The sequence below is a fragment of the Lontra canadensis genome, unplaced genomic scaffold (assembly GCF_010015895.1).
Source record: "Lontra canadensis isolate GAN:19392208 unplaced genomic scaffold, GSC_riverotter_1.0 scaffold98, whole genome shotgun sequence".
Lineage (NCBI taxonomy): Eukaryota > Metazoa > Chordata > Mammalia > Carnivora > Mustelidae > Lontra > Lontra canadensis.
In genome coordinates this window covers 4136474-4713189 of record NW_022631092.1, presented here as the reverse complement: position 1 = coordinate 4713189, position 576716 = coordinate 4136474, and the positions used below count along the sequence as shown (strand labels likewise).

Here is a 576716-nt window from a genome sequence, read left to right as displayed (position 1 = left end):
GAGAGGCAGACAGAGGTGGGGTGTGGGGGGCAAAGCAGGCTCCCCGCTGAGCAGAGAGCTCAATGCAGGGCTCAATCCCAGGACCCTGAGATCATGACCTGAGCCAAAGGCAGAGGCTTAACCCATTGAGCCACCCAGGCGCCCCCAGGATGTTTTTTTGTTCTTGTTTTTGTTTTGCATTTATTCTGTGCAGAATTTACTCCTGGGCCATAAGTTTTTGTTTTCTTCAGTTTCTTGTGGGATACCTTTTTCTTCTGTACAACCTCCTCTTCTGGTTTAGGGACAATTTGCTCTTTTTCAGGAAGGATCACCTCGATGTGGCAGGGAGAGCTCATGCATGGGCTCATCTGACTAGGAGCCCTGTAAGTTCTGTGCTGCGTCTTGGGGGCTTTGCTCACCTGGCTGGGCTCAAAGACAGAGAATCGACATCTAAACCCTTATGTGCAGCATTACTCCCTGCACTGTTAAGCATGTTTAGTAAAAATGCACCACTCTTCTTGGGCCACCGACCCTGTGTCCACCCCACTCTGTAGCCTGAACATACCTACCAGCTCCACCACTGTAGTGACAGAATGGCACATGCAGCTTTGGCAAAGTGACATCTTTGGGATACTTGGTGGGTTTTCAGATATGCGCATGCTTGATGGCCTGGGTGGTTTCGTGTATGTTCTTAAAGTGAACATGGAGATTTGAGCCTCCTGATTTGCAGGATTTTGTAGGGTTTTCTGCGTCAAGTGAATAGAGAACCATTTTCAGAGATCACCTCAGGCCGCTTAAGGGAAGAGTAATTCCACTGTAGTTAACATACAGTGTCACAATGCTAAGCAAAGTAAGCCAGTCAGAGAAAGACAAATACCATGTGATTTCACTCGTATTTGGAATTTAAGAAACAAATGAACAAAGTGGAAAAAAAAAAGAGACAAACCAAAAAACATGAATTTTGAGAGACACAAACGTTCAGACCGTATCAGTAACCGTTGAGAAATAAGTCCAAAGAATTCTCAATAACAAAGGCGTATTCTCCAAGGGAACAGACTTTATCAGAGCCTTATTCTACCTGGGGAAAGGACATTTCTCCTACTCCAACACCCTTTAGCCTTCCTGTCTCAGCTAATGAAGTTTAAAAAAAAAGGAGAAAGCTAAGACATACTTGAGAAGGTCACAGAATGCTTCCCTTTCCCCACAAACTTCAAGTTAGTACCAAACTTTACCAGCATAGTAATAGTAGATTATGGCTGAAAAGGCTGCCAAATACAGACTCTATCTAATGCCTTTTTATTGAATCCTAAAGACAAAAGGAGAGACAAGAACAAGGACCGTAGAAGAATTTTAAGCCCCAGCTCCTACAACTATAGCAAACATTAAACACAGTCCAACTCCTAATGAGATTAACATAAAACATCACACTAAAGGCTTATTACCACTCAATGCATTATGTTCAGTTTTCAATAAAAATTACAAGGCAGCTAAAAAGCAAGGAAAAAAACAGTCTGAAAAAAATGAAGCAATCATCAGAACCAGACTGAGATATAACACAGATGTTGCAATATTCAGAAAGGGAATTTAAAAATAACTATGATTAACACGCTAAGGGCACTAATGGGAAAAGTAGACAATATTCAAGGACAAGCAGGTAATATCAGTAGAGAGATGGAAACTAAGAAAGAATCAAAAGGAAATGAGAAAATCAAACACACTACAACAGAAATGAAGAATGCCATTGATTGGCTTGTAAGGAGACTAGCCACAGCTGAGGAAGAAATCAGAGAGTTTCAAAATAGGTCAATAGCTATTTCCCAAAGGGAAATGCAGAGATGGAAAGAGAGAGAGAAAGGGATGAAGAAGATGGGAAGAACAGAGGAGAAGAAAGAAGAGGAAACCATACAAGAGCTGTGGAGAAATTTCAAAGGTATGATACATGTTTAACTGGAAAACCAGAAAGGGAAGAAAGAGAGGATAAAGAAATACTTGAAATATTAATGACTGAGAATTTCCCAAAATTAATCACAGACATTAAAAGCATTTATATAGGAAGCTTAGGAAACACTGACCAGGATAAATACCATAAAAATCTATATCTAGGCTATCATTTTCAAACTATCAAAAACCAAAATTAAACAGAAAATCTTGAAAGAAACCATGGTTGGGGGAAGGAACCCCCTACCTATAGAAAAACAAGAGTAAGAGTTATAGTGGACTTCTTATCAGAAACCATGCAAGAAGTGAGTGGAGTAAAATATTTAAAGTGTTAGTGGAGGGGGGAAAAAAACCCTACCAGCTTAGAATTCTATATTCAACAAAATTTTCCTTCAAAGTGAAGGAAAAATAAAGACTTTCTCAAAAAGAAATTGAGGGAACTCATTCTCAGCAGACCTGTCCTGCAAAAAATGTCAAAAGAAGTTCTTCAAAAAAAAGTTCTTCAAAAAGAAGATCAGAAACATGTATACATATTTAAAAATTAAAAGAAAATCTACTTGGAGATTTATCTAATAACTGGTTGGGACATACTGCCGGCACAATCACAAAGGAAGAAAACCACTAGAGAAAAGTTGTATAGGGTGCCTGGGTGGCTCAGTTGTTAAGCATCTGCCTTCAGCTCAGGTCATGATCCCAGAGTCGTGGAATCAAGCACCATGTCAGGCTCCCTGCTCAGGGGGAAGCCTGCTTCTCCCTCTCCCACTCCCCCTCTTGTGTTCCCTCTCCTGCTGTGTCTCTCTTTGTCAAATAAATAAATAAAACCTTTAAAAAAAAGTTGTATAAATTTGACTAAATAAAAGGATCAACATGCCAGAACATGAGATAAAATTAAAAGCTATATATGCCAAAAATCAAGGAAAAATATTTACCACAAAGCTAAGAAAATATTAATGCCCTAATATATAAAGAGCGAAAGCTAACTGAAAGAAAAATTTCTAATATTTCAATAGAAAAACAGGGGCAAAAGGGGCTAAGAATAAATCAGTCACAAAAGCATAACAATTAAGAAATAATCAAATCTTGGTAATAATCAAAGAATATAAATAAAATGCAATGTAAGTTCATTATTAAATTAGCCTAAAAATGTTTAAATACTCATGAGGAAAAAGAGCAATGCAACAGATACTGTCCACTTGTTAAACAAAAGTTGGCAAATGGTGTAAAATCACTCATGTCTACACCCTTCCTTGACCTAGGAATCTTATTTCTAACAACTGAAGGAAATAACATATTTAAAAAAGTATTCACTCAGATGTCCATCAATAGAGGAATGGATAAAGAAGATGTGGTATATGTACACACACACAGGAATATTACTTAGCCATTAAAAATGAAATCTTACCATTTGTGGTGATGTGGATGGAACTAGAGAGCATTATGCTAAGTGGACAGAAGTCAATCAGAGAAAGACAATTATCATACGATTTGACTCGTTACATGGAATTTAAGAAACAAAAAAAGAGAAGGGGAAAGGGAGGGAAAGATAAAATAAGATGAAATCAGAGAGGGAGACAAACCATATGAGACTCTTAATTACAGGAAACAAGCAGCATTCCTGGAGGGAAGGTGGGTAGAAGGATGGGATAACTCGGTGATGGGCATTGAGGAGCATGTGTGATGCAATGAGCACTGGGTATTATATGCAACTGATGAATCACTGACCTCTACCTCTGAAACTAACAATACATTACATGTTAATTGAAATTAAATAAAATAAAATTTAAAAAATAACAGCATATAAAATATCTCTACAAGGGTGTTCATATTTATAATAAACTCCCAAAACAAATACGAGATATCATTATATGGTTAAATTAAGGTACAATACAGCCATATTTTAGAATATGCAGATACTGAAAAATCACCAAAGGCTTAACATGGAAAAAAAGGCCATTAAATAAAGCCTGGTGATCAGACAGTGAACAAAACTGTGTATGGAAACCATTTAAATATATGTAATTTTGAATACGTTATGCAGGTACATACAAAATATAAAAGAAATGTTCCAAAATGTTAACAGCCATTACTCAAGCTGAATGTGTTACAGATGATTTTAAGACTATTTTTAAAATTATGAACTGAATGAATGCTTATACTGATATTATATTACACTGATGAATGCACTTATACGTAAGCATTCATTAGGCTTATAATTTTTAAAATACCAAATTTACCACTACTAAAACTCTGAGAGGAAATAAGTAATAAATAAGTAAGGAAATAAGTAATAAAGTCAGGAAATAAGTAATAAAGTCCTTCAGATTTTATAGTTTCAACAATATGCTGTTATAATCTCTATTCTGGCACCATTTAATTTTTCATAAGATAGCAGTAGTTCTACTATTAGTTACAGAAACAGACATGGAACCTTATCTCCTGACTCCCGATACAATGGTTGTTTCACTCCCCTACAATGATAGGTATAAAATTTGATCTTCCTGAGAGGTGACATCAGCAAGACAACAGAATAAGAAGTCCAGATATTGTTTCGCTTCAGAGACACTGATATATCAATGGTCCAAAAGCCTTTTTAAGAACCCCAGAAATCAGTTAAGAAGTCACTGTATCCCAGGCAAGCACAAAGCAAAGAATAATCTCATTGAAACTGATAAGACAAAGCCATTGCATTTCACCCTTCATAGGCTTTCCCTGGCACAGCTTAGTGTCATCAGGGAAAAAAACACCCAACTTGCAGCTTCCCCTTTAGGAAGGAAAGAAAAGAGTACAATGTATGTCCAACATTCTGGCTTTTCAGGGGGCTGCCTGACACAGAGGGCTTGATTCAGAGCACTGGTCGGGGACTGGCCTAATTGGGATGTCTGAGGGCCACTGAGAACAATAGAGAGGTTGGGGGCTTGTTGTTGCACCAAAGAACCTACAGTATGCAGAGATAGCAGACAGAGAAAGTGATAATGAAAAAGAAATCAGCGAACCTCTGATTGGGAAATTATACACACAAGTCCAGAGAAGATGATTCCCAGAAAATGCTGGAGAGGTCTCCAGATTCTCTCATGGGGCTGACCAGTGGTCTTCCTTTATATGAAGCCAGTCCATAAAGACTAAGAGAGGTGGCTCTTTTCTTAAGCGGACAAATTCCAGCAAAAATAACAAGGCATAAAAAGAAAAAGGAAAACATGGCCCAATCAAAGGAACAAAATAAGTCTCTAGAACTGAACCTAAAGAAATGGAAATCTATTAATTACCTGAAAAGAATTCAAAATCATCTTATTGAAGGTGTTCAATAAGCTAAAGGAACACAGATAACCAGAGAAAATAAGAAAATTGATGAGTGAACATAATGAGAACATCAACAAAGAGACAGAAACTATACAAAAGAACCAAATTCTGGAGCTGAACAATAAAACTGAATTGAAAAATTCATGAGAAAAGTTCAACAACAGACTTGATAAAGCATTAAAAACTCAGTGAACTTGAAGACAGGTCATTTGTAATTATCCAATCAGGCCAGTAAAAAGAACAAAATGAAGAAAAGCGAAGACAGCTTAATAGACTTATGAAACACCAACAGAGAAACAAGATACAACATTACAGGAGACTCGGAAGGAGATGAGAAAATAACTTATTTGAAGAAATAATGGCCATAAACTTCCTAAACTAGAAAGAAAACAGACAACCAAATTCAAGAAGCGCAAAGAACTCCAACTAAGACGGGTCTAAAAAATCCATGCTGAAATACTAGAGTCAAAAAGAGAATTTTGAAAATAGTGAGAGTAACTTATCACATACACAGAAACTCCTAGAAGATTGTCAGTGAATTTCTCAGCAGAAACATTAAGGACAGAAGAGAGTATGATTATCAAAGTGCTGAGAAAAAAAATAAAATGCCAACCAATAACAATGTATATGGTTGAACTGTTGTTCAAAAATGGAGAAATAGGGGCAACTGGGTAGCTCAGTTGGTTGGGCGGCCAACTCTTGATTTCAGCTCAGGTTATGATCTCAGGGTCCTGGGATCAAGACCCACGTCAGGCTACACACTCTGCAGGGAGTCTGCTTGAGGGTTCTTTCTCTCCCTCTCTCCCTACCCCTCCCCACCAAAAAAATAAATAAATAAATATTTTTTTAAATGAAGGAGAAATAAAGACTTTTCCCAGATAATAAAAGCTGAAGAATTTCATCATCACCAGACCTGCCTTACAAGAAATGCTAAAGGGAGTCCTTCAAGTTCCTAATGTGGTTGAATGGATTAAAAAACAAGATCCAGCTATATGCTCTCTATAAGAGAGTCACCATTTCTAGAAACATAAAGCTTGCCAAGACTGAATCATGAAGAAATAAAAATATGAACAAACGTATGTAACTAGTAAGGAGGTTGAATCTATAATCAAAAATCTCCCAACAAAGAAAAGCCCAAGTCCAGATGGTTTCGCTTACAGAGTCTACTAAAAGCTTAAAGAATTTATGCCAATCCTTCCCAAATTCCTCCAAAAACTTGAAGAGGGAGGACTCTTAAACTCATTTTATGAGGCCCATTATCCTAATACCAAAACCAGATAAGGACACTACAAGAAAAAAGAATTATAGACCAATATCTCTGATGAATATTGATGAAAAATCCTCAACAAAATACTAGCAAATGGAATTCAACAGCATGTTAAAAGGATTATACACCTTGACAGTAGGATTATTCCTAGAATGTAAGGATGGCTCAACATTTAAAAATCAGTCAATGTGATATACTACATTAACAGAATAAAAGATAAAACCACATAATAATCTCAGCTGATGCAGAGAAAGCTTTTGACAAAATTCAAGACTTTCAAGGTAAATACATACAACAAACTAGTAATAGATGGAAACTACCTCAACATAATAAAGTCATATATTAAAAGCTCACAGTAAACATCATCAGTTGTGAAAAAGTAAAAGCTTTTCCCTTAAGTACAAGAACAAGTCAAGGATGTCTACTCTCACAACTTCTATTTAACACACTACTGGAGGTCTTAGGCAGAGCAATTAGGCAAGAAAAAGAAATAAATGACACCAAATTGTAAGGAAAAAGTAAAATGATCTCTCTTTACATATGTTATAATACAGAAAACTAAAAAGTCCATGAAAAAAAAAAAACCTGTTCCAATTAACAAATTAAACAAAGTTACAGAATACAAACTACCATGCAAAAATTAGTTGTGTTTCTATATACAAACAATCTGAAAACAAAATTAAAAATACAATCCCATTTACAATAGCATACAAAACAATAAAATCCTTAGGAATAAACTTAACAAAGGAGGCAGAAAACTTATACATTGAAATCTATAAAGCATTGCTGAAACAAATTAGAGACAATGCAAATTAGAAGACATCTCATGTTCATGGGTTGGAAGACTTAATATTTTTTTTAATATTTTATTTATTTATTTGAGAGAGAGTGAGAGAGAGCATGAGCGAGGAGAAGGTCAGAGGGAGAAGCAAACTCCCCGTGGAGCTGGGAACCCGATGCGGGACTCTATCCCAGGACTCCAGGATCATGACCTGAGCCAAAGGCAGTCGCTTAACCAACTGAGCCACCCAGGCGCCCCTGGAAGACTTAATATTACTGAAATGTCTATATTACCCAAAGTGATCTATAGATTCATGGGGATCCTTATCAAAATCCCAATGGCAATTTTTGAAGATAAAAAAAATTTTAATTCATATGGAATTGCAAAGGAGCTGAAATAGCCAAAAAATCTTGAGAAAGAACTACACAAAGCTAGAGGCTTCACACATCCTGATTTCAAAGCATATTACAAAGCTACAACAATCAAAACAATATGGTACTGCATAAAGACAGACATGTAGACCAATACAACAGAATTGAGAGGCCAAAAACAAAGCCTAGGGTATGTGGTCAAATGATTTTAAATGAGGGTTTCCATGACTACACAAAGCAGAAAGAACAGGCTCTTCAACACATGGTACTGGGAAAAACTGTATATCCACATACAGAAGAATGAAGATGGACCCTTATCTTACACTATAAATAATAGTTAACTCGGAGTGGATTAAAGATCTAAATGTAAAGCCTGAAATGATAAAAATCCAAGAAGAAAATATAGGGGAAAGCGGCATGGAATTGGATTTGGCAATGCTTTCTTGAATATAACACCAAACTTACATCAAACTTATAAAAGTGTACAGCAAAGAAAACAATCAAAAGGCAACCTACCAAATGGGAGAAAATATTAGCAAACTATGTATCTGATAAGAGGTTAATATGCACAATACATAAAGAACTCCTAAAACTCAACAATAAAGAAACAAATAAACTTAATTAGAAATGGGCAAGGAGGGGCACCTGGGTGGCTCAGAGGGTTAAGCCTCTGCCTTCGGCTTGGGTCATGATCTCAGGGTCCTGGGATCGAGCCCTGCATCTGGCTCTCTGCTCAGCGGGGAGCCTGCTTCTCCCTCTCTCTCTCTGCCTGCCTCTCTGCCTACTTGTGATCTATCTCTGTCAAATAAATAAATAAAATATTAAAAAAAAAAAAAAAGAAATGGGCAAGGAACTTGAACAGACATTTCTCCAAAGAAAATATGCAAATGGTCAACAGACATGCAAAGACCCTCAGCATCACTAATATCAGGGAAATGCAAATCAAAATCACAATGAGATATTATCTCATGCCTAGTAGGATGGCAGCTATCAGAGAGAGAGAGAGAGGAAAGAAGGAAGAGAGAGAGAAAAAGATAGAGGGAAACAGAGGAAGGGAAGAAGCAGCATTGGCAAAGATGTGGAGAAATGTAAACCCTCGTTCACTGTTAGTGGGAACGTAAAATGGTGAGCTGCTTTGGAAAAGAGTATGAAGTTTCCTCAAAAACTTAAAAATAGAATTACCATATGATCTAGCAATCATATTTCCACATATTTTGGATATATATCCAAAAGTATTGAAAACAGGCTCTTGATGATAATCTACAAACCCATGTTCATTACAAATCATTCACAATAGATGAGAGGTAAAAGCAAAAAAAAAAAAAAAGTCTATCAGTGGATAAGATAACTAAAATGTGATCTACATAGGCAATAGAATAGAATTCAGCCTTAAGAAGGAAGAAAAAACTGGGTGCCTGGGTGGCTCAGTGGGTTAAGCCTCTGCCTTCGGCTCAGGTCATGGTCTCAGGGTCCTGGGATTGAGCCCTGCATCAGGCTCTCTGCTCAGCAGGGAGCCTGCTTCCCCCTCTCTCTGCCTGCCTCTCTGCCTACTTGTGATCTCTCTCTCTCTCTCTCTCTGTCAAATAAATAAATAAAATCTTAAAAAATAAAAGGAAGAAAAAAATTTTCTATGCTACAATATAGATAAGCCTCTAGGACATTATGCTAAGTGAAATATGCCAATCACAAAAAGATGAATAATTCTACTTTTGTGAGGTATCAAAAGTAGTCAAACTCTTAGAAACAAAATAGAATGGCAGTTGTCAGGGGCTTGGGGGAGTGGAATAAGGGCCCAATGAGTACAGAGTTTTAATTTTTTGAAATGAAAAAGTTCTAGAAAACTGTTGCATAATAGTGTACATATAGTTAACCCCACTATACAGTATACTTTAAAATCATTAAGATGGTAAATTTTATGTGTTTTTTACCATAATTTTTAAGTGTATGAAAAATACCTAGAATTAATAGTAATCAAAGACATGCCAATTAAAATACTGAAAAAATGCTGAGATACTATTTATTCTGCCTTTCCATTTAGCAAAGAAGAAAATAACCAGTGATAATAGGTAGTGAATTGATCTTTGGGAAAGCAGCTTGGCAATACACAGAAAAAGACTTTTCTCCTTAAGATTTTTTTTATTTATCTGACAGAGAGAGAGAAGGAGTACAAGCAGGGGAAAACAGCAGACAGAGGGAGAGGGAGAAGCAGGCTCATCGCTGAGCAGGGACCCCAATGTAGGGCTCAATCACAGGACCCTGGGATCATGACCTGAGCCGAAGGCAGATGCTTAACTGACTGAGCCACCCAGGTGTCCCCACAGAAAAAGGCTTAATAATAGCTTTTCCATCCTTTTATAATTTGTTCATTCCTTCATCAATGTATACTTAGCATTTATTTTGTTCCATTTGGAGGACACAGCTCTGAAAAAAAGAGGCATGGTCCCTATATGAAACTTAGAGTGTGGTGGCAGAAATTAAATGTTACCAAGTATATAGAGGAGAACTTACTCTAGTTTATAATTTATAATGATTAGTGAAGTGCCCAAAAGAAGGAGCAGGGTGGGGGCATGGTGATTATAACCAAAATGTTCATTTCAACATTATTAATAAAGTATTAGAATTGGAAACACAAACAGAAGAGCTAACTCTGTAAGCTGTAGCCTAGACATTCATTGGGAAATCATCCCAACTGTCTTAAAAAATATATTCCATGGTCACCTGGGGTAGTCATTAGAAGTCTTCCTAAATATTCCAATTTTATTCCTTCTGTACACATAGTAGGACTGCACTTGCCTACCTTCTCTGAAGTTAGTTTGGCCATGTGATTTGCTTTGATCGAAGAAATGTAAGCAAATGATGTTTCCTTTCTAGGAAGACTTTAAAAGCCAGTGCAGTGTGGTCATATTTTCTTCTGCTTCAATGACTGTGAATGTTTTTGTATAAATGGAGCCTCCATCAGTGTCAGCATGGATCCCTGAATTAGAATGAGCAGCTTCTCTGTCAATCTACATTAGCCATGTAACATGAGCAAAAGAATAAAACTTTGTTGTGTGAAGTCACTAAGATTTGAGGAGTTATGTTACCAGAGTATCTAGACTGATATAGTGTGTACTCCATGGGAAAAATGCTAATTACATTAAATAGTATAAAGAAATACAATAAAAATTGCATACTTTATGAGTATACCTCTAGACATCCTATTTTATAGACATCCTCTTCCTAGAAAATACTAAAAGTACACATACTCAAATATTGATAATGACTGTCTTTTGAGTGATATGTGGGGGAATTTTCCTTACCTCTTTATCACATACATTCATAGATTATATTTAATGGGTGAAATAACAATTCTTATCAAGCATTGAGGTCAAAATAAAAAAGCTCAGAAGGGAACTCTATCATTTAATATTTGCAAACTAAAAGTTTTCCAGAAAGAAGGGATTATTCTCTCATATAAACATGCTCCCCTCAAAAATGGGAGCTACGTGGCCAATGTTGATTTATATATTTATGATTATCCACAAACTTGCAACCTAACATAGTGTGTCTGATATCCAGTATTAAATAAACTCAAACACTAGAATGATTTTTATTGCTAAAGTTCTAATATCTTCTCCTTTCCAGATTCTCAGTTCAATACCTCGTTCTATTCAGGCCTCAGAATCCATATCAGGTACAAATCAATCCAATTAAATATTGCTTTATTTAAAGAACACCATTGACCTGTTTTACTCAGAAATAAGTTAAGTCACTGATCAGGAAAAAATGACTTTACTTTTAGCTGTAGAGCATATTCCCCAGGGAACTTGATTTCTACCGCAATCCCTCTACCCTTTTTACCATGAAGATAATGATATTGCTAACAAAAGATATTTCTAATTAACTTACAATGATTTAAACAAAGTATTTATGGTCCACTTATCTTACATAATGATGTAAACTACATCATGGTTGAAAGTCCTCTTCAGATGCAGCAAAAAGTCTACATTTTTGTAGAAAGAAAGAGAGAGAGAGAAATGAAGGAAGGAAGGAAGGAAGGAAGGAAGGGAGGGAGGAAGAAAGGAAGGAATCAGCTACAATTATGAAATATTTTCTAGTAATCATAAAACTTGAAGATTTTTTCCTAACTATAAGAAACACTGATTATGAAAACATGTGGCACAAAGTACAAACCTATACCATAGTCAACCACATCCTTGATATGATCAACAATGATATCAAGTGATATCTGCTTGTCTTTGTATTTCCATGACGTATTTCACCACCTTTTATTTTTTAAACTTTTATTTCCTTATCTACTGAATATGTGCCATGAAAGTTTTTAAAATCCATCTGATAGTCTTTGTTTTTTCATTTCAGCATTTAGTCCATTTATATATAATGTAATGACTGAAGTATTTATATTTACATCTACCATTGTGTACAGTACTTTTGTCCCAATGTTCAAGTTTCCCTCTTCTTTCATTGGCATTGGCTTATTTTTGATTATTTACTTTTAACCTGGTAGCATGGAAATTATACACTCTTTTACTATTATTTTAGGGATCATTCTAGCAGTTACAACATGTGTCATTAGCTTATCAGAGACTAATACTGACTGATACTTCTACTTTGTCCCAGAAAATGCAAAGACCTAAGGACTTCGTATCTTTCAACCTCCCTTAGAATAATGAGGAAGCAACAGACAGGATGAAGAATTAAAGAAAGAGAAAAGGCTGAATATGTTGCCTGGCACCCAGACTCCCATTTAACCTTTGAGAGCAGATTGCTGGCTCCCTCAAGGGAAAAAAAAAAAAAAATCCATCACTACTTAGACTTCAACACAAGCCTCTAGTTTAAATATGATACCCAGCATTCACTTTGAGTTCTATAGTGAGCTGGTTCTCATCACAGAATAAAACAGATGACCTTCTTCTCCCCATCCTGAGACCCAAGAATGTTCTTTCTCATCCAATGGCCCTCCCTCTACCTAAGGGAAGGGAGAGAAATGCTTGTTATGATGTAAAGTTAGGGGACACTTCCATGAGGCATTGCACTGGAGCTTATCACATCATACCACAAAACAGCAGGAACCAGGAAACACAGTTCCCACCACATCTGCTGTTGGGTTCAGTTCCTGCTCCTGCAGCAAATAAGAGCACTTCTGGGTGCTAGATGCAGACTGTGCCAGTGAAGAGACTCTCCGTAAGGATATAACTTTAAAACCCAGAATAAGCCTTGGGAACTTTCACAGTAGCCCTTATCAGTGAGCATCAGTGGTCTCAATACCTCCATGACCAAGAAACCCAGGACTTGAAACACATCCCGAGGATGCACAGCCTGAACATTAAAATACAGCAATGGTTCTGATTTTCTTATATGGCCAAGGGCCAAGATAAATGTATGTCAGGAATCAGCAAGGCTACTGTTAGACAACTTCCAGCAAGACCTGAAGTCTTTGGCTGTCAGGGATTATGCAATGGCTGCTGCATTTGAGGCCAGAGGCCCGCACAACAGATACCCAGGAGTGGTCACTGCAAGGGGGATCACGAGATACCGGGTCCTGCTTCAGGTGGCGCTGTGACTTACAGTCAACATCCACATCCAGTACATGTTACCCATCCACTGTCGACTGTCCCCAGTGATTAGATTCTTAATAAAATATAATCCTGCCTAACTCATCGATGGAACCCAAATAACAAGAGTCCATATTATGCTAGAAATCAGCTAATGGGTCACAGGGATTCTGTGTTTCATGATTCCAACCATTTAGGTCATATTTTAATTACAACTGAACCTATAGATGAGGAACAGACAGAAAGACTTCAAGAAGACTCCACAGTTCTTTGACTCACTAGACAACCAAAAGCAACAAAGAGTCAGCCCATGCTTATTTTTCAACTTTATCTTCTGTGGATTTCACCAGAGCCACAAAACCAAGCAAGCCCTAAGCCTTCTCTTGATCTGTCAGCTACCTGCATGAATCCCCTAAGACTTCCGTAGCCATTACAGACACATTACAATGGAGCACAGCCACGACCTCAGAATGGGATCTCTCTGTGCTAATTAAAACAATAACAGGGGTGCCTGGGTGGCTCAATGGATTAAAGCCGCTGCCTTCAGCTCAGGTCATGATTCCAGGGTCCTGGGATCGAGCCCCGCAACAGGCTCTCTGCTCAGTGGGAAGCCTGCTTCCTCCTCTCTCTCTCTCTGCCTGCCTCTCCACCTACTTGTGATCTCTGTCAAATAAATAAATAAAATCTTTTAAAAAGAAAACAACAATAACAACAATACTACATTAGCAACACGTAACAGAAGGACACATGTCCTTTGGAACTAGATTATGAAGATATTTCTTTAGAGCTTTATTCCTTGCCTTTGGAAGGGAAGCAATAGCAGTGATATTTTTATGACAAACATAAAAGTCACTATCCACAGAGTTTAATGTGTTTAAAGAAATTCTCCTTTCAGAAATAAGCGGTATTAGCTAAGAAGGGGAAATGACACAGGGCTACCCTCTGAGCATCTACTCGTTCCTCGCTCGTCTTTTTATTTCCTGCGACTCAGTGTCACTGGGACTCAGGAATTCAGCAAACAGCTGCCCACCTGGGGAGTGCGTGTCTACAGACAAGGTCGCAATGCAAACATGAACAAGCCAAACACATACTCAAGTGTCCAAGGTAGTCTGGGGGTACGGCTGAAGGCCTGGGTTCAGCAGTTGTGACTGATGAAAAGGAGAAGGACTTCCAGCCAAATCTGAGCCAATGCTTTTGGAAGAGCAAAAGAGCCGGGGATCAGAGAATAGCCCACCTACCCACACAAAGTGGCGAGGCAGGCCTTGTCACTGTACCGTGTAAACCCAATGTCACTGTCAGTGAGGGCCAGCAGCACCAACAGGCAGTCGCCCAGCGTGCACCAATCCCTGAACTAGAACAACCAGCACCTATGGAATTCAGATCCTAAAGCGGTTTCAATCACATTTCGTGAATTAGCCAACAAACACGTTAGCAGCAGAAGATGGTCAGGCGAACCTGCTGGAGAAACAACTGTGTAAAAAGAATAAAACTGGAGCCTCTTTCAGGATTTGATTGGCCTCTATCCCCTTTGGTAAGAACAATGATCAGGATAAATCATTATGGCAAAACACAGACAGACGTTGAGCTTCACATGCAATGACTAAGGAAAACAATGGGCTAATCTATTTTGGAGTGGATCAACCCCAATTCCTGGGCAGGTTTCACGGTATTTTGGAACCCTAGGTCACCCCAGTATCTGACACAATACAGCAGCTTTATAATGAAGTAAACAACCTCTCAGATCCACAACTTTTAACATCACTGATTGCCTGTCACTGGGCAACAACTGCGGTGGTAAAAGCACCCTGTTCATGGGACTCCCGACTGGAGAGAGCCAGCAGGTTCAGCAGCGCGCTGTGGAGGGCATACAGACTCACGTGATCAGCGGCATAATAAACACTGCTATAGACCAAAAGGATCTTTGGACCTGACCTCAAAATGTGTTTGCCCATATGCTTGTGTACACACACACCCATACAAAGCATGTGCACATCATTTTTAAAGCAGAGAAAATGGCCCATTCCTGGGCAGTTTCCGGCCTTCCCAGTACACGTAATCCAAACCCCCCACCTCACCCCAGGCCTGAAGAATCAGCTGCCACCCATTTTCTCTCCAGCCTTGTCTTCTCCTCCTTCCCCCCACACACAGGCATTCTCTCCTACCCTGATGCCTCTTCCCACTTTCTGGAAGCTCTGGGTCTACATCTGCGCATGTCTGGACACTTCTCCAGTCATTCCAGCCTCTCTACAAATATTCTGCCACCAAACAGGCTCTTCCGAGCTCCCATCTAAAACAGCCCCCTCCCTGTCACGCTCCTACCCCTTGAATGTGCTATTTTCTCTGTAGCAGACACTACCTGATGTGGGGCACTTGTTTGTTTTATCAAAGGACCATGAGAACACCTCTCAGTATCTGGAATCAAACCACTAGATGGAATTTATTGTTCACTATAATACAGATAAGCAATGCTGGCCAAAAGGTCCCTCCAAGCAAAACAGAGGGCTGATCTCATGGAAGGCTCTGGAAAGCGTGGAATTCTGTGATTGGCAGATGTTCCAAGGCAAATGCGGGCCAACATCAGGTGGGTGCGCAGGTAAGGCTACTGTGGACTGGCTCACGCTCAGAGGCAGGTTTTCTGGAGAGGATCCATCCCCTTTTGGGTGACTTTCAGATGTGAGGAGCTTGACACTGGCTGGTTTTAAAACCAGCTCTCACCAAAACAAGTTGGTATTGACCCAATGAACAGATTTAAAAGGGGTCTTGATGGTTACCTGTCACCATAGCTACAGAACAATCAGGCTTCTCCTCAGTCTGTGGGAAATCCCGTTTTATTATTCTATGAGGTAAATACCCTCCATGCGATCAGGTTTGTCTGCATGACCCATCCTATATCCCCAGTACCTACTACAGCACCTGCCACATTCACCACTGAATGAATAAATTAATGGTTTTTGGCAAAATGACTGATACTTTACTTTTAAGGTTTGCCTCTTTATTTAAGTGAAGACAATGGCTTTGTAATCATACAGTCCTGGCTTTGAACTTGGAATGCAATTGGCCTTACGGCCATATAGTCCTTCCTTTGAACTTTGACTGCTGTTGGACTATCTTATGGTCTTCCTGAATCTCCATATCATTATTTGAAAGAAGTGTGGGAAGAAAGAACAACTGTATCTACCCCCCAAGTTCTCTGAGGATTATGGAAATAATGCCCAGTTTCTAGCATGTTCAGTTTTCAAAAATATGAATCAGGTATGTTACTACTTGGAAGGTCTCTGAAATGTTCAAAGAAAACATTTCAGATCATAAAACCTAGGACACTCTGGCCTGGCCCTGTGGAAAGGGACAAAGCCAGGTTTGAAATAAACACTCCAAGAGGTCCTCCTGACCCCAAATCCTCTCATCTCCTCTCCCCCAACCCCAACAACTACAGTCCCCATCACCCCCTGGAGTTGCACCTCCCTTCGTGCTCCCCACACAGGCCAATGCTCCTGGTGTTCCCAGCATTACATCTCCCAAGCCTGCAGATACGTTAATTGAGTTAAATCATTTTCTCCAAAAACAAAACGAAACAAAACAAAAAAACACTATTTAGCAAGTGTGCTATGTTGATCTACTTATCTGACAAACCCCATCCAACTCATTGCAGCTTGTCATATAGCAGAACCCGACACAGCAAGACAAACGATACATTTTAAAGGGACGCTCAGACACTGAACTGGACCTGTTGGGGCAGAGGACTCTACGGGCCTTGAAGTTCAAGGTGAAGTCAATCTATGCTGTTGCTTTGCCCAAGTCCAGTCCCAGAAAAAATGATAGTTTTCTACATCTTCATAAGATTTAACATTCTCTCTCTCTCTTACACACACACACACACACACACACACACACACACACACAGCATTTCACTCAGCAGTATTGTCCCCAGCTCTTACCAGTCAGTATCTCTAATACCTTTAATTAGGTTTATGGGCACAAAGGAGCCTCAGGCTGAGTATTTATTCCTTTGTAACTGTCTGAAAACTGACAAGAGCCGACTGTATCTGCTCACACTGATAGTGAACTCTACTTCCTCTACAAGACATTGTTTCACATTTTCTGAATTTTATTATGGCATTATTGTCCCTGGATCTCATTAATACAGATACATTAAACCGTGCTCTGTGTGAAATGTAATAAAGACCACAGTAAGGCCTGTGGGGAGATGGCCCTGGGTTTGAATCTTCTCTCTCCCGCTTACTAGCTGTGTCTCTCTGGGAAAGCCGCCAAAACCTGCTGAGCTGATTTACACCCATCTTATGGAACTGTTCTGAGAATTTCAACATATAAGCCATAGGCACAAAGCAGGTACTCATCAGGTGGCAGCTTAAAATATGCAGGGGTGCCTAACACTTCAATCCGCAGTCTGCTAAAGTTGGGTATAAGGCTATCGGTGACTTTGGCAAAGAGTTTTGAAGAAAATACAGGATCGATAGGAGTGTGTGTTCTCTTGGAGAACAGGGGACAATCAGGAACAATGGGAACCCACTTGACTCAGTGCAGGCCTGGGGCAGAACTGGTTTCACATCCCAAAGTTGAGCCACAAATTAAAACCTTCCCAATAATTCTTATGAGTCACCCCTGAAATTGACCTGAAAAAAGAAAGCCAGTGTTAGCCACATATCTGAATTCTGTATGCACATTCAACATCAGGAATAAGAATGTGTGGTGAATTGCTAGAGGGGATGCATTCCATTGAGGGTTCTGAGAAAGACCACGTCTTCTCTCAAGTTATCCACAGAAAGTCGACTTCATTTACCCCTGCTCTTAGGAAGGCACCACCTCGTGGCTGCTACCAAAAGTAACAGTGCAAAATTTGCCTCTGGATCTCTTGGAGTGATCTATTCATTTTTTTAAAAATATTCAGAAAATATTTACTGAGTCCTTATTATACACCAGAGAAGTGCTAAGTGCTGGATGCACAAAGCAGAATAAGATTCAGTGGCGGCTTTCCGGACTTCAAGCTCTATTACAAAGCTGTCATCATCAAGACAGTATGGTACTGGCACAAACACAGACACATAGATCAGTGGAATAGAATAGAGAGCCCAGAAATGGATCCTCAACTCCATGGTCACTAATCTTTGACAAAGCAGGAAAGAATATCCATTGGAAAAAAGACAGTCTCTTCAATAAATGGTGTTGGGAAAATTGGATAGCCACATGCAGGAGAATGAAACTGGACCATTTCCTTACACCACACATGAAAATAGACTCAAAATGGGTGAAATTCCTCACTGTGAGGTAGGAATCCATCAAAATCCTAGAAGAAAACAGTCAACAACTCTGTGACCTCAGACGCAGCAACTTCTTGAGAGACTTGTTTCCAAAGACAATGGAAAAAAAGGCAAAAATAAACTATTGAGACTTCATCAAGATAAAAAGCTTCTGCACAGCAAAGGAAATAGTGAACAAAATGAAAAGGCAACCCACGGAATGGGAGAAGATATTTGCAAATGACATATCAGATAAAGGGCTAGTATCCAAGATCTATAAAGAACTTACCAAACTCAACACCCAAAAAGAAATAATCCAGTCAAGAAATGGGCAAAAGACAAGAACAGACACCCAAAAAAGACATGCAAATGGCCAACAGACACATGGGAAAATGCTCAAAATTACTAGGCATCAGGGAAATACAAATCAAAACTACAGTGAGATACCACCTCACACCAGTCAGAATGACTAAAATTAACAAGGCAGGTAACAACAAATGTTGGTGAGGATGCAGAGAAAGGGGAACCCTCTTATACTGTTGGTGGAAATGCAAGCTGGTGCAGCCACTTTGGAAAACAGTATGGAGGTTCCTCAAGAAGTTAAAAATAAGCTACCCTGGGGCACCTGGGTGGCTCAGTAGGTTAAGCCTCTGTCTTCGGCTCGGGTCATGATCCCAGGGTCCTGGGATTGAACCCCACATTGGGCTCTCTGCTCAGCAGAGAGCCTGCTTCCCTTCCTCTCTCTCTGCCTGCCTCTCTGCCTGCTTGTGATCTCTCTCTGTCAAATAAATAAATAAATAAGAATCTTTAAAAAAAAAATAATAAGCTACCCTACAACCCAGCAACTTCACTACTGGCTATTTACTCCAAAGCTATAAATGTAGTGATCTGAAGGGGCACCTGCACGCCAATGTTCATACCAGCAATGTCCACAATAGCCAAACTGTGGGAAGAGCCAAGATTTCCATTGACAGATGAATGGATAAAGATGGGGTGCATATACATATACAATGGAAAATTTAGTCATCAGAAAGAATGAATATTTATATTTACATCAGCATGGATGGACTTGAAAGGTATTATGCTGAGCAAAATAAGTCAATCAGAGAAAGACTATTGTCATATAGTTTCACTCATATGTGGAATATAAGAAACAGTACAGAGAATCATAGGGGAGGGGGGGAAACTTAATGGGAAATAATCAGAAAGGGAGAATAACCATGAAAGACTCTTAATTATAGGAAACAAACTGAGGGTTGCTGGAGGGGTAGTGGGTGGGAGGATGGGGTAACTGGGTGAAGGGCATTAAGAAGGGCATGTGATGGGATGACTGGGTGGCTCAGTCGGTTAAGCCACTGCTTTTGGCTCAGATCATGATCCTAGAGTCCTGGGATCGAGTCCCGCATCAGGCTCCTTGCTCAGCAAGGAGACTGCTTCTCTCTTTGCCTCTGCCTGCCTCTCTGCCTGCTTGTGCATGCACTCTCTCTCTCTCTCTCTCTCTGACAAATAAATAAATAAAACCTTTAAAAAAATAAAAAGAAGAGCACGTGATGTGATGAGCCCTGGATGTTACACGCAACTGACAAATTGTTGAATCCTACATCTGAAACTAATGATGTATTATATATGTCTAATTAAATTTAAATTAAAAAAAAAAAAAGATTCAGTGGCAGCTTTCAATGAGCCCATGATCAAGACCTCTGTTGGGTAATGCAGCTACATGTAGCCAGAACAGTAGAGATCACGATCCTGCTCTAACTTGGACCAAGCTCTGACCTGTCCCCTCCCCTGATCTCCCTCACCTCAGAAGAATTATTTGCAAATAGATGGCTCTCCTTTGCTTGAGGGCACCAAGGCCTTTCCACCTCATCCCTTCTGCCTCCATTAACCATCCTTTCAACTGCACTAGGGACAGTCTAATTCCATGCTCAAAATGAAATTTCTTGCCCAATCTTCCCCTGAGGAAGGCTTGGATTTGGGGGGCAATGTTGTTCATTTTCTTTTTTGTACAGTTTAACTGCTTCCCATGACTCAACCTGCCTGGGAATATTTCCCCTTTCATCCCCACGCTTCCCTTTCTCCCTCTCCTTCTGCTAAGAAACAGACAAGTGAAAGACAATGGATTGAGAAATAAAAAGAACATTCTAGTCCTGCCTTTCTCCTAGTTTCATTCCCTGACATTTCAAGCAGGCATTTTCAGAACTCTTATTTCAGAATTTCCTGTGGCACGTTCTAGTGAATATCTAGTTTTAATTCCTTGAGGGTAAATTTGATTTAGGGAAATAGTCAAATTTCAAATGGAGTCCCTACTGATGACTCAGATAGGTGACTGAACTGGGTTCATGCCATCATGAGTCCAAAAATGAGTCGTAGCTATTAAAGAAGGAAATTGACTTTCTTGGGTAGCTGGAAGGCAATTTAGAAAGGGAGCTCCTCCAAATGTATTTTGAGCTCTGAGAAGCTTCAGCGAAATAAGTATATATCTCCCGAGGCCCTTACTTAGAAAAGTTATACTCATTTTGGATGCATAAGTTTTCTCAGTATTTTAGGATCACATATGAAAAAGTACTAAGGAAATCAATGGGGATGACAGGTTGGTGATCAGGACTGGGAGAGTTACAGGTGCTCAAGGGATGGCCCAGCCCATCTTCTGAAGTTGTGATTGGCCTAGAACAGGCAGGACATCCCTTCGAACTGAGTGAAGGCTGGAGGTAAAGATGGATACAGGTTCAGAGGAGGTAAGTCTGAGCTGGGGCATGAAGAGAGAGTGAGTTTACACAGAGGGAATGAAAAAGTGCTCACATTGTGAGCCCAGATAGATTTACCTAAGTGACACATTTAAGTATGCCCAGCAAAGGTCATTACTGAAGGAAAATCAGATATAAAACTGGAAGACAGGTGGAGTACAGCCCAGTTAGGAAAGTCACTGAATACTACTCTGAAACCTTTGGACATTTTGCCATGGATGCTGGGAAGCATGAAAGAATTCTGAGCAAAGGACGTAAGAGATCAAAGTGGGGTCTTGATCACACATAATGACAGGGTGGAGGCAGCAGGGCTCAAATTGGGAAAGGCCTGTGGATTTAGTCAGATGGAAGTTCAAATTCTGGTTTTACCACTTACTGGATCAGTGAGCAACTATGAGAAAGTCAGTTTCCTCATCTGCAGAATGGGAATAATGCCAGCATCATTAAGTCCTTGTGAAGGTCCCACATCTGGCACCAAGTCAGCACTCAAATGATGGCCTCTATATTCCAGCACATTGGTGGCTGTAGATCAGAAGACAGAGCCAACCAGCCAAGAGGGATCACTTAGGAGGACACTGTTGCCATAATTCTGAAATGGCATGGTTACATGTTCAAGCAATGGTATCCTTCCCCCAAGGCAGTGGAAATGAAGGGTTTGTGGCCACACATATATCAAAGAAAGTCAAAGAAGCTTGGTGATTTAGATAAGGAAACAGGAGGGAAGGGTCAGTTTCAGGCTTAGAGCCTAGGTTCTGGGAGAAAATGGTGCCACCAGCAGAGTCAGGGAGGGGAGAGTGGGGTTCCACATGGGACAGGACCTACGTTGGCAAGATGTGGGAAGGAAGACGTCTGAACAAACTGAGTTTGCTCCTTCAATCCCTTGGAGACTTTGCTCTTCCCGAATATGCCGTTGTCCCAGAAGCTTTCCCTAACCAGCCCCTATACACACTGTTAGTCTTCATCCCCAGTTCTTCAGAAGAGACGGAACTACCTGATATGGTACGTGTTTGTTTTCTGGTGGGTTTTATGGTCTGGCTGCCGGCCCAAGAAAACATATACTCCAAGGGACACAGCCTTTGTTTCCTTTTGCTCCGTATCCCTGTGGCTAAAGCAGTGCCTGAGACACAGTAGGTGCTCAATATAGATTAGTTGTTGTAATTAATATGTTTTCAAGAGTGCCTGCCATATAAAACACATTCAATAAATTAGCATTTCTTGGTGAATATCTCAAAAAAATTATAAAAAGAGAAAGACAGATGGGAAGTACTATACCTTGAAGAAGTCACACTTACTCACCAGGAAGAGGAAGAAGAATTAATGAGCTGCTGGGGTTATAGATTAGCAAAGCTGGGCCCTTTTTAGAGTAGGAAAAAGTGATGAGATGTGCCCCAGGGAGGCCACACCACAGACCATGTAGCCAGAGGCTCTTCCACATGCTACTGCTAAAAATAGGAAAGGGAGGCAAGACTAGTCTTCCTTGGGACAGGTTAAGGGCTATGGAAGGCGGAAGAAAGGGTATATCCTGACAACAAAGAAGCAAAGAGCTTGGGCTGAACAAATTTCTGACGATACGAAACTGACCTGTGATGGCCTCTTTGGCCCAATCTTTCCCTTTTCTCTTGTCAAATCGTTTGGAAATCCAGATTCTGGTAGAGTTCACAAGAGCTCACTTAGCTGAGAGACCAAACATCGGGCTAATTAGCAGATTCATAATTGACTGCCCCAGATAGACAGGATTGCAACATCAGCTCACCCAGTAAATATGCCTATTATGCATCGAGAACATTTTTGGCGAAGTCATTAACGCAACTTCACAGCGAAACAGGTCTACACTGTGGGTGGAAGAGAAGTTCCACCATGTCCCAAGCTTTCCTTGGGCTCAGAGAGGCCACAACCGCTCAAGACCTCCTCTCAGGAGGCACCCGGTAACATGCAATATTCCAGAAGGCTCTTACAGGTACTGAGCAAAAATTTCCAAGGCCATCTTTCGATTCAAGTTAAGATGCAAAATTTGACAGCAAACAAGGGTGAGTGGTGGCAGAGTGCTCTGGAGTCCATCCTCAAGCCATTAAGTGGGATGACAGTGTTAGCTGTCTGCAGTCCCCTAATCACAAAATACAACGGCCACAGTCCCCATCTGTATCAAGGCCTTGATTTCAGAATGTGAATAAACAAACCAAGAGGGGACATAAAAACCCAACTTTCTGTGGCCTTCCAGAAACCACAAGCATGACAACACATCCTTAAAACATGTCTTAGTAGACTTGGGAGAAAGACACATTCCTCCAAAATCTTATCAACACGGGAAACAACTGGTCCCCATTAATTCCCTGAGGCTCTGTCATGCTGAAAAGGAATGTACCCATGTTCCTTCTTCAACTGTTGAAGACCTCTAAAAAAACCCTGCTTTTCAGATTAATTTAAATCTACCAAAATTCCAAAATCTCACAAATGCAATCACGATTCTGTTCTAGAATTACCAGGTGAGACAACTGTGTCAATATATTAGAAACATTAGATAGAAAAGAGTGCTGGCCTTCGCAGTAGTCACTCTGAGAAGGGGCACACTTAATACCCAGTGCTCCCACTGTTCAGGCCATTTAAGAGGAAAGAATGCCTGACAAATCTGAGTTCCTTGCTTCACTCTGCCTCTGACCAACTGCTGGGCCGGTTACTTAACTTTTCTATTTAAAAGGAGTTATGAGGATTTCATAAGAATTTTATGAGCTGATAGCAAAGGACTTTGCATGCTGCCTGGCTCATGGTTAGTTCCTTTAGGGATCCAATTTCTGAGTTTGTTTTTTTGTTTTGTTTTGTTTTGTTTTATTGGATTTTGCTTTGCTTTTGTTTTTTGAATGCCACGGTTGCATTCAGAGGGCAGCCTCTCATTTCAGCAAGATGGTAAGCTAAGGTGACACATTCATATATTCTGGCCACAAGCACTTGGAAATACCAGTTTCTTCTTAAATGCATAATTGAACCTGCAATAATGAAGGAGAAATTAGCAGGGGCCAGAAATGAAGCAGCAACGGAAAAGCAGAGCTAAGCAGAGGAATCAACTGGGCAGCTTCCCCCAGAGGTAAGGGAGGTCATGGGGAAGAGGATGGAATAGAACAAGTATCGATCCAGGAAAAATAATGGTTTAGATGTCAACTAGCACAGAGGGACCAGAAGCAAAGCCCAAAGGGTCTGCCCAAGGTGGAATTCTGGCTACCCCATGAGGAGCTGCAACCACAGAGAAAATGGGTTGAAAAGCGTCCTCCCCGCAACTCAGATGCCTTATAGACCTCTGTTTGACTTCAAGAAGGGAAGACAAAAGGTCCCTGAAAAATTTAAACCCCAGACTTCTGCTTCTGGGGTATACAATTTTAGGCTACCTGCATGGTCCAGAAATACCCAACCTGAGAAATTAACATATAACCATTGGTTCTGGGCCAAAAGAGGCTGAAAATCTAGAGCAAAAACTCCCATGACCCATGCCCCAGACAATTACCACAGAAAAATCAGCCCCACTAAGCTCATAAGTTACAACAGCACATTAAACAAGAGAATTCCAGCTCCAAGAACTAGAAATAGAAAAATCTAAAAGAGAATATAACTAAGTATGTTTAGAGGAGAGAAAAACAAATCTTCTCAGATGCTAAAAGCACATTTGATAAAATTCAACATTCATTCATGATTTTTTAAAATAACAAAACAAGCAAGAAAACACTTCTTAACAAATCTAAGACCAGCAGGACATTTTCTTAACCCAATAAAAAGCACCCATCAACCAATCTACAGGAACATCATTCTGGCACAGCATTATGAGCTCTCATTTTAAAGTCAGGAATGAGACAAGAAGGTTCTAGCGCTCCTCAGAAAACATTATGTAAAGGGTCTGATAGCAAATACTTTAGGCCTTGCAAACTAGAAATCTGCTGCTCAAACTAGTGGATTCCGCCATGTCATGCAAAATGAGCCATAGACAATACGAGTGTGGCTGTGTCTTAGTAAAACTATTTATAAAGGCAGTATATTAAAAATCCAAGCCAGCACCTTAATAAAAAATAAAATAAAATAAAATAAGTGAAAGTCACTGTGATATTATGATGTAATAAAAAATTTATATTTGTCTTTGCTTTTGGTTCCTGGCACAGAGCTCCTAAAATCCTTGGAATTTATAAAGGAGTACCTTTTGTTATTCATAACCAGACCCTTTGAACCATACCTAAGTTTATGCTAATGAAATGACTCCAGAGGAATGATCCTAGTTACCAGTGGGGAGGGGAGAGGGGCTGGATATTGAGTTCAATCAGCAATTGCCAATGATTTAACCAATCATGCCTATGCAATGGAACCTCCAAAAAACCCCCAAATGATGTAGTTTGGGTTGGTGCATACATGGAGGTGCCAGGAGAGTGGTGCTTCTAGACAGGGCATGGAAGCTCCATTTACCCCCACTCCCGTACCGTGCCCTATGCATCTCTTCTATTTGGCTGTTCCTGAGTTGTATCCTTTATAATAAGCCAGTAGTAGCAAGTAAAGCACTTCCCTGAGTTCTGTGAGCCATTCTAGCAAATTACCAAACCTGAGGAAGGATCATAGGCAAACAAAGTCAAGTGGCAAACAAAGAAAGAAATTAAATTTCTTTCAAAAAATTTCTCTTTTTTTTATATATTTTTTTAAGATTTTATTTATTTATTTGTCAGACAGAGATACAAGTAGGCAGAGAGGCAGGCAGAGAGAGAGGAGGAAGCAGGCTCTCCGTGGAGCAGAGAGCCCTATGCGGGGCTCAATCCCAGGGTCCTGGGATCGTGACCTGAGCTGAAGGCAGAGGCTTTAACCCACTGAGCCACCCAGGTGCCCCTCTTTCAAAAAATTTCAAAAGAAAAAAATTAAATTTCCTTAGTACTTACAGCCCATTGACAAGTCCTTGAAACAGGCAGAGTGACATTCCTCTAGGAACACAGCTGTCTCAATGTTAATACTTTGCTAAGGGAAAAAGGCAATTTTAGCCTGACCCTCAGGATCCTGTGGTCTACTTTAACATATAAAAAATCCTTTGGAAACTTCCTTTATCTCTACTCCCAAAGATATATGTTGGCCATCATCCCCCAAGGATATAGCCCACTGATATACATCTGAAGAGTCTCATGACAAAGGGTTTACTAGACAGTAATAAATGACCTTTTCCTAACAACATCTAGCTCCCTCAAGCTCCTGGAAACCTTGCTTCCAAAATTCCTTAGAGACTTACACTCTCCCTAACCACCCACCCCCCACTTGAAAGTATATAATCAGCCACTCCTGACAACCCCAGTGCAGCTTTTTCTGGCCACTGGTCCTGTCCCTGTGCTTTAAGAAAACCACGTTTTTGCACCAAAGATGTGTCAGGAATTCTTTCTTGGACATCAGCTCCAAACCCTGACATCTCTCCTACATCAATAGGTGCTCCATTTTTTGGCCAAGTCAGCTAAAAGTATGGGAGATCCAAAGTTGTGATTGGTGTCTGATGTGGGGAGTGGTTTTGTGGGACTGAGTTCTTTAATGTGTGGCAATATTAATGCCAGAATTGAACTAAATTGTAGGACACCCAATTTGTGTCTGCAAAAAAATTAGAGAATGTAATGTAGGGAAAACCCATATATTTGGTGTCAGAAATGTTCCAAGTAGAGAGATAGTTTTCCTTTACTCATGCAACTTGGGTGAGGGGAAGGTCTGTCATTATCAAAGGATTATATATCTACATAGGAAGTGTATATCTACACACACACATATATATACATATATCTATATATCAATCATATATATCTACATAGGAAATGTAAGAATGTCTACAGTAAAACATGAAAATTCAGGAGAATTCAGCAAGGTATACAAAAACAAATAATGTTCCTATGCACCAGCAACAACAGGAAGGGATAAAAAACAATGCAATGAACAAAAGCAATACAGACTATGGGATACTTAAGAATACATTAACAAAGATACATAAGAAGTATGGCAACAATTATGAAATATTATTGAAAGACATTAAAAAAAGAACTAAATAAGTTGGTTCATATTTGTGGATGAGAAGATTCAGTATCATAAGAGGATAAATTCTCATCATATATCTGTAAAACATCTGAGTAATTCCAAAAAAAGCAAAATGAGTCCTCTACAGTCCGAAGATGTAAAGAGTCTGGTGTAGTCAAGAACAATTCCAAAGGTGGAACTGAAGCCCAAAATACGTAAAAGAGCGGCTGGGACACAGTGAGCAAACACACGCTTCACCAAGAACACAGAGCCACAAAGCACATCCATGTATACAGGGGAATGTGGTATCTGATAGCACCGAAAAGATTCAGTATATGGAAATGAGACAACTGGTCACCCATATGGAAAAAGAGTAGCGTCCGTTGTCATACAAATACATAAAAATTAATTCTAAGTCACTACTAAACACTGCATTTCAAAACTTTAAAAAGAAGGTATAAGAAATATTTTTATAAGATTAAGGTAGAGGAGGATTTCATAAACAAGACACAAAAAGGCATACACCATAACGAAGAAATTAATACACTCTATTAACATTTAGCACTGCTGTTGAATAAAGGACATCATTGAAAAGCGAAAACGTAAACCACAGACTAGGCAAAGACATTTGTCACCCATCAAACTGACAAAGAATTAGTATCTAGAATATAAATGATTCTTGTAAATCATTAATAAAAAGGCCAAAGGCAGTATGAATGGGCAATTCACCAAAGAAGAAACTTGGGGGGCCACCAAACAGATGACAAGATGCTCTCCACCACACTAGTGAGCAGAGAAATGCAAGCTAAAATGAGGAGATACAGTCGCATGACAATCAAACAGGCAAAATTTGAAATGTGATCCATCTAGAGAATGCACGGAAGCAGTACCTGCTGGTGGGAACATAATGACAACGGCCTTGAAGTGAAGGGAAGACGTGCACTTTCCAGAATGAGGGATTCCTCCTCCAGGGCTTTGCTTTAGACAATCCCTAGCGCACACCCCTAGGCAGACATGCACACATGTTCTCTGCAGCACATTCTGCAACGGCAAACGGGTGGCATCCTCGTAACCCTCTCTCGGGTGAGCAGACAAAAACACGGATTGATTCGTATAAAGCCATAAAAACAAATCGGCATGGATAACTCTCAAAAACGATGTCAGAGGGAGACACACGGTAAGATACAATTCGTGTGAATTTTAAAGCGCTTCCCGCAAAAGGCATAAGCCTACGTGGGAATGAAGTGCCGCGACTCTGGCGGAGGGCTGGCTGCAGAAGCAAGGAGTGTGGGCACCAGGCGTGGGAAAGGACAACACTTCAGGGGTGTCTGCAGAGTCTCCTGTCAAAGGAAGAACAGGAGACAAGAGAAAGACGAAGGAACACAGCCCAACAAACATGGCAGTACGTCAGCCTCTGTTGAACATCAGGGCTGGCCTGCCAGCCTGCCATATAGCATCCTGCCATACAGTGCCTGCCATACAGTGTCCCCGAGTGTTCTCCAGGCTTGACGCATTTTATAATTTGAAATATTATTTTACAAAAGAAGTCATGTTCGGAACACACCTGAGTGTCCTGACATCATTATGAGACGTCTACACCCCCACTTTGCCTTAGACAGAACCAGTGTTCTCAGCCCTCAGCACTCACTTCTGAAGCTGGACCCAATGCCACTGGTGATTTCCTTCCTCAAAAAAAAAAAAAAAAAAAAAAAAAATTCAAAGCTTCCTACAAAGCATGAATATTTGTTAAACTCAGAAATATTCACAAGAACGTGAATATTTCATATTCATAGCTCTGAAGAAACTTGAAAAGGATTCCAGAAATGTCTGCGGCAACAGCAACATGAATGGAAGCATTAAAGGATTACACCTATCCCAAGGTCACTACTTTGAAGAGAGTAAAATCCATTTATACTGTAAGTCTGATTTTTTCTTTTTTAATTCAGCAGGAACTAAGTCATTCCTCTGATGACTGTCAATGTTCTCCTGTGTGGGAGTCCACATACTGTGCCAAGAATGCCCTCCAAGGGCTTCAAATGACACCACATCCTTACAAAGAACCCACGATTCGACCCAAGGCTCGCACAGGGGTTGCAAACGACTACAGGGCCTCACCTCCTCCCAGAGGGATTTACCTAGGTATTTGGCTCAGAAAATGGGAAACACACTAGTCAAACATGGAACACCATGGGTCAGCAGAAACGAAACGGTGTTTGCACGGTGAGATCAGATCCAGCAGCTGCGGAAAGGACAGAGCACCCACGCAGCGACTGCAGCGGCATCAGAGAACCTGACCCGCACAGCGTGAGGCACTCACCAGCCACGATGCAAGCCGCCCGCATCATTTCTGAATCTGCTCACTCTCGAATCCTAGAACATCATTACAAGAAGTGCCTGCAAGCCTGCAGCCCACTCTGCAGCCAGGAGTTCTGTCAGTGCATTACACAGAACCTTCATCATGTTGACAACATACATGGCAATACGTTCAGTGAAGCGTAGACATGTTTATTTGTAAATATTAATTATTTCACAAATATTTATTAAGTGCCTCCTTCGGCCAAATGCTGGAGTGCCGTACAAATACTGAAAGAAGCCACATCCCTGCCCTCATCAGGTGTCTGGAAATGAAGCACATTGTTCCCCCTAAAAATGACAAATTTCTTCTAACAAGACTTTAATTTCCCCTTCATTTGTCTCCATATAAATCTACCTTCAGAAGGGCTCCTATTAAGCTTTCAAATCTACAAGATTACACTCTGTCCCTACAAACTACGACACATTAAGATTGCTATGTTCACGGTCCCTACTTAGTAGAACAGATAAAATGAAGTCATTAATATGTAATTCATCTTACAGAGGAACAGAACCATGTTTTATTTTACAGGAGCTACTTGATGATTAACTTGGCTTACTTGACAAGGGACATGCACTAGAAAAAACTGCCAAAATTTATTGTTTGCTTACTGTATGCTAACCAATGTTAAATACTTCCCACTTATTAACTCATTTAATCCTCATTGCATCCTGGAAACATGGTATTCCTTTTATCCCCGATTTACAGATGAGAAAAAATGAGGCCTCCAAAGACAACTTGCCCAGTCACACGGCTAGTAAGTGGTTGAGGTACAATTAAAATTCTCATCCAAGCTCTTCACCACCGCACAAAATTACCTCAGACACAGACAGAAAAGATGGCAATAAAACCTCACTCCTAAAGAAACATGTAAATTTCAGGGATTTCTCCTATAGAAATGTCACAGGTATTTAAGTCATAGCTAATAGTATCTGCTTTACAGAACTGTTTAAATAGCAAAAAGAGGAGTAAAAAAACAGAAGAGCCTAAAAATCCAACAGCACAGGCATTAAAGTATTTAAATCAATTACTTTTATACTTTCATAAGATAAAGCCATTAAAATAAATGGGAAAAGAATGTTCAGTATCAAAAGAAACAGTCATGACAGTCTTCAAAATACGATAGGCAGTGTACAAAATTTACAAAAATATAGAACCTGACCCTTCCTTTTTTTTTTTTTTTAAGATTTTATGTGTTTATTTGACAGAGAGAAATCACAAGTAAGCAGAGAGGCAGGCAGAGAGAGAGGGAGAAGCAGGCTGCCCGCTGAACAGAGAGCCTGATGCGGGGCTCGATCCCAGGACCCTGAGATCATGACCTGAGCTGAAGGCAGAGGCTTAACCCACTGAGCCACCCAGGCACCGCCTGACCCTTCCTTTTTAAAAGAAAATCATATTCGTATGCATAGAAAACTAGCTGAAAGGAATATACGATCGAATTTTAATAGTTATAGGAGTTGTCTTATTATAGATGATTTTAATTTATTAACTTTTGCTTGTCTGTTTAAAATTTTTTCTCTACAAAGCAGAAACCCATCTAATAATTAAATGACAGGTGTCAGTAACTTACAGCCCAGATTAATATTAAAGAGTATTTATAAAATGCCTAGTGGCAAATAATTATTATTGACCTCTAAATCTTTTGTGCTCCCCAGTCACTTAAAAAATGGAACACGTACTTCCAATACATCAACATTTCTTCATTCTGAAAATACATAAAAACAGAAATCTTAAAAGGTAGTATTTAATGGGTAATAGCTTCAGTCAGAGAAGATGAAAAAGTTCTGGAGATGGATGGTGGGGACAGTCACACAGCATTGGGAATAGGGATGTAATGCTACAGAACTGTAGCATTTAAAGACAGCTAAAGCAGTAAATTTTATGTTGTGTGTATTTCACCACAAACAAAAAATCAGTAGTAAAAAATTAAAAAAAATAGCAATTCTACTATCTTTTTTTTTTCATGTCCTAATGGATTATCATTCATAAACCCTGAGCACCAACAGAGCATAAACACTCTGTGGCATGGGAGGAATGGAAATACAGCACATCAAAACAAGAAGGTGGGAGCCATTGCAGAGAAAGCAGGAAAGCCTTCTTGGAAAAAACTGCAAGCCTGAGATGAAGCTTAAAGGCTTAAGGGAAAGTCATGGGCAAAATAGAAGCAGGAAAGCCAGGGCAGCTATGAGGGTGCAGTGAGCATAGGGGAAGAAGAGAAGAGAGGCATTTATCCTTTATTTGTCAAAAACAGATGCTTTCCAGATGGTGCCATGATGGAGAGAGGATTTCACTTTCAAAAGAGCCATCAGTCCCAAGTATACGGGACTGAAAGTAGGACTGGAGACAAAGGCAGGAGCTAGGAGACAGCCATAGTGGGACTAGGACTAGAAAGACAGCCAACAGAAGAGATATTATATAAGTAGTTCTGATAGGACTTGAGGATTGTTAGGACACAAGGGTCGAAGTGAAGGATAAAAGGTGACTCCTATCATAGAATCAGATAAAAATAGAGAGGTTGTAAGGAGCTATTTGGAAAGGAAGAAAAATGAAAACTTCAGTTTCAGTTAGAAACATGGTACAGTTAAGTTGTTATGTTCACCTTCTGGTTGAAATACAAGGCTTGAAATGTAGAATTTTGGAGTCATCTCCAAATGGAATAAACAAGACTGCCAAAAACAGTACCTAGATGGCACATTCAGATGTAATGGTCTTATGCGAGCAACTAAACCGCTGGGAATTAAAAATTCTGGGGAGGGAACAGGACTTTTGCAAATGAACTATTCACTACAGAAACCAGTTTCTTCCAGCTTGGATAAGTCTTGATTGATTGGTACATTAGTCAATAATCAGAAATATACCTATAAAAGATAGGATGAGAACAAAGGCAAAAATGTCATACATCAAATAAAGAAGAAAAAGTAGTTTCAAAGAAGGTTTCAACAGCAGAAATAAATGCTTCAGTAAGGTAAACAATCAGTTTGCAGGATGTGGGGGACAGAGGGTTAATAGACACAGTCATAAAAATACCTTGGAGGGGAACTGCAGAATGGAAAGGGTAACACAGTGGGTTTTAAGTGTTAAGCAGTGAGTGAATGATGAGGAAGTGAGGTAGCCAGCAGAAATGACTAATCTTGAGAAGCTTGGCAACAAAGTAAAGGAAGTACATAGAATTACAGTTCCAAGAGAAAGCAAGGCAAAGAAAAGGGTGGTGGTTCTATTTAGAGTTAAAGAAACCTGAGCATCCTTACTGACATTGGTAAGAAGATGAAAGAAGAAAATGCAAAAATACAAGGCAAAATCAGAGATAAAATAATGCTTAAGAAGAGGGAGGGAAGACTAGAGAGAACCCTGTAAAGAAGGATAGAATTTTTTGATAAAAGAGGGAAAATATTTTTTTAATTAAGGAAAAAGAAATCAAATCAGAGAACTCCTATTAGATCACCTTGAGATTACCAGGAAAACTGGAATCACAGTCATCTGCTATGACTGGAATACACTTGAAAGGAGGGAAAATACTCAGTTAACTACCAAAAAGTAAGTCCTAGAAGTCAACTAGGGATGAGTATGTGTGTGTGTGGGTGAGTCTGTGTGCACATGCACACATCTATACACAAACACAGACACACACCTTTTGATTAAAATACTTCTTTCAGAAACTGTGGATAAATCTGGGAAGTCTACTTCTAGTTTATATTTTGGGTTTTTCTCCCACATTAAAGTTATCTTAGCCAGAATGGTTGCTATCTTTGTATATAAGTCTATTTCAAGACAGTGTGCAGAGGAGGGGACAATGTAAAACAAAAACGTTCATTTGTCAAGGCAATCATATGACAGAAAAAGAGGCAAGATTCAAGAGAGAAATATTAATATCTTATAAGGCCCTGTAACATTCAGTAATTAATTTTTCAGCAGGAAGGTTTTATTCCAATGGTAAGAGTAGCGGTCATCACCAAGGCATAGAGGAGAAAAACAAATAAACAAACAAGGAAACTAAGAAGTGACAGAGAAGCATGGCCATACACTAATTCCTATACACATGAACCTCATCCAAAAAAGAAGATGGCAGAATCTGATAATGCCAGTGGGACTGGTTCTTCCAGACAAAAGAAAGGGAAGGTAAGCCAGTTTTGTAACATTAGGCAAGGATTTAGATTTCTCCTGCAAAGGCACCAGATGGACTGTAAAATTCTTCAAAGGCAGAAATGTCATTTCACTCAACAAATATTTAACACCTATGTTCTAGACACGAAGCTAAATGCTGGGGAGAGAGAAGTAATTGGCTTCATGTATTAGTTATCTGTTGCTCTAAAACTCAGTGCCTTAAAATAATAAACAATTATTATCTCAGTTTGTGAGTAGGTGGTTTTTGCTCTGGGTCTTTGTGTTGAGCATCCCCGAGAACACGTCCAGGTTCAATGATCACGAGGAGGATTCACATACATACGGTATTGCTCGTGGCTTTGGTGACAACAAAAGGATATAAAGCAAAAACCAACAAAGGGAAAAGTTGCATGCAGTAAAGTCCATAGGAAACCAGGCACAAACTTCCAAGAGTCCTTTCTCCATGGAATCCCACAGGACGAGCATAATTCCTCTAGCATCATATTGTGACAATAATTTGTAAAATGTTGTCTACCAGGGAAGCTCATTAGCGACTCCATGTCCAAGGGTTCTGTTGGGGGCTGCTCATGCATGCACACTCTGCCTAGCACATACCAAAATTCCAGACTCACAGATAAAAGCTGGTGTTCACTGTAAGTAATATTGTTTGCACACTTTGGGTAATGTCAACCACTCATCATTAGGGAATGGTGAGAACCTTCCCTAAATCCAAGTTCCCAGATGCTAGCCAAGAGCTGGTCTTACAAGTAAGCCTTTCTAAGGATAGCAATCTTGGGTCTGCTATGTTAATTCCTTTCCACACAGTGTCTCATGAAGTTACAGTCAAGCTGTTGGCTGGGTCTCCAACATTTGAAGTCCTGACTGGAGTCTTGACTATGCTTAAAAGAAAGTTCACTTACATGGCTATAGGCTGGAAGTTCTTCACCAGGTGACTCTCTCCACAAGGATGCCTGAATGTCCTCAACATACAGTGTATCCCACAGTGAGCAATCCAAGAGCATCCCCCAAATGGAAGCTACCATCTCAAAACTTATCTCAAAGTGACATACCATAGCTTCTGCTATTGGTCACAAAGACCAACCCTAGCACAATATGGGTTTGGGAGGGAACTAACGAGTCTGAATGCTAAGAGTTATGGATTAATTGGGGCTATCTTAGAGGCTGGCTACCATAGTCACCTTCAGGACCAATATGCAATATGCACTAACCTCTCCCACAGTACCTAAAAGTCTCATCGCACCCCAGCATCAGCTCCCAGTCCAGATTCTTATGGTCTAGGCATGGATGAGGTTCATTGGGTGTAGTCCCTGACATAGAGCTCACTGACTCTCAATGTCTCTCTCAATGTCTCAATGACTCTCTCAATATCTAAGACATGTGCAACCAAAGCAACTGGCTATCTGTCCCCACACACTCAACACACAACAGTGGGACAAGAGGAGGATAACCAGTAAAAACACTCCTGCCCACAAATAGGAAATAGGAAGCATGTAGGACTAGCAATTCTGAAATCCTACCAAGCACATGGGAGTCCTTTGCTGAGGTCTGAGAATAATTTTCTATGGCTCTTAACACCACCCTCTGGACTCTTGGTTTGGGCTTCCTGGCGGTCCTTCCATTTCATGAAAGTTAGCAAGCATTTGCAGCTGAGTAGTTTTCTCTGCCTGCTTCCTACTTGTGATACTTGGGGGTCCAAAGTCCACTTTTCATTTTGTACTATGTCCCTTTCATTTCAACATGATGGTGTCTTTTCAAGTGTAACTCTTAAAAACTTTGAAGATCTTCTGTGATTCCTTTTAGGCTTCATTCCATTAGACAGAAGCCATACCCACAAATCTTTTTGCAATGGACCCTTCCTCACCTTGGGCTTTTGCTGAGGTACAATGTCATTAAGCTTCATTGACCTATCATTGACCAAGAAGGTCTAGGAGGCAAACCCTCATCTCCTGAAAGGACTTCTTGGCTGACTGCACAGTTCTCTGAGACACCATCTTTGATTTTTGAGATTTTGAAAAGATTTTCCAGTCACACTCTTGGCATCATGTTTGTTTTCCTAAAAGTGCCCCCAAATTTGATCTTTGCTCAAAAGCCATTTCTTAATTTTAGTATCATGTGCCATCTGGAGAGGCTGTGAATCTTCAAAAACAGCAAGTCCTGGCTCTTTTTGTTTATTAGTTCTGCCTTCAGTTTATCTGTCCTTGCAGTTTTACTACAACCAACAGGGAAAAAATGGAAGACACAATACTGTTTCCAAATCTCCTTAACCACATCACCCAGCTCATTAGGTATGTTTTCTACTTTCCACATTACTGCAGATGACGGTATTGCTAAGTTTTTGCCACTACATAATAAAGACTCTGCTTTTCCAGTTTCCAATATGATTCTCCTCATTTTCCTTTAAACCCTCCCTGGTAACTTCCTCGGAGTCTAAACTTCTGTGAACAGTGTACTCATGGCACTTTAAGCTTTTGCTAACATGTTCCTCAAAATCATTACAGCTTTTCTACCACACACAGCTTAGTTTCAAAGCCCCTACCATACTTTTATTGCTTGTCAAATCAGTACCCCACTTCTAGCACTAAATTCTTACTAGTTATCTACTGCTTCATAAGTTATCTCAAAGTTAGCACTTAAAACAATATGTATTGTCTCACATACTTTCTGAGGGTTAGAAATTGGGAGGCATTTAGATGGTTTTGGTGCAGGTTCTTTCGTGAGGTTGCATTCGAGCTGACAGCAGGGCCCACAGCATCTGAAGACTCAACAAGGGGAAGACCTGTTTCTAAGCTCAATCACACGGTTGTCAGCCAGCCTGTTTCCTACTAGCTGTGCTACATGAGCTTCTCCCCCACACACTGCCTGTCTTTACAACATGGTGGTTGGTTTTCCATAGAGTAAGTGATTTAAGAGAAAGAACCCAAGGCAGAAATCTCAGTCTTTTTTTTAAGATTTATTTTATTTACTTGTGAGAGAGAGAGTCAGAGAGAGCATTAGTGGGGAGAGGGGCAAGGGAGAGAGACAGAGAACCAGACTCCCAGCTGAGCAGGGAGCCCACCAAGGGGCTTTATCTCCTGCCTCTGAGATTATGACCTGAGCTGAAATCAAGAGTCAGGCACTTAACTGACTGAGCCACCCAGGCATCCCAAAACCTCAGTCTTTTATAATTCAATCTGGGAAATGACATTTCATCACTTCCATTATAATTTATTTGCCAAGGACATGAGTACCAAGAGGTAAGGATCACTGGGGACCATCTTGGTGGGTGGCTACCACATTTCCTATCTGGAAGTCTTAATGGGATGACAGCCATCAACAACTACTTACAACAAAATTTAATGAGGGTCATAAAAAACATATGGAGAAGTCAGTACCAGTTTACCCTGGGGGAGCCAAGAAAATAGGACAGGGGAGGTGATGTTTAATTTAGAGCCTAGAGGGATGAATGAGATTTGTCAGACACATAGCAGAGCCCTGGCCTGCTGGACGCTTTCCTTGCATTTCTCTTTTTGCATATCCTACCTGCCTGGTAAATTTGATAACCTCAAAGCTCTTCCTAAGAGCAAACACGGAATGACTTAATTTAATATCAATATTTTTAGAGGACACATTACCTTTTAACAGATGAAGCAGAAGTATAATGGTAGATGATGGTGCTAGGCTTGGAAATGCCTCCTCTAAAGGTCAAATTTACTTTAGGGAAAAAAAAAAAAAACAGAAACAATGAATAGAGTGAAAACATACCTCTTGATAACAAATGTGCAGGTCAGAATAAATGCTCCTAATTTTGCAAAGCACACAACTATGCAACACATAATAGTGATTATTTAAATAAGAAGACAGGGAGAAAGAAATGTGAACCAAAGGACCCTTACAAGAACTAGATGTAAGCACTATCTAAAGGGGAGGTGTAAAAGCAGGCCAGGCAAGCACGCTGAAATATTAAAACCTCCCTCTTTTAATTTCTCATTAAAGGAGTGTTACAATCATATAAAAATCTGTGAAGTATAAATAAGCGTAAGAAAGAAAAAAAAAATCACACATGACCCCCATTTCTAGGGATCGCTGCTAATTAGATTATAGGCTGTTCCCTTTCAGACCACTGGGGAGAAGTGGGGATGGACACACAGACAGGAGCATGGAAGGATGGAGGTATGTGTACATATTTTTGGAACCATGTCATTTTTGGAAATGGCTCTGTTTTTCCTGAATACAAAATTAATACCAAAATTAATATATGGGTAATGATTTCTTTAAGTCTGAAGCATTATGGAGAGATACAGGAAAAACACTGTTTACTCTTAACATCTGGTATTTTTCTTACAGGCATTTTCAATGCAAATAGGATTTTAGTTAAAAAATAGGCCTGTGCTGTTTTGTTTATCCCTTCTCTCATTTAAAAATACATGGTGGTTATCTTCCTCTGTTAATACATGCACACTATATTATTTTTTTCAATGACTGCATAGTTCCAGAAGAGCTATCTACCAGAAGTTATTTAATCAATACCCTATTAGGGGCACCTGGGTGGCTCAGCCAGTTAAATGCCTGCCTTCCGCTAAGGTCATGATCCCTGGGTCCTGGGGTGGAGCCCTGTATGGGCCCCCTGCTCAGCAGAGAGCCTGCTTTTCCCTCTCCTGCTCCCCCTACTTGTGTGCTCTCTCTGTCAAGTAAATAAATAAAATCTAAAAAAAAAAAAAAAAACCCAAAAAAAAAACCCTATTAATGAGCATTTGTCCTGTTCCCAATTACCCACCATTGCCAGCAAGGCTCAGGAATTACACCTTTATGCATACATCTTGACACACCAACGCATTATTTCTGCAAGATAAACTTCTGGAATCGGATGTGATTCCCCTTTTTAGAACCTGTATGCATATTCCCCCACAAATGCTACACCAGTGCATACATACCAAGAGTGTAAAAATGTCTCCAGTCACCACCTTCATCATTAGGAAGTGCTATAAGCAAATAGTTTTAACTTTCTTCAGACATGAAAGGCAATTAATACGTTAAGACAATACATCTTCAGATGTTTAAGTTATTTGAACTTCACTGTAAATTATGCATTGTTTTTTGCCAAATTTCTTGAAAGTGTTTGCTGGTTTTGTATTGATCTGTAAGTCCCCTCCCACCCACCCAAATGCACCTCCATTCATATTTTTGTAAGCCCTGCAGGACGTAAATGAGAACTCACAGAGCTAGTCAACGGCTGAGCCACATGCAGATCGTCCTGACTCAGAAACACAGGCTCTTCCCACCCACCTGCCTCCTCTTCAGCCTGGAAAGCATGTGCTCGCACACTGTTGCCCTTTAGAGTCACCTGGAAAGCTCTTAAACTCCTGCCTCCCGCTTCTCACCCCATATCAATTAAACCAGCCAGAGTAATTTTGAGGCAGCCCAGGTGATTCCAAAGGGCAGCCACGTTTGGGAAGCACTAGCTGAAGATTTCATCCCAGCTGCCAAGCAAGTTGCTGGCTCGTAGCCCTCAGCTGTCAACCTTCTCCCCAGTTGTCCCTGGTTGAAGGAGTAACTTACGTAGTCTGGACTCACGTATCCTCCCAGGGCCTGCTGGCGTCTGGGCCTGGAAGAAGAAAGGTATGCAGACCCATCCTCGTTGCCCAGCTCCAGAGTCCTCAGTTCCAGAGCCCCAGTGGATAGGCGGGGACCTGCTGACTGCAGAGCAGCACACCTTCTTCTCCTGCTAAGCCTGCCCCGTTATCTTCCCTGCCACCTCTCCCTGCCCACCCCCCCCACCGAGTGTGGACCCTGAGAGACGCTCCCATAATATCCGGCATACTCATCTCTAAGGCTGCTGACCTGAGGGCACCCGACCTATGTCATGTACCATATGGAGCTTCCCCTAAAAGAATAAACAAAATCTTCCTTGATGGCCTTCCCTACACCCGAAGGTAGCAATCAAAGCACATTCAAAAATCCTCTCAGGGGGACATATCGTTAAACGAGTACAGGGTTTCCGCTTGAGGTGATAAAAAAAAAAAAAGAAAACTTTGTGGGAATAGTCGTGATGGTCGTATAAAACTATGAGTATAGCTAATGATACTGAATCATACGCTAAATATGGTTAAAACAGCAACTTTTTTATGTTTTAGGTCTTTGACCACGACTAAAAAATTAACAATGTAACATACCAAAAACCACTGAATGGTATACCTTAAATGTGTGAATTGTTGGTGTGTGAATTATATTTCAAAAAGCTACTAGAAACATCCTTTCAGTGCAGTGTAATGACACAGCGGTCAAAAAATGAGTAAATTAATCGTCTCAGCTCTGTTAATCCATAGAACAATGACAATAATTTGAAGCCTTCGTCAAAGGGTTTTCTCTCACTCAACATCTCATTCCCTAAAACACAGAAACAAAATGCTTATTATTATCTACGTATCTTTGGTCAGCAGTAATTCAGGATTTATATGCTGAGTGGTATGGGGAAGAGAATAAGCAATTTCTTGGGCCAGCTCCCAGAGCTGAGAATATTTAAAGACTACTTGAGAGCTAAGATATTGGCAACATCACCAAATTCAGTTTCGCAACAGTACAAATGTTCCATTTTACTGGAGCCACCAGCTCACACGTCCAGAAAGCCACCAAGAGGCTAGATAACAGACCCGTTTCTAAAGAGAAGGAAAAGCAGGCGTGTTTACAAAAACAAGAATATCCCAAAGGCAGCAGTGTCCAGAAGATAACAAATGCAAATACCCATCTCCCCAGAAACACCATCTACGGCCACTCCTCCAGGATTTATAAAGTACTGCCCATCTGCAAACTCCTCCATAATCACTATCATTAGCTATCCCCAAGGAGCCCAGAAATTTCCACTTTTGAGAGATTGGCAAGCCTCTTCTCTCAATGCATAGCTTTCCTTAACAAGAGCCCTCCATTCAATAAAGGCCAAACCTCCGATAAGGGGAACTGTCACAATCTGTGGTTTCTGCTCCTGGCCCTTCACAATCAATGTACTCCCAGGAACCAGCGTGATGGGGTACGAAGCTTATTTACTGAAGTGTTTAAGAATGAAAGAAAACAATCATGTCAAAAATGCTACCCAGAGCAGACTAGGGAAAAAAATGGGATCGGTTTGGAGCTGGGGACTTGAGCTTCAGCCTTGAATCTGGGGTTGGTATCCTCTGTGAGCCTGACATAATTAATGAACCACTCTGAATCTCAGTTCCTTTATATGTCAAATGGACTTAATGATCATACTGCCTATCTGACAGATTATTGTGCGGTCCAGTGAAATTAATGGATGTCTAAATATTTCCAAAAACTGAAATTCTATACAAATGTGAAGGAGTCCTAGAACACTTCAACTTCCTAAATAGCTCCAGGGCAACACAGCTGAGGGCCTTGGAAAATAACACAGCAGCTTAAACGTGAGAGTATGGGGAAAGATAGGAATCCAGGTTTCCTCTTCATGCATCCATTTCATAACCCACTTGAGACCCAGCTGGTTACATGGTAGAAGCTCCTGGCCAAGGTATGAAAGAAAATAAGGCTTAGAATAAATCAAGAGCCTTAATTTATACTGATAGAATCACTTCCATTGGAGACTCCAAAGTTTGTGTGCTTTGTTGTTATTGTTGGGTATGTTTCGCTTTTGTTTATTACAGTTGAAGCACTGGTGTAAGATACTCCATTCCTTCTGGAACTTGGGCATTCCTACTTTCTTTCTAGAAAAGACCCTGCTGAGAATGAAATTTTCACAGCATTCTTCACTGCACAGCCAATTCTCTAGTGGATTTTAAAGGAATCCTGTGAGGTAAGACCAAAACCGTCAGTGCACTGATTTTATATTCCACAAATGTACAACCTCTGAAATTTCAAAGTCAGGGACTTATTTTTTCTCCGCTGAATGAAGACTTAGATTGGGACTCATGCGCATTCCAAATTTAGCAGAGCCTCCGCGGCTGGTAGCAGTTGCTTAACAACGGCACACATTTGTGTATTACCTCACAGGTTGCCAGGAGAGGCCACCGGCGGAGCCAAAAAGCAAAGTCAAGTCAGTCACAAACAACTGACCAAGAAAATGGATCCTGAAATCAAGAGAGAATCAATGATGCTCTTCCTTCAACCACCTTTTCTTTGGGAAGTCCTGGCAGGGGAGGCAGAGACATCAGAATAGTTCTGACCAGTGAAGTCACTAATGGTCTTTGGGCACTGAGGAAGTAATCAACTCTTAAACAAATTTCAATCTCCCATCTTCTCTCCTCTTTCCTTTCCACATCAAATTGGTCAAGTGAACAGTACACAACTTCTGCCTCCATTTCCTCTCCATACACTAAAGGGCTCTCTCAGGGTTCACCCCCCCGGCTGTCTCATCACCAAGTCATGAATACTTACTGTCTCATGAATACTTACTGTCCTCCTGGTGGCATGTAACACTACAGGCTATTCCTTTTTCTGGAAATAGCTCTTCCCCTGACTCCTCTGATAACACTCACCCTGGCCCTGTACCCTCCCTACTCCATTTTCCCAACCATGTGCCTCTCCTGGTTCTTGATGACCTAAGTCCCCTGGCTTCTACTTTAGGAATCCTCTACTACTCACAACCATCAGAGACACAAGCTTTTCTGTGGCTCTGTCCAGCTGTATGTAACAACTCCCAGCATCTCTCTCTTGAAAATCAAACCCGTATTTCCAATGGCCTGCCACATATGTCCACTTCTCCCACCCACCATCTTTCCTACAAAAACAACCTCCTGTTTGTGGCTTTGCAAGTTATGTTATTCTCATTTCTCACTATTGAAAGCATCCTTCTATCCCACCTGTCTTAACAAGTTTCCAAGTGCCACGAATGGCTCAAGACATCCTTCATATCCATGGCTTCCTTTGCATGAAAAGATGTTGCAAACACTTCCTATGTGAATTCTTGTTGACTGTAGCTTCTGAGTACAAAAATTTTGTACCACAATACTAGATAATTCTCCCTGTGGCAACAGATATATCACATCCTGTTTCAAAAATTGCCAGGGCTTCTGCTTTTTAAATCCAGATTTTGCACCATAACATCCAAGGTTCTCCATAATCCAACCGTCCTCTTGCAAAACCTTAGAAGGTCACAATGCTCAGATGAGTTTGGATTCCTAGTCGTTTCTGTAAACTTGCTTTGAACTTCCCACTTGAAATGTTCTTTTGAGCCCCACCTACTCCCCTACCATCTCCACCTATTAAAGTTATACCTTTCTCTAACACCTAGCTTAAACAACTTCCATAGTGAAAGTTATTCTGATTTCTTCTGTCAAACATGCCTTGTATACAAAAGCACTTTGCACCATTCATGGGGCTTTTATCAGGGTCTATAATAGTGAGGGGCACATTTTCTTTCCTCTGAATATCACAAGTCTCTCAAAGGGATGGATTCAGGATCAAGGTTCATTGAAAAGAGCATGAACTTTGAAACCAAAATAATGAGAGTATGTTTCCACTTACACTGGCTAAATGGTCCTAAATCTCTCTGGTTTAATTCCCTCATCCATAAAATGAACCCATTATAATGATTGTGAATTGACTTTCTTACCCACGGGGTGGGCAAACTATGGCCCACAGGCCAAATCCAGCCCACCGTCCTTTTTTTTTTTATATATCTTTTCAGCATAACAGAATTCATTGTTTATGCACCACACCTAGGACTCCATGCAATACATGCCCTCCATAATACCCACCACCTGGCTCGCCCAACCTCCCACCCCCCACCCCTTCAAAACCCTCAGATTGTTTTTCAGAGTCCATAGTCTCTCATGGTTCATCTCCCCTTCCAATTTCCCTCAACTCCCTTCTCTCCATCTCCCTATGTCCTCCATGTTACTTGTTATGCTCCAGAAATAAGTGAAACCATGTGATAATTGACCCTCTCTGCTTGACTTATTTCACTCAGCATAATCTCTTCCAGTCCCGTCCATGTTGCTAAAAAAGTTGGGTATTCATCCTTTCTGATGGAGGCATAATACTCCATAGGGTATATGGACGACATCTTCCTTATCCATTTATCCGTTGAAGGACATTTTGGTTCTTTCCACAGTTTGGCGACCGTGGTCATTGCTGCTATAAACATTGGGGTACAGATGGCCCTTCTTTTCACTACATCTGTATCTTTGGGGTAAATACCCAGTAGTGCAATTGCAGGGTCATAGGAAGCTCTATTTTTAATTTCTTAAGGAATCTCCACACTGTTCTCCAAAGTGGCTGCACCAACTTGCATTCCCACCAACAGTGTAAGAGGGTTCCCCTTTCTCCACATCCTCTCCAACACACGTTGTTTCCTGTCTTGCTAATTTTGGCCATTCTAACTGGTGTAAGGTGGTATCTCAATGTGGTTTTAATTTAAATCTCCCTGAGGGCTAGTGATGATGAACATTTTTTCAGGTGTCTGATAGCCATTTGTATGTCTTCATTGGAGAAGTGTCTGTTCATGTCTTCTGACCATTTTTTGACATGATTATCTGTTTTGTGTGTGTTGAGTTTGAGAAGTTCTTTATATATATATATGGACCACTGTCCATTTTTATAGATAAAGTTTTATTAGAACACAACCATGCTCATTCTTTTATGTACTTTCTGTGGCAGCTTTTGCACTGCAATAGTAAAGCTGAGTAGGTATGATAGAGACTACATGGCCCACTAAGTCTAAAATATTTGCTCTCTGCTCCCTTGCAGGGAGAGACCTTCTCTTTACCTCCATTTCACTCTCTTTTAGGTGGGGAGGTAGAATAAAGATATTTTCCAGCCTTCCTGAATCTAGAGGTGTAGGGGTTAATTAGATGCATTCATGCAAGGAGTTGTAGAAGGCAGGTAAGATGGTGGCCATCTTCTGGGTCCCTGACTGTTCACAGCAGTGAAGGGATGTCATGGAAACATGAGACTTTTGAGCCCCAGAAATATCCCAGTGCCCTTCTCCAGCTTTCTGAGGGTCGAGAAGCAACTGCAGCAATGGCAGCAGCCACAGAGATTTCTGACTCCAGCGTCTCAATTCCCGAAGGGCAACTGTAGGTGTGCATTTTGACCTTGGCTTCACATTGTTCTGGAAATCTTGTCCCACAGGCTCACCTGTCCAGTGATTTTCATAAACACCCAATTCTCTGTATTAAATCTCTTCTTGTTTAAAATTTATAGCCAAGTTTCTGTGTCTTATACTGAATTCTGACACAAAGCCAAATGATAAACATCTAGCTGAGTTACTGAGACATGAAATAACAGTGTCTGTGAAAGAACTTTATAAACAGTAAAGCTAATGTTTTCTGTAAATCCTCATCTCATCCCCCATAGACTGACCCCCACCGCTAACTCAGCACAGTGCCCTCGTCCCCAGAATGCTGATGCTCCCACAGCTCTCTTCCTCCTCCCTCTACTTGAGCAATGCCATCTCTCCTTCTAGCTCCAGCAGGCCCAAGGATCAATGGTTAACTTATTTTGAAAGGTTGACACAAAGCCAGCTCTCCAGAACAATGCACATACATTAAAATGTCAGTGTAATTTCAGAGGTCCATGGTCCTTCTGAATTTTATCTATGGATCTCTAGGTTATAAAACCTGGATCTTCTATGCAAATTAGCATCTAAACCTGTATATTGAGAACCTGATTGTTCTTCTGAGGGTAAGCCTGATGTATGCACCTGCCCACTGAACCTCCAATAGGCAACTCAAGCTCAGTGTGTCCACATGTGCTTTTATTTCCCCACTGCCTTTCTTCTTCTGTTGTTTATCAAGTAAGTGAATGACGCTGGCATCCCTTACAAGACGTGGTACCATTATTCCCTTCCTTTTCTAGAGACAGTTGCCAGGTCTTAGTGAGTCTACTTCCTTAGCTGCTTTTAAATCTATCCACATCTCCATCTCCTCTGTTAGTAATTTGCCCATCCATCCCCATCTCTAATCAAGATTGCTACTGAAGCGCTCAGATTGACCTTTCTGCGCCATCCCCATCTCTAATCAAGATTGCCTCTGAAGCCCTCAGATTGACCTCTCTGCTTCCCCTTAGTCCTCTCCAATCTAATCCTTTCCCTATACCTTAAAATATGCATGTCAAATCCAATCAGCCTTTCTTGTTTAAAATCTTCAATAATTCCATGTTATTCTCAGCATCAGCTTTCACCATGCCTCCTGAATTGCCTCCATACCAACCTACTGTATAAACAGTTTCCAGAACCAGTCTTTGTCCTTCCCAAGAAGTACATGCCACTCCTTCCCTGTGATGTCCTTCCTCCCTGTTTTATCTCCTGCTGCCACTCTCCCACCCCCCCCACACACATACTTTCCTCCTTACTGACACCCATCCTTCCGTTCTCGGCTTACCATTTAATTCCTTACTGACCAAATGTTTGTTGAGCCTCTACCATATGCTGACTGCTGAGATAGCGTGGGTGATAGAACAATAAAAGGACAGTCACAATCCTTATCCTGTCCAAAGTCAATCTCATAGGGGCATTAAATAAAAAATGACAAGTAGGCTGGTTCCCTAGTTGCCCTCAGGCTGGGTCAGGATCCCCCACTGTGGGACACGATAACCCACATCTGTGATGCCCCAACCCCAGCACCACTATTGGCTCAACAGTCTGTCCCAACAACCGGAGTATAAACTAGTTACAGCCAGGACCGTGTCTAGCTTATCATTTCATTTATCATCAATACCTAGTACTATATCTGGCACTCAGGAATTGTTTAATAAATCCCTACTGATCATGAAAGTTCAGTCATAAATATCAGCTGAATGAATCTGCTCAGCTTAGGAATGGCCCTATAAGGGGAATATGATGCAAACAACTGGCTTTGGGGGGGGTCCTCGTTTTTTGTTTGTTTGGTCTTTGCCAATGCTTCAGACCATCGGTAACGTGCTTCTAACTAACACCGGACTTGCTGCCTGCATTTCATGCTAAGCAGCTATTCCCAGCAGCCCTTCTTGCCTCCAGGATAAAGAGCTGCGTGCTCAACAGTGTACCTAATTAGAGGCACCCCCTGGCGACTCTGGAGGCCTTGGAGCGCCAGTCACCAAGCTGTGCCCTTGGCCACTGGAACCTAAACAACGTTGTAGACCGGTAAGCACAGGGGACTCGGCAGCCAGGAGAGGCCCAGGAGCTGGGCTAAGTTAGATCTCAGATGCTTTGCTCCAAGTTCCTTGCTAAGCCAGCCCTGAATCTGTGTGTATAAACTACCACTGCATTTCTTAATGTGTGTGAAACCGGTGGGGAACAGGGAAGGCAAAGAAAAACTGAGGATTAACTATGTCCTTCTTTATGAAAAATAATAAGGTTATTTGAATAAATGTCAATGAGGTTTTCTTGCATATATAACAATACAAGTGAACATTAATGAAGCACCTGCCACATACCACGTTCTCCCTCTTGAGGTGCATTGAATCATTTCATTCTCTCAATGCCCCTATGATGTGAGCTCCATCATTATCTCATTTACAGATTAGTAAACAGAGGCCCAGAGGGATTAAGGAGTCTCTCCAAGGCTGCTCCCCAGCCAGTAAGTGACACAGCAGGATGCAAACCTTCAGCGTGACTCAGCCCAGGATCAGAAAATCTACACTTACATCCCTATGTGGGAGGGGCAGTATTCTCCCCTCATCCTGCCAGAGTCCCAGGCTCCAGTGCCAGCAAAGCATGTGCATCAGGAAGCCTGAGAACACATCCTCTGTGTTAGGGGCCTGCCGCTCAGTCTGGCCAATTATTGCCATCAGTAATAAGGATCTGATCGATCTTTCTTTCTTTCTTTCTTTCTTTTTTTTAAGAGAGAAAGAGAGAGCATACATTTATGCCAGAGGCAGGGAAGTGTAGGCAGAGGGAGAAGGAGAGAGAGAATCCTAAACAGGTTCCATGTCCAGCATGGAGCCTGACCTGGGGCTCAATCTCATGACCCTAAGATCATGACCTGAGCCAAAACCAAGAATCAGATGTTTAACTGACTGAGCCATCCAGGTGCCCCCAAATCTAGATTTTTTTCTAAAATTTGGGATAAGAAAAGGATTACAGGAGGTTTTAACCAGAGGGGCTGATAGACATGTGGTAATAATAACTGAGAGAGGCTTATGAGGGAGGAAAAGGGTTAAAGTTAAGACTGTCCAGTTCTGACATGTTGAACTCCCAGTGCTAAGGATGCTCTGAGGGCCATAAGAACTGGGACTGGAGCAGAGGACCAGGGATACAAATAATAGAGAAGGTTCTGGCTACTTTGTTATCAGGATATCCTACCTCAGGCCTCACTTCTACGAAGAAAAGGATCATTTTAAATACCCCATTTTTGTTTTTCGGGGGATGGTGAAAATATAGGCTGAGATATTATGAGATTCCTGGCGCTGCTGTAACAAAGCATCACAAACTGAGTGGCATAAAACAACAGAAATGTGGTGTCTCAGAGTTCTGGAAGCTAGAAGTGTGAGGTAAAGGTGCCAGCAGGAACCTCCTCTCTCTTAATACTCCAGGAAAAAAATCTATTGCAGTCTATCCTATCTAGTTTCTGATAGATCCTTAGTTTGTGGATACAGAACTCCAGTCTTCACATGGTGTTCTGTGTGTGTGTGTGTGTGTGTGTGTGTGTGTCTGTGTGTCCAAATTTCCCTTTTTATAAGAAATCAGTCATATTGGATTAGGGACCTACCTTACTCCAATGTGACCTCATCTTAACTAATAACATCTGCAATGACTCAATTTCCAAACTAGGTCACAATTTGAGGTAAAGGGAGTTAGGAATTCAAGACAGGTGGGGCAGAGGCCACAATTCAATCTATATCAAAGCTCTAAATGGAGGTTTCCTTTTTTACGGAATCAGGATCCATAAGAATAGTTACCTTAGAAAATCACTGTGAGGGGTGCCTGGTTGGCTCAGTGGGTTAAAGCCTCTGCCTTCGGCTCAGGTCATGATCCCAGGGTCCTGGGATCGAGCCCCACATCAGGCTGTCTGCTCCATGGGGAGCCTGCTTCCTCCTCTCTCTCTCTGCCTGCCTCTCTGCCTACTTGTGATCTCTGTCTGTCAAATAAATTAATAAAATAAAATAAATAAATAAAATCTTTAAAAAAAAAAAAAAAGAAAGAAAATCACTGTGTTCAAGGAATCATGCAAGTCCTAGAGGGAAAACAAAGATGAATTAGATCCTAATTCTCAAGGGCCTTCCAATGAAGCCAGAAGGAGAAGACATACACAAAAGCTATCTTACAAATAAGTAGGTTATAGTTGACTTGAAAGTACACTTGAAAGGACACCTATTGCTGAAAGTGAAGGGATGGGAAAAGATATCCCATACCAGTGGAAACCAAAGGGGAGCAAGGATAGTTGCATTTATATCAGACAAAATAGATTTTAAGTAAAAAACTATAATAAGAGAAAGTTATTGTATAATAATAAAGGGACCAGTTCATCAAAAGGACATAACAATTGTAAATACATATGCACCCAACATTGAGCACATGAATATATTAAGCAAACACTAACAGATCTGAAGGGAGTAATAGACAACAATACCAAAATAGCAAGGGACTTCATACTCCATCTTGAAAAATAGATAGATTACCCAAACAGAAAATCAATAAGGAAACATTGAACTTAAACTACACTTGAGACCAAAGAGACCTAACAGATACACAGGACATTACATTGAAGAGCAGTAGAATACACACTTTTCTCAAGTGTACATAGAACTTTTTCTAGGACAGATCATATTGTGAGCCTACAAACAAGTCTTTTAAAAATGTAATAAGATTAAAATCATATCAACTGTCTATTCCAACCGCAATGGTATGAAACTAGAAATCAATAACAGTAGGAAAGCTGGAAGATTCATAAATGTAAAACTAACAACACACTCCTGAATGACCAATGGGTCACTAAACAAATAATAGGAAAGCCAAAAATTATCTTGAAACACACAAAAATGGAAACACCACATATAAAAACCTAGGGGATACAGCAAAAGCAGTTCTAAGAGGACAGATTTAGCAGTAAAAACCTACATTAAAAGAAACAAGAAAGATTTCAAACAACATAAATTTACACCTCAAGGAAATAGAAAAAGAAGAAATAAGCCCAAAATGGGAAGATGGAAGGAAAGAAAGGTTAGGGTGGAGATGAAGGAAACAGAGATGAGAAAAAATAATAGAAAACAAATAAAATTAAAAGTTGATTTATTGAAAGACAAACAAAATTGCTAAAGCTTTAGCCAAAAAGCTTTAGCTTTTTAACAAAGCTAAGAAAAAAAGAGAGAACTCAGGCAAGAAATGTGGGAAATGAAAGAGGTGACACAGCAACTGATATCACAGAAATAAAAAGATCATAAAAGACTACTATGAACAATTATACATCAACAAGCTGGATAACCTAGAAGCAATGGATAAATTCACATACACATACAACCGACCAAGACTAAATCATAAAGAAATAGAAAATCTGAACAGACCAACAATGAGTCAAGAAATCAAATCAGTAATCAAAAAGTCTCACAACAAAGAAAATCACAGGACCACATGGTTTCACTGCTGAATTCAACCAAACATTTAAAGAATTAACACCAATTCTTCTAAAACTCTTTCAAAAGATTGCAGAAGAGGGGGCACTCCCAAACTCATTTTAGAGGACAGCATTATCCTGATATCAAAGGTAGACAAAGATACTGTAAGAAAAGAAACATCACAAGCCAATAACCCTGTTGAATATAGATGTAAAAATCCTTAACAAAATACTAGTAAACCAAATTTAACAGCACATTATAAGTATCATATGCAATGATGAAGAGCAATTTATCCCTGGGATGCAAGGAAGTTCAACGTATGCAAATCAATAAATGTTATAACATATTAACAAAGTGAAGGATAAAAATCATATGATCATTTCTATGGCAGAAAAAAAAACACAACAAAATTCAGCATCTTTTCATGATAAAAACTCACAACAAATTAAATATAAAAGGAATGTATCTCAATATAAGAAAAGCATATGTGACAAGCCCACAGCTAACATACTCAACAGTGAAAACCTGAAAGCCTTCCTTCTAAGTTTAGGAACAAGACAAGAATTGCCCCTCTTACCACTTCTATTCAACACAATACTGGTGGTCCTCGCCAGAAGAATTAGGCAAGAAAAAGAAACAAAGGCATTCATATTAGAAAGAAAGAAATAAAATTGTCTCCATTTGCAAATAATATGATCCTAATATATAGAAAACTCTAGACTCCACCAAAAAAAGAAAAACTTAAGATGAATTCAATAAAGTTGCAGAATACAAAATCAACATACAAAAAGCAGTTGCATTTCTGTACACTATAAATGAACTATTTGAAAGAGAAATTAAGAAAAAAACCCACTTACAATAGAATGAAAAACATAAAATACTTGGGAATAAATTTAACCAAGGACATGAAAGACCTATACACTGAATATTATAAGACACTGATGAAAGAAACTGAAGAAGACACAAATAAATGAAAAAAATATCCCATGTTCATGGATTGGGAGAATTAATATTATTAAAATATCCATACTATACAAAAAATATACAGATTCAATTCAATCCCTATCAAAAGTCCAATGGCATTTTTCACAGAAATAGGAAAAACAATCCTACAATCATATGGAACCACAAAAGATATAGAATATTCAAAGTAATTTGTGAGAAAGAAGAATAAAGGTTGGGCATCAGAACTCCTGATTTCAAACTATATTACATATCTATAGTAATTGAAACATTATGGTACTGTCCTAAAAACAGATACAGAGACCAATAGAACAGAATAGAGAGCCTAGAAATAAACCCACATATATATGGTTAAGTAATCTTTGATAAGGGAAACAAGAACACACAATGGAGAAAGGATCATCTCTTCAGTAAGCAATGTTAGAAAAACTGTAATCTATATCCAAAGAATGAGACTGGACCCCTATCTTACACATCTCACAGAAATTAACTGGAAATGGATTGAAGACTTAAATATAAAACATGAAACTGTAAAACCCCTAAAAGAAAACATAGGAAAAAAGTTCTTCGACATTGGTCTGGACAGTGGTTTTTTGACGTGACACCAAAGCACAGTCAACAACAACAAAAAAAAAAACTAAGGGGGACTACAACAAGCCAAAAACCCAAAAACCTGCACAGCAAAGGAAACAATCAACAAAATGGAAAAGCAACTTACAGAATAGGAGAACTCATTCATAAACTATATCTCATAAGGAGTTATATCTAAAATATATAAGGGGGTGGCTGGGTGGCTCAGTGTGTTGAAGCCTCTGCCTTTGGCTCAGGTCATGATCCTGGGGTCCTGGGATCGAGCTCCGCATCAGGCTCTCTGCTCAGTGGGGAGCCTGCTTCCTCCTCTCTCTCTCTCTCTCTCTGCCTGCCTCTCTGCCTACTTGTGCTCTCTCTCTCTATATATATAAAATAAATAAATAAAATCTTTAAAAAAATCTTTAAAATATATAAGGAACTTATACAACTCAATAGCAAAGATAATAATCCAACCTAAAAGTAGGCAATGGACCTAAGTAAACATTTTTCCCAAGAAGACATCCAAATGGCCAACTGGTACATGAAAAGATTCTCAACATCACTGGTCATCAGGGAAATGCAAATCAAAACCACAATGAGATGTCACCTCATACCTGTTAGAATGGCTATTACAAAAGATAAAAAATAACAAGGGTTGGGGAGGATGTGGAAAAAAAAGAACACTTGTATACTGTCAGTGAGAATGTAAATTTATATAGCCTTTATAGAAAACATTACGGAGGTTCCTCGAAAAAATTAAAATAGAACTACCATATGATTCAGCAATCCCACTTCTGGGAATATATCTGAAGGAAATGAAATCAGTATCTTGAAGAGATATTTGCACTTCAATGTTCACTACAACACTATTCACAATAGCCAAGAATAGAAACAACCTAAGTGTCCATTAATGGAAGAAGGGATAAGGGAAATGTGATACACACACACACACACACACACACACACACACACACACCCCAGAATATTATTCAGCCTTGAAAAGAAGAAAATCCTGCCATTAGTAACAGCATGAATGAACCTATAGGACATTATGTTACATGAAATAAGCCAGAGAAAGATAAATACAGTATGATATCACTTACACATGATTTTTTTTTTTAAGTTGAACTCAGAACCAAAGTGGTTGCCAGGGTTTGGGAAGTGGGGAAAATGAGGAGATATTGGTTAAAAGGTATAAATGTTCGGTTATAAGATGAGTAAGTTCTGGGGATCTACTGTATAGCATGATGACTATAGTTAATGATACTGTGTTTTGTATATAAAAGTTGCTAAAAGAGTGATCTTAAACATTCTTATCACACACAAAAAAAGTAACTATGTGAGGTGACAGATGGGTTCATTAACTTCATCATGGGTAATATTTCATAATATATGTATTCTCAAATGATTATGTCGCTATGTATATGTGTGTGTGTACACACACACACACACACACACACACTTTTGTCAATAAAGCTGGAAGGAAAAACAAAGGTTCTTCTGTCCTACTGCCTAGGATTTCTTATAACTCTACCTTTCCCCATCAGATATCCTCTTCCAATTTGATGGTCCTCAAGAGAAACCCAAGATAGAATATATTGGGTCAGCTACCCTTTGGGTTCTTTGAATCTCATAACTCTGATCTTTGTAAGAGCATGGGTGCTGAATCCTGGGCCAGATTCATGGCCCATTGATCCTACCATTATTAGAATCTAGTAATGCTGACTCCACATTTGACCATCAAGACATCTGTTATGCATGTACATACAAGTAAGCATATACTCTAACAGCTTTCTGTAAATGAACCTATTAGTCTCAGACAGTAAAGCATCAGGGTGAAAGCCAAGCTCCACTCCTACTTAGAAGGTGTAGAGTCTAGACAAGTCACCTAGGTTTCTTCATGTATAAAACAGGGATAATAACAATATCTATGACCTAGAATTATAAGAAGATAAAATTAAATAATATAAAGCATTTAGCATTGTGTCTGGAATATGGTAAGTGATCAGTAGATAGTAACTGTTAATTTCACCATTTTTATTACTGTTATTATTATACAATTATTGGTCTACCACCCTTTAATTCATCTAGACTCTCCATGAATACACTGGATAATGAATTCCATCTAAAACCCACTCACTAAAAAATATTTTGTCAAGGTGTATGCAGTTCATGGCAGCTACAATATGTTGCCATGGCCACAGCCAAGCAGTAGTTCCAATTAAAGAACTCAATCCTACAAAAAAAAAAAAAATTAAAATTAAGTAAAATAAAAATAAAAAAGAACCCAATCCTAGTGACTTCAGAGATGAGAACTAAAGGGACAAGTTCCTCAGCAGCAGTAAGTTCTCTCTTACCTTACAAGGTTTTTGTTTGTTTGTTTAATTCCAGAAGTCTAATTAGTGCTATTATGCTAAAACCAAACACGTTTCTGTTTAATTCTCTTTAACTATAAAGACAATAGCTTTTTAAAGTAAACAGACCCTTTTCATAACAAGCCATGTAACATCAACTAAACCACCAAAGGAATTCTGTATACAAGGCTCCAAAAAAATCAATAGAAAAGACACTGCTCTTATAGAATAATGAGGACCTTTCCTTCACAAATGAGAAATTCACCTAAGAAGAAACAGAGATGAGAAATACACTAAAATAAATATTCATTTACATTTATGGTTTTGCATTTATAATTTTTAATGTGATTTAAAATGAGGAAGTATTATTGCTAAGGTTTATACCACCCAAGACATAGGATTTGGCCACACATATCAACCTGGAAACACAGATCAAAAGCCGTAAGATGTACTTTGTTACTCTAATTCTAGGGATTTAGCCCAAGGAAATAACCACTAAGGTGCACAAAAATGTAATGAGTAGTTAAAAATGTGGCTTCTAGATATAAAACAAATTAAATTTGCCTACTTGTTCTTTATCTAAATTTCCTCATCTGTTCAACAGAAAGAATGATACCTACATTTCACAGTTATAGGCGAAAAGAGTGAAAAAGGAACTAAAACAAACCCTTCGATATACAAAACACAGTGTAAGGCCTCAAAGAACATTAGCTATTATTTGGATTGGTTGGGTAAATCATGATAGATTGATCAAATGCAATACTGTTCAGCCATTAAAAATGGTATTCTAGAACAAACATAAGCAAACCATGGCCCGACCATGAGCCAAACTTGGTCAACTGCCTGTTTTTGAAAATAAAGTTTTATTGGAACATAGCCACACTCATTCATTTACGTATTTCACTACAACAGCAGAGTTAAGTAGCTGAAACAGAAACTGGACATTTCACATAGCCTCAAATATTTACTATGTGGCCCTTTACAGAGAAAGTTTGTTGACATCTGATCTAAAGGAGTATTTGCTATTGTGGGAACATGTTCTCAACCTATTAAGTGACAAGAAGTTTTCCAGTGGCATTTACATTTTTTTAAAGATTTTATTTATTTATTTGACGGACAGAGATCACAAGCAGGCAGAGAGGCAGGCAGAGAGAGGCAGGGAAGTGGGCTCCCCGCTGAGCAGAGAGCCCGATGCAGGGCTCTATTCAGGGATCCTGAGATCATGACCTGAGCTGAAGGCAGAGGCTTAACCCACTGAGCCACCCAGGTGGATGTAATGTATAAATGTATAATGTATACATTTGTATAAATGTATAAATATATACATGTATAAATATGTATAAATATATACATTTATATTTTTGTTGAAATGTGTATAGGAAAAAAAAGTATGAAGTAGGTATTATATTAAAAATTGACTATAGTTCTCTGAGCAAGGGGGCTATACATTTTATTTCCTTCTTTGGGTTTACCTATAATTTGTAATTTTGTATAGTAAACATGAATCATTTCTGCAATAAAAAATGTTAAAGACTCTAAGAAGGAAAGAAGCTATTTTAATTGTGACATAAAAAGAGAACAAGGAACTCATTTAATAGTAAAGCAAGATGGAAAGATATTTTTAATTAGTGAGAGAAATATGGGTTTGTAATCTTCATTTCTTCTCCTTCTCTCTCACAGATAGGAATGTGAAAAGTGGGGAGAGAGCAAAGAAAGCAAGCGAAGAGGGAAATGTGACAGCAGAGTTGTTACACGATGTGGACAGCCGCCAAGCTCAATAATTCCTAAGATAAATAAGTTTGCAAAGCTCAGAGAGATGCTACCAATCTTTGCACCAAAGACTGAGTTACACAATCCAGCCAGTATAAGAAGAAGTCATGTGGTAGCAAATCTCATCTGGGAAAGATAACAGGATGTTTCAGGAGTGCTTATCAACAGGTCTGCCCACTGAACATTTATTTATTGCCTACCTGGTGGCAAGCGTTTACAATATCATAGGGTGGCAAACACAAAAGGCGACACATACAAAAATAAACATATTTATATGGAAAAGAGGGTGAGTGTTGTGTCCTGTCAAGAAGAATCATGTTCAGGTTTTTACTCAGACGCTAACTGGATGAACGACGTTAACACCAACCACTGAATTCCAGAGGGAGAACACTGTTAGGTTCTACCTGTTGAATCTGCAGTAAGTAAGGAGGGTTCAAACAGAGATGTCCTTTGGCAGCTGGATACAGGCATTTGGAGTTTGGAAAGGAGATAGTATTTTGAGGAATCCATAAATCAGTGTATGCAGAGCATGATGTTGCTTGCCCCTGGACTGCGTGAAGAAGAGAAGGGGGCCAAGGACTCACAGGGTGGGCAGAGATGGAGACTGAGAAAGAACGCGTAGGGACTGGGGCAAAACCAGGACAGAGTGCTTGTTAAATGCGTGCAAGAACCATCTCCACTATTTAAAACTTGCTGAAAATGAGCTCTTTTAATAACTTGTGCAGCTGTAGCAGCAGTTGTGATTAATGCTATATTCCTAGGTCCCAAAGAACACAAACCTGCTCTGAAAGTGTGTTTTCCCACAATTTTTCAGCCTTTTTCTGAGCAGAATACATGCATTATACCTTTCTTCATGTGGCACCATGTGGTAAGAGGAACATGAACGGCCATCCATTACTGGTTTGCTTTGGTTTGGTTTGGGGCTGATATGGTGATGAGGAAGAGGAAGAGACTGAGCACTACACTGTACCCAGCAGAGTCCTAATTTTAGGGTAATGCCCAAAAATACCTAGGATGTAAAATTAGTCTTTTGAGATCAGTTGGTGACCACCAAGAGGATGAACCCAAGTACCATATGCCTAGACTGTAGCACTGTCCTCTGCTAAGATTGATTTGAGTGGCATGGTTCTATGGCTGAAGGCCTGGGAAATAGTATGTAGGACACCAGACCCCAAGGTCAGAAGGTCTGGCACTGCCACTAAAGGGTGGGTGACCTGACACAAACCTCAGTTTCCTCATTTACAAAGTTTAGATAAATAGTATCTCAGGACTTTTACATACATTATATGAAAGGTATAGAGAGCTGGAAGAAACTATAAAATGGAAGGTAACATTTTTTTCCAAATTTATTGAGGTATAGCTGACAAATAAAACTGTACAAACATAAAGTGCCCAAAAATCATGATTTGATATACATTTTGAAATATTTGCCACAACAAAGTTAATTAACACATTCATCACCTCACATAGCTACCTCTGTGTGTGTGTGTGTGTGGTGAGAATCTTAAGATGTACTCTACTAGCAAATTTCAAGTACACAATATAGTATTATTAACTATAGTCACCATGTTGTACCCTTGATCCTCAGAAGTTACTCAACTTATAACAGAAAGTTTGTACCCTTTGACCCATATCTCCCTGTCTCCCCTACCCCTAGATCCTGGCAACCACATTTTCTCTCTGGTTCTAAGAGCTCATTTTTACTTTTTTTTTTTTTAATTCCATGTATAAATGAAATCATACAGTACTCGTCTTTCTCTGTCAGGCTTATTTCACTCAAAATAATGTCCTCTAGGTTCTTTGGTGTCATCGCTAAAATGACAAGAGTTTTCATCTTTTTTATGCCTGAGTCAAATTCCACTGTATATACATACCACATTTTCTTTATCCATTCACCTACTGACAAACATGTGGACTGTTTCCATATCTTGGCTACTGTGAATGTAAATTAAGGCCACATTGAGATGTCACATCATACCTGTCAGAATGGCCTCTATCAAAAAGACAAGACATAACAAGTGTTGGTGAGGATGAGAATAAAAGGGAATCCTTATTCACAGCTGGTGGCAATGTAGGTTGGGGCAGCCCCTGTGGAAAACAGCATGGAGGTTCAGAAAATGAGAACAGAATTAGCCTATGATCCAGCAATCCCACTTCTGGATGTCTAGCCAAAAGCAACCAAGTCAGTATCCCTAAAGGATCTGTGTGCCATGTTGTGCCCTATTCCCAGGAGTCAAGATCCCACCACAACCAAAGTGATGGAAGTTACTATTATCACTGAGTATCATAACTCAGTGACTCAAACATTTTGTCAATGAGATTGTGATAACCCTGCTCTCACAGAGAAAAGACCAGAACAAAGCAGCTTCCCAAGTGGCTGGCCTGCTCCTTGAGGGCTTGTGAAGAGAGCACGGGCAGTAAAGAAGTGGCCTCACACTTAGAGGGGCACCGCAGGCACAGGCTTTCCCACCGCGAGCCCCTTTCCACCCAGGCAGAGTGGGAATAGCACCCGGGCTCTTGCAGAGGTGCTGTCAGTGTGAGCCATCATGTGCCAAAGCACTGGCCCAATGCCTGGACAAAGTGGGTCCTGGAGAAGCGAGAGCCATTTGGACACTGCATCTGAAACGTAGGTAGCTGGCACTTATCCTACTGGGATATTTCAGAACACACAGCCCAACACTTCCAGCAGCTCAATATGCTCTTCTTCATTTAAAAAAGAAAGAAAGAAAGAAAGAAAGAAAGAAAGAAAGAAAGAAAGAAACAACAAACAATCAACCAAATAAATCTCTTCATAAAGTACTGGAATAAACTCTGTGACCCCTCAGTAAAGGAGACACACTATTCAAGGAGTGAATGGCAGGATTTGTGTATTATTTATAGCATCCTATGAATATAACTGCTTTCCAGGTTAACTTATATATATACCCATTCTCCAGCTAGACTCCCTGTGGGTTCCTAGAAATGAGTTCCCACTGGGCAGAATCACTGGGTCTTGGTTCCTATGGAAATATTATCCCAACAAGGACATTTGCGGAGGCTTTTTCAGTCTCCCTGCCCGCCACTCCACAAGTCCCCATAAGCTGGGGCTACAAAATTCTCTGCAAGAGGCCAGTTAGTAAATATTTCAGGCTTGGTCAGTCACATGGTCAACGTCTGCCACAACCACTCATCTCCACTGTGGTCACCACGGACAACTAATACACGAGCGGAGCAGTTGTGTTTCTGTAAATCATGATTTATGAACACTGAAATTTGAATTTTACGTAATTTTCACACATCATGGGATAGTGCTTCTTTTTTTAATTTGTTCCAACCATTTCAAAATGTGAAAACCATCCTTGGCTCAAGCACTATGCAAGAACTGATATCGGGATGTGTTAGGTCCAAGGGCAAGTAGTTGGCTGAACTCTGCCCTAAAATCGTAACATGTCATCGGCCACAATAGATTTTGTTTTCAACTACTGACCTCTCCTTCCCCAGAAGGCAGTGAAGGTAGTCGTATTAACCAATCCTTTCAGAAAGAAAAAGCTCACTCCCAACCCTTGCTGACAATTAGGCTTTATCATCTGTTTCCTTGACTAGCTCTTTGGAGGGGCTCATCTGCCTTGAGTCATTTTAACACCCAGGCTCCTGTGGCTTTGTGCCTCTATAGCCAACACCATCACCTGTGCACCTTTTGTCTGCCCTTATGTGTTGTGACTTACCAGAACATGAAAAATGGTGAAAAGAGAGGCCTCAGGAGAGCTGGCAAGCGGACTGGCACATTCCTAAGCTAAGAAGACTGAATGTTGCCCATGCTCTCTTATTGCTTAAAAAAGAACGTAAGATCATGTCTTCTATCATACTCTCTGGCCAGCCATGAGGAAAGTGTTTATTCATTGTATTGTTCAGTACCACAGTTTTTATATATTCTAAAATATAAAATAACTAGAGATGAACATTCCCTTAGGAAAGCCACCATTAGGAGGCTAGAATAAAGGAGCTTTCCCTTCATTTATTTAGAATGCCTCTGCTTGGGGGGGCGCCTGGGTGACTCAGTCCATTGAGTACCTGACTCATGATCTCAGCTCCAGTCTTGATCTCACAGTCGTGAGTTCAAGACCCATGCTGGGTGTGAAGACTACTTTAAAAAAAAAAATGCATCTGCTTGGTCACTTCCCCTCAATGCCCTATGAAGAGCCTAAGATAAGCACCCAGTAAGGAGGCAAGGAAGGTCTTTAACTAAGACACCCACCCTCGTCCTTGTTGCCAGTCACTGAAAGGCTCTTCTTTCCTGTCTTCAAAGGGATATTAGCAAGTACAAATGGATATCCTAGACTTAATTTGGGTTGCCATACATCTACCACCCCAAACACTGAAAGGAAAAACCAAGCCTTCAGCACACCCTCTCTGCAGTTATGAAAAACAGATAAAATTCCAAAAATTATTTTTCCTTCCCTTTTCTAAGATAGTGTAGTAGCCAGAATAAAGCCCTCCTCCCTGTCAAGATGTCCACATCCTAACTCCCCAAACCTGTGAATATGCTGCCTCACACAGCAAAAAGGACTTTGCAAGTGTAAGTTAGGGATTTCGAGATGGGGAGGTTACCCTGGATTTTCTGGGAGGGCTCCATGTGATCACAGGTTCCTATAAGAGGGATGTAAAACGGGCAGAGTCAGAGAAGAAGACACAATGGCCGAAGGAAGTCAGAGAGATGCAGGGTCATGAGTTGAGAAATGTAGGCAGCTTCTAGAAAAACGAAGGAAATGGGTTTTCCCCTGGAGCCTCCAGAAGGAATACAGCCCTGCCAAATCATTGGAGAATTCTGACCTCCGGGACCGTAAGAGAATAAATCTGTTTTGTTTTAAACCCCTAATTTTATGGTCCTTTGTTACAGCAGCCATAGGAAACTAATACAAGCAGCTGCTAAAAATGTCCCAGATAAAATGGAGTTCCTTACAAGCCAGCCACTTTCTCTCACTCCACTTAACCCCGAAGAATGACAAGAAACTTCTACCCCTCACTCACGCAGGGTCCCTAAACTCCAGAACTACCGAACCCTTAGATAAAACACTATATTAAAGGGAAGGTTGAAAGGGTGAGTGGGCAGCAAGAGAACACCGCAGTCATATACAAAAAGCATTATCCGGGAGGGCTGCAAAGGATGAGATAGAAATGGAATGTGCCTTATTTATAGCAAAGCCTGCCTCCCCTCCCAAGTGTGTGACAGAAGAGCTGTTTTAAAGTTTTATTCTTCAAACTTGGCTGCAGAACTTGGCTGCCTCTCAGAACTGTGCTTTTGTATTTAGCTTTAAAATATAAGAAGCAACCCCATGGCTAAACTGGAGGCAGAGGTGGTGCGAGCAGGAAAAATGCAGGGGGTGGGGAGTGGAAAGAGGTTGAAACGTTATTCTTATTGAGTTAGTTGCTTAAGAAAAACAAATAGAGAATAAAATAGCAAATGGCTTGGAAAAGTGCCAAGTTGGAAATTTCTCAATACCCAGGCGTTGAGGCTCTCCAGAGAAGGGTGGGGCTGCAAAGCCAGTTGGACATTAGGGTAGGGATCTGGTTTCGAGGTAGAGAGCAAAGAATACTCTAGCCCTAATTATTAGAGATCCCCTGCCTGGCTTGCTTGCTGGCTTGCTTACTTTTTAAATTTATGTTTTAGAGAGAGAGAGAGCATGAGTTGGGGGGAAGGGCTGAGGGAGAGAAAAAAGCCAGCTCTGCACTGAGCAGGGAGCCTGATACGGGACTCGATTCCAGGACTCCGGGATTGTGACCTGAGGTGAAGGTAGACGCTTAACTGACTGAGCCATCCAGGTGCCCCTCTCACCCTCTTTCTTTCTTTCTTTCTTTCTTTCTTTCTTTCTTTCTTTCCTTCCTTCCTTCCTTCCTTCCTTCCTTCCTTCTTTCTTTCTTTCTTTCTTTCTTTCTTTCTTTCTTTCTTTCTTTCTTTTTTAAATTTCTTTTCAGCGTAACTGTATTCATTGTTTTTGCACCACACCCAGTGCTCCATGCAATACATGCCCTCCCTAATACCCACCACCTGGCTCCCCCAATCTCCCACCCCCCACCCCTTCAAGACCCTCAGGTTGTTTTTCAGAGTCCATAGTCTCTCATGGTTCACCTCCCCTTCCAGTTTCCCTCAACTCCCTTCTTCTCTCCATCTCCCCTTGTCCTCCATGATATTTGTTATGCTCCAAAGTGAAAGTGAAACCATAGGATAATTGACTCTCTCTGCTTGACTTATTTCACTCAGCATAATCTCTTCCAGTCCTGTCCATGTTGCTACAAAAGTTGGGTATTCATCCTTTCTGACAGAGGCATAATACTCCATAGTGTATATGGACCACATCTTCCTTATCCATTTCTTTCTTTTTTTTTAAAGATTTTATTTATTTATTTGACAGAGATCACAAGTAGGCAGAGAGGCAGGCAGAGAGAGAGGGAGAAGCAGGCTCCCCGCTGAGCAGAGAGCCCGATTCGGGGCTTGATCCCAGGACCCTGAGATCATGACTGAGCCGAAGGCAGAGGCTTAACACACTGAGCCATCCAAGCACCCCTCTGACCCCCTTTCTTAAGTTCAATGAACATTGACAGCAATCCGAGGAAGGCCAGCCTATATTTCCTCCTGGAAAACAAGACATATCAGGAGTCACGATGCAGGTCATGCCCTCTGACCTAGAAATTCCAAATTTTGCTATTAATAACAAGGAACTGAATAAATTACAGTATGTTATCTACTTGTAATACAATACAATCTTCAAAACTTATGATTATGATGACATATTGTGGCACAGATTAATGCTTAGAATATGGTAGAAACACATAAAATAGTATATATGCTATGATTACCCACTAGGCTAATAATATATGTAAATTTTTAAGTTTTTAATTGAAATATAATTAACCTGTATCATATTACTTTCAGATGTACAATATAGCTATTCAACAATTCTAGACATTGCTCAATAAGGTAAGTGTACTTTTAGTCCCCTCTATCTATTTTATCCATTTACTTGCCTCCGCTCTGGTATATACCAGTTTGTTCTCTATATTAGAGTCCATTTTGTCTGTCTCTCTTTTTCTTTAAAGATTTTATTTCTTTATTTGATAGAGAGACAGAGAGCACAAGTAGGCAGAGAAGCAGGCAGAGGGAGAGGGAGAAGCAGACTCCCTGCTAAGCAGGGAGCCCAACATGGGGCTCGATCCCAGGACCCTGGGATCATGACCTGAGCTGAAGACAGACACATAACTGACAGAGCCCCCGAGGCACCCTGTCTCTTTTCTGTTTACAAGTTTTGTTTCTTGAATTCCACATATGAGTGAAATCATATGATATTTGTCTGACTTATTTCCTTAGTATTATACTCTCTAGGTCCATCCATATTGTTGCAAATAGCAAGATTTTATTCTATTTTATGGCTGAATAATATTCTGTCATATTCATATATACATAAATACCGCGTCTTCTTTAGCCAACCATGGATGGACACTTGGGTTGCTTCCATATCTTGGCTATTGCAATAATGCTGCAATAAACATGGGGGTGCACATATCTTTTCAAACTAGTATTCTCCTTTTCTTTGGGTAAATACCCAGTAGAGGAATTACTAGATCATATAGTAATTCTATTTTTAATCTTCTGAGGAAACTTCATACCTTTTTCCACAGTGACTGTACTAGTTTGTATTCCTATCAGGAGCGCACAAGGGTTCCTTTTTTTCCACATCCTTGTCGACACTTGTTACTTCTTGGTTATGAGTCTAGCTATTCTGTTAGGTGTAAAGTGATACCTCATTGTGGATTTAATTTGCATTTTCCTGATGATGAGTGACATTGATCATCTTTTCGTGTGTCTGTTGGCCATCTGTATGTCTTTGGAAAATGTCTATTCAGGCCCTCTGCCCATAAAGGATTTTTGTTATGTTGTATGATTTCTACATACATTTTGGATAAAAACCCCTTATCAAATATATCATTTGTAAATATCTTCTTCCATTCAGTCAGTTGCCCTTTTTGTTTTGTTGATGGTTTCCTTCATTGTGCGAAAACTCTTTATTTGGGTATAGTCCCAATAGTTTAATTTTACTTTTGTTCCCCTTGCCTGAGGAGACATATCTAGAAAAATGTTTCTAGAACTCTCAATGAAATTATTGCCTATATTTTCTTCCAGGAGTTTTATGGTTTCAGTTCTCACACTTAGGTCTTCAATCAACTTTGAGTTTATTTTTGTATATGGTGGAAGAAAGTGGTCCAGTTTCATCCTTCTGCATGTAGCTGTCCATTTTCCCAGCATCATTTACTGAAGAGACCGACTTTCCCATTGCACATTCTTGCCTCTTTTGTCATAGATTAATTGGCCACATCATTGTGGGTTTATTTCTGGTTTCTGTATTCTGTTCTATCGATCTATGTGTCTGTTTTTGTGCCAGAACCATACTGTTTTGATTACTACAGCTTTATAGTACCCTGAAGTCTGGGACTTTGATACCTCCAGCTTTGTTCTTCTTTTTCAAGATTGCTTTGGCTATTCAGGGTAGCCCTGAATATTATATATTATATATGTGTTAAAATATACTTATATAAAATAAAAGCCTGGAAGGAAATAGACCAAAATGTTAGCTGTAGTCATATTTGCATGGTAGGAATATGTGAGTTTTTTTTCTATAATTCGTATGTTCTTTTGAAAATGAATTATTACTTTTAAAATGGAAAACAAGGGGCACCTGGGTGGCTCAGTGGGTTAAAGCCTCTGCTTTCAGCTCAGGTCATGATCCCAGCGTCCTGGGATCGAGCCCCGTGTCAGGCTCTCTGCTCAGTGGGGAGCCTGCTTCCCTTCCTCTCTCTGCCTGCCTCTCTGCCTATTTGTAATCTCTGTCTGTCAAACAAATAAATAAAATCTTTAAAAATAAATAAATAAATAAATAAATAAAATGGAAAACAATGAATTTTTAAAAGGAAAGAAAGAAAATCCATCAGCAGAAAGCTCAGCATTACCAATATTTTACCAGGTGAGCTTCAGAACTAAAAATGTTTAGTATTTTCTTATTTCGGATTCTCCATATGAAGAATAAGGCTATTATTATGCCAGGCACAGCTCCTAGATTTAGTGTAATAAAATACATTGCCTCCTACGTACATCTATGTTTTCTTATCACCAACCTTTGCTTTCAACAACTCCCATCACCTAGAATCATTTCTTGGCTTTTCCTCCGGAACAAAATCCTCCCCTTTCTTAAAGATGCGATTCAAGTCATTTCTCTTAAAATTCCTTCCTCCTCTGTAAGCTCACCAAACTTCCTATAATCAATTGCAAACAATTTTGAGATCTCCTTTGTTTTTTTTCTACATAATTTAATTTCTTTAAAAAAAATTACAAACTTTAGGATAATGTAAACCCAGATTCAAATCTCAATACCAGTCATTTACTCCTTCTGATCCTGTTTCCTTGCATGTAATATAGGAGGACCACCACTTGCCTAACAAGCCATTCTGGTGGTTACATGATTCAGTGTGTATGCAGTACTCAGCACAGTAGCCAGTATACAGTGGGTAGCCAATAAATCCCTACTATCTTCCTTAATCTTACATCAGCAGATCTAAAGAAAATACTGAAGGTAATTCTCCGGACAAAATAATAATAATAATAATAATAATAATAATCCCAGAGCTAAGCACAGAGATGTAGAAAATAATAAAGCAAAGAAAACAATAATTTTTTAGTAAATCTACACAACCATTGTATTTAGCAAAGAAAACAAAAATTTTACAAAAGTGGCCAAGTCCAGTAGGGTTTTTAAAGTAAGGAATATTCAATCAGACCATATTCCAGGATGTCAAGAACCATCTTCTTTTCAAGGCAATTAACAGGGACCCAGTAACCTAACTGGGGGGCTCATTCCAAATATAAATTCTATTTCCTATGATTATTTAATTCCTTTTCAACAAATATTTTTTTAAGATTTTATTTTATTTATTTGACAGACAGAGATCACAAGTAGGCAGAGAAGCAGGCAGAGAGAGAGAGGAGGAAGCAGTCTCCCTGCTGAGCAGAGAGCCCTATGCGGGGCTCAATCCCAGGACCCTGGGATCATGACCTGAGCCGAAGGCAGAGGCTTTAACCCACTGAGCCACTCAGGCACCCCTTCAACAAATATTTGATTGATTGATATCTTTTGATGTTATTTACCACAGAGGTATAAATATTCTTTTGGTGTGAATGTGTGTCTATATCTATATGTCTACCTTGTATATTTTTTCCATTCCCTTACTGTGATACATTTTTAGAAGTAAGAATGCAGATCAAAAGACTTGTCCATTTTCAGTTTTGATTTCTATTGGCAATAATGTTTTTTTAAAAATAATGATCCTATCCCACAATGACTGAAACACTTATTTTCCCTTCACAGATATCTGTAGACTTTTAGTTTTTCTTGCTCAAAATCCTGAGAATGAGGACTTCACTCTATGGCCATTCAAGTTCTCCATAGTATAGGAATACCACAAAGGAGTGTCAATAGTGAGAGTAATAAATTGCCAAAATGTAAAATCTTAGACTCTTTGAAATGAAATGAGGGGGGAATGATGGGGAAAAAATGAAATGAAGCCTTGAACACACCAAAGGCTTTCCAAATTAGAAAGCTATACTCATGGAAACACATCATATTAAACCACACTGAGCTATTCTTGACACTAAAAACACCATCCCTTTCATCTGCAGACACTGATACCACTGGTCGGGGACTTGCCCACACTCCTGTCTCTTGCCAACCAAGATAATGTGATGGGGAGCTTTTCCTCTGACAATTCCAATCCTAGGGGAAAAGAAAAACAGAGCAGTTTTTCCTAAGGCAATAAAAAACCTTCAAAATACTTAATGAAAGGAATCTTAAAATTCCAATTGAATGGTTAAATTAGTTACCCAGAATACTCTCTGAAGTTAGTCCTTGGGAAAAGAGAAAAGAAGCCCTAAATGTTCAAGACCAAAAAGCATTTTGTTTGGAACACACTGACTTGTCTGACTTTCTAAAGTTTTACTTGGGTTAACTTTTTAAAGAAAATTTAAAAGAAAACAGAGAAGGCTATAAAAAGAATATATAGGTAAGGAAATGTGGATGTCTTTATTTTAGATTATGAAAGCCCTGGCATGTTGGAGCTGAAAATACTTTCAAAGTCCCCCAGCCTAGAGAACCCCTTACTTTGCAAATGGCGGAACTAGACTTGAAACCGAAATGACTTGTGTGCAGCCCGAAGTCAGCTAGTGATGCAACCAGAATCGATCCAGAGACACCCTGGCCCAGTTACACACTCCTTGCATGACACTTGACTTCTCTGCACACAAGGAGGAGAGGGCAGGCAACCCAGCTCTACAATTACTTGGTTCAAAATTTTGTTGCTTCCGGGAGATCTTCTGACATTTCCCAGGTGTAACCTGGTGAAAAGATACCTCCTTATTCCCCTCAGATTCGCCTTATATCTCGCTGGTCACCCAACCTGGTTGGTTGTACCTCCAAAACATCTCTCAAACACATCCCTTCATCTACATTACCACTGCCATCAACAGGGATGTCATTTTGTCCTCACCCAAATTCCAGTAAAATCACCAAACTATTCTTCCCACTAATCTTACCATCTCTGTCATACGCTCTCTGTACAAGTGTGTTCTCCATACTGATTGCATGACTTCCTGGCTTCAAGTTCTTTCATGCTCACTTTCCTTATGAAGAAAAACAAGGCTTCAGTGGCTTTCCTTTGCTTTGGGGTTAACACCTGCATGAGTCAGAGACTCATCAGGAAACAGAGGGCACACATAAGACAATTCAAGAAAGGTTTATTTCCAAAAGGACCAAGTATAAGGAAGTGGCAGAGAATGGGAGAACCACAAGGGAACACTCAGAAGCCTCTGATTTGTGTGTAAACCCCTCACTTTGCAGTTGACCTCGTCACCTGCTCCTAACAGAAATGATATAGAAAGTTATGTCCAAGATTGGGTTTTAAAAGATTGAAACTCCCACTATCACCCCTCCCTTCTGCCTCTTCTTCCTTGCTCACTCTGATGAAATAAGCTGCCTTCTTGTAAGCTACCCTGTGGAGAAACACATGTGCTAAGAAGCCAAGAGTGGCTCCAGTCAACAGTTAGTAAGGAACTGAGGCCATCACTCCCACAGCACTTGGGGAACTGAATCCAGCCAACAGCCACATGAGTAAGGTTGGATTGGGCCTTTCCTCAGGTGAGCCTTCAGAGGAAAGTGCAATTCTAGCCAACATCTTGATTGTGGGCCTTGTGAGAGGCACTGCCCCAGAGGACCCACCTAAGATTAATGACCCATGGAAACTATGACATAATAAATGTTGTGCTTAAGCCAAGTAACCCCATTACATATTTGGGGTATTGATTATACAGCAATAGAGGACTATACAAATGGCAGTCACCCAGATGCCCAAAAAAGATGAGGAGAAGAAAAGGGTACCTGGACCCAGAGGAGAACAGTCTGACCTGGGAGAAACCATGACTTTCAGTCAAGGGGCACAGGCAGTGTGAGACTCTACAGAGAGGGAGCCATGGGAAGGAACACCCTGGCTTTGCTCTTTTCCCTCTATCCCATCTCTCTCCAGGCTTCTACTGACCAAACTTCATTCAAAGCCAGAGATCCCAAGAGCCCTGCAGATGAGTCTACCTCCTGGGGGAGGGAACAACATGGAGATTAGGGGTGGCGAGAGGGGGCAGAATGTGGATGTGCAGGTATAAAGGGAAGATACCTGCATAATGTCCTAAATCTTTGGAAATATATATAAGGTCTTTTGTGATCCAGCCCTAATCTCCCCAGGCAACTTTATTTCTAACCTCTATCACATATATGTAGCTCCAAGAAAACAGCCACTTGAAGTTCCCAGAACTCAGTTTATAACATCGCAGCTTTGTGCCTTTCCATGTGGTAGTCTTTCTACCTCCTACGCTGCCTTTTCCCCTTCTCTGCCAGGTTAATTCCTATTCATCTTTCACAGATTAAGGCAGGTGCCAAATCCTCTGGATGTCTGCTATGACATCATCATCCTCTTTCTCGATATGGACTTTGTGACCCTTCTGCCTCCTTCCACATTCCTCAGCTCACCTCTACCAAGGGCCTCTTGCAATTGCCTAGTTACCCATCACTGACCTGTTAGCCTACAGGTTTCGTCAGGGCACAGACTTCATCTTGCATTCCTAGCATCTGGTATGCAAATGACACTCAATGCATATTTGCTGATTAAATTATTGCTAATCCCCCCATTGTGCCTTGGTCACCAGGATCTAGAGGTTCCCTGTCTCTCAGTTGTGCTGGCCACTACCACTGCCTTCTGTGAATCCCAAAACAATGTCCTAGTCTCAGCTTGCTCATCAGGCTTGCTTCTTCCAGGGTAGATTTTTTCCCCCTTCTTGCTGCATACCACTGCCTATGTAACTAAAATAGTACTACATTTACTTTTTGGAAATATGCCTAAAGCAACTTCTGCCCAGGACTGCAAGGGCCCTAGAACATTAGGGAAAGTGACCTTGGAGTATCAGGGCAACACAAAGGCAAGACCCAGATTCCAGCAGAGAAGGAATAAATAACTGGAAACTAACAAGGGAAGGAAGCCAGCAATGACACACAAGAACACTGGCCTTGTCTTCTTTCTCTAAGACTTCTAATTCATCCTTAACACTCTGTGTTACTGACAGCATCCAGTGCTACTATTTAAACACTGTTCCTGCTATCTGTCTAATGCACAATCAGTACCACCAAATAGACCTGTACGAACGTCTTAAATGTTACTCATGAGCCAAAGAAACAGGTCACCACCAAAAAAATACTTTAACTGTTGAATGTTAAATCATTACAAGCACAGTTTTTCTTTTGATGCCTAACTACATTAGGTCTTATCTCGATCCAGCGTAGGTTATGCAAGACTGTTTAATATATTTCCAGAAAAGTTCAAAGACCCTTAAAGCACGTCGGCAGGCTCACAACATTGTTTTGACATCCAGGAAGTTTATTAACTTCTAATGACGAAAAACTTACAGAATGACACTTGTAAATCATTGCAGAAATGCATGTTTACAATATTTAGTCCAATCGCCTCATTTCACAGAAAAGGAAATGAAGCCAAAATAATATTTTATTTATTACGTTAATGGGTTGCTGGGTACACAGGGTTCACTTTATCATGCTTGTTTCTACTTTATGTGGACACCGAATATGTTCTTTTTGTATCAGAAGTATTTTGTGTAGGGAAGGAAGGAGGAAAAGAAAGGAGAGAGGGGGAAGTCAAAACAAGAAGCAGAGCTAGGAAAATGAAGTTGCCCATCCAGAGTACCAAAGCAGTGAGTGTGGGGGCTGGGGCCAGACATCCAGAGCTCTCTGCTTTCTGTCTGGCATATTCCATCACACTGTACTGCCTCCTGACCCAAGCCTGGGTCAAGTTAAGCTACAATTTTCTCCATCCAACTACCATCTAATTGCCCAGAGTTCTACAAAATCAAATTACCAGTCCAGTTGGAAATTTCTCAAGAGACATTATTAACACCACTCAGAGAACTAAACAAAATCGGAATGCAACCTACTTGTACTCAAAAGAATTCTGAGTTTATTAAAGAAAGTAAACATTTTAGAAAATTTTTACCCAAGATACAAGAGTACCAGCAAGCAGAAGGACGCTTTAGCATTACAAATGTTCAAAGTTCACCCAAGTCAAGTCTCTGAGAATAGGGGTGAGAAAAGCAAAGATCTGCTGCATAGTATTTTCATTTATTTAATTCATCCCATGTCTGTTGAGCCCCAACTATGTGGCAGTGGTAATCTGCTGTTGATAACGTGGTGGTGGAAAGGACACTAACAGGGGTAGTCAGGCTACCTGAACACAATCATGGCTTCACTGGGAAACTGCTGAGTAACCTAATGCAAGTTACATACTCTCTCCATCCTTTAGTTTGCTCGTCTAAATGAGGGTGTTACAAGTAAATCCTTCACTTGTAAGTCTATGTGACAGGAGACTGGTTCTTCTACATTTGAGAGATCTATAAATAATTATAAGATCAAAACCCCACTTCAAAACATCAACTTTCTCATTACTTTGCCATGCATACTCTACCTGGATATTGTAAAATATATTAATAAGTGTGTTTCAAACTCAGATTCTTCTGAGAAGTGTTTAAAACTCAGATTCCCAGGGTGTGCCTGAATGGCTGAGTTGGTTAAGTGTCTGCCTTTGGCTCAGGTCCTGCTCTCAGGGTCCTAGGATTGGCCAGTGTCAAGTTCAATGGGGAGTCTGCTTCTCCCTCTCCCTCTGCCCTGCCCCGCTCCCTGCTCATTCATTCTCTCTTTCTCTCTCTCTCAATTAAAAAAAATCTTCTTAAAAAATTAAAAAATAAAATAAGACTCAGATTCCCAGGACCCAGTTCAATCCTATGAAACAAATATATCTTGGTTATATTTGGGGATCCTTTGGGGATCAATATTTTTATAAAACAGCCCTAAATGATCTGATGTTCAGCCAAGTTCAAATATCATCCCTACATTGGACAATTCAATGACCCAGGATCTTTTGGATCCAAGAATATAAAAAAGGTTATCAGGGTCTGGGTGACTTAATGAATAATTAAATTTTTCTCTTAAATAGATTTTTAATGTGACCAATACATTTTTCATACATACCTCCAACCCCAGATGTGAATGTGAAGGATGAAAAACTAAATTAGAAAGTCTGTTCAACTCAATAAATAAATCATGCCTTGGGAAAGTACAACTTCTCACAGTTAATGACACAGAAAACATGAAAAGAAAATGAAGAAGATCCTGAGAGTGTAGGCTTAAGAAACCCACCCATCATTACTCATATGTCAGAAGGTTACCATCCTAAATGGCATTTAAAAGTCACAACATCAAGGACACAATCATCCCACTTATAACTCGGAAGTTTACCCGAAAGCTCCTTTTCTCTAGATTTAGCTTTTTAAATGTCAGCGTCTGAATCAACACAACACAGTCCAAGCAAAAACTTCACACTAAAAACATCTGACATGAGTAAGAAACAACAAACAAGAGAATGAAAACAAAAAGAACAACACTATTTGCACAATTTTTAATGCAAATTTCTGTTGTAGACCTCTAAAAAAGTTTGGTTTTAGAGCTTACAACCTTGAAAAAAAAACATTACAGAAGAGGACGTCTACATTTGTTTTGGATTCACCTTGATTTCAAGGTTTAATCTTGAAGATAGTGTCCTGAGATATTGGTTGTATTGGTTGTAGCCAATGGCTGGTCTACAGCACTGCTTTGAGTAGAGAACTAGGTAAATAACCCACGGCTGAAACAGAACCATGATTTAGTGGAATTAACTAGGTTTAAATTACTCCAGGTCCTAGACCCATACTAAATGATGCCTCTTTCTCATAGATCAAACAGATGCAATATCCCTTTTATAGCAATTAACTAACATAGCAAATAACATGAACACATGCGTACCACACACACGTTTGTCATAAGTAAGCTAGATATATTTCCAATATAGAAAGCAAATGGCCAGTAGTCATATCTCTGAAGAACTACAGCAATCGACAACTTTATATCTAAATTAAACCAAAAAAGAGTTCCCTCCTACCATCTAAAAATTAAAAATCAAGTTCCCACAAACGTGAAGGAAGTTTTCCTTTCAATATAATACCAAACATTTATAACACCCGAAAGGTGTTTGGGTTGCATGACCTTTACCTTTCCTACCAACCTTTAACAACCCATTGGTTTACGATCTCCTGAATAATATAAAAATTATTGAATTTAAATTTAAAAATTATACTGCTCTCCTGTGTCTTAAAAAAGCAATTCATGGGGCGCCTGGGTGGCTCAGTGGGCTAAAGCCTCTGCCTTCAGCTCAGGTCATGATCCCAGGGTCCTGGGATAGAGCCCCACATCGGGCTCTCTGCTCAGCAGGGAGCCTGCTTCCCTTCCTCTCTCTCTGCCTGCCTCTCTGCCTACTTGTGATCTCTGTCTGTCAAATAAATAAATAAAATCTTTAAAAAAAAGCAATTCACTGTACAAACATAGTTTAATCAACTTATTAATGGTATCAACATGTATACATTTTATAATTTAGTTCCTCTCTAAATGACACTGCCTTTATAAGACCTAAAGATAAAAGAAAAGCATTCATTATGGACCACCTCCATGCAAAGTAAGATGTGAAATGCCTCATTTACTTACCTAAATGAATCTTCATAATGACCTTACGAGGTAGTATCCTTCCTCCCACCTTTTATTTTTCTTTTTAAAAATGAAGAAACTGAAGCTCACAGAAGTTAAATAACACAAGGTCACACCACTAGGAAATAGTAGGGTTGCAATAATTTTAACCTAGGTCTGATTCCAAAGCTCATATTCTTATGAACTTGGCATAGGGTTTCCAGCATGGGTGGGTTAAGAAGGTAATGATGAATAAACATCTTTCTATTCTGTATGCTTCACTAATTGGTTAGCCCTGTTAATCTCTTTTTTCTTTACTACAACTTAAAAGGCATCTCTGTTAGAGAAGGGTTATCTAAGCTTTCTCTTACAAAGCAAAGGATTAAGGAATTTGAGACTCAAAGCAAGATTAGTTTGAGTTCTATCTTTATAAGGAAAGAGAAAAATTCACCATATTGATCATCCAGAAATATCTAGTACAATCTTGCCCATGTGATTAGCAGAGATCAAACATACAGTCTTACAGAATACACGGAACCCAGAAGACAACTCAAATATTTAGTGAAATGAATGAACATTAACTCATTTTCCTTATTAATATGTAACACAGTTAGGTTAAATTTTCACACATATGCAAGCCTTAAAAAGATGTGTTAATAGGAAGCAGTCATTCCCTCAGATTCAACATGTGCACAAATAAAACTTCTATGCCATAGTTCCTTCCTTTAAGACATTCTTCCAAACATCCCTATTTGAATTAATAGCGTCAATGTCTTTCTATAACCCAAGGTCAAAGCACAGTCTTCTTTTCTTTTCTCCTCTTAATTCTATATTCATTCAGTTTCCAAGTCATTTTTTAATTCAGACTCTTTAATCCCTTTGCTCAGTCTCACTCAATTCTGAGGGGTATTTTCCCTGCTAGATTAGTGTCCTCCTTACCATTCTCACAGAGACAGAAATACCAATACCCTACCTCCAGAGCCTCACATCTGCCATCATAATAATGCATCTGGCACACTGGGGCAAGACTCATAATCCCAAAGAGATATTAATTTTACAACTCCTAGCACAAAAGTTTTTCATGATTAAATTGCCTATGATTCACCGTTCTCAAATCTGGCTCCATCCAGACTCTTCCCAAAACCTTACCTCCATTACTCCATGTAAGTCACCTCTGACCCCAAGCTCACTGATTCTGGATCCTGCTCACTTTCCTCAGCTCCTTCCCTTTGCTGAACGCATCTCACTACCTGGAATGTTGTTCTTCCTTTCTGCTTTCCACATAAAGTGGTCTTACCCATCCTTTACAATGGAGTTCAGAGCCCACTCCTCTGCCAGCACACACCTGGCCTCTGAGCCTGGAAGTGATCACCTGTTCCTCTGATTTCATATAACACTCTATCTGCACTTCTCTTTTGGAAATTAACACTTAGATTATTACATTTATTTGCATACATCTTATGTCTCCTACCAACGGCAAACATTTAATACATGCATACCTCTGTATCTCCCACCCAGCATCTAGACCAGATCTTGTACATACTATGGGCTCAAAAACAATCAACTGATAAATGTTACACAAAGGCTTTTACCTCAAAGGTGAATATATTCCTCTGCATTGCTTAGGCAGTCTTTGCATTTAAAGAAAACCAAATCGGGGGTACCTGGCTGGCTCAGTCTGTAGAGAATGCCACTCTTGATCTCCAGGTTGTAAGTTCAAGTCCCACATTGGGTGTAGAGTTTACTTAAAAATAAAATCTTTAAAGAATACCAAATCATATGTTTCAAGTATGACAAACCTAAGTTGCTTGAATTTTAGAATTGGAAAATCAGAGGATGTGAGAAGAAAACTATATTCATTTATCAGTCAAGGCAGTTTAGGCAGAAAACATTTGTCAAGCTGTCAACCATCACTCAACCCTACACGTGCACACACACAGAGACATCCTAAGCATTTCACGAGAGGCCTTACTTTGCGGTAGACTATCATATTTGGAGAACTCTCCTCTGGGTCAGCAATTCCCACTGCTTTTTGATCCCCAGATCCCTGAGCCATCCCGGATGTCTTCACTCACGCTGAAAAAGTAAACAAATAGACCATTAGGACATGACAAAATTATATAAAGAAAGCTCTACAATGCAAAGAAGTAAGTATCTTTTGGCAGGTGATACAAAAATAAATTATGATGAATTTATTTTTCCTCATTAATTTAAGCAGTATTTAAAAAAAAATGTTCAAGGGATATTTGGGGTCTTGTTATCCAATATCCAATATATTATTCTACTCCCAAAGCAACAAGTTCTCTATTTTCAGCCCAGAATCATGCACCTTAGGGGAAGGCTTATGCCAGTCCCACATAATCTCCTGAAGATAGATGAAGCCAACCATTTTGATGTTGGTTTTGTCTTACCAAACCTCACTTTCTGATTAATTCTATACAATAAAATCTGAATATTTTTTCAGTTAAATGTAAATCAAAACCACAAGGAAATACCACTTCATGTCCCCTAGGATGGTCAGAGTAAAAAAGACAAACCTCAAATAACAAGTATTGACAATGATTTGGAGAAATCTGAACACTGTACCTTGCTGGTAAGAATGTAAAATGGTTCAGTCTCTTTGTTTTTGTTTTTGTTTTTTTTTAATGGTTCAGTCTCTTTGAAAAATAGTTAGTGGTGCCTCAAAAGTTAAAACATAGAATTTACATATAACCTGAAAATGCAACTGTACCCCCAAAGAACTGAAAACAAGTATTCAAACAAATACTCAAGCACAAACATTCACGGCAGCACTATTCGCAATCAACAAGACATGGAAACTCAATGTCCATCAACTGACCAATGGATAAACCAAATATGGTCTGTCCCTACAACGGAATAAAATTCACCCATGAAAAATCATAAAGTATTGATACACCCTATAACATAGATTTATCTTGAAAACATTACGCTTTATTAAAGAAGCCAGACACAAAGATCACTGCAATGGACTGAATGTTTATGTCCCCAACAAAATTCACATGTTGAAATTCTAACCCCTAGTGTGATGGTGTTAGGAGGTACAGACTTTGGGAAGTGATTAGTGCCCTTGTAAAAGAGACCCCGGGGAGCTCCCATGTGAGAATACTGTGAGAATACAGACATCCAAGAACCAGACACCACATCTGCTTGAGCCTTGATCTTTGACTTCCCAGCCTCCAGAAATATGAGAAATTTCTGTTGTTTATAACCCAGCCAATCTATGATATTCTGTTATAGCAGCCCGAACAGACTCGGATAGTCACATATTGTGCGATTCCATTTACATGAAATATCTAGAAGAGGTAAAACTAGAGAGATGGCAAGCAAATCAGTAACTACCAGCAGCTGGGCCAAGGGCAGAATGGGGTTATTGCTTAACGGATATGGGGTCTCCTCTGGGATAACGAAAACATGTTTGAACTGGATAGGAGTGATGGATACAGAACATTCTGGATGTGTTAAATGCCACTGAAATGTATGCTCTCAAGTAATTAATTTCACATTATGTGAATTTTACCTCAATTAAGTAAAATGAGTATTTTTAATTTGACCTTTTTAAAAAGCCTGAAAAGATATCAGTGAAATAATGACAGCATATAGAATTTTTGAGAAAAGAAGTTCAGTTCTTGGTCTCACACTATATTTGCTGTGCTACTTCACACAAGTTAAACAACCTAATGGGTTCTCTTTGTTAACTTCCTTTTAAAACAAAACATACTGCTGGGTACCCAGAACCATGCTAAGGCATCTCCCTCTACATTGTTCTCATCAGTAAAATGTGAATTCCATGGAGTACTTACAAGTAAGAGTCCAATAAACTGAGTGTAAATGTATCATATAAAGCCATAAAAGTCCTATACAAATGTTATCACTAAGCTAAGAGCCTGCCTGGGTTATTTGCACAAAATTCATAGGCTTTTCATCAAAAAAAAAAAAACTTTTATAAATACCACACTTGACAGAAAAGGCCATTTCAATTCAAAATAAAAACTCAGGAAATATTTTATTGTAAAATAAGTTGGTACCAAAGGTCATTCCATAAAAACAAATTTGGGTGGAAGATGGACAAGAGACAGGAATTTGTCATTTGTGCTAAGAATTTAAATGCCCTTAGTAAGTATCCCGTTTGAATGTTGCTTGCTTTATTCATCATTTGTGAATTAAGAAACATTATAAAAGTTAGATTACATAAAGAGATAAAGAACATCATTCTCTTATCTCCACGCACCGTAATGTCAGTGTTTCCATGAATATAGTACTACATGGAAATGCTGATTATTAATTCCAATCAGTGGCTTTTAAAGTAAATGAACAACATGCTGGTATATTTTTAAACAGCTACTTATTTGCCTATTCCTTTGCCTGAATACAGAATATGACAGAGCATGAAAAACAAAAATTGAGTCCATTTATGTGTGCTCATTTATCTATGTAATAGAGCCATTTTGGGTTTCTGGCTTTGTTTGTAAATGAACACTCAGACTTTAATGAGCATATTATCTCCCACCTGGAAAACTGTGCTGTAACAGCAAGGTTGGGAATGACCTAGAAACAATCCTGTCAGCCCTGCCTTTGCCTTTCCCTGGATGCCCCCTGCATCCTACAGAAACATTTCTGGTGTCACAACAGGGCTGAGGTTCCAGGACTGGGACTTGAGAGCACCAACTGATGGCAGACAGTCTCCATGGCAGGAATTTCAGTGAGTCTCGTATGTAGTAGAAAAGTTTCTATCTTTGGTTCCTCTAGCAGCTCATTTTGAAACTCAATGTCATTTAACTTTTCTGTGTCTAGAAAGAATCATTTCTAAAATAGTGATCTAACCACTTTCCAGCCCAAGTGTCAACAGATGTTAGAGAAATGGGATGTAAAACCCATACAGGTAAGGAGGTTATAATTATATTCATTGACTATGAAGTTAGGGTTCCTGACAGTAAAGGGCTAGATTCTCATTCATTACAATACAGGATGAAATATTTATTTTTAGGTTAAGTATAACAGAAATGAAACAGGAATATTTTAAATTTCACGATAGCGAAAACCCAAAAACTTTTTCACGATATCTCTACGTACTTCATGTGTTTGCACACAGTAAGTAATTCAGGGCCTTTTATTTTAATATTTGAAAAACATCAATGTTTTTCTGAAAACACACAACTACACTTCAACAGAAAGAAAACATGTTAATGATATTCTTTTCCTATTGTGGCTTACAGCTAACAAAGGGGAGAACTGAAAACATATTAAGAGCTTGAGTTTTAAAGTCCCAAGAAGAGACAGGTAGCTCAGTGTTTACAAGCTGCTGTCTGTCATCATCACACATCCAAATTTCGGCTCCCCCACTTACAAGCAGTGTGATCTGGGGCAGTTTAGTTCACCTCTCTGTGCCTTTGCTTCCCTGTCACCAGAGTCCCAGTACAGTGGAAAGCCTTGTGAACTGGGTGGCCTCGTTCCCCGACCTGATCTGTAATTAAGTAGCTGTCACAACCAGGTCAAGCCACAGCCTCTCTGGACCCCAGCTGGACAACAGCTATAAAAGCCTGCATCTTCACTATTCCTTCCAGTTCTGCCCTAGAGCCTCAGAACTTCTCATTTCCAACTTTCCTACGAACACTCCTCAGAATGTTCCGTACCACCTCACTTCAATCATCACTGCCTATATCCTAGCCCATGTCCTCCAGTCATGGCAGGGCTCATGTTGGACTTGTCCTAGAATCACAGAACTGCTGGAGCAAAGCATCCCCTCCCAGACTCCGCATCCCTCCCCTTAAAGCAATTTCTGTAATGCCACCCCCCACCCCCAGCTGCAGTGGGATTCCACATTTCTTGGAGCAAACACATTGAGCATCCGTGCACAAGGCTGCATGCTAGGCCCTGGAGATACAAAGATAAATCAGACACAGATGCTCTCATTAAAGTGTTCAGAGTCCAGGAGCAGGGCGGGGACAGACGTGTCCACAGAAGCAGGACATTGTACTGTGTGGGTGTTTAGTTGTGCTGGCACAGGGCAGAACCTGGCAACTGAGATCAGAAGGATCAATAGGAGTCTGGGGGAGGCAGAAGAGGCCATTCCAGCCAAGGGTAAAATACAAGCATGGCCCTCTGGAGCCCCCAGAAGCAGGAGGCACCCAAGAGAAAAAAAACCATGAAGACAATCTGATCTCAAGATTGAGCGGAACAGTCAAATGTGGGGTGAGAAATAACAGAGCTTCACACCTCTCTTTGTTTACTCATTTATCATGGATCTCTACTCAAGACAGTTCTGCTTGGGTGGTCTTTGTTGGTGGGGTTCGCCCCTCTCTCCCCAGCACCTTGGACAGGGCATGGCATATCGTAGACACTCAAATATTTTTGAGTGAATGATGAAACTGATGAGATTCTACCAAGATGCAGTTTACTCCTTCTGGAACATTCATCTGGATAACAAGCCTTTAAAACTGCCCCACAAAGAAGGCTCTTTATTGACAAAGAGTTATGTGCAGAATCACACTTTTCCACAGGGTTTATTGGTCTGGGTCAGCCCTGAACTCAGGAATCCATGAGGTATTATTTATTTATTTATTGGAGAGAGAGCGAGAGCACACAGGCACAAGCGGGGGGTGGGGAGGGGCAGGGGGAGAGAGAGAATTTTAAGCAGGCTGCACACCCAGCATGGAGCTTGACATGGAGCTGGATCTCACGACCCTGAGATCATGACCCGAGCCGAAATCGAGAGCTGGACACTTAACTGACTGAGCCACCCAGGCGCTCCATCCATGAACAATTTAGATAAGAAGGAATATGTGGGAGGATGGAAAGTATAGTGAGGAGAGACCCTGTGAATAACAGAACAATGGAGTGTCTATGACTCAAACTCTGATTAGTAAATCTTCCGCAAATCAGGACTGCAATTTACTCCAAACTTCTGTTGTGTTTGTAGCTTGCAGTTACAACAAATGCCAACTGTTTTCCTTTGTAATGCCAGCCTCTCCAGAGCAAGCGAAGCCTAGGGTCCAGCAGATAACAACACTGAGCCTAGCAGGAAGAAGGACCTCAAGAATGTAGAAAAGGAAGGGGCTCTGAAGTCAGATCAGAAATAGCATCTCAGCTCTGGCTACACCAAGACTGCTGGGTAGTCCTGGGCAACTGACTACCTCCCCACACCCCCAACTTCCAGCTCTTCACCTGAAAGATACGAGCCCCCCACTTTGCAGAGTTGCTTTTGAAGAGGAAATAAAATAAGGCATGCAAATTCCCCAGTGCAGAATGAATGTAGCCACTGACCAGCAGTCTGGTTTCATGAAATCCCAGGCCACCAGCATCAAAACTGTTGGAGAAACACTTCACCCACCTCTGGGATTCAGAGATGAAGCCATCAGCTGTTTAACAAGCTTCTCTGGTGATCCTGACTCACAACTGAGAGACGGACCACTGCAGTGACCCTCCAATGCCACTGAGATCGTTGTCACATGCAGCTAAAAGCCTTACACGTCATGCCTGCCCCTCTTTGTGTCTAGCTCTCAAAACCCCATTCAGGGAAGTATCTTGCAGGAGAGGTAATCAAAGCCTGACTGTAATGTAGCCTGAATATTTGGCTGCCAAATAAGAATTTCTGTTGATGCTATTTCCTCTCCTCCATATTGTATCAACTTCACATTGTTTGCCTCAGCCCATTAAGACCCAATGGATTTTTTTTTTTCTGACATCAGCAATGTTAAGCACTTCAGGAAAAAAGATTTACAAGATGTGTGCTAGCTCAGTAGTACAAGCTTGTTTATATAGCTCTAATCTGACTGAGTGGGCAGGAACTGTCCAGGGGAAGAAGACAGAACAACGGCTCTGAAGAACAAAAAACTCTTTCTGGTTAGAGGTCTGCCAGCGTGACATTTCCTACATAGACAGACTCAAAGTCCAGATGCTCAGTGGAAGAGGAAGAATCAGCTTCAGGTCCTACACCAAAAATCCTAAAGCAAGGTGCTGGAGCTCAGGTCCTAGGGGCCAATTTTGGTGGCCATGCCAGGCACCTAGGCATCTACTGGGATATAATCACTTGGTCATTTCAGGACATCAGTTAGCATTCGGTGGGACCCAAATGCTGGCCCAGGACTTGACCCAGACTAGTAGCCACAGAATCACCTGGGCTTGACTCTAAAGATACATGTCCCTAGGTCCCCTGATCCAGAAATTCCAATCTGGTAGGCCTAGGGTAGCCTCTGGAGATTTATAAGTTGAACAGTCCCCAGGTGATCTGGGAACCACTGATCTAGATGCCATGAGCCTGCCTTCCCTTCACCTAACCCTCCACCCCAGCCATGCCACCTACTGTCTGGGAAACCATGTGGGGTGAAGCTCCTTCAGCTTCCCTTGTGTTTGGGCAAAGACTCTCTGTGCTGAAAAAAGCAAGGGTCCTGGAGTCAAAGAACAAGCTCTCAATCCTGGCCACACCATGTGATCATGAACAACTTAGCACTATACTTACTTAGTCTCTCTGAACCTTGGTTTCCTCATCTATAAAATGGAACAAATACCAATCACCGGTATCAGGCATTCGGAGCCTTGTCTGCTTCTCAGAATTGCCCAGGAAAGGTGTCACAGCGACTCCAACAGGAGGGTGTTACTATTTCCGGTCTACTGATGAAAAAACTGAGGCCCAAGAACATAGGCAACTTGCCAAATTAAAGTAGCTTGTCAACCAAGAAACTAAAATCCAAACCCAGGACTAACTCCAATACCTGCATACTTTCCAACTTGTCAGTCTTGGCCTCCAGTGACATCACCTATATAAAGTATTCAAAACAAAACAAAACAAAATTTTGTAAATATATATATAATATACAAAATTTATATATATATATACATATAAAATATAAAATTCAAGTATATACTTAAATATAAAGTAGTTAGCACCTCTATACTACATATAAAGTACTTAGCAAGTAGGTACTTCTGGTACATTGTATGACTGGCACATAGTGGGTCCTCAACAGATGTGTGGTTCCTGCCTTCCATTTCCTAGCAGATCGGTGAAGTTGACTTCCCCATGCCAACTCCACCTTAAGACATACATAAATACAAGGCTCTTCAAGTTGCCACAGCTGCCTTACAGCCTAACCAAATTAATTTTTATTAAATGCTGCTTATAAAGATAAACATTTTTGCATTCTTCATATTAAACAAAAGTCCTAAAGAAATTAAACTGGGAGAAACAGGATGTTTTTCACATAACGGGATGGGTTGGCCATATGATGTGGGTCACTGTTCTATTATTGCTGAAAGTTCAGGTCCTCCCAGGCATCCTTTCTCACCAGTGCTCTTAGCTCCACAGTGCTCTGGACACCCCCAGACCCTGCCACCTCCCTATCTATTCTCCCTGCCTTTTGAACTCTTCTTCTATTAACAGTTTGCCTCCTACGGCCTTACAATTTCTCTCTGAATTTTGACCTTCAGTAACCTTCATGGAAACCTGGCTTCCCCCCAAAACACTCCCCTCTCTGGGAGCCCAGCTGTTCTCACCCCACATATCTCAAACCAGAAAGTAAGATGAACATCCTCCTGACTCCCCATTGCTGCTTCAAACAATTTCTCTCCTGCCTTCCTACACAAATTCCTGCTCTTGTGATGCTCAGACCATCTAGCTATGCCTCTTTCCATCCATCCTCATTACTGTTTCCTGCCTCCCTTCCATGAAGCCTTTCCATTTCCTGAGGACTCCCACTTTCAGTTCTTTGAGGTTTCCTTCATCCTTCACTCCTTCATCAACCTTGATGACTTGAACATCAAAGACCTCTCTTGAAGGCTGGTTCTTTCATCCTTTTATTTTCCCACCTGAACCCTTTTCTTCCACCCCTCTGCCTCGCCACTGACTCACATGGCCACATACTGAACTCCATCATCAAAGGTGGCCATGCCACCTCAGATTCCAGTTCACTTACCAGTTCTTTCCAGTTCACTTACTATACATTCACTGCACACATTTTTCAAATTTATTTAGACATTTCAGTCCATGAAACTCAGGAATTTTTACCCTCCATTACTACTACTCCTCACTCTGCCTTCACGTCATTCTCTCAGTGGGCCCATCATCTTAACCACTCAGTCATACTCTTGCAAATATCCTAAACTGCCTCAATATGCCCTTTCCATGGCAGATTTCCAGGCACAACTGACACCAATGGAACCAGAACATCCACCATACAATATCCACATAATATCTCAATATCCAAGCTCACACCCAAGCAGGTATACTCTTTGTGGTGGGAGTGAGGAAGAAATCACATAACCAGACTGACCTGGCTGCATTTTAAATGTGTAAGCCCAAACCTTAAATTAGTCAACACTGCCTGTCAAATCTAAGATGTTTTCCCACCAAAGTTGCTGTCTCCTTATCCGATTGGCTACCTCATATCTTCTTTTCGTTCAATCTTCACACACAGTCTCAGTGTGTGAGAGGCTCACTTCAAAATTCACTGAAGAAACAGAAGTCAGCAGAAGACAAATCTCTCATCTTGAAGCACCCTCACCTAAACCACCATGTTCTTTGACTTTCCTCCTCTTAGAGTAGAGGAAGTATTGTCATATTTCCCAAAGGGAAGTCACTCCACTCATGCTCTTCATTGGAACATGACAGAACTTCCTGGGGCTTCAGTGTGATAATAGTGGATTATAGCTCAAACATCTGTAAGACACAAACTCTCTGAGGACTTCTCAGAGAAACCTAAAGTCAATAGAGGAGACAGAAACAAGAACACAAGTGGAATTTGAAGTTTCTAGCACATACAGCTAAAGCAAACATTAAACACAGCTCAACTCTTGGCCAAGATAAATAAAACCTCACACTAAATGTCTAGTTACCTTAAATCTCATTACTGGATACACCATGTTTGGCTTTTGACAGAAAATTACAAGGCATATATAAGACAAGAAAAAACACAGTCTGAAAGGACAAGCAATCATCAGAACCAGACTCAGGACAGAGATGTTGAAATTATCAGACAAGAAATTTTAAATAACTATGATTAAATATGTAACAGGCTCTAATAGAAAAAGTAGACAGTAATGAAAGTGGAGGAATAGAAACTCTTAAAAACCCTCAAAAAAGTCAATGTTAAAATTCAAAAACACTGTTAACAAATGAAGAATGCCTTCCAATAGCTCATTGATAGACTCAAAACGGTCAAGGAGCAAATCAGTGAGCCTGAAGGTCAACAGAACCTTCTCAAACTGAAAAAAAGAGAGAAAAAGAAATTTCTAAGAACAGAGGCAGAACATCCAAGAACTATGGCACAATATCCAAAGGTATAGGTGTAATTGGAATACCAGGAGAAGAAAGAGAAAGGAGTAGAAATATCTGAGGGAATAATAACTGAAAACATTCCAAAGTTAATGATATACACCAAACCACAAATCAAGAAAGATCAGATAACACCAATCACTATAATTTTTTTTAAAAATACAACCCCCAAAACAAGATATGATATTACATACACACACAAACACACACACACACACACACACACACACACACACACACAATGGAATATTACTAAACCATAAAAAATAAAAATTTGCCATTTTGCAACAACATGGATGGATCTAAAAAGTCTAATGCCAAGTGAAATAAGAGAAAGACAAATACCATATGATTTCACTCATATGTGGAATTTATCAAACAAACTTAAAATAAGACAAAAAAAAACTCTTAAATATTGGAAACAACTGGTGGTTGCCTGGGCGGGGTTTGGGGGGAGGATGGGTAAAATAGATGAAGGGAATGAAAAGTACACTTATGGTGAACACAGTGTAATGTATAGAATTGTTGAATCACTATATTGTATACCTGAAACTAATATTAACACTGTGTATTAAAAACATTAAAAAGTAGTAGACCTTAGGCCCAGCTAAAAAAAAATTAAAAAAATTTTTTAAAAGCCTAGGTATATCATATTTAAATTGCAGAAAATCAAAGACAGAGAGAAGATCTTGAAAGACACCACAAGGGGCGTCTGGGTGGCTCAATGGGTTAAAGCCTCTGCCTTCGGCTCAGGTCATGATCCCAGGGTCATGGGATCGAGCCCCGCATCCAGCTCTCTGCTCAGCAGGGAGCCTGCTTCCCCCTCTCTCTCTGCCTCTCTCTCTGCCTGCCTCTCTGCCTACTTGTGATCGCTGTCTGTCAAATAAAGAAATGAATCTTTAAAAAAAAAAAAAAGAAAGACACCACAAGGCAAAACCTTTACCTTAAAAGAAAGAAGCATAAGAATCACAGGTGGCTTCTGATCAGAAACCATGCAAGAGCAAGACAGTGGAGTGAAATAGTTAAATAGTGAAAGAAAAAAACCACCAAATTAAAATTCTGCATCTAGTGAGATTCTTCTTCAAAATGAAGAAAAAGATAAATCTTCTCAGACAAATAAATAATGACTAAGTTTATCTCTAGTAGATCTGCCCTTCAGGAAATGCTAGAAGTTCTTCAGGTGGAAGGAATTACATAGGTCAGAAACTTGGGTCTACACAAATAAAGAGCAAGCATCAGGGAAGAAATAAAGGGAAAATAAAATCCTTTTTTTTTATTTTTAATTGACTTAGGAGAAAGGAATAGACTCTCTTGAACAATGTTCATGGGACAGAAAAAAAAATTTTTTTTTAAAGATCAGCATATCAGGGGCGACTGAGTGGTACAGTCGGTGAGTGTCTGGCTCTTGATTTCAGCTCCAGGTCATGATCTCAGGGTGGTGAGATCAAGCCCCTCATTGGGCTCCCTCGCTCAGCGGTAAGTCTGCTTAAGTTTCTCTCTCCCTCTGCCCCTCCTCCCACCTCTCTCTCAAAATAAATTAAAAATCTTAAAAAAAGAGAGAGATTAGCATATCAAGGCATAACACAGAGCTCTGGAATAGCCCTTTGTAACCAACTAGTTCAAAGGTTGGCACACTGAGACCGAGAGAACAAATCTAGCCTATTTTTGTATGGTCTGTGGGCTAAGGCTAATTTTTACATTTTTAGAAGGTTGCAAAAAGTTAGAAGAAGAATACTCTGTGACACATGAAAATTGTACAAAAATCAAATTCCTGTGTCCATAAATAAAGTTTTATAAATAAACACTTGTGTTTACTTATCGTCTGTGCTGCTTTTGCACTACAACAGCAGAGTCGAGGCGCTGCAAGAGAGACCATATGGCCCACAAAGCTCAAAGTATTTACTATCTGATCCTTTTCATAAAAAATCTTCTATTCCCTGAACAAGCCCAACCATCTAATTTTTCAGAGGATGAACCCAAAGTCTGAGAGACCAAATTATATTCTAATGTCATCTGGCTGGTTAGTAATAGAGCCAGCATGAAAATGTAGGTCTTCGGGTTCCAAATGTCTTTCCTCTCACGTGAGAGGACTTATATTTTATTAGTATGAGATCTAAGATCATAGTGTCTAATACTACTGACTGTAGGGACTGCAGAAGCAACTCTTGTTATTCTCTGATTTCACATGATAATGATTGTATCCCTGCCGGGGAAGAAGTAGGAGTGACAGAGAAGCTTTCCCAATTTTTATACACAAGAAGGGGATGACTAAGAAATAAAGAGGAGGGCGTGTTCCCAGGGGATCCAAGAAGAAAGGCACTCCTATTGGCTTTTTTTTTTTTTTAAAGAATGTCAGTTATATTCCTTGAGATTTTGTTGGTTTTTCTTCTTCTTCTTCCTCTTCCTCTTCCTCTTCTTCTTTTTTAGAACTGGTAAAGTCATTATCTTTTACCCTCAAACTAGGCATTTAAATATCTCTTTTTTTTGAAGACTTATTTATTTGACAGAGACAGAGATCACAAGTAGGTAGAGAGGCGGGCAGAGAGGTGGGGGAAGCAGGCTCCCTACTAAGCAGACAGCCTGATTTGGGGCTCGATCCCAGGACCCTAAGATCATGACCCCAGCTGAAGGCAGAAGCGTAACACACTGAGCCACCCAGGTGCCCTAAATATCTCTTTTAATCCACATAGAAAGTACTTCTTTTCTATGACTCCCTATTATGCCTGCGTTTGGAGCTTTTCATCTTCTGGAGATAGCAAGATTTAACAAATAAACAACAAAATCTATTCAGGAAGCTCATCAGGCAGAAGCAAAATAGGTCAAAAAAATAATAATTGAATAGGTTTCTGAAGGTTTCTTATACTTTTACTTGTATTTGATGAAAGACCAAAAAAAGTTCAATTAGCATGTACTAGTTCCTACAAGGAGAGTCTACCTTATTATAGAATGAACCTCAAGAACTAGGAAAGCCATATAAAATTGGAAAAAGGAAAGCTCCCGAGGCAATGAGGACATGTGAGACCAAGATCCAAAAAAAAAAAAAAAACAAAAAGAGGAGAAGTGGGGGAGTGTCGAGATGGGCCAGACATTCCATGCAACCATTCTATAAGCATCTAGTCAAATTCAGCATCTATTCAGGAAAATACTCTTAGCCAATTTTGAACGTCAAGGAACTGGCTTAACCTAATAAAGGGTATTTATGAAACATAGCAACCATAATATTTAATAATCACACTTTAAAAACTTTCCCACTGAGATTAGGAATGAGACAAGGCTGCCTGCTATGACCACTTCTATTCTTTGTTACAGTAGAAGTCTAAGCCAGCACAACAGGCAAGAGAAAGAAATGAAAGGAAGCAAAGGAAGACTGCAAAGGAAGAAGTTAGTTTGATTGTGTACATGGAAATTCCATAGTAATCTACACAGAACTCTTTGAATTAATAAGGGGATAAGGAAAGTCACTGGATTCAATGTCAATAAATAAAAATCAACTGTATTTTTGTATACCCATAGACTAATAATCAGAAAACATGTTGAAAAATGCTATCATTTATAATAGCATCAACTGATGTCAAATACTAGGAATATATCTGAAGAAAGATGTGCCATACCTTTACCACATGGAAAGAAACAAAACAATAACAGAGATGAAAGATTTAAATAAATGAAGGGATACAATATTAATGGATTGAAAGAGTCAACATTTTAAATACATTAGTTTACTCCTAAATTAGGCTAGAGATTTAATGTTGTCGCAACAAAATCTCATCAAAGGAGGATTTTAAAATTTATACTGTAATGCAAAGGTGTAAGAATAACCAAGCTATTCTTAAATAAGAGCAAAACTGGACATATGCTATCAGATATAGACTTCTTATTAAGCTATATTAAGACAGTGTGGTATCAGAATAAGAATGCCAAATAGAACAACAGAAGGGGCTAGAAAGTAGATAGAGACCTATGTATAAATGATCACCTGATTTATACCAAAAGTGACATATCAGAGCTGTGGAAGAGACTTTTCAATAAGTAGCATAGGAAGTTAACTAGATATACATATGGAAAACAAAATAAATATGGGTCTCTTTTTCATGTCATAGGCAAAAAATCAAGCTCAGGTAGATCTTTTACCTACAGATAAAAGTCAAAACAATAGGGTTTCTACAAATCAAAATGGGAAAATAACTTCATGATCTGAGGGTAGGCAAACATTTCTTCAGCAGTCATGAAAACAATAACCATAAAGGAAGAGATTAACAACTTGGATTACCCTTAAAGCAAGATCTCTTATTCATCAAATAGAGTCATATGGCAAGCCACAGAATAGTAAATGATATTTTAAATACATGTAAGTGGGAAAAATATTTGGATACAGATTTGTTTTTAAAAAAATTATAAATCAATAAGAAAAAGACAAACCAGTTTTAAAATAGGCAATAAACTGGAATAGAAATTACAAAGATTAAAAAAAAACTATAAAGATTTTTTAAAAAGTGACCCAAAAAATATTAGAAAGATACAACACCATTAGTCACCAGAGAAAACTGAAACCACAGTAAGACCCCACAATGTACCCACCATAATGTCTAAAATTAAAAAGTCTGACAATCCCAAGTGTTGACAAGTATGTAGAGAAACTGAAACACTCATAAACCGATGGCAGGAATAGAAGCTGGTACAACCACCTAGGAAAACTCCTTGTAAGAACTTACTAAGTTGGATGTATGTACCTCACATCCCAGCAATACAGTCTTAGGCGTATGCCAAACAGAAATGCTTTCATATGTACACCAAAAAACACACACAAAACAGTAAAGAGCAGCATTATTCATTATTCATTATTCAGTAGCCCCAAACTGGAAATATTCCAAATGCCCATCAACAAACAGCAGATAAACAATCTATAAAATATCACAAAGTGGGTTTTGCTTTATAGCAACAAAAACTAGTTCCGCTAGTAACATGGAGGACCCTCTCAAACAATATTGTGCGCAAGAAGCCACAAAAAGGGAGGGGGATATACATATATTATAATTCCATATATACCTGGAATACTCCAATAAGTTGGAACACCATCGTATTAGAAATGAGGTTAATAGTTACCACTGAGGAAGGAGAGGGTGTAGTTACTAGGAGGGAGCATCGTGGGGCACCTTCCAAGGGAATGGTAATATTCTCTCTCTTGATCCAGGAGTGATAATATGGATATATTTACTGTTTGAAAGTTTATCAAGCAATGATTTATGTACTTTTCTGTGAATGTCTTATTCTCTAAAATTGTATGTTTAAAAAAGAATAGTGCAAATATTCTGGGAGAAGAATACAGCATCTCTCATTCTCAAGGTGACACCTGAGTTGTCTTAGGGTTAGCAGAGCAAAAAGCGAGAGAACTGTAGGGTTGTAGGGATGGTGGGAGCCAGAGGTCGTGTCTGTCACCACTATATCCACTCCCTCTGGCATTTGTGCGTGGCAGCTGTAGATCAGAAGCAGTAATCCTTGAATAAGAAAGATGGTATAGAAGTGAAGCGAGATTAGAAACACACAATTGAGGGAATGTTTCACATTATCCAAAAGCTTTATTTTGGATAATGACATTTTCTGACTCTTATATAAAGGGTCTCAGGATTCTCAAACAGTGCCTGAAACACTCTGCATTCATTCCACTGTTCAGCAAATAAAACCGGAAGTCCTTCAGCCAGGTGAAAAGACTGGGGCAGTTACTGTTTCTCATTGCCCAGTATATTTTTTGCTCTCAAATTTGCTTCTTCGGAGAGGGAAGGGTGGGTCCAGGGAAATATCCTGGACAGAGTATGCTGTATCACTGGACATACTGATTGGATCAAATTAGATCAATCAGGGTCCTTCCCTGAGACTGAGATAAGGACACTGAAAGAAAGAAGACCCCTTCTGTGTGAGGGACAGTGTGAAAAGAATATGAGGACAGGGATATTAGTGATCATCTTCTTTTTCTCTAGTGTCACCAAAGAAAGAAATCAAGACAATGAGGTATCAAGTTAAGAATGCTGATAGTATCTCTGAAGTCCCTGGATCCAGCCATGCCTGAATTCCCTAATGTATGAGTTACATAAATACCTTTCCTTGAGTTGGTTTAAATTTTGCTTTAATTCAGTTCTTTTAGTTTTTTTTTTTCTCTATGCCAGAAAACCCTGAATATCCATTATCACCCCTACCACTAGGTATCTATGTGACATTCAAGTCCAAATAGAATGGACCCAATTTGAATTTCTAGTCTTGTCAATCACTGTCCATCTTCCTATGAGCAACAACATATCTAATCTCAGCCCCGGGAAAGTTACCCCAAACAAGAATTTCCAATAAGCAAAGTTCTACTCCAAATACACATTTGAGAGCCAACAGGTCATTCCTGGTACAGATAATTAGAAAATACAAGAAACTGGGGCTTAGACACAAATTTTGTAAAGTGGGGGAGGGAAGTTGTAAGGCAGATGGCAGGCAGGGGAAGCGGTTTTCGCAGAGAAGCTTTTGAAAGCTACAGGAAGCCAAAGAAATGAAAACCTGGAATTGACAACATATGCTTTGGCAAGAAGCTGAATACGCTACGCGTTGGGGTGAGACATCTGAGAACTTCCTCATCAGTTCTGCCACGCAAGTTAAGTAAGGTTTATCCCAGATTCATCCACTTTACCCTTGAGCCACAGGAAGATCCGGGAGTCAGCGGTCAAGCTCGCAGTCAAAACATCTGAACGGCATTGAACCTTTGGACAGACAGCCTGACACCGGGCAAGGAAATACCCATTTATTTGTAGGGGAATTGTGCATTGACTCTAAGAAGCAAAACCACTTATGAGCATTTCAGCAGAGGCGTGATCTCCTAGAATATAGCAAGAACTAGAAGTTCACTGTGGCACACCCTCTATCACCAACAGAAGGTGGGGAAAATGTCACTCTCAATGCCCTGTTTTCTCTTTTCACTTTTGATAAGCATAAATATTCATTAAACAGTTTGCTTACCACCTAGATTTCCCCTGTCCCTGTCTCCCCTTAAATTTTCAGCTCATCAACATGGACTTCTCCTGCCTGATAGGTTTTTAAGGACCTGATTCTCAAGAGGGGGACGTTCTTTGCACACTTTGTAACCTCTATCCTTTTACCTACGTTGAAATGCCTCAAGAACACCCTTGCCAACTCTGTCCCCTGCCCCCATCTCTGCAGGCCCCAAAACCATTGGTTATCAAACGTCCAATTCATCCACCAATGTCTTCAATGAAATCTCCCAGTAATCCCTCCCCCATCCTTATATGTGCCTGTCTTACCACATTCTGTTTCTCTTTTCTCCCCCCACAGAATTTTAAACTTCTCGAAAGTGGGAGCCATCATACCTGATTAATCATGATCTAGAAAAGGGTGTTAAGTAGTGGGACCTACTGCCAAAGAGGACAAACCAGGCAAAAAGCAGGGAATAGCGGCAGAGACCGTAGACAAACTATGCCCTGGGGTAAGAATCCCCCCCACCTCCCCAAGTAAGAGCTGCCTAACCATAGATTTCCAGGAACAATCTCTCTTTCAGTAATGCCCTCGGAGCACTCAAAATTTCTCAGCCCTATTCCGTATTCGGGGACAATGTGGATCAATAGTGTTGAGCTACTTTGTTCAATGTCACAGACCCCAGGGTTCTGGTGGAAGCCAGTCAGCAGCCAAGCCCCTAAACTATCTGCCATTCTAAAAGGTAAAGTGCCTTCCCCTAAAAAAAGAAAAAAAAATCTAAAATATAATCAATAGATTTATTCTTTGTGAAGGCATCCTTTCTATTTTGACCAGCTGCTGAATCAGTCTTTGTTTTAGGATGTATGGTCAGCAAAATGATATAATGGCATCTTCCTGCTTGGTTTGGAATCTGAACACAGTAGCACTTACACAGCAGCTTAAGGGAAAAATACTTTGGACATTTTTTCGAGTTGTTGTCTTTCTTCCAGAGAGGTCACAAACATGAAAAACGAAGCCAGCTCAAACATGTGTTCAGGTTGGGCCAGAATGTACATCTACAATATTTTTCCAATTGAAATTAGTTGCTAATGATTAAAAATGTATGGCAACAAGGGCTTTCTGAGCAGCACATGCCCTTTGCTTTAACACAGTCCTCACCTAATCCTAATGCCTTCCGAACCCGGGGGTTCAGTGTCACACACCATTCCTCATCACACATGAGTGGGTTGTTTTGCTTTTAGAAAAAAAAAAAAAGGAAAGTGTTGTTTGGTACCCATGTTTCTATCAAAAATGGGTCAGAGGTCCCCAGGTTTCCCCAAAAATGGGCTCTTAACTCTGAAAGCAAACAATAATTGCTTTACTCACCAATCATCAACTCCTCTACCTGCAAAGCTTGCTGTTATTCTTCTCTTCACCTATGAAATTTCCACCTCTTTCCCAAAGCCTGTCTCTACCAGGTCTGATTATATGGTATTGTCTCTCTGCACTGAGATGCTTACTGTCTTTGTTATCTATTTGCTACCTAATCTGACTTATGAAATCCCATGCATTTTCCCCTAAACTGCCCTTTAACATCCTTCATTGTTAATTTTCTATTTATTTCTATTATTTTTCCAAGATAACTGATATGATCTGAAGGGTAGGGCCCAGTCTACCCTTCGTTTGTGATACATCAGAGAGACTTGGAACTTTCAGGTCAGATGAGATTGGAGTTTAAATCTCTCAGTTTCTCTCTAGTCAATAACTCTCTGACATAGGGCATGTGGCCGAACCTCTTCTTCAGCCTCAGTCTTCTTATTCATAAAATGGGAGTAATAACACCTAATTCTTGTTAAGAGGCTGTGATCTACCAAAAGCTTTACAAGTGCTGAGTATTATCAGTCTATTTCTTTGTTATAGATCCATAGCTTTGTAGGCCTGGCAATTAGGAAACCAACAAGTGCTTTCCCAAGCACTGACTACGTGTGTGGCCCTGTGCTGGGTGCAGGATAAAATCATGGTTAAAAAAAAAAGAAAGAAAGAAAGCAGACCACAGACAGGGGGAGAGACAAATGTTAGTGTATAATTACAAATTACAAACCAGGATGAGAGCCTCAGTGTATCATCAACCCCAGGTTATCTAGCCAGGCAAAATCAAGTAAACAATAGGGACGGAATAATAACCACGTGCAACTTGCACCTACATCTGCTCCAGCCCATGCCCCCATACCCTGGCCAGTCCAAGCATCTCTACCCAGACTCGTTCATCCTCCCTCCCACATTCACCCACCCAGAGCTGCCACCCTACAATAACTCTGCAAACGTTCACCAAACTCCTACCGTGCTGAACACTGTAAGAGACACTAAGGACAGAGAGGAAAAATACCACACAGCCTTGCCTCAAGGGTGGCTCACATTCTGACACAAGAGACAGCCAGGCAGCAGCAGTCCCTCATTTTCACGTCTCTTCCTGCTGGGGATTAATGGTCTTCAGGCTCAAGGAAACAGACACATCCTTGGCTACTTACTGCAAAGGCAGATCTTTCCCATTCCACCTTCTCCACCTACTGTCTGGCCTGCTTGTTTCCTACGAACCTTCTCAAATCTATGGAGCAGGGTTCTCCAAGGGACTTGAGAGTGCCTCAGATGTTAGGCTGATTTAAGCAAGTCCTCAGGAACAGAAGAAGGGGCAACCATTATACCAAAATATTTACTTCCCAAAAGACTCACTTTGGAAGAGGTCATCAAGAGGACATGACCACCAGGTGACCTAGGAGCTGGACCTGGGCCCTCAGAGGCTCTTCACCCCCTCTCCTGCCCTTGGAATGTTTGCTGGGCCACCATTCCCATAGTGGGAGCCATCTGCAAGGACACAGTCCTTGGAGAAGAAGGGGTTGTTGAGCTCCCTCTGGACTGAATACATACGTGAACCCCTTCAAGGCTGCTATAAAAACCTAAAGATTCTGGCAGGCAACACATTATGGAGATCTATTTAGCTTGCAGCTGCTGCAGACAAAGCTCATATGTAAATTTCCTTGCCAATTAAACCTGCAACTACCAATCCGGTGTGACGTGTTTTCCCAGACTCCTTGCCCTCCTGTACCCAGATAGGTTTCCAATTACATTCCGGAAACTCCAAGGGCTGCAGACCAACAATAAGTCATCAAAATTATTACAAAATAGGCGACTGGTGTGACAGGGTCCAGCCCCTGGCGTCACTGTGCCTCCTTCATGAAGCACGCTATGTGAGTTCTCTTTTCCTCCTAACCACTCACACTCCAGGAGCACTTTGTTATTTCTGTTCTACAGATGAGGAAACTGAGGTCCAGAAACCCAATCAACAGGGTTTTTAATTTCCTGTTCTATTAGTTCAAGAGCCACCAGTGTCAGGTCTCTGTCTGGGCTCAGGGCTGGCCAGGTGTCAGGGAGCACAGTACAGAAGCCCCGGGTCCTCCAGAGGGCAGCCACGCTAGTTCCCGTTTGTGCAGGTTCAAGCAGCAATCATCGGAGAGGGCTCTGCTTGTGGTGTGAAGCCCTCCTGGCAAGAAAATATCTTCCTGGGTAGAGCAGACACTAGGGAATAATAAGGGCATAAGAGAACTTACTCCCCCCAAACTTAAAGGTGGCTTTTTCCTTTTACGGTTTTCCTAAGCATTTACAGAGACCAAGACAGCAGGTCTCCACAACTTATTTGGATAGCCTGGTTATGTGAACATCAACTTTGTTCCTATTCAAATATTTACATATTTTTTAAGTCTCCATCCATAAAAAGGGGATTGTCTGTACCCTCTGTTTCTAACACCTACTAGGTAGAAGGATTAATTGTCTAATCACAAGGCAGCTATGTAAGGATGATCAAACATTGTAACTGGGGTATTTCGGCCAGCTGGACTCTCCTGGCCTTCAGATGCATGCATTCAATGTCCGTAGAGGGAAGTAATGAAGAACACTCTTGGGTGTCAGGCAGAAATCAGGCGTGGGTCTGATTTCTGGCGTGGTCATTGATCAGTTTCATGGACTGACGCAGGTGAATGTTTTCTCCAAGTCTTAGGTCCGCATTTTGTAGTTCTAATAAGCATTGTTCTACCTTCTGGATGCAGTTGGGGAGAGGAGTCTAGGCCACTGCTTCTCTGACCTTCTGCTTTTGTAGTTAAGATAATTAATAGTGAATTTACACACATACACATAACCCTTTTGGAAATGTACATGTGATAGAAAATGAATTGCTTCTTACAGATGTCAGGAAGGCAACAGTGAAGCATTCATAAGCTTTGCACTTTGTAACATTTCAAGCAGGTACTCTGAGTTATTTAAGATAACTCATTAAATGTTCATTTTAATGGCCTACTTGTAAGCACTTTTGCTTTCCCTGCTGTCTAAAGAACTGGGTTTCGTGACTGAATATTACTCTTACTATATGGTTCCAAATTTTGGATGATTACCTTTTTTATCTTGACCAAATTTAAGAAAGTTTTTACCCACAGATAAAACTAATATTGATTCAACCGATGCTTACTGAGGTCCTACTGGCAGGTGCGTTGCCGGGCACTAGGCAGATAGATGCCAAGAAAAGTGAAAAAGGGATTCTTCCCCCAAGGAGCTCATCATCTAGTTCTGGATGTCATTCCCAGACCATCAGAGTCAGCATCATCTGGGGACTTGCTAGAAATGTAAATTCTCAGGTGTCACCCCAGACCCGATTACATCAGAGATTCTGGGATTGACCCCCCCCCAACCATCTGTGTTTGAAAAAGTACCCTTTGAACAACTAGCATCATCATCAAATATCGTAACAACAAATAGGTTAGTTTATTAACTAAATCTCAAAATTTCATTTATCTTTTGAGGAAACAGAGGCCAGGGGGCAAAGGCCACATGAGGTGGAGAAATTAAAACCAGAATTCAGGTATCCCCCCTCCAAACACACACTCAAACCTACACACAGCCAAGGTTCTTTTTCTTTTCTGACACTTTAATCCCTAAATCTGATGGGGAGCCCCAAGTATTTCCAACCCAAAGTGAAAACCTTCACTTTTCAAAGAAAGCAGAAAAAGAGAGAAACTACTCTCTTCGAAAATAAGGACCACTAACAAAATTCAAATCTGATCTATCAAAACCATCCAGTAAACTAGCAGTAATTTCCCAAACCTTTAACAGTCCAAGTCCCATTTTCAACATTTGAAAACTAGGAAGGCTGAGGGAGAGAAGTATAAAAATACAATGGATAACGTGATCAGAATAAAATCTGGGAAAATATACAATATGCAGAAATATCAACTGTGGTTCATCTTCCATGGGAGAATGACAATCTTTTTTCTTTGTATTTTTCCGAATTTTTCCCAATGGTTACATATTACTTTGGTAATTGAGAAAAAAAGTAAAACTCTTTTTTGAAATGTTACCTCCAAATCACTCGACATGAAGGTTTATTTTGTAATTCCATTTCTCTCCATACAGCAGGATACTGTGTGTGTGTAGTAATTATTTATATCATGCCATATGTTACGATGAAGATGAAATTCAGTAAATATATTCCTTCCAGCTGGCACTAACATGAAGAGGTTAAATGCTTTCCTAGGTTCAAAGCACTATGAATTAAGATAAGCTAACAGCGAAGCTAAAGGAACATTTATTGAAATCTCTGAGAGCATCCCTTTTGAAAAACGTTGATGTGACACATAGCTCCTTACTCATACCGCCCTGATGTTTAACCTCTGGCACAAAACAGAATGTTCAGCAATTCCTGGCAAAGTCTTAGGAGTTCAGGGGATAAAATGCATGGGGGATATTAGAGAAATAAGAAACAGATAAGAAATAAGAGAAAAGAAATAAGAAACACATAAAATTATGTCCCTGTGGATAAAAAGACGTCCAAAATTACTGGCAAATTTCGTTGTCCTCAATACCCTTTAGAAAATGTTTTTTTCTTTATCAAGAAATGTTTGCTCATTAAAAAATATCTATATCAGTTACTTCATTCGAGAAGTCATAAATAAACAGATAAATAAATAAGAACCATCTCATTTAAAGAGACGTTTCTGCCATAAAAACGCTGCTGTAATGTTTCACTTTATAAGACAAATCCATCACATGATGAAAAACTAGCATTGCTTTACTGAAACTCTGAGCAAAAGAAATGCAGTGAGTGTTAATTCAAGTCTCTTAAATGAAGCAGGGAAGTAAAGTTAACCAAGGTGATGACTACAGAAAAGGAAATCCTAGTGGCTACCTGTTTTACCAAAATATCTCACAACAGCTGATATTTCTAGAATTTACAGACGATTTCAGAAAATAATGAGTTATGAGGTGTATATATTATACCCCAACATTTATAGTATCTAAGATCACCAGACTTATGCAACAATTTGGCTTGACAGTAGTAACAAAGAACTCAGAAAGAACTTATTATCTTAGGTTTGGCTGTTTAGCACGCAAGCTTTCACTTACAGAGGGGCATTGCCAAAAAGCCTCAAATATCCTCAGTTCTCTGCTTACTTTCTTTCACAGAGCAGTCTCACCCATTGCAAAATTAATAAATAATAATAAATAATATGAATGTAAAACTCACAGAAAGTTTCTCCAACCCCTAGCTCCCATTCCATATAATTACCCATCTGCCTATGGAAGTTGATCTATAGAAGCCTTGCTGTGAATGTAGCAAGCTAAAACCTAGAAGGGTCCCCTTTCAAATACTTTTTGACACAAACTTGTGGCTCAGTCTATAACTCCCTCCAGACCCTTAGAAGCCTGGTTCACATTCTTCCATCTCTCAACCCCCTCTGGTGAGAAAAGGGTCCAATGTTGGGTTTTGCCTAATAAAGACTGCCTGTTTCCGCAGTTTTATTTTGGGGCTGCTAAAAGGTATTGATTAGAAATTACAAATCCAGCTTCTAACCGTTGATAAATGCTGAGGGAACAATCCCAAACCAACGAGCCCCAAATATCTTCAACCTGTAACACAGAAATACCACTCTTCTCAAGAAATAATGTTCCTACTCCATCAAACTTAAAAAATAATAAGATAGAGCAGCTTTCATTCTGAACAACATTAAATTTTCTGGGTCACTTTTTTCTGTCTCATCGGGCCACGTTTACAACCTGACAGGGACGGCAAAGACGGTCTCTTCACGCGGCCAGGTCGGTTGTCGCCCTCTGAGAGCGAATACCTTACCGTCCCCTTCCCCAAGAACAGACCTCCCACCCGCCCTGCCCTCCACACCTCACCACTCGCTTTTCTTTTCCTCCAAGCCGCAAAAGGGCGAGCTTCTTCAGAAAAAAAGTTAATGAACCTCTGCTTCTGGGGTAAAGGTGCCCCACCTGCGATCATAAAATCGGAAGACTGGAAATTCCTAAGAGCGCGTCCACTCTGCGCGCTGGACCCACTCAGTGAGCGCTTCACACCCAGAAACCCGGGAACATGATTTATATGCAGACCTGCACCCATCCCACACAAGTCCGCACGCCAGCTTGCCTAACCACTTATGTAAGCTCGTGCCTCTACAGTCCCAAACTGCACACACACACACACGCGCGCGCGCGCGCACTCACCGACACCTGTCACGCAACTGAAATGGACAGCATCCACACCCAGGAGATGAAATGAAATCAACACATATGAATTGGGGGGGAGGGGTCTGCCGTTTTAAAACATCTTTTCCCCCCATTTGTTTCTTGCCCGTTTTTGTCACAACTACAATTACCTTAGCAACCAAAGAATTGCACTGACTCCCCCTCCGGCTTCTGAATTTCTCCTAAAGCCAAGCTTGCGCCAGGTTCATGGAAAAGCTAGAGAAGCCCAGAGAACGAGGGACCCGCAGCCTCTGTGGGGCGGAGGGGACGTCCGAGGCGGTGTCCCCGCTGCTCTCCAGCGACCCGCCTCGTCTTTGCGACTTGCCGCGGTGGCGAGCGCGGGGCTCAGCGAGCGGAAAGCGAAGCCCGGGGCCGGCGAGGAGGCGCGGCGGGTCGCATGGTGCCTGGGGCGCGGGGCGCTCGGGGTCTCCGGCGCTCGGCCCTCGCCCGCCTCGGCCGCCCCAGGACGCGGGGGTCCGCGGAGATCGGTCCGCCCCCTCGGCGCCCGCGGGTTCCCGCAGCTGGGGGAAGCCGGAGTCGGGCGGAGCTCTCGCCGCGAGCAGGGCCGGGCGCAGGAGCTGCCCCAACTCGTGAAGTCGCTCGGCTCCGCCGCTCGCGATCCGCCGCAGCGGCGCCCGCTGTCGGGTGTCGAGCAGAGCTGCAACCCCGCGCCGCGCGCACCTGGGCGCCGGCACCTGGGCCCCGAGTCGCACGGCGCGGGGCGGGGCAGGGGCGGGGTCGGGGTGGGGCAGGGGCGGGGCCGGGGCGGGGGCCAGGAGGAGCCGAGGCACCTGCGCGCGTCCGCCGGGCTCACCTGCTCCCAGCGCCGCGGATGCTGCAGACTGTGATTGTGATGTGCACGAGCCAGGGAAAGCCTAGAAATTCCTGCGCTTTAGCTGCCTCCGAGAAAACTGGCAGACTGGCTCAGCGACGCGGAGTCTCCTGTGGTCAGTCCCGAGAGCTGGCCGCGTCTGGAAACTTCAGTGGCGTCAGGGCTGTCTAAGGGATTCCAGGTCCGGAGTGATTTTGCACGGTAGCTTGGAATCGCCGACGTGTGCCTGGCGCCCCCTAAATTAAAATGGGTCACCGAGATCGTCAGGGATATTGTTATTAACCTCGTTATTTTTATCGATTCAACATTTACACAACATGCTGTATTTGGAATATTTTATGATCATTCGTATCTGGAACACCACAAAAGAATTTTTAAGAAAAATTAACTCTGCAAATGTTCTTGGGGAAAAAAGAAAAAAAGTTGAAGACAGAAAATGAGGAAGGGTAATTTGAACTGAAGACATCCTTTAATGTGGGATCTTTGAAACTGGGTATTTACCTAAAACCTCAGGAAGATGCATGTGAAAACAACAAGATTGTGGGTGCTGGATGGTAACCATGGGAATGGTGTGCAATATCGATGTAACCAATATCAAGAGTAAATTGAAGATTTATTCTTGAATTGTATTGTGTTACCAGGAAAACAAAAACTTGAAATAAAAGGTTTCTAAGGATGGATGACCTGGGCTGTCTTCATCCACGTGAGTCCAGAGGTTGAAATTTAATGTCTCCTTCCCAATATAACAGCTCCCTTCCCACCGTCCTATACTGAGTAATGGATATATTCACTCTTTAATCCAATAAACAGCAATTAGTATCTGCCCTGTGTCAGACCCTCTGCTAAGCACTAGAAATTGATGAAATAAGTCCCTGGCCTCAGACCCTTTTGCCTAATGGGGACAGTGACACAAGCAGATATAGGTATTACCTTGGGCTAAGTCACGAAAGTGGTACCACCAAAACCTGGAAGAAAACCTGCAACCTAAGGAAACCACACTTAAACCTAATGAGTAAAATATAATTTCAATTGATGTCCCAGTTATTTCGTTTATTAAAATTGAAATATAAAATGTTTCCTTCCCCAGGTTTAGCATTTGGCTTAAGCATCTTTGTGGAGCTGGCTGCAGTTGTGTAACACTTGGAGAACAGGGTGCTTACCGAGAGATGGGTGGTGATTGGGGCTCTTCCTCCTTGTGGAGCTCTGCATTTCTGAGACCAGCAGCTTCTTGAGGGTCAGTCATGAGGGAACATCCGAAGAAAGGTCTCACTGTGTATTTCCCTTGATACAGTAGTATCGAAAATAAAATACTTCAGAATAAACCAAGGAGGTGGAAGATTCACATACTGACAATTGTAAGGCACTGAAGAAAGAAATTGAAGAAGACACAAATAAATGGAAAGATGTCCCATGTTCATGGATTGAAGGAGTTAATATTATAAAAAATATTCATACTACCCAAAGCCATTTACAGATTCAGCATAATTTCTGTCAAAATTCCAATACCATTTTACACTGAAGAAAAGAATCCTAAAATGTATATGGTATCATAAAAGACCCCAAATAGCCAAAGCAGTAAAGAGCAAGAAGAGTAAAGCTAAAGGCATCACACTACTATAGCTGGTTTCACAAAGCTATAGTAACCAAAACAGCATGGTATTAGCATAAAAACAGACAAGTAGACCAATGCAGAGCCCAGAAATAAGCCCACTCATAAACAGTCAATGAATGTTTGACAAGGGAGCCAAGAATATTCAGTGGGGAAAGGATAGTCTCTTCAATAATGTATATTAGGAAAGCTGGATAGTCACTTGCAAAAGAATGAAAATGGATCCCTATCTTATACAACTCACAAAAATCAACTCCAAATGGATTAAAGACAAATGTAAGACACAAAATGGAAAAACTACTAGAAGAAAACAGAGGAAAATCTCTTTGCTGTTAGTCTTGGCAATAATTTTTTGGATATGACTCCAGAAAACACAAGTAACAAAAGTAAAAATAAACAAGTGGGACTACATCAAACTAAATAGCTTCTGTATGGCAAAGGAAACAGCAAATGAAAAGGCAACTTATAGAATGGGGAGAAAATATTTTCAAATCATCTACCTGATAAGGAGTTAATATCCAAAATGTATAAGAACTCAAATAACTCAATAGAAACCAGTTTAAAAAATGGGCAAAGGACTTGAATAGACATTTTTCTGAAGAAGACATACAGATGGCCAACAGGTACATGAAAAAATTTTCAACATCACTCATCACTAATTTTAAGGAAATGTAAATTAAAACCACAATAAGATATCACTTCACACCTGTTAGAATGGTATTTTCAAAAAGACAAATGACAAGTATTATTGATGAAGTAGAGAAAGGGGAACCCTTGAACACTGTTGATGGGAATGTAAATTGGTATAGCCACTATGGAAAACAGTATACAGTTTCCTCAAAAAATTAAAAACAGAACTACCACATGATCCAGCAATTTCACTTCTGGATATATATCCAAAAAAAAGTTATATGCAACCTCATGTTCATTGCAACATTACCTATAATAGCCAAGACATGGAAACAACCTGATTGTCCATGGACACATGAATGGATCACACACACACACACACACACACACACACACACATTTACTATTATTATCAAAATTATTATGAAATTCCAATGGAATTTTTCACAGAAATAACCAGTATTAGATATACCAAAAAGAAGGAAATTCTGTTACTTGCAACAATATGAATGGACCTTGAGGGAACTACACTAAGTGAGATAAATCAGAGAAAGACATATACTGTATGAATTCACTGTGGAATCTAAAAAAGTTGAACCCACAGGAATACATAGTAGAATGGCAGTTACCAGAGGATGGGAGAATTGAGAAGATGTTGATCAAAGGGTACAAACCTAGTTATTAGATGCATAAGTTCTAGGGATCTAATGCACAGCATGGTGACCACAATTAACAATACTGTATTATACTTAAAAGTTGTTAACAGAGTAAATATTAATTGTTATGCACACAGAAAGTGGTAATTCTGTGAGGGGATGGAAGTGTTAACTAACCTTATTATAGTACTCATTTTGTAATATATACATGAATCAAATAATCACAAAGTACACCTTGAACTTCATGTTTGTTATATATATCAGTAATATCTCAATAAAGCTAGGGACATATATTTATATAAAATCAGATATCATATATGTACTTATATTGATATATTTTATGTATTATATGGGCTTTCTAATACATGATATATAATTTCTTATATAAATATGGAAATATTTTATTTCATTGTGTTCAATTTCATATGAAATATTTAATTACACACATATACATATACTTATATCTATAACACGCACATAGACATATATACTATATAATTTTATAATATATATAAGTTATATATAATTTAATATAACATTTATACTATAAATACAATTTTATATATATATATATGTATATAATAAAAATAACTAACTTCATAGAGACAGGCCATATTTTTTGCTACCATGTTCAGCACATTGGTTTACTTACCAAGAATTGAGCAAACAAATATGTATATTAAGGATATAGGAGGCAGTTTTCTCACTGTTGAAGAAGGGAATTATAGGTATAAAAAGAAGGAAGACTAAAGGAAACCCAGTGATGTGACTTGAAATTAGAGGAGATGGTATGAAATATTTTTAATTTACATACATAAAAAAATAGAAAAATATATGTAGAGGTATATGTGTGTATATATGCTGATATGTTTCCTAGTTCTGTCCACTGAGAGAGTCTAAATCCAACAGTACCCCAGTAGCTATGAACACACCTAACATCAGACTCTGATTTATTTTATTTTATTTTATTTTATTTTTTCAGTGTTCCAAGATTCATTGTTTATGCACCACACCCAGTGCTCCATGCAATACGTGCCCTCCTTAATACCCACCACCAGGCTCACCCTACCCCCACCCTCCTCCACTCTAAAACCCTCAGTTTGTTTCTCAGAGTCCACAGTCTCTCACAGTTCCTCTCCCCTCCAATTTCCCCCAACTCACTTCTCCTCTCCTTCACCCATTGTCCTCCGTGTTATTCCTTATGCTCCACAAATAAGTGAAACCATATGATAATTGACTTTTTCTGTGTGACTTATTTCACTCAGCATAATCTCCTCCATTCCCATCCATGTTGATACAAAAGTTGGGTATTCATTCTTTCTGATGGAGGCATAATACTCCATTGTATATATGGATCACATCTTCTTTACCCATTCATCTGTTGAAGGGCATCTTGGCTCTTTCCACATTTTGGTGACTATGGCCATTGCTGCTATGAACATCGGGGTACATATGGCCCTTCTGTCAGACTCTGATTTTAAAATACCATTCTCCACAAAAAGGAACCATAGCTCCATGACATAGTAGGTGAAACTGGAATAATTTGTTGTGTAAGAAAATAAGAAGGTACTTAAAGAATTATGGAGCTATGTCAAAAGAATGTAGGAGGCTGAAGAGGTCTCCACTGGCCAAATCTAGGACAATTTAAGCATCAAAATAAATAATGACAGTGACAAGTTATAACTTTTAAGTAAAATAGAAATCAATGAGTCCATTCTGGTAGAAAGGGGGAAAAAAGGAGAAAGGAAAGTTCTACTGGTAGAATACCACTAATAGATGAAGAAAGAAAGAATTAGAAAATCACCATTTTGTTGCCACTGTTATAATTGATTCAAGCCAGAATCATCAATGGATGTTAAAATTTGTGAGTAAAAGTTTGATAAGGAACAAGATATTTGCAGAGTCTCAATGTATGTCCCCCAAAATACTCACTAATTCTCATCAATATATCATTAATTATTAATTAATAAGCACAGCATATTTACCAATTAACATGACCACTATAATACTTGGGAGATAGCATCTTAATCAACCAGCAAACGCTCACATAAATAAAAACTGGTAATGGAAAAAACCAACCTCATGTTGCCTCCTGATATAATACAGTGAGAACACAGCAGTACTTCTACATAAATATATAAGTCACGATGAAGCATCAGACAAATGCAAATTGAGAGAAATTCAAGTGACTGGCAGGGACTCTTCAAAAAAATGCCAAGGCTATGAAGGTAAATATTGTTCCAGATTAAAAGTCACTATAGAGACAAGACAACTAGATGCAACAGGTGATCTTTAATGGGATCCAAGACCTACAAATGACAATAATAGCATAACTGGTGAAATTTTAGTGGACTTAATTAGATTAAATTGGGTCAATGTTATTTTCCTGTTGAAAGATTATACTGTGGTTATTTAGGAGTTTTTTTTTGGTTTTGTTTTTAGAAGATATACACTGACGTACAATGGGGTAAAGGAGTGAGCAAGGGAGCAAGCAAGCACAGTGGGGGGTGGGGGTTGAGTTGTAACTTACTCTCAGTTGATTCAGAAATGTTAACAACTCCAGAGTATGAGGGAGCTCTTTGAACTATTTTTTGCAAAAAAAAAAATAGTTTATAAAATATTTTATAAAATATTTTATGACTTACATAAAATATTTTGTAATTTAAAATGATTTCAAAATAAAAGTTAAAAAAAATCAAGGTGTAATTATCCTCTTTACCAAAAAACAAAAACAAAGAAATAAAATGACAACAAAAACCGCCTTTGCTTTCAAAAGTGTTCGCCATGGGTTTTCTTTAAGAATCAGGTCACTGTTAGCTGTACTGCAAATATAATTTGATCTACTATTTTGTGAATATACAAGATAATGTGATTCAGCTTAACATGCCATTCATTCACTCAGAAATTATTTAATAAGGGCATGCTGTGTACAGGATCTTTCCCAGAACTCCTCCATAGTATAAAATGAAATACATTTATAGGTAAACTCCTAAATCTTTTGATCACTTCATTACCAAGTGAGAAGTTGCAGGGAAGTATGTAATAGAACTGATCGCGGTGTAGCTCTCAAACGGCGTGACAAATTGAACAGAATGAAAACAAGTTGGCAATTTAGTTGCAATGACTGAATTGGCAGGCGAAGGTGGGAAAATATGGTTAGTGTCAGTGCATTTGGTGCATGTGTGCATGGCAATGAATTTGGAGAGCATAAGGGCTTTGGTACTATGTGGTCTATTTCCCAGTTGACAGCTGATGCTGCTTTTCTTAAGAACCCCACATTTTCTTTCCCTCACTCTGTAGTGTAGTCTTTTTCTTTTCCTCAGAGTTAAGGGCTATTTTCTTTACACACTGACAACAAAAGGAAAAAAGATTCTAAGTAAATGTTGCCTCCTATTTAGTCCTGAGAGGAAACAAATTTCCTGGTTAGGTATTTTAGAAAAGGGTCTTCCTCAAGGGATGGCTTGAAGGCCAGAGCATCCATATCACCTGGGTGATTTATGAAACTTAGCAATAAAGATTCTAGAAGGCCATGGGACCAAGGAATCTGCTTTTGATCAACAATTTGCATTAGTTTGCCAACTGGCTTCTGTAAATGGAGGACAAGGAGACTGAGAAAAGGGGCAGGACACTCCAGATTGACAGGTAAGAATTTTAATAAGCAAGGGAACTTACATATGAGTCTTGTCTTGAGCAGCCACAAGATAAGTAAATCTCTGCATCCACCTGCCAGAATCTTAAAGTTTCTGTAGAGACCTCAGCAGGGTCCAGCCCACGTATCCAGTCCAGATGGTCTCAACAACACATTATTCTCACAAGGCTGCATCCTTGAAATGGCCCCAAGTGTAGGAAGAGAGGACAAAAGGTACATTCTGAGGACGGGGAGGGGGTGAGAAGCCTCTAGTTGCCTACATCCAGCTTGAGGGTCAACCAGTGGTCATGTCTTCTCGATTACCTCCCTCTGACAGTCTATGACTGACCCACAACCTGTGGGATGCTTCCTTCTTAGATTGCCCAGCATTTCTGTTACTCCTAATTGGATAATCTCTTTCTCAGGAGAGGACTGTGGCAAGCAAGCTCATTACAGCATGAGGCAGATTTCACGATGATAGTTGAACACTGAATCTGCAGTTTTGAAAGTCATGTGTCAGGAGATGGATGTGTTTATGTCATGGAGCTGGAATGGTAATGTCTGCAACTCAGGAGGAGTGTTAGGTCAGGACGGAATTCATATTTACAAAGGCCCAGTGCTTCATAATTGAGATGCAGGGATATGTCCATATATATAACCAATACACATAGGAGAAAGTTTACATCAACAACATTTTTTAAAAACCTACATATGGGGTGCCTGGGTGGCTCAGTCATTAGTTAAGCATCTGCTTTCAGCTCAGGTCGTGATCCCAGGGTCCTGGGGTGGAGTCCCACATCAAGCTCCCTGTTCAGTGGGAAGCCTGCTTCTCCCTCTCCCACTCCCCCTGCTTGTGTTCCCTCTCTCTCTCTCTCTCTCATTCTGTCAACTAACTAACTAACTAAATAAATAATCTTAAAAAAAAGAAAGAAAGGGAAGAAATCTACCTCAGCCCCAAAATAACCATGAAACCAGTTGTTTGGGCCAAATGTCTTCATCAGATCATCTCAGAGACTCTCTTTCTTTCGGATACCACCATCCAGACGTTGTGGTCAGAACTGTCACAGACTAGGCGGCTGCTTGTGTGTTGTGACTTGAAATGTTTGACAGGTCCCTTCAACCAAAAATATCTATTCTTCACCCTTCCCCCAACACCCTCCTGCGGGGTGCTGGGATTCCCATAGTTTATCAAATTCAGTTATAAACATGTTTGTTTGGGACCACGGTAAAATGGTCAGGGAGGTCCTTCAAGAAGAAGGATCCTTCATTGAGGCAAAAATCTGTCAGTTACAAGCTCTATCAAAAGCCGCCTAAGACCGCAGGTAGCTCCCCAAAATAAGAACATTGAAGTTGAACATGTAACACCCTCTGTAAAACACAGCAAAGCTTTCTTCTTAAGGAGAACCATATTTTAAACCAGAAGAGGTCATTCGCAGGTGTTGAAGAACCAGAGCTCAGCTCCCTGGATATTCCCGGCCTTCTTCAGAATCTTGTGTTTGCCAGCTCCTCATCGATATTCTGAAGAACGTAGAAATGAAACCTGTGCCATTTGCCCAAACCAAAGCCCAGGTGGATAACCCTGTTTCTCGGGACAATAGAACTGTATAAACAAACTTTCCTGTAGTGTCTTTTGTCCCTTTTCACACCATCACCCAAGACCCAGTAGCAATTTTCTCTTTAGTCTGTAGAACATTTTATGACCCGGAAAAGTTCCTTCTTTCTCCTTTGTATCCAGCCACCTCCCTCCACCCCCACTAGGCAGGCACGGATCTGTTTTCTGTCCCTATGGCTTTGCCTTCCCCATAATGTGATACAAACAAAATTGTACAGTGCACAGTTGTTTGTGTCATGCTCCTTGGCATAATGCCTTTGAGATCCATCCATGATGGTGCATGCCGCCTCAGTCCGTTCACTTTTACTGCTGACTAGTGTTTTCATTATATGGGTATACCCCCATTTGCTTATCCTACCGGCTGCCTTTTGATCGATAAGTATCATGCTTCTGATAGGCTCTTCTCCCAGGAGGCCATCACCCATTTGAAATTTACTGATCTATAGAACATGCAAATAGACTCTGCAACAGACACTGTTTATTGTCTACTAAACCCATTCCCCCTGCTGTCCCCATCCTTGACCCTTGAGCACTCTCTCCTTCTTTGCTGGTTTCCTCCACTTCTGGCAGCCATAACCAAGAGGACCTATTCCCACTTCCGCCAGAATGGATCTTCATTAGGACTAAACTACTCATGGTAGATCCATTTCTGTGGTCATGTTGTAGTTATGACCAATGAGACTTCATGGAAAATCTGGGGGCAGGGGGTGCATCTGCAGTAATCTAAGGAATCAGTACTAGAGATGTGAAACAGGTGGAAGTTAAAGCCATGGAACTTAGAGAATTTTCTGTAGCAGCGACAGTGTCTGCACACAGCAAAACAGGTTCAAAATCGGGAGACTCCTTCAAGCACATAATTTGTGTTAATTATACATACTCAAACACACATACATATCCCTCTACAAGCCCATGGACCTTCCCCTCCCACTGAAAATCACTATTCTAGTCCTTCTTATGAGGCTTCCAGCTGGAACCTCAGGAACTAATGGATTTTAACCTGCATCTCAGCAAGATATAAGTGTGTCCATTAGATTTAATATACACACAAGCAAGTAGTTAGCATCTAAAATACTCTGACCAGAAGAAATGCTATTTTAAGGGGAGGAGTGGCATCCCAAGTTGATCTTCTCTCCATTCGCAAGAAAGAATTATATGAGAGGTCTTTGAGTTCTTTTCCAGTAACTCAAAATGTCTTCTTATTCCTCTTTCTCTCCATTCTGACCTCCTTTCCCGAGGAAGTCATTATTTCCTCTCTCGTTCTCCGCAGTAGACCTCCGCTCCATCATGCACACTCAGCCATCAGCCCTCCTCACCAGCGCCCCCTCTCGGTGCTTCAATGTGGGGGATTTCCTTCCATCTTCTCCTTCCCTATGTGGTTGACATCACCACTCTCATCATTTGTAGAAACATGATTATTCTACAGCAAACTGGGAACATAACAGCAACCAAAGGTAATTCCTAAATTTTATGGTCTGGGTAATCATACTGCTCAGCTGTCTTGTGTATGTTAACCACTGAGAAGCAACAATTAGTACTCAGTCTCCTCTTCTCCTCAGCCCTAGGGGCAACAGATGGCAAAGACCTGGGTCTGAATTAGGTGTTATGGGTTTTCCCAAACCTAATGCAATTAGTTTACCCTGTTCATGAGAAGGTGGGCTGACTGTGTAATATTTCTAACCTTTCTACCTATTTTGAGTTCCACTAATTTCTCCAATGAAAAATATTTCTAATGTGCATTGTGCTAATTAACAAATCCTCTGGTGTTGATGGGATAGAAAGATAATTGAGCTGTGTTTATTAAGCCCACCCCCTCACACACACACACCTGGGGTTCACGTGAGAGTCTCTAGGAACTCCCTAACTACTCCTGGAATCGGCACTTCTAACTAGGATATTTCAAATATTAAGTAACTGCCTGCTTCTCCATTAAACTTCTCTAACACATGGACATCTTGTTGACACTCAGCTTAAAAACACAGGTGCCTCATCCCCAAAAATCTGTTGAATCAGAAATTTACAATAGGACTAAAAAATCATTGAGGTACCATGCTCAAGGTAATTCAGGTGGGTCAGATACAGCTTAGAGTTTGAGGACTCCCACGGTAGAGAGGAAGAGGAGGGGGCCCTGTCCTGGCCCTTGCACGCACTCACTCTGGAAAAATCTAAACAAGTCAAGGGATGAACCAGCCCTCATTCTCCTTCTCTTCTGAGTCTCAGACTATCCTAGAAGCCGTGCGGAAGTTGGAAGCAACTCCGGAGGATTTACGAGCCAGAGATGACAGAATCCACTCCTTTCCTAATCTGGAGTTCCCCAAGCTTCTCCTGGTACATGACCACAAAGGAAATGGGCCCTTGTCTCCTTCCTATTTGCCTCACACTGCAGCGGGTCATAGTTTGGTTTCGAACATCCTTTTTTGGAAAAAAGAAAAATTCTTCTCTAACCAAGAAGAGGAGAAGAATTTGAATACATGTAACTGCTCAGAATCCATACTGTCCCGTACCTCAGGTGGGGTTCAAACAAGCCTTTATCATAGTAACTCAAGCCCCTTCAGACTTATTATATTTGCCTTTCATTTAAATATACATGTTAAAATGCAGTAAAACTGTATTATCCCTAAGAAATAGAACAATTGACTAAAATGAAGATTAAAAACTAATCCCCAGGGGAAATGATTAGCATGCTTAGTTTTGAGATGATAGGTTGTTTAATAGAATTGCATACCAGGAAGAGAAAACTATTTCACGTAATGGAAAAAGATCGAGGTTTAAGAAAATATACACACATAAATATTTATACTGAGAGAGTATTTTTAAATACGAGATTTTTTTCTAACTACTATATCAACTCAAATGGGAACACAAAATTATTTTAGGGTAAACCAGCTCTCTGTTTGCATCTTTTTCCTCGCAATTAAAAAGTAAAAGATTTCAGCAATAAAATCCCATCCCAATAAACTATGCATTTTCTTTCTCTTGGGAGGCCTCTAAAATTGGGCAAAATTAAGAGAAGGAATCTATTAACTCATCCTTTCATGGGATCAGGGTTCAGCACGTGATTTAGTGTAGCAAGGGGAAAAAGCCTGTTGATGGTGAGTGGTCTCATCTTTTAATTGCCCTGTGTTGGTAAACATGATAAGTGTTCTCCAAATGGGATAAACCCAAGCTGAAAAATCTAAGAACCACAGTATAAAATGTTCAATTAAAGCATTTTTTCCAAGTTGGCCTAAGAGGAGAGAAGCTGGAATTGACAAGAAAGCACCTGACATTGGGCGTCCTACGTGAGAGCATTTGCAGTGACCCTGAAGAACGGATTTTGCAGATGAGGAAGTAGGCCCAGAGAGAACCATGAAATGCTGAACGATTACAGCTGGAACAGACTACACTCTCTAATTCCTGCCCTGCTTTTCACCCTAATGGTGCCGTTCAAAGGTTTTGCTGTTGTTTGTGTTGCTTTTTTAGCTGAAGAATACTCGGGACTCACAGGATAGAAGGAACAGCTGGGCCCCATGGCGGGGAGGGGGGGCGGTATGCTGCCCAGGTCATGACTTCTACTGACTTTGAGGGCTTCCAGAGTCAGCGATTGAAGGCACTGTGCTTCCCATCTCTCCCAATTCCCTGTTGCTTGACCTTGGAGAAGTCTAATAATTCAGTACTTTTGTCCGCGTTTGTAAACAGTGGTGGTGAAAATCTTTTGCCTACCAAGCTGCTATAATGTATACTTTTTTAAAAACAGCCACAAGAGAAGGGGGTGTGTGACATCAGCCTGGCACCATCTCTGTGATGAGGTCTGTCACTGGGACTATGAGACCCCAACACAGGCAAGGGGTGCTCTGACAACATGAGGGCCTATTTCCCCATCACCCCACATCTCCACACATCAAAGCTGGCAGGAAAATCCTGTAAGTTAAGTGTCTAAGGCCATTGGCTACACTGAAGATAGTTTCAATACCAGACCTTTGGTAATTAGCTCTGAACTCCTTGCAGATTGAACCCAGGATGTTAAGCCTGACCCAGGGGTGTGTCACCCAAAATGATGGCATCCTATTTGTGCATCTGCTGGAAACTGACCCTGGGCTTTCTTGCCACCTGTTTTCACCATTCTCCTGCCTGGAGGGGAAGACTGAACTGAGTTTCCTCAGCTTAATCTTCTGGATGCTCTTAAGGCATGCTCTTAAGGTTCTCAAATGGAACCCTGCCCCCAAATAAGCTGAGATGCTTCTTGAAATGCCTGTCTCCAGGCTGTGCACCAAGAGGTTCTGATTCAGTGACTTTTGTGGGCGTCCCCGGAATGTGCATTTTAACAAAAAGCATGACCATGGATCACTGGTCCTCCATTCTTCACCCTGCAAGCTGACCCAAGATGCAGATCTGCTAGGCTTACCCGGGCCTCTGATGGCTTCATTGTCCAGTTCCTTCAGGTGCCTGCTCTGCCAGGTCCCTCAGAGACCCACACCACAGAGCACTGCATCTGAACGCATGTGGGCTTTTTACCAGGGAACCGGTTCCAAACTCAGGTTTGGCTGCTCGCCGCTCAAAAATCAATACTCGAGACAAGTGATGGTGGGAAAAGAACGTTTGCTTTATTCAGGAAGCTGGGAAAATGGTGGACTGCTGTCTCAAGGGCCTTCTTCCTTGTCCGGAGGAAAGCCAGAGAGTTTTAAAGAAAAAGGAGTGGTGGAGGGAGGGGGCTGAGTGCAGGAACCCCAGGTGTCCGGGTGGTGAGCCATATGTCGGCATGACCCTCAATAGACGTGCTGGCATTGGCGGCCGCTGTTTTTGAATGGAGTCCGGCCTCATCTTCTGGGACAGCTGCGTCCTTCATGCCTGAAGACCAGGGGTCTGCAAATCTCAAAGAAAGTAAGTTAGTTTTGCTACAGATCAGGGACTCTGTCAGCACGGAAGGAGTGCATAAGCTTGAAGCAAGTTCCCCTTAAGCCCGGCTAGAGCGCTGTTAGAGGCTCAGCCCCGAGAGAAATCCTAAAACATCATCATGTCTCAGGCTAATTTTCTTCCCAGTGCTCAAAACCCAGAGGATTCCTGCCCCCACCCCACCCCTTTCTCTAGCAAGACAATTTATTCGCCCCGAGGAGCCTAGACTTACAAAACTCACGGGCCTATTTACTCACGTTCCTCGAGGGCAGCTTCTTCCCCAGCCATTCCATCCGCAGGGCCCTTTTGGCTGCTGCTTATGGGAAACCTCAGTCAACAAGAAAGAGACATCTTGGCCCAGGCCACTGGAAGCTCCAAAGCCACGTCAAGCCTCAGGCGTGGCTTGATTCCCTTTCTTTCCATCTGCTTTTGTTTTGTTTTTGGTGCTACTTGACCTTCCATACTGTGAACATCACTCATCTCACGCCAGAAGACTAGAGCACGTGTCCGCTGTTGCAGTCAACCAAATCTTAGGAGTCGTCCTGATTGGACTATGCCCATCACGTGCCTGCCCCTCAACCAATGATGGCAGACGTGCGGACTGACCCACCCCACCCTGACGCAGGGGTGTGGCCTCAGATTCCCCCAATAGCGCAGGTTCTTCCGGGGAGGAGGTGTGGGGGGGCGGGGACGTTGGCTCCTTCTAGGGTGGAGGAGGGGAGGAAATCAGGTGCGCGTAGCCTCCTGACAACGGCCGGAACCGGTACTGCTGGCTCGCGGCTCACCCAGGGGATCCGCCACACGTGAATACAGGTGAAGGCGCGATGGGGGAGGATAGAAGGGCAGGGCTTCCATCGCATGAGAAAGGTTTGCCTGACACACACATTTCTCTTCTCCACCGGCCCCTCCAAGTTGAATCTCCAGGTTTTCCCCAGATAAAAGTCGCTTCCCATTTAATTGCTCTTATTCCTTAAGTAACTTTGTATTGATTTAAAAATCTGACATCTAAGAGTATCTACTCTTACAGGTGTGGTGCCTATTTGTGAACATAAAAATATGCTCCAGCAGAAGAACTAATGAGAGTGAAACATTTCTAACCATGAGAACAGTAGCACATATGTCTAAATTCTTTTTTTTTCCTGTGAGGACATTGGTAGCACATTGTTTTTTGGGTTTTTTGTTGTTATTGTTGTTGTTGTTTAAGAACATCTGTTTTATGATTAGGGCATTTAGGACCCATAGACAAAAAGTATTGATTCTTTTAAGAAAAACCAACTGGCAAAATGAAAGAAGCACTTGTAAGCTAGGAGGAATCTGAGTGAAGGTGCAAAGCCAAGATAAATAAATATATATATATATATATATGTGTGTATATATATATATATATATATATACATATATATATATATATACACACAAACACACATGATCAGTGAGGGTTCCCACGTGGAAAACAACTCCCCAGAGTCCACGAAAGATCTCCAAGAAGGGACAAGAAAAGTGACACCTGGAGTTGGTCTTTGGTGTAGGTTTCCCTAAATCCATCCCACCCCAGCCCAGGTAGGAGGTAGCCAGTGAGGACTGCCGTAACCCTGCTCCCAGGGTATTTTGGGGACTGACTTAGAAAAGGATGCATATGGACTGGCTGACAAAGAACCTCTCCTCACCTATCTGAAGAGACAGGGGAATGGACAGTCCCTCTTCTTCCACTGGGCATTGTTTCTTTGGAATGTGGTGCCTAGAACTTGACAGTCACCTGGCCTGAGGACCAAACCCACCTACCAGGGAAAGCGGGATGGGAGAGTGTCAGAGAAGCAAACAGGGCATGGGTGCCTCCTGAAGCCTGCCCTGACTCTGTTCTTCCTCTTACACAATGTAATAAACTTCCCTATATTGAGCCGGCAGGAGTCAGGACTTTGAATTACTTGCAGCAGAAAGCTTTCTTGCACAGTGGGGTTTTGGTGACCATAAGTTCTAAGAGTTAAATTCAAGCAGGTAAACTTGACAGTTCATTTGAATGATGGGTTAAGGACGTTTGGGGCTGCAAATGACAGAATGCATGATGAACAGGCTTTACCCACTAAGGATATTTCTTGATCTAACCTAACAAGAAATAAGTACCTAGGTATTTCCAGGCTATCAACCTAATTAGACTCCAGATCTGTCATCCTCAGAGAGCAGTGTCAAAAAGCAGCTAGGGAGGGGCACCTGGGTGGCTCAGTAGGTTAAGCCTCTGCCTTCGGCTCAGGTCATGATCTCAGGGTCCTGAGATCGAGCCTCACATCGGTCTCTCTGCTCAGCAGGGAGCCTGCTTTCCCCTCTCTCTCTGCCTACTTGTGATCTCTGTCAAATAAATAATAAATAAAATCTTTAAAAAAAAAAAAGCAGCTAGGGAGACATGGAACTATTTTTTTCATGCCTCCCTCTGCTTCATTCAACAAAGAAAACTTCTGAAGCCCATTAGGATGCTTCCTCTTAAGTCCCATTGGCCAGAACTGGGCAGATTACATGGCCACCCTCCCTTTACCACCTCCCTGGTGGTAGCTTCCAGCATCTCTCTCATGGAGATGGCTCTGCCAGGCAGGAGCATATGGGAGGAGAATGATGTAGGGGGGCCCTGTCTACTTAGCCGAATCCCCCACCCAACTTCCTCCAACCCAAGTTCTCTGAAAGGAGAATTTCATACTCTTCTAGCAGAAAATGTATAATAAAGTATCAGTTTGGTTCCAAATATTATATACTTAATGAATAGCTGGATGTCAAATTCTTAGAAACACCTGCAAGCTATGCATTGTGTGATATGTCAACAGCAGAGAGAGCAGGCGAGGAAGAAGCTCTCCCTTTGCCAGTGAATCATTACAGAGCTCTCTTTCTGGGCAGAAAGTTGGTGAAGGTAGCGTGGGTCCCCCATAGAAGAATCACGTGTGTTCAAGTCCTTGGCTTGTTAAAAGGGTCATTAGACAACAATTTGATCCTTGAAGTATTTAAAACTACGCCTGGATTTTACTGTGTCTTTACAGTTTCCTACTTTGTTCTTTTTTTCCTGCCCCAATACTAAGATCTTTGTCTGGGATCTTATCCAAGATATTTTCTACCCATATATATTTTATAGAGACAGTAAAGAGGGAAAGGAAAGTAATATGACTTCAGGATCTAATATATGCTGGACACTGTATGTGGTACTTGCCCTGTTTTGATTCCATTCAAGGAACGGACAAGACAGTCTAGTAAAAAGGATACAGGCTAGCTGTGTGTCCACACACAAATCCCTTCCCCTCACCAAAATCCTAAAATAGGGATAATAATAGTGACTACCTCAGAGCATTGCTACAAGAACTAAAAAAGATCACCCAGGCATAGGGCTTAGCAGGTTGTAAGTGCTCCAAGTACAGTCAATAGCCCCTGAGCTTGGTATCACTGCCTCTGGTGATGAGCTGTATCCGGGGCTTATGAGAACTGATTTTTAGATTTGCAGGAATTTTGCAAGGAGCTGTAACTTGAATGTGAATATTTATACAACAGAAATTAGCAAGTGCTGCAAAGCACAACTTTTCTTCTTCCTGGAGAGCCAGTTGTAAACATGTATGCCACTGATCAGCTCCATTTGATAAACGAGATTCAGAGAGGTTAAGTAACTTGGCCAAGATTACACAGCAAGTAAAGGGCAGAAATTGAATGCGACCTTAGTTCTCTATCATTTCAAACCCAGCCTCTTTCTCCTCTTTTGCAAGTATCATTGTAAAATATTGTGCAATTTTCCCAGCCCATCATTCTTTCGTTCAGGAATTCTTTACTGAGCACACACATATGTGTGGACTCTGTTCTAGGAACTGCATACACTACCCAAAGAGGGCCCTCATCATCACATTACAAATAAACGTTCAGATCATTTTCACTCAGTCCCATTCAGGCCACTTCACTAGGTAAGGGTTACTACCCAAGGACTCTCTCCACTGGAGAGTTGGATGAAATTGTGAGCTTGGTGATCAGTCATGGGGCGGGCTTCTCCTCACCCTCGCTGCAGCACCACTGCAGGGGGACTCTCCTTCCAGACATGTCCAGATTGGAGTGTAGACAGATCATTTAAAAACCTGCTTACCATATGTTTAGATACGACTCTGTCCTTGGATTTTTTCTGCTTTCAAAGAGCAATCTTCATGAGAAAAAAGCCTGTGTCATGATCTTTCCTCCTTTCACAAGAAAGAATTATAAGGAAGGTCTTTGAGTTATTTTCCAGTAACTCAAAATATCTCCTTATTCCTGTTTCTCTCTATTCTGACTTCCTTAGGAAAGATCATTCCTCCCTCATTCTCTGCATTAGACCTAGGCTCCATCATGCACACTCAGCCATCAGCCCTCCTCACCAGTGCCCCCTCTCCTACTTCAGTGTGGGGCTTTTCCTTCCATCTTCACCTTCTCCATGTTGTTGACATCACAACTCATATCATTTGTAAGGAACATGATTATTCTACAGCAAACTGGGAACATAACAGCAACCAAGGTAATTCCTAATGGTCTGGATAACAATGCTGCTGAGTTTTCTTGGGTACGTCTTGATATTTCTTGGGTATGGGTACCTGAGTCCCCCCTTCTCCACAGCACTAAGGCCAACAGATTGCAAAGACCTGGTCTGAATTAACAGATACTATGTGCTTTCCTAAACCTAGGACAATTAGTTTATCCTGTCCATGAAAGGATGGGCCACTTGTGTGTTGGGACCATCATCAAAAAAAAAACCCAAGACCACCAATTGATTCACGAGCTAGACCCAGACCCTTGGAGGCCTCTTCCTCCTTCCCCTGTCCTGGGAATATGCATTTTGCTTGCCTTTCCCACTCCCAGAGGCTACTTCAAGGACATAAACTTGAGGTAGTAATATGGTGTTGAGAACACCTGTACAGTATATGTGACTGAACCCAGTGATGGCCTCTTTATAAACTTTTAAGCTTTGACATTCAACTTGCTGCCACCCAAGACAAGCCTCATAGGTGAGTTCCCTTTGCTATTATTAAAATTGCCACCCCCAACCTGGAGTGGCCCTCCTCTCTCTTTGTCTCTCCCTGCCTTCTGAGTACAGAGGCCAGTTTCAGATTACACCAGGAAAGCTCCTGAGAGGGTTGCAAGCCAACACTGTGTAATAGTTCTAGCCTACATACATGTCTCACGTCTCACTCATTTCACCAGTGAAAAATGGGATTTTTACATGATCCAAAACGGAATCTTAATTTTGGCTGAAGATGGATGTTTTGCCCACCTGGGCAAGTGGGAATAGAAAAGGGATTTTAAAAGATTTAGAAAAAAATACAGAGACATAAGGTCTGGTGAATTGGTATGTTGCAGAGCAAAGTAATACCTTTTGTCTCCTAGAAATGAAGCCTTCTTAGCTAAAGGACAAGCAATGATATTGGCAATTCTGTGGAGAAGTGTCTGCTCTGTGCTCTGCCTCAGTGCGAAGAAGCAGCATTCTCTGCCTATTTACAAGCTAAATGTGCTGATGACTCTGCTTTTTTGCACCTTGCACTTCCCTGAAGGCATAAATATTTACATTTGGGAAGACATTTACAAAGTGCTTTCACATATTTCTTTTCCTCAAGACTTCAAATCAAGCCAGAGCAGGCAATTTTTCTTAGGGGCAAAGAGCTCAGAAATGATGGGAGGTCAAACAAGGTCATAGTAACAGAGCTAGTAGAAGAACTCGGGTGTCATTGCTCCATACCCTGTCACTTTGCCATTCAGGCCCCAAGGGATACAACTCCAAAGAAAATCCATGTTTCCCCAGATTGCCTCTTCCCCCTGGGTTCCCACTCTGAGAAGGGCACCACTGCCCAGTCACCAAGCTGGTGATTGACATCTTCCTAGACATCCCCACTTTTATCAGCCCATCCTTCATACTAATTCTCAAAGCTGTTCCCTCCTCTCTTTTCACCTCTGCCCTCCTCACCTTTCTCCCGGACCCTTGGAATAGTGTTTTAATAGGTCTCTGCCTGTGGTTTGGGAACTCTTCCTTACCCAATTGTCTACCACCCAGCTGCCTAGGTGAGCTTTCAGTATGAGCTCTGCACATATCACTCACCTGCATAAAAGTCTTTAGCAGTTCCTCCTTGAACAGAGAAATCCAGCCCCTAGAGTCTAACCTCTGTGTCTGTCTTTCTCTTTCTCTTTCTCTCTTTCTTATACACAGAGATGCAACTGTATGTTCCACCCCTATTGAATAGTATTCAGCTTTCTGAATATGCTGTTTATTGTCCCTGGGCAGGCATTCCATCCGTCACTGCCTATTCACTTGGCTTATGAGTTAAGACATAGCTTATATATTAAGTTACATCCCCTAAGAAGTTTACCTGATCCAATAGAAATGACACTACCCCTCTTGTGGCACATTATATGCTGGACATACTTTAAGGATCTGTAATGCCTTATCATGCTTACCTATTTACTTTCTGTCTCCTGCAAAACCTGAGCTCCTAGAGGGTAGAGAAATATCTTAATGATCTTTGTGTGTCTAGTGCCTAGCATGGAAGAAACACATCATGCATTATAAATAAATGAATTAACAAATTTCTATATGAAATAATGATTACTCCCAAGTGTTTGAATCAGATCTTCTTTTCTCTATTAGAAAAGTTTGAAGAAGTCCAGGGGATACTCAAAACTTTGTCTAATAAATTTGTCCTATGAATGGATTACTCTCTTTTTCAAGGAAAAGAAATAGTCCATAAATGACCAATCCCTCAAGTCTTTACACTTGACCTCGACCCAGCAACTGCCACCCTAAGGATTTTTTGGCCTTCTATTGACCCAGTCATGTACTTTTCCAATTTGTTCTTTCTTACTTGGGTCATGGTTTCTCTTTCCTTAGTAGATTATTGATTTTAGATGAAGGGACTAGCTTGTACATACTGTTTGTAAGGAATAACACGGACACTGATTTGGCCAAACCAATTTTATTGAGGTTTTATTTTAGGAAGCTGTAGGAAATCAGTCTGGGTGATAGGGGCAGATGTGAACGATGGTACGTTGGTACTGCTAGGAGTTGGCATGTCCAGAGTTTCCTAGAATGGGATCTATGTATCATTATGGTGGAGTGTACTTTGATTTTATATAGATAATATGCAAAAAAAATTTATACACTTATTTATGTGTACTAGAAGGAAGGTCATTATTACTTTAGTTTCACAGTTTCACATATGTCATTGCCAAGAATGTTTTTTAAGGACTTAAGTAAACAAATGAATCAATTTAGAGAATAAAATGTTAAAAAGTAAGTGAAAAGTCAACATGGCGAGTATTACAAACGTGATACCCAAATGACTGAAGCTGGAGAAATGCTGAGTCAGTCTCACCCCTCTTCGTGTCTCAGGTGGGGATATCTAGACCCAAAGAAGATAAATAACATGTCCCAGTCAAACAGGTGGAAGGCCTGAAATGCTAACATAAAGAACAGCTCAGCAATAATTCAGACACTGACTATACAGCTTGAACTTAATGAATAAAAAATGTTTTTTGTTCTTATTAAGTGAAAATATAAAAAAAAAAATCTTAACTCCAGGAATGCTTGAGGGCAGGGAGGATGAGTTGAAAGAGGAGTAAAGCCTACCTTCATTACCATGGCATCTTCCCAGAGTTGCGATTCCCTACCACTCCTAAACCATGGAAAATGCCAATATTAGGAACCTGCTAGAAGATATCCTGAAATGATCAGTCACTCTGTGCTGTCCTCTCTGTTCCACTTCATCACACTTGAAGTTCTGCCAGCCGGGATTTTTGCTGTCTTGGCACACATGATGATGGTGTCAAACCTAATGTTTGCTAAATTTTTGCAGACATGCTGAGGAGACTTCCGTGGGGGCCTGTTGTCAATTATCTGGAAAAAGAGAAGTTTGCAGACATTAGAAACAAGAACTGTGTGGGGTTAGGCTCTGGGTTTTAATGAGAAGAATTCAAATTAGAGTGTTGGCTATTTCCTATAGCTTGCTCAAAATAACCTGGGTGCCTGCATCCTTCCCTTGCACTTCATTTTCTAAAGACTTTTTTTTTAAGATTTTATTTATTTGATATAGAGAGAGATCACAAGTAGATAGAGAGGCAGGTAGAGAGAGAGGAGGAAGCACCCTCCCTGCTGAGCAGAGAGCCCAATGCGGGGCTAGATCCCAGGACCCTGAGATCATGACCTGAGCCGAAGGCAGAGGCTTAACCCACTGAGCCACCCAGGCACCCCAGCAATTCATTTTCTGTGCCTGCTCACACTGAAGATGCAGTAGGGATGAAAAATGCTCCTTGGGATCTTGCACCAATGCTGTTTGTTCAGAGAAACATAATTTAGCTTTGACCTGCCCTCTCATACACCAGTGGGCATGCTATCTTCAGGCTCCCATCAGATTTACACTTGAGGAAGCTTGAAGGTGATAAGGGGAACACACATACCACGCACTGTTGATTTTACCTCTTGGATGTCTCTTTCCATCACTGCCACCAGCTTTGCCCAATCTACCATCATTCCTTGCTTGGGCTGCTACAAGACCATCCTGCCTGCTCTTTCTACTTGAATCTACCCCATCCTCACCCAGTCACACTGTAACCAGAAAAATCTTTTCAAACACAAGGCTGAACATATCCCCCACTACTTCCATGACTACCACCACCAGTTAAAATCATTCAGTGGCTTCCCATTGCTTGTATGATAAAGACTGGAATCCTTGATATGGTCCACAAGCAAGGTCCTCCCTGATCTGTGCCCTAGAAACTTTCCAGCCTCACTCCCTCTCCCCTTTGCTCTCTCTACTCCAATGCACAGTCCTCACTCCAGTGCCTTCTGCCCACAGACCCCCACAGGGCCCCAGCTCATGCCCTGTCCTTTCTTCTTTATCTGCCTAATTTTTGCTCATCATTCCGATCCCAACCCAGTCATCACTTTTTTTTTTTTTTAAGGAAAGCTTTTCCTGACCCTTTAGCCCCCTTTCTCATATTGCCTCTCTGAGCCCAATAGAGACCTCTCCTTCTCAGCCCTCATCCCTGCTTCATTTGCACATTCACTTAATGATTAATTTATTACTAGTGTTACCCCTCCTGATGGTGGCTCCTTGAAGGCAGGGATCACATCTGTTTGCTCATCCTTGTATCCTCCATATCTAGTACTGTTCCTAGCACACAAAAGAGACTCCGTGCTTCTTGAAGGATGTAAACATTAATCCCCTGGAGGACCCAACCCTCTCTTTCTCGCAGAGATCCTTCCCAAGGGAAAGGAAAGTATTACCACATTCAACTATAGCCCTTTCTCTTCCTCAGTCTGGACCCATAAACTTTCTTGTTTTCCATCCTTACCTTAACCCTCCTGATGGGATACCCTCTGTAGACAATAGGTTGATCTAGGTGAGGGGTATCCCTGAATTTTCCTAAAGTGCTAGGATTACATTAATACTATGCTTTTCATCATAACCCATCTGATTTCAGCCTGGATCTTCTGAGGGAATGGCCCCCAAATAAATCACAGTGCCTCTCTCAATTCTTGATTCAAAGGGAAGATTTCATATATCATTTTACCCATTAAGTTAAAAATACATATTTTCTAACCTCTCAGTGCAGAGGAGTCTTAGGTGCTCACTTGTATTATGGAGCAGGTTAAGGGAAGGAGGGCAGAGAGGAAAAAATAATGGTGTCAAGAGAGGTGACTCAAAACCTGAAAGCTTTCTACATGAAGCTTTAAAGACTCTGTCTTCATGGGGAATAGGGGAGACAGAGATGGCAAGACAAGCAGCAGGACCTTCAAGGCAAAATAAGGTTAAGAAAAGCTAATGTAAAGGTGAGATTTCCTTTCTTGTCCACTCTGCCCCACCCACATCTCTGTGCCTTGCAGTGGACCAGTCCCGTGCTCTGCAGTAAGGTGGGGGGGGGGGGCGGGGTGCGGGTGAGAACAGTGTCCCCTGTAGGGTCCCCACGGTCACCCTGCTCACGTCTTGCCTGGTGCTTTGGAAATCTAGTTCAGCCTGTGAAGAGGGAGTTGTTGTTATTGGCACATTCTTGAATTTTATCAGTGTGTTTAAACAGTGATTACTATGAGGACAGGCAGAAGACCAAGAGAAGGCTATAAGCACTGGGAAATTAATCTGCTTGTTCTGTGACAACTGGGCCAGCTTCCACATGCCAAATGTTTGGGGCAGGGTCAGATCAAGGCTGCAGATGGTCACTGGTAGAGAGCTACTATTTTGGGGGCACAGGTCATGGGAAAGGCTTACAGTTCAAAGTTGGCTTCTATGTCTGTTCCATGACTTTTCCTTCAGCCTCATGTATCACAATCATCAACAATCCATCAAATTTGAGGAAATATTTGGATATTTTGCTTAAAGGCCTTGATCTTATGTTACCATAGAAGCTCAGAGGATAAATGGATTCACTGGACAGAAGAGAGGGCAGGCAGTCTTAGACCTCTCCTGCCTCTCATAGAAGGGGAAAGAAAAAGGAAAACATTTAAATTTTGTGTTATGTTCTATCTAAGTATGTATTTTTCAATCTCTGATTTGAGTTGAGTTTGGGGAATTCTGCGTTCCTTTCAAAAACTACAGCTGTGGGGGCACCTGGGTGGCTTAGTCGGTTAAGTTCTCAACTCTTGGTTTCAGCTCAGTTTGTGATCTCAAGGTTGTGAGATCAAGACCTGTGTCAGGTTCTGTGCTTAGCAGGGAGTCTGCTTGAGACTCTCTCCCTCTCCCTCTGTTCCTCCCTCTACTCTCTCTCTCAAAAAAGATAAAATCTTAAGAACAAAAACTAAAACTATATCTGCAAAGAATATAGAAGACCACATCAATTTATCTTTTTTAAAAAATAAATATTTATTTTTAAAATTTCTTTTCAGTGTACCAGAATTCATTGTTTATGCACCATACCCAGTGCTCCATGCAAAACGTGCCCATCATAATACCCACTACCAGGCTCACCCAACTTCCCCCACCCCCTTCAAAACCCTCAGATTGTTTTTCAGAGTCCTTAGTCTTTCATGGTTCACCTCCCCCTCCAATTTCCCTCAACTCCCTTCTCCTCTCCATCTCCTCATGTCCTCCATGTTATTTGTTATGCTCCACAAATAAGTGAAACCATATGATAATTGACTCTCTCTGCTTGACTTATTTCACTCAGCATAATCTCTTCCAGTTCTGTCCATGTTGATATGAAAGTTGGGTATTCATCCTTTCTGATGGAGGCATAATACTCCATAGTGTATATGGACCACATCTTCCTTATCCATTCATCTGTTGAAGGACATCTTGGTTCTTTCCACAGTTTGGCAACCGTGGTCATTGCTGCTATGAATATTGGGGTACAGATGGCTCTTCTTTCACTACATCTGTATCTTTGGGGTAAATATCCAGTAGTGCAATTGCAGGGTCATAGGGAAGCTCTATTTTTAATTTCTTGAGGAATCTCCACACTGTTCTCCAAAGTGGCTGCACCAACTTGCATTCCCACCAACAGTGCAAGAAGGTTCCCCTTTCTCCACATCCTCTCCAACACACGTTGTTTACTGTCTTGTTAATTTTGGCCATTCTAACTGGTGTAAGGTGGTATCTCAATGTGGTTTTGATTTGAATCTCCCTGAGGGCTAGTGATGATGAACATTTTTTCATGTGTCTGTTAGCCATTTGGATGTCTTCATTGGAGAAGTGTCTGTTCATGTCTTCTGCCCATTTTTTGACATGATTATCTGTTGTGTGTGTGTGTTAAGTTTGAGAAGTTCTTTATAGATCCTGGATATCAGCCTTTTGTCTGTATTGTCATTTGCAAATATCTTCTCCCATTCCGTGGGTTGCCTCTTTGATTTGTTGACTGTTTCCTTTGCTGTGCAGAAACTTTTGATCTTGATGAAGTCCCAAAAATTCATTTTCGCTTTTGTTTCCTTTGCCCTTGGAGACATATCTTGAAAGAAGTTGCTGTCGCTGATATCGAAGAGGTTACTGCCTATGTTCTCCCCTATGATTCTGATGGATTCCTGTTTAACATTGAGGTCTTTTATCCATTTTGAGTTTATCTTTGTGTACGGTGTAAGAGAATGGTCGTGTTTCATTCTTCTACACATAGCTGTCCAATTTTCCCAGCACCATTTATTGAAGAGACTGTCTTTTTTCCACTGTATATTTTTTCCTGCTTTGTTGAAGATTATTTGACCATAGAGTTGAGGGTCCATATCTGGGCTCTCTACTCTGTTCCACTGGTCTATGTGTCTGTTTATATGCCAGTATCATGCTGTCTTGGTGATCACAGCTTTGTAGTAAAGCGTGAAATCAGGCAACATGATGCCGCCAGTTTTGTTTTTCTTTTTCAACATTTCCTTAGCAATTCGGGGTCTTTTCTGATTCCATACAAATTTTAGGATTGTTTGCTCCAGCTCTTTGAAAAATACTGGTGGAACTTTGATCAGAATGGCATTAAAAGTATAGATTGCTCTAGGCAGTATAGACATCTGAACAATGTTTATTCTTCTGATCCATGAGCATGGAACGGTCTTCTGTCTTTTTGTGTCTTCTTCGATTTCTTTCATGAGTGTTCTTTAGTTCCTCAAGTACAGATCCTTTACCTCTTTGGTTAGGTTTATTCCCAGGTATCTTATGGTTCTTGGTGCTATAGTAAATGGAAGTGGTTCTCTAATTTCCCTTTCTGTGTTTTCATTGTTAGTGTATAAGAAAGCAACTGATTTCTGTACATTGACTTTGTATCCTGCCACATTACTGAATTGCTATACGGGGGTGAAGTCTTTTGGGTTTTCCATATAAAGTATCATGTCATCTGTGAAGAGAGAGAGTTTGACTTCTTCATTGCTAATTTGGATACCTTTTATTTCTCTTTGTTGTCTGATTGCTGTTGCTAGGACTTCTAAAACTATGTTGAACAAGAGTGGTGAGAGTGGGCATCCTTGTTGTGTCCCTGATCTCAACGGGAAGGCTGTGAGCTTTTTCTCATTGAGGATGATATTTGCTGTGGGTTATTTGTAGATAGATTTTATGAAGTTCAGGAATGTTCCCTCTATCCCTATACTTTTAAGTGTTTTAATCAGGAACGGATGCTGGATTTTGCCAAATGATTTTTCTGCATCAATTGAGAGGACCATGTGGTTCTTCTCTCTTCTCTTATTGATTTGTTCTATCACATTGATTGATTTGCAAATGTTGTACCATCCTTTCAACCCAGGGATGAATCCCACCTGGTCATGGTGGATAATATTTTTAATGTGCTGTTGGATTCTATTTGCTAGGATCTTATTGAGAATCCTAGCATCCATATTCATCAGTGATATTGGTCCGAAATTCTCCATTTTGGTGGGGTCTTTGCCTGGTTTGGGGATCAAATGCTGGGTAATGCTGGCTTCATAAAAAGAGTCTGGAAGTTTTCCTTCTGCTTCAAGTTTTTGAAACAGCTTCAGGAGAATAGGTATTATTTCTTCTTTGAAAGTTTGGTAGAATTCCCCAGGGAATCCATCAGGTCCTGGGCTCTTGTTTTTTGGGAGGTTTTTGATCACTGCTTCAATCTCGTTACTAGATACCAGTCTATTCAAGTTGTCAGTTTCTTCCTGGTTCAATTTTGGAAGTTTGTAGTTTTCCAGGAATGCATCCATTTCATCTAGGTTGCTTAACTTATTGGCATATAACTGTTGATAGTAATTTCTGATGATTATTTCTATTTCCTTGGTGTTAGTTGTCATCTCTCCCTTTTCATTCATAATTTTATTAATTTGGGCCTTCTCTCTTTTCTTTTGGATTAATTTGGCCAGTGGTTCATCTATCTTATTGATTGTTTCAAAAAAACAGCTTCTAGTTTCATTGATGCATTCTACTGTATCTCTAGTTCTTATCTCATTGATCTCTGCTCTAATCTTGATTATTTCCCTGCTTGTGTGTGGAGTTGGCTTAATTTGTTGTTGATTCTCCAGTTCTTTAAGGTGTAGAGACAGCTGGTGTATTCTGGATTTTTCAGTTTTTTTGAGGGAAGCTTGGATGGCTATGTATTTCCCCTTAGGACCGCCTTTGCTGTATCCCATAGGTTTTGGACCAAAGTGTCTTCATTCTCATTGGTTTCCATGAATTGTTTAAGTTCTTCTTTGATTTCCTGGTTGATCCAAGCATTCTTAAGCAAGGTGGTCTTTAGCTTCCAGGTGTTTGAATTCCTTCCAAACTTTTCCTTGTGGTTGAGCTCCAGTTTCAAAGCATTGTGATCTGAGAATATGCAGGGAATATTCTCAGTCTTTTGGTATCAGTTGAGCCCTGATTTGTGACCCAGTATGTGATCTGTTCTGGAGAAGGTTCCATGTGCACCCAAGAAGAATGAGTATTCTGTTGTTTTAGGGTGGAATGTTCTGTATATATCTATGAGGTCCATCTGGTCCAATGTGTCATGCAATGCTCTTGTTTCTTTTTTTTTTTTTTTTTTTTAAAGATTTTATTTATTTATTTGACAGAGAGAGGGATCACAAGTAGGCAGAGAGACAGGCAGAGAGAGAGGGGGAAGCAGGCTCCCCGCTGAGCAGAGAGCCCGATGTGGGGCTCGATCCCAGGACCCTGGGATCATGACCTGAGCCGAAGGCAGAGGCTTAACCCACTGAGCCACCCAGGCGCCCGCTCTTGTTTCTTTATTGATTTTCTGCTTGGATGATCTATTACTGAGAGTGGCATGTTAAGATCTCCTGCTATTAATGTATTCATATCAATATGACTCTTTATCTTGATTAACAGTTTTCTTATGTAATTGGCTGCTCCCATATTGGGGGCATAAATATTTACAATTGTTAGATCTTCTTGGTGGATAGTCCCTTTAAGAATCATGTAGTGTCCTTCTGTATCTCTGACTATAGTCTTTAGTTTAAAATCTAATTTATCTGATATGAGAATCGCTACCCCATCCTTCTTTTGAGGCCCATTGGCATGAAAGGTGCTTCTCCATCCCTTCACTTTCAGTCTGAATGTATCCTTAGGTTCAAAATGGGTCTCTTGTAGACAACATATGGATGGGTCCTGTCATTTTATCCAGTCTGCAACCCTGTGTTGTTTTATGGGTGCAATTAGGCCATTCACATTGAGAGTGATTATTGAGAGATACGTTTTTATTGACATCGTGTTACCTGTGAAGTCTTTGTTTCTGTAGATTGTCTCCATATATTTTTGTTCAATGATATTCTTAGGATTTTTCCTCTTTTATAGTATCCCCCTTAATATTTCCTGCAGTGTCAGCTTGATGGTCACATACTCTTTTAAACCTTGCCGGTCTTAGAAGCTCTTTATCTCTCCATCCATTTTGAATGTCAGTCTTGCTGGATAAAGTATTCTTGGCTGCATGTTTTTCCTCATTTAGTGCCCTGAATACATCTTGCCAGCCCTTTCTGGCTTGCCAGGTTTCTGTGGACAGGTCTGACATTATTCTGATGGGCTTTCCTCTGTACATAAGGAATTTCTTTGCCCTAGCTGCTTTCAAGAACTCCTGTCTACAATTATGATTCATCATTTTCACTATCAGGTATCTCGAGGTCTTTCTAGATTCTATAATCTTGGGGGGAGACCTTTCTGCCTCTAATACACAAACCCTCGTTCCATTCATAAGAAACTTTGTTTCTCTTTTCTCCTCTTGTGGAGGAGATACCTGCCTGAAGTTCTGAGGGTTCATACTTGTTTCCAAGTCTGTAGAAAAGAGAACTCCTTTTTCTAGGTTATTCCATTAAGGGGAAAAAAAAAAAAAGTCCCTGGATTACTTCTGACTGGACTAGCTTGGTCACATGACTACTCAAACAGTCTCTGGTCAAGGATTAAAATAAAATATTTCTGAGACCTGGATTATTTTCCCACCCCTAGATCTGGGGAGGGAGTTGGTGAAGGGATGACCAAACCCCATGCACTGAAAGTATAGCAGAAAGGGGCAATAGTTTCCCAAGAAAAAACTCAAGATCTTCCAAGAAAAAAAGGAAATAGACTCTGGGTAGCAGAAGCCATAATTATCTGCTACAATGGCTGAAAAATATTTCTGTCTGTTTAATTACACAAAACTGTTGTGTTACCTTTAAAAATAAATCTGCCAGTTATTTTACCAGAAAAAAAAAAAAAAAAAAAAAGGAAGGGTGGTTACTGGGGGAGTAGTTGAGAATTGTAATCCAGGACCAGTAAGCTATTGCAAAACCATAGACAAGTTCTGCTGAGTAAAGAACACCATTTTATAGGAAAAAAAAAACAGGGAATTTGGGATGGCTGTCATAAATCTAAAGTCCGTTGGAGCAAATTAGGAGTTGAAAATATAGTGGCTTCTCATTGGCTGTTATGACAGTCTTTCATTGGTTGGGCTCTTGCCAGGGAAGGAGGTAAGTCTTTCTTCTTCCTTCTGGGATAGTAAAGTAGAATCCACATGCACCATCCCTGCCTTCCTATTGGGTCTAGGATTGACCAGGAGTACTAGGGGGGAAAGAGCTCCCCCTGCCGGCCCCCAACTCCATTCTAAACACATTTTCTGTTATTAATCTCCACAATATCTATCAGTTAATATTCACTTATTTTAATATTAAGTACAGAGTCCCATATTTGAATCTAGATATTATATTATTGTAATGGCCTATTTGTCACTAATCTTCCTGAGTGGATTATAACCCCATGAGGGCAGAGACTATTTATCTTATTTATCCATGTGTAGACAAACGGTCTTTACAGTGGGATGTGCAAAAAGTTGGTGCATGAAGACAATAGTAGAATTTTTATTTATTTTTCTTACCTAATTTTTGAGGGGATTAAAGCAATCCTTATTAACATTTAGTATACAGATGTATGGATTGGCAATGACACACTCATTATGTTCAGAAGGCATAATGGTAATAAGGGGTCCAAAGAGAAGAATGTGAACTCCACTTATTTATTCATTCCTCCAGTTCCTGGCCTCCTACCCTCCACTCTCTCTTCTCCCACCCAGCATCATTAAGACCCACTGCTTGATGCTATGATTTGTCTGACTAACCCCAGGACCTATCTCTCAGAAGCTGTCCTCATCAAAGTGGGACACCCACATTCTTTCTGACACCAGCAAACTCAATGTCAAACAGTAGTGGTCCAGTCTGTTAATCCTGGTGAACTTTATCTAGAGCTTCACTGTTAAAAAACCTAGCCTTTCAAAATGTAGATTGGAGACCTCAACAGTCAGCCAACTAGGATTTATCAAACACCTACTCTGCCAGGAAGAGTTAGATAAAGGGATTCATAAGGGAAAGGGCTTTCCCTCAAGGAGGTCAGCTAGTTAGGAAAAGAAGTCATGTAATTATAAAGGTGGCTGACATGTAGAGGGGGAAGATGGCTATAGCATGTGCTTTCTTCAAAAGGCATCATTTTCCTAATGCAGTTTTAAAGAGAGCATTGCTTTTTACAGGACAAAGACTTCCTTCATCCCAGATTCTTGGAGTTCTTTTCAATATAGGGTTGGAACCCTGCCATGCCTAGACCAATGTCAGTATGTCTTTTGTAGCTAGAAACAAAGGAGACTAGATACATACCTGGCTGATCCAGTGAGTCAGGAAATCAGCCTGTCAACAAAATCCAAGGAGTAAAGATTAGACTCTCAGACTAGGAATCAGGCACATCACCTTTCAGGGCTCATTTCAATAAGGTAAACAAGCTGGCTGCATTATCTGTCAGTCTACAATGGTTACAGGCAATATCGCCAATGCCCAATTTTATGTTTCATTAAGATTTCAATTAATCTCTTCCTCATTTAGCCTGGGAGAAGGATTGATCTGCCTTTAAATAAATACCACACAATCTTTTACTTTCCAAAGGCAAATAAGCTTATATATTTGATTTATGTCCTTTGTCATGTCCAGAAACAGCATCTATTCGATTTCTCTAACTACAACGACTTTGTCAGAAGTTGCAGTTCCAAGAGTTTTCCTCTCTGTCCCTAAGAAGAGAATTTTTCTCTATCTGAATCTTATATTTCCCAACGTTCCACACCTCCCTGTGAGCATACAGACTTTTAAAAACTGTACTAAATAAAATGAGCCAAAGATACCCAGAGTTCCCTTGGAGGTACCCAAGTCTCCACATCTAACATGAACAAAAGGTTTTGCTTTTTCTTTACGCCAATAAGATATGATATCACTCAAGTGGCTATGAAAAGAGTGAATTACCAAAAGAACCTTTGGTAGTATTTTTTGTCTACAAAATGAGTGGGGCAATTCATGTTTTTCCAAGCCTGCTTCTCTCTGAATAAAAAGAACAATATCTAAGAGGAGAAAATAGGTTGTTCATGTCCCATAGTTGAACCATTTAGATGTTTTTTTCTGAAGCAAGTAACAAAAAACTCCGCTCTCAATGGCTTAAACAATAAAAGGCTTTAATCCCCCATGCAACAAGAAGTCCCGAAGCACTTTAGTTTTCCATTGTTCAACAATGTCTTCAAGAACCAGCATATTTTCTCCTCAGAATGTGGACTCTGGTCTCAAGCTTGACCCATTATGATAGAAAGATGGCTGCAGCGACCTCAAGCATCACTTCCTCGCATATCAACATCCAAAGACAGAAGGTTCCATCTCTGTTTGCCTTTTAAGATAAAGTTTTCTTGGGACACCTGGGTGGCTCAGTGGGTTAAAGCCTCTGCCTTTGGCTGAAGTCATGATCCCAGAGTCCTGGGATTGAGCCCCAAGTTGGGCTCTCTGCTCAGTGGGGAGCCTGCCTCCCTCTCTCTCTGCTTGTCTCTCTGCCTACTTGTGATCTCTGTGAAATAAATAAAATCTTAAAAAAAAAAAAGATAAAGTTTTCCTTTCCAGAAGCCCTGTGGAAAGGCTTTCCTCACATTTCATTGACTAAAATTGTATTACACATTCATTTCTTTTTTTTTAAGATTTTATTTATTTATGTGACAGAGAGAGAAACAGCAGGAGAGAGAACACAAGCAGGGGGAGCATGAGAGGGAGAAGCAGGCTTCCCGCGGAGCTGGGAGCCAGATGCAGGGCTTGATTCCAGGACCCTGGAATCATGACCTGCGCCAAAGATAGATGCTTGATTATTGAGTCGCCCAGGCACCCCCCCATTCATTTCTAAACCAATCACTGACCTAGAAATTGATATTATCAAGATTTAATCCCCAAGTGAGCCGTGTGACCAGTTAATGTACAAATTAGCTTTGTATTAGCAAGAAGGAATGACTGTAATGTAGGCAATCAACAACTTCCTTGCACAAGATCAACTGAAAAAACCAAGGAGATGGAGATGGGATGAGGATTGACCCAAGCAGCTTTGAAGAAGTCATACAACTCTCACTTTAGGATTGGCCTGAGCTTTCAACCACTGGCCATTCCATTAGCATCTGAACTGAGTATATTGTCTCTAAGACGTCTTTGTTAAAATTTATACGAATTAATTGTCAAGAAGAAAGACCAATAGGTAACCCATACCTACTGGCATGTAGACAAGAATTTATCAATCAGATTAACTGTAAGATAGGAAACATATTAATAATTGGTTACACATTATCACCCTTAGCATGTGCTTGCAATGTATGGGGTCCTTTACATGGTTTATAGGTTATACAGATAAAAACTGAAGCCAAGAGAAACCAAGTAATTGCTAAAATTCACACAAATGGTTTGAGGTAGTCAGGACTTGAAATCAAGGCAGTGTGATTCTAAAGTCCATATTCTTGATATAGGTAGTTAATTCTTGAATTGCTTGGGGGGAAGCCATGAATTTAGAAATGTATGGACTTCAGGATCTAAGTTGCTTGTACCAATCACATCAGCAAATGAAAATGAGATTACCTGGATTGGCTCAAACCACATAGTGTCTACCCCTAAAACTGAGGGGTTGGGCCAATTCCACCTAAACAACATAGTTGTTACTTACTGGGGAGCAGTTAAAGTCAGTGTTGGAGGAATAATCACAAGTTCTTAACAGCGGGAAAGTGGGGGACATTTGAGAAAGGGAAGCAGTTTACAAAAATACTTACTCAAATTGGTGAAACCCTACTGATACTCCAGGGATGGAAAAAAAGTAACTCTGATGGAGAATTTTCTTACAAAGCCTATTAAAAAAAAAAAAAAGCCAAATACAAACTCACATTTGAAAAGTTTGATTCTGGGTCAGTTTCACATTTTTAAATTGTTTTTGCTCATCTGTATTTCTTACTTTTTCTATAGTCAACTTGTATGATTAAAAAAAAAATTAAAGGCCACTTAAAACAAAAACAAAAAACAAAACCGGAAAGCATGCTTTACTGACACATACTTGGAAAGGCAGCCCAGAGGACATCACCAGCATATGGGTTTTCCCCACATCAACACCACTTAAAGGAAGTTGGATTTAAAACAATAATATTGGGGTCATTCTTCGCTTTAGAGGAAAATTCATCATCGGATGAATGCTCCTAATGCTTTTAAAATGTGTTATAATCAATAAAAGTGTTCCTGCATATTTTAGGAACATTTCTATTGCATATACCATGCCATTTTTATAGAATATCCTATTTCACAGATGTTATAGGCTTCAGACTCAGCTGAGTATATTTCTACTAGTTTGTACCAAACACTAGTGACCAATGATCATTTAAAAGAGAAGTTTCAATAAGCTTCAAAAAGATGAAGCCTTTATTTTATATGCCATACCCTTGGTTATTCCTTTGAGAAAATTATATTTTTAATGATCATTACTCTTTTGAAAGGCATCCTCCCTTATTGTAAACATGCTTTTATGAAAACTAACAATGGTGATGAGAACAGCAGCAGGTGTCCCTGTAATTCCTAACTGCCTTCTTTCATGTTCCCAGCCCTACTAGACAACAGTGTGTCTGATTCAAACTTAAGTGAGTAAATTTAGGTGGGCAAATTTTATAACCACCGTATTATAGAGGAGGAAATTGCAGCTTTGAGAGATTAAGCTTTGCTAAGTCTTCTCAACTCCTAAGTACAGCCAAGATTCAACACCTAATTCTTCCTTATTCCAGCACCCATACTCTCCCCACTTCACTAAGCTGCCTTGCGGACAGTCATTCCTTCATTCAGTAAATAATAATTACTGAGCATCGATGATGTGTCTAGCACCATGGTAGGCAGTGTGTAGAGAGATAAAACTCTTGGTCTTCATGGATTATGGTCACTGAATGGAATGACAGGCAAACACATCAACAAACTAATGAATATCTAATTGTGAATGGCAACAAGTATGATGAGGGAAAAAATCCAGAATGTTTTCTGTCTGAAGATGTGCAAAGTTTACCTAATCCAATCTAAGTATGAGGTATTAAGAAGAAAATCTCTTCCTCCTAGCCACCACTACTTATAGGTAGATGAAGCAGTAAGCCTCCTACCGGGTGGTGAGTTATAATAAAAGCCAGGTCAGACCAATTTCTGTTGCACACACTGAGAAAGAAAATTGTCCCTGAACTGAAGCCGAACTTTGTGGTCTGAAGTGATTAGTTGCTCCTTTGGAGAGGTAATTACTTGCTCCTGATAAATCACATAAGCTATTTTCTGATAGACTTCAATGAGCTCAAGAGTCCTTTCTAGAAAATTTACTGTGCTGGATCTTCTGTTTGCTCCTCCATCTCTACTCCATACCTTTGCCCAGCCTCCTGGGCCCTGGAAGCTAGCCTGCATGGACTGCATTCTGGGCTTCCTGGCATTCCAGTTCGGGTTAATTCTGGCTCAGTGAGGAGCACCAGCAGGAGACTGGAAGGTGAAGGGCAGCAGAATGGGGCTGGGGTCTCCACACACTGGTTCTCTCCCTGCAGAGATGCCATGGGTGGGCTGTCCCCTCGACTGAAGGCCCTTGCCCTGGCAGACAGCAACTTCTACATAGCTCCCATCTTCGAGTTTACCCTTCCGTTGTCCCATCAGGCCCAGGAGTAGAAGTGGCTGCCACTGTTGCTTAACTTAATACTTAAGTTAATGTGCTCATAGGACTCCTCCCTGGCAGCAAGTTTGAAACATACCTTTGATACATGCTTGCAATTAATTTGTCTGAGATGTTACTGTAATAATATAAGCACAAAGAGAGTTACACATCCTATTCTGTACACTCAATAAAGTTCTGAGTTTCTGCCCTTTTGGGTACTGAGATGGCATCTTTCATGAAAAGTTTATTGAAAGTAAATGTGAATATTCTAGCAGCCAACTCAGCTACCAAGCCAAAACAGGGTTACAGAAATTTGCCCCTCAGCATCTTAGCACAAAACAAGTTTGGAATCAGAATCCTAGAGCGAGGTATTGGCCCTGTTACCTACACTCTATACTCTATTTAAAGGTGGAACTACCCAAACAACACTTCTAGCAAGTCCACACATTTGAAGACCTCTCATTTCAATGATGACAAAATTCTAACATCCACTCAATTAATCAAAGCCTTTAGTGCAGATCAGACATAAGGAATGTTTAAGTCCCTCTCCTACCAAGCTGTCTCTAGAGTATAGACTTTATTTAGAACTTTCAGATGCCAATTAACTATCCCTTTGGTGTATAATTTGTGACTAGAGTACTTCAAATATTAACTAACTGCTTCTGAAGTACAGATAAAAACCAACTAACACAGATTTTTCAGTGTAGAAATGTTTTAAAGGAAATTACAAACAATATAGCAAATAGATACCGTTGGGCAGAGCACAGCCTCCTAGGACGCTGGCTCAAGTCACTTCTTCATCTGCACGTGGAGCACATTATATTGTCCTGCTACACTATTTCCGTAAGACCAACCTGCATACAAAACAAAACATTAATGTAAAATCACCATACAAAAACCATAAAATGCCATCGTATTATAGAAACCATATTATATTTGTAGATCTCTGATTACCCATTGTCTTATAAAACCTACATTTAATTTCTAAGAAAGTATTCAGTTTATTGAATAACCCTATTGGCAACTCAGCGACATGCTAGTCTTTCTAAATTTACCATTTCCTTTAGCTTCCGAGAGCAGTTTAAAGGGTTTGCAAATCGAAGTCCGTGCCCTCGGAAGCACTCAGTGCAAAGCACTCTGTGTCATTATACTGTGACATTTGCTCTTCCCTGACACCATCCACCTTCAGAACGTCTTTCTGCAGGAAGAGAAAACTTTCTACAGGAAGAGAAACCACTCTCACACCCTTACTCAAGAAGGGGTCCAGCCTGTCAATCTCAGTCCATTCATTATGAGGCAGTGAATGTGAACAAAACTTTCAGGCTGCACTGGGAAGACTTGAGAAGGAAAATCTAGGATGACTGTAGGAAGGCTGTACCCATCTGGCTGAAGATTATTGGCAATTTTCCAGTTTTTAAAGCGGGGAAGAATCTATTTTTATGAGGCTTATTGGTGGCTAATTGCTTGAAATGTTTGACAGAACACAATTTCTCAGGCATTCAGTCAGCTCTCAGTATCTTTCCTTTTCTAATGTGGGCACAACCCATTACAACTGTTTCCAAAGGACTGTCCATAATATTTTATCGGGAAGGAATTTCATTGTATTGTTTGAAATAGAAGGGCAATTAGGTGCCGTTAAGATGAAAAACATAGGCACTTCACTGAAATGATTATTTCAGTGTATTATAATAAGATTCATGTGTAATGCAGTCATTTGAAAGATCGTTCAAAAACTAAGCTCTTCTATTAAAATCTCTGTAATAAATACAAAAATAAAATTTTATGACTGACATCTTACACGTAAGTTAGGAATCCATTAACTGATTAAATCAGCTAGAAAGTGCTTTAAAAAAAAAAAAAGATGAGATACTTCAAGTGATTTATCCAAGTAGAAAGAAATGGAAAAACATGACAAGGAGGTTCTGGGAAGAAGCTGGAGAAGACAACCTAAAGTGTATCTCAGAATGCTAACCAAGTTAGACAGGAACTTGCTAGAATTCCTGGAACGGTGCTCAGAGAGACTGAAAGCTGTCTGTATAGGACTATAGCAGTTTGCTGGGGTTTGCTTTTGTTTAAACACCTGCAAATGATCTGATACTCCTCTCATCAAGAGGGGTGTCTCTGCCTCCTCTCCTTGGGTGCAGGTGGGCCTGACTGCTTCAACCAATACCAGCACTATGTGACTTCTGAGATGGGCTGGAAACAGCAGGATAGCTTCCATCTGGTTTTGTTGGGATGTTTGCTCTGAGGGAGGCCAACTGCCTTTAAAGAACTCTGATGACTCTGGGACTGTCCCACTGGAGAGGCCATGTGTAGATACTCTTGTCACCCAATAGGGAGCATTAGTGACCAGCCAAGTGACAAGCCATCTTGGACATCTTGTCCAGCTGAACTTGCAAACAACTGTGACCCCAGTAGACATCTGACCAATTACCTGAGAAATGCCAAGTGAGAACCATCCAGGCAAGCTCTCAGAATTTCTGTCCCTAGGATAATTTGTCTTACAGCAAAGGTAACAAGAACAACAATGATTCATGGACCTACAAGAGATCTGGGTATAAATGTTATAAACTAGAATATTCTGTGAACTGCATTGGGCAAACTTAAAAAAAAAAAAAAAAAAAAAGGACTTGCCTGGTTCTGGCAAACTGTCCTAACAACCGTGGAACCTTCTTTTCTTTCCTGATCCAGAAAAGTGTTTCTGTCCTCCAGACATCAAATAAAACTGAAGCAAATTACCACTTAATTTTGGAATCATTTTTTTTTTCACATTTCATTGTACCAAAAGTCTCTCTGAGGACTAACATATTTTCTCAAAACATATAGAATTGAAGTGGGAAGAAAATTTTTATTTGAAAGGAATTTACTGTTTTCAAGCCCAAACTGAATCGAATCTTCCTCAGTTCCTCCTGAACTAAACCTTTTTTCACTAATAACAGTTTTATTCTTAAAGGTTTCACTAGCTCTGAATCAGGTTCTATTGTGACTCATGTGGTGCGTGGGCAGGAACTAGACTTTCTAGAAGGGTAAGTTACTACAGGGAAAACATCCCAAATGCTTTTGAAAAGGAAGTTGTAACAGTTATAAAACATCCATGGCACAATCTGCAGGCAGGCCTAGGAGTAATGTACGAAGAATTAGCAGCAGGTACATAATTAGAAAAGGAATAAACTGGAAAATAACATTTTATAAAGTGGGTTTGAACAAAGATCTTAGGCTCACCAAAAACCATCTGACAGTTGGCCTAAGAGGAAGACAGGTGCCATAGAATTGCCAGGGGTTGAAAGGAAAGCCTGAAGTACAGAGCCATAAAATCAGACTAATACTGCATCCTGTAGTGCTTTAAGGCAGACCTCTCCATCATGATTATGCTGCCCACAGAGCATTAGAAGGACTCCAGATGAATCAGGCTGACCAAGCCTTTGGTCTGTGCAGAGCAGAAATGTGGCAAAACGGCAACATTGAAAAATCATCTTTGTTGTCTTCCCTGCTTTTCCTTTCTGCAATTGACCACCCCCCCCAAAATACACTGCCCCATGTGCCCATTCCACTTAACCATCCCCTCTGACCAAGTGGGTATGACCTATTTGGTTAAGAGTCCTTTTTAAGGGATGGTTTCCATAATGGAATTTCTTTCCAACTCTGCCCCGTCCCTACTCATCACAAGCTGTTCTCCAATATCCCCTTCTCTGACTTCTAAAATCCCTTTGCAACTCTGTTAGGGAAAAGATCCAAATTCTTTATCTAAGAATATCCCTAACTTAACCCATCTTCGCAGCTGCTTCTCAATCTTTCCTTTAGACAAAGCAGATATTCTTTGTTTCTTCTGCTGTCATTCACCGTGTTTTTGTCTATGTCTTGCCCCCAACATCAAATGCCCCCTTCTACTCCATACATACCTAAGTCCACCTTTCTCTCAAGGCCCACATCAAATATGACCACCTCCATGAAGCATTCTCCTCTCCTGGCAAATGCTAGTGGATATGTCCTCCTCTGAATTCTAGATCACTCACCTAGCACTTAGCCTGTGCTGTGTTTTAATGTTATTTCCGTATTTATATTGTTCTTTCTCCATGTGGGCCAGTGACAATAGCATGCATCTCCAACATCTCTGATGCACCATGCTTTGCACTCAACCTCTGTCAGACAACAGTAATGCTTCCATCAAGAGATCATCCGTACCAAAAGTTCGTAGGTAATCTTCCTAGGGAAGAGTAATACATTAAGTAAGAGTAATACATTTAAGTCCTATTGTTCTTATTGTTTTCAACAACAGTAACTCTTAGGGGTATGTCTAAGGAGATTTTTTTTTTTTTTTTAGCCCCTTAGCAGCCAACTGACCCCCCTTAGCAGCCAACTGGAGAAGATAGATTGGTGCAGCTCAACTGACCCTTTAGACCAGAGTACATCTTCTTGAACAATTTATGGTCCCATCATGGCCTGTATGTCCTCATGATTAGGACAGAAACCTGTGCATTTTTGCAAATTCCCTTGACCACCTCCTCCTTTTTCTCACTTGATTGGCATCCTACCTCTATCAGGTCACCCTTCCCCTTAACGGACTTAAGAACATTGTAGTACAGAGTATGGAATCTGGCCCATCTGAGTGGCTGTTGAGGGGGAAGCTGGTGCTTCCTGTAGAGTGAACCTTGATCAATGAGAAATAGATCTGAATGGGATGAAGACAGATAAATTCTCCCTCCTCTTTTTTGCCTCTTAGCTACTCCAGGGTGTGATTTCTCTTTATAACTCTCCCAGGAGAAGTCCTGGATGCTGAATGGGCACACCTGCTGAACAGCCAGCTTTGTCCCTTGTCTCTTTGTAGTTCAGTGAAGTGGTGGCTGGTGTGGTGATACATTGTATCACTTCCCATCATCCTTGCTCATTTCTTTTTACTTTACTTTTCCTGCTTTGGGTTTGCATCTCCCTTAAAAAAGGGTTAGCACTTTAATCCTTGTCTCAGGCTCTGTTTTCTGGAGTACCCAGGCTAAGATAGTTCCTTTTACTAATCATCACTTTTTACTATTGAGACTTGGAGTTTCACTTCACAGAATGGGGTAAAAATAAAAGCCTTCCTATACTATCCAGTAGTTAAATATTTATCCAGCAGTTTATTATTTATCCACTAGTTCAATACTTGAGCTCCCATCTGCTCATTTAATTAAAAGTCTGCCGTTTTTTCTGGACTCTTCATCCTCTTATGGACTCCAGATCTTGCTAATGCACAGAGAGCCAGACCTGGACATTCCTGAATCACTAATGGAATCAGGATAATCCCTTGAAACTAGGAGACCTCATAAATGTGAGAGGTTGATGTCTGCTAAGATCCATTCTCCTCTTCTTACTTAGTTATGTAGTTTTAGTGGGGCACATAACTGTCTTAAGACTGCCTTTCCCAGGAGCACCTGGGTGGCTCAGTTGGTTAAGCATCTGCCTTTGGCTCAATCATGATCCCAGAATCCCGGGATCAGCCCATATTGGGCTTTCTGCTCAGTGGGGAGTCTGCTTCTCCCTCTCCCTCTGCTCCTCTCCCTGCTCATGCTCTCTCACTCGCTCATTTACTGTCTCTCTCTCTCAAAGGAATAAATTCTTTTTTTTTTTTTCCCAAAAAGACTACATTTCCCAGCATCTCTTGCATCTGGGATCTGGATAATCTCATGACTGTTCTAGCCAATGGGATATGAGCAGAAGTAATGTGTGTGTCATTTCTAGCCCTTGATTTTAAAAGAATTGGCATATATAACTCTGGCCATTTTCTCTTCCCTTCTGGCCAAGACATAAAGAAAATTGGAGTAGCTTTCTTGTCCTGAGATAGCAGCCACAAGTTGAGAATGATAGCTGTTCAAATAGCCCTGGACAGCTTACCTGTGGAATGTTACATACAAGGGAAATAAATTTCCACCTTGCTCAAGATACTGTATTTTGGGTCTCTCTTATGACAGCAGTCTAACCTATCCCCTGTTTAATATAATGCACACCAGATCCTGGTTGCTGCTATCACCAAACTTAGAGGTGCATTTTTGTGCCATGTCCCTGCGCCTGCTGCTGGTGTTTTAGTCTGTTGTCAGCATCTGCTGAAACCCAGCATCCTGAAGATGTGTTCCGCTGTGCGACTCACTAAGTTCTTATTTCTGGTCACGCAACTACAGTCAGGCCAGCTAAGTCCTTCTAAACAAGCTTGGGAAGAAATGAGTCCTCTGTGGAAGACTCTGCTAGTGGCTAGTTGTTGACCCATTATGTATTCTCCCCCTTTCCCTTAGAAATAGAAACCATTTTGTAATGGAGTGGAATTTGCCATTCTCCCTCAACCCAATACAGATTTTGCCCAAAGTAAAGAAGCTCCTTGCACCTGAGGATGAGCATCTGATACGGTTTTGGAAGAAGTCTTTGGAGACTTCAAGGAGATTTTAATTTCCCAATATAGGCACCTCCTTTCCACCTTGTCACTTCCTTTTTCCTTCTTGGAATGGAAACCAGATATGAGGCCTGAGCTGGAGGAATCAAATCTGATGCTTGGGATGGCAGAGCAGGAGGATAGAAAGATCCTGAAACACTAATGGCATCAGGAAGCCACTTCACCAGTCTTAGACTGTCTGGCCAGCCTGTTTCCATATGAGGAAAAGTAAATCCCAATTTCGTTCTGCTTCCAGAGTCAGGATTCCATTATATGCAAGTAGAAGCAACCTCTAATGGGTAATGGCCTGCCAGGAGCCCTGGGTTTCTTTCAAGAATTTGTCAAGTTGTACCCAGCAGCCTTCAACTTATACTGCAATTATTTTCCCCAGAACAAAACAGGCAAACAAATTAAAGTTGTTCTACCTTATGAAAAATGCAGTACACTGAAATTACTTGTTTAATGCTTGTATTTCCTCCCAGACTCTAAGCCCCATGAGGCAGGAGCCATGTTGGTCTTGTTCACTGCCTTATCCTCAGTGCCTAGCACTCTGCCTGGCATATGTCCCCAAGGATATTTTAGATGGAACAAGGACTAAATGAAAGAATTTCAACACACTACGTGTGTTAAATTCACATTTGGAATTCATGAAGGACTGAATGAAAGAATTTCAACACACTAAATGAAAGAACTTACTTTCTTTCACTATTACTGACTTACTTAAATTACTCATTATTGAAAGGCAACTCATTCATACACTTATTCATTCATTCATTTATCCAACATTAATTGATGTGATATGCACAGTGGTATAAGCACCATACTGTTGAGGGCAAAGTCACTGCCCCCAGTGAGCTTAACTTCTAGTGGGAGAAACAGACAAGTAACTCTTACACAGAAAAAGAAGAGTTTCAGAGAGTGATAAGGAGAGTAGGCAGTGGAACTACTGCTAGTGGAATATTCCAGGAAGGCCATATTTCAGCACAATTCATGGTCCTCAACATGGCTTATACCTTAGTCAGTTTAACCTCAGCAGTTCAAGTCCTGAGATTGAGTTCTGAAATTTAGGATCATATGCATTTCTGAAGAAAATAAAAGGCAGAGAGAGAGAAATAGAGGAGAGAGAAAGAGAGAAGGAGGGAAGAAGGAAGGAAGGAGAGGAGTGTGGGAGGGAAAGGAGGAGTTTCGTCCTACTGCCAAGCACACCTCCTTCTCTGTAGCCACAGAGAGATGCTCTAGGGGTGAGAAACAAGGCCAAAGGGGAGGGTCTTTGAAAGGAGCTGGTACTGGAAACAATAGCTAATACCCCACAAGAACAGCTTTTGAACTCTCCTCTGTTCTAAAGAAGGTACTACATTATTAATGCTGCAGCCCCTGTTTATTTTTCAAACCCTTCAAAAGCCTTAATCCTTGTTCCTCCTCAAATCCACTCTGAGCCCTGCTGACCCCTCAGGGGAGCCCTCAAATGAAATATGAGGAGAACCACCAAGATTTTCTCCATGGGCTCTGCCCTCTTTCCACCACTTGATCTCCCCAAATGGTAAGCTGCCTCCCTTAGAACTAGCTCTTGCAAGAACTGCAGTGAAGAATATTTTTAATTTCTAACATCCAGAGATGGCTGTCCTATGGCCTTGCTCAGGCTTTCTAGAAATCAATGTCATGTGTCTTTAGTATATACCGAGTTAGTTCAGCAACTTTATGAAGGAAAGAAAAATGGACTTGGTCATGTTAGTGAAGTAGAAATACTCGTTTTCTTTAGTGTTGACTAAACCATGATTTGTTTACAACATCAGTAGAATTTCTTCCCCTGGGTGAGTTAGAATGGCCAGGGTTAAGGGGAATGGATGAAACTGTCTGAGCTCAGCTGAAGGTCATACTGAGGGAGGGAGATGGCGCTGGAGAGAAAGTCCTGATTGGCCATGTGCCCACTTCCACGGGATGGGAATAGCAGGACCAGGGTAAGGCAAGTGAGGCAGCTCGGACACGCCGAGTAAGGAGACGTCTCACTCCTGGGCGCTGGCCCTGCTCTTGTACACCCTGGCACGGTGTGTCCAGGCACCCCTGCCTCTAGCTCCTAGTTCTGGCTCCAGGGAAGTGAGTTCTGTCGGGGCTACAAGAGAGTGAGGAGAGCCAGACACAGATTGTCTTAGTCCTGACAAATGGGAATGAAGAGGTGGAAAAGAAGATTGGTGAACAGCTGCTCAACAGCTTCACTATGAAAACAGAATAGACCTCATTCTCTGGCTGAGAAGAACGAAGTACGTCTTGGCTTCGAAGGGACAGGGCCACTTTCCTGAGAGAAGAGGAGGGCTGGTTATAAAAACTCAGCCTTTCAGTTTGGCACCATCCCTCTCCTCATGATCTTCTCTCTTTCCCACTCCGCGCCTATCACCAGAATAAAATCATACTAAAACTTAAGTCATAAAATGAAGTGGGGGAAGGAAATATGTCTGAACTGTTGAGAGAGGGAGCAGGATTCTTCATAAGAGATTAAGACTCCACGGGTGCGCAGGTGGCTCAGCCCTTGGGCATCTGCCTTCAGCTCAGGTCATGATCCCAGGATTCTGGGATGGAACCCTGCATCGAGCTCCCTGCTCAGCGAGGAGTCTGCTTTTCCCTCTCCTGCTGCCTCTCCCCCTGCTTGTTCACATTCTCTTTCTCTCTGTCAAATAAATAAATAATCAGAAAAGGTGGGGGGGTTGAAGAATCCAATCAAGAATCAGGATTCTTAACCAAAAAACCTCCAACCCCCAACAACCACCCTCAGGTGGAGTGCTCACACCCTCTTCAGAACCTCACCCTCATGCTCTTGACCTTGAAGACACCACGCTTTCTTCTTTACCTTTTCATGTAAGGATTTGTGTTTCTTCTGCTGGATTGCAAACTCCTGGAGGGTGGAGACCATCTCACCTTCGCCCACATTCCCTTGAGATAAAACAGAGACCCTGACACAGTGTGTGCTGTGGGACTTACTTTCAATGGTGGGACACAACACAGTGACACTAGGGACAAGAGAAAGCAGACCTCTGTTACAGGCTGGCCATACAGAGGGTTGTACCCAGGGACAGGGGACAGGGTAACATGGAGCTGGAGCTATAGGGGGCAGCTTATATATGACAAGTGGGATAAGCTTAGCTAGGTTTCTCAGGCTCCCTGTGGATTGGTCAGCTTGAGTAATTTCATGGGCTCTGGGGCACAGCAGCTGTCCTTAGCTGCCTGGTACTTGTCCTTAGGGCAACGAGGCTAGTACCCAGCACCATGGAGTCTGAGAGCCCCTAAGGGAAGTGGATTTAATGAGCTGCTCAGAAGGGGGAATTGACAGCCTCTAGCTAGACCCCCAATACAAGCTGAAGACAGCATTCAGAATAAAATAAAAATTATATTACAGGTGCTTAATATTACTTTAATATCTGCTGAAATCTTGCATTGATTTATAAAGCCTGAAATCCCTTTCTCTGAGCTTTGTCTGAGCTGACTTAGGACACAGTTCAGAAGCTTAAATCATAAATGCCCCTGAAAGAAAGAAACTGCATCGAACTCAGCCAATCAGAAAAGCAAAAGCTCAGACAAGGGCCTGCACAGGAAGAAACTTCGAACATATCTTTTACACACAGACAAGGGCTTCTTCACTGTTTTGCCCAAGACCAAGGCCAGACTAAAGAAGGGCAATTTAGGGGCAACATCTAGTAGAATGAAGGGACAAGCAAGTCCACCAAACACTGCTGTAGACTCTTTGGGAAGAAGAACAAGAGAGACCAAGGAGCAAAATCCATCCTTATTCAAATTATATAGATTTTCTATTTCCTTCACTGCTTCCATTAAACCTGCCAAAAGATCCTACCAGGCATTAACTATAACCTTTGAGTTAACTTTCTTTTCTCCTGGGCAGAAAGCATTTGCAATGCAACAGCGTGAGATTCATTTGTAATGCTCCTGGTTTTCTACACCACAGCCTCTACCATTACAGAGTTGTAAAATCACGGAATCAATCAAAATAGGAAAATCAAACAAAGGCAAACATCCCTAGCAAATCCGATCATCCTGACACAGGATAGACTTTTTCAACCACACCCAGCACAGCTTGGAAAGTGCATCCAGTAATCCCATTTGCCAATTTCCAAATTCGGAAAAATTTTTCATGACAAACTACGTCTTTTAAAAGTGCTGCTCAGAAAGCAGAAACTCAAATAGACATTTGTATACCAGTGTTTGTAGCAGCCTTATTCATAATGGCCAAAAGGAGGAAACAATCCAATGCCCATCAGTAGATGAATGGGTAAACAAAATATGATAACATTCACACAATGGAACATTATCCAGCTATAAAAAGGAAGGACACAGGCTATGCATGGATGAACCTCGGGGACATCATGCTCAGTGAAATAAGCCAGACACAAAAGGACAAATACTGCATGATCCCCCTTATATGAGGCACCTAGAATAGTCAAGTTCATAGAGACAGAAAGTGGAATCATGGTTACCGGATGCTAGGCGGAAGAAGGAATGCGGAATTAATGTTTAACGAGACAGCGTTTGAGGTGCTGAAAATGTTCTGGAAACGGGCAGTAGTGATGGTTGCGTGACCACGTGAATGTATTTAATGCCACTGAATTATACATTTAAAAATGGTTAAAATGGTAAATTTTATGTTGTGAATATTTTACCACACTAAAAAGGAAGGAGGAATGAAAGAACGAAGGAAGAATGAAAAGAAGGAAGGGAGAGAATGCGGAAGGAAAGGAAGGAGGGAAGGAGAGAAAAAAATTGCTGTCCAGTTGCTGGGCTCGCTCTAAGTTTTGGGAGATTGTTATTTTGTCTGTTACTGTGTGTCAGGCTGTGGGCGAAACACCTGTCATTTTATCTTCACGGCACTGGGAGGACTTACTCTGCTTGTTTTCTAGATGAGAATACAGCGATCAGAGAGGTTAAGTCAGTTCCCTTTCACCACACAGCCGAGCTAGCTCTGTCTCTATTCAAAGCCTCTGCTCTTCACGGGTCACCTTTACTGCCACCTGCTCCTCTTTCCAGTCAAATCTTTCACTTCTGAATAAGGCAGATTTCCAAATTAGCTATTGTTTCCAAATTCTTTCGGAATTCTTTCATTCTGTGCTTTCCGAGAGGGGGAATGAAAATAACTTTCTCCCCTGAATCCACAGTGAGTTTTTCCCCCATGAGGTCTTCCAGCTTCGAGGCTCTAGTCTTGGTTTTTTTCTCCCCTTTCATAAGCTTCAGGCTCAGCATCCTTCCTAGTTGAGAATCGAGACAAGGGGTGTGTGGAGGGCGGGAAAGAGAATGAATCAGGAAGTGGATGACACCCAGAAAAACCGATATTCCAAGTATGTCTGGTAAAAAGATACAACACCAGACACAGAAGCAGAATTTTGGTGGGACTCTAAAAAATAGAAGTTTAAGTCAACAGCCCTAAAGACAGGAAGTTATGGCAAGGATAAAACTGCTGAATTAAAGAAAGAAAGAAAGAAAGAAAGAAAGAAAGAAAGAAAGAAAGAAAGAAAGAAAAAGAAAAGGAAAAAAACTCATTTCTGTAAGGGTTTGGAATAGATTTCATACATTTATACATAATATCAGTTCAATTTTGCTAGATTCTGCCCAATTGTACTATTTGATTGAAAACTCCCTCTAAGATCTAGAATGCCCTGGGGTTTTCAGAAAAAAGAAATGAATGGTTTGAGACCCCTCACACCAGGCGATCCCCCCACCTCAGGGGAGATAAAACATTGATTGAGCTGGAGGGAAAAGGCATGGCTCCCCAGTTCGTCCTGATTAGAGAATCACGCCCAGCTGCTGCCACTGGGATCTGGCAGGCGCAATCCTGGGAAACTGGGTGCCCCTCAGGCAGGAGGGTGGGATTGTCAGTGGGAGAAGGAAGCCTTGAGTCACCAAATTGATGCTTCTTTTATCCGATCCCGTGGGAGGAAGTGTGGAAAACTGCTCATTTTTCAGCTCCTCTTAGTGAGAGTAACAGGAGCTAGTGGCTAAGGAGAGGGGGCGGCATTGTGTTCACTTGTAATTAGAACCAAAGAAACCTCAGTGTAAACCAGAGCCAGAGCCCTGCTGGGCGGCTGCCCACGGCTGCTCCCGGCACAGCTGTCAAGGAGGGACACCTGCCCTGTCGCTCCGCTCTCCTCCCCTCTCTCCTGAGCCACCCCCTGCGTCCCTACGCAGGTCGGGCTCAAATATGGTGCATCTGGAAAGAGTTGTTTGAGGTTCAGCTATAAGTGGGTGGCAGGACATGATGAAAGATGCCCGAGGACGCTTCATCCAAGGATGAGAAGTAGAGTGAGCAGGAGAGGACTGGAGGCTGCCAGCGAGGTCCCCTGGCACAGTAATTCAGGGGTGAGAGGAGGTCAGGATGATAGGCAAGGGAACAGCAAAAAAAAAGGAAGGGACGAAGGGATCACCCAACCTGATGGCCGTCGAATGCGTTGGGGGAATGAGACATATCCCGGTTTGGAGTTTGTGGGTGGACACCTGGGTCACAAGAGTGTTCACATGGACATGTTCAGAGGGAGGCAGGAGTAAAAATGGATTTTGAGAGGTGTCCAAAAAGGTGATATTTGGGGAGTGGGCTTCTTGAGAATTAGCTCTCAGAAGAGAAAACAATTCAGAACAAAGAGCTATAAAGACCAGACCTTGGGATACCAGGGCATGGTCTGAAGGGAGAAGAGTCACCAAACACACCAAACACAGAGACAAATGAAGGAACACAAAAGCTGTCCAGGGACCAGCAAGAAAGGGATTTGGGTGTCTTTGGGAGGCAGTTTGGCTTTGATCAACTACACATCTATGGTCTGTGTTGGCCTCCATTTTCGTGAGTGGAAGATTCTGGGGGAAATGTTCTGCTTTGGGATTTTTCCCTTCCAGTCACTGGTTTGAGACTGTGGGTCTGGTTCAACCATTCTTACTACCCTGAACTCACCAAATAGCTCCTCACCCCTAAAGAGCACAGACACTGAGAACAGTGTCTTGGTGGAGAAAGATTTATACCTAGGCTGTTCTGCCCTGATGGGACCAATAGGAAGCCCTGGCGGGGGGAAAGCCTCAGCAGAGCTGGGAAGCCCCTGAATCATCTCCGGCACTCCTGCCTCCTCCCGGGGGGACTTCTCCCAGGAGACAGTGCAGCCTTCAGCCGGGCTCTCTCAGTGGACATTCCTGGCATCCTGAGCACACCCAGCAGTGGGCTGGACCCTGGCAGCTGCTCCTCGAATTGCTGCTTGTAAGGTCTCTCCCTCCAGAATTTTTATGCCAGGGCTCCAGGGGGCCTGCAGGCCCTGGACAGTCACAGCAGCCAAGATCTGCAGCCTCCGAATCCTTCCCTCTGGGGACTCTTGGCACTTTTGATGTGCTTCCTGGATCCCGAGCGGGTATCACGCTTGAAGGTGCAAACCCACCATGTTGACTTTGGTGAATCTCAGACCCTCCAGACTTATCCAGGCCCTTATCCAGACCCTCCAGCATCAACTCCTTAAGCTCTTTCGTTGGTTACCCCGGTAGTGCTCAGGGGCCATCTGCAAACATCACCTCCTACCCTTGCCTCTGAAGAGCCTAGGGTACCTCCCAGGGAGGTGACGATGTCAGTTCGCTTTACTAACACTGAAGACTCTTCCATTGGGTTTTTCTCCCACACTGGAGGTGAATGAGACACATGTCATTGTTATCCTGACTACTCAGCTTTCTTCAGCCTTATTGCAGAGGGACTAAGAATTGAATGGGAAGAAGAAGAAGGAAAAAAGCTAAAGATTAGTAGAGATGGTTTTGCCTTCTGCTGTATGGGATCGGGCACTGTGTCCTTGCAAAAGAAATCAACTGAGTGGGCTCAAAGACATGTGTGTGGACTTTATTCTTTGGTAAACCATACTGCGTTAAGTTTTGATATGCTAAAATGGTTTGAGGGGCTTTATCTAAAGGTTTTGCCTCAGTTTATTAGCAGGCATTCGATAACCCTCTTTCAAAATGGTTATTATACTTTTAACTTAGTACACTGTGTCATGTTCCTTTGTTGGGAAAGCTTGTCAGGTTGGGTTTTAGTCTCAGCAGTGACTCTAGCAACAATGTCAAAGGCATCCTCCGCGCTACTGCTCACAACACCAAGCTGATTTTCAAGGCAGATCTGGCACAGGAGCCCAGGAAGCAATACTTCGAAAATCAAGGCAGGTTTGCACACCTGTCCCAGCCTGAGTTCCCTAGAAGCACAGCCCGAGGCAAAAGCTTCTGTGCTGCTCCTTATTAAAGACCACAATCCCAGGGAAGTCAGAGTGAGGAAGATAAGGGCGAGCAGGAAAGGAGGAAGTGCTGGAGTCAGGCACTTGCCTTCTGAGGGGTGCAGGAAACCGCAGCTCAAGGCAAGCTGTCCCTGGAGGAAAGGAGGGCATATCCACAGATCCCATCTCCTGTGGGACATGAATCCCCATGGTTTTTTGGTCTTGGCACCCCAGGAGATCTCACAGCAGAGCTCCTGCTCCCACTAACCAGGATGCTGCAGGGCAGGAGTTAGAAGGAGCACCGTAGAGCAGAAGGCTAAGGGACTGTGGAATTATGCCCTCCTGAAAGTAACTGGTGTCCTTGAGATGTTTCTGGAGCTGTCGGGCCGTCAAAGGTCTCACGGACAGGAGAGATCAAGAGGACCAGAAATGATTCATGAAATGTATCTAACACAACATACCACAAGGTGCCTTTCTAGAACATTCTTCCATACCTACATTGTGTGATCACTTATTTACGAGGTCGAGATTTCAGGATGGCATTCCATCTGGTTTAAAACAGTACAGTCAGCTGGACAATTTTTCTGAAAAGGATTACAACTGGTTTAAGAAGGGGGAATCCCACATTGGAGTGTAAACACAAAATGAATCTGCTTTCCCTACCTGCTCCTACCAGGCTCTAGGAAATACCCCCTCCCATTGAGGAGTGAGCTGCTTTCATGTTATTTCAACTTAGCCCACACCTCTTCAATACTTTCCAGTTATCAAAGTCATCTTATTCTAGTCCTTTAGTTCAGTCCCGTGTATTTGAGTCTTTCCATTTCAAATTCAGTTCAAAGCTCTCCATCCATCCACCCCACCTCCACCAAACCCAGGTTGGATAAGAGTGTGATGGGGGCATTGTAGACTCTCCTGGACACCTCCGCTCCTTTCCTGTGCTCCTCCCCAACCCCTCCAGTGTCAGGGTGGGAGGAGGAAAGAGCAGGGAAATGGCATTGTCTCCATAAAGGCCTAGTAGACATATGACCCTTTCCATGATTTGTTACAATTAGTGTTCTAGCTGTTTTCTGTGTTCTGAATGGGGATGGTTGATGATCTCAACAGGCTTCACTGATGTGAGATACAGTTTCCCAAGGTGTGGGGGGTACCTTAAGAGGAGTTATCCCATCTTCAGGATGACCTCCCAGGAGCAGTCCAAGCTGTACTTCTGGGAGGCCTGGGCTCTTTGCTTCTTGTTATGATGGACCCCAGTGAGCCCTTGGCCCACTTCATCAATTTGAGAAGGCCCATACTCCTGGAATCTGTCACCATAAGTGGACCGTATTTCCTGTACCTCCAGGAATGGAAAATTTAAAAGACAGTCCTTGTTCCTGCCTTGCTTAGTCATCTGTCCTCCTCATCTCATCCATGGTGCTTTCTCTGGTCCCAGTCAGAAGATGAGATGTTGGCCCGCCCTCCTTGAAGACACTCAAAAATTGTACAAATGAGCTTCAGGTCTGGGTTCTTCTGCTTGTCTTGAAACTTACTTCCCATCCCCATGAGGGATGAAAGAAAGGTGAGACATAGCTGTTCTTCATCATGTCCTACTAAGAAGATCATTTCTCTCCCTTAAAGTCCTCTATTAGGAGATGGTAGGGAAGTTTAGGATGGGGTTGGAGGGACCCTGGGAGGTTGGAGTTTGTGGTGGTATGGGATCTGCTGTAAGTGTTGCCTCTCAGCAAATCATTTTGGAACATTGCCATCCCCAACAGCTGGCCATTCTCTGCACTTACAATGTGGGGAAACTTGAGATTTTTGTTTCCAGCAGTAAAGTTACTTATCAGTTCCAACCAATATGAGAAAAAAATCCCACTTGTTACCTATCTTCATCTTGTTACATAAATATCCCCAGTAGCTAAATTTTTTTAATAATAGCAATTCTAGTGCCTTTTGGGGTGATGTTACAACCTCTATAAATTCATGTCTGTTTTTCTAAATATCTTCATGTTCTGGCCAGGGAGGTTTGCTGCTTTTTCCTCTATTATTTAGTTCATTTTCAGTCAATTATTTCTGGTCTTAACTTTTGGAATATCAGCCATCACATCCCAGTTTTGGCAGCAGGACAGAAGAAGGGAAGGCCAAGGGCCTGTCCACCCCATTCCAGAAGACATTCTGGAAGGATCAAATAATCCTTTGGCTAAGTTCAGAACTCAGTCCCGTGATCCATACAGTCAGAAGAAAGGCAGCCCTCTGGCCAAGTGCCTTACTGCCTCCGATGCCACAATGGTGACATAAGGCAATGGTCTCACCACATCCTCAAAGCAAGAAAATTACAGATCATTCTCTTTCATAGTTTATTTTATTAAGAACATTCTTGGGGCACGTGGGTGGCTCAGTCAGGTAAGCATCCGACTCTTAGTTTCAGCTCAGGTCATGATCTCAGGGTCATGGTATCAAGTCCCACATTGGGCTCTGCACTCAGCGTGGAATCTTGTTTGAGAGACTCTCTCTCCCTTTGCCCCATCCACCCAAATAAATAAACAAATAAATACTTTTTCTTCAAAAAACACTTCTCAAATTATTTTATTAAAAAAGCAATGAGTGTTTATTAAAAAGGAAAAAAAAGACAAACCAAAAGTAAACAAAGAACCCCCATAAATCCAGCTATTAGAAATAATCACCAAGGTGTACATCTTCCAGATTTTTTCTATGTGTGTCTATAGGTCTTTGCTATAAGAATGGGTTACCCATCTGGGCTCCTGGGTGGCTAAGTCGGTTAAGTGTCTGCCTTCGACTCAGGTCATGATCCCAGGGTCCTGGGATGGAGCTGTGCATCAGGCTCCTGGCTCGTCACAGAAGTCTGTTTCTCCCTCTCCACCTTCCCCTGCTGTGGGCACCCTCTCTCTCTCACTAACTCTCTCTCGTTCAAATAAATAAATTAAATATTTTTAAAAATAGGTTACACGTCTATAGATCTTGGTAAATAGGGTATCAAGACTAAATCTTAATCAATAGCTAATTTGGGGGGAATAGCTGAGGATTTTCATATTTCTTTGAAATACAACACAATTTATTTGAGCAGTCCACCTGTTGTTGGACATGGAGGTTATTTCAACTAATATTCTTTTGCTGCACATTTAGGAGGTTTCCAACTTTTCAATATCATACACAGTGGAAAGCTGGAATAACTGTTTGAAAATTAATTCCAAATTTTAAATATCCAAAGAATAAGGGGGGATCTCCTTATATTTGAAAAGGAAGGGGAGGGGCACCTGGGTGGGCAACTGTCTTCTGCTCAGGTCATGATCCTGGAGTCCCTAGATCAGGTCCCGCATCAGGCTCCCAGCTCCATGGGGACTCTGCTGCTCCTTCTGACCTTCTGCCCTCTCATGCTCTCTTTTACTCTCTCTCTCTCTCTCAGATAAATAAATAAAATCTTTAAAAAAAAAAAAAGGGGGGAGAGGAGAGACCCCAAAAATGCTTAAAAAATGTATTATGAGTTTCAAAACCTTCTTCACAATCTGCCAGAATGACTAATACATGAAAAATCAATGACTGAGAAGAATTCATTTTAACCAAAATTATCGTATCAACCAGCTTATGTTTGACCAAATTGCTTTGCTTAAACTGCTTTCAGCTAAATCACCTGGAGCTGAGTTAAATAATTAAACTCTCTCGGAAAGGATTAAGGGTGACCCACTTAACCTACATGCTCTTCTTTATAGCAAGTGCGGGTAAAGTTGCTAGAATGCACTAGTGCCCTTTCAGGCAGAAAAGAGAAGTAGACTTTTAAGATCCAACTTTTTATTTCCCCATCCCTGGAGTTTTGCTCAAATAAAATTCCAAAAAGTTTAGAGCACTCTTCAGAATATTTAATTAGAGATGTTCTGACATTCATCAGACATAAAAGAGAGGCTGCCCAGACGCCCCACCCAGCCCTGATTTATTAGAAACAAGGAGGCCTTTTGCATCCACTTCTTTTGATTCCTGTGCCAGAAAGAGAACAGGAATCATTGTTTTCCTTCAGCTTTTCTTAGGATTTCTCTGAAGCGAAGTTGAATGTACGTCACAAGCTTGTGTACATGCATTCCTCTCTCCAAGGGGCTCTTCTCCCTCAAGGCACTAAAATAATGTCTTATGGCAATGAAGGACTGGTTCCTTTGTCCTTTTCTGACTTTAACCCATTAACTCCAGCAATAGGACCCTCTGCAAGGATAACCAGAGGTCAGTGTCAGGAAGCAAATGGGCAGCTCTGAGACCATCACAGTCCGCCTACCCAGGATCCCTTAAAAAATGGGCTCTGCAGGAGGCCCATTGCTTGGGCCACCTGGGTGTCTCAGTGGGTTAAGCCTCTGCCTTTGGCTCAGGTCATGGTCTCAGGGTCCTGGGATCGAGCCCTGCATCGGGCTCTCCGCTCAGCAGGGAGCCTGCTTCCCCCTCTTCCTCTCTTCCTCCCTTCCTCCTTTTGATCTCTCTCTCTCTCTCTCTCTCTGTCAAATAAATAAATAAAATCTTTAAAAGAAAAAAAAATAAAAGGAAACCCATTGCCATGATCATCCGAATCCGAGAGGGCACCCTTTTAAATGTCAACATCTTTGTTTCTGTTTTAGTCATTGGCAACGGCAATCTTCTCCAAAATACGTTTTATAGTTTCTGGCTTTTGAAGCAGAATATGTAGAATATAATTAAGCCTTTTCTTGATGGGGTCACGTTATGGTGCCATCATTTAAAACTTTTATTGGGAGCCAATTTTTGTTCCAGGTGCTATGCCAAAAGGATACAAACATAAATAAGACACAAGCCCCACAGCAAAGACTCCACAGCCTCATGGGAGAGACAGAGGACTAATCAACTCCTTACAAAACTTCCTGATAATTAAACGGATTGTGAGAAGGGTGGTTTGAGAACACAGAACGTAACATCTAACCCTAACCCTGACTGTTAGAAAGGGAAATGTTTAGAGAGAAATTGATGTCAAAGATTAAGTAAAAAATGCTTCCGTTCCCAAATGATCACAAATGATAGAACAACATTCCAGGCAAAAAGAAGCACGTGCAAAAACCCAGAGTCTGAGGACATGTCTAGGGAAACTTCTCTTAGTTTGGGAAGGCAGAGTGTGCATTGCCGAAGGGCAGGAATGCGGACCAAGCCTCAGAGAGGCCAGTGTTTAACAGTAAAAGATCAAAACAGGACTCTGGAATGCCCTTTACCGAGTTCTGCTTGGCTTGTGACTTTCTTTTTGTTTTTTTTTTAAGATTTTATTTATTTATTTGACAGGCAGAGATCACAAGTAGGCAGAGAGGCAGGCAGAGGGAGAGGGAGAAGCAGGCTCCCTGCTGAGCAGAGAGCCCGATGTGGGGCTCAAACCCAGAACCCCAGGATCATGACCTGAGCCGAAGGCAGAGGCTTTAACCCACTGAGCCACCCAGGCGCCCCAGGCTTGTGACATTGTTGGAGGGTTTTTAAAATCTAAGGTCACTGATATGTGGTATATGCTAAAGAAATATTTTTGAGTTAAAAAACATTTTCAGATTAGCATAGTACAGATTAGAAGTTCCACTTTTTTTTAAGATTTTATTTATTTATTTGACAGAGAGAGAAAGAGCGGGCGAAGGAACACAAGCAGGGGGAGTGGGAGAGAGAGAAGCAGGCTTTCCGCCGAGCAGGGAGCCTGATGGGGGCTCATTCCCAGGACCCCGGGTTCATGACCTGAGCTGAAGGCAGACGCCTAATGACTGAGCCACCCAGATGTCCCTACAAGTTTCACTTTTTAATAAATCTTTGTAACATTTTTTTTAAAGAGATACTTCTTCTTGTTCCATTAATAAGCAACACATGCTCCTTTATTTACCTTATTAATTATGCATAGAAAGTCATGGTCTCTTGATGAATACATTTAATATGAACATCTTGCCTTGTGTGTTTTGAGATTGAACACACCTAATATAGAATGATTTTGAGGACATTTTACAGTAGCAAAAATAGACAAAAACTCCTTTCATGACCTAATGTTGGAATGCTTGCCTTTGGTAGGGAAAAAAAAAAAAAAGGCCAATGGGTTTATTTTTGAAACATTCATGTTTGTTTCTGAATGATGGAATTAGAAAAGGCCTTCAGGCTGCTCTTGTCCACCCCTTCCTAGCAAGGAACATTTGATAGGTATTGGGTACTGGACACTCATCTGTGTATAAGAGTCATGAGGATGAGTAATATCTTAATACACTATATAAGACATTTTATTATATAACTGCAACCTCTAGATCTGGTGAAATCATCTTGAAAAGACAGAACATTTCTTTCTCATGTTTTCTCTTCGTTTATTGCATTTCACAGAAGTACCTACATGTATCCCATCTTTCACCTTTAATCCATTATGGGCATACATTTTAAAATATAGGACCTAAAATACAAATAACTTAGAATAGAATAACAGCTTAGAGCCCCACCATGCACCCCAGTGGTCCCTGGATATCCCAGCTGAGTAACTGTTTCGAGAGAGTTTCCTTTCTTCCCAGCTCCTAACCACCGTGCACACCCACACTGAAGGGACCAAATGCTTCAGCTTTAACAGGTGGGAATAATTATGTAATTCTAAAATTTGTATTTCATATTCAGAAAGATAGAAACTGAAGCAGGAAATTAAAAATAATTTTTTAGAGGCATAAACCCCTTAGGACATCTGAGACCCTCCCTGGCTGGGAACTCCTGAAGGGTTTGAAGCATAACTTAGTTGGCACTTTTTTTTAAGACTTTATTTCTTTGACAGAGAGAGACACAGCGAGAGAGGGAACACAAGCAGGGGGAGTGGGAGAGGGAGAAGCAGGCTTCCAGCTGAGCAGAGAGCCCAGTGCGGGATTGGGTCCCAGGACCCTGGGATCATGACCTGAGCTGAAGGCAGATGCTTAACGGCTGAGCCACCCAGGCGCCACTAGTTCGCATTTTTAAATGATCTTTCTGGCAACACTGTTGGGGATGAGTTAAGGAGCGGTGAGGCTGAGACAGAGAGACCAGCTAAGTGGCTGTTACAATAGTCCAAGCAAGAAATAAATTTCTGGGCACCTGGGCAACAGCAGTGGCCAGTGGATTACTATTACAGGTCAAGAGCAAGGAGTTAGAAATTAAAACCATTTTATCTGTCATTCTGTGAACACTGACCTATTAGGGCCACACCTGAACTGTGTAGAGCTGCTTGTCCTGAATTAAATGGGTGGCCACCAAGTGCTGCGACTACCAATAATCATGACTGCTCATTTCCCTTTTTTAAAGATTTTATTTATTTATTTGACAGAGAGAGATCACACGTAGGCAGAGAGAGAGAGGAAGCAGGCTCCCCACTGAGCGGAGAGCCCGATGTGGGGCTCGATCCCAGGACTCTGAAACCATGACCTGAGCCGAAGGTAGAGGCTTAATCCACTGAGCCACCCAGGTGCCCCTGACTGCTCATCTTCAATCACGTTTTTGCCCTTCCCTTGTATTCATCTTTTGGTTCTTTCTATGCCTTCTGGAGCATAAAACTCCTCCGTTCTAATTTTTTTTTTTTTTTACTTCTAATCTGTTCTGAGTTTAGAAAGAGATATCTAAGATTACTAGAATTGATATGCAGTAATGATAGCTAAGTTATTAGTGTGAGAGTCAGCGGTGGTCCCTCAAAAAAGAAAAATGCACGAAATTAGTGATGTCTCTTTTGTCTGCTTCTATGTGCTGTTTGTCACAGTACTCTTGTGGGGACCTGTCTTAGTTTGGGTTCCCTCAGAAGGAGACCCTAAGACAAGCTCTCTAGGGTAAGCCATTTCTGGGAGAAGTGAAGGCAACACCCGTGGGAGCTAAGGGTATGTTATTGAGGTAACGGGCACGTGGATGCTTATTGCTTATCCCCACTGGGAGGACTCCGGCAGCCCACATGAAGTGTGTGCTGAGTTAGCCCACATGAGAGGGCATTTACACACCAATTCACATAAGCTGTTGGTTGAGGGCTGCTTCTGGGAAGCATTTACTCCCCGGTATTCTGGCCTGCTATGTAAGCAGCAAAGTGGGCTCCAGTAGAAAGAGAAGGTCCTCAGGCAGAGAAATGCAGTGCTACCAATGAGAAACCTGGGGGGTGGAGGGGGCACAGGGGCCAGAAATTGGCAATGTCTGCCCCAGGGTCTAGGGGGTTACCTTTAGAGAGTGCTGGAAGTCTGTATGTTTCCTTATTGTCATTATCATTGCCGCCATATTTGACCACTTAGAGCTCCCCAAATTCACTCAGAGTTCTGTGGCTTCTCAGTGACTTCCGTGGCTGTGCTCAGATACCGAATAAAGGAAAGTCGTGATGGCCAATTGTATATGTCAACTTGACTGGCTCAGAGATGCCCAGAGAGCTGGTAAAACCTTTCTGTGTGGGTCTCCGAGGGTGTTTCTGGAACCAATTAGCGTTTGAATTGGTAGGCTGGGCAAAGAAGAGTCTTCACTCAAGCAGGTGGGCATGATCAAGTCAACTGAGGGCCAGAAGAGAAGAAAACAGGGGGGAGGGGTGAACTTGCTCCCTGCCTGAGCCAGGACTATGGCTCAAACCAGATCCTGATTGAAACGCAAATGTGTTCTAATTAGGTTAGAATGATTCTTCCTCTATTCCCACCTATCTTCTTGCTTCACACATTAACAAAAATGACTATTTCTGTGATAAATAAAATACCTACTTTTAAAAGTCTCTATTATTCTGTAATTAAAGATTGAGTATTTAATCTTTAGTATTCAGAATTGAGTTTTGACCCAGAACTATGGTATTGGAAGCAATTAAATTAAATATAGGTGAATCTCTCCCTTGGTCTTTTCCAAAAGAACTGCGCCATAAAAATCAAGAGCTAGAAGAATCTTGATGGGCCATTTAGTTGAACTCCTGATTCTTAGAGGTTTGCAGAAATTATTTCAGAAAACTAAATGTCTGTTATTATTAAAACTCAAATGTTATTTTTTAAGTTAACATATGATGTAAAGTTCTGTGACTTTTGACACATGTATTGATTTCTGTAACTACCACCACAGTCAGGAAACAGTACAGTTCCATCATCCAAAAGGGTATCTCAGGGAAATCTCACTTTCACACTGCCCCAATCTCTTGTCTTTTATTATACATTAGTCTTTTCAAGAATGTCATATAAGTGGAATAATACTGTGTATCACGTTTTAGCATAATGCTTTGAAGAATATTCAGACTGTTGCATGCATGAGTGGTTCAGTCTTACTGCTGCATACAGTATACAATTACTATATACAATTTCATTGTATACATGTACCAAGTTTGTTACTTATTCCCTTTTGAAATATTTTATTTTAATTAATTAATTTATTTATTAATTAGGGAGGGGCAGAGAGAGAAGGAGAGAGAGAATCTTAAGCAGGCTCCACTCCTGGTGCAGAGCTGAACTCGGGGCTCCATCTCATGACCCTGAGATCATGAGCTGAGCTGAAATCAAGACTCAAGCACCTAACTGACTGAGGCACCCAGGTGCCCCTACTCATTCCCTTTTGATGGACATTTAGGTTATTTCAGGTTTGGGTAGATTTTTGATAGAGCTGCATGGACCAGTTTTCATTTTCCTAGGGTAAATAGAGAGGACTGGAATGGTTGGATCAATCCTGCTCTTCCTGTTACATTTTGAGAGCTTAGCTTTTTATATACTCTGCATGCAAGAACTTTGTGTGATTTATAAACATTTCCCCCCGGTATGCCGTATGTATTTTTATTCTCTTAACAATATTTTTATCAGAGCAAAAGTTTTTTTTATTTTGTTGGAATCTAATTCAGCAATATTTTCTATTGTGGGTCATGGTTTTGGTTTCCTGTTTAAGAATTCTTTGCCTAATCCTGATCATGAAGATTTTCTTCTCCATTTTCCTGTAAAAGTTTTATAGTTCTGTGTCTTATGTCTAGATCTATGATCGGTTTATGTTCATTTTTGTATCACTGTGAAGCTTAGGTTTTCTTTTTTTTTTTTTTAACACATGAATGTCTACTTGTTCCAACACTGTTTGTTGAAAAGATAACCCTTTTTCCACCAAGCTGTCTTTGAACCTCTGTCAAAAATCAATTGGCCGTATTTGTGTTGGTCAATTTCTGGTGTCTCTATTCTGCTCATTTTTCTATTGTTTGTCCCATCACCAATACCACGCTGTCTTGATTTCTGTAGTTTTTTATAGTAAGTCTCAAAATTGTATAGTGAGATTCCTTAAACTTTTTTTTTTTTTTTTGCAAAGTTGTTTTGGTTATTCTAGTTCCTTTGCCATTCCAAATAAGTTTTAAAGTAAACTTATCCACATCGGCAAAAAGTTCTTCTGGAATTTGTATTAGAATTCTGTTAAATGCATAGATCGGTTTAGGAAGAACTGACGTTTTTACTATGTTGAGACTTCCAACTCATGAACAAGATGTATATCTGCATTTTTTTGTTGGAGATGTCTCTAGCTTCTTTCATGACTTTGTAGTTTTCAGCTTACAGAACCTATGCATGTTTGGTTGGATTTAGACCTCAGTATTTTTTTTTCTTTTTTTCTTCTTTTCTGTTGGGGAGGAGGGGTGACTTCTGTTTTGTATTAAATTGGGGGCTCCAATTTTTCATTGCTAGTATATAAAAATAAAACTGATTTGGGAATTGACCTTGGACCTGTCACTGAGCTCACTTATTAGTTCTAGGAGGGGTCTTGTCTTTGCTTTTTGTAGATTCCTTGGGATTTTCTTAATCATTTAATCTATGAATAGAGACAGTTTCATTTCTTCCTTTTCAATATGTATACTTTTCCCCCCTGCCTTATTTCACTAGCTGGGACTCAGTACTGTGTTTAATAGGAGCAAAGAGAGTGGATACCCCAGTCTTACTTCTGATCTTAGAAGAAAAACATTGCACCATTAGGTATGATGTTAGATGTAGATTTTTTTTATAGATGCTTTTTATCAGGTTGAGACTGTTACCATCTACTTCTAGTCCACCAAAAGTTTTTATCATGATTGAATGTTGTATTTTGCCAAAAGGTTTTTTTTTTCTATACCAGTTAGTATGAGTAAACGGTTTTTCTTCTTTAGATTGTTAATATGGTATAACATTTGTTGTTGTTTAAAAATTGATCCAGTCTCTTGCATTCCCAGGATAAAACCCACTTGGTCATGGTGAGATAGATATATAGGTATGTAGGTAGGTAGGTGGATGGATGGATGGATGGACGGACGGACAGGATGTGCTAGATTTAACTTGCTAATGTATCTTTGGGAATTTTGGTGCCTTTGTTCATGAGAGATATTGGTCTGTGGCTTTCTTTCCTTGTAATGTCTTTCCTGCTTTTGCTATCAGAGTAATTAAGTAATCATCTGAGCTGGGAAGTGTTCCTTCCTATTTGATTTGCTAGAAGAGATTGCATAGGGTTGGTGATATTTCTTCCTTAAATGGTTGGTAGAATTTATTAATGACATCATCTAGGACTAGAAATTTCAGTCACAGAAGGTTCTTACTTATGAGTTTAATTTCTTTAGTACTTATAAGCCTATTCAGGTTGTCTGTTTTATATGGGTGAGTTTCATATTGGGTGAGTTTTGGTAACTTAAGGCTTTCAAGGAACTAGTTTATTTCATCTGCTTTAGTTGAGTTCATATATGTAATATTGTTTTTAGTATTTCCTTCTTATCCTTTGCAGGGTCTATAGTGAAATTTCCTTTTTCATACCTGGTAAATTTGTTGTAGGGTGACCATCCATCCCAGATAGCTCAGGATCAGTGCATTTCCTAGGATGCGGTACTTAAAGTGCTGAAACTGGAACATCTCAGGCAAATCAGGATGAGGTGGTTACTCTTACTTCCTTTTCCCGCTTTAGCAGTCCTTCTAGAAGTGTATCAATATTATTGGTCTTTTCCAAGAATCAGCTTTTTGTTTTAGTGATTTTTCTCTATTATATTTTTCCTGTTTTCAATTCCATGAATTTCTCCTTTTATCTTTATTTCCTTCTTTATGCTTGCTTTGGATTTATTTTCTTTTTCTTTTTGGTTCCTTAAAGTGGAAGTTGGGATTATTAATTTGAAACAAGTATTTAATGCTATAAATTTCCCTCTAACTACTGCTTTAGTGGCATTCCAAAATCTTAACATATTATATTTGCATTTAAATTTAATTCACAATATGTATACTTTTTTGAGACTTATTCTTTGATGCATGGATATTTAAACATGTGTTGTTTGATTTTTCAAGTGTTTGGTAGTTTTCCTATTATCTTTTTTCTTGATGGATTGTAGTTTAACTCTATAATAATTACAAAACATACTTGTATGGTTTCAATTCTGTTCAATATCTTAAGGTTTCTTTTATAACCCCAGATATGACCTATCCTGGCAAATAGTCCAAGTGTACTTAAAAATATGTGTAAGCTCCAGCACCTGCCTACCACTAACCTAGCAGTGGGACATCTGGTAAATCACCCCATCTCACATGGCCCTCTGTTCGTCTATAAAATTAGAATGAATTAGATAATCTCTAGAAGTTCCCCCTCTGTCTTTAATATGCACCCCTCTTCCATGAGTAAACAGGAATGAGACAGCTTCCTTCCTGTCCATCCACCGACAATAATAAACCAATTTTATCTGCTCCTGATGAATGGACATGGGAGATACAATCTGTTTCCAAAGACTTGTCTTTAGTTGCCCAGAAACCACAAGGAATTTGAAGAACTATATACAAAAATTTCATTCTTACAAGATATTTTCTTAATAATATTAAGAAAGGAGGATGTGACTGTTCATTTTTTCTGAGCTTGAAAAGATATTGCAACTTCTTTGGTCTCTTGCCAGTAAGCCTAGTGATAAGATTTCTATTTAGATCTGGGGTCAGAGAAGTGACTCCATAACCTCTTTGGTGAAGAGAGCTGCACACGCAGTCCCTTTTTTTTTTCCTGGTCCATCTCAAATATTTCACAAGCATCACACCCATAAAATCTAAGATCAAATAAAAACAGGAAAGATGGGTTTTCAGAAACCTATCCCAGAACACGTTCTCAAGTAGAGAACTGAAGAAATCAAAGGAATGAGAATAAAAAGGAAGGCATCAGCTCCAGAGAGAACTTTCTGAATCTTCATCCTCACAACATGAACAGGGCTTAATGTCTCTTATATTTCCACACGGGCCATTTTTGAGGGGCCATGGTACTTTATAAAAAGCAGACATTAAGAATTTTGGAATGGAAGCGATATTCACTTATGAAATATCACCTAAAATCAAGAGATGGATCTCTCCCTGAACACCTTCAGTAAAGAGAGCTTACAACCAGGACTCTGACATGATTGGAAGGACAACATGGCAGGTGCCAGCAGGGGGCAGCAGCTTGGCAGGAACATGGAGGCAGGCCCTGGGTATATGGAGAGGCCGGTGAAACTCTACCAACAGGAAACCAATGTGTTCTGTTCTTGGAAGAGCTTGATTATGAGCTGGTGCATCATATGATACTCAAGCTGGGAAATATTTTGAAGTCTGAAAAACTTTTAACTTTTTATTATGAAAAAAATTTTTTAAGCTTTTATTTATTTGAGAGAGTGCATGTGCTAGAACACAAGCGGTGGGGGGGGGGGTGGGACAGAGAAAGAGGGAGACAAGGAGACTCCCTGCTGAGCAGAGAGCCTGAAGCAGGGCTTGATCCCAGGACCTGGAGATTACCACCTGAGCCAAAGGCAGACGCTTGCTTAATCAACTGAGCCACTGAGGCACCCCAATTATAAAAATTTACATAGACATGTGCATATGTGTCTGCACAAACACACAGGCATGCGTGTGTGGACACACCCACACCCAGAAGTAGAAAAATAGAGTAAACCCATGTATCCAGTCTTTAAATCATCATTTATCAGTGTTCTGCAATACTTTCTTAAGTACAACATCCATTTTCTTTCTTATTTTAGAGACACTTGGAGTTTTAAATTCTAGAATGGATGTTCTTCAAAGGTGAGGTTCAGTGAGTAGTCTCACCCTAGTACAGTCCAACACTACCATTAAGGACCTAAGGTTCCTTCTCTCTTTTTGCCCTGGTACCCTTAGGTTACAGTTTAATTGGCACGATGGCAAGATGGCTACTATACCTCCACCATCACATCAACATTGCAGACAGGAAGAAGATCCAGGTTAAGAGGCACATGCTAGAGATCACATTTTGCATTGGAAATGAAGACAGGGTCCCAGGTAGAGCAGTCAAATTTGAGAGCCATAAATAAGCTTTCCAAGCCTCCTAAGAAATAGGGGAGAATACTAAGAAGTCCACCTGAGGAAAAAAAAATGCAACATTATTGATCACTTTTTACAATGATCACACTGTATTGATACACTTTTTCCAATGAGACCCAGTTTTTAGACAAATTATCTCATTAAATCTTCATAGTCACCCAACCGAACAGGTGAAATCATTTTACAGGTGATGAAATGAAGCCTTAAGAGACCTAGTAGCTTTCTCAAGGCTACAGAGCTGATAAATGGTAGCTCCAGAGCCATCCCCTTTACTCTGTCCTCATTTCTCTTTTATTGATCCTCCCAGAGATGTGGTAAATGTCCCTATAGACTGAAAAAATCCATAATCCTCATCATCAAAAGCCACTATTGTATATACATTATTTCAAACTCCGGAACATAAAAATGCAAATTCTTCTCATGTCCAGTATGCAACACTGCCCACCCAGCTGCAAGCCTGGCTGTGCCTGCCCCACAGGGGGCCCTCTGGGTGCTGGTCTGTGCTGCCTCTGGACAGAGGCCCCCCAGCTCTAGGCCCAGATGCATCTGCTTAAAGAAATGGAGTAAAACCTCCACAAAGCCATGTTTTTCTTTTTCCAATAAAAGAAAATGCACGTAGATGCACTGGGCTCAAAGTGACCTTCTGTCAAGGGCTTATGAATTGTCTTCAAAGAAAGAAAATATCATTTTGTGCCTAGCTCTTGGGACAGATTATCATGAATGGAACTTCACATAAAAGCAAAGAGAAGAGATTTGATGAAGTCCAAAATTTTTTTTTAATTTTTTATTATGAAAGTTGTCAGAAGTACACAAGAGAGGGGAGAATAATATAATGAACCTCATGTGCTCATCCCCCTGATTGAACAGTCACTCACTTTTGGCTCTATTATCGTCTTTCCTTTTTATCTGCCTTCATTCCCCCCCACCCCGCCCCGGGGTTTTTTTTAAGCCAGTTCCTGTCATCAGGTCATGTTGCCCCTAAATCTTTCCATACATATCTCTAACAAATACAGACTTTTCCCTGTATAATCCTAGAGCCATCATCACAGCCAATGGTACTAACATCTACTCTGTATTCAAATGTTCAGTTGCCTCAAAAACCAGTTTCTTCAAAACAGGATCTAAACAAAATCAAGTCACTGCATTTGACTATGACCTTCGTTAACTCTCTTCTACCCTGAGTTCACATGTTACCAGTGCTGGTGGGGCCCTCAACTCCTTCAGGTCTTCAAGCACACTTTCTCCTACCTCCAGGCCTTTGTACTTGCTGTTCTTTCTGTCTGAGACATGTCCTCAGGCCCAGACACATCACCTCAAAAAAACCTACTTGTCCTTCAGCTTTCAGATCAGATGTTCCTCCTTCTCTGAAGTGTGTCCCACCAGACCTTCTGTTACTCAATGCAGACTCTGATTCAATAGTTCTGGGGTAGGGTATGAGATTCTGCATTTCTAACGGGATCTGTGATGATGTCTGTGCTGCTGGTCTGCAGATTGGACTTTGAGTAGCAAGGGATTCAATTACTCCTCACTTGATCATAGCATTTATCATATTATATTGTCATGGGCTCCTTGAATCTCTGTCTGCCCCCTTGACCAGGTGGTGGCAAACTCCTGGAGCTTTTAGAACACAGCTAGATCCTTTCTTTTGTCTTGTACATGGCTATTTTTGGGCTATAACAGCAACGTTGAATATCTGTGAGACTGTATACCCCACAAAACCTAAAATATTCGCCCTCTGACCCTTCCTGGAAAAAGTCTACTGGATTTGCTCTAGGTTGTAGTGCAAAGATGATAGCTTTTTCACCAGCATATCTCAGAACCCAGTGCAGGGCTTTGTACATAGTAGTTACCCAATAAGTACTTCTGAGATGATGAATGGTGACAGTAGTTGGCAATAACTGAGAGCTTACTGTATGTCAGGCACTGGAGTAAACACTTTACGTTTACTCAGCGTCTCTAATTCCCCCATTAACCGTCTGTGGAAAGTAGACTGTCCTGTTTCAGATGGTGAAACAGAAGCTTAGATGTGCTATCTAAGTTTAGCGTACCACAAGCCCCTGTAATCTAACTCCACTACACCTTCAAGAATGAAAAACGTTAGCTATGGAAAGCCAGGCAGAAGCTGAGTTTTCTGGGTCCACTTAGGGTAGCCTGAGCGATTGTCTCTGTGAGCATGGCTACCAATTGGACCCGGGCAAAAATTCAAAACATTTTTAATGTTTATATCCAGGTAAGCTAGGTCTGTTGAATATATATACAAACACACAAAAGCACCTTTTTATTTATTTTTTTAATTTTATTTTTTATAAACATATAATATATTTTTTCCCCCGGGGTACAGGTCTGTGAATCGCCAGGTTTACACACTTCACTGCACTCACCATAGCACATACCCTCCCCAATGTCCATAATAACCCCACCCCCCCTCCCAAAAGCACCTTTTTATATTGGATAATTCTATCCAATTATAATGGGTCGCAGCATCTCTTCTGAGTACAAAGAAAGAGTTGCATCTAAGAGAACAGCACTTCAAGACTATATACTACCTGGGAGCTCCTTTCCCTACAATTGCCCTCGCTTACTATCCTGAGAGTTTCCAAGCTGTGGTGTGGGGAGGGGAAACACACACAGAGCCCAGCAGACTCCTTATTTGAAGAGATAGAACAGAGCCTGGTGGAGATCAAAGCAGAGCTGGCAGGACAGAGTACCAATAGAAGAGCATTGCACAGAGTGAGAATTCTAGAGATGTGCGGGGGGGTCTGCTTTGAGTACTTAGCAATGTAGTGACCATCACAGTCATGTGAGGAAATTACCCAAGGCCAGGGAAAGAACCCCTCTAAAAGATGAGATAGAAGAGTGTAAAACCTCAGAATTGGCAAGGAAATGGATTGACCACTCAGAAGAGTCTCTAGGTCTTACCACTTAGAGAATCTTAAAAGCAAAACTGGAAGGACCAAACTATTTCCGAGTAGTTTAATTGTATCTCAAAACTAAATTTAGAAATATTTTTTAGGAAGACGAAATATCCCACACTCAATGTAAAATTCACAATTTGTAGCATCCAATCAAAAATGACAGCTGTCTAGGGGCAACTGAGTGGCTCAGTCAATTAAGTGTCTGACTCTTGATCTCAGATCAGGTCTTGGTCTCACAGTCATGAGTTTGAACCCCACACTGGGCTCCACAATATAGAACCTACTTAAAAAAAAATTACCAGGTATCTAGAGAAGTAGGAAAATATAGCCCATAATAAGGATAATCAATTTTTAAAAAACTGACACAGATGTAAGACTTAGCCAACAAAAGCATTAAAAACAGTCACTGTAACTACATTCTCTATGTTAAAACAGGTAGACATGGAGGAAATAAAATGACCCAAATTGACCTATATATAAAAACTATAATATCTGAGGTTAAAAAAAAAAGGAAAGGAAATTAGATGGAATTAATGGCAGATTACTCATTTCAGAAGAAAAGATCAGTGAACTTGAAGATGTGACAGTAGAAACTACCAAATGAAATAGAGAAAAGTTAATTTTTTTTTAAATGAGCTGAGACAACTTTAAGTGTCCTAATAAAAATTTAAAGTTGGGGGCACCTGGGTGGCTCAGTCAGTTAAGTGTCTGCCTTCAACTTAGGTCACGATCCCAGGGTCTTGGCATCCACTCCCACATCAGGATCCCTGCTCAGCAGGGAGTCTGCTTCTCCCTCTCCCCTTGCCCTCCCCCAACTCGTGTGCTCTCTCTTCCTTTCTCCCTCTCTCTCTCTCAGAAGTAAATAAAAATCTTCAAAAAAAAAATTAAAATCAAAAGATAAAGATTGTCAGATTGATGGGGAGAAATAAGATGCATCTAACTAAATATTCTATATAGTGAATGTTCATTCACTATAAAGACATAAATTAGACACAAGTTAATTGTAAAAGAACGGAAAAATGTATATCATGCTAATCAAAAGAAAGCTGGAGTAACTAAATTAATATCAGAAATATTCAGAGCAAAGCATATTACCAGTGGTAAAGAGGTAATTTCATAATAATGAGGGACCAATTCATCAAGAGGACATAACAATAATAAGAGTTTATGCATCTAATAATAGAGCTTCAAAGTCCATGAAGTAAAATCTGTTAAAATTTCAAAGAAAAACAGACAAGTCTGTAACAATAGCCAGAGATTTAATTGCCTTCTCAATAACTAATAAAATAGACATAAAAATCAGTAAAAACAGAAAAGGCTTGAACAACACCCATCAACCAATGTGACCTAATCAACACTCTACCCAGCAGTAGCAGAATTCACATCCTTTTCAAGTGCACAGGGAAAAATTTACCCTGTTAGGCCAAATTCTGGGTCATAAAATATGTCTTAGTAAAGTTAGAAGGATTCAGTTCATCTAAAGAATGTTCTCTGACAGCAGTAGAATTAAATTGCCAAGGCCTCTGGAGAATTTCCAATTATTTGAAAGTTAAATAACACACTTCCAAATAATCCATGAATCAGAGAAGAAATCAAAAGGAAAATTAGAAAGTATTTTCCTCTGAATAAAATGAAAATACAGCAATCCACATTTAAGGAATGCTACAAAACCATCACTTGTGAGAAATTTATAGCTGTTTTCTTTTTTAGGAGAATTGACACAAATGCTGCATGAATTTCAGGTACATTCAACTTCTCTATAGTTTATGCTAAGATCACCACAAGTATAGCTGTTATCTGTCACCATAAAATGCTATTACATTATCACTGACTATATTCCCTATGCCCTGCCTTTTATTTCCATGATTAATTTATTCCATAACTGGAAGTTTATATCTCTTACTCCTCTTCACCCATTTTGCCCATCCCCTACCCCTTATCTTTAAATTCTTGTATTAGTAAAGAAATAGAGGTATCCTAGCTGAAAACCTCAGTTTTCACCTTAAGAAACTAGAAAAAAGCAGAAGAAATGAAACAAATATTAAAACAAAAATCAGTGAACTAGATAACAGAAACACAGGAGAGAAACTCAGTAAAATTAAAAGCTAAGTCTATAAGATGATCAATAAAACTGATAAATTTCTAGCCAGACTGAGCAGGAAAAGAAAAAAAAGCCACACACAAATTTCCAAAATTGAGAATGAGAATGGCTATCCATTCTAAGATATTAAACAATAAGGAGATATGGTGAACAACTTTATAATAATTTGATAATTTAGATGAAATGGATCAAATCTCAAAATGAAAGAGACAAATTGAATAACTTTATATCAAAAAGAACTTGACTTTGTAGTTAAAACCATTCGCACAAAGAAAACCCAAGGCCCGGATGGCTTCGGTGATGATTTCTACTGAATATTTAAGGAAGAAATAATGTTAATTCTACACAAATTCTTCCATAAAATTGAAGGGAAAGGAAGACTTCCAAACTCATTCTATGGGGTCAGCTTTACTCTGATACCAAAACCTAGACAGATTATAATAAAAGAAAACTAAAGATCAAAACCCCAAAGATCAAAATGCAAAGTATTTTTTAAAGAGGGAGAGACTTTTAAGCAAGCTTCATGCCCAGTGCAGAACCTAATGTGGGGCTTAATCTCACAACCCTAAGATCATGACCTGAGCTGGAATCAGGAGTCAGATGTTTAACTGACTGAGCCACACAGGCACCCCATATATACAAATCTTCTAAATAAAATTTTATCGAACTGGATCCAACAATATATAAAAAGCATAATATATCATGACCAAATATAATTCATCCCATGAATGCAGTATTGTTTTGATGCTGGAATATCTGTGAGATTCACCTGTTAACACACTTTTTTTAAAAATTATTTAAAAAGAAAGATCATATCATCATTTCAGTCGATGTAGAAAATGCATTGATGAAGTCCAATATCCATTCCTGTTAAAAGAAAAATAAACTCTCTGAAAACTGAGAACAGAGGGAACTTTTTCAACTAGATATTAGTAACTTAGAAAAACATAACCACTACCGTAATACTTAGGGGAAAACATTCAGTCTTTCACCATTAATAACCCAAACAAGACAAGGATGTCCACTCTCCCCAGCTCTACTCAACATTGTACTGGAGATTCTAGTCAGTACAGCAAGAGAAAACTAAGAAATAAAAGCACCCAGATTGGAAAGAAATAAAGTTGTCTTTATTTGTAGCCAGTATTTGGTATGGTTATTAAGACAATTTGTTGGAATCTATTTTTTAAAGCTACTAGAATTAAATGAATTTAGCAGTGTTATAGTATGTAAGATCAATATTAAAAACCAGTAATATTTCTATTTACTGACAATCAAAAATTGAAATTTTAAAAAATTATCACTTATAATAGTGTGAAATACATAGGAATAAATCTGACAAAGAATGTTTAAACCATGGGACTTGAAAGCTACAAAAGTAGCTAAGGGAAATTAAAGAACTCTTAAATGAATAGAGATAGATGCTTTGTTCATCAATGAAAGACTTAAAATTGTGAAGATGTCAGATTTCCTCTAAACTTCTCTATAGATTCAGTGCAATCTCTGTCCAAGTTCCAGCAGGTTTTTTTTTTTTTTTGGTAGAAATTCACAAGCTGATTTTAAACTTGGTAGATAAATGTAAACGATCTAGGATAACCAAAAATAACTTGGAGAAAGTCACATTTGGAAGGCTAACGCTATCTGATTTAGAGCCATGTTATAAAACTACAATAATCAAGACAATATGGCGTTGACATAAAGATTAAATAAATGAATGGCACAGAACAGAGTCCAGAAATAGGCCCACACGTATATGGACAACTGTGTTTTGACAAAGTTGCAAAGACAACTTGGTGGAGAATGGACAGTCTTTTCAACAAATGGGGCAGGAGCCATTGGAAATCCATAGCTAAAATTTAGAACTTCTATACAGTCCTCCAGCACGTGTAAAAATTAACTCAGAATGGATCACAGACCCAAATACAAGAACTAAAATTATAAAATTTCTAGGAGAAGATGTAGAAGAAAAATCTTTGTGACCTTGGGTTACATGGTTTATTAGACATGATACCAAAAGCATAGTCCATAAAAGCAAAAATTGGTAAATTGTACTTCACCAAAATTAAAAACTTCTCTCCGAAAACATTGTTAAGAACAGAACAAACCGGGGCGCCTGGGTGGCTCAGTGGGTTAAGCCTCTGCCTTTGGCTCAAGTCATTGATCTCAGGGTCCTGGGATTGAGCCCCGAATTGGGCTCTCTAGTGGGCTGGGAGCCTACTTCCGCCACTCTCTCTGCCTGCCTCTCTGCCTATTTGTGATATTTCTGTCAAATAAATAAATAAAATCTTAAAAAAAAAAAAAAAACAAACAGAACAAACCAAACCAAACCAAAAAACAAACACCTGGAAGAGTGAGGAAAGTATTTGCAAAGCATATATGTGGTAAAAACCTTATATCCAGGAAGTATAAAGAACTCCCAAAACTCAAAAATTTGAAAACAATGCAATTTTTTTTAAGGGGCAAAGGATTGGAAGAGACATATCACCAAAGAAGGGATGTAGATGGCAAATAAACACATGAAAAGATACTCAACATCATCAGCCATGAGGGAAATACAAATTAAAACTACAAGGAAGGGGCGCCTGGGTGGCTCAGTGGGTTAAGCCTCTGCCTTTGGCTCAGGTCATGATCCCAGGGTCCTGGGATCGAGCCCTGCATCGGGCTCTCTGCTCGGCGGGGAGCCTGCTTTCTTCTCTCTCTCTCTCTCTGCCTGCCTCTCTGCCTGCTTGTGATCTCTGTCAAATAAATAAATAAAATCTTTAAAAAAAAAAACAACTTCAAGGAAATAGCACTCCACCCTTATTAGAACGGCTAAAATTCAAAGGTGTGGCCATGCCAAACGCTGGCAAGGATGCCAGAAAACGAGCACTCTCACAGCCTGCTGATGGGAATGCAGAATGGTACAATCATTTCAGAAAGCAGTTCAGCAGTTTCCTAAAAGGTTAAAATACTCCTGCCACGTGACCCAGCCATTCCAGTCCGTGGTATTTACCCAAAAGTACTAAAGGCGCATGTCCACACAGAGACGCACACAGACTTACACCTGAAGGTTTGTAGCAGCTTTGCTGGTAACAGCCCAAAGCTGGAGACAATCCAAATGGGCAACAGGCAAATGAGTAAGCAAATTGTGAAATATTTGTGCAATGGAGTGAAAAAGTGACAAACTATTCATACAGTCAATATGGACGAATCTCAAAATAATTATGCCAAATGAAAGAGATACATACAATGTGATTCCATTTGTATAACATTCAAGAGAATGCAAAGTCATCTATAGTAATAGAAAGATCAGTAGTTGCCTAAGAGAGGGTGGGAAGGGGGAGGAGGAAGAACTTAACAGAAGGGACAGAGAGGCTTGTGCGGCTGGGGGATGTGTTCATCATCTAGTCTGTGGTAAGAGTTCACAGGTGTATTCATGTAGCAAATTGTGTAATTGTCTGCATGAAATATGCGCAGGGTATTGTATGCCTGTTATCCTTCAGTAAAACTGTCTTTCAAACTAATAGGGGTAGGCTAGAGGTCATTAAGCAAAGCTGAATGAAAAAAGAAACACTTGTCCCTTGAAATGTTGTGAGCGAATGCAGTTTCTTTGTGAGGCTTCCCTTCCGGCCTACATGGGACCCGTGTCCTCCCTCCCTGGCATTCTATGGAATTCCTGCTGAGCGGGCGTCCAGGGTTTGCCATCCCGCTTCCAAGAAGGATCGCCCTAGCAGTGACTCCTTCCCTTGCTTTCTCTCTCCCTTTTCTTCTTCATGGAACTTATTTTCAACTTACCTGTCAGTTGGGGAAGGAGATGACTTACTAATTCACACAAAATTGCAGGGGAAAGAAGGAAAGAAGCAAACATGAAAAGCAGCTCATTCTGCTACCTCCTTTAGCTCTGCACCTCAACCCCTGGCGATATTTGCATTGTTTTAAATGATATTTATTTATTTATTTATTTGAGAGAGAGAGAGAGAGAGAGAGAGAGGGAGAGAGAGCACACGTGCACACAAGCGGGAGGGGGAAGAGAGGAAGACTCCCCGATGAGCAGGGGTGGGGTGGGGCTCCATCCCAGGACCCTGAGATCCTGACCTGAGCCAAAGGCAGCTACTTAACTGGCTGAGCCACTCAGGTGTCCCAATATTTGCATCTTAAAAGAGGCAGTGGAGGGGCACCTGGGTGGCTCAGTAGGTTAAGGGATCAACTCTTGGTTTTGGCTCAGCTCTTGATCTCCAGGAGTCATGAGATGAAGCCCCACCTGAAGTCTGCTCCACATTCTTTCATCCTGCCTCCCCCTCTGCCCTGTTCACACTCTTGTGTGCATTCTCTCTCTTTCTCAAATAAATAAATAAATAAAATCTTAAAAAAAAAAAAGGAAAGAAAGAAAAGGGCAATTGCTTTTATCCAAAATAAACAAGTGTTGCAAGAACTAAAGGCAGCATCAGGGAAATACTTTGGGGTATGGGGGATTTGCTGACATCTATTTCATACTTTAATTCAATCCCTCTATACACAAATTCCCTATGTCCTCTATTCATTGGTTAAAACAAATTTATTTGGCATCTGAAAAACACAAATTATTTCACAGCTGTAGCCATGTGCTTCCTCATAAGTATACATAACTTTGCATTTGTAGTTTCCAGATGGGACTGGAATGTATGAGGTCAAAATACCAGAAGAAATGCTTCTCTAAAGGAAGCATTTTGTAAGGCAAAATTCCCAAACATCTCATCTCCTGAGGGTTGGTCCCAGGAGAATACTAAACTGATTTTCAGATAATGAATTATGTCCTGGATATAAGCCTTATAAAGTGCCTGAAATGTTTATAAGATACACGAATTCTCAGAGACTGTGGGCCCAGAAAGAGGACATTTTTTTTTTTTAAGAGATGCCAGTTTTACTTTGGGACTTAAAAAATATTTACTGTAGAGCTCTTCTGTGTCAAGCCCTTTGTTAAGCAATAGGGACCCAATCATGAATAAGTTACCCTCCCTGGCTTTATTGAGTTTAAAGCCTGGAAGAGAAGACATATACCCAACAAGCAGTTCCAAGCATGATGAGTGTTGGAGATTGCTGTGAGCATGCAAAGCTGGAGAATCTATCCAAGGAGCGAAGGCTTCCTGGAAGAGGTAATATTTGAGACTTAGAGGACGATGAGACAAAGATAGAGGGAAAGAGAATTTCAAGCCAGGGGTCCAGTTTATGTCAGACTCTTAGAGGAGAAAGCATATTATACTGGAAAATCTTAGAGATGATCTGATTAAGTGGTATGAATGAAGTAGACCAAGGGAGAAAGTAACTCAAAATAAAGCTAGGGAGGTGGACAGGAGATAAGTCTTCCTTGAACAGGTAAAGAATCTTAGTCTTAAGCCTAAGAACCATGATAAGCCATTAAAAGGATTTAAGCAGTCAAGCGTCATGATCACTTGAGCATATCAGATTCAGAACCTAACGGTTTATCTGAGATCATTCTATCACTGTATGTCCATAGTGGTTGAGCTGGGTCCCTGAGCATCACTGCCTGGGCCCACGTTCTGCCTCTGTCCTGTTCTAGCTCTACAAGGAATCTAGCTTCTCTGAACTTCCATTTCCATTTATAAAAAAGAATATTTTACAAAGCTGGGGAGGGGGCACCTGGCTGGCTTAGTTGGTAGAGCAATCAGTTCTTAATCTCAGGATCATAATTTCAAGCCCCACATTGGCTATAGATACTACTTTAAAAAAAAAGAAGAAGAAAAGAAAAAAGAATAATAATGTTATTATCAGAGAGCTGTTACAAATATTAAATCTTGGGGTGCCTGTGTGGCTCAGTTGGTTAAGCAACTGCCTTCAGCTCAGATCATGATCCTGGAGTCCCAGGATCAAGTCTCATATTGGGCTCCTTGCTCAGCAAGGAGTCTGCATCTCCCTCTGACCCTCTGTCCTCTCATGCTCTCTCTTTCTCTCAAATAAATACATGAAAATCTTTAAAAAAAAAAAATTTAACTCTGTTAAAAAAAAAAGGGGGGGGGCCTGGGTGGCTTGGTGGGTTAAAGCCTCTGCCTTCGGCTCAGGTCATGATCCTGGGGTCCTGGGATCGAGCCCCGCATCGGGCTCTCTGCTCATCAGGGAGCTTGCTTCCTCCTCTCTCTCTGCCTGCTTCTCTGCCTACTTGTGATCTCTGTCTGTCAAATAAATGAATAAAATCTTTAAAAAAAAAATTTAACTCCGTTAGTACATGTAAAGTATTTGGAATTGTGCTTGTCATATAGAGAAGGCTCAAGAAATTTTTTCCACTTCTATTTGTATAGCCCTTAGGAATCTCAACTATAATATGTCTGCAAGTTTTGGTTTATCTCCCTAGATGTTACTTATCTTTTAGCTTTCTCCATCTCAAAAAAAAAAAAAAAAATGGCATCCACTGTTTATAGAACCCCAAATAACTACATTATTAGTATAAGGGTAGCCATGTCTGCCCACACACAATCATGAGACTATAAGGAAAATTAATTGTCTTGAACCTTGGTACTAAGTAGAGGGAGGAAAAAATCATAAGGACTGTAACCAGAGATAAAGAGGAACATTTTATAAAGATAAAAAGGATAAAGGATAAAAGTTCATCAGGAAGACATAATGATTTTATATCATTATGTATTTCTTATTAGAGTTTCAAAATGCAGGAAATAAACTTGGTAGAATTAAAAGGAGAAATAGGCTAATTTGGGAATTTTGACACTTCTCTTTCAATGATAGATAGACCAAGTAGATATTTTTTTAATCAGTAAGAATACAGAAAAAATGAACAGTATTAAGTGGCTCAACCTAATTGACATTTCTAGGACACAATGACCAAAAATGGTAGAATATACTCATTAAATGCACATTAAACATCCTCCACAATAGACCACCTGCTGGGCCATAACACAATCTTAAAAATATGCAAAATATTGAAGTCATTCAGGGTATATGTCCTGAGCATGATAAAGTTAAATTAGAAATCAATAACTAAGATATTTATAAAAGCTCCACATTTTAAAAATTATACAACATACTTCTTAATGACACATATGTCAAAGAAGAAGTCATAAAAGAAAATAGAAAATACTTTAAATTGAAAAATTCTGAAAATACAACAAATGTATAAGATGCAACACTGCTTAGAGGAAAATTTATAATCATAAATGCTGCTTAATTAAAAGGAAGGCTTATAACAATGATCTGAACATTGTTTTAATGTCTAGATGTTAGTTAGACATGTCTCTAGATGTCGTGCTAGAAGAACAACAACAAATTAAACCCAAAATAAGTAACAGGAAAGAAAGGATAAAGGTAAGAACAGTAATTTTAAAAAGGAAAATAGAAAAACAGCAATAAAATGTTTAAAAGTCAAAATTGCTTCTTTGAAAGATCAATAAAATTGGTGAACATTGACAAGACTGAATTTTTAAAGAGAGAGAGAAAACTCTGAATGCCAGTATCAGAAGGTAACTACAATATTACATACAGTAAAAGGATAAGTGAGTACTACCAGGCATCTTTATGCCAATAATACAAGTTACCAAAGACACAAGAAGAATAGAATATCTGTTGAACTGAATTTGTAATTAACCTTTCCACAAAGAAAACTTCAGACCTAGATGGATTTAGTGATGAACACTAAGGAAAGAAACAGCAAGAATTTAAGGAAGAAATAATTCTACCCTCACAAAAATTCTTTAAATAATAGAAGAAACATTTCCCAGTTTGTTTTTATGAGACCAGCTTAGCTAAAGCAAAACTGCAAAGATATTAAAAGAAAGAGAAATTACAGAACCATCCTACTCATGAACAAACTTTAAAATCCTTAACAAAGTGTAAAATGAATCCATCGATATATTAAAATAGTATTCCACCATGAACAAGTGGGTTTTAATCCAAAATATTTTGACAGAATATTCTAAAAACAAAGTCTAATATGATTTATGAAATTAGCAGTATAAAAGAAAAAAACATAATTATCTCACTCAGAGGAAAAAACATTTGACAAAATTTAACACACATTTATGACAACTTTCTGCAAACCAGGAAGAATGGAAACTGCCTTGGTCTTAGGGCAGCTACAAAAAAATCTATGGCAATGATGGTTACACAACAATATGAATGTACTTAATGCTAAGGAACTGTATGCTTAAAAATTGGTAAAATGGTAAAGTTTGCATCAGAATCCCTATCTCTGTTCTGCTCTTAGGGACCCCAACTTAGAACAAACTATCATCACAGTAATGGACTTTAAGACAAAAATGCTTAGTAGAGATAAAGAGGGTCACTTTGTAATTGGTTAAAAAAAAAAAAAAGAATCAATTTACCGGGAAGCTCTAAAAACATTAAATTTGTATGCATCCAAGTAATTAAGAAAAAAATGGACAGAACTCTAAGAAATACACCAATCTATTATCTCAATAATTGATAAAACAAACAGAACAAAGAAATCAGCAAAGATATAGATGATCTGAACACATTTAAGTTGGTCAGTCATTAACATTCTGAGCATTTGCTTTGTCTTAAAAGAGGCTTAAATCCCACAAAGTTTCTAGATTCCTTTGTCAGTTGGTTTCAGTTTATAGTCTATCCTTGGAAGGTACTGGTCAGAAATCAGAAGGCGGAAGGGAATGGGAAACCCTTTTTCTTTTCTGTTTTTGGTGGCAACTCCACCACCAGCAGCAATCCATGTAACTGCTCGTTGCTGGGGTCCTACATCATCTCTCCCTGTGCCGTCTCCTATTTGCACAAAGCAACAGTGATGGTTCTAATGGCAAGAGTGGGCGCTCAAGCATCCTCAAATGTGCAGGGACACTAGGCTCTTGGATAAAGCCATGTTAACTTTTTCTCCTGGAAGAATGAAGAATGCTAATGGCTTTCTACAGTTACTAAGCATTCCCCACCCCCTCCTTTTTTTTTTTTCTTTTCTAGCTCTATAACAAATTTGTAACCAACTTCCTGTATTAAATTCTCTCTGAAATACCTGGAATGGTTTCCACTTCGCTTGGAGGAGACTGACTGATACACCAATACAGCATAACGTTGCACCCAACACTGCAGATTATATTGTTTTTTCAAACACATGTGAAATATTTCCAGCTTTTTGTTTTGTTTTGTTTTTTGTTTTTTTGTTTTGTTTTGTTTTTTTGTTTTGTTTTGTTTTGTTTTGTTTTGAGACCAAGAGAGAAAAGTGAGTGAGTGAACAGGAAGAAGCAGAGGGAAAGGAAGAGAAAAAGTTAAGCCGGTTCCACGCCAGTACAGAGCCTGACACTGGGCTCAATCTCGTGACCCTGAGATCATGACCTGAGCCCAACTCAAAAGTCCAGTGCTTAACCAACTGAGCCACCCAGGTGCCCAGAATATTTCTAGCACTTTGATGATTCACTGGATCACCAGCAACTGAAATCATACAGAAAATATTCTCTGATTACAATGTATTGAAGCTAGAAATAAATTGTAAAATACAACTAGAAAAAATGTTTGGAAATTAAAGAATGACAATAAGTGAATCCAAGAAGAAATAGCAGCTACTGCATAACAGAGAACAGGTACCTTGTTCTTACTGGGTGCCAGACTCCATTTAATCTGTACAGAAATCCACCCAAGGTAAACATCATTATTATTTTCTCCCATTTCCGCAAACAAAGGAATCAGTGGCCCCAAGGAGTGATTTACCAGCGCGCACACAGCTGGCAGTGCTACATTCAGTCAGGAAAGCCCTAGATTCCACAGTTGTAATCAAAATGCTGGACTGTCTCTCATCTTAAAGGAAATTGGAATTATTTCAACATAAATGATCATAAAAATAACACTACCTATTACAACTTAAGAGATAAGATAAAACAGAACTGACAAGGATATTTATAACCTTACATGCTTATGTGTATATATGAAAAAATAAAAGGGTAGAAATTATTGAGCTATAGTTAGAAAAGGAGAAGAAGATTTAGAAAAAGGCTAGCAAGATAATCTCAAAGGCAATGGGAGGAGGAAAATAATAAAGATAAATACAGAAAATGATGAAATAGCAAATGGAGAAAAATCAAAACCCAAAGATGATTGGCAAATTCACTTTAGATGATGCAGTCATTAAAAAAATGAGATCTACAACTTTGTGCCTATACATTTGGAAATTTAGATGAGATGAATAAACACTTGGAAAAATATGACTTACCAGAACTGACTCAAGATAAATTAGAAAATTCGAATGCCCGGAAACCCTAAAGGAAATTCAATTGACTTTTTAAAATCCCACAAAGAAAACTTGAACCATAGATGGCTTCCTAACTAGTTCTAACAAACAAATTTAAATACAAATAAAATAGTCTTATGCAAGCTATTACCAAGTATAGAAAAAGAGAGACCTCCCCCCTATTTGTATTTAAAGTCAACATAATCTTGAACCCAAAATCTGACAAAACATAAGAAAGGAAAATTATAAGGCAATCTTTCTCATGAGCAAAGATGGAGGAAAAATTAAGCAAAATATTAGCAAACCAAATCAGTGAAGTTATAAACATAGTCCCTTGAATTATTTCCCACTGTAAGCAATGTGTGGTTTTTCCTCTCACTGCTTTTAAGATTTTTTTTCACTTGTCTTTAGTGTTCAGCTGTTTGATTATGATGTGGCTAGATGTAGATTTCTTTGGTTTATCTTGTTTGAGGTTTGCTGATCTTGAATTTGTAGATTTATGTCTTCAGAGAAATTGGGTAAGCTTTCAGCCCTATTTCTTCAAATATTTTTTTCTGTAACATATTCTTTCTCCTCATGTTGGAGGACTCTGTTAGACCTTTTGGTGTTGTCCCATAAGTCCCTGAGGCTCTTAATTCTTTTCTCGCAATCTTTTTCTCTATGTAATTCACACTGGATAACTTCTGTTGCTCTATCTGCAAGCTCACTAACTCTTACCTTTTTTCATGTCCATTTTGCTGTTGAATCCATCCAGTGAAATTTTTATTTCACTTACTGTATTCTTAGTTCTGAAATTTCTATTTGTTTTTTTTTTTCTCATATATTCTGTTTCTTTGCTGAGTCTTTCTATCTTTCCATTCATTAGGAAAAAAAAAATTCTCTCTTATTTTTTACAACAGTTTGTAACTGCTACTTTAAAGTCCTTGTCCAATAATTTCAACATCTATGTCATTTGAGGAATAGTGACTGTTGATTTTTTGTTTCCATAGAAATTGAGATTTTTCTGGTTGTTAATATACCAAATAATTTCATCTTGTATTCTGGACATTTTGAATATTATGGCTTTAGATCTGCTTAGGTTCATGCATTAAGTTCTGACCAGTCTTCTGTGGAATGTAATGCCAGAGTCAAATCTGTTTTTAATGTCTTTGCTGTGCTATTCATGTATGTCAATCCTGTGTGCCTCTCTATGGCCAGTTTGGGACAGGCAGTGGCCTAACCAGGAGCTTATTCCCCACATCTAGGGTGTGCTATTAGGGTCAGGTCCGACTACACACAATTTGAGGATGAACCCAGGAGCTTTTTGGGATTTTTTTCCCCAAGTTCCCCCATTTCTGTCGTGTTTCTGGTACTTTCTGATTTCCTGGGGCTCCTCTTTGTGGTCCAATGGCCAGAAAAGTAGGCGCTTTTTTTTTTTTTTTTGCTTTGCTACATATTTCCCACAACTGCACCTGTTAACAGAGGCCAAGTGGCAGAAAGTCAGAGGGACAAAACATAATAGAAGCTTATACAGGTAGGACCACAGCCCCTTTGATCAGAGAGGAAACTTTCCCTATTTCAGCTTCAGGTGCTTGCAGGTTCTACTCCAGCTACTGTCTCTTGGCTCACACCGCTGTCACAGGATTGCCTCAGGGTTAAGGTGCAAGAGAATGAAGAAAACAAAGAGGATATCTCAATATATTAAGAATCCCCTTTCGTACTCTTGAAGCCAGAACTAAACCCTTCTCCTCACATCCATGTCTTAGAGCCTCCTTTCTGGTTTCAGGATTCTTTGAGTTCTGGCTGGGGGAGAACAGAAGAAAAACAGGGGGGAAATGAATAACTGATTTGGTGATTCTTGGAATTCTGGTCTTCTTCCCCAATCTTCCTACTAACACTTATTTTTTAGAATCCTCACATATCAGTTCCAAGTATTCCATCCAGGCTTTATAGCTGTGGTCAGTGGGAACAACAAGGTGCAATGTCTACTCCACCTTACCAGCAACTGCAACTCTGGCTCCTTCCATCTTGCTCTTTGTCATCCCCAATGGTCCAAGACAGCTGGCAACATTCCAGCTTTTATGTCTTCATTCCAGTCAGTAAGAAGGAGGAAGATACAAAGAATGCATCCCTCCCTGTAAGGATGTTTTCTAGAATCTCACATAACCTTGTCTTATTTTCAGAACTTTTAACACATTGCCAAGTGGGGTTTATTCTAGATAATCTTTTGCCTAGTTATGAAATGGTAGCTGTATTAATAAGAAAGAAGAGAATTAAGACGTGGGGGATAAGTAGCAGGCTGCCACAAGGACTTCATTTTAGCTCTTTCCAAGTTATTGTTCTAATCCTATCCCTTAAAAATACCTGAAGTGTGTACATCACTGAAATCAGTCCTAATGTATTATAGAAGATGGAATTATTGTAGAACAATCCAGACTGCTCTGCATTTTCCACTAGTCTCCCTGCAGTACCCTGGGAGGGGCATGTGGACAGCTGCGATGTGTGAGTCAGAGCAGAGGATGATGGTTGCCCCCTCTCCCGCCTTACCCCCTATAGGCTTCGCTTTAGTTGGTCTTTTTGAATTTTACCTGATTTTGACTGGAAGAAGAAGTAAGCATGGGCTGACCTTTTAATAGCTCTTTTCCTTTCATTTCCTTGCAAGCTCTAGCCCTGGTTTCCTACCCTCCTGAGAGCCTCACCCTGGGCTAATTGGCCAGCCTCTTGGCAGTCTGCTGGCTCTCAGGAGGATTGGAAAGAACATGGAGTTACTCTGATTCTTTTCAATAAGAATGAGTAAGATGTATTTATTATAAGATCAAAGAAAGGAATTGATAGGAAGACATAGTATAAAGAATAATTGAAAAACCAAAGGGGAAAAAAATAAGAAACTATGAATTTAGGCAGACATTCTTCCTAAAAGATCTGTATTTCAGCCTCTGGCGTGTGTGTATGTGTGTGTGTGTGTGTGTGTGTGTGTCTGTGTCTGTGTTTTAATATGTCTTATTCATTAGAGGCATAACCTCTTTAAGTTTGGCCCTGGGCTACTTCTGGTCTCCTCCAAAAAGATCTCTGATGATATACTATTGCCAACCTGTACATACCTAGTTGCCTGTGACAAATCAATCTTCACACTTTCTTCCTCTTCCCATATCTGGAGCTTAGATTTGTAAGCCCTGCATTATCCATCATATTTCATTTAGACCAAGTTTCCTTCCCTGCCTTAGCTGGGATCTTTCTGACAACTGGGAGCTTGCATGTCATTGCTTGAGACAGGCTGGCTGCATCTCAGGGGGGAAAGCTTCTCTGTAGTCACCTGAGCCTGGGAGGGGATCCACATCTTCTGTGAAGCCAGTCCTAGCCAAACGGCCCTACCTAAACTTTCTAGAATTCGATTTTGGAAACTTCTGTGGCACTAATTCCCAGCCTGAGGCTGATATAATTGTTAAGTCAGAAACTGGTACATGGAAACTTGGTGAATGGAATCCAAGTATGAGCCGTTTTCCCGCAGCTTTAGTGAAGTCTGCTCGGCAAATAAAAATGATACGTTTAAGGTGTCTGAGATGTTTTGATGTACATATCCATCGTGACATGGTTATCACAAAAGTTAAATAACACATCCGTCCCCTCACGTAGATAAATTTTGTTTTCCTTTTAGTGGGAACACTTGAGAGCTACTCTCAATCAAGTATATAATACATCAACTGTAGCCATTAAACTGCACATTAGGTATCCAGAACTTAACCCACCTTACAACTGAAAGTTTGTACTCTTTGCCAAGCAGCTCCCTTTTCTCCCATCCCTCAGCCCCTGGTCATAGCATTCTACTTTCTGTTACTATGAGTTTGACTTATTCTTCAGATTCAACATGTAAGTGGAATAATGCAGTATTTGTCTTTCTCTGTTTGGCTTATTTGACTTAGCAAAATGTCCTCCTGGTTCATCCATTTTGTTGTACACGGCAGAATTTCCTCTTTTCTAGGACTAAATAATATTCCACTGTACGTAGATAGATAGATACAGATCATGTTTTCCTTATCCATTCATCCGTTAACAAACACTTAGCTTGCTTCCATATTACGATGGCTACTGTGAATTTAATGCTGCAACCCACAGGGGAGTTTAGATATGTCTTTGAGATAGTGACTTTATCTCCTCTGGATATATACCCAGAAGTGGGATTGTCGGATCATATGGTTGTTCTATTTTTAATTTTTTGAGGACCCTTCATACTGTTTTCTCTAGTGGCTGTACCGATTTATATCTCCACCAACAGTGGGCAAGGGCTCCCTTTTCTCCACATCCTCACTAACACTTGTATTTGACTTTTCGTAATAGCCATCCTACCAAGTGTGAGGTGATATCTCTTTGTGGTCTTGATTTGCATTCTCCCTGATGATTATTGATGTTAAGCACGTTTCCATATATCTGCCCCCCGTCTTTTTTTGGAAAAACATCTATTCAGCTCCTTAATCCAATTTTTAATTGGGTTATTTAGAGTTTTTTATTTGTTCAGTTTTTGCTACTGTGTTATATGAGTTCTTTATGCATTATAGGCTTTTTTAGGTTGTTTTTGTTATTTTATTTTATTTTATTTTATTTTTATTATGTTATGTTAGTCACCATACAGTACTTCATTCGTTTTTGATGTAGTGTTCCATAACTCATTGTCTGCATATAACACCCAGGGCTCCTGCAATCCGTGCCCTCCTTAAAACCCACCACCAGGCTCACCCATCGTCCCACTCCCCTCCCTTCTAAAACTCTCAGTTTGTCTCCTAGAGTCCACAGTCTCTCATGGTTCATCTCCCACTCTGGTTCCCCCCGGACCTTTATTTTTCCCTTCCTTCCCCTAATGTCCTCTGTGCTACTCCTTATATATTTTGGATATTATTTCCTTATCAAATATATGACTTATGAATATTTTCTCCCATTCCATAAGTTGCCTTTTCATTTTGTTGGTTGTTTCCTTTACCAGCAGGCTTTCTTCATTCTTTTTCATTCTTTGGTCTTTTTGTTCCTCTAACTGGGTAATTTCAAATGACTTCTTAGTTTTCAGATTCTTTTTTTGGTGCCATCAGGACTGCTACTGATGCCCTCTATTGTACTTTTTATTTCATTCATTGTACCTATTAGATCTAGAATCTCTTGTTCTTTTTTATGATTTCTATTTCTTTGTTGAACTTCCCATTTGATATATTATCATTTTCCTGATTTCACTGAGTCGCCTATCTATGTTATAGCTCATTGAGTTTTCTTTTGCATCATTTGTTTCATTTTGCATCATTTGTCAAGCAATTTATTTCTTCGTGGTCAGTTCCTAGAAAATTATTGTGTTCCTTTGGCAGTATCATGTTTCCTTGAATTTTCACATTTCTGTAGCCTTGTGTGGATGTCTATGAATTTGATGTTGCGGTCGTGTCTTCCAGACTTTATGGACTGGTTTTAGTGGGGAAAGACATTTTCCTATGGGTGTAAGGCCATTGGCCGGGTGGAGTGTGGCAGTTCCTGCTCCAACAAGGGCACAGTGGTGTAGTCTGGTGCTTCTGCATCAGCCGAGGCCAATGTTGCAAGGATTGCAGGGGTCCTCAGCAGCCAACACCATAGGTGACCACAGAAAGAGTGAGAGTTCTTGGGTCTTTAGTGGCAAAGGTTCTGGGCTCTTCCTGATCTCCTTTTCTCCCATTGGGGAAGCTGTGGCCAAGGGACTCACTCTGGTATGTATGAACTAAATGCTCTAATCAAAAGACATTTGGTGATGCAATGGATAAAAAAAACAAGACCCATCTATATGCTGCCTACAAGAGACTCATTTTAAACCTAAAGACACCTGCAGATTGAAAGTGGCCTGGCCCCAAGAATGAGCTGCTGTTGTGTCATCCTGGGCTTAGGCCTGACACCCCTCCCCCAGCCCCACGTTGGCACCGAACCCAAGGGCCATGGATTCTCTGTGTGCACCTGTCCTTAGTTACCGGACCCACTGTCACTATGGGTGAGCCTGTGCTCACTTGAGTTAGCTGGACCCCAGCTCTGTAGCTCCTCTGTGAGTGCTCACACTGGGAACCTAGAACCACCACTGCAGCAGGTGTGCTTACCCCTTGAACCCTGGAGCCACAGTCCCTCTGCTCATACTCCAGCTCAGGACCCTGGCTCCACAGCCATTCTGTGAGACCTGTGTCAAGGGCACTGGGCTACCACCTCAATGGGCACATTTACATCCTGATCCCCAGAGCCATGGTTACTATGCACACACTTGTGCTCAGGACACAACTCCATAGCTACTCTGGAAGTGCCCATCCAAGGTCACTGGAGCCATCTGTAGTGGGACCTGAACCAATTATAACTCTGCACAGGTCTGTGCTCTAGATCACTGGCTCCATGGCCCTCTGGGTGCCTGTATATCAGACACTGGTGCCATCACCACTGGGAACACACTCAAAAGCCAGAACTTTGTCTCTTTTTTACAGTCTTTGCTTTAAAGTCTTGTTCCATATAAGTATTGCTACTCTGGTGTTCTTTTGACATCCATTTGTGTGATAAATGTTTCCCCACCCTGCCACTTTCAATCTGCAGGTGTCTTTAGGTTTAAAATGAGTCTCTTGTAGGCAGCATATAGATGGGTCTTGTTTTTTTTATCCATTGCATCACCAAATGTCTTTTGATTAGAGCATTTAGTTCATACATAGTCAAGGTAATTATTGATAGATATGTATCTATTGCCATTTTGTTCCTTGTTTTAGGACATACTTTTAAGTTTAATCTGCATTATTGACATTTCTTCTGTTATTTTCTTAACTCTAGATAATCAACAGAGCAACAGATTAAGCCCTAATTATAGTATTTGTCAGTTACAATGGTGTAAATAATCCCATCATGGTCAATTTTTTCTTTAAGATTTTATTTATTTGACAGAGAGAGAGATCACAAGCAGGCAGAGCAGCAGGGAGAGGGAGAAGCAGACTCCCCGCCAGGCAGGGAGCCTGATACAGGACTCAATCCCAGGACTCTGGGATCATGACCTGAGCTGAAGGCAGATGCTTAACCAACTGAGCCACCCAGGGGCCCCATCATGGTCAATTTTTAGCCAGTAATGTGCCATCACAGAGCAAGGAACTGGGAAGAGATGAAGAGGTGCATTACGTTATATAGTATTTCCATGCAAATACAACACATGAAAATAACCTCGAGAATACAGAGAAGAGTAAAATAATTAAGGAGTGACAAATATTGTTTTTAATATAATTTAGCTAACTATACCTTTATATAATTACTTTTTAATAATAGGTTTATTCCACCACTCCTTCCCAAAATTTCCGACCCAGTTTTTATGAGCTAGTATGCACCATCTCCAAAACATACTTCCCCCACATGGGTCCAGTGAGCAGTCAGGATTGGAAACCCTACTATAGAGGAAAAGCAGACATAATTCTGTTGCCATAGAGTGATCTAAGTGCTTCCACAGTGGCAGGGTTGGTTCACATCAGAGGGTATGTATCAAAAAGAATTGCCTTTATTTTTGGACAGTGTGAAAGTGTCCAGAGCTGTGTGTTCCCCTGCATGTGAGAGGAGGACAGGTGTTACCAGGCTCCAGAGAAACCACCTTGCCAACAGAACAAGCTGTGACTCCATCCCAAACAACCCTCTCCAGATCAACTTAAAAAATGACTCCTTGATCTTGTCCCTTTTGCTAGAGGAAGGTGTCACCCCCACCACAGGTGTCTATTTTTCTAAATACCTAGTATCACAAAGCACATGGGGGATGGGTCCACGTAGCTGTGTTCTAGGCCGCAGTCATTTCTCCCTATTAGATTGGATAGCTCAACCTCCCAGCATCCATGTTTCCTTGTCCATCTACAGAGTGGGACAACACCTGCTCTGTCTGCTTCTCTGTGCTGATGAAAGACCCAAAATAAGGCCGATTTGCAAGTGATCTTGAAATAGTACAAAACTCAACATCTCTCCCTATAATGTGCCATGACTAGAGTCTTCTTACTACTATTGAGGAACAGAATCCCCTAGTGGTCCCCAAAGTGTGGGTTTTGTAAATTTTTTTTTTTTTTTCATTTCGTGTTTTACCATGATTTCTTTACTAAGTCTCCAACTGAAGGTCGTTGGGGTTGCTTCTCTGGCCTTTTGTTAGAACAAAAAACACTGAAGTGTCTTCGGGTATATCTTTGCTTGTATGTGTGTATATACGTATATACTTATATATTTGATATATTTTATATACATGTATATACAAATTTACAAAATCCAAGAGTGGAATTTCTGGGCCAAAGGAATGTGAATTTATTTTAAGATTTATTTATTTTGGAGTGGGAGAGAAGGAGAGGAAAAGAATCCTCAGCAGACTCCTTGCTGAGCAGGGAGCCTGATGTGGGGCTCAATCCAAGACCCTGAGATCATGATGTGAACCAAAATCAGGAGTCAGATACTTAACTGACTAAGCCACCCAGGTGCCCCAAAAGGAATGTGCATTTGAAATCTTCATAGATACTACCTGCCAACTTGCCCTCCAGAGAAGTTACACTGATTTACATATTCTCCAACAAATATGCCATTGCGTATTCCCTGCTTTCCTTTTATTGTGATGTCCTTAAATTTTTATACCCTACTCATGCCCTTTAAACTCACTTGTATTAATTTTTTGGAAGCCTGTTTATTCATATCTTTTGCCAATTTTTCTTTTGGATTTTTGGAATTTCTCTTACAGGTTTGTGATAGCATTTTCTTTATTGTTAAAATGGATTTTTTAAAAAGTGTGGGCTTTGGAGTGAGATACGAGTTCAAATGTAGCCTCTCTTTCACTTACTAGTCCCTAGAAAATACTCGAAAGGCTTTTGTTCAGGGAATAGCGATGTTCATTTAGGCAATAAAGGTACCCTCTCAGAACCTTAGTCTCCTTGTTGGGAAATGGGGTAATACAATCCGTCATTCAGGGTTTTTATGAGGATGAAATCATAGGTAATATTTGTGACTTAGTAAATGTTAATGGTGATGATGCTGAGCCCTGCCTTTGTGAGGCTTCCTCAGGCCAATCTAGGAGGAGTTTCTAGAACCAGCCTTTGTTTCTGCTGCAGCCTCATGATCCAGAAACAAACCAGACCTTTTGCATTTGACTCGTGGCCCCTGGAAGTCAGAATGGCCATAGCCTTCTCTTCCCCCTGGGACTGCCTGGGGAATTACCCGCCACAGAGAAACAATTTCTGACAAGTTCCTCGTCCTGTAGCTTTGTAGTCCATTTCCTCACGTTTCCTCATAATTTTCTATTTGCAAATGCAGAACAGTTGTGCAAGTTCATTGGTGAGATCCTTGCACTTTAAGATGTCTAGTTACTAAATGGGACAGCAGCTTACGTCATCACGCTTGTCGTTTGTCCTGGGACTCTGCCTGTGCAGAAAGTACCAGGTGTCCTGTGCTCTTCCAGGCCTCTGAGGGCTCTGTTACATCCCCAGTAGTGCTTCCAGCCCCCTTTGGTTTTGTGTATGTGGTTTTCTTCCTTATTCTTGTTTGTTACTATCTTGTCTCCTGTCTCTCCCCACTGGCACCATAACAGGAAGACCCAAGCATTTAAAACTGCATTTCCTTGAATCCAAGATTTCAGCCTCATTACCAGGGCTCTCATTCACTCCCTGCCCTGGAGGGTTGACAGGCTCTATGGGCATCCCTCCAGGGAGGCGGCCTCAGCCACTCTGGTACCCTTCTAGCCTGAAACAGCTTCCCTTTGTCCAAAGTTGTCTTTCTAGGACTTCAACCCATGCGTTCCACTTTCTCCCACGGTAACAACACTGCCTCTTACAATATAGCATTCTCGATACTTTCTGATATAAAGGACTAGCTGGGGTTTAAAAGCCAAACACACACACCAACAAACAAATCCCGATTCTCTAGTCCTACTCCATACCCAGTGAATCAAAGATCATGGTACAGCCTGGATTCCATATTTTTAAACAGCCCTCCAGCTGATTCTGAGGATAAAAACCACTTTTCTGAAAGATTAAACTTCCCGTATTTGAAGGTTATTAATTTCTATTTCCAAGCTTCTCTTTTTTTCCAAAATGAAATATCCCTTATTCCTGTAACCATCTCTTCTAAGAGATGGTCTCCAAACCACCATCCAACTTGCTTGTTCTCTAACACAAACAACAGACCCCATCAATTTCCCTACTGAAATAGGACATTCATATGTGAAAACAATCTTCATGTTTTAATGTATTTATTCTTTTAACAAATGGCTACCAAGCACACATTGATGACAGACACTGTTAGGAGCTGAAGGTAGACAGAGAACAAGATAATCATCATTCTTTCACTGTCCTCCTAAAGCTTAGAGAGAGAAAGGAAAGGAGGGATGGAAGCAGAGAAATAAGGAAAAGAAAAGAGGGAAGAGGGAAGAAAGAAAGGAGAAAGAGAAGGGAAAGAGACAAATAATCACAAAATGTATGAAATACCATGAAAGAAGCAAGTGTGGAGAGGAAATAATTTCCCTCTGCTAATGTCCTAGCTGAGACCCCTACAATAAAAGATCAATAAGAGAAAAACGAACAGAAGCTTATTAACATGTATACCACACATACACATGGGAGATACCAGGAAAACTGAGTGACTCCCCAAGACCCTTAGAATTCAGTATTACATGCCATCCTAATAGGGAAAGGGGAGTGGGAGGTAGGCCTCTTAGGGGAGAGTAAATGGTTTTTAGAAAAGATGAGTGGGCCCTTAGAAGAACAGGTGGGAGGTATGATGGTTTGTGATGAAGTTTGTCTGGGTGTGATATCGACTTCTGGTCTCCTCTCCTGTGATGAGTCCATCTTTCCTGGTTAATGAAACTCCAGGGAAGGAGATGTATGACAAGTGAGTTCCTCTTGGAGGATCTGTCTTTAGGCATATGAGGAAGTTCAGAGAAAGCCTCTCCTTGCATTTGCTGGTTCTCAGGTTCCTACAGTGCAGAAAAATCAATATGCCAAACACATATTTTAGGGTGCTGTTTTCTGCTGCCATCACAAGCAAGGGGCTGGAATGGGATGGTCAGAGAAGGCACTGCTCTAAATGTGTTATTTAAGCTCAGGCCTATAAAATGAGAAGGAGCTAATGTAAAGAATGCAGAGACCAAAGGAGGGGGGAAAAGATGAGTTTAATGGACAAAGACTCTTAGGTGAGCAAGAACCTGGTATGTTCGAAGGGCCCCACAATAATCCACGTGCCTGGAACATGATGTGTATGAGGGAGGTTTAAGGTCAAGTTGGACAGGTGAACAGAGGCTAGGCCACCACACCAGATGGATTAGTACAACAGAATTTGGATTTTATTCTAGGCAAAGTGTGAAGCCAGAGAGAACTTCAAGCTGGGAATAACAGGATTTGGTTTTTCTTTCAAGAAGGTAATTTTTCAGAACTTCTGATATAAACAAAGTATCCAAATCAGTATCTTTTCCCTTCTCCTGGAAATTATACAGAAGCAATAAAAAAAGAAATGAAAAGGAAAAACCCACAAATTCAATTTCAGCAATACTAGAAGACTAATGTAATTCATAGCCTTCAAAATATACTAAAAGATGCCCAAAGCAGCTAAAATAGGGTAGAATGTAAAGGCAAGAAACAGAGAGAATTGCAAGAAGGTTCAGTGGTATGATTTCTACAAAGGTGCCATAAAATACTCTTGCTGAAAGTGATGAGGCTCACCCAAAGTGCAAATGATTCTTATTTACATCGCAAGTATGGGAACTGAAATGAGCAGGGCTGGTGACCTCCTGGGTCTGGCTGACATCAGAGAAACAGTGGGAACTAACTGCACAAAGACTCACCAGATGAGCCGTATTTGAGAATATGGTCTCAGATGAGCCATATATGCAGAAGGCAGCCTCTGCAGCCGCAGATAGTAGAGAGCCTTCGAATTATGAAGTCTTAAAATTACTGGCTTACCTACCCCAAGAAAATTCCTGCATATAGCTTCCACAAAAATATAGCTCACTCAAAGTTGAGTAATCATAAGGAGACTGACACAATGTTGATACAAAGATATCATAAGGGAAAAAAAGGTGGAGAAGAACAATGAAACTTACCAACAGATCAAATTGCTATCAGAAAAATGTTCCAATGAAATGGATAGAAATGGCTGGCAGATACTTAGCTAAGAATTAAAATTAACCTAATGAAATACTTGGCTTCTGCAAAGGAAAATCCACAAAGCACACATGTAAGAAATCAAGGAGAAGATATCAGGCTTCAAGAGGAGATAAAACCTGAGCTACTATAACTCGGAAAAATGTCAAAGGAAAGAAAAAAGCAAAATTTGGAAAGAGCACAGGGAGCACAGGTATTATAGAAAAAGGTACTAAGGGACACAGAGGATAGAAATAAAAGCAAAGACTAAAATGAAATGCAAGCAAAGGAATAACAAAAAAGGGTTAGAGAAAACAGTTGGAGAACAGATGAATTAAACTGGATATGCCTTTTGTTTTAAGATTTTATATATTAATTTAGTGAGAGAGAGAGAGTGCGAGTACAAGCTAGGGTGGGGCAGGGGAGTGACAGAAGGAGAAGCAGACTCCCCACTGAGCAGGGATCCCAGTGCAGGGCTTGATCCCAGGACCCTGGGATCATGACCGGAGCCAAAGGCAGATGCTCAACTGACTGAGTCACTCAGGTGCCCCTAGATATGCCTTCAACTGAAAGAAAGAAGAAAGTCAAGACAATCAAAGAGAAGAACATGTAAAGGTAAAATTCAAGAGCTCTTTCCTCAGTCTTAAATTTGCATCTTGAAATGGCACATCCCATGTCAGGGAAACTTATTCTTGACAATGTAAAAATTATACAATAAAAAATGGGAGAGAGGGAAGAGAAGCTTGTTAGGGATGGTAGAGTAAGTTCACAGATGATCTCATCTGTAAAAATGGGAGCCAAAGATATCGTTTAAAATTTAACAAGTAATTAGGGGCATCTGGGTGGGTCAGTCATTCAGCGCTTGACTCTTGGTTTCTGCTCAGGTCATGATCTCACGGTTGAGAGATCGAGCATCGGGCTCCATACTCAGTGAATTTGCTTGAGATCTCTCTTCCTCTACCTCTCTGCCCATCCCACCTCCCTCTGCTTGCATGCTCTCTCTCTTAAAGAAAAAAAAAATAAAATTTAACAAGTAATCAAAGTCAAAGTTTATGTAACAGTTCCAAAGAAATGCTAAGAAAGAGAACATTGACAAGAATCAGGTGAAGGAGGAAAAAAATGGGGAGTGGAAGTTAAAAGACATATTAACTTTATAACTTCACTTAGTATGGAATGAATAGATATTTTCTAAAGAAACAGAGAACTAAGGGCATTAAACACAATTGCATTACAAGTTATTGTTTGTTAAAAAACAAAAATAGATCCCTTTCTAAATAGCAAAGGACTGCCCAGAGACCCATTGCAAAGAAAAAAGACCACATGGTTAAAAAACAAAACGAAACAAAACATGGGGCGCCTGGATGGCTCAGTCAGTTGAGCATCCAACACTTGATTTTGGCTCAAGTCATGATCTCAGGGTCGTGAGATCAAGTCTTGTGTGGGGTTCTGCACTCAGCAGAGTCTGCTTGAGATTTTCTCCCCCACCCCCGGCCCCTGCCCCCCTTACTCACTCTCACAGATATATAAATAAAATCTTAAAAAAAAATCAACAAAATAAGAACTCCTCTAAATTCAGAAAACAAATCAAAATGATAGAACTGAAACCAATATATCTGTCACATCAATTAATATAAATGGCTTAACTTACCTATTAAAATAAAAAGATTTTCCAGGGGGTGCCTGGCTGGCTTAGTCAATAGAGCACATGACTCTCACTCTTAGGGTCATGAGTTTGAGCCCCACCTCAGGCATGGAGGCTACTTTTAAAAAAATTGTAAAAAAGTAAAATAAAAATATTATCAGGTTGGATTGCAAAACAGAAACTACCTCTATGCAACATATAAAATATACACCTGAAAAAAAATTAGTGTATACAGCAAGGTTGGAAACAGAAATCTGTGCTAAGACATAGTAGACCAAAGCAAGCAAATAAACAAAAAAGCAGAGGTCACAGTCTTAAATATAATCTAAGCTAGAATTTAGACCAAAAAGCATTTAGTGGAACAAAGAACAAATAAGATATAGAATGCCTAAATAATTAATAAGGTCTGTCTAAATTGATAAACATCAAACTGTGTATCCTAAAAATTAAAAGTATACATTCTCTTCAAGTGCCTGTGGGACTTTTGTAAAAACTGACCACATATTAAATCTACAAAGAAAACCTCAGTAAATTTCAAGGAGTAGGAATAGCACAGATAACATATTCTAATGAAAGGCAATAAAATTAGAAATTAATAACAATCAGAAAACAAAGTTTCTTCCATCAGCAAATTTTGAACACTCTTAAACAATTTTGGGGGTCAAAGGAAATACAAACAGAAATTTTTAACTTAATAGAAAGGAGAAGAAAGACTTTTCAGATATAGCAGAAGCTACAGAATACAGCTAGTCACACTCAGAAGAAATTGTGGAACCTTAAAAAATATTTATAAAAATAAACATGGAAGAAAACCAAACATGTGAATAAGGCATCTGACTCAAAAAGTCAGGAAATAAACAAGAAAAGAAATTAAAAGACAGGAGATATCAAGACAGATAAAAGCAAAAAAATGATATGGTAGGGGAAAAACAGCAGAGATAATAAATAAGTTAAAAAGTACAATCTTCAAGAAGTAAAACATCGATAACCCATGTAGGGCACACAGAGATGGGCCACCCCAATTCTCTCTCCTTGAAAGACTTGTGGCCTCAACCGTCAGCAGCTCTGGGGATTGCCTCAGCTGAAAAGAGAGAGCCACCTCACTCAGGTGGACACATTTTCTGGAGTCACTCAGATCCACTATTTGTTGGGGGCAGGAATAGAGAGGCCTGGCTTTCCAGCCCACTGGGGAACAGCTCTGAAGGAACGTTCAGGCTCCAGAGCTGCTCAAGAAGTAGCCAGAAGTTGTCAGTCCCTGCCTCACTTCTCCTCTGCCGCTACTACCCTGCCCCACACCATCCACAGGTGTTGATTCTACTTGCATTCCCTGATAAACATCTGTGCCCTCAACTCTCCTCATAGTCCTCTACCCTGGGAATCCATCTCCCAACAAGCCACTAGCTCTGGTCAGCAGAGGGAGGCCAAAAGCACATAGACACAGAATACGAAACGGTAAGAGGATGACAACCATAGATACAGAGGAAATTAGAGAGTTACAACATGTCAATAGGAATGAAATGGACAATTTTCTAGGAAAATAGAACTTAATAAAAGCAACCTAGAAGGAAGAGAAAATCACAACAGGTCTATTCCATAGGAAAAGGAAAGAAGGTTGTCAAAGAATTGACTCCCAGGAGGGCATCAGGAAATTCCATAGAGGAATTCTGCCAAACCCTCAGAAACTAGTCATTCTAACGCACACCATCTCAGAGCATGGAAAAAGAAGGAAAATGCTCAAATTCCTTTTATGAGGTCAGCATAATAATGATAAAATCTGTCTAAGCTTGTACAAAACAAACCGACTATAGGACAATCTCAGGTATGGATAACATTTGTGAATTTAACAGCTCATGTAAAATTAATACCTCATGACCAAGTGGGGTTTATTCCTGGAATTCCCATAGGACTCAATATTAAAGAAACAATATTAAAGAAATATTAATATAATTTATCAGATTAATGACTCTACAAGAAAATCATGTAATCATGTGCACAGACCTGAAGCAACATTGGACAAAATGAGTAAACCACCTTGATCAAAATGCACAATACAGAAGGAATGTGTGGATACTTCTCAGCATGATTTATCTCCTTCATGCCCGACATCAGGTGAATCAGGAGCTAGGAGAGGCAGTCTCACTAAAGTCAAGAAGTCATATGCTCTCTTTCACCACTGTTATTAACATTGTCCTGGAGGTACTAGCCAACACAGGCAGGAAAGAATAGGAAATTAAACATATTAAAAATTTAAAAGGAGAGGTTAAAATTCTCATTATTTGAAGATATTACTCTTTACCTGTACAACCCAAGAAAACCAGCTGAAAATTCACTACTAATAGTAAGAGTTCAGTGCCATAGTGGGATACAAAGTAAATATACAAAATCAGTAGTTTCCACAGACATATAAATGGCAACTCTTTAGTAAAGTGGGAAATTTTTTTGAAATCTAAGGAACAATCCAAAAACATAAAATACCTAGGAAGAAGCTTAACAAAATGTGTACAAAGATATCTGAAGGAAAATACTGAAACACTCTGAAGACCCACCCAGGTGATATGCTCAAAGCAGTACCAAGAACCATGAAGCCTTCTCTTCCTGTATTGGGAACTTCCGCAGTCACACTTTGTCTGGTAAATTCATGGGGGATGGACTGTTTGGAGTGCTTCAGAGGTCAAACAGAGAAGTGGGGTTCACCTAATGTAGGCCAGGCTCTGACTGAGGACCCCACCACAGAGGGTTGAGCTGGTGGTCCATCCGCCCTCCAGGGCTGTAAGGAGAATAATCAGGCCCTGAGCACTACACAGAAAGCCCATCACCTTCGCCAGGCTTCAGCTAGGAAGGTGAAGGGAGCTAGGGTGAGCAGCAGGTCTAAGGAAGGGGGACCTCATGGTGACCAGCAGGACAGAGGGCAGGTCAGCCTGTTGGCCACATGTTCTGTACCCTCTCTGTGCCTCAGTGTGCTGTCTGTAAAACGGGGATAATAAGAGAACCTTCCACAGGTATTGTGAGGGTTAATGGGGTGATACATTCAGGTGCTTGGAACCATGCCTGACTCCTGCAAGCGTTACAAAGTATTTACTGTTGTTCTTACACCACAGATGTAGGAAGGAGGAGTGGAGGTAAAGAAGTGATCTAGCACCTTGTCAGTTGATAAAACCTCTTCTAGCTGGCCATTGGGCTCCCTCTTCCAGAGCCCTGGGAGCCATGTCCTCTGTCTGGAAAATTTCTTCTGTGGAAATGTGAGGAGCTCGGAGGGGTTAGGTGCCCATCGGGAGGGCACACCACAGAAACCACATATGCCTCCCCCATGTCCCTGCATGGTGAGGCCAGTCAATGCCAAGTCAGGTGGGGCAGTTCAGAGGCAGGGAGCACCTGGCTTTTCCCCTGGGCTCTGGATCATGCATCCTCGACCACCCTGACATGGTGCTTGAAAGTGCAAGTCGTCAAAACAGTCCTTTCCCAGCCTGCTACCCACCCGGGCTGCCTGCACAGGAAGCAGCATTTCCATTTTGCCAGCTGCCCACCCCCCAACCTGGGAGCCATCTTTCACTTTCTCCCTCCTTCACCCCCAACAGCTTATCTGTAGGCAGTCACTTTGGTTGTGACTTCAGATGCATCCTGACCTCAGCCTTTGAACCCTAGCACCTTGACCATTCAGGTTGCCATAACTTCTCATGCAGTCTCCTGCAAAATCCCTCTACCTAGCCTACCTTCCTCTGCTCTTGACCTCCGGCATCCTGAGTAATCCTTTGATTTTATTTATTTATTTTTTAAGATTTTATGTATTTACTTGAGAGAGAGAGCACAAAAGAGCAGCGGGAGGGGCAGAGGGAGGCGGACAAGCAGACTCCCCACTGAGTGTGGAGCCCAACTTGGGCAGGGCTCAATCTCACAACCCCGAGATCATGACCTGAGCTAAAGTCAAGAGTTGGATGCTTAACCGACTGAGCTACCCAGGTGCCCCAAAGTCATCTTTATAAAACATACACAAGAATAGTCCATAAACCCCTGCTTAAACCTTTCAGTGTCTCCTGTCACCCTTAGACTACAATCCAAGGGCACAGGGGACTTACTGGTCTTTGTTCCATTTATAACCATGTTACCTACTACAGTGTCTGGTAGACATTGGTAGAACTTAATAAATATATTTGTTGAATGAACCAGTGAGGGAAAGAATGAACACATGAATGAACTGGAGTCATTCACGAGCTCAATTTCTATGTTGCACCAATGTGGCTAATAGGAACCCAATAGGGTTCCAATGGGAACATAGTCAAGTTCATACAGGGCTGGTGAATCTTTTGCATCCTGGACAGAAAGAGCCTCTCAATATCATTTAACTTATTGCAAACTATTCAAAATTCAGTATAAATTTTCAGATCATCAGTCTCTCATTTATGACCACGTTTGTTCAGCCATATTATGGCTATGCCGTTAGAGGCAAGGTAGGGATATTACCTTTCCACCATGGGCCAGGAACTGCAAGACAATTAGATTGCACACAATTGAGTCTAATAACACATGGTGGCAAGGGAGGCAGGGACACTATCATGAAATAATGTGGCCGTTGCCGCCAGGCCCGCCTGGCTGCGAAACCTGCCTATAGCAGCTAATAGCAGGACGTCCAAGTGCATCGCTGCTGAAGCCCTGGACGGAGTGTCATTTCCTAGATGTGAGACCTTGGGCAGGTCACTTGGCCTCTCTGAACCCTCGGCTCCTTACATTTAAAATGGTGGGAACGCTATATTCTACCCCATCTGGGAATCGAATGAGAGAGTACGCATCACTTAGCAAAAACTGGGTCTTTCATGAGGTCTTAAATGCTCCGTAAATACTGCCTCTTTATTATAATAATCTTGGGCATAACCATTTGTGAGGATTAAATAAAAATTACACGTAAAATCTATACTGTTTAGAATGAATGTTCCCTCTTTTCAACACCAACTGTACCTCTCCCCTGCTGCCCACAGGGAGACAGAAAACCAAGGATAGCCATTCAATGCTAGAAAAGGGAAATTTGACACCATGTGGACACTCATGAGGGGGGAAGATGTAAAGGAAGAGTTACAAGATTTTTTAAAAACCAGGCAAACAAACCCACAGGAAGGCTAGACACTATTTAAAGGGCCTCTTATTGGAAACCCAGGAAGAGTGTGCCAAAGACCAAAAATACCAGGCACTTGAAACCAATGAAGTCAAAGAGAATACCACAATGAAAAGAACACTTCAAAAACTGCGACAGGAGCCCACGTACCCCGGATGGGAAAGCCCAGAAAACACAATAGCTAAACACCGCTCAGCTGCACATGTTTATGAAGTACTGACCCAATAACCTGGGAACTGGTCCAGAAGAGCACTTTGCAAAAAACTCCTGGGTCAATAAGAGCTCTTTTCACTACATCACAGGGAGGAAGTGATCATGGTGTGACCGGCTTCCCCAAGTCTGACAAAGAGGAAGCCACAGGGGAATGGAGCTGAGTCCTGACTACCACAGCTGCCTCAGTGGGACAGAGGACTAGGGTGTGTAAGGGGACGCATGGCACCTCCACCACTGAGGCAATGTCTCTTCTCTGTCTTGGCCATAATATTTATAGACCCAGATATACATAAACATAAGGGCTACAACTTTTTTTATATAGCTTAAAAGATGTCACAGTAACTACTGAGCAGACATGCCAGAAGTATACCTAAGAGGTCTATAGCACCAGATTTTCAGGCTACTAAACCTCAGTTCATGCAAAGTCAACAAATGTGTATTTGGCTTTCAGGGTTTTTTAAAAATATTTATATATTTATTTTAGAGAGAGCATGCACAGTGAGAGGTGGGAGCTCAGAGGGAGAAGAGAGAGAGAATCTCAACCAGATTCCCTGATGAGTGCGGGGCTCAACATGGAGCTCCTTCTCATGACCCATGAGATCATGACCCTGACACTATGACCTGAGTGAAAATCAAGAGTTGGACACAACCAACCAAGCCATTCAGGTGCCCCAATAAATGCATATTTGTTAAGAGGTTGAGTTGCTCATGTCACACAATGTCTTGAAGAGCCCCTGTCTGGCCTTTTAACTCTCTCAGGAAATATTCATTAAATGGCTTTTTCCATTTAATGGAAAATTTTACCAATTTGGGATACAGGTAGAGTATGGAATGACTCATTGTCCTCACAATCCACCGCCTTCACCAAGCTCTCAAACTTCAGTCGAGTGCAATTAAAAATTTTATGTTTGCCTTTGTGTTGAATGAGAATGCTCAATCTTGAAAGGAATATCTGTGGGGAAAAGGCAACTTTATGAGTCACTTTTTATCATCAAGGTCAACAATAAAATCATTTTCCCCTTCATGTATTTATCGTTGCCACAAGTTCTAACGTTTTCTCCACAAAGACAAACAACAGTTTAATTCTTTGCTTGAAAATTTTAATGAGGACTTTGTCCCAGCTGAGAGAGCATACACATAGATGCTGGCACAAGCTGTCAACATTCTCAAAAAAAGCCAGTTTTCAAATCACTGGTCTTTACATGGTTTATGTACTATTTTTACCAGTGAGCAAAGTGAGAGCACTGACACCCACTGAGAAGGTTAAGACTCAGACCCTAAGATGGTTAAGTATATATGTCAACTTGACTGGGCTAAGGGATGCTGAGATAGCTGACAAAACATGATTTTCGAGTGTGTCTGTGAGGATGTTTCCAGAAGATACTAGCATTTCAATCGGTAGACTGAGTAAAAAAAACATCCTCACCCCCGCCCCCATGCAGGTGGACGTCATTCAGTCCATAGAGGATCTGAACAGCACAGAAAGGCATAGGAAAGATGAATTTGCTCATTGCCTAAGCCAGGATATTGGCACTTTTGGCTCTCAGGCCGTTGGACTCAGGCTAGGACTCTATCTGTTCCCCCACATTCTCAAACCTTTAGGTTGGGACTGGACCCATACCATCGGCTTTCCTAGACCTTCAGCTAGCAGAGAGGTGGTTGTGGGACTTCTCAGCCTTCATGATCACCTGAACCAATTCCAAATAATAAATCTTCCCATATAACTACCTATAACCTATTGCTTCTACCCTGACTAATACAGACCCTTTGAGGTAAGGTGATCTGAATAAGTGTGGTGTGACTGTTGGTACCTGGCCATGGCTTTGGTGTGGGCTGCTTCTCCTGAGCATTGCCCATATGTCTACATGAGCCATATTCTTATGAATACATGCTCATTACTTTTTACATGCCATCGTATACAAAAGATGGTGGTATTTCCAAAACCATGACAAGTAATCTGTGGGCAATTTTAAAATATGTCTAAAGTCCAAAGACCTATATGAACTCTGATGGAGAGACTAAAGTCAACCCCATTTTTATTTCTGATTTAGAATGTACATAGATGTTTATTTTCAACTTGGGCTTTATGATTGTGGTGATGCAAATGAGCTTAAACTCTAATATGACAAAACTTTGTGTGATAAAACTGATCAATAAAGAACCATTATTGCAGTGACATTTTGAAAGTCAATTATGCCATTTTGAACAAGTTCCAGAAGTTCTGTGGCTTAACAAGAAAGATGTCAGGGCTAGAAATAATACAATTGAAATCAAATAAAAATTGCTTAAAGCTTCTTTCAGAATTTCAGTATCACTTTATATGAGACAACTTGGTCAAGATCTATCTTACAGATATGACTGACTGTGTTTCAGCTCAAGAAGAGACTAGCCAAGAGGAATGCCTGGGTGGCGCAGTCTGTTAAGCATCTAACTCTTGATTTCAGCTCAGGTCATGATCTCAGGGTGATGAGAGGAAGCTCCATGCTCCATGCAGGATGTGTCGTCTGCTTGGATTCTCTCTCTGCTCCTCCCCTGCTCGTTCGAGCATGCTTGCTCTCTCTCTCTCTCCTTTGCTAGGATCAAAAAAAAAAGAAGAAGAAGAAGGAGAAGAAGGAGAAGAAGGAGGAGAAGGAGGAGAAGGAGGAGGAGGAGAAGGAGGAGAAGGAGGAGAAGAAGGAGAAGAAGGAGAAGGAGAAGAAGAAGGAGAAGAAGAAGGAGAAGAAGAAAAAAAGAAGAAGAGACAGCCAAGCTGAGATGATGCATTTTTACATGTTCCAAAGACATATCTGAACTCTGACTGAGAGACTAAAGTCAATCCCATTTTTATTTCTGATTGGACTAAAACCATTAATGAATTTGACATTTCACTGTGCTTGGTTTGCTCCATTTTAGATGATGTGTGTGTGAAAATGTGTTCTTTTGGACAAGTTAAAGAAATTTTCAATGAGATAGGTGATGGATTTCGGTAGTGCTGTCTCTGCTATTCATTAAGGAGATTTATAACGAAGCCTCAAGACCACATCGAATCTGCTGAGTTACCATTTACTTCAGTTTGTTCTGAACATCCTTCATTGCCATGTAGACAGTAAAGCTTATACTCTAAATGATGTTTAACCATCTATCCATGCTCCCAGTTAAAATTTTTAAAATTAAGTTTTAAAATGATCCTACTGAGGGGCGCCTAGGTGGCTCAGTGGGTTAAAATGTTCCCACTGAAAAAGAGAATGGTATTAAGATCCTTCTTCCTCCAGCCCCACCAGACACACACACACACACACACACACACACACACACACACACAAACACACACACACACACACTTTTCCATACTTTTGCCTAGAAACACAAGGTGTATTTTCATGTAAGTTAATTTAGGAGAAAACTCAACCCATCTTGGGCTGGTGGATCACCTCACCTCACCTCACCTGGATTAGAAAACCATACTGTAACCCACAATGAGATCTTCCTTCCATAACCAGGCTGTCCCTCTGGGGCTCCCACCTACCGCACACTAAAGTCAGCAAAGGAAGCCCTCCACTACTGTCCTGTTGAAACCCAAGTGGCTGGAGTTTGCAAGACACAGAATACAGGGTCAGGGCTTCTTTACTACATAGAAAGGAATGAGTATCTCTAGGAGGGTTGGAAGACTACCAGGGAGGGAAGATTGGAACATAGCAGTGGTGTGTGTGTGTGTGTGTGTGTGTGTGTAAAGGCAAGAGAAGGACTCAGGGGGATAAAGGGCAACGAAGCTGGCAGGGTAAGGCACTCTGGAAGCCTAAAGAACAAGACCATCAGATAGGAGAAGAAAATGAGTTACTAAAACAGATGACAGCCCCTAGTCTGTGACCCTGTGACTCTTTGGCTTGCTTATTTGAATGCTTCAGAGAAAGAAAGCTTAACCATCCAGCTAAGTTCAGCACCATTCTAGCTAGGAGGGAGAGGTGCACTGACCCTTAGCAGGTGACTATGGTCCTTATCAGAGCCTCTGTGGCAAGCTAGCCCTTCCCTTGGAGCATCACCAGGTCCTCAAGTAACTCATCTGCCTGAGTCCTCAAGGCTGGTTCCAGTTCTCCCGACCTCCCTCTGGCAATTGCCTGTGGGGCCCCTGCCTCATTGGTTACAAATCTGTCTCCGCAGGAAGGGATACATTTGGTAAGAATGGGGTACACGTCCCCAAAGCCCTCGCCATCCTCAAATACAGCCCCCTCCCAGCAATCCCTGCTCTGTGTAGAATGTGTCTCTGTTTCCAAGGAGCATGGCCACTTTGCAACAAAAGCCCATGGGAGTTGGGGTTTTCAGAGCACTTTAATGCATCTTTTGTTGGTCGTCACAATAGTCACATGAGGCAGGAACCAGCCTTTGACTCCCACTCCAGGGCCCCTCTCACCTCCACTGTACGTCATCCCTGAGCCACGTCCAACTCGAGGACTTCTCTGGGCTAAACCATGGCCAGACCCACCCCAGACATCACTGCTCTTTCCCCCTTGCCCGCCTGCTATGAAATGTTTTCAGCAGAAAAGATATTTCAGTGGGTTTTGATGTTGGGTTTTTTGTTTTGTTTTGTTTTTGGAGTACTGTTGTTGGGGTTCAGAGCCAACGGCCAAGAAAGAATTCTTGAGACGTCTTTGGTGGGGAAAAGGTGGTTTTATTAAGGCACGGGGACAAGACCCGTGGGCAGAAAGTGCCCCAGGATTGTGAGCGACAACTGATTATATACTCCGGGGCTGGAGAGAGCGCACTTCCAAGATAAGGAGCATTCCAGAAGGGTTTTCCTATGCTAAAGAAGACTTACGGGATACGGAGGCCTTGCTGTTGTCAGACCAAGGTTGTTTCTCCCTCCAGCGAGGTACTACCTTTAAGACAGTTCAGCGGCTTTCTGGAGAAACTTTCTGCTCTTCCTGCTTCAAGTGTTCATCAGTGGGCCGCAGGGTAGGAGGCCAGTGAATTGTACCTACATTTCCTTCTGCCTTTGTTTCCCACGTCAGGTCTCAGGAGGTACAACACAAATAGAAAGTTCAGACCTTTTGCCAAACAAGGCTCTTGCAGCCTAGTCCTATTTGAACCCTTTCCTGACCTTTTGCATATTGGAAAAGAACTGGAGTGTGCTGCTGACCAGCTGAATCACAACACAGCTCTTTGCTGTATTTTTTTTTTTTTTTTGACCATTGCTTCCAGAATTAGGCATCACCCTGTGATGAGAATGCAAAGGGGCACAAATGGACTCGCTTTGCTCCCACTTTATTGTTAACTATCTTTTGGTAACTGAAAATGCCCTGATGAAAACATCATCGGGGCATGCCCTAGAGAACTAGGTTTCTTTTGCTGGGCTTTCAGAGGCCTTCCCTCCCTAATTAAAGTTTTTATTTATTTATTTGACAGAGACCACAGGTAGGTAGAGAGGCAGGTGGAGGTGGGGAGGGAAGCAGGCTCCCCTCTGGGGGGATCAATCTCAGGACCCTGAGACCATGACCTGCACCGAAGTCAGAGGCTTAACCCACTGAGCCACCCAGGTGCCCCTTCCCTCCCTAATTAAAACAGCCATTCTACCTTACTAAACATAGATGTATGGGAAGTCGCATGTCTTTTCCAGTTCCGTCCCAGTTTAAAAGTTAGAGGAGATTTGGGTTTTTCAGGAGACATAAGGAAGAATAGCATGGGCAGTGGTGAGGGGAGGATAAAAGAACAGAAAGAAGGGGAAGACCAGACAAGTACTCTTTGTTTCTCATGGGGTCCTTTTATAAGGGTCAAGGAGCTAAAACCAGACAGGAAATCTAACAGAAGTTTAGAGCTGGAAGGGAATCTAGAAGTCATTTCCTCAGTCCCTTTCCTTCTCAGTTTTTAGATAAGGAAAGGGAGTGTCAGATGAATGGAAGGGGCTTGCAGGAGGCCACACAGACAGTTATGGAGGAGCTGGGGCTGACAGGTTAGTATCCCAGCGCTAGGAAGCCTCAAATCTTCCCCAGTAGATAGCTGTCCTCAGTAGATGCCAGCTTCCCCAGGAGTCAGTCCTGGGAGGTCAGCCTTCCCAGAACCAAAGGTCAACTTCAGTTTATTTCAGAGCCAAGAAATGAGGATGTGGGCCTGAATAATGCTATTTCAAATAAGTTACTTTGTTGGTTTTGTGCCAACAAGAATTTTCAAACAACCCTGCTCCTGAAGTCACCGTGTCTCCCCAAGAGCTTTACCCTTGGTTGTTGTCTGGGCCCCCTTCTGGGGGACGAGCCAGACTCAACTGTCGCAAATATTTACTATTTCCGTTCTCCCTCCCCTCCCTCTGTACTTCCACATATAAACACATGCACTTGTCTAAGTTAACCAGATAATTCAGGAGACATAGGTCTGGTCACTCTGCTCGCCTCACAACTGCAGCTCTGAAACTGGCCCCAGGATGGACCTAAACTAAACTAAAAGCAGCCACGGCGAGCATTAGAAATTGTGCTTCCTGTTCTGGCAATCCCCAACCGCCGGATGCCTCCTGCCTTGGAACTTTGCTTTCTATCACAGAACTGTGAAGTTTAAGTGCAAATCTATTGTGATTTCATAATAAAGGAGTTTTTTGGAGAGGGCCAGAGAACCTTGTTGTGAGTGTCCTGAGATGCTAAAATGGCACTCAGTCTAAGTTTTGACTCAGCCCCACGATGTAACTGGCAAGTAGTGGCTCTAAAGGACTCGCTCAGGAATTGGTTAAGAACCCATTTTGTACTTATGGAATGCAGCTAAGTAGTGCTTCAGAGGAATTTCATCGCTATAAACAGCTACCTTGAAAAAGAAGGAAGAATAAAATAAATGTATGTGAGACCTACTGATACAAATAAGTTATTGAATACATTAATAAATGACAAATCTCCTACAGAGAAAAATTACAAATAACTTATATGGACACCCCACTCTAAAAGGGGAGGTTGTATGGAGAGACATCTGTGGGTTAAGCCTCCATCTCTTCGTTTCCTCAGGTCATGGTTTGCTTGATGTCAAGATCTCAGGGTTGTGAGATTGAGCCCCATGTGGGGCTCTGAGCCCAGCAGTGATTCTGTCTCCCTCTTTGCCCCTCCCCCCTCTTGCACATGCACTCTCTCTCTCTCAAATAAATAAAATCTTTAAAAAAATAAAAAAGAGGGGGAGCATGGATATCAGTATGGGAACAATATGGAGGGTCCTCAAAAAGTTAAAAAATAGAACTACCCTATCATCCAACAATTGCACTACAAAGTATTTTCCCAAAGGATACAAAAAATACTAATTTGAAGGGATACATGCACCTGAATGTTTATAGCAGCATTGTCAACAATAGCCAAATTATGGAAAGACCCCAGATATCCATTGACTGATGAACAGATAAAGAAGTGGCATAGGTATGTATGTATATGTGTGTGTGTATATATATATTAGAATATTCCCCAGCCATAAAAAGGAAGGAAATCTTGCCATTTGCCACAAGGTGGATAGAGCTAGATAGTATTATGCTAAGTGAAATAAGTCAGTCAGAGAAAGACAAATACCATACGATTGCACTTTTATGTGGAATTTAAGAAACAAAACAAATCGACCTGGGCAGGGGTGTTGGGGAGGAGATGCAAACCAAGAAACAGATTCTTAAATATAGAGAACAAACTGATGGTTACTGGAGAGGAGGCAGCCAGGGGATAGGTTAAATAGGTGGTGGGGATTAAGAAGGACATTTGTCAATCAGGGAGACAAAGCACGAGAGACTCTGGAATCCAGGAAACAAACTGAGGGTTGCAGAACAGACGGGGGTGGGGGAATGTGGCAACCAGGTGATGGATATTAAGGAGGGCACGTGTTGTGATGAGCAGTATGCAACAAATGAGTCACTGAATGCTACAAAAAAAAAAGGACACTTCTCCTGATGAACATGGTGATGAATCACTAAATTCTACACTTGAAACTAATATTACGCGGTACGTTAACTAACTAGAATGTAAATAAAAACTTGGAGAAAATAAATAAATGAAAGAGGGGGAGCATCAATCCCGTTCTTGACATGTGAGCTTTATATGGTGATGGCCTTCCGAAGAGTACAGTTTGGAAAGGAGATAAACAAGTGTAACTTCACAGAGCAGAGATCTAAAAACACGCCTCATCCAGGTGACCAGCATCGACATCTGAAGGGCGATATACCATATGATTCCAACTATCCACCATTCTGGAAAAGGCAGAACCATGGACACAAAGTTCGGTGGTTGCTGGGGTTAGGAGTGGGGTGGGAAGGATGAACAGGCAGAACACAGAGGATTTTTAGAATAGTGCCGTTATTCTGTTTGATTCCATAATGATGGATATGTGTCGTTATATGTTTGTCTAAAACCATGTAATGTACAACACAAGACTGGACCCCAGTGTAAACAACAGAAGTTAGATGATTAGGTTGTATTGTAGGTTTGTCAGTTGTAACAAATGTACCACTCTAGGGGAGGATGCCAGTAACACGGGAGTCTATCCATGTGTGTGGACAGGAGGTATATGGGAAATGTCTATATTTTCCTCTTAATTTTGCTGTGAACCCAAAACTGCTCTAAAAAATTAAGACTTCTTTACAAAATTTTAAATAAAAATAAATTTAAATTCCAAAAGGACATTAAGTTAAAACTAAGAAAATATAAACAAAGGATATTAGTTATTTTTTTTAAAGATTTTATTGACATTTGACACACACAGAGAGAGAAAGCATGCACAAGCAGGGGGAGTGGCAGGCAGAGAGAGAGGGAGAAGCAGACTCCCGGCTGAGCAGGGAATCCCAGGTGGGACTTGATCCCAGGACCCTGGGATCATGATCTGAGCCTAAGGCATATGCTTAACCAACTGAGCCAACCAGGCGCCCCAGGACATTAGTTATTAATAATGTATCAATATTGGGTGATTGTCATAAATGTCCTTTACTCATGTGAGATGTTAATAATAAGGAAAACTGGGGTGGGGATATTTTAGAAATTTCTGTACTATCTGCTCAATTTTTCTGTAAATATAAAACAGTTCTACAAATAAGCTTTATTTTATAACAAAGAAAAGTCTCAAAATCAATGACCTAGCTTTCCTCCTTAAGACATGGAAAAAGAAGAGCAGCTAAAAGCAAGCAGAAGGAAGAATATAATAAAGATCAGAGAAGAAGTAAAAGAGAGAATAGGAAAACAATAGGGAACACTTGGGTCTTTGAAACAGATCAACACAAATTACCAAAACCGACTCAAGAAGAAATAAAATATGAATAGACTTGTAATAAGAGATTGAATTGGGGGTAGGGGGGAGCCCTACCCACAAAGAAATCCCAGGCCCAAATGGCTTCACTGGTGAATTTTACCAAACATTTAAGAAAAAATTAATACCAATTCTTCTCAAACTCTTCCAAAATATAGAAAAGGAGAAACTACTTCCAAATTCACACTTTGAAGCCAGTATTACCCAAAGTCAAAAGCAGATAAACACATCACAAGAAATGACAGACTAATATCTGTTATAAATATGGACACAAAAACCCTCAAGAAAATACTACCAAACCAATCCAGCAACATAGAAGAGATTATATACATCATGATCGACTGTGATTTAGCCCAGGAATGCAAGGTTGGTTTAACATCCAAAAATCAGATTATATACTACAACATATCTAAAGAATAAGGATAAATACGACATGATCATCTCAATAGAAGCAGAATAAAAATTTGAATAAATTGAAAAACCTTTCACGATAAACACACTTAACAAAGTAGTACTAGAAGGGAACTTCCTTCATCTTAAATATGGTATATATGAAAAAACAATTGCTCACATCTTACTAAAGGGTGAAAAACTGAATGCTTTTCTCCTAAAATAAGGAACAAAACAAAGATGATGTCTTATTTTGTCACTTCTATTCAACATTTTTTTCAAATTAGATACTTGATAAGGCACTTTTATCCAGATTATAGAATGAACACTTACAACGGTAAATAAATAACTTAATATGGGCAAAGAATATGAATAGATACCTCTCTGTACCAGAGGTTCTAGCCAGAGCAACTATGCAAGGAAAATAAATAAAATGTATCCATTTGGAAAGAAAGAGGTAAAACTATCTCTGTACGCAGATGAAATGGTTTTATAAATAAAAAACCTTGAAGGATCCACTAAAAAACTATTAGAATTAATAAATGAGTTCAGCAAATTTGCAGGCTATAAGACCAATATATAAAAGGCAATTATATTTCTATATATTTGCCTTCAACAATTCAAAAATAAAATTAAGGATATAATTCCATTTACAGTAGCATCAAAAAGAATTAAAATACCTAGGACTAAATTTCATAAAAAGGCTGCAAAATTTATAATCTCAAAACTACAAAATATTGTTGAAAGAAATTCAAAGAGACCTAAATAAATGGAAATACCATGTTCAAGGTTCAGAAGATTTAATATCATTCAGATGACAATACTCCCCAGATTGATCTACAAATTCAATGTAATCTCTATCAAAATCCCAGCTGGCTTCTTTGCGTAAATTGGCAAGCTGATCCTAAAATTGGTGTGGAAATTTGAGAGACCCAGAATAGCCAAGACAATCTTGGAAAAGAAGAATAAAGATGGAAGTTTCCTGATTTGGAAAATTTACTATGAAGCTAGAGTAAGCAAGACAGTCAAGTACTGGCATAAAATAGACATGTAAGTCAACAGAACAGAATTGAAAAATAAACCAAAACATTCTCAGTTAATGGACTTTAAACAAAGGTACCAAGACAATTCACTGAGTAAAGAGCGCTCTTTTCCATAAGTGGTACTAGGACAGCTGGATATTCACATACAAAATAAATAACTTGAAACCCTACCTCACACCATTTACAAAAATTAACTCCAAATTCAACAAAGGCCTCAACCAGATAGCTAAAACTATAAAATTCTTAGAAGAAAACATGGGTATAAATCTTAATGACCTTTTATTAGGCAATGACTTCTTAGCTACAACACCAAAAGCACAGGTAACAAAAGAAAAAAATAAATATGTTGGACATCATCAAAATTCAAAACTTCTTGGGGCGCCTGGGTGGCTCAGAGGGTTAAGGCCTCTGCCTTTGGCTCAGGTCATGATCCCAGGGTCCTGGGATCGAGCCCCACATCGGGCTCTCTGCTCTGCAGGGAGCCTGCTTCCTCCTCTCTCTCTCTGCCTTCCTCTCTGCCTACTTGTGATCTCTGTCTGTCAAATAAATAAATAAAATCTTTAAAAAAAATTCAAAACTTCTTTGCACCAAAGGACACTGTCAAGAAGGGAAAAACAATCCACAGAATGGGAGAATCCTTTTTTCAAATAAGATACCTGATAAGGCACTTTAATCCAGATTATAGAACGAACTCTTAACAATGGTAAATAAATAACTTAATATGGGCAAAGAATATGAATAGATACCTCTCTGTACAATGGGATATTATTTGGCAATAAAAAGGAATTAAATACTGATTCATATGACAACATAGATGAACCTTAAAAACATTATGCTAATTATACACAGTCAATCACAAAAGACCTCACATTGCATGATTTCATATACATTGCATGTATATGAAAAGTCCAGAATAGGTAACTCCATAGAAACAGAAGTAGATTCGTATGGATCAAGAGCTAGGGGTGGGTGCTATGGGGAGGTATGGGGAGTGAGTGCTAATGGGGATAGAAAGTCTTATGGGGCTGATAAAAATGCCCCAAATTTGATTATGGCGATGGTTACCCAGCTCTATAAATACATTAAAAATTAATAAATTTTATACTTCAAATGGGTGAAGTATATTGTTTGCAAATTAAATTTCAATAAAGCTGTTCTAAAAAAAAAAAAAAAGTTTTTCAAGACTAAGCTGACAATGGTCTTCCAGTCTAAGAATTTGTAGAGGTAGAGACAGTGGTTGGAGACTGAAGAGAAGATCAGAGGAATTTTCCCCATTATGGGTAAAGTAGAACTACTTTTCCTTCATTTTATGATTAGTGAGAGGGACATCAAGGTGACCACATTAGAAACTTGATATGACACCCTGGGGCATGCAGTGATGTACACATGAAAAATCTAAAAGGTAGGAGGTGGTGGCAGCAAGAGAGGGCTATAGTTGGGATATAACTATGCTCCAACAGAAGGCCTAAGACGTCTGCTTTCTGAGAAAGGTATGGGCATCTGACAGTCACTTAAGTGTGCTTAGTGATCATGGCCAAAAGCTACAGGGATGGCTGGAAGTGTCCTGTGGGATGTCCAAAGCCTGAGGGAGAAATCATGAGTCTATAGAGACAAAGTATATCCACCTCCAGCAAGGGAGTCACCCCAGTGAAAGTCACCTTTAAATACCTTTTTAGTCTACATTCAAACACAGTGTCACCCAGGGCTAGAATTCGAGTAAGGGAACTGAGGAATTTCAGGTGGGCACAAAATTTAAGGGGACACCAAAGAACTCCGTAATCAAGATGAATAATATTCTGATTTTTTTATTGAAAAACTAAAATTAAGGTTAAAACATCCATGATGAACAAAGAAATAGAATTTTAAATAAAAGAGTGATTAGTAACAGTGCCACGCCAAGTCATATCGGAGCCTGAGGTGAAAGGAAACATGTATGTCCTCTATATACACTTTTTTAAAATAGATTTTATTTATTTGCTTGAGAGAGAGAGCATGAAAGGGGAGAGGGTCAGAGGGAGAAGCAGACAGGGAGCCCAACGCAGGACTCGATCTCCTGGGACTCCCAAGAGCATGACCTGAGCCGAAGGCATTTGCCCAACCAACCGAGCCACACAGGAGCCCTCTCTATATACAGTTTTAATGTCTCTTTTCCATGGTAACTTTTTTCCAGAACATTAATATAGTTGAAAAAAATATTGAAAAGTTGAAGTGTATTGAAACCACCTTACTTTACATTAACATATTTTATTTATATCCCAAATACATTCACAATCATTTTAATTTCCTGGCATTTATGGACAAAAACTTATCAGTATTATCAAAATCATTATATTTGCTTATGTCATTTTCAAATGAGAGAATTGCTGTGTTTGGCAATTTCTCTTGTCTAAGTGACTTTGAAATAATTTTTTAATTAATTTCAACTTATCCTGTCTTTATTTAAAATTTTGACATTTTATTCATCAAATTTTTGTATTAGTTCTTTAGAATTGTACCTTAAAATGTTATTTATATTGTTTAGCTATTTGGGGGGCCCTTAAACTTTATGTCATAATCTCAGCCCTGATGACAGTCACATCCATCTCTGACAAGGAAGACTATTCCTATCCCCTCTTTTCCCTCCTCTTCCTTTGCTCTTGAATGATCAGAAATGGTGGTTAGCAAACTGAGGAAGGAGGGCAGGGAGAGTGGGAAATCTTGAAGAATTCAGTCAGGCCCCTTTACTTAGGGCAAAGCTGAATTAAATGAAGAAAGACCTGTAATTCTAAATGTAGTTGAAGTTGAGATGATTTCGTGGAACCAAATATCCTAATTACTGAGATGAGGCTGATTTTGTGACTTGAGGGGATCAGAAGATTATTTTTTCCTATCTGCAAGTGACTGAGATAATCTGGAACCTGCCTTAGATCTCAGAAGAGTCAGGAAAAGGCACTCTACAGAGCAGATCTGAGCCAGGATCGGGGGGTAGGAATGCCGGTAAGGTTGTTCGGGCCAGTACCTGAACACTCAGTCCTTTCTGTTCATTGCATTGGTTGTGGTTTTCCATAAAAGTCTCATATAGGAAAGAAAGGACCTGATCATAGTGACTCCTTAACACTTCAGTGTTTCCATGCTTCTCCGGATCCTGAATTTAAGTAGATCAGATTGTCTGAAAGATATGCCTCTTCTTCAGCACTATTTCCAAACTGCAAGAAAACATTTTCTTTCCTTTCTCCTTTGAAATGAGTGATCCACAAGTCTATTCTGCCCAGATAGAAGTTTGAAATATTTATTTCTTCTTCCAATTTTTTAATCAAAGCTAAGACTAGGGCCTATTCTAAACCACAAATATCCTTTTTTTTAAGATTTTATTTATTTATTTGACAGACAGAGATCACAAGTAGGCAGAGAGGCAGGCAGAGAGAGAGAGAGGAGGAAGCAGGCTCCCTGCTGAGCAGAGAGCCCGATGCGGGGCTCGATCCCAGGATCCTGGGATCATGACCTGAGCTGAAGGCAGAGGCTTTAACTCACTGAGCCACCCAGGCACCCCACAAATATCCTTTTAATAATTTTTTTTTTCTTTTTGAGAGGGAGAGAGAGAGAATAGGAGGAGGGGTAGAGGGAGAGAAACTCAAGCAAGCTTCACGCCCAGCATGGAGCATGCTTGGAGGCTTGATCTCACAACCCTGAGATCATGACCTGAGCCAAATCAAGAGTGAGACACTCAACCTGCTATGCCACCCAGGAACCCCAATAGAATGAATTTTAAAATCAAGAAATCCTTCCAACAACTTTCTTTTCATCCTCTCAATTATAGTGTTTCCTTTTCAGTCTCACTCAACATTGTCTTGGTTTTAATATCTTCCCTTTTCAACTCTCTTCCACTATAATTTCCTAAGGGAGTGTGAGTCTTCTGTGTTACATAGTTCTATTCACTTCTATCAGCCGGAACCCTTCTACTGCAATAACCCTGTTATTTCAAGGGAGATTGGAAAAGCAAAGGTACCAGGGAAGGCAATTATGTTTGTGTAAATTAGAGTTAGTGCAACTGGCTTGAAAGTTTCATGAGATAAGTGGGCTCACTCTAAGATTTTAGGGACCATAAGAAGTAGAAACTATGCCCTTCCATGCCATGAGTGAGGTTCACTGCCCCTTCCATGCCATGAGTGTTTCAGTAGGTTACAGCGTGCTGACACTCATTACTGTCCGGAAGCTGAGTATAAGCACCTATTTCCAAGCACAGTCTACCCAGGGCGGCGCATGTTCGAGTGCCTACAAGAAAACTCAAGTCAATGCATAATGCTGGGTCCAGGCAAACTTTACATCTTAAAAAACAGGTCTAGTTTTTATTTCTGCACAAAAATATACTCTTTAATGCCTTGAAACACACAACTCCCTTTGTCGTACTTTTTTCATTTTGGATAGGATTATGCTGCTGGTTCTTCATACTACTATAAGAGAAAGAACAGGGTGAGAGTGATGACAAATGCCAGCAACTGGCATCCGTGTCAGGTAGACATGGGGACTGATGGGGACTGTGAAGGACTGGAGAGTACAAGCCCCATCTAGAAAGGACAGCACGGTCACCCTGGGGGAACACTGGTTGTATGGCCCGGTGTTCCTACTGTTAAGAAGTTCAGATATTTATGTGCTACCTTCTTACTCTTTTTTTTTTAATTTTTTTAAATTTATTTTCAGCATAACAGTATTCATTGTTTTTGTATCACACCCAGTGCTCCATGCAATCCGTGCCCTCTCCAATACCCACCACCTGGTTCCCCCAACCTCCCACCCCCCGCCCCTTCAGAACCCTCAGATTGTTTTTCAGAGTCCATAGTCTCTCATGGTTCACCTCCCTTTCCAATTTCCCTCAACTCCCTTCTCCTCTCTAACTCCCTTTGTCCTCCATGCTTATTTGTTATGCTCCACAAATAAGTGAAACCATATGATAATTGACTCTCTCTGCTTGACTTATTTCACTCAGCATAATCTCTTCCAGTCCCGTCCATGTTGCTACAAAAGTTGAGTATTCATCCTTTCTGATGGAGGCATAATACTCCATAGTGTATATGGACCACATCTTCCTTATCCATTCGTCCGTTGAAGGGCATCTTGGTTCTTTCCACAGTTTGGCGACCGTGGCCATTGCTGCTATAAACAATGGGGTACAGATGGCCCTTCTTTTTCACTACATCTGTATCTTTGGGGTAAATACCCAGTAGTGCAATGGCAAGGTCATAGGGAAGCTCTATTTTTAATTTCTTGAGGAATCTCCACACTGTTCTCCAAAGTGGCTGCCCCAACTTGCATTCCCACCAACAGTGTAAGAGGGTTCCCCTTTCTCCACATCCCCTCCAACACATGTTGTTTCCTGTCTTGCTAATTTTGGCCATTCTAACTGGTGTAAGGTGGTATCTCAATGTGGTTTTAATTTGAATCTCCCTGATGGCTAATGATGATGAACATTTTTTCATGTGTCTGATAGCCATTTGTATGTCTTCATTGGAGAAGTGTCTGTTCATATCTTCTGCCTATTTTTTGATATGATTGTCTGTTTTGTGTGTGTTGAGTTTGAGGAGTTCTTAATAGATCCTGGATATCAACCTTTTGTCTGTACTGTCATTTGCAAATATCTTCTCCCATTCTGTGGGTTGCCTCTTTGTTTTGTTGACTGTTTCCTTTGCTGTGCAGAAGCTTTTGATTTTGATGAAGTCCCAAAAGTTCATTTTCACTTTTGTTTCCTTTGCCTTTGGAGACATATCTTGAAAGAAGTTGGTGTGGCTGACATCGAAGAGGTTACTGCCTATATTCTCCTCTAGGATTCTGATGGATTCCTGTCTCACGTTGAGGTCTTTTATCCATTTTGAGTTTATCTTTGTGTACGGTGTAAGAGAATGGTCGAGTTTCATTCTTCTACATATAGCTGTCCAGTTTTCCCAGCACCATTTATTGAAGAGACTGTCTTTTTTCCACTGTATATTTTTTCCTGCTTTGTCGAAGATTATTTGACCATAGAGTTGAGGGTCCATATCTGGGCTCTCTACTGTGTTCCACTGGTCTACAATTCAGCAACGTGGCAGGATACAAAGTCAATGTACAGAAATCAGTGGCTTTCTTATACACTAACAATGAAAATACAGAAAGGGAAATTAGAGAATCGATTCCATTTACTATAGCACCAAGAACCATAAGATACCTGGGAATAAACCTAACCAAGGAGGTAAAGGATCTGTACTCGAGGAACTACAGAACACTCATGAAAGAAACTGAAGAAGACACAAAAAGATGGAAGACCATTCCATGCTCTTGGATCAGAAGAATAAACATTGTTAAAATATCTATACTGCCTAGAGCAATCTATACTTTTAATGCCATTCCGATCAAAATTCCACCAGTATTTTTTCAAAGAGCTGGAGCAAATAATCCAGAAATTTGTATGGAACCAGAAGAGACCCCGAATCGCTAAGGAAATGTTGAAAAACAAAAATAAAACTGGGGGCATCACGTTACCTGATTTCAAGCTTTACTACAAAGCCATGATCACCAAGACAGCATGGTACTGGCATAAAAACAGACACATAGACCAGTGGAACAGAGTAGAGAGCTACCTTCTTACTCTTAAATGGTTTTTTTTTTTTTCTTTTAATACCGTAAGACCCAGTACTGAGGAACTGAACTACGCCTTCTACAGGCTGGGTTTTACCAAAGGAGCAGAGACTTACAACATCTGCGGCACACGTTCAGAAATTTTGTCAAGCTCAGCTAAATACTTCTGTAAATAAACTAGCTAAAGGAGCTTCTGTTTCCTTTCTTAATTTGGAAGAGTATACATATATGGGAACACACAATCACTGAGCCTTGTTTAACCATTCATGCCCAGCTGCCCTGTACCCAGGAATATGCTCGTGAGAGAAGCAGCCCAATTGCAAATCAACACCTGTAATTCAAGGTGAGTTTTGATTAGGAACTTATATCTGAAACCATTGCTTGTTTTCTCTGCTTACAGCATCTTAATACATGGGATAGATTACTCTTGACTAAAAGCCATTGGGACTCCCCATTATATCTGAGCTTCTATTTCTCTAAAGTGTAATTCCTAAAGCCATTTGGACTCCCCATTATATCTGAGCTTCTATTTCTCTGAAGTGTAATTTCCAATCACTTTGGAGCTCCCAGGACTCTTCTAAGTATAATTAGGGCACACCACATAACTATTTTATTTTGTTTTATTTTACTACCCAAACATACCCTCCAAATTTTGTATTCATACAGTGTTAAGAGACACCAGAAACCTCATTATCTTAAAAAGCTTTTTATTGAAATGTCTCCCATGTAAGAACACTGCTTTCATTTAAAAAAAAAGAAAGAAAGAAAAGAAAAAAAAAAGAAAAAAAAAAGAACACTGCATAATAATGCTGATGTATGTACCTGGGGAACTAGTTTCCTAGGGAATATTGGGCCCTGGCTCAGTTCCATAAGGCAATCAGCACTTTGGGTATTTTTTTCTGGGAGAGAGGAGGGAGAGGGCTGCAGTCACCAGACACTGTCCAGAGACTGACCAGCATGTCAACAGAGAAAGATGTGTGAAATACCTCTGGGGTGTCATTGGATTATGTGACCCCAGAAATGGACAAAACTGAAATATCCAAACAGAATCCAGATAGATGTCATTTAAATATCATAAGAGTTGTGGTCTGGGCAACAGGAACAAGGGAAAATCTCAGAACACACCCAGGCAGTAGAGAGATTAGTTGAATCCAAAATCAAGTTGCAAAGCACACTTAGGAGTGGTAAGGGAATGGACATGTAAGACAAAAGAAACAATGTGTCAGGGCACCTGGGGGGCTTAGTTGGTTAATTTCTGACTCCTGATTTCAGCTCAGGTCATGATCTCAGGGTCATGACATTGAACCTCCCACCACCCTTCAGGTAGTGCAGGATGTGGAGCCTACTGAAGATTCTCTCTCTCCCTCTCCCTCTGTCCCTCCCTGCCACCTGAAGCAGGCACATTCTCTGTCTTTACCCCCCCCCCAAAAAAAAAAGATTTATGTTCATTTCAAAAAACTGGGCTGGCAGACCGAGTCATCAAAGTAACAGTTTTAAAAGGGTTCAAGATGTAGTGGGCCTCCTGGGATGCCTCCCCTACTTGCAAAAGTTTTTGGCCTCTCCTTGCAGTGGAGCTCTTCGTGGCTCTGTCAGCGCTTCAGTTCCTGAGTGACAGCCTCAGCCTGGGGATGGAGTAAAGGCTGCTTTTTCCTCAGATGAGATTTACACTCAAATTGATTGATACCTTCAATTGATACTTTCTTATTAAAGAACAGATTTTGTGAACATTGGGACAGCCTGTGTATATTTGATGCTTAAGATGTCTAAAATGTTTAAGGGAATTTGGTGTATTACAGAATAAAACATTGCCTTGTGATTCCAATTTAAAAAGTAAGATTGAATAGTTGACTTCAGGTTGTGATTTTTAGTTTGTCGATGTTAGGAGAATCTTACAACTTTACAGAAGCAGTTAAGATTGATGGTCACTAAAAATTCTACTAGATTTATTCAATCTGTTAGGGTTAGGTACTTGGGAAAGTTGTTTATTAGTTCAGACATTTAAAACCTTTAAAAATGAAAATGGAATATAAGACCTTTATAAATAATGTTTAAGGGATTTTAAAAGAATTTTATTAACTGGGCTCAATAAAGCTGTTTGATAAATAAAATATAAGATACAAGTGAAATGTAAAAGTTTAGAGAAAATCTATGTTTTTGAATTTATAACATTAATAAAGCAACTATTTATATTAGAACCCTCCAATAGCCCCCCAGGTAGCCCTCAAGGATAGCAGAGACATGCTCTGGCCCAGTGTAAGAACTTCAGGAAGACTTCACCCTAATATTCCTTCACCATTGGCTGTGTGATGTTGGGTAAGTCGCTCTGCCTCTCTGATCATTAAGTTTGTTCCTCATTAGAAATAAAGAAATGGACTAGCTGATTTCTAAAGTCCCTTTCGGATCTAATATTCTATAATTCTAAGACTACTTGTTCCATTTGCAAGCCATTTTGACTTGCTGTGGGATTGTCCTGTTGCTCAGGAAGGCTTCCACATCAACAAATCCTGTTTGGCTGTTCGTAGGGACTCTCTCATCTGTGCCTTCTGATGGCATTCTACCTGCTTATTTTTAAACCCCAGGAAAATGTTTCCATCCTCAAACCCAGTTAGCACAATAGGACAAACCATAAATAGGGAAAGTCCCAAGATCTACAAAACATTCTGACTCTTCTTAATCACATCTTGACCTAGACTTTTTGGATCTTAGGATCGATTGTGCCACCTTGCCCATGTCAAGAGACCTGGCCAAGAGAGTCAATTCTGTTCTCAGATCAGTCAGATCAAAGATGTTGAACAAATCCAACAGTTTAACAAGATTCTATCTCATGCTTGCGTGTAGGACTGGTTATGAGCTGAACAAGCCCTTCCCAATGAATGGGATTGACCACAAACAAAATTAGGATGTTGAAGAGGTTGCTTCCATATGATGGTGGCATTTACCACGTCCTTTGGTGGGGGGTGGGGGGGGTCCCTCTCAAATCCCTCCTTGGCATTCTCTTTCCTCTCCACCTTCCCCTATGTTCCAATATCATTGCATCTGCTCTGGGTCATTTCTCAGCGTGATCCTGTGTTAACTCTGTGAATGACTAGATTGTGTATCCCCTAACTCCATGGTCTGTAATGTCACTGCCTCTTGAGATATACAGTGACCCCTGTGTAACCTTGGACAAATTATCAACTTCTCTGAGCTCCAGTTTCTTCTTTTGGCAGAAGGGGCAATAATGCCTACTTCATATGATGGCTTTGAAGATATAATGGAGTAATATTTGTAAAGTATGTAGCATGGGCCTAGAGCAATGTAAGCACTCAGAAAATGGTATCTCTTTTTAATAATCATCATTAATAAATTTTGGAGCGGCTGGGTGGCTCAGTCAGTTAAGCATCTGATTCTTGATTTCTGCTCAGGTCATGATCTCAGAGTTCTGGGATCAAACCTTGTATCCAGCTTCCCACTCAGCAGGAAGTCTTCTTGTCTCTCTCCACCCATTTTTTTAAAAGATGTTTTTTATTCATTTGAGAGAGAAAATGAGAGAGAGAGAGCATGAGAGAGGGGAGGGTCAGAGGGAGAAGCAGACTCCCCACCGAGTGGGATTGCGATGCGGGACTCGATACTGGGACTCCAGGATCATGACCTGAGCCAAAGGCAGCCACTCAACCAAATAAGCCACCATGCACCCCCCCCTCCCCGCCCCTTCTCCTGCTCGGGCTCCCTCTCTCTCTCTCTCTCAAATAAATAAATCTTAAAAAAAATGTATTCTTAATAACTCTTGAATTGGAAAGACGTCAAACACATATGTGGAATTTCTGTAAGAAAAAGAGTTGCTACCTTCCACCAAGTCCCTTCCTAAAACAGCATTGTGTGAGCTGGAGCTGAGTCATGAGAACCCAGTTAGACACAGAGGTTGATAGATGGGGGACCCATAGTGCCTCTCTGGAGGGTGGAGGTGGCGTCATTTTTGATGCGGGCTGGCTGGGTCCACTGGACCAGCTGATAGGATCCTTGGCTTCACACAGGTTAGAAATCAAATGTGAGTGGGCAGGAAATAAGAGCAGAGTTTATTGAAGACATAGAGCACTGATGCAGACAGAGTGTCTGGGAGACTGAGAAAGGAAAGAAGAATAAGTCTCATCTTTGCTTGGGATCCAGAGTTTTTATTGAGGATGGTAGTCTGGTGTACAAGTCCTCACTGGCATCCAGGGACTGGTCAAAACAACGGTGAGGCTCAGGTGTCCTCCATACGTCACTCATGCCCTGGAGCCAGGGGTCTTGGCATTAGGAGTCAGTGGTGTCTGGAGTCTGTGATCTTGAAAAAGCGAACATAACCACCCCATCTAGTCACTCCTCAGATGTTATCGATTGTGCTGGGAGACTCCAAAGAAATCATTAATTCCTTGACCTTCACAAGGAAGACATGCATTATTTGTACTATCAGCCATGATGCAGGGTGGAGTGCAGGTCCTAGTGAGAAGAAAAGCAGGAAAAGGAGCAAAAAAAAAAAAAAAAACAAAAAACAAAACAAAAAAACAGGATTTCATGGGATCCCTTTAGTTTTCTTATCTCAATTTGATCTTGATTACCTACAGCTTTCTTAACCATAAAATAGAAATATTACAATATTGGCTTTGTAGAGTTGGCCTAAAGATTAAATGAGGTAATTACATAAAATGTTCCCCACAGAGCCTAATACATGGAAAGCTGGAAGTGCTTAGAATGTCCGCTCCAGGAGTTCCATCTTGTTTGCAAATGCATGCCTGATGTCCAGCTCAGTAACTCGTTCAATGTAGGAACCCAATAAACACTTAATGAACTAATGAATATTATCAGTATTGGCATTATTTCCTTTGGAAAATTAAACAAGAAAAATCAATTCCTGGGGCGCCTGGGTGGCTCAGATGGTTAAGCGTCTGCCTTCAGCTCAGGTCGTGACCTCCAGGTCCTGGGATCAAGCCCCATGTTGGACTCCCAGCTCAGTGGGGAGTCTGCTTCTCCCTCTCCCTCTGCCTCTCCCCCTCCTTGTGCTCTCTCTGTCTCTCTCTCTCTCTCTCAAATGAATAAATAAAATCTTTTAAAAATTAAGAACAATCAATTCTTAATGGATAAGCTTATATATCCACATGGACAGAGTGCTCCTGAATCCTTGGGTAAAAGCAGAAGACTGGTAAAGTCCAACTGGGAGTGAGAATGCAGTTTCAGAAGATGGAGAGAAAGATGGAGTCTTAATTAGCAAACACCAAACACAGCACTGTAAATGAAGAGTTGCTAGCCTGGGTGGGAGGTGGGGGGAGTGGTCTTCCTGAGACCTGTAAAGTTGAGGTAAATTGACTATGTATCTGGACTAGAGAAGACTTCCACACTTCCTGGCAGATGCATGCCAGCAGGATGGAACCAGACACGTCAACTTTGACAGTTTGATGACCCTAACCATTGAGGTCAATCCACTAACTCCTTTATCCTAAAACTGGCTCTCAAAGCAGCATTCTGGTTGTAATGTAGTTAGTGGTTACAAATGAGAAGTGTGTGGGCATGTTTGGCTTGCACAGTGATTTTTTAACATTAGTTGTTAATATTTATACATCAGGAAGTTTCTCATATAAATCTAGATCTTTAGCTTCTGAAAAATCAGAAACTCTGGACACACAAAGCTCTGAACAGCAAAAACTGGGTAGAGATCACTTTGGCTGTGTATTTTATAAGGGGACTAGGGTTCCCTGTTGGGCACAATCTCCATGATTCCCCTTCACCTTACTTTTGGTCAGTTCATTTCTTTACCTGCTTGGCCTTATCAGCACTTGGATTTGCCATCCCTCTGGGGAGCCAACATGCTCACCAGCTGACACAGTATGCTACTATTAACATTTTTTGCTACAAATTAATGAATTGTCACTTGGGCTCTTGCGTCTGCCTCTTAAGAGTTTGGCTAGTGTGAGTCAGTTCCTTGGGTACTGACTTGCAACACCTAAACCAAAATCAAATGTATGGACTTGCTCAGGGTGAGGCTCAGTTTCCCCCAAGAGGTTCTGCCTCAGCCGATATCAACTATGCTCTGAACATAACTCCGGCTTACCAGTTATCTTCGTGAATTCCTCAATGCCCAGAGAACACCTGCCACATGACATCTGAAGGGCAGAGGCATCATTCACCAGCTGAGTTGCAAATGAGGCACTGACCCAGTTAATTTGTGAACCTACTGCAGATGCTGGAGAAAGCTTTGTTTATGACTGCCCTTGAAGGACTTGGCCTTGAATGTCGCCTAATTGTCTTGTGCATAATAAAAGTCAATGGAAAATTGCTCTTGACAGACTCATTCCTCCTTGGTTTCCTTGCCATCTCTTTGTGGCTTCCTTCATTAGTTCCTTTCCTCTCAGAGAAAGCCCGTGACCTTGGAGGCTTTTGTGCTTCCTTTCTGAATCTGTATCACCCCTATAATGGAATGAAGGTGTCTTCCTGCTACCCTGGGGTCTATAAGCAAGCAGAGACCACAGATGCCCTCTCAGCTTGCAGCCTATCCTTCTCAGTTTCATCACAGCAGGAAAGGGGTCTTTGCAATCCACACTCTCTTTTTTTTTTCCTTTCTCACATCAGAGCAAAAGCAAACAATAATTTAAATAGCATCTTTTTATGATAAGAAAAACCTTCAGCTTTCAACACAACCAGAAAGGAAGCCATTTGTCGCCTGGGATAAGCTGTCAGCATGCATTTGGCATTACTTCCCCACTGGGGGTGATGGATATGCACTGAGCCATCTGTACTTCTCAATCAGTTTTCATGACCAGTGCTAGGCATTTGCAAGTCACATTAGGAAGGTAGTTGTGGTCAGATATTGAAGCTAACGAGTTTGAGGATGGGCTAAACCCTTAGCCTCACTACTGTTGCTCCAATTCCTACAGTGATCAGCCTACATAGCCACACACTTTAACATGCGACATACCTCAGTTACTTCTCTTGTTCTTTACAGTAAGGAAATAGGTGCTAAAAAATACATAGTCCCCTTTGTGAGTGCGTAGAAAACAACCTTGTATTGAATCCTGTACACAGGAGGCAGGAAGTCTGCAGTGTCTACTGCTATGTGAATGGATTCTTCTGGAAATGTTGAAATTGACGATCCACTCTATGTGTGGTCCATAAACCCACTTACCACCCTTCCTTCCCCTAGGAAAACCCAAGAATAAAAGAAGCTTGAGGAAAGCCGCCCTTGACTGCCTCCTGGAGCCATTACACTTTTGTTCCTAAGTCATGTAAATTTCTACGGCTCACTTACTGAGTTTCCAGTGTTTGTGGAGTCTATTCCTCAGAAATGTTTGGAACATTGCCACTGCCTTATTTGCTCAAGAAGAAAAATAGTAAGTCAAGGGGCCGGAAGTTAAAGGGAGGCTGAAACTTCTCTCCAAGCCCTCTGATCTTGACATCCACAAAGAAGTTATATGTTCACCATCCTGAAGAGGAAGAGTTTAAATGCCTCTGATTTCTGAAAATTAATTATTCTCTCATATCTTTTCATAAGGGCAGTAATTGCTGAGCTGCGAAATGGATAGCTCTCTACAGAGAGATGATATGTGTTTCCTCGCTCTGCAAAATGACCACACACTGTTTGATGGCTCAGAATTTCTAAAAGCTTTACCTTTCCAGCTGAAAGTGAGTACAATCACAGAACCCAGAACAATGAAAATCTGGGCAGAGCAATTCCTTTCTGAGCACCACTCCCCAAGATGGAACATGGAACCATTCCTTAGAGCTTGAAAGAGCTGGTTTGGTAGGTCATTTAAGATTTAAACTCTAGAAATAGAGTTGGTGCTGAAAACAATGGAAACAAATGAATGATCAAAATAATAGCCAAGCAGACTCACAATCAAACAGATGAACTTGTGGAATTCCTGATCCCAGGAGGGAGAGGTGGGCTGAAAGCTGTAAATCCCAATAGGGTTTTCATTCTTATTCTACCTCACTCAGACTCCTGCACAGACTAACAACCTTGGGCATCTTACCATCCACACTTCTCTAGCTAGCTGTGAGTCTACCCTCTTCCAGTGCTCTTGACCCTTGATCAAGTTTAGGGCAGGACAGCTGGTTATGACAACATTGCCTTCCTTTCCAGGCCTATTGTATATGGCACACACTATGGCTTTGGTATTAAACAGGTGGGGTTTTGCCCAGTTAGCGAAGTAAATGTCCATTTGGAAAGCCAAGGCCCAAGCAATGGTTGGGGTTTACTTTGCCTGTAGCATTTCACTCTGATAACTCCCCACTGAGAACACAGTCTGATGAATGCTCATGGAAGGGTAGGGCCCCAGGGGTTTGTGGAAATGAAGACTATCACCGCATTGTGCTGGCTTGTCCCAGAAGCCTCTGGAGATCCAAGAATACAACTACACCAGCCATAGAAAAGGCTTCTCTCCCCACTACTTCATTACAACCAGAATGTTTCTCTCTGGTGCCAGCATTAACTCTGCCTCCTTCTTGTATCCATGTGCAAGACACCCCATCAAGGGCATCTTCAGTGTGCGCTCTGGGCTCAGAGCTGCTGTGTTCAAAGCTGGACCCACACACATTGTCTTTCCTGCCTCAGCTGCTGTTCCGAGGCACATGCTAGACCCCTCACATGTCCTGCTTCTCCACCTCTGCACCTGAGCCACAGCCCTGCGGTAAGTCTCCAGACAGATGACGAGTTGTTGACATAGCCACCTTGCCTTTGTCCCAGCCTTGTGAACACCTTTGATTTTCCCTCTTCCATCTTCCCCACTCACCACAGAGCCTCCTCCCCAGTAGCTCACTTTGGATGACCTTCACACTCCAACTTCCTTTCAGTAGGAATATATGAATTTCCTTTTTTCTTCCCAGGATACGGATAAGTCAGGAGATTTAGGACATGAAGAGGAAGAAACTCAAAGATGTTGCATTTGGCTGTTATGTGGTCCCCAGTTTTCCCTGATGGAGAGAGAGAGAGAGAGAAAGCATGCCTTCAGCCTGGGGTTGGCCCTTGTATCTCCACCATCTGTGTTTCAGATTTAGCTGAAAGAGGTGATTGTGAAAAGGGAGAGGTATAGTATCTGTTGTTGGTTTGTAAAGAATCTTTTATGGTCTGATTACACCGTGATTATTTGCATGTACATTCTTTTTCCCTAAAATAAGATGAGAACACACAAGGTGAATGCAGATAAACATTGGTAATGATATAACCACATGTCCAGCTTAGTGGGCTCAAGACATCACATAATATTACTTGAAATGAAAGCTATTATTTTCAGTGTCAAATAAACACATGAGTTGAAGGAACTCCTTTTATCCACATCTTTAATGTTATGACACTTTTTTCATCTGCATGAAATTGAAAGGATGCTGGCCTATTCAGACAGAAATTTTCCTACTCAGGAGGACACCTAAAATAGGGGTTACTTAGCAAGATAATCACTCAAAATTTCCTTAAAGAGGTTTTAATTAGAGTTCTCCAGGGCCTCAGGTTATGAGTTGTTGAGGTTTGGTTTGGCTTGGCTCTTGCATCTTGATGGTATTGAACTACTCCCTCCCATCACCCAGGAGAATTGTTCCCGATGGGCAAAAGTGAAGTCAGCTCCAAGGGCGGATCTGGGCTTTCCCGAATTCATTACTGCTGTGATGAATAACCCACTGATTCTGCGGGGTAAAATACATGTATCTGTGTTTAGGTGCAGGTAAGAACAAACCCATATAAATAGGAAGGCTGTGTGTGTCTGTAAAGGGTGTATGTGGAGGGGAGTGGTTTCCTGCAAGTGCAGACCAGCAATAGGTAAGAAGCTTACTGGGGGTGACTAAACAGTGCAGGAAAGTTCGAGTGCTTGGTCCTGGTATGGGCAGAGCAAATGCAACCCAAGGCAGACATCTGGGGACAGGGTTGGGCCCAGGGCCAGATTCTTCCTTGTGACTGTCCACAACAGCAATGGTTAATTATGAGGCAGGAGGCATTTGGAATTAAGCCAAAGGTGGATCTGGCCTCAGCTTAGGAATCCAAGGGAAAGACAATTTAAGAGAGTCTAGATTGGTAAAGAAGCAGCTGAGAGAGAAATCAGTTCCAGGGGTGAGGAATTTAGGGCAGTTTCCAAATTGAATTCAAGGAGGAAGGAAAGCCAGAAAGAACTTTGTTTTTGTCATTAAGAAGGAAGTGAGGCTGGTGAAGCCTCAGAAGTGAAATGAAAGACCTCAGATGAGAAGTCAAGCTTTTCTCTGAAGTTATCACTGCGTGAAAATCTGCACAGTGCCTGCCTGTGAGCCATGTTCAACACTCAAACGGTGCAGAATAAAGGATTTAGCCTCTGGCAAGAGAGGTTGGATGGGCTGGAACGTGTTCAGATGGAGGACAGAAGGGCATTGTGGCATTGTGGCCTAGAAGACAGAGAGCAATAAACTGACACAGGACCTCATCCCAATCCTACCAGCTAGGTCCTAGCTGAGGACCTAGACACATGCTTCAAAGGCCAGACCTCAGTTTCCTCATCTGGAGCAGAATCAGGCAGGCGACCTGTATAACTGAGTCGATACCCCAGGAGATGCCCACCTGCATTTTACCATCTAGGGGGCAACTAGGTAAACTCCAAATGCCCTTCCAGCTCTAAAATTTAACATGCCTTGGAGTAAAAAAGGTCGGCTTAGGATTCATTGCAGCAGAACAAACCCAGTTTGATTATCAGGGCTGACCATGACTAATTGTAAGCTTGAGAGAGTTCTTAACCTCCCTAAAGATGACGGAGGTCTCTAAAATAGGCATGATGGTAAGACTCCTATCAGTCCTTAGAAGAAATACATAAGGCAATGTGTTCCTTCCATAGTCACAGTGTGGCTACTGGGAGGCCGCCATGTTCCCAGCCCCACTCCCCACAGCAGCCAGGTCTGGGCCCATGACTCAGTCTCACGGATTGAATGAAGAACAGGCCAGGCTTCACCAGAACATTTGTTTGGTTTTTTGCTTTCTTCCATTTTCACTGGGGACCTGGGATGGAAATAGCCTGGCTCTGTGACCCATTTATTTCTCCATATGAGCTTCATCACTAGCTTGCCCAATTCTCGTAACATCCAGTTAATATTCCTTTTTAAGTCACGATCATGACATAAACCATCTAAGGTAAAATTGACATCCCTAATATTTGAATTTTTTTATTAAAAATATCTTAGCTTTTCATTTATTTCAAATCTTACATATCCCCTTGCAAGGGAATTTTTAAGTTTTTTAAGTTTATTTGCATGCATTTTGTCCTTGTCTATTTGGACAGTTACAACAAAATCCCATCAACTGGGTAGCTTAAATGACAGAAGTTTAGAAATTTCTCATAGCTGGAGAGGTGGGTAGTGGCTTAAACACCTAAGTGGTTTTTTGTTTTGTTTTCTCATACAAGAAGTCCAGATTCATGGTTGCCAAAGTGAGTTGAGAGGGTGTGGGATAGTAAAACTAATGTCTCCTCCATACTGGGTCTTTGCCTTTGGGCTCAATGTGGTGCATCAGCCCTAACTATCACCTCCATGCTCTAGGCAGGGAGAAGAAGGCGAAATGGCAGAAAGCACTTCTCTCTAGGGAACAAAGGGTTTCCCAGATACTGAGCAAGATGCTGGTTTATGCCTTATAGTAGCTCCAAAGTGGGTCCCACTGCTCCACTTTATACAAGGGGAATAAAAAAAAAAAAAACTTTCTTCCAAAATTGCATTTCTCTTCCCCCAGCCCCCATAATGGGGATTCTGCTGGAAATGGAGATAGAGGGAATGGGTGTTGATTAAGCCACAACATGATTCTGCTACAATGTAAAACCAAATGCATCATCCATCTCCATGATTAATTTAGAATTCGGAAAACCTCGCGTCTGGAGACGTGTGGCGAAGAATGGGTCTCATTACCCATTATCTCCTCCTCCTTGGAATCAGAACCTGGATTCATGACCACCATGTATTTCACAGTCTCCTTTGTGCCTAGAGTGGCCATGTGGTTAAGTTCTGGCCTCTGAGATGCAAGCTGGAACACTGTGTTGGACTTCAGAAGGGCTCCTTCAAACAGAGAGGGTACCTTTTTGTCCTTCCCGCCTTCCTCTTCCCACTGCCTGGATATATGAGTGTAGTGGATCTAATAGAGTCGTACAATGTACGAGTTGCACCTCCAGTTGTATGAACAATGACAGTGACCACCATTTGCTGAGGGCATCCTACATACCCAACCCTGTGTCTAGAATTACCATGTTGTCTCCTTTTAATACTGATAACGTCCCATGAGGGAGGTATTAACATCAGCATCTCCTTTTTAAGGATGAGGAAGCAGAGGCATACACAGAGAGTCTAAGTAACTTGCCATGGACCAAGAGGTAGAGTCAGGACTTGAACACAAGTCATCTGACTCCATAGTTCACTTTCTTTCACACCACACCACATCACTCACTGTCCCAGCCTTTCTGAGAACCAGCAGAGGAGAGGTGGGAAAGCAATGCAGGTATGCAGTCCATAGTCTGAGAGGCAGTCTCTGTGTCCTTCCATGTCTGTACATTCTTGTGACCAGTGGCTTCTCCTGAACACCTACATCCTCTCTCTAGCTGTGTTACCCTGGACTAGTTACTTAACTTCTCTGTGCCTCTGTTTTCTCATCCGTAAAGCAGAGGTAATCTACCTGATGGAGTCCTCGAGAGGATTTATGAGTTAATATGCACCAAGTCCTCACCTGGAGAGTACTCAGCCTGGATTGGCTGCCACTGTTGTCACTTCCCAGGGAAACAAAGCCCATCAGAGCATCACACTTTCTCCAGTGTGAACCAGGACTTGTCCATCATGAAGATCACTCTGGCTACGACAGGTGCCCTGGGAACCAGGAGGAGAAAAAAGCAGAAGCCCCTAGATGACCCCTAGACCCAAGACTGTATCTCCCAGAAACACTGCCTGCCACATGTCTGGGAGGGATATCTACCAACCACCTCCTCCACCCCCTACAACTGCTCCTGTGGCCTCTGTCTTCTCTGTCCAGCTGGGCAGGGCCCAAGATTGGCCAGGAGAGGGCTCCAGGCCAGAAAGTCACTTGTTTAAGGGTCAGCACTGAGACTGATACAGCCCCTCAGGACCCTCCTAGGTCCCTGACTGAGGAAGGAAGGGGGAATTCCAGAGCCCACAGAAGCCCAGATTTCAGAAGTCTGCTTTCCCCCCCCACACACACACATTAGCTTTGGGTAGCCCATCATTCTGCTTCCTCAGTAACAAGCCCTTTGGACAGCAGCCTGATTGTCTTGCATGAATTTGACCCTTAGGTCTTCTCTCTCTTTGCTCATCCCCACTTCTACCCCTTTCTTTCCATTGCAATCAGATATGTGGACCCCTATTTGGCCCCGTATCTCTATCTTCTCCCTTGAGACATGGTATACATCAGCTAAAATCACTATCCCATATCTCATAATATTTCCCCACCCCACCCCACCCCTTCACTCATGGAACAAGGTTAGGCATGTCTTCTATTTGAAAGTCTCTGCCTGTGTTCAATCATCCAGCCAACTTAGAGTCAGGGGTATATGGTTGAGAGCTCCTCACAACGCCACAAGCTATCTCAAATGGCTGTGATGACATCAGTAGAATCCCACGTTACATTCAAGGTCTCAGAGCTGTCTCCTATGTCACGTGGACCCGAATCCCCAGGCACCCAGTGCTAAATTGAACAGGTTCTATACTACAGAGCAGTAATAATTAAAACAGTATGGTACTGGCACAAAAATAGACACATAGATAAGTGGGACAGAATAGAAAACCCAGAAATAAACCCACAATTATATGGTCAATTAATCTCTCCTCAAAAGAGGAATGAATATCCAATGAGGAAAAGATAGTTTCTTCAACCAGTGGTGTTGGGAAATCTGGACAGCCACATGGAAAAGATTGAAACTGGACGACTTTCTTACATCATACAAAAAAAAAAAATGAACTCAAAGTGGGTTAAAGACCGAAGTGCAAGACCTGAAATCATAAAAATCCTTGAGGAGAGCAAAGACAATAATCTCTCTGACATTGGTCATAGCAACATTTTTCTAGATATATTTCCTGAGACAAGGGAAATAAAAGCAAAAATAAACTATTGGGACTTTATCAAAATAAAAAGCTTCTGCCCGGCAAAGGAAACAATCGACAAAATGAAAAGGCACCTGGAAGAAGATGCAAATGGGAAAAGATACCTGTGAACAATGTATCTTATGTGGCTCTTTCATGTCCTATAAGTGAACACACGTCTCGGGGGTCCTCTGGCCAGTGGAGGCAATGATGGAGGGAGCCCAATTCACACTTCTGTTGTCCATTCTCCACAAAATGACCCTGTTTCCTGCATATTAATGCATTTCAGATTTAACTGGTTAGGACGACCAAGCCATTCTGTTAGTAGCCTAGGAAAGGGCTCTTTTGTTTCTTCTTGTCCTTAAAGCTCAAAATATTTTCCAGAAAGGCAAAGGAATGAGTAGGCTTGTCTTCCATTATATAGCTCTCTTTAAAATCTGAACCACTACTCAATGGTTCCTGCAGTCCACGGGCATCAATCTCAGACCCCGTGGTCACTGACGGTCTGGCTCAGCTAGTAGCCTGCCACTGTCCCTTGGAGCCATGTCTCACACACCAAGGATGATCTAACCGACTCCTTTAACTTTTTTTTAGAAGGACTATAAACAGAAAAAGCTGTATGTGCTTCCTTCTATCGCTCTGCATTTTTACAGGACAGCCAGAGAGCGGCCTCGTGAAAAGCGAAAGTAGTCTGAGCATAAACTCAAGCTGTCCAGGGGGATTGCAGACCAGTGCCGATAACACATGGAGACCCTGTGGAAAGTCAAAACTGTGTGCAGCCCCTTGTCCTGGGGGAGGGAAAGCCACTGATCCCAGAGAGTTTGTTGCCAAGCAGCCTTCAGAGAGCAGGTGGTCATCCAGCGGACAATCTGGATTGCCCACCTGAGGAGATGCTGAGCACTGGCAACGCTGTGTTTTGGGGAACACAGACGTGTGAGGGGTATGATACAGATTGTCAAAATTTACCTCTTTAAATGGTAGTTGAGTAAATACCTCAAATGCTGTTTGACTTCATTATTTAGAGAGGTGTAAAATTAATTTCAATGTGCAATTTTTTTCTGAATAGTCTTACCATTAAGTAGACTTTTCCTGTCCCATGGTTTTTTGGTTTTTTGGTTATAATTTTCTTAGAATACTATTGGTTTATTCTTTAACTTTGTATCATGAGAATTTTAAAATATATACAAAAATAGAAGGAATAGTATAATGGACCCTCCTTGCAAATCATGAAGCTTCAACAGTGTTTGACTTACTGCCATTTTTTAAAAATATTTATTTATTTATTTATTTATGTTTTTTTTTTATTTTGAGGGAGGGGGAGAGAGAGAGAGAGCAGGGGGAGGGGCAGAGGGAGAGAGAGAATTTCAAACAGACTTGCACTGAGCAGGAGCCCCATGTGGAGCTTGATTCCATGACCTGCGATCATGACCTGAGCCTTTAAAATCAAGAGTCAGATGCTTAACCAACTGAGCCACCCAGGCTCCCCAGCACATTACCAATCTTGGTTTATCCATACCACCACTCCTCCTAACTCTTACTGGTTATTTTTTTGAACAGTTTTTCTGAAGTATAATTTTCAAATATAAAATTCACCCATTGTAAGCATGTAAGTCAATGCTATTAATTTGTAGATCTGTGTAACCATCACAAAACCCGATTTTAAAATGTCTCCAACACAACAAAACTTCACTCATTCCTCTTATAGTCAGTACCTGCTCCCATCTGCAACCAGGCCAACCCTGATGTTCCCTGTCTCTACACATTTGCCATACAAGTCTTTGTGTGGACACCCTGCTTTCATTTCTCTTGAGTAAATACCTAGGGATAAAATTGAAGGACTATATCGAGAGTTTATTTAACTTTTTTAAGAAATTGCCAAAATGCTCTTTAAAATGACAATACTGGGGCGCCTGGGTGGCTCAGTGGGTTAGGCCGCTGCCTTCGGCTCGGGTCATGATCTCAGGGTCCTGGGATCAAGCCCCGCATCGGGCTCTCTGGTCAGCAGGGAGCCTGCTTCCTCCTCTCTCTCTGCCTGCCTCTGCCTGCTTGTGATCTCTCTCTGTCAGATAAATAAATAAAATCTTAAAAAAAAAATAAAATAGCAATACCATTTTAAATTCTTGCTAGCTGTGTAACAAGGTTCCAATTTCTCCACATTCTCACCAGTACTTATAATTGACTATTTCATTGTGGTTTTGCTTTGCATTGCTCTGATGGCCAATCACGCGAAGCATCTTTACATGTGCTTATTGGCCATTTGTATACTTTCTTTGGAGAAATATTCGATCCTTTGCCCATTTTTTAAATGGGTTATTATTGAATTATAAGAGTTCTTTCCATATCTTTCTTTCCATATATTTATTCTGTATCTTTCTGTATATCCATATTCTGGATACCACTCCCTTGATAGACATACAATTTCCAAAAGTTTTCTCTCATTCTGTGGGTTCTCTTTTGACTTCCTTAATGGTGTCCCTTGATGCTCAGAAGTTTTTACTTTTGGTGATGGCCAGTAATTTTTTTTTTCTTTTCTTGTGCCTCTGGTGTCATATCTAAAAGGCATTGCCTAATGGGAGGTGATGAAGTTTTATGCCTATGTTTTTGTCCAGAAATATTAAAGTTTCAATGCTTTTCCATTTGGAGTTAACTTTTGCATATGTGTAGAGTCCAAAGTACATATTTACATGTAGATATTCAGTTGTCCCAGTACCGTTTATTCTTTACTCATTGAATTGTCTTGGCATCCTCGTTAAAAATCAGTTGATTAAAAATGTGACAGTTTATCTCTAATTTTCATTCTGTTGACACCTAAGTCTATGTTTATCAGTACTTCACTGTCTTGATTACTATCGTTTTTAGTAATTTCTGAAATCGGGAACTTTGTTCTTTTTCAGGATTGTTTGATGATTCTGGGTCCCTTGAATTTCCACACAAATTTTAGAATCAGCTTGTCAGTTTCTACAGAGAAGCCAGCTGTGATTTTGATAGGGACTGCATTGAAATTGCAGATCAGTTTGGGGAGTATTGCCTTCTAAATAGAAAATCTGCCAATCCGTGAACATGGAATGGCTTTCCATGTCTTAGATCGTCTTTTAATTCCTTTTGACAATGTTTTATAGTTTTCAGAGTGGATGTTTTGCATCCCTTTTTGAAATGTATACTTAAAGGGTTTTTTTTTAATATATTTTTTTAAGATTTTTTTTTTATTTATTGATTTGAGAGAGAGACAGTGAGAGAGAGCATGAGCAAGGAGAAGGTCAGAGAGAGAAGCAGACTCCCTGCAGAGCCGGGAGCCCGATGCGGGACTCAATCCCAGGACTCCAGGATCATGACCTGAGCCGAAGGCAGTCGTCCAACCAACTGAGCCACCCAGGCGTCCCTTTTTTTAAATATTTTATTTATTCGAGAGAGAGTGAGTGAGACAGAAAGAGAGAATGAGTGGGGCAAGGAGCGGGCTGAGAGAGAAGCAGACTCTCTGTGGAGCAGGGAGCCTGACACAGAACTCCATCCCAGGACCCCAAGATCATGCCCTGAGACGAAGGCCGAGCCACCCAGGCGCCCCTATATTCCTAAGTTTCTTATTCTTTTTGATGCTATTATAAATGGAACTGTATTATTAATTTTATTTTTTAACTGATCACTTCAAGTTTAAAGAAATATAACTGACTTTGGTGTATTGATTTTGTAGCCTTCAACTTTGCTGAACTCATTAATTCTAGTATTATTTTAAGTGAATTCTCTAGGGTTTTCTCTAGACAAGACAATGTCATCTGCAAGTAGAGATAGTTTTACTTCTTTCTTACAATCTAGATACATTTTAATTATTTTTCTTGACTAACTCCTCTGGCGAAAACTCTGTCAGAATATTGGATAGACGTGGCAAGATAGGACATAATTATTTTGTTCCTCATCTTAGGGGAAAAGCTTTCAGTCTTTTACCACTGAGTAAGATTGGTTGGATTTGCCAAACTCCTCACTCCACCATGCCAAAAATCCCATGTAGCTATTCCTTTTTTTTTTTTAAAGATGTATTTATTTGAGAGAGAAAAAGAGCGGGGTGGGGGGTGGGGAGAGAAGGGGTAGAGGAAAGAGAGAATCTGAAGCGGACTCCCTACTGAGCACTGAGCCCAACACGGGACTGGATCCCATGACCCCGAGACCATGACCTCAGCAGAAGTCAGATGCTCAACCAACTGAACCACTTAGGCTCCCCTCTCCTTGTAGCTATTCTGTGTCCCTTGTATTATCATATGAATTTTAAGATCAGCTTGTCAACACCCACAGAAAAAGTAGCTTGGATTTTAATAGAGGTTATGTTGAATCTGTATAACAGTTAGGGGAGTATTGTCATCTTAACAACATTAAATTTCCTGATCCATTAACATGGTACGTGTTCTAAGGTGGACATCTGTCCACTCTCTCAAGAATTGATTTCCAGGGGCGCCTGGGTGGCTCAGTGGGTTAAAGCCTCTGCCTTCAGCTCATGTCATGATCCCAGGGTCCTGGGATCGAGCCCCACATCAGGCCCTCTGCTCAGCAGGGAACCTGCTTCCCTTCTCTCTGTCTGCCTGCCTCTCTGTCTACTTGTGATCCCTGTCTGTCAAATAAATAAATAAAATCTTTAAAAAAAAAAAGAACTGATTTACAGAGAACCTCCAATTCTTAGCACCATAAATAGTGATCTAATAAACATCCTTATAAATAAACATGTCTTTTTATGAGCCTTTGTGAGAATATTTTGGGAAAAATGTAACCAGGAGTAGAGTACCTATACATCTGGTATGAGTATATTTAAATTTATCAAATAGTGACTGCTCAGAAAAATGGCCATGCCTGTCTACCCTCCCACCAGCAGTGCATGAGTGCTTCCATATTCCCCAAATCCGTGCCAATAATTGGCATTTTCAATCTTCCTACTTTTTGACATGCTGATATATATAAAATAATATCTTGCTATTGTTTGAATTTGCAATTATCTGATAATTAATGTATTAGAGACTCTTCATATGTATGACCACCTTTTGGGTTTTCTATCTACAAATCATGTGCTCATGACCTCTGTCCATTTTCCTGTTGGGATTTCTCCTATTTGGGGAGTTTGTTATATCCTCTAGATCCTTGCTTTTCAAAAGCATTGGCATCAGCAGGAAGCCTGTTAGAAATGTGGAATTCAGAGCCCCACCCCAGACCTACTGAATCAGAATCTGAAGTTTAACAAGGTCTCTGAGGAATTAGTATGCCTAGTAAAGTTTCAGAAGCAGCATTCTAGATATTAATATAATTTCCAGTTTTAGACATTACAAACATCTTCTTTTATTCTATCAACAGATAGCCATGGTTTACTTTTTTGAAAAGCAAGACTTAATTTTTATTTAAATAAATGTAATTTTGTCAGGTTTTATACTGTTAGTTCAGAACAACATTGTTGACATTTTTCCTATGAACCAAATAGTTTAACCTTCTATATTTAGTTCTTTTATCCATCTTGAGTCCCTCTTTTTACAAGGTGTGAGGTAGGCATGCATTGTGTCTTTCACCATACAGTGGCCACTCTCCCAGTACCAATGGTCAGACAAGCCAACCAGTCCCCATCAATTTATGCATCATGTTTGTCTTAAGTTCTGAAATAAATTTCTACCTCTCCTAATGAGCTTTCACCTCTGTTCCAACAGTCTATTTGAGTGTTCTTGTGCTGGTACCACACTGTTCGGGGCTTGGTGTGGTTTTTATTATAACTCTCCCATATGTTTAATATATGATAGAGCAAGTGCCCTTCTTTCTTTTTTAAAGATTTTATTTATTTTTTTTATTTTATTTATTTATTTTTAGCTTAAACAACATAAATTTATTTCTTCATAATTCTAAAGTTATTTATTTATTTGAGATAGAGAGAGTGAGAGAGAGCATTAGCAGTGGGAGGTGCAGGGGGACAGAAGGAGACAGACAAGCAGACTCCCCATTAAGCAGGGAGCCTGACTGGGGGCTTGATTCCAGGACCCTGAGATCATGACCTGAGCTGAAGTCAGACAATTAACTAACTCTTTATGCTTCTTTGTTAAAGTTAAAATTATCTTACTTATTTGTAGACTGACTTTTTTCCATATAGATTTTGGCATAAGCTTATAAAAGTCTCAAACAGTTAAAAATGAATCTTCATTTTGATAATAGTAAATTTTTAAATTTTTAGGTAACTAGGGGAGGAGATTGACATGTTTATATTGGTATGCGGTCTCATGGTAAAACATGGAATATCTTTCCATTTGTCAGATCTTCCTCTATATACTTTATAGAGGACTCACTTTTCTTAGTTAATTCTTAAGTCCATTTTATCTGATACTGTGGTAAATGGTGTGTTTTGTTTTCATTACATTTTCTAGTTAATTATTGCTTGTATAAAGAAATAGCATTGATTTTTTAAAATATTTATTTCTTTATTTTAGGGAGAGAGTGTGTGCATGTGAGCAGAGGGAGGGGTAGAGAGAGAGAATCTCAGGCAGACTCACCGCTGAGCACAAAGCTTGATGCAGGGCTTAGTCCCGTGACCCTGATATCATGACCAGAGCTGAGACCAGGAATTGGACACTCAACCCACTGAGCCACCCAGGTGCCCCAGAAATGGTACTGGTTTTTAACTGATCTTTAACCCAGCAATATTTCTGTGGTGATTTAAAAATATGTCCACATACTTGTGATCTCTCTCTGTCAAATAAATAAATAAAATATTAAAAAAATATATATATGTCCACGTATTATTTGATTCTCCTTCCTTCAAGAAGCAGATCCTATTCCTATCCTCTGAGTGTAGGTTTGGTGACAGGCGTTAACAAATGGAATGTGGTGAAAGTGATGATGTGTGGCTTCTGAGGTGAGGTCATAAAATGCTTCACCGTAGGTCATTTGCTCTAGGAGGAGCCACATTGTGAGGACACTGAAGCAGCCTCATGGAGAGGTCCATATCATGAGGAACTGAAGTCTTCTGCCCATGTAGGCTCCAGCCAACATCTTGACTCCAACTTCATAAGAGAGACTTATCCACACCACCCATCTAAGTCACCAAAGGCTGCATGTTCTAGGAAATATACCAGCTGTGGCAAGTCTACAGTGACAGAAAGTCGATTAGTGATTGCTTGGATTTGGATACTAGGAGGATAATGGGATAATACCTAAAGAGTATGGGGTTTCTTTTTGAGCTGATAAAAATGTTCTAAAGTTGACTATGGTGATGGTTGCACATACCTGTGAGTTAATACTAAAATTCATTGAACTGTACACTTTAGATGCGTGAATGTAGGATGTTTTGGGCTGAATGTGTATCCCCAAAATTCAGATGTCTAAGCCCTAATCCCCATCATAATAGTATTTAAAGGTGGGGTTTGGGGGCACCTGGGTGGCTCAGTGGGTTAAAGCCTCTGCCCTTGGCTCAGGTCATGATCTGAGGATCCTGGGATCAAGCCCCGCATCGGGTTCTCTGCTCAGCAGGGAGCCTGCTTCCTTCTCTCTCTCTCTCTCTCTGCCTGCCTCTCTGCCTATTTGTGATCTCTCTCTCTCTGTCAAATAAATAAATAAAAACTTTTTTTTTTAAAGTGAGGTTTGGGGGAGATAATTAGGCTTAGATTAGGTCATGAGGGTGGACCCTCAGGATGGGATTCATGCCCTTATAAGGAAGACAGGAAGTTTCTCTCTCCAGGTGCAGGCATCAAGGAAAGGTTCTGTGAACACACAGCAAGAAGGTACTGTGTACAGGCCAGGAGGACCTCACCAAGAACAGGACCTGCCAGCACCTCTGGACTTCCCAGCCTCAAGAACTGGGAGAAAGAAGCATCTGTTGTTTAAACCCCCAGTCTGTCTAGTTACAGGCCCCAGGCAGACTGAGACATGGCATGCATGTGAGTTGCATCTCACTAAAACTATTGAAAGAACGAAAGAAAGGAAAAGAAAAAAGAGAAGAAAAGAAAGAAGGCCATCACAGAGATCTTTGCACCAATTCATGTCCTCCTTGGACATCAATTCTGCATACCATGGGATAAGGTAGCTTTTTCCAGGAAGCTAAAAAAACCCTAGAATCTTTTCATCCCTAATTCTAGACTAATGGGGCCAACTCTCTTTGTATTTATGTAACTAAGAGGAATTCACGAGAGACCTTTTATAGGACACAGACAATTTCTCTCATTTCAATAAAAACACATGGGGCGCTTGGGTGGCTCAGGTGAGCGGTTAAGCCTCTGCCTTTGGCTCAGGTCATGATCTCAGGGTCCTGGGATCGAGTCCCACATCGGGCTCTCTGCTCAGCAGGGAGCCTGTTTCTCCCTCGCCCTCTGCCTGCCTCTCTGCCTACTTGTGTTCTATCTGTCTGTCAAACAAAAAAATAAATACACACAAAACTACACTTGTTCATAAATTGTGGAGAAAAAAATATCCAAAGGAAACTATAGTAAATTTTATATGAAACAAAAAAATTTTAATATGAATACGAGGGAGAAATAAAGTCTTAGACATCAGTTCCTTGCCTTTCTTGCTTTGTGTATAACACTGTTGACAAGAACCACCTGCACAGGTCTTTCCCAAAATATATACAATTTGGGAGTGCAGACAGCATCTGGATATATTTGATGTTGGCTAAAACTTCCTAAGTGATTCCAAAGCTGATATTTCAGTTACCTAGTAATTAGTAAGAGGTGCCATTAGAAATTGTTTTGCTCTACAAAATAAACTAAATTCCTTCTGTGTTAAATTCCCTAGAGAACTCTTTTCACTCCTAAGCCAGCTCAGTCTGGAAGGCTGATTGCTCAGCTCATGGAGCCAAACTATATTGTTGTGCTGCATTTAACATGTTTAAAGTAAATTAATTCAGAGTCACTGCTAAGTGTGAGCTCATCAATAAATGAAGCACAACAAATCCAATCTTTCTCCCATAAGTGGTTCCAACAGCTGTCTTCTCACCCTCCCTGCTCCCCCTCCCCATGCTTGTTATCTCTTGAAGAACCGGGGTCTCCTTAGAGCTGGGATTTTCACTTTCCATGTATCCCCTACCCCCACACCCACATTTTCCCCAGCACCTGATCCAAGAATGGAGGTGACGGACACAGAAATTGCCCAGCAGGGTAGACCATCGCTGTGGCTCTTGTGACATTCATGCACTAAATCAGGCTCTTGACGCTTTAAAAGAACTTCTCAGAATCTTTCCCTCTTTTTGAACATTTAGTTAAGACAGTCCTCCTCATCTGGTTTCCTAACCACCACCAGACTGGAAATGGCTAACTGGTTATTAGAGCTAAGCCCCTGTCAGAGGCGACGAGTGTCAGTTAACAGACAAAGGGAAGATAGAAAGTTCTGAACTTGAAAAATCATTTCAGTCACTTGACATGAACACAGAGAAACTTAGATCTCCATAACCTTTTGGGGGCTCTGGTCCTGAGACTTTGGAAGATTGTGCTATGCTCAAGATAGTCTATCTCAGAGAGCAGAAAAATATATATATATAATAAAATGATATGTTTACAAATGTATGGAAACCTTTTATTTTTCAAAAAGGTAAAAAAAAAATTTAGACTTGATGCTTAGAGAAGAAATTTTAGTCATCTAAGAATTAACCTTTTTAAATAGCCCATTCCTGGTTATGAGGTAGGCAGGACAGGTCCAGGACCCAGAGGGGTTCTCACAGGACCAGCTAAGAGGATCCTTGGCTTCAAGGAAAAGAGAAATCAAACATGAGCAGGAAGGAAGTGAGAGCAGGGGTTCTCGAAGACAGAGAGTGCAGATACAGACACAGCATCTAGGAAAGGAAAGGAGAGAGTCTGGTCTTTGCTCGGGGTCCAGAGTTTTTAATGTTCTGGTGTACGAGTCGTCTCAGGCTTCCAGGAACTGGTCAAAACAAGGATGAGTGCTCAGGTGTCCTCCATAAGTCACTCATGCCCGGGAGTCAGGGGTCTTGGCTGGAGTTGTGTCTGGAGCCCACGATCTTGAAAAGTGAACATAACCACCCCACTCGGTCACTCCTTAGACACTCTCTGTTGTGCTGACACCAAAGAAATCAACTCCTTGACCTTTGCAAGTGGGATGTGCATACTTTGTAATATAAGGCCCGTGTGGGGCGGGGGTGCAGGTGCTTACAAGAACAAAAGCAGGAAAGGAGCCAAGAAAGCAGCTCTTCATGGGGTCCCTTCAGTTTCCCTGTCTCAAGGACTCTGAACCTGACATTGGAAACCACTGCAGAGCCAAGAACTAGGTGCTAGCATTAGTGAGGCTCACGTAGCGCTACTTGTGAATTCCAGCGTCCCTTCCTTAAACAATTCCCGGACATGTAGAATGTGCCGAGTACCGTCAGATGACATGAGGAAACAAAGACCAATCGGACCTGGTGCCAGCCCCCGAGAACCTGCCTGGCCCTAGTGCAGAAGACTTCTAGATTAAGAAATAATTCCCACCCAATATGTTGCCGTAATAGAGGGCTTCAGAGCCCGAAAGGGAGAAGTTCATTCTGCTTTGAAGGGATGAGAAAGGCTTTAGAGAAGATGTAACTTTTGAGGTGTGTCTTATGGGGGTTTTAAGGGTTATAACAAAGCTCTCTCTATCCCCTTGGAGTTTGAACCAATTAAGAAATATAATAGGGAGTAAAATATTGCATATAAAACTGGATTACACAATGAGGCTTGGGCCCACAGGAAAAAAAGAAAAAAAAATCCTCCTTACCTTTCAAAGTCTAGACCTTAGGAGGAAACTGGGTGAGCGGGGCCGACTCGGCCAGCAGGCAGGGTTGTGGACTGCCTCACGCAGGCTGAACGCAGAAGAGAGGAACGCCCTGTGTGGGAGATATTTTTAACACGTCAGCCTCACCATGTAGAGAAATAGGTGGCAGACAAGTGTCAGACCCCTCTGAGTCTCCAGTCCAAAAAATTATGCCTCCTTCCCTCAAGAGATACAGCCAAGCAGAAGAGAGGGAATGGACGTCTTTCTGCAGCCTCTTCCCTCCTGGTGAATACAGCAGGGGTGCCCTCCTCTCTACTCAGACGTGAGGAGCAATGGGAAGCATCCATGCCAACAGGTCTGGAGGGATAAAGGATATTTGGCAATAGAGTCTCCTCAGGGAAAAGCAAGAGCAAAGCAGAGAGATTTCTCAGTGTACGCAGTGCTTTGAGAAATGGGGCAAAATCACAGTTCCTTGGAATATGTGAGTTTTCTAGCCAAAGTGTTAGATGCTCCTGAGTAAATTCTTGTATTACTCTAAGTCAAAGCCTTTATTTTTAATGATGGAAGCCCTCCATCCAGGATCTAAAAACAGCATGGAAGGGCCCCACAGTCCGTAGTCCTCTTTGGGGTTCACTGAGCCTTCTGAACCTGTGGGATGATGTCTTTCATCAGTTTGAGAAAATTTCCAGTCATAATTCCCTAAATATGGCTTCCATGACCTCTCCCTGCTCCTTCCGAGACTCAAACTCTCCTACCTGTCACGCTATTCAGCTTCCTTTCCCCATATTTGTTCTCTGTATCCTTCGTCCTGAATGTTTTCTGATGACCTATCTTCTGACGAGGTAGTAAACTGTGTTCACAGTCTGCCCTTACATCCAGTCATTGAGTTCTCCTTGTTAGATACTGTGGTTTTCATTTCTAAAACGTCCATTTGATTCTTTTTAAAGATTCTATCCCAAAGGTCTGGGCACATTTTCTATTCTGTCATTGCTTGTGTCCATCTTCTCCTCTGCTCTCTCAGATGTAGTAATCCTAGCTATTTGCAAGTTCTTAACCGCTGCTGTCTGGACCACCTATGCATTTCTTTCTATTGCCTGATTTTTTTTTTTTAACTTAGTTATCTGTGACCTGACCTTTGCTCCTTAGCAGATTTTTACTGTATGCTGGACGTTCTCATAAAGACCTGTAAAGGCTCCAGGTCCTCATCAGGCATCAGGCAGTAGACTGTTCATCAAAGACTGAGCTGGATCGAGACGTGGATACGGTATAGGTAAGAATTATGGGAAAACCCCATTCACCTTCAGCTTACCCCCTTTCCTAGGGTGGGACTCCCCAGAGATTTCAATTAGAGCCTGGACAGCCTCTGTCCCTGTAACCTTAAAGACTGTAGGAGATTCAGCTCTACCTTTCAGAGGGTTTGTGCTTAGTTTTTTAGCATCTCATCTTACACAGATTCTGAATTCGGAGTATATCAAGAGGGAGCCCAGCCATTTGCTTGAGGTCTCTCTGATCGTCTGTTGGGTCACCTCTGTCGCTCATAACTGTCATAAACTCTTTGTCCTTCTGCAGCTGGCTTAGGGGCAAGCCTAGATTCCTAGGCTCTGGCGGCTTCCAGAATCTGCAGGTGAAAGGGGCCCATGGGGCCTCGGGATAGTACCCCACTCCCTACAGCCTCCATCTGTCACCTCTTTGTATTCAGTTCAGCTCCCCCCTACCCCACGGCCATTTTCCTTTCTTCAGCACCTCCAAAACGTAGAATATTTCACTCTGCCATTTACAACTTCTTACCTAACTCTTTGGTCACCCATCCAGCCTCACAGAAAATGTTATGGGGTGGGGGCTGGGGGGCTGGGGGGGTGCGCTAGCCACATGTTTGAGGCTCCTCAAACCCCTGCTTTGGGCAGCCCAGCCCCACAGGACCACTGGGAGAGTTGCCACATTCTCTACCCTCCCCTGAGGGCAGCCTCAGCCCAGACCACAATCAGACAATGACCCGGGGAAGTGAAAGGCAACCAAAGGTCCACCACTTTCAACAGTTCTTCTCTTTCTGAAATATGAGTCCATTGACTCTTGCAGCTTCCTCAACTCTCAGATGCCATTAAAAGTAGGACTTTGTAGCCTGGGTGGTTCAGTTGGTTAAGTGTCTGCCTTCCGCTCAGGTCAGCATCCCAGGTCCTTGGACTGAGCCCCGCATCTGGTGAGTCTGCTTCTCCCTCTCCCTCTGCCCCTCTTCCCCACTTGTGCTCTCTCTCGTGTGTGCTCTCTCTCTCTCTCTCAAATAAAATCTTCTTTAAAAATTAAACAAAAAAATAAGACCTTCATAATTTAAAAAGCTTTTTCCTTGCTTTTGCCAGCGGGTGAGTTGGTCTGCCATGATCTACTGTAACCCACCCACAAGTAGAACTTGGCTTCACAGGTTTGCCCTTGGCTAAACTGCCACCCACCCTGCACCCCCCCCCCCCAAATGTACACTCTCCATTCCCTTACTCTGAGGTATTTTTACTCATTGGACTTTTCACTCCTATAATGGCAAGGAGTGGTCATGACGCTTCTGACTCCCCAAAGACCAGGGTCTCCCCTGTCTGCTAAGGATCTGTACGAATGGGGAACAGGGGTAGGAGACCCTCAGCCCCCTGTGTCTGGGGGACAGGGCTCACAGGCTAAGCTGTGGGCCTGGAAAGTCTCAGATGCTTCTTACATTCCCGGATCATCACCCTGCTCAAAGGGGAGATGCATGGCTTTTAGAAGTGGGATGGAGAAGGTTTTTTAACAGCAAGGACTGCTTAGAAAAGACTTAAGCAGAGGGATGTTGTTCAAATTGTGGCCCGTATAGGTCTCAAGTGAATGGGAAAAGTTTGAGGAAAACATTTTTTTTAAATATTTTATTTGTTTATTTGACAGAGATCACAAGTAGGCAGAGAGGCAAGCAGTGGGGGTGGGGGCGGGGAGGGAGCAGGCTCCCAAATAAGCAGAGAGCCCCATGCAGGGCTCGATCCCAGGACCCTGAGACCATGATCCGAGCCGAAGGCAGAGGCTTAACCCATTGAGCCACCCAGGTGCCCCAGAGGAAAACATTTTTAAATTGGGAGATTTTAGTGTATGCTCACACACAGACAAATCTAGAATCCTGTTGTTTCTTTAAAAACTAAGTGATCTGAAAACAAAACAAAACAAAACAAAACAAAGTGATCTGGTAAGTGAGCTCAGAGTCTCAGTGCAAATGCTGTCTTGAGGCGAGACATGGCCCCTTCTGCAGGAGACATGGGTGAGGCCCCCTGCCAGTGGGGCCTGAAGTGAGGTAAGTGGGTTGCTTCATGTGAGCAGGATTCCCTCTCAGTGTCCGGCTGGAAGAGACTTTGCCTCAGTCTGAGAGTGAGAGCCAAGTCCTCCTCACCAAGCTCTGCCCCCCACACCCTGCCCAGTGCCTCACCTCAGTCAGGCAGCCCCATGGCCCCCTGTGGGCCCCTCCATCAGCCCTCGCCTCGCACACCTGCCTCTCTTGTCACAGCAGCGGGCATGGCCACTCAGGAAAGCTTACTCTGAAAATTCTTTTTTCTTTCCTTCACTGTGGCTTAAATGGAGTGTTTATATTAATTACAAACAACTTCATCATCCAGTGGGAAAGCAAATACATGCCCCTTCCCAGTGTCCTGAGTCCCCACACAGTTCAACTGTGCCTCAGACAGGAAGCCAGTTGTTAGGAGACCAGCAGGCAAACTTCAAGAGATTTTCTACCTTTTCTCTCTGAAATTCTCGGTCTAACCACAGCCCAGTGCAGCCTGTCAGTACATTTAGAAAAAAGGAAACGGAAAACTCCCTCTCTTTCTCCCTCCCTCCCCTACTCTTCCCTTTTCATAACTTCAAAGGAGACTTTGCATGTATTATTGGAGAAATAACAAAACTGTTTACGAACACACAGTAAAATACAGTCTCAACTTCTTGGGTTTCACTTTTAACTCTGGGGTCTGCTTTTCTTAGGATAGTGACATGATATGCTGGTATGGAAACCCCTCTGAACTTGTGAGGGCTTTTTTTTTTTTTTCTTTTCATGTTCCTTCTTCTATGAAGGTGATGGGCTGGACCCCAGCAAGAAACCTAAAACATATAAAAGAATTGGGGAACTTCTTCTGCATTGGGTTTTCAATATCAAGACTCAACTTGCTTGGTCAAATAGTGTGGTTCCCTTAGAAAGCGCTGGAATCCCATTAAAGGAGAAAGTCCTAAACATTCACAAAGAACATACGCGACATCAGTAGGACATTGTTAAACATGCTGTGTCACAGGCATGCCTAAGTCTATTCTTCCAGTGACAGATAATAAACAGGATGTTGAAAAATGGAGATTGGGGTCTCTAACTGCACAAGCCCCTTCGTGCAGGAACAATGCCAGGCATCCAGAGCTGGGGATCCCACGCTGGCTTACAGCATTTCCTAGACTGTTCCAGCTAGGATAGGCTGACCCCAGTACTATCCCAGAACCTATCCTTCATGCCTGAAAGATCTATAAGAATTGGATGCACAGTCAGCTTGCAAAGACCAAAATATTTACAACTTAGCCCTTTACATGGAAAGTTTTTAGACCTCCACTTTAGATCGATGCCTAAAATTTTAATTTTTTTAGTCCTTCCCTTAGAACAGAATATTATCTTTCATAATATTTGTTAAACCAAATAAATATTGAATTCAGCTTCCTTGTTTTCTTCTGTAGTTCAGTGTATAATGAATGGTAGCTGTGCGACATGACTTTTGTCCCTCCCTAGTGCCATCTCGTTCGATTGGCTATAGAATTGTGGGTGATTTCTTTTCTCACTTTATTACTCATAAATTAATAATCTCATTTGGAATTTTCTATCCTAGAGAGGGGTTACTTCTTTAGTTTTTATCCAAACTGCACCTTTCAACCATTCCAGCATCTGATTTCAAAATCATTTATATTAAAGTTAAAAATGATCCATTATTTTCTGTAAATATTGCACTACTACCTGTCATCAAAAGCATCACTCTATTTGGCTAAATATTGACATATAATATTATTTTAGGCTTTGACACTTACTTGTTTTTGTTGAATACCTTGACTCATGGCTATTTATTCAGGTTTCTTCTGTTGTTTTAATAATGGCGTGAGTGCATTTACATGCAAACCTGCTCACGTTTAGGGTTTTCAGTTTTTAAAAACTTAAGCGTTCATTTCTCTGAAGATTTTTTTTTTCTTTTCAGCCTTTTTACTTTACTGAGCTCTGCTGTCATATTTTCTGTTTTTATCATTATCTTGACTTGTTCTCACACTTTCAAGGATCTAGAAATATAGAATTGTATCTATTTATCAAAAAAAGTCAATGACCATAAATGTAAGAATAAAAACCAATCGTCATCGCACTTTCAGACATGTTACCTCTAGACCTTCACAAACACACATTTAAGAGCCATTTGAATTGTTTAATGTTACAAAATGTTCCTCAGCCACCATAGGCACCTGTTGTGAATACCATGGAATTGCAACCGTGAGTCAGGACACAAAGAGAAGCCAGAAAACGGACACCTGGCACCGTAAGAAGCAACCCTTGGCTGTGCCAAAACTATTTATTTGATGCTAAGAGGAAGTATTTGACAAGTTAATCTGTCTTTTTTCCACCCGAGGCACTGCCAGGGCACAAATCCGTCCTACATTTCACGGCAGCATCCGGTTCCCATAAAACTTGGGGCAGTCTGCCATGGCCCCCCTTTTGTTTTAAAGCCCCAGAGCAAGAGACAAAGACAGGCATTTCTCTGATTCCTGATGGTGTCAGGGGAGGGTTTCGGGTGACAAGTGACCCTGTACTAGCGCCGGAGGCGGCATCCTGAGTGACCAGGTGTTCTCTTGCACACTGTGTATGCTGCATGGGTGCATGGTTTGTGGGTCCCATATAGCATGGCACCCCCCTTCCTTAGGTTTAAGGGTGGTCCTGCGACTGAGGGGCCATTTTCTTTGGGATCCACCTGCCTCAGGCTTCACTGGGCGCAGAAAATCAGGAAGTCTAGGATGACCTCTTGAGAGCATCTCCCAAGCCCAGGAAGGGGGAAGGAATCCCTGGGTTCTGAGCACAGTGTCCCGGGGATGAGAAGGGACCTCAGAGGAACATCTGCTAGAGGGAGGGACCCCGGTTTGGGCAGTGACCTCCAGGCTGCAGCTCAAGAGGTGCAGAACAAGGAGGAAATTAAAGAGAGATGTGGTGACCAGAAAACCGGAGCCCTCTCTGCTAGGCTAGGAGCCCCAGGACATTTATATGAGCCCTGAAGGGCAGGTGAAAGCCTCAGTAGTTACCGAACTAGAAAGCCCTGTGAACACAGCCAGATCAGAAACCATTAGCCAGATCTAGAGTGGGAAGAAAGAAATGTGACATTTCTTACACACCATTTTGTTCCACAAAATCAATCTACCACATAAATCAGTTTGGCGAAGCCTGACGCTCTTCTCTTCCTTTCTCTGCCCCACAGTGCTGAAGTGAAGAGGGAGCTCATGGTCTGGAGAAGAGTGGGTGTTGGGGCCTTCCGTCCCGGACAGCCCATGGTGTTTCTGGAACTTATTGTAGGGGGGAAACAGTCTGTGTTTCTGCGTCTGGACGCTTGCAGACCATGCTGTGGAGAATCATGCTGGTCAGAGGAGCCAGAGCCTGGAAGCCCTCTCCGAGTTCAAACACTTCATCCCCATCCCTGCTCCCTGATGCTTTCCACGCTGGCTCAGGTTCTAGAGGAGGGAGGTTATCGGTGGCAGGAAGTTTTGCCATCAGCCCGAGGAGGGGAAAATGGAGCCATCAATGTGAGGTCTTCTTTCCTCTGAACGCCTTCTGGGTTGAGGAATAACGTCTTTATCATTTGCGCAGTGCCCCGAGGACACCTTTGCTTTCAGGGACCTCCCTCTGCTCCCCTGTTTCAAGAAACGTCCTTGATAGTAACGCTCGGGGGCTCACCTGGCCCATGAGGGGGTCACTCCCGCTGTTAGACACTGACAGGTCTGTGGGTCCAGCCCAAGGGATCTCCGGGTCCAGCTCCTGTCCTGAGCCTAGTCGTCTTGCCTTCAGATGGTCTCCTGGCACAGCATCCTTCACTGGAAGGCAAACCTCAGAAGCAGACAGCAGAGGGCGCCAGCGGCCTGCTGTTGGCACTCAGAGGGGCCTCTCGGCCGCGGTTCTCGGGACGTGCGGGCTCGTCCCCCAGGGCACTGGGGCGCACAGAACCTACACAGTCACTTAGGTGAGTGCCTCCCAAGGGCCCACTGTGGCTTCCCTCCAAAATCAGGAGCCGCGTCCCTCCACAGGTAAACCTGGCCTTCCACCGCAGCCCTGCTCCCAGTAAGCAGCCACAAGTACAGCTCGCTTCTGTTAAACCCCTTTTTTCCCAGAGACTTGCAGGGGGGATGCACCTTCATTTCCAGCTCCTTTGCAGGAGACAATCCTTCGCCTCTCCTGGATCTGACCTGTCTGCCCCTTCTCTCTGTCCCTCTTCAAACGATTAGTCTGTGGACACCTGGAAAGGCAATAGAGGGACTCCTGGCTTCTGGGGGCCTTGAATGAACGATCATCTACAAGAAGCACCTTTTGGCCATGAAGCTAATCCACTCGGCCAGCCCTCCGGTGCCTGGTTTTTGAGGAGGCGTTCTTTAAAGTGAGACCCCTGCCCTTGGTGCTGTAGGGGTATCCTTTCCAAAGAGGGGCTGAGCCCGTCACAGCACACCTGGGTCGTAACCCCTGCTGAGCAAGATGTGAAGAGAAAAAGGAGCAGAGGCAACGCCTGTCCATTCCCCACGTCCATGGGCTCGGCCAGGCCAGGGCTGCTTCCTTCCTTCCTTCCTCAGCTAAGGCCTCGAGCGCTCCAGGGGGCCGCGGGCTCTGCGCAGGTTCACGGGGGCAGGTGCCAGAGGGTTATTTCCATCAGCGCCGACTGACTGCTTTTAAAAGCCCTCCCACCCTCACGCTCGGGGACGGGGTCTTCCTCTTCCTACTCTCCGCCCACCACTGAGCTACCAGGCTGTTTCCCAAGGTCCTCCTCCTGTCCCCTGAACCCTGATCCCCCCACAGCACCACCGAGGCCTCAGCCACCCAACTGCCAATCTTGTCCAGAGACACCACAGAGAACACTGCCGGGGGCAGACACCGACCACGCTTCCTCACCGAAGGAGTCAGAGTCAGCCTCCCTCTGCGCAACACAACAAGCCCGGAGCCTGACGGGCCAGGAGAAGGCAGTGGGGACCAGGAGGGAGCCTAGAAGGGTGAGTAGGGGTTTGGATTTAGTGGAGGGTTCATAAAGGGCTCCCCAGTGCTTCCCGAAGAATCTTGTTTAAAAGCGAGGGGTCCCGGTCTGGAGGCTGGTGGGTGGTGGCTGGTGGGTGGTGGCCACCGGCCATGTCCTCGGCCATTCAGCACCGTCATCAGGGACGGCCATCGCGGCATGTGGCGTGTGACTCACACTTACTGTGATACGCTTGGAGGGACAGCTGCTGTCCTCAGTGACAGGGCCAGCATTGTTAAATGTATTCAACACACTGAAATAGAGCGAACAGGATGAAATTTAACTGAGATAAACGTGAAGTTTTGAAGGCAGAAGGGGGATTTCAAATACCGCATGTGAGAACGTCTCAGGTGTTGGAGTTGCTTTGGAGGGCACGGCCGGGAAAACATGCACGGGACTCAGAGGCGGCATCGTGAGGGATATTGAATCCAGAACTGGAGAGGTGGTTACCAGCGCTGGAAGGCTGTTCCGTTCCTGCCCATCACCTTAGACAGGACCCCAGGCACACAGTGACCAGGATGGGGAGGGGACTGAGGCCAAAGCCAGTGAGTGGCAATGAGAAGCCCAAGGACGCTTGGTCCAAGAGAAAAGACAGGGATATGGAAAGGCCTTGGGAAAGGGGGTGACACTTTGGGGTTTCAGGGGACAGAACCAGGCCCAGAAGTCTAGGGGTAACATTGGCCAGGCATTAGGATCTCACAGACCCGTGTCCAAACCCAGCTGGGTGACTCCATGAGCTCCCTAGCCCTCTGGGCCTTGGCTTTCTTGGCTGTAATGCAAGGGTCCCAGTACCACTGAGCTCCAGAACCCTCCTCAGGACAGGACAACAGCCACGAAGTGCCTAAGAGAGGGCCAGAAACAGGGTATGTTCTTGATAGCGTGGACCTCTGGTTACTGCTACGCAGCAGTTAGAAGGAGGCAATTTTTGGTTTAAGTGTGAAAAGACTCTTCTAGGCCTTGGAGCTCGCCCAGCACAGAAGGCGGCTTCGGCAGGTACGGGCATCCAGGTGGTGATCATACCGGAGGCGGCACCCTTTCTCGGGCCTAGGGAGACTGATTTCAAGTGTTTCCTCTCACCTCGGAAGAATTTCGTGATCAGGCTCTTCCTGCCTTTGAGATCAGAGCTGTGCTCGGCTCCTCTCTGACTACCCCACGCAGGCCCCCTTCCACCCGTCGAAGGGGAGGCGTGGAGAGGTCTCCCCGCTAGACTTGGGGAAGCTGTCCCTAACCAGGGGCGGTGGTCCCCATCCTGGCCATGAAGCCGGGTGTGGAGGCTGTGAAGGCAGAGACGGGCTGGAGGCATCTGGGACATGAAGAGGCCTGTCGGTATCGGGGGAGGTGGGCGTCCCTGCCTCATCGGACAACATCTTTCTTAAAGGGTCGTGGTGATACCTGGAGATGCTCCCTGCACCCCAGGCGGGGGCTTTCTTTGATTTATGTCCTCCCCTCCCCCTGCATCCACTGCTGTGTGTGGCCATTTGTCTGGCAAGTTAAGGATGTGGGCCAGCTGGCAGGACACGCGGCTGAGCCCAAGGTTCACAGAAGGAAGATGTTTAGGGGATTAAGCGGACAGATCTCCCATATTAAGCTCACCCAACCTTGATGTCAGAAGGCAGGGCTGCCGCGCTGCCTCCCATACCTCTGGACGGCAGGCAGGGGGTGTCATGGCCCCACAAAATGCAGCTCTGGGCACCTCGTTTCCCTGGCCGTGGAAGCTCTGTCCCTGGGGCTCCCCAAGCAGCTGGGCAATGTTCCTAGAGCTTTGGCCACCAGACCTGCTGCCAGCGAGGGCTCCCCTTACCACTACTTTCCGACTGCCCTGCTTACCCTGTCCTTCTGGAGGCTGGGAAGGCTGCCCCAGATGGCAAACCCCATATTCTCAGGAAGGAGGGGAAGGCCCAGAGAGAGAGCTCTTTCCCAGCCCTGAAGGTTTGGGGGCCCTTTCAGGACCTGCAACTACTGTCAACCTTCACCAGGGTTTTAGGGCAGAGTTCTTGGTCTTCGTGGGAAGGGGCCAGGGTGAAAATTGATATCCTCTCCCTCTGCTGGCCTGTTCTGATGGCAAACCAAGGCCCTCAGACCCCGCTGGTGATAAAGTGCATTTTCCTGGTAACTGTGGATGCCGATCGTGAGTTTATTGGTCTTTCAGATATCCTCAGTTGTGAAATTCCTTTTCAGATCTTTGCTCATTTTGTCTGTATGGTGGTCAGTCTTACTGATTTTTAGGAGTTCTGTATTCTGGATTGGAGCCCATTGTCGGGTATACGTTTTACATATGTTCTCTGTGTCTTTTGAGGACTAGAAGTCCTTACTTTCAGCGGGCTTCAGTCCTTTCCTTTATGATCCTATGAAAGAAACCTCTGCCTCTGTTCCAAAGATGTTCTTCGCGGTGTGGTCCAGAATCTTTAGATCCACACTTAAATATGCGAGCCAGTGGGAATGGATTTTTAGGTGAGGTTGCAGGTGGGGGTTCAACACTGGCTTTCATCTGTGCGTGTTCTCTCAGCACCACTGAGATTGGGTGGTTTTGATTTTTTGTTGTTTTTTCCTTAGTTTTTTAAAATAAAAAACGTTTTTATTTTAGACTAGTTTTTGATTGGCAGAAATGTTACAAAGACGGTGCAGAGAGTTCCCGTGTACCCTCCCACCCGTGGTCTGGGGTACACGCGTCGTAGCTAATGCGTCATTATTAAGTCCGTGCTTTATTCAGATCAGGACCATTGGTTTCTGACAAAGCGCTGCTGGCAGATGCTGTGAGATCACGTCCTCATGGCTAAAGCTTCGTTGACAAGTGCGCTGTGGTAGGAGCCCACGTCTCTGGTCTCCGCCGACAGTGGAGAACTCAGCAGGGCTCGTGTGGTGTGGACGCAGGTCCTGGGAGATCCTCGGGAGGGACGTGTGGAAATTCTGCCATCGAAGAGCCTCCAGCATTGTAGACTCCTGAACTCTCAGGCCCAACCTTAGAAATCCTGAGTTTTAATATGTAATGAGTAGCCTTCTCCTTAGGTCCTGTAGACTTTAGTTTTGTAATCTTGAACCAAAGTTTAAAATACACAGATGATGACTTGTTTTCTGTTTTTATATTTAGTCAACATGCTGTACATCACATCCGCAGGACTCCCACATGGACATTTGTACCTTTTGACCCTCTTTTCTCCATTTCCCACATCCTCTACCCCCCAGCTATGGCCACCACCAGTCTGTTGTCTATAAGTTTGGAGTTTGGGGTGTGTGGGGGGGTGTTTAACTTTTGAGATTTTTTAGATTCCACATATAAGGGATATTATGCTGTGTTTGTCTTTCTCTAACATTTTACTCAGCATAATGTCTTCAGTGTCCAACCATTTGTCACAAATGGCAAAATTTCCTCCTTTGTTATGGCTGCATAATATTCCTCCATGCTTCTGTGTGTGCGTGTGTGTGTGTGCGCGCACACGCGCGTGTGTACACCTTATTTTCCAAAGCAAAGGTAACAGGAGCAAAAGTAAACAAATGGGACTACCCATTTGTTCATTGATGGACACTTGAGTTGCCTCCATGTCTTATCTGTTGTAAGTCCTGCTACGGTGAATGTGGGGGTATAGTTACCTTTTGAATTACTGTTTTCATTGCTCTCAGATAAAAACCCAGATGTAGAACTTCTGGATCATATAGTAGTTCTAGTTTTACTTTTTGAGGACCTCTATCCTATTTTCGTGGCATCAACTTCTATTCCCACCAACAGTGTCCCAGAGGTTCCCTTTTCTCTGCATCCTCACCAACACTATTACTTCCTGCCTTTTCCGTAATGGCCGTTCTAACAGGTGCAAGATGGTACCTCACTGTGCGTTGGATTTGCATTTCCCTGGCCATGGGCGATACTGAGCATCTTTTCTTGTATCTGTTGGTCATCTGAATGTCGTCTTTGGGAAAATGTCTATTCAGATCCTCTGCCCATTTTTTAATCAGATTGGGTTTTTGTTTTTGTTTTTGTTTTTGTTTGCTCTTGAGTTGTAGGAGTTCTATATATTTTGGGGATATTAACCCTTTATCAGATATGATTTCCAAATATTTTCTCCAATTTGGTTAATTGTCTTTTTATGTTGTTGATGGTTGTTCAGCTGTCCAGAAGCTTTTTAGTTTGGTTTAGTCCCATTTGTTTACTTTTGCTCCTGTTACCTTTGCTTTTGGTGTCAAATCTGAAAAATCATTGCCACAACCAATGTGAAGGGGCTTAATGCCTATGTTTTCTTCCAGGAGTTTATCAAGTTTTTACATTTTGGTCTTTAATCCATTTTGAGTTAATGTCTATGTACGGTGTACAATAGGGAGTCCTGTTTCATTTTTACATATGGCTATCCAGTTTTCCCAGCATCATTTATTGAAGATACTGTCCCTCTCCCATTGTATATTCTTGGCTCCTTTATCATCAATTAACCGACCACATATGTATGTATTTCTGGGCTTTCTATTCTGTTCCATTTCTTTATGGGTCTGTCTTTATGCCAATACTATACTGTTTTGATTAATATAGCTTTGCAATATAGTTTGAAATAGGGAGTGTAATGCCTCCAGCTTTGTTCTTTCTCAAGATTCCTTTAACTAGGGGTACCTGGGTAGCTCAGTCATTAAGCATCTGCCTTCGGCTCAGGTCATGATCCCAGGGTCCTGGGATCAAGCCCCACATCAGGCTCCCCGCTCAGCAGGAAGCCTGCTTCTCCTTCTCCCACTCCCCCTGCTTGTGTTCCCTTTCTTGCTGTATCTCTCTCTGTCAAATAAATCTTAAAAAAAAAAAAAGTTAAAAAAAATTGCTTTGGCTATTTAGTTTTTTGTGGTTCTATACAAATGTTAGGATTGTTCTATTTCTCTCAAAAGTCCCATTGGAATTTTGATAGATTGTTTGAGTCTGTAGATTGCTTTAGGTGTTATTTTAACAATATTCAGCAACCATATTTGATAAAATTTTATCAATAATTATTTTATAATTTTAACAATTATCTTCCATTTCTTGAGGATGGTATATTTTTCTGTTTATTTGTGTCTTAAATCTTTTTCATTAATATCTTACAGTTTTCGGTGTACAAGTTTTTCACTTGGTTAAATTTATTCCTATGTATTTTATTCCTTTTGGTACAATTGTGAGTGGGATTGTTAATTTTAATGTAGAGAAATGTAATAGATTTCTGTATATTGATTTTATATCTTCCAACTTTACTGAATTCATTTATTAGTCTTAACAGTTTTTTGGTATAATATTTAGAGTTTTCTATAAATGGTATCCGGCTATTTGCAAAGTTACAGTTTTACTTTTTCCTTTCTTATTTGGATGACTTTTATTTCTTTTTCTTGCCTAATTGCTCTGGTCTTCTAATACTTTGTTGAATAGAAGGGGTGAGAGTGGGCATCCTTATTGTTTCTAATTTTAGAAGAAACGTTTTAAGGTTTTCACTATTGATTATAATGTTAGCTATTTACTTGTCATATAAGACCCTTATTAAATTGAGGTACAGTCTCTTTTTATATTCACTTTGTTGAGAGTTTTTATCATTAAATATTAATTAAATATTTGTTAATTAGTTAAATATTTGTAAATGCTTTTTTCTGTATTTATTGAGATATATTTTTTATCCTTCCTTTGTTAATCTGGTGTATGATCTTGATTGGTTTTTGGAGGTTGAACCATCCTTGTATCACTGAAATTCTACTTGATCATAGGTTATAGGATTGGTGTTAATTATTCTTCGAGTATGTGGTAGAATTTCCCAGTGAAGTCTTCTGGTTCTGGAATTTCTTTATAATTCAGTCTTAGTAGGTAATATGATTAGGAATTTTCCATTTCTTCTAGATTGTTCCATTTGCTGGCATATAATTGTTCATATGTAGTCTTTTATGATCATTTGTATTTATGTGGTATCAGTTATAACATCTCCTCTTTCATTTCTGATTTTTATTTGAGGCCCCTCTCTTTTTCTTGGTTAATCGACCCAATTGGTTTTGACAATTTTGTTTATCTTTTTGAAGAACTAGCTCTTAGTTTCATTGATATTTTTTGTTGTCTTTTTAGTCTTTATTTCTGCTCTGATCTTTATTTACTTTCTTCTACTATCTTCTACTATCTTTGGGCTTTGTTTCTTTTCCAGTTTCTTCTGGTGTAAACTTAAGCTGCTTATTTGAGATCTGCTTTTATAACTATAAACTTCCCCTTTTAGAACTACTTTTGGTGTATCAAATAAATTTGGATGTATTTCCATTTTTGTCTAAAGTATTTTTATTTCTTCTGTGACCCATCATTTTATTTCTTCTGTGACTCTTTGGTTATCATTTATTCTCCTTATTTCTAACTTTTCCAGTTTTCTTCTTGTAACTAATTTCTAGTTCTTACCATTGTGGTCACAAAGTATACTTAATATGATTTCAAGTATACTTAATATGATTTCAATCCTCTTAAACTTATTAAGACTTGTTTTGGCCTACCATATGATTTATCTTGGAGAATGTTCCATGTGCACTTGAGAAGCATGAGTATTATGCTTTTGGATGGAATGTTCCATTTATTTCATCCATTAAGTTCATTGGATCTAACATGTTGTTTAAGGCTGATTTTTCTATCTGGATGATCTATCCATTGATATAAGTGGGGTATTAAATTTCCCTGCTATTATTATATTGCTCTCAATATATTGATTATATTCTCCTTTAGGTCTGTTTATATTTGCTTTATATATTTAGGTGTTCTTATGTTAGGTGCATAAATTTTTACACCTCTGATGTCCTTATAGGCTTGATCCCTTTATCATTATGTAATGGTCTTCTTTGTCTCTTATTACAGTCTCTGTCTTAAAGTCTATTTTGTCTGATGTAAGTACAGCTACCCTGGCTTTCCTTTGGTTTCCATTTACAGAGAATGTCTTTTCCCATCTCTTCGCTTTCAGTCATCATGTGTCCTTATATCTGAAGTGAATTGTAGGCAGTGTAGAGATGGATTATATTCTTTCTTTTAATCCATTCAGCCACTGTATGTTTGGATTGGAAAATGTAGTACATTTACATTTACTGTGATGTGTAATAGGTATGTCCTTATTGCCGTTTTGTTCATTGTTTTCTGGCTGTTTAGTACTTTCTGTTCCTTACTCTCTTGCTCTCTTCCTTTATGAACTACTTTACTTTAGTGGTGGTGCTTAGAGTCTTTTCTTTTTATCTTTTGTGTGTCTACTACAGTTGCTTCAGGGTTACTATGAGACTTGTATAAAAGAATGTATATTTATAACCTCATATTTCTAGTTGATAACAACTTAAGTTTGAAAACATTCTAAACTTCTACCTTTTAACTGCCACCTCAACATTTTTGCTTTTTGATGTCACAATTTACATCTTTATATCTTGTGTATCTCTTAACATATTATTGTAGTTATAGTTATTCTTACTACTTTTGTCTTTCAATCTTCATAGTAGCTTTATAAATAATCAATCTACCATCTTTACAACATTATTCTGATCTATACTGTATATTTACTTTTACCAGTGAGATATATACTTTTGTATGTTTTTCCTGTTACTAATTAGTACCCTTTTGTCTGTTTGAAGTCCCTTTAAAATTTAACTCCAGTCTGGTGGTGATGAAATTCTTTAGCTTTTGCTTGTCCAGAATACTATCTAGTCCTCTTTCAATTGTGAAAGACAAATTTTCTGGGTAGAGTATTCTTGGTTGGAAGTTTTTTCTATTTCAACAATGTGAATTTATCATGCACTTTCTTTTGGCCTATAAAGTTTCTATTGAAAAATCTGCTGATAGTCTTATAAGGGTTCACTTATATATAACAGTTAGTTTGTCCTTTGCTGCTTTAAGAATTTCTCCTTGTCTTTAACTTTTGAGACTCTTACTATAATGTGTGTTGGTGTGGATCTCTTTGAGTTCATCTTATTTGGAACTCTCTGGTCTTCCTGGACCTGGATAGATTTTTTCTTCCCCAGGTTCAAGAGATTTTTAACCATTATTTCTTCAAATTTTTCTGCCTCTTTCTCTCTTTTCCTTCTGGGACTCCTATAATGCAAATGTTGGTCCATTTAATATTGTCTATAGGTCCCTTAAACTATCTTTGCTCTTTTTCATTCTTCATTTTATTCTCTGTATAGGTTCTATTGCCTTGTCTTTATTTCTTCTGCTTCATCAAGTCTGATGTTGAACCCATCTAGTGTATTTTTCAATACAATAATTGTATTCCCCGGCTCTGTGATTTCCATTTGGTGCTTTAAATATTTCCTTTTTGTTGAAATTTTCACTTTAATTCATTCTTCTCCCAAGCTTGGTGAGCATTTTTATGACTAATATTTTGAAATATTTATCGGGTGAATTAAAATCTTCATTTCATTAGGGCCTTATTCTGAGGTTTTGTTTTGCTCTTCTGTTTGAAATATACTCATCTATTTCTTTATTTTTCTTTATTCTTTGTTGGTTTTGTGCACGCACGCGTGCGCGTGTGTGTGTGTTGGATTTTATGTATTAGATAAAACAGCACCTCTCCCAATCTTGAAGGAATGGCCTCATGTCGGTGATGAAGTTATTGTTCAACCCTGACTTAGCTCTTAATTTTCTCCCAAACCTTTGTGATTGTCCAAGCAGCCAATTTTATTTTTAGTGGCTCCCAGTAGCTGAGGGTGTGCCAACACTTCTCAGTGTCTCAAAGGGGAGGATCTAAGTCAGCATCTAAATTGAGGCTGATTAGAAGCCAGACCCTTAGGCTGCATGTTTTAAAATATGCAAATATACCTCTCTCAGGGGAAGACTGGGAATTGGCAGTTCTCTCTGCTCCCTCTGTCCTGAGCCCGGGGACAATAGTCAGTAAAGAACCATTTCTTTCTTGACTACCATCACATTGAAATGAACACAAGTCCTGCTGGCCACCAGACTCAGGTGACCAAGGGATGTCTCCAGGGTGACAACCACAAAAACTGGGGCACTGGTCTAAAAACTGGGACACCAGACATGTGTACAGGCTCCCCTCTGGGAAACCTGTGCTCTGGAGTACGTGGAGGGAGAGTGGGGGGATGTGCCCAGGGAAGATTACAGTTGGCTTTTAGAAGTGTGTTTAATTAGAAGCCTGGCCCTTAGGGAAGAGCTATGAAGATAGGCTAATAGGCCTCTTTCACAGAAAGACTGGGAGTCTGTTTCCTAAATGCTGTGCTCTAGAGATGGTAGCCAGTTAAACACTCTTTCTCCGTATGTTACAGTTCTGTGAAGCCCATGAGCATCAACCCTACTGGCTAGCAGATCCAAGCAATTTAGAGGTGTCCCTCAGGGGCAGCCACAAAAACCGTGGTCCCAGGTGAAAGTATAGGCTCCTTTCTGGGAGATACTGGAAAACTGGAAGAGCAGAAGGAGAAGGCAAAGATGGTGCCCACTGGCCCCTGCCTTTGGAGAGTGTTTCTTTCAGTAGCTCTTTAGATGTATGTTTAATTAGATGCCTGCTCCTCAGGCTGACACTTTAAGATAAGCAAATAAGCCTCTGCCTTTGCTCTGTGTCCTGGAGTGGAGAGTTTGCCTCTCTGAACCTTTTAAAGAACTGTTTCTCTGTTTGCTCTAGCCTTGTGGGTCTCAGGGATGCAAGCCCATTGGCTTCAAAGCTAGATGTTTTGGGGTCTTATCTCTCACATTCAGGTCTTTAAAGTTCAGATGCCACATGTGGGGTTCAAAACCTTTGCTCCTTAGCAAATTCTAGTTTGTAGGTTCTCTCCTGATTGTGGGTCACAAACCAGGGGTGGGGCTTATGGTGAGATTGTGTCTCAGCCTCTCTTTCCCACTTTGATGTGGTTTTCTTCCTCATTTGCCCAATGTGTAACAGTCACTCAGCTAGTTTTAGGCTCTTTTTTCAGAGGAAATTGTTCCATATATAACTGTAGATTCAGTATCTGGAGGAGGAGGTGAATTCAGTATCCTCCTACATTGCCGTCTTGAACTAGAACCTCATATTCTAGCCTTGGTGAGGATCTAGGAGCCTGAGAGAAAATGACTCTAATCACATGCAGACCAGAGGAGAGGAGGCCAGCTGTGGGAGATTAAAGATGGTGCATATCCTTTGAAAGCCTCTCCTTGAGAGGGGGAATCTGTTTCCCCTAGACTTGAAAAAACATGGGAAAGTGATATTCTGCCATTTCTGGACCTAGCTTTATTTTTTTAATTTTATTTTTTTATATTTATTTATTTGACAGAAGGAGAGAGCACTAGTGTGCTGGAGAGAACATAAGCAGGGGGAGCAGCAGAGGGAGAGGGAGAAACAGATCTCCCCCTGAGCAGGAAGCCACCATGGGGCTCGATCCAAGGACCCTGACGTCATGACCTGAGCAGAAGGCAGACCCTCAACCGAGACACCCAGGTGCTTCATAGACCTAGCTGTAAAGAAGAACAGCCACTTCCACCTTGGTCTTTTGGAACCTTGAATATCCTGCTAGAAGCCCAGGTAGCCTGTTAGGAAGAGCACATGGAAAGGCTCTGTATAGGGAGGGAGGAGAAGGGGCGCTGCTGAGGGAATAAGAATGTGAGTGGAGCCATCTTGGACTCTGTAAACCAGCCCAGTTGAATACCACTAAGTCACTCCAGTTAATAGCACATGGAGTGGAAGAATCACTCAACTGAGCCCTGCCTAAATTCCTGACCTGTGGAATTGTATATAAGCTTACTTTGGTGAGATTGCAGATTTGGTTCCAGACCACTGCAGTAAGCAAGTCACATGATTTTTTTTTTTTGTTTGTTTGTTTCCCAGGGCGAAAAAGGAAACAACTACCTTAAAACAACTACTAAGGTAGTTGTTTTTTTGTTTGCCAAAAAAAGCTATGTTTACATTATACTATAGTCTATTAAGTGTGCAATAGCATTATGTCTAAAAAAATAATGCTATACCTTAAATAAAATATACTTTGGTGTAAGGGCACCTAGGTGGCTTAGTAGGTTAAGGGTCTTCCCTGGGTTCAGGTCTTGATCCTAGGGTTCTGAGATTGGGTCCTACATCGGGCTCCCTGCTTAGCAGGGGGCCTGCTTCTCCCTCTTCTCCCTGCTTATGCGTGCGCGCGCGCTCTCTCTCTCTCTCTCTCTCTCTCTTGCTATCTCTGTCTCTATCTCTCTCAAATCTAAAAAATAAATCAAATTAAAAATAAATTTAAAAAATACTTTCTTACTGAAAAATGCTAACCATCATCTGAGCTTTCAGTGAGTTGTAATGTTTTTGCTGGCAGAAGGTCTTGTCTCCAGGTTGATGACTGCTAACTGATCAGGTGGTGGCTGCTTGGTGAGGTGAGTTGGAAATTTAAGACAACAAAAAGTTTGCCGCCTCAGTTGACTCTTCCTTTCATGAACAATTTCTCTGTAGCGTGTGATATTGTTTGATAGCATTTTTACCCACAGTAGAACTTCTTTCAAAATTGAAGTCATTCTCTCAGACTCTGCTGTGGCTTTATCATCTAAGTTTTTGTAATATTCTAAATCATTTGTTATCATTTCAATAACCTTCATATCAGTAGTAGATCCCATCTCATGAAGCCACTTTCTTTGCTCATCCATAAGAAGCAACTGCTCATCTATTAAAGTTTCATCAAGAAATCACAACATTTCAGTCCCATATTCAGGCTCTACTTCCAAATCTAATTCTGTTGCTATTTCTACCACATCTGCAGTTACTTCCTCCATTGAAGACTTGAACCCCTCAGTGTCATCCATGAGGGCTGGAATCAATTTCTTCCAAATTTCTGTTATTGTTGATGTTTTGACTTCTTCCCATGATTCATGATTTTTTTTTTTTTTAAGATTCCAGTATAGCTATCATATCATGTTATATTAGTTTCAGGTATACAACATAGTCATTCAACAATTCTATACATTACTCAGGGCTCATCATGATTGTTTTATTTTTTTAATCCCCTTCACTTAGTTCCCCCATCCCTCTGCCTCCCTCCCCTCTGGTAACAACCATTTTGTTCTCTATATTGAAGAGTCTTGTTTTTTGTCTTTTTTTTTCTTTGTTCATTTGTTTCTTAAATTCCACATATGAGAGAAATCATATGGTATTTGTCTTTTTCTGACTGACATTTCACATATTATATACTCTAGATATGCCCATGTTGCAAATGGCAATATTTCATTCTTTTTTATGGCTGAGTAATATTCCAATGTGTATATATGTACATCTTTATCCATTCATCTATGAATGAACACTTAGGTTGATTCAGTATCTTGGTTACTCTAAATAATGCTACAATAAACACATGAGTGCATACATCTTTTTGAATTAGTGTTTTTGTTTTCTTTGGATAAATACCCCATTTTGGAATTACTGGATCTTATGGTAATTCTATCTTTAATTTTTTGAAGAACCTCCATACTATTTTCCACAAGAATCATGAATGTTCTTAATGCCATCTAGAATTGTGAATCCTTCCCAGAAGTCTTTCAATTTTCTTTGTCCAGATCCATCAGAGGAATCACTATGGTAGCTATAGCCTTATGAAATGCATTTCTTTAATAATAAAAACTTGAAAGTCAAAATTACTCCTTGATTCATGGGTTGCAGAATAGATGTTGTGTTAGCAGACTTGAAAACATTAATCTCATTGTACATCTCCATAAGAGCTCTTGGGTGGTCCAATGTATTGTCAATGAAGAAGCAGTTAATGAATATTTTGAAAGGATTCTTTTCTGAGCAGTAATCTCAACAGTGGGCTTAAAATATTCAGTAAACCATGTTGTAAACAGATGTGCTGTTATCTAGGCTTTCTTAACCCATTCAGAGAGCACAGGCAGAATATAATTAGTATCATTCTAAAGGGCTCTAGGATTTTCAGAATGGCCAGTGAGCACTGGCTTCCACTGAAAGTCACCAGCTACCTTAGCCCCTAACAAGAGAGTCTACCTGCCCTTTGAGGCTTTGAAGCCAGGCGTTGACTTCTCCTCCCTAGCTATGAAAGCCCCACATGGCATCTCCTTCCAATGGAAGGCTGTTTCATTCACACTGAAGGCCTCTTGCTTAGGACAGCCACCTTCGTAAATGATCTTCGCTGGACCTTCTGCAGAACCTGCTGCAGCTTCTCCATCAGCATGTGCTGCTTCACCTGGCGCTCTGATGTTATAGTGATGGCTTCTTTCCTTAAACCTCATGACCCAGCCTCTGCGAGTTTCAGACTTCTCTCCTGCAGCTTCCCCACCTGTCTCAGCCATCACAGCATTTGAAGAGAGTTAGGGCCTCACTCTGGATTCGGCTTTGGCTGGTTTCTCTCCAGACCACTACAACTCTCCATATCCGCACGGCTGATTCACTTTCTTACCATTCACGTGTTCACTGGAATCCCACTTTTCATTTCCTTCAAGAATGTTTTCTTTGCGTTCACGGCTTGGCTCACTGTTGAGTGCAGGAGGCCTAGCCTTTGGCCTCTCATGGCTTCCGCATGTCTTTCTCTCTAAGCTTAATCATTGACAGCTTTTGATATAGAATGAGAGACATTTCACTCTTCTTTCACTTGAACACTTCGAGGCCATTGTAGGGTTATTAATGGCCTAATTTCAGTATTTCTGTGTCTCAAGGAACAGGGAGGCCTGAGGAGAGGGGTAAAGATGGGGGAGTGGTTTCCTGGCGGGGTAGGCAGAACACATAGCATATATTAAGTTTGCTGTCTTATATGGGTACAATTTCTGGCACCACAAAACAATTACAATAGTGACCTCTATGATCACTGATCACAGATCAGCTTAACAAGTGTAATAATAATGAAACAGTTTGACCTGTTGTGATAATTACCAAAATGTGACAGACCTGAAGTGAGCAAATGCTGCTGGAAAAATGGCACCAATAGACTTGCTCAATGCATGGTTGCCACCCACCTTCAGTTGGTACAAAATGCAGTGTCTGTGCCGTGCAGTGGAGTGAAACACAATAAAGTGACGTACACCTGCTTAGTAAAGTGGTGGTTGTTTTAAGTAACTAAGTATGAAGTGGCTTCCATGGCCATTGATAACCACAACACTGGCTAAAGGAAGAGAAGCTGACCATGAACCCTGGCCCCCAGGAGCACCATGGCGGGCAGTTGGAATGGGTTTGGGCTGTTGCCGAGGTTTACCCTGGGAGGCTGGGCAGGTTCTGCTCCTGTCTGTCGCTTCAGCAAGCGGACCGCAAGGACTTTGGGCCGTTTTCTGACAGATGGGCTTAGAGGTAGAAACAGGAAGTCTCTTTTGTCTTTTGATGGCTAAAACAGGGACCAACTTTGAAATCTCTGACTCCTACCTGCTCCCTGATAAGGATACAGAACTGGTAGCAGACAATTACAGGAACATCAGTAATGAGATCGGATTAGATCAGAGTGTAAAATTAATGTTGTGGCAGTTTGTCCTAAGGAAAGGTGAGTGTTCTGTACAATATTTAAGAAGTTGATTTTAAAACAAAGATTTTAATTGACCTCCACTAAGCAAATGCCTCTTGGTTAAGAAAAAAAAGAAAGAAAATCTGGGTGTAGGGTGGGGTGAAGCTGAGAATTATCAGCCATTAAGTAAATGGTTTTTCAAAAGTAAATGGTTTTTCTACACTTCCCTCATGGAGAATCCTGCCCAGCCAGCTGGCCTCAGCTAGCCATTCCCCCATGTTGAGAAGGAGCAAAGTATCCAGGTATTTCAAGCAGACAGTACACTCACCCATAACACCTTGCCTATTCCCTGGCTCAGCAGAGTTGCCCAGAGGTTTTCAAAAGCTAGGGTGGAGTTTCTCAGATAAATGGATCCAGGAATCCTCCATATCCTAAACCCTTGGTATGCTTACTAAAATGAAGATTGCCAGCTCTACCAGACCTATTCATACCCAACCTCTAAGCCTAGAGCCAAGGAACAGAAACTAATCAACTTGTCCAGGTGGTGCTGATGTCTAAGAACCAGTGACTCAGGCTTTCAAAGATTGTTTTACCTCTAGATTTGGCCTGGGATTGGACAGAGATGCTTTCTTGCATTGTCATTTGCAGGGAGAACATCTATATTGTATCAGAAAGAGTGTCAGAGCACTTCAGAGCCCCCTCTCTTAAGGGCCCCCCAAATAGGTGGTTTCCTCGTAGTCTTCTGGCCTTTAGGTTCCCTTCTAGTCTTCCACTGTGGCCCCCCACCCACCCCATTTACCATCTAGTGTCCATGATAGTGTCTAGGTCCCCGCAGCAAGGATCCATGCAAATGGTCAATGCAGGGGACCATGCGTTGGAGCAACAGAATTGATAAAGTACAGATTAAATAAGTATTGGCTCCGGAATCTGGAAGTGTGGGTCTGAATCCCAGCTTTACCTCTTCCATTTACCAGCTATTTTACCGCGAACACATTATTTGACCTCTCTAGTCCTTAGTTTCTCGTTTTGTAAAGTGGAGACAACAATAGCCCCACCTCACAGGGCGGCTGTGAGGACTCATTGGGCTAATGCACATAGAGCATTTGTGTCCTGAAGGGCTCTAGGATTTTCAGAATGGTCAGTGAACACTGACCATAGCTGATTATATTATTGTGGGGCAGGGGCTGAAGTCCATGACCCGGGAGGAAAAGTTGAGAGAATGGGAGTTTTTGTACAGGAAATAAATAAATAACACTGGGAAGACTTCGTATTTTCCAGCATATCGATGGTTATTACTTGGGGAGAGAAATTTATATTTGTGTAATTCAAAGTGGTAGGGTTGGGAGTAGTCACAAAACCTAAAGGGAAACTGACTTTCCCTAAATGAAAGGAATGACTTAAAAGAGACATTGAAAGACACAATGTGCTACCCCAGTCAGTAGTGAGCTCTCCCTCACCGGGGACGCTTACGCTCAGGTGGCTGGACGATGAAGAGGAAATTCAGTCCTGTCTGGGCTGGGGGGTAGAACTGCCCATCTCTAAAGGTCCCCTTCCTTCCTGAGTCTGTGACTCATGACTCCAAGTTTATTTAAGATAGAAAAAGTCCACTAGAAAAGATGAAAGGATGATGGAATCTTTGCAAAGTGGTTCCTAGTTTGACTCTTAATTCTTGGCTTCAAGCCCAGGAAACCACCCAGTCACCATTTATTTATCATCAATCTTGGAGAAAAAACCTGTTTCCTGCAACAAACATCCACTGGTTCCATTTTTGCCTCTAGAACCACAGACATCAAAACTGGTTTCTGCTTCATACCACAGTGTGTCAAATACTTCAAGATGGTGGTCAGTAACTCCATACCCCCATCCCTCCTACCTTCCGCCAGGTCTTTGCTTTTTGGAGGTAGAATTGCTGGTTCTCGGGGCCTATGAAAGAAGCCCTGGCTTCGACTCCAGCTGGAATCATTAGTATAAAGCTAGACTGCATTAAGATGCATGTTTTAATAGGCATAGCCTCATTGATTTGATATGAACCTATACTGAGCCAAGTTTCTCTTTGTACCAACTAAGACAAAAGTTTGTTAAGCACATTCATTGCTTTAAGATGGCAGAACATGTAAGCAGCTTAAAAGAGTTACTGTGTTCATGGACTCTTAGCTCTTTAGAAGAATTACTAGGTCAGCTACAAACCCATCCTACCTCTTCATTAGGATACGTGACAGAAGGACCACCTCCAGACAACTTTGTTGGTCACTTCTGGTTTGCTATTTGAACTTGAATAGAACTCCTTCCTTGGTGTATTTTCTAAGAGCGTTCACTTCCAGGAATACCAGTGGGTGAGGGTAGGGGGTGTGATGAGTGTGTAGGGGTGTGATGGGTGTGTGTGTGTGTGTGTGTGTGTATGTATGTGATGGGCACTGGGCTGGGAAGGTGATGGCTTTCTTGGGTTTGCCAATGGTATCCTGGGGAAGCAACTTGAATGCCTGTTTATCAGGCCAGTTATGTAAAATGTGTGCGGTGAGCTGGGAGGCAATGGGGGATGGAGGTGTCTTTTACCCTAGAGAGCCCATACCCTCCCAGGCCATTGATACTCTTGCAAAGGAGGCTGGATTTTATTGGTAGATACCATTTTATGATGCTTCCATGCTGGATTACAGAAATGCATAGGAGAAGTGTGGCTGGGTGGACTCATTAGCCCTATGGACGTGTGCTAACAAATATGTAAGCAAAACAACGTGTAGGGAGATTGGCCCATTTAAAGGAACACAGAGCACTTTGGTTAAGGAAAAAGAACGACAGATGCACCCCCAGAATGGGGTGAAATCCCTACAGAAAGCATTTGTCTAAAGATACAGAGGAAGGTACACAAAGCTCGGGTTATTTTGTCTGGGAGATCATTCAGGTTGAAGATGGGTCATGAGAGGTCCAAATGGAAGGATAAAACGAGCTGCATATATTTAAAGGTGGGCAGTGCCTGGAAGATGAGCCATGTAGACTGCGTGATGGCATGTGCTCAGGTAGGGCAAGTGATGGAAGGCGCTGTGTGGTCGATGGCAAGCATGACTGAAGGGGTTTAACGAGAGGCAGAGAAGAGAAGGGAAGGGGAAAGCTCTCGGGTCTCATATGTGATGACTCGGGCGCACAAAGGCAAGTCAGGAGGAGATCCTAGATTTACGTGGATGGAGGGCCAGAAGGCTAGTCTGATGGTGCATAGAGGGAACACAAGGCTGGCAGTCCTGGGGAGAGGCAGGAGATCTGTGAAAAGGAGAGCAAGGAGGGGCCAAAGCAGGGGCCAGTCAAACCAAGGTTCTAATGATCGTCTCGGGAGAGACTGCCAGTGTCTCCAAGTCTCTGAGCTGCAACTTATCCAAAGGATATGGAAGATGAGCAACCCTTCCTTCCTTTCTGGACAGAAGTGGAGAAAAAGAGCTGGTCTACAGCCTGAGGATTTAGGCAAAGGTTTCTTGACAGGCCGGGCAGGTATGAAGGCAGTCAAAACTTTGCTTGTCTGGGAACTTTGAGGTTTGACAGGCGCTCGGAGATTGGGCTGAGCAGGCTGGACTGAACCTGGATGTTGGTGAGTGGAATTCAGCACTCCCAGCCGTGACGCAAGTCTCCCAGTTTTTGTATTCCTGAGTAGCCACTCACTGTGGGCCTGGCCAAGGGCCTGCTTTCCTCGGTAGCACTGCCATCTAAACTGTCCGCCACCGCCCCCCCACAAGGTGACCTAGGCCATTTCTTGCTGACCTGGGAACTAGTCTCATCCCGTTAATGGTCGTAAGGACACTCCAGAGCCATCCAGGTAACACAGGAATTTAAAACAGTCAAGTGGCAGAAAGATTCATGTGCAGGGAGCTCTAAATTATTACCTCTTTAGTAAAAAAGGAAAAAAAAATGCCTTTTACCTAATCTCTCTTTAGCTATAGTTTAAGCCTGTTTCTCCTGCAAGGTTCTCTGTGGTTGCTGACCCATGAAAATGATACTCAGGCATGTGGACACACTATGTGCCTCTCCCTGTAGCATCTGTTTCTTTTAACTGTCCATGGGTGTGGATGTCCACATGCTGAGGCTACTCTTTGATGCTCCTAAGCCATCACCTGGGAACTTCTAGAAGATACAAACACTAAGTCCCCACCCCAGCCCTGCTAAATCATAGATCCTGGGGATGCAGCCTTATGACCTATTCTGATGGAAGCTCAAGTCTGAGAGTCAGTGTTCTAAAATGCATAGCAGGGGGTGGAAAGCACCTGACAGGAAAGTGGATGGAGGAGCTCATTCTGACCCTTCCATCCCATTCTGCTATTAACACGCCAGGACACCCTCCCAGAAAAACAACAGAAAAGACTTAACCTGTTGGAGATGGAAGACAGGGAAGACGTGTTATTGTGTCTTCAGTTTGCCCATCACTGTCTTTACACGTCTGATCTTATTTAATCCTTCAAACTCTGTGAAACTGTGATGATTTTACCATGAGAAAGCCATGCCCAGAGATTAGGTAATGTATCCTAGGACAGAGCTGCTGTGCAGTCGATGGAATTTGAGTCTCCAAACACCTTAAATGTTTTTCAGATGGACCAAATGCTTATTCCTTATGGATAGGCCATCAGGGGCCTAATTTCTACCGAGAAGGGGTACCCGACATTATTGTGGAATCATTCTTTAAAAAATAACAGCGTTCTTGTTGAACCATGCCCTGGGCTGCACTGGTCCCAGGTTTCTGGCCCAGCTGCGCCATCTTGCACTTTCCTCTCGGTTTGGTTGAGAGAGGGAAGCAGCAGCAGGTTCCTGAGATGGATCGGCTGCAGGCTGGAATCCGTTCAGGTTATTGTTCTGTATTTAACTAGAGACAAGTGGCTTAAGCTCACTGGTCTATTTCCTTTGCCCTTGGACTATCCATTTTATCCCCATCTGAGGAGCTGTTAACCCAGTCCGGCCCCATCTCTTTATCACAGGCAGCAGAGATGAAACACAACTGAACGGCCCCTCCATCAATGCAGGCTAACGGCCCCTTCTCCCGGGGACCCCCAACCCCCTCCGAGCCCTTCAGCAACAGTGGAAAAGCCCCTCAAACCAGGTAAGAATCATGGTCTAGACAGACCATGATTTTAGCTTGCTCATCAGATTTATCTCATGGCATCCAGTCTTGCCCTGTCTTGTAATTCTAGAATTTGTAGGGTTATTGAACCAAATAGAAGGAAGGAACTCTGTCAGTTCTCAATTAGCTGCACCAGTGGAGAGGAACACTGATGTGGTAGATTTTAAAAATTTGGTTCCATTTGGCTTTGGAATGCATTATGATTTTTTCAGTAGATTAACTTTTCTAATTATATTTTACACAGCCTGATATTAACAGGCATTTGTATTCTCTGAGCACAGAACATCTAACTCAGATTTGGGTGAGGCAGTAGAGGCAGTCCAAAAATGTGCTGGTCTCAGGGAATGACAGTGTTGTTACGGAAAATCCACACATGGATAATGAAGAGGGAACTAATTAGAAAGTGCTCTGCAAATATTAAATTATAAGTAGAGAAGCCAAATTAGGAATTCTCGAAGGACATACGAACGGAGTTTAAAAAGGTTATTAACATTCTAAGAGGCACAGAAACTTTGAAGAATCATTTAGTGTTAATGGAGCCCTGTGAGAAAGTTGGTTGCAAGGCGGGTCCATGAGCTACTGGGTGGTCTTTCAAATCCAAAAACCTCAAGCAATAATACCAAAGCATTTTAAAAGAGCGTTTAAAATGAATTTTATTGTCTGAATTTTACAAGTAGTCTTTAAAGGCTTCAAACAAGATTCTGTTGCAAAACTCTAATAAATAGCTTGCCCCAAGTCCCCAAACAAATGAAAGACAAAATAAAAACTGAACTCAGAAGGATAAGCAAGACTTCAGAATGCTTGGAGGTCAGCGATCTTTCTCATTTACAAAGAGGTAACAGGCAATGTAACGATCTCCGTCATACAAGTCAGAGAGAGAAAGAGACAGACAATTGAGATCTTTACAGAGCACTCCGAAATCTTCCTATTTCCAGGATGGAAATGTCACCCCCTCAAAAAAAAGAATAATAATTCCCTGGAAAAATCACAATCATGAATGAAACTGTAAAATTCTGGAGGAGGGGGCAAGGGGAGGAGAGAGAAAATCCATCCTGTGTCTTTCAGGGATGGAGGAAGGAGTTGAGATTACTTGGGGCAGGGAGCTTCCAAGCAGATGACATCGCAGAACGTTCCCTACATCAGAGTTGCCACTGAAGGGACACAGGTGGCAGCTTCATGACATTTTTATGAAGGCAAGAAACAAGGCCCCCAGGGCTCCCTGGGTCCCTCAACACTGGTGGGCCTGGTGTGTCCGTCTGCAGGCCTGCGGGCCTTGGGACGACGGCCAGAGGCCCAGGGCAGCTGCATCACTAGACAGGAAAAATAACACATCAGTCATTTCTGCAGCAGAATCCTCTGGCTGGCCACAAAAGGATTCAGAAAATGCCGTGCTGGAATTGCACACTGGGACATGCAGGTTTCCAGAGCCCATTCTATGATCACAGTCGTTGCTCCTAACAAGCGAGTATTAAAACAATTTAACATTCACTTTTTCCTAGACTGGTCAAGTCTTGCTTTGGAGAGAATTAATATGGTAATTTTTGAGTAAGCTAAAAATACAGTTTTGCCACATTTTCATCTTTACACATCTCAAACAAAAGCTATACTTTTGACCAAAATGCATACAAGTGAGATTTTAGTCTGGAGGAATTCTGAAAGCCAGTAATGTTTGGAGCCGGGAAGCTGTAGAGGCTGATTCCAGTGGAACCAGACAGAAAGGGTTCTAGCTCTGAGCAGCGCACACGGGGGACCATCTCCAGGGGAGAGGAACTGATGGGTGGAGTGACGTCACAATGCAGGACAGGAAAGGGGCGTCGCCCGAGGCACTGGCTCTGTCTCCCGCACGGACTTTCGGGTAACCCTGAGCCCGCTGTCCTCCGGAAGGTAGGGACAAAGGGCACTAGCTCATGCACAGGTCATTCAAGGGAGGGAGGCGTCTTCTCCAAGCACCTCCCTCCCCAGGCATTTTAGGACAAAGGTAAGGAAATCCCCCTCCCCCAAGAAACCATGTGCAAAAACTTTATTTTCCTAGGAGCAATGACGTGGGAAAGCTTGGGTTACCTGAAATCAGTAAGAGCTCATGGAAATAGAGGCAGATGGGCCCCAGGCGGCCTAGGCCCACTTGTTTTTTAAAATACGTAACAGATAAAGATATTGTGCAAAAAAATAAAGACATTCACATTTTAGCAGTTAAACTTTTATTTTACTTTTTAAAATTTTTATTTACTTTTTTGTTTTTCTTTTCTACAAAAGGCAGACGATGATTGTTGATCTGCAGTTGTGTCGCGCGCTCCCCGCAAGGGGCCAGAGCGGGAAGCTAGGGCAGGCGGGCTGAGAAGGCTCTCGGCGGCGTGGCGGAAGGAGCGCCCAACCGCACCGGAGAGCCCCCTCCTCCCGGACCCCCTCCCCCAGCCCGGGCCGGCCCCCCGCAGCCTGCCCTAGCTCATGTCTATGGTGTTGAAGACCCATTCCGTGAACTTCTTCAGCTTGTCCGAGGCGTTCTGGGACTCCTCCTGCAGCCTCAGGTTGTCCTCCCGGAGGTGCTGGACTTCTGCCTGCAGGTGGGCTTTGTCTTCCTTCTCCTGGGAGGCAGGGCAGAGGAGGGGAGGGCTGGGACCCAGCAGCTGGAGGGGTGGCTGGGGACCTGCATGTCCCCTTCACCTGCTTCTATTCTTCATCCTAACACTATCCCCGGCCTGGCCCTGGGGATCCCGATACTCAAAGCCAGGGATCAGGTCCCCCGGGGGCTCACTACGGTTTATTTTGGAACGTGAAGACATTACCGTGTACCTTAATGTCTTCAGCGAGGGCGGTCTTAAATTCTGGACTGTTTGGTTTTAGGCTCTTAATATAGTCACACTACATTCCATGTTCTTGGTGTGAGAGCCCGACTGGCAGTGAAGATGGGTGGGTCTGGGCTACTGACCCATTAGGCGGGGGGTGGGGAGGCCGAGAGAGGGCTCCGCGGGGCTGGCTGGGGTTCAACAACTTTTCTGCACACGTGGCAACGAAGGCCTGCTTGCACGGGGTGTGCTGGTGGGAACCGAGCGCCAAGAAGCTCGTGGACCGTGTGTCCCGAGAAAACGGACAATACCCACGTGTTCCTCCACTAGTTAGGGATTTGTTCAAGGGCAGCCGGCACCGACCGGGCGCTCTGCTTCGAGAGTGTGTGTTTACCTTCTTCAGATCTTCCCGGAGCATCTGCAGCATACCTTCCAGCTGGTCCACTTTAGAAGCCAGAGTGGGGGAGGAATCTTTACTGCTGGGGATGAGAAACAAGAGACGGTGTTGGCCGGGTTTGCTGGGTAGTTGTTAATGAGGCTGCTGTCTCTGTAAAATGGCTTTTTAATGTCAAATTTCTCAGTACGGTGACCCAATGTGCATTTTCACTTTAAAAAAAGAAAACGGTCATTTTAACAAAAGGTAACGCAAGGGTGAATGGCAGCCCTTCAGTAGCTTCCGCTGTTAAAGATGTCGGTCTTCACGACCAAAGAACACAGGACAGTAAGTGAAAATGGTCTGTTTGGCAGCCGGAGAGGTACTTTCTGGAAGGCACAAATGTCAAGCGGTGCAGTGTTTCCTATTCTCTTTAGTGGCTGAAAGGAAGAGAGAGCCACTCCTCTGGGGGCAGAAGGGCTGAGGTCAGCCCTACCTTGGGGCGACCAGGAGAAGGTAGGTCTCTGTCCCCAGGAAACAGTCTGTGGTTACTCATCCACGTGCAGCTAACTTATCATGCTCCTGTCTCGAAAGCTTGTCTAAATATCTTAAAATATTTTAAAAAATAAGAATGTTTCAAAAGCTCATCCGTCCAACCTTAATGTCTCCTTTGCTATTATGATCTGCAAACTAGGCCCTCCAGTTTCTTTCTCCCAATTAATAGAAGTACTGGTAATGCCACGCTTATGGAATACCAAAACCCCCCAGGGAGCTAGCGGATGACAAGGCCGCCCAACTGGCTGGACAGAAGGCCCTCGTCAGCCGTTCGTCCAGCTCCTGTGTACCTGAGGTCAGGTCTGAGTGAGCTCTAGCCGGATCCACCACCTCAGAGTCCACAACCCGCAAGCTAAAGCCTTCCACTAGGAGAATGTGCAGCTGCCTCTCCCCGGAGGCCAAAAGGGAAGACACACATAGACCGAGGTTCTGGAGTCTTGGACTCGAAGGCAGTATGTACTGGAGCGGTGTTGCTGTCTTCTACTGATTCTCGATCTACAAGCCCCAGAGGCCCAATTCACAGGGGCACGAGAGTCTCAAGGCTGTAAATAAATGAAATGATAAGAAGCTCCAAACCTCTAAGAGGGGACGCCCCGTGAAAACGCGTAGCAGCCTGTCTTGACTTCTGAAGGTTTTCAGAGTGAATTACGTGCCTGCGGAGGCTCCGGTTTTTAGAAACACATTCAAGTCCATCTGTTCACTGAACAAACGTGCCCGGCACCACCCTCCTCTTCGGGTTCTGCGAAGACTGAAGAACTCACTGCTCGATCATCCTTCCGCAGGAAGACGGACTTGTTCACTCAGAATTCTCCTGCTCGGAGGGCCCATTCTAAGGTACATTCTGGGTTCACTGTGCCCTTGATGCTCTCTTTTGTTTTTTCTTTTTAAAGTTCTCAACAGCCAAAGTAACTGCCATTCTCGGTCCCAAGATGCCTCAGTGATCAGAGCGAACGCAGCACCTGTCCCTTACACTCTGGATAAGCCACCCCAACTCTTCCGCTTTCCCTGTGCAGAGCATTTCCTTACACACTTGATTGGCGAAGTCTTCAGGAACAGTCCACGGCTATTTGAACAACCTATGCTAACCTCACTTTCCCTGTTGTCGCCTGTCTCCTGGATACCCGGATTCTTAACCATCCTCAAAAGGTTTTAAAAGGAGCGATTTCAAGCCGCTGACCTCATCCTGCATCAGGGAGCACCCACGACGTGTACCACGGTGGCCCGTCGGATGTTTTCCTACAGAGTCCGAGCACGCAGCTCCCCAACAGCCTCACCACTTGAAATCAGACAGTGGGATCCACCTCGGCTCAGTTCAACAAAAGTCAAAATCCCTGCTCTTAACTATTGAGGAAACCATCTGGGCCTCAGTTTGCACTTGCCTTTCATGTCCTTTTGAATCTTCCCTCTCCTGGTGACCCGGATCTAACGTCGATCTGAAGCAGCACGGGGGGAGCCACTAAGATGGGGACACATGGACAAGTACGACCAACTGACAACAGGGGGAGGCACTCCAAAACCAGGCTCAAGGAGGCCAGGCACATGCTTTCCCTCAGCTGAGGTGATCAGTCCTGAGAGCATATGTGTATTAAGGCCTTAGTGAATTATAAATATTCATGATTATGACTAAGTCATCAAGAACAGTTTAATTATGTTTACAGTTTTAGTTCCAGAGCATTCTAAGATGTGAAGAGTCTGGCCTTGTGGTGGTGAGCTCCGGTCAGCTAATGCCTGCGGCCTCCACCTCTTCCCCACACCTGCTGTCAAGACAGCTGGGGACACACGGTGCAGAGTGCCGACCTCGCTACAGGGTGACTGACCTGCTGTAGGACTTCATCTGGGCCAGAGCCTGCTCCTCGAGCTGGTCACTGTTGGATGCAGCGCTCAAGGGCCGGTGGCCTTCGTCAGTAGCAGCAAAGAAGGAGGCTCTTTGGACTGGAAGGGAGAGGAGAAGACCTTCAGTACTTTGGAGCCACATTCCAGGCTGGTCTGTCAAAGGTCAACAACTAGCCTACACGGACGGTCACATCTAATCACCATGTGGGGATACATCAGGAGCCTTCTCTCCTGACCCTGGAGGAGAAAACCACTGTTTGAGCTATAGCAGAGGAGCGGCAGAAGATCCCTTCTGAGAACATGGGCTGTGAATCCACTTGTAGTCTTCTTTTTCTTACTCATCAAGTAGCATTCTATGACACGTTTCCCTGGAAACAGGCATTGTGCCAGATTTCTAGACCAGGGCTTTTTCCACTCGGTGATGATATAAAATGCACTTCTAGAAGTAGGTTTCCCACAAGATTCCTGGCTACCTTGGTGGGTTTTAGCCAAAGTCCAACCATATGTGTTTTAAAATATACCCAACCTAAAACTTGAGCCAAGAAAACACCATCAAATTTTCAAAACCTCTCATTAAAAACACAAAACTACTACCATCTCCTAGAAGGGAGTGTGACCAATAAATTGAAATTTACAGTCCTGTCAGTACTGGGGAACTGCCAGCGGCCAGCACGGGGCTGCCTGTGGCCTACTTCACTGTCACCTCATCAAGTTCTGAAAATTACAGCTTGATGGACTAGCTACTTTCAATTCTTCAAACGTAAGTCCCCACCCACCCCCCACAAACAACAAAACAAAAAACCCCAACCCTAAACCACTCATCTGTTGTCTTTGTTTTCTAAAGAACATTTTAGCACCGAAGAATCTGGAATGATGACCACAGAGTGAAGTCAGTCATTTCAAAAAGGGCATCTGCCAACCTCCCGTCCATATACACGGATAGCATGACACTCCATTCCGTCCGTGCCGGCACGCCAGCGCCCGTGGGAGAGCCTGCGTCCGAGAAATGCACAGACAACGGGTTGGCACAGGACAGTGTGGACTGAGAACGTGCTGCCAGAGTCAGGAGAGGTGAATGGGAAACGCAAAGGGAATACCCAACATCTCTCAAGGATGGGGCAGGGCCAAGTGGGACAAGCATCCCTAACAGATCCAATGGTGCACTTCGCAATGACGTCCTCACCACGTGGTCAAAGACTCTCTCTGGATAGGTGTCCTTTTCAGCCAAGTGACAGCTGGGATTCCCCCACTCCCTGCCCTTCCCACGTGTGGGGAGGGGAGACAGCCATGCTACAAAATCCTACGTAGATGAAATGTCAGGCTGCATCAGATTAAATCATACAGCGTGTGCCCCAGCTGGAAGCGCGCGCCCCCGTGCGGTCAGTGTGTGCAAAACAGCAGAGTGGACAGACTGACCAGAGCCTCACAGCCCCCAAAACTCGGCAGGGCCTTGCAGCCCTGCGCGTCCTGACTGGATGGTCCGCGGACTCACCCTCGTAGGCCTTGGCCGCATCCACCAGGTTGGACCAATCTAAATCCGCAGCCGCATCGGGTAGGGGCATCAGGCCAGGGTCGGGCATGGGAGGCCTTCGGGTCTCCTGGACGTCCGTGAGGGAGCTGTCTGAGGCCGAGAACTCTCCTGTGGCAGAGAAGAGAGATGAGATCCTTCTCCTGCCTGCTGGAGAACTGCTCGAGATCTTACCCAGGCAGTGTGACCTAGAACCCGTTTCTCATCCTGCAGATCATCAGGGGCTCTTCTAAAGCAGCCGTGAACTAGGAACTGGTTTCTTCCAGTCTTAACTCATTGCCTAATCGTCTCTCACTGTCTCAGCTCTAGTAGTGTGAGGCCCAGAAAAGTTAGTTTTGCCCTGAGACAGCATGTCTGCTTCCGTAGGAGCTGTCTATCTATGGGGAGGGGAGAGACGCCGCCTCCTGTTGTTTTTTTCCCCAGAGTCAAGGATTCAGACTAGGACAATGAGGACTGTTTCAAAATCCAGACTGGAGAAGCTTGTTGATCCCTGTTCTGGGGCAGAATACTGGACTCCGCCCTGGGACCTGAGCACCTGCCTGAGGACTCCCTGTCCCCGGGGACTGGCCGGCTGGTTTCCACAGCTGATGTGTCTGCAGGCTGAGGTGGGGAGCAAATCCGATTGCACGAGAGTGCTCGACTACCCGAACGGAGTTACTCCAGGCAGGTGATTTTAGGATTGGGGTCGACATGCTCTCCTTCCCAAGGACAGAAGCGGCAACTCTTGGGATCAGTTTTGGATCATAGCAGTCCAGTAGCCTGAGCTGCTTTAAGGTAACAATTTTAAAAACACAAACACGAAGTTATCGTGACGTCGAGCCTTTGCTCGGCCTTTGCTTGGCTCGGGGCACAGAAGAGTGGGTGCAGGGAGCCCCCCGCCGTCCAAGGGCAGGCTGCTACGCTCAGGTCCACGGAGGTAGATAACAGGTGCGAGGGCTGCTGGGCTCATGGCACACAGATGCTCTCAGTGGGGCAGAGGCTGGGGCAGGAGCAAGGGCAGAGTGTGCGACTCCTGGAGAAGGGATACTGGGACTGTAACAGTAAAAATCCATGCCACCGCAAGCTCAAATCTCAGTTAAAATTACTGAGTGACTCCAGAAACACCTGTTTACAAGGAGTTAAAAAGTTTCCCCAAGGATGATAGCCTGGTAAACCAAAGTATATTTAGTGCTTGTTTTCCCTTTCAAATGACAGAAAGAACTGCTCTGAAGTACAGCTGCTAGTTATTAATGTGCTTAAATTAGCAAAATGATGAGTAAATGGAAATCAACATATACTGCCAGATATTAAATGCTCTGATCTATTTAAACATGCTCCCACCAAGGGTAAGTAGGTGGAACAGACAATTCTGCGTGTCACTCACAACCCTTCTCCCCTTTTATCTCTGGCACCCACATTTCCATATGTACAAAAGAAGTCGCTCCTCCCCATTGCCCAGTGACAGTCGCTGAAAAGGCCAGGGCTGAGGCATCGGCCCAACAAGGGCTGCTCCATCTAGGAGATGAGGTCACCGTACTGCCTGACTTTCAGGAAAGCAAGAAGCTCACAGAGGGCAGCCCGTTCCCTGCCTTGCGCGGCTGGATAGTGTCTGCATGTGCGATTTCCAGGTTGCTCTCTTAGAATGAAAACCTCTAGAAGACCGGGTCTGCTCTGACGGGACACGTGCACACATGCCTTCACAAAGGGTTTATTGCTGCAGGAGCAATGGAACTCAGGGGAGAGTGGCCCCAATGTGGAGACACAAGGGGGAGAAAAGGTTAGGGCCTATTTGGTCACTACCAGGAAGTTTTTTTCAGAGTCTAGATGATAAAAAGCGGTCCTTTCATGTGTCAACTCTGGAGGGTGATCTCGTGAAGAAAAGAGAAGCCAGTTTCCAGCTGTCATCAGATGGGGGAGAGGGAGCAGGGGGAAGCTGGCATGCTCCCCAAGGGATGCCCACCAGCGGGGAGAAGGGGAGCAGTGAGCAGGACAGAGGTGGTGGAGGGACACGCACAAGTGTGGGTTGAGAGCTCATGTGGGATGTGGGGAGAAAGCAAATGAGGCAAGCAGGAGATTCAAAGAAAATATTGCTCCAGAGAAGCAGCAGAAAGGAAAAGTAACATGGGTCTGAATGGAAGCAGAACACCCGGAAGGAGAAAGGCCAGATGGGAGACCAGGTACAGCATATCTAATCAACAAGCAGGACCCCAGGTTTCATAGCCGGTGTCTGCTGAGCTAGGTCACAGTGGGGGAGGGTGGGTGCAGAACTTCAGAATGGAGGTGGACAGAGGAGAAAGAAAAAGAAAAATGTAAACCACAGTCTCAGAATATGGTCTTTTTCTAAAAGAAAGCAGTCACAGAGAAGGCATTTATGAACCAAAGGCAAGAACACGGAGGTACCTGGCATCAGTACGTCCTTCCCTAGACAAATACTTGGTTGTTCACTGAATGAATGAATGAGTCAACCAACGACTGGCTGACACCACAGGCCATACCCTCAGAGTCTAGCTTGTCCCCTCTCTCTGCCTCTCCCCCTTGCTTGTGCTCTTACTCTAAAATAAATGAATTTTTTTAAAGATTTTATTTATTTACTTGACAGAGACCACAAGTAGGCAGAGAGGCAGGCAGAGAGAGAGGGAGGAGGAAGCTGGCTCCCTGCTGAGTAGAGAGCGGGATGCGGGGCTTGATTCCAGGACCCCGGTGTCATGACCTGAGCCGAAGGCAGAGGCTTTAGCCCACTGAGCCACCCAGGGGCCCCATAAAATAAATGAATCTTTAAGAAAAAAAAATCTAAGAGTCCAACACAACTAGAATGGCTTTATTGGAAATGTCAAAGGGATGTCTTTAAACTGAAAAGAAGGTGTGTTAATTAGTAAAAAGAAAACATAAAAATATCAATCTTACTGGAAAAGGTAAGCATATAGTGCAGGCAGTAAATTAAAAGGCTAGTAAGAAAGAAGACAAATATAATAAAAATAATTATTTTACAGTTGGCCCCTGAGCAACACAGATTTGAACTGCATGGGTCCACTTCTGTGTGGATTTTTTTCTATAAATATTTCAAAAAATTTTTGAAGATCTGCAACAATTTCAAAAACTTGCAGACAAGGGGGGTATAGCTCAGTGGTAGAGCATTTGACGGCAAAAACTTGCAGACAAACTATACAGCTTAGAAATATATATATAAAAAGGATATCTTGAATGCCAAATGCATATATAAATCTATTATATAAAGTTAAAACTTTCCAAAACTCACACATACTGTACAGGGCACCACTCAGTTGAGAGAAATGTGTACAACAATGCAGTATTACATCATAATTGCACAAAATTCACTATGGTACATACTGTGTACATATGGTACATAATAATTCTGGAGCCGCCTCCTGTTGCTACTGCAGTGAGGCCTGGTGTTCAAAGTAGCCACTTAAAATGCATGAGAGGCTGATCATCTCTGGATGAGCAGTTCCTCTCTCCAGTGAACTGGGTATCACAGCAAAAACTGGTCTCCATTCTCACGTACTTTTCGTTGTGTTTAGTGCAACACCATAAACCCTGCAGAATGCCAGGGGACCCATCCGAAGTGCTACTAGAGATGCTGGAGGTGTTCCCAAAATGCAGAAAAGACATGAAATAACACAAAAAAGTTGAACTGCTTGACGTGTATCCCAGATTGAGGTCTGCAGCTGTGGTTGCCTGCCATTTCAAGGTAAATGAATCTAGCATAAGGACCATTGTGAAAAAAAGAAGAGGAAATTCATGAAGCTGTCACCAGAGCAGTGCCACAAGGCACAAAAACCTGGTACTTTTTGTCAAATACCCTTTTATCTCCTATTGAAAATGCAGCTTTCAGGGGGGTGTAGGATGGCTAGTAAGAAAGGCATTCCTGCAGACTCTAACATGATTCAAGAAAAAGCAAAGTCATTATATGACGACTCAAAGGAAACGGAAGGTGAAAGATCGAAAGCTACAGAATTTAATGCCAACAAAGAATGGTTTGATAATTTTAGAAAGAGGTTTGGTTTTAAAAATGTCAAGATAACAGGAGAAGCAGCTTCTGCCAACCAAGAGGCAGCAGATGAGTTCCCAGACACCATTAAGAAAATCACTGAGGAGAAAGGATATCTGCCTGAACAGGTTTTTAATGCAGACAAAAGTGCCCTGTTCTAGAATAAAATGTCACAAAAGGCATTTATTATTTAATCCATATGATGAGACGTGAGCGGCAGGATTTACGGCAGAAAGGGACAGACTACTGTTCTGTGCAAATGCAGTTTAGTTTAGGATCAGAGCTGCCCTTTTCTATAAACCTACCAACCCCCGAGTCTTGAAACAATACCAGCTGTCAGACTTTTTGGTTGTACAAGAAGGCCGGACAGTGAAGACCCTTTTCCTGGATTGGTTCCATTGCTGCTTTGTCCCTGAAGTCAGGAAGTACCTTGCCAGCAAGAGATTGCCTTCTAATGTACTTTAGATATTGGACAATGCCCTCGCCACCTAGAACCCCATGAGTTAGTGTTGAAGTGGTCTACTTGCCCCCAAACACGACATCTCCAATTCAGCCCCCAGATCAAGGGGTCATCAGAACCTTTAAGGATGATTACACACAATATTCTTCTTCTTTTTCTTTTTAAAAAGATTTTATTTGTCAGAGAGTGGTGCACAAGCAGGGGGAGCAGCAGGCAGAAGCAGACTCCCCACTGGGCAAGGAGCCTGATCCAGGATTTGATCCCAGGAATCTGGGATCACGACCTGAGCTGAAGGCAGATGCTTAACTGACTGAGCCACCTAGGCCTCTCTACACACAGCAGTCTGTGAAAAGGGCTGTCAACACTATGGAAGGGAATTGTGATAGACAGAACATCATGAAATTCTGGAAGGACTGTACCATCAAAGATGCCACCATGATTATAGAAAAAGCTGTGAAAACCATCAAGCCTGAAATAATGGATTCCTGCTGGAGAAAACTGTCCAGATGTTGTGCATAACTTCATAGGATTTACAATAGAACCAATCAAGAAAATCGTGAAAGAGGCTGTGGATTTGGCAAAAAGAGTAGGGAGGTGAAGGGTTTTAAGATGCAGATCCTGCAGAAGTCCAAGAGGTAACAGAAAACACACCAGAGGAATTAACAGAAGGCGACTGGATGGAGATGAGTGTTTCCAAACTAGTGCCAGATGAGGAGGAACAAGACAGAGAAGAAGTGCCAGAAAACAAATTGACACTGGACAATCTGGCAGAAGACTTCTGATTCTCCAAGACTGCTTTTGACTCCTTTTATGACATGAAGCGTTATAGGATGTGGGTTCTGAACTAATGCTCACAGTGAAAGGATTGGTACTGTATAGAAACATATTTAGAGAGATGAAAAAGCAAAACAGTCAGAAATTACAATGTATTTCCAAAGAATTACACTGAGTGTGTTGCCTCTCCCACCTCTCCTTCTAACTCAGCCATCCCTCAGACAGCATGGCCAGCCCCTCATCCTCCCTCTCCTCAGCCTACTCAATGTGAAGACAGGGGTGAAGACCATTATGATGACCCACTTCCACTTAATGAATAATAACTAATCATCAGGCCATACAGTTAATAAACTGATCTGTTGTATATGTAAACATTTTGTGTAAAAATCTAACCATACAGCAGTAATTGTACAAGATGCTTTTCTGCCAACATCACCATCGCCAAAATATTCATCATGTAGAACACTGAGTGTTAAGTCTTGTATGGAAGTGGATATCCTGTCCTTACATAGGCACATTTGACTGATGTTTAATATACAATTAATAATGCCTTAGTTTTCCTACTGTTTTAAAATTTTGCTTTCAAGGAATTACATTACTGTAAATTATGTCTCTCGCTCTTGTATCAGCCTATCATCATAGGTAAGTGGTTTTTTAAAAATGTAACAATGTTTCTAGAACTGTACTATGAATATTACTGTAGTACTTTATGCCATAAAAATTTTATAGGGCTTCATTCATTAGTGTACAGACAAGGCCACTGTGAAGAAGTGTATCAGTTCCGCTAGGCTACCACAGAGCAATCATACTGCTCTTGCTTCATTATCTGTGCATGAACTGTTATACTTATAAATAAGTATGCATTCCTTTTCACTTTTGACATCTAGTGTTAGCAATACATATAACATCTACAGTGTTTTGAATCCTGTAAGACAAAAATTGTATAGGTACTGACAGATGGTTAATCATGTAAACAGACAAGGTAAATTTATGATATTGGTAAATGCAGTACAGTACTATAAATGTATCTTCTCTTACGATTTTTAATATTTTCTTTTCTCTAGTTTATTGTAAGATTCTAGTATATTAGACCTATACCATACAAAATATTTGAAATGACTGTTTATGTTAATGGTAAGGCTTCCAGTCAACACTAGGCTACAGTAGTTAATGTTTCTGGGAAGTCAACAGTTATACATGGATTTTTGAGTATATAGATGGTTGATATCCCATACTCCTTTGTTGCTCAAAGGACAACTGTAATTAGTTAAGGGATACACATGATTAAAAGATGTAAATTGTGACATCTAAAACATAAAATGTTCGGGGAGAGTAAAAATGTGGAACTTTAGAATGCATTTAAACTTTAGTTATTATGAACTGAAAATAAATGGTTATAAATCAAAGTTATACAAAAGCCTCATGGTAACCACAAAGCAAAAACCTATGATAGATACACAGAGGATAAACAGAAAGGAACCTAAGCCTACCACAACAGAAATTTATTAAACTATGAAGGAAGAGAGCAGGAGAGGAAAAGAACACAGAGGAACTATAAAAAAAACAAAAAGTTTATGCCTATCATTGATTATTTTAAATGTAAATGTACTGTATTCTCCAATTAAAAGACACAGAGTGGCTGAATGAGTAAAGAAAACCCATGACCCATCTATATGCTGCCTTAAGAGAGTCACTTGAGAAGTAAGGACATACACAAACTGAAAAAAGATAGCCCATGCAAATGGAAACCAAAGAAAGGTGATGTATTAGACGAAAAACACTTTAAAACAAAGACTATAATAAAAGACAAATAAAAAGGTATTACATAATGATAAAGGGAACAATCCAATAAGAGGATATAATGTTTGTAAATATTTATGTACCCAACACTGGAGCACCTAAGTATGTGAAGCAAATATTAACAGACCTGAAGGGAGAAACAGCAATATGGTGATAGTAGGGGACTCTGATAACCCACTTTCATCAATGGACAGATCATTTAGACAGGTCAACTAGGAAACATCCACCTTAAATGACACACTAGACCAGATGGACTTTAGAGCTTATACTGAATAGTGCATCCAAAAACAAAAGAATAGACATTCTTTTCAGTCACACATAGAACATTCTCCAAGATGGATCATATGTTAGGTCACAAGTCTTAATAAATTTAAGATGACTGAAATTAAATCAAACATTTTCCCCACTATAATGCTATGGAACTAGAGATCAATTACATGAAGAAAACAGGAAAATTCACAAATGTGTGAAGACTAACTACTACTAAATAACTACGACAAAAGACTAAATAACTACTAATTGCTACTGAACAAGCAATGGGTCAAAGAAGACATGACAAGAGAAATCAAGAAACACTTTCAGAAGAATGAAAAAGAATATACAACATACCAAAGCTTATGGGATGCAGGAAAAGCAGTTCCAAGAGGGAAGTTCTTAGTGACAATGCCTACATATCAAGAAACATCTCAAATAACCTAACTTTATACCTGAAGGACCTAGGAAAAGAACAACAAATAAAGCCCAAAGTTAGTAAAAGGAAGGAAATAACAGATTAGAGTGGAAATAAATAAAACACATAAAATAGAGATCAATGAAACTAAGAACTGGTTCTTTGAAAAGGTCAACAAAATTGACAAAGTTTTAGCTAGATTCACCAAGAAAGAAAAAGACTCAAAATCAGAAATGAAAGAGCAGACACTATAACTGATACCAAAGAAATAGAGAGGATCTTAAGAGACCACTATGAGGAATTTTACACCAACAAAGTGTGCATAAGAAATGCATACCCCATAAACCTACAATTTGCCAAGACTGAATCATGATTATGAGACTGACGTGCCACCTGCTGTGCTAAGTCACTAAGACTGAATCATGAAGGAACTGAAAATCTGAACAGACTGATTACTAGTAAGGAGATGGGTGGAAGGTCTGTTGAGTACTGATTCAAACAAAAACCCAGAAACAGAGGACTTTACTGGCGAATTCTAGTGAACATTCAAAGAAGAATTAACCCTTTTAAAACTCTTCCCCCAAAAAAGAAGCAGCGAAAGGAACACTGCCAAACTCATTTTATGAGGCTAGCATTACCCACCCAGATACCAAAACTAGACAGGGACACCACAAGAAAAAAAAAAATCACAGGCCAATACCCTTGATGAACATAGATGCAAAGTCCTCAACAAAATATTAGTAGACTGAATTTACAATATATTAAGAGTACCTCCTTATACTATGATCAAGTAGAATTTGTCTCAGGGATGGAAGGATGGTTCAACATCCACAAATCAATGTGATATATACCACATTGATGAAATGAAGGATAAAAATCATATAATCATCTCTGTAGATGCAGAAAAAGCATTTGACAAAGATCAACATCCATTTATGATTTTAAAAAATCACAAAAAGTAGGTATAGAGGGGATGTACTTTAACATAATAAAGGCCATGGCTGACATACTCCATGATGAAAGCTGAAAGCCTTCCCTCTAAGGCCAGGAACAAGACAAGGATGCACACTCTTGCCACATATATTCAACAAAATATCAGAAGTCCTAGTCGGGGCATTAGACAAGAAATAAAAGGCATCCAAATATGATGTAAAACTCACTATTTGCATGCGGTATGATATTAGACAACCCTAAAGACTCTACCAGAAACTCTAAGAATTAACAAAGGAGTTCAGTAAAGTTGTAGGATACCAAATCAATTCACATAAGTCTGCTGCATTTCTATATACTAATAACAAAATATCCGAGAAATTAACAATCTCACTCACAACTGTAAACAAAAGGAATAAAATACCTAGGAATAACTTTAACCAAGGAGGTAAAAGACCTGCACACTGTAAACTTACATTAGATACTGATAAAAGAAAACTGAAGAAACAAATAAGTGGAAAGATACTCCATGCTCATAAAAGAATATAATTAACATGTCCATGCTACTACCCAAAGTAATCTACAGATTCAGGGCAATCCCTACCAAAATTTTAATGCCATTCTTCTCAGAAGTAGAACAAGCAATCCTAAACTTATATAATTACAAAAGACTCTGAATAGCCAAAGCTATCTTGGAAAAAAACAAAGCTGGAGGCATTCATGGTCCTGATTTCAAACTATATTACAAAGCTATAGTAATCAAAACAGTATGGTATTATCAAAACAAACACATCAATGGAACAGAACAGAAGCCCAGAAATAAACATATGCATATGTGGTCAATTAATTGATGACAAAGGAGCCAAGAATATACAATTGGGAAAGGATGGTCTTTAATAAACAGTGTGAGGAAAATGGGATAGCCACATGCAAAAGAATGAAACCAGAGCACTATCTTACACCAAACCACAAAAGTTAACTCATTATGGATAAATAACTTAACTGTAAGACCTAAAGCCAGACTTCCAGAAGAAAACACAGGCAGTAAGCTCCCTGACATCAGTTTTGATGATGATGACTTTTTGGATTTGACACCAAAAGCAAGGTTTGTTACCTTTGTTAGATAAAAATAAATAGACCACATGCACACTAAAAAATTTCTGCACAGCAAAGAAAACCATTAACAAAATGAAAAGGCAACCTATGGACTGGGAGAAAATATTTGCAAATCAGATCTGATAAGGGGGTAATATTCATAATGTATAAAGAATTCCTATAACTCAAGGGTGTGGAGAAAAAGGAACCCTTGTGCACTGTTAATGGGAATGTAAAGTGGTGCAGCCACTGTGCAAAACGTTACGGAGGTTCTTCAAAAATAGAGCTACCATATGATCCAGAAATTCCACTCTGGGTATTTATGTGAAGAAAATGAAAACACTAGCTTGAAAAAAAAAAATATATATAGCCCCAAGTTCACTGCACCATTATTTATAATAGCCAAGATAAGGAGACAACCTAAGTGTCCACTGATGGATGAAACACACACAACACACACACACACACACACACACACACAGGAATATTACTTAGCCTTAAAAAATGAAATCTCATTTGCAACAACATGGATGGCCCCTGAGGGCACTATGCTGATTGAAATAAATTAGAGAAAGACAAGTCACAGGGACTACTGTGTGGAATTATTATTATTATTATTATTATGTGGAGTTTGCTAAGAATGCATCTTAGAAGTTCCCATCACAAGGAAGAAAATACTCTGCAACTATGCAAGGTGACGGATACTAACTAGACTCACCATGGCGGCCATTTCACAATATAGACAACCATCGAATCATTATGTTGTACAGCTGAAACTAACATGATGTCATAATTAGTTACACTCCAATAAAAACAAATCCCGAACAGGCATCCCAGATGACTCTGGGGAGGCGGAGCATGCGTACCCTGAGGTCTGGGATTACAGGTGCGGCTGACCGAGGTTGGCAAGCCAGGAATCTGAGCACCCAAAACCACTCACCATGCAGCGACTTCATCCCCAAGGTGTAAGAAGGCCTCCGCAGCGGGAGAGACTTGGGCAGGGAAGGGTACGTGCTGCTGAAGAGGACGTCATTGGGCAGGGCTTGGTCCAGAAGCGATGCCCTGGAGGCAAAGAAGTGCTCCCTCTGGCCGCTGTAGATGCTCTCATCGGACAGCGTGCGGTGCAGGGCCCGTCTTGCCGTGGGTGTGGCAGGAAAAGGCGACTGGGGTGAGGAGAGCGCCTGGAACTGAGAGCGGCGGGCAGACAAGGATTTACATGATGGCCTAAGTAAGTCCTCATGACAGAGAGCAGCTCTAGTAGGAGGTGCCTCTTGATAAACAGCAGCTGCTAAGAGTCTACTGAATCAGTTTGACAGAATGTTTTTTAGGATGGATTTCTACCCACTAAAATAGAGAAGCCATCTACATATTGATACAGTTCTATATAAAGGGCAGAAGTTCTAGATAGCTGTTCTCTCTTGTCCTTTGCTTTTGTCACCAGATTTGACATTTAGTTGAGATCCTTTTGCAAAAAGCAAGCTTCTGAGAATCCCATTACTTGAGAAACAAGAGACACATTAACAGTACTTAAATATCCAGCCTCAGAGCCAGCAGAGTATCTGGTCGGTTAGCAATAAAGTTGTATTTATTCAGTCCTTCCTAGACGAGTGTTCACCTTGACAGGGAGAACGATGTAGAGGACAGGTGAAGATGTGAGTAGGAGGGCTGAGTCACAGCCGGTAGAAGGCCTCTGCGGGACGTTCTGTGACAATGGGAAGGGGCAGAGAGAGGACGACAACTGTGTCTCCACTGAGGACTCCGGGAATAGAGCTGACATTCAGGGTCTAACATGCTTCTGTTCATCAAACCAAGGGTTAATCGAGTCAAAGCTCCCTAGGGAGTGGTGTGCACAGCTGCCACATAAATATGAACAAATAGTCAAACGCATTGTCAATGAGCCCCAGGTGTAGCCAACGGTGTAAAAATTATGCTCACTTCTAAAAAGTCATGATGAGTTAAGCGCAAGGTACATAATCGCTTGCCTAGAAAGTGAAGCTGCTGAGATAAGGGCTCTGTGAGTCTGTAAATGCAGGAACTGGGTATGGAAATGGTGGTTTTCCTTTTCCCCTCACCGAGAAGAGGGGGCATGACAGAGGCGAAATGGCCTGCTGATTATGATTTTAAAAAATATAGCCAGATCCTCTCTCTCCCATCGGCAAGCTTCTAGGACTGTCACATACGACTCCTGCCTACCAGGCCAGGCCCCAGATCTCTCCATTCAAACACTGCTCCCAATCTGTTTCAGTGCCTCTGGGTTCAGCAAAGGGATTTCCTTTTCTAGTGAGTATCCCTGCCCTGATGGTTATACGGGAAGGTGGTTTTCCCCTAATTCTAGTTTCAGCCTCTTTGGGAAATATTAACAAACTTCAGGGCAGTGAACTGCCACCTTGAGGAGATCCTTGGAGTGGCATGCTTTCTTAGAAGTTCTAACATCTTGCAGTGAAGGGAGGCAGGGCAGGAGATGGAAGTCGGCAATCTGCCTTGATGTTTTGCGCCCATTAAAAGTCGTCTTGTCCCAACATGTCGGGGTGGTCCCTCACCCCATCCCTGTTCCCCTCCAGTCTTGAAGGCGCGTGCACACCGATCTGGTTCTGAGAGCGCCCTGGGCCTGCCTCCCGGGGTGCTTGCTGGGCAGTACCCAGTGCTGCCAGACCTGGGAAAGAACCACCATGAGTCAACACTGACTCTCAAGGGCTCTGAGAGCACATCAGGCCAGGGGGCTTTGCAGACTGTCCTGGGGACCCTACCAGTTCCTCACAGCATCACTGCCTGGGGAGCAGAGACGTTCAAGTGGGACCCAGGCGCCCATGACACCCACCCCTCCCATCGGAGGAACTCCACTTTCTTACTTCTCCATATTAGACTTCCATGTTTTATTTTATGTAAAAAGGGGGTGTTCCCAAACTTTAAAACCATCCGGCACCACCAATCTATTTCAAAGCCGAGGAACACAGCCTAGAGGAGGGGCCACTTGCTCCAGGTCAGCTCCTGTTCCCGCACTCTTCCCAGGCCTCCTGGCTTCATGAGCTCGTCACCAGCACCCGCCGTAAGCAAGCGCCAGCACTCCCCGAGCCCTGGAGCTGCCTGCAGCCGCCACCTCTGGTCTGTGCCTCACAGCTCTGGCTGCAAAGCGGGACCATGGGTTTGCACTGTGTCTGTTCACCTGCTGCTGGGCGCAGCCCTCGGGGAAGGTAAGGTGATCCCTCTCTGCCTGCCAGTGAGGTTTCTTAGAAGGTCAGCAGTCTGCCATTTTCCTTGAGACAGGAGCTCTGTGGCAGGTGCTAAGGCCCTGCGGCCACCTACCTCTGAGCCACAGCTCACCACGTCCCACAGCAGATATCACACATTGCTGGCAAATCACCCTGTATTAACCCTCTCATTTGATATTAACGCTCACTCACAGGTAGCACCTGCTCTCCAAGAAAGCCAGTGTGGTCCGAGTGGGTTCCAAGTCTCATAGCCCGAAGCTGGCCACTGCCAGGACCCTGACGCCTGATGCAGTGGCCTGGGGCCTTGAGCCAGGTCTGGCCTGGAAGACCTCTCAAGGGCACGCTGGCCTTTCTGACACAGCAGAGCCATGGGCATCCCAATGGAGAATTTCAGAAGATACACAGAGATACTTAGCTAAAGTCATCTGAAACCAAACCAAAAAGGAGGACACTGGAGAAAGAAGAGCCTTACTTCCAGCCCTTCCCAGTAAGAGAGTAGCCTGAGGAAAGCCTTCTTTGCAGAGGGTCTCTCAGTAATGCAGTCAGGACATAAAGAAGATGCACCCCTGTTTCAGGAATGCTAAAATAATTCATTTTGGAAATAAAAGCCAAGAACAGGAATGAAGGCAAAAGAGACATTTGCTTTCAATTATTTCTACTGCATGAGTAAATCAAAAGAATCAAAGCTCTAAGTTTGCCCCTTTCCAAAAATGTGAAACCGAGAATTGGAGGAAAGATTCCTTTCAGGGCAAGTTTTATTTTCCTCTAACCTCAAAGGAAAAAATCTGAAAAAAATTTTATTTTGAAACTGGTACTTAAACATTTTAATACACCTCTTTGGGTTCTGACGGATAAAGAAGTTTCAAGCACTGTCTTTTGCGAGGTTGCTGAGGAAACCATTTGGACCCTGTGTGATGAGTCAGAATGGTGAAGTGCTATAAAACAGAAATTACAGAAATCAAGAATGACCAAGTCATTAAAATGATTTATGATGTTAATGTTTATGTTAATAAATCTTTATTTCACAGCACAATGCCAGAATGGCCTTTGGAGTACACTTAATTTCTGTAAATGCTGATTTTTCAGTTTAGGGGGTATGTCTGACCTATCTTGAGAAAGGTGCACGCACACACACACTCTTGTGACAAGAAGCCTGAGTGGGAATGGACAAGGCCACATAGCTCGTCCTGCTCAACCCTCTGCTCCTGGTTTGAAGACAGCAAGTGGTTAAGGAAATACTTCAGCTTATCTTTCTAATCAACTATCAGAGTTCCTCTTAAATTATACTCTCTAGTCACTTCAAACAGACTACCAGTCACTCAACTAAGTAGCTGGACAACAGAACATGTCCAAGTTTGCTGTGCTGACCTTCCTGGGGGTAGATCCCCTCCTTCTGGGGCTACACAACACACCGCACACAGAACTGCCTCGTGCTCAGAGCTCTGGGCCCCACTCAACAAAGGCCCAGCTCCAAGCCCTGGGAGGAGGAGATGGTACACTTCTGAGGACAAGAAAGACCCCCAAGTAGGCTTCAGGGCTCCTCCAAGCTAAGGCGAGCAGAACAAACTCTTCCACATGGTTGCGCCAAGGTCTGGCCACTGACCCACAAACAGTGGCACTCAGGACGTGATGGGGAGGGAGGCTGGCTTTAGAGAATTTCTAGCCTAGAACTGCAAGGGAAGTGAAGAGGTTTTTGCAAAGTAAAGAGAGTTTAGAAAGTTCTGAAGGTAAGTATGTAGACCTAGTTTTCTGGGCTGCAGAGGTGGCTTCTGGAGGATGAGGAGGTGAAGAGAGTGGGTGTAAATCAGGCCGTCTCTCTGAGTGACTGAATGCTACGTGGTGCACAGACGGTAGACCTGCCTGTCAGGGGGCAGAGGTGGGGCACACAGGGAAGGATGTGAACTGGGAGCTACTTGTGGGAGGAGGGACCCTTTGGACAGAAGGCTCTAAGGCATTTACAGAAAACTTTGTGTGATGAGGGAGCCACAGGTGCTCTGCCAAGTTCTCCGAAGCACTGCCATCTGAGTTAACATCTGTGAAAGAGCGTGGCTTGTGCATGGGGAGTGGGGTACACTAAGGAAGATAAAGGGTGGTAGGGACAGATAAATATAAACCCAGACTGAAAGCTATGGCAGTGGGGACAAAACGCTTGGAGAACGTCATAAGCTCATTTTAGGGCAGAGTGCATGAGGGCAGGAGCCGGGAGCCAACACCTCCTGGAGGGGCCACCGTGGTGAGCAGCCCCATCCCTTCTGGCCACCCACCCTAACAGCCATGCGCCCCGAGCTATGTCCTATACCTTAAAGTTCTTCTGGGATTCAGGAGTTGGGCTTTCCAGGTCGATGAGTTTCTTGAGGTCCTCCTCGATGGTGGACTTGGAGGCTGGCTTGGGGGACGCCCGGAGGTCCCTGGTTGAGGCACGCAGCCTAGTGTGGGCCATCTCGTTGCCGTCACTCTGATGGCGCCTTGAAAGGAAGAGATGGGAGAAACCAAGCAGGGTGACGTAAGGCCACGATGGACCCTGAGTTGGTGAGTCAGGAGGGACATATTAAAGGAGAGCTAAGGACAAGCTGCTCAGGTAAGTGCTTGTGAAAGAAACACAACCAACTGGAAGCACAAAATAAGAATCTGTGCACAAACTGCTCTTCTACAGGAAACCATTAGCCCCACTAAGCCAGAGTTAGCATGACTTACTAGTAAGACCACGGGCTACAAATCCCAAATGTTACTTCTGTACAAACTCAAACAACATGATCGAATGACTCATTTAGAACTTTTTTTACTCCTGTACTACTTTGTCAAAAAGTTCTTTATATTCAGGGCAGTCCCTCTCTCACACTCCCTCTGCTGGGCCAGGAGTTAAAAACCCCATGGGAAGGCTGTGATTAACATCACCAAAGGGAGAATGTCACCGTCGTGCCAGGTCAATTATTCTGCAGTTTGTTCTCCAGACAGACTCCTTCCTACGACATCTAAGATTCTCAAATCAATGATTTGCCACATAACTTATTTAAGGAATGAAGCAGAGAAATAAGTTAAGTTTTACTTAGGAGGGGAAAAAAAAAGACTCTTGACCAAACCCCAGCTGGCCGTCTCTGTGGTAGGAAATTGCCTCAACCTTTTCTGTTCTCTGTCCTGTTAAAAGCAAACCACCCAGTAAGAGAAGCAAAAGAATTCTTACTTTCTTGTGTCCATAAATCCCACAGAGTTTATGGTTCCTTCGGGTTTCTTCCACCCAATCAGGTACTTGCTGGTCGCGCCCTGGCGAGGGTAGAAGGTCCTAGGGCCAGAAGAAGAGGAGGAGGAGGAGGAGGAGGGGAAGGAAGGTGCGAGCTGTGAGGTGGCAGGATGGAGCTCTTCTTTTGGGGAACTTCTGGCACTGGTGAAGACCACTGGGCTGGCAGAGTGTCGAGAGCTCATGGTACTGAGGAGAAGCGTGACAAAGACAAAAGGACCCCAGTGTGCATGTGTGCATTCCAGGGTCCACACGGCGGCTATCAAAGTGTCATTCAGGACAGGGGTTATGGCCACGTTAAAGAACAATGACTGTATCATCAAATATTAATGGGGCTGGCTGGCTAGTCTTTCTTGTTTTCTTGCTACAATTTAAATGTCTGTTGTAAAAATGAAACACAGTCACCAGGGCTTAGTCTGCACTCTAAGTTAAAAGGTAAAAACAGTTGAGTCTATCAGGGATGCTTTGAAACATGCTGTCACACCGGAGTTTGTTAGGGGGTCTAGGACAGGCAAGGAACAGGAGAAATGGCAATGAAAGGTCTGGCCATCTCAGTGGCTGTCTGCCTTGCCTTCCTCAGAAATAGGGGTCATGGTGATGCTCCCCAGGTCCAAGCTAGACCAGCATACAGTTCTCTAAACACCCACATCCAAGGCCAAAGAGGGACAGTGATGTCTCCTTCCCCATGGCATCTGGCAGTAAGAGGGACTCTTAAAAGGCTGTTCAGTGCAGTGAAAATGGGTCACTATCCTACACCATGTACAAAAATCAACTCAAAATGGATTAAAGACTTGACTGTAAGTCCTGAAACCATAAAACTCCTAGAGGAAATCATAGGGTAATATCCTTGACATTGATCTTGGCAATGATGTTTCTCAATTTGACACCAAAAGCAAAGGCAACAAATGCAAATAAACATGTGGGACTATGTCAAATTAAAAAGCTGTACAGCAAAGGTAACCATCAAGAAAATGAAAAGGCAACCTAGTGAAGGAGAAAATACTTGCAAATCATACATCTGATAAGGGTACAATACCCAGAATATATAAAGAACTCCTATTAACTCAAGAGAAAAAAATCTGATTAAAAAATGGGCAAAGGATGTCTACCAACAGATGAATGGATAAAGAAGATGTGGTATATATACACACAATGGAATACTATGCAGCCATCAAAAGAAATGAAATCTTGCCATTTGCGATCACGTGGATGGAATGAGAGGGTATTATGCTGAGCGAAATAAGACAATTATCATATGATCTCCCTGATATGAGGAAGTTGAGAGGCAACGTTGAGGGGTTTGGGGGATAGGAAAGGAATAAATGAAACAAGATGGGATCAGGAGGGAGACAAACCATAAGAGACTCTTAATCTCATAAAACAAACTGAGGGTTGCTGGGGGGAGGGGGAGGGAGAGAGAGGTGAGGATATGGACATTGGGGAGGGTATGTGCTATGGTGAGTGCTGTGAAGTGTGTAAGCCTGACGATTCACAGGCCTGTACCCCTGGGGCAAATAATACATTATATGTTAATAAAAAATGAATTTTTTTTTTAAATGGGCAAAGGAATCTCAATAAACATTTTTCCAAAGAAGACATACAGATGGCTAACAGGTACATGAAAAGATGCTCAACCTCACTAATTATTTGGGAAATGCAAATCTAAACCACAATTAAATATCACTCACACCTGTTAGAATGGCTGTTATCAAAAAGACAAGAAATAACAGGTATTGACAAGAATGTGGAGAAAAGGGACCCCTTGTGCACTGTTGGTGGGGATGTAATTTGGTGCAGCCACTATGGAAAACAGTAAAATGTTCCTCAAAAGAGGAACATTTTACTCACTCACTTACTTACTCACTACCTAGAGAAAGTGAAAATACTAACTTGAAAGTATCTACAATCCCATGCTCATCGCAGTATTATTTACAAGACCCAAGCTATGGAAATAACCTAAGTGTCCACTGATGGACGAATGGATAAAGAAAGACTGGTATACACATACAGTGAAATACTATACAGCCATAAAAAGAAGGAAATTCTGCCATTTGTAACAATATAAATGGACGTTGAGGACATTATGCTAATTGAAATAAGTCGGACAAATACTATGTCATCTACTTATGTGTGCCATCTAAAAAAACCCAAGTTCATAGATACAGAGAACAGACTGGTGGTGGCCACAGGCGGGGATGGAGGATGGGGGAAACTGAGGGAAGAGGGTCAAAAGGTACAAATGTCCATGTGGGAGTCCTGGGGATGTAATGTACAGCATGTTGACTAAATAAAAAACACAAAGCAGGTTATCATCTGTGGATTTTAAACTTTGGTTCAAGATTACAAAACTAAAGTCTACAGGACCTAAGGAGAAGGCTACTCATTACATATTAAAACTCAGGATTTCTAATTTCTAAAATCTCAGGATTTTAATTTCTATTAAAAATTCAGGGGTCTACAATGCTGGAGGCTCTTTGATGGCAGAATTTCCACACGACCCTCCCAGGATCTCCCAGGACCTGCGTCCACACCACACGAGCCCTGCTGAGTTCTCCACTGTCGGCGGAGACCAGAGACGTGGGCTCCTACCACAGCGCACTTGTCACTGAAGCTTTAGCCACGAGGACGTGATCTCACAGCATCTGCCAGCAGCGCTTTGTCAGAAACCAATGGTCCTGATCTGAATAAAGCACGGACTTAATAATGACGCATTAGCTACGACGCGTGTACCCCAGACCACGGGTGGGAGGGTACACGGGAACTCTCTGCACCGTCTTTGTAACATTTCTGCCAATCAAAAACTAGTCTAAAATAAAAACGTTTTTTATTAAAAAAAAAAAACTAAGGGAATGAACAACAACAACAAAAAATCAAAACCACCCAATCTCAGTGGTGCTGAGAGAACACGCACAGATGAAAGCCAGTGTTGAACCCCCACCTGCAACCTCACCTAAAAATCCATTCCCACTGGCTCGCATATTTAAGTGTGGATCTAAAGATTCTGGACCACACCGCGAAGAACATCTTTGGAACAGAGGCAGAGGTTTCTTTCATAGGATCATAAAGGAAAGGACTGAAGCCCGCTGAAAGTAAGGACTTTCTAGTCCTCCAAAGAAAGAGAAGCAGAATATGTGTAAAACATACACCCAACGGTGGGCTCCAATCCAGAATACAGAACTACTGAAACTCAACATGACAGACAACCCAATAGGAAAAATGAGCAAAGATCTGAAAAGGAATTTCACAAACAAGGATATCTAAACGATTAATAAATAAACATTAATGCTTAACATTGTCAGTTATCAGGAAACTGCAAACTGAAGCCAACAGAAAAACCAGTTACACACCCAAAAGAAAGGCTAAAATCAAAAAGACTTCCAACATGAAGTGCTAGGACGATGTGAAGCGGCCCGAACTCTCCCACACTACTGATGTGTGTCACCGTCTTGAGACGAAGCGGCTCACGTTCTCTGCTGGAGTTGAACGTGTGTATATCGAAGGACACAGCAGCCCCACTCCTAGGTCTGTGCCTGCCAGATGCACACACAGGTGTACCAAAGGACATGTGCAAGAATCTGTAATGTCCCCGAACTGGAAACACTCCAAACGCTCCACAGCAGAAGGGACACACGAGCTGTTCCATGTTCTCACAAGGTAAATTTGACGCAGCCACACAGCTAAGCTGATGCTACCTAAGACACGTGGTGACACTCACCGACGTACTGTTGACTTAGAGACACCAGACATGGAGTAAAACATATGGCGCGATTCCACTTACATAAAGCCAAAAATAGGCAAAATGTGTGTGTGATTTTAGGATTCGAGACTGTGTTTACCTGGGCGAGGAGGTGGGAATGACCAGGGAAGACAAGTGAGAGGAGGACGTGTCTGGATGTTGGCTCTGTTCCAGTGCTTGATTTGGGTAGAGATTACACGAGATATGTTCGTTTCGTGAAAATTCACGCCAATGGACAGTATGACCTGAACCTCTTTCTCTACACGTGTCACACTTCAATGACAACACACCCACAAAAATAAATCAGAAGTAGATGACCTGAAAGGAGAAGGCCTTATCAGTCCACGAGGCTTTGCCACGGACTAGAGGGAAAAGGGCACAGAACAAAGGAGATCTGCAAAGTTCGCCACACTAAATGGGCCTTATTGCCACAGAACAAACATAAACATCTTTATTTTTGTAATTAAGGAGGAGGGACCAGGCTCAAACTTCACAAAAAATATGATAAAAAGAAATGACTAGCCATATTCTGATTGCTCTAACAGTTTTCTTTTTCCCAGAGACTTGTAGCTAGAGGGGAAGGGAAAGAAAAAAACATCTCTCCCAAGACCTGAAAGGGCAGCATAAATTTAAAGGCCAAGTAATCTCATTTAGTTTTCACCTCTTGATAAAAAATATCCCATTCGTTTGCCTTTAAAAGGAAGAAAACGGATACAGAACTCTTCCATAAATGCCATACATTAAATTAGTAAGAACAAAATAATAGTAGGACTCTGTTGTGGAAAAGAGACTAAAAGTGGAAAGATGAACCAGAAGGAAAAAGGAATCAGGAAGGACATAAAGACAGAGGCAGACAAACTCAGACTGTGTCCTCCAGAGACAGAGCAACATGCAGTAACTCGGGAAGCACCCGCAGAAGCTTCCTCGGCCCTAAGAGTGGGCGTAGCCTTTGCAGTCATTTGCCACAATATGACAGGGTTGTGGCTGTTTATTGCTTCTTTAGGAACAAGAGCTTATCTCTGGTTTGTAGACTTGCCCCCCCCACGATACCTCTCTCATACGCACTTATAACACAGATGTGGGGGTGTCTCCACTCATCCATGGTTACGGTCCGAAGCAGATTCCCATCAAGTCAAAAACAGTACCTCAGTGTCTACCCTGTACACCTTCGTCTTGGATAATCACGGGCTGGCTTTACCTGCCTCGATTAGCACCCAGAGGTGAAAGCAAGTGTTTGTGAATTTCTAGTGCTGGAGCACGTCAGGGCATGTTTTATGTTGAAGGACAGACCCCAGAGATTCTGCCTTGGCAGGCACACGGGAATCTGCGCTCTGACTCGTTCCCAGCCAATGCCATGGTCCTTAACTCACAACCTGAAAACCACTGCACCAGACAAGCCTTTGAAACTCCCGCAGTTTCCATTTCTCAGCAAGTATCTTGATATGATAGCACGGGGATTCAGAACCCTGGGGCTTTGAAAGACTAAATGTGTGGTCAAAATAGAAATAATTTGTCATGAGAATAAAATGTAAATTGCATAGTCCATTAATTTTTAAATCATTTCTCCCATGTTTTAAAAAATAGCTATGCTGGTTTCAGCCATAATGTCTGGCCTCTGTGAAAAGGGAAGTTATAGGAAAGGCTTAGAGACATCAAAGAGAGAACAATATATACAGCATATACAGTTTTTGGAGCTCTTTGCTTCCTGTATGAATTTAATTAGTACCATTTTCCTGGGAGGCATTCAGTAAGTTTTTGTACCAGATTATAAACTCTTTGAAGGCAGACATTTTTGTGTGTCTAACGATGCCAGAATATAGTGGACTCCAGATGAAATAGTTGTTGGACAAAGGGTTTCTCTTCAGCATGTATGGACTCACTATCTATTTAACTTTCTTATCTTGTTGATAGCGTCTCCCCCACTTAAATGGAAGCCACACAAGGGCTGATCTTTTTCTCCTTCGCTGCTGTACTCTCCATGCCTACCACAGTCGCCGGCCATAGTAGGCATTCAATATGTGATGAGAGGAATGGTCAAATAAATCAGCTATTCATTTTAAATGTAAGAGAGAGTTAGGTGTGAAGACAATGTGTTTTACTCAGGCTGTATTCAAAACTAGGTGTTGCTTTATTTTTATTGCAAGAAATAATTAAATCTACAGATTATGCTTCTAAGCATAGTCTTAAAAGGATGATTGCTTAAGTAAGACCATAGACCCCGATTATCGGGTTTTATCTGTGAACGTGATGGCTGGCACTAGCTCTCAGGTGTGAAATTACAGCGCACTTTTATTCACTAATGGTTATAATCAAGACAGCCCTACTTAACAACTGATTAGATTTGGGAACAAAAGCAAAAGTAAAAACAAATGAATAATTCATCAGCAGTGCTTCCTTCTTTAATGTATACCACTCACAGCATGAAGCAAGGTGAGACTCTGGTACACTTGGCCTCTAATTCCAAGTAGGCACATGAAGATCACCTGGGAGCTTTCAAAACACACATTCTTGGGCTCCAATCCCAGATATTTTAATTTGATAAGAGCTGGGCTGGTGCCTAGAGTATGGATTCTTGTGGAATCTCCCCCTAAGTGAGCACACTGATTGAGAACTGCTCAAATCACTTGACTTATTCAGACTGTTATGACATCATCAAAATCCAACTTCTTATCGTCAACATCAAGAAAGGGAAGCTGCGGGGCGCCTGGGTAGCTCAGTTGGTTAAGCGTCTGCCGTCCGCTCCGGTCATGATCCCAGGGTCCGGGCTCGAGTCCCTCATCGGGCTCCTTGCTCATCAGGGAGACTGCTTCTCCCTCTGCCCCACCCCCCTGCACACACTTTCTCTCCCTCTCTCTCTCAAATAAATAAAAATCTAAAAAAGAAAAAAAAAAGGTGAAACGCTGAAGCCCCTGGAGCAGTGTTCCTCCAGCCATGACTGTGGCCACCTGCAGGGATTGATGTAAATGCAGATTCCTTGGCTTATGTCAGATCTTCGAGAGCCCCAGGAATCTGGAGGAATCCCCAAAGATTCCCATGTCCCTAGAGGTTTACAAACTACTGTGTTAGCCTCTCACCTCCCCCCACCCTAAAATGGGTGGGCTCCTCTCGTTTTGCAGCCCCGTTCCTGGGCCCTGCTGGTGGTGGGGCTCCTTGAAGCTGCCCACCCCGCTGGCCCTGAGCACTTCGGAGGCGGCTTTAATTACAAAACAACTACAATGAAGCCATCAGCTCCCTTGAACAGGGGGAACTGTGTGGCTGCATTGTTTCACCATCCCGCAGATTTCATGTTAATTCAATACGCTGCAATCTGGTGGTCCCCTGGGCAAATTAGATCTCTCCACGGGAGTTGTGGAGGAAGGTAATGAGAGAGCCGGATAGAACAGAAAGAGAACAGCAATCGCTATGTTAGGACGTGACAGACACAACACCCGTGACTTTTCTCACTGTATCAGAAGTGAGATTCACTGTGAGTATGGCCAAACTGAGCCATCCGGTCGGGGGCTCCTGGATGCCACATGAAGGGGCCACCAGCTTTACTTCTCATACAAACTATAGGGCATTTCCCCTTTCCTCAAAATGGATCAGGTTTCATTTGTCTGGTCATTCCAGGACATGAATTTTGGAAAAGGACGAGAGCTGCACGGACACATGCACTACCTCACACAAAAAGAAAGGAGGCCACGGGGTAACTGGACACGTGGGGCAGTCCATCCCAGCTTCTTGTCTCAGCCCAGTGAAACCATGAACCCAGTGCCCCACGAGCTGGTGATTTCACCTTCCCAGCCGTGGTCAAACCTCCTAGGAGAAGATGCTAGACGACCTATCTGAGAGTCACGACCTGTACCGCGTCATGGAGGAGGGGCTACCTCTGCTTGCGGACCTTGCAAAGGGATAACCCACGGAGGATGGAGAAGCCTGAGTGTCAGGAGACAAAAGCCCAAATACCAGAGCTCTGAGGGCCTGGGGAGCCGTCCCGCACGTCTGCACTGTCACCGAGGCCACCACCTCCTGTGGGACACACTGGCTATGCTTGCTCTCGCGCTGCCAAAAGCTGCCGAAGGAAATACTTGGAGTCATCTGCCCTCCAGGCATGACACAGAGGGACAGAGTTTAGACAGGCTGGGTGTGCTACAGACGGGGAGACCAGCAATTAGTCACCAGTGTAATGGCTACGACAAAATCTGCATGAAGGCTGAATGCTGGCCAAACATCAAGGGGAGGGGATCGGGTTTCCTGTGATTACTTGTACAAATAACAAATACTTAAGCCTCTGGGTGACAGATAATGTGGAGGATATGTTTAAGGAGGACTCCTGCTTCCGCTGTGTTCAACACTAGCTGATTCTGTCCAAGACTGGGCTCCAGAATTTAGGAGGGCTTGAGAAGCCTCATTCTAAAGGATCGGGGAGAAGAAACAGGAATGATTAAGCTGGCAAAGGGGATGTCCAAATAATTATGGTAAAGAAAACTATTCATCTAGAACATAAGATACTTATTTGATGAGCACTGAATGCTGTGAAGCCAATATTGCCCTGTAGGTTAACTAACTAGAATTCAAATTAAAAAACAAACAACACAAGATATTTAGTAAGTCCAAGGGCACACTGATATATAAAGCGTAGGGAAGTGGGTGCCTAGGCATACACAGTAGAAGGGGCTTCAGGGGTCACAGTGGACCACAAGCTGAACAAGGCTGCAATGCCGAGCTAGATAGGAGGGAGCTAATAAGAGAACTACAAATATTATCATTTTTTTAAGCACAGCTGAGAAGAATGTCACGTTCAGGTTTGGCATCTAAAAAGGAAAAAGAAAAAGCAGGGAGCTTGAGAAGCAAAAATGTAATTGTAGAATGAGACACATAAAAGACAATTATAGGACCTGTGGGAGATCCATGTTTGTTGAAGGAAAAGGAGCAAGATAAACCTCATTAAGGCAGGTGATAGAGAGCTTAAAAAGGAAATGCCAAAAGCCTTTCACCTCAAAAGAAAATTTACAGTTTGCAATACACTTGATAACCTTTTCTTATTCTCACAGACATAGAAAAACAACCATTTTGTTAAGTAGGCCAGGTGTTATTCAATCCCAGATAAGCGACCCACGTGGTGAAATGCCCTGACCATGAGGGCTGTTGAGTGGCAGAATGAGACCTGTACCACCATCTCAGGATACAAACCTACTTTCCCCCCATTCCCCTCTCAACTTGCCTGGGGGTGGAGAACTGTTACAAAATTTCTTAAAAAATATTTCTTAAAAAAAAAAAAAAGATGTGTGTATACATACACACACACACACATATATACGTATATATATACGTATGTATATTTTGTATATTTTGCACATGGTTTCTTATTGATATCTACAATTTTTATAATCTTAGCCTTCAAAAATCTTAATGTTTAGGAAAAACTCAGCTCAGAGAAACCATTTAGTCTCTCTTAATTGTGCATTTAAGCTGCAGTGAGAGGAATTTCAGGTAGGTAGACACAGGACGAAGTTTTGAAGAAGGAGAGGACACGATAAGCACAGGAATTGCTCAGAGAGGACATGGCCTCTGTTTGGGATCATCTTCCCTCTCCCCACATTTGAGGCAGCTGGGCAAGTTCTGATCCTGGCAGGATGGTTTCAATAGGACAAGGGATGGACTCAGTTCCTTCCAAATTCCTTTTGGTCTGATGATTTAATGGCATTGGGAGAATTGGGGCTGTCCATATTGACTGGATGAATGAATTAGCTGCATCGCAGATCAGAGTGGTAATAAACCTTCTGGCAGTGAGTGCCCCATCAAGCCATCTGATGTCTGTGGCTTGAGAGAGGTCTCATTTTCTCAATGTTCTCTTGAAATTTCAACCACAGTGGTTCTGTTTCTTAGTCTTTGAGGTTAACTGGACAGCACTGTATTCTGGATAAAATAATCACCCACTCCCATAAACTGAAAGAAATGGGGCACAACAGCTTAGCACAAATCTGTACAAGTTCTGCTAGGTAAAAGCAAAATACAATAATCCAGAATGTCCACAGTGTGTCAGACCAAAGAAGAAATGACCAATGAAAATGACCCAACCAACTTAAGACAAGCAGAACCAACCACATGTTGAAGATAAGTTCTGGGTTTATCATTTCAGAGGCTTCACATTCAAATTCTGAATTAGCTCATAACACTTAGAAAAATAATATTCTCATCTTAAGAAAAAAGCACAGATGAGAGGCAATTCATTGTCCGCAATTAAAAAAAAAAAGAAATTCCAGGCAGGAGAGATTTGAGAAAGAAACGTTAGCAGAATAAAGACAGCAGAATAATTTCTAAACAAAGAAGGCGTATTTCTATGCCAAAGAGGGCAGAGAATGAAAGGCAGACACGCCGGCTCTAACGCAGACTCAGCGGCACACAGACAGTCCAGGGCACTCCAGGAGGCCGAGGCACATCCTGCTGTTCTATGTGAACTCAATCGAAGAAGTCCTTCTTTACCTCTACTCTAAAGAAACCTACCGCTTTCCTGGCATGACTAGTGAACTTATTAAGTCAGCCAGAAAAAGCACAGTCATGAAATTGAACTGTACTGATGACCAGGGGCAGGCATTTTTCCTGGACTGAAATCAGCCCTTTTAGTGAATGTCAGATACTGACCAACTGACATCCAGATAGTGACTGATACTTGCATGGACACTATTAAAAAGTTCTCCCCAGCTGTATTTTGCAGATGAAACAAACCTTACGTAGAGATGACTTCACTCAATGTTCACGCTGTCCCGGGACTTTTGTATACTCTTCTCCATATACCTATTCATAAAAGCAGCACACCTCTGTGCGAATACGGACACTTCTCTACAACAAGCTTTGAGATACAGTTGTAGTTGGGAGTAGAGGATTTATGTTAGTTTTGAATTGGATTATTGGTGGAGGGCCTGAGGAGTCATCAGGCAAAAGGTGGGAACTTTTTTTTATTAACATATAATGTATTATTTGGCCTAGGGGTACAGGTCTGTGAATCGTCAGGCTTACACATTTCACAGCACTCAAAAAGGTGGGAACTTTAAGGAACAAGTTGTTCCTATCTGAGGACTGCGACGTCCTGAGCACTCCGAACTACGCTCATGGTGGCACACGGTACGGAGAGGTGCTCAGGATGGACAGTGGGTGGGAAACAGTCTAGTGCTGGACATCAGGGGGAAAGGATGTCACCGCATGCGTGGGAACGCCTTGGCTGCCGAGCTCCGAGGGGCTACAGGCATCAGGAGGATATGGCAGAATGGCTGGCACATGAGGGGGGTTGTGGAAGTCAGGACGTTACAGAAGAAATGTGGATTTGTACCTAAGAAGGGAGTTTTCAGCTTTATAACGTGTGCTCCTGAATCTGGTTCTGACGGCAGTAATATCACTGGTTATGCGGGACGAGAGCACCATATGCTAACTAAGGGGTCTTTGGTCACCACACAAACCAGCACTGCCTACCGCCCAGGCCAGAACTCTAAGAAAAAGAAGAGCCCAGCTGGTAAGAGTCTTTTACTTTTATTTATTTTTATTTTTTTTAGAGCAGGCTCCATGCTGGTCGTGGGGCCCCAACGCGGGGCTTGGACTCACGATGCTAAGATCAAGACCTGAGCTGAGATCAACAGTTGGATGCTTAACCGCCTGAGCCACCCCCAGTTACCCTGGTAAGAGTGTGCTAAAACTGGAAAGGTCTTCATCTCTCTTATGGTCACCATAAACCATTTTATTTTATTTTTGGAATGGTTTAAGACCTCAAAGTGAAATCGCCATCGCAAAACACAAAAAATCTCTCCCTAAATTTCCAAACTTCATAGAAAACACATGTATATTCTAGGGAGCAACACTTCAGAGCCATGGACAGACTGAACTGTAGAAAGTTACCCGTGCGTGTGGTTTCTCTTCATGATACGCAAAGAGGACAAGCCTGTGTAGTTACCAACTTACATTAATGCAGTTCTCCTGGGGGGCCACCAAAAACCTGCACGGTCATCCGCAGTGAGACTGGAGGACAGAGGGGTAGGAACACAGCCCAGCCAGAAACACGTGGTGGAACTTAATCACTGCAATTCAGATTCTGTCACCAAGTCCCAGGTACGAGCTCTTTTCTGCATCGTCAAGAGATCTCCACATCAATTGCTATTCTGGTCTTCTGAGGACACGCACACTCTAATTTGCAGTGATTTTGGTTTCTCCAGCACCGTGCATTTGGTGGCTAAGTCCCTCTTTCCTTCAGAGAAGGAAGTTTGCAGAAGCTCTGATTATCCAGCTCCCTCTGCCAAGATCAACAGACTGAAGGCACAAAGCATCCCTGCTTACCAGAATCTAGCAATGACTGTGACTCAACCTGTCAGCGGGTGGGAAGCCCTCCACCCACCCTGAAAGGCCACATTCTTCTCTACGAAGTTTGACTTTTGACAGAAGAGTTATTTCCAAATGATGATTTCAATGATCTCTGCATGGTCAGTTTGAAGCAGAAAATTTAGATAATCCTTTGAGGCCTTTAGGCAGCCCCCGTCAGCACATTCAGATAATGCAAGCCCAGATTATACAAACCCTACTTTTCACGGGGGGAACTCTGTAGTCCCCGGCATGTGTTAGATGGCACAGCTAACATCTTGGGCTTTGGCTTCAGAGGCCCAGCCTGTCAACCTTACTCCACGGGGATGCTATTCCAGATAAGACCTCCATAACTTGACTTTCTTCTGCCACCAAATTAGACCAGACATATATATCCCCAAATGGAATATCATTTTTCAAAAATTTTATTTGAGAAAGTGAGAGAGAGAGAGAGAGAGAGAGAGAGCACGTGGGCACATGCGTACAAGTCAGGAAGGGGCAGAGGAAGAGGAAGAAGCAGACTCCCCACTGAGCAGGGACCCCCCCCCCCGATGTGGGGCTCCATTCCAGGACCCTGAGATCATGACCCAAGCCAAAAGCAGACACTTAACTGACTTAGCCGTCCAGGTGTCCCTGGAATATCATTCTTAAAAAGATAACTCCTTTCAAAACAACTGAACACCAAAAAGACAGGAGTCGAGCTAAACCTAGAAGCCACACAGAAACTATTCGGAACTGAAAAACAGTCTGAGTTAGGGCACAGGATTAGTCGAGGAGAAGGTGTGGCCTCAAATTGCCATAGTTCTCCTTCATGTGACCCTAGGTCTACGTTACAACTGGGTGGCTCAGTGGGTTAAAGCCTCTGCCTTCGGCTCAGGTCATGATCCCAGGGTCCTGGGATCAAGCCCCGCATCTGGCTCTCTGCTCTGCAGGGAGCCTGCTCCCTCGTCTCTCTCTCTGTCTACCTGCGATCTCTCTCTGTCAAATAAATAAATAAAATCTTAAAAAAAAAGAACCTCATCAGTAACGGTACAGACACAACGAGAGAACTATTTCCCCGACCACATTAAATAAATCCACATTACACAGAGGGCATCCTCTGTCATCTAGATTATCTGGGGTTTACTGACAATTTATGTGCCTAGATTCCCATCAAAAAAGAAAAACTAAATTCAGTTTCTCTGCTACTTTTCTTCAGGGCGTAATGATAAAGGAAGCCCAGCGGACAGCAAGGTTAGGTGCTGTCAGGCAAACTGATCAATGACCGGCAACAACAAAAGGCAAAAGGAGAAACCACCACAGACATTAATAGGCCCAAAAACATCATGGTGGAATATTTCCTCCTTGAAACGGAAGAATCTTGCCATACTTTGGATTTTAGGCTCAAATCCAAGAGGAAATGGAAAATGGCATTTATCTTGCCTATCAGAGATTGGAGAATATGTACTTTTTTTATTCAGAAAGGTAGATTCAATGTCTAATTTTAGTCCCACTTTTCTACTGGACACTCCCCTGCCCCCAGTCAACACATCACTGTCAGGAGGCACTTCCTGAAAAAGAATTATCATGCGAACACGGGCTGAGTGATGCTCTGTGACGGAGAGGCAGGGTGGAGGATGTGTCCGGCGTCATAAATAAAGCCACGTTAGTCTAGAAGGACCCCTTTCTTTTAAAAAATATGCTCAAGATTCTCTTTTAGTGTCTTTAAAAGACTGTTTCATTCTTTATCACTACCTGACAGCCAGAATTCTAAAATTCTTCTCTGATTCTGGTACAGAAGAAAGTCTTTTATAACATCAAACACGACTTCATGAAGACTAAGTCTGCGAACTTTTCTATTGTCTATTTGCAGTGAAAGATAATGTGTTGGGATGGTAGGAATCAAGTGTCGGGTGGCAGATACAAGGCCAACGTAAAAAGGGCGTCACTGCCTCAGAACCCCCTTCTTTGGACACTGGTGGGTGCAGGAAGGCGGGATGAGGCTAGCCGCTGGACTCAGGACCAGGCTGGGTGCAGCGGCCGAGGCAGCGGGGGACAGCATTACCTTGTGTGGGATGCGGCATCGTTTATGCTGAAAGTGCTGTTCTCCCTGGTCAGCGGGTTTGAGCCGGCCTGGCTCTTGCTGTGGATATCCAGGCTCAGGGAGGACTCTGCCTTCCGCTCCATGCCGAGGCTCTCTGTCTCTAAAGTCCGATCTGCCAGGGAGATCACTTCGCTGGAGCTGTGCCACAGGGGGGCCACCTTCTCCTTGCCTGGCCCCGAGCGAGGGGACGACGTGGCGGCCCCCAGGGAGGCCGTGCTGCCGTGGCTGGGGCCGTAGGAGGTGGTGTCGATGCCGCTGTCGGCAGAGGTGCCCTGCAGATAGTTGTAGCTGTTGAGTTCCGATTCGGTGCGGTCCCCATCATACCACTTCTCGTCACTGTGGGCGCTCGATGCGTTGCTGGAGAGGGTATTGCTGCTGGAGTGGCTTGAGTAGTGGCTATCGGACTGCAAGGGAAGCGAGACTGACTTAAGCGCTAGAACGCGAGGGAGAAGCACCTCCTGGCCCGTGCCTGGTTATGGGGTTCTCAAGGCACAAAAATTCCAATGACAACAAGCCAAAGAAAAACAGGAGGTGCCTGGACAAACCCATTTGCAGCATTTGTGGCAAAGAACGCTAGAGACAGGTTTTTTAAAGAATCCATTTTTCATTCACTTGGGCTAAAATATCAATAGTATTGAGATCACCTTAATCAGAAAGTATGCTGGATTCCAAAAGTCCTACCACTCGGAGTGGAAACAAGGCAGAACATAAGACTTATCCCTAAAGAGATCTCCTTCTCCTTCCCCAACTGGTGGCTCTTTAGAACACCACTCTCTTTCCAAGGAGTGCTTAGAGGGAAAATTTATGCAGAGATGCCAGGACAATTCAATGGGAGAAATCATGGTGCGAGGACAACCGGATATCTGCATGCAGAAGAAAAGAATGAAGCTGGATCCTTACCACACAGAAAAATAAACTCAAAAAGATCAAAGGCCTAAATGTAGGAGCTAAAACCATCAGACTCTTAGAAGGAAACGTACGTATACATCTTCATGACCTATGTATGCAATGGTTTCTTGGATATGACACCAAAAGCACAAAAGATAAAAAGAAACAATAAACTGGATTTCATCAAAACTAAAAATTTTTGTGCTTCAAGAAATCCAATTAAAAAATGGGCAAAGGATTTGAATAGACATTTCTCCAAAGATTGTATCGCATAGCCAACAAACACAAAAAGATGCTCGCGATCTCCAGTCTCTAGAGAGGTGTAAAACCCCACAGGGAAACAACACTTCACCCACTAGGATGTTCTAACCAAAAAGGCAGAGAGGAATGATGGTTGGCTCTGTTGGTGGGAATGTAAAATGGGACAGCTGCTGTGGGAAAACAATTACAATCCCATTCTCAGTATCTACCGAAGAGAGCTGAAAATGTGTTCATGAAAAACCTAAATGAGTATTTACAACTGCATTATTCATCACAGCCAAAATGCAGAAACAACTCCAATGTCCGCCACCTGATTTAAAAACGTGGTATATCCATTCAATGGGATATTACTCAGTCACAGAAAGAAATGAAGTACAAACACATGCCGTAACACAGAGGAGCCTTAAGAGTGTTGTGCTGAGTGCAGGAAGCCACTCACAAAAGGCCACATATTGTCTGATTCCACTCATAGGAAATGTCTAGAACAGGCACGTCCACAGAGACAGACAGTGGATGAGTGGTGGTCAAGGGCTTGGAGGGAACGGGATCGCCGTGATGGGTGCACACCTCTGTGAATATACGAAAACCCACTGAGTTGCATACTTCAGATGGGTGAATATTATGGTATGGGAATTATCTCAATCAAAAGGTGTACAGAACCCTTTCCACACGGTAGCTTGCTTGGTTGCCTAGAACATTCTACAGTTTACCCAAGAAATAAGACTTCAAAAGGTATCTGAATAAAGTATTATTTTAAATTAGGTAGGAGACAGCATGTCCAGATACCTGGTAGAGATTGAGTGAAAAGGGGACAGAAGGAACTACATGCACGTGTGTGCATATGTTGCCTGAGGAAGGGACACGCTCTTCACAGGTGAGGGGAAGGAGCAGGAGGAGGACGCAAAAATTTCACTTCAAATGAACGATCCCTTCTTAAACAAGAACCAATCTACCTGCTACTTCACAGGTGCACTCCAGTTTGTTTGCCACACCACCACTTGTGTTACGAGGCCTTCCTTTACTCTTATGTTTGCGGGGCTGAACTTCCTTAGCTCTGGATCTGTGCTGTGGGATTTGGGGGCCCCTCGCCATGTATGGCTACTGAGCACTTTGTGGTTAGTCCCAAACGAGATGTGCTGAGGGTATAAACTACGTAACAGATTTCTATAGGAACATAATAGGAACTACATTGTAATTTTAAACTTTATAGTAGCCACATTTAAAAAAGTAAAAGAAACAGGTGAACTTAATTTTAAGAATATATTTAATCTAACTCAATCTATTCAAAATATTATTTCACTGTGTCCCCAATATAAAGGTGTTAATGAGGGAAGGGAAACTGACGAATGGGGTAATTTATCACTTACAAGTAGAACTACGACCACATCACATTTCTGCAGTAAGTCTCTCACCACGCAGCCTAGTGCAGGGTGCTTGGCCACGGGCATGCGCTCTGTTTCTGTAGCTTCATGCTCATTTTACTAGAGCACAACTTACATGTGCAAAACCTCTGATCCCTCATTCTACCCGTACGTGATCAGGAATTATGTAGAAGTATGGCCAAACAAAAATGCGTGTAGCTACACAAGACAAGAGAAGCAGGAAAGGCAACTGTCAGAAGCTCTCTGTCCCTGGATGGCTGCTTCAACCATATCCCCTGCTTGCCTTTGTGGAAGCAAATAAGACATGTTTAGCACTTTCTGTTCCCAATACTTTAGGACTCCTTGTGAATGCATCATGTGGCCTTCCATCCAGATCTGTGGGGGTGGCAGGTACATACCACAGATGAATTTGAGTTTATCTCAAAGCAACCGTAGGGCCACCGGCAACAGAAATTTCAGGGCCAGAGCGGTAAATGCCCACCTCCCGCCAGAATGGCTTCTTTGACCACACGGAAGAAACAGCAAAGCACGCCTGTGCCATTTTCACATTGCATGGAAGGTACGTTGCGAGGAATCTTATCATTTTCATTATTTTACGGGTAACTTACATGCCCTTGTTTGTTTGGAGACAAGTGGACCACCGGATCCTGCCGCATTAATCTCCCACTGGGGCTCTCTCGGAAAGCAGGCAGTACCTTTGATACTGCGGGGAGATGGCACGTCGGCTCTGGAATACAGCACAGGACATTATGGGGCAGGCGCTACACAGGTACGAGCACATGTTGACAAATGAAGACGGCTTGCCATTGCATCTCTCAGGTCACTGACCAGCAAACTCTGAATTTCAGCGATAAGCTTGTTGAGAGTTTACACAATAGACAGCATGTCAGAAACTAAGTGGCTGATGGGTGAAGCTTGCAGCTGGTGACAGTGTGTCACGTCATACACAGTAGCAGAGCCAAGTACCACCAAACCAAAGGCCATGGACAACGCGGCAAAGTTAGGAATCAACTTTTGGTTTTGGGGGAAAGTAGAGACTATATGGATTCAATTTATGAAATTTGTTCATTGCCAAGTGTGGCTAACCTAGCTTGGTCTACATTACCTAGACAGGCACGGATGCAATCACGTGTTACTTACCAGGACACTTTGGAAATATTTTACCTGTATATTCATGCTGCTCGAGGACAAAAGAATTGAAATCCTGAGGTCCTCTATAACTGTAAGCTAAGCACAACAGAAAAGACACACAGCAACTAGTTTACTTAAGACAATTGCTTCCTTTCGGACTCCAAGCCGGCGTTCAAGGTGGGGTTCCAAAGGTAAAAGGTGAGCGATTTAGCTTCTTTAACACACTGAGAGCTAAGAGCCACAGTCCTGGACTTCTGCGACACCGTTCCTGAATGTAAAGGACAGGGCAACATCCTCTTTTACTCTGACTCTCGACCACCTCCGAAAGCAGAGGCAGAAAAACGAAACCCACCGAGATGGGTGAGCCAATTACGCTCAAGCCCTCACTTCCACCAGGGCACCAGTGTGTCACACGTGAGGTACAGAGACGGGTGGGTCTGGCTAACAGATAAAAAGTCCCCTCAGCATTTTCACTCAGTGACCTGAGAGTCATTAGAGAATTGCTCTTACAAATCGAGTGTATCAAGGTCAGCCCTTGATACACGCAATGTACAGTGCTCTGAGTAATGAGAACAGGGCAATTATTTTTCTTGGTTTCTCCCTAGCATGGCTTAGACCAACCAAGGCCCAGATTCCGTCTGATGTTCCAGTTAGAGAAAGCAAGGTTATTCCTCGGGAAAGGTAGAATTTAAAAAATTAGAAAAAAAAATTATTTTAACATTTTATTTGAAGCCATCGATTTTGGATGGAAAGGCCACCAGTTGGTGAAAAGGCTTCTCTGGCAGGTTCTTACTTGCAAGCAAGTAAGCAAGCAAAAAGGCATATCTTACTAAAAGGATGAACAATTATATTAAAAAGACTCATTGATATTAATTTCTGAGCCTCGTCTATGGAGAGTGGGACGCCACCAAATGAGAGCAAACGCAAAGCAAAAAAGACTAGAGGGAGGTTTATGTGAAAGAATGAATATGGGTCTAGGACGAACCTTGCAATTACCCTTTCCAGTCCCAAGATACCTTTGTGACTTCACATGAGTGGGAAGTGGGGCTCTGAACACTGCACAAAGACCTTGCTCGCAGCTCTGCTTGAAGCCCACACTAGGAGCCAAAAAAAGCTGCTCAAGTCATGTTGAAGAAGGGATCCTTTTCACATGTGGCGTTACCATCTCAACAGCATCAAAACATATGGGATTAAAAACATTCCGTCAAGAGCAGAACAGCAGATCGGAAAATGCTCAGGTTTTCTGCGTTGGGGGTAGGTGCCGTGAGAGTGGGTAATGACAGATGGCTCCGGTAACAAGGCATGTCTCACTGAAGTTACTGGAACAAAGCAGATCTTCCGAACCTGAGAATTACATTTCTTTTCCTCACTTCCTGGCTTAGCTAAATACGTCTCCACTCCTTTCTACGTTTGTGCTTATTGGTACATTTACAGGGTAATAGTCATTAGAACAGAGCAAAACAATGTATTTGCAAAAAAGGGAAAAAAAAAGATGGGTCTTTGCCTTAAAAGTTACCTTTTTTGGCCCTGAAGTTTCCTTCTTTTTACCCCACACTGGTGGTAATGCTACTAGAGCTAGGATAAAGGGGGAAAAAATAAAAACCCACCCCACGGTCCAGATTCGAGTCCCAGATGGATGTACAGTGTTGACACTAAATCCCCAAGGCTGTTTTCAGACTTGGTCTTGCTTCATGGCAAAATTTTATGGTATCAACGAGGGTTACGGTGTCACTGTGGAACAGCTCCACGTAGCGAGAGAAAGGGCTGTGCCAGAAATCCCAGCGGAGGCTCACCAGTGCGAATCCTCCCCATCCAGCTGTTTTTTACTGCTAGGACCTGTTCACAGCTGACAGCTTAATAGCAGAGCCGGGGGGAACAGCCCAGGCGGGAGGAGCGAGATGTTAAGCACGCTACAGATGGGACCCAACAGCAACTGCATCTCCTTCCCACTTTGTACTTCTGTTTTGTTTTTTTAAACTTGACATTAAGAATACCAACAAATCTCCAGGGCACTGAGAGTAGGCAGCCACCACCCAACAAACAAGGGCTGAGGGAGATACTCAGGACACAAGGGGCTTGGCAGTGCGGCATTTTAATCTCGGTGACAAAACTAATTCCTATGGCCTTTCTATGTCTAAATGGGGCGGAGGGAGTCACTTAGAATTCTTTGACTTTTCTCTCAGGTCTTATTTGCTGCCCTCACTCATACATAATTGAACTAAGACTTAATCCTCCTTCACATGTATTAACCGATGCTGTATTCTATCGCAGAATGCTGTCACGAGTTCAAGAGGTGGCCAACATCACATTGGGATAAAAGCAACTTGCTGCTTGTAGGAATTAGTTACTTACCCATTTGGTCAGCAATGCTGTCCTCGCTTCTTTGCCAGCTGGGTGTAGATTTCCCGCTGCCGCCAATATCTGACTGGGTGTTCTGCCTGTCGATGGAGGCGGGCGACCTGCGGCTGACTCCAAACCTGTGGCGAATGCCCCCAAACAAAGGCAAAGACGACATCAGGGACCTCCAGCCAGAAGGGGAAGATGGGCCTCAGGACAATGAGCAACACTCCAATGAAGGCCCTCGCCCACCCATGCTTGCGCTCATGTGCTCGGGTGCCGAAACCTGTGAGTCATGGTCAACATACATCTGTTCAAGAACAGGGTGTATGCTCAATACATACTCTGTAGACAAGGGCTAGGGACATTAGCCTTGAGATAACCCAATAAATATAGAATACGAAAACCCAAATGTTCCAGCCCACGTGTAGCCAAGCTCAGATTCTCATTCATGGGCAAAGGAAAGATTTCACCATCTTCATGTTCCATGTATATCTTCTGACTGGAACACATCAGGGGTTTCTCTTAACTCAGTAATCTGCTAAATCACTAAGTCACTCATTCTTGGGGCCAATATTTTCCGAATGTGTGCTCCAAGGTCTGAAAGACAAAGATTGCTAACATTTACGTTACAGAGTGACCACTTTCAAGATGTCTAAATTTTAAATTGCCTTTGGGAATGGCAATTTGGAAGCAGGAAACTGGCATACATAAAGGCAAGTGTCTATTTCTGGAAAGAACGGTTAGCTATTTAATGAGCCAGTTTTATTTTACTCTGGGTAGAATAATAATATATGCCTAATTATAAAGCATATGCCTTAATTAGCAATATTGGCAGGTAAATATTGAGTGATCCCAGGAGAAAGGGCCAGAGTGAAAAATTCAAAGACTCATGTGGACACTTACATGTTTGTGTGTGGTTACTAACGAGCTTATGAGTAATCGATGTGATAAAAGATCAACAGAGCCCGACTGATTGAGGCTTAGGACAGGTGTCCTATTTGCTAGGGACTGACAAATGCATGGGGAGGCCCAGCAAGTGGTGCACTGGAAAGAGCGGGAGATGAGGAGGCGGAAGGCCTGGAGTCAAGTTCCAGCCCCCCGCCCAAAGTCACTTGAATTTTATCTCCATGCCTTTATTTGTAAAATGGCAATTTTATCTTATGGGAGAAAAATATGGGGAGAAAAATCTATTCAAAAGCATTTGCAAAGGAGAGAAGGCTGTTAACATGAACCTTGTACTCTAACATTTCTCTAAATTACTTCTGCACAATGACAAATGCTTAGAAATTCAATCACAAGCTTCCCTAAACAAAGTTACCTCCCTTATGTTAAACAAGAAAACTGCCTTATGAAAATTTCAGTGAAAGGTGCTGTTTAAGAAACAAAACAGTGGTTCCTGCAGACTGTGTGTGGATTTCAGTTCTGCCTTTCCTATACGTTGATCCAAACATCTGGAAGAAAACGACTAAAACTGTTTGCATCTTTGTATGCATTTATTAATTGATGCAATGATGCTGATTTTCATTAACAATGACAACAAAAATGGGTGGTGGGGTGAGTCACTAATTATGAAATTTGCCATTTCCTCCTTAGGTAGGGTCCTTGTTTAGCTCAAGAACAGTGAACACCCTCCAACTGGCCCTATGATTTTATGATTTTATTTCAAATTCGCAATAAATGAAGACTTTTCCAAAAAGGCACAGATCTAAAAGTTAGACATGGGTTCAATCTTGCTTTTCCTTTTTGGTAGCAATGGAAACCAAAGACAACTTTTAAAACCTCTGGATTTAAAGCTGAGTGCTTTTCTGGCTGTCTGGTTTTAAATAAACGATAAAGCAAGACTGTCCAATCCTGCCTTGAGAAGCAGGTACCATCTGGCTGACACGAGGCTTGTTCAGTGACCAGGGACTCTCTACCTCACGAGCCAGTCCATGGCTGCAGAGCAGGCTCGTGGCCTTTCCTCATCACAGGCTGCAAACTTCTCTACAACTTTCCTTTCTTGATCTCAGTGGTCCTCAGGGACAAGCTTCCACCCTCACAGCAGAGTGCTAGAAGGAAGCTACAGTGGCCTGTCTCTGTCTGTCTCGCCTTTGGGCTGTGGGCCCTCCACTATGCTTCTGGACTCAATCTCCAAGCTCCTCATTCACTCAGCCCATCCCTGCCTCTGGCCATTGACTCCACAGGCCTCAAGCATGTAGCCCGAAGACAAATCTCCAAGGAGTAGATCGAACCCTTTGTCTTTTTCACAGTGTTGCTTTCTACTTATCTCTTGTTGCCATCCTAAACCTGTGCAGGTGCCGTCCCCCAACCTGCGTGGAATGGGCATTATCAGTGACCCTGTTAAATTTCACCTCTCAACCCATCTGGATAGTCTCAGAATTCTGCACTGGGGGCACAAAGGCAGATACCGGGCCCCTTAAAGCAGAGGGAGGACTAGGAATGAGCAGATTACACTTGTGGATGACAACCGTGTCCTGCTCTGATCTACTGGTATTACCCCCACGCTTCTGAGCTTCTTACAGCTGAGCAGGACTGAGTCTGCCGTGGACCACATACAGTCCTGCCCCACCATCAATGGTATATACCTACATGTACGGGACTATGCTCTAGAGTAGAGGAGATCATCTTTCTTTCGATAAGGGTAACTTTAGAATCCAGCCTGGCCCATGGGCCAAGCACATGAGTCAGACAGTGCACGGTCTCCTATACCACTGGTACAGGCAAAAATGCCCGGGCTCCAGAGAACAGTGTATCATTACCTTCTTATGAAAGAGCAGCCCAGGTGAAAAAAGATGTTATACAGTATAGTCAACAATTACCAGGTAACCTCACAAATAATGGAAAAACCCTCAATATCACCTACGGTAGGGCTGGTGTTACAGATCAGGTTGAATAATTAAAAACATTGCAGGATGGGCACAGGGACTATGTTGCTAACATTCACCAAGACACTCAGATTTCGGCTTACATTTCTGGTACACGTTTCGAGTCTATCAGGGTCACAAGAAAACAGTGCTCTTGCTGCTGTTAGCTTGTTTATGTCTTATTGCTGTACCAACACTGAAGATGCAGTGAATTCTTATTTTTGAAGTCAAACCAGGCCATTTAAAATCTACTAATTAAAACAACAAATAATTAGTTGGGCCCACGGTATGGTATGATATTAATACTTAAATCATACAACCTTTTAACTCATGAATAAGAGCTAACATTTTTTTCTCATTGTCACTGAAGTAATTAAAAGAAGACATGTGCATTTTAGATTTGCTACGAGGGGAATCCTCAGGGGTCACTGAGATGAGGAGGGAGTGGTGGTTTATTACCTACTTCCTGTTAACATAAATATTTAGCAACAACAACACTAAATGGTTGTAAAAACCAACAAAATGCTATAACAAAATACCCATTACGAAGGTATTCTTAGTAAGTATGACTATTTTGTAACATGATAAAATCTCAAGAAAGTAACCAAGTCATTGTGCATTTGTTAAAAATATATATAGGGAAAACTCAATAGAAACATGTTTTTATAAATGCCTCACATTTGATTTTCAAATAGTTCCAAGTTCTCTACCACCTTTCCCAGAGAGATGGCCCAGCAGGATGTCTTCGATGGTTCCTTTACTCTTCCTCTAGGCAAAGGGGGCATGTGTGTGCCATGTAACGTTTTGCTGCTAATTATGTCCCAGCTTCAGACATTCCGGTGGTCGTGGTGGTGTTTTTCTCTTTAGTAGCCTCTAAAATCAAGTATGCTCAGCCTTTTATTTTTAAGTCTTATCAGAAGCAAACAGTTAACTTTTGGGTGTTTGGTGTTTTCCAAAAAAGAAAGAAAGAAAGAAAGAAAGAAAGAAAGAAAGAAAGAAAGAGCAAAACTCTCAAGCTGAAGTCACAGAAGACTTTGAAAGTGTGAGAAAAGTAATTTTAAACTTTGGCTAGGATGATTATTTCCCCTGCTTCAATGGCAATACCAACGCCAACTCTAGCCAGTACTATGGAGTTTGCTTCGGAGGAAGAAACAAAACCTGTACTATGAAACTACTGTACTATGAAACTAGACAATGCATACACTTGAAGACATGAACGTAACCTGATTTCTCTGCCATGGAGCCCTCGGAGGCCAGAGAATGATGAACTTCCTGAGAAGCAGTTTAACCAGACATTAAAACATGTGTAGAGTTCTATCTGGGGTATTAACCACATTTTCCCTCTTGCTCCTTTGTAGATCAATCAAGGCTTGTCTGAATTACAGAAGAAAGACAGTGATGTCAACGGGGGCCACACCTACCCTTCGGGCATGGACTTCTGCCTGTAAGTGCCTCCACCAGAGCCAGTCTCGCTGGATGAAGACAGGTTGCTAGGGGAGTTACGGCACGGCTGGGACCTTGCCAGAGCCATGGAGGAGACCGTCACGTAGATGTCTGAACCGGGAGACAGCCTGTGAGCACAAACCAAAAATACAAAGTCAATCCAAGGGAAAGCCCCAAGGCAGTGCATGATGGATAATATCATATAAGCACGACAAAGAAAGCCACTTTGCGGAGGTAGTGAAAATGAAGCCAGCTGGAAGCCTACAAAAGAAACTTCCCTATAAAATGACTCCCTCAGGGAACAGCTGGAGAATGGCCTTGAAGGGGATGTGGTTGGGGGATGTCAAAAAATAACAGGGGGGGAAACATGAATGCTTCCCAAAGCTGCCAAAACTCAGTGGGCTGAATTCCTAGTATGGCAGTGCGAAGGATAATGGAACTCCAGTGACATTAACACAGCAATTAATTCCAATTTCTCACACCGGTTCTTCCAGAGTGTGACCACAGTGAGACTAGGGCACTCTTCATATGTGTCTTTGTTTTCCAATATTCTTACTCAAAGTGTGGAATGAATATTCAGATTATGCTATTTGGTATTTATAAATGGGGCTGATTATAGAGCATCACCATCTAAAAACCCCCATAAAAAATGCCTGGAGTGTCAGTTACTGAATTTAATTTGCACTAGTGAATTTATGTAAGAGTGTGGTAGAGGTGTGCCCCAGATTCCTCACTCTGCGGAAGGGCGCTGGGGACAGACACCGGAGCTCTGTCATCGGGACAGATTGTGTCCTTTACCTCCTCTGCTCTAGTGGATGACAGGGTAACCCCGGGGACATCAGTAGGTGACATGGCCATGTGAATGGATGTGAAGTCCATCTCACTATGGAGATTTTAGTTCAGAGGCGAAAGCTGGCTGCCGAATCCCCATCTCCCATATCAATTGGTCTCTAGCAGGCAAGCCATTTCCATGGGACAGCTGAGGCAGCATGATCAAAGTCACTGGTTCGGTAAGCTGGGACCCCTGACTGTGAATCCACTGCTCTTTGCTAAGCCACTGCTGTCCCCCAGAGAAGGACGACTCTTCTCCGCTTCCTGGGATAGCTTGCAGCAGGTCTGCACAGGTGTTTTTGCAGGAAAAGATCTCTTTTACTCAAACCAAAGTTCAGCAGCCTGGGACAGACCCCGATTCGCAAAACTAGAGCATCTTCTAACAGCGTGGCTATGTGCCTTCTGAAGCGGGACGGGATGCAGTTCGGGTGCAGGAAGGTGACACAAGGGCTAACAGAATCACGAGAGGCTTTTCTAACAGAACAAGAATAGGGATGGATGCTGAGAGCATGACTGCCAAATCCATTTGTTCCAAAGACTTGAGAATCCAGATTTCTCTGCTCCGTGACAAGCCCAGCCTCTCCCGCTGTCTCCTGGACGTCCCTACCCAACACCCTGACCCACAGCTCGAATTAAACCTCATCCAACCTAAGGTTTTGCCATTCCCCCAAACCTGTCCCTCCTGCATTTGTTATCTCGAGCTAAACACCTTGAAACTGTCCTCTTCCCCTCCCCCTTTCTTCATCTTCCACATCAATTGGTCTAAGTTCGACTTTTAATGAGTACAGTGTGTCAGGCAGCCTGGGGGCTGGTCCTGACAACCGAAGACTAAGGCGGTGACTGGTCTTCAGCCTGCTGACTGCCCTCCCAGATCCCTCCCTCTGGCCTGGAGCAGCACAGCTCTGTTCTAACTGGTCTTCTGATTTCTAGGCTCTGTCCACCCCACTCCTCCCATCTCCACCAGGCCGAGCTATGGGACTAGCACTATGCTCTGCACGCCTTCCCATTGCCTTCAGAGTAGAGGACCGAATCCCCAGCCCCTTCTTCCAGGCCTTGGACCATCCTGTCTAAGCCCTTCCTTCTCTCTGTGCTCTTTGCCGCCTCCACGCACCCTACATCCTGGACACGTTCGGGGCGCCCCTGTTCTCAGACACAGCTACCACGTGCATACTTTTACTCATCTTGTCCTCTCTGCCTCTCGTCTCCCTTTCTGACATAAAATCCTTTTTCTCTGAGACCTAATTCCAACATCAGGTCCACGAATGCCTATTCAGAACTTCCTGGGGGGCCCCCACCATCTGCTTTCTGTGTCGCTGTCGCATATCCGTCAGCATGGTTAGTCTTATGTGTGTCTATCTTCCCAACCAGACTCGCTCCTTAAGGGGCAGCCCTGAGCTTTATTTCCCTTTACAATTCTGGTTGCTTCAAACATGTCTGCTGAATGAAGGAGAGCCCCTATCGGCAGTGCAGAAAGTGAAGAACAGAAGGCGGGTTCAGGATCAGGGCCCCTAGTAACATCAGAAGCCCCAGCCAGGGGTTCACAGCCATGGTGGGTCTACATCAGTTGGAAAACAGTCGGTCACTAATAATAAAATGCCAAAACTGGCGACTATTATTACTAATTACTAAAAAGCAATTAGAATAGCTTCAAAGTTAACGTACCTCCTTAAATGGGAGAAAAAGGGATGGTGGAATTACCCCCAGACACTCTCGAGCATATCCTCACTCTGACGTGCAGTGGCAAGAGAACTTCCTGACGATGGCTCCTCTAGGCATTGCCCAGTGCGGCGAATAAGGACACCAAGGATACCGCCCTTGGGGGAATGGGATGAGAAGCTAGGAGAAGAGGCGAGTTCCTAAGCTCCCCTGGTTATTATCACCAATCTTGTTCTTGCTACGCAGACTCACAGAAATACTAGCTCCACAGCTGGTGCTCTCAGGAGGATACCAGCTCGGCAGAGGGTAGGTGTGGGGCAGCCTCAGTGGGGTCAGGGACTAGCAGGGCCCTGGTACACCGGCTCATGCCTACTTTGGGTAACATGTTTTGATAAAGAGAGATCAAGAGACTTAGCTGGGTACCATAAAACTAACCTCCCTTTATTCTTTTCCATTAAGATATATCCCAGATTTCTCACTATTTACTCTGAAATAATCAGAAAGGGGCTGGAGTGGAGGAGGAACAGGAGAAGTAAGTTTCAAGGAGGACTGGGTAGGGTTTAAGGAGCAGTGTGGAGCCCAAGGGCACAAGGTACCATACTGCTTTCTGCCTTAAGAATTTGGCTTTTACAGGCTTGTACCACAGACAGACTTCAGATGGAGCTGCATTTGTGCCTGCTTTGTGTTTCTGCTGCACAGAGGAGGAGGTATTACAGAAAGTTGAAAACAAAGGAGACACAGTGTGAGTGTGGTCGCCTGGTCAGGGCCGCTGCAACATCTGGGGGGCCTGTGACCCTCCAACTCTCTTCAAGCTGAACCAGTCATGCCAGTGAATTAAACGTACAATAAATATTCAAATGTTTGTGTTTCCGAAAGGAAGTGACAACGGACCCCGTAGGAAAAGTCAGATGTAACTTTTACATTTCTATTTAGAGCTTGCTTTGCTTACTCTGCTCGCCAAAACGTACATTAATTTAACGTATCTCATGCTAGTTCTCAACCTCAGCTCTTTTATTTGGCAAATGTATCAGAAAATTCTACTTGGTTACTGGAGTTATCCCAAAGTGAAAAAATAGCATTTCCAGAAGGCGAGCATTCACTCCCATCCCTCTTCTGCATGTATATAACTCAACAGTGGCTTTGTTTTCTGTCTGTTCACACACATAGAACACACAAACAGAAACCGATGGAACGCCATCCAAATGTTTTCACGACACTAGATGCGTATGTATGGTGGGCAAAGGAATTTTCAGAATTAGCTCTTATTCTGATGACTTACTATTCTTTTCTAACAGTCCGAAATGGATACCATCACAATTACTGTTTGAGAACAGACCTCGTTCTGTTCAGTGACCGGGGGGTGCTGCCTGCTGGGCAGTCCACTTCTGCCAGAGAGAGCCTGGAGCTGGTTGCGACTCAAGCTGGGCCACATGCTGTCCCCACCACTTGGAAAAGGGGGACCCCCAAAGTGGCTCACACAGGAAGCCAGCACGCTGACCTCTTGGCTCTCTCCACCCCCACCATTCCCTGTATTTGAAAGCGCCACTGAAAAGTCAGTGTAAGATTAGGGCTTCTCTTCTCTTTTGAGAGAAACTGAGATCTTTCTACTTTCTCTTAGTCTCAACGAGCCTCTGACATCTGGACATTAATGCCAAATAGGTTTAGAGGACTCACACTAACACATCCTTCAGCTGCTGTGAGACTTTTCAATTCTGTGGAATGTAAGAATTTTCAGGAATGTTCCGGTCACTGTGAGGAAATGTCTAAACATTTTAGTGTTAATTTTGGTAGATTCTTTTCCCTACATTTTTTTTTAATTTAGCCAAGAAATAGCTAAATGTTTTTAAAGCAACTAAAATTAAATGTTCTCTGGAGGTCCCTATGACTTCCTTCTGCAGAAACAAAACACCAGGGCTTTCTGATCCCATGAAAAATGCAGCAACTGAAAAAGTCATGATCGTCAGCCGGACAGACAATACCTCCAGAGTCCACAAGATTCCGTTTAAGACCAGCTTTTCATTTATATGCAATGCATTTCACTGCAATGAAAACAGAATTGAATGGAATGGACATTAAGGAAGAGATGGTCCAAGATCAGAATCAGTCCCTCATTTTCCAGAAGCATTCTTATACCAGGGCAAACGGAGAAGAGACCCACAAAACTCAGATTTCTAATAAAGTAAAACTCCTGCACTCCATCATGCCCTTCCCATAAATCAACTCACAGGACTATACATACAGTGTTAACATTAATAGAGTCTCATTAAATTGATCTCTTCAGATCATGACTGATTATAATTTATCAACTTGTGGATAAAGAATTCTTAGTATCCGAGTGGCTAATGATAAAACATTTTCCTGAGTAGTTACATACAGATTTAATTATGCCTCTCTGTCCTGCTTTGTACTCCAAAGTGACAGCACTGCCTAGATGTGTCCAAGGAGACGAGGCCCTCCGTAACCCAAGTGCAAACAGTGGAATGATGGTAAAAACAAGAGAGAGGGTTTCAAATAGCACCAATGACTGACAAATTAGATACTTGAGTCCATAATTAAGCACAGCACTTTACCACAACTTAGCAATTAAAACGCTATTCACCCAGGGAACAGGACCAAGTTAAAATCTGTCTTCAGAAATGTAGATCAACCAGGATTCTTCCAGAATTATGTAAAAAAAAAAAAAAAAATTCTCACAAATGATCAATGTAATATAATTTGGGTGCCATCTCCAGACCAAAGTTTGAACAAGCTATTCTAATTCAAGCCACTTGTCCCTCTGTCATTTCATCTCTTCCTACTGTGTTCTTTGTGAACCAGAGCTACCCCTGGCTTTCTGAACAAGCAGTTCATATCAGCTGTTCAGAATGGATCATGAAAATCCTGTTCTGATGAGCCTCCTGTGACAAGGTCACTCTATAACAAGGGATAACTCCTTTACACAGTTAGGAAAATACGGCAATTCGTCAAACTGAGATAAATGAATCATCATGTTACAGCTGTTGGCACGCTGTTAGAAGTTCCCAGCCTGGCGCCCATCATGGGGGCCTCTTGACAACAGTCAATTTTCTATCTAAGGGTGACTCGAGAGAACAGAAAATAAAAATGGATTGCTTGCAGGACCAGCCACATAATTCATGGGACTCAGTTGCAAAACGAAAACAAAGAGTGCCCTTTCTTGAAACAGTCCTGCAAACTGTCAAGACAGGGACAGCAGAGCACAGAACCCAGCACAGAGTCTCGCGAGCGTGGGGCTCTGCGCACCTGCAGAGGCTGCTCCGTGAAGCCGGCCCAGACTGCAGTGCATGCGATGGGGCCCCCCCAACACACAAACACGCATGCACTCATCTGACAAGTTCATCTGTCTTGAGCTCTGGTCTATGTACGGTGCTAGATTTCGCTCCTGTAGCATGGCGCTGGAGGCTATGGAGGCCGATGGCTTTGATGCTAACCCCAGCTCCACCACTGGCCTGCTATCACTCTATGCTAATTATCTCATCTCTCAATCCCTGGGCATCCAGTGTTTGAAAAAAGAGGGGAACGGCAACCAAGGTCCTGGGCTGTTGGGTGAACTGAGAAAACTCACACAAGGGACTGTGAATAGAGCCTGGTACAGAAGATGAACTCAATACTACCTACTTAGAGTTTTTAAATAAAACACAAATAAAATGTAAATGGTATGAGAGCAGAACACATAGGGTGTAAGGGGGCTCAGGCAGGTTAGAAGTCAACTCTTACTGCAAAAACTAGGAGAAAGGAAGCTTTATGAAGAAATGTATCCGGAATAGGTCTTGTAGGAAGCCAAGGATTTCCACAGAAGTCAGGAGTTGGGACACAGGGGAGTGCGGGTGTGTGTGACCGCCATGAGTTAGGTGAGAGCACTATCTTTGGCGGAAGATGAGCCCCCTGTGGTGAGCCAAGGAAGCACAACCCTTCTCTGTCAGGTAACAGGGATGCACAGAAGCTTCTGTAGCAAAGTAGTGGTATGGCCCAAGCTGACCTTAAACAGTCAAATCTGAGGGAGATACAGACAGGTGAGGATCCATTAGCCCACCACAAACACTAGTTTCTTCGATTAGTCCTACCCTCCACCAATACCCACAATGCTTCATGAAAAGAAGTCACAACCAAATCCTTCTGGGAGAAGCTAAGTGATTTTTTTGTTTGATTTGACATGCTAGAATTTTAAAGACTAGAAAAACTAGACGAAGTAAGTTCCTTCCCTGTCCCAGTTTACAAACAAGAATAAAGGAAGCAGAAGCTGAACGATGGCACGCCATGCTGGCCTCCGCTCAGAGTGGCTGCCCACTGGCAAGCCCCCCCACGGGTCTCCGAGACCTCCAGTCCTGGGGGTCTTAAGCCCTTGCAGGCTCACCCTGCAAGACCCACTCATCCTCCCAGTCACAACCCCTGCTCATATTCCACTCCCCGTAAGCTGGGAGAGAAAAATACCATCACACAACCCCCTTTCCTTTCCCACCGGACCCTACTAGTACCCAAGTCTGAACTACCTGCTGCTGGCCACGGTTCCAGGCTGCAATCCATCTTCATCTCTTCACCCCTACTTTTATTTCGCCATATTTCATACACTATGATCATCTGTCCTTTTAAAAAATATAATGGGAAGCTGAGAGAGTCAAACAAAAAGTGACAGATTGGGACACTCCAGGCTGTTTCACTAGGCTGGGCTCAGAGTCTCTCCAGAGTGGGGACTGTAGGGGCCAGTGAACTCCAGCACAGACCTGGAAGCAGGCCATAGGTACAGGAGTGAGCCCCTTCCCTATCAACCCTCCTTATGCGTTTTTATTGCGCTCCTTAAAATGAGCCTGCAGCTCCAGAGCCAGTGGCCCAGGGCGTCTTTACATGGCCCGAAGCAGGGTCTCACGAGCCCTCTTGCGGTACGGCCACCGCCGAGCACCCAGCACTCAGCCCAAATACACCCAACACGCAGAAACACACACTCTCAAGTGAGAGAGCACCTCAGCTCTTAAGACCAGTCCTAAGGACCCTCTCCCCATCTAATGATACATAGCAATTGGTCCTGCAAATAAAAAGGAAATTAAATCCACTTTTCTCAGCAAGCACTTTAACGACAGGCAGATCCCAAATGGCCACTCTATAACCATACTGGGTGATTCTCACAAGCGGAAGCTGACCTTAGACCGTTCATTATCCAGGACCCTGAACAAAAAAGGCTTAGGGGAAAATTTCACACAGATGATTGTGGCAGTGGGTTTGGTGGCTCATTTGTCTTCATTATAACTAATTTCTACAAGTTTATATATATATATATATATATATATATATATATATATATATATACAGTGCAATCAACAGATCTTAAAAGAAAAATGTCAGTGGTTTCAAATATAAGGCAGCAGAATGTACTTTTCTCCCCCGTGAGTTATTTAAATGCTTGAGAAATGTATTCATGTAGCTGATGTGCCTTCATCAGGCAAAGGCCTAACTTCTCCACGGGGAGGAGGGTGACAGCAGGACATATGTTAGATGTGACTTCTAGAAAGGCCATCCCCATGTTGTGTGTGTGTGTGTGTGTGTGTGTGTGTGTGTGCGTGCGTGTATGTGCGCGCGCATGTAGGGGCTGAGGGAGCCTCAGGGCCATCGTGGGCCTCTGTAGAGCCTCCCATAGGGTATGGCCGGGCCAGGACTCCTCAGGCAGTCCTATGGTAGCAGCCCCCCAGTGCTGGGTCGGAGGGTAAGACCCTGCTGCTGGGCACTCACAGGAGTACAGTTCCTTTGTGGCACACAGAGCAGCATGGTCACATGCCCCCTTACGGCTCTCCCCAGAACACAACTGCTTCATCAGATCCTCTTGAAGGTCATTCTAATTTACATGGATGGGTTTGCCAGAATTTCCTATACTTCCTGCAAATGCACAGCTCATCAGGACTGCTTTCAGCACAGCAGGCCTCCTGAACTCATCCTCTGTCTCACCGAAGTGACCCGTGACACCGTCACTAAAGACAATACAACGTGCCTGTGAAAACACACTGAGCCACCACACGCCTGGCCTGGATTAGGCTGCGGACAGATTCACCGGCCCAGGCTGGCTGAGCCACCACAGCCCAAAAGTGCTCGAGCGGAACATTATCTGCTCCGCCCCCGCTCAACACCCCCCCTCGCCCCCCCAACGAAGCTCTGTCTGGAAAAGCAGCGAAAAAAGGACAACAGTGACAAAGAGCAACTACCATTTTCTGAGCCTCCCTATGTGGCAGGCCTGTTCTAAACCATACCTGTTCGTAACCATACTGCCTCGGTCAATCTTTGCATCAGCGCTGGGGCGTGGGGCTTGTGCCCGTTTGATGCTTGGTGCCCTGAAGTACAGAGGGAACAGGGAACCTCCCACTGTCATATCACTCCCAGCACTCACATGTGAACCAAGGCCTCTGCACTCCTGGTACATGTGGGAGTTTTCCAGTGGCTCACGCTGCAACACTGGTGGATGTGTTGGGGGAAGCCCAGTGGGGACATGTGTTTGGGCTAAGCGCATGACAGCTACTTCCAAGCACTTGGAGAGCCTGGGCTGGGGGTCACGCTGGAGCACTCTGGTCTCATTCCCTGGGTCCATCTGGAGTGCATAAAGTAAAGGGAACAGGGGGTATGCAGAACTCCAGCACAGTGCCTGTTTCCTGAACACTTCAATAGGAAACATCACTGCACTATAATCTGAACATGGGAGCCTGCTTCCCACCTGACCCTAATCCCAGTGTGGATGCCACAGGATGCCAGCTCCTGTGCAGAGTTGGGGGAAAAGGAGCATTAAGAGCCCAGTGAGGGGCGCCTGGGTGGCACAGTAGGTTAAAGCCTGTGCCTTCAGCTCAGGTCATGATCTTAGGGTCCTGGGATCGAGTCCCACATCGGGCTCTCTGCTCAGTGGGGAGCCTGCTTCCCCCTCTCTCTCTGCCTGCCTCTCTGCCTACTTGTGATCTCTCTGTCAAATAAATAAATAAAATCTTTAAAAAAAAAAAAAAGCCCAGTGAGTTTACATCAAACGTGGTCCTCTGCTTTTCCTCCTCTTGGCCATAAATACAGTACTGTAATTCGGTTTCTGCTAAACAGAAAGCTTCATAGGAAATTCAGTCAAGAACAACTCACACTTCACTCTGAGTCAGTCTGAGACAGCTTTACTCGCAATATACTTTTAAAATAGGAGTATTTAAAACTAAGCCAACAAAAATCAAGGAATTCTACCTAAATCTAGCTTTAATTCTATAGCTTTGTCAGACTACCGAATGCTTCAGTTCTACTGATCTTTTAATTTTTATAAAAATGAACTGATTTGCCAAATGCCCACTAAAGGATGAATGGATAAACAGAATGTGGTATCTACACGGAAAGGAAAATTATTCAGGTTCGGAAGGAAGTGTCATGGACTGAATGTGTGTCCCCCGCCCGCCAACTGCTACCAAATCCATGTGCTGAAGCCCTAACCCCCATTGTAACGATATCAGGAAGGGAGCCTTTGGGGGAGGTGGTGACTGGTCATAGACAAGGTCATGAAAGTGTAGCCCCCACAACGGTATCAGTACCCTTGTAAGGAGAAAAAGAGAAACCGAAGCTTCCTTCTCTGCCATGTGAAGGTATGGTGGGAAGGCTGCTGTCCACAGTTGGGAAGAGGGTCCTCATCAGAAACCGCAGCTGCGGGCACCTGACATTGGCATTCCCAGCCCCCAGAGCCTCGAGAAATCAATGTCTGCTATTTAAGCCACCTGGCCAATGGAGTTTTGCTACAGCAGCCTGCACTAACACAGGTCAGAATCCCCACACAGGGGAACCTCGAAGACACTATGTTAAAGTGAAACAACCAGTCCTGAAAGGCGAGTATTTTATGATTTCATTTATATAAGAAACAGAAGTCACAGAGAGAAAATAGAATGGTGGTCACTAAGGGTGGGGAGGGGTGCAGGGAGGGATGGTAAATGACTGTTTAATGGGGACAGTCTCCGTTCTGCCAGGTTGAAGAGATTCTGGAGATGGGACAGTGGGAGGCTGGCACAACAGTGAATGCTCCCAGAGCCATAGGACTCTACACGTAAAAACTGCCAAAGTGGTACGTTTCAGGTCATATATATTACACCACAATAAAGAAGAGCAAAAAAATGAAAAAAAAATGTAAAAGTAAAAAAATGTACTTTCTCCTGAATTGATTTACTTCTGTTCCTACTACTTCTTTAAGTAAGTTCTTTTGTTTATTGGTTTAATTACTAAATAAAGTTTTAAAAAACTGATTGTGGGCCCATGACAATGCCAGGATTTATAATTAATCCTTAGGATACAATGATGAGTAAGACTGGCTAAAACTGGCAATATTGCCAAATAAGACTACAATGAAATATACAGCTGACCCTTGAACAGTGTGAGCATTAGAAGTGCTGACTCCAAAGCACGTGAAAATCCATGTATAACTTTAGGCACCCCCAAAACTTTACTAAGAGCCGCATCGTGACCCAGAGCCTTACTGGTAACAGCTGATTCACATATGTGTTCTATGTTGTATATATTATATACCATATTCTTGCAGTCAAGTAAGCAGAGAAAGGAAACGTTAGTAAAATACATTCACAGCACTGCGCTGTGAAAAAGACCCCACACACAAGTGGACACATGCAGTCCGAACCCACGTTGTTCAAGGGTCAGCTGGAACCGGTTCTGTGAAGGACCAGTTGTTAAGCTGCAGAAACAGGGAGCGGAAGGGCAGTCCGAGCTGGGCCACTCACATCAAGGCATCAAGGAAAGAAAACCCAGCCACGCAGTCCTTCACAGCGCAGAGCCTGGGGTGGCGGGTAGAAGGTGCAAGCCAGCTAAGCCAGGGCTCCCAGGCAGATGGACTCGCACTGACGGCTGGCAGAAGGCCGCGATGAGGGGCGCCTCCACTTCTATCAGCCTGCCCGCCCCCCTAAGTCTGCAACGTGGTCTGGGCCAGAATAGTCCCAGTGTGACCTGACACCCCTGTGATGATGACTGGGGAAGCTTGAAAACCAAGAGCTCAGAGAAGTTCGGGACTCCTACCTGGATGGCCATGGGATGGGGCGCAGGGTGGAGAGGACAGCGATTAGGAATCCTAGCCCTGTCCTGGATACCTGTGGCCCCGGCACAGCCGTTCACCACGTCTGGTGACACGTGAGAAAGAGGACGGAATGGATAAGCAGGGGCGCAGCTACAGGCCTTGGCTGTAGGCCTCTCGGGCTTGTGAGGAGGAGACACTGGCGTGACCTTCAAGGGCAGACTCAGCTCGTCCTCAGGCAAATGGATATGAACAGTGAAAAGGAGGTCAAGGCACAGCTACACTACTGAGGAACTGCCCGCACACCGGGGATGCGGCGGAGATAAATGAGCCCGCCCTGAGGCACTGCACACCACAGGAGGAAGGAGTCTTGGGAGGACACACAGTTTGGGGGAGCAATGAGACAGGTACAAAGAGCTGACCAAAAAAAAAAAAAAAAAAAAAAGAAACAAACAAAATGAACAAAAAACCAGGAGCGAAGTTTTGGAAGACAGAGAAAAGGAGTCTGAAAGCGGGAGCAGCTAATGGTGTCGGATGAACTGAAGACTGCCGCATCCCGGTTCCATAGCTCTAAAAACACAGAGGGCAGGGATGTAGATGGAGCGACAGTGACACTCTCAAGTTCTAGGGTTTCAGGGTCTTCAACTCAAGCCAAACAACTACGATCCAGGGAGACGGCACTTGGAACATGCAAGTCCTGAACCATCTAACCACCGCTTGGGGATCAAATGGGCGCTTGCCTTATGTCAAAGCAGAAAATGACAGTGAAGACTGGCGTGGGACTGATGAAATAAATTCAGCATCTCCTTAAGGACACAGACTGAGCAGGCACATGACTGTCATGCCCTTTGTGGGGGGCTGGTGTCTGTTGAAGGGGCACGGGAGGCTGCACGCAGCCAGCCTTAACCTCCCAAGTGGGGAAGGACTTCCCCCAGCTGCTCAGAGCTAAAAGCAGGGGACGCAGGGAACAGTGGCATCCAGGCACGACTTAAAAGTACCAAAGCTGGTTAAGTTCCAACACCAAATATTTGCATAAAGGCTGGTGATGCTTCAACTAAAAAAAAAAAAAGAGAAAGCAAAATTCCTTATGCTAAGATGTCTGTTCTTTGGCAAAGCTCCTGAAATACATTAACACGCATCAGGGCTTTATGACTGGTCCCACACTATGTTTAAGCACAGTAATGCAGTAAGTTCAATGTGCTACGGTAGATATTTCAGTTCCAATTCTACCCTTACACTCTAGATAAATCTGAGGCCAAAATAGTGATATTTTTGAGTCATATTACCTATTTTTGTTGAGTAAATATTAATTCTGTTAATAAATACTACTCCCACAAATACTATAAAATCCTGTACTCAAAAGGCCACCTGGAGTGCATAAAGCTCATATATTTAAGCCAAACAGAATTAGACTTGAGTCTATTTGGATGGCAAATGGACCCTCTGTTTGTACTGCATCAGTTTCTCTCAACAATGTATTCAGAACACAATTCAGTGAAATAATTCTTATTAGGAACTTTAAACACCAACACATTTTGGTATGTTATAAAAATCATGCCCTTGGTATTAAAAGAAAAAGGAAAAATCTGTTCCGTAAGTATTAAAAAAAAATTCTTCCTAATGACCTTGAAGTCTGGGATCTTTCATAAAAATGCAAGGAAAACTAGGCTTCTACAAGCAGTAATTGGTGTTTTCATCGAAAGTGAACCAGGCTGGAACCAGCCACGGTGAATGAAGCAGGCAGATCTGTGTAGCAAATGTGGGCAGGGCACACATGAGAGGGCTATTGGCTTCAGCTTAAATACAGCTGGTTTCTCTACAGTTCAGTACGACTTGCTTTGTGTTGGGAGGAAAATAAATGGAATGAAAATTACGTAAAGGCAGTACTTTGTTCTCAGTATTAGGCTCAGGCCATGATCAATAAGGCAAGATTCAAGGTATGGCAGAGACTGACATTTATTTTGACCACTTGCCACTCATCTGAAAGGAGTCACACTTTACAGACTGCCCAGGTACAAATGCAAATGACGCCCAGGGCAGGATGGGTAGGAAGGGGAAGGCCGAACGGATGAGGAAAGTCCAGCAGCCAGGAGCCCGCCTTCCGCATTTCAGGAAGGTGTTCCGTTCTCAGTAACACCATGAGGGGATGCCTTCCGGTAACATTTTACTACATTTCAAGAAGAAAATGATACTTCCAGGTAAATTTACGAATCTGGGGATTCATGGAGGACTCAGGAAGTATTCCTGATGAATGTCATGTCCGTTCTCTATCAGATCATCCTTGAAACTGTAGCAAAACAAAGGTTCGTAGAGAGCACCTTCTATTTGTGACTCCAAGTTAAAAACTTAAAAAAAGAAATAATGTATTACTGAAAATGAGCGATGACGGATTAGGAAAGTGAACTCTTAAGACTCCACAAAAGACGACTATCAAACCGCCATGTATTTCTAAAGGAAGGGGAGTCAAATAATCCGATGTCCTGCATGTGTACAGCGGAGACTTCACAGGTCACATAAACCCTCCTTGTTAAGATACAAGATATCAGCCCAGTGTTCTGAAGATGCCTGAAACTAACAAGTTTTCATTGAGGGGAGGCTAAATTTCTCTGAAAACCACTGGCAACCTCGATCCTACCACTTTCATCTGTAAAGCGTGGAGGGCCCCAGGGCTACTCTGATGGTCTTCAGGGACAGTGCTCGGATTCCCTTCCCCCGGGGGTGGGGGACAGGGAGTGGTCAAGATGAAGGGCAGACACAAGTACCCTCAGTAATCACCTCCCGAACCCAGAGAGCTCCCTCTGGAAATAAGGGAGCCGATGCATCCTCTAGCACTGAAATCTGCCTGCATCATAAGGTGACAATTAGCTGCAAAAAATATTTCCACTTTTGAGGTCAGGACGTTCAGCAATAGGCTTCAGTTTCTGTTGCAGAAACTAAATTCATCATGGAATCAAAATATATCTTGTTCTGTTATTACATGGCATACTGTATAAAGAAAACCACACAAAACAATTTAACTTGTAAAAGTCTCATGATTGTCTTGAAAGAGAAAGAAAACAGCATTGAAAAGGTCCTTCTCCAAACAATCAGTTCCTGCAGCTCATCTTTCAAAATGTGGGCCAAATCATGAATTCCAGCTCACACACACCTCAGGGAGAGCCAAGTCTGGAATGTGGAGAACAAAGAGTTTATTCAGAGATCTCTTGGATGTTTTCCTCCTCGAAAATGATGAAAACAAGAGGAGTCCAGATGGGAAAAGTAGCCACTTTGGGAAGCGTCTTTTATCGTGGTGACTGGTGAAGCTCTGTAAGCAGATCTCCAGGATTAAGTGAGGAAGTTTAGAAAGACAGCTAGTTTTTTGTCGTTGTTGTCTATAAATTATTTCTACACGATACTCAAATATTTCTGAGCTAGTTAAGTGACAATGTTTTATGCAATAGCGCACAAAACACATAAAGGTATAATAGACTAAGATAAGAAATGTCACAGTGTGGTTTTTAAAGCCTCCAGCTTTCTGCTCCCAGTCTGAACCAATCAATGGCTCCTTAAGCAACGCTGGGGGGGGCACCGTGTTTCTGCTGCTCCATTGGCCCCTAGACTCAGATTTTGGCTCCACCTTCCTTCTGCCTCACACAGCTCTTGCAACAGAGAACTCTCCCCAGCTCCGGGGATTCCTGACCCCTCTCCGGCATGGGGGCCACAAAAACATTCTGAGACATGATCAAGACAAGCAGAAGTGATGCAGAAAGGAAAGTGCACAGAGAGAAGTTGGCTTCTAGAGGGTGACTATCAGCTTACTGAATTCAACTGTCTCCCTTGTTGGCATAGGTCATTTACAGTGCTATTGTTTAAAATTTTTACAATCTTTATTAACAAAGTGACACACATACAATCAAAAACCTGCAATCATTTGCTACTATCATCTCACTTCTCCCCAAAAGACAAAGACTGTGAAAGATGATAATATGGCCAACGTCCCCTCAAGGAGTCCGCCAACTTCTAACCCCTGTTGCCACTAAGCGTGCAGTGACCATTTCTGCTGCTGTCACATGGAAGTGAGAGCACGAAGCACAGATTCACTGCTCAGAGCTGAATGCTTTGCTGGAATGTATCCTCACTCATCCTTACAGCTTTAGAACGCCACCATGCTTTGAAAGCCACCAGGGCACACACCTGTTTCTATTTTAATTCCTGATTTCTTTTTTCCTCCTCCTTTTTAGAGAGGAGGAAGGGGAGAGAGGGAGAGGGAGAATCTTAAGCAGGCACCATGCCCAGTGTGAAACCAACGTGGGGCTCGATCTCACAACCCTGAGATGGTGACCTGAGCCAAAATCAAGAGCTGGATGTTTAACTGACTGAGCCACCCAGGTGCCCCACAATTCTGGATTTCTAGAATAATATGAAAAGACCTGCAGCTAGTGCTTGTGGGTCTGGTGCTCTGCATCTCTGGGGCCGAGATGCAGAGCGAATGTCTGGAGGCACACTCACCGCCGCTCCAGTGGGCGCCCATCACTGGAGATGCTTCGAGGGATGTTGGCAGCTCTCTCCGGAGGAGGCATCTTTCCATCTCCTTTCCCAGCGTTCAGCCTCGAGGTCATGGGACTCTGCACCTGGGAGGGGACTTGAGGTGAATGAGTCCCCTTGTTGGCATTCCTCTGCCATTTGTTATTATTTCGAAAGGGAAACTTGAATTCGTAGGAAACCCCTTCATTCATCTTGTATTCCATCACTGGCATACGGTAGGTTTCTGAGCAGCTCCTAGTGAGGGCACAGAAAGAAGAAAAATTAATATTGTTGTTCTTGTGAGTGGAACCACACTGCTTCTCATTAACAGTGAAAGTGGATCAAATACTTCATCCTTTGTTTCAAACTGTCTTTTAATCATTACTGTCTTTTCAAAAACCAGAACCCCAGAAGTATATTACACTGGTGTATTTTCCCTTGCTCAGTCTCACCTATGGAGTCTTGAAAAAACAGTGAGACCCAGAGTCATCCCAGGGAGCAGAGGGAGCCGGCAGGAGCAGAGTCAGTCCTGAGGTCTGAGCAGGGAAGGCTGCCAGGCCGGCAGGGCAAGGCAGCAGAACCCCAAGACCAGGCCTCAGAAGAAGCAAGCAGTCAGCTCTATGCACCCTTCACTCAATATCATGACTGGGGATCTAAAAAGTACTGAATTTGTTTGGGATCTTAACAGTCAAAAAATTAAGGGGGGGATAAATTTCAAAATCCAAAATGAGAGCCAAATTTAGCTCAGAAGGAAAAACAAAAACCCAATTATAGAAATTTTGCAATTATCAAATCACCAGGGAACAAAGCATAATCTGAAATCAGACTCCCTTCACTGCCCCTACCCCCGACTACCCCAAGCCAAAAATCTCCCACAGCAGGGAAAGCAGGGCTGGCCCCAGGGAGCAGCCTGACTGAAACTGATGTCAGGCCCAAATGTCTTTCTGTTGCTTTAGCCCCTTTTCTGGTGCTACTGTCCCGACCCCCCAAACCTTAGGAAATGTGGAACCCACTCTCCATTCTCTTTACTCAAACAACCAAGGAATGTTCAGTCTATTATTAACTTCACTGAAAGACAAATTACTGAGAAAACCGTATGCCCACTAAGGCATTAACTCAAACTGTGTACTAAGCAAAAAAAATAAAGACTTCCTTGCGTAAAGGAATTTCAAAGCTTGAGCAGCAGGGGGGAAAGGAAGGGTTACTACATTTCAAGGAAGGGTTAAAGCTGATTATGAAACACTTCAGAGACAGAGGAAGGAGAGTCCTCACAGTGCTGTCCACTGGAGACAACACGAGCTAGGAGCCACATGAAAAAAGTCAAAGGGAACGGTGAAATTACTTTACTATTTTATTTAGTCTAATATACCTAAGATGCTGTCATTTGAACATGTAAGCAAGAAAATCAATATAAAAACTCAACAAGGAGATGACGTACATGCATCTAAATTTGGTGTGTACTGTACACGTACAGAACCTCAGACTAGTCCCCTTAGCCACGGACGACTTGCGGCTCCGCACTGCACAGCACAGGGCCAGAGGCTGGGTCTTGATTTGGGAAACGGGCTTGTGTTGGTGGAACAATAAGCACAGTGGAGGGTGTCACTGTCTCGGGACCTTGTTTATGAGTCTCAGGTAGGACTCCTGGCATTTCCAACATCTACGCCACCGTGCGCCCTCTTGCACACCTCCGTGAGACACGGATTTTAAGGAGGGCTGCTTCTGAGGTGCATGCACTTGCTGGGGTCCTTGCCTGCTCAGTCTCAGCCCCAGTCTCCAACAGGCACCTCTTCTCAGAGTTTTGTTACCACTCTCCCTGATTCCCTAAAAGCCTAAATCAACCTTAATCTGACTTTCTGCCCAAGGCTCCGCTGTACTCCTTAGAAGCAGTAAGGACCGTGGTTTTCAAACCTTTGGGACCGTAAGCCCAGTGAGAAATACATTTTACAACGTGATGCAGCCCAGCCACACACACACTCACACACACCCTTCCACTCGGCTGTATACACACACACACTCACTCACACACACACCCTTCCACTCGACTATATGCACATACACACTCACACTCACACCCTTCCACTCGGTTGTATTTCGTGTTAATCCCCTTCATTAAAGAAACACACTGAATGCAGCTCCCTAAATGGATTTCACGATCTACTTTGGAGTTACAACCTGCGGTGTGCAGAACACTACTTTGCGGCACATCCGACACTTTCAGCAGCTCGTGACTTCTTATGTAATAAGCTTTTCCTCTGATAGGAGGGACTGTCACTTCAGGCTTGGACGTAATTTCTAGCTTTGATCCTGATCGTTCTGACAAAAAAGCTGCGATACCTTTTTGGTTCTTAAAAGAGCTATCACTGTAGTACAGTTTGAAGTCTTCCATTTCTGACCAAATATGGCATATGACACAGTAACTTGTGCTCCGGGTCTATAAATATAAGGCAAGAATGTTGCAGCTTGCAGAAGGGGCAGTAATAAAAACTTGCAGTGATCCCTGGGAAAATTTCCCTCCACATCAAAATCAAGACTAGCTTCTGCTTCCCCCCCGCAGTGGTCTGTCTTAACTTGTAAATCCAAAGTGTCGTATCACTTACACAGCAAAGACGTATACGTATCTTCGGTCTTTCTGTTGGGTGCTGGCAACCAGCACACGTACAGAACATTGCTGTCGTGTATTTTGGGCACCAACTTTTCAAAAATGTTCCCGTGGGCCAGGTCTTCCCTTCAGCACACCCCACCCTCTGACAGATTCTCTTGCTGGGTTTTAACTCCCCGGCACTCTACATGCACCTTACAGGTACAGGCTGCCTCCTGGTAACAGAAACCAATGTAACGTATTCTGAAACAGACGAGCTGCTTTCATCCCTGGGGCCTTAGCTTCTTTGGGAAATGAAAGATTTGGAATTGGTGATTGCTGGACTCTCTTCTAGTTCAAAAACTCTTTGAAATAGTCTTTTAAGCTACATAACGTTTCATACTAAAACCAGTTAAAAGACCCCGGTACCCCAAGACTTGGTCTTCTTCGTCTGTATCTTGTTTCCACCACCTCTAACGTGTAGTGAGAAACCTCCTGCACAGTCGATGATAACGATGCAGTATGAGAAAGCCTAAGCAGGGAGAGAAGGCTCATTCGTAGAGAACGAGAAACAGCGGGTCTGCAATCTTAAACTTCAGCTAACTCGCCATGGCTCACTGCCGTCCAGGATGGGACAGCCCCCCCCACCACCTGCTTCCCATCACTGACTTAGCTCCGAAAATATAAGAATGATACATGGAGTCAGGAAGTGGGCTCTACGCTGAAGAACAAAGATAAGAGCTGGTTTCTAGTGACACAAGAAAATTCACAGGAGGATTTTTATTATGTCATTCAAGAAAATGCAGTGTTGAATAGCAGTGAACCCTGACGGGCCAGGGGCTGATCTCGTGGTGCCACCACGGCTCTGAAGTAGGTGCTATCGTTATCCCCACTTTCTTAGATGAGGAAACGGAGGCCTGGAGAGATGAATCTGCCCGAGATGGCCCAGCCAGGATCTGAACTTGCACAATTAATCTACATGGACACTGGCCTTCATCACTAACTAAAGGCTACATCCACGCCAAGTCCCCAGCCTTCTTCCTTTCCAGGGACTACTTGCTTCACGTGGCACAGTCGACGACAAAATGGAAACTCAACAGCCTCTGAGGAGACTGAGTCTCTGAGGGGCGATGGGCCCTGGAATTACGACTTCAGGATTTCAGGCCCAAGAGACACACTGAAGCCTGCTGGTTGAAAAGCCGCTCCTTGTCCCCAGTCTCTTTTCTCAGCCTTCTTAGTCTTCCTCCTTTAGGTTCTGGTGATTCATCGCTTTCTCCTTTTTCCTCTCAACGACAGGAATGCAGGTAAGAGGAACCACTGTACAGCACACCCAACAGATCATCTCAACACTGGACTCCGGAAGCAGCCAACTCAGATGTCGGAGGACGGCTGGGGCCCTAACGGGTCATGTGATTTGGGTTTGGAGAAAACACCCAACTTCTTTGCACCAAAGCTCTCTGGCTGAAAGGATGAGAGACCTGAACCAATGAACTCTCACAGCCCTTCTGGTTCCACAGCAGCACGCTTTTGCATTTTGAATACTTGTGTTTTAAAATGAAGACAAAACTCTGTGATCCGTTCTACTTACAAAGTAATTTGGTCCTTTTATGTAACTGTTCGTTTTTAGCTCTTCCTCTGAATGGTCCCTGATTGCTTTCTTCAGAGGCTGTAGGCTCGTGGCCCTCAACAGAAGAAAGGTCCACCATCTCTGCGCACCACCACTCAGAACCTCATGATTTCATGTCGGTGAAATTGCTAGCGGGGTATTTTTCATCTTGCCAAAAGCTCGGTTCATGAGGATTCAGAGGTCACAGACACCAACAGATACATGCGGTTCACACACTCCAGCACTCTAGAGTCAGGGTTGGGCAGGGGGTGAGGGGCCCGTCCTGATGCTGGACATCTCCCTCCCTGGGAAACTTCCTGACGGAGGCTGCAGGAGGGCCTCCAGCGGGTGTGCGTTCTCGCTCGTCCGGCTCGCCCACTGCGCAGTGACGGAATCTCTCCACACCTCCTCCTTCTCGTTTTAATGGAAATGGATGACTTGACTTTATTTATTTATTTTTAATGCCCCATACGTAGCAGGGGCTCAGGAATTTTACTTCCCTTGTCCTTTTGTCTCTTAAAAACAACTTTAGCATGAAAGCAGTACATAAGAGGATCTGCTTATGTCCTAAAAACAGGGAAAGGAGCCCTAGTTCACTTATATGATTGAAGCCCCACGTTGCTGTTAAACTGTTCTTTTCATTAAAACAAAAAACTTGCCTTTCCAAAACCAAGGACTCTCCCACGTGAACACACATGGGTGTCCGCATGTATGTCCAGTCAGCACGCTGGGTGCCTGTGACCTCTCAGGACCCTGGCCCCCCAGGAAGCAGGCCGCTGAGGGACTGTGGGACAGGGGCCCTGGAGGAGGCCCATTCCCTCGTGCTGGAGCTGCAGGAACAGCTGACAAAGGGAGTGACTCGTCAAAGAACAGAGTAATCAGCTGCTAGGAAAACAGCAGTGGGAGTGTGAAGTGTGGAGGAGAGAAAAATGACAGAAGAGCATTATCTTATTTCGTTGAAAATTACAGCAAGGTGTTCATGCTTCCAATGTTCCTTTGAAATTGTTTCTAAAGGAGGAAAGGGAGAGAGGAGAGTTTCCAGTCCCCCAAAAGTCATCCAAGCACCATTTCACACCTGCCCAGAAAGTGTGACTGGGGCTTTTCAGATGGAAACTGTCGTGGGAAAGGCAGAGTGTGCCTCCCAGGCGTGGGGCTGAGTGGGGCACCCAGCCTGCATCCCAGCCTCTCAGTCCCCGCCCTAATGGGGGCAGGTTCCTAACGCCTTTCTGTTGCGTCACTGCCAGGCTCCACTGGCCCAGAGAGCACCAACGGGTGTCTCAGCAGCAGTGCTGGAAAATGAAGATAAACACGGCTCACTCATTCGGAGGTGTGCAGGAGCCAGCCTGTCCTGGCTTGCAAGAGCAGGCTGGGAGCATCTATCCCAACTGAGTCCAGCACTGTCACGCCGGGAGCTTGAAATCGACCCCAGAAGCAGTACTGGCACATGGGCATCAGCAAAGGCTACAAATCGAGGTGCTGTTCTTCAGCAGAAAGCCAACGTACCAGCAGATCCCTGCTTATGCTGATATATTGAAGAAAAAAAAAAAAAAAAGGATTTGTGCCCCAAGCCCACTAAGTAGTAGTTAAGAGCTTGGATTCTGAAGTGAGACCTAAATTTGCGAGATGAGCTTGGAAAGTAACTAACCTGAGTCTTGGTTTCCTTTAAATAGGAATCCTATTAATACTATTACCTCATAAGGTTGTTACAAGGATTAAAAGCGCTAATCTACGTAAATGTGTTTTTTCTAACCTGGCAAATTAAATCCTCAGCAAACGTTAGTTGTTTTTATCAGCACTCCACAGAAGACATATCTGGCTTAGTATATCGCTGTAGATAAACCACCTCCTGCCGCAGGCCTATCTATCCAGAGTCAGGCCTTCTAAACCACCTTTCCGGTAGTAACCGCGCACAGTTCAACGTCAGTCATGTTGCCCGTCCATTCATCACATATTCATACTCACGTGTACCTATTCCCCTGCCCTCTTCCCATACAAACTCGGGAGCCTATGAAGCCAGGGGAAAGGCCTCTGAGCAGACAAGATGGCACCACACCATCCACAGACTCATTCTTAGACCATTAGTCCATAGACCAGCGTCTTTCATTCTGTACTGTGTGTAATTAAGGTTGACAAGTTACAAAGCTTGGTTCTCTTCTCCAGTTTATAGCTGCCTACTTAGAAACAACCAAGTAAACAATGTGAAGGAAAGACCAAGGGACAGAAGACAGAAGGACAAGAGAAGGACACAGAGCAGCCAGAGAGTGCTATAAGGACCTAACCCCCTCTCTGATCCGTCACCAGAGTCATTCCTGAATCCTGGTTCAGCAAAATGTTTAACGTTAACGATGATGTGCTTGAGGAAACCAGGAAACACCTGGCTAACTGAGGCAGGGTCGTGTGTAAGACAATTTCAGGATATACACCCCCCCCATAGCTGAAATAATAAAAAGCTCTAGATACATATTTTGGTTTCCAGAAAAATCCAGTCATCCAAAAGGGAACATGTCTTGAAGCCATCAGACACAGGGAGTTCACCATATTGTGACACGGGCCCGCCTAGTCTCCGGGCTGTCTAGGCAGTAAGCAGTGCTCAGAAACGCTACCTTGAGCATAGTCTGTTCCGCGGCATGGGTCCGAAGGACTGACATGCATGTAAACTGTCCTTGTTGCTGACTTTTTAAAGGACACAAATAACCCATTATAACGGTTTGCACATTCTGCCATCCACCGTTCATGAATCTGCAAGAGCTCAGGTGTAGGACAGGTCACATTTTGAGGAAAAAACAAACAGGGGAAGGATGTTTTGGCTTTAGAAGGCCTAAGAATTAATTGTCAAAGCTTAAGAGAAACTCTTAGGAAATAACGGGCTGAAAGTGAATTAACAGATTGGAAAAAATCAGTAAAAATAGCATGGACATGCCCAAAGGAGAAAAGAAAAAGTTGATTAAATTTGTTCCACCAAGAAATCTCCCCAGAGACCAAGAAATTAAGTTTCCAAGCATGTTGCTGGCTTGGCAGGAGCTGGGAGGGACAGGGAGCTCCCGGGCTTCCCTCTGCAAAAGGGCTGGGGACCCAACTGCCAAGCAGCACGAGCAGGACCAGCCAGCTCATTTGAAGCCAGTTCCCGACACACACAGATGCAGTTAAGAGAATGCTTGCTAAGTCACGTCCAGGGCTCCAGGATGAGAGAGCAGGGGTCAGAACTGCACTCCGAATTTCGGACAGGAGGATGAATAGGAGTGTCATGAAGCCTGACAGAATGTGCTGCTGCGTGTCTTCTAACATTAAGCACTCATACTGAGATAGCTATCGGCGCAAGATCCTTAAGACCGTGTTACCAGACTTCTCTATCTGTACTGGCAAGTTTATAAATCCACAGATGTAAATCTGGGGAAGGGTCCAACCCAGTCACTCTTTCCAGCTGCTCTTGCCACAGACCGAAAGGGAGCTAGGTCCTGAGTCAGGCTTTCCATGGATGGAACTCTGAGCACTGTGTGTGACCCGGGACACCGCATAGCACCCTTCTCCCCGCCCGGCAGGAGATGTTCTACATGGCACACAGACCCGGCCTTGGATGGCCCGGTTCCCAGCTGCCGATTCAGACCTACCTCCGTGGGGTGCAGTCATCGTGCGGGGGGATGATGACGACCTTCACTGTGACAGATGTTCTCAGGAGATCGATCATCTGCTCGTGGCTCAGGGTGGCCACAGCCACCTTGCAGATCTCCACCAACCGGCTGCCCTGCCTCAGCCCCGCCTGCCAGGCATAGCCGTAGGGCTCCACGTCTGCCACGATGCCCTCGTAGTTGACGTGGAAGCCAAGCTGCCCCAGCCCGTTCCTCCGCAGAGTCATCTCCACGGATTCGCAACCTTTGGATACAAACTGAACAAGGAAACAAAAGATAGCACAGTTTAACGCCACGGGGTGTTGAGTGCTGGGCAGGGAGCTGGAGAAACACCGCCTGCGGGGTCACTGCCAAATACCTAACGCCAGCTGACGAGCGACCGGTTACTTCCCCTTCGCTAACCTCCATTCATCGGGCCAAAAAGAACACACCTGTTGTGTCCAAAGACTCAATGGCTTTGCTGAGCTTACAAGGAAACCTCTAACAGAGAACCCACGGGGAGCTGGCAGCCAACAGAGACCGTATTCTGCTACTCACTTCGCCCTTAGAAAATTCAGGGCAGCAGATGCTCAACTGAACAGTGTCCCTTGACAGCGAAGGCAGACCGGCTGGGCCACCCCATCAGCCATCAGGGTAGTGGGATCAGGTCACGTGCAAATGGTTTCCAGCACACACGCACAGCCCGCGTGTCTTCTCCCACTTGCTCTACTTTTCCTTTCGGAAAAGGATGGAAAACGAGTGACGGAAACTCTGGGTTGCTTCACATCATCGAGGGAGTTTTCGGAGGAGCTGATAAAACTGCACCAGCTTCAGGAACTTGCTTCTGGTCTGTACTGAAAGCTTCAGGAAAGTGAAATGGAATGTGGGTAAGTGGAAGGAAAATACTCACCTGCAACCTTTTGACGATCTCTTTAATGTCCTCGTTATTAATTAAACTCTCCACTGAAATGCATTCTCCTCGCTCGTAGAAGATTTTGAGGCTGGTGTCAGTTGAGGTCCACCCTATCACATCTCTGCAGGAACAGTTGAAGACCACACTCTTGGTTTCCTGCTCAATAAGAACGATGAACTCGTTGGAGACCCCTAACAGGCAGTCCATTTCCATGGCCTTGTTGTAGTCCTTGGCCCGGACGGCCCACACGATGGCCCCCATGCTACTGAGCTCAGCTCCTGGATACGGCTTAGACTTCTCCTTCTTCTTGGAGGCCAGAGAGATGAATGGGAATTTGCCAGATGGGTCAATAGGGGTGTTGGTGACGTTCTTCTCTGCCAGATCTTTCAGGTACTCCTGGCGGGTCCGAGTGGCCATGGCCCGAAACTTCTCTGATTTATGAGCAGCATTTTCTGCGTTAATCACTTTGGCCAAAAGGAAGTCCCTGAACACATTTGACTTAGGGAAAGTGACCCCTTTGGGGATGGGAGGTCCAAAGGAAGGCACGTCTCTGGACCTGGTGACAGCCACACTACGAGACAGAGCAAAGGTGAAAAAGAGTGGAGCGTCAGGAGTTCTCAGTCTCACAGCATGAGAATAAAATACACATTCTCAAAGAAAAAGACCTGTCCCACAAGAAATAATAGAAATTTCTATTTATAGAACATTTTTTTTTTAGTCCAAGAAACCCCAAAAAGCATCCTTACATTAATGGATAGTAAACCAACCATAACTCCATGAGGGAAAGAAGTGTACTATAATATTTTACCTTTAAATATCTACTGATTATTTCAAAGCATAGGTTACTATAATCAGCATAACCTTTTAGAATAAGCATAGATTTTTTAAGAACACAAATGTGGTCTCCATTTTGGATATGATGCCTACGTGCAGACAGCCTATAATGAAAATATCCCAAGATGCATGTCATAAAAGCTATGGATTAAATTTAAAAAAAATTTTTTTTAATTTAAAATATTATTTGTTGGCCTATGCAACCAGACCAAAAAGAGTAATTTTAAAATGAAAATTGAAATTGCAGTATTAAAATGATTATGGTTTTTATAGTAATAGCAATCGTGCCTTAAAATCAAAGTATTAAACTGAGCTATTCTTTGATCCACATTCTCTACATTTGGTATTTGATTCTGACAATTTGTTTGTGAGGAAGTATTTCCCTTTTCCTATGCCTCCAAGCAAGATTAATTTGAGAAAGCCTGACCTAGTCACTTTTTCTGCATAATACTGTTAAAACTGGGACTAAGATAAGGACCATATGAGCATCTGTAATAGCCTATTATTTTTCATCTCAAAAAAGAAAAAAAAATAAAGTTTTTCCTAAAATAGTAACAACAAAAGTTAAATAGAAACAGAAAGGTTGTGTGTTTTCTGTCATGTTCTAAGACCTCATTCTAGGACCTCAGTGAACTTTGAGAGGGCTGGAAACGATGATTCTAACAGACTGAATGTCCCTCTTTTCAAATTACCTAATTATTTAAAAGTGAATCCATTATGCAATTGTACTAAGTATCAGAGAAGCAATACAAAATATTTTTTCTGAATTTCCAGAAGGGAAAAGTCAATCAGAGAATGTATATCTTTCAAAATAAATTGAAGACCTTGATTTCATTACTATTTTTGCTCTGCTTTAAGAAGGGCTTAAGATATTTAGCTTTGCTTTTCAAAAAAAGGATTATTTGTCATGAGAATAGGATAAATAAGTAAAAACCAGGAAACCCAGGTCATAAGTTACCTATTTTATCTGAAGATGCCATGGAATGGCCTATTTGTTGGTTTTCAAAACTTTATTGAAAAAAAAAAAAAGATTAGTTGGCTTCATGATGAAGAAAGGTGGCAAGCAACACTCCATTTTCTAACTGGAGATAAGAATTCACAGAAACCTCCATATGCATTACAGCCTAATTACACCAGTATTAGAAAGGCAATTTTTCTTGTCTGTTGTGAGCTGTCTGGCTTGAATGCTGACAGCTGTATAATTTTAATTTGATCTTTTTTTTTTTTCCTAAAAAGTCAAGCAAAACATGCTAAAATCCAGATATGCTAGCTTTTCTAAAGAGGAATCCTATAAGGATCCAGAAACACTCATTTTTAAATTGGCAATTCCTTTTCTTGTTAATTTCACTTCAAATTGTTATTCTTTCTCAAGAAGCAGCTGTGGTTTTCTTTTAAATACAAGAGGAAAATGCTTACCAGGGGTGCCAAGATGAGCATCATCTATCCACTTGCCTCTTAAACTCACTGGCTTTCTACAGATCTATTTATTAACTGTTAGAACTTTAGACAAACATATATTGAAAACCCAACAGTAATTAGAAGCCTCTAGAATGAACTACGAGGGAAAAAAAGTGAAGCCTCAACATATAATTATCAATGATTCATCATGGTAGGGAGGTAAACGATACAGATGCTAAAATCATTTTCGCATCATTAAAAATAGAACCCTTGCAGAAGAGCAGGAGGAGGCAGCCCAGGGATGCTTTTTTCAAACAAAAGGTCTTGTTCTGGGTTAATCTAACTTCAAGGTTTTCTACAAGGTTAAAAGCACATTGATTTAGATGCCACACATTCTGAACTCCTGCTAATAATGCCTGCTTTAAGCTCAGAAGAGAGAATATTTTTGCCTTATAAGAAGGCTTTCTAGAACTTCAGTTTGCTATATATAGATCCTTAAAGATGTAGTAATTATAAATGGTTCTTGCTATTTCTAAAAGCAGATTCCAAAGGGCTTCTGCTTAGACACACTTCTGTTAGCCTCATATGCAATACTGTATCTCCTGAGAAATTATACATTCTTTATAATCCTAGCCACTCCGGATGTACTGGGCAGGTTGGGGACTGGATGTTCTACCAGAAGAGTTATCCAGCAGACGGACGCTCAGAGGCTGACGCAATTACGGAAAGTTAGCACCAGAAGAGAACATGGAGAATTCAGTGTTCCTCAAATTCTGCCAATAAAATCTTGAGTTTCTTCTTAAGTCATCTTGATTTTGCATTCTACTGAGGAATATCTGTGCTCGTTTTAACACAAAAACATCTTCTGTCCCCCTAAGTCTTGGGAGTACAACTCAAGGACTAGGAAAGTATCCTGCTTTACTGACATGTGGCACAGCCCTGAACCTCCATGTGAATGGCTGGTACGAATTTTTCACTTCTCCAGGAAACAGACTCTGAGAAGTAAAATGATGTGCCCGGAGCCTGTTACAGAGATCCAGGATTAGAATCTGAGCTTCTGGATGGCCAGTAGTGTGCTCTATGACAAGACCACACTGTTCCTTCTGAAGGAACATTTTTGAATGCCCCACTCTTGAGATGCTTACACAAGGCACCATCCACAAGAGTCACAGAGCTGAAGAGACCACCATTAGGCTGGGCTTTGTAGCATTTGATGGCATCAGTGACCTTGGATAAAGTAGCAGATTTTGACACCCAAAGCCAGTTTCAAGTTGATACATGGGAACGTTCCAGAGATATCCGAACAGATGTCCCAGTGGAAAAAAAAGTGAGAAGACGATGATGCTTGAATTTCTGAAGCACCACAGAAATGGTAATAAATAATTCCAACCCCAAATTTAGAAGGAAGGGGACTCGGCATCAGAACGGTAGAGGGAGGCTTCCCCGTCTTGGGGGCTGGATCAGATTGTCAGCTTGGGGAGCTTTCTGAAAAAGCAGATCTGGGGCAAGGACAAGAAGGATCAGCAGCAAAACAAATGTGTGCCCATCGCTCTCTCCCTGGGGGGCTCTTGACCTCTACTAGTACTCATTCACTGATGTACACGGAGCACCTGCTGTAAGGCAGGCACTGCTGCCACACGCTTAGGCCTCCAGAAGCTCCGGGTCTCACGGGGCTGCATCCAGAGGTTTGGGTGCTCTTGTGGGAGGTGCGGGGCTCTACTGGAAACACTTAGGAAGGGCAATTTACTTAGTCCTGGGAGGTCAGGGGAGCCCTCCCCAAGAAAAGAAAAGCAGGAATTCATCGGCTAAAGGAGGGGTGGGGTGCGTAAGAAGAGGCCTTTCTGCCTGGAGAGCAGCATGTGCAGGGCACGGTACGTTCTGGGAGCTTTAGGGAGCTCCATGTGGCTCCGGGAGTAGGGCTGTGGAGGACTATCGGCAGAAGCTCTGCGCCAGGGAGGCTGAGCTTTTCCCAACTGGTCTGAAGTGCCAGGAGTGCCACATTCCGATTCTTGTCTTAAAAAAGGTTGGCAACACTGCACGACAGGGACACCCATTAGGCTTCGAACACTTTCTCAAAGAAATGTCTACCCCTTGACCTGCTTTGAATCATTCCTCCGAGCTGAAGCCTGCATTCACTTTTATTCCAGAAAAGAAGGGCGTGCACATTTACTATGCATACATAGTATGCACGTACTACCTGCCTGCCTACAACTAGATACTTTACTTATGGGATTTTAAGTAGATGTCAAGCAACCTTCCACTGCATAGAAAGGGAAATCTAGGATCTGAGAGGTTTAACAGTCTGGTCTGACTCCAAGTAGTTTTTGGACTAGTTCATACTACCTCCTTTCAACACGTACTGTATTTTAACCTCTGAATATGGAAATCTTTCTCAAAGAAGAAACATACATTTCTACCTCTCTAAACATGGTTGCTGACCAGAATTTAACACTTGTTTTGAAGACTCAGGTTATTATTATAACCACTTATTACCATACTAGTTTTAAAATTGTAATAATTCTTTAATTTCAGTAAGTCAATCTTCCAATTTTCAGTTGTTGAAGATGTTTTAACATTTCTTTTAAAGATTTATTTATTTGACAGACAGAGATCACATGTAGGCAGAGAGGCAGGCAGAGAGAGAGAGGGAGAAGCAGGCTCCCCGCTGAGCAGAGAGCCCGATGTGGGGCTCGATCCCAGGATCCTGGGATCATGACCTGAGCCGAAGGCAGAGGCTTTAACCCACTGAGCCACCAGGCACCCCAGAAGATGTTTTAAAATTTTATGGAGGGCACGTATTGCATGGAGCACTGGGTGTGGTGCATAAACAGTGAATTTTGGAACACTGAAAAAAAAATTAAATTAAAAAAATTTTTAAATCTTTTTATCTAAAATGAATCCAAGTTAGATCCACATGTTTTAATTAATTTTATATTAAATTTTTTTATCTGTTCATTCCTCTCTACTTCTTATGTTCTGTTTTATTTCTTACATTTATGTGTTGAGGAAATTGGGCTACTTATCACATAGAGTTGCACGGTGCCTGAATTTTGCTGAATATGGGCATGTTCTTCTGTCTTTTGGATTTCCTGTATATTGGCTTCTCCAGAAGTTTGATCAGATTCAGGTTCAATGTTGGGGGCGTAGGGAACAAGACTAATTCATAAGTGGGGTTGTGCCCTTCCTTTATGAGACACATGTTTGTCTCTTTTTGTGCTATCTGCAACCTCTGAAGATCAATGCCTGGATCTCCTAATTCACTGGTTGCTAAAAATATGTTGAAAATCATTTTACACTGAGTTTTTACAAAGTGAGGCCCCGAGGGGTGAATGAAGTATACTTGGTCCTTTGTTCTCAAACCAAATGACCCCAGACTGCTATGCTTATTGGCTTTGTATCACTGATCTGAATAATTTTCCTGCATCTCTCTTATTAGTAATCACTTATTGATGTTTTCAGTGCATTCTTGCCACTGAACAGTTCCTCATCTTTTTGATTTATTGCTTCTAACCTGCTCTATCAAGCAGGACCAGACAATTAAGCTCAGTACGATGATGCCAAACAAAATAAAGAGACCAGGGCGCCTGGGTGGCTCAGTGGGTTAAAGCCTCTGCCTTCAGCTCAGGTCATGATCTCAGGGTCCTGGGATCGAGGCCCGCATCAGGCTCTCTGCTCAGCAGGGAGCCTGCTTCCCCCTCTCTCTCTGCCTGCCTCTCTGCCTGCTTGTGATCTCTCTCTCTCTGTCAAATAAATAAATAAAATCTTAAAAAAAAAAAAAAAAAAAGAGACCAGAGGACTCTCTTAACAGGTATGGGCATAGTACAGACTTAGCGATTCATTTCTGAGTTCTTGGCTATGTCTACTGTTCCAAGTTAACTGGCCTCTGAAATGAGTTTGAAATAGTCAGTTTTTCCTATTATAAACTTTTCAGTCCCTGGGGAGATAACATGCAATATTTCAGGACCTCTTCTCCATATCCACCACAGGGATTTTTCTCTCTTGGCTTACCTGCTGCATCCCAGGGCCTAGAATAGTGTCTAGCACATATATGATAAGGACTGTAAAGAATAGGCAAAAAATCAATGAACAACAGCAATGAGCTCCAAATTTGCCTTTTTGTATACAAATTACCTTGCATGGTGACACTGGGTGAATTTCCCTAGAACTCCATTTATACTGTGCTACTAGACAGCCTAGCATTCCAAGGGCCTCCACCGTCCAGTAACCCCAACTATTAGAGCAGCCTTCTTACTGTACCTTCTACACCCTCTCCTGTGTCTATGCTTCTGTATGCAATGCTGGCCACTCCTAGAACTGTTTCTCTTTTCCCTACTGAATTTCATCCATTTGTGCTTTAACACACATGCCAAACCCCATTTTCTCAGTTAAATGTTCCTTAAAATTTCAGCCTGTACTGACCCCACACTTTCCTACCTGATTATAGCAAGAAGCTCTTTTGAGAAAACAACTTTTGCACTTTCCTCATTACAGGCACCAAGTAGATGTCAATAAATAAATGTGAATGTTCATAGGGCAGAAAGTTTGGAACAAGAGATTTTCAATGATAAAAAGCACCTGAATCACTCTATCACTCAGGGATAGAGTTAAATTAGATTTAAATCTAATTTAGTATGACCAATGCAGCACTAAACTTTTCTACCAAAGTACCTCTAATAAAAGAGGCCCATAAATTCATATTCCTAGTAGTCTGGGGGGTGGATGGGGTATGAGACAAACTCATATGTACAGAAATTCTTTGGAAGACCCATGTTTTATCTTAAAATGTATACAAATTTTCTATTCTGCTTCATAATACATTTCTTTTCTTTCTGGTTCCCCCCCCGCAAAGATTACTTATTTTAGAGAAGGAGAGAGTAAGGACTTGGATGCACTTGAACCAGGGGAGGGGCAGAGGGAGAGGGAGGGAGAAAATCCCAAGCATACTCCCCGCTGAGTGTTGAGCCCAACACAGGGCTCAATGCCAGGATTCTGAGATCATGCCCTGAGCTGAAATCAAGAGTCAGCTGCTTTACCAACCGAGCCACCCAGGCACCTCATGACCAGTTATTTTCATGAGAACATGAATCCCTTCACACGCTTTCTCCCAAGCATTAACTACAAAAAATTGCCCTCTTCTGAGACTTTAAACATCTCCTGATGTCACTACACACCCCAAGAAACATGCCAACCCCCGTCTGAGAGGGACTGAGAATAATTAATACATGTCAAGTTTACAACAGGAAAAGATCACTACTTTAGCTTCTTGTGATTTCTTTTAGTGATGTTCCAAACTGGTATGTTCTCTTGGATTTACAGAGGACCCACATTCCCAGTTTACAAAGCAGTGTGCTGGATCTCCAAACAAGCTTGACAACTAGGAAATCCCAGGCTAGCTCACGTGGCATGACCCAGGGTGACCAGTGTCCTCCCACAAAGGGTCCAGCATCACATGGCATGGTGGGGTTAAGAAGACGGGCTCTCCAGGCAACAGATTAAAAATAAGAGAGGCAGTAAAAAAGCATGATTTTCAAGGTGAGGTTGTAGGTGGGGTAAGACAGACCTCACTTCGTCATCTAGCAAAGTGTGAACAGGGCTGGGAGACACTTTCTTCCCAATCTGTCTGTTTAGACTTGCACTGGCCACGTGTAGGCTACTGAGCACTTGAAATGTGGCTACTGTGACCAAGGAGTAGGAAGTTACATTATATTTTTAAAAGTGACATTCAACTCAGTTATTCGAAAGCTTTGAAAAAGGATGTCTGGAAAATCTGGGTATACGAATCTACTTTTCCAGTTACAAATTTTATGAAATCTCAACACAGATTACTTCCAATGAAAATCAAGCATCCTTACTGAGATGAGCTGTAAGTCTAAAACAGACTCCAGATTCCAGAGTCTTAGTCCAAAAATAAGTAAAATAGGCCAATAATTTTTAAAACTTCAAAATCACCTGTTGAAATAATAACATTTGGATATAGCAGGTAAATAAAATATATTCCTGGGTCAAAACATATTGCTAAAATTAATTTTACCCATTTCTTGTTACCTTAAAAATATGGCCATTAAAAAATATAAATTAACATATGGCTTGCATTACATTTCTATGCAACAGAACTTTACTTAGACAATGGCTTTTATTTTATTTTTTTTCTTAAAGATTGTATTTATTTATTTGACAGACAGATCACAAGTAGACAGAGAGGCAGGCAGAGGGAGAGGGAGAAGCAGGCTCCTTGCTGAGCAGAGAGCCCGATGCGGGGCTCGATCCCAGGACCCTGGGATCATGACCTGAGCCGAAGGCAGACGCTTTAACCCACTGAGCCACCCAGGCGCCCCTAGACAATGGCTTTTAAAGAAGAATCTCTCTCTAAAACAAACTGCATAGCCTTCCACTCCCAAACGTGGTAGTGACCAATCAAAAAGGGATTCGCTTTCTACCAAAGCTGTATGAAATCCCCCGCACGATTCAGCGCGGGGAGTGTTTCAGTTGCTTGGGGGTATTTTCTAAATGGGAAGAGATATCCCTCCCAGTTAGAGTCAAATGTTCTGCACACCTAAAACACGCAGCCTTCAGAGACCATTTCCCCAGGAAAAGGCTGCAGATCTAGGCCTCTTTTGCTGGAGTTTCCACCCCTTCGCCTAGAGTTCTGGAAAAGCCTGTGTGTCAGCAGCCAGGGCAGCAAGGACCCACGCTTCACAGGGCATGGGAGCGAGGCAGCACAGCAGAGCAGTGAAGGGCCCCGCTGTGGAATCAGACTTAGTGCATTACAATCTAACTACCTAGTCCCATTGCTTAAACTCCCTCATCTGAAAATGGGGATTTTTAAAAAACAGTACCTAAGGCATGGGTTTTCAAAATTAAATGAGGTACCCCACATCGAGCACCGAGCCTAGTGCTGGGCTCATCACCAGAGGCCAACATGTACATGGGACCTGTGCAGGGAAGGTGGCGGCTTGCAGGAGTCCGCAGGAACCTTTATTTGTTTCATGTCCAGAGTTTGCTCACTCAACTCCTGCAATTAACCAGCACTGACACCTAGAATTAGACAGGTGTGGAGCTCCCAACAAACCAGTTATCAGTCTGTGTGGGCCAGTTTCTGGGTAGGTGGCTGTATTAATTCAAAAACAAATATCCAAAATTAACAAAGCTTAATCTTCCAAATTTTAGGGATGGAAAGACAGGATAAAAATCCATACTTTAAAAGGACAGATTCATATTAGAAACATCTTGTTAATGCCAGAATAGCCTTCCACATCTTCTTGGTACTATGCCCACATCAACCCAGCAATTCAGGTTCTTATCCTTGTCAACACCCAAAGGCCTCTTGCAGACAGACGCCTGAATTCTGATGCTCATGAGACCAGGTCAACAAGGAGCATGGGAACAATTCCATAACAGGCTTACTAAGGCTGAGAAATGCCTCCAAGATGGCAGTCAGAAACATTAGCATGAATCAAATCGGTCCTGAGCAATGGTTTGAGCTTTTTAAATAATAATAATTAAAACAAAACTTTTCTACTTATTATGATCGTCATTCTCTGCTCTTGCCACACCAAAAGCAAAGTATAATTAGCAGTATGAGTAATTAGTTGGTGACCAGATGGTATGGATGAAGGACACCACCTAAGGAACAGATGCAAATGGAAACAGCAGGTATCTAGCCAACGTGTCTGGGCAATGTCAACACCGTCAGGTGACGTCTTCGTGTGACTTCAGCCATCTACACACACAGTTTAAAGACAAAAATAAGTATTAATGGACTTCCCACTGCCACTTGAGAAAGTGGAGCTGGAGGGGGCCCTCGGTGCAACCGCCACCCAACACCCATGCAGCCACAGCCGTGGTGCCAGTACCTGTAACAGACCCCATCAGTGCAGGGGTTGTGGACCCGCACGATGACGAACACGTGCTGGAAGTGGGAGCGGATGTTTTTTGGGCTGAATGGCTGTGCTCCCGGCTCTTGGAAAACAATTGTGACAATATCATTTCCAATGTGCCGCTTCCGTAGGAGCTAAAAGAAAAAATAAGCAAACAACACAAATGATGACACTCTGCATTTTCCTCCCAATTCCCTTCTGTAACTGTATTTAAAACATTTATTATTAATCAGGACATATTAAGGGAGGTAATCGACACAGTTGCTGTCAATATTTTAGTCTGTCTTAATCCCTCCCAGGAAGAATACAGAAATGAATATTCTGAAATTTGCATAAAATATAGAGCCCATTCAGGACCAAACCAATATCTGGCATATTATGCCAAGTTCTAGCCTCTCCAAATTCTGTTTCCATAACAACAGTTTTGTTCCATTTTCACATAAGAAAGAAACTTGCCATGGGGAAGATGTGTTAGAGAAGAGAATGGCTGAAGTAATTACAATGCAATTTATGTTCTGGTTTAATTCACTTCATTTAAAGAAATGTGGCTAAGGTGTTTTCAAAGATGCTTTCTGTGTTACCAGCTGGGAATGCAGACATTACTAATATTCCTAAAGTGGGTTAAATTTCAAGTTGAAACAGCTTTTTTAATTACAGTGAAAGCTGCTTAAGGCCACCTTCTGTTTCACATTAAATAGCGTTCTGGAAAGGTGGCTTTCAAATGCAGGCACCCCAAGTCAGGCTAGGTCAGTGGTTCTCTAAGAGGGGTTTATTAGACAGTTTAATTAAGTAGTGTGAAAAAAAAGTTGAACAAAATTTGCATTTCTCATTTATTATATAGAGGTTCTGTCAAGGAGAAAAATAACAAATATATACAATTTATATCAACTATCTATAAGGTATAAGCTTACATTTGTAAAACTTTTTTTTTTTTTTTAATTCTCCAGTGACTTTAACCTACACAAATTACATACCAGTAAAATCAATGATCTAGTATTGGCTCCCAGCTGGGAGAAACAGTAGCCTTTTAGATTAGGGTTGAGAATTGGGAGTTAGAATGTTCCAGAAATGTACTTTTTTTTATTAACATATAATGTATTATTTTCCCCAGGGGTACAGGTCTGTGATTCATCAGTCTTACACAATTCACAGCACTCACCTTAGCACATACCCTCCCCAATAGTCCGTAACCCAGCCGCCCTCTCTCTCCCCTCACCCTCAAGCAACCCTCAGTTTGTTTCCTGAGATTAAGAGTCTCTTATGGTTTACCTCCCGTTTCAAAGCATCCCAAATTATCTTCTAATGAGGCCATTTATTTTCATTTCTAAACATGATACATCATTGAATTTTACAGAAATAAAGGCTGGGCTGTACTGATTGCTATACAGAATATACCCATTATTAATCTAATCAGGATCTTGGGCACGCCAAAAAAAAGAAAATACAATTTGTCTATGTATTACATCATTGATGTACACATACAATGATGTCATTGTCTTTTTGATGCAATGTCATTCTTTCTTCTTGCTTGATATGTAACACTAAAGTCTTAGTAAAGGACCCAAACAGAAATAAATCCATTTATCCATCTCACATTATATATAATGAAAGACAGTATTTATAAATAAATTCCTGCCACAAGATTTTAAAAGCTATGTTCTGTTTGTTTTTTCTAAGCATAAAGTGATCTACATAAAAGAAATAAATTCTCTAGCTAGAGAATTAAAATTTCTTAAGATGTAGCAGTACCAACAACCATAATAACACTTTTGCCTTGACTGAACCACCAAATTAAATAATTTGGATAGCTGTCTATTTAAATACCAACTCACGCTGCTCAACACACTTCAACTCATTTAGGAGAAATAAACAATTAACTGAATCTTGTTAACTAATTTTTTATCCTTTCATATATCTTACTTTCTCTGCTGAGTAATCAGGTAGAAAGAATAATCCTTTAAACATCACTTGTGAACATCCTGAAATTTTTTGTCTACTTACTGGTCAGAATAAGAAAAGTACATTTTCCTTATCATGATGTTTTCCTCTTTGGGTAACCTGGAACTTGGAATTTGCATAAAAAAACTGCAATCAAATTCCAGATCATAGAATTTATTCTAAATAGATTTATTTCAGATTTGTAGGTGATTCACTGCTTTGCTCCCTCTTTTTGATTCCTTTGGTAATTAGAAGAAGCAAAATTTCATTACCTCGATTTGTGATTTAATCAAACCTGCAGTGATGAAGTGTTCGATTAGATCCCTGTTTGGTTAAATTCTGGGAGAGAGGATGTGATTCATTCTGCAGCTGGCCTGTGTTCTGTTAGCACAACAGTTGACAATAACAAAATCTAGATCCATTTTAAGGTCAGAAGTAATTCTGGACGGCTTGTGTTTATAACTGCTATGGAAAGCTCTCTAGCTCTTTTAAATGTCAGTTTGGTATCATTTATTTTGATATATTTTTAAAAAACAGCAACGACCACATACTTTCTAAAACAATACTGCCCGTTTCCCTTTTGCTCTGTGACAATCTGCCACTTGTAGGTTTCTTCATTTACTATGTCAATGACCACATTTTAGTAATAGACACTGTGCTTTTAGATCATTTTAAAAAGAAACTGTGTATAATGTATACAAAGGTAATTGTTTTTTATCTTCTGTGTGGTCTCCTGATAAACGTTAAGAAAATACCTTTTTCTGAGATCTCACTGACATTTATTTTGGTTTTGCTCCCAGTTAGTGTACCAAACCTCCTCTGAAATCTGCAATGACACATCAGTACTTTTCTGCTTTGTACCTTGGCCTCTTGAGATGGAATTCCACCCACTCATACATGTTCTCTGCAACCCTGCAGGGTCACCTAATCACCATGATTTCAACTTGTTCTCTTCAGATTTCATGAAAACCTCAGTCCCCGTGGGTGAAAAGCAAGTGATTAATTCACAAAGCCATCCAGCTGGCTGTTAACCTAGAATTTGTGTCTCTTCATTTGTTTTCAGCTCATTTGCTATTCATTATTTCCGCAAAGTACAAAGCTTCCTGCTGTGGTGACAGGTGCAACATTAAATTCTGCTTTAAGATTTTACAAACTTGCCACTTAGGCTTCTGGGGGAAATGAACAAGGGCGAAGAAACACAGACAACACCAGGGTCTGTCTCTTACCTGTTGCTTGTTGTTAGGCGTGTATGGCAGCATGGTGGAAACATGGAACATAATTTCATAGTCTTTATATGTTGTGTACAGAGAATGGGTTCCAGTGGAGTCAGCTACAGTAAAAAATATATATATAATGGTAAGATGACTATAATAGGAAAAACAGTTCACTTATGGAAAATATCTTAGAAAAAAAAAGGAAATGGTTTAGAATGAAAAGATGTTAGAATAAGATCTAGCATCAGTGTTTTTTCTTTTTTTTTTTAAGTTTAATTTTATTTATTTATTTGTCAGAGAGAGAGAGAGCAAGCACAAGCAAGGGGGAGCAGCAGGTAGAGGGTGAAGCAGACTCCCTGTGGAGCAGGCAGCCCAATGCGGGGCTGGATCCTAGGACCCTGGGATCACGACCTGAGCTGAAGGCAGTCACTAAACTGACTGAGCCACCCAAGTGCCTGAGCATTGGTGTTCTTAACCCATTTTTTGTATCTGATTCCCTTTGGTAGTCACGTGAAGCCTATGGGTCCCTTGTCAGAATAGTATTTGTAAATGTATAAAATATATATGATTACAACAGAAATCTATTATACAGCAAAATAGTTATCAAAAATACTTTTAAAATGATACTAGATTTCTCTAAAAAGTTTTAGCAATTGATCTAGTAACTACTATGCCTTTGAAGTAGTGATGTCATAAGTAATATTTTGAAGGGTCTCCAAAAAAAAAAAATACAGTATGAAAATACCTATGCTTTCTACTTGCAATAAAATCATAGGTAGAACTTAAACAATTAGAGTTTGTTACCTTCAATTATGAAGAAAGTGCTAAGTTTTAGGGGATCAGTGAAAATAAAGGTAAAATTATTTCCCATCCAAGTTTACACACCCCTGAATTCTACCCAAACATCAGTCGAAGAACATCTTTTCCAATACTTCTCATTTAAGCAAGAGAAATGTTCTGTTCCTAAGAAACAGATGGAAATTTACCAAGACTGTAACACTGAATAACAAAGGTATTCTAGCAATGTCCAACAATGTTTTAAGACCTTTCTGCTCTCACCTTCCTTAAGTCAACAGCAACCCCTTCCCACTTAATCATTAATAAATCAATTACCCACAAATAACTGGAAACCAGAGAAATTAAGTATTAACTGTCCAATCAAAAGGGAGCATCTTTAGTCTTAAAGGCCCTGGATGTATTGGCTGCAAAATGACAGAACTGTGTTCATCCTGGGTAAACTCAAGCCTCCATCAACCATACTGCTGAGGACCAAAATGCTCGACTGCATTTTAGAGAAGCTGCAAGACAGAGCCCCTGGCATATACCAGGAGGCAGCAGTTCTCAAATTTAGTGTGTACAGTAGCATCTGGGGAGTGAGTTTAAAAGGCAGATTCCCATGCACCACTCCCAGAAATCCTGCTCCGTGGGTATGGGGCTGGGCGGAGGAATCTATTTTAATAAACACCCGCAGGGCGACTGTAACCCAGGAGCTCCACTGCCTTTAGGCGCTACTCCAAGAATAGACTACCACCACTGGTGCCTTGAAGACAGACTAGTAAGAATGTTCTAGAGCCTGGAATTCCAACCTCAAGCTTCTCGGAGGACCTTAATTTTTGAAGCTGGCGTTAAATGCAAAGGGTTAGAATTAGAAGCAAGCTAAAAGTGAAATAAAGCACAGACTACTCTTCAAAAATTGTAAAAATAGGTACCAACATATAACTTTCCAAGAAAAAAATATCTTCTAAGTCCTAATGACCACCAACACAAAAAACTACAAATCACTATAAGAAATAATTGAACTAGCTAAGATGGCTCTTGAGTATGAAGAACCTATCTACTGTTAAGGACTCCTGCTATAAATAACTCTTTGAACTGATTAGTACATTTTAAAACCTTAAAGTGAATGTGTCAGCTTTGACGTGTACTTACATGTGTTTCAAGTCAATTTTGAGCAAAATTAATGAACTAGAAAAGAGACTGTCATCTAGTATTCATGAATTATATTCCGCTTTTTATGTCTGTCTAATTCTAAAAAGATTACTGCCAGAGAGGATAGCTGATGTGGAAGACAATGTGGAAGGGTCATCTGCTTTTCTACTTCTGGCCCATTTTCGCTATCTCTTCTGTATGCCTCATTTATGTCATGAATGCTGCTTGACCAGCCTTTTTCTGGAGATCTCTGGAAATCCCCAAGTTTTGCTGATAATTTTAAACAGTTTAAATAGTTTCAAAATTTTAAACAGTTTAAATAGTTTCAAAAGTTTCAGAGGTGAAATTAGGGCCAAAATAATGACATTTTCCTTTCTGAGAAGAAAGGAATTCCAAAATCCTGAAAATACTATGTACATACCAGAACTGTTAAACTTTATCAGAGAGCATGGAAAATGAATGTTTGTTATATTTTCTTAAAAATAAAGCATCCAATGTTGCTATTGTGGCATTTTTAGTGACCTTGAAACCCTGAAACCATGAAAAATTTAATAGCATGACAATCAGGAAAATGAAAGTGACAAAAATCCTTTTTTCTCTGGCTGAAGAGAATATATATTAAAACATTTCTAAAGGGAAATATGCTTTGAGAAGAGGGGTGAAAGGAAGATAATGCTCCTTCATACTTGTCGAGGGGCTTTAAAAGTTAAAAAGTAAATTCAGGCATCTTATGGGTCATCTTGATAATCACATGATCTGTCTCCAAATCATACTACCTGCAAGTGACGGACACCCACTAATAAAATCAGCATTCTATGCAAAGTCAGAGAAAGTAAAATTTCTAATATTCCATGAAGATGATAGGCAGTACTAAATAATTGAGGAATGGCAACAGTATTTTTCTCAGCTGCTTTGAAAAAGTGTAAAACACACGATCACATCCTACATTAAGCATTTTGATTGAGGATGGTATGAACTGGTTAATGAGTTTGTAGAGCAGTTTCAGAGACAGTCAGTGTCATAATCACCCTTGACTGCTCGTGTAGACTCAACGCCTTGACTTCTCGGTAGTCTAAAGCTTGGTTGAAAAGGTGTCTGTGTACAAATCTGAGTGAGGGCAAGTAATCAGACTGTTATAACAACCATTTCTCAATCACTGAAGACGTATCAGAGTTAAGAAAAGCTCGATGAAGGCAAACAAGCCTATGCAATTTGATTTCAGGGAAGTTCCTGGTTTTAAATATTTATGAACATAAGAGAAAAGTAATCTCATTAACTAAATGCATGTAGGCTAAATAAAGTCAACAGAATGAAGAAAGCTTAAGCTCCCTTAATTAAACATACTCACCACTACAGAACACATCAAATGCAAGATGAAATCAGATAGCTTGTAAGTCTTGTTTTTATCCCTTTATTTAATTTGAAATACAATAATTGTCAGTTGGCTCCTGGGGACTATCCCTTGATGTCCCATCCCCAGATGTCCCATCCATGCAACCTTGCCATAGGGTATGGGGAACGCAGAACCCTGTGCCCACAAGCACAGCCAGGGCCAAGTACTGACATCTGGAACAGCAGCACATATTCGAAAGGACACACACTTCTGCCTTTGTGGTAAGATTTCACTCACTCACTAATGAAGTATTTGGGGAAATCAAGAGTTCTAACCGCTCTGGCATCTATCATGTTTACTAATAATTTTTCAAGGTACATTTAGCGGTGGCCTTTACTTCAGGGTCAGGATCAAGAAAAATTTGTTGTCCTGCCCTTTGCCATGACAGGTGAGCCCATACTGTATCAGCTCAAGGCCTGTGTAAGTGTGCAAGTGGATACACCTGGGACTCGAGGCTTCTCAAAACCTCTAACACTTGGAGATGTGAGGAAGGAGGAGATGGTGGGGGCTGGCACTTAGGAGTTAGCCACTACGGTTTTCTGCCAACAACTCACTTGGCAAGACACCTGCAGTCACCTGGCTTCTCATTTCGCAAGTAAGATCTGAATTTGAGTGACGGTAGCATCATTTGTTAAATGACCACAAACAAATCACTCCACTTCTCTGTCCATCGATATTCTTGCTGCTGTGAGGATTACATGAAATAATGTATATGAAAGTCCTTGCCCACAAAAGATGCTCAGGATGGGCGGAGTAGAATTTAGAATGTTGTGCAGTGGAAGTAAAAGAAGGTAGTTTTCTTAAAGAGGGACCTTTACATACTTTACATTCTTTGCCAGGTGCATTCCAGGAATGCTCAAAGGAAAAACCTTACAGTGTAACACACAGAGTTAAGGAGGTGAGAACAGAATCCTTTACTTCACTCATCCGTGGTTGCAACTCCAAACGGACTTCTGCATATGCGAAAGCATTTGAGCAGTGTTAGTTTCATCCAGTTCCCTATCAAAGTTTAAATATTTATTCCAAATAAAGGACTTATTTTCTTTTTGAAAAAATCTGTTACTCTTCCAAGACCCTGAATCTCAGCGGCTCTTGTAACACTACCGAAAAATGGGGGAAGTGACAGGCACTCACGAACACTGCAGCAAAGGAAAGAAGGTGAAAGCTTCGGGGAGTCATGCTTTACAAAGGGCTTCTAAAGTTGCCCATGTCCTGCCTTGTCAAACAAGACTCGCCCAGGAAATGATTTCCCTCACCCATATACACAGCTAAAAATGAAGGTGGCCTCCCGCTTCCAAACAACAAATTGCTTGGTGGGAAGTTTATTTTTGCATTTACTGTAGTGTGAGAGGATGGTAATTATCTAGAGGTTATGTCATCCAAATGAGGAGACAAAGTAAGGAAGAAAAAAAAAAATCCACCACCGAAAATGTCTTCAGGGTAGAATCATTCCAACCCCTGACACATCTGTAGCTTGTTTGTGAATAAGACCTTATTTTTGAACCAGGAAAATGGACTTTGTATGAAAAACTGGGAAAAACAAGAAATGGTTCAAAAACTCCATCAATTCTTCCTAAAATCTGAATAGATTCGTAATACATAACAAGCAGAGCCATTTCTCGAGATGGCGTGGGTAATGTGAGCCCAAGAGCTTGAGAAAGGGGGACACAGCCACGAGGCAGAGCTCTGGGCTTTGCTGTACTTAATTCCACATTTATGCTTTCTCTGAACACGTTGTTAACCTCAGCATTAGGATATGTTCTACCTCCCTCATGCTTCCCAGCCATCTAAACTTGGGCACGTTAATCTAAAGAAGCCAATTCTGTGTACCTGGCAAGGCCTGTGAGAGTTGCCTGAGATGACAAACATGAAAATATCTGGAACTTCTGCTTCCACCCGTGAGAGTACTTGGTACAGGACTTGTTCTCCCGTTATAAGTAACTAGGAAAACTGACAAAATATCTGAAACAAATTTTTTCAGGCATTTTATAATGGGCAGCGATGGATAGTGACCTCAGAGGAAAAAAGAGCCAAAGAAGAGGAACCCTCTGATTCCCACCAGGTTTTCCACTTGGAGGTGCTTTTGGAACAAGAACACAGAGTATGGCTTTGAAGAGGGAAACCAAAACACACTGGAGTTCAGGAAGCCCAAGGTAGCTGATGCTTGCTGGGCAGAGTACCAAAGAGGAGGAAACTCTACAGTGAGAGAGGTTCAGAACTCTGCATGAGGGTCCTTCAGTCTTGGACTGAACAGTAAGCTGCACACACAGACAGTAAGATTCCAAAAGCCAGGCAAAGAAAAACTATTAGGGGAGTGTGCAGCATAGTGACTATAGTTAATAATACTGTATTGTGTATCTTAAAGTGTCTACGAGTAGATCTTAAAAGTTCTCATCCCAAGAAAAAAAAGTTTTGTAACCTTGTTTGCCAACACCTGTTGACTAGACTTACCGTGTGGTAATTTACAATGTACACAAGTACTGAATCATTACATTCTAAGCCTGAAACTAACAGAATGCTATATGTCAATTATACCTCAATAAAAGAAAGAAAAACTACGAGGGAAAGAAAAACCAGCAGAGAATTATGAAGCAAACAATTCTCATAGTTCACAAAGGCTGGAAGACACCCAAGTTCTAAGGAGCCACAGGAAAGAGACCTCACTGCATATGTGGGTATTCAGACACAAGAAAAGTCATGCCTTAGTAGCAGAGCTAAGTTAGAGGGTAAAGAACGGCTCTAGTTATGCTTTAATAAAGCTTAAGAACAAGATTCACAAAGATCAAGCTGTTTTGTAATTAACGTATCTGCCCACCAAAACGAAACGCAACAGTCCTTTTACAGAAGACAACAAAATCTAGACAACCATAAAACCTTCGCAATATACACTCTCTAATCAAAAGTAACCAGAGACATGAAGCAGTAAAATGTAACTCAAAAGCCGGAGAAAATCTGTTAAATGGAGACCTCAAATGACAAGGATGAGAGAACTGGTGCACAAAAACTTTGAAACAGCAATCATAGATATGTTCAAGTATTTAAAGGACAACGTGAACCTACAGAGGAGAAAGTGAGAAATATAAGAAAAGAGGACCAAATGCAATTCCGGCCCTGAAGATGACAAAATCTGAAATGAAAATTTCATTGGACTGAATTAACAGCAGATTAAGACACTATGGAAGAAAAGAAAAACAGTGAATTTGGAAGATATATTAAGAGGAATTATCCATATGGAAGCATAGGGAGAAAAAAAAGTTTAAAAAATTAAATTAATAGAACCTCATTAACCCACAGTATGCTGGTGAGTGATCTAATGTATGTGTAACCGGATGATTCGGAAGATGGGCACAGGAAAAAATAAAGAAATCAAGATTGACAATTACTGTTTTTATTTGATGAAAAGCAAATCCACAGATCCAATCACATCCAATCACTGCTGAATATAAAGGAAACAATCCTTTAGGAACACTGAACTGGAGAGTTTTCTCTGTCTCTCTCTCTCTTTAGAGCGGGGAGGTGCAGAGGAAGAGGGAGAGAACAAGTCTAAGCAGGCTCCATGCCCAGCGCAGAGCCTGACTTGGGCTCGATCTCACAACCCTGAGGTCAAGACCTGAGCTGAAATCTAGAGTTGGACACTTACCCAACTTAGCCACCCGGGTGTCCCAGCATTTTCTCATTTTAATGATTATATTGAAAGAAAGGGTTTCCTGACCCAAAATAAAGTTGGACAAAGTGTGGTGAGATGACCTCCTAGCACACACAGCAAATTCTCATCCCTGGGTGCACCATGGCCAGGGAGAGGCTGCTGGGGTATGCAGAGGCTGGTTTTGATCCTGTCAGCTTGAAGTAAGAGAGATAAATATGCAAACTGCCTCTTTCAGGGCTGTAGAATAGACATACTTTCGGACTTCTGTTCCCTGGAAGAAATCTGACATTCTGGAAGGGCAGAAAAAGAAATTATGGACTCTTCCGCTCCTCAGTTTTGCCCTGAAAGGTTACATGGGCCTTAAAGGAGGGCACACAGCTAAGAGGAACCCTTTGCTGCTGAACATTCCAGAACTGTGAAAGTGCCCCATCAGAGACAGTTTACTGATCCAGGCTTGTCCCCCGCAGCCTTCACCGTTATTAGGATTTGGAGGCAAAATATGCACAGTGCTTATCGAGCGTCTTACTCGATGCCACACTGCTTATGCATGGTCTTGCTATCCTCACTCTTGCTATTCTCACATTGCCTTTCATCACCCAGAGGCAGCTGGGAGTGTGTGAATGCATAAATCATAGTCCAATTTCCAATCTGGCCACTCATGCATAGAATCAGGGTGTTTATAGTATCCACAATAGCGGAACTATGGAAAGAACCCAAATATCCATTGACAGATGAGTGGGGATAAAGATGTGGTGTATATATATATATACAATGGAATGTTAATATACATACATACGAAATATGGAATATGTATTTATGAATATATATGTATATAATGGAATATTAGTCAGCCGTCAAAAAGAATGAACTCTTGCCATTTGCAGTGACATGGATGGAACTAGAGTGTATTACACTAAGTGAAATCAGTCAGAGAGAGACAAATACTGTACGATTGCACTCATATGTGGAACTTAAGAAACAAAGCAGATGAACCTAGGGGAAAGGAAGGAAAAATAAAATAAGATAAAAACAGAGAGAGAGAGGCAAACCACAAAAGACTTTTAACTCAGAAAACAAACTGAGGGCTGCTGGAGGGTACGGGAGTGGGGGGATGGGGTAAACTGGGTGATGGGCATTAAGAAGGGCACTTGATGTAATGGGCACTGGGTGTTATATGCAACTGATGAATCACTGAAGTCTACCGCTGAAACTACGAATATACTATATGATTAAAAAAAAAAAAAAAAAAGAACCAGGGTTCTTATTATATTCTCTTCCCAGACCCTTTCATATAGCTCTTTGCAGTGAGGGTAATTTATATAACACAACAAATTGGGACAACAGGACTGAAGCGTATAGAGCAAATGTCAGAGTCTCTGGAAAAGAAGAGTCTCAGGGCATACTGAGATTTCACATTTCATGCAGTTGCAAGCAGAGTATGGAACGTTAAAATAATATTTAAGAGTTGAGGCTATTTATGGGCTTTCATGGTCTCTCTTGCATGTCGTTTCCAAGTTGGCAACAGCAAAACCATGGCAACAGGAAATTCTTCCCTACAGTGGAGTTTATGAATGCTTTTCTGTTTTCATGACTCAACTCCTTATTTAATTTCCTGTACAGAAAACCGGAGAGATTACTACAGACTACAGTACAGATATGCTCATCCAAAGACCCTCTCGAAGCAAAACAGGTCACAGGTGTCCATGGACGGATTTTAAGATAAAATTTAAAACTGCCTCCTCACAGACACATAGCAGACGTCAACCTACTCTAACCTCAATAGATACTTGAGAACTTAACTACTTTATTAATGACTTGGGGAACAGGAGTGTACATGTATGTTCATGTACTTTGTATGTTCATGAGCCATAGATAAAAAACCCTGTTCCATCATTGTGCTTTTTTAATCACCGAATTTCAGGAGCCAAATTGATACCAAAGTTAAGAAGCCTATTTTCTCGGGGATTCAATTAGACTCTGAACAATAAAAATAGAAAATAAGCAAACAAAAGCCCTCACTATTAACGGAATACAAAAATGAGTAAGAAAGCCGTATGATGACTGACTGCATAGATAAGCACGAGGATTATGAAATTAATGAAAGTTAAAAAATTCTAGAGCTTACGACCAGATGGTTTGAAGATTCTGGAATTTTCAATCCCTCTTAACATTCAGCTAAATATAGGGAAATCTGTGCAACACTATCCAGGAGCCATCCTGCATGATTTGCACCCACGGCTCTACTACTCCGTCGACACTTCTGATAACACGATTTTCTTTCTTTTTTTCTTTTTTTTTTTTTTTTTTTTAACCAGTCAAATCCTAGCTACTTTGATTACAGTCTTCAATTGTTTTGGTGCCACATCCTCCCTCTCTGGCTTCCTCTCCCCTCTCAGCAGCAGTGTTCTGCAGTAAATGGCAATGTTGTTTTATGGGCAATTTAGCAGATGAACATCAACGCAGCAGGAGGGAAATAAGCCTAGCAGAGAGTGTAAGTATTTCTTACTTTTGGTGTCAAGCTGCGCACGATACTTCTCAAATCCTTTGAGCCGAACACGTTCTCCCAAGAGCTGAAGGAATTCCTCAAACGCCGGGCCGGCACACTCATTGTTGTACATCTCTTCTTCAGTGCTCTGCCCGGCTCTGCAGTACATGACGCCCACCTTCTGCTGATAGTTCAGCTGGGAAGAGAGGCAGTACAGGGCACATAAATGTAGGCAGGTCCACCACGCCCCACTTCGATGCTCCCAACTCCTGCAGGGCACAGGCCCATCAGAAAGCTAACGTTTCTCTTCTCTTGAAATCCTTCTGTTTTAATTCTTCTGTCTCTAATCCAAAAAATACAGCAGAATAAGCATTTATACCTGTCATCTTCACAAGTTAAGAGAAAAGGCCAGGAAAATGAATTAACACTTTCTGTACGACAAGATCATGCACCCTTAGAAGGCAGGTTGGTACTTCAGGGAATTTCTCTGAATGGATTATAGGGTACAAAATGAGACTCTAAAAAACAGCTTGACAACAAAAGGTAATTCTTTTTTAATCATCTCCCCCTTTAAAAAGGGGAAGTCTTTACAAATTTAAAAGCGGAGGTTCACTTTACAAAACACACTTTAAAATAAATATTGTTTCACACTAAAAAGCCCATAAATGTACTGGCGAATTTTTAGGGGTTTTGTTGTTGTTGTTGTTGTTGTTGTTTTGGTTTGGGTTTTTTTTTTTGGTAAAACTGGAAAAGATTTCAATCCCAATGCCACTTTTCCAATATACTAAAGTATAAACCTCACTTATAGCTTTGTCAGAACATTAACATCATCAACAATACACTTTTCAAATATTTTTTCTAAACGATGGGTGCCTGAATAGAAACTTGAAAAGGAGTTTCATAATGGCAAATCAGCTAGTGGCAAATATTCCCTCCTCAAAGACAGTTAAAACAAATCATTCAGAAGATTTAAATATGATGTAACATTAACCAAAATATTTACTCATCATTGAAAAGTCTAGTCATTCTGCAAACAAATTCTATGGTGATATTAGCCATTTAAGAAGACATTAGTTTTTTTTTTTTTCTTTTAAGATTTATTTACTTGAGAGAGAAAGAGAGACCCCGCACACACACATGAAGGGGGGAGGGGCAGAGGGAGAGGGACCCAGAGACGCTCAGACTCCCGTTGAGCACGGGAGACCAACCTGGGTCTGGCTTCCAAGACCCCGAGATCACGACCTGAGCCGAAACCAAGAGCCCGACATCCAACCGAAGGAGCCACCCAGGCATCCCAAGACATTTAGTTTTCAGTATAAAAATTCAGACTTTTAATTCCCCAGTGAAATCAAGACACTCCATTACTGCTTTGGCTTCTTCCAGGGTGACACTGCGGCCAGCGCACCCGTCAATTTTCATCTCCCAAAGCAAAAGGGGAAAGGGAAGAGGAAAAATTATAACAGCTAACATTTACCGAATACACACTCTATGCCAACCCCTGTTTGATGTTTAAGAGTTGATCCTCACAACAGCCCATAAAGCAAATATTATCCCTTTGTGACAGATCAGTGGAGCCGGAGAGTGGAAGAGGAAGTGAGCAGGAAGAGGCACAAGACCACAGACTGGGTGCTGGCTCTCCTAAGTACCACCAACAGTCAGCCAGGCTTGAATCCACAGCCCCTGATTTGCAATTTTGGAGATGAAAAGTAAAAACCAAATTTAGGCAAACACATCTGGCAGTATCACTTGATGGGGCTGACATAAATATTTTCAATTTATTCCATGTTATATGAATATTCACATTTTTCCCCTGTGGAAATATTAATGTGATTGTGGGTGCTGTCTCAGACCCCAGTGGGAATATTACCATATAATATACATATTCTTTTGTCCTTCTAAAATAAGGACATTTCTGAATTCTGAAACCCACCCAGCCCCTACCATTTTACATACAGGACTGTGAACCTGAACTACTCTTTCCAACTTTCTAAACCAAGTGATTCAGAATAGTAATGAGGAAATGTCACAGGGGCAACACTCTCACTTGTTTTCCTCCCTCCACAGCATACTACCTCATTGACGAGGAAGCACCGCAGCCTTAGTAGGACGCCCAGAGACAGGAGAGCTCCTAGGAGTGACTGTCCCTTGCTCCACCGACCCCAGCAGGCAGAAGGTCAAGTGCCAAGTCGGAAACTTGCCACCAACCAGATAGAGTAATCATGGCATATCTTCCAAATAGCACGTGACGTCACATTATTTCTACTTCATTTAAATCATCGACAGAAACACTTTCAACCCAGTTCCTTTTTTATATACCACATGTAGGTAAAACAGAATAGAAGATGTCAGAATAAAACCCCCTGCACACCGCTGACATGTATCCCTTCTCTCAGCCGGCCTGCTTCGAGTGTCTGGATGTGGCTAATGTCCGCAGGGTGACTCCCACAGGTAGGGATCTCACCTGGGCCTTAGAATTAATCTGCGTACCTACCCTATTAAGTCTCAACAAATAAAAAATAGCGGTAGGCTCTGTGTCAACTACAAAAGAAGTCCTTCATGTGGCCAGATCTCTACTGTCTCCCTGCAGGAAGGGCTATCAAAGAGATGAAGGCATGTGGAGAAAGGAAGGGGTTTTGAGCTATTTGCTGTTTGGCTCTGTGCCTCCCAGATCAGCCTTCTCAGGCCACAATGTAAAACAAAAGTCATCCTGTTCAAGAGAAGGCATCAGAGTGACACCGGATTTGTGGACGGCTTTTTGAAACTTCTCAGATAAAGGCCTAAGATTTCACTGTGCAAAATTCAAAAGGATTCATTTCTATAAAGAAAGGAGTTCACTACAGAGAGAAGTAAGGAAACGTCCCCCGAAACCACTGGAGGAGCTGAATCCGAGGACAATGAGACAGTGTGCCGCCTCCTTCTGACGGATTTCTCATCCTCTGGTGAACTCCACTGGCAGCCTGGAGAACAACCGGGCGTCTGCTGCTTGTGAAAAGAAGGAGCCTTTAAGAGGATTACGAAATTTGTTCAAATGTCAGGTTTCCTCCCATCTGAAACTGTGCCAAATGTCACTGCTCTATCCTCTGCTCTATTCGTGGTTTCTACTGCAATTAAATCAAGGTAGGTGGTATTTTCTGAACGCAGGCTCCTGCAATCCTTCGTTAGCAACCCTGCCCCCTGCCAGAAGAGAAGAGCTGAGGAAGAGGAGTGAGATAAATAGAACACGGACCATTTAAGAGAAAGAGCAAATGTACTTGGAGGCGGAGCTATGGTTTGGGGTTGTGAGTGGTTAGGAGGTTATTTAAAACAGCACTCTTCCGTTTTTTTGAGACATACACAAACACATCTGTATGGGTTTACATACATGAATATATAATCCTTCCGTGTCCTTCTCAGAATAGAGTTATGAGGACACCAGAAGCCATCCTGGGAACAGGCCTGTGTTTACCCACAGTTTGGGATCTTCACTTTGGATAATCTCAGGGCCATGCTATACAATCCCATGCTTGCACATCAACGGCTGACAGGGAGATTTCTGGAAGCGTTTAGACCCCCACCAATGTTTCTACTATAACAAGGAATGATGGTCAATCCAACAGGGCAAAGGTTATAATTGACATGAAGGTCTTGAATCTCAATAAAGCAGAGTGTCCTTAAAACCCACCAAAGTGATATGGGCTCTCAGAGCTAGGAACCAACAGTGGATAAAATTGCTCTTCCTCTAATAAAGTGGAAACTTCAACACAGAATCAAAGAAACAAATACAAATACTCAGAGCCCTGAGTGTCTGGAAGGATGGATGATAAAGTCAGAGCCCTCCGCCAACAGAAACACAACTGAGTAAGCAACTTCTCAGTTCTGCATTTCCACCTCTTCTTGCCTTGTGTCCCGGCCTCAGTGAGGCTACTGGGGAGGCAAAGGCCACGAGACAATCCAGTTTTGAAATTCTTATACAATCTTTACATTATTTGACTTAATCCGGAAATTTCAAACCGTCAGTATGAGTCATGGTATTTCACTGTAAGGCGGTTCTCAGACTGTGAGCCATGAAGCTGTGAGGGGGCCTGAGCTTTGCTCTGGGACACAGATATATGGAAGTAGTCTGATCCTTTCAGTTCTTGCTTTTAAACTCCGTTAGGCTGTACAACAGTAATGTCTAACTTAAGGATAATTTTGCCCCACTACTGAGGCAAAACCATGCTGAGAGGACTCTCTGCCATGGGAACTAGGAGGTTCTCCAGTTGGCTTGGTGGAGGCAGAAGCTATTCCTGGCCTTGTGGGAGGACTGAGGATTTGCCCCCGTAAACCTGGAAGGTGGTTCTCACCCCGGACTCAAGTTGTTTCCTCAAATGCACACACTTGCTAGTACTCATTTCTGCAAACGCTGCCCTCTCCTTGATTTCCCTGGACTAAGCTGTTAAGTCTGACTTGGGAGACTGCCGGGCTTCCACAGACGCCCCCCACTCCCTCATACTCCAGCCCTGCACTGCAGTCTGCAAACTCTTCAGGCAGAAAGCTGGTGTGATCTCTCTGTCCATTTAACTTGCTTCCCACCTCCCAGAGATCACTGTCCTTTGCTGCCTAATGCCCCAAATCCTAAAAACCATTGTTTCATTGTTTTGCCTAGTTTTTTTTTAAAGTTGTCTCAGATGAAAAGGTAAATCCAGTCCCTTTGTCTTAATCTTGGCTAGAAGCAGAAATCTGCCTTGAATTTTTAGATCAACTTTATTGGCATATAATTTCTGAACAGCAAACTGCATCCGTTTGATTTAATAAGTTCTAATACACCTGGTACCACTATCAAAATACAGAAAATTTCCATCATTTCTGAGTTTCCTGGTTCAGTTTGTAGCCCATCCCTGTATCAACTCAGATGATCATTGTCCCCCACCCCCAACTATAAATTACTTTTCCTTACATTTTTAAAGAATATTTTTGTTAAGTAAAATCCACTGTGAGAGTTACTCTTTTGGCACTCTAGAAACCTGTGCTGACTTCTACCTTTTCTTTAGACTTCAGAGCCCAACAAATGGTTGATTTTAACAGGGGAGAACCCGAATAGATATATTTCTAAAGAAGACAAACAGGTGGCCAAGAGACACATAAAAGATGCTCAACGTCACTAATCATCAGGAAAATCCAAGTCAAAACCACAATGAGATATTACCTCAGAATGACTAAAATCACAACCACAGGAAATAGCAAGTGTTGATGAGGATGTGGAGAAAAGGGAACCCTTGTGCATTATTGGTGGGAATGCAAATTGGGGCAGGCCCTGTGAAAAACGGAATGGAGGTTCCTTAAAAAAATTAAAACAGAAAATATCATATGAACCACTAATTCCACTACTGTGCATTTACCCAAAGAAAAGGAAAACACTAATTAAAAATGATAAATGAACCCCTATTATTATTGCAGCATTATTTCCAATAGACAAGACATGGAAGCAACCTAAGTGTCCATAAACAGATGAATGGATAAAGAAGATGTGGTACATATATACAATGGGATATTACTCAGTCTTAAAAAGGAACGAGATCTTGTCATTTTCAACAATACAGATGGACCTAAAGGGTATTGTGCTAAGTGAAATAAGTCCGAGAAAGACAAATACCATAGGATTTTGTTTATATGTGAAGTCTGAAACAAACCAACAAACGAAGCAGAAACAGACCCATAAATATAGAGAACAAACCAGTGATTGCTCAGAGTGGGGTGGGAGGGTGGGAAAGACAATATGGGTGAAGGGGAGTGGGAGGTACAGGTTTCTAGTTATGCAAAGAGTAAGTCAGGGGCAAGATAGGTACAGCACAGGGAATAGTCCTTGGTACTGTCACAGCATTGCAATGACAGATGGCAGCTACCCTTGTGAGCACAGAATAACACAGAGACTCGCTGAACCACTGAGTTGCACACCTGAAACTAACATAACATTGTGTGTCAGCTATACTTCAATTAAAAGAAACAGCAAAGATATCAAACTGATCACTGTGAGCTGATGCTGAATCCTATAACCTTGCTGAACACACCTCCATAGTCCTAGGAAGTTTCTGTAGATTCCTTGGGGTTTTGTACATAGACTACCATGTCACTGAAATAGGGATAGTTTTTTTTTCTCTCCTTTATCTGTCCTTTTTTTCTTTCCTTTATCAGTTTTTTTTTTTTCTTTTCCTTTTCTTGCCTTATTGCACTGACTAGAACTTCCAGTATCATGTTAAACAGCAACGGTGACAGTGTTCTTGCCTTCTGAACACTAGGTCTTTCACAGTAAGGAGGATATAAGCTGATGTTTTTCATTAAGTTGAGCAAGTTCCTCCCTACTTCTCTTTTTATAATGAATAAACCACTGTTGTTCCTCAACTCCCTTGATCCTTAGCCAATGTGCCTCCTTCGCTCCACTTTGCAAATTCATTTTATGTTTGCTTTATATACAGTGCACACGGTTTTTAGCTTTACTTAGCAGGAAGAATGGGCAAAAATTAGATCTACCCCATATTTCCAGAAGCAAAAGTACAAACTTACTTTTAAAAACTATTTCGTCCAATGTTCCTGGTTATTCTCACTGGGTAAGCTGGTCTGCAGCAAACCATTCTGTCATTACTGGACGTGAAGACCTTGTTCATTTTTCAAAATCCTCATCATTCACACTTACAGCATTTAACATGATGAATTTCTTAACCACTTCTTAAAAGACTCATCACTACACTATCCCCTAAAAAGAATGTCAAAGAGACTGGAAAAATTCAGTGTTGTGGGCAAAAAATGCCATTTAGAAAATTAATCCTCACTGGAAATTACTAACAAAAATAAAATCACTTTAAAAATGACATGGATACTGGTCGGAAAGTTATTTTAAAAAGCTGACTGAGATGCTGTCAAAATTATTTTTATTTGTGCACAGACATATTCTAAGCTATTTTTACCTTAGCGTAACATAAAAAATTTTTATACAAACATGCAATAATCTTCCCTAATGTGCAAAATTTCTCACAAAAATAAAAAGCTTCATATTGTGTATTAAATTGATAATAAATGTACCTGGTTTTGATTTGGCATTAAGACAAATTTCTATTATTGGCATTAAGACAAATTTCTATTATAGAAAAAGGCTCTTCATTGCATCACTGTTTGTAATAGGAAAAGACTGGAATCAATCTAAATGTCCATCAATAAGGGAAACTGAAAAATTATGGTACAGCAACACAAGAGTATTATGTAGCCATAAAAACAATGGGAAAGCTTTCTTAGATATTGATATAGAAAGATCTCCAAAATTTATTACTCAGTGAAAAAAGAAAGTGTCCACAGCATGCTACATTCTGTATAAGGAAAAAATAAGACTCTATATGCATATATGATGGTATCTGTATAAAGAAAGACTATATAAGAAACTAGCAAAAGGGTAACAACTATGTAGGAAGAGAGGGGAGGAAATAGAACAGAGTAGGAATGGGATCCCTCAAAGTAAACATAATTAGTTTGATTTCTGTACCATTTGAAGATATTAGCTAGTTAAGTCCTGTAGGAAAGAAACCAGTTTAGATTTTGTTCTAAAGCTGAATTTAAAACACAATCCACAATTTAAAGCCAAGACTGAAATACCTGCACTCCATTACTCTTTCTGGACTGTGAACCAAAGAATCCCCACTGCATGTCTTTACCATGCTCAAATCCATCCTGCAAACTGCAGTCCCACCACAGCTAAATGTCTTCCAAATGTCACGGCTATCAGCTGGGCTAACCAGAGAATCTTCCCACTGGACAGGACTCCAACCAGTTGTCCAACCCAGCCTCAGCCCGGCACAAGAGCATGGATGAGCCAGGGCAGATTCCTTGTGAAGAGACAAAATAAAGCTACAAATGCCAGTGCCTTCGTCCCTTGGCCTGATGATGGTCGTGTGTGTTTCCCTCCTGATAATAGACATATAGGTCCATGAGCGGTTTAGAACCAAAGTGGTGGCCATCTGAATTTAATTGGGCACTAGCTGTTATCATAAACTAAAAGAAGAACAGAATCTCAGGAATGGTAATTGTTCTGCCAAAGCTTCATTCATATAAAAGGGGTTTGGGGAAAGATGTTTTCCTTATGGTTCATTCTTTAAATCTGGCTGCCTGAATCAAAGAAGAAAGTGGCTGGTCAAAGTCATTTATCCTCAATAAAATAATGCAACGTGGCAATGAATATCCTCTGTCAGCACAGAATTTCATCCACATCTTTAATCAAAGAATCAGTGGTATTCATTATCAAATAACATTTGCTTCTTTCCTTAACATTTCTTCTTGAAATAAATATTGCAGACCTAATTAGATATGATCATTTTCCTCTTTAACTTCAATAACTTAGGGATAAGTTTTTAAGGAATAGAAAGCCCAATAAATATTTTCTTTTCTTTGCATTTTTAATAATTATCTAGAAAAGTAGTGGAGATACTCATTTAGGTAAAACCACTACCATGTACATGAAACTTGACATTTCCTAATGAAACAGGACTACCAATTCTCTCTACTGCAAACTGGCAACTGTAATTTAATATGTTCTACTTAATATTAGATGCCGAAGCCAGCAGCAGTACTGCTTAGAGCCGTCTTTCCATTTTCTTCTCCCACTCAAGGGAGGTAAAGGAGGACAGGGTGTTCAGTGCACTGCGTAAGAGCGAAGGCTCTGGAACTCGAATGCCTGCACTCAGGACCTCTGCCACCAGACCCTAACTGTGAATGGTGGGGGTCTTTCGGCCTCTTTGTGCCTCAGTGCTCTTGTCTGTAGATCAAGAACAATAACAGCACAGACACCAAAGGATTCTGAGGACTAATTAAAATAATTCATGTAAATTGCTTCCTAGGATGCCTGGCTTGGTCACTGCTCAATAAAAAAAAATACCTATTTTTATTACTCTTAAATGTGCCTCCCATTCCTGTGCAGCTAGGCTGTCTGCTGCCATAACCACACTCTGCTTCCATCCCTCTATGCTTTGTTCTTACTATTCTGGGTCTCGACCACCACCCTGAGGAAATCCTCCTCCCTTCCATGGCCCATCTTGGGAACGGGCCTCATCAGTCATGGCTTGGCCCTGTTGGCCTGCACCTCGCTGCTTTTTGTTTGCAATTCTCTTTATTATACTCATCATATTAAACCTGACTTTCATTATAATAATTTATGACCTTGTCTCCTTCATGGGTAAGGACTGTGTCTTACTAGTCTATTTATTCTCCATAGTATTTAACAATCCGCAGAGAGTGGTTCTCAATAAGCATTTATTAGATTTGAAACAGTTGTGCTTACCTATGACCGTGAGCATAACATATTATTCGGCCTGTACTAGCAGTGCTCTCATGGGATGCTCACAAAGGTTAAATGAGATAGTGCATGTGACGGGCCACTAACAAGCTAATATTCTATCATTATCAACCACAGCTAATAGTTCTTTGGAGCACATCATGTGCCCAGCACAGTGGCTTTCCATTCCCTTGGCACAGAGTAGATGAGATAAAGGTGTTTTTAAGTGATGAAGAAAATGGCTCTGACATGGCAAATTTAAAAGTAACAGTTAGCTATATTATTAAAAAGTTGGCCTGAAGAGATCGTGAAATTCCTGATATTTTACAGCATAGTTTTGAATATCTAAATAATTCAAGACATGCAGAAGTATAAAAACTTGCAAATCGTAAAAACAAAGGGCAGTATTCTGCAAATGTGTATACCCAGTGGTCAGGACTATTAAGGGAAAACAGCACTGAGAACTTCTGAAAGTCTCAATCTTCTCGAGCATAAAATGGGCCAATGATTAGAAGCCCTGTGCAGGGCACTGTAAGGAGTAAGTCAGGACATGTGCTAATGTGCTTATGGCAGTGCACTAAGTAAACATACATGCTGATCTAATTTATTTTTATCATAAATGATGTTCTCAATTATCTAATAAGTGAAGGTCTAGGACCAAGATGGATAAACCAAATCCAGAGCTGATCCAAATTTTCTGAGTCACAGTCTGTTCTAAATTACTGACAGTGTGAAATCACTGGTAGGGTATTGCCCGGTCTAGGACAATGAAAATGGACATCAATAAATAGTGAGAGCCCAAAAAGGCAACAGGAAGGAGAATGTGAAAGCTCAGAGAAGCCACATATAAAATGTGGATAAGCATATATTCATTTTCTAAAACCTCAGAAATTAAAACACCTACCTTCAGTTCCCACAAACATAATCAGTCTAATCACACGAAAAACACATTTTTTATATTTTTGTGAAATGCTTTCTTTCATATATTACAGATAAAATTTTAATTTGTTCTTCTATTCATTTCAGCTTTTTAGAAGTGGTAAAATGAAAAAATAAAGCACCAGAGATCTGAAAGGCAAAATGTCGCAATGAAGCAAGCAAACAGTGTTTTCTTTTTCCAAGCATAATCATGTATGCTGTTTAAAGGAAAAAAGATACTAAAGGATTTGCTTAAATGAAACTTAAGGGGATATCTAGAAGTTCTTTTCAGTAAATCTAGTTTCCTGATATCATTCTATGAATCTTTTTAAACGTAAGGATGTACAAAGCATGAAATTTTTAAAAATGATGACATGGACGGAAACAAAATGCTTTGCAATGATTCAAATGTGTAATCCACTGTACGTAGATGCATTTCTTTTTAAAAATCTGTATATATAAACGCATGAAAATAATCATTTTCTCAAAATGATTCCAAGGCCTTAATGAGATTTCCTACCAAAAAAAATGACTCCCCAGACTAAACGCTCAAGTATGCATGTCATCTGCTTTTTATCAGCACAATCCTGGCTTTGAATGCTATGGAGATATAAATGAAAAGACAGAGGCCAAGGGAGTTGGGGGTTGGGAGGGGTGGGGTGTGGGGAGGTGCTCCTTAGTCCAGATTTAGAGCTGCAGATTAGAATAGCAGGCTTTAAACTTCTGTGTTTTACTGCCTAGTAAAATGTCCAAAATAAAACTGGGGAGACTACCCTAGGTTGCCAAATTTTAATTTCTCAGATGAAAGGCATTAGAAACAACTAACACATATTATCATCAATAATTTATGAAGGAAAGGATATTTTAATAACCCCTAAGAATAAGCAGCCCATAATTGTAGCATGGGCAGTTTTGTGAATTAAATAAATTTAGCTTTAAGTTAAACTCACTATATAGCATTCTTATCTTTTCTACGTTGATGGGACCACAAAGTGTTCATCACTAAGAGAGGGCATAAGATGGGCCAGAGACCACACAAGATGTCTATAATTAGGGCACCCACTTTTTCCTGAATATGGGTACAAAAACAGAAAAATGGCAAAAAATACCTCCCTTCTATAAAATAACCTGTTCTAATGTAGGATTTAGAATGTTGAATTTGTGACTACATTATCAGTGTCTAAATATAATTCTCCTTGAAAAGCACAGTAACTGAAAAGACTAAATCCATAAAGTAGAACCTAATCCTCATTTTTCTATTCCTCCTCTGTTAGACTGAAATTCAGAACATTTATTGGAAAACAGCCCCCAAACAGTTGAGCTTCCAGGTACATCGGTGGTCTTCTGGAGCATTCCAAGTGTGCCTGATTTGAATGTTATTAATGTGGACACGCAGAGCCTACTTGAAATCTATGTACAGAACAGACATCGGCTGGGCTCTCTGACAAGTAAAGTGAATGGACAGAGAGAGCAATGGTTTGAAAAGTTGTGTCCAGCCATTGGCTCCTAACACTGGCTGACTTAAAAGGGTACACCTTAAAATGGATTTTTTTTAAAACTCCTATTTATTTTAATAATGTTAGAATTTTTGGTTAATTAAGGAGATGCCATCAAAATTTGTTCATAAAATGGCATTCAATAAGTGGACCAATTTTATATTTGGAAAATTTTTTTAATTGCAATAGTAAAACTATAATTAGTCATAGTGCCAGGATGTAATATGGCTGAAATGTTCAAAGATGTTCAAAGAGAGAGTCAGAGTATATAAATACAGCATCTAACACAACTAGCCCAGATGCTCAAACTATTCCAAGCAGAATGTGGGCACCTCCCTGGTTAGTGAATTTTCCAGAGCATAACTTTCTGTTCTCTACCCTTTTGCTGTCTCTGTGTGGATTATCCTATCAACCATCTACATCTTGACCAAATGGCCAAACATTAAGGTACAGGAAGTTTGGGAGTGAGAAAATCCTGAGCATTTTCCTTTTGTGACTAATTAGGACACAGATTTTTAAAATCTTGGCTAGCATACATCTTCGATGGTATAAATAGACTTTTGAAAACTGAAGCGTTTAAGAATGGCAGGGTACAGCGGCTAATAGCACAGGCTTAGAACTTACTGTGTGAACCTGGGCTTATACTCAATCTCCTGAGCCTCAGGGTCCTCATCTCTAAAATGGGGATAATAATGGTGCCATTCTCATACGGTTGGGAGAATAAAATGGGTAACATATTTAAAGCACTTAAAACAGAGCCTCTTTTTACTACTACTACTTATTTCTAGAGTATCTGAAAAATTCACTGCATTTATGGAAGATTTTATAGTGAAAGAGTTTATACTGAACACAGTTTAAGAAGTGTATCTATCAATTCAGACAGAAAATTTTATCAGATGAGAAATGTTCAGAGAGTTAAGGAGAAAATGATTAACTGCAAAGAGACCATCCTTTGTCATAAATGGTATCCGTTTTTCCTGTCAAAAAAGAAATACCGAGGTCTGTATTCTGGAAACCTAGCACTTAATCTGAGCAGCAAGAATGCCCACCCCCAGAAGTCAAACTCACCCCTTGTTCATCTAGTTTCATGAGTTGCTCCGTGACCTTGGGAGTGTTGAAGGCCAACCTCAGGCACTGGACGTTGAGCTCAGGAATCACATGCTCCAGCACTTCCTTCAGGGGGAGTCCTCTAGCTGTCGAGTGCTTGGCTGTTGAGGGAATGGCGTCCTCCAGGACTGAGCCTCTCAGTGTCATGAGCTGAAAGACAGACATGCGCTCCGTTGAGGACTCGGGGTGTGGGAGAGACATAAGTACATCGAACGCTACCGCCTAGGGTAAGGGGCTGCTGAGGAGCAGGGAAGGACTTCTGAAGGGGAAGCTGGTGAGGGAGAAAGAATGAATGGAGGGATAGAAGAAGTCTGTGTATGAAAAGAGGCCAACACTTCCAAGACCCAGCCAAGTCCAAAGGCACTCATCATCAAGCCTTTCAGGGACACCTACTTAAAAACCATATACAGCATTTCCTTAGAGAGCTCAATAAGATCAAGGTCTTTATATGGCTGTAAAACACCACTAACCAAATTAAGAAGGACATATCCCGGAGAAATATCTGAAACATAAAGGCTCAGGACTTAGATGTTATACCTTTCTTTCATTTTATATTACATTATTTTACTATGCAATTATATTTTACATTACATTACAAAATTTCATTACATTATTTTATTACAAAAGATAAAGGTACGGATAAAGTTTCAAATTTCATAATATATTGCTCACAAGCATATACTATTTATATTCCCAAATGCTACGATAATAAGACCATGACTGCAACTAGTACAGCAGCCTAGACAACAGCACTGAAAATCACTTTAGATTTCCTCTTATTTTTTTTTTAAAGATTTTATTTATTTGACAGACAGAGATCACAAGTAGGCAGAGAAGCATGCAGAGAGAGAGAGAGGAGGAAGCAGGCTCCGTGCTGAGCAGAGAGCCCGATGAGGGGCTCGATCCCGCATCTCAGGGATCATGACCTGAGCCAAAGGCAGAGGCTTTAACCCACTGATCCACCCAGGTACCCCAAGGTTTCCCCTTATTTCTTAAAACACTTTCCATTATTATGAAATGCAAACATAATCAAAGAAATTTCTCCATGTAATGATGATTTGTTGGAGTAAACATGAGCCTAGAGGAGTCTAAATTTCCAGAAAGTGTCACGCAGCAAAGCTGTTACTATAATGTAAACACTGTATGGTGATCCAAGAAAAAACCGTATCACACTGAACACCTTCCCATGAAGCCAGCAGGTCACCAGTCACTGACCCGCAGCAGGTGTGGCCAACTGACAGAGGAAGGCGTGCCTGCAGACAGCCAGGTGTGCTGTGTGCGAGCGGGAGAGGGAAGCAGCCCACAGTGGCAATTTGGAAGGTTGAATTTGCTAAGAAAAGCATAACAAGCTCAGGTTCTAAGAGAGTCCAAAGGCAGAGTAAGGATGTTGTGGATCAGTGCATAAGAAAAGGCCCTCACGGAAGGCCTGGCACTAAAAAGGGGCCACGAGATTGGGGGTGTGTGTGTGTAAATTCTGTAAAAGAGCATGTGGGAGAGCAAAGGAAAAACAGGATATGGGGTGGAAAGAGCCACCACGGGGGCGGAGCAGGATCTGAGGGGAGCGCCCAGGAGGGCAGGCGGGGAAGCCAGGGCCCAGGAGCACGAGTGCATGCGTGAGGGGCTGCACCCCATCAGGCTCCCCCACGGAGCCTCAGACCTCGTTTGAATGGGGAAGAGGATGTGTACCCTAAGATGAACTGCAGGAGGAAGAAGCCGCAGGCAGACAGTCCAGCTGGAAGGAAGCTGTTAGGAGGCTCAGAAATCAGGCAAAGGGGGCATGATACACGGTGAGCAGGGAAATGGAAACCAAAGGAAAAGGCACCAGAGAAGTGAAATCTCTAACATTTCCCAGCTGATGGGGAAGAGAGAGAAGGGCAGGAAAAGCAAAATTTACTAGCATCTTGCTCTCCATACAAGAACAAGGTACTATCCATTTAATTAATATCTTTTCTTTCATTTACAAATAATTTGCTTTCAAATAACACTTGTGTAATAAAAACATCATTTTTCCTATGATTTAATATGGAATTTGACAGAAATGTTTTCTGGGGCTTTCTTCTGTTTGTGTTTTAAATCGTGGGAAACTGCAGAACAACCCAGTTACTGTGCCCCTGCTTCCATGGGACCACCTGTGCCTGGGGACAAGAAGCTACACAGGCTGAAGCCTGTTCAGTGGAGAAACCAAGACCAGGAAGGCTAATCCTGCACCACAGAAAGTCAGCAGCTCACCTCAAGGAAGCCAAAGCAGAGGAAAAAAAGACAGACTCGTTTTTTCTATCTGGATCACTAGCATTGCTGCCATTTTTCTTAACGATATCCAGAAACAAGACAAGGATCTTAAGAAGTCCTGGTGCACCTTTGCTTAAAAACATTCACATGCTGTAAGGTTTTGTTCATAAACTGTCAGGCTTATAAATATGTTTACGTCTTCCTGTTTAGGTTGTGCACTGATGATTTCTACTGAAACACAAGAGGAAACAGCGAAGTGTCTGTTGGACAGGGACCGGCATCTAGAGATATTTCTCTCAAAGGACTTTCGTTAGTTAATTTTTGTGAAAAGCCTAACATATTATAGTTAAACCACATTTAAGGATGACTTTGAATGGAAAGGAAAAAGTTAACATGAAAGCTAGGGACACTTCATTACATACACATTAGAGAGGACAGAAAGGAGACAGAGAGGAAGGGAGAGCACGACCTAGGGTTCTACGCATTAGACGTGCAGTCATGAACCACTCAAGCAACAGTCCCACCTTCATGGGGCTTAAATTCTCGTGGGGGAGAGAGAAAACAAACAAAATAAAAAGTACTGCATGTGAGGTAGTATTAAATGTTCATGAAAAAAATAAAGCCTAGCATGAGACATGAAATGGGATGTGTGGGAGTAGAAATTTTAGATCCAGTGGCCAAAGAAGGCCCCTGTGATTTATGCGTAAAGGTCCGGAGGAAATGAGAGAGCTGCGGCCGGCCGGGAGGATGCCAGGGGAAGGACCTTGCAGGACAGAGGAATAAAGAGTAGCTGAGCCCTGAGGCAGAGGCACTGAGGGGGCCCGGAGGGGAAAAGCCTAAATTAGCAAGGACACTGACTGGCTTTTACTCAGGAGATGGGAAACCTTTAAAGGATTTTGCACTGAGGAATGACAGATCTGGATTACATTTCTAAAGAATCCCTGCAGGGCTTAAAGGCAGAGCTGGAAGAAAGGCTCTCAGAGAAAGAGGATGGTGGCCTGGCCCAAACCAAGGTGGTGGGATGAAAGAAGGGGTTGAATTCTGGGCATATTGTGAAGATGGAGTCAACAAGCTTTGCTGACAGACCAGAGTGGGGCTTAGGAGGCTAGGAGGAGACAGGAGTCCGGTGCGACTTTAAGTTTCTGGCCTGAACAACTTTAGTAACAGAGCTGTCAGTTAAACATTAATGTGAACATAAAAATAAGTGATGACGGTGTCTTAAAGCAGGAACAACGTTTGACTTGGATGTTCCAGTCAAGGGCTAAGGCAATGGACCCAAGGGACCATCAGACGGGCTAGCAGGAAGAAGACGGAACTGTCAGACCACAGAAGTGGGGGTGGGGAGGGTTGTGTGTGCAGGCTGAACACTGGGCCCAGGCAGCAGGGGATGAAAGGACAGCAGTTAAGGCTGGAGGGGGAGGAGAGGCTGGGACCAGACAGGGAAGAGCTGGGAAGCAAGCTGCAGGGGACAGTCATGGAGACCAGTGACAGGAGCCAGGGAGGAATCCCTCTTAGAAAACTCTGCCCTCTGACGTCATGGATGGTAGGAACTGGAGTGGCCCTGGGAGGGGAAATAGGTAGGAACAGGAGGACAAAAACCCCAGAAGTAAAGAAACAGGCTGACAGGAATCCAAGAAGGCAGAAAGAAGCAACTACCTACGTCCAGCTTCAAAAACAGTGTGTTCTCTGTGCTTTTTATGTTCACCAAAACCTGCTTAACATATAGCTCTGGTTAAGAGAGAAAGTACAGTGGGGCGTGTGAGCTCTTCAGTTCTCTGTGGCCACTACGTACAACCCGTTAGATACTGAAGTCATGCCTTTAAAAATCCTATTTTTAATTTCCCCGGAGTTCAAGCTGAGGAACAATTACTAAGTGAAGCCAACCCCTGAAACCTGCCTTGTATCCAATGGGGGAAATGAAGTAAATGTCCTATTTAAACTGGTTTCAAAACCATTATTTTCTAGCTACCTCAGCGGGGTTTTGGGCATCAATGCACAACAGCAATCCTACGGTGAATGTGGTGCAGAGAGGCAGTAACAAATTCATAACTGGCACAACTGTGCGTTTAGAAAGAAAGGCGAAACCTCAGGGTCCCAAACCTGTTCATGAGTTTACAACAACAGCACCACCAACAAAAACTGCTTTGGTGGCTATTTCATTTTTCCTTTCCTTTTCTTTTCCTTTGCTTTTTCTTTTTCTTTCCTTTTCCTTTTCTTTTAAAAGAAAAATTCACACATGATGTGTGCTCCGAGTCCTAGAGAGCCCCAAGAGCCGGTCTCCCATGCTGTGAGGTAACCCCGGGTTCGCCGGGTCCCTTGGAGTCTCCTGACAGCTGGGGAAAAGCCCAGGGGATGGACAAGCAGAAGTGGAAGAAGAAAAGTCTCTTTCCCTCTTCTTGGGTCAAAAACGGTCCTAAGCAACAGTGTGGAAGAGCAAGTTAACTCTTGGGTGACCCGCTCTCACCTGTCAGGCTGCTGGCTCAGTGCTGCCCGGCTGCTGGGGCACGGTACACAATATCCAATTGGGAATCTTGAGGACTCCAGCTTCCTGGGGCCGCACTTACCTGAGTATCTTTCTCCAAACCAAAACCCCTCATTCATTTATCGCATCTACCCAGGGTCGATGGAGAGGAAGGATTCAAATCCAACTGTGATGTGCACCCCCGTCCCCAGCAGAACAGATGAACGGGGCCTTGGCAGAGTCTGAGACCCAGGCAGCTCTGTGCTGGTACCTTCCATGGCTGTGCTGCCACGACTCCTCACTCCGGTCAAGCCTCAGTCTTCCTGGTTTGCGACTTACCTCACTGGTTCTGAAAATTATTCGGTAGTTGTACGGAGATCCATTTTCTTTCGTTTCTTCTGGTTTTTCTCTTCGAATGCTCACAGCCACTGGACCAAGATTCTCATCGGCACCAAAGTAGTTCCAGTGTTCTTGGATAAAGTAAGACAGCAAAATTAGAAAAGTGACACGTCACTTTAAAAATGTTACATTCTGCCTGATATTTAGATCGCTCAGAAGTTATGTCAATAAAATGTAAACACATTTAGCAAATATTCCTCAGTGAGTTATAAAAACAGAGCCTTAGCTATATAAGTTTGGTCTCAGGGGAGGTAACACTGAAGAGCGCTGGCCTGTTAAGTGTCTTTTTTTTTTCTTTAAACTACTCTGCAACTTACTACTTAATTATTATCATTATTATTATTATTATTTTAAGAGATTTGTGTTCCATCCCCTCTATTCTACCATTTAAATAGGCTACACTGTGTGGGCTTCCTTGCCTAAGGGAAGGTTTGTGCCACTGCCAATGTTTGAGCACAAAAACAGAAAAAAAACCCTACACCTCTTGAGAACAGAGACTGAGGATTGAGGATTTTCCCGCAGATTAAAAAAGCCTTCCCAGGGGACATTTGGGTGGTTCAGTCAGTTAAGCATCAGGTCATGATCTCAAGGGCCTGGGATCAAGCCCTGCATCCCACCCTCCAAACCCCCCACTGCTCAGCAGGGAGTCTGCTTCTCCCTCTCCCTCTGCTCTGCCCCCAACTTATGTTCTCTCTCTCAAATAAATAAGTAAAAATCTTTAAAGGAAAAAAAAAAAGAAAAGACTTCCTAGAACAGGAGAGGGGAGAAAGGACAGGGAGTCACTGAGCCACACTGTCTCCTAGCAAGAGTAGGGTCTATGGAGGAAAGAGCTTCTAGGAGACAGAAGCCGAGGGAGCCAGAAGCTGAGGCCCAGGGCTCTGGGCCTCACCAGTGGTTCCCATGCAGTGAGCACCAGAGCCATCCTGCAAAGCCATGAACCCGAAGGGCACATTTGGGGTGGGTAAGAGCTCTCTCCTGGGTAAGCAGTGTAGCCAGATGACTGACGATTCAGGGCCCTTTCCTGAACGTGCTGGCCCTGCGCATGACCCCAAACCCTGGCACAGCCTAGGGGGTTAGAGGGAAGCCACCAAATGACTGAGGCTGAATTCCTTCCTCTTGGCCAGAGGGGAAGTCAGGATGAGACTCATGTTAATTAACAGAAAAAAACTTTAAAAATGATATTCACTATACACTAAGTATATAATTCTCTAAAAAAGTTAAAATTGTTGATACACACATGACATTTTCATTTTCACAGATGAGGAAGCCCGTAAAACAGAAATATATGAAAAGCTAAAAAGCTAAAGTAGCTAACTTGTTTTTCGAACCTCCACAATCCTTTACATTGTCCTAGCTCATTTACATGTGACATGGCTAGATGACGGAGTCATGACATGGTAAGTCGCCCTCATACAAAATGCATACATTTGAAAATACACATCATTCCCATGCAAGATATAAAAGCATTTAAAAACCCATGTGAAGAAGAAATAATGGCATAAAATGTCTAATCGTGTAGTCTTAAAATTCAGGTAATGTAGATGAAGACACTTTGCCAGTACTAAAGAGGGATTATATAAGGATACAGGAGGGGTCTCCAAGAACACGGTCATAATCCATGGAAATTCAAAATGAGAAAACTCAGTGGGAATAGAGGCACCGAACATCTCATAGGTGGGCAACTGAGAAGCGACCTGATAGGCGTCACGAAATCTGTGTACAAACACTCCTGTACACTCTCAAACCACAGCCCGTGAGAATCATCACACTCCGCGGCTGTCTACTCCTACTCTGCATCTCAGTTTAGTAAGCCTGGTGGTCTGGTCTTCAAGCTCGTGGCTTTACTTCAGAGGTGTGATCCTTCCAGATGCTGACAACGTCCAGAGCGTAGGGCTGACACAGGCTTGCATGCAGCAAGTGATGTGACAGAACAACAGACAAGGAGGAAGAAAACCAAGGCAGGAGACAGAAATTGTATGAAAAAGTGGACGAGAACTTAAAGGAAACAAGACAGCGGTCTGGGGCCATTGAGAGGAGGAGCGCTTGAATCACTGCCCGGAGCATTTTACTGCTGCAGCACAGGACTACACCGCGCCAGTGTCCGAGAGGAGCAGGAGCCACATGCATTACAGTCTGCTCCTTGCACTTTGGGGATCGGACTGCAGTCCAACTCTCTACAAAGTCCTCCAACACACCCACAGTCCTCAGGAAGGCAGGTGAGTTCCCCGTTCTCTGAGGCTGGGGACGTTTGGGGCTGCTCTCAGTTCCCTGCTGGTAACCTCAGCGGCCCTCAAGCTGTCCCCAGGCAGCTCTCGCTCCCCCTCCCCGGAGCAGACACTGCAAAGGTTCTTCTGTTCTCCTTCCACTTCCCCCACCTACCTTCTCCTTGGTCTCAGCGAATGACAACAACCGTCTACACCACAAGGAAAAAGAAGCCACATCAGAAGCAAGCATCCTCACTGTCTGCCATCATACACACAAACTGACCTGGATCCAGACTTGTGTTCTTTTTCTTTACAGTCCCAAACCTGACCTCCCCCGCAATTTTGGCCTCCATTCATTGCACCTTCCCTGAGACTCTGATGCCTTGAACCCCCCTCTTCAACTTCAGTGTCTCTCTCTTTTTCCTCATTCCCATCATCACTGAATCAGGCTCATGTCTCCATCTTTAAATATAAAACTTGTCCTCAAGTCCTTATCACCCTTTGGGTTCTCTCCTTTGTCTTTGCTTCCACTGGCAACCTCCTGAAAGGGCTGCCTAGTTCCTCACCTCACAACTGCTACAATCCGACTCTCATAGTACAGCCACCACTGGCAGCTTTCAAGCTAAAGCAAATAGATCATTTTGGTCCTTATTGTGTTCCAATTCTCCAAAACATCTGGCACAGATGATCATTTTCTCTAGAAACACACTCACCTCCCGGCTTCTGTGATACCACCTCTGCCCATCGTTCTTCTGCCACTCTGGCGGGTCTTACTCTGTTGCCCTTCCTCTTCCCATCATGAATATTCCACCCACGCCCAGTAAGAACTTCTACTGTCACCTCAAAAGAGTCTAGGTGCCCACTACAGACATCTCGAATCCCCCCACCCATATCTTCACATCTTCCTGATGGAACTCTGTCTGTCCGTGAGCATCTGCAAACAAGAACTCATTACCATCCTCACAAACCCGCACAGCTCTCTCTGCAGTCCCAATTGCAACAATGGCCACATTCCCCTAGCTGGACAGACCAGACCCCCTGGGAATTCCAGCTCCTGCACAGCTCTCAAATCTACCTACCTTCTTTCCCATCCCTCAGCCATCTAGACATTTGTGGGTCTTCTAATTAGTTTCGTACCACTATCCAGATGATCCTTCTAAAAATGCAGATCTGACTATCGCTATTAAGTTTTAAATGCTCTGGTTTCCCAAGGGTCCTTGGATACTTTCCATGCCTTCCCAAAGGCCCTCTCAGCCTGTTGTGAGCCTGTCACTCCAGTTCCAAGTCAGATCGCTCCATCATCCTTCCAAATCCACTATACGGAATTTTTCTCAGTTGCTCAAACTTCACTATGCCCTTTCTCACCTAAAAGACTGTCTAGAACATTCTTCCAACAGCTCTACTTTATTTGACTAAGTCCCCTCACCCTGCAGGTCTCAAATGAAATGCTATCTAGACATCGTCTAAAATGTGACAACACTGGAACAAAATCAAAGTGTTTATTCTGTGTATTAATTCCAAAACGTCATTTTATTTTTTTTTAAGATTTTATTTATTTATTTATTTATTTGACAGACAGAGATCACAAGTAGGCAGAGAGGCAGGCAGAGAGAGAGAGAGGGAAGCAGACTCCCTGCCGAGCAGAGAGCCTGATGCGGGACTCCATCCCAGGACCCTGAGAGATCATGACCTGAGCCGAAGGCAGCAGCTTAACCCACTGAGCCACCCAGGTGCCCCCAAAACGTCATTTTAAAGGAAGAATGCATAAAAGGACAAATCACTGAAGTGAAATATTTCATATATTTCAAACACAAAAATTTAGAAATATTATTAGGACCCCCAAAATATAAATTCATCATAATGTAAATATTAAACCCTATCACTCTAGTATAAATTGGCAGATAAAATTAAAATAGTATTATTCTGAAAAAAAAAAAAAACTAAACCTTACATAAAAATGAAGAATATTTATAAAACAGAAAAGTCTGGGTGTTTTAATCAGTTAAAGATTATTTAGAAGTTTTAAGTGTGTCATCATTAAGTCCTGACCATATTTTTTTTTTTTTTTTTTGCAGTTTTTCACAGCTGCTGAGTTGGGGGAATGTTCATGAGACAATTAGAACTAATTTCTAATACTTTCTTCAGACTCTATCTTCAAACCCATTTCTGGTTTGATAACTCTAGCAGAGCTTTTAAAACTTACATTCTGTTTTGTTTTGTTTTGTTTTCCTTGAAAGAGAGCTCTAGCTATTATTTCCAAGAAAGCATTTCCATTTGTTGAACTATTTCAGTTTCACTGGGGTAGATGGAAATCTTGGTCCGGCTTCTGGTGTTAAATTCACTACTATCATGATCAGACACTGCTTGTTCAAAATGTCTTTCCACTTGACTGAGAATTATTCACACAATAAAAGCCTTGTTTTTTTGTGTGCACTGTCCCTGATTCCTGCTCCCGAGGATTACAGAGCTCTAGAAACATACCCTCTCTACACGAACATAACTTTATTCAGTTCAAAATGCTAATGCACTGTGTAACTCTCCGACAGCAGAATTCAGTACATTACCTTAAATCAAATTTCTGAGTCCTTACACTTTGATGTCAAGACAAATGACTGATTTTTTCTTTTAAAACCAAAATACCAGCCTTTGAAGGCTATCTATCTGGTCCTTCTGGCCAGTCTGGGCTCTTCCTGTCCTTCAAGCTCAAGTGGACTCGAACCTTCCTCCCAGCAGCCATCTACCTGCACGTTTTGCTAGTAGAGTTATTCAACTGCAGAGAGCTCTTCCAGCCAGACCCACAAATCAACGCTGCCTTTTGCGGGAATGGAAGGGGGGTAAAAGGGGAACAAGAACGGGGGAGTTACAGAAGAGGGTTACAGAGAAGCCAAAAGCCTGTGATGAGAGAAATCAGGATGACGAAGTCTGAGGGAGGAGAGGGGAAAGGAAGAGGAACTGGATATTCAAGTATGGTGGGTAAATGGACTGATGGAGGAGTTGAAATACAGGTGTTGGGCCACCAAAGCTAATGACATTTTAGTGCAGGCATACCGGAACGCCAAAAACCAATACTGCAGACACTCTGTCAGAATGATATAATGCAGGGAAGTGAGGCACTGTGCCAAGCATTCTATCTAATATTCATGTCCACCATGGAAATATAGGTATTTCCTTCTTTTCTATAGATGTGGCAGCTATGATTTAGAGAGAGTAAGTCGCCACCCAGCCACGAGCAACTAGCCGTACCAGATTTCAAACACATGATTTTAACTACTGATTTCAAAGCTCATTTTTTTAGCCATTTTATATTAACATTATCTTCCCCAAAGTTTCAGAAATTATATTATGAATACAAAAAAGTCTAATAAAATTTGATGCCTAAAGGGATTAACTAGCCAGATCATGCCTAAAGAAAGCTTTATTGAGCTCCAACTGCTTACGTGGCTAGAAGGGCAATTTTGGTATTTTGCACAAAAAACCTGAATTTTGGATTGGTTTAATATTCCCAAAAAACATTTAGATTATTTAAAACATCTTAATCACAAATCTGAGAATATCTAAAATCAGATATTTAAAATATAAAGAGCTGTATCAAAACAAAAGTGTTATTCCTTGATGTGCTGTAAGTCAAGGCTTCGCTGTGTTCAAAGGGAGAGATATTAACATTTTATCCATTGATGGTTGATTCCCCCATCCCCGCCTGCATTTTCTATATTTAACATCTAAACAAACGGTTAGCCTGAAGTTTAGTTCTGGTTCCTGAGTTTTAACAAAGATGATACCAAGAGTGCCAATGAGCAGTTCTGCCATCACTAGAACAATCTGCATAAAGAACTATATATTTTGATTGACACATTCACAATAATAAGTAATTTCACATTCAGAGAAAGGGGAAGTACCAAGTAGTTCAAAGCACCAAGTAATTAGATCAAGTACAGTCACATCACCTGGTTATGAGCTGTGTACAAGGCAAAAAAATAAAAAATTTTAAAAAACAAGCCTGGTATTTTATCGGTAAAAGGGGAAGGGAAAATATAATCACAGGAGTTACAGGGTTCAACAGGCTATCTTTGTGTTGGTCTTCACGGTATTTGCAGACTCTGTATAAGTACTTCAGTTGTACATTTCTCTAGGGAGATCAGTAGAATCTGCACTGTGCGGAATTATGAACAAAACTATGTTTTTTATAAATAATTTGTAAAGTTAAAGTATTTCTTTAAAATTGAGAAATTTATATAGGGAAAACAGACATGATAAACACAAGAGAAAGCAAGAGAAAGCAAATGAAACACAGCTACTATTTCACACCTAACAAGCTGGCATCTACATTTGTCAAGTGACAACCGGTGTTTCACGGAGTGGTCCCATTCATACTCTGTGGCTGGCGCTGTGAACGGACAGCAGCCACTTCAGAAAGCATTGAGAAATATATGCTAACATCACAAAAACGTTCATATTCTCATCTTAGCTACCCTAATTGCCTGTGCAGAAGGAAAAATGAAGAGCCTCCCATGGTCTCTAGAAAAGGCATCTTAAGTCACTGTGGAAGGGGACACTGAAGGTACTAGCACTGAGCACTCAGACCTGGTTCCCCTATATGGCAGCAGATCAAAGAATGGACCTGCCAATAACAATTATGTCACCATTTTCAGTATTTTAAGCTATTTTTCCCTAGAACAGTCTCTTGCTGGACTACAAGTGTGCCAGTGGTAGTGCCGTGGAGTCTCTTGCTGGACTACAAGTGTGCCAGTGGTAGTGCCGTGGAGTCTCTTGCTGGACTACAAGTGTGCCAGTGGTAGTGCCGTGGACCTAAATGTGGACCCTCTGTGTTTTCATCAGGCAGGGACTCCAGGTGGAAGGGGGAAGGCCCCGCAATGTAGCATGCCCCTCTCTGCCTGCTGGGGTCAAGTTGTTCAGATGTTCTGTTTTTGTACAACTTGTTACATCTTAATAAGACTGACAACTAGGTTAGAAAGAGAGGACAGACCTAAAGCTAGGAGAAAAGCAAGCAAGCTAGCAAGCAAGCAACAGCAGCATATTCTGCTTTTCAAAAAATGAAACCCAGGTTTGGCAAAGTAGAGGTAAGAAGAGGCCAACTTTTTAAAGAATGGCTCTTTCCGAGAAGTGCACCACTCAGATATTCTCAGTCTCCAGTCCCCAAAGGGCTCATCCTAATTATAAGGGTGGAGTTTCCATGAGAACTAAATAGCCCAGGACTTTGCATCATAATCAAAAGCAGGTCAGAGTAATGCACGGGGACATTTACACAGGACTGGCCATGTGCCAGAATTCTGTCCCAAAGCACTCCACTAAGCTTATAATTATTGTTGCATAAGAGTAATTGTGCACATTTACAAAGTACAGAGTGCTCTGAAGTTCTAATTCTTTTTCCCATAGATCATTCTTAAAAAGTAAGGTGCTCTACTTGCCAAAACTGCATGAAGTGGTGGGGCTTAGGAGAGCACGTGACTAAGCAGCCCATAACACCCCCATAACTTGCCAATACAAGGTAGGCTTTAATATTGTTACATTGACATTAATAAATTGCATTGAAAAGATTAAAGAAAAAAATATAAAGGAAACTCTTTTTGAAACAAAAGGAAAATAAAGGGTAATAGAATCAAACTGGGGAAATTTTACTGGGCTATTTGTCATAGATAATGACAACAACTATATTTTTAAAAATTAAAGCCCATGAGTGATTTAAAGAAATAAAAATGTCTTGAGACTATATTAAGTAATCAAAATATAAACTATAAATATTCCAAGTAGGCAAGAAAATGTTCAACTGTACAATCTTAAGCATACCAGGCAGACTTTTCTGGTCTGTGCTTTCTTAAAAGAGGCAACCTGGCAGTAAAAAAATCAAGGTTCCTATAAAGTTCACACCATTAGATTTACAGGACTCTACCTTACAGAAATAACAGGGTATGTGGGGGGAGAGTTACATAACAAGATTCATGTATGGCCAGAGGTTTTTAGTCTTGTCTATGGATAGAAATTAAGGTGCCCATGAACTTGAATGAAAAAAATACAGATCTTTATTTTCATCAACTTCTAAACAAACATCCACCATTTCTGTCAATGATAAACACAGACAACAAACTACAATACTATTAGCTGTACGTGTGACTTTGACACCAAAAGAAACTATAGATATTTTCATGTCACTTGATAGTTGTCGCAGACATATCAAAATGTCAACTATGCTCATCACTACTTTGAAAGTTATCAGACCTGATACTAGATCATTTTGTTAACACAGAAGAAATAAAATTTTAAACACTTAGGCAATTGTATTTTAATATGCTTGGATTGCTTTGTATGTTTACTTTAATCTGGGTGGAAAAAAGAATTATCCTAAGGTGAATCCATAGGTTTTGCCCAACTGCCAAAGAGGGCAATGGTGGTGGGGGGGGGGTGGGGGGGGGGCTTTAGGACTATCTGATATAAACATTATGTGTAATAATGAAAAATGGGAAAACCTTAATTTGCAACAGCTGGAAAACTTTAAATCATGGCACAGCCAATTATGGAAGCATGAAAAAATTTATACACTGTATCTAATGATCGTATCTTACTGAAAACATGAATAGGCATGTATTAAGATGAAACAAATAAAATCACTAGTAAGCCCAAGATTAATTTTCTATAGTTACTATTTGTCTGTAATGAATATATATAACTTCTATAATGGGAAGATTTTTAAAAGTATTAAAAAATGTATTTGGTTTGCAAATGGCCAGTGAGTATTAAAAAAACTGTAAAAGGCTGCATATTAGTGTAACTCTTTACTTTTAATGTTAACACTAATTCAAATGCCCGCTCAGGGGAAAAAAATGTATTTAACAACCACATACGAGAAATTACAATGCAACACCCATCACTAAGTCAACTTTTTTATACTTAAACACCCTTTGTCCCTCCTTACCAGGGATACTGCAGCAAGAGGTCTTCCTACCTAAAAATGCTTTTGAAGGGCCTGGAATAACGTCCCTCAGAGACAGCCAGAAATGCGGTTGAGGGCAAAGTCACTGCTGCTCAGCAGGACAGGGACAATGCAGGGAGTCTCACAAACAGTACAGTCACAGACTTGCTGGCTGCCTACACCAGCTGCAGACATTGCTTCCGCTGAGGCTCCTCTGCCATCAAATGCTTCTGCTTGACCTGAACACAGTTAGAAAGAAGACTCCCAGGGGGCTCAGTTGATTAAGCATCTGACTCCTGACTTCAGCTCAGGTCATGATCTCAAGGTGGTGGGACTGAGCCCCATGTCAGGATCCTTGCTCAACAGGGAGTCTGCTTAAGGATTCTTTCTCCCCTCTGTCCCTCCGCCACCACTCATGTGTTTTCTCTCTCTCTCTCTCTCTCTCTCTCTCAAATAAATAAATAAATAAAATTTTGGGGGGGGTTGTGGGAAGAGGTCTCCTGCTGTCCCAAAGATCAGATAGGGATGGCCTCCATGTACAGAGGAGGGACTCCATGAGAAAAGCCCAGGAAAGGAACTGATACAATAAAGCAAATATTTCTTGAGCACCTGATTTAGGAGCTCAGGACGGAAGGGTTCACTGGGTGTCTAAAGTCGTAATGAGGTACACGTTTGGAAGATAGATGAGGCAGGCTTTAGGTATCAAGTTGTACTGAATAATAGATCTAAAGAGCCCTTCTTCCCTTGACTCAGCAAAGAGAAGAGCATATGGGAATCCGTAAGCATGGCAGTCATGTTGGTACACTTTGCAGGAAGTTGGGGAAGCACTCCCACTTCCCAAGTGGATGGTTCCTAAGTTAACCACTGTAACTGACCACACCTGAGGTGGTTGTTTTTCACTTTTCATCTTCTCTACTTTATAGAGAAAAGCTGCAAAAATGGTACAGGGAAATTTCCACAGATCATGACGCAGCCTCCTCCAATCCTAGCATCATCTGTGACTCCAGACAATACAATTATCATGATCAGAACCAGGAAATTCTGACGGGTACAACGATCCCATTAACTGATGATTCTATTCAAAGTCCATCACAGCTTCCACCATGCCTTTTTTGTCCCGAAATCCCGCGCAGCATCCCATGGTGTACTCAGTTACTCCTCCTCAGTCCCCTGCAGTGTCTGACAGCTGCTGGCTCTTTGCTCGCCTGTCTTTCACGACCATGGCACCCTCGCAGAGTACTTCCCAACCCACTGGGGTCTCCCGGGTGGTCTCACGCGATCGGACCGAGGGTGCGTACTCTGGGCAAGAGAGCCAAGGAAATGATGTCCTCTTCCCAGTGCATCAATTCCGGGGTTCAGGGAACGGACCCTGATTCAACTCCATGCAGGTGGCACCTGCCAGTTTTGCAAATACCTTCCGGGAGATGCTTTGAGATGACGCACACCCTGCTTCTCGTCACCGGTCACTCGCTGATGCTAGCCTCTAGGCGCCGCGTCTAGTACAGTTCGCGATAGTAAAACTCGGTCTCCATACGGGTGTTCTGGGCCTGTGGGGACCAGCTTGGTGGTCCTGGTTAATTTCCACTAAACCACCATGACCACACACAGGGTTGTTTGTGGTCTCATTTCCTGAAAGGGGAGAAAAAGGAACTGCCACACATGACTCAGGGCCTGCCGTGGAACACGAGGTCATGCGCGCAGAGGGTCCTCACGGCCTCTCCCGGGTGCCGTAGACAGGGGACACGCGCCACTCCGTGAACTCAGAGACTTCACACCCGCAGCGAACATTCCCTCAGCTGCGGCACGTTCACGGAGCCTGCCACGGCGGGGGTCCGGGCCTCCAAGGGCTGCTCAGGCCCGCTGTGAGCCCGTGCGTCGCAGGAAGTGCTGAGGGCACAGGGCGACTCTGGGTGGCTGCAGGGAGAGGCCCACGACAGGCAGGAGCCGGTCAGGTGGTCGGGAGAAACGAGAACACAACACGCATGCGCGGAGGCGGAGGGGCCGCCCCATGCAGAACCCGGCAGGACAGTTACCCCCCGGCGGGCGCCCATGTGGCTCCCATCCTGCACCGCGGTCGCCGCCCCTCACGCTCCGCGCAGCTCTCTGTGCCGGAGGTCGCGCTACCGTTCCGCTTCCCGTCCACGTCCCGCAAGGCCTGCTGGGGACGGGGGCACACGGAGCCGAGGGGGAGGCTGCCGTCCACGCCAATGCTCCCCGGCCCTGGTTCATAAACAAGACCACCAGACAACTAAGGAAACCGGCATGAGAGAGAAAAAGGAGAAAACAGAAAATACAACCCAGAAGATACAGATCATTCAAAGAACTTAGGAGGAGAAATGTCTAATGACCAGCAATGGAGGAATGTGGGTTAGAAAAAGGAAGGATAAGCTATTGTCAAACGTAACTACAGGGAAATGAAAATAATGAGATCCTTGGGATTAAATATACAATTGTTGACAAAAATGAAAGGCCTAGATAACTGCATGCAGAGAGGTACACACCAATCCCTCGTCCAGGAGATAAAACTGATAAATACAGAACAGAAACAAAGAGAAATTAAAATTACAAAGCAAAAAGCACGGAGGATAAATTCAGAAGTTCCACCATCCATCTAAATGGACTCCAGAAAAAGAGAAAAAATAAATTGTAGGTTTTTAAAACTATTCAGAAAAAAGTATAATGGTTGAATTATTTCTCATAATTCTTAATTATTTCTCATAATGCTCAAATGTTTCTCATTTGTCTCAAGATCAGATCACCAATGGCAGACTTTACACACCATGAAGACAGGAGCGTGTGCTTCTGTTCTCTGCCAGGCACAGCAGCTGGCGCAGAGTATATGCTTCATCAATACTATTTAATGAATGAAGATATAAATATGTACTTTTTTTCCTAGTAAGCTCTATGCCCCCCACATGGGGCTTGAACTCATAACCTCTAGATCAAAAGGTACATGCTCTACTGGCTGAGCTAGCCAGGTGCCCCATGGGTACTTGTTTTCTTTTTTTTAATTTGTTTTTAGAGAAAGAATAGGCCCATGTGAACGAGGGAAAGGGCAGAGGGAGAGAGCAAGCCTCGCAGACTCCCTACTGACCACAGAGCCTGACTCCAAGCTCTATCTCGGGATCCTGAGATTACAACCTGAGCGGAAACCAAGAGTCGAACACTCAACTGACTGAGCCACGCGGGTGCCTCTACTTGTTGATTTTTAAAACTACTTTAAAAACATGAAGAACACTTGCTGATACTAAATAGGATAATGAATTTATGTGTAAGATTAAGATTATAAGCCAAATTCTTGGAATTAGGAGAGGGATTACTTTCTCCACTTCTGTATTATTAATTTTTATGAAGAGTATTATACTTCTGTGTGACTTATTGTCAGTGTCCTTTGCCCTCCACGAGGGTGTTCTCTGTTTTGCTTACCATTCAAGTCCCCCACACCTTGCCAAGCATGATGTAGGCACACGTGCCTATGTGGCAGCCATAGAGAACATGTAACACTTGGGTCTCCCTTCTAGAGAGGGCTTACAACTGATTGAGCCACGAGAAATGCAATTAGTTCAAAGTCTCTGGCTGTAGCTTCTTTGGATCTGCTACAGTTTCTCAACCCAGCCACTCTCTTCCCAGACAGCCCCATCCATGAATTGAGTGTGCTGGGGCCAAGAGAGCCTGCATTCCTCTAAAGCTTACTCTTCACTCCACTGTATTGCCTACAACTTTGTTAGCTCTGTATCATGGTTTGAGGTTCCCCTTGTCCAATTTTGCTCTTTTCCTGTCAGGGGTCACATCTGCATCAAGGACTGAAGGCTTTCCCTGTTCAATTCCACTTCTCCTTTTTTCTGTCTCAGGCATCATCCCCAAGTCCCAAACAAACCACTTGAAAGCCTATACGGTCTCAACATCTGCTTCTCAGAGGATTCAACTTACACAACATATTTGTTACAGGATTACATTTATGATATAATATAAATTTATACTGTTGCAAGGTTGGATTATATTTGGCAAAGGCAGGAGATTGGCTTTTGAGTAAGGTATAGTAGAGATGGAGAGACTAAGATACCTATGCTAGAACTTGGACAAGAGGCAATGAGGGCCTCCAGCTATATCCCTGGGAACAGGACAGAATAGGAAGTTAGCAGCAATCTGAAGATAGACCCAAGGGACCCTCCCAACTGATCGGGGGTGGAGAATAAGGGGATAGAGGCATCAAAGAGGCTTCAGTGCTTCAAAGCCAAGTGATGGATGATATCAATGGCATTTACAGCAAGCGGGCAGTGATAAGGGAGACTTGTTTAGGGAGGAAAAACTAAGAAGTCAACAATTGTATGCATGGCTTTGAGTTGTCAATTCATCAGCCATGCAGGTGGAAGCTGGTGACAGATGGTGAGAAACTTAACTGGGGGGAGCCAGGGTGGCTCAGTCAGTTAAGCTTCCAACTCTTGATCTCAGCCCAGTCTTATCTCAGGGTGTTGATCTCAGGGTAGCAAGTTCAAGCCCCGTCTTGGGCTCCAAAAGAAAGAAAAGAAAGGTAGCTAGAATGGAGGAGAAAGCCTGGGAAGACAGAGAGGCATTTGGTTAGAAGTATATGTGTGTTAATTATCTTTTCCAAAGATAATTTTTAGGTCATCAATTATAAAGGAAATATGCAAATCATGCTGATGAACCAGAAATAAACTATGCAAGTGGAAACAAGGTGTTACTAATGAAGGTTGTACAGTTGAGAATCAAATGTGGTTGTGGGAGCTGAAATAAAACAGGAGACACAGTCAACAAAAGAAGCAAACCAATAAAGTACTCCTATCACCAGAAAGCAGACATTTAGTAGCTATCAGAAAACAAGTCCTGCCATCACATTCTAAAATAAATTTCTCGCATGGAACTTTCCAAAGGGGCTAAAGAATGACATAATGGGCAATGCTTCATCACCAGTTTTACTGCAACAACAAATTCTGTTTTTATATGACTGGATCTTAAAAGGATGACCTTGAATAAAGTCCAGTGTTTGTGCACATGAGGCCTCTGATGGTTTATCTTGATTTAAAAATAAAGCAGAGGGAGGAAGAGCTGAGGCACATACCCTTTTAACCAACTTCCACAAACCTCTGACTGGAGATGGCTCAGGTAGTACTGCATTCTATTCAGAATATAGTTCTTATAGTGCAGAGTCCAGATCATCATCAGTGTTAAAATTTAAGGGATCACAGCTGAGAAAGAAAAAGAGGACCATTTTCAAAGGAGCAAACATGCAAACCTTCATACCCAATGGCCTCCTTGCTTCTGGAAGCCCTGAGCAGATAAAAACATGGTGGCAGGGGCGCCTGGGTGGCTCAGTGGGTTAAAGCTTCTGCCTTCGGCTCGGGTCATGGTCTCAGGGTCCTGGGATCGAGCCCCACATCGGGCTCTCTGCTTGGCAGGGAGCCTGCTTCCCCCTCTCTCTCTGCCTGCCTCTCTGCCTACTTGTGATCTCTGTCAAATAAACAAATAAAATCTTTAAAAGAAAAAAAAAAAAAAGATGGTGGCAAATCACACTCCCAGGTTAGCTCTAGAAGGCATTTAGTGCCCAAAATCTCCCTGAAAGGGCTACCTAAGTAGAGAGCTACCATCAAACCTATCATATACAGTTTATGTGAGCTCAGTGAAAAATAAAAAGGGTATTGAAACAGCACATTATTATAAATGTATAAAATCTTTCCCTATTAATTGGCCAAAATTAACTGTTAAGTTCAAGAACCCAGAGGCCAGCAAAGCAGACTTGTTGGCTTACTACCTCCCTGAAAAATAAAACTGTCCACATCAAAACTTAAACAACATAATTATCCTTAAAGAACTCTGAATATAAAACAACCCAACTTTGCTCAAGTTTGAAATTGTGATACTTACAGGATTAAAAAACAAACTAAACACAGATTTTTCAAATAAGCTTATTAGCTGGATGGTGTTCCCTGATGATCTACACACGCCACAGTATAGTCCACTCACTTCACAACAGCTGCTTGACCTCATCTAACACGCTCGCGCTTTAAGACCAGCTCTTGATAGCAAAATTGAGACTAGATCAGACTGCTAAAACTGTCACTTCCAAGTACACATGAAGGTAAGGCATATATTCTAAAGAAATGTGATGCTGAAGATAGCTGATTATTTACCTCTCACCTTCTTATCAAGAAAACTGGATGTTATAAAAGCAATGGAAATCCAACTATCAACTGATAGTTCTGGGGTCCCGCATACCGCTGAACGGACAGGTGTGTGCATGTGTGCGTCTGTGTATGCACATGTGGGAGCAAGCACAGACACGTGTGCGGTGGGGTGAGGAGAGGCAGAAGTGGAAGACAAGGGGAGAACAACAGAGACAATAAAACCTGAGTTTAACGTTATTGGAAGAATAATTAGACAAGCAATAGGAGTGGGAAGCTATCAGATGAGCTTCAGACCAGATAGTGGCAGTTTCTCCTGGCCACTGCACAGTATGGAGAGGCCTGCTGCTACCACAGCATCCCCAGTAACTTCGAGAGTGACACCCCACATGGCATAGAGACTAGCCTATCAACACTCTTGACCAATGGAGCAACAAACACCACTGCCAAGACCGCGGGCCCCTCTTTTCCACATATGCTCACTCTGAATGGGATTCGGGGAAGACCTGCCTCACAGACAGGCACACTCAGTGCAAAACTGGAGAAGTCCTGTACGGCCACAGAAAGTAAGGGGAGCGAAGGCTGGCAAAGTGCCCTCCCCAACAAGCCATGCTGGCTCTAGGCAACATCATAACTTTAACAGTTTTCTCTACTTAACAAACCTCCGGGGTATTTCGATCTCGGTTACTATCTAAATAAAAACTAGACACAAAATACACATAGGGACTCAAAGGGAGATGACCCTACTGATATTCATGCTATCCTACTCCCTGGTTTGGGTCTCTCCAGGAAGGCTGTGGTTGCATCACTTGCACTCATCACAACGACAGCCCTGGGGTCCTAAGAGCAGGAAGTGAAGTAGTGCACATAAAACACCAAGTAAAGACACAATACATGTTACCTATGTTATTCCTGTCATTTAACCTTGGGTGAGGGACCAGTATGCTAGCAAACCAGCAAAGAGGTACAGTCCAGAAAAAGGGGTGAGGAACAGAACCTTGAGAGTGCCGTGCTTATTTTAATAGCAAGTGCCAACAGTGGGCTTCCTGTATTGGCCCAGCCTCTACCCAGCAACACACAGGGCTTACACAGTGGAGTCAGATATCCTCTAGAGTCTACATTCGCAAAATAATGACATGCATAGAAACAGTGTGATATCAGAGAGTGACTGCAGTTTCACAAGCCCAATATAATTAAATTTTACGTATAATGTTGACTGTTCCACGAAAGGGAAACCCCCTCCCCCTCCCACGCCCAGAGACTTAGCCACAGTGCAATCAGGAATGCATTAAACAGCAGAATGGCAAGGGTCTGGTCATGAAGAGGCTGGACTGGACTGCCACCTGGCTGCACGTAACACTGACGTCCTCCTTCAGCAAGAGGACTCGCTTGCAGATCCCGATTGGGAAAGGCATTAGCCCACCAATCTCAGTGAATCAAGTTGTAGCGTAAAAATTGTAAGAGGATACTTTGTTTAACCATATCCAATTGGTGACTAAATACAACTAAATAATATCTTAAGTATATAGTTATACCTTACGGGGCTTCACTTTAGCTTCAAATGAGGCTACCTGGAGCCATAATTTGTTGTTCATTATCTTACAGTGACAAATGACCTGCCTGATTTGAAAATTCTAAGTTGTGCAGCCCAAGAAAACGCAGCAGGCCCTGTTGACAGTGCCTCCCACCGGACCGACTTCCTGGATTAACTGCTGCTGAGTCCCCCAAGTCCAGCACAATGATGAATGCCCAAGGACAGGAGCAGACCATCTCCAGGGCCACACACACTTTGTTCCCACCTGCTGGACTTCATGCTGACAGAGTCAGGCGGTGTCTTCTCAAACCCGTTTATGCCAGTCAACTTGTTATTGTAATTATGAAATTTAATTAAATATTATGAAAACTGATGGAATAGGAGTATAAGAGATAAATCTTGTTTCTTTAAAAACTAAGCTGAAGGCCTTACAAAGACTTAATGAAAGCAAGTCACTAAAGAGAAAGCTATTGGATTAGATGTGGGCAAGACGACTATAAAAGATGAGAAAATGAAATTTCAGAGTCCATAAAACTGGATTGCATTGCTATTGTCTGTTGTAGCTCTGATGGTTTTATACTTTTAATACAACATAAAATTCAAAATAGTAGGATCACTGTTGAAGAAAAACCCTTGGCCTCACAAGAGCTTGGCAAGTACATTCTACATATTTTAGTGAAAACAAAATATATTGGGCATGTATAACTTTTAAAGATTCCCTACTTTTAACTGGTATTTTCAATTAACCCAGTTCCAATTATCCTCAGTAAGAGGGTATTTTCCATGCTTCAAATTAGAAATGACTTTGGATTGGTGGCTTTTAAATTTACGAAGTGTTATGATCTAAGCTGGATACCTCTGGAATATAGATGTCCAAATTTTTATGCCATACAAATCTCTATCAGATTTAAACACAAAAACATACTCTTTCCCTTCAGTCTAACATAGCAAAGAGAAGAGCACAGTGGTTAAGAACACGACACCAGTGAGACAGCAGGAACGGAATCCGGGCTCCCACACGACTAGTTCCATATCAGCTGAACCACTTATGTCCACTGAACCACGTGAGCCCTGTCTTCTCAACTGGGAGATGCCATCGTTAATGCTACCCACACCTCATTGGGCATTTTGAGGATGAAAGGAGAAAAATGCAGGGCATATCAAATACTTACTAAAACTTCCTCATACATAATATGTGCTTCAAAATGTTCACTAATATTAATACACTGCTTAATAGAAACAGTGCCTGCTACTGCATAAATAAAATTATAACCAACATGTTCTTAATGTGTCTGTTTTTAGCGAGATGGCCCCCAACAACAGATAGCTCAGAAACACCTGTGAAAAATTTCCCAGGTACAATAAAGCAGGGGTTCTCAGCTAGAAGCAACTCTACCTCCCAAGACATAATCTGGAGACATTTTAGGTTATTACAACTGGGGGAGGGGCACCTACTGGCATTTAGGGTATAGAGGGCAGAGTTGCTGCTAATCTTATCTTACAAGGCTCATAGGATAGCCCCTCCAGCAAAGAATTATCCGGGCCCAAATGCCAAGTTGGCAACACTGAGAAACCTTGTCAAGTTATATAGGACAGTGTATTAGGAAAAGGTGATTTCTAAAATCTGAACACCATAAAATCACTGAAAGACACTGGTTGTTTAAAAATGAAAATGGGATTTTCATTATCATATTGTCAAATATCTATAACAGATATCTAGAAGACATGGATACTTGACAGCAAGACAAGATTCTTATGGTCAATAAACCCTCATGAATACGGTCTACCATGTAATAACCTTAGAGTAAGTTTTATTCTACTGTGAACAATGTAATACAGCTACCATGGGCACTAGAAGTGGAACTTCATTTGGAAGAAGACGTCTAAGTCAGATTCAGAAACCCCGGAGCAGTAAGTGGAAAGTCAAACTGCTCTAGTACTTTGCATCTGGGGGGGGGGGGGGGGCCTCGGCTGGACCGCGGGGACTCCTGAGCTAGCTAATGGACCACAGGGTAGGTCCTTCCTTGGCAAGCAGCCTGTTTTCTCAGCGTGGGTACTTGCTGGACTTAAGCTCACTCTTGAGGGAATAATGTGGCTCAAAAACACTTAGATTGCTCCTAAGACTTCATTTTAAACTACTGACTGTTCAATAAATCACAGGGCCTTTCTTTAAAACAGGAGCTAAGACCATACATAAAGTACAATCCAAAAACAGATGCATATATATCCCTCCCCCCACACAAACACAAAGTAGAAAAGACTAGAAAGGAAGTCACCAACATACTAAGGATACTTATCTCTTCAGTCCCTTTTCTACCCCATTCTGTAAGATCTAGATTTGACTCCTGCCTGAGACTTCCTGGCTCTGTGACTTTTGTCAAAGAACAAAAATCCTATCAAAAGGGTAAGAATGTGTAAGTCCCATTTACTGATGAGAACACTGAGGCAGAAAAGAAATTGTTCCATACTAACTATAAAAGTGCTACAAAAAGGCAGCATTCCGATTATTTTTGTAGTAAAAAAAAAAAGCTATATTTAAAATATTTTCAACTTAGTGGCATCTCTCTCTCAAGGTAACAGAGCAAGTCTCTTAGACAAAGGCTATAATTTCATCCACTACATTTGAAAAACCATTCATAGTAAATGTACATTTCTATGCCTGAAAGGAGGAACTCACTCAAAAATGCAAAAAGACAAAAATGGTAGCAGATACATTTAACTACTTTATCCACAAGGCTGCAGGATCTCCACTCACCCTTCTGGTAGAAGAACTTTCTGTAATAGTACGCGCCCAGGTCCACGTGCTCCACGATGTACCTCTTCACCCTGTCCAGATGCAGCACGAGGCCGTCCTTGGGCACCTCGAGGACAGCCACCCCCGCGTTTGTGCAATGGGAAGTAAGCGTAGACTCAAAGGAGGCACTTTCACACCCACTAAAGGAACCAGAATTTGATTTTGACAGGCTGATCTTCCTCTCACCTTCTCCCCCGATTTCGTTCCGAAAATATGGACAGCTCATTACCAGCTCATTGCTCTTATCATCTCCCTGGTCCATGCTGAGGCTCCCCTTGGAATTGAGGTCCTCGGTGCTGCCCATCGGGGAGCTAAAACTGGCCGAGTGGGACAAAGGTCCCGAGACCAGGGAGGCCACGGCAGCGGCGGATGCCCCCGTGGTGGTGTTTCTCCTCTTGATAACATTGTGCCTGTTCATAATTGCCTCATTCAAGTCAAATAATATACTCTGGACATCATAGTGGGCAAAGCACTTTGGGCACGTCCAGGGCCTGACAGAGTCTTCCGACCGGTTATCCTCCAGATCCGACGACTTTCCAAGTTCCTCACCTTTGGCGTTGCGTAATTTCCGAAAAATGGACGAGTCTCCGGTTTCGGACTTGGACCGGCGCTTGAGCGGTTTTTCCCGTTCCTTAAAGAGCCTGAGGTTGTCTCTCTGGGAGATGGGCCCGTCAATAACATCCAGAGAGAAACCGGAGCCCTTGCTCCCGCCGGCAATGAGAAAGTCACTGAGCTTCGTTGGAGTTGGACCGCGATCGGACTTGTCGTCTTTGTAGCCCTTTAACAGATCGAAGAAGCTTTCCCCGGACGTTCCCTGCTTGTCGATGGAAGAGGTGCTACCATATTCCCTGTGCAGTGACGGCCCAGTCTTGTAGGTGGGCGAGACACATTCATCAAAGCTATCCACGTCAAGTTCACTTATGGTGATATCGCTGTTGCTCCGCTGCCGGATCCTGCGCAGCGCCTTCCTGGGGGAGCTGGGGTAGGCTTCGGGCATGAGAAATCTGGAGTCCATGCTCTCCGCCGGCCTCGTCTTGTTTTTCAGCGTGTTCTGTATGCTCTTCAGCATGGCTGAGTCACTGGAATTGAGGCTCACAGAACTCCCCTGACTCACAGGACTGCTTTTGGAGGACAGGCTCTCAAGGCAACTTGAGGTTTCTATTTCCTGGCTTGAACGGCTAGATTCTTTGACGTTTTCCTTTCGTGGGGGCCAATCCGCAATCCTAGCCCTAACCCCCATCTTGGGGACTCCGGGGGTGGAGGTTATATGGTGAGAACCTTCACTTCGGGGAGGCCCGACCGGAGCCATGACCGAGGACCCTAAGCTTCCATTCTGGGACCTGAAGCGCCGCATGTAGAAGTCGTCGGTGTGGACTTTGGGAGCGCCATCCGTGGCCACCACCGAGGCCCTTTCGGGAGCAGCGGGCCGCTCTGTCTGCGACCGTTTCAAGCTGGTCATGATGGAGAAGCAATCAGACTCAAATCCCTGCACAAAGGACCATCATAGCTAAGTTTTAAATGTGCACTTCCCTTTTGGAGAACGGTTTCCAGAGAATACAGCAGTTGCATGAGATCTTAATCTTTTTCATTTAAAAGGTGAAACGATGCCTTGTTTCCAAACTTCTGAAAATCCAGATCTTCAAAACATTATAATCCACAATGGTTCCCTTTGCTTCGCTTTCACAGACAGCTTTCTTTCAGAAAAAACTGAACGGAACTTGTATTACTGGGACTCTGTGATTGCCACAATCCCATGCTTTCTCTAAAAGAGAGAAGGACAATTAGAATTAGCATTTGATAAATACCTCTAAAAATAAATATGCAATTGCTAAAACCAGACACATGGAAATAAAAGACTCAATAATGGACTGCGGGTCACAGTTCACAGCCCATCTTTTCAGTAAAGCAGGTTTAAAAAAAAGTGAAGGCATTTAATAAAATCCATCATTTAAATGCTATATGTTTTGAAAAACTATTAATACTTTAGCTTCATTGAACTGTTACATGAAATGGGGGTGGGGTGGGGTGGGGAATCTTGTTCCAAGACATCAAGGCTCCTACCCTAAGTGCAGACCAAGTACAGGCTCCAGTGATCTCCCATAAGGGAGACCATCATGAACCACTGTGTGCCGACCAGAAGTTCGAAACCCGAGCAACAGAGTTCAATAATCAAAACAATGTAGAGTCAGTTTTTAAACCAGACTAAAAATCACATTATCGAGTACACTGCAACACTCACTTTTTAACATCCTTCATATTTCAAAATCCCACTTGCTTTTTCAGTTTCTTTACAAACGCTCAACAGAGTTGGCAAGAGCAGATACAATAGAGAGAAAATAAACAGGGTTCTCCCGGAGCCATTACCTCCATTAGCACTCCCCTGTATCTCCCTCGCTTTATTACTTACCCCTCGAGGAGCAGCGCGAATCCCGCATTTTCCACCACCTCTTCCCCAGCTCTCTTTAGTCTACTCTTGAAGCTAGAAATATTCCGCTAATTAACAAAACGCCTGCATTTCCTTACGCACTGCTTCCTCCCCCACCCTCCGGTGCTGATGTACTAAGACAGCAGAAACAAAAATGCTGTTCTGGACAGACCTCTCCGTATTCCCCGACAGACGACAGAGAAGTGTTAGCATCCTTGCAGGTGACAGGTGAAGAACACCAACTTCCTGGTGAGCCCGTCAGGCAGGAGGGAAGAGGCACACATTCTGAGTACAAAACCCCGCATGGTTGTGCACATCCTGAAAATAAAGGCAGAGGACCCCTTTCCAAGGCTCCACAAATTACACAAGAGGTGGCCTTTAAATTCTTGCCAAATACATGTTTGGAAGGATGCTGCTGAACCAGCACTGCGCTGACAGGGCTGCATTGTCTACAAATCACGGCTGACACCCCGAGGACGACCCGCGCTTGCTGCACTCGGCTCCTCGGTAACAAGCACTTACTTCCACGATAATTAAGCATCTCACTCGTCGGCCTCCTGCCTCCGAGGCAGCCGCTTTAATTTCTCTTGGAGCGCGAGGCATCGTTTTAGAAGACTCGCTGCTATTTAAAGGCTGGAACATTTAGGGGAGTTTCAGAAACTGCACGCTGCCTGCAGAATGCAGGGCCGGCTCAGCTCCAGCTGGGCTCAGGGGCCGGCCAGGCAGCCGGGCAGAGAAACGCAGATTGTTTTCACTAGGCTCCTCTTCCCCCCACTTCTGTGCAAGGGATAAAGGCCTTGCACAGCTACCTAATTAAACCTGGCTTTTGAGCTCTCCAGCCACTTCTGCCCTCGGATTGCTCTGATTTCCTTTACAATTCACAAGGCTGCATGCTCCTCTTGAACTGTAAGCCTTCAAGCGGAATAACGTGCTAACTGTTGCTTCCAGCGGCAGAGGGACAGCACATGTGGCCACAGCTGAGGTTCGAGAAGTGCTCCACATAAAATGGGAGGAAAACCAGGCAACTGAGCCAAAATGCAAAGTAACCTCCAGCCCATCTCCAAAGGAAAAAATCTTTAGGCAACCAAAGCTAGAATTTATGAGCTATTTTGTAACTGGGGGTGGGGGGTGGGAGGTGGGGTGTTGATTTCAATGAAACAAGCTTTCAGACAAAGAACACACTAGCATAAAGAACAATTCTAAGTAGCTTCTTATAAAAATCAGATGCTTTCAACATTTCTCACAAGCTCACAGAAATCCAAATAAATCTATTCTCAGAGCTTTCAGTCTCTAAAAGGCCAACACACTAATGCCACCAGGATAAAGACATTCTTGTCACGTTTCATTTCCCTCAGAAAATAGTTTGTTGCAGAACAGTCTTTTTTAGGATATGTGAAGTTGTATCCATTGTAGGAGGAAACTGAAAGCCAGACCTAAAAGACAATAAATAGAACTGACTTGGAAATGCCCAGGCTTGGCTGTCTCTATACAGACCTCCTCTTCAGAACCATCTCAAAGTCTTCCTGGATCTTTTAATGAGCTTATAAAATCTTATATTTCATAAAAATTTCTTTGCAATTTGAAAGAAATGCCAAGACTCCTGCTACATCTTGCAAAACAAGCAACGTTTTCTTTTAATTTCAAAATATGGATGGAAACATGGGGAGAGAGCATGCCCACAGTTTAATGACCTGTAAAAACCAAGGAGTTGAAGACAGACAAGTTAAATAACAGGTATTTTTTGTCTCTGTCATGGGACCTTCTTTACTATTCTCATTCCCTCCCTGCCCCATCTCCCCACTTTCTAACTATCCTTGTGTACAACATAGCTCAAACCCCTTTCAGTGCAATATGAACTTTGGACAGAGACTAATAAATGTAGAAATATATGTATGTTTTGCATTTGTTAAACTAGTCAAAAATAAAGATGTCAACCATCTGTGTAATATTATGACAGATCAGTAACACCTAAAACCCATTCCTTAAGGTCGAGAGAAAAACAAACATATGCTGACAATTACTAGCAATTCCCTTTATTATCAGCAAACCTGCCTAAACATCAATAAATACAGTAAAAAGCAATAGATTTAAATAGAAGAACAATACTCATTGACAGCACAGCACTTCCACCTGTTGAAGGAGTAAGCTATATAGAAATTTCCTTGGTACACATTTAACTTTCCACCTCTAGGTACCACTACTTGTGTCTACGTTATACCCATTTAGTAAGAATACCAACCCACTGTTTAGTTCAGTGACTTGCTGCGGATTCTATCAGAAAATGATATAGTTTTTTCATCACAGCATAACCCACCATTCTTTCCTGATAATATCAACCTTCCAGAAGTGCTTCCTCCTCACTTCTGCATCATCCCCAGCATTTCTGAATTTCTTCTGAGTGTCAACCACACATTTGGTGCTAGGGCCATTTGAGAAAACAACCCCTTCCTTCAAGGGAAGCTACAGGTATAAAAACAGTCCCCATCATTCTGGCTCTTTGAGACATTTACACTCTTGACCTCTCCCCTCCTTCCTCCTTCCCCTCTTCTCTAGATCTCCATGCTGATCATGTTCTTCATTTCCCCTGCCTTTCTCTTTTTGCACACTCTTCAGTATCACCAGTGGGCTCCACTGAAAACTGGTGATTCATACTTTGAGGGAGCTATAAAAGGTATTGGTACTGGGATGCATGGGGGCACTGAGGGCATTAGGATGAGACAGCAGGCGCGGCTACACTCAAGTAAACATACTCCTCTGGAAAGCAGGATGCTGACTTGGTTGGATCACACAGTTGCCTGTGCCACTGAACACACACAGAATAATGGAGTGGCATGGGGCGGTGGCTGCATGGTAGTCAGTACCTTCTGGTGATGTCAGAAGTACCCAAACCTTCACATATAATCTCTGTGCGGTAGCCTCCATGTCTCCACTCACGACCCTCTTTCCCTAAACTCCAGATAAAATACATGCAAGTATTCATTTGCTATCTTCCTTATTTACCCATTTTGTACGGTGAATTAACTACCAAAAAAATGGAAAAATAATTTTTTTTCCAAGAAATGAATGAGGGATAAGGAAGTGAGAACAATAAAGAATTGAAGGAACCCAACAAAAAGAACAACATGAGAAACTTTCTTTATGCCAAGGGCATAAAAAGTAGTTTAAAGGCTACACAAGAAGATGTGGGAAGGGAAAAAATAAAAACAAAACCAAAAACTGAAAAACCAACAACTACACTTCCTCTGCCCTAAAATAATTTACCACACAATACAGTATATTCACCAAAAAGATGCAGTCCTTCTCATCAAATATGTCCATATTCCAAAATGGGATGTTGTTAGATTCATGCACTGGTATTTATTTAATATTAGTTATGAAATTTGAGTATTTATGAAAGTATCAATGTAAATACTTTACAAAGTTGTATATATACATTTAGAATGCCCATATATATTCTTTAGAATGTAGTAAGCAGCTTTATTTTAAAATAGAAATATAAGCTTACAGTGCTTGAACATTAGGTTAGCAAAGATAACCAAATAAGGTAAACTCTTTTCTTTACATCCCTTCCTGGCTTTCTGAATTTCATTCACTTTACATAAAAACAACATCTCCGTTGGAAGGGCTATCTCACTCTTTAAAGAGGGTCTGAAACACATACGAACATCTCAGCGCAATGTCATGCATAATTTAAGATCTTTGAATCAAAACATAACTTTTTAGACAGGAATTTCCCGCTTTTTTCCTTTCTGTTCTGTCCCTTCAACAAAAAGCAGGAAGGAATGGGAAAAACAGGGTTGATAAATCTAGTTCCTGGTCTCAAAATGTTCACTATCAGAACAAGACACCACTGATGGAGACAAAGGAGATTCAAAACACTTGCTCTGAAATTAACCGAATATAAAAGTTATGGGATACAACACTATGTGACAGGATCAAGTCACATTTGAATTCGGAGATAAGCAAGCAATTTAAAATGTGTCCACAAAGCCAGAGCAAGAACCAAAAGTGGGAGTAACATCTGGATCCTACCCACCTGCCCAACTAAAAAAGTTTAATGAAAAAAGTTATATTTCAAAGGCCTGGTGAAGAACACAACAAACTGTGGCCGAAAGCTTGATGGCAAAAAAAAGAGATGATGGAATAAAGTAGGTACCAAGCAGGTTGCATGGTGCAGTTACTAACGAGCAGTGAAACGTTTCAACAGCTGGCCAAAGAAAAAGAGAAATAAATGGGAATATTTATCTCTTATACTTAAGTATGACTAAACTTACGTAATTACTATAATGCCAAAGAGCTAGATTTGAGGCACTCCAGGTGGAATGGTAAAGGTAGAACGTAAAGTAAAAGGGAATGAGCAGGAGGGTCACAGTGAATCCGATTTATTAAAGGGAAAATAATGGGTTTTGACGTTCAGCAAATAATACTTTCAAGGAAAAGAAATCGGAGCTCACCCACTTATCAGGGGGCACTGCGTGTTTCCACATCTGGCAGCAAGACATTACAAGACCAGACTAGATCAGTAAAACAAGTGTGTGTTTTTGATGTAATAATTTGTATATTAATATTCATTTAAAATACGTAAAAATTGTATTCAACAATATTGTACACTATGATCTACTACTACACAGCTGATTATCAAACAGGACTTTGTACTAAACCACTTAATACCAAAGATGATCTAGAGAAAGGGGAACGTGAAAAATGGATGCCAGGGAAGAACCAATAAATGTCTCATATGCAGGGGGAGATCCTCGTCAGCTTTTCCCAAATTCTGCCTCAAATTCTGCAAGTTATTAACCCACATAAAAGGGTCTCATAATTAAATAAGGCAGGGACACAGTATATATCACCTCCCTTAGGACACGATAGTAACTTTTAGTAGATTAAAGACTCCATGAGAAAAAAAAACACAAAACTAGTTTATTTAAACTAAGATTTCTTAATGGATGACCATGGATTCACTTTTTAAAAAACAGAACATTTTTATACTGTGCGTCCTGTTGAACATAACTGGGGACAAGAATGCCCAATTTTAGAATAATCTAGGATAGAAACAAAATTGTATATACACTATAAATATAGCTGTTTTTTTTTTAAAAGCTACATATAGATATATAAACATGCCAAAGGGAGTTCCCCAAAGGATTTTACAATGCTTGTCTTTAGATAGTTGGATTAAGAATAACTTCTGGGCTTTTTTCTTTTCTTTATATCTCCCCCCCTTTTTTGTAGTCATACTATTTTCTAAAATGAGCATGTGTAACTTTAATAATCAGAAGAAAAAACTTAAGAGAAAAATAATCATTTTATAATTTTTCAGAAGTGATTTTAGAAACAGAAAGAAATAATCATTCTGTTACAAAAAAAGAAAAAAACAAAACCCTGGGAATATAGTACAATGAACACACATCTGAATACTAATTATAAGCTACTGCTCTGTGTTAAAACTCCAACCATTCGAATCACCAAACAACTCAAAATTCAACAGATCTGATGTCCTTCATAGGAGATGATACTGCACTAAACTGTCAGATTTAAATGAAATCAAAGAGGGCTACGTGACGTGTAGAGTATTCAAGACTGTGAGATCAGCAGTATTGACAGATCTGATTAATTACTTCATACAGATGATGAACACAACTGCCCATACTTCCTCATTTACAGATGACATCTTTAAATTTAATACTGATATAAAAGTCCCCTCCTGCCCAGCAGGCCTACCTTTCAGCCCCTCACCAGGTGGTGGTGATGTGGAAAACCAGGTGAGGCTGGGCCACCATCACTCACCCCCCTCCTGGGGGGCGCAACTCCTTTCCCCACATCTGCAGACATCTCACCTTCCGTCCTCACAGCCCTCCTTCCGCAGAGATTCAGGCTCAGTGTAAAGACTGTCACGATGTGACTCTGCTATGAGATATCGATGGCTCAAGAAACTGAAACTGTTTGCAACCTGGAGAGAAGAGCCCATTAGTATTGACCTTCTCCTCTGGGGACAGAAGGAAAAGATGTCTGAACTGTATTAAGTCAGATTTAAATTAGATACGCTGTGAAACCTGCCTTTGACCCACACACGAGGAACTGCAGCAGAGAATCCACATCATGAAGACAGCTTGTCAGGCCGCCAGCACGGACACGGGGGCACCAGATGGTGCTCTGCCCTATGCTAGTCACCCTCCCAGGAGGAGACACAGAGGGAACATTTCCACCCTCAGGTCCCTTGAATGTACTTGGAACAGAAGAGAGGAGTAGGGGAATCCAGAGGGTTCAGTAAGATAGAGTATCACCAGTGGCTTTAATAAACATAACGTGGTTCTCAACTGAGTATTTATAGTCCAAAAGAATTTAAGAAAGTGCACTTGAAAAAGCACATGTAAATTCAGCTTAGAAAAAGAGCAGAAAGTAGCATCGGTAAGAAGAATGAGTAAACATAGTTATTTCTACATACAACTCTAATATCCTAATAATTGTTAATCATGATTAATATCAACAGTAACCACATTTCACTTCGCAGATTTTAAAATACCACCCAAGGGGGGCACCTGGGTGGCTCAGTGGGTTAAAGCCTCTGCTTTCGGCTCAGGTCATAATCCCAGGGTCCTGGGATTGAACCCTACATCGGGCTCTCTGCTCAGCAGGGAGCCTGCTTCCTCCTATCTCTCTGCCTGCCTCTCTGCCTACTTGTGGTCTTTTGTCTGTCAAATAAATAAATAAAATCTTTAAAAATAAAATAAAATAAAATACTACCCAAGGACCAAGACTTAAAAGAAAAATTTAAAGTGGGCGTCTAGGTAACTCACTCGGTTGAGAGGCCAACTCCTGGTTTTGGCTCAGGTCATGATCTCAGGGTCATGGGATCGAGCCCTGCATCAGGCTCCGCTCTCAGCCTGGAGTCCACTTCAGATTCTCTCTCTCCCTCTGCCCCTCCCCCTGCTCATGCACCCTCTCTCTAAAATAAATAAATAAATAAAAGCTTAAAAAAAAAGAAAGAAAGAAATTAAAATCACCCCACACTGTTTTAGCATTTCCGTAGAATGCAGATGTTTCATTTGTCTGTTTCATCATGCCCTTATTTCTGACTAGAAGCTCTCCCTGCAGGGCTTCACAGTGTCAGGACTCCCATCCACTTCACTCTCCAACAGGTGTTTATGCCTTCACTCCTCATGAGCACCCTGTGAGGTTATCTCCATTTTCAGGGAGGTAAGTAGATTGTGTATGACACAAAGTACTCACACCCGGCAGGCTTGCTCCCTGTAAATACAGGACTGGCAAAAAATTGATGGCAGAAAACTACTTCAAAAATATATTGTAAAAGAAAAAAGGTCTCCCTTTGGCCTCAGTTATTACTTCTGAAGTCTAACTCCGATATGAATCTCTACATCTAGTAGAAATACATTTAGTGGGAGAAAACTATTGATAATTAACTTCCTTAAAATGCGAGGTGGTCAACTCACTTGTCTGTTGGGAACCTTCCTCCTCAATCACTACCCTGTTATTGTGTGATTTAGGCCTAGAATTCAGGACAAATTGTGGCATAAAGATCTATGAGATGACTGATTCAGATCCAGGATATCCCTCTCTGACCTTATGTTCAGCATTTAAAACTGTGAGTTATAAGAAAGAAGACCTTGTCCAAACCCTTCATCTTCCACATGTGGTCTCTCGGGGTCAGAAACTGTAAGTTCGCCGAAGGCAAACAGGGGGCAAGCTCACGCATGAAGCCAGATTTCCTCAAGCCCAGACTCCAATCCCATCAGTTATGCCATGATGTTCTTCCAGAACACGCTCCTCTACAATCTGTCGCCATCAGTTTGAACCACAGTTTGAGCATCCTTTGTGCACAACCTTGTTTACTCCCCACAGCAACTGCTCAGTGGTGTGATCCACAAAGTTCTTGCGTGAAGAAGACCCTGTCTCCCCAACCGGGTCACGGCTCTAGGGTTGTGACTCCGAACCCAAGCTGCTGGCCCTAGAACACCCTCCCTCCTAAAAATGCCTCTACTCGATGAGATGTTTAGGTTCCTGAGGGCTTTTTTTTTTTTTTTAATCCCAAAAGCATCTAAGCTCAATATCCTTGAAATTATATCATTAAGAAACAAAAATCACTTGATCTCAGTTAAAATGGACTAGAAATTAACAGATAAGTTAATAGAATTTATCATGTAATCTAAAATGTACTTATGGTTATTTCATAAATATCCGTGTTGAGGGGGACAGGTCAAGGGAAAAAAAAAAGCCCACTTAACTAAAATTTAATATCGATTTCGGCTTCATTTTTCTTTCTTTAGGAATCTTCACAACAAAAGTAAATGAAAAATAACAGCAATTTGACCTTCTTCCTTTCTATCCAATTACCATAAAAGGGCTTGAAAAACAGCCACATAAATGAGCAAATCTTTTAAAAGAGCAACCAGAAGTGCATCCGTTAGAACTGGACAAGCACCGTCAACAGTGAAATCACCAAAAGGCAAACTAATGCACAATAGAACCAGCTCTTTAAAATCCTAGCAAAGTAAATAAACACATTCACAGGAAAAGGAGGGCTGGTTAGTACAGCACAGGTGAGGAGGACAAGAGAAACGAGAAATTACAAACAACCACCATCAAATTCATGATGGTCAAGATAATCATTTTTTATGCTTATGTGATTTTTCTCCCATACAAGTCTTCCCATTGCTGCCCCCTTTTGCAATGCTGTTTTTTAAGTGAACGAATTATATGCTTTTTGTTTCAAAAAAAAAAAAAAAGGAAATAGTGCAGGAAAAGTGAAAAATATATCTTCTCATTCAGGACACCCCAATACCAATTTCAAGGGTAGCCACTCATGATAGTTTGTGTACTCCCCCAGACATGGTGTGGTTGGGCACCCACAGTAAGATAGGCATCGAAAGATAAGGGCAGAAGAGAGGAAGGATCCAGGACATGGGACAGCTCACTTCCGAGGAGACTTAATCGAGTACAGAACCAGAAAACCACAGCAGAGGGGCAGAAGGTGAACAACAAAAGAATCTACCTGCTTCCGGGAGAGACAGCAGACCTCCCCTTGCCAAGCTGACCTAAAATCCATGTATATGCTGGTGCTGAAAACAGGAGCCCTCTACAAATGTTTCTGACAACTTGTCAACAGCAATTAAGAGAAGAGCGAATGAAGTAACTTTTTTAAACCAATGCACACCACATTCCCCCAGGTTTTTTTTTCTTTACTAATTATGCACATATACAAATATTCATGCACATTTCTATATAACCCTCAAATAAAATTATTTTTATTGATTCCTCCAAACTTAAAAATCCCTGAATTCTAAATGAGATTTACTGACAAATTTGTTATTTTTTAAAAATTGAGGTATAACTGGTATAACATTATGTTAGTTTCAGGTGTACAACTCAATGATTCAATATTTGTATATATTACAAAATGATAACTGCATGTTATCTGTAAGTTCAGTTAACATCCGTCAGCATACATGGTTACAAAGCTTTTTCTTCTGATGAGAACTTTCAAGTTCTGTTCTCCTAGCTCCTTTCAAATACGCAATACCATATTATTAACTACAGTCACCATGTTGTACCTTAGACTACCATGACTTACTCATTTTATAACTGAAAATTGGTACCTGTTGATCACCTTGACCCATTTTATCCCATTCTCCCCAACCTCAGGCAACCACCAATCTGTCCTCTATATCCATGAGCTTGGCTTTTGTTTTTGGGGTTTATTTTTACATTCCACATTACCCACTAATTTATTAACTTTATCATTTAAACTTTCATTTACAAACTAGAAAAAAAAAATACTAACTAAAATGCAAACTAACCAAGTGTTCAAAGACAAAACCTTGAGGCAGGAAGTCTTCTGTTTCCCGGCCATGCTTTTCATTTTTGTGACAAAGTGAAATGAATCCCCTTAGCTGGAATGGAAAGTTGGATCTTCAGACGTCATCTTGTGTGTCTGCATTAGCAATCATGCTTTAAAATTTCATCACTCTGCCTACTCAGTACTGAGTGTTTACAAAGTGCATGCAAGCACAACACTTACACTCTCCTGCTTAAAACCTCACAATAACTTCCCACCACTTTCAAGGCAAAACAACAATCTCCCAAATGCACGACAGATCCCTCTAATAGGCAGCCTTGGCTCTCTACTCTCCTAATCTTCAGCTCCAGCCAAGGGGAAAGAGATCCAGCTGCAGTTTCTTGAATGTACCTTGAATGAGCCTTCAGGAGAAACCAAGTGGCAACCTGTGCTGGGATACAAGCTCACACAATTCTCTTCCCTCATTCTCATGGCTTGTTCCTACCCACCCCTCTTTCTCCTGTCCAACTCTTACTCCTCAGGACTGCATCTGGGGGTGCCTGGGTGGCTCACTGTGTTGGGCCTCTGCCTTTGGCTCAGGTCATGATCTCGGAGTCCTGGGATCGAGCCCCACATCGGGCTCTCTGCTCGACGGAGAGCCTGCTTCCCCTTCTCTTTCTGCCTGTCTCTCTGCCTACTTGTGATCTCTCTGTCAAATAAATAAATAAAATCTTAAAAAAAAAAAAAAAAAAAAAAAAAAAAAAGACTGCATCTGGCTGTAGTCCCTCCTAGGAAGTTGGCCACACCAGACCCCAGCCCCTGCCATGCTGCCATGTTACCTTTTACACAACATCCCTTGAGAGTACTGCATGTAACTTATGGTGATTCAGAATCAAGACAGGGATTCTCTAGTTTAAAGAAATTATCACTTTACTATGCATCATTACCTTCTAACACCAGCTCTGCTGGCAATAAAAATGAGGGATTCTCAGTTTGAAGTTTTCTGACAAAATAATTGATTTTGAATTTTTTTTTTGACAAAACTGCTGTTAAAACAAGTTTAAAAGAAAAAAGAAGTTAGAAAAAAAAATTTTTTAACAGAACACAAGTGGAAGAAAAGGCCTAACTAGTGTTATAAAAATCATGGGTATAATAAGCATCAAAGACATTCAAATCAAAATAATGCTACATTATTTTATAACCATTAGGAAAAATCCCAAGAATGTCAGGACTCACGGTTAATGGTGCAGTTAAAACAGACATCCTTATGTTGACAGAGGTAATAAAAACTGGTAAAACCCTTTCAGGGGAAACCAAAAATTATAAAACAAAACAAAACAAAACAAAACAACAACAGTAAACCAGAAAATATTCACAGTGTTGGGCTCTGTAATCTCTCTTTCAACATTTGGAAAAGTATAGTTGTCCAAGGGCAGAGGGATTTTCCTTCACTGAGCCCCAAGACTCCTCCTCACACTCTGGCCAGCTCTTTCTGATCTTTATTTCTCCATCAGGACCTGGAATCTGTGTCAGACTTTCTGTTCCCTGTGAGCTCTAAGCATCTACTCTTTCTATTCAAGTCTCTAACACTCACACCACATCCTTGGTTCCCAAAGGACAATCTACAAAATATTCCGATGTTTCAAGGTCTTCTGATACGCCACCAACTAAGCCACAAGTGGGCCATGAGGCAAGGGATTATGCCTTATTTAGCTTTGGATACTTTGTTCCTACAGAAGTTTAATGATAAATGTCATCCACATTTGAACACAAGTGGGACAACAAACACTGAGAAGTGATTTTACAATCTCTAGAAGGAAAACCTTGTACAAAGATACTCACTGCTATGCTATTTAGTTTTGCATTTACATTTTTAACAAAGTACTGCACAGAGTAGTTAAAGGCAAATAGTACTACAACATATAAAGAAACAAAACAAAACCGGAGTGCTTTACCCCATCTTCTCCACTGGCAGGAGCTACCCCTTTCACTTCAAACCACTGTTCTCTCCAGTATTTTCATATTCCTCACTAACATGTTCATACTGCTATTTCTTGACTTATCTTAGACATTATCTTTTGAAGTTTTATTGTGGAAAATGAGAAATAAGCATACATCAATAAGTATCTCCTTTCTTCCCTTGCCCTACACTATGTGCATATATTATAGCTACACATATAGCAGGATTTGTATTATTACGGCTATATTGCTTAATTGCTTCCGTTATTTTTCCTGGAGTTAATACTTGCTTCATTTTTTCCCATTTTTCCCATGTTCCTCTAGTTTCTATACATGTACCCTTAATTTTCCCTGAACTCGAAAAGAAAAAAAAAAGTTTTCATTACTGTTTCCCAGATGGTTAAAAACAACATGCGCCCTATCAATTCTACTTCTGTCTCCTGGAATCCTCTCTCCTAGAGCTCTCCATCCTTACACCCCCATTTGACCTGGCTGATCACTAGGTCGATCGTAATGGCATTCTCAGAAGCATCCCATCATTCTCATCTTGAAAGTTCCTTCTCTTCTCTCCTCTGATGGGTCCCATGCTTTGAAGATCTCACATCTTCCTCATTCTTAACTCCCTCAGTTTGATAACCATTACTTTCATTCAGCAAATGCCTAAGAAGCAGTACATACGTACAAGCTTTGAGACCTGGCAGGTCTGGCCTTAAACTGACAATTCAGTTGAGTATAGAACTCTGGGTTGGAAAACATTTACCATTGGAATTTTTAAGGTATTATTTCATTATCCTCTAGCATCCACTGTTGGACTGAAAAGTCCAGTGATAGTCTGATTCCTATTCTTTTATACACTACATGTTCATTTGTTTGTTTTTCAGGAAGTTTTTAAGGTCTTTTTAAATACTGGAGTAGCCTTTCTGTGAGTCTTTTTATAATCCTTGTATTGGACACCCAGTAAGCCTTTTAAAAACATATCTCTTTCACTTAAGTGAAATTTTCTTTCTTACTTCCTTTTTTTTTTTAAATAATTTCCTTCCTTCCTTTTCTCTTTCATTTTAAAAGTTCTATTTATTAGATATTGGATCTCCTGAATAAGGAGATAAGCTTATCTCTTCTCTCCCACCACCCATTTCTTTTTCTTTCAAGTACCAGGGAGAAATTTTTTACCTTCATTTCCCAACCATACTATTAAATGTTTTATATTGACTCTTGGATTCCATTCTGAAAAAACTTTTGTTTTCAATGATTGTTTTAATTTCAATGATTGTTAAAAAATAAATTGTATTTTTATTTCATAATTGCAATACTCATTCTCATCCCCTCTAATGTTAAACTAATTTTTAAAGCTCCTTCTTCATATTCAGTATCTGTATTTTCCCCACATATACTTTTCTTCTGTTTGTTGTGATCACTCTCTTTCTCACTTGGAAGGCTTCTGGTCGGTCATATGTCTGCTATCATTAGCTATCCTTTTATATTTAACACTCAGGCATTAAAAAGACAGAAGCTCTATGTAGAAGCAGGGCTTGTTGACTACTACACAAACTTTCCTACAGGGGACTGGTTAGGTTCCCAGTTGTTTTAGTTGTGGAAACTGAACACAGGGAAAAATATAATTATGACTGTCTAGTACCTGTTTGGTCTCGGAGCTCTCTTCCTATATCCAGGGCAATTCCTTGCCTTATAGAGAGAATCTACCTTCCACAATAGAAGTTACAAATGTCACAGTGTCACTCAAGCATACATTCTTACAGATAGTCTGTAGACATATAACCTGCCCCTTGGCCAATGACATATGCACATCTTTAACTCTGAATTGAAAAGTAGTATCTGGAAAGAGCAAGGGGTTAGTGAATCAATTTACGTGGGAAGTGGTGGTAGCAGTAGTGCCTCCGGCGCATGGTGCTGCCCTCAGTAAAATGCCCATGCTGGCAACACAAAGCTGGACATTAGTGTTCAGAGGCAGCACCCCGCTGGCTTTCTGTGTGACTGAGTATCCTCTTAGCCCTTGGCCTCCCTTGCTCTCACCCATTTTCCAAACCTAGTTCTACAACCTTCCTAGTGATTCTGCAAGTCATTAAATATTATTTCCATAAACTCTTCCAATTTAACTCAGACAGAGGGTTTTCTCTTTATACTGGGGAAATCCACACATGCCAGGTGTATATAGGTCACTTTAGTCATTCACAGGTTCTCTAGAGAAGAATGGTTACATTTCCCACCTAGTGTTCAGCATTCCAAGAACCAAGCTCAGCGAAAAATGTTTCAAATAATTCCTCCTGCTTTCTGGAGGCTTTATGATAACACCAGGTTAGGGAACGGACCCCAGTATCTATCTACAACTGGTCCCAACTCTCCAATCTTCCAAGCAACTTGGGACCTCTAATTCTGGGGTTGTACAAGGTCAACATTCCCTAGGATCCCTCTATAAAGGCATTCACTCTCAGCTCTGTCCACATCATTAAATTAGGTATAAACATCCATCCCTCTAATTCTAATCTGCTCCTATTTTTCTCTTATTTGTCTTTGTATGTTATGCTTTTTATATCTCTTGAATAAGGCATAGGGTTTAAGGAGGGGAAGGAAATAACTGTGGCGTATGTTCAATGTGACATGTTTAACTGGGAACTGTGATGCTGTTTATTCTAAACTAGAAACTTTCAATGATGAAATATTTGAAACATGCAAAAACATAGAGATATCTATTATCCATCATGTGGATTTAATAAATGTCAGTATTCTGCCAAATTTGCTTCAGATTACAAAGAAATAAAACATTACAAGTACAGCTAAAATATCAGTTCCATTCCATTCTCAGCTTCTCTGAAGAAACTTTTCTCCCAAAGATGCTCTGCGCTTCTCCTGTAAGTATTTTGTGTATTTATGAAATCTATAGAGATGGTATCATTTGGAATCCATCCTTTTACAATTTTTTTTCACACAAAGATTGTTTTTAAAGATGAATTCAGGGGTGCCTGGGTGGCTCAGTGGGTTGAGCCTCTCTGCTTTCAGCTCAGATCATGATCCCAGGGTCCTGGGATCGAGTCCAGCATCAGGCTCTCTGCTCAGCAGGGAGCCTGCTCCCCTCCCCCTCCCCCTGGCTCTCTGCCTACTTGTGATCTCTGTAAAATAAATAAATAAAATCTTAAAAAAAAAGATGTATTCATGTTGATACAGAAAGATATAGAGCCTTTATAATAACTTGTATGTTTTCCATTCTTTGTATATGCTAGATTTTACTGAGTGAAATCTATGTTGTTTCCAATTTTTTGCTATTACAAACAATGAAAGAATGGCCACTGTTTTTCTATCTGCCAATGCCAAACCAATTCAAATACCATAAAATTATAATAAACACTGCTGACCCCATCAATTCTCCCCTTCAATTAATTTTAGTATCATTCTTGTCAAGTTTTATGGCAAACTCTCATTTTGTTTTGTTTTCAAACTGCATTAAATTTGTAAGTTAACTTAGAAAACATTAAATTATTTGTAATATTGAGTCTTCCCTTCAATAACATATATGGCTCCTATTTATTTAGATCATCTTTAAGATCTTTTCATCCAATGGTCATTGCTTATCATTTTTTTAAAGATGTTATTAATTTATTTCTCAGAGAGAGAGAGAGCAAGCACAAGCAGGGGAAAAGGCAGGCAGGGGGAAGCAGGCTCCCCACTGAGCAAGGAGCTTGACATGGGGCTCGATCCCAAGACCCTGGGATCATGACCTGAGCCAAAGGCAGGTGCTTAATGGACTGAGCCACCTAGGAGTCCCTGCTTATCATTTGTTATATTTATTATTAGGTACATTATAGTATTTTCTTATTCAGACTAGGATCATTCATATAATCATATTTTTAATACAGTGTTGCTGTACACTAAAAAGCTTCTTACTTTTAATTCATTTCACCCAGGAATCTTATTAAACTCTTATTATTATTAAAAATTTAACAGTTCTCTTTAATTTTTTACAAAATGAAAATTTTTTTTCCTTTTTGTTGTCTTATTGAGTTGGCTAGTAGTTAACATGGCTTAAATTCAAGATACAATATTGAGTAAAAAAGATATGCTATATTCTACTTGGTTGTGTTTTGTTTTTTTTTAAGATTTTATTTATTTATTTATTTGACAGACAGAGATCAAAAGCAGGCAGAGAGGCAGGCAGAGGTTGGGGGGAAGAAGGCTCCCCACTGAGCAGAGAGCCCAATGCAGGGCTCAATCCCAGGACCCCGAGACCATGACCTGAGCCAAACGCAGAAGCTTAACCCATTGAGCCGCCCGGGTGCCCCCATATTCTATTTTGTAAACATATATTTATATATACAAAAACACAAGGACTTCAAATATAGGGAAATGCGAGAGATGGTGTAGTTGAACGGTTGAAACAGTTGGCTTTTGGGAAGGAAGGATTTTCTTCTTTATAAATGTTTGTTATTAAGTAGTTTTTTAAAAAAACACAATTACTTTGGAATATTTAAGAAAATAACATAGACCCCATAATTTTTACTAAAACTAATGAGAGATCAGTAAGAAAGTCATGAAAATATGCCAGAGTATTTAAAGAAGGAATAAATCTTACCACACATGGGTATTTGTGCAATGGTAAAGGATTTGTCAGCTAACAAACTGCCACTACTCCATTAGGCCCATTATTTTCACTAAAGCATATGGCAAGGAGTACACTTTAGATTGCGTTCTTACATTATCTTTGGTATGATTTTGGCAGAGAAAAAAGAAGGATTACACTTTCAAAGCCATTTTTGAAATACTAGTAGTTTGGACTTGATTATAAAATCAACGGAAGATCTAACCTTCAATGAAACCACGAGTCAGGCTACCCACTTCCTTCCCAAAATCAAATACAGGATCTTTCTGAGAGCACATACAGGAAATTAAATAAAAAATGTCTCCTTAGGGGAGCCTGTGTGGCTCAGTAGGTTAAAACCTCTGCCTTCGGCTCAGGTCATGATCCCGGGGTCCTGGGATCAAGCCCCACATCGGGCTCTCTGCTCAGCAGGGAGCCTGCTTCCCTTCCTCTCTCTCTCCCTGCCTCTCTGCCTACTTGTGATCTCTATCAAATAAATAAATAAAATTTAAAAAAAAGTCTCCTTTAAGACTAGGTATGCAAGACCTAGTGACTTAATTAGAAAATTGACAAAAATGAAACCCTGACCCAACTGAAAAAGTTGTGTGGTACAGGTAAAACAAAAACTGGACAATAACGTGAAGGGAAAATTGTCAGATAAATAAAGTGAATGAGAGACATTAGGGTATATATGAAAATGAAATACACTAGAATAAAAGTGATAATTTCCAAATAGAAACTCCAAAAGAGAAAATATAAACAAATAGAAAAGCAGTAATGTTCTTAAAGAGAGGGTCCATTTCTCCACATTCTCTCCAACAGCTTTTAATTTTTGCCAAACTGATAATGTGAAATCTAAGTACTTTCTCTACAGACAGAAATGGAAGGGCATGATTCAGAGGATGAAAGGAAATGACAGAAAGGTACCTTTAAGTCCGGAACCAGGGTATGGAAAAGTACCAGTAAAAAGCTGTTGGGCTCTTGACTGGCTCAGCTGGTAGAGCACGCGACTCTGATAGAGTACTTGACTCTTGATCTCAGGGTCCTGAGTTCAAGCCCCACATTGGGTGTAGAGATTTCTTTAAAAAAAAATTTTTTTTTTTAACTGAGAGCAACAAGGAAGGGAAAGAAATATTGCTCATATTTCTAAGTGGGGTACATGTTGGAACAGAGCAGACCTCCATATATTTGAAAAAAAAAACTCATAAAAGTATATCGTTTATTCACATGAAACCAAAGAAAAGTGTGTCTGGAGAAGAAAGAACAGAAAGGCACAACTACCTTGTAAGTTACAGGACAAAAGAGCATCAAGGAGGAAAAAGAAAAAAATACAGGGCGCCTAGCCATCCTGCCCCTTTACATCCTGTTTGGGAACAGGATACGGTATAAATAATAAACAAATAATACTATAAAAACTACAGAGAGCAGTATTTATTCAGCACTTAGTGCGCATCAGGGACCATGGAAGGCATGCTGCATTAGAAGACACAGAGTGCAGTATAAAGGTGCAGGAGAAGTCCGTAAGAGGGAAGGCTTCATGGAGAAAAGAGTGAGCTTCTCCTGAAGATAAAACAGGGGGTAGCTGGGATGCAAAGCCTGGACACAGTAGTTCAGTAAAAAAGGAACAGGCGCTAGAGCAGTGAGAAATTGATCAAACCATACTGCACTGTGAGGTATACACAGTGATCATGATGGATTAAGAACATGGATATAATAAATACATAAATAGGTCATGAGAAATGGTTTGGTCCATAGATTATGCTCCAAGTCGCATGAGGGTATAAAAGGAAACAAATCATGGTCCAAATATCAAAAGGAATTGATTAAAATTCCTGAGGGGTCAAAGCTTTTAAACTACCATACAGGTTCTCAGATTTTAAATAACTGAGTAATATAAATAGGAAAATGAAAGCAAATTACTTCAACTGATAGAAAAGAACCCAATTTGTAATAAAAGAAAACAAAACAAAACTTCCCAACATGTTTTCAAAATGCATAAGCCTGAAGAGGACAGAAAATTTTAAAGGTGATATTTTACAAAACTGGATTAAAAAAAACAACAAAGGAAGCCAAATTATTGGATATCAAGTTTAAAATAAAAACATCAAGCTGGTGCTATGATAAAAGAAAGATCTGTAATAAAATATGACATTTTATGTCAAGTCATAAACAGAAATCAAGGAAAAAACTGAAACATAAAAGGAGAAATCAAGTGAAAATAATCACATTCAGTTATTAATTAGACAAATATTTATTGTGTGTCTACTCTATAGCAGGTTATTATTCTTGGCACCCAGGCTACAGCACTGAATGAAAGTGACAAAATTCTTTGCCTTCCTTGGAGTTACAGTCTAGGGAGAGAGACAAAAAATAAATAATAATATTTTTTTTTTTACATGCTGCAAAGCACTATGAAGAACAAAGCAGGAGAAGAGAGAATGAATGCCGGGAATCTCAGTTCTAAAGAAGGTCGGGAAGACACAAAGCGAGGCATGGACATTTCTGCCAAGAGGATGAGCAAAGGGAGCAAGGCAGTCAGTGTCACACAAATCCAGCGTGCACAGTAATGACAAGAGACAAGGAAGGACAAAATTCATGAAACAAAGTTGTCCTCACTTCTATGTCCTAAAAATAGAATTACCTTTCTAGTCAGTTCATTGTCTATGGTATGTATATATAAGCTGAGCTAGTAGTATTTAAAAAACCTAAAATTTTGATTATTTTTAAAAATGGAGTCTATATACTCGGATCAAAGTTTAATTTTTAGGCATGCCCAATAAAAACAAAATAATAACTATATATAAGAACAAACTGAAACATAAGAAGACATCGTTTATAATTCCTGAAAATTAAGGGGCGCCTGGGTGGCCCAGTCAGTTAAGAATCTCTTGATTTCAGCTCAGGTCATGATCTCCAGGGTAGAGATGAAGCCGACCTCATTGGGCTCTGCACTGGAAGTGGAGTCTCCTTAAGATTCTCTCTCCCTCTCCCTCTGCCCCTCCCTCTGCTTGCACTCTCATGCACTGCCCCCACTTCTAAAAAATTTTTTTAAAAATAAAAAAACTCTTAAAAATTCCTAAAAATTGAAAAGTGAAATTTCTAACCTATTGGATTAAGTCAAAATCATAGAGATAAATTTATAACTTTTAATACAAATGATAAACTGAGAATTCAACTCATAACCTTCCCAAAAAATACAGGAAAATGTAAAGAAAAAAAAAAGGTAAAATTAGCTAAAATAAATTAGTTATAAACATAAACACACAAGAATAAAATAAATTATGTCTCAAACAAGATTCTTTGATAAAAATAATAAAATCTTTATATCCCTAGAAATCATATAAGTAAAAATAAAAGAGATGCAAATTGAGATTAGAATATATATACATAAACCAGTGGATATTTTTAAACATCTGAAAATGAATAAGCAAGGACACAGGTGATTTCCTTTTAAAACATAACAGTATAAAGCATTAGAATACCAAAAAAAAGACCATTAGAACAGTATAAAGAATTAGAAGAGCAAAAGAAAGCCAAAAAAAGAAGAAACAAAAAATTATCAATAAAATACTTCCTAAATATGAGATACAGAAATAGGGGGAAATTCTTTCCAACTTGAAGAAATTTTAACTTCTTAACTAGGAGATCATGCATTATATATTCTATATGCATAGGAAAAAATACATGTAAAATACAAACCATAGAGTAAAATAAAAGCTGGCAGGTTGTCTAATCAATTCTATGTTAAACAGCGTTCCAATTTCAACACTCAAGGTATTAGAGAAAAACTAAACTCTTGCATTTTATTTATTGAAAAATTACTATTCACCAAGCACTGTAATGAAAACTTTACATACACTAACAACATACACAAATGAAATTTAAGGCAATATTATTATATCTGTTGGCATTTCACATAAATTACTAAGACAAGACCAAAAGTATAAGATCACTTAGTAGATACAAAATAATAAAATTCTATATAAGAATTCTGTAGGAATCACTTCTATTTTTGGAAAAGGTATTTATTTTAGATAGCAAAAAGACCCATAAGTTATTATTGGAAATTGGATGATTTACTATGACCTAAAATGAAATGACACAAATAGTGGAAAAAAATGAGACAAATGTACCATTTTTTATATCATGGATGTGATAATAATTATAGTGACCATAGTATTCCTGGGGCCTCACACTATCAGGCACACAGATCAAAACAAATAACTAGTATATATACTATGAATAAAATATATAATCACTCACATAAACAGCTTTACACAAATTGTTCAGAAAGTATTAGTGTTGTTTGCGAGATGACAGCACTTGGGTAACACATATTCTGAAGTGAAAAGGTGTAATTTTACAATGTAAAAAATGTTATTTTGTTATTTAGAAAAATAAGTTGAAAAAGAAGAAGAGCCTATTCACAAGAAAATAGTTTGAAAGATAATGTTTTACTTTACTACTGTAACAAACAAAAATAAACGAAATTCAAACTAATTCCTTAGTTACAATGCTATCAGGATGCAATTAGCCAAATACTTCAAAGGCCAGGGATTCTTAAAGAAAATAATCCATAACATTAAAAATCAACCTATACAAATAAAGATGTAAATGAAAGCATTACTAATAGCAAAAAATAAAAGTAAATTTAACGTATAATTGGATATAGTTACATAAATTAAGACACCAAAGGATTTTTTAAATGACATAATACTACAAGTGAAACATGATACAATGTTAAACTTAAAAAGCAGAATGTGAATTTGTGTGTGTGTGTGTGTATATATATATGTATATATATATATAGACTGTTGCCTATATATTTTGAAAATGAATCATCTTCAGGTTTTAATCACATATACGACAAAATTAATCCTGTAGGCAACTACTAAAAATAACTTTTAAAAAGTACAAATTCTTCAAACAGATTTCAAAATCCAATTTTAGAGTATTACCCTAAAGTCCCATTTTTTTCATCGTAATATTAGGGAAGAGTCTAAAACACAGTATTTGCTGCCCTAATACCTGAGTCATCCATGAAAATGACAGGCTGTGACTAGATAAGAATATCTGAATTGAAATTCTGAAAAAATATCTATAATTTATTCCCAGAAATCAAGGGGTTCAGGGAATTGAAAATGCACAAGGTTTCTAAACTTATCTAGTACATATTGTACTCATTCCAGCAGGTATGGCAGACACTGTCCATCACCGACCTCAAATTTATCCCTCCCAATTCTTCCCTAATGATAAATTCTCAGTTTGTTCAGGCAGCCATGGAACACCTTGGTGCACATCATCTATCCCAGCCCCAAGGGAAAAAGCAGGAATTCTTTAAATCATTCATGGACTCTGGGGCCCCCTGGCCAATGACCAGTCTAGGGGTAACTCCCTAATCCAGTCTGGCCAATGAGAAGTAAGCAGATGTCTGCAGCCACGTTAACAGATTTGGCTAGCATCCCCTTTGCCTACCACACCTTCTTCTTCCTGGAAGTACAAGGAGCCAAGAAGAGCAATGGGCATCTTACATTAACCAAGGCCAGCCTGAGAAAGGACACGAATGGAATGAAGAACAAAATCCAGGGTCCTTCATGGCATCCCTGAGCATGTTCCCCAGACCTGAAGTGCTGACTTTATTGAGACCTTAACTTGCCTTTGCTTAAACCACTACAGTGATTTTTAATACTTGAAGCAGATCACACTCCTGATATAAGAAATTAATCTGCATAAAGGTGATTTCTATTTATAAATACTTGCCATTTAATTTTTACCAAAAGCTATTTTGATCAAAGGTATTTAAACAAGAGGTAGTAGGCAGAATAAAGAAATGAAGAAACAAATGAATAAATGGAAGATAATAGGATCTTTAAGACAGTTCTTTAAATTTAGCTCCTACAATAGAGTCCACCAGAAAATACATGAAAAATCATACAGGTGAAGTATAAAATTGGGGTGTTAATAAAGAAGTCCCTTTCCTTCAGCCTGTATTTTAATCATTAGCCAAGAAAAGTACTCCACATCAAAGCTTGCTCCAGAAAATGGTATGAATCTTCACACAAAAAATAAATTTACATAATTCTTTCCTACTTTAAATGGGAGTTGGCTTCTTATTTTTCAAGTTAGAAAACCTGCTTTTGAAAATCCCTAAAATTAAATTTTACGTATGGTATGAAAAAAATGTGGGAAACTTCATATTGTTTATAAAGGTGAATCAGGCTCAAAGTATTCTAGCGAGAGTCAGGAATGAGGTCCAAATTCTTTGATTAAAAAAAAAAATCAAGTTGATTGTAATCAAATGATTACAGTAACCACATGATTGCTCTACATTAATCTGTCAGATAAATTAAAAGGTTATGACATTTCATGTGGCTATCTCTTTAAGATTATTACTGTCCTAGACAATGGCACCATAATCTTCCATAATGTTCTAACACAATCCTGGTTTCCTGGTATATAATTATTCACGGGGGAGTCCAATGTCACTGGAAACAAAAGTCCATGAACAGTGCACATTAACAAAAACTATTAATACTTTTTTATCTTGCTTTGCTTTTCTCTACAAAAAGTGAAGTTGCATTAGGTTTGAGCAGAAAATGAAAATGTTGACATCTGCTGCTAGCTTGCATACATTTAAAATGCTTCAGAAAATAAAGCAGGTGTCTTAGATTATTGAGATTCATAAACTAAAGCGTCATGAGCAAATCACCGATATGTGTGGATGCCAGTTCCGCAGCACCCACCAGCTCTGCCCAGCCTTCCACACCACTGCTGACCACGGTCAGTTAAATGGAAGCACGGGAAGTGGTTCTCTGTGGCTCCTGACATGCCTTCCCTCAGAACGGGTCTACCTTCAAACCGGTGGGCACTCTCCTCATGTCCAGTTCCCTACTGTCTCCTAACAACCTACTGCTCCTAATGTATCCAGAAAATCAGAGAAGGTAAAAACCAGGTTCATCCTTAGAAAAGCAAGGCTCTCTATACAGTCATAAGAACAGTGAGTATCTAGTGCAAGGCTTGGTACATTCTGGACACGCGAGCAAAAGTATGCTTTCCCCCTATTTTTTCGGTCTGTGCCCTTGCAAAGATGAGTTACATATTTCTTAAAAACTGAACTTGTACAAACCTAAAAATCAGTAGTTTTCATCATAAAACAGCCAGAAATAATATTTTACATTCTATCTGGCAGTCAACTCACGCCTAATGTTACAGCATTCCCACATGGAAAAGCAAGGTAGGTTTCTTTCTATCAGTTACAGCTGACAGGAGCCAAATTTCATTGCTGGGCCTCTTAAAACAAGTATGAACTCAAGTAGGAGTCGATCAAGGCTTTAGTTTCATTTTACTTTATTTTGTTCATTTTCATTCTTTGTGTTCTATAAAGTACGTCCACGAGGGCCCAAGTTTAACAGAACCATAGTCATATGAATTAAACAGGCACTCCTGGACTGAGAACCCAAGCCAGAAGGTAACAAGGAGCTTCAGTGGTCCCGCTAAGCAGAGAAGCACAGAGATACAACCCACAGTAGCCCTCATTGGCAACAAGGTCCTGCTGATTCACCAACAGCAGACCTCCTTGCTTATGAAATCAGTGACTGCAAAGAACTTAAGTAAAATTATAATAAGATGGCAGGGGAAAGTGATATATAATGGAGAAAGATATCTTATGTATAAAAGTAATGAAGGAAATAAGAAAAAAAAAAAAGCCAATATATTTGGTTACACAAAACTTGAAGACATCTGTGTATTAAAAGGCAAACCGAAAACTAGCAAGTTCAATACAGGTTTACATACTGAACATCCATGAAGAGTCCCTATAAATCAAGATAAGGTACTAAGACTCCAAAAGAAAACTGGGAAAAGTTGTAACAGGCAATTAACAAAGGAGAAGACAATAAATAATTGGCTAATAAGCATTTAAAAATATTTCTCTTCAGGAATAAATACAAATAAAGAGGCTTGGGGGAGCAGGGATTGTTCTTCCCCCCTGCCTCGCCCCATAAAATGTGCTCACTGGCTACAGGGAGGAGTGAAAACTAGTTTAAGGAAAAAAAAAAAAACTTTTTAAAATATGTACCAAGAGCCTTTATAAAATGTTTACATACTTTTTACATACCTAGCTATTTTATTCCTGAAAATTTCTTAAGGAAATAATCCAAAAGACACAATCTTATGGAGAATATGCTCATGACAGCATTATTTACAATAGAAAAGAATTATATGGAACCCCAAAAGCCCTCAAACAGCCAAAGCAATCTTAAAAAAGAAAAACTGGGAGTATCACAATTTCAGATTTCAAGTTAAATTTAGTATTTTAAACAGTATGGTACTAGCATAAAAACAGACACACATATCAATAGAATACAACAGAAAATCCACAAATAAACCCACAATTATATATGTTCAATTAATCTTTGACAAAGGAGAAATGAATATCAAATGGGAAAAGTCTCTTCCACAAATGGTGTTGGGAAAACTGGACAGCAACATGCAAAAGAATGAAACTAGACCACTTTCTTATACTATACATAAAAGCAAATTCAAAATGGATTAAAGACCTAAATGTGAGACCTGAAACCATAAAATCCTTGAAGAAAGGACAGGCAGTAATCTCTGACATGGGGCATAGCAACCTTTTTCTAGAAAAGTCTCTGGAGGCAGGGAAATAAAAGCAAAAATAAACTATTGGGACTACCTTAAAATAAAATGGGAAACAATCAACAAAACTAAAAGGCAACCTACTAGATGGGAAAGGATATTTTCAAATGACATATCCAATAAAAGGTTAGTATCCAAAATATATAAAGAACTGATACAACTCAATACCCAAAAAATAAATAATCCAATTTTAAAATGAATAGTGGGTGCACCTGGGTGGCTCATTCAGTTGAACCTTTGATTCTTGATTGTGGCTCAGGTCATGATCTCAGGGTCATGAGACTGAGCCCTGCATGGGGCTTCATGCTCCGCAGGGAGTCTGCTTGAGATTCTCTCTCTCCCTCTTCCCCTGCCCCTCTCCTGACACGTGCTCTCTCTCTCTCTTCAAATAAAAAAAAAAAAAAAAACTTTTTAAAAAAAATTGGCAGAAGACATACAGATGGCCAAAAGACACACAAAAAGATGCCCAACATCACTGATCATCAGGGAAATGCAGATCAAAACCACAATGAGATATAACCTCCTACCTGTCAGAATGCCCAACAGCAAAAACACAAGGAACAAGTGTGGGCAAGGATGTGGAGAAAAAGGAACCCTCGTGCACCACTGCCGGATAAGCAAACTGGTGCAGCCACAATGGAAAGCAGTATGGAGCGTCCTCAAAAAATTAAAAATAGAGCTACCTTACAATCCATAATCACACTACTGAATACTTCACCAAAAAATACAAAAACACTAATTGAAAGGCTTACATGCACCTCTATGTTTATTACAGCATTATTTACAACAGCCAAACTATGGAAGCAGCCCAAATGTCCAACACACACACACACACACACACACACACACACACACACACACTCATACTCACAATGGATTATCAGCCATTTAAAAAAAAAAAAGAATGAATTCTTAACATTGGCAACAACATGGACGAAGCTAGAGAGGAAAATCCTGAATGAAATAAGTCAGTCAGAAAAAGACAAACACCATATGATCTCACTCATGTGGAATTTAAGAAATAAAACAAGCACAGGAAAAAAAAGAGAGAGAGACAAACCAAGAAACAGACTCTTAACTACAGAGAACAAATTGGTGGTTACCAGAGGGGAGGGGGGTGAGGGGGAGGGAAAATTAGGGAATGGGAACTAAAGAGTACACTTAGCATGATGAAAATACAATATAATAAAATACAATGATAAAAAAAAAAAAAATGAAAGAACTCTAAGCATCCTAAATGTCCCCAAACTAAAGAAATCATGTTATGTCCACAAACACAATACTGTATACTCATTACAATTATGTTTAAGTGTTTAACTACATGAGAGAACACAATAGAATGTTAAGTTTAAATTTAAGTAATATGATCTCAACAATGGAAAAAGGGAAAAAACCTGATTAACAGCACATGTGCAGATGGGGAGACTACCACAACAAGCAGGATTTCAGGGTTGGTAATGTTAATAGTGATTGTTATCCTTCCATACGCATGCTACTTTGTACTCGAGATTTTCTACAGTCTCTAAAGAAGATAGGGTCTCTACCAGCTCATCACACTTCCAGCACTGGGCACCGCACTGGGCACATAGTAGGTATCTGCTGTTTAAACTGAAAGCCAAAGGAGAAACATTCACATAGAAGAAGAAACACACATAACACATATACACACATGTGTAAATCTACATGTATGTGGGTGGGTGTGTCTATATATACTTGCAAACCGAGTAGCAACACTATAAAGGTAAGAGGAGAGTAACTTTTCTGCACGCATGTTTATACTCAACCTGTAAAAAGCAGGGTTATCTGGGTACTGCTGGCAAGGTGAACAAGAAAGAAAACATCCAAAAACTTTCCAAAATATTTTTTAAAAATAAAATCAGAGGATGTTGTAATTTGTGAATTGTTATCTTTGTTCTGATCAATATACAAATGAACAAAGAGAAGCTCACACCAGCAATTCATACAGAAGGGAGGGGGGTGGAGTTTTACTCAAGAATGCGAGGAATGTCTCCTTAGGTTTCATCCTGGGGTAACTGATAAGAAGCAAAGGACTTCACAATATAGAAAAAGACCTTCTTCTCTCACTAGCCCATAGCACAAAACCAGATACGAGTTTTTCAACTTCCTGTTTTTTTAATCTTTGCAGTTATTTTTAAGTCTGATGTTTAAATTCCATAGTTTAAGAGTCATCCACTCTTAAATTCAATACCATGTCTTCATTCATGCAAAAGGAAGCACTAATGTTGTTTATAAAGAAATGAGGCATCGACGCATCCTGAAATTAATGTTGGAAGGTTTCAGCACAGTGAAACCACCACTAGATTACTAATTGATATTAAAAGACATTAATTTGTTTAGAAAAAAAATTGCAGTATTTAAACAGAAAAACTCTCCAAACCACCTTTGATGAACAGAAACAATGTATCAGTGCATGTTCCTAGAAACTCACAGAAGATGCCACTGTCTGTAAATATTAGGGAAAAAGAATTTTTCCCCATTGGCTATTAATCCTTGGTACATGTGAAAGTACTGAGCAGAATGTTCCACTCAGACAGGTCAAGACTCAAAGTATATAACTGGGTGAGGGCATGATTTCAAATAAAAACCCTAACCTGAAAAACACAAATGCAGATGGGTGCCACCTTTTGCTCTCGGTGGACCGGAAATGACTGATTCCAGCATGCGACACCCAACAAGCTGCAACATCTCCATTCCGAAGGAGGGAGACTAGAAACTCAAACTCTTCAATTAATAGAGACTCTCGGAATACTGAATGCTTCATAGGCAATCCTGGGCTAAGTTCTCAATTTAAGAAAGCCGGTAAGAACAGCATTTATTCAAAGAATCAATCAGTTCTGCACTAAAGACAAGCATACACACATTTTGATATTTGCTTTCCATATGTTAAAAAAATTCTGTATGATGAAGAAGAGTCCTAAGCAATTCAATGTGTCCTGTGTCATACATAAATCTCTAAAATGCGTGCAGGCCAAGGAAAAAGGCTCCTTCCTGGTTCTGGTACGCTTTGTCTTGTCTTAGAGTATCATCAATTCATAGATCTGCTCAAATTCTGATGCGAGCATTTTCCAAGGGGAGAGAAACACACTGAAAAACACACCTTTCCTACCTTGATGCCCAGTTTAACAACATCCACATTAAAGACCCCATTCGGTTGACTGAGGTTAGGTAAAGAAGAACTGGAGAGAAGGAAAAATGAAGCAGAAGAAATACATTTTTTCCTCTTCTGTCATTACTGTTTTTAACCTAACATGTCTCTCAAAGCGTTTAGCTCCATGGTGATGGGAGCAGGCGAAAAATATAGAAACACTGAAAGAACAAATTCCCTCAGAATATTTTAGGGTTTCTAACTCAAAGCTTACCGTGGAACTAAAGAGGCATACTAAGTTGAAAATAGAGTCTTATAACTTAGTAATGATGTAAGATAAAGAATCTTTCTTTATAATAGCTTTTTAAAAATCTGCTACATTCCTCCCTGCCCCCCCACCCCCAAATCAGCCATCAACTTGATTTTTTTGCCTAGTAATTTCCCAAGGTAAAGAATATAAAAGAAAAAGAGAGGGCGGTTTCAAACAGTAGGCTTCAATTTTGTCCCCAAGGGGCCATTTGGCAGTATCTGGAGACATGTACGGTTTCAGCTGGGGAGTAATGCTACTGACACCCACCGAGCAGAGGCCAAGGGAGACTGCTGACGTCCTTCATCGGAGACAGACTCCGTAACAGAAGCATCTGGCCCCAAGTGCCAAGGGTCCAGAGGTTCCCACCGTGGTTTAGAAGTATCTTTAGCACTGAAATGCATCGATTATAATCACCCAAGTTCCAAACCTAGTCCCTTGGGTTAAACAAGGGAGGAAGGCTCCCAGGCTCTCTGAGCGCCCACACACCAATGTATATGATGGTTCTACTTTTAACCTCAGGGGTGCAGACCTGAAAACCACTATCAGAGAGGAGTTTGCCACTGAAAGACTTACGAACTGAAAAGAAATATATGACATAGGGAAATATATTTGCAAATAATCCTGAAAAGGTTATGAAAGAATTTTAACTAACATAAAGCAAAGGATGATGTTATTAAATGAAATTATATCAACGATATTCTATACATTTTATAGCAGTGATGACAAATACCCCACAATTTCCATTTACTGATCCTTGCTTGCTAAAAATCTTCCAAAATCTTCTTTCCCTCAAAGTTTTAATTAGATGTCTAGAGGTAATTAAGTTTATTCTTTATTTTAATTAATGATATTTCCTGAATACCTACCTATCTGTGAACTGTTCTAAGACGTGAGGATAGGCTGGTGAACACAGGGGCAAAGCTGTCATTCAAAGAGCTTAAGTTCTAGTAGGGGAAGATCAAGAACAAGCCAATCAATAAATCATACAAAAGTCAGAGAGTGAGAAGCGCCATCCGGAAAAAAATAAAATTAAAAAAATAATGTGGTCAACGTGGCTGGTTGGAGGCTCTCATCAGTTGGTTGGTCAAGGAAGGCCTCTCTGTGAAGTTCTTATCATTTAAGATAAGAACACCTAAACGTCAAGAAGGAATCTGCTACCCAAAGGAAAGACATTCCTGGGGCACCCGGGGGTACAGTCAGTTTGGGGTCTGACTCTTGGTTTCAGCTTAGGTTGTGATCTCAGGGTAGAGGGACTGAGCCCCTCCCTTACTCCCTCCGTAAAATAAATAAACAAATCTTTAAAGAACAACAATAAAGGAAGAGCATTCCAGGCAGAAGGAAGAGTAAGTAGAAAGATCCTAAAATAGGAACAGACTCAGCATGCCCAAAGGGAAGAGAGCCAGTACGGCTGGAAGGGAGGGGGGTGACTTGGGGTAGGAGAGACAGATGGTGTCAGTCTATAAGGAAGGTTGGAGGCCTTCGTAAGTAGCTGCAGGGCAGCATGGCCTTTTCTCGTGACATGACCGGGCGTGAGGTGCACATGGCATGCATTAGGGTAGGATCATCAGAAATGGAGAGAAGTGGACAAGGTGGGTGTTTCTGAAGGTAGAGACAACAAGGCATGCTGAAAGATTAGATGCTGGTAACCCACATGGCACTCTGCTGGATATAGAACACAATGAATCAAGGGTAACTCTTCAACGTCTAGATGGGTGGATGGTTCTGGGTGGATGAGTCTCCCGAGAAATTTGGAGTGTTAGGGAAGGTTTAAGGACCGTATGTAGGATGGCCATCGACACTGGTCTGCCTAGGACTGAGAGGCTTTCCCAGAAGGTGTTAAAACCAAGAGAGTCCTGAGCAACCATGTTGAGTTGCGCGCTTGACACAGAAATCAAGAGTTTTGTGCTGACCACTGGAGATCTATGTGGAGATATCAGGGAAGCCGCCAAAACCACAAATCTGAAATAAGTCTGAGCTGGAGATAGAGAAGCAGGTATCACGGAGGTATGCGGTGGGCAGTGAAAGTCGCAGAACTAGATGACATCTCCTCGGAAGAGAAGAGGCCTCCAGGATGGAGCTGGTATTTCTCTTTTTCACAGTTAACTTGTTTATGGTCCAGTTCTCTGCCTCATGGCCACGGCTCTCCAGACTTCACACTCCATGTTTTCGACTCTTACTTTCCAGATCTCCCCAGAAAATCAGAAACACAAAGTAAAATGCACACTTCAGATGCTTCCGGCAAGCCATTTCCGCTCAAACCCTCCATTCTTACTTCCCCCATCCCACCCTTCTGAGCTCCTCTCCTGAGTCACAGAAAAGCCCAAATGTACAGAACAGGTTTCTCATCCATCCTCTCCTGTGCCCTTCCCAAAGCTTCCCAGCAAAGAAATCCACTATTGCTACTGACAAATGTTTTCATTTTCCTACTCCCAATCCCGCATCTCCCTTTTTCTAATTATCCTCAACAAGCTTGACCTTCGACTTTTACAGTCCAAAACTCTCACAATAAAAAAAAAATTCTCAAAATTGAGGAAAAAGAATACAGAAGCAAGTAAGTAAACAACAGAAACCCTCCAAGGGCAAGTTTCAGTTGAGAGGGCCCACAGTTCAGTGCATTAGTCTCTTTGAAAAGACTCCTAACACCCTCGGCTGTAGCTTAACTTGGGTACAGTGGCATTCAGAAAGGGAACAATTACCAGGGTGACTCAACAGATGGCCCATTTAAACTATGGGATTAACACAATGTGTCTGGTGACCTAGTTCAAGTAACTAAATAGAAACCTCCCGATTGGCCAATTTGTGATTGAAAATATCACGTTTGCAGCTGACCTTTGTCAGATCTGACTCTATCTGAACAATCCGGGCAGAGAGAATAAGAGCATAAATAAAACATCAGAAATAATCAAAAGAGGTCCTATGGCTTGGAAGGGCTATAGCAGAATTACCTGGCTTCCCTGTGGGACGGTCCCTTCCCTGTAAAGGCAAGCAAGCATCCTGCCTAGGGAGAACAAGACTCAGGGCATAACAGGGGAGGGGAAAAAAAAATGTTCTCCCACAAAGAAGTCTCTGCCTAAAGGATGGCAAGATAATTGAAATAGTAGGATTCAGAGAGAGTAATCGATGAAAATAAATTACGCCCACAAAATCCCAATCTACTGATAAATGAACCCTGCATTGTGAGGTCCTCTTTAAGGCCAAGGGAGCCACTGTGACTGCCCTTCAGAAGGACTTCTCAAAGCTTTCTCTGGCACTGAACACCACTCAAACTGAATCACTATGAACTCTTACTAGGCATAATAAAGGCGAAGTTCTTTTTTTTAAGATTTTATTTATTTGAGAGAGAGAAAGAGAGAGCAGGGAAAGGGGCAAAAGCAGAGGGAGAAGCAGACTCCCCACTGAGCAAGAAGGCCAACACAGGGCTCGATCCCAGGACCCTGGGATAATGACCTGAGCTGAAGGCAGACGCTCAGGTACCCCAAAGTGAAGAATTTTTAATCATATATTAAGATAAAGAACAGAAAATACAGACTTGAGTTTAAAAACAAGAACAGGAATAATACAACCTCTGAAAGGAAGACCCAACAATTGCTCCCGGTCAAATAGTTTAAGAAGTATCTCATTGTCCACTCATGTCTTTTCATTTCACTTTTATACTGAATACCAAACTTATTTTATTTTTAATTAAGAATATAAGAATTGTTTACATCCTAGTGTAAATTCTATTTAAAACACTGATTCTCCTGTTGCCTATATGTTGATAACTGCATTTCTAGGGCACTTAAAAAAATCACAATAAAACATACATCCATATACAAGGATTTTATCTGATACATAAACACCTTCTATCACCAGTACATTCTTCTCTGTAAAGATATAAAAAAATCCATTGGTAATAAAAGATAAGTTCTTTATCTTTCAAAGTAATTTAAATTTTGTAAATGACGGAAACTCAGTGAATAAAATGCTAGTAACAGACTTTTCATTACATGATTGGGTTTACAGACTTCTGACATGATGATCAAACACAGTAAAGCTATGCAGACGTGTTTAATGGATACTAAGTAGCATACATTTGCCTGAAAGAAGAAATACATAATTCAATTTGTATATATTTAATGTATTTAATTGCTTCACCTTTGTGCCAGTAAAATCACTGAGCAATGCTTTATGTATCTATTCCATTAGCATTAATACACTATTCATGGCTTTATTAATTAATGACCTGAAAATACATTAATCCTTAGTTGGTACCTCCTTTAAGAAATGTATTCTGTGGCATCATTATGGCTCTACAAGGAGAAGCAGAGCTCTTTAATCAGAGAAGCATTCTGACAAACAAAGGAAAAGAAAAAGACATTGTTTGGATAAAGTAACAGAATGAAAACCCTAGGTAGGAATCTTAAAAATGTGTAACTCATGAACATTTACTCATCAAGGAAAGAAAGAGTCTGCTCTGCCAACAGTAACAAGCCTGGGAGCCATCCTACCATCTAGTAGCTCAGAGGTAAAGGAGCCCTGCATGGGAACATTCCAACAAAAAACAAGAACAAACAAACAAGAAAAAATTGTCCTGGAAAATTAATACATTCCCAAATCACTTTCATAATTCAGTTAATTAAAGTGTCTATCTAGTAATAAAATACAGGATAAAAATAAAAAACAAAGTCTTCTGTGAGTTCATGTATTCAAAAACATTGTTTCTGATGTATATAAAGGTCTACAGAGTCCCTGAAGGTACAAAGCAAGGTACTACCATCAGGTGCTGAAGGACTGTTAGGCTAGCTCTTTCCATAAACCAGAGAACAGAAAGCAGTGAGCAGCACAGTTATTCCAACACCTGTGCTTCTGGCTGGATGCGGAAATGGCCTGGGGATGGACACAACTGAGAACAGGTATGTGACCACATGCAGAGGACTAGAGAAACACCCCTCATCTCGGGTGAGCCATTCATTCTTTGGAAGCACTTCCCATGGTTTTAGGGTGAGCTCTTTGGGGGCAGAGACCATGACGTCATCAACCTGGACAGCCCCAGACACCAGCACAGCGAGCCACATTGTACCTGCTCAATAAATAGTTGATAGAAGAATAAATGAATGAGAAGAAGAAAAGCTAGTGAAAGAGAAGAAGTGATTTTCATGGAGGTAGGAGAATGAAGAAGAAAAGGAGGACAAGGGGGAGGAGGACAAAGGGCAGGAGGGAAGTTACTTTTGGGGAAATGAGGCAGAAAACAAAGAGAAGAATGAGGGTAATTCAGCACAAATGTCACAAACAAAGGAAAGCCTGGGAACATGTAGATTGAGAGCTCCATACCTGGAACTAAGGAGATCAAAGAATTATTGGGTTTAGCCACTGTAAAAAAAAAAAAAAAAAAAAAAAAAATGGTATAAACCGAGCAGGAAAACACTGAATATGTTTTCCCCGAGATCACAAATAAGGCAAATATTCCATTCTTAGCACTTCTAGTCAGCCTTATACTGAAAGTTCTAGCTAGTTCAATAAGGCCATTTAAAGCAAATCTTTGCAAAAGGTATAAATCTTTAAAAAGATATACAGATGGGAAATGAAAAAGTAAAAGTGTCGGGATTCACAGATACCTAGAATCATATATGTCAATAATCCTAGAAAACACACATGCACACAATATTAGAACCATCAAGAGAATTTAGGAGTTTTGCAGGTCAGTATGCAAACAGCAAGTGAACAACTGGAAATGAAATCTTAAAGCATCATTCACAGAAGCATTAAAAAACTCATATACCAAATGGAAGATGTGAGAAACCTCTATATTGAACACTACAAAATGCTCAGAGAAATTAAGTGGAGAGGTTTATGGATGAGAAGACTTAGTATCACCAAATGTCTATTCTCCAGAAATTGAAAATTAGGTTCAATGAAATCCCAGTCAAAATCTAGAAAGCTTTAGGGGCACCTGGTTGGCTCAATCAGTACAGCATAGGACTCTTGATATTGGGGTTGTGAGTTCAAGCCCCATGTTAGATACAGATAGGGAACTGTATCATACAGATACAGTTAGATCTCTGTATCTTTCCCAAGCTTTATGGGAAAAAAACACAGTTGATTCTAAAATTTACAGGAAAATGTAAAGAATCTATAATAGTCAAAACAATTATAAAAACAAGAACAAAGTTAGAAGACTTCACTATTTCACTTCAAAACTTATTATAGAGCTGCGATATTCAAGACAGCAGGTAACTGCCCTAAGGACAACAGAGCAGCGAAACAGAAGAGAGTCCAGGAATAGACTCACACAAAGATGGGCAACTGACTTTCAACCAAAACACCAGCTCAGTTAATAGAAATGTCTTTTAATAAATGGTACTAGATGTGTGTATATATTTGTGTGTGTGTGTGTGTGTGTGTGTGTGTGTATGTATATATATATAGGGAAATATATATATATATTTTTCCCTATATATATATTTTTCCCCTATATATATATGTATTTTCCCCCATATATATATATATATATATATATATATATATATGTCATATATATATAAAAGTCACCTCAACAACTGTCTTATTTCATATCCCTAAAAGATTAAAGTTAGGTTATCAAGCTAAATGTAGAAGATAAAACCCTAAAGCATCTTTTAGTAAATATAGGAAAATATACTCCCAATATTGTACAGGCAAGGATTTCTCAAATAACACACAGTAAAGCACTGACCATGAAAAATGATAAATTAAATTTAAAATAAAACCTTCCTCTCACCAAGAAACATTGTATGTGTCTGTGTTTATGTGTATCTTTATTACTTAAATACATATAGTATTTTAATATATATTTAAAATCTTGCAGCTAAATAACTAAAAGATAATTCAATAATAATTTAGAAAAACAGTCAATACTTGAAAAAAGATACTCTGCAAAAAAAAAGAGAGAGAGAGAGAGATAAATGGCCAAGAAGCACATGAAAAGATCCCCAAAATTATTAGACTTCAGGAAAAGACAAACTAAAACCACAATGAGATAGTGTTTCACACTCAGCCCACCAGAAACAGCTAAAATGAAAACCAAAACAAAACCTGACAACACCAAATGCTGATAAAAACGGGGAACAATTAGAACCTCACACATTGTTGGTATAAAATGGCACAACCACTTTGGAGAAATAGTTTGATGGGCTCTTAGCAAAACATCCATCTACTCCATGATCTAACAATTCTACTCCCAGGTATCTACCCAAGAGAAATGAAAATACATGCCCAGAAAATGACTTCATAAGGATGCTTATAGCGGCCTTATTCCTAAGAGCCAATGACTAGACACAGCCCAAATCTTAATACTTAAGATCTATGCATTTTATTGCATGCATATGACATCTCAAAAAATGAAAAACAAAAATCTTGAAGACAAAGGGTAGAAGAGTGATGACGTCAAACTCCTCTCCCCCATGCTTGTCTTCCCTGTGCAGGGAACGAGAGAGGATGACAGATCTGTGACAGGTAGGAAGATCTGTGCTGGACAGAGAAAGAGCTGGAGGGTGTTGACAGGCAAAGTAGCAATGAGCTGGGAGAGATAGAATGACACAAAGGTGAGAGGACCACGAGACGGACGGGATGAAGGGGTCACCTGTGGACAGGAGCAGGGCCTCACAGAGCATGGCGTGAAGCAAGGAGAACAGAGCGACGAAGGAGATGGGAGCTGGGAAGTAGGCTTGCCCTGCCTTTGTCTCCTCCATCTCCTCCAGTTCCCAGGTGTGAGGAAGTCCTCTGCTCCATCGATGGAAAAGGTATGAAAAGAGAATGTTGAGGTAGCGCTGCCCAGCGGCCATAGGCCCGCCTAAAAGAACGAGAGTGTGCGGGCAGAGCTGGACTCTCTCGTTAGAGCAAAGCCTGCATTGTGTCGACACAGATTATCTTTCTGAGAACGAAGTATGCAAGGACCCATCTGTTCCCTGCCCTTCAAGTGACTTGTTTTGCTACTTTTAACACAGAACTATGTCGCTGGGCCTGTATTTACTTTCCTTAAAATGGAGATATCACAGACTAATAAATGCACGAATCCTTAGGTTAGCCAAACATTCTCAATATGGAACATGTTCTCTAGGCTGATTTACTCACCAATAGATGGAACTTAACATTTAATAATGGCCCAATAAAAGAGTTAATTCACCTCATATGGGGTCCTGAATTATATACACTGACTAGACGTGGAGACAAGAAATTGCTTCTTTGTAGCATAAACAAGTCTGGTTGCTATGGAAGTTACAACTTGGACTTTCTTTTCTCCGCATGTTTGAGTCCTCTTGCTTTCACCCCAATTCCAGTTTAAAAGGCCTCTATAATTAAGTTTAAATATCATCTCTCTTTTGAAGGAGGAGACTTCTATGCTAACAAGAATTTAAAATATTTTCATCAAGGTCCATCAAGTGTTTCCACAGCCACTTTCTTCTTTTTCTTATTCAGCCAAGACATCACTTCCAAGATAACTGATAACTTTTGTGTTAGCCTCGTTATAATTCTGTGCTTAAAAATCAAACAAACAAACAAAACCCAAATACCTAAAAACAAATTCCATGAATCAACTTTATCACAGCCTCCCGTTGAATTTGATTTCAATAAACAGACAGTCCCCAATGTATGATGGTTCAACTTAATGATTTTTTTGCTTTACAATGGTGCAAAAGCAAGAGAATGCATATTTGGAATTTTGAATTTTGATCTTTTCCCAGGCTAGTGATACATGTTAAGATCCTATCTCCGGATGCTGGGCAGTGACCGCCAGCCACAGGGCCCAGTCAGCCACGTGATCTTGAGGGTAAACCACCAGTACACCGACTGCCATCCTGTACCCATAGCACCGTTCTGCTTTTCATGCTCAGAGCAGCGCTCAACAAATTACATGAGATCTTAAACACTTTATTGTAAAACAGGCTTTATGACCGACGATGTTGTCCACCTTCAGGCTCATGAAAATGTTCTGAGCACGTCAAGGCAGGCTAGGTAGGCCAAGCCTCATGTTCAGCAGGATCAGTGTATTAAATGCATTTTTTACTTCTGCGATTTTCAACTTAGAATGGGTTTATTGGGACAGAACCCCTCCTAAGTCGAGGAAGATCTGTATATTGGAAAGGAAGAACCTACAATGTCTCTCGAATCAGACAGCCTTAAAACACATGCCACCATCCGCCCATCTCCTCCCCTGAGTTAAACAAGCCGCAGAGAGTGAGCCATTAGTGTTTGGAAACAATTCCAAGAGGCCTGGGGATGTAAATGAAGACAGTATTTTCAGAGCTCCCCGAGAGTCGGCAGGGGTCCACTACTGAGAGCCGGGGAGGCGTTTCTGATGAGGCGGTCGCCGCCAATGCAGAAGCACCTATCGTCCTGTCTGCGGACGTGACGTGGCCGCATCCCACTGGAGGCACCTGATCAGACAGTACCCGCAGAAATTGGGTCGCTTCACCCACAGAGGCTTGAGGGCTTAGACGAGAACAGCTCTGCTTTGTAGATCCTCTGGGAGAGAGAGGAAACAGTCTTTTTTCCCCCCTCTTAACTGTCCTCACAAGTTCTACTTTCTGTAGACCAGGTCACATCTCTAAGTCAGAACGGTCTTTCCCATGGATTTGTACCAACTAAAAAGCCTGAGGGCAAAGAGTTAATCCAAAACAAAAAGCAATATTCTATACAAAAGCTCAACCAAGGCAACAAAGTCCATCTGCCAGAGAAGCAGGATCCTGGCTGAACGAGGAGACTGAGACTCTGAAGTAATTTTTCACATGGCCAAGAACTTCATGGTCATTGCCAACAGACCATTACTGCCATATATGAAGGGCAGTGACTCCTGTGTTTGTAAATATTGTGAAATGTCAGGAACTCATTTTAATGCAACATACATTACAACATTTGTTCAATATGCAAATCATTTTTCTGCCATAAAAGGTCCAGGCAGATTAAAAAAAAAAAAAACACAAAAACAAACAAACAAAAACAGCATCATCAAGAACTAGCTATTCCCCAGAAACAGGATTATCAGAAGTAGCCGGTTCTTAGATGGAAGGTCATGAACTAAGCAGAATATTTGTAGTCACCCACTCTAGCAGAGAATAATAGTAAGGACGATTTATGATACTTCTCCTTTTTATGATATTTTATAGTTTACTAGAGCATTTTTGTATTCATTATCTCATTTGGGAAAATGGGGCAAGTCCATGCGCGACTACAGGAAACATCCCAGCGTCAAACAGACCACTTGGCCTTAGGAAGCTCACAGAAAAACAATGTTCTCCTCCACCCTTAGAGGAAAACAACTAGCAAAACTGAAATAATTGCATCTTCTCTTGTGCTAAAGAACAGCTGAGAAACCATAACTGAGAAACTATTTTATAGACCATGGTGTTCTCCCAGATTGGAAACACCCTGTGCCTGCAGTCAGTGGTATGGGACATTCAATAATCATGACCAAAAAAGGATCTGCAAAACAAAGACAAACTACTTAAGAAACCAGACTCTTTTCCTTTTGTTCTCTCCTTTCTTTCTTTCTCCTTCAACTTTGTTGTTGTTTTTCAAGCATTGAAACCCAGAAGAATGGTCCTGCTTTGCCTTTTGTATCCAGAAATAGCAGAAAACAGACACAAACTCCTCCAAAAAGCACCATGACCCTGCCTCTATTCTGTAACATCAGGAAGAGAGTGAACTTGACAATGAAGTTTAAAGAACTGGTGATAAGGACAGAGATCCGAGGTAGCAAACCAGAAGAGGTAGAAGAGAAACACTAAAGCATCCAGGCAGCATTCCTCCAGACTAACTCCAGATTAACTGCCTTTCTGGCCAAGGGATTATCCCTAATGTAGGGATTCTAAGCTTTGGTTTCACGCCACCTCTAGGGGACTCCAAGAACTCAAATGTGAGATTTCAGAACAAAATTTTAATTCAACCAATTTACGGAGAACAATGAAATGTAAGAATGGCTAGAAATCACCTCTATGGGAACTAGACAACAATGTACCTTCTTAACTTGAAACCTGAATCATTTCTCACACTTTTCATTCCTCTAGAGAAAGAAAAGAAAAATCCTGGAGTATAACAGTAGGGAAGAAGATTTAATTTTTTTAAAAAGCACCCCCACTTACCTCCTAGCCTCCTCACAGAAATAATGAAGGAGGAACTCATCTAAAACAAATTAGAAGGGCAGTTTTAAGGACTATTTTTCTTTCTGCTAGCTCTGCAAGTCAAACTTTCTATTAACTGAGCATCTACTATGGGAGAAGTGGGGGGAAAAAAAAACCACTGACAAGTTAACTATTGCTCAAAAGCTGTCCTCAGACACTGGTTAGGAAATAGTGGCTACCTGGTGCAAGGAAGTCTACAGAAGAAACAGCTGATGGAGGAAGGGCAAAGCTAGCAACTTCCCTTTTTAGACTACAAATTCCTCACCCGAACTCTTTACTCTCTTATTTTTTTTTTCCCAGATCAGGTCCACCACTTCATTCTTTACTTGAACTCGATTTTATTCTCATCCTCCACTTTGAAAAAGTCAGTCTAGGGGCGCCTGGGTGGCTCAGCGCATTAAGCCTCTGCCTTTGGCTCAGGTCATGATCTCAGGGTCCTAGGATCCAGCCCTGCGTCAGGCTCCTTGCCCAATGGGAAGCCTACTTCTCCCTCTGCCTGCCGTTCCCCTGCTTGTGCTTTCTGACAAATAAATAATTAAAATCATAAAAAAAAAAGACAACTGTTCAAAACTACTAAATATCATTGTGCAATATCTAAATGTCCCACAGGTAAAACTGGTAGGAAAGATAGGATTATTATTTATTAATGACTTTTAAAAAAATGAATTAAAATTTGCTTTCTTCAACCACTGAAATACAAAGACCTCAATTTGATATTTAAAACTAAAAACACTCTCTGCTCGGCAGGGAGCCTATTTCCTCCCCACCTCTGCCTGCCTCTCTGCCTACTTGTGATCTTTCTCTCTCTCTGTCAAATAAATAAAATCTTAAAAAAAAAAATACTTAAAACTAAAAACACATTGTGACATCAATGAACCTAAGTTTGAGTGTTTTCCCATAATACAAACTTACCAAGTAATGTCAAACCTGGCACTATTTGCCTGACAGAATTCCATGGTCTCTCAAGGGAAGACACTGCAATGGCAAAAGTGAAGTCAGCAAGCTACGCTGTGTAACAAACGTTCTAACATTAACAGCTTCGGCATTAACACTCTTCCAAAAATCCTCACTGCCTTCCAGGGGTGGAGCCTCCCAAAGAATTCCAGGCTAACATTTAACCAGACGCAGCGCCAAAACTGAATGATACCACAAAATGCAGACTTCCTCTAAAACAACTTTTACACTCTCTACTTGGAAGAGAGGACAACGGGCAAAGCTCTCATCATTTGTTCTGTTTACACCACAATGGCTTCAGGACAAGAAACTGGGGCGTGGGGGGGGTGCTCATTACCCGGCAACGGGCTGGAGCGCATCACTGCTCATGGAGAATGGCTCGGTGAGGGACACTTGAAAGTGGCCCACTGGAGGCCGAGAGGGCTGTGGCATGCCACGTTATTTTGGGCCTCTGAGAAGGAGGCCAACAAACAAATGCTCAGAAACTATCACAACACCACAAAGGACAAATACTTTTAGATCCAGGGAGATGTCTGTTGCTTGAGTTTTTGTGGTGTGATGATTTGCAAACCACACAGTCACCCAAGTTATTGTAAACCGAAGCCTGAAGCAGGAACATCAGAGCGCGAGTCAGTGCAGAACTCCACAGATTCGCAATGTTGCGTTGCTCAGTTGTGGCAAGCTGTCACAGGGCAGGGAAGGGAGAGGAGAGATGAGGCACATCAGAGAGGAGGTCGCAGGGGACAGATATGCCGTATTGAAAGAAAGAAAGAGAGCGAGCGAGAGAGAGAGAGAAAGCGAGCCAGCCAGCCCAGGAGAGACTCTGACATTCAGTTATCCCTGGAGAATTACCACACGCAGCCTTCGGTTGCTTGACTCTTCTCTCTTATCTTTCCATCAGGGGAGCAGAATGTATTTCTTTTAAAAGCACACTATTCTACTCTTTCTATAAAGCAGCTTATTTCACAATACACCTTCACTTAAAAAAGAAAAACAAGAACTATGCCATACTCGTGAAAATCTCTCCCTCAAAATGGATGGTAACAAAAGGTAGCCAGTATGGGCCCCAGTCCAGCTTGTCTCTGAAGAGGCTATCTCCTTACCCTGTGACGACGTGATGACAACCTGTGGAACTAAATACGGACAGCAGTTTAGAGGATACGAGGTTTAACACGTACCATATAGAGGTATTTCAGGGTTTCTGGTGCCACCACCATCCATCCTTATTCAGAACTGGGGTGAGGGACGTGTCTGTGTTTTAATGGCATGCTCTGTGTTCTGTGAGAACACATTATTAGCCAATGTTAATAACAGCTACTTCTAGATGGCACAATTCTACATGGTTCTCACTTTGGTTTTCATCTTTATGGTTATCTGTTTTTACATTTTCATAAGGACATATTATTTTTATTAAAGTTATTTTTTAAATATGCTGGGAGACAGTATTAAATGAGATATTCTTCATGCTTTGAATAAATACAACTGAATGGATGTTATTCCAAATGATCATCAAAATACAAGTCAAGGATCAAATTAAAGCAACAATTAATGCTGGGCCTTGGCCTAAATCTTTACAAGCAGTAAGTTCTATACCCTTGCAGCGCATCGAGATCCACTGACCTCCATCTTTAAATGAAGCCTTTATGTAGTACAGGGAGTACATTATCAAATTTTAGGGATGGGGTCAAATATCCAGACAGAAATAGAGACAGCCTGTCTATCTTCACACACAGTTTAGCAAAGTTCTCCGGATTACAGAAGGGGCACTTAACCCTACAGACCAGACTAATTCTATTTAATTAGTCTGAGAATTAAAAAAAAAAAAAAAAAATGAGAGGGGAAGTTTTGGTCGGGAATTAGCATTCACTCAGAACACTGATATTTCCTTGGCACGAAGTTAGAAGGCATTTGCTCCTAAGGGGATAGGACAATCAAACATAAAACTCCTTTAGGTATTTTTATATTCACTAAGAACTTTAGAATTCTTGACTAAGGTTTTACAATTCACTGCACCCATCAAACAAGAGGTACTGACTGGCATGGAAGAAATAATTTACAGAAAGTAACCTGGAAACCATCAAGTGATGTTAAATTCCCACTAGAGATACAGCTTTCACACACCTCTGTTTATGTATTGGCTAATGACCCAATTGTTTACACAATATGCAAACTCAGGGGAAAAAGGTTGGGTGATTTGTATTTGGTACTGAGGCATGGTCTCGTGGTTCCTAATTGCAGAAAGAAATTAAGCGGAAGGTTAATTGCGTATCAAGCAAGTCCTTGGGACAAACAGGATCCCAGTTCTCCATGAACACACCCTAAACTGCAAATAGGAAGGTCTCTGTGTTTGTTTTTAGGGAAAAAAGTTTAGCTAACCACATTAATACAGAATTTTGCCAAGGGTATTCATAAAATACTTCACCTCTTTCTTAGAAACTCACTCTAACATCTACCAACTTAAATCAGCGTATGCTAATAATAATTTTATAATTTGAACGCCTGATCTCCAACAACTCCAAAGTGAATGTGGCCATGTCTAACAGGGAGCCAATGCCCTAGATAAAGAGAAACAACCTAACTCACATGTTTATGCACAGATACCCACAGACACAAAACAGTGGATAGATCCGCAAGATACGCAATTACACGGTGAACGGTGGCTTTCTTCTGCTTCCTGTCAACAGATGCATTCCTAGGAGATGCTCATTCACATATATTCCAAAATGAAAATAAAGATTTATCCATGCACCAAAAGGTCAACTCACAAGTTGAAAATCTGGTCTTTTTGCTATGGATTAGTCTGCTTCTCTTTTTCTCTTTAGAGCAGACACAGTAAGATAGTAAGCCCTGGGCAAGACCCCTAATGCACCATCAGAGAAAACCCAAAGGGAAAAAAAAAATTAAAAGGCTGACTTTCTATATATAGTCTTATCTTTAACCTAAATGATTTATAAATGTCCGCCACTTCAGAATGAATATGAATATTTTCAAGATTTTGCTACAAAGTAAGTTGAAATAAAGTACACTTTTTATTTGGCGAAGATAGAAACTTTCACCAACTTCATTGTCAGGTACCTAACAGGTCTCAACAGGTCTGTTGACCCTTTATTTTGAGAAAGGGAAGAAAAGGGTAACAAAATTCTATCCTAAATATGAGAGATATTGATGAGTGGGGCAAGTTAGAAGGAAGCAAAATAAACACAATAGAACCTTCTAGGATTTCCCTGTAACCCCGGTTGTGGTGTGGAGATTAAGCTGAGGCTCCAGAGAACAAGAGCGTCCCTGGATTCCCTTTCCTGAAAGACGGACAAGCAACAGTTCACCAAAGGGAGGGATACAGAGCTTAGAGGAATATTCTAAAACAAACCCACAAAATCAAAACTGTTTTACAAATGTCGAATATTCAACTGCTTTGTATTCTATCTAGAGAAGAAATCCAGTTCCCCAAATGTGTAAGTATCCTCTTGAGTATTTTCACAAAGAACAAGTCTCCCTTTCTCAGTCCCCCAATCCAAATAAAGAATAGAAAACATTTAGTAGCATTCCAGATAATTTGTGCCAATTTAGATGATTCATGTATTGCTTTCCCAGACTAAATGGTTATGGCCAGTGCTTTCAAGTCAACAAGGGTGCGGAGAGCAAGACCTAATTACAGGTCTGAGTCACTGTCTAGAAGTTCTCTCAGCCCTATGGACCATCCCCCACAAAGGCACCATTTCATTTTGAGGTATAAAATCAAGCCAAGCTTACCAATCCCTTTATATAAAAAAAAAATAAGAAAATACCATTACACACACACACACAAAACAAACACATCAGTTCACAATACCGATTTCTCAAAAAAAAAAAAAAATTTCAGTAGGCTGCGTCCATTAAAAAGCAACTATAACATTAAATTTTTTAAATAAGAAAATGCATATAAAATATACTATGGGATTAAAATGTAAATATCTTGCATTTCTTATATTTGGTCTGATGTATAACATGGCATGTGCTATCTTGAATTCTGGTCATCTTTCAATGGGAGAGTAGCTTTTTTCACAAGGGCCTCACTGGGCATTTCCACTGATGGCTATAATCAACTCACACTGGCAACATTTTAATTTAAAATCCTGGGTCCACATTGAAGGAAAAAAACCTAAGATAGTTATATTTAAATAAAATTAAAAGGAGGACCCATTCTTTTAACAACAGAAAAATGCATGTACATAGCACAAAACCCCCATTTGATTCCAACAAAAGATGTTATTGTTTTCCTTCCCGTAACATGTACACAGTATATATATGAACTAAGGAGAAAATATCTTTTGAGCTTACTTTTTTTTTTCCCATACATCAAACATTTAAACAAAAATAACATCCTAGGAAAAAAGAAAGAAGTTCTCTTCTGATTGTCATAAATCTTTCTCTGACACTCTATCAGCAATTATGTCCCCAAGTGAAGGAATTAATGATCCCTGAATGGAAATGACTGTTTAGTTCTGTGCAGGCCACATTCCAAACAAGAATAAGGGGTAACATGAATCCTCCAAGAGCAACAGAAGGAGTTATTTGATCGCAGAAGTTAAATGACTTGAGATCTATTTCCAACAAGAACGATACAAAATGATCTCCAGCTCAGACACAAAAGGAAATAATGACACAGTGCCAGTGACTGAGGTCCTGTGTTTCAAAGCACCATGTTTCCCAACCTGTTCACAGGAGTGGATGCCTCTTCTGGAACTGCTGCCACCAATATAAGGAACAAAATGACGTTTCAGAATGCATGAGAGTAAATTCTCTAAGTGTGATGGCAGGAAAATGCAGATTTATCTAAGTCTACCAAAAGCAAGCCTTCTGAGCACAGGCTATTTAAACACAAGTCGAGCCTGCATGGGAGTACAGAAGCAGGTGAGGAAAGGGAACTCACTAGCAGACCAGACACCGATTCAGAGAATAAGATAAAACGCTGTCCACATGTTGATTAAACTCAACAACATATAGTCTAACACATTTAGTATAGATCACTAGGATGTCTAGTGTCTCAGAACAAATTTATGGCCTCTTTCCATGATCCTGAATTTATTCGCAACTCCTCTGTGATTTTAAAGAACAAATGTACATAGTATCTACATTTACCTGAAGTTAAAGAGCATGCAGAAAAATCGTACCGCACAAATGCAATAAAAGCACAGGCAAATGCATGGGGAAAAATACGGAGTAAGAGCAGGATAATGAATTGTTCCTCGGAGCCAGAGAAGGGTGCTGCTGTTAGGGGCATTACCCTAGATTTTTAACTGTTCCATAGAAATGGTAATCATTCAATTTCACTAGTGTATTACAGGGAGAGTACATATGGGTATATGTATTATTCCTTATACAACTGTTTTTAAATCTGAAAACACAAAAAACAGGTCCATACTGCCAAATATACACCTGGATGGGGGCTGGTTTTCAGGTGGGAAAAAGCCAAGACCCTTTTCAGAGTTCACAGGCCAAGTGGGTTGTTTAAAAGGCAGAACCTTCTGGAGGGAAAGAGACAGAGTGAAAGCAATCTATTTTACTCTCCTGTCTCTGAATCCTAAATCACTCCATCAGTTAACTGTTCAGAGTGGAGAGGGCGTCAGTCAACACCAGCAGCATACCCTGCCAGTTTAATTTAACGGAATTATTTTGCCTTGCTTTGCAATTACTCCCACATTCCCCAGGGAGAAACTAATGGATTACTAAAAACAAAATGGAGATTAAGTGAATCACTTCGGATGTTCTGGCTCCCAGTGTAAACTGGCTTAAACAAAAAGGAAGTGCATTGGCTCAAAAGCTGGGCCTTCGGGAGGCCTCAGGGCTGGCTTCTCTGTCCTCCGCCCTGGGTGGCTTCTTGCTCAGGCTGCAGCCACAGCAGATCTCCTGCCAGCATGGAACAGCACCCAGAGGAAGAGAAAGGGGGGCGGACTCTTCCTGCAGGCTCGTTTCAGGTATGAGACGGCCTAGGCCAGGAGCTCCTGGCGAACATGCCTTCCAGTCTCACTGGCTGGGATAGGAGCACGCGACCTTCCTGAAACCATACTTCTGTCCAGGTAACGCCCAACACAGAGCATTTGTCCATGAGGACTCAAGCATGGACAAAGCAGGGATGGGCTTGCCCCTAACCAGGGCCGACCCTGGAGCTCCCACATGGGAGATGGATGGGCTGCGGGATACGGATCCAACCCTAACGTCCGCTCTGCTAGTACTGACCGGAAACAGGCTGAGCACGACTGTGTTTATCTGAAGATGAAATTAATCACTGCCGTGATGAATTTCTGTATAAAGCTACCAACTCAAGAAGTAGATGACCAAATGAAATGATCCCTTTGAGAAAAGCAGAGTGTTAAAAACTTTTGTTTCTGTACTTCCTCTGCTCCAATGAAAAACTTGAAGACATAATGTCAACACATTTTAAAGCACAGAGGTCATAGAAGTAGAGGATAGTACTTACTATATTCTTGTGCCATGGCTGCAGAAATTTAGACAATAGCATCCATATTAATAGTATTAATAGTGAATAACCTGAAAAGAAAAGAAAAATATACGGTAGTTTTAAAAGCAGTTTAAAAAACAGAAAAAAAAAAATAGCTAAGTGCACAAGAAATCTCATTAAAAGAAAAGAGTTGCAAAATAAAAGTTTTATCTTTTTTCTGAAAGAGGCAAACCAACCTAGGCAGCTGCATTTAAATTAGAAGTTAGAGAAAACAGGGGTGCCTAGGTGGCTCAGTGGGCTGAGTGTCTGACTTGGGTTTGGGTCACATCTCAGGGTCCTGGGATCAGGATCCTGCGCCGCATCGGGCTCTGGGCTCGGCGGGGAGTTTGAGTGTCCTTCTGCCCCTCTCCCCACCCTCTCTGTCTCTCAAATAAATAAATAAAATCTTTAAAAAAAAGAAGAAGAAAACATCTGCAGTGTTAGAGTATCTCTAAATACCTTCAGATCATCTGTATCTACTGTCAAACAAATTAAATATATTTTAATCAACTAACATTGCCCTGGACTGCTATTTGTAAAACTGAAACAAAAACACAATTATTAAATGGACCTCAAAAACCATGCAGTCCATCCCCTAGAAAACCTACCTACCCTCTTCAAATCACTACGAACTGAAGTCAGATAAGTCAGCTTCAATTTCTACATTTCTAAACTCAGGGATATGAGGGAATAGGTCTCAGAATACATACATATATTGGATCAAATTTCTGACAGCATGTTTATTAGAACTTTGAATAGTCAGAATACCATGGAACACTAAAGAAACACACCCACAGAACTAGGAACCCCAAGACCCTGGAAAGGTTTTGAGTATTTGAAAGTGAAAGGTGAGAACTTTGTCCCTATTCGGACTTCAGGACAAATAACAATATAGCGAATCACACTGTTAATTAAGAAGGACTTAAAAACATAAAAATCGCTCTCTGCTATGATATTTCCGGGGGATGGCGTGCCCTGACAAGGCAGGGAGTAGGTATTGTCCACGTATCTACAAATACCGCGTCTAACTTCACCTTCCTCAGTGTTTGTAAAGTTCACCAATGTTGTGGGCATTCGTTAGCTTGTAGGGAAGAAGAGAACTTTTGCTCTACCTTCTCACGTTCAGTTTCTAGGGGACTGCTAATTAAACTGACAAGGGCAAATTAACAGAAGAAAAGGTATATGTTTCTTTATTGATGTTAATATTTTTACACCCATGTGGATGTCACAGAAAACTAGTAAAAAACAAGAGAAGCAGTTTGACCCAGAGGCTTAAATACCATCTTAATAAGGGGCAATAAATTGTGCAGAAGTGACTAAGACAGGAAAAGGAGATCGGAGTGCCTATGGATGATAAACTGTGGAAAGATGACCAGGAACTAAGTGGCAGACAGGACCATTTAGTAAGATTATGAGGACCCAAGTTTCTCCAGTGAGAAGAATGGTTCTTCTCTTCCTGGTATAGAGATGGGATGCGACCTTACAAATGGAAATTTATGCCCCAATTTTCGGGCAGGAAGGAAGGGAGGAAAAGAACTCTCCCTGCATCTGCCATTTCTCAGTTTCCTTCACTCAAAATAATCCTTGTGCCAAGTGGCATATTTTGGGGTGGCCTATTCTGATATCTTCAGGTTCACAGAAATAAAAACACCATTAAAAGAATAATGCTGCAAGTCTCAGAATGGAAGAAGATATTTGCAGTACATACATCCATCAAAGGACTCACTCAGAATATATGAAGAACTCTGATAAAACAATAAAAAGACCACTCAAACAAGATACCCCAATGGTCAATAAGCATATGACAAGGTACTCACCCTCATTCATTACCATTTACTACAAAATAAAGCTATAATGAAATAAAATTACATACTGATTAAGATGGCTAAAATCTGACAATACCAGGTCTTAGGACAAACAACAATTCGGCTCTCATACACCGCTGGTGGGGGTGTGAACTAGAAAACAGTTGAGCAGAACGAAATAAAATAGAACATAAACTTACAATGTAGCCCAGCAATTCCACTCCCAGCAGGATACCTACCAGGAATGCACATTCGTAGCCCCAAAGACACACACAGAAACAGTCAAGCATTAATCTTAATAGCCAAAATTCAGTGACAAATTGTCGAGTATTCATACAATGAAATATTATACAGCAAGGGTCAGTGAGCTTTTTCTGCAAAGGCCAAACAGTAAATATTTTTGGTTTCTCAGACCATATAGCCACTGAGCCCTATTGCAACTACGCAATTCTGCATTTGGGGTACATTTACATAGATGAATATGTAATTGAATGGGTTTGGCTGTGTGCCAGTAAGACTTAATTTACCCAAAAAAGCAGCCAGCCCACACTCTGTAATTTGTCTGCTATATGGTAATAAATATAAATGAATCATAATTAATACAACACAGATGAATCTCACAGACATAATGTTGAGACAAAGAAGCCAGACACAGAGAGAATACACTGTATGATCCATTTTAGGAAGTTCAAAATAGGTAAACCTATGTAAGTCAGGATAATAGTTACCTATGAGGTGGGAAGAAGGGTAAGAAGATACCAGAAAGGGGTGGAAGAGAGAATTTTGGTGCGTTAGTAATACTGCACTCCTTGATTTGAGTGGTGGTTTCATGATCATGCTCAATTTGGGAAGATTCATCAAAGGGCTCACTTACGATCTACTTACCTTCATATGTGTTACACTTAAAAAAGTAAAATATTTTAGTTTTTTGTTTTTGTTTTATAAATAAAGAATACAGGTCAGTAGTACAAGTGGATGCTTTCTCAAAGTCCAGGCTCCCTGGACATCAACTGCTCTGAGCAGCAGCAAACCTTGAACCCCCACAAGGCAGGATCCTGAAGCCCTCCCTTATCTAGCATGATGTCTGCCCGGCAACCAAACCTTTGCTCTGAGTTCCAGGTGGGGGGCTGTGGAGAAAGAGCTGTGATGAGACAAAACACAGAGGAGTGGCGGGAAGGGAATGCAATCCAAAGGGAGGAAGGAGAGTAACAGATGGTGGATGAGGAAACTGGTGGAAATAAGCCCTACATTTTCATATTATCTGCTGGATAATCTATACACAGAGTAAAACTCACACGAGCAGCTTAGAAACACAGTTTGGAAGGTCACTGAATGTGCCCTTTGGACAAAAATAATGACATTTTAAAAGCTAACTAGGATTCTTAAAACACTGTTGAACAGATTTGTTTCCAGTACAATTTCTTCCAGCTTTTCAAGTTGAGGAAGCAAACCTGACAGACAAAATAGTCTTGACTTTCTACATTTGCATACTTCAGTTTCTATACCTTGATCTCGTCTTAAACATCCATACCATGTCTAAAATTTAATTAGATATGTAACATTCCAGGGATCAGAGGAAGACATTAAACTACCAGGGTTATGCCCCAATATACTGGGAGAGGCAGAGAATACAACAATGCCATGAACAACAAGATCAAAGGTATAACCTAAGGATTCACATTCTCTACAGCTGCTTATACCACGAATGAAATAAAGAGCAAAGGAATTTAAAAAAAAATGAAAAAAGTGAAATCCACTCACTATACTGCATTTACTGCATAACTGAGATGTGTAAGAAACTGACCTGGATGCTGAAAACACAAAGATAAAGTTCCTGTCTTTAAGGAGCTCACAGTTATAAAGAAGCTGACAAGCCTAAGCATTGATAATTTAAGTTAAATGCCTTAACAGTATACAATATTCACAAGCGCTATGGAGCTAGAAATTAACGAGAGAAAATTATTATGGAGAAGGAGTGGGGAGAAAGGGTAAGTAAAGGAAGTCTTCCTATACATAACAGGCAAGAGCTAAAATGGATTTTGAATGACTAAAGATGAGCAAGGTAAGAAGAGGAGAAGAGCATCATTGTAGGCAGAAAGAGAGAATGTACAAAGGCAGGAATGAACCAGTCCTATCTGAGGAGTAACAAGAAATCTGCAGCAGCCAGAACATGGTGGACAAGGACAAGCCAAGACTGAGATGGCAGAAGAACCTGTCAGTTATACTAAGTTGGAATTTTTTTTTTAAAGATTTTATTTTTTTATTTGTTGGAGAGAGAGGAGCGAGAGCGAGCACAGGCAGACAGAGTGGCAGGCAGAGGCAGAGGGAGAAGCAGGCTCCCTGCCAAGCAAGGAGCCCGATGTGGGACTGGATCCCAGGACGCTGGGATCATGACCTGAGCTTAAGGCAGCTGCTTAACCAACTGAGCCACCTAGGCGTCCCCTAAGTTGGAATTTTATTCTACAGATATTACAAAGCCATTAGGCTAGGAAATGGGGGTTGGAAATGGAATACAAGGAATAGAGAGAAGATGGGTCTCCAAATATAACTTCTTGTCTAGTTTTGACATACATAAACATGGTAATTCTTCACAAAATAAAAAAAGTAGTTAGTTATTTACTAATACTAAAAAGTATTTAGTTATTTACTAAAATCAACCAGTATGTGGGGCAATTCAAAATGAAAACACAATCAGTGATAAATGGACTGCATTATAAATGCACAACATAACACCACTCAAGAGAACATGGGGGAGAATGAACCTAGCCTCTTTGGAGACCACTGTCTTGGCTATAAACTCTGAGGCTACAGACAAAACAAAGGAAGAAAAAAAGAAAGCCTGGAATGAATTCTGTGGTGTTAAACTCAAGTCAAAGATATCATGCTTTTGAATATATATATTTAATAGGTGATGATAGACACAGGCACACCTTGGAGAAACTGTGGGTTCAGTTCCAGACGACCACAAGAAAGCGAGTATTCCAATAAACTCACTGGTTTTGCTTGTTTCCCAGCAAAAAAAATGTTATGTTTACAGTACAATAGTCTACTAAGTGGGCAATAGCATTATGTCTAAAAAACAATATACATAAGTTTAAAAGTACTTTATTGAAAAATGTTAACCATCATTTGAGTTTTCTGTGAGTCGTAATCTTTTTGCTGATGAAGGTCTTGTCTTGATGTTGATGGCAGCTGACTGAGCAGGGTGGTGGCTGCTGAAGGTTAGGGTGGCTGTGGCAGTTTCGTAAAATAAGACAACAATGAGGTTTGCTGTATTGATGGACTCATCCTTTCATGAATAATTCCTCAGTAGCACGTGAAGCTATTCAACAGCATCTCACCTGGGGCAGAACGTCTTCCAAAACTGGAGTCAATCTTCTCAGATCCTGCACTGCTTTATCAACAAAATTCACGTAATACTCTAAATGGTTTGCTATCATTTCAACAATCTGCACAGCATCTTCATCGGAAGGAGATTTCTTCTCAAGAAACCACTTTCTTTGCTCATCCACAAGCAGCAGCTCCTCATCAGTTAAAGTTTCATCAGGAGCAGCAAGTCAGTCCCATCTTCAGGCTCCACTTCTCACTCCAGTTCTCTCGCTATTTCCGTCATATTTGCAATTATGTCCTTGACTCAAGTCTCGAACCCCTCAAAGTCATCCCTGACGGCTGGAAAGAACTTCTTCAAAACTCCTGCTAATTAATGTTGGTATTTTTACCTCTTCCCGTGAATTATGAATGTTCTTAATGGCATCAGAATCTTGAGCCCTTTTTAGAAGGTTTTCAATTTACTCTACCCAATGCATCAGAGGACTCACTATCTGAGCCCTTCTGAATACATTTCTTAAATAGTAAGACTTGAAAGTTCAAATGACTCCTTGATCCGTGGGCTGCACAACAGATGTTGTGTTGGCAGGCATGAAGCCTTCGCCTTGTCCATCTCCATGGAGCTCTTGGGTGACCAGGTGCACTGTCTATGAGTAGTCATATTTTGAAAGGAAACTTTTTTTCTGAGCAGTTTTCAATAGTGGGCTTAAAATACTCTATAAACCATGTTGCAAACAGATGTGCTGTCATCTAGGCTTTCTTAACCCATTCAGAGAGCACAGGCAGAATAGAATTAGTATCACTCTAAAGGGCTCCAGGATTTTCAGAATGGCCAGTGAGCACTGGCTTCCACTGAAAGTCACCAGCTACCTTAACCCCTAACAAGAGAGTCAACCTGCCCTTTGAGGCTTTGAAGCCAGGCGTTGACTTCTCCTCCCTAGCTATGAAAGCCCCGCATGGCATCTCCTTCCAATGGAAGGCTGTGCTGTTTCATTCACACTGAAAGCCTCTTGCTTAGTGCCACCACCTTCATGAATGATCTTGGCTGGACCTTCTGCAGAACCTGCTGCAGCTTCTCCATCAGCACCTGCTGCTTCACCTGGCACTTCGTTGTTACGGAGACGGCTTCTCCAGACTTCTCTCCTGCAGCTTCCCCACCGGTCTCAGCCTTCACAGCACTGAAGAGAGTTAGGACCTTGCTCTGGATTATTTTGGCTTAAGGGAATGTGGCTGGTTTGATCTTCTCTGCAGACCACTAGGAGTTTCTCCATGTCAGCAGTAAGGCCGTTTCATTTCCTTATCATTCATGTGTCCCCTGGAGCAGCACTTTTAATTTCCTTCAAGAACGTTTCCTTTGCAGTCACAACTTGGCTTTTTGGCACAAGAGGCCTAGCTTTTGGCATATCTTGGCTTTCGACATGCCTTCCTCTCTAAACATAAGCATTTCCAGCTTTTTATTTAAAATGATAGACACGCCACTCTTCCTTTCACTGGAACACTTAGACACCATTGCAAGGATATTAATTAATCTAATGTCTAAGTATTGTGTCTGCAGGAATAGAGAGGCCCAAGGAGAAGGAAAGTGATGGGTCTGGGCTGGTCAGTGGAGCAGTCAGAACACATACAGCATTTGTCAGTTAAGTTAACCATCTTATATGGGCATGATTTATGAGGCCCAAAACAACTACACCAGTTATAATTATCACTGATCACAGATCACCATACAAATATAATAATAAAAAAAAGCTTGAAGTATTGTGAGAATTTCCAATATGTGACAGAGAGACATGAAATGAGCCAATGCAGTTGGAAAAATGGCGCCAAAGCCTTGCTCAAACAGGGCTGCCACAAACCTTCAATTTATAAAAAACACAGGATCTGTGAACAGCAATAGAATAAAGCACAAGGAAACGAGGTATGCCCGCACTGTTATTCTTTCTTATAATACACTACTACCATTATCCATTTTGTAACCCAACCTGTCCCAGATCTGGCCAGTGGAAATCCCTTCAAGATGGCTTCTAGGTCATTTTCATATGATTCTATCATTCTCTGAGCATTTCCTTACTTTTTGAAAATAGATGTTTCAGTCTCATTTTGTACTTTCTTTCCCTGAAATGAGCCAAGGAGTCCTGAGTCCTTTAATTAGAAAGTGGTATTTAGAAATCAAAATCCAAGTGCGAGATGTGTTCATTGCCAGTGGAGACTACTCTGACACACACTCACAGTGACAGAGGTGGGGAATATACATGTGTATGTGCTTATACATACACACATGCACACACATTTCCATTCACAACCACAGGGCTTTTCAAGACACAAGACAAGGTGATTATATATAAAGTTTACATGAAAACTCAATGGCTCAAGAAAAATCGAGATACTGCACAAGAAGAAGATGGTAGGGAGGCACCTGCCCTACCAACTATCAATTCCAACACAGCAGGAATTGTAGATTAATACAGAAAGGTGGAATTATTTAATAATGGTGCTTGCACATGTGTTTATTCATGTGGGGGGGAATTAAATTGAATCTCTATTTCACTCTTTATTGAAAAATCAATTCTAATTTAACTAAAGACTTGCATATAAAAGGCAGGATTAAAAAACTTTTTTTAGTAGACAATAAAAGAATATTTTATGGCTTCAGAATAGGTTAGCAACATAAAAAAGAAAACCCATAAACAAAAATAAATTCATTCTACACTAAAATTAAAAAAAAATTTCTGTTCATTAAAAGTCACCATAAAAAAGGCAAAACCACAAACAAGAAAATGTATAACCAACAAAACAGTAAGTATCTGGAATATATCTTTTATGAATTTCTAAGAAAGATGATCCAAGAGAAAAATGGGCAGAAGTTATAAAAGAAAATATAGAAGGTCCTTACGTACATGAAACAATAGTTTCTTTAGTAATTAGGGAAACAAATAAAAAGCACGTTTACACACCCATCAACTCGACTGCTTTTAACAAGTGAGACAATGTCAAGTGTGCGGCACAGATGTGGAATAGGGCAAACGTTCAGACTCTCAGGTGGGAGCTGCACTTTGGTACAGTCGCTTTGGAAAACAGTCAAGCGTGGGTATATCTCACTGGCCAACAATCCATTCCTGAGTTCATTGTCACCAGGAGAACTGTCACCCAGAGACAAACACAATTGTTCCTAACCTCAGAAAAGTGCAAACAATCCAAATTCCAATGGAACAGGAAAATAAAATGTGGTTTTGTTTGCAGCAGAATCAGTGAACTCTGATGCTAAATGCACGAATGTGGAAAAATTCAAGGGGACAATCTCCCTAAATACTTGTACAACAAGATTTTAAAATATAAAATTTTAACTAATTAGATTACAAACTCACTATAGGCTGGTTCAAAACCACTTAATAGTCATTAGAAGCCTCCTACAGGGTTTAGGTTTGTTTTGTTTTGTTTTGAGATTTTATTTATTTATTTAACAGAGAGAAAGATCACAAGTAGGCAGAGAGGCAGGCAGAGAGGCAAGGGAGAAGCAGGCTCATGCTGAGCAGAGAGCCCGATGGGGGCTCAATCCCAGGACCCTGAGATCATGACCTGAGCTGAGGCAGAGGCTTAACCCACTGAGCCACCCAGGCGCCCCATCCTTCTACGGTTTTATGCTCAGTATTGTGGATGTTTCCAAGACATAGACTATTAAGTCCTCCAAGAGATAATAATATAATTCTCTATAGCTTTGAACACAATATTGAGCCCATGGCAAACATGAAACAAAAGAAAAAATTGTACATCTCATTGTTACCTAAAGAAGAGGATATTTATTTCCCAAAGTAATTAAAACACTTGAGAAGGCATCATCCACACTGTGGTTTTTCAAAAAAAAAAAAATCTATACAATTAAAGAAAAGACCAAAAACACCGTTATTCTGTCAGTCAGCTACCACGGCGGAGGAGATCGCTTCTCTTAGACTCATACCCATTAGACTACTGATTCATTTAAAAATATGTATTATGACAGTATAACTTTCTACAAAAATAAGTAACTCTTCAAGTCAACACTATGAGATTAGAAACGAAACATTTGTATGAACACAGCTGCTCAGAGCTGTAGCATTAAACCTCTAATAGTGATCAACACTGATGTCACCCACCATTTGCTAAGCTGACCTGGCCGGGAGGTTCCCTAAGTTAACTTTACACTGTAAGGTTAACGTGCTTTAACAATGTGGGAAAAAATCATAGGCTACATATTTAAATTTGACATCAAAGACATAATGTATTTTTTTTTATCTCAAATGTCATGAATAGTGTTCAGAACTTGGGACTCTTACGGTCCATACTTTATATGGGTAGGAATATGCACAAAATCTTTTTTTTTAATTTTCAACAGTTTTATTTAATGAAAATTTTACATAATACTTACAGTGTTTCAGATACATTATAGTATCAACTCTCTGAAGCCCCTATGAGCTTATACTCATTTTATAGACGAGGAAAGTGAGTCCTTCAGAGGTTAAAGAACTTGTCAAAGTTCTCTGTCTTGGTAAGAAGTAGGGCCAGATTCTACCCTGGTAGGATGGCTGCAGGGTTTATACTTTCGTAACCACGATTCTATGAAGCTTCTTGATCACAGTGACAATTATTCTCCCGCATCCCTCCTAAGTCCTTTTCAGGGTTCTGAAGGAAGGTCACTAATGGAATTTTAAAGCTCCTCTGAGGAATCCTAGCTTTCAAGCTACACAGAGGAAGGGAGGACCTAGTCCAGTAGAGAAAGGATGTTTGAGGCCAGTGCCCTGCCCTGTGGAGAGGGGTGCAGAAGGGGGAGTAGATATCACTAATGAGGCAGTCAGTGCTTTCCTGGTGCCAATATGAAAGATGAAATTGAATCATAACTGTAGTTAGCACAGTAGTTCCCTATGACCCTGCAAATGCACAAAATCTTTAAAACGAATCGTTATGTCGCATAGAGACAGAGAGTGACAGTTCTACCTGATTCACCTCTAATTCATTTTGTTTGCTTCCTAATGGCGTTATTTTAAAAAGAGCAATTCCACAGCCCATAGAGGAGATTTCTATTTTAAGCAGAGGTAACAATCGTTCCTTATGTAAGAGGCAGTTATGCAGGGTAAGAGACAAAACAAAGTGCCGGGGTGCACACAAGCAGCAGGCCAGGGAAAGCATTCGCTTTCATCCTCAAGGGTATGCCCTAAGTATACCAGTCTACCAGGCACTGAATTTATTAAGCCATAATTTTGCTACATGAATTTGTCATTCTTTTCTTTAGAGAACACTGAATAATCAGAAGGCAATGTTTGCTTTCCCCTCTACAGTAACAACTGTGCATTTGGCCTGAATTCTAAACAACCAGGTTCTTTTGAAATTCAGCCAATATACAGATCTTTTCACTAAAAATAAGCATGAAGGAAACAGGCTCAAATCATAAGTGTCATATTTATAGCTGCTCAAAATGGGAGAGAACAGCCTTCTCCGATAATTTGGATAAACATGCACAGACCTCACCATCACCGTACCTGCTCCACCACCACTAAACACAGAATTGCTAAGAACTTGAAGCATAAATATTCAGTTGGATATTTGATGACATCAGCACAGGTGGCCTCAACTCTACTGACAGAATGCTTAACCAATCATGCAGTGTCTTTCTGTACTGGTTAAGCCTACATCAGGTGTGAGTTTCATATATTAACTTGGCTAGATAGTGCTCAGTTAATCAACACTAAGTTAGGGGTTGCTGTGAAGGTATTTTGTACATCGAATAATAGCTGCAATCAGCTGACTTTATGAAAAGAGATTCCCCTTGATAATGTGGGAAGGCCTCATCTAATTAGCTGAAGGTGTTAATCCCAAAGACTGAAGTTTCCTAAAGAAGAAGGAATTCCAAAAACCGTCAGCATTAACTTCTGCCCGAGTGTTCAGCCTGCTGGTCTGCCCTGCAGATTTCAGACCTGCAGCCCCACAAATCCATGAGCTACTTCTGTGTGTATACACAACGGATTACTAGCCATAAAAAGGAAGAAATCCTATCCTATGCGATCACATGGATAGATCTTGAAGGCATTATGCTAAGCGAAGGAAGTCAGAGAAAGACAAAGACAAATACTATATGATCTCGCTTATATGTGAGATCTAAAACAAAACAAAACAAAATTCACAGAAAAAGAAATCAGACTTGTAGTTGTCAGAGGCAGAGGGTGGGAGGAGGGGGAATTCGAAGAAAGTGCTCAAAAGGCACAATCTTCCACCCTTCCTTCCAGTTATAAGATACATCAAGTACTAGGGATGAAATATACAACATAACTACAGGTAACACCTCTGTATGATATACGGGGAGGTTGTTCAAAGAGTAAATCCTAAGAGTTCTCATCATGAGGAAAACATTTATTTTTCTTTCTTCTTTCTCTTCTTTTTACTATTACCTACATGTGAAAATGGGCCCTAGCTAACCTGTTATGGCAATCATTTTACAAGGTATGTGAATAAATCACCATGCTGTGCGCCTTAAGCTTAAAACAGTGATGTATGTCAATTATTTCTCAATCAAACTGGGGGGGAAATATATTTATGTATATGTATAAGGCACATATGTGTGTATTCCTACTGATTCTGTTTCTCTAGAGAGTCTTGACGGATACGCTGGGCAAAATGAGAATCCTGCCAAGAGTTTTAAAGGTTGTGGTCATACAAAGAAAGAAATACCTTCATTTAACTCAGTTTACCTAGGAAAACAAGGGTATCACTGGCGTACTAGAAGAGCACTCCCTGCTGACTAAAACAGAAGCCGACTTACGAGAAGGGCACCCCAGAATCAGTATAACAAAATGCTGTGGCAAGAACAGGGGAACAGGAGTTCTAACTTGGGGTCTGGGGAGGGGGCAGGAGAGCAGAATATCCCGTCTAAGTGTTCACAACACCATTAAGGGGCAGATGTTAGTATTGTCCACAATTCTCAGGAGGTCAGGGAAGCTAAAGATGTAATTCTACAAGGTGACATGGCCACTAAGTGGTACTGGATCCCAGTTATGAACCTAGACTTGAGGTCAAGCTACTGAGCTGTAAGTTTCCCTAACAGTACTTCCCAGGCAGAACAATGGGGAAAAAACTTCCAAGCCCAAGAACCTTATGAGCAATGCCATAAACATATCACAAGTAAAGGCATACTACATTTGATGTCTGTCCACAGAAAGGGGGCTGAGGGGAAACAGCATAAGCAGAAACAGAAAGGTAAAACTGTATAAAAAGAGAAGATTCCTGGTTCAAAACTGCTAATAACTCACAAATTTATCTTTTGACCTAAAAATTCTCTAATTTTGTAAGAAATATTAAAAACAAATAAATAAATGCACAGAAATTACAGGAAATCCCAGTACAGGTGGTACTAGCAGATCAGAGTAGTGACAAATTCTAAGAAATAAAAAGCATACCGAAGCAAAATGAAAATGGAATTCAACAGAACTGAAAGATCCCTTAGAAATAAGAAGATGGACCTCCAAATAAATGTTCCCAGCAGACTCTAGGAAAACCTGACACGTGTCAGCAGAAATATACCTTGGATAGTGAGGCAGTTCATTAATGAATGTGACACCTGCATCAGTCCCTTCTCCGTGAGAGCGTACTCCATGGTATTGCCCCTGGATTAAAGCCACTGAGAAACACCCACAGAGTGATCCTTTGGGCCTTTGGGAAATAAACGTAATGAAGGGTAGATCACACAGCTAGAGTCTACACCCCAGAGAAGCTAGACAATGTCTCACGTAACTAATAACGAAGCTTACCTGCACTGAGAAGACAAGTAACCCACACATCTTCCGGAAAATTCACCCTACCAACATGGCTGGCACACCCACCATGGCTCCTGTAAATCAGAGCCCACACGCACAACCAGGTAAGCAGAACCTCCACGACAAATGCTGAATTCAATCTTTTGGCTCTATCATATACTACAAATAAATCTATGATAAACAGCCAAAGGAGTTTAGAATATGACACCCCAAAACATGCCAATTTGGTATACTGACTTTACATTAAAAAACCACAAGAACAAGAAAGATGCGCTGACCTCCCCTTTTCTTCCTGAGAACAGGAGATAAAACTCCCATATGAAAACTCCCATTCCTGTACCTGGAGGAAAAGGACATTCTGATCACCAGAGACAGGTAGTCGAGGCTGAGAAGAACATATACAAACAAATCTTTTTAAAATAAAATCTATTATCTTACTTTAGCCTCCCCATATATTTTAGTTTCTTTTCCACGATCATTACTCTTTGTTCAACCTAATATAGAAACACTTGGGCCTCAACGGTTTTTTCAGGTCTTCATTTTCCTGCTAAAACTCCCACGTACATGTTCAAAAAAATGCTTTTCTAATGTGTCTCATGTCAACTTAATTCTCAGACCCAGTCAGAGACCCTAAGAAGGTAAAGTTTTACCTCCCTTACACAATCACTATCCACCCCAGAAAAATCAGCAACATGGAAAGAAACATTGAATTCAAGAATGTCAAAGGAAAAAAGAGTTAAGATGAAAAAACAAAGAACATGTTTCTAAAAGGATAATAAATTTCCTCAAGAAATTTCAAGGAAATATGGTATCTACACACCAACTAAAGAGAAAATACTTGGTTTTGGTTAAAATAAGATCATTGGGAGAAGGGTAGATCAGCAGATCATGAAGGTCCTGCAGCTGGATCCACCCCCAAGTGGACGTCCCAGGCTCTGTCCATTACCCTTTCTGTTTGGCTTTGTCCCTTTTGCCTATTAACAAGTCCAAATCTCCCTTTATTCATAAAAAGATTTTCCCTTGACCCAGACCTCTTCTCTCCAAAATAAAACAGCAATGAGGTAAGAAGGTGTCAGTGACGATTTGGAAGTTCCTCACTTAAATAACTGGGTGGATGGTTCTCTCATTAGATGAACAGAGACAGAAGGGAAGAATGGGAGATGGGCAGGGGAGTACTTGACAATAATCCAGAACACAAACTGCCTTTACAGAAAGAGCTTATAAACTAGGAGCCTATATACTGAACTTGGTCCATAGATTTTTTTTTTTTTGGCCCCCACAGTGTTCTAAAAAAATTCAACCCATCCTTTAATATTCAGACTGTTTAATGAGCAAATCCTCATTTGCAGCTGTTCTTAAAAAAATAAATAAAAATTTAAAAATTTTAAAAACCTGGGAGATCTGGTAACCTTGGGCTCACATTCCCATATAACATCAAATGGCCGGAGCTAAATGGCCTGCATGGGGTCTACAGTCTCCCCTCCCCACTCCCTGTTGTCCCCAGCTCTGTCTTCCTGACCTTGAGCCTATGTCAACGGCCATTTATCACTCCACTTACTCTGTTGCTTTTCTTAGTGTAGAAAAATATTTTTTTCTTACCCTGAGGCCTGCTTTTACTCATTGACATTGGTGGCCAGGCACTTAAGCTTGCAAATCTGCCGCAGAAGCACAGAGTCAAGAAGGGAGTGGAAAATATGGGTCTCTGGCTATTCGTGGGAGACAGGGCTTGAGGTGTGGCTTAAGGTGGCTCTGAAATAGGTTAAATGGAAGAGGGCTGAGCTCACAAAAGAGAATGGATGGAACTCTAGGAAATGCCCACAATTCAAGACAGTAAAAGAAAGGTAACAGTAAGTGAAAGTTAAGTTCAAGGAGTAGATATTCAAGAAGGATTTAAGTACATGGATGGTGTACAGATTACAGCAAAAATCCACTCAGTTGTGACACCAGCACTGCAGGGAGAGATCAGAGTCCCCCACAACATAACTTATTTAGTGACAAAATCAACAAACAACATCAATCAAAATCTACAACAAAATCCACTTAAACTACCTGGAAAACTAGACTACTTAGCAATTGGTTAACGTAGAAACAGAAGGATGTGTCTCTGAATTACTGTCTATGTCAATACTATCACCAAGTTCTCAAAAGCCATTTTTCATTGGCCAGAATTGTCATAGGGTATCTAAATTATTAAGTTTTATCTTACCTGTTAAAATCTTTCCTTAGCTCCTAAGAAACGGAATATAAGCCCCAACTCCCTAAATGCCAGGGAATCTCTTACATATTTAGGGCTCTTAAACATACAAAATTCGATTTGTTTTTATCTGCCTTATGTGAATTTAATTATTAGACCAGTCAAAGAACCTAGAAGGAAAAAAGGAAAAAATTTCCTCCCCTGCAGTTTTGGCACCCGAAGTGGGGCTCTCCACTGGCTGGACATTACAAACATTCAGGGGCTGCTGAAGCTGACAGGATACCACAGAATGTAAGGATTCTTACCACACCAGTCCCCTGGGTTTCTGCCTGCAGGGTCATGTGGAAGTGAGAGGGGTAATAGTCTTTTTTTTCCCCACTAAATTCAAATCAGCGGGAGAAAATATTAACTCTGTGTGAATCTGTTTCTTGGGTATAACAACTCCAGTAATGATTTGTTATGAGTGCTCTTATTTTCTTTTGATCCCCTTCCTCTTAGAGATGATCACTGGCTTCTTTTCTCTCTGTCTTTTGCATTGTTTGTTATAAGAAGAAAAACCATAGGGCAGAATGCAAGCATGGGTCCTATAAGCTTATTGTTCAAGCCAGCCTCACAGACTGGTGAGTTGATAGCTCTCACCAGACCACGGTCTGTCTAGGTAAACTTTGCTATGGGTGCCCTATGTAAAAACTAGTTGAAGTTTTCCTTTCTTCTTGCTCTAAGCCCTGAGACATTGGCTTTGTGACCAGTGAGAATGTTCTCTCTGGTCTCCACCATCCAATACGTGCAAGTACTGATCTGCAACTGGTGATCAGTCAAATGGACCAGGATTCCAAGACACGAAGTCACAAGCAGCATCCTCTTTGTCTGGCCATGCCAGGTTTTAGGGGTTTGTCATGCGGGGGGCTGGTGCTAAGGGGGCCTTTGTCCCCTCAACCTTCACTGTCCTGTTAGTGGTTGAGAAGTCCCATTCTGATGGCGCCTGTCCCATATCACGGATTCCCAGGTCTTGCTTCTTCCACTATACCATTCTTACTGCCTGTGATAAAGAAGGTCTTCCCTTTCCCAGGCAAACCCTGGGAAAGAACTCTCTGGATATGGTAAGGGCTGTATTTTACACCCTCTTTTGGGAGGCTTTCCATGGTTACGCCATAAAAAGTCTTGTTAGTTTATGTCACTGCTGAGATTACTGTAAGATCCGACCTGTCAAGGACCGATGATAGCCATATTGAACTGTCTATACGTGAAAGAAAAAATTTTTTAGAGTGCTCTCATCCTACAAAAGACAAAATTCATAAGAGAACACAAAGGAATATAATGGCTAATGTTAAAGTCTGCTTTAATAAGACGAAAGAACAGAAATTAGACTTAGTACAAAAACTGGCATCCACATCCAACATAAATCCTCTCTTTCTTAAAATCCAGCCCCATCTCCCCAGCAAATTCCCTTACCTCCCAAACCCTTCCACCCTCCTCAGAAAAATCGCTTAAATACCCCGTTGCCTATTTTAGCTTTCCTTTCCCTACAAGATTTACAAACAGCACTCCAGCCTAATCTCTAGGTCCACAGTACACAGGCTACTCATGGGAATGCTGCAAGCCAGGAAGTGAATTTAGCAGAAGCACCCACACTACACTAAGGCTTGCTTTGCTTGGCTCTAAAAATCAGGCTCTGCCAGCTTCAGGACTTCCTATGTAATATCCTTTGTGGATATATCCTAGATCCTCCCAACCACAAAAAAATTCATGCCCCATTAATAGGAACATCTTTTAAATCATAAAGCCCATCTAACTCCTCTTTCAGGAGATCCAACCAAATTTAAAGAGAAATTAAAAAGGTGAATGGCCACTCACACGGACATTGTTTTGTTGCTAAGAAGTGTTCTTCCCACCCACAATTATACTGTAGTTACCAGACAAGCCAGGGCAACCTGGAGTGGGATTGGGAGGGTGGGAGGGGAATTCAGAAAAAAACAGATAGCCCAAATTCTCTCAGGCCTCCTGCAAATGGCCAAGAAATGTCTCAGCTGGGGGCTGATATTCAGGGGCTAATAGAAACATTAGTAGAGGCTTTCCTCTCTAAGGTGAATTGGTTTAAGGTTAAATCGTGCAACCAGAAAGAAGGAGAGCACCTGAAGGTCTCTGTTGAACACTTTATAGACTTCTCAAAGGCATACTTCACTATACCCTGAAGTTCCAGAACACAGAAATCTTTTAGTTTCCACCTTAGTAAGGCACTTTCTCCCTAGTTTAAAAAGACAAATTCAAAATAACATGCTTAGCTAGGCTAGTCAACCTTGAATTACTACAATGGAAGCAGCTACCCAATGTTTTGAAGACAGCTTGCACGAATGCAAAAGAAAAGGGGTTAACATCAATAATTCTTGATTTACAACTTGCATCTTGAGAGAACCAAAAGTTTAACTCTAAGAGCAACTCAAAACCCACTCAGTTCCTTTCCCATTTGCCTTCAGACATTAGCAGATGGTTCAAAAAATGAAAACACTGGGAATACAATTGTCCTGCATGTGAGAAAAAGTAAAAACTTAAATAGTAATTACTCTAGGCTTCTGATAAAACATAAAAATATCCTAAACTCGGCCATAATGTATATTCATTCTCCATCCCTGGAAATCTTGTAAATCTTACCATTGTCTTTAAAAATGTGTAAACCACAGCAGATAAGTAAAACACAGCCCACAATCTCCTAAAATGATGGGGGAAAACGGGTGTGGGGCATGCTTTTTAAAATACAAATTTCTAGAAAGGCTCCCTTGCCCAATCTATTCCACAGCCTCCATAACATTACTTCTTATGGACAAATATAAATTGTAAAAGCCTTCTCCAAGTGAGGCACCTGGGTGGCTCAGTCAATTGGATATTTAACTCTTGATTTTGGCTCGGGTTATGATCTCAGGGTTGTGGGATCAAGCCCCACAACAGGCTCTACACTTGCCAGGGAGCCTGCTAGAGATTCTCTCTCCCTCTGCACTCTGCCTCTACCCTCCGCACTCATGTGCGTGGGTGCGCTCTCTCTCTCTCTCTAAGATAAATAAATAAATCTTTAAAAACAAACTGAAAAAGTCTTCTCCACAAATATTAGTAAAAGGCCTTAACCATTTAAGTGGATAAACTTAACTTGCTCCTTTGCCAGAGACACGATTACTTATAAACTAGTGAGTTTTGTGTTATACCTGATTCATAGCTAAAATTTTAGAACAGAAGCCACAGGATCTCGGTTTACATCTGTGTGTTTACTTATGTCTATGAATGTATGTTATATATATATGATATTTTTCTGCCACCAGATGGTATTGACAAAGTTAATTTGTAAAGAGCTCTATTTTAGCTTTTCCCCTAAGGTAAGGAACACAGCAGGGATGTCCACTATCACCACTACTATTCAAAATAGTACTAGAAGTCCTAGCCTCAGCAATCAGGCAACAAAAAGAAATTAAAGGCATCCAAATCAGCAAAGAAGTCAAACTATCACTCTTTGCAGATGATATGATACTTTATGTGGAACACCCAAAAGACTCCACTCCAAAACTGCTAGAACTCATACAGGAATTCAGTAATATGTCAAGATATAAATTCAATGCACAGAAATCAGTTGCATTTCTATACACCAACAGCAAGACAGAAGAAAGAGAAATGAAGGAGTCGGTCCCATTTACAATTGCACCCAAAACCATGATACCTAGGAATAAACCTAACCAAAGAGGCAAAGAATCTGTACTCAGAAAACTATAAAGTACTCATGAAAGAAATTGAGGAAGACACAAAGAAATGGAAAAATGTTCCATGCTCATGGGTTGGAAAAACAAATATTGTGAAAATGTCTATGCTACATAAAGCAATCTATACATTTAATGCAATCCCTATCAAAATACCATCAATTTTTTCAAAGAAATTGAACAAATAATCGTAAAAATTAAATGGAACCAGGAAAGACCCCAAATGGCCAGAGAAATATTGAAAAAGAAAGCCAAAGTTGCTGGCATCACAATTCCAGACTTCAAGCTCTATTACAAAGCTGTCATCAGCAAGACAGCATGGTACTGGCACAAAAACAGACACATAGAGCAATGGAACAGAATAGAGAGCCCAGAAATAGACCCTCAACTCTATGGTCAATTAATCTTTGATAAAGCAGGAAAGAATGTCCAATGGAAAAAAGAAAATCTCTTCAACAAATAGTGTTGGGAAAACTGCATAGCCACATGCAGAAAAAATGAAACTGGACCATTTCCATACACCACACACAAAAATAGACTCAAAATGGATGAAAGACCTCAATGTGAGACAGGAATCCATCAAAATCCTTGAGGAGAACACAGGCAGTAACCTCTTCGACCTCAACTGCAGCAACTTCTTCCTAGAAACATCACCAAAGGCAAGGGAAGCAAGGGCAAAAATGAACTATTGGGACTTCATCAAGATCAAAAGCTTTTGCACAGCAAAGGAAACAGTCAATAAAACCAAAACACAACTGACAGAATGGGAGAAGATATTCACAAATTACATTATCAGATAAAGGGCTAGTGTCCAAAATCTATAAAGAACTTATCAAACTCAACACCAAAAGAACAAACAATCCAATCAAGAAATGGGCAGAGAACATGAACAGCCATTTCTGCAAAGAAGACATCCACATGACCAACAGACACGTGAAAAAGTGCTCCACATCACTCGGCATCAGAGAAATACCAATCAAAACCACAATGAGATACCATCTCACACCAGTCAGAATGGCTAAAATTAACAAGTCAGGAAACAACAGATGCTGGTGAGGATCTGGAGAAAGGGGAACCCTCCTACACTGTTGGTGGGAATGCAAGCTGGTGCAGCCACTCTGGAAAGCAGCATAGAGGTTCTTCAAAAAGTTGGAAATAGAGCTACCCTATGACCCAGCAATCACACTACTGGGTATTTAACCTAAGGATACAAATGGAGTGATCCGAAGGGGCACATGCACCCGAATGTTTATAGCAGCAATGTCCACAATAGCCAAACTATGGAGAGAACCTAGATGTCCATCAACAAATGAATGGATAAAGAAGATGTGGTATATATACACAATGGAATACTATGCAGCCATCCAAAGAAATGAAATCTTGCCATTTGCAACCATGTGGATGGAACTAGAGGGCATTATGCTGAGCGAAATAAGTCAATCAGAGAAAGACAATTATCATGTGATCTCTCTGATATGAGGAATTTGAGAGGCGGGTGGGGGTGGGGAGGGGTTTGGGGCGTAGGGAAGGAAAACATGAAACAAGATGGGATTGGGAGGGAGACAAACCATAAGAGACTCTTAATCTCACAAAACAAACTGAGGGTTGCTGGGGGGTGGGGTGGGGTAGGGAGAGGGTGGTTGGGTTATGGACATTGGGGAGGGTATGTGCTATGGTGAGTGCTGTGAAGTGTACAAGCCTGACGATTCACAGACCTGTACCCCTGGGGCAAATAATACATTATATGTTAGTAAAAATAATCAAAAAGAGCTCTATTTAACTAGCCTAAAGACACATAACTTCTTATCACATTAAGCATTTCTAAAACTCAGAAATATGATAGAAACTAACCCAAATGTTTTTTACGTCACATGATGTGGGGTAATTTTTGGTAAGTAAGAGCTAGTTTGTGAGTTTAATTAATACAGACATGTCTTTAAAGTTACCAGCATTAAGTATAATATTTTTATTCTACCTAGCTTGACTAAAAGTCAAAAAGCTCACGTTACATCTGTTGAAAGTTGCCATCAAGGAAAGAAACTGAAAATGATGGCTAACTGATTTAATAGTTCATGAAATTTTCATAAGTAATCTAAATACAGTTGTTAAAAACAAGTTAATTAAATAGATATAAGTGAGGCAAGAGTTTTTAGGTGAACTTTTCAGCAATAATTATGTTTTATGGCATATCTACTTAAAAATAATTTCCCAAATTTTGGTAACTTCCACCAATAGCCTTGCTAAGTTAGTTTAAATGATGGAAATTCACTGAATATCTGATCACTTCCAAATAAGATAGAATACTGGATTATCATTACTGACCACAGGTTAATTTATTTTTGGCTTATTACAGAGACACTAAAGATAAATTTGGGTGTTGTTAACATGTCTTCTACCACACTGAAAGACTGTATTACGAGGCAGCTTATAATTCTAGAAATTATAAATTGTACTCAAATTTGCCAGTAATACACAACTATATGCCTAATTTTCACTGGAAATTAACTTTTTAAGGGTCTGACATTCTACTATAGATAACTAAAGCTACTTGAAATAACTAGGGAATATCTCTATATGCAAGCAAAGTAAGATGTGTGTTTTTAGCAAGCAAAGGTACAAGGGGTGGTGATATATTTTTGAGGGAAAAGAAGGTAATTTTGTCCTAAAGTAAAGCTGGTTATTTCAGAAGGAAAAGAGGAAAAAGTATAGTCCAAATCTGAATGGAGATAAAAAAATAAAAGTTGTAGAAGGTTTATGGAAAAGGAATCTTGGGAAATAAATTTTATGTGTGGTCAAGCGGGCTAAGGCTGGAATGGATTTAATTAAAAATGAATTTTAATATCAAAAGTACTGGTGCAAAATCAGAATGTGGTTATCTCTTTGTTAAAAAGACAAAATTTTCTGGGTTTTTTTTTTTTTTAGTATTTTATTTATTTAATAGAGAGAGAGCATGCACACAAGAGAGCACAAGCAGGGGGAGAGCAGAGGGAGAAGCAGGCTCCTTGCTGAGCAGGGAACCTGATCCGGGACTCAATATCAGGACCCTGGGATCATGATCTGAGCTGAAGGCAGACACCTAACTGACTGAGCCACCTAGGAGCCCCAAAAGGACAAGGTTTTCTTAAACTTTTGGTCTGCTGTTGGTCTGCTGTTGGTAACAGATGGTGAAAACTTTCTGTACATTTTAAGTAAATTTGCCTGGAAAGCAAAGATTTTGTGTCTTGCCAAAATAATTTACTGTGCTTCATGTTGTCTTTACCAGGTCTTTGATTACTTAAGAAAACCCAATCTTCTAAATATGAAGAGATAAGTTTTATTCACAATGTAACTTCAATATTTGCCTTTAAAATCTTCTACTGTCACTTTGGTTAGATATATAATTAAGCATTATTTCATAATGATCCATGATCTTATTTAGTCTCACGTTCAAAGTTTTTAAAGTTTTGACAAACTTCCCAACTATCAAATTCTAAACAAAGTCTTTTGGACCTTGAACTTTAGGATTTTTCAGAGGGCCCTGGAACATCTCAAAGGGTGTGTTCCCTTTCTTTATGAAAAAGAGAGAGAGAGGTTACATGAATGAGGCTTATCTGGTATGTTAAATTACATGGGAAGCACTGTCAAATAAGTGGTGATAAACGTTCTTAGGTTAGATTGTATAAGTAAGGGTTATTGATGTAAGTGTTCTAGAAATTGTATGAAATTTCTTAAAATATCTCATACGTCCATATGATGTTACCACTTGTAGTTCTAGTTATTACCTTAAAATGTTGTATGTCACAGAAGTAACCAAATTTCCTTGTCAGTATCATTATGATGAACTCTCGTTAGACCTTTAGCCATGGCTTTTTAAGTCTTTGTCATTTCCAGAGAGCTATTGTCTTACTCTGATGCTTTCGCAAATAAATTTCACCTTCAGAGAGATTCACAGGAAGGACTGGTAAGTAGTCTAGTGCACAAGTTTCTGATCATTTTAAGATCATACTAGTAAACTGGGTAAGAATTTATAGAACTCTAATGAAGAAATTGGTGGCTTCATAAAACTACTAATAAAAGATCAAGGTCAACATCAAGAATGAATTTCATGACAATGAATGAATGGGTGAGGATGATTCTAATTTTTACTACTTTTTGTTTGAAACATTCTTCATTCTCTTATGGTTTGTTTTTCCAGATTTAAGGAAACTGTTTTTCTCTTAAGCTATCAGCAATTTGTAAAAATGTATTTTTGCAAAGATAAAAACACTTATCTTTTTCTCCTTACTTGATCCCTCCAGAGTTCAAAAACTCTTAGTATTCTTATTTTCATGGCAATATAGTTACTTCCATAAGTTCAGTAAGAATCTGTTCTCCTTATAATAGGTCACACTTGGAAACTGGTCACGTTACTAAGGCTTTGACTAGAATGTCGTATTTGAAAGAGACACAAATAGACTCAGATATGACCAGACAATTTAAGAAAATAAGGTTGAATTTATGAAGGTTTAAATAAAGCCCACCGGAAAAATCCAACTGATACTTGCTTTACAGAGTTCCTGGCAGCCTTACCAGGTAAGTAAAGAATGTCTCACTTTCTGGCAGGCACAAAAACCTGAGGATATTTTGGGGAACTCAAGAGAAAAAGGAATTAACCCAAATCTATAGGTATTACAAGATAAATCTGAAGGTAAATCATTGGCCTGGCTTCCTAGCCTTGAGAGGCTTTTACAAGTCTAATCTGAGATTCCTTATAAAAAGATCCAGCAAAGCAGATTAAGAGTCTATCCAGTCAATCCCTGTTCTTGCTGCACTTATGTAAATAACCAGGCCAAGTTTAATGCAAACAAATGAGATTTACTGTAATAAATAGGTGATTATAGAGAGAAAAGTTGTGTGTCACTAATACTCCTTTGTGGGTATCAAATTCTAGCACTGCTCACTGTTTTTAAGGTTCTGTTTGCTACCTATAAAATGCACTAGATCCTGAATTCTTCTCATTTCCTCCAATATTTGGCTACAGTAACTCTCCAAACTAACAATTTTAATTTTTCTCTCACACTTCTGACTCGGAATCACTAAAAACTCACACTGCTCTTTTCCTGAAGCCTCCAAGCTGAAGTGGGTCAGCTAGGTATAAGCTACAGAGAAACCACAACAACCGTTCACGTGCAGAACATCTCCATGCCTCTGGCTGTGCAGGACACTGAGCAGGACCACCGGAGACATTCAGCTGCGGACCGGGAAAGTCTGTCAGACTGCCCCTCCCTCCGCCTGCTCTACCTTAACATGCTTCAAGCCTGACATCTAGGAATCCCAACTGGCTCCTCCCAGAACTCAGAACCTGGGACTACAGTCTCCTCCGATTAACCACGGCGTTTTTTTTTAATTTCCACAAAACTGCTTCTTACTAAATACTTGTCTTCCTGACAGGAGGGTAAGTGCAGTGGCCTACGGTCAGGACCAACAGACGGGTCCAGTGAGATGGAGCAACCGACCAGCTCAGCCTCTGGACTGTAAGAGCTCTCGGGGAGGGGTCAGCCGTGAGACTCAAGTTCAGCGGGATCCACGCGGGCTCCACTAACCTGCACTATTTTGAGCTGGAGGCAATCAAGGCCTATAGACCCGGAAAGAGGGGCTTTGTTTTGTTTTGTTTTGCTTTGCTTTTACCTCTCCCTTACCTGCCTAGAAGAATTTAGATAGAGGGGCCTGTACCAGGAAGACAACTGATATCAAAGATCACTTTTTTATATGAAAAGTCGTATCTACATGGCCTGGCAAACATTTCTGGACCAAACATTCGCTCTTCTCGTCTTCCTGGGATTTGTTTTCCCTCCCTTAGGGACCCAGAACTGTGTCCCTTTCCCCTCACCTCATAAGAATGGACTAAGCCTCAACTGCCTGACGGCTGAGGAGCTCTTCACATCTTTGGGACTTCCACACACAGGAAATGAAATTTGTTTTTCTCCTATTAATCTGTCTTAGGATATAATTAAATTGTTAGACAAGCCAGAATGGAAGCCGGGAAAGATAAGCTAGAATGGAAGAAGGGAAAAGCTTTCCTTCCCTACATTGGGAAAGTGATTCTTCCACCTTTGACACTAGTAAGCCTGAATTAAAACTGCTTGCGGGGTCATAAACTGAGATAACACCTTTAAAAAATAGGTAATGTTGGGGCGCCTGGGTGGCTCAGTGGGTTAAAGCCTCTGCCTTCAGTTCAGGTCATGATCCCAGGGTGCTGGGATCGAGCCCCACATCAGGCTCTCTGCTCAGCAGGGAGTCTGCTTCCCTCCCCAACCCCCACAGCCTGCCTCTCTGCCTACTTGTAATCTCTGTCTGTCAAATAAACAAATAAAATCTTAAAAAAAAAATAGGTAATGTTTAGCAGAATGCTCATCACCCTTGTCACCGATGGCACTCCTGGAAATGGATCTCATGTCAATAATATAACAGAAGTAAAAGGTTATATGAGTGAATATATGCTCTACTACAATATTTTTTAAATAAAGCACAAAGAATCTAGAGATGAGTCAACTGTCCAACAACAGAAATACTATATAAAAAAAAATTACAGTGCATCAACACTACACTCTCTAATTTACTGTCCCATAATGTAACAATACAGAAGACCCCAAGAAGATAGCTGATATCACATGAAGGCAGACAATAAAACAATATGGTTACCAAAAAAACTCCCCCCAAACCCAGTATGCCTACCAAGATTACGATGAGGGAAAAAAATAAAATAAAAAAGGATTGGCATGTGGTCAAGCCAGGGATGGAAATATTCAAAATGTGGAAATAATTAATAATACACTAGAGTGATAGATTTATGGAGTTTTTTTCATGTTTCAGTATCCTTTTAATAATACAGTAAATGCAATAGGAAGAAAATCTGGCACCATGGGATTACAGAATTGGCACAGAGATGGAAGCGGCAGCCAGCGTGTGAAGGAAAGAGCCGGAGAGAGCCAAACACAAGAGAGCCAGAGAGAGGAAACTGAACAAATGCACTCAAAAGAAGCTACCAGCTTTAGAAAATCAGAAGGCTACTAGGGACCTCGAGAAAGCAGTTTCAGCAAAACAGCAGAGACATAAATCTTCTGCAGAGCACCGATGTATAAATAACGGAGGAAGGAAAGTACTTGTGACCCAGGCAATGCTGGGAAAGAAGCAGGTGGTGGTCTGGGGGAAAAGAGGAAGGTGAGAGTAATTTGGGGAAGGATCGGGGTTGAGCCAAGTGTTTTCAGGTTATAACCTAGGAGAGTGAATAATCAGTAAAGAGAAAAATTAAAATTTCAGGAGAGAAGGGACATCATGGAACGTATTCTGGAGGCCACGCAGGCAAGGACTCGAGTTACATGAAGCGGCGTATGGCTTTTCCTTCTCAGCCCCCGGAAAGCACTCTGTTTGTTTCCAGAGGTAAAACTCCAGTGAAAATTTTCCTGTCCTCTTAGAATAAGAGACACATTAGAACATGTCTCCAACAGGATCTGCACATAAAAGTCCCACAATTCAAATAAATGATTTTCACATTGACAGTGACGATGAGTGCCTTGCACAGATCTAAAATTCACATCTGACTTCACTGTAACACCACTGAAATCATGACCAATCTTATAATTGGTGGCATCTTAGCACTATATCACAGTTTTAAAAGGCTGTAGGGTTTTTCCTTAATGACAGATAAAATAAGACGACATTATGAGACATTAAAAAAATGATGTGTCTTACACATTGAAAGTATCTTCCATTCAATAAAACGTGGTATCCCTCTGTTCTCGAAGAGCCCTCTCAGGTTACCATACAATTACAATAGAAGCGAGGAAAGGGAAATAAAATCTTGGCAAATGCAATTTTAAACTACTTTATTTTATAAAAATATAAAACTGTGAACATTTGGCCAGGCAGATTTCTGATCATATCTATAATTAAATGATCCCCATGGTCCTGATTCAATAAAGTTTATTCATGTCATAAATATAGCACATAAATCACACATACACACATTTATGTTTCACAGCTCTCCATGTAAGTGATAGCCACTTCATAGCACAGGGAGAGTGGCATTTAAGAAAAAAGGACTAAATCAGCCTACTTTCATGTAAACATATACTTTAAAACCAAATACTCTTCTATGGGACAAAAATTAGAGGCACGTGCCATCTTTATTAAAAATATTAAACTTTCATAGAAATACTAATTAAGGAACTCTCACTGAAGACATTTTAAAATACATATTCACATCTTTGCACGTTTTCTGTAAATCCAAGTTTCCTCCAACATAAAGGGTTTACTAAAATAAATAAGTATATATAGTTGACCTCATATATATAGTTGACCTCCAAACAACATGGGTTTGAACTGTGCAGGTCCACTTACACATGGATTTTTTTCAGTAAACCCAGTACAGTACTGTAAATGTTTTCTCTTCCTGATGATTTATTAACATTTTTTTTTTTTTGGTAGCTTACTCTGTGGTAAAAATACAGTTTTTATACATATACAAACTATGTGTTGACTGTTTTTGTTCTCAGAAGGCTTCCAATCAACAGTTGGCTATTAGTACTTACACTCTGGGGGAGTCAAAAATTATATGTGGATTTTTAGCCGTGAGGGGAGTTGGTACCCCTAACAGCTGTTCAAGGATCAAGTGAATATGTGTGTGTGTGTGTGTGTGTATGCATATTGTGTGTGTGTATACACATACATATATATATATATAAACAAATTTTAATGGCAATTTCACTGGTTTTTTAACTCAACAAATGGGTTGTTTGGAAAAAAAAAGTGTAAAGAAAAATACTTAATGAAATATTTACAACATTAAACACCTCTTGAAATTACCACAATTACAATTAACCCCTCCAAACTGGCATGCACCACAAATTCCTTAATGTTTTATACAAATGAGGAAACCAATCTTGCCAGCCAATACATTTATTATACCCCTGCCTATACAACTGAAAACATACAAGATAATCAAGTCAATGAAATTAGCATCTTAAAATGTCTCTTCAGCACAATCAATTTATGTTAGGCCAGTGACTGTCTCATAAAATATTTTAAAGTGATAGGTTCAGCATCAATGCCAAAATATGAACCATGCCAGAAAACTCCTTCATGACCCTCTAGTTAGAGAACTATTACTAACTATGATTAACTGTATTAATTTACAAAGCACTTTCCTACACTATCAAATGTAATAAGTCCAGATCTTCCAATTTTTAAATAATATTACTTACACCATATGAGGATAAACTTAGACTAAGTTCATCATGCTAACATATATTAAGCACATTTCTTCAATGGAGACCACAGGCATTAAGACTACAAAATTTCAAGACCATCAGCTGGAACAGATGTTACATGATCATCACATCATCAAGCAAAAATTACAGCTAATTTTGTCTCATGTATGGGGAATATGCAGTAGAATTCCATACTTCCAGGATTTTATAAACTGTCTTCTATAAAATGTAGACAACCAGCATTTTCTTCCTTTTTTTTTACTTGCTAATTTGTGTTTATTCTTTTTTTAAAAAAACATTTTCTGATTATTTAATATAAGCAATGCATTATGTTAGAAGAAATAAAGAAACAGTTCCTGCCCTCAAGAAAATTAGAATATACAGTAGAAAGAAATATAAGTAACTTTAACATATGGCAGAATATGGTAAGTGCTAGAAGGATTTTATGAGAACACAAAGATGATAAAATTAACCAAGAAGTATATTAGACCATAACTAGATCTGCATTGTTGTAAGTGAAAAATATTCTCTCTGGACTAACAGGACCACCATTAAGAAGACCTTATCGGGACACCTGGGTGGCTCAGTCGGTTAAGTGGCTGCCTTCGGCTCAGGTCATGATCGCAGGGTCCTGAGATCAAGTCCTGCATCAGGCTCCTTTCTCAGTGGGGAGCCTGCTTCTCTCTCTCTGCCTGCCTCTCTGCCTACTTGTGATCTCTCTCTCTCTGACAAATAAATAGATAAATCTTAAAAAAAAAAAAAAGACCTTATCAACACCTCATTTTAGTTTTCTGTAACATTTTTTAAACATTGACAGGTTTTCATATTTAATAAACCCTCTATAGTTTATTCCTAAACTAAAAGCCAAGAAATTTTCTTTCTGACCCTTTAAAATATTCCAACCTCAAAATAATCCTTATAATATTACAATATTGTGATTTGTAAGAAATAAGAAATATATATTTGGTCATTCAGATAACCAAATATATATTTCTGATACATTTTTGGTCCTTTTCCAAGGTTTTTGGTTCACAGCTCCCCAAATCCTTGGAGTTTCCTATGCGATGAGAGCTTGAAGATATCTCTAACATTATGTTAATGAGATGTCTTTTGTAATGCAATGAAGGATGGGGGATGGTAGCCAATGGAGCCAACCAAGCAGAGGACTAGAACTTTCAGTCCACCCATCCCCCACAACCTCCAGGGAGGGGAAATGGGCAAGAGAATGGCCAAGACAGTCAATCATGCCTGTAATGAAACCTTAAAAATCCAGAAGGATGGGATTTAGGAAGCTTCTGGGTTGGTAAGCACATGGAGCTTTGCAGACAGTGGCATGAGTGGAGGTCAGGAAACTCCATGCCCTGTCCCCATTCCTCCCCCTAGGCATCTCTTCATCTGGCTGTTGATTAGTATCCTTTAATGTTCTTTGTAATAAACGGGTACTCTAGTTAATAAACAGGTTTCCTAATAGGTTAGTAAACAGGTTTCCCAGCTCCGTGTGCCACTATAGCAAATTAATCAAACCCGATCTACCTAGTCTGGGTATATGGTATCAGAATGAGGTTCAACTGTAAAACACCCCGCTGATGTCCATAGAATTGCTTGGCGGTGTGGGGAACTACTCCAGTCCCAGTGGAATTAGGTCTAGGAACCCAAAGAAAGAGTAAAACTAAAATAGCCAAATAAGAGCATCAGTCCTGGGATGTCTGGGTGCCTCAGTCAGTTGGGCATCAGCCTTTGGCTCAGGTCATGATCCCAGGGCCTTGGGATCAAGTCCCGCATTGGGTTCCCTGCTCCGTGGGGAGCCTGCTTCTCCCTCTGCCTGCTCTGTGGGCCACTCTCCCTGCTTATGTTTTTTTTCTCTCTCTAATATATAAAATCTTAAAACAAAATTAAAAAAAAAAATCAGTCCTTGAAGGAAAGGTTTTGAAGAACAATTATGGCTAACATGAAAGAATTCTAATTACCATTTCCATGTCAGAATGAAATATGCAGATGAAAAAAAAAGAATTTCAGAATTTTCACAAAGTGAACCCACTTATGCAACCACTATTCAATCAAGAAAGAGCACTACTAACACTTTAGAAGTCACTCTTGTAGGTCATCAGTAACATCCAAAGCCATCAACCATGATGACTTCCAATGCCTCAGACTGGTTCTACCTACTTATGAACTGGTCACTTTATGGTTCACGGAAAGTACAAGGCTGGCAAGCAATTTATATAAATAAGGTCACAGAATATGCTTTTTTCTCACAACCCTGGGAAGTTCATCTGTGTTGTAATAGGAAGCATTAGTGCCCCAGCGAGGAATATACCACAGGTTATTTCCCCATTTACTACTGAGAACATTTTCATTTTTCCTTGTTTGGCATTAGTACAAATAATGCTATGAGTATTTTTAAACATATTCTTTGGAGCACACAGGCGTGAGTTTCTGTTGGTTCTGCTGGACCACAGACTGTACCTACTGACATTGCCCCTAGACGTGTGTATGTGCATCCCAGTTGCTCTACACTTGGAATTATCAGACCTTTCCATTTGGCATCCTTGTGAGAATATAATATTACATCATTATGGTTTAATTTTCATTTCTCCTTGATTTTGAGAAACTTTCACACCTATTGCCAAACTAGTATCTTCTTTTGTGAACTATCTGTTCAAGTGTTCTGTCTTTGGCTGGCAGAGGGTAAGACAGAATGGAGGGCCTGACTTTGACTGGTTTATAGTTTTTTATATATTTTCTAGGAGTCTTCTGTTGGATATATATTCTGTTGGAGATAGATAGATATATATACAGCAAATATCTTCCCCCACCGTGTTGCTTGCTTTTTCATTCTTATGAGAATGTTTTTTGATGAAGAGAATTTTTTTAATTTTAATGTAGTTCAATTTATCAATTTCTTCTTTTATGATTAATCTCAATGAAACTAAAATGTGACAAAAGGAACATTTAGACTTTCAATTAATACATTGGCATGTTTCTTAACATAAAGTTCATCACTTTAAACAAGCTTATACAAAGATTTTAATTTCTAACAAACTAAGTGTAGATAATTGTTCAGTAAAATAACAACAACAACAACAACAACAACAACAACAACAAATACTCTTCTGGGTCATTCCAGTGGGAAGTGATTAGGAGTTGCATCCCTGCTGTCTGGTGGAGCACATCCCATATTAATTGATCCCCACCCTAGTCAGGAACATTTCTTTTTTTTTTTTTTTAAGATTTTTATTTATTTATTTGACAGAGAGAGATCACAAGCAAGCAGAGAGGCAGGCAGAGAGAGAGGAAGGGAAGCAGGCTCCCTGCTAAGCAGAGACCAATGTGGGGCTCAATCCCAGGACCCCAGGATCATGACCTGAGCCAAAGGCAGAGGCTTAACCCACTGAGCCACCCAGGTGTCCCAGGAACATTTATTTTCATTTTGAACTCTCATTCAAACAATTTTGAACAATGGTTCTTAAAGATAAGTTTTACTTGAATATCATAAAGGAATTTGGGAATCACAGTGAATGTAATAAAAAGAGCCCCCTCGATAAATAACACAGCTGAAAATCTCATAACTGAAATCAGGGTGCTGAGCATCAACAACCTTTTTCTTGTACTTCTGCCCAGATCATTTCTGTTAACATAAAGGAATTACTATGTTACTTCACATCTGAGAACCAAAAATAACTAAGGAAAATAAAGCTGGTAGATTGATAATTTAAGACATGATATCTGCATAACAAATTACCATATTATGATATAATTACACATCCCTTGAACAAGAACTTGTTTGACAGTATGAGGCATGCAAAGCAGCAAAGTACTTCAGAGACTTAGGTAAGAATCTGATCAAGAACACATAGGCAGACATTGTGCTTATAAAAAGTACATATACAGGAACTGTTTCCTTGTCTAATTTTAAAATTTATGTATTAAACCACCAAGCTACTCATCAAGTTTATTTATAACAAATGCATCAAAGTGACATGATGAATATGAGAGAAGAATCAGAACCGCAGCCCATGATTTAAAAATGTCACTTATGCAACAGTGACTTGGAGAATACACTTATTCTTGTCACTCTTTAGTTTAGTTTACATTGTTGTTAATAAGGATTTATAGAGACTCTCTCAGTTGAAGAAGTCAAAGAGCTTACAAGTATCCTAACTAAAACAAAACTAAACGGAACTGAACTCAACTAAAAGAAAGACTTCACCCTGTCCTGGTTAATCAGGAACACCAATATTTAAACCAGGAAGGCCCCAAATTCTACTTGCCCCACAACAGGCAAGAAAAAGGAAAGAAGCAAAAGAGGAGGTAGAGAAATGACATCGAAAAACAAAGAACTATTAGAATGAATTCAAGGTTACTCAGAATACTTTGCAGAATACTTACTTGGCAAGTTAGACTGTTCATTCAATGCTGAATGCATATGGAGTCACATCCACAGACCAGTCCTATCAATGTCATGGCCCCAGTTTCAGAAGCACTAAACCACATGTCACTGAGGTTACGTACTTTACTTGGAAAAGAGCTCCTGTGGCATTCAGAGAGGCATTTTACTACTCTTTCTCAAACACAATTCTAACAGGTTTATTCATGATCATTTCACAAAAGCTGTAAACCAGAAAGAGAATGGGAAATGGGGCTGCTGCCAGAATCCGGCACGCCAAGGGCAGAAAAGTAAAGCCTAAAAGACACAGAAGCAGCCTTAACACCACATAGTAGTCCCCGAAAGTGTCCCAGTAATTCCAACCCATATAATAATTTTAGGTCATAATAATAACCTCTGTTATCAAAAAGAGATTATATTCAGAGTACTTAGAATAATTTTTCTCAGAAATGTTTAATATAGAAAATTTAAAGCATCATTCACCACCATGAAAATGCAAGTTGAAACTATGATGAAGGACTGCTACACACCTAATAGAGTGGCTAAAATAAAAAAATACTTGTACACCCCACGGTAGCAAGTCTTCAAGAGTGGTTGTATCATTTTGCATTTCCACCAGCAATGTTTGAGTTCCATTTGCTTCCCATTCCTGCTACCAAATGGCAGGTTCCTATGAAGTTAAATATACACTTAGCCTACAACCCAGAAATTACACACCTGGGAATCTACCTAATAGAAATAAAAACTTACATTTACAGAAAAACCTGAACAAAATGTTCAATCGCCCAAACTGGAATATATAATGGGTGGTGGGTGAATATATAGTGGGTGAATGCACAAGCAAACTGGGTCATCCCCACAATGGAGTACTGAGCAATAAACAGGTACAAACTAGAGAAACAGGCAGTGCCTCAAATGAATCTCCAAGGCATGCTAAATGAAGCAAGCCAGTCTCAAAGGGATAAATAATCTATGACTCTATTTATATGATGATCTGATTCACTAGGTGAAATGCCACCCTCAAAAAGACTAAACTGGAAGATGGCGGAGGAGTAGCAGATGGAGATGACATCAGGTCACGGGAGTTCAACTAGATAGTTACCAAACCATTCCGAGCACCTACAAACCCAACAGGAGATCAAAGAGAAGAAGAGCAGCAATAATATCTGTCTGTCCGACAAGAAGATCTAACAATTTTAAATATCTACGCCCTTAACATGGGAGCAGCCAACTATATAAACCAATTAAGAACAAAATCAAGGAAACACATCGACAATAATACAATAATAGTAGGGGACTTTAACACTCCCCCTCACTGAAATGGACAGATCATCCAAGCAAAAGACCAACAAGGAAATAAAGGCCTTAAATGATACAGTGGACCAGATGGACATCACAGATATATTCACAACATTCCATCCCAAAGCAACAGAACACACATTCTTCTCTAGTGCACATGGAACATTCTCCAGAATAGATCACATTCTGGGTCACAAATCAGGTCTCAATTGGTACCAAAAGACTGGGATCATTCCCTGAGTATCTTCAGACCACAATGCTCTGAAGCTAGAACTCAATCACAAGAGGAAAGTTGGAAAGTACTCTAATACATGGAGGCTAAAGAGCAACCTACTAAAGAATGAATGGGTCAACCAGGAAATTAAAGAAGAATTGAAAAAATTCATGGAAACAAACGATAATGAAAACACAACTGTTCAAAATCTGTGGACACAGCAAAGGCAGTCCTGAGAGGGAAGTATATAGCGATACAAGCCTTTCTCAAGAAACAAGAAAGGTCTCAAATACACAACCTAATCCTACACCTAAAGGAGCTGGAGAAAGAACAGCAAAGAAAGCCTAAACCCATCAGGAGAAGAGAAATAATAAAGATCAGAGCAGAAATAAATGAAACAGAAACAAACAACAACAACAACAAAAAAGTAGAAAAAAAATCAACGAAAATAGGAGCTGGTTCGTTGAAAGAATTAATAAGATTGATAAACCACTAGCCAGACTTATCAAAAAGAAAAGAGAAAGGACCCAAATAAATACAATCATGAATGAAAGCGGAGAGATCACAACCAACACCGAAGAAATACAAACAATTGTAAGAACATATTATAAGCAACTATATGCCAGCAAATTTGACAACGTGGAAGAAATGGATGCATTCCTAGAGACATATAAACTACAAAAACTAAGCCAGGAAGAAATAGAAAACCTGAACAGACCCATAACCAGTAAGAAGATTGAATCAGTCCTCAAAAATCTCCCAAAAAATAAGAGCCCTGGGCCAGATGGCTTCTCAGGGGAATTCTACCAAACATTTAAAGAAGAATTAATACCTATTCTTCTGAAACTGTTCCAAAAAATAGAAATGGAAGGAAAACTTCCAAACTCATTTTATGAGGCCAGCATTACCTTGATCCCAAAACCAGACGAAGACCCCATCAAAAAAGAGAATTACAGACCAATATCCTTGATGAACACAGATGTGAAAATTCTCACCAAAATACTAGCCAATAGGATCCAACAGTACCTTAAAAGGAAAAGTCACTACGACCAAGTGGGATTTATTCCAGGACTTCAAGGTCGGTTCAACATCTGCAAATCAATCAAAGCAATACAATACATGAATAAAAGAACAAGAACCATATGACACTCTCAATAGATGCTGAAAAAGCATTTGACAAAGTACAGCATCCTTTATTGACCAAAACTCTTCAAAGTGTAGGGATAGAGGGTACATACCTCAATATCATCAAAGCCATCTATGAAAAAACCACAGCGAATATCATTCTCAATGAAGAAAAACTGAGAGCTTTTCCACTAAGGTCAGGAACACGGCAGGGAAGTCCATTATCACCACTGCTATTCAACATAGTACTAGAAGTCCTAGCCTCGGCAATCAGGCAACAAAAAGAAATTAAAGGCATCCAAATCAGCAAAGAAGAAGTCAAACTATCACTTTTTGCAGATGATATGATACTTTATGTGGAACACCCAAAAGACTCCACTCCAAAACTGCTAGAACTCATACAGGAATTCAGTAATATGTCAAGATATAAATTCAATGCACAGAAATCAGTTGCATTTCTATACACCAACAGCGAGACAGAAGAAAGAGAAATGAAGGAGTCGGTCCCATTTACAATTGCACCCAAAACCATAAGATACCTAGGAATAAACCTAACTAAAGAGGCAAAGAATCTGTACTCAGAAAACTATAAAGTACTCATGAAAGAAGTTAAGGAAGACACAAAAAAATGGAAAAATGTTCCATGCTCATGGGCTGGAAGAACAAATATTATGAAAATGTCCAGGCTACCTAAAGCAATCTACACATTTAATGCAATCCCTATCAAAATACCATCAATTTTTTTCAAAGAAATGGAACAAATAATCCTAAAAAGTAAATGGAACCAGAAAAGACCCTGAATAGCGAGAGGAATATTGAAAAAGATAGCCAAAGTTGGTGGCATCACAATTCCAGACTTCAAGCTCTATTACAAAGCTATCATCAAGACAGTATCGTAATGGCACAAACACAGACACATAGAGCAATGGAACAGAATAGAGAGCCCAGAAATAGACCCTCAACTCTATGGTCAACTAATCTTCAAAAAAGCAGGCAAGAATGTCCAATGGAAAAAAGAAAATCTCTTCAACAAATAGTGTTGGGGAAAATTACACAGCCACATGCAGAAAAAATGAAACTGGACCATTTCCATACACCACACACAAAAATAGACTCAAAATGGATGAAAGACCTCAATGTGAGACAGGAATCCATCAAAATCCTTGAGGAGAACACAGGCAGTAACCTCTTCGACCTCAACTGCAGCAACTTCTTCCTAGAAACATCACCAAAGGCAAGGGAAGCAAGGGCAAAAATGAACTATTGGGATTTCATCAAGATCAAAAGCTTTTGCACAGCAAAGGAAACAGTCAATAAAACCAAAACACAACTGACAGAATGGGAGAAGATATTCGCAAATGACATATCAGATAAAGGGCTAGTATCCAAAATCTATAAAGAACTTATCAAACTCAACACCAAAAGAACAAACAATCCAATCAAGAAATGGGCAGAGAACATGAACAGCCATTTCTGCAAAGAAGACATCCACATGACCAACAGACACGTGAAAAAGTGCTCCACATCACTCGGCATCAGAGAAATACAAATCAAAACCACAAGGAGATACCATCTCACACCAGTCAGAATGGCTAAAATTAACAAGTCAGGAAACAACAGATGCTGGTGAGGATCTGGAGAAAGAGGAACCCTCCTACACTGTTGGTGGGAATACAAGCTGGTGCAGCTACTCTGGAAAGCAGCATGGAGGTTCCTCAAAAAGTTGAAAATAGAGCTACCCTATGACCCAGCAATCACACTATTGAGTATTTAACCTAATGATACAAATGGAGTGATCCGAAGAGGCACGTGCACCTGAATGTTTATAGCAGCGATGTCCACAATAGCCAAACTATGGTAAGAAACTAGGTGTGCATCAACAGATGAATGCATAAAGAAAATGTGGCATACACACACACACACACACACACACACAATGAAATATTATGCAGCCATCAAAAGAAATGAAATCTTACAATTTGTAATGACATGGATAGACCTCGAGGGTATTACACTGAGTGAAATAAGTCAATCAGAGAAAGACAATTATTGTACAATCTCTCTGTTATGAGGAATTTGAGAGGCAGGGCGGGGGGGGTTAGGGCGTAGGTAAGGAAAACATGAAACAAGATGGGATCGGGAGGGAGATAAACTGTAAAAGACTCTTAATCTCACAAAACAAACTGAGGGTTGCCGGGGGGAGGGGCATATGGAGAGGATGGTTGGGTTATGGACATTGGGGAGGGTCTGTACTATGGTGAGTGCTGTGAAGTGTGTAAGCCTGACAATTCACAGACCTGAACCCCTGGGGCAAATAATACACTATATGTTAATAAAACAAACTTTTTTTTAATTAAAATTGAAAACAAAAAAACTAACACTGTAACTCCTTAACTAGCACAGGAAGTTGTCTCTAATGAAAAAAGGTTAATCATGCTGTAGTTTTTGTTTGTTGTTTGCTTTTGAGTTTTCAGCAATTATACGAAGTCACAGGAGGGATAAAGTCAGCTATTTGCACACCCCAAATGGTAATTTTTCATGAAAAAAAAAAAAAAAAAGACCGAACCAATAGGAATAGAGCACAGATCAGTAGTTGCTAGGGGATGGGGGTGTAGGGGAGGTAACTATGAAGGGCTAGCATGAGAGGGCTAGGGGAAGGTTAGGAAACTGTTTGGCATCCTGACTGTGATAGAAGTTATAGGACTCTATATGGGTGTTAACTTTTACAAAACTGTACACAGGTATGATAGTTTAAAATTGTTTGCTACTTTTAAGAGGGTTCTCCTTTTACTTTCAGGTGGTATCACTATCATGGATATAAACAAAATGTGGCAGGTTGAAAAAAAAGTATAATAGGATTACACAATAACATTCTCATATTGATTGACACATGACTCATTCTGATCACCTTCAAATATTGAAAAACATATAACAGAAATAGTAACCATAAGATAGCTGAAGTAGCCATACTATTATTAAACAAAGTGTACTTTAAGACAAAAAAATATTAGGGGGATAGTTTAAAACAATAAAAGGGCTGATTAATCAGGGAAATACAATAATTATAAAAGTTTGTGTAATCTAACAACAGAGCCCCCCAAAAAATGAAATGAAAATGAGCAGAACTGATAGGAGAAAGACAATTCAACAGTTAACCAGAGACCTCAACACTCCACTCAAAATGACTGCAAGTAGACAAAAAATCAGCAAGGATTGGGACATCTAAATAACTCTAATATCCATACTGACCTAACTGACATCTATAATGCATTCCATCTGACAACAGATTACACATTCTTTCCAAGGCTCAAGAAGAGACCATTTGTTATGCCCTAAAATACATTTAAGTACTGAAATAATACAAAATATGGGACTCCAAAGAATTAAAGCAACAACCGAAAGAAGTTTAGGAAATCTCCAAGCACTCGGAAATTAAACAATAATTTCTAAACAACGAGGGTCAAAAAAAAAAAAAAATCTGTAAGCAAAATTAAGACATGTTCTAAACTGAATGAAAACAAAACAAACAAAAGCCCAACATGTTAAAATTTATAGGATGTAGCTAAAATAGTTCTTAGAATTTTATAGCTGTTAGGAAACAAGAAAGATCTCAATTTATTTCCACTTTAAGAAACCAGATATAGAGTAAACCAAATCCAAACCAAGCAAATGGAAGAGAATTAAAGTTTAGAGCAAAAATCAATGAAACCAAAAACAGAAAAACAACAGAGAAAAAACAATGAAGCCAACCATGGTTCTTTTAATTTACAAAGGTCAATGAAGTTGACAAAACTTTTAAACTGACCAAGAAATAAAGTAAAAGACACCAATTACCAAAACTGGGAATGCAAGAGGAGCCATCACTATTGAGCCTACAGAATAATTATGAAAAAGTATATATCACCCAATTAGACAATTTAGATGAAATGGACAAATTCCTAGAAAGACATAAATTAGCAAAACTGATTCATGAAGGAACAGGAAATCTGAATAGACTTATAATAAGAAATTAAACTAGCAAATTAAAATCTTGTCACAAAGAAAATCCCAGGCCCAGATGGCTTCACTGCTAAATTCTATCATGCATTTATAAAGAATAATGCCAATTCTTCATAAACTCTTCCAGGAAATAGAAGAACAGAGAACACTTCTCAACTCATTCTATGAATTCAATACTATCCTGATACTAAAGCAATGCAAAGGCATTACAAAAAAGGAAAACAAATCAATATCCCTCATAAATATTGTACACAAAAACTCTCAATGAATAAACCCTATCCAGCAACAATAAAGAAAGACTAGATATTGTTACCAAATAGGTTCACCCCAGGGACACAAACTAGTTTTAACATTTGAAAATCAATAATGGAACATCTGAAAATTAATTTAATGCAGTATATTAATACAGTACAGGACAAAAAGGATGATCATATCAACATATAGAAAAAATTCAACACCCATTCATGATTGAGGGGAAAAAAAAAAAAAAAGCCCTCAGCAGACTAGAAATAGAAAGAGAACATCCTCAATCTGACAAAGGGTATTTCACAAATGGTAAAAGACTGAAAGCTTTCCCAACATCAGGAACAAGATAAGGAGGTCCATTTTTCATTCTTCTGAACGTTCAACGGGAGGTTCTGGCTAACACAGTACAGCAAAAAAGCAGGCAAGCAAAAACATTAAAGGTATACAAATTAGAAAGGAAGACCTGAAACTGATAGTTTCCACAGCTTCAATTTTCTAGATTGCTAATACTCCCACCTCACACACACCGCCCAACGAGACAACTCATATTTAAAAATGAGAGCCAATGTGCCATTTGTGTGGTAAAAATTAAACCATGTCTTGTCAACGTTATCAGCGATCAGAAGTACCAAAGTTCTTCAGTGAAATTAACAAACGCAAACAACACACTGAATACATCAACTTAAAGATCAACAAAGGAATATATGTGCTGAACCAAACTTACTCATCTTAAACTGTCTGACATATTTTCCAAGTGCAGACAGATTTTATCTTAATCCATTTGAATAAAATTCTATGAGCTTTATAACATCAGCTTCACTTCTGACATAACAGGCATAACTCTTGTTCCACTGTTTGTAACACAGGAAGCAATAATTCCGGTTTCCAATATGAATTCAAGTCATATATTCTGGTGAGGGTTACTTTCACAGTGACACTTATAACAAAATGCTCCCCTTCATTTGTCAATGCGATGTCCTTGGAGAGAAATAATGGTGGTCTCCTCCGTCATACTGGTCAATCAATTTAATTACTTCACTAGTCTCTGGTCCCATGCACAAAAAAATGCCAACTGTATCGTTCACAACACAACACCAAAACAGTATCTGACACGTCTGCATGTGGCCGTTCACAGACTGTTTTTGAAGGGAGGACTGGAGGGGCAGCCATCTCCGGTGAGCTTCTCTGATGAGAACTGAGCTGGAAACTGGGGACTAGTACAGAAGGAAAACAGATCCCAGACCCTGTCTTCCAGAGCAACAAAAAGGGAGATTACTGCCTGAAAATGCCATTCACTTCCCTCAAGGAGAAAAGGAAGAAATTCATCCCAAACTTTACAACTGAAGTAAGTCACTTACAGACCCATTTACAGCGCAGATAACACCTCGGTGAAGCTTAGTAGTAACAAAGGCAGAGGGAAAGCGCACTTGTGCATTTCCCCACAATTCCTGACCACCAGAGCAAAGACAGAATTGGTGCCTCAAATGCTTCTTTCACACTTGAACTTTCACATCATTAAAGAGTGAATGCACGAGGCTGGTCCTGTCACCCAGTCTACAAGTCTCAACCTGAGAATGAAAATCATTTATACTCAGAGTTTACATAAACATGGTCTGTATCCGAGAATAAAACTGCTCTCGGCCCACTGGATGTTAACACTACTGAACGGTGTTATCTGCCAAGCTGTTTCAAAGTCAAAGATCTCTGTTTAAAAAAAAAAAGGAACCTTGATTACCTACTGACAATGCAGCCTCAAATCCCACCTCTTGTTTCTTCCTCTTTTTTTCTTAATAAAGCATCAAGCTGATCTGTTAATATAGTTGGAAAAAACATGGTTATACTGAAACTTAAAACTTCTGAACTAATAAAACCACTACCACATTCCAATATGCTGGCATGTCTGACCTCCCACTAACTCCAAGGAACCCACACTGGCTCCTTCCTGCCAAATCCTTCTTGTAGCTATGCCATTAGGCAGCTAGCACTGAAAATTAAGCTAATAGACCTTCTTTGCACTTCAGCCCTGGTACCTGCCAATATCTCCCCAAGTACGCAGACAGAGACCTTGTTGTCAAGGACGAGAGTCCATGCCGACCTGACTGCCGTGGCCCCTCACCATTAGATGGGTCTACATATCGTCAGACCACCAGGCAGGCAGCAGAGGAGAAGATGCTGACGGACTCAGATGAGCCAGAAACAGAAGCACATTCTTCTCGGGCCATCAGGTGGTCAGTTCAGAAATCTTTACTAAGCATTTTCTCTGTGTCAGACTCTGCTCAAAGTTACGGGCACACAGCAGGGAAAAAGACCAAACCAACCACAGGACCTCAAGGAACCTATGCTCTATTGGGTGAACTAAAGCTCATCCATAATGCAAAAACTAAAAATTCCAGCTCTAATTGGGGAAAGAAAAAAAAAAAATGCACTCAACCCTTTATGTCCCAGAGACAGACTGCAACCTGACTTTCCCGCCTCTACTCTCGCTACCTTCGAATACCTTCTACACGCTGCAACCCTTTAGAGAGACACAGTACACCCTTGCCTAAAGCCATTCAGTGGATTCTCATTACACTAGGCATAAAATTAAAAATGCTTGATGCGGTCTAAAAGCCCCTACATGATAACCCAGCAAGTCTTTCCAACTTGAAGGCATGACCCATCTCCCCAGTTACTATGGTCCGACCACACTAACTTTAAGCTTGTCAAACGCACTCAGCTTTCTTGTCAGGGGTGAGGGTTCGTCTGAACATTTTCCTACTTTCCAAGTCCCAGTTTGGACACTCCCACTCATCTTTGTCAGGAGTTCTTTCTCCCTCCATTCCCCTTTCTGCTTCCCCACCTTTAACCTATACACACCCTGAACTAAATCATAGGATCAAATACATCCTCATATTTCCAAATAATTGGCTTTTGTGTACAATTTGCTAAAAATGCAGCCTGCACACCCCATCTCCTGCTTCTTCTGTGTGTGTGTGTGTGTGTGTGTGTGTGTGTTTAATAAGCCATCAGGTTGCTTCTTGATACTATTGGAAGACCAAGTTCCATTGTTTCCAGAGCACTTCTTACAGCTTCTATGTACTGAACTGTGTGACCATATTCTTGTTCACGTCTCTTCCACTAAGCCATAAACTCGCTAAAGACAAGCACAGTGTCAAGTGTGAAAATACAATGTCCCCAAGATGATGCCTGGCACACAGAAGGGACTCAAGGGAAAACCATGAATGAATGACGATCACTAGCAATGGGAACAACTGTAATCAAAACTCCAGAGAACCATGCCTTGAGATAGCTCTGCTTCTAAGAGCTACACTTAGTTTTGCTTGAATTTTCTGTTACAAGAAAGGGTTTGCTAGGGAAAACAAACTCCAGACTGATTAAGAGACTGCTGACAATCTACTTGTAGTTGACACTTCCTTTCCAGTCAGTTAGAGATGTACCTATTATATGGATTTGGGGTTTTTTTGGTTTTTAAATGTGGATACCCTATTTAAGAGAATGACTCTGAGGACCAAAAGGGTGTTAATTACTTAAGCACTCAGAAAGCTACAGAGCAGTATAAAAATTAAGACATTATAAAGAATATTTTTAAGTTAAAGGAACAAACTTTCCAGTATCAGGAACAGAAATCTTCATTCCCATTAAAATAATAACTTCAAAAACGTTCTTTATGATACAGCTGCTTAATACCTAAGGCTGCCTCTTTGAAGGAAATTCTACTTTATATAGTTTCAGCTTTTATATTATGATGAAAAATGACTATTGCAAGTACTTTGCCTTTATCCAAATAGGTATACAACAAAGAAAAAATGTGTATACATGTCCACAAATGTTTCAAACCATGTCAGTGTATGACATTTCTATCCTAGGAGTATGGCAGGGTAATCATGGGAGATTTCCAAACATTACCTGTGCAATGCACAGTAGACCTCTCTCGGAAACTCATCAACTATTATAACGTGAACCACAAACACACACACCCACACAGTAGAAACGATATACTCTGACCTCTTTAAAAAAAAAAAAAAAAAAAAAAAGGCAAGCAAAAACCCGTATTGCCTCTTTAAAAACATTCCTTTTTTTTTTTTTTTTTTTAATTAACACATAAGGTATTATTTGCCCCAGGGACACAGGTCTGTGAATCGTCAGGCTTACACATTTCACAACATCCACCATAGCACTTACGCTCCCCAATGTCCATCACCCAGCCACCCTCTCCCTACCCCCCAAGCCCGAAGCAACTCTCAGTTTATTTCCTGGGATTAAGAGTCTCTTATGGTTTGTATCCCTCCCCGGTCCCATCTTGTTTCATTTTTTCCTTCCCTGCTTCCCATGACCTCCTGCCCTGCTTCTCAAATTCCTCCTATCAGAGAGATCATATGGTCATCGGAAAGACATTGCCTTTAATGTAAAAAATTATGTTACAAAGGAGGATCACAATATGTAACTTCGTGTTGCTAAATGTACCAAAGAGACTGAATGTCAAACACTAACTCTGTTTAAAAGTGTAAGAGCCTCCGCGAAGCTTACATAAAAGGTGTTTGTAAGTTGATAACCATTAAGACTATAAGAAAAGTGGTGTCCAGAAATGAAGATAGATTTTACTGGGTAAAAAGTATCTGTTTTACCTTTTTAAATGATGAAGGAAAAAAAATCTGTCCTTGAGGGTTACTTTTTTAACGAAGTCTAAATAATTCAAGTATCTGGAACTCTAAGCTTACCATTTCATTTCAGTCTGGGACAAAATTTTCAGCAGTAATTCATACCTTCCTGCAAGCTCAATATATGCTTGTGTGTCTGAGCATTCAAAGGCCAGGTATAAAGTTCTTCACAACCTCAACCTTACCCCATTAACTTTTCTGCTGAATACACCTTACGTAAACCTGAGACTTGGGTGTGCTAAATGAGACATGAGAAAATTACTCCATATTTTGAGGACTGATTATTCACTTACATGTGATGAATGTTAACTTACATCATTTGATAAACTTTGAGCTCCAAACGAAAGAACCTATCATATTAATACCTTAAAACTCATCTGCTAGATTTCCTATGTTCTCCAACCTGGCCTACCCAATAAAACGTCCAATAAAATGTAACAGAAGGCAGATTCCATTCCATGATGCAAAACCTCTCATCTTGCCACGAATTCACTGGAAGGAAAGGAGGCATGGCATGAAGACAGGGGTCCCACGTTACAAGGATACTGGATTCATCGAGCCTAACTGCGTACCGCCTCTGAGTCGAAAACAGAGCTGTGGGAATTACAAGAAATACCTTATCAGATCCTCAAGCCCCAAATGGACCAGAGGTCGGCTTTCTAAAGGCAGTGCCTATTTTTAAACTAATGTAAGTTGGGTTCTAAATTTGACCTGCGTTTAAATGATCATCTGCTGAGGAATGTCCAGCTGGACTCATACACAGTTCAAGTTGCTCGAGGGAGGTCCGAACAAAGTGCATTTTATACGCAAGAGACAAAGCCTTCTCTTAGCAACTGGCGCCGTCCACAAAGGAAGAGCGGCAGCTGTGAAGAGAGAGCCATCCTGCAGCTGAGGGTCCCTGCAGTTTACTTCTTCACATAACTAATAAAAGCAGGCCATTCTTCATGTTTAGAGAGTTTGGGGAAACCAATTTCCGATTGCTCAGCACAACAGAATGAAGTATTAGAGCATATTTTCAATGGCGTGCAGAGTACATGAATATCATCCCAAAGAAGAAGCCAACAAAAACCTATTTTTAAGGTTCCTCACAGAACATTTCTTTTTAGAAAGTACAAGTTCACAGGGCCATCATGACCAAAATAGTCTCACGGACAATGACGACAGTTTTCTGTTGCATTTATGTTCACAAACTGGAAGAGAAAAGAAAGCTGTCAATATCCTCTCATAATAATTGTTAAATCATTACAGCATCAAATGATGATAATTTTGGAGGTTGTTATCCTCAATTCTGAGGAAGTCTCAAAGTACTTAGAACTTCCACTACTTGTTTTAAAAGCTCTATTTCAAGATATCACAGTAGTGTAAGACTGGCACTAGCACATTCTGTCACTTAGGAAACTACGCCCTATCAACCTTAGTATCCGCATGAGGAAAAGTGCCCCCAGGAAAGAAGTGAAAACAGAAGACATAAAAATCTCTGTAACATCAGTAACAGACTGCAAACTGTCCACAAATGTAATAATGTCTATAAATACAAAACTACATAAATTATCTATTTCTGTAAATGAAACTAACCGTAACTTAGTAAAATCCATAAAGAAACTATTATAAATCAAGAATAAAAGTAAAATACCAGACATGACCATTATGTCACACACAAAATCTGTCTCTTCCAGCAAGCCTACAATTCCGGCCCGGGGCCCCCACGCCCAGAGATAAACCAACTCCGCAATTCAGAGGACAGGGCTAATCCAAATATTTCATTTTCTAGATATCTGAAAAGCCAATCTGATTTTAAAATTCAAAAACCGTAGACCATGAAAACTAAATGCTTAGTGTCTACACCAAAGGCCCTGATTTGGTCAGGCCTGACTCATTTATTCACCCAAAGAACATTTCTTGAGCCACCACGTAGCTGACAGGGGCTTGTTACGACCCAATACCCACGCTCCTCTTGTTCCTAACAGAGCCCCACACTGATCAGAGAAGCTGGGCATCCACCTAAAGACCACCTTCAGAGCCCACTCTGCAGCCAGGTGAGTGCCCATGACTCACTTCCGGCCAATGAGAAACAGTCGTAGGTGTTTGGAGAAAATTAAGCAAAGAAAGGTTGCTTAGAGGGAGCTGACTCTGTTCAGAATTCTGCCCTTTTTTCTCTCTTCTTCCACCTCCTAGAGTGTGAATGTGATGCTCCCAGGAGCTATCTCCTAGCAAGCAATCACCTTAAGGATGACCGCCAGGAGCTTGAAGACAAGTTCAAGACAAGTTCAAGTAAGCAGCATGTTTTTCAGTGTTTGTCACATGCGGCAGGAGTGGTCAAAGATCCGAGCCCTGTAGAGGCGATCTAGTCTCCTCTGGTGCTGCTTTTGCCTCATTATGCCAGCAACAGCCTGGTGTCTCACGCGTGTGAACATAAACAGGCTTATAAAGTATCGGAAAGAACAGGGCTTAAGGAACAGTAGATTACTTACCTGCCACAGGAGAACTTAATGTTCTTAAGAAAAAAGGAAAAAAACATAAGACTCACACGTCCCTCCTCTGTTCATACCTTCAGTCTTTCACTTAAGCACTTACACACTAAAGACGGTGTGTGTGTGTCCCCACTATCCTAAAAGAACTTAAAGGCAAGGACCACCCTTAATCACTTCTGCAGCTGTAGAGCCCAGCACAGGGCAGGTACTCAGTAAGCGAAGCCAATGAATCCAGATCCGCTAAACTCAAGAGGCCTCCAATGACAGAGAATTCTAGGTTTCAGAAGGATGCCATGGTGTCTACAAGAGGGCCAGCTCATTCACGGAGACAAAAGATCAGTAGGGAAGCTGGCTGCCTGCTCAGCTCCGGTGCACCCCCTCCAGATGCAGGGACCCCCCCCTCCCGCACGTCTCTGCGTCTGAGTGCGATGAAAGCAGACGCTGGAGAGCTCCAGTCTTCCTCTCCCCTGTGCCTCACTCACACTCGCTCACTCACGACTTCACTGAGCTCCCACTATCCACCGCACCCTGCACAGGATGCCAGGAATAACTCAAGCGAACAGAATATGGCAACTCTCTTGGAGGAACCTATGATCCAGAAAAGCAAGAGGAAAGTGCAGAAGCGATTATAAGACAGTGTGAAAAAGGGATCGACCCTATGTGTGCTTCCTGAGGTGGGCAGGGAGCATCGGACGCCCTACAGACTACCTCCCGGGCTCCACACCATCACTGTTGGAGCTCCCCACTGTGACGCGGGCAGCAGGGACCCAGAAGACACTCAGCAGGAGCTCCGAAGCAACTGCACCCAGTCAGGAGGTCATGGGGCGCAGAGGGTAGGGGGCAGCTAGGAGGAAAAGCTAAGTAGTCAAGTATAGCCTGGAGGATAAAGAGAATTTTCCCAGGTTGAAAAGTATAAGTAGAACTTTTCATGCAGAGACCACAGGACCTCAGAGGAGCATGACTGACTCTGGATCATGATGACAGACACCCGAAGCAGTTTTCCCCACCCGATGGACTGTTTCCCATTACATGTAAAGGAGGAGCTCAGTGAGAAAGACCTCATGATTTTTCGCAGCGATTTCTAAAACATATGCCTTTAGGAGAAGCATGAAAGAGTGTTTTATTCTAAGCATGTAATAATATCAGTCCTATTCTATTTTTAAGCCCAGATTATTAATATTTATAATATTAAGAGATTATTTATTCAAGAGAAATAAAAGAACATTTTACAAAAAGCACAGTCGTAGACTGGGGAAAAAAAACTTTCCTAAAACTGAAATATTTCCTTAAAATATCCTTACATAATATAGCTGCCTTTAAACTCTGAAAAGATAGTTAAGCAGATTCATGACTTAGAAAATAAACTTTATACTTGGTGGCAGAGTCAACCCTTTCAAACCTAATGTCCACTGCCCTCCCGTTGCTCTTTAGTCACAGAAATCTGATTTTATTTAGGCTGGCAACATGCCCACTTAAACACCACAGCTGAGCCTCCCTTGAAGACAGTGGTCGCCAAAGAGTTTCAAGAAGTCAGTGGGTGGAGATTCCAGAAAGTTCCTTTTGCCACTTTTCTTTTCCCCTCCTCCTGCAGACAGCTTGGCTCGAGCTCCAACAGTGTCCCATGATTTCGTGGATGATGGCCTTATGCTGCTGAGGATGTTAAAAGCCAGAGCAGCCTAAGTCCCTCCCTGATGATTTGGTGGAACAACCACTCCTAAGAGGTTTCCCTACAGACATTTGACATGAGAGATCAACCATGCTGAATCAGATCCATGTTCCTACTAGTCGAACACAACTTTCACTGCAGACGCTAGAAAATATTTAAAGCATACATGGTAAGATTTGGCAAAAAAGCAGTTTCAAAAAGTTTTGTAGGGGGCACCTGGGTGGCTCAGTGGGTTAAAGCCTCTGCCTTCGGCTCAGGTCATGATCCCAGCGTCCTGGGATCGAGCCCCACATCGGTCTCTCTGCTCAGCAGGGAGCCTGCCTCCCCCTCTCTCTCTGCCTGCCTCTCTGCCTACTTATGATCTCTGTCAAATAAATAAATAAAATCTTTTAAAAAAAAGTTTTGTAGTATTAAAACATACTATTTTATGATTCACTGTTTGTCATCTAAATCACACATCCATGTCATTACTAAACAGCCTTTTAAATCAGAATACATCTTTTCCAGTATTTTCCTTTGGGCACAGAAGACATTTCATTCTTGAAACATCTGATCCACTCTGGGAGCTGAACTGGGGAGTGAGTGGGGCCAGGAGTACAAACCCAGGAAAGCAGGCAAGGGGGACTCTATGGAGGGGGAGTGGGGGAAATAAATACCAGGAACACCGCACAACTCAAGCTGCTCGCGGAGAGCTTCTCGGTGCTTTACCAGCCAGGTGAATTGTTGGTGAGCGTCATTTGGAGATCTAGGATGTGAACTCACCCTGGTTGTCACGGTCACTTGAACCACATTGCGATTTCTATGCCACAGCATTTTTATTCTCCTCGATATCGTCATTTTATTTTGAAGAAGTAGAGTTGCTTTACAACAACTTGTCTGATAGAGGGGAGAGGCATTATTTTCTTAAATCTTTGTGGAAATGCTACTGGACACCTTCCTCCACCTCCTACTGTCAAAATAACTAAGGTATTATGTGCAAAAGATGATGTCTAACATAAAGAGAATAATTCCGCAAAGCTGGTGGGGCGGGGGTTGGGGGGCACTGCTGTCTTTGGGGAGAACCAGAAACTTACAGGGTATAGAAAAGAAAGGTCACGACCACCTTCTTCATTTTAACTCGATGGACAGGTTTTGTTTAAAGCTAGAAACAAAACCCAAATGGAGAAACTAAACAGAAAATAATTCTACTTCTATGTTGATTTCTGTTCACCTTTTTAATAAGATTATTCCTTTCTACTTCAAAGAGGGTCATCAGACTAACAGCAAGCCTTCTATCATTTCAGCACTGCAGGACAGCGGAGGACTTCCTGCTGGGTGTTAAATTAGTACACAAACATCAGCTTTCTTTAAGGGCAAAATGGGACAATGAAATGTACATAATGTTCAGATTCAAACCCAGATTTGAATCCTGGTTCTCATGACTACTAACTGTAGGTAAAACCTTGGGCAGACTAATTTACCTCTCTCCGGCCTCAGTTTCTACAACCATAACATGTAAACAGTGCTCACTCCCATTGTTGGAAAAATTAGTGTTAATGTATGTATTAGGCATTTTGTAGCTATTAATATGATGTTAATTACTAAAAAGGTTTTATTTATTTGGTTGTCAAAGATGAAAGATAAAAACATTTTTTAAAAAGGCTAACTAAAAGCATCAAGTAAAATAAAAATAAAATGAGAGCTAGAATAAATTCTGAGTAACAGAGTCCTCTCAGCTCCTCCCCGAAACATTCTCAGGGCTGGGAACTTGGGAGCTGGAAGGTAACTCTATCTCTAGGCATTAACACACACTGAGCACAATATCTACAATGTGTCACTTACCATGTCAGGCTTGAGGGAGCGGGTAGTTAAGACATGGCGCCCTGCTCTCAAGGAATTCACAGCACCCTCACATCAACAGACAAATACAATCCAGTGACAGGGAACAAAGACGGGGAGATACAGAGTGTCACAGGAGTTCAGGAGCCGGGCACACCACCCAATCTAGTGGGTGTCAGAAGAAGGCACCCCCCTGAGTAAAATCTTCCAGAACCAGAAGGTGTTAAGGGAAGCACTGAACGGGAACAGTGCAAGCACCGGGAGGGAGGTGAGAGACTGCCAGGTGTGCCAAAAGGACCAAGTTCAAAGACGGCCTGGCAGATAACGTGGATGCCCAGGTTCCCATCAGAGGTCTGGAAGGCCACAGAAATTACCCTGGACTTTCTCCCATAGGCTGTAAGGAGCCTTGCAAATGTTTCAGGCAGGAGGAGGACATGGTTAAACATGCTTTGCAGCACAGAAATTATGGTGGCAAAGGGGAAACTGAACAGGGTGCAGGGGCAGAATGGGACGGTCAACTAGTATCCAAGTGAGCAGGAATAAGGCTACGGTCAGAATTCACATTTTAAGCTCGATCTGTTATAAGATTTTCCTAAGGCATTACAATGAAGCTGGGTCTTCCTTGGTTTCTGTAGACATTTTATATCTATGTAACGTGCCAAGAATACCAACGGCTCCAGAAGAACAGAACAAAGTGGTCTGGTTTTAAGTGGTCACTAAGTCTGGTGCCATGCGAATGAAAGGTGAATCTGGAGACATCTTCAGAGAGAGGACTGTGCAACTGCGCCACCAGATACCGCTGAGTCCATTTCTCACTACCAGTTCCACTCTCAGATCCCTCTACTTAGGATCCACTGTTAGGAACAGAAATAAAAACTTTATCTCAAACACTTGTCAAATGTCTATGCAATGAGGATAAACTACTGGCAACCAAGTCTTTGGAGTTAGACAAAGGATACAATTTTGATAGCCCTCAAATTTTGAGTTTTTAAGACTTTTTCCCACAATGATTTTGGTATGTGCTTGGCCTAGAATTATGAAGTCACTTATCAAAAAGAGGAAAACAGCTCTGTATGCATCAAGAAAAGATCTTATCTATGCCTAGCTATCAGCCAAAATTGTTCATAGGAAGGAAGGATACCACACAAGCTGTCTGGCTGACTCCGAGTTGGCTGCTGTCTGTAGATTCACAAAGAAAAATGTGATAAACACAAACATCCAGGCACAAATATCCATCTGGACAGGATGGTAACACCATTCCTCAATTCCTTAAGGGTCTTAATCTCTCTTAGAAGTATAAAATCAACCAACTGGCTTAAGAGCAATTTAATTCATTGCAGTAACAAGAAGGAAACTCCGAGAGGAGTCACCTCTTTTGAACACTCATAAAGACTCATTTCCTACTATCACTTGGGAAGCTTAAAATACTAAGTGTATTAGGACCCTGAATTACCCATACGAAAAAAGTGCCAAGTTCCTATTTCCACGAACCTCAACCCATCTGATTCTTCCTTTAGATGCAGTCCCCTGGCACCAGGTTACCGAAGCTCACTGTGGCACAGTTCTACCAAGCGAGATGTACTTAGGAAGGGGGTGGTGATAGAAAGCGGTTACTTACACTAAGCTGACATGGGGAAAACTGGCAGAAGAAACGTTCTGATAACAGAATGAATCATAAAACAGAGACTGTTCCCGTTCCCTCTTCGGTTTAAGCTGGATAATCACTAAACCCAGCACATGATTTTTGAAGCTCCTACACACCTAGTCAAAATATTCTTTATTTTCATAAAATTAATTTAATTTTTACTATTTAATTTGGACTTCTCAATCCCCTCCTTCTGAGAATCTTCCCCCATGCAATCAGTAATCTTATAGCTAAAAGGTTAAAAGTAAAGCAAAGCTCCAGAGCCAGACCACATGAATTCCGTCCTCAGCGCTTACCCACCGCATGCCCAATCCCTCTCCTATCAAACAGACCAGTCTCACAAGGCTCTAGTAAGGAAGACATGGGATAACAATGGAGGGTGCTCAGGACAGGGTCCGTTACAGAGGTCCATAAATGATCACAATCATTAATAGTCTTAAATAGGAAAAGCATGGGAACGCTAGGAGAGCCAATGGAAGATTCCTCAAAGACTCAATCATTTTGTGTAAAATAGATGCCAAAAGCATAAAAACACCAATAACAATGACCACTGTGATGTATCTATAAAGGGATACCACAGGATTATGCAACTATCTTCCCTCTTCATATATTACTGTCACTTTCTATATTTTTAATGCCAAAGGAGTTATTCTTAATTACCTTAAACTCGGCCTTTCTAATTGTCTGCTCCTATAACCTGCTGTGCTCCCATTAACAGGGCCTCCTGAGGTTGATTTCAAGAGATTTACGATCACCAACAGTTGATTCCTCCCTCACTAATTTTTAATGGGTTTCTACTGATAAATAATTACCTAAATTAGCTAATTTCTAGACCACGTAGTTGTTTCCACTAGGAGGCCACGGCGCTATATTTGCTTTTTACCAGCTGTCTGGAAAATTATATTTAGTCCATATTTTTTTAAGTCAGAAGAGAATGAATATGTTAATAATTTGCCACTCTTTTTAGGACTTCCCGAAGTCTTCTCATTCCTCTCAAAGCTTAAGCAAGGGGTTCAGAATGTAGCTATGTCAACTCACATCTCAGAGGCAACTCAATACTGGATGTTGAGGGTATAAAGTCAGACAATTCTTGCTATCACAAAAGATAAGAATTACAACGTAGACAGCATATTAAATGGTTCCGGCCTCCCAAGTGCATCCAGGTGCAGTAGTGAGACTAAAAACACACAGTACTAAGTGTAAATCTGCATACAGTACTAAAATGTTTGCCTTCAACATTTGCTCATTTTTTAGTAGGAAGAAAATCTCACTGGAATCTCAACACACAATTTCCACAAACCACAAGGTTTCTACTCTGTTCTCATATTCACAAATGTAAATAAATCAATTCAGCCAAGATACTATGACTTAAAAAAAAGAAAGCCTGTGAGAAACAACTGTCCACAGAATACCTATTATTTTAAGGTTTATGTAACCCACCCAAGACAGTACTCCAAGTTTTGTATTTCAAAACAACATAGGAGAGGAGTCTGGTCTCAGGCAAGATGAAGGAGGTACACACTATCCAGCCTCTTCACTGCAAGCAGCCGTAACACCTGGACAGAGTATCTGAAACAGCGGCTTGAGAGCTGGCTCTGGAAAGTAAATGACCACAGCAGGCTTAAGGGGGGAGAAGAGTAAACCTCAAAGTATTACCCAACCAGTGACGAATTTCCCCATGTTTTCCTCCAAAATCTCCCAGCCTGGAATCGAGGTAGCCCCACTCCTGAACATGAGCAAGCACCAGAATACAGACAGAGTGGGAAAATCCATAAATACTCCAAGTTCTAGCTTAAGAAGCAGGAAAAGTGATTCCTAGAATGGGGGGAAATTCCTCATTATTCTTTTTTATTTCTCTGTATTCTAGGTTCCCAGGCCTAGGTAATCAATCACAAGGTGGTAGTGAGCAGAGGGAAAGTCACCTAAACCTTGAGGGAAAGGAACCTTTCTTCCTCACTGATCAGAGGAGCTACACTCTCACCATGTGAGTCTGCTGCTCTCGGTCTTCCTGCCCCCTGGCCCAGAATGGAGACAGTCACAGGAAGTGCACTGCCCCATTCTAAAGCCCCATCTTTGTGTCTGGAGGACGAAGAAAGGGAACCTCAGAGAAACAGGAAGAGCTGGAGAAACTGACCCACACAAATACCAAGCCAACTGATTTGGGGCCAAGGTGGAAAGGCAATTCAACGGACAAAAGACTGTCTTTTCAACAGTACTGAAACAATTAGATATCCAACCTTGACCTAAACCTCAGATCTTATAAACTATAAATTCAAAATAGATCGTATGGATCTAAGCATAAAATGTAAAACTATAAACTTTTTAGAAGAAAGCAAAGGAAAATTGGTATGATGTGGAGTTAAAGAATACCTGGACATTACCCCCAAAGCATGAACCATTAAAAAGACAATAAAGATAAACCACACTTCCAAATTTAAAAATTCTTGCTCAAAGAAAAACATTGCTACAAGAATTAAAAAGTAAGATACAGATTAGGGAAAATATTTGCAAATCACATAGGCAACAAGGAATTTTTTTTTTAATTTGACAGAGAGAGATCACAGCGAGGCAGAGAGGCAGGCAGAGAGAGAGAGAGGAGGAAGCAGGCTCCCCGCTGAGCAGAGAGCCCAATGCGGAACTCGATCCCAGGACTCTGAGATCATGACCTGAGCTGAAGGCAGAGGCTTAACCCACTGAGCCACCCAGGCACCTGCAACAAAGAATTTTTATTCAAAACATCTTTTTTAAAAAAATGAAAGCTAAACCAAGGAAAGAAACAGCTCAAGTAAAAATAGACAAAAGACTTGAAAACAAAACAGAGACTTAAGAAACAGTAGAAAAGATCAATGAAACTAAAATCTGGTTCTTTGAAAAGATAAATAAAAAACTGATAAATCTTTTACCAGACTCATAAAAAAAGAGCAAGAGAGAAAGGACTCATTCAAATAAAATCAGAAAAAGAAGTTACAATAAATGCCACAGAAATACAAAGGATTATAAATAGAGGCTACTATAAAAAGTTACATACCAACAAATTAGACAACCTAAAAAGAAATGAATAAATTTCTAAAAAAGCAAAAACAACCAACAAAACTTCCATGATTGAAACAAGAAATAAAAAATCCAAATAGACTGATTACTAGTAATGAAATTGAATCAGTAATCAAAAAACTCCCAACAAGCAAAAGTTCAGGAACAGATGGATTCACAGATGAATTCTACCAAAGTTTTAAAGAACAGTAATACCCATTCTTCTCAAACTATTCCCAAAAATAGAAGAGGAAAAACACATCCACATTCATTCTAAAAGGCCAGCATTACCCTGATACCAAAACCAGACAAAGACACTACAAGAAAATAAAACTACAAACCAATATCTCTGATGAACTCAGATGCAAAAATCCTCAACACATATTAACAAAACCAAACTCAACAACACATTAAAAGGATCAGTCATCATGATCAAGTTAAGACTGATCTCAGCAGGGCACGGATGGTTCAATATCCATAAATCAATCAAAATGACACACCACAATAATAAAATGAAGTATAGAAATCACATAATCATATCAATAGATGGAGTAAAAGCATTTAACAAAATTCAACATCACTCATGATAAAGGTCTCAACAAAGTGGGTTTAGAGGGAACATACTTCAACATAATAAAGGCTATACATGACAAGCCTACACCTAATATCATATGCAATGGTGAAAAGCTGAAACCTTTTCATCTAAGATCAGGAATAAGAAAAGGATGTCCACTTCTGCTACTTTCATTCAACACAATACTAAAAGTCAGAGCTCCAGCAATCAGATAAGAAAAAGAAATAACAGCATTCAAACTGGTAAGGAAAAAGTAAAACTTTACTATTTGCAGATGACAAGACATTTTATACAGAAAATCGTAAAGACTCTACCAAAAAACTATTACACTAAATGAATCCAGTAAAATTGAAGGATACAAAATACTACTCCCAAGAAATGTATCATTTTTATACAGTAATAAGAGACTAGCAGGAAGAGAAATTAAGAAAACAATCCCCTTTATAACTTCACCAAATAATAAAATAAAATAAAATACTTGGAATAAATGTAACCAAGGAAGTGAAAGAACTATACTCTGAAAACTCTAAGACACTGATGAAAGAAACTGAAGGCAACACAAGTAAATGAAAAGATATACCATGCTCATGGATTGGAAAAATATTGTTAAAATCTCAAAACTACCCAAAGTAATCTAAAGGATTCAATGCAATCCTTATCAAAATACCAATAGTATTTTTCACACAACTAGAATGAATAACCCTAAAATTTATATGGAACCATAAAAGACTCCAAATAGCCAAAGCAATCTTGAGGAAGAACAAAGCTGGAGGTATTACAATTCTAGATTTCAAATTATACTACAAAGCTATAATCAAAACAGTGTAGTACTGGCACAAAAACAGACACATGGATCAATGACACAGAATGGAGAGTCCAGAAATAAACCTACACATATATGGTCAATTAATCTACAACAAAGGAGGCAAGAATATACCATGGGAAAAAGACAGTCTCTTCAATAAATCGTGTTGAGAACACTGCAGAGCTACATGCAAAACAATGAAACTGGACTACTTTCTCACACCACACACAAAAATAAATTCAAAATGGTTGAAAGACCTAAATGTGAAATCCTAAAAGAAAATATAGGCAGTAAACTCTTGAACATCAGCCTTAGCAATATTTCCTGAAACTATTTCCTCCATTAACAGAAACAAAAGCAAAAATGAACAATTGGGACTACATCAAAAGGCTTTTGCACAGCAAAGGAAACCATCAACAAAATGAATAATCAACCTACTGACCAGAAGATTTTTGCAAATGTTATAGCTGACAAAAGTTAATATCTAAAATATATATTTTTTAAAAAATCCTATAACTCGACACCAAAAAGCAAGCAATCCAGTTGAAAAATGGCAGAGGACCTGAATAGACACTTTTCCAAAGAAGACCTATAGATGGCCAAAAGACCCATGAAAAGTTGCTCAACATCACTATTCCTTAGGAAAATGGTAATCAATATCACAATGAACAAGCACATCACAGCAGTCAGAATGGCTAGTAACAAGAAAAGAAGAATTAACAAATGTTTGGGTGGATGTGGAGAAAAGGGAACTCTCACGCATTGCTGGTGGGAATGTAAATTGGTGCAGCCACTAGAGACTAGTACAGAAGTTCCTCAAAAAAATAAAAACAGAAAATAAAATAAAATAAAATAAAATAAAATAAAATAATAAAATAAAAACAGAAATACCATATGATCCAGTAATTCTGGGCATTTACCCAAAGAAAATAAAAACACTAATTCAAAAAGATAAATGCACCACTATGTTTATTGCAGCCTTATTTATAATAGCTAAGGTACGGAAAAGCCCAAAGCATCCACTGATAATGAATGGATAAAGATGTGGTATATATACACAATGGATTATTACTTGGCCACAAAAAAAGAACGGAATCTTGCCAATTTGAGACAAGATAGATGGCCCTAGAGGGTATTACGCCAAATAAAAAAAGTCAGAGAAAGATACCATATGATCTCACTCATGTGGAATCTAAAAACAAACATATGGCAACAACAACAAAAACAGAAACAGTCTCATAAATACAGAGGGAAAAAAACTGGTGGTGGAGGGGATCACAACAGGTGAAGAGGATTAAGAGGTACAAACTTCCAGTTGCAAAATAAAGAAGTCATGGGGATGAAAAGTATAGCAGAGGGTGTAGTGACAATAATATTATAACTTTGTATAATGACAGATGGTAACTACACTTATCATGGCATTTTGTGAAGTATGTAACTGTTGAATCACTATGCTGTACACCTAAACTAACAATATCGTATGTCAACTATACTTCAAGCAAAAATTTTTTAGAAATTAAAAAAAAAGACTTGAACAGACACTTCACCAAAAAGAATATACAAATGGCTGTAGATAAGAACACAAAAAAATGTTCATTAGCCATTAGGGAAATGCAGATTAAAACCACAATGCGAGGGGCGCCTGGGTGGCTCAGTGGGTTAAGCTGCTGCCTTTGGCTCAGGTCATGATCTCAGGGTCCTGGGATCGAGCCCCTCATTGGGCTCTCTGCTCAGCAAGGAGCCTGCTTCTTCCTCTCTCTCTCTGCCTGCCTCTCTGCCTGCTTGTGATCTCTGTCTGTCAAATAAATAAATAAAATCTTAAAAAAAAAACACACACAATGCGACACCATTTCACATCTATTAGGATGCGATACCATTTCACATCTATTAGGATGCGATACCATTTCACATCTATTAGGATGGCTAAAACAAAAAATACTGATAATATCAAATGCTGACAAGGATGTCAAGCACCTGAAACTCCTACAGGGCTTGTGGGAATGCACAATGTTAACTCTAGAAAATGATTTGTCATTTCCTTAGAAGGTTAAATGTACACCTACCACATAATCCGGCCATTCCGCTCCCAAGTATTTACCCCAGAGAAATGAAAGCACGTGTTCACATAAAGACCTGTACACAAAGGTTCACAGTTAGCTTTATTTGTAACACCCACAAATTAGGACAACACAGATATTCTTCAGGAGGTTAATGGACAAACACACTGTAATATTTCCACACAACAGAATCCTATTCAGGGATCTGAAGGAACATGCTATTGATACCCACAACTGAAATGACACTGAATGAAAAGGCATTACATTGAATGAAAGAAATCCACTTCAAAAGATTAAACACTACATCCTTCCATTTAAACAACATTTTTACAAAGACTGAGCTATAGAGCTGGAGAACAGATCACTGGTTGTCAGGATTCAGGGAATAGGAGAGAATGCAGCATGAGGACAATCTGAGGGGATGAAACAGTTGTGGGATGGTTACAAAAATCCACACGTATTAAAATTCACAGAACTATACAGAAAAAATAATTTAATCCATGTTAATCTTTTAACCAACATAAAAATACCTCAAATTTACAATAACATCTTGCATAGCTAAATTGTGTAACTAATTGTGCTGAATATTGCCACAGAAATGGGTTTTAAAGACAATGGAACATGTAGTATTAAGTATTATTTAAACCAGGTTTATTTATAAAACATTTTAAAAGACACCACAAAACTGTTTCTTCCCAAAGTTAAGCGCTCGATCACAAAAAAATAAGACTCTTCCACAGTAGGAAAACCAATATTCAATAGAGCCAACAATTCTAGCCATATAAGCATCTGGCTTTTGAAATGTTGATGTTACAAAGCAGGTGAGTCATCAGAGAACCAGACACATGGTCTCGAAGCTCTCTAAAGTGTGTCCACTACCACCCAGGGTCCCACCTCTAGCCCCACAGAGCTTCACAAACCCCCTCCATGTCCTCAACAGGAAGCACTCAATGCACATACAGTTTGTTTTAAAGCTCAAGGAGTAGGAATACAGAAGGAAAAGGTCAAGGAAACCAGTTTCACTGAGAATGCCTGCACATCATCATTCCCACCATAGAAGGCGGGTGCCTCCACAGTGTGCCCACGCCTGCCCCTAATTTCCATACACCTCACGTTAGAACTGCTGCTCTACCCAATGGAGTGAGCAAAGGGGAGGAACAGCTCTCAACCACCAACGTCAAACTGAAATGATCCAACCCAGGGCTAAAATACTATGACAAAATCATATTCTTAGACACATCTCTGCACTATTTCTGTCAAAATAGGTTAGTCTTCCATTTCCTCAGAGCATTTCTTACTGGAGTCGTTTTCACCTATTTCAAAGAAAAACAATAACTGTTCAAAGAGTAATGCAGAGGCGCCTGGGTGGCTCAGTGGGTTAAGGCTCTGCCTTCGGCTCAGGTCACGGTCTCAGGGTCCTGGGATCGAGCCCCACATGGGGCTCTCTGCTTGGCGGGGATCCTGCTTCCCCCCTCCCCCGCCTGCCTCTCTGCCTACTTGTGATCTCTCTCTCTGTCAAATAAATAAATAAAATCTTAAAAAAAAAAAAAAAAGAGTAATGCAAATGTCACCCACCCCACTTTCAGCGATACACCTTTCCTTTACAAGTACCCACTGGCCAAGCAATAGTGCAAGGTAATCAAAACCGTGTTACTTTAAAAAGTACTCCTGAAATAGAACTTTTATTTCAATGATGAAGCTATTGATAGTTTCTTTTCCTTTCTATTTTTCTTACTTTTCAAAGGTTCCCTCTACTGAAACATTAAAATAGTTGTGTTCCCTTTCGTCTACTTTTAATGTAATTCGCAATAAATTACAGCTGAAGACCATTATGTCTTCATTATTAATACTCTTGAGGAAACCCTACTTTTTAATCTAATATCCCACCATCACCACCAAAGGGGGCGGGGATAACTCACACTAAACTTTCAGATAGCACTGCTCTCACCAATTATTACAAAAATAATTTGAACACAAACATAAGGAGAGTCTGGATATTTTTAAATGGGAGAGACTCCTCCTTGATCTGTTTAACTTGCTTGAGAACAGTGCAGAGGAACATATGAACATCTAATAAGCCAACTCTGTTTATAATATTCCAAGCCTGAAGTACATATTACATTATTTTTTAGAAAGTGAGAACTTCTTGGGGTTCCTTACATAACTGAAAAACAATCCACTGACCATAGATGATGAACCTTGATGTACCCACAGGGAACGCTGCCTTCTGTTCAATGTCAGGAGTGGGAAGTGATGTCAAGTGACCCAGCAAGGCCATGCTCTTTCTGCTACCTTGGATGCTATAATTTCTATTAGTCTATGCAGGCAAAGATACTCTGCATTCAAAAAATAAGTCAATACACAGAACTTCACACATGCAATTTTTTTTTTTTAAGAAAACTCATTCATTTCACATGATTTAGAGCCTGAAGTTGGGGGACTTTTTTTTCCAGGCTGGAATAGATTAGCAATGCCTCCTGGGAAAAAATGCAAGTTAGAAAATCAGGACTGAGAACTCAACTGTAAACAGCAATGAAGAAAGGAAAAACTGGATACGATTTTGCGATGCTACCAAGTCAGGGGAGAAATTTCAATGGCTCCTAGGTACCGACAACACGCCATCAGTGTGCAGTGCGTAGCAGAGAAGTCCTAACCTAAACAGTAATAGGGTTGGGTGAGATACTCCACAAATCCCTTAAAACTAAAAAATTCTTAGTCTATAATTTTAGCATAAGAATGAGACCCTTTTAGACTGTAAACTCCTGAAAGGCTTTGTCTTCATCACACTAGCCTGGTGCCTGGTACCTGAGGGATACTCAGTAAATGCAGGTTAGAAAGAATCTAAAGTAGAAACTGGACTAGTGACATGGCTATACCCCCCGGCGGGTGTCACCCACTGTTGCCCAGAAGCATTCGGGGCACCCCTGGGAGTGGCCGTCAGCAATGACACCTCCTCCACTTGGGAGGGGTTTTGTAACCCCACCAGCAGCCCACAGAGGAGAACAATTTTCTTAGACAAAATTCACTCTTGGGCTAATTTCATAGTTGATAATAGCTGGCACTGAGGGAAGTCTCAGCTCTGCCAATTTTTCACAGCTCATTTGTGTTAGCATCATCATTACCTTCAACCTATGGTTCTTCGTAGGAATCTTTTTAAGCCAGGTGTCAATTTTGTAGCTGCTGTTTTAATTAACATTGACTAGCATAAACTGTAAGCCTATTGAACAAACAGGGGAAGCGACAACAGGCCGACAGCAAACCAGAGGAAGGCCGCCTGCCCCTCTGCACCGTGGAGTCCCACACAAGCCAGCCCCCGGATAGCTGAGCCCCAGACAGGATACTTTCCATCAGCCACAGGACCCGCACAAGGGTCCCAGCTTGAGCCCCATGTTGAATGTTGGAAAATTTTAGTGTATTTCTTAGAATGGTTTAATAATGGCTCTACGGTCCTGCTCTCCAACAGATGCACTCATTCTGGAAACCATAAACCGAGGCTCCTTCTGATAGCATTGCTGCTCTCAAGTTGTTTTTTCTTTAAGTAAACTCTATACCCCAACATGGAGCTCGAACTCACGACCCTGAGATCAAGAGTCACATGTTCCACTGACTGAGCCAGCTGTGTGCCCTTCAGGTTCCTGTTTCAAAGACAGACTCCTACCTCGCCCAGGTTATTTAACCCTCTTCTATTTACAAGCAGTTCCTCAGTTCAGGACCTTTAAGCCAGATTCCCATTGACTCCTTCCTTCCATACCTGACTTTGCTGGGGAAAAGACTGGAACGCAGTGCAGTGCCAGGAGCAGTAAGACCAGTAGATTCAGAATCACAGAATCTGGCTTCAAAAAGTTGCCATTACCAGCCATGTGACTTGGGGCAGGGAAATGACCCTTTCTGAGACTCTATTTCTTTATTTTCAAAAGGAGGAACATTCTATTTTGTTCACCTGTCTTGGTCATTATAAAGATTAACAGCTATTATAAATGATTAATAATAACTAAGAAGATTAAAAACAATTATACTTCTAGATTTATAAATACCAACATGTTAATTATATATTATAGTCACCCTCATATAACAGATGAATAGTAAATTTACTTGTATATGTATGTATTTAATATAACAATAAAGGTAAATCCTTTATATTTTTAATTACAAATAATTATTGTATTTTCTTTTTCTAAAGATTTTATTTATTTATTTGAGAGAGAGAGAGCATGAGAGGGGAGAAGGTCAGAGGGAGAAGCAACTCCCCGTAGAGTTGGGAGCCTGATGCGGGACTCGATTCCAGAACTCTAGGATCATTACCTGAGCCAAAGGCTCAGTTGGCTCAACCAACTGAGCTATGCAGGCATTTCACAAATAATTATTTTAAAGACTAAAAGTAATCTTATTGTTTTTATTCATGTTCTCTCTTAGTAAGTCCTGCTATGATGTACCACCTCTCAAAAGCAAGCAAATTCAAAAGTCTTCTTTGTGAAGTTTCAAACCATCCACTGCTATAATAAAGTTACTATGTAATTACAGAAATAACCCAAGTGGAAAATTACAAAATTGAAACAAAGTACAAAATACAAACTCAAAAGTCATCCATAATCCTACCACCCAGGGGTAAACTCTTCATACTGTAACAGTTTTTAAGAGGTTATGTAAAATGTTTTGTATCTTTTATAATTTCACATTATCCTGTGAAAATTTTTCCCTATGATTAGTGTTTCTCAAAAATCTGATGCTTGGGGCGCCTGGGTGGCTCAGTGGGTTAAAGCCTCTGCCTGTGGCTTAGGTCATGATCCCAGGGTCTGGGATCGAGCCCCACATCCGGCTCTCTGCTCAGGAGGGAGCCTGTTTCCTCCTCTCTCTCTGCCTGCCTCTCTGCCCACTTGTGATCTCTGTCCGTCAAATAAATAAATAAAATCTTAAAAAAAAAAAATCAGATGCTTGATCATAACAGTCTTCTCTATACGCACGGGTCACAACTGAACCATTCTGCACTATGTGACAGAGGCTGCAACTTAATTTTTATGTTACAAATATTACAGTGATCAACATCCCTGAACATAAATTTTTATGAGTTGAAAAAAAAAAAAAAAGTGTTTTGCCACAAAATAAAGTCCTAGAGTGGTAAGGCACGACATAATCACTGTGAAGGCTTTGGACACATACTGTCAAAAAGCTTTTCACAAAGACCACACAGTAAAATCCCAATGAACGAAGGTAATAGGATGATAATCGATTTAGAAACTGAAAAAGCTGCTGTAGGCAGAGAACCATAAACACACACGCACACACAGCTGAACCATCTAATTTGAAATATACATTCTTTTACCAATTTCCTGATGAAGAGTGAACATCTGTGCCATGAATAATCGGTTTCCGACTGCAGGCTAGTCATTTTTACACAAACCACGACCAAAACCCATCATCCACATCTCCCACTCTCCCTGTCTTATTAGAATGGAATATGAACTCAAAGGCTCTCAGGAAACAAGCTGAGAATCCTTATGAAAGTTTACTCCCCCAATCCTTTGTAGTTGCCACGATCATACCTCACTTAACAGCATTCTTTTTGGAGGACTGCCTTTGGAAGCTTTCAAAAGTATTTAGCATATTTTTGTAAAAAACTAACATTTAATCATATTACATAAAATTTCAACTATGTAATTATACAATAACAAGCACTACTGACAAAAACCAGCTTTTGTTATCAACGAAACCGACCCTTGATCAACATTCAAGTCAATCGGCTGACCTAGAAAGAAGTGGCTGCCGCACACAGTGTAGACATCACCGGCATCCATGAGCTTGGCAGGAGGAAGAGGCGAGGGAGATGGAAGTGATCAAAGAGAGCTCTCGCCTCTCAGCACTTTGCAAGGACTCAGCACTGTGTTAAAAGTCATTTGTTAAACGTTATATGTATACGTAGGTGCCGTGTAAACTTCTACAGACACAGGTAGTGCCTGAACTCAGAGGAAGGGCCAGAGCCCGTGTTAGTATTTAACAGATTTGCCGAATGGAAGCCAAGAGCAGCCAACCAAGTTCCCTCTCTCCTATCCCCCTCCTCCAATGAACCTCCCAACGGAGCCCAGGCTTGGTCCGCATCTCCTGCCCCTTTCTTTCTAAATCCAGTAATCAGTTGAGCTCATCCAACCTCAAAGCTTCAAACACCAGGTCCAAAGTGAAGACTCTCACATGTAAAATTCTGGATGCATGTCTAAGAGCGGAGTGTGGATTTCTCACCCCGTACACCTGCTCCACTCTCCAGACCGGTAACTACCAGCCACTGAGGCCAAGAGGCTGCTGTCCACGACTTTTCCCATTTGTCATTCCACATCCAATGTAACAGTAATTCCTAGCACACCTTCATGTTTGTGGATTTATTCCTTCTCCTTAAAATGTAAGTGTCTACAGGGCAGGGACCCTGCCTTATTTCACAGATCTATCTCCAGCCTGCAAAGCAGTAGTCTCAGGTACACAGTAAGTCCTTAATAAACATTGTTGAGTGAAAAGAGGTCCTAAAAACTTGCAGACTCCTCTGGGAAATTTCCATGCATAATTAGAATACCAGGAGAAAATTTTCCAGGCCCTTTGAAATACACAATATTCACAGCATGGGCATGACAACGGACCTCTACTCCAACACCCTCATTTTACAGATGTGAACTTTAAGGTCCAAAAAACTATACAAAATTTATGAGATTATGAGAGCACAAGCAGCTCCACCAAACCATCACCCCTGGCCTCCCTTCTCCCTGTGTTTATACACAACACATTTCTTGCCAGTATTTGGAGAACAGAAGTGGTTAAATCAGAGATGTTTATTCTTTCATTCTGGTATATGTAAGAGGCTTCTTGCAACGTCCCCAGCTGCACAGCCACTTGAAAGCCCACGACTAATGTGGAGACTCTTGAAGAGCCAGAGAACAATACACAGCAACAGAAGCTAAAAGTCCAGTTACCTGGATTCAAAATCCCACAGTCACTGCCGGAACCTCTTGTTGCTAACTTCTCTCTCTTCTTTTACTAACCCTTCCCTATGAGAATCTACTGTGAATTTCTAGGAGAGACAGAGAGAGAAAGAGAGAGAGGCTGGTTGTCTGCAATTTGGTACTTATCATTTGGCTTCATATTTTTTTGTCCCAAGGTTCTTCATAAATTGCAGTAACATAAGCTCCACCCCCACACCCCCACACTAGAAAACTCCCTAAGGTAAACTTCCTACAGGTCTGAAGTAATGTTAGCACCTCACACACTTTATCCCTGTCCCAATCTGAAAACCCTGGTGTTTACAAAGCTTGAGGTATCACTTCGTTGGGTTCCCCTGACACCCCATAGGGCCCTGCCAGGCACCCCCAGCTGCTGTTACTAGCTCAGGACAACCACTGAGGCAGTCAAGGTCAGGAAGCCCCATGCCGCCTCCCCAGCCCTCCAGCTTCTACTCACCCAACCACATCAACGTCCTGGCTTGGGCTGAGCATGACGTGTCAACTTTTCCAGCGCGCAGTGTGGCGATGAACAATTCTGCCTAACGTGTGTTTTTATGAGAAACAACTAATAAGCAGTTTAACGTTAACAAATGGTTTTCCACAAACATCTCATATTATCAACACCACCCCACAGAGTAAACATCATGTCCTCATTTGTCATGTGACAATGTGAGTGTCAAAGGGGTCGAAAGGGGGGAATACGTCACACTGAAGTGAAGTCCTACCTGTACCCATCCTTCAACACGGAAGCCCTTGCTCTTTTGCCCACACTAAGTACACGGCCTCTTGTGAGAGCTGCCCCCGACTCCACGGTCCCCAGCTAGTGGAGGTGCTACACCAGGCACAACACCCTTCAGCTCACTCGCTCATTCATCACGGATCCCTGTTGCCTTGACGTGGGCTGGGGGCGGGGGCACAGGCAGCAAACTAGGATGCATTAACATAGAACTTCTGACTTAGGAGCTCTCAGTGAACATGGCAGAGGCCAGTGGCGGGGGTGGGGGGGTCCCGTGGAGGAATGACAGGAAAAATACATATTAGGTCAAAAAATCATGCAAAAAAGACATGGCAATGTTGCCCCTTACGTCTGTGCTGTCTGTACTTCATAATATGCAAGGAGGCTTCACGTACATTTAGTGCCCCCCAAACAACCCAGAATAACAACTACATCTAAGTCAAAGCTGGAGAAGCTGGGGCTCAGTTCGGGTGGTTGGAGGAGGCATCTTGGAACGGAGACTGGGGAAAGGTCTCAGAGAGGCTGAGGTGAGAAAGATGGGCATTCCAGAGCACTCCAGAATCAACGCAAACCACAACGGCCCGAAAATGTTAGAAGACCTGGAGAGCCAGGACGCTCTGGCCTGGAGCACTCGGCAGTAACGAGAGCTATAGATGAAGGCAAGGGAGATGTTTAAACGAAAACAGGGGACTTAGAACACATCTAAGATTAATGACTCGCTCTGCTAGAGAACAATGAACATAATGAGCTTTCTTCCATGAAGTCATATGGTTCTCATAGGCACAAAGCTGAGATTTTTTTTATGGGATTTTTACATTTCCTGTCCTCCAAGGTCAAAAGTCACCTTTAATACTTCTTCATCCCCTCTGTTTTAACTGAAGATTATACCTTTTCACTTACCTAACACCCACTTGTATGTATCACCGTTTGGGCACCTACTTAAACACGGTGCAAGCTTTCAATGTAGGAACCATGCCTTACATTCCTTTTGTATCCCCCATAAAGCCTAGAATAATTACTTATCATAACAGTCATCCTATAAACATCCGTGACCGATCAAGACATCATGGACTTACTTTAAAAGAACTGGAGGGGCGCCTGGGTAGCTCAGTCGGTTAAGCGTCACACTCTGATTTTAGCTCAGGTCTCGCTCTCGGGGTCATGGGATCAAGCCCCAGGTCAGGCTCCACACTCAGCAGGGAGTCCGCTTGAGACTCTCTCTCTCTCTCCCCCGACCCATGCTCTCTCTCTCTAACAAATGAATAAATCTTTAGAAAAAAAAGGAATTGGAACTGATTGTAGGAGAAGTCCCTGTAACACACACATCTACCTATTTCACCATTTGCGGTCTTGCTCGTTTGTCCTTACAATGTGCCAGGCACTGTCCTAAACACATTATTGATATTAACGTGTATCAGCCTCCTAACAACCCTATGAGGTACACACTGTTATCACTATTATTACCACTTTACAAAGGAGGAAACTGAAGCACAGAGAGATTATGTAACCTGCCCAGCATCACAAAGCTGGTAAGTGGTACAGGTAAGACTTGAATCCAGGCGGTCTGCTTCCATTTAGTCTAATGCACTAACCCTCTAGGCATGACACAGTCTCCAAGAATAACACATTATATTGAAAGCATATGGGCGAGATTTTGCTTCTTCAGTTTTTAAGCTGTGGCAGCAAATCACATTTTTTTTTAATTTGACACAATGCAATCCACAATTACTTCTTTAAATCACAAAAAAAAAAATACAAAAATTTTAATATGCTCCTAAATACTACATTTAGATTTGGGGCTTTGCGTGATGTTTATACTAGGAAGTGCATCTGCTTGTGGCATTAAACATGACAAGCTAGTTTATGATTACACAATAGAACGTCGGCATCACCATCTGATCAAACAAACAGTGAATGATTAATGCCTCTTTGTAGAGAAATTTCTTTTTAAACATATTAACATATAAATAGCTAGGCAAATATTACTTGACTCAGATAACCTAATATCTACAAAGACGAGAGAGTTCTTTACCTATAAATAATAGTCAACACTCACTTAGACACAGCGGCACAAAACGTTGCATTTGTAAATGCCCACACACAGTGTGGACTCCAAGAACCCCCTGCTGACTGTAATTAATACAGACATAAATCTGGACACAGGGATGGCAAGGAAATCAATGGCTGGTTTCACATGACAATTCAAAGTGTTGTTCCGAGCAGTCAGAAAATTTTTCTATAGAAATATTCTAAAACCTTGTCTGTAAGTTATAAGACAAAGCCAGTTTTACTTATAGCCTTAAAATCATTAACTACCACACACATCAGTAACTGATTCATAGATCAAAAGCACTCAGTGAAACTTCATTCGATCAAAATGGAGAGAACAAATATGAAAGAGAAAACTATTCTCAAAATACACCGAAAGAACAAATAACTAAGTCCATTAAGTTTGGTTCCTCTGCACAATATAGAGCAGCTCGTAAAAACTAATTGGTCAACATGCTTGAGAGTATAAACATCCATTTTAATCAGAGAGAGTAGCAAACATTAAGCAAAACAAATATTATTCAGGAAAATGTTTTTAATTTGGTTCATAATGCATACAAATTTCTACTTCAGTCATGATTTTTAGATTAAAAAATTAACATAACCTTGCTAAGAGGATACAATTAAAACACAGTGGCTTTTTTTTTTTTTTTTTTTTACTGTTGCTTTCGGCATGGCTGCATTAATGCCTGTTGTTTATCTATACAAATAAAGAGCAGCCTGAGAACTGTCCTAGTTTCTTTGAGAGTTATCAACTGAAGTTAATGTTTCCTTGGTGAGGCCATTCGAAGAGTGCCGTGAACCGGGCCAGCTGCCCTTGTTGTTTACACAGACGCAGGCCCGATCTGAAGCATGGGCAACACCACCCTTGCCGTGGAATCTGAGTGTCCTTAAGCAATGTGCCTGAACTCTCTCCGTTAGGCTCAACTGCTCAGCTCAAAATGAAGGGCAGCCTTTCTCCCCGATAAACAGCAAGCTTCAAATGAGCTTACTCATACATTCTAATGGACGGCAGCCCAAGGACAAAGCAAAGCTCCCTTTAAGAGTAACGTTAGCTTCCTCCTGTCCTGCTCACCTTCGCATCCCCCTACAGTACAGCGTCTTGGACCTACGGACGTCTAATACAGGGAGCCCCTTGTCCTCCCCCCAAATACTCCACACATATCTCTGAATTGACTCAGTTGCCAGCATATTGTAGTCTTCTTATCTCAACCTAGACACATGAAAGGACTTACGAGAAATCACCACCCTGAAGCTTTCCTAGAGAACTAGATTATGTTCCCCCACACGCCACCCCCAAGAGTGTGCTGTGAAAATCTTCCTTTCCTTCTGCTTTAGAAGGAAACTCTTGGGAGGAATATAATGTTTGCAGGACGGCTAACACCTAGGAAACACCCAAAACATATACCCTCCATGACACATCGATTGCTGGGCATTCTCTTGAGCCCTAGAGGCGGGGACCAGTGATGGTTCTACAGTGTCGGAGGAGAGAGCCTAAAAGGGTAGGAACCACAGCCTGACATCAGAGCAGAGCTAGTAAAAACACTTAATTAGACCAGGTTAAAGAGCTCAATCATGCTGATTTTTTCACTTCAATTTCTTTTTTTTTTTTTTAATATTTATTTATTTTGGAGAGAGAGACAGAGCACATGAGAGTGGGGGGGAGAGGCAAGAGAGAGAGAGAGAGAATCTCAAGCAGACTCCCCACTCAGCACTCTCATGACTTTGGGATCATGACCTGAGCTGAAACCAGGAGTTGGACACTCAATCCACTGAGCCAGCCAGGCGCCCCTGTTTCACTTCAATTTCTTATCACAAGATGATTATCTTAACAGGCAAATCACACCAGGCAGCTTCAAAGGACATCTGTACATAAACACAATATCTCTCCTAATAAAATACACACACACCAAGGTTGCAGTCTTATTCCTCACTTAACACGGCTGGTTTCATTATGGGGATGAACCTCGACAAAAGAACATTCGTTTGTCAGCAACAATGTTTTTGTGACCATGAAGATATGCCTCAAAAATGTTCTGAGCAACATGGTTTATACGATATGACCTAAAATACAGCTTCATCATGATCATCCACAAAAAGTTCTAAAATTATAAATCAAATTTACCATTACATACCACGGCTAGAGTGCCAAATTCTCAGATTGCCAAAATCCTCACTTATAAAACAGAGGTAATAAGATAGCATGTCAAAAAAAGTGAACTCAAGATGGATCGCAGACCTCAATATACATAAGCTAAAACCATGAAGCTTTCAGAAGAAATGTCAGGATGGGGGGGAGGGGAGAAGGCAAAGGCCTCCTAAGACACAGAAAGTAATGACCATTTTTTTTAAATGGACACATTAGATCTAATTCTGTTTAAGACTTTTGATTAAAGTTTGTTAAAAAAAAAAAAACTGGGGGAAAATCATGGCAAAATATAAATCTAAAAAAAAAAGGACTGGTATGTAGGCTCTATAAGGAACTCATAAACTCATTAATAAAATGTTCACCAGAGCTTGTTTGTAACAGCCTGTTCTGGAGGGGACAGCTCGACAGGGGAAGTGGAGATGCTGGAAATTTTCCCTCTTGTGAAGAATAAATGGTTAGCAGCTAGATTCTCTAGAAGACTACTTGATGGAGAAGACAAGAGATAAAAACTAGACAGATGCCAGGACAGTCTGAACTTCTAAAAAACACACTGTGCACAGCACCAGTCAATGCACATTCAAAAAGATTCTGGATTTAAAGTGGCAGTTTTGTTGTCCTATTACGCTGGTTTCGAAGAGCTTCTACCCAAATTTAATGCTGGAAGCGATAATTCTTATTGAGGTTTATTCAATTCTCCAAGTCAAGAAGCATGTATTTGCATGGAAAATAAATTTAACTTAAAAAACTAGATTCACATCATATCGCACTTTAGACACTTTCTGTTCTGCCTAAACTAAACTTTAACTCCTTTACAGCAATAGGCCAAGAAAATAAGGATGCAAAGTAAGACAAAATGGCACACAGTTGCCAATAATTATTAAAGTTTTTCAACCATAATCCCCGAGCTGTGATTTTATATAATTATACATCTGGTTCTGTCTAGACATGTTAGACTGGAAAAGCATACCACCCTACCCCACAAGCACTGGCAGACCAGTTTATAATAAAGTTATCCACTGTAGCATTACAGGCCATGAAATTGATAGTTATGTTTTTATGTTTCTAAAATGTAGATGTTAACTTCTTGTAACAATAAGAATTTTTGACACTTACTGAAAGGGTTTCGTTTTATGTTTCAGGTTTTTATTTACATTCCAGTTAACATACAGTGTCATATTAGTTTCAGGAGCAGAGTTCAGTGACTCATCAGTTACATACAACACCCAGCGCGCATCACAAGTGCCCTCCTCCCTGCCCATCACCCACCAAGCCCCTCCCCCACCCACATACCCACAGCAGCCTGTAGTTTGTAGGAGTCTCCCTTACGGTTTTATTGCACGTTTTTCTAATGCAAATCTAAACATGTTATGAATGTGTACCAGAACTTTCTCAATGGATTTACCCTTCTCTCTGCGATGTGACCTCCAGCACACGAGGGCTGCCCTGTTACTATACACGCACTGTGTTCCTGAGCAGTTACGACACACGATGTCTTGAGATGCTGTTTTGCACAAATTAGCAAAAGAAATATCTAGACTCTAGGGTTTTGTCTCAGAGGACTGTTAGAAGCTGTTTAGACTAAACTGCCAGTTAAAAAAAGGATACCAACATGTGAAAACTAAATAATTCACTTTTTGGCTGGTAAGTGGAAAAACCACATGATAGCTAAGTACAGTTAACACCACAGTAAATGAAAGAGTTTTCATGAGAGTAGCAAAGATGGGAAATCAACAAATATTGTTATATAAAGGATTCGTGACAACTAAAAGTGTGTTATTTTAAGCTAAATCAGGGATACATCCTATCACCATAATATGGGAGGAGAAAAGCATAAATATACAGAAAAAAAAAAAACCCAGGGAAGAACAATTCAGCACAGTGGCTCATGCACTAAAGCAGACAGATGTGGGTTCAAATCCCAGCTCAGCCACTTATGAGTGATGAGACCTTGACAAAAAATCGTTTAGCCTTGCATGTAACATGAAGACGTCAGTCAACATCTCACAGGATGATGCAGGTCAAGGAGGCAAAAGTCTAGCAAATTTCTGAGTACAAGTTTTTCAATAATGGTTAACTATTATTGTTATAATTAACTTAACAGTTCCTCAATAAGGATTTGGAAGTATTAAAGGCTATAATGTGAAAGAACCAAATTTCGTCACACAAAAAAATGCCAAGTAACGATTTCCAGGTTAGGAATTTTTTCTCATGGTCCCAACAACATCGTGGGAAACCAAAAGAATTTTAAACTTTATGTTAGCAGTAGAGGCAGTAGGTGTAAGTTCTTATCCTTTCCTTCTGGTCCAAACAATTTAAGAAAAGGAATGAGGAAAAAAACAAAAACAATCATTCGGAATCAACCACTCTAGACAAACATTCCCGTGACCCAACAATGGCACACATACAATCAGAGCTAATGGTAAAACCGTTTCCACACAAAGTCACAAACCTGCACACTTGGTCCCTCCTGCTTGGGAGCCAGCTTGATGCAGTTACACAACAATGATTTTCTGGGACAGCTTGTAACTAACTGAGCAAGTACTTGTGCATGATAAAAATAGGAACTCAGTAAAAAGGCACAACATTCTATTTCATTTAGTTCTTCATTCGTGCTCCATTCACAAAGGATCTATCAAATGCTTACTCTCCCAGGCTCTCCCAAATATTTACATGATACAAGGACAATCCCTAACAGGGAGAAGAGCATTCATGAAAAGTGGAAAGAGGCATGGCCCGGGATGTCCTGTCTCACACAGCACACGTTTCTGAGCCTCCAGAGCGAAAGGGCAGAAAAAGGTAGTGACTCGGGCTGACATTAAGCAGAGAGACCAGAGCCAAAAGTAAAAGGCGCTTTGCCTAATCTTCATCAGAAACATTATGGTTTTACAACACATACCATTTGTTGTTGATAGGGTAAATTTCTTAAATTTTATTTACGGTACTCATTTCATTAGCGTATTTATTCAGAGTTATAAAAAGATAAACTCTGCAGCAGCTTTGCCCCCAACCAGATACCAATTTCTAGGTCCCCATATTCTCTCTACCCTTCAAGGGTAGTTCCAAAACTACCTTCTCCAGAGCTGATTTTTTGATAGGTTTCAGCAGAAACTTGTCTTTTGCTATGGAATCCTACGGCACTTTGCCTGCAATGAACTACTTCCTTATCAGCTTCCCTTTCTACCTCTTATTGAGGCTGCTTTCCTATACATCCATGAGAACTCAGGTTCCTTGGATCATATATGATTTACCTAGGACAGAGAGGCCTGCTGGGGCTGTAGCGTTCAAAACGAACGTTAACAAATGCATGCTTTTGTTGCTTTAAGCTTGAAGCTCAACCATAAATTTCTCTAACTTTACCACCGCCACTGGTGGTGTTATATTTACTGAAAAATGTGTCTTTAATCAGGATGATTGTTTGAAACCCTTGACAGATTATGAGAAAGAATGAAGCTAGAAGAAAAACTTTCTCCATAAAATACCCTACCTGGCCTTCAACTGAGATTCAAACACTACTACTTTGTTTTCATACATTACTGATGTCCCCAGGACATCTAAAGAATTGACAGAGTTGTCCAATTTAAACCAAAGGCCCTACATACTATAATTTTCCATCACACAGTCATAAAATCAGAGTTAGGAAATTTCCACTCACCCTCAGTCATGATGTGGCCTCCATTAGCCTTTTCCGACCTCAACGTCCTCATGTATGAAACAGGTATAACATTCCCTGTCTCCCACTACTGGTAAGGCTTAAATGAGAAAACATGGATGACAAGGCCTGGCACCCAGCCTGACTACCCAGGACATGTTCAATATCAGTGTTATGTCAAGATGGCAGGCGCAAGGGGTGCCTGGGTGGCTCAGTGGGTTAAAGCCTCTGCCTTCAGCTCAGGTCATGACCCCAGGGTCCTGGGATCGAGTCCCACATCAGGTTCTCTGCTTAGCAGGGAGCCTGCTTCCCTTCCTCTCTCTCTGCCTGTCTCTCTGCCTACTCATGATCTCTGTCTGTCAAATAAATAAATAAAATCTTAAAAAAAAAAAAAGATGGCAGGCTCAAGTTCTACCCTGAAGTCTCTCTATTCTATCACCCGTAATTTGATAACTCCAAGATCTCTTAGTTCCATAATCCAAAAAAAGTTAATACTAAAAGCTAGGAACTGGATGCCAGGATTATCATTCTTCTCCAATATTCCATGTAGCAATTAGACCCAGCCTTAAGTCTCAGATGCATTTCTACCTACATCAAATTTACTTGCAATTTTCTACTGTGAAGTGAGATTCTTTTAAAAGTTACTCTGAATAAAATAAGGATGAGTCATTCTTAATATACTGACCTAAAGAAAATCAGTGCACTAAAGCCAAAAAGATTTTCTTTTTGGGATTTCTTAAATTGAATTCTTTGGCCAACATTTTAATCAGTCATGATGTGAAATGAATAGGTAACTTGAAATATTTCATAATTTCAAACATTCACTCAATACAGAATAGAAAGTCGCACAAATTGGAGCATCAAGCAGGAAAATTTGGATGCATGACAAGTTGTATCTATTAGGGACTGCCCCACTTAACTGATGCAGAAGAATCAATGCTGGGTCTGGCAATTAAAGAAATTGGGAGCACAACACACCCTCAATGCCAGAGGAAGGTAACAGGTTTTGTTACTGTTGAAATGAAGTTGATTAGCACAAGATTTAATAACAGAAGATTTTCTCAGAAGGGAATTGACTCAAATCAAAGTGCGATTTCTCACTAGTCCTCAGGAAAATGGAATCTGAACAACAACAGCTACCACTCCATACCCTCTGGAATGGCTAAAAGCCAAAACTAAAACTAAGTGTTGGTGAAGATATGGAGCCACTGGAAATTGCTGACACTGTCAGCAACAGTGAACAGGGCACCTCCATTAAAGGTTCTGTGTCATCTACTAAAAATGAACAAACACAGATCCCACCTCAGGAGCCCACTCCTAGGTACAGATGCCCAACAAAAGTGTACACACAGCTGCCCCCAAAACAAATACAGGCAGGCTCGTAACAGCATTAGTTGTAACGGCAAAAACTGACAGGGAAAACAACTACAACAACAAAACAAAACAACCAGAAACAAACAAACAAACAAAAACAGATGTTTAGTAGTAAATAAATTAATTGCAGTATAGTTAACATATCAAAATAATACATGGGGAGAGGGGAGCTGTTCTACCCACAAATATAATATTGGGCAAAAGAAGCCAGACTAAGGAGAATATTGTCATATTATTCCATTTTTATGAAGTTCAAAATAAGACACATCTAGCCCACAGTTACCTTTCCTTATATTGGGGCGGGGAAAGGTAATGAAATGGAAGAAAACACAAGGAAGCTTCTGGAATTTGATAACATTCTAATTCTCTAACATTCTAATTTTTAATTTAGGTAATGGTTATACACGTGTGTTGAGTTTGCAAAAGTTTATCAATGGTAAAATGCTCAGAGTCTGTGCGTTTTTCTATATGCATGTTACACTTAATTTTTATTTATAAGAAAAAATCAAGGTATTCATGAGTGCATATATCTATGTATTATATGTAAATATAAAAATACACAATGCGTACAATTCCTAGCGTGCATTTTTCTCTTCTTATACCATGACTATTTTCCCTTCTGTCAAATATTCTAGAATGTAAACTCTTATGGATGCACTGCTGGATAAAGTACTGCATTTCATTTCCAAATGTCTGCCTTCATACGCAACGCTGCAGTGAATGTCATCGTACAGACATGTTTGTATATGTTCTCTGCTTCATGAAGACAAACTCCTAGAAATAAACCCCCAGGGCCAAAGTACACATTTAAACATGCTAAAAGTGTACAAGAACTCTGGAAAATTTTTCATCCATATTGTTTAAGAAATCTTAGAAATCATCAGCTTACATTTCACTACATGAAAAACTTGGCTACCCAGAATAAATAATTTGTCTGACGTTTTGTTTAATTAATGGCCTCCCCTTCTTACAAAGATTTTAGAGCATTTCACATAAATGGTACAGAGTCTTGGAGAAAACACTCTCTGGCTATAAGTGGATACCCTGAGAAATAAATATTGACATCAGTACAGGACTGACCAAAAAATCCATAAAGTCCCCAAACAGAAATGGAACAATATAAAACCAAATAAAAAGTGGTATGTACATATTTTACATTACATGTGTACAAAAAAATTATATAAGGGTTTTTAACAAAATGTTAAAATATATTGCTAGGTTTAGGACTTGGGGTGATTTTATTTTTTGATTTTTCCTTTATTTTTTAAGTTTTCTTTTATTGCTTACGTATTTACAGTGAACACATCGTTGTTAAGATTAAAAAATAAGCTTAAGACCTGAGAGAAATACAGTCTCCTGAAAAATAAGACAAGAGACATCTTCTTCCCTTTCCACAAAACAAATTAAATTGGCAAAAGAAAACTTTCTCAGTTTTAAGATTTTTCTCTCATATACTTTTTACTTATTTATTTATTTGACAGAGAGAGAGAGCAGGAACACAAGCAGAGGAAGTGGGAGAGGGAGAAGCAGGCTTCCCATCAAGCAGGGAGCCCGATGTGATCCCAGGACCCTGGGATCATGACTGGAGCCGAAGGCAGATGCTTAATGACTGAGCCACCCAGGTGTCCTTCATCAATCTTCTGGCATCTGACACAGGGTTTTCCAACAAAGCACATACAGCAGAGCAAGGAAGTAAAGGAGAGCAGCAGGAAACTGGCACCCCCCATAAAGACGAAAAAGTCATGCCCAGCTGAGTAAGCTCTCCACGTCACCTTCAACGCTGAGCCAGCCAGAGCTTCTGACAGATGTGGTCATCTGTCTTTACTTCACAGATGTGGTCATTTTCTGCTAATGAAGTCATTCACAGTTCATAATTCCTAATTATCTATTATGTCTGTACGTATGTATGTAATTATGTATTAATGTATCGGTATTTCCTAGTTTGCTATTAAAATCTCTATGGCTTCCAGGTACTCTGTATCTGAACAAAAAGAAGGACCTAGAAACTTCCCTGTTCCCAGAAGTGTAGCCCCAGGTCTAATGTTCATTCTATCCTAGAGACCCACAAAGGTTAATCCCACTCCCCAAGAACAGAGTAGTAAGTCATGTACCAGGTAGAATTTTGGCCGTTACCTTCATTACCCTTCCTGATGAGAACTAAGGTCACTTTGTTTACTCAGACAAAATAAAACAAAAGCCAAGTGGAGTTTTCTCTTCCCGCCACTCAAATCATCCACGCTGAGTTAGAGAACTGAAACCAGAAATAGAATCTAAGTTTCCTAGATTCCCTCCTTCAAGGCAGTGTCTTGTTTATTAATGGTAATTTAAAACAGGGCCTTAGCAAACCAAAGAATATCAAAACAGCAGCAGCTTCCTTGGTGTCCCATCGGCTTCAACCTGTGAGAAAGTCACTGCTCAGTCTTGACTCCACCACAAACGCTCCTGCTTTGGAACAGTCTGACTCAAAGAGTTAACACGCCCTGACAGTACTAGACTATTCTCCCATCCTAACATCAAACAAGACAAAAATAAGAGGGTAAACAGCCACAATGTGTTGTCACTTTTTTTTTTCTTTTACAATTGGACTTTAAATGTAGGCTGTTATGAAGAGTCTCTCGGCTACAGTTCAAAAGAAACAGAACATCCTAATGCAAAAACATTTTCAACTTCCCCGAATTCCACTTCTTTCAGCCAATTCTGGCAAGTTCTCTTTATCTCAGCTAGAAAATTCATGTTATACTTGTTTGAAATGTCCTGTCGTTCTTCAAAATACAGAATTCTAGTGGTTAGAGTCAGCACAAAGGCCATTTTAAGTGTGTCAACACCTCAGAACACAACCAGTGCCAGGGGGACGTGCCCCGGGACAACGGGGGACAAGGAAGCAGGTGGTCTAAGTCCTCTAGGATCAACAGATTACCAATCTAGGCAGATTTAGCATGATGTCTTGATTAACCAGGTTGATCAAAGAGATGATGGACAGCAAAACTGGTATCAAATCCTACACCCCAGGATACAGTCACGCCATACATTTGAAGGATCATTCAGCAGGAATATGAGCAAGGCGCCACGTCTGGACCAAGCCCTGGGGCCACAGCAGCCAGCAAGAAATATCCACTGCCCTCGACGAACTCAAGGGCTAATGAAGACAAAGACACATAAGAAGACATTTTAACTGGATACATGTTACAGTCATTGTAACTACTATCATTAACGGAGAGCTTAGAACCTGCAGAGAATTTCACATATTTTCCTTTGAGATTCGCAATAATTATCAACAGACCTCGGGCAAGTTCCTTATCCTCTCTGTACCTGGTCTCCTAGTCTGTAAAAAAAAGGTAACACCTCCTCCCTGGGAATGAGGTGAAAGTCAATACGTGTAAAAACACACAGAACGCTGCCAGGCACGTGGCAACTGATGGATAAAAGTCAGCTCTGATTCTTAACTATAATCATCGGTGCAGCTTCTGTTATTATCAGTGGAAAAGCAACCAAGAAAAAAAGGACAGCGCACTAAGAGAAAGAAGAATCATAGTTGCCGTCCATAATCAAAGGGCATTAGACAAGCCCCTTCAGCTTCCTCGCACGTAAAAGGGATGAGGGTACCTGCTCGGTCTTCCTGCTCCCAGGGCTGTCCTGGGGCTGCCAGAAAGCACCTGCAGCCACAGGACACAAAGCGAGTGTCCTGCTCTGTCACTGACCAGGGGGCCTCCACACACCTTGGAGAACAAGGACCTTTCACAATGAGCCGCAAGTCAAATAACTATAGGCCTAAAATGAATATTCTGGACATCTCTCTAATGAAAAAGAAAATCAAAAGCAGGTAAACTCTCCCCCACCTGGTGACACCTAAGAGCATCCCTGGACCCTGCACTGGCTGCACATTCAGAACTCGGAGGGAAGTACTGGACATCACTTTTTTTTTTCTATCAAAACGAAAGGCGATCCCGAAGCGCTGAGACCCCCAACTGCATCACGGCACCGCAGGCTCGTGGGGGTTAATACAAGACACCGGGGTGCGGAAGATCAGAGCTGCACTTTATTTCAGCTGTGAACTTCTGAATAGTGATTTTCAGGCTTTTTCTTCCTTTTAGTATGTCTTACAAAGTTTCCTTTCACTACAATACTAGTTGTAAAAGTTAATTTAAGGTGAAGTTTCCAAAATGTGGCTTCTACAACTTCAAATACACAGACACAAAAGCTTCTGGCACCACTGTCGTCGTGTGCTCAGTTTCGTAAGCTCCGAGACACCAAACAGACGACCCTGGTCCTGTGGAATCTTCCAAACACATCCATCTCTATCTGCAGGACCTACTCGGCTCATTAACTGGCAAATGTGCTTTCAGGCATGGTTTGAATATTTTCATAATGTTAATTAAGAAAATATTCATATAAAAACACATGAGGATTTCCTTTCTTGTCCCATTCTGTTCCCCAAATTATCTAAAATTAGCACCTACTACTTACCTAGTCAACAAAGCAGAAATCTTTAAAACAGACAAAAAGACATAGGAAACCATTTGACTTCAACTGGAAAATCTGGTAAGTTACATGATACCTGTTTTACTTACTTTGTTTGGCACAACAACTATAATAACTGGGAGGGAAAATGTATGCTGCAATAGAAATTCAGATAAATATCTGTCAGCAACAGATGTCAGACATTTTTACACTCATCAGTGTTTTACACTGAAGTAAGAGATAATTACACTAATATTAGTATCCAATGCATATCTCCATATAGCACATATGCATTTAGTTGATTAGCCATCAGCACAACCAATCAGAGAGAGGCTGTCCAGTCTCTCCCATTCACAGCTGAGTATGGACAGATTTCGGTTTTAATACACATTTCCCAAGAAAGAAACAGTAATCAGTGTAGATAAACAGGACTGGCTTCAGCTTCAGGCTGATAACTTCTCTCCGCTCATCTCAAGAAAACAAGAGATAGGGGAAAACTGCTTATCTTCCTTAATACGTAGGGTAGACAGTGATCAACAAATATTTTCTTCCGAAGTGGGGGAAGACCATACCTTGATTCTAATTCTAGACTCTCATCAAAGCACCAGGCAACTGAGAATCCTCTGTTTATCAGGGAACACGGAGGAGGTCACACTTTCTAAAGACAGAGTTTCTCTAACCTTCGCCCACCTCCCCGCCCCCCCGCATTCAGCCCTCGCATTCAAACATCAGAAGTCAAAGTTCCTATTCATACTTTAAGCTTGGTACGTGGATTTTCTTTCTAACCTTGGGATAAATAAAAGCTGTCAATGAAGCAGTGACATTGTATGTTGCCCTCCACTAACTCTAATGAGCTCACATGAACAAGTTTTCTCTCCCCAACAGAATATGAACCCATTTTGTAAAAAGTTCCCATCACAAATATTTTGTACTTAAATTTGGCATCTGCTAGCTTTCGCTAAGACTTCTAACTCTGGGCACCAGTAGGCCCTGGGGTAGAGGTGCCTCTATTTGTTGATCACTGTCTACCCTACGTATTAAGGACCTGGCTCTTACGGGCACAGAACAAGTGTAGGCAGCTCCCCATCGAGTCTTGTGTGGCAAGGACCACTCATCACCTCCTTCAAAATCTCCCGAAGCTACAGGGATCATTCACAATTGCTTCACATTATACAAAATCCGTAACTCAACAACATGTGGGGGTGAAGTCTAGAGTCACGGACAAGGAGTGGGCAGCACACATCTCCTGGGCCAGGCTCCACAATGCCTAATGTCAACACCCTTCTCCAGGAAACAGAGAAAAAGAAGTCAGCCTTGTTTCTCACAGTCTGGCACAGTACTAGTTCTAGACAAAGTTCTAGAAAAAAAATCACATCTCCCAATTTCCCAGGATAAGCCAAAGAAATACCAACCTGGGAACACTGGACGGGAAACAGCCTTGGGCACTGAGAAGCTTGGGGTGTATTCTTTCCCTATTCTAAGAACTACAAATCAGGAGAACCTGGGAATTTTTTAAGACTTATGTCTTCTGAGGTTGCTCTGATTTCAAAACATTCTCCTATAACCCCAAGGAAAAGTACTAAATGGCACACTTCAGAATGAATTCTAATTTGATTGAGAATTTTATACTAGTCCCATTGAAGTAAATTAAGTCATTCTTCGTGTCTACAAAGGGCTGGGAAGGGCTATAGCTCCCCACTATTTGTAAAGGCTCTGGGCAACTAACAGGAGCCCATGGGTATTACTTTCAGAAACATGAATTACCTGGCTCTGTCCATAATGAACCTGGATAAGTACACCCAGAAACAAGAGCCCTAATTCAGATATCTGAAAACACACACACACACACACACACACACACACACACACATACAAAACCAGAGCTCTGTAACACCACTGACATCTAACCTTCAAAAATGTCTTGTTCTGGTTTGCTTTAATGACTATAATAGGATTGCCTGGACAGGAACTGATAACCAAAGAAAAACATGTCCAAGACTGTCTGGATTTCACATGTTATTTATCTCTTGTGGGTCCAAGAGATAAAAAGTATAACTCTAGGCTCTTCTTCTCCCTCCCACCTAGCCAGGTGCCAAGAGATGGACTCCTGACCTCAAGGGCTGGGGGAGGGGGTCCTGGTGCAAGTTATTTTCTGCAGCCGGAGGATGAAAGTGAGCCATTCCTGGGACAGTGTGGCACCACTGCATGGAAGTGGTCCCTCTTGACCCCCTTCCTTTCTAAGACAAGGGTTGCTGCAACTCTAACTACAGATATATGTATGTACCATTTAACATTTTGAGCTCAGTTTGATCTTAAAAACCTAAATTCTAATAGAAATTATTCTACTTAACCTGCTTAGCATAACAAGATTGTAAGTGTCAAGAAAAATCACTGAGTCTTAACAGAGAGTGCCGAGGACGGGCTCCTGCAAGTATATCTGTGGGTCTCCCAACAAATATAATCATCTCAAGTATATTAAATATCGGCAACATCTCTGCATCAATTTGACATGTGGCTTCTGTTTGAAAATCAATTTCATCTTTACTCATTCAAAAGCCCATCAGAAGGATTACCAGGAACTACAACAAGTATAAAGAGGTAAAATTCTTTATCAATGATTAAATTTGACCAATTTTCAAAACTGATATACTAATTAGCCTAAAAGATAATGTCCTTACAAGAAATATTAAAAACAGGTAGCTCAGCTGGTTAAGTTCCAACTCTTGATTCCAACTCAGGTCATGACCTCATGGGTCCTGAAATGCAGTCCCGTGTCCAGCTCCACATTCAGGAGGGAGTCTGTTTAAAGATCCTCTCCCTCTGCCCCTCGTACCACTCATGCTCTCCCTCTCTTTCCCTCACTCTCTCTCAAATAAATAAATCTTTAAAAAAAAAAAAAAAAAGGTATTGAAAACAGCAGACAGTACCCAGAATACCACTAAGACCTTATGTATAATGCATCAATTACTTCCTTCACACTAGGTATTGGGTTACGAAATTATAAAACAGAATTATGAAAGTCTAAATATTTTCAGAGACAGAATGACCACTGTGAAATTTCTTTTAGTCTAAAAATCAAATCTCAGGATTTTATTTTAAACTCAAGAGCTATAAACATAAAATTTATCTCCCTGCATACTACTATAAACTGGCTCCCAGATGAATTGATGTCCCTAGGATATTCCAACACTCCCTTCAGTGTGCAACATGCAATATTATGCTATGTTATCTAGAAGAGAATGTTAGAAGTCACATAGGCTCTATTAGGATGATTGACTCTTCAAATAATCACCTCTTCCTCATATTTAGCTATCACTCTATCAGAAAACAAGTCACATTTAATATTTATACACATTTATTTCAACTTTCCATAAATGTTAACAAAATAACATTTTTTCATAATTAATTACTAGAATTATAAAAATAAATTCCAAGTTGCCAGGGAGAAAAAAATCTTATTACTGTTCCATGCTTTGGCAAACCTTGTAGTCCCATCTATACTGTGGGCTTTGAATCAAGTAGAATGAAATCTTGGCTAGAAAGGAGATATATCAATTTAGTAATGACCCCTTCTAAAGAGAATGCGACAGCATGCCAATAACACACTTTCTGTAGTTTTTAAATTAGCCCACAAGACTTCACATTTTTATTTCTTTAAAAAATTTTATTTATTTATTTGACAAACAGGGATCACAAGTGGGGGGAGGGGAGGAAGAGCAGGCTCCCTGCTGAGCAAAGAGCCCAATGCGGGGCTCATCCCAGGACCATGAGCCAAGGCAGAGGCTTAACCCACTGAGCCACGAAAGCACCCGGATTTTATATTTTTGGTTACTCCTGCTCTATTTGGCTATTTTATCTTAAAAGAATTTGCAAGTGTTGGGGTGCCTGGGTGGCTCAGTGGGTTAAAGCCTCTCCCTCAGACTCAGGTCATGATCTCAGGGTCCTGGGATCAAGCCCCACATCGGGCTCTCTGCTCAGCAGGGAAACTACTTCCCCCTCCCCTTCTGCCTGCCTCTCTGCCTATTTGTGACCCCAATCTCTCTCTCTCTCTCTCTCTCTCTGTCAAATAAATAAATAAATCTTTTAAAAGGGACGCCTGGGTGTCTCAGTCAGTTAAGCAGCTGCCTTCAGCTCAGGTCATGATCCTAGGGTCCTGGGATCGAGTCCCACATCAGGTTCCTTTCTCAGCGGGGAGCCTGCTTCTCTTTCTGCCTGCCACTCTGCCTGCTTGTGCTCGCTTGCGCTCTCTCTCTCTGACAAATAAATAAATAAATCTTTAAAAAAAAAATCTTTAAAAAAAATTAAAAAAAAAAAAGGCTTCCCAGTCTATAGCCCATGGGAAAAAGTCCCTCCACAAGACCCCTGATCTGAAAGGGACCCATAAATAGCCTCCATCTGTCAAACTCAGTAGCTGTATGTATAAAATAAGTCACACACATTCCACTAGTCACATAGATTTACACCAACACCATGTTTCCACGCATCTCACAGCCATGAACTCACCAAGCTGACAAGATTCTGAAAATTCATGTCATCAGAATTATAGTCCATGAAGCAACTAGGTTTCATGATGTTTCCTAAAGAGTAAACCTTCTGTTTTTTTCCTACTGAATTTTAACTTTCCTTACCCCATCTTTTAAAAATTTTAGAAACAATTTATATAGAGATATGATATAAACAAAAGTTATAAAATTCAAAGTCAATATGAAAAAGAAATCCTATCAGCCACTTCACCTGCCCAAAACCATCAAGGGTTTCTCAGTAACTAAATGAAAAGAGTCCAAATTCTTTAACCAGGCACTCCAAGTTCTACACAAATGAGTTTCACGCTGATTTTTCAACTCATTTCCCCATCCCACTCCACCTGCCATCACTCCAGGCAAACTGAACTACTCTCTCCTACCTGGACACCCTCGTCACTTTACTTCTTTCCAGGCCTTCGTTCATATATTCCGTCTGCATTCAGTGCCCACCGATAAAGTGCCTTTCCATTAATTACAAATTACATGCACCCCATTGTCCCAACTGAAGGGCCACCTCCTCCCCAAGCCTCCGTTAGTGCCCCTTCCACTGAATTTCCATAGGGTGGGCTCTCTCCCTGGAAAGGTATGCGCTTTGGCAAAAAATCATTGAAATCTCGACTCTGCCCCATACAAGTTGGGCTGTGAGTAGGGACTTGCCTCGCTAGACTCAATGTGAACAAGACAGGGGTTACAGTAACAACTCTGCAAGGTTTAGCAGTTTCTGGACAACACTGCTGCCACAGGTTCGAATCTCAATGCTGCCACAGCAGATGGACTGACCCACCACAAGCCTCAGCCTTCTTCCTGGTTAACCAGGAGGGGCTCCAACTACTTAACGCGGCATGACAAGTGTCAGGAAGCCACTGCACAGCTTGGACTCCCATGCCCAGGGCCCTGGCGCCCCCACACCTCGTCCTCAGGGTTAGCGGCCCTCCTCTCTCAGGGCTCCCACCACACCCGGCACTCCCCTCTGTCACAGTATCACACAGGAGACACCCGTCTCCTCCATGCAGGGGCACGCTTACAGCCCAAGTCTAGACGGTCGGGCACTCTGATAAATACATATACTAGAAGGAAGTATTTTGAGGTGTGAAGTGCTTCATAGGTATAAAGCAAAGCACATCCATAAAAATCGGGCCACTTTGAAATTCTGAGGCTAAGAAACAAAGGAAAACACCTGTTGAGATGCTGCTTATTCTTTAGATCCAATTCAAATAGTAATACTTGTGACTTATTAGACAGTGGCCGCCTCCAGGAAGGCCTCTGGGGCTTCCCAAACAAGGGCACTTAACTTTGGAGCGACCACCACCGTCCATCAATTCATCTGTAACACGATGCACTACACCCTCCCCTATACACTTTTTTTTTTTTTAATCATCTTATTTCCCTGATCTGAAGCTCAAGGAGAACTGGCCTTCCTTCCCAGCCCCTCCCCCTACCACAGAAAGGGGAATGAAATGAATTAAAAAGGAGTGCTAAGGCTTCTAGAACTACATCATCCAAATCACAAGGTAATTTAACATTGCATGATTGCTCTGCCAAGTGACTCATCACCTCTAAGACCCCAAAGTCAAGGTCTGAACAGATCTAGACTGTACTCTTACACCTACAAGAGGAATTCAACAAAATCTCTCAAAATCAAGAGAAAAGCTTTTTCTTGAGTAAGGTTTTCACTCATGGTGAAAGAATCAAAAACAACAGAAAACAGCGAACTGAAACAAAAACATCAGGGAGGAAAACCCTTTCCTCTTAAACTTTATAATGTTCACTATACTTTAATATTCTTCTCTCCTCAAGTCCATTATTTTTCTTAGAAAAACAAATCAATGCTTTACATTCCATATTCATGAATAGTGATGAAAATAAACTAGCACACACAATGGCAGAACTTTTTTAATTACTGATTAATCAAATTAATGAAAGTTGACTTATAAAATGTATTTTGAACTCCCTATTTTCCACTGTGGGTATCACTTCATTAAAACATCCGTTTTCTCTCTCTGACATTTCAGAACCAGCAAACTGGTAACAAACCCTGAAGGCGCCCTCCCCCACCCTTTTAGGGAGAGGTAATGGTAGTGAAGACGCGGGGAAGGTCGTGATTCCGGAATTAAATATTGACTTCCCATCTCCTTGTCTGTGGCACGTTCCCTGACAGTGTAAAAAGAAACAGAAGCTTGAATTTCATTCTGAGCTCACTGAAGTGTGCGGAGCCAACTGTGAAAACAAAAATTCGTCATTGGGCATATTAGCAATCGTTCATGTTGCCTGGTGTTCTATGAATCCTGCCTGGGAGAGGAACCCCCCAACCTCTTCTTAGGATGCCAGAGGTGAGCTTTTGGAAATGCTCTCCCCAAGCTAACAACAAGTGTGTTCATCCAATGCAAGAACAGTGAGCAGGGAAGCCAGAGAGGGTGAAACCCTGCTCTCCTAGATTTTTGTAACAATTCCAAGAACTTTCCTTCTCTCACTGCCAGCAGCACCCATCAATTCCCATAGTAACCAGCCCACGGCTTTCCAACTGGTCCAAAAGGGAGGCAGGCATGCTGCAGACAGAAGCATGTGGGAGTGTGACCCAAGCCCCAGGCACCCGTCCAGCATGCCTTAAACACTCCCATTCTATCTCCCTGCTGCCCTTAATTCCCAGGCTACCAGATGGTTCTCTCCTTTCTTCCTTCAACATGCTGCTGAGACAATGAAGGGGCTATTTGACTAGGACTCTGCACGGAACAATTTCCTGTTTTCTGATGCAATCTTGGTTCAGGTCTACTGGGTACTGAAGCAGTCACGTTCCCCCCACCCCACTGTGCATAAATGTTTGCTGACGGAAGGGATCCTCTGGTATAGAAATAAAGATTTCAAAGCTGGTATAGATCTGAGATCAAGCATGTGGACAAAGAGGCTGCACTCCCAAAAGGAATAAAGAAGAGATAAAGCAGTCCTGAAGCAGGTGCAGACCACCCTGTCTTTGAGAACCGGATTCCTTAAGCTGAACGAGCGGGAGTGGGAACAGGAGAGCCACACCCAGGGAACTGAGAGTATTTCTGTCCCCAACACACTCACACTGCAATCAGGAACCGTGGCTCATGACGGTGATCGGGTTTATGTGGTATGAAAATCATACACAGTGATTTTCAACAAGGAAAAGGAAAATGATCAAAATTGAGGGAAGATGTTAGGTGATAATCTAAGCAGTTTGGGAGGAAAGAAATAGCTCATTCTGACATGTTTCTCTAAAGGATGACTATGTTGAGGGTTTTGTTTTGTTTTTTTAACTAAAAAGGTAGAGAATTACATTAAAAGTGCTCAACATGGGCTATGATCCCATTCTGCAAGATTTCGTATCTTCAACAGAATGTAATGGCTGAAAGAAGAAGAGATCATGAGGATGCTGGGGGGCTGGGGGTGCTCCAGAAAGGGGCACCCTGCCTCTGCTCTTGGAATCCATGCCTCAGCGCAGGGACGCACATGCTGTCATTAGGGCAGATGCTGGGTAGTGCACCTGCGGGCCCACAGCACGTGCCTATAGGCACACAAGCTCAGTCTCAGTGGACACTCCCACGCCACTCTCCAGTGAGGGTCCCACGGCAGTATGCCCGAGTTTTTTAAACATTCACCTACTGGATGCAAGGCACTGTGTCAGTAGCAGAATATAAAGTAATAAAAACCCAAAAACATGACTCGGCATCACCAAAAGTGGAGAGGAAATGGAAGGTGAGCTATGGAAACAATAAACTGTCCTGGGAGAGGAAGGTGAGATTATGAATGACTGCCCTTTATATTATCAGTGATAAATCTCTTTAAAATTAAATATTTTCAAAAAAACAGAAGATGAGAAACATTTGAGCCATATAAAAAAAAAATTCCCAGAAGGTCAATACTTAAGCAAAAAAATCAAAATTAATATGGCAATGTATCACAATCCCACTAAGATTTACAGGATATTCTTTTGGAAATTCAGAATCGAAATGTGAAGTTCATGTGGAAAAATGAATGAACAAAAATAATGAGAGTAATTATACAAAAGGAGAGTAATAAAGGAGACAAAGGCTTAATACTTGCCTAAATGTGTTATAAACTCGTAATAATTTAGAAGCATGAAATTGGTAGATGAATAGACCATCAAATCAGAAGATAAAATAAAAATTCTAAAAATACTTCAGAGAGTTTGCTATAAGATAAAATGTGACATTTAAAATCCATGCAAAAACAAAAAAATCACTCTATAATGGTTTTGGCACAACTATGCAGCCACATGGGAAAAGAATGGGATACCAACTTACCAAAAAAAAAAAAACAAAAAACAAAAAACAAACCTCAAATTGGTCAAAAAAATTTATTTTTTTAAAGATTTTATTTATTTACTTGACAGACGGCAAGAGAGGGAACACAAGCAGGCAGAAGGGGAGGGAGAGGGGGAGAATCAGGCTTCCCACCCAGCTGCCCAGCCAGATGCTTGATGTCTGGGGCTTAATCCCAGGATCCTGGGGCTATGACCTGAGCCAAAGGCAGACACTTAACAACTGAGCCACCCAGGCATCCCTGGTCAAAAAATTTAAACATTAAAAAAAAAAAAAGAAACAAAAATATTAAAAGAAAGTAGGAGATACTTTTCATACTTCTGGAGAGCATAAGACCTTTCTAAAGGAGGACATGAAACCCAAATCCCATAAAGTAAAATATAACTAAATCTGATTATCCTATCATAATAAATTTATACATCACAAGTTACCATAAATGACAAAATATATACCCAGTGGGATAACTTCTCTTTTTAATTAAAGAGCTTACTTATCTCAGATAAATGAACGAAGAATCATAAAAGTCAATTAATTCACAGAAAGAAAAACTGTTCTTAAACACATGACAGTACCTACAACCTCATTTATAATGAGAAATGCAAAGGAAAATGACAAAAAGATTCCCTTTTTCGGCTATCAAACCAGCAAGGTTTAAAAGGTTTAATCACAGGAAGAAGGAGAAAGGCCTACATTGCTTATGGGAGCGCAAACTTGAACAAAGCCTATGAAGGGCAGTTTGGCAATACTTATCACAGATATGAAGATACAGATCCTTTAACCCGGAAATCCCTCTATGTAAACCTGTACACTCTGAAGTTCAAGGACAGCCGCAGAGGCACTATTAATAATATTGTAAGATCAGAAACAACTTAAACTCCATCATTAAGAGACTCGATAACAAAGTACAGCCATAAACTGGAATAGAACAGAATAAAACCATCGTGCGGTCTGCCATAATTTGTGTAAAAATAAACTTTAGAAAACATATATACTAAATGCAATATGACATTTCCAAATTGGATCCTGGAAAAGAAAAAGGGCACTGGTAGAAAAACTCATGAAATCTGAATAAAATCTATACTGTTCAGGTTCACTGTATAACCTTTTGGATTTTACTCTATGGGCATATATTGGCTATTTAAAACATAAAGTTTAATTTAAAAAAAAAACAATAATTCTGTGATTAAGTTTATTATCTTCCATGATATTCATATCCTTCTACATACTGCTGATGAGACACATCAAGGGTAGATGCATGACTTCAACACTTCCAATACTTCAGTTGTTGCCCCTAAATATCCACCTGCCTACCTCACCTACCAGATTTTGGTCCTTAAAGGTAAGGGCCATGTCAACTCATCTCTGTACTCGAGGAATCTGGAGAATCTCTGTCACATGGTAAGGGTTCAACAAATGAGAGTCAAAATTCATATGTTCTGGTCCAATGATCCAATTTTTGATTCGTAAGAAATTTTGAATTTCAAATATCCAACAATCCTTCTAGGGATCTCCTTTGGTCCTTAGTTCACAATGACACCAAAGAGAAAAGAAAAGTAAGTAATTCTCACTGAGGATTCGGCTAGGGAAACAGAGAGGCAAATACAGCTCTGTGCTGAGAGATGTAGGGAACAGAATAAAGAAGACACAGCCCTTACAATAGAAGTTGGGCATAACTGAAGTCAACACTTGAGAAGGTGAAAGTGTGCTGCCACTTTGCATTTTCTGAAATGTTTTATGCAAAGGCTATTAAAACACTTTTAAAGGAAAAATTACTTACTTCATAATTTAAGAAAAATTATAAACTCCAATTCAGACAAAGTTATAGTTTTCTCTGATGTCTTCTCAGGAAAAACCTTGGAGATAGCATGCTTAAGAATATCCACAGAAAAAATTCTAGCCTCAAGCCCCATCAATACCTAATTTTCTAACTATTCAAAATGCAAAAGATAAATAACATAGCGAGTACTGAGGTCCCTGAATGGACAAAGAAATACTACTGAGTTTCTCCCCCAAAGCACCAGTCGTGCTGCCCTATGCCTTCTCCACAAACTCAGCTCTGAGTCTAGGACCAGCACCATAAAGTAATACAACTTGGGCAACACTTCTGATCTCTGTGAACACCCATTTTCCATCTACAAAGCACACAGATGGCAGTTAAGGCTCTTCCACATCTAAGAGTCGATGATCTCTCTTTTCCTTCACATCTCGAATGTAAACAAAGACCTTGGAGTCCTCTGATACAAACAGAAACCAACACGGGCATTTGTCTGCCTGTACCGGGGGGAGGAGCAACGTGTAACACTTCCTTCCTATTTCTGGTGTGGCCCAACACAACAAAAACAAAATAACACTGATTACAAACTGAAAGCATACATTAGTATCTGCAAATGAATGGGGAAAGGATTTACTGAATTCAGAGTTGAAGTTAAACTGTGTATGCTGTACAGTAAAGCATCCAATCAATTGTGCATTCACTCATTTAGGATTACATAGGCTTCGAACTTGGCTTTCGTAGACCTTTTATGTACTAGTTAGTCTACATATAACTTCTGTGAGTTATGGGGTTGTTTTTTTTTAAGATTTTATTTATTTGAGAGAGAGTGAGAGCTATCAGAGGGAGAGGGAGAAGCAGACTCCCTGATGAGTGGAAAGCCCCATGCAGGGCTGGATCCCAGGACCCTGAAATCATGACCTCTGAACTGAAGGTAGCCAATTAAGAGTTTGACTGACTGAACCACCCAAACACCCCTCTGTAAGTTATCTTTTTTTTTTTTCCCTCACCATAGCACATACCCTCCCCAATGTCCATGACCCAGCTACCCCATCCCTCCCATCCCCTTCCCCTCCAGCAACCCTCAGTTTGTTTCTTGAGATTAAGAGTCTCTTAAGGTTTATCTCCCTCTCTGGTCAGGTCTTGTTTCATTTTTCCCTCCCTTCCCCTATGATCCTCTGTCTTATTTCTCAAATTCCTCGTATCACCGGGATCATATGGTAATTCTCTTTCTCTGATTGACTTATTTTGCTTAGGATAATACCCTCTAGTTCCAGCCACATCATTGCAAATGGCAAGATTTCGTTTCTTTTGATGGCTGCATAGTATTCCATTGTATATATATACCACATCTTCTTTATCCAATCATCTGTGGATGGACATCTAGGTTCTTTCCATAGTTTGGCTATTGTGGACATTGCTGCTATAAACATTCGGGTGCACGTGCCCCTTCGGATCACTACATTTGTATCTTTAGGGTATGTTTACCCTAAAGGTAAGGGCCATGTACAGTGATTACTGGGTTGTAGGGTAGCTCCATTTTCAACTTTTTGAGGAAACTCCATGCTGTTTTCCAGAGTGCTGCACCAGCTTGCAATCCCAACAACAAACAGTGTAGAAGGATTCCCCTTTCTCCGCATCCTCACCAACATCTATTGTTTCCTGACTTGTTAATTTTAGCCATTCTGACTGGCGTGAGGTGGTATCTCTTTCTGGTTTTGATCTGTATTCCCTGATGCCGAGTGATATTAAGCACTTTTTCACGTGTCTGTTGGCCATGTGGATGTCTTCAGACATCAGACAGCAGAAATGTCTGTTCATGTCTTCTGTCCATTTCTTGATTGGATTGTTTGTTCTTTTGGTGTTGAGTTTGATAAGTTCTTTATAGATTTTGGATACTAGCCCTTTATCTGATATGTCATTTGCAAATATCTTCTTTGTGAATTAACTTTAAGAGCATATACGGCTACTTGGTATTTTTATTTTGTTCACCACTTTTCACAGCATGGAAAAAAAAGAACACTGGGGAAAGTTGCAGGCATATAGGAATATGCAAAGATAACATGAATCATCAGTGGAGAGTTTTTATTCTAATTTATTTAACATAAGCCTCAACCTGGACCTACTGGCTTAAGGTGATCAGGAGCTAACGCTGAGAGTTTACCTCTGTCAGTTGAAATTTTCCCTTTCAATACACAGAAATAACATTGTGCCACTAATAAATAATGGTTTTCTTCTAAAGTTCCTTTAGTTCCTTTTCCCTAAATAACCAGCATTTTATGGTGCAAGGTCTTCTATAAATAACATACAGAAGAGTTTTCCAAGAAACCACTTCCAAGTTTTCCAAGAAAATCTAATTCAGTGGATGAGGATATGAAGTAACAGCCAGCTGTAGGATGAGCCCACAATGCCTTCCTGAGGAAAGGAACTCCAATGTGTTTCAAAGGAGGGAAAGGCGACTGACAGGCGGCAAGGAGAAAAAGAAATTCCAGGCAAAAAAAAAAGATGGGCATAAAAGTTACCCCTGTGGTTGCTGGAAAGGCAGAGCCACACGGTGATCTGATGCATGGCACAGGGTATGTTAGTCACAAAAGCAGCCTCTGTCTCCTCATCTGTTACAGAAGATGGGGCCACAGGGCTTCTCTAGCCCCAGCAGCTGGGAGCCCACCAGCTATGAGGCACACTGTGCAGGCCACTGGAACCCAGCAGGCCTGGCTGACAGATGCAAATCAAAGGGCAAGGCTCAGAATCCCCACGAGGCCTCGATTAAAGCATTTTGGAAATTAAAAGGAATATTGTGTAATAACTTTTGTGCAGAAAGAAGTCACATTTTAAGACTGACAACTTCAAAACCCAGAGTTCCTGAACATCATCAACAGATAAAACAATGATTACATTCTTTCCTTAAGAGACTGAAGGAGGGAGACACTGTGCCTGTCTTCCCTGACATGCCAGACAACCACACAAGGGCAAGGGAAAAGGCAAGTCCCACTCTTTACCGCGAGGAGCGTTCTTTATGGGAAACCAAAGGGCACAGCGGTATGCCTCTCCCTGCCTCGGCGGAGGCCCTCATTTCATCATGTGTTCCCTCTGCCTGCAGTAGCCGTCATGTGGTGGGTGATGCTGAAGACACAACACATTCCTCAGCCATTACAACAGGGCTTAGCGGTCTGAGGAGGAAGCCTTCCAGACCTCGGAGACACTTAATATGATCCCCACACCTGGCTCTGCCCCAGGGCACAGATTCTATAACTAGGTGTTATTTTTACACGAGAACACGGTGGCCATTATAATAATGTACTTGTTAATCATTTAATTGCAGAATTCTCTACATATAAATAAATGCACATCTGGTAGAAAAATACAGCCCAATAAATAAAACTAGTCCTTTAAAGAGAAAACTTAACGGCACCTGGTGCCTCAGTTGGTTAAGTGTCCAACTCTTGACCTCAGCTCAGGTCTTGATCTCAGAGTCGTGAGTTCAAGCCCCACATTAGGCTCCACGGCCAGCACCAAAAATAATGACAATGATTAATAATAATAATAATCAATTTCAAAGGCAAATATTAGAAGTTAATAAGGTCTACTTATTTGTAAACCACAAGTCAGCTTTTAGATTTAGCTCCTGTCCTGTCCCATTTCTCTAGATCAACTCCCTCTGCTAATGGGAGTCACTCTGGTAAAGCAGTTTGGGAGTAACTATTACAACATCCCCTGGCCTGACAGCCACCAAGAGAAACACATGCCCACGTGCACAGTGCCAAGGATGAGAATATCCTTCGCAGCCGTACTCGTAACCAGGGACCATGGAAAACCTAGGAATTCAGTAACAGGAGAATGGCAGAAAAACCATGCTCTATTCCCATGATGAGCCTACATAATGAGACAGCTGTTGAAAAGGAGAAACCAGGTTTCTCATGAAGTAATACGGCCCTCCAAAGCACGTACCTGAATGACAAAAAGTTATTGATACTCGATACAATACCAATTATATGAAGTTTTAAAACACAAAAATACCAAGCCTTCATATTAGAAGTGAAAATATAAACCCTACATCAACAAAGGGTTTAGGTCTGGAGAGCTAGGAGGGAAACAGGAAGGGGCAGGTGTGGAGAAAATCTTACAAGCAGATTCATTTATTACTCTTATAAAAATTAATCTTAAAAACATCTCACAAGGACTTTACAGGGTTATTATGTGACTTTGGATTAAAGAAAAAGGTGAAAAAGTGGGTGCCTGGGTACCTCAGTTGGTTAAGTGTCTGACTTGATTTCGGCTCAGGTCATGATCTCAGAGTCTTGAGATCGAGCCCCACATTGGGATAAGCATGGAGTCTGCTTAAGATTCTCTCCCTCTCCTCTCCTCTCTCTCTCACTCTAAAATAAATAAATGTTTAAAAATAAAAAGATTACATTAACATCTCAACTAAATCAGGCATGCTCCCTTTTAACTACTTAAGAGTCCTTTCCCTCCAGTGGCCTACACTTTATGAGAAAGCAAACTTAACTTTTTAATAAAGATCAGCTTATGATAACAATGATAAGGGTCCCCTTCTTGAAGTGGGCTCCTCAGAAAATCAAGGACTGGAGGGGCACCACTGAACTCTACTGTCAACCCTGTCAGCGTACCACCAGCCTGGCTTTCACACAACCCTCTATCTACATGGCTCACGAAAAATGAAATGCACTCTTGATTCTGAGAACCACGTCTCCAGTGTTCTAGCTACCCATAACAGCTAGTTGCTGGAGTGGAAAAGAAAAGAAGAGAGGAAGAAGGGAGGGAGGTGGGAAGGAACAAAGAAAGGAGGAAGGATGGAAGGAAGAGGGGAAGGAGGGAAGAGAGGGAAGGGAGAAAGGAAGGAAGGAGGAAGGAAGTAAGGATGGAAGGAAAGGAAGGAGGAAGTGAGGGAAGAAGCAATTTTTTGTTGAAATACCTATCATTAATTTAAGATAAACTTTAAATATAACCAAATGCATCTTTCTAATTTTTAGTAACTATAATGCCACAATTTAACAGAAAATAAATTGTAGAAAAGTAAATAACAGGAAAACATCCTCCTTATAGCACTAAATATAAAAATAGCTTCTAGAACAGCATGCACAGGATCCCAATTTTGCTTTTAAACATGTACATGGTCACAAAGAAGAACAAAAATGAAAGAAAACTATTAAGATGTTAGCAGTCCTAAAAAACAAATGACCTAGTTTCTTCTACAGTAAATTACACGAAGAGAGAGGGGGAAGGGAAAATGTTACAGATTAAGAAAGACTTAAAAGAGACAAATAAAATGTGTTATCCTGCTTGGATCCTGAGTCTAACAAATTAATTGTAAAGTCACAATTATGAGACAATGGAAGACATTGGACAGGAACTGGGGATTATAGGACTGGCTAGTAAGTCATATGAAAGAGTATTGTTGGTTTTGTTAAGGGTAATGATATTGTGACTTTGTAAAAGTCACTATCTGTTAAAAAACATTTACTGAAATATTTACAGGTAAAATGATATAATATCTAGGTATGTTTTAAAATAAACAAACAAACAAAAAACCCCACAAAAGCAAGAATAAGATCAATGTAACAAAAACAGCAAAATGTAATTGTTAAAGCTAGATGATGGGTACCAGGGGGATCATTGTGCTCTTCTCTCCACTTTTGTGTATGCTTAAAATTTTTCACAAATAAAAGCAAAAATGCTAACAGGGATAGGTACCTCTGATTAGTGGGGACTGAGTGACCTGCTTTGAACTGGGTGATTTTTATTTTGATCTGTGTACCTTTTAGGAACATCCAGATTTTATACAATAAATATGAATTACTTTGGTTACCTAAAGAAATAAATGTTGCCCTTTTAACGGATGGTTGGGTAGGTAGACAATGGACAGATGGATGGATAGATCTTTCATTGTCCAGTTCCAATGATTCCGTCTCCATAGATTTAATTATCCCTCTACAGACACCTCAATGCATTTTAGTTTTATTTCCACAAAAGGTATTCGGTCGTTTGTTATGGCAATTTTTAATTGTGTCTTATCTCCTCCTCTAGAAAAACAACTTGATTACAAGAGGTATTTGGGTTTTTTGTATTTCCATCCTGGTCAATATCAACCAGGTGTTAAATAGCTGTTTACTTAATTAACTTCTCCACTAATAAATTCAGAGGGGAGACAAGTGGCTACAAAAGTAGAATATCTTGTTTCTTGTAACTACAAGGGCTTTAAGGCTAAGACATACCCAGAGGTGGGGTGCCTGGGTGGCTCAGTGGGTTAAAGCCTCTGCCTTCGGCTCAGGTCATGATCCCAGGGTCCTGAGATCGAGCCCCGCATTGAGCTCTCTGCTCAGTGGGGAGCCTGCTTCCTCCTCTCTCTCCCTCTGCCTGCCTCTCTGCCTACTTGTGATCTCTCTCTCCATGTCAAATAAATAAATAAAATCTTAAAAAAAAAAAAAGACATACCCAGAGGTCCCTATATAAAGATCAATACCCAGCAAATGTTACCTCATCAATTTCTCAAACCATTTGTTTTCCAGCTCACTGGGGGGGAACATCAGCCAATAGCAGAAAAAGCCCAGCTACTGTATTAAATTACAGACGTAAAAAAAAAAAAAAAAAAACCCAACAAAAAAAAACACTCTTGGAGGGGGAAGGGAATCAAAGTTCATTAGGTCTTCAGCAACCATTTCATTACTTGACCTACTGAAGACTCATCTAGAGTAGCAGTGCGTCAGCGCATTTTTATTAAGGACACCATCATGGCGAGAACACAAAGCCAGCCATGTGCTGGGACAAACAGTAGTTCAGGAAGCATCCCTAGCTCTGAAGAGGCTGGTGCCATAGAGAAAGGCTACGTGTCCACACCCCTCTCATGTCTTCTTCATCATCTGCTCACTGGGGGGGCATGGCATGTTTGCTGAGGGTAGGGGCAGTAGCTTTTTTCAAGCCTATGGCATTCATCTCTACAATCTCTTGCTTAAAAATCATTTACAAAAAGATACAATAAAGGCATCCTCCCAGGTGCAGAAAAGCCCCCAAAACAGGGCATACTGCACTTCCCTAAATGGAGGACATCACCCACCATGGCCTTAAGTTTGCAAACACAGTTTTGATGAAAGCCCCTCAAATACTTGTGAAGATATTTACAACTTCCTTTTATATACAAAATATGCTTAGGTACTGACAAACATTAAAATAAAGGCTAAGTTGCAAGATAAAACCCCCACCACCAACAGTTTCCCAAACCCTTTGGGAAAGGTATACTGGGAAGTACTGGAGGATGCAGGCTCCCCAGAAGTTTCATGTCTAGTTCCACACTGCGAGCAGATCCCAGAAGCCACGTCTTCAAAATTCCTTCACCGACCCAACCGTTGAAGGCAGGTAGTGGCAGAGGTCTGCACCATTCCCACCCTGACTTCCACCACATCCATTCAGTGCTCATGTTCTTGCTTCTCTCTTTTCTGATTTTTTACTTTAGATATTTGCTCAAATCCACTCCTCTTAGCAAATTTTAAATTTGTTAGTCAACAAGAAAACAAATAGTTTAAGAAATTGACTAGGTAACACAGTATCCACACCCAAAAAAAAAAAAAAAAAATCATATCCATACAAACTCAGGGCCAACATAAGGACCAGGTACTAAAAAATAAGGCACTCTTCAAAGACAACTTAGTTCAACTCCTATTAGCATTTGTTCTATTTGTCACTAGAATGAATTTCAAAAAGGCAACTCTTTATTTGATGTGGGCAGCTGTGCTCTTATGTTCTGAAGAATGTAAGGGTAACACTTCAGTGAGAATAAGTCGTTCCTACCCCAGAGAGAAGGGGCATGATATTATTAGTAAATGTGATGGGGTCGTACCACAGTTCTATAGGCTGGTAAAAATGTTTCCTAGGCCAAAGGATTTCACGTGATTTTCTTTTTCTTTTTTTTTAAGATTTTATTTATTTATTTATTGGACTGAGAGACAGATCACAAGTAGGCAGAGAGGCAGGCGCAGGGTGGTGGGGGGTGGCAAGCTCCCCACTGAGCAGAGAGCCTGATGCGGGGCTCGATTCCAGGACCCTGAGATCATGACCTGAGCTGAAGGCAAAGGCTTAACCCAGTGAGCCACCCAGGCGCCCCAATTTTCTTTTTCAAGAACAAAGAAGAAGGCTCTGTATAATAAGTAAGCATAGTGAAATAATTCTGAAGTGACGACAGGCATGCCAAACTCCATTCCCATTAGTCATGGCCAAAGAGGAAAGGAAAACTCTGCAATCATTCCTTTGCTACTATAAAATTTTAATATTTTCCTATTATATTGTAGTCAGCATTTAGTTAATAAATTTCATCTAGTATTTATTCTAAAAAGTTGTCTCCCTTTTGTACTTTCGGTGCTACAGGGAAACTTCAATGTAGGCTGACCCAAAGACTGTCACAAGTGTGCCCGACGGAAGCATCTGAGTTCTTCTCTTCTTAGAGCTCGTATATTCAAACACCTTTATTAATTAACCTGTTGTCTGTCGCTGGACTACCTTTAACGAGGAAACTGCTGGCTTTGGTTTTAAGGAAGACACAGTTTGTTAGGATGGTGGGCAGGAAAAGGAGAGTCGGTGTGTCAGTGGACAGGAGGCTGGGCAGCCAGGGAGGAGGTTCCATTTTTCAACTGATCTCTGACTCTGACTCAGTCATTCTACCAACTGGAGGGCCAATGAAACACATTAATGGTTATTAGGTTTCTTGGTACCACCACATATAACACCAAGAGAAGTCTAGGAGAATGCACCAATATGCATTTTTTTCCTTTTTTTTTTACACTTACTAAAGGTTTGGGATTTCCATGAAATAGTAAGCAGCACATCTTTCTGAAGCACATCATATCTGCAAACTATTAGTCTATGCAAATGTGACCATTTTTATTTATTTTTCCTTTTTATTTTATTTTCAAGAAAAGAAAGAAGTACGGAGTTTTTTAAAATTTTCTCAGCTACTCTCCCACTAAAAGCAGAAGCCTGGGATGCAATAACTAAAATGAAATAAGAGAAAAATTTAAGCAGCATCCCACTTACCTATGAGCACATAGCTGCCTATACAAGAACGGGAAAATTCAAAGCAAAAATACAATACTTGAGAAAATTATTCAAATGTTTCAATGTGTAAAAGCAAATAATTTAGTCAGAGATTAACATCAATTAATAGCGCTCTATGTTTCTCGCTGGGGATTTAGAGAGACTAGAATCATACAATTCTTTTTAAGGGAAGGAAAAGAAGGTATAAGGAAAGGAAAAGAAGTATACTTTCTCAATTCAACTTTGTATTCTAGAACATTGTTACTCAAAAAATAGATAGATAAAAATGTTAAGAATGATGGATTTAATAAGATCCACATAGGACTGTCTAGAAAATAAAAGGTTTTGTGAGTTTATCTGGTTTGGTTTTCTGGATTTTTGTTTTCTTCTGATGAAGGGAACTGATTCAGAGTTCCCTGAAGTAGAGAGTCTTTAGAAGGTAAGTGTACATTTAGAAGGCCAAGAAAGAGTCATGCCACTAATAGGTCTGGAAAACTGCTCAGTGACACCTCCCTCATCTGTCTGAGCAGACCCGAGCCAGTAGGAATGCTTAAGAGAAGAACCTCCCACCCGACCTGACAGAGAGCACCCTAGCACCATCAGATAGTATTGCCATTAAAAGAAGTGTTTTAAGTGCCCCAGGGTTCAGGTTGTGAAGCTGAACAAAACTCAAAAGACAAAGGGTAGCTGCTACAAGACAAAAGCCAAACAAGCTTGGCCTCACAGTAACCCTAGAACTTAAGGCTTCTGCTAACAACTGTCATACTCAAGTTCAATCAGAAGCTGATCCTTACTTAAGAGTGTTTAAAATACCATAGGACACACAGGGGCGGCCTAGAAGGTGTGTGTCTCTATTGTATACAGGCACTCTAGAGGGGAAAAAAGTGAATCTTGAAAAACAACTTCCAAGCTGAGGTGAAGACCAGAGGGCACTCCTACCAGGCACAATTTCTCTTCCTTCAGAAAGGACAGGAGCTACGGTCATGGGACGTGCCTGCAGGATGCTTGTTGTGCCACTAAGCAATTCTTGATGCTTCCAAAGACGCTACACTCTCAAACACGGTTTTTCCATTGTGTTGCTAATAAAAGACTTGGGTTTTTCAAATGGCTGGAAATTACAGAGACCTAAAAATCCTCCTGGATTTCACTTTATTAAAGAACAATACTGGGTTTGATCAAATAAATGCTACCAGGGAAGTGTCCTAATGCACTTTAAAAACATGGTCAGAGATAATAATTCCTCAATTCCTCTTACGGAAATTCAAGGAAGGTCGAAGACAGCCAGCCACTTTGAAAGCCCCTGCTCCAATTACCCAGTGAGCTTTGGAAAAGAAGCCCTCAGCTCTGCACAAAGGTTTACTATGGGGAGATACTCAGATAACCTTGACCGTCCTTTGGAGGCTGCAGTGCTCCAGAAGAGTCAACTCCTTAGGCAGTTTGCTTCTGTTTCTGACAAAGCAGCAGGTAAGAAAAACCCCCAGATTTTCACTGCAGCAAAACCGAAGAAACCCACACATCCCCAAACCATTTGTTTTATCTGAATTTAAGAGTTTAACGTATTCTGGGCACCTGGGTGACTCAGTGGGTTAAGCCTCTGCCTTCGGCACAGGTCATAATCCCAGGGTCCTGGGATTGAGCACCACATCAGGCTCTCTGCTCAGCGGGGAGCCTGCTTCCCCTTCTCTCTCTGTCTGCCTCTCTGCCTACTTGTGATCTCTCTCTCTCAAATAAATAAATAAAATCTTTAAAAAAAGAGAATTTAACATATTCTAACACTTGAAGCTTGTGGAAATGTCTCTCTCAATCCGAATGAAGCTGTTATTTTTCTCAATATGAGTATATCCTTTCACAACTGATGAAAATGTCTGAGAAGTGTCCACTGAAACATTAGAGCAGACCTAAGGTGGGCCTGGGGTTCCTACCTGGGGGTAGTAACCAAGGGGAACCACTCTGAGACCATGATAATACCCATATCAGGAAGTACATCACCCAACCATCTCTCCGTTTTTCGGAAGTCTGCTATTCCCATTACACACTAACGCACCACAGTTAACACAAGTTGAGGTATAAACTCCCACCAGATTTTAAGAAGGACGTAGAAGATTTTTTGGTGAAACGTATTTACTATGGAATGAGAACATAAGTAGGTGACAAAAACCTTATTATTATTAATTTAAGTAGCCAGGGGAAAAAACCTGAACTATTTTAACTTTTGTAAAGACAACAATGTTGAATTCAGAAATCACAGAGTAAAAGCTGCCAGTTTCCCTTCCTCTCCAACTCCCATTTCTGACTCTCTGCAGTAGAACAATGGAGAAAAAACCAGGGAGGAAAAACCACAGGGTCTAATTGTGATAAATCCAAATATCCCTACAAAGAGCAGGTCTTCTAGGCACAAGCATCTGAGCGACGCTCCCTTCCCCCACAGGACTCTGTGACTCACCCACCAACTCACCTTCTTCCACTTCGAAGTTAGTAGTAAATCTTGCTTTTGAGTCCAACTTGAGGTATTCTCTCAGAACCTAGATTAAAATAATTATGAACTTTAGTATAATAAGGCTATTTTCGAATTCTGAAACACATACAATTATACCTCACAATACTAAGGGGGGGAAATCACTGTTATAAATCACAGTTACGATTGTAAACGTGAAAGGATAAACTCTACCTCTAAAACCCTCTTTAATTGGTCATCTCTTCATGCGTAGTGCAACGCACACTTAAAAGAAAGCCAACCAACAGCCACTCCCACTTCAACAAATTCTTCAACCCAGTTATTCAATCTCCAGGCAGACTGCTGATCTAGGGCCTCAGCCCTATCTTCTGTTCAGGAAGTCTGAGGAGAAACTCAGGAACCTGAGTGTGTATGAAGGCCCCCAACAAAGTGATTTTTGATGTGATCAGCCTGTCCCATGCCTATGGGAACCACTGCTCCAAACCAGTGGTTCTCAAAAGGGGGTGACTTTATACCCCAGGGGATATCTTGCAATGTCTGGAAATATTTTTGGTTGTCACAACAGGGGGAGGAGGTATGCTACCAGCCTTTAATGGGTAGAAGCCAGGGATGTTGCTAACCCATCCTACATAGCACTAGGACAGCCCTCCACTGCAAAGAATGGTCCAGCCCCTAAAGTCAGCAGTGGTGAGGTTGAGAGACCCTGTTCCAAAGCAAACAACTATTCTGATCACTTGGAAATTTTACAGTTCTCACAGTGGTCATTTCAGATAGGCTATAAGCTCCCACTACAGATACGAACATTTCCTATGACTGGTAAAGCTTATTGTTACTTAAAGGAGTATACATGTTTGCCTCATATTAATAATATGCAGTATATGTACTCATTCTAAAAACACTAAAGTAATCAGAGTATACATCCTTAAGAGCCTTCCAAGAAACTAATTTTTTGAAGTTCACTGAGGTGAAACACTATGTCAAACTATGTTAACCCCTCAAAACTTTGTTCCCAACCCTATAAAATGGGAGCTAAGAACAATGAATTGAAAAGAACCAGAACTTATTTTCCCTCACAGATATTCCCCTTTCCTAATAAGGACAAGAGGATGACATTCCTCTTCCCAGCCTGTCACCCTAGATAGTAGGACTCCCACCACTTATTCAGCCAAATCTATAGGCACTTCAAAATCCACTTTTGCTGCACTCAAAATGAGACTTCTGAGGGCCAGCCATGTCCCCACACAGAGCAGAACAGAGCTTGGTCAGACCCTGCTGCAGGTCACATGGTATAAATATCAGGAAGGAAACCATGGGGGAAAGAAACCTACGAAGTCAAGTACCCCAGATACTAACCCTTGCAGATTTCACATGATTGGTCTACACACGCACCCACAGAATAAGGACATAAGTACAGAAACCTGTAACACCCAAAACATATGTTTTGTTTGGTCAAGCTTAATTAACAAGCTATAACTGCCTAATTACATAATGAAGACATACCCGACAGCTGATGTGCTCCAGGAATCTAGCCGGGTACGTGAACAAACATGCAACGTTTAAGCTCAAATGAAAGGCTAGGCTACACGAACACACTTAGAAGATTCCATCAGAATGAACCCTTTCTGACTGGACATTTCCCTGATGTGGCATATGAGTTTATATTCTAATTATAGACTGATTTCTCCCTCTGAAGGCTCAGTGTGCAAAGCAACTAGTTAAATCGAACTCAAGCACAGCCCCCCAGGCAGTGAGCACCGGGGTGGGTGGCAGGCGCTGGTGGGCAGACTGGCATTCATATCCCGGAGCACTGCTGGGGGCGCTGGCGGGGGAGGCCGGATCTGGGTCAGAGGCGGTGTTCCCATCTGGAGCCCCTACCCCTGCTCCAGGAACCTCTGCAACCAGCCACATCATTAGGAAGCTTTACTGAGTCCTGTGCTCATCCAAGGGTAGGGCTAACATACGTTCTAGATTTGGAATGCCTGTGAAACCGGGTAGAGCCCATCACTCCTCCACTACAGAAAGAAAACCACTGGGGAAGGCAGCCTCAAACACAAGCGAAAACACTACCGATCTGGTCAAAGACTACTTCTTAATACCCATTAGGGGCTAAGAGAACAAAGGCGAGTCTTTTTGTTTTGTGAAGCAAAATAATTTCCAGGCCTTCCTTGTCTTTTTACAAGAAAGGAAGAAAGAAGAGAAGGCCTAAAAATTACTAGGGAGGCTCAGAAATATTAACACACAATATGACATCTACTTAACCCAACCTCCATTTTTCTAGATTTAAATCAGTCTTCAAATAAAAATTCATAATTAAATTTCAAAACATAAACACTTTATTTTTTTTTCCTCTCACCAGTAAAATATATTCTGTTCCAAAAAGGAAAGGTTGCTCAATTTCCTGTCAAAAGCAATCCAGAGGCCACCTACACTGTAAAAGCAGCAAGAAAAAAAAATAATAATAATAACAAAATGCTGAAGAAAAGCCTGTGTGTGTGGGTGTGTACTAAGTGCAATGTAACTACCGCTCTGGTTTTTTAAAAGCTTTTTTTTTTCCTTGATCATTCGGAGAAATATGAAAATTAGTGTAGCTGCTAAAGAGAAGTTTGTCCTCCAACCTACCTAAGGAAAACAAGGCCTATGATGGATTTTGGTTCCACCAGAGAGAGAGGAATGGGTGGACATTCAATGCCTGACCCATGAGTCTTCGTTCTCACAAGAAAGGGCAGATTCTACCAAACAGACAACTTACATGTCATGTTTTCAGAGACGGAAGACTGCTCTGACAATTAACCTTCTGCCCCTGGCTACCCCCTTTTGCCCCAAACCTCTGGGGGCTACCACTCACATAACCTGCCTAGATCATGGTTTAGTATAACATCGAATTCACCACTCTGCAATTCCCCTAACTCTATTTATTCTTTCTGAAACTCTATATTCTAAGATAGCAATCAACCAGCCCAACACTTTTTATTAAAAGCCTACTGAAATATATTCAATGCAAAGGTAGATACAGTGTAGTGGGAAAAAAAGAAAGAGAGAGAGAGAGAGAAAGAGAAGGAAAGATTGAATAGCTCACTAGCAAACTGAAGATAAAAGAACAGAACATACAAAGTCAAAGTTAAATACAGTATTATCACTGAATTGTAAGAGTAAAGGCCCTATTTCTATAAATCATACTTTCCATGAGAAGGAGTTCGTCATAATAAATAATGAGCAGGGAAAAGAACATCGTAATGATGGTAAATACTTTTTTTAACTTTTACTTTATTTTATTTTATTTTACTTTACTATTTTATTTTAGTTTAGTTTAGTTGGCTCCGCACCCAACATGGAGCCCAACGTGGGGACTAAACTCACAGCCCTGACATCAAAACTTGAGCTGAGATCGAGAGCCAGATACTTAATAGACTGAACCACCCAAGTGCTCCATGAAATGAAGGCAAATACTCTAAAACCAGCACACCATAAGACAAACCGAGATGGGGCAGAAAGCCTACTCTATGGGGCAGCAGCACAACAAGACAGCATGAGAAAGCAAACCTCTTGAAGCTTACAAATGATCTGTCCGATAAGCTAACAATTAACTACTACATCAACTAACAAGAGAGGCTTCTTGTTCTATTTTGCTTAATAATCTCAGATCGACAGACCAAAAAAAAAAAAAAAAAAAAAAAAGCAAGACTAGTTAGTACAAGTAACATCATTTCTCAGAACCACTTGAGAGTAAGTAGCCAACATGAGAGCCTATCACCCCTCCAGAGTTTAGACAAATAAGGGCATTCTACAAAACTGTCATTGTGGCCATGAAAATCATCAGAATTACACGGTACCATCATCTAATCCACAGACCGGATCTTATACTCTCCAATTACCCCAGTAACGTCCATATTAGAAGGACCCAATCCATCCAGGATCTCACACTGCACTTAGTTTTCACATCTCATTAGTGTATTTCAATCCAGAATTCCTCACTTTCCATGACTTTCATGACCTTGAAAACTGTGAAGATTCCAGACAAGTTCAGTAGCATGTTCCTTAACCTGGGTTTGTCTGATGCTTTCTTATGATGCGTCTCCAGTTATGAATTTTCAGCAGAAATGCCAAAAAAGAGAGCTGCCTCGCTGTATCCTACCAGGTGGCACTACTTTCCCCTTTTTCCATTACTGGTAACGGCAATTTCTATGCCTTGATTTTAGGGGGGGGACTCTGTCAGATTTCCACTACAAAGTTACTCTTTCTATTTTGTAATTTATAAGTACTTTGTGATACGATACTTTCAGACTATATAAATATCCTACCAACCAACATTTGTGTCCAATGATAATTCTTGGCCAAATTAATTATTTTATAATGGCTGCCAAAAAGCGATTTCTAGTCTAAGAACTCCTACCATTCTAGAAGGGGGAAAAAATGGCATTTAGAAATGAAGATCTGGGTGTGCTTATCGCAACTGGGTTACTGCTGCTCCTAGCCAGGAGAAGAGAGGAGCACACACAGATGGACAAACACGCCCTTCTTTATTTCTTTCAATATCTATGTATATTGCAGACCAGGAGTTCATAGAGATGCCCTGAATTCCTGCCCAACTATGAGGTCTTTCTAGCTCTCCTCTTTCCCTTCTCTATAACAGCAATAAACGTGGCTCTCTTTTTTTTTAATTTTATCCATCTATATGACAGACAGAGATCCCAAGTAGGCAGAGAGGCAGGCAGAGAGAGAGAGAAGGAAGCAGGCTCCCCGCTGAGCAGAGAGCCCAACGCAGGGCTCAATCCCAGCACCCTGGGACCATGACCTGAGCTGAAGGCAGAAGCTTAACCCACTGAGCCACCCAGGTGCCCCTAAACGTGGCTCTCTTAACCTCACTTTTCCTTCTTGGACTCAGCCTTCATGTCACCTAATGCTACCCCAACCTCTGATCTAGTATCAGAAAAAGTCTACTCTCTCTAACTAGAGGACCAGAGTAAGGGAGAAACCCAGAGAGACAAAAATGTTATTTAGAAACTGTACAGGATGCCATTTTTGCAGAGCCCAAATAGGCAGAGCTAAAAATATACTGTTTACAGATACACTCATTTTTAAAAGCAAAGGAATGCTGAACGTAAAATTCAGGACAGTAGTTACCGCCAGAGGAAGACAGAAGAATAGAATTATAGGGGAACACACAACTTCAAAATACTTGATTGTGTTCTAGTTCTTAGTGAGACTCTACAAGCCCTAAATACAAGTTCCCTGGCATACACAACTATGCCTCACTAAACCACCAGGAGATCATCAGCAGTCACAAATTTATATTTAAGATCTGAGGTCTAGAAAGGTTACATGTGTTGCCTGAGGTCACACAACTAACAAGCAGGAGCTCAGACACAAACCAGGTGGACCTCTGTCTACTGTGCCCTTAGCTATTCCTCAGATGGAAGAAAGATGGGCAGGAGAGAGAAGCTATGGTTCTAAGGCTAATATTCCTGTGCCTCTAAACCATTTCCAGACTGGTTTTTAGGGTACAGGCAAGTCTAGGCCCAAAACTGGTGGGGGGCCGGGGAGGTAAAAATCTTCCTAAGGGCAGGGACGGGGGAGAAGCACAACTCTGGGCCATACTGAGATTGAAAGAACAATATAAACAATCCTTTAGAGAGCGTTTCTAGCACATTCCATAGGCTACAAATTCTGGCTCAAGTAAGTCACTAAATAAAATCTCCTCTCAGAAGACTCTGGCAAAATCTTATTACTAATAGTTTTGTTTTGTTTTGAAATCGAGAAATTAGGGAGAGAAGACCAGGGCTCACCCGGGCAAAGCCTAAATAGGGAGAGATTATTCATCACCTAGCACATTGCATGAAACATGAAATGAGTGACAAAATGGTGAGCCCTTTTAAAGAATTTGTATAATGGGGTACTGAGGCAGAGCAACAGTACTTCTCTGAAGGAAAGATGGAACATCCTGGGAAGCTTAAATCCCATTCTGCCACCTGGCTGTGGTTTAAAATTACTAAAACCCAAAAAAGATGGATCTCCATAAGAAGGAAAGAAAAAAACATGTTAATCTTCTCAAAAAATCAGATGTAACAGCATTCTAACCGCACTTCTGGTAGAATTATCTCCAGAGACTATTAGTGATTAATAACAACTCACACAACCCAGAAAAGTCTCATGACCAGCACTAACGATTTTGTGATCTCAGTTCAAGCTTTCTCTGTCGTTACATGGAATATGTTCTCCCACTGTTGACTTGCAAGGAGTGGAGTATACATTGAAATCAGCAGAATTTTTGGCCTAGCCTCCTTCCCAACTCCCTCAAAAACCTGTTAATAAATTCTATCTTCCCTTTCCTTTTCTTTCCAAAGAGCAAAAATCTAGACCTAGCCCAAAGACTAAAGAAAACACCACAGAACAAAAGAAAACAAAGGACGTGTACAAGATAGTACAAAAATAATTCAAAACTCATGCAGACCTTGTGCTGGATCCCAAAACTGTCTATAACACATAAAAGTTAAGAAATGCAAAATGGTCCTGTAAAGACAATAATCGCATGAGGAGCACACAAAAGGATAAATCTTATTAGATTAAAAAAAGAAAACCATTTAACGGGACTCTGCAGGGGCAGGGCTTCCGAGCGCCCCCCCCCCCCCCCCCCCCCCCCCCGCTGCCAGCTTTTTAGTTACTTTCTTTATGAAAAGCAATCAGGAGCTGTTGAAATCAGCATCTGGTATTAGAAAGACAGGAAGTTATTCTGAGGTGTTTCTAGATGAAAATGATAAAAAGAATAAATTAATCCATAGGTACCCTTTTCTTATACCTTACTTCATTAATTACCCTTGAGAATTTAGGGACAACAGCCCAACTTTAAAAGAAATTTAGAATCTAGAGGCGCCTGGGTGGCTCAGCTAGTTGAGCATCTGACTTGATTTCAGGCTTAGGTCATGATCTCGGTGTCTTGAGATGGAGCCCGATGGCAGGCTCTGGGCTCAGCGGGGAGTCTGTCTCTCTCCCTCTGCCCAGCCCCGCTCATGCACACTCTTTCTCTAAAGTAAATAAATCTTTTTTAAAAAATTTAAAGAAATTTAGATTCTAAAAAATATGAAAAAAAGGTATTACTCCTTTAACGTTGGAAAGGGGAAAACCCTGAAACATATTAAAGAGTTTAATGAATTGCGGGCAAAAATCAATATGGCTATTTAATAAATAAATCCTCCCCAGCTAATCTAATTTAGTGATATTGAGATAACCCCCTTAACAAGGGACAGCAGGACTTGAATTTCTAAACATTAATGGATCTGACAGCTCATGAAGACACAAGAAAAATGTTCTTCCCCTGGAAAGTACATACAATGCATACAAGGGTCCTTTGATCCCAACTCATACAAACTACTACTCTTCCTTTCCCTGAAATTCTAAACACAAAAGTTAGAAATAAGTCCTTTTACAAGCTAATTACCTTCATTTTGAGGCTTCTCCAACTCAAAGTCACTTCTTTTTTTTTTTTTTTAAGATTTTATGTATTTACTTGACAGAGAGAGAGAGAGATCACAAGTAGGCAGAGAGGCAGGCAGAGAGAGAGGGGGAAGCAGGCTCCCTGCTGAGCAGAGAGCCGGATGCAGGGCTCGATCCCAGAACCCTGGGATCACGACCAGAGCCGAAGGCAGATGCTTAACCCACTGAGCCACCCAGGCGCCCCTCAAAGTCACTTCTATCTATCCATTTGCTTGAGCCCAAACCTAAGATTGATGGAAGAAAGGAATAGTCATTCTTTTCTTCCACAGCCTGCATCCATTCTGCCAAGACCTATAAATTCCACCTCCTGAAGAGCACCCTGAATCCTTCTCTCCTCTCCACTGGCGACACACTGGTCCAAGCCACTATTATCTCTCAACTAGACAACTGCCCCAGATTCCTCATTAATTTCTACCCATGATCATTTTCCACAGAGTAGTCAGAAATGACTTTTTAAAAGGTCAAACTACGTATCTTTATTCCCCTGCTGAAAACCGATCAGTGGCTTTCCATATCCTGAAATGTCAAGAAGTGTGAAAGGTATAAGATTTTACTCTAATTTCCAAGCTAATAAGTTAGACTGTCACAGGTGTATGGATACCGCTGAGGACATGAGACACGTGGGTCAGAAACAAAGGATTTCATTACTCACAGCAGGAGCAGTAAGTAGCCCAAGTATCGGCTTTTTTGGTGCCAGTCCCTTACGTCCCAATTCTTAAGAGTTAACACCTGCACAGCAGGGGGTTGTGTTACAGAAGAGTAACCCTGAACTTAATGAACCCAATGGGCAGTATGCCTGCCTGAATTTTATTCCAGAAGGAGACGTTGTCCTTATTATATAGACAGTAGTGTGACTGACTTTGCTCTGGAGGGTGTCTTCCAAGGCTGCTGACTATATAAATCATCCTTAAAAAGACAGTCTAGAACAAATATTGTCAGTCGGAAACACAGGACACATGAAAAATTGTCTCCCAACATTAGAATAAAAGCCAAATTTCTTACTATGGTCTACGAGGCCCTATATAATTGGTCTCCTTCTCTTCAATTTCATGTTGAACTCCTGTCTCTTCAGCTTACTATGCTCTAGCTCCACCGCCATCTTTGGTGTCCTCAAATAAGTCAAGTTCTTTCCTGACTCAGGACCTCTGCATATGCTGTCCTTTTGTCTGAAATGCTCTTTCTCTGGCTCAGAGGTCACTTCCTCAGAAAAACCTTCTGTAGTCAATCTAACTATGTGAGACTCTATTCCCATTTTATCACATTGCCCACTTACTCATTCAGTCGGCAAACATTTACTGGGCACCTACTATGTACCAATCATTATTATTGTAGGCACAATCATGACCTTATCTACTTTTTATTTATTAACAGTCCATCTTGAGGGTAGAAATCTTGTCTTTACATTCATCCACAAAGACCTAGAACTTAAAATTGTGCCCTCAAATAAACTGTTGGACACGAAGTACTAAAATGCTTCCACATCAATATGGGAAAAAGCATAGCACTGAGCAAAAAGCATAAAATTAGAAGCTAGAGGGCCTAAATTTAAACCCTGGGATCATCATCTAGTGACACCTGAGCAATTCTACTAAGTTCCCAGCAAAATGGAGAAAATTCCTCTCGTGCCTAACTCACAAGATTATTATGAGGATCAAATGACAGAATCTATTAGAAACCCCTGCAAATGCTAAACATTTAAAACCGGTAGCAAATCAATAGTTAATAGCCATGAGACAGTCGTTCAATCAGTAAGAATATCCTGGGGCCCTACTATGAGGGTAAGTATTAATGAAAATTAAAATGTATATCAAAATGTAAATTAAAAATGTATAACATAAAATGAGATTAGAATATAGTTAGTTCTTTAATAAAATTGAAGGAGAATACTTTTTCCCCTTTAAGTACCCTTTGGACATGCTTTAAAAACTTTCAGACAGGGGCGCCTGGGTGGCTCAGTGGGTTAAACCCTCTGCCTTCGGCTCAGGTCATGATCTCAGGGTCCTGGGATCAAGCCCCACATCGGGCTCTCTGCTCAGCAGGGAGCCTGCTTCCTCCTCTCTCTCACTGCCTGCCTCTCTGCCTACTTGTGATCTCTGTCAAATGAATAAGTAAAATCTTAAAAAAAAAACAAAAACTTTTCAGACAAAAAGTGAGTCTCCTTTACCAGCTCCTGATCCCAGGATATTAAAAGAATGTCTACTGGTTACTTTTTTTAAACAAGCCTTTCAAATACCAATTTAGAAAAAATTTAGACCATCTTTACACCCCTGAATGCCAATCCCCAACACAGAAATGTTTAGTTTTCTGGTAAAATTTATGAAGTTATTAATTTCGTCCCCTTTTACTGACTTCATCTAAACCCAAACGCAGTCTCTTCACTTTGAGGCGGAGTGTGTGTGTGTGTGTACGTGTGTGTATGTGTGTATCTCTACATTTGTGTGTGTGTGTGTGTGATTGCACGCACATGTGTGCAATAAAGAAAAAGTAAGCTCCAACTTACATTTTTTGTAAGGGCAGCTTCAGAGTCAATGCCCAGGGCTGCCAATAGGAGGAACCAGAGTAATCACACTGAGTTCCTACGCACAGGGCTGGCAGCCTGAGCACAAACCGGGACAGTCAACTCAAAAAAGCCACATACCTGGCAGGAGTTTACCAAGCAACCCATCATCTCCCATAACCCTACCATGCAATCACAGATAATTCACTAAAAGGGGTACCGCTGGGGCGCCCGGGTGGCTCAGTGGGTTAAGCGTCTGCCTTCAACTGGGTCAGGATCCCAGAATCCTGGGATCGAGCCCCGCATCGGGCTCTCTGCTCAGTGGGAAGCCTGCTTCTCTCTCTCCCCTGCTGCTGTGCCTGCTTGTGCTCTCTCACTCTGTCAAGTAAATAAATAAAATCTTTTAAAAAGGGGAGGATACTTTTTCCATGACGTAAAATGATGATGTATAAACTGATAAAAAGGAAGGGCTAGGCGACATTCATTACTAAGGAAATAGAGTGGAATGTAAGAACAGTATGATCAAGATTCTTTTCGTATGACTTTTCTCAAATTCAATGCACACACATATAAATACCCAACACAGGTTCCACATGATTGCAAGGAGGAATAAGGGGCGCCTGGATGGCTCAGTGGGTTAAGCCTCTGCCTTCGGCTCAGGTCATGATCTCAGGGTCCTGGGATTGAGCCCCGCATCGGGCTCTCTGCTCAGCAGGGAGCCTGCTTCTCCCTCCCCCTCTGCCTGCCTTTCTGCCTGCTTGTGATCTCTCTCTGTCAAATAAATAAATTAAATCTTTGAAAAAAAAAAGGAGGAATAATAATGTGAACTGTGCTCCTAAATAATAAAATCAGGAAGAAAATATGAAAACGAGGCAAAGTACATGGGAAAGCTCCTGGGAGCTAAGAAAGAGATGCAGGTTGAGAGGGATGGAGGCAGACGATCGACAACCTACATAGAGGCACAGGTCTCAGTACACACACACACACACACGCACACACACATACATAATTATATTTGGTAGTTTTTATTATACATTGAAAGTGTCTCAAAACTGCCTCCTTACATGTTATCTTAATGACGGCCACCTCCTCCCAGTTTGGGGACAGGGAGCAGCAGCGGACATAGTCACACTATTCACAAAGTCCTCAATAACCACCAGCTCTTGTATGATAACGAGTACAAATAAAATCAAGGACATCTGGAAGCTTCTACCTTGACTTAAATAGACCATGTCTAACCCTGTCTTTCAATTAAGTCAGGCCCCTTATTAACAGAGGCTCCTGGGTGGCTCAGTCTGTCCAGCATCTGCCTTCAGTTCGGGCTGTGATCTTGGCGTCCTGGGATCGAGTCCCTGCTGAGCAGGAAGCCTGCTTCTCCCTCTCCCTCTCCCTCTGCCTGCTGCTCCGCCTGCTTTGCTCTCTGTCAAATAAATAAATAAAATATTTTAAAATTATACATATGTTTATCAATGATAGTTACTACTACTTAGTAACGTAGTAAATCTGCTTAGTGTTTATTAATATTAAGTTAAAATGCACATGATAAACTGAGAACTATGTTAAAATGTTATAAATATTTTTCAGAAAAAAACTGGAAAGATAGATGTCAAAAAAAAAATTACACGAGTGATAGGATCACTGGCAAATATTTTTCTAATTTGTTTTCCTAGTTTCTCCTTAATTATGATATATGCCTTACATAAAGGTAAAACACATGTACACACAAAAACCTACACTTCAGTAGATTTTTTTTCCCTCTTTTCTCTGGAACCTATCAAAACTAAATTTCAACTAGAAAACGTGATGTAAGTTTAACATACCTCCAGAACTGAACAAATGGTGAACAACAATGTAAGCTATGCCACAGAATGATATCATAAGGACCTTGGTAGCATTAAGGAAAAATAAATAGCTTTTCGATTTTTCTATCATACTTACCCAAAAAAAGAAAGTAAGTAAAAGAGACAGGTATTCAGAATTCCATAAGTTGGATGAAATACTTGGAGGAAAATTATCAAAACCAACCAAGTTCACGCAATTCAAGAAAAACAGACCTGAAACTATAGTACAAAATCTTCACAGAAAAAAAGTCCGTTTTAGTGACCATCCAGGCGTTTGAGATAAGCAGTTAATCTGAAGAAATGACGGTGACTCTGAAATGTCATTTAAACTAAATAACCAGAATGTGAATGCCCACATTTAACCAAATTTACTTTTCAAAATATGTGCGCTTCTCATCTTGTTCACTGACCCCACATCACCTCCATAAAAACCTCTTCAGAAGCAGTTTAACCATATCCTGCAAGTGGGAGGTGTATAAATTTCATTTCCCTAATGGAAACCACCACTCAACTACTCACTGGGTAAAATGATAGAAATCCAGTATTAATTTTTGAAGTCATCAAATACTGTGCATTCCAAAAGAAGAAAACAGTGTGGTATTAGGAGGGAGAAAGGGGGAGCTTCAACTTCTTCAAAAATGTTTTATAATCTCAAACAAATATGGCAGAAGGTTAAGATTTGATGATGCTAGAAGGTATTATGTAATTCTCTATCCTTTCTAGTCTACTCAAAATATTTTTAAAGTAAACAGAGTAATAAGGTTTAATATCTGTAAGTCAACACAACACTCTTCCTCTTAGTATACTTATATTGATTAAAACACACACACACATACACACACACACATACCATCTCAATATCCTACCAGCCCAACCTGTGACATTTTACCACTCAAGGAAGCCACTGTTGAAATGAACACCAAACAACCCCTAATATTTAGTTTGTTTCTTTTGCAAAGCATGAATTCAGAAAAATTACCATACGATGGAACAAAAAAAATTTAAAATTCTTTATGCAATGATGCCAAACTAGTCATAAGTCCCGAGATGTTGTATCCATTTCAAAAATGAAAATAATAGGTTTACCTCTCAAAATAGCATACTTCCAGAACAGACAGTCCTAATCTCCCACAGGAAAGCATGGGCTCAAGACACCTTACAAAGTGTGCCACCTACTCTTCACACCAGAAAAGTCATTTTTGGTATTAAAGTGACAAGAGAATACATTAATGACAAGCTTGAGGCCTGAAAAAAGCAAACAGATCTGAGGAAAGTTGAGTAGTTAACTTTCCTCTCCCTGAAAGAACCAGAATCACATTCGTATGTGCTCCTGACCGCATGGGCAAAGGCACGGAGTGGAAACGGCTGTCATACACAGGAAACAGATGGGGGGGGATAATGCAACTAGATAATCAAGTGCCCCCCTTCCTGTCACTAGAATGTAAGAAGCATTCCGTTAATAACGAAACAAACTTGAAAAGCGGAAGTTCACCGCTGACGCAGGACTTGAACGCATGAAGGAACATGCTACTACAAGCACCACACGCTGGTTAGAGCTAAATGACAAAGATTCAGCTACGTGTTTCCTCACTCTCGACAATGACTGTGACACTTGCCACAGCCCCCACGACAGCCAAGACCCAGCTGCTCTACACCTGACCAACCAAGTACCCTGACTTGAGGTGCCATTACTTGCTCTATTCGAAGAACAAGTATTTAAGTAAATACACTTTCTTTTAAAGTTAATCCCAGTGTAGTTAACATATGGTGATACTAGTTTCAAGTGTACAGTACAGAGATTCACCAGTTCCATACACCGGCTCATCAAGGTAAGAGTAGTCCTGATCCCCATCACCTGTCTCACCTGTCCCTCCACACACCTGCCCTCCAGTAACCACCAGGTTGTTCTCTATAGCTAAGAGTCTATTTCTTAGTTTGCCTCTTTTTTTCCCTTTGCTTGTTTGTTTTATTAAATTCCACATGTGAGTAAGATCCTACGGTATTTGTCGCCTCTGATTGACTTTTCTTTTTAATATTTTATTTATTTATTTGACAGAGAGAGACGGTGAGAGAAAGAACACAAGCAGGGGGGAGTGGGAGAGGGAGAAGCAGGCCTCCTGCTGAGTAAAGAAGCCCAATGCGGGGCTCGATCCCAGAACCCCGGAATCATGACCTGAGCTGAAGGTAGACGACTGAGCCCACCCAGGCACCCCATCTCTCACTTAGCACTATACTCTCTAAATCCATCCACGTCGTGGCAAATGGCAGGATTTCATTCTTTTTTATGACTGAGGAACATTTCATTGTGTACATATACTTATTTATCCATTCATCAGTCGATGACTTCTGCCTCATATCTCGGCTACTGTAAATAATGCTGCAGTAAATGTAGGTGCATGTATCTTTTCAAATTTGTGTTTTCATATTCTCCAGGTAATACCCAGCAATGGAATCACTGGATCATATGCTGATTCTATTTTTAATTTATGAGGAAGCTCCATATTGTTTTCCAGAGTGGCTTGAAAACAGGCTGCCAGTTTGCATTCCCACAAACAGTGCATGAGGGTTCCTATTCCCACCGTCCTCGCCAACACTTGTTTGTGGTTTTGATTTCAGTCATTCTGACAAGTGTGAGGTGAGACCTCATTGTGGTTTTGATTTGCATTTCCCTGATGCCGAGTGATGTTGAGCATCTTTTCATGTGTCTCTCGGCCATCCGGATGTCTTCTTTGGAGAAATGTCTATGTCTTCTACGCATTTTTAATTGGATTATTTGGGGGGTTTTTGGTGTTGAGTTGTGTAAGTTTTTCATATATTTTGGATACTAACCTTTTATCGGGTATGTCGTTTACAAACATCTTCTCCCATTCGGTAGGTGTCTTTTAGTTTTATTGACTATTTCCTCTGCTGTATAATTCAAACACTTCTTAAAGAGCAACTGGGTAGAAGGCTCTGAGTTTCAAAAAGTTGCAGAGCTCCAAAGATCCCAATGGCAGACTTCCCCCTCAACAAGTTTACAACCCAATTCATGGTAAAGGACATGTAAATACAGCAATAATAACAGCCAAAGTGTTGGCCTGTACAACCTCAAGAAATGGCAAAAGGACGTAAAGCTTCTAAGATCAACTCAGTGGGATCAAGGAAGCGTAACAAGTAAGTTCCCAATGGGCAAAAAAGACAGAGGCAAAGCAACTGGCCGGGGGCGGGGGGGGGGAGATTAAAGACAGAAAAGGCTGTAATCCACATAGTGTGTGAGTAAACAAAGACTATAAACCACAGAGACACATTTTAAATATTAAACATATGAAGAAACACTTAAGCTCTAAAGACTGCGTGGAAATTTTCCCTAAGAGCCACCGGAGACAGACTGGCTTTCCAACTGATTCAGTGTCTCATCTAGCTTTGGCCTCAGAGCCAGGGAGCCAGATGCCTCCCTCAACACCATTGCTGGCATCCACGAACTTGTGTGGGATCGAACACCACGCGATGACAATCTCGTCATCCTCACAGTGTCAGTTATGGGTACAGGGCATGTCACTTGGAGTTGCTGTAGTGTGAATGCTCACCTTCAAGTACAGAGAAGCACTCAGAAGAACTCAGAATGACTTGCGATTCTATCAGGTCGCTGAATTATCAGGTTTTTTTTAATCTATGTTGCTGCTAATGCCTTATGAAGTTTCTGTTGTCTTCATTGTACAAGGTGAGGTAAGCTAGCAGAGTGAGCGAGTGTGTTTGGTTTTCCCTCCCAGCTTTACTGAAATCTAACTGACATAAAATTATATTAGCTTAAGGTGTACAATGTAATGATTTGATAGGTGTATATATTACAAAATGATCAGCACAATAATTTTAGTTAACACCCATCACCTCACACACCTACAAATATTTATTATTGCAAAAGAAAATGCAACACATCTAATGATGAATCTGAAAATGTAGTACTACAAAAATAGATCAGAACTTTCGAATAGTGCCTACATTGGAAAACAATAATCTTCAACAAATTAGTCTAAAGAACGAAAATTACATTTCAGTTCTTTAATTCCATTTAAGCCATAAGCCTTTCAAGAAAAAAAAGAAGTTAATCTATGTGAGAAGTTTTCACATCTTCTAAAGCACAGAAAGCAAACTCTGCTAGCTCAGATGGTAGAAATGCCTCATGAACACCCCTAAGTGAGGTATTCAAAAAAGATGAAATAGTGGCTTCCACATTTAAAAGCCTACCTGGACAAAAGAAAGGCTGAATACCGTACATGGCAAATATGTCAATCAAGCACCACTAACAACCAAATGCCAAGAGTGGTGAGAGTGGGCATCCTTGTCGTACCAAAGGAAACAGTTCATTGGCTGGAACCAACCGGAAAGGCAAGGAGAAGGTACTGGGGGGTTGGTGGTGGAAAGCTGGAACCACTCCACAAAGTTTTGAAACAACCTGCGAAGGAGCTTCAACTGCCCTGTAGGCAATGAGGAGCTAGAGAAGGTTCACGAGGGACCGTCACAATCAGAAACAAACATGCCTTGATGTATGTGTGCCCATACCACACACATGCACTCACATATTGTTTTTTCTTTCCCCCCCCAAAATCATCAACAGTAAAGTGGAAGAGAGCCCGAAAGAGGAAGGCACTGAATAAGGAATTCCTAGCAACAAGGTGTTGCAACTTCCTAGGTGAGAGATGACTGGGGCCGGAACTGGAAGAGAAGGATTAGAGAAATGAAGGAACTGAAAGAGACATGGACATAGAACTCACACCACCTGGAAAACAATTAGATGTGACAACTGGGAAAATGGAACTGCGGTCAAAATAAGAAATTGCACCACCACTAAATGAACAACCATGCTATTCTCAAAAAATAGTATTTTTATCAAAGTTACATTAAGTGATCTTTGAAGTTATTAGTATTTATCTTCGACACGCTCTGAAATCATCCATTAGCCACACAGAGACCAGTTTAAGAAACACTCAGCTCTAGAAGGGCATTTCGAAATGTGTCGGTCCAGTTCCACCTGAAAATCTGTAGGTAGTTTAAATTTATCAAAAGATAACAAGATATTGATGAAGTCCCAAAAGTTTATTTTCGCTTTTGTTTCCTTGGCCTTTGGAGACATATCTTGAAAGAAGTTGCTGTGGCTGATATCGAAGAGGTTACTGACTATGTTCTCCTCTAGGATTCTGATGGATTCTTGTCTCGCGTTGAGGTCTTTTATCCATTTTGAGTTTATTTTTGTGTACGGTGTAAGAGAATGGTCGAGTTTCATTCTTCTACATATAGCTGTCCAGTTTTCCCAGCACCATTTATTGAAGTGACTGTCTTTTTTCCACTGTATATTTTTTCCTGTTTTGTCGAAGATTATTTGACCATAGAGTTGAGGGTTCATATCTGGGCTCTCTACTCTGTTCCACTGGTCTATGTGTCTGTTTTTATGCCAGTACCATGCTGTCTTGGTGATCACAGCTTTGTAGTAAAGCTTGAAATCAGGTAATGTGATGCCCCCAGTTTTCTTTTTGTTTTTCAACATTTCCTTAGCGATTCAGGGTCTCTTCTGGTTCCAACAAATTTCTGGATTATTTGCTCCAGCTCTTTGAAAAATACCGGTGGAATTTTGATCGGAATGGCATTAAAAGTATAGATTGCTCTAGGCAGTATAGACATTTTAACAATGTTTATTCTTCCGATCCAAGAGCATGGAATGGTCTTGCATCTTTTTGTGTCTTCTTCAATTTCTTTCATGAGTGTTCTGTAGTTCCTCAAGTACAGATCCTTTATCTCCTTGGTTAGCTTTATTCCCAGGTATCTTATGGTTCTTGGTGCTATAGTAAATGGAATCGATTCTCTAATTTCCCTTTCTGTATTTTCATTGTTAGTGTATAAGAAAGCCACTGATTTCTGTACATTGACTTTGTATCCTGCCACGTTACTGAATTGCTGTATGAGTTCTAGTAGTTTGGGGGTGGAGTCTTTTGGGTTTTCCATATAAAGAATCATGTCATCTGTGAAGAGAGAGAGTTTGACTTCTTCATTGCCAATTTGGATACCTTTTATTTCTCTTTGTTGTCTGATTGCTATTGCTAGGACTTCTAATACTATGTTGAACAAGAGTGGTGAGAGTGGGCATCCTTGTTGTAGCAAAGGAAACAGTCAAGAAAACAAAGAGGCAACCCACGGAATGGGAGAAGATATTTGCAAATGACAGTACAGACAAAAGGTTGATATCCAGGATCTATAAAGAACTCCTCAAACTCAACACACACAAAACAGATAATCATATCAAAAAATGGGCAGAATATATGAACAGACACTTCTTCAATGAAGACATACAAATGGCTATCAGACACATGAAAAAATGTTCATCATCACTAGCCATCAGGGAGATGCAAATTAAAACCACATTGAGATACCACCTTACACCAGTTAGAATGGCCAAAATTAGCAAGACAGGAAACAACATGTGTTGGAGGGGATTGTGGAGAAAGGGGAACCCTCTTACACTGTTGGTGGGAATGCAAGTTGGGGCAGCCACTTTGGAGAACAGTGTGGAGATTCCTCAAGAAATTAAAAATAGAGCTTCCCTATGACCCTGCAATTGCACTACTGGGTATTTACCCCAAAGCTACAGATGTAGTGAAAAGAAGGGCCTCTTGTACCCCAATGTTTAGAGCAGCAATGGCCACGGTCACCAAACTGTGGAAAGAACCAAGATGCCCTTCAACGGATGAATGGATAAGGAAGATGTGGTCCATATACACTATGGAGTATTATGCCTCCATCAGAAAGGATGAATACCCAACTTTTGTAGCAACATGGACGGGACTGGAAGAGATTATGCTGAGTGAAATAAGTCAAGCAGAGAGGGTCAATTATCATATGGTTTCACTTATTTGTGGAGCATAACAAATAGCATGGAGGACAAGGGGAGTTAGAGAGGAGAAGGGAGTTGGGGGAAATTGGAAGGGGAGGTGAACCATGAGAGACTATGGACTCTGAAAAACAATCTGAGGGGTTTGAAGCGGCTGGGGGTGGGAGGTTGGGGGAACCAGGTGGTGGGTATTAGAGAGGGCACGGATTGCATGGAGCACTGGGTGTGGTGCAAAAACAAGGAATACTGTTATACTGAAAATTAAAAAAAAAATTTAAAAAGATACAAGTTAATCTACAAAAAAATCCCAAAAATAGAACCAACTCAAGATTCTCCACAACGTGTAACATTTGTTCAATGAATTTCATAATAGGATCTAACCTCATGCTCTTAATGAGTTTCAGCGCTAACTCGTTACCTCACACAGTAAAATATAATAAACCTTTTAAAATGACAGACAACATATGGTAAATTATTAACAAGACACTGACAACAATTTAGTATACATAAACAGGGGTGCCTGGGTGGCTCAGTGGGTTAAGCCTCTGCCTTTGGCTCAGGTCATGATCCCAGGGTCCTGGGATGGAGACCTGCATCAGGCTCCCTGCTCAGTGGGGAGCTGCTTCTCCCTCTGCCCTCCCAACTTGTGCACCCATGCTCGCTCACTCACTCTCTCAAATAAATAAACATTCTAAATAAAGCATATATACAATGTAGTTAAGATTAATGCCTATACAAGAACAAAAATGATTTAACATTTTAGAAAAAAATTAGACCATTTTTATAATATCACCCTCTTTTTCCAGCTTTGAGGTATAATCAACTAATAAAATTGGGTGCCTGGGTGGCTCAGTCAGTTAAGAACCCGACCCTTGGTTTTAGTTCAGGTCAAGATCTCATGGGTCATGAAATGGAGCCCCATGTCAGACTCCACACTCGGCAAGGAGTTTGCTCAAGATTCTCTCTCCCTCTACTTTTGCACCTTCCCCCACCCACACGCTCGCACTCTTTCTCTCTCTCTCTCTCTCTAATAAGTAAATAAATAAATCTTTAAAAATTTTTAAGATATTTACAGTGTACAACAGATGATTTGATATATGTATATGCTATGAAATGATTCCTTCCATCTAATTAACAAAAACATCACATATTTACCTTTAAAAAAACAAACTTTTCAATTGAACAATACACTGTTAATCAATTACAGCCACCTTGTTATACATTAACCCTCAGAACTTATTTGTCTCATAACTGAAAGTTTACGTCCCATACTACCTTCCTAATACTCAAAATCAGAGTAACTGACCACTTAGATGAAATCTCTTTGTGGACCATGCTGGTCTCTAAAGATTAACAGACTGATCTTGAACTGAGAAGAACACACAAACCCAGGTCAACAATTCAAAGTACAACCATAAATGAACAAACAAGAGACAATATTTGGCCAGGCACATAAAAATTAGGTAAAAAGAAGCGGGGTAAAAAAAAAACCACCATGTTTGTTGAGGGCCTCCTAGAAGTCTGACATGGCTCACCAGACACTCTCTTCCACCACATACTCACTGTAAAATGAGTCTTTCGATAAGCGGGTATAAGCCACATGAAGGCAGAGAGAGCTTGGTAACCAGATTTCTGCAGGTTCTCAAACCGCACCTGGCACACAATAAGTACTCAATAAATGTCTGTTAGATGCATGGACGAATGTATGCATGGCTAGATGGCTGGTGGATGAATGAACGGCTATTTTTAGTAATAATGGTGGTCTAGCTCATATATACCAAAAGTGACCCTGGCCACTTAGGAGAAAAGGAGCAAGAAATGTGCTCCAAGTCACTGTATTCCCTTCCCCAAACACAGGTTGTCACAGCAGAATGAATAAAGCATGGTCTCCACCATCAGACCTGGATGGGAAGCAAAGTTTCAGATCTACCTTTAGTGGACAAGTTACTACTCTATGACTGAAATGCACAGACTAAATCTCTAATCTTGAAGTTGTAAAAAGGCTTAACTGAAATAACATATGTAGAGTACATAGCAAACGCCTGGCACATAATTAGTACTTAATCAATATAAATCTCTCCACACATTGGGCCCAGGGAAATGACCCCGGTGCTCATACAGTCTGGGTCTTTGGGATCAAGTCCAAGGGTGGGGTCCCAGTGAAAGGAATCCTAGTTCAGTCCACAGCAGGACAGCTCTTGAGTCATTTTCAAATGTCAGTCAAAGGTCTGGCTCGTTATATCATGTTGGAGGGAATTAACAATCATAGCATGGGCCTACATAAAATTCGAAGAGGGTACTGGCCTCTGCCAGTGCAAGGAAATACAAAACAAAACAACTAGCACATGTTCTGTGACTGACAATTTCACACTTGCCAAAATTAGTATACTTTTCTTCACGATTATGTCAAATCTACTTTATTGACAATATCTGAAGCATACATTGATCCTTGAATAACATGGATTTAAGCTGCACGGATCCACTTATACATAGATTCTGTTCAATAAATACAAGTACTGTAGATGTATTTTCTCTTCCTTATGATTTTCTTATCAATATTCACTTTTCTCTAGCTTAGTTCATTGTAAAACAGTATGTAATACACGTAACATACAACAAGTGTTAATTGACTCTTTATGTTAACGGCAAGGCCAACTTGCTATTAGTAGTTAAGTTTTTGGGAAGTCAAATCTCATATTCAGATTTTCAACTGTGCAGGGGATCTGCACCCCTAACCCCGACATTGTTCAAGAGCCAACTGTATTTTTTTGATTTGATGAAATTATGGATCATCAAGGATTCTTTTCAAGAAAAATTTCCCAAGGCCCTATCCAGCTCCATCTCTAAGAAACCAATATTAGTGCACATTTGGTTATAATTATGCCCTTGTGTATTCTCTCTTTCATACTTCCATTAACATCGTATCATATGGTACATGATTATAAATTATATAAATTATAAAACATGACTAATATCCTCAAATTTTGTATCCATAATTGAATATGTAAAGCATTTTTTAAAGTTCTAATAGTTTTCTCTTGAGTTAGTAGCAAAATAAATTACAAAATTTGTATATTATCTTTCTAATTATTGCTTATCCATCAGGTAAAGTCCTCTTAATGAGTCAATGAGAAAATTACTTTAACTTTGGAAGGTGCTTTGAGTATATTATTCAACTACAGCATCAGGAATATGTAAGATGTTGGTTTTCTGCAACATGAATCTGCATCATTTAAATCAAACCTGAATCCAATATCATTAAATTTAAATATGCAGATGAATTGTTTGCTTTTGGACAAAGGTCATCTTAATCACTGCTGATTTTTTTGTTTGTTTGTTTGTTTATTTATTTGACAGAGATCACAGGTAGGCAGAGAGGCAGGGAGAGAGAGAGGGGGAAGCAGGCTCCCCGCTGAGCAGAGAGCCTGATACGGGGCTCCATCCCAGGGCCGAGATCATGACCTGAGCTGGATGTGGGGCTCCATCCTAGGACCCTGAGATCATGACCTGAGCCGAAGGCAGAGGCTTTAACCCACTGAGCCACCCAGGTGCCCCAATCACTGCTGATTTTAAATGAACATTTTACAAAGGATGTATATAGCTGGGGAGGTGAGAATAAGAGAACAAATTAGGATAGAGGGAGACAGTCACACCAGAGAAAGCCTCTCAAGTAAGAAAGTTCTTTCTTATAAACAAAAATTGAGGTATCAGTCATCTAGTCCAGAAAGTACACCAATGGGACAAGAGATTGATAGCACAAAATTCTAAGAACTTAAACCAATTTGCAAAATCTCTATCTACAAAGTAATAGTCCCTTACAGAAGGTTCCAGTGAATGAATCAACTTTTGGAAAGGAATATGATATAATTCTGTGAAGAGAGGAACTGAAGCTATTTAGAATAGCAGGGGAAGGCACACCCTGTTTTGATTAGAATCAGCCAGAAGCTATGAGAAAAAGGATCTGTGCCCAGTAGAACAAATCCCTGAAGAAATCTGGGACGGTATGTTGGCAGGAACAAAGCAAAAACTTGGGCAGCAAATTCTAGGCTTCACCCATAGGAGCACCAGCAACTCCATCCACCCCTGCCAGCCTTGACGCCACTGACGTACCAGGAAGCTTTCCGGAGATCGTAATGCAGGCTTCCCTTGCTACTCGAAAGAAGAGTACTCCTAGGAAACGTTTTGTAAGCCGGAACAGCATAAAGCAAAAAAGCAATTATCATTTCATAAAAGCGAAATAGAAATCCTCTTTGGATTTCTATCGGTTAGCGAAAACAGGTACTAACACAGGTCTTTTGTGAGAGTGAAGTGGCAGAAAGCGCACTTTGCCTTAGTGGAAGAAACCGATCCAGCCCTGGTAATCTATCACCTGGGAACCGGATTCTCTTATCGTGGTATAAAATACCTGTCTCCTTGGAAATACAATTCTCATTGTTAACAAGTGATTTTCCAGCAGACATCAACATTCGGGAATTTCTGTTTAAGCGCATCAGATTTCCCAAGGTCTGATCAACCCCGAAACCAGACCACTGGTGCTGATGAACCACCAAGCTCCTTTGAAAGCAATTTCTACACACAAGAGCACAGTCAGTTATAAATCAGCTTTTGCAAACTATGTGCTGTACATCGTTTTAGAACAGAACATGTTCCTGAGTTGCCCACAATATACATTCAATTTTACTGGTAACACATCTTAGTACAGACTTACTTCACTCCCAAATGCTAATGTCATCTTTCTGTAAATGTCTATTACTTCATCACAATTACCAAAAAGAATGACAATTTTCAATTTTCTCTTAGCCTCGTTTTTTAGTCCTAATGAAGCATGTCTGGTATGTTCACCATTGGTGTCTTTGCCATAAACATCTTTGCGGCTGCAAACATTTTCACATCTTCACCTTGTAACTAACTGACCTTACGGCAATTTCCATAAAAGATAAAATAACTGGTTGACAGTTTGGTTTCATTTAAGATGAAACAGCTTGGGGCGCCTGGGTGGCTCAGTCGGTTAAGTGGCTTCCTTCAGTTCAGGTCATGATCCCAGGGTCTTGGGATCGAGCCCCACGTCATGCTCTCTGGTCAGTGGGAGTGTGTTTCTCCCTCTCCCGGCTGCCCCACCCCCACTTGTATTCCCTCTCTCTCTCTCTCAAATAAATAAATAAAATCTTTAAACAAACAGACAAATAAATAAATAAGATAAAACAACTTGTTAACAATTTGGTTTCATTTCTCCATTTAAGAATTAATCCCTTCTGACACAGTTAATGTATTGAAAGCTAGTTATCAGTTTGGTTTCATTTCTCCGTTGACAAAGTTCCCATTTTTTATTATCTAAATGTTACCCAGCCTTCCTAATGGTCTATACACCAGAAGCCACCGTGGTCTTAAAATAGTGGATGATGACTACATATAACGATGTGACAGAAAATACGGTGACAGAGCTTACAAGAGGGGTCAAGTGAGAGCACCATGCCAGACTGTATACCGCACTATACTAGAAAATGACAACACACCATTTACAACAATAACAAAGCCCAGCTGATTACAGTATTACATCAGCATTCCTTCCCTGTTTCCCGTACAACTCTGGGCTGTCTATTAAGGGGCATATGACAATGTGCCAAGAATGAACAACAGGGTAGAAGACTCTCACAGTGCAATACGAAACTCAGGTACAAATACAGCATCCTAGTGTTTGGAAAACTGATACCTCTTAATGGGGAAGAAATTAATAATGAATTTTATCAAGTTTTTCATGTTTCATTATGACCTTATTAACATCCCTCTTCTTTCATTATTTTATCTCTTATGACAAAACTACCTTATAACCAATGAGTGACACAGCAAAAATGTTTGTGGCAAAACTACCTAGAAACCTGATTAAGATGTGGTTCTTCTTTAAAAAAAGAAAAAAAAATGTGATTCTTCTTGAAAATATGATTTAAAAAATTGACAACCTTCTTTGATCATTTTTTAATTTAAAAAGTTTTTTTATTTGAGTATAGTTGACACATAATGCTACATTATTTTCAGGTCAATTTGATAACTCTGAAGAAGTTTTAAAAGGTCACCCAAAATACAAAGTGGTCTTACATTAACTAGGAACACCTCGCCATATAATGACGCCCTCTCTGTTGGCATCTTTAATAGAGGATCCAAGAAAACTCTACCCCTGACCATCTAAAGGTATTAATCGGCCAATCAAAAAGCTCAGCTATTTATCTCACAGAGGTTAAGTGCCAAAGCCACAATAAGGTGTCAGTACAGTAAAGCAAATGTGAATTAAATTCATTTCCTCATGGGGCACCTGGGTGGCACAGTCGTTTCAACTTAGTTTCAACTAAGATTGTGAGACTGAGCCCAGTGCTGGGCTCTGTGCTCAGTGAGGGGTCTGCCTGTGATTCTCTCTTCCTCTCCCTCAACCCCCCCATCCCCCATGCACACATGCTCTCTCTTAAATAAATAAATAAATAAATAAATAATAAGATTCATTCATTCACATGTTATTGAATACTCTGGATATGCCATTTATAGAGTGCCTTTCAGGCACTGAAAAGTCAAACAGAATACATAATCCCAATACTTTACAATCCAAAGGAGCAAACTAAGCAACTAAATAAAAAATTTCAGTAATACTATAATAGAGGTATGTGTTATAAAGTAAATCTAGGAAGCCAGAAAAACTCTACAGATGGTAACTTTTAAGCAAGTCCTAAAAAAGAAATTTAAAAATTTTTATTTAGCAAGAGAGAGGAGTGTTTAAGAAAGAAAAAAAAGAAAGAAGGAAAGATACCAGTAAGGGCACCAAAGGACAAGAAGTCACCTTACGCAAGAAATTTCCCCATCACTGGAACAAATAAGGCTTGGTGACAGAGTAAGAGGAGAGGAGTGAGAGGAAGCAAGATGACCTTCTGCCCAGGTCGACGCCTTCAGACTTCCTCCTATGTGTTACAAGAATTCCTACAGTGCTTGCCTGCAAGAGCTTGTCCTCAGGAGATACCAATCACTGGGGGTCACAGCTTTCCCTCACGTCCTTCTGAAAAGGACAGATGGGAGGGGTCGCCGTGCAGGGAGATGGCTAGACACTCTTCCTCTCCATCTAAATTTACACAGGCTGACAGCAACCCTCAGGGTCCTCTTGGTACCCACCAGACACTGAATGGCTTCAGATCATCTTAAAAGTGTGGAGTCTTAGAACGGAAAGGGAACTAGCAGAACAGTCTCACTTCCCATCAACTACCAGAATCCCTTCTATACACCCTGATAAATGGCTCCATATTGGACAACAACTAAAACATCCTCCCTGTATCCTCTCTTCCTCAGAAGCACTTACTACCGTTTTCCTAACCGGGCCTCATTTGAAATCCTTTCTAATATCTTCTCCAACGTGGGCCCTTCCTTATAATGTA

At 41.2% G+C, this 576716-nt stretch overlaps 2 protein-coding genes and 1 pseudogene across 20 annotated transcripts in view; all 3 read right to left on the bottom strand.

Moving 5' to 3' along the window:
• RGS6 (regulator of G protein signaling 6) overlaps positions 1 to 99295 on the bottom strand; it is a 542966-nt gene extending 443671 nt beyond the window's left edge. For all 14 annotated transcript variants that reach the window (XR_004380282.1, XM_032837489.1, XM_032837491.1 and 11 more), the window contains exons 1-2: positions 98890 to 99295; positions 74930 to 75033 (exon numbers count right to left, since the gene is read on the bottom strand). Coding sequence is in view for 13 of the 14 variants with exons in the window: in XM_032837489.1 (XP_032693380.1) it covers positions 74930 to 75013 (84 nt within the window). In the remaining variant the exon portion in view is untranslated. The remainder of the gene's footprint in view (positions 1 to 74929; positions 75034 to 98889) is intronic.
• A 36207-nt stretch (positions 99296 to 135502) lies between these two features.
• LOC116855053 lies at positions 135503 to 261165 on the bottom strand (annotated as a pseudogene).
• Positions 261166 to 269434: 8269 nt separating this feature from the next.
• SIPA1L1 (signal induced proliferation associated 1 like 1) lies at positions 269435 to 449118 on the bottom strand. 6 transcript variants are annotated; one of them, XM_032837370.1, is made up of 22 exons: positions 449059 to 449118; positions 399632 to 401432; positions 380014 to 380144; positions 374946 to 375134; positions 362214 to 362388; positions 352752 to 352855; positions 349564 to 349721; positions 339476 to 340049; positions 338569 to 338843; positions 330759 to 331028; positions 314740 to 314889; positions 310467 to 310591; positions 308148 to 308210; positions 307592 to 307710; positions 304414 to 304856; positions 290255 to 290497; positions 289373 to 289538; positions 284805 to 285051; positions 274112 to 274258; positions 272604 to 272718; positions 270253 to 270337; positions 269435 to 269657 (listed from the first exon to the last, which is right to left on the bottom strand). In XM_032837370.1, exons 2-22 carry the CDS (start codon positions 401127 to 401129, stop codon positions 269514 to 269516), a joined length of 5421 nt encoding a protein of 1806 aa, XP_032693261.1. In that variant the 5' UTR covers positions 401130 to 401432; positions 449059 to 449118; the 3' UTR covers positions 269435 to 269513. The 6 variants fall into 6 exon arrangements, 5 of the variants coding, with proteins under 5 accessions (XP_032693261.1, XP_032693263.1, XP_032693262.1 ...); XM_032837372.1 differs by having other exon boundaries at positions 270253 to 270334; XM_032837371.1 differs by lacking the exon at positions 449059 to 449118 and adding an exon at positions 402618 to 402636.
• Between the last annotated feature and the right edge of the window lie 127598 nt (positions 449119 to 576716).

Bases quoted from the DNA above. Each gene is read 5' to 3' on its own strand.
- SIPA1L1 (XM_032837370.1), bottom strand. From the start codon at position 401,129: ATGACCAGCTTGAAACGGTCGCAGACAGAGCGGCCCGCTGCTCCCGAA. The intron at 380,145-399,631 runs GTGAGTGGAGAT...ACTTTATCCAAG, and splicing joins AAAGTTCTTCTACCAGAAGG to AACACTGGAACTACTTTGGT. The intron at 269,658-270,252 runs GTAAACACACAC...CCTGCCTCCCAG, and splicing joins TCCGGGAAGATCTGAAGAAG to GAGAAGGAAGACAAAGCCCA.